We start from the raw sequence: 542,075 nt of genomic DNA, 5'->3' as shown, positions 1-542,075 counted from the left end.
TTATGGCCATGGAGTCAGCTCTTGGTCTCTCCTCACCTCTGCCAGCCCTACAAACACCTCCAAACCACTCCCAAATCCCTGCCATGTCAACCCACAGGATCTCTAAATTCCCCAAGAAGATGTGAGGTTATTGATCCTAAGGCTTCCTCACGCTGCTTAAATAAGACTTTTGCCCTTCCTCTCCCTGATTTAGGTTATTTCAGAGCAGAGTTACCCTGAACCACACCTGTGTCACCTGGGCCAAGCTCAGACATGTAACAACAAAAATAATTTGATTGTGTCCTTGACCATGGACATCCCGTGATGCAGGGACACTTTGAAAATCATTGGTCTGTTTCTCTATTGCCTCAGCACAGCGATGACTTTCAACAGTGCTGGCTAACTGGGGAGGCCCAAGAAGGCTGAATGTTAGTCAAGTGGTGCCCACCTACAAGAAGGGTAGGAGGGAGGATGGGGATAACTACAGGCCTGTCAACCTGATCTTAGTGCCAGGGAAGGTTGTGGAGCTGATCATCCTGAGCGCCATCGCACAGGAGCCGCAGGAAAACCAGGAGGTCAGGACCAGCCTGCATGGGTTTATGAAAGGCAGTTCCTGCCTGATGAACCTGATCTCCTGCTGGGACAAGGTGACCTGCCCAGTGGATGAGGGAAAGGCTGTGCATGCTGTCTACCTGGACCTTAGGAAAGCCTTTTGGCTCCACCTCCCACTGCATTCTCCTGGAGAAACTGGCTGCTCATGGCTTCCAGTGGTGTTCTCCGTGCTGGGTTAGAGCTGGCTGGACAGCCAAGCCCCAAGAGGGGTAGTAAATGGAGTGACATCCAGGTGACAATGGCCCATAAGGAGTGGTGTTCCCCAGGGCTCAGTGCTGGGGCCAGTCCTGTTTCAGAACTTCATCAGTGACCCAGACAAGGGGATTGAGTGCACCCACAGTGATTTTTTGTACAACATCAAGTTGGGTGGCAGTGCTGATGTCCTTGAGGGCAGGAAGGCTCTACAGAAGAATCTGGACAGGTTGGACTTTTCAAGTGAGTCCAATTGTATGAGGTTCAACCAGGAGAAGTGCCAGTTCTTACTTGGGTCACAACAGCCCCACACAAGGCTACAGGCTTGGGCCAGAGTGGCTGGAAGGCTGCCTGCTGGGGAAGCACCCTGAGTGTGAGGGTTGACAGATGGTTGAGCATGAGCCATCAGTGTGCCCGGGTGGCCAAGAAGGCCAATAGCATCCTGTCCGGTATCAGAAAGAGCGTGGCCTTCAGGACCAGGGCAGTGATGGACCCCCTGTACTCGGCACTGCTGAAGTCAAACCTGAAACAACGTGTTTCTGTTTTGGGCTCCTCACTTCAAGAGAAACGTCGAGGTCCTGGAGCATTTCCAGAGAAGGGCAACACAACTGGTGAAGGGTCTGGATCCCTGCTTGGATGAAGAGTGACTGAGGGGACTTGAGTTGTTTAGTGTGGGTAGTAGGAGGCTCAGGGGGGATCTTACTGCTCCCTAGAAGTACCTGAAAGGAGGTTGTAGATGGGGTGGGTAGGAGTCTTCTGCCAGATAACAAGTGACAGGACAAGAGGCAAGAGCCTCAAGTTACACCAGGAGAGGTTCAGATTGGATATGAGGAAAAACATCTTCACTGCAAAGGTGCTCAAGCATTGGAACCAGGGAGCTGGTGGAATCACCAGCCCTGGAGGTGTTTCAATAGAGGTAGATGCAATTCTTCATGGCATGATTTAGTGATGGAATTGGCCGTCCTGAGTTTACATTTGGATTTGATGATCTTTAAGGTCTTTTCCAAGCTAAATGATTCTCTGTTTCTGTGCTTCTATGATATTGCAAGCCTACGTAGACAAGTTGCTGAGAAAGTTGGTTTAGGTGACCCTGCCTCAGCTGGAGGGGTGGACTCGATGACCTCCAGAGGTCAGTCCAACCTGAAAAAACACCATAGAGCTATAAAGGCATATCTAAAATGTGTCAACACAAGTAGAGCGGCTCAGCTGAAGATGAGCTTGTGGGAAATGGCTTGTGGGAAAGATATTTGACAAATCTGATGAAACAAGCATGCTTTTCTGTGGTCAGGACCTGGGCCAGAATGAGGGTGATGGAGGGGTGTGGCATTGGGAGGGAAAAATGGTCTCAGGAACTCCTCATGCAGGAGGACGTGCCTGGCTGCGAGGGGCCTGTGAGGTCAGTTCTGCCTCTGGAGGTGACAGGCCAGCATCAGGAACGTGGCTGGGACAGTCCCTCTGCCAAGGGACCCCATAGGCCCCATCCAGGAGAAGGGCTGGGATAGGGGTTGTTTTTGCCTGGGGACATGACAGGACAGCAGCAGGCACATGGCTTGGTCATGTCCCTGGGAGAAGCTGAAAGGCCAGCAGCAGTTACGTGGTTTGGGAGACCATGTGAGTATTCCTTCTCTCTGGTGAGAGAGCAGAGCATAAGAAAAGGCTTCCTGGCTGCGTTCCCTGCTGGAAGGGTATTTTCTGAGATGGTAAACCTTTCCTGGGCAGGGGAAAACAGCAGGAGAGAGGAAAAAATGTCACCAAGTTTCAACTAGGAAAGCAGAGACTGGAGCTCAGGAGGAAGAACTGTCACTCCAGGGGTCCTGCTGCGGTGCGAGGGCTCAGCCAGAGGGAGCCTGGATCAGCCCATGGTTTGTGTTTCAAGGAACAGCCGGTGAGAGTGGAGGTACCTCAGCGAAGGTATGGCAATGTTGGGGTGAGAGCAAGGCAGGGCAGCGAGATGGTGCCTACAGGCTGCAGGGAAACAGGGGCAGGGCTCCAACCATGCAGGACAGCCTATGGTGGGGATGGCAGAGGGCACTGGCAAGGCTGGAAGGCACCAGTAGAACCCAGGTCTGTGTCCCCTTGGCTGTGGCAGCTGTCTCTGCCTCTGAGGGCCATGACAAGACATGATGTCCTCACGGCACGGGGGCATCGTTGCCTCCTTGCAGCCCCATGGGGAAGCTGGACGTTGCTGTGCCATTGCTGTCCTTCACTGGGCATTGGATGCCCACCTTCCATGGTCCCCAGGAAGAGCCCTGAGCCCTGTGTGAGGGACAGCACCGACCTCCCCACAGGCTGCAGGTCACGGCTTGGCCTTTCTGCTTCATCAAGCAAGCCAAGGCTTTGCTCAGCAGCAGAGCTGCCTGCACAGCGCCTTTGCCTTCCTGCACTCACAGCCTCCAAGGATGGGCTCTAACAAGGCCATGGGGAGGCTTTCTCAGCCATGGCCCTCAGTGGGGCTATTAATGCTTCCAGGGACTGTGGGCTTTGCTCCTGACTTGGTGTTCTGTGGAGGTTTCTTCAGTCTCCTCTGAACACCTGAAGTCCACAGCACCACAGACACCCTGGGCTCATGACGAGGCAGAACGCCCTGACAAGCCCAATCCCCTCCATCAGGGACATCTGGTCTTCAAGTTTGGGTCCTACACTTCATGAGATAAGTTTCAGCCATACAGTGAAAGAGAAAGGCAGGCAATGAGCACTTTGGGGAATTGATAGAAGGCTTTTCCAATTGCTATTGATGCACAGTGTCTCCTGAGGAGGTGCAGACAGGTAGGAAAAGCAGTCCCTGGAGCTAATCACTGCGTGGACAGCCTTGCTCCTCAGCTCTCCAGCCCCACGATTTTTGTCCTCAGCTCCATGAGACTTACATCACTTGACATCAGACTTCTTCAACCAACTCTGCAGCTGAATATAGCAAATTCTTGGCAGTACTTTTTAGCTGCTTTCCTTAGAGAACAGGGTGTACACAGGAAGAAAAGAGGGATTAATTATCGTGTGTGTGTGGGGGGGTAGTGGGTTAGAAATTAATAAATAAAAAATACATTCCTCAGCTGTATAATTGTTAGTTCAAGCAAATCCCCCTGAGGTCTATTGCCACTACTGAAGAGTTGCCCATAGGGAAAATTACAGACACTACTGAAAGACAGTCCAGCTTTTCCTCTCTGAACCTTAAAGCAGAAGCTACATAGCTAAAATGGATTGGAGTGATCAAAGAGAAAGAGGAGAAAGGTATCTGGAGATGAACTTCTTAACCCATAGTTGTAAATCAGGAAACCAGGACGTCAGAATATTCCAATTGACTTCATTTCATAGAAGGCGCAAACTTTCTGGAACTCACGACAAATATTAGAATGTTTTCCAATTTTTTTTTTACACATGTATCTGTAGAAATTCTCCCACTTTGATCTACGTATACGCAACAACTGGTATTAAAACCAGCACAGACTCTGCCCTCAGGCGCCAGCTTCATATCTAATGCCATTCCAGTTTGCACAGCTCTAGGGGCTATTTCTCACACTTCTTCCTGCAAAGCCTTCATGGCACCTGCAGGGTCCTTGGCCATCTCTTCCATTGCTGTGCATCTCGTTATCGCTGCCTTCTCCAATTCAGGAACCGCTAACCAAGGAGTAACCGAGGCCACAAGCAGGCTGATGATCTGGGCTATCATTATGACACCCATTACATCTGAGAAGCTCATAGGCCGGTAGGAGGCACGTGGCCATGAAGGCGAGTTTGAGGTCCCTGGAGTGTCCCGTTCCCTTGGGGGATTGGCCATCAGCAGCCCAGCTGGTTATGGCTGCAGTAAGAAAGGCACTTGGACTCTGAGACAAAGTGTCATTTCCAATGGCCTTGGTTAGAGCAAACTCTCCTCACACAGAGACAATCGTGTCAGCTGTATTCCGTCCCTTCCGAGGCCGGGAACACGGAGTTTACAGCGTTGGGAGAGTGGTGCAGCAAGTGGTGCAGATCCTGCCTGCAGAAGGGTTCTCCCACATTGTCTCCTGTCAGCTCTTGAAGTGTTTTGTGCCAGGGAAACCCATTCTAGTCATCACTTCTCGTGTTCTAAGAGGAGATGTTCACTTGGGAGTTGGTAACTGCAGTCTCAGACAAAGGTAAGGGCGTGTGGTTGGCCATTCACCAGCAGCTTCCTGCAGATTTCTTCTTCCAATATGGCTTGTTCTGCAACCCAGGGACACAGTCAGCACAGCTCAGCCTGAAGGCCAAGACGTACATGGAGCACAGCACAGGCCTGCTCAGGTTTCCTGTGACACTCATCACTAAGTCCTGCATGTGGAAAGGTCTTCTGCTCAGATTCTCTCAACGTCCTGATGAAGGTTAGAAGGAGAACGACTTCTCCTTTAGACCGCTAGAGAAAGGGACCTTTACTTGAAGGCCTTGGTTGAAGGGAAAGTGGAAGATGATCTGCAGGAGCGGGCTGGAAACTAGGACCATGCGTGGCAATCAGTGAGCTGAAGGGAATGTGCTCGAGCTTGTAGGTCACTAACCCTGGGAAGACAAGGAGTGTGAATAGACACAACAATTAAGATGATGAGCCATGCTGAGAGAGCATAGGGGAGTGGGGGACGGATGCTGGGAAGGAAAGGTAACACCTTGCTGTTAATTGATGGTAGTTAACCATGAGTTGGGGATTGCCTAGGATGCAATGCTTAGCTTCAAGAACCAATCTCTTTAAAACGCACAGCTTCAAGAACCAATCTTTTCAAAATTCACAGCTTCAAGAACCAATCTTTTTAAAACGCACAGCTTCTGAAATGTATATAAACTCGTGCTACTGTACAATAAATTGACATTGGCTTGTATCACCCTGCGTCCCGTCAATCCATCGCAGCAATGATCCCTGACCAACATGGCACAAACGCTTCCTGGACTTGTTTTGAACAAAAGACAAGGCAGGAACGGTGAAAAATGTGGACGGCACCTTTCAGTCAAGAATGGGTGACTGGTAAAGTAGAAATCAAGAGCAAGTCAACAAGACAAACTGTAGCAGGGCTGAGTAGAGAGGAAAGATCCCCTCCACCAACCCTTGGGCAGTGCTCTTCCTAATGCATGCCAGGATGCCATGGGCCTTATTTGAAAGGTGCAAAGCCAGGAGAAGAGGAGGCTTTGGGGACACCTAATAACAGCCTTCCCATAGCTTCTTGGGTCATATCAGCAGGAAAAGGCAGCCAGGGTCTTGCCTCTTGTGCGTGACGGGACTGTGAGGGCCAAATGGGCATCAGCTGAAGCAGGGGAAGACAATGTCCTTCCCCACGAAGACAGTCAAGCAGTGGAGCAGATGTCCCACAGAGCTTGTGCCATGTCCATCCTTGGAGCTTTTCAAGCCCCACTTGACGGAAAGCCTGAGCTACTTGCTTCAACCCCATAACTGATCGTTCTCTGAGCAGCACGTAGGCCTGGACACCTCCGGAGGTCCCTTCCAGCATGAATGATTCTGGATCTGCATCCACCATGGATCTTGCCTTCATGATGGCAGGGAAATCACTCCGGTTTCCAGCAGCGGTTGAAGCCTAACAGAAAGTGTGTCAGGTGACCTGCGACGTTCTTTTCCCACTCCAAGCTTTGCTGCTCAGATGCAGGGCTGCTTGGCTGCTTCCTATGGATTCCTGTTCTTCACCCTTTCCTACCTTTTTCCCTCCTTTCCCATGCACAATTGCTTCTCGGTGACCACCCTTGTATCCTCCCATGCAAGTAGCCCACCTCTCCTTTCCCTTTCCTCCCTGGCCATTGTCTGTCCTCCTTTGCTGATTCTGAGATTTTCACCATAGGTGGCCACTCAGAAGAAGGATTGATCATCCCCCTTGACTCAGCATCATCCTCCTTGACACAGCACTGTTGTGGCCACATCTGGGTTATCTGTGCCTGGGCTTTGAGGTTTCTCATTCTGGAGGAGGGAGGAAAAACTGGAGAGGCTGTGGAGGATGCCTGCCTGGATGGAGCCTGTGGAGGGAGACTGAAGGTCCTCAATGTCTTGAGACAGGCAAAGTGGAGCCTCAGGGCACCACAGGAATAGCATGCACCTGCTTGAAGGGGGGTGTCAGAGATAAGGGAGTGATTCCTGATAGTGACAGGAAGAGAAAACCTCCACAAAGTGCTGCTTGGAAAGGTAAGATTGGATGTGAAGAGAAAGAAATGTCCCTCTGAGGGTTGCCCTCTGATGCCAGAGTTCACCCAGAGGGTGCCTGGATTGTCCCATGGCTTTGAGCTTCAAGGAACAAGCAGGGATGAGGGGAAAAACTTGAGAAAAGGCAGAGAAATGTGGGTGTGAGGGCTGGGTGGGAAAGCAAGGAAGAGTCCAACCGCCAGAGTGGAAAGAGGTGCCACAAGGACAGTGTAGGGCAACTTGCAGTGGAGATGTCCCAGGGCTGCAGCAAGGCTGAATGGCCCCACAGGGGGCTGAGGCCTCTGTCCCCCTGGCAATGGCAGCTGCCCATGCCACCAAGGCCTGTGACAGGAAACTTGATTTGGAGGATCTTCTGCTCTGCCCTCCAAGAGCCTGGGGGTCAGGGCTTGGCCTTTCTGCTTCATACAAAAAGCCAAATGTGTTTTGCAGCATTACAGCCACCGACACAGTACCTTTGCCTACCTGCAGGTCTGGCCTCTAATTAGCTCCTCTAACGAGTCCATGGGGACGCTTTGTCAGCGATGGCCCTCAGCGGGACCCATCAATGTTTGAAGGCATTTTCAGTGTTGCTTCTGACTTACATTCCTTGAGTGGTTGGTTCAGCCTGCTCTCAGTAGCTCAGGTTCATGGCAGGAGCCCCCAGTGCCCTAACGACGTATTTGCCTTTTTGTCATTTCCTTCAAGTCTTGAAGAGCTGTGCAGCTAATTGAATCTGTTCCATTCACGTAGATAAGAGAGAGGATTTCAAAGTGCATTTGAAAGGAATTATTTTTCATTTCATAGGTTATATTTTGCTCCTGATTAGGGTAGAGAGGAGGTTCTAGCAGCAATCTCCAAGTGATAATGATGCAGAGGATCTCCTCAGGAGGTCTGGACTGGTAGGAATCGCAGTCCCTTGAGGTCTGACACAGGATGGACAACCTTGCTCTGAATGTCCCCAAGACCACCCTTTTTCTCATTGTCCCCTGGGACTCACGTCCCTTCTCCTTACATCAGACTTCTCCCCTCAATTCTGCAGGTGGGTGCTGCAGCTCCTTTGCACCATCCCCACCTGTTTGCCTTAGAGGACTGGCTGCACGCAGGTGCAGAAGAATTATTCAGATCTGCAAGCAATGTCAAGAATGATCAAGTGTCATAAATAGGCCAACAGCCTCCACAAGCAGATGCCAATTCCAAGCTGTCTCTGATGAGGTGCCTTTCTGCAAGGGACACTCTCATGAGAAATCTTTTAGGCTGTTAGATACAGAAAGATAGATCTAAACAGAAGGGAAGAGCTGGGTAAGGAGACAGTTTGGCTGCAGGAAGACACGCAAGTTTTTCCTTCCTGAAGCTAAAAACAGCAGAACAGGTGAGAGGTACCTAAAAGACCAAAGACTAAAGGGAGGAGAAAAGTGGTGAATAACTGAAAGAGCCTTTGCTGAGACAATCTGCTGAAAAGATGACTTCAGAAGGCGTCACTGTCTCCTGCCCAGGTGCAAATATGTTAAAGATGAGAGAAAATAAGGGTGTGGTATAACCGTAATAATAATGGTGAAGTTCTGGTATAAAATCAATATTTCCTTGAAGTATCGCTTTTGAAAGCTCCATGAATTGGCAGACGTCATTTGTGAGAAAGGACAAGTAAGTGTTGCAACTGTCTTGGAAGGAGTCCAGAAGTGCAGCTCGGGGAACCACAGGCTGCACAAACCCCCATGGTGAGGGGTGTGCCACCAGTTAGAGTTCCCTTGGGTAACATTTCTGGCACCTGAGCAGGTAACTGTCCAGGTGGATTTTCCAAGGGTAAATCCTGCCTCGCCAACCTGACAGCCTGCAGTTGTGCGTGAGGAGCTCCACAGTGGATGTCATTTCCCTCAGCTTCAGCAAAACTGTTGTCATGGTTTTCATCAGCGTTCTTCTGCCCACGTGAGGCCATGACACTCTTGGTGGGAACAGAAAGAGATGGGTAAAACACCAGTGGGATGGTCAGGCTGAGAGAGCAGTGGGGAAGGGCTCACACCCCACCTGGAGGCCACTGGGACATACTGGGGCAGTGTGGGCTCAAGAGGGTCCCTATTGGAAAGTCAGCCAAGTAACGACAATCGCACCAATGTGGCTTCATGTTGTCCTACTTCATGTAGCAACTTTGTCATATTTATACTTCTAATACACTGTTCACGCGGCAGCTGCCTGACAGTCATTGGTTGTCGGTTACGTATTCATGTTACCTGTTGATTGGTTGTCATGCTGCAAGCGCCTAATAAGGATGTGCTAACCTAGCGGTTTTCATATCTTGCTTGGCATCCGGCCTTCTTCTTGTACAATGCTCATTATTCTTTATTCTGCCTATTCAAGGACAGTACAAGATCTTCAAAGTAACTTTGTAATCTGCAGGCCAGGGTTGTCCAACTCCTGCAAGGGTACAGTATGCCCTCGTTCTGCCAAGAATTCCCCTACACATCCCCCTTTTTCTTTTTGGACAACCCAGGCTCTATCAACAATTGATTCCAAATCTTTCTTCATACAGGAGAAAATACAACAAAAGATAACAAGCACAGCAAAGATAACAACAAAAATTTAATCCCTTCCATCAATCAGGTTTTCTACCAGCCAGTGATTCCCCATCCCTTAATTAAGCCACTCATCATAAGGATTTTCAGTAACGCTGTGTTTCTTCATATTATCTTGCAGTTGGGAAAGCTTTTTGTGAATGGACTCAGAATGATCAGCAAGTTTCATAGAGCACATTCCCTCAAAATCCTCACAGCCGTGTCCTTGTACTAATAACAGAAAATCAATGGCAGCTCGATTTTGTCTTAAAGCAAGTCGTATACTATCGACATCAGTGGTGGGCCATCTAATACTCTGGAGGTAATGTTAATTTGCTCTCTCTCCAACAAGCCAACCGTCTCAGCTGAGTGAGAGCCTTGGCAGAAGCAACTTGTGGTGTAAAGAGTGATGCTAAAATGACAGATGGACGTTCCCACAACTCAACATCATCTGTACATTCAGGTCCCAACTGGTATACACTACGTCTGATGCGTTTAAACTTGTTACTTATGTTAAGCATTTGATGGATACTAGGGGCAAATAATGTTAGTTTGCCAAAGTAGCATGGTCCTCCCTGTGCCCTTGCAGGTACGGCGGGCCAGGCACCATCTCCGCAAACGAGGAATACTCCCCGAGGCAACATCTTTGCTTTTTCATTTGTCTCCCCAGACCATGAAACAGGCCAAGTCCAACCGTTACAGTAACCGGTGATGTTAGAATGCCAGGGGGACCCAGGAGCAATCCAAGTATTGTAATTTCTTGGTTTGTGGATCCTAAAATTACCTGAGTCCATGTCTTTCTTGTAAAACCCCCAAAACAAACAGTAGTTTCCCGGCATAGATCCTAAGATGTCAAGCTCCTGAGGTTCCATGCTGGTAACATTCAGGCCCTGTGCAATTTGGAACGCTTGAGCCCCCGAGGGGTGCCCTGGAATACCAAGTGATTTGCACCAATCAGCTTGCACAGATCCACTGTTGATGGTGCAAAAGTCATTTGCTGCTTGGTCGAGGTAGTCGGAGTATATTTTACCTGTTGTCCAGTGCCCAAACTCCTTCATATCGTCTAAACGGACCCCAATCAAACAGGTACGAAATGGGCCAGATGGGGTAGCTAACGATAAGCAAAATGAATCTTGCCCTGTCTTGTTGGCCCAGGTAACCCACGTGTTCATTTGTGGTTGGACAGGAACCCATGCTGTTCCTTGTGAGGGCATGCTGATGATTCCTATCAGCCCTACAAGCAGATCAAACAATTTCATTATCTCGCAATCCTGTTCCCAACTGCCAAAACAAGCACCACAAGCCAAGAGCTTGTCTTTTCTTTGTAGCTAAAACAACAGGTACATTTTTTGTCAAGGCCCACCAAGAGAGAGCTTCTATTCTGCTGTCAATACTTTCTGGCATCCATATTGCTGGAAAATGTTGATTTGGCTTAAGGTTCAAAAATTCCCTACAAGTATTTTCAAAAGTAATATTAGCAAAGCTCTTTTGACAATCTAAGGACAAAGCATCATCTTTTCGCAAGCGGCTACAACCTATAACAAAATTCTGTCTACAGTTACCACAACTTAATATTATTGCTGCTCGTTCCCTATAGTTTCCACAAACAGCATTCTTCGTATTACAAATTTTTGTCAAAACAGCATTACAAGCTCGTGGCCCAAATGATTGTCTTCTCGCTGCTGTCAACAGCACGTCTTCTATGGTAGGATGGGATTGGCCCAAGTTCTGCACAGAGTTTGTTAACGACTGGTTGGAGATAAAGCTGTCACCTCTATTTTCTCCGTTCCTCTGGAGTTGACATGCAGGGCGGACAAATCTGCTAGGGACCCACAGAGGTCCTTTATCTGTGGAAACACAAAAATATCCTCTACCGATGAACAACACTGGACTGGGTCCTTCCCAGTTGCCTGTAGTCATGTTCTTAGAATGAACCTGTAACCCAGGAATGGCCTGTGTTTGTCTTCCCTGAATAGCCTGAGGATGTATAACAACGGGGGCCCTTCTCTTCCTTCTGCCAGGGACAAATAATTCAATGTCAACAACACCTTGTTTAATTGCTTGGTTACATCAGTCTTTTCTGGCGTCTTTCATGTCACTTAGCTGTTGTCCATGCGGCACCACACTCCATTTGATTGGTCCCGGAGTGGCGCCCACACGCTGCTCCCCCCTTGTGCAGGCATCCTGCTTTCTCTCATCTTTCTGTCCAAGTCTCTTACCTCTCTGCGAATGCAGTTTCTTTGTCTCCCTTGGCCTTGCACATGTCCTTCACAACACCTGCAGCTTGTTAGAGCTGCGGCCTGTTATTACAACCAAGTTAGTTGGTCTGGATTGCTCATAATTTGCCAGTGTTCTTCCAGGCACTGCACATTTTGGAGTCTGTTTTGACTTGCATCACCACAAGTGGTGACACCAACGTGCTGATGGGACCCAGGAAGGGGTATCCTAAGGAGACCCTGAGACTGTGCCGACATGACCCCGGTAAGGGGTGTCAGGAGCAGATCCTGAGATTGTGACCAGTGGGTTGCTGGGGAGATGGAGCCTGGTGAAGCGGAATAGCGCAGCGGGGCGGCTGCAAGATCCCGGGAGACCGTGACACCAGAAAGGTGAGCCACCAGGGACAGCATGGGGACTCATTTAAGGAAGATACCATGGTGCTGTCAGTGTGGAAGTTAGTGTTACAGCGTAGGACAAGGCCTGAAGGACAAGAGTCCAAGTACTGATAGCCTGATGAATAGAGAGTTGCTAGAACTTGTAGGACACAAGCCCTGGGAACAAAGGAACAAGCTAACTGCAGACCCCTGAGCCGTTACAGTTAAGGAGGCAACCAGACGGACAGAGAAACAAGTACCCAGGTAAGGGAACGGATAGCGCCGATATGTAACTTTGTTAATCAAGAAAGCCGCGTAGAAAGAAACCCCCCAATTTTGGAATAGAAACTGTTGCTATGTCAAAGTAAACTAATAAGTTCCTATTGTTCTACCGGTGTGCTTTAAATATCAGCCAATCAGTGTTTTTTACGCTTAAGATTTAACCAATCAGTGTGTAATATGTAGAAGGTAGAAACGTATATAATTGTAAGAAAATCGCTAATAAATGGACAACTTGCTTGCATCATAGCTGCATCCCATCTCTTCATTCGCCGCAAACAGTGGGGCTGGGGAGGTGAGAAGTGAGGCTGTCCACGCAGTGTTTAGCTCCAAGGACTGCTTTTCCCACCTCTGCACAACTCCTCAGGAGGCATGCTGCGTCAGTAGCAATTGGAATAGCCTTCTATCAATTCCCCAAAGTGGTCATTACCTGCCTTCCTCTTTAACTATACTTCTGAAACTTATGAAGTGTTCAAGCCTTGAAGACCAGATGTCCCTGATGGAAGAGACAGGGCTTGTCAGGGCGTTCTGCCTCGTCATGAGCCCAGGGTGTCTGTGGTGCTGTGGACTTCAGGTGTTCAGAGGAGACTGAAGAAACCTCTCAAGAACACCAAGTCAGGAGCAAAGCCCACAGCCCCTGGAAGCGTTAATGGGCCCCGCTGAGGGCCATGGCTGAGAAAGCCTCCCCATGGCCTTGTTAGAGCCCATCCTTGGAGGCTGTGAGTGCAGGAAGGCAAAGGCGCTGTGCAGGCAGCTCTGCTGCTGAGCAAAGCCTTGGCTTGCTTGATGAAGCAGAAAGGCCAAGCCGTGACCTGCAGCCTGTGGGGAGGTCGGTGCTGTCCCTCACACAGGGCTCAGGGCTCTTCCTGGGGACCACGGAAGGTGGGCATCCAATGCCCAGTGAAGGACAGCAATGGCACAGCAACTTCCAGCTTCCCCATGGGGCTGCAAGGAGGCAACGATGCCCCCGTGCCGTGAGGACATCATGTCTTGTCATGGCCCTCAGAGGCAGAGACAGCTGCCACAGCCAAGGGGACACAGACCTGGGTTCTACTGGTGCCTTCCAGCCTTGCCAGTGCCCTCTGCCATCCCCACCATAGGCTGTCCTGCATGCTTGGAGCCCTGCCCCTGTTTCCCTGCAGCCTGTAGGCACCATCTCGCTGCCCTGCCTTGCTCTCACCCCAACATTGCCATACCTTCGCTGAGGTACCTCCACTCTCACCGGCTGTTCCTTGAAACACAAACCATGGGCTGATCCAGGCTCCCTCTGGCTGAGCCCTCGCACCGCAGCAGGACCCCTGGAGTGACAGTTCTTCCTCCTGAGCTCCAGTCTCTGCTTTCCTAGTTGAAACTTGGTGACATTTTTTCCTCTCTCCTGCTGTTTTCCCCTGCCCAGGAAAGGTTTACCATCTCAGAAAATACCCTTCCAGCAGGGAATGCAGCCAGGAAGCCTTTTCTTATGCTCTGCTCTCTCACCAGAGAGAAGGAATACTCACATGGTCTCCCAAACCACGTAACTGCTGCTGGCCTTTCAGCTTCTTCCAGGGACATGACCAAGCCATGTGCCTGCTGCTGTCCCATCATGTCCCCAGGCAAAAACAACCTCTATCCGAGCCCTTCTCCTGGATGGGGCCTATGGGGTCCCTTGGCAGAGGGACTGTCCCAGCCACGTTCCTGATGCTGGCCTGTCACCTCCAGAGGCAGAACTGACCTCACAGGCCCCTCGCAGCCAGGCACGTCCTCCTGCATGAGGAGTTCCTGAGACCGTTTTTCCCTCCCAATACCACACCCCTCCATCACCCTCATTCTGGCCCAGGTCCTGACCACAGAAAAGCATGCTTGTTTCATCAGATTTGCCAAATATCTTTCCCACAAGCCATTTCCCACAAGCTCATCTTCAGCTCAGCCCCTCTATTTGTGTTGACACATTTCATATATGCCTTTATAGCTCTATGGTGTTTTTTCAGGTTGGACTGACCTCTGGAGGTCATCGAGTCCACCCCTCCAGCTGAGGCAGGGTCACCTAAACCAACTTTCTCAGCAACTTGTCTACGTAGGCTTGCAATATCATAGAAGCACAGAAACAGAGAATCATTTAGCTTGGAAAAGACCTTAAAGATCATCAAATCCAAATGTAAACTCAGGACGGCCAATTCCATCACTAAATCATGCCATGAAGAATTGCATCTACCTCTATTGAAACACCTCCAGGGCTGGCGATTCCACCAGCTCCCTGGTTCCAATGCTTGAGCACCTTTGCAGTGAAGATGTTTTTCCTCATATCCAATCTGAACCTCTCCTGGTGTAACTTGAGGCTCTTGCCTCTTGTCCTGTCACTTGTTATCTGGCAGAAGACTCCTACCCACCCCATCTACAACCTCCTTTCAGGTACTTCTAGGGAGCAGTAAGATCCCCCCTGAGCCTCCTACTACCCACACTAAACAACTCAAGTCCCCTCAGTCACTCTTCATCCAAGCAGGGATCCAGACCCTTCACCAGTTTTGTTGCCCTTCTCTGGAAATGCTCCAGGACCTCGATGTTTCTCTTGAAGTGAGGAGCCCAAAACAGAAACACGTTGTTTGAGGTTTGACTTCAGCAGTGCCGAGTACAGGGGGTCCATCACTGCCCTGGTCCTGCTGGCCACGCTCTTTCTGATACCAGACAGGATGCTATTGGCCTTCTTGGCCACCCGGGCACACTGATGGCTCATGCTCAACCATCTGTCAACCCTCACCCTCAGGGTGCTTCCCCAGCAGGCAGCCTTCCAGCCACTCTGGCCCAAGCCTGTAGCCTTGTGTGGGGCTGTTGTGACCCAAGTACAGAACTGGCACTTCTCCTGGTTGAACCTCATGCAATTGAACTCACTTGAAAGGTCCAACCTGTCCAGATTCTTCTGTAGAGCCTTCCTGCCCTCAAGGACATCAGAACTGCCACCCAACTTGATGTTGTACAAAAAATCACTGTGGGTGCACTCAATCCCCGTGTCTGGATTGTTGATAAAGTTCTGAAACAGGACTGGCCCCGGCACTGAGCCCTGGGGAACACCACTCCTTATGGGCCATCGTCACCTGGATGTCACTGCATTTACTACCCCTCTTGGGGCTTGGCTGTCCAGCCAGCTCTAACCCAGCACGGAGAACACCCACCGAAGCCATGAGCAGCCAGTTTCTCCAGGAGAATGCAGTGGGAGATGGAGCCAAAAGGCTTTCCTAAGGTCCAGGTAGACAGCATCCACAGCCTTTCCCTCATCCACTGGGCAGGTCACCTTGTCCCAGCAGGAGATCAGGTTCATCAGGCAGGAACTGCCTTTCATAAACCCATGCAGGCTGGTCCTGACCTCCTGGTATTCCTGCGGCTCCTGTGCGATGGCGCTCAGGATGATCAGCTCCAAAACCTTCCCTGGCACTAAGATCAGGTTGACAGGCCTGTAGTTATCCTGATCCTCCCTCCTACCCTTCTTGTAGGTGGGCACCACTTGACTAACATTCAGCCGTCTTGGGCCTCCCCAGTTAGCCAGCACTGCTGAAAGTCATCGCTGTGCTGAGGCAATAGAGAAACAGACCAATGATTTTCAAAGTGTCCCTGCATCACGGGATGTCCATGGTCAAGGACACAATCAAATTATTTTTGTTGTTACATGTCTGAGCTTGGCCCAGGTAACACAGGTGTGGTTCAGGGTAACTGTGCTCTGAAATAACCTAAATCAGGGAGAGGAAGGGGAAAAGTCTTATTTAAGCAGCGTGAGGAAGCCTTAGGATCAATAACCTGACATCTTCTTGGGGAATTTAGAGATCCTGTGGGTTGACGTGGCAGGGATTTGGGAGTGGTTTGGAGGTGTTTGTAGGGCTGGCAGAGGTGAGGAGAGACCAAGAGCTGACTCCATGGCCATAACAGCCACTTTCATTTGACTCCAAAATGGACCAGCCCCTGCCCAACCCTGAGCCAAGAAGCAATTCTAGTGGCACCTCTGTGATACTCTGTGGCAGAAAGGACAAAACACAACGGGAGAGGAGTGAGAATTATGTGAGAGAACAACCCTATAGACATCAAGGTGAGAGAAGAAGGAGGGGAGCAGCGAGACAGAGGCTTGGTGGGATCCTGCAAGCCAGTGGTCAAGTAACCACCCGCCGACAGTCACAGGGCAGCACAGTGACAATGCTCCTTTAGGTGTCTGCAGGTTCTTTGCATCGGCATTCTAGCACAGCTGCCAGATGGGCCAGCAGCTGTGATGCTCCCCTGGATCTGAAACCCTGCATCATTCGTGTCCACCTTGGTTCTAGGAGCAAAGAAACGGTGGAGTCTCATCTCCCAGGGGGAGTGAGGCAGGAGAGCAGCAGAGTGCAGGCCCCAGGTCACACACTGGCAGGCTGTGGCCTGTGCAGAAGGAGGGAACGCTCCTTCGGGTGCCCTGGAATTGCCCCACAAGCATAAACTCCATTTCCAATGTTGGACCTGTTGGAGGCTGCTGTCCTTGCCGAGCAGCTGTGCTGAGCTCTGCCACCTGCCCTGGCACTTGGTTCCCTCAGTGTCACAGCTCTGTCTGCAACAGGACGGGCTCCAGCTGCCTCTGCGTGGGCCCCTGGCTGAGGGCACTGCTGCACATCTGGGCTGAAGCCCCCCAGCTGTGGCACCAGCCCAGCTCTGCCTGGCCATAAGGCAACCTGGTACCAAGTGTCCCCGAGCCCGTGGGTGCAAAGGCTTTGCTTCAGAGCAGAGACGTGGCCTGGGCAAAGGAGAGCTGAGTCTTGAGCCCTCGGACTGTGCAATGAAGTGCTGCAATGGGCTCTGCAGGGCTTACTGAAGCACTGAGGACATCCTCCCTGCCCTGCCTGCAGAACCACCAGACACACACGTACACACACGCTCCGTTAGGAGTACTTGGATCCTTTGCTGCAGTCTTCCTGGTGTCCTGTCTAGTAATGGGTTAACAGAAGTTGATGCTCATGCAGAAAACTTTTTCTAGTAAGGGAATTGCCAGTGCTGGAAATAAGTGTGTCCCCCCAGGTGAGGCAAGGCCCATGAGGGATTGCCTCATCCTGCTGCCCAGCAGGTTCCCCTGCAGCCCCAGGGACAGCTGGAGGGAGCCCAGAGGGGCAGAGGAGGGAGGCAGGGAGAGCTCAAAAGCAGACCTTGTTGGGAGGCTGCTGAGAGCTCCCTGCTGGAGAAATCTGCAGAGCCCTTGAGCCGGTAAGTGTGTGGCTGCAGGGCAATGCCTCTGCAGTTGCTAGCCGGGTCTGCAGCAGCTGGGCCCCCCCCAGCCTGTGGGACCGTGTGGGAGCCTTTTGCTGTGGAGGAGGCCAGTGTGCTGCAGAGCAGGGCTTCCCTGCTGCAGCGTGGGAGGGCCAGGGCATGTGGGCTGCCTTGTGCCAGGGCCGGCTGCAGGGCTGTGAAGGTGGCTGTGCAGGCAGGGGTGCCCAGGGCTGTCCTTGCCAGCAGGGTCCCTGCAGCCGCGGGGGCTGTGTGCTGGGGCAGGGGCTCTGCCGCCTGCCAGGGGCAGCTCTCAGCCTGCTGCGGGGCTCCCCACAGCTCTGGGGGCGTATGGACTGAGCCCCGAGAGGGAAGGATCTCTCTGCTGTTGAGAGTGTGCTGCATGGCTGAGCGCTGCTTACAAGGATAGGTTACCCTCAGAATATGTCTGCATGAGACTTTTCGTATTGAAGGTCAGCGCAGGGATTGCTATGATAAATCCAGGGCTCTCCTCAATCTGTGTTTTCAGCTTTCTGTTGTTGGGGGCAGGAGAGGGAAGGCAGAAATGTTAATGGAGATCTCGAGTTTGAAGATGTCCCTGAGACTGCCAGCTGTAACTCTGAGTGATGAGGAGGTCTGCCAGGAGCCTCCTGAAGTGCCCTCAGCCACTCCTCCGCCTATGAACAGCAGCAGCAGCACCTTTGCTGGAGCCATCAGGGTCGTTCTGAGCTGCCCTTTTCCCCCTGCGGACAGGACCCTGCGCCCAGCCAGTGCCCTGCAGAGAGGCACGTTTGTGCGGGGCCAGTGCACAGAGGCAGAGATGTGGTCTGTGAGCACTGACAGGGAAAGACCTGGCACAGGGAGATACCTCCCACAAGGAAAATCTCCTGACATCCAGGATATTGCAAGGACTGGTAGGAAACTTCAGACAGAATTGTTGTTGAAAGCAGAATCAGAAAGCTCTCTCTGACCATGTGCAGTGCAGACCCCTTTCTCTGAGGCATCCCCCTGGCTGCTCTCCCCCCAGCAAAGCCTCTGCCCTCAGGGCTGGGGGTCCCGAGGTGTGAGCCACCCCCCCTGCAGCCAGAGCTCCAGCAGAGCCGCGGTGCAGCTCTGCAGCCACGTGCCCCGGTCCTTCTGCAGAGCACAGGGGCTGAGAGCAGCTGCCCGGCAATGTTGGTGTGTGGGAGGTGGCGAGCAGAGCTGGGCAAGGGCAACGCTGCCCTCAGTGCCTGGCACGCTCGCCCTGAACACTCTTACCTAGACCATCAGTGCAATTTTACTTCTTTCTCTGCCTTTTGGGGTTAGTTTTATTCTCTTGCTCTTGCTGCCAGGCTCTCTGGGGATGGGTGTTTCAGCTGCAGAGTCACACTCTGACCTTGTGGGTCCTCTCCTGCAGGTGTGTCCATGGGAACAAGTGTCCCAGCTTTCCTCTCACCTGTGGGCCTGTGGGCAATGCTCTGTGTGGGGCTGGTTCTCCCTGAACCTGATGCTCTTGTTAGGGCACTTGGCTACCTCCTTGAAGTTCCCTTCCGAGCAGTGAGTTGCCCTCCAGAATGGAAACCTGTCCCCTCGCACCCATTAGTGATCTGAAAGCCCCACGTAGAGGCGTAGAGTTTCTGTGATGGAGAAAACGCTGTTGGGGTGGGTGAAATGAGCTGTGTATCCTTTGCTGTGGGTGGGATGCTGAGTTCTGATGAAAGCCTACAACCTTTACTGGTCTGTGGTGGGTCAGTCTGTTCTCAGCAGTGCCTTGTGGTATTTCAGGGCAACATGGGAGTGTGGCCACCATTCATCTCAGGAAGGTGCAAGCCCACAGAAACCGGGAACCAGATGGACAGACCACCTCCCCTCACTGTTCACTCACCCACAGGCAATCCTCTTGCCTCACAGACCTCACTCTGTTCCACCTGAGGGCAGCAAAAATGCTCTGCTTTTCTGACATCCGAGAATACGCAACAGGAGAGATGGGGGGAGCTGTGAAAAAAACTAAATCTCTCTTAAAATGCCTTCACCTTTCCCGTTCCTTAGCACTGGCGCTGCAGACGCTGACCAGCCCTTCTGCGTTGGCACTGGTTTCACAGGACAAAGTTAAACACCAGTACTGGTCCCTGCCCCCACCCACTGCTGCAGAGTGGGGCTGGCTGGTCAAGAGCCCGTGGGCAGATGCCCTGCTCTTCATCACCCACACGGCCAGCACCAAGCAGGGCTGCAGCCACACAGCTGCAGGAAGGTCTCCGAGAAAAGAGAGGGATGTCTGTGTGTGACGGGGGGGTGGTCTGTGGGAAATGGCTCTGATTTTGCTTGCAGAAGTCTCCCCTAAATTATCACTGTCTTTTTCTCCTGTGACAGGATCATATGCCCAGAGGCAGCATATACCCAACAGCAGCTCCATCACACAGTTCCTCCTCCTGGCATTTGCAGACATGCGGGAGCTGCAGCTCTTGCACTTCTGGCTCTCCCTGGGCATCTACCTGGCTGCCCTCATGGCCAACGGCCTCATCATCACCACTGTAGTGTGTGACCACCACCTGCACACCCCCATGTACTTCTTCCTCCTCAACCTCTCCCTCATCGACCTGGGCTCCATCTCCACTATTGTCCCCAAAGCCATGGCCAACTCCCTCTGGGACACCAGGGACATCTCCTACTCAGGATGTGCTGCACAGCTCTTCCTGATTGTCTTTTTCCTTTCAGCAGAGTATTTTCTCCTCACCGTCATGGCCTATGACCACTTTGTGGCCATCTGCCAGCCCCTGCACTACGGGACCCTGCTGGGCAGCAGAGCTTGTGTCCACGTGGCAGCAGCTGCCTGGGCCAGTGGGCTTCTCTATGCTGCGCTGCACACGGCCAATACACTGTCACTGCCGCTCTGCCAAGGCAATGCCCTGGGACAGTTCTTCTGTGAAATCCCACAGATCCTCAAGCTCTCCTGCTCACACACCTACCTCAGGGAAGTGGGGCTTCTTGTGGCTGGTGCCTCTTTATTCTTTGGCTGTTTTGTTTTCATTGTGCTGTCCTACGTGCAGATCTTCAGGACTGTGCTGAGGATCCCCTCTGAGCAGGGACGGCACAAAGCCTTTTCCACGTGCCTCCCTCACCTGGCCGTGGTCTCCCTCTTTCTCAGCACTGGCACATTTGCCCACCTGAAGCCCCCCTCCATCTCCTCCCCATCCCTGGACCTGGTGGTGTCAGTCCTGTACTTGGTGGTGCCTCCAGCACTGAACCCCCTCATCTACAGCATGAGGAACCAGGAGCTCAAGGGTGCAATGTGCAAACTGATAGCTGGATGTTCTTCTGAAGGAATAAAATGATGAATAGCGTTTATAATGTAATTCATCACAGACCCAGATTGTCTTCTGAATTTGTTGTAGTTGCTCATGGTATTTCAATTCTGATAAAGGTGTCGTCCCCATTCTATAATTCCTCTGATTTTCTTTTCTGAAAGTGCCCTGCTCTCTCTTCATCTAACAAAACCAAAGGGCCATTAAACCACTATGTTTTTCCTGGGATTCTTTCTTCCAAGGCCTTTCTGGAGCTGCAGGGACAGTTCCTGTATGCACAGATGGAGGGGAAAAGGTTCCTGGCATGGCAGAAGTACCAGGGAACACCAGCACATGGCTCTCCAGTGCTGTCCACCTTCCAGTTCCACACTCTCCTTCTGACCCCTTGCCTTGGTGTAAGGCCTGAGTACTCTGGCAGCTTGGTCACCGCCGTGCTGCGTGGCAGTCCTGTGAGCGCAGGCAGGGGCAGGCAACGGGCACTCTGTGACGGTGCTGGCCTCCATCAAATGTTCTGGATTTGTGGAGACCATCTGAATGCAGCACTGCAACGTGCTTCCTTGAACCGAGGTCCCCGTGCCCATTGCTCATGACGAGGGCCATCTCCGCGAGGTGCCGAGCAGGGCGCGACACCCCCGGGCTGAGGTGCTGCCAGCCTCTGGCAGGGGCAGCAGGAGGCCAGGCAGTCACTGTGCCCACTGCGGTGCTCTGCCTCCGCACGTGCCAGGGATGGGCCCGTGCCTCTGAGCACCCCTGTGTGCGTGAGGCTGGGGTTCAACCACGCCAGCAGTGCATGAGGCCAGCTGAGGTGGGGACACCTCCCAGGGCACCGCCGTTCCTGTGTGTGACTGCAGGAACAAAGGCCACTGTCCCAGGGAGATTCATCTCACCCGCCGTGGGCAGGCTCATTGCAAGTGCCTCTGTCTGATCACGGCACCCTTTCTGGATGGTGCCCTCAAATGTGTCCGAGCAATCAGGGAGGTTCTGGGGTCCTGGCAAAAGGCAGACATCCAGCCTTTGTTCAGGAAAAGCAAGAAGGACAATTGGGAGAAATACAGGCTGGTCATCCTCATCGTAGTGTCTGGGGAAATGCTTGTCACGTCGCTCCTGCCTGAGAACATGGCAGCACAGCATGGCAGACATCGGTACATGTGTGGCACGGGCAGGGTGAGAGAGAGGTGGGGAAGCCAGATGGGTGCCTGCAGCCTGCCGGGGAAAAGCAGCAGCCGTGGGACAGCGTAGGACAGCGTGAGATGGAAGGCAAAGGGCACGGGCAAAGGGCTGGAAGTCACCAAGAGAACCCAAGGGTTGTCCCCTTGCGTACGGCCATTGTCTCTGCCGTACAGAGTGCAGTTTATGGCACCTTCAGTGCCCTTGGCCATCTCTTCCACTCCTGTGGATCTCTTTATCACTGCCTTCCCCAATTCAGCAGCCCCTCGCCAAGGAATAAACCACCCAGCAGAAGAGTGAAACCCAGTGGGTCTCTCTGTAAGGGGTGGTTGATTCTGCGTGTATCTCCGCAAGTAAGTTGTTCACCACCGACTGTTGTCCAGTGTCTCAGTCAGTCATGTCAGGAAAAATCCCTCCCCGTGTACATCTACCCAACCATCTTGGTGGTAACGCTTTTTGTGCTGCACTGGCACATATCCAGCAACACCCAGTGCCCAGTGGAACGTTCCAGTACCTACTGCTAGTTAGTTCTGACAGCTTCATGAATTGCATTGAGCAATCACAATGTGGGTAGGGCCCCACAAAGAGCAGAGTTCCATTTTGGTGTGTCTTGGCTTCATTTTAGTAACACACTTCACACTGAGTGTGGATTCAGTATTGCCCAGGTCTGGAGGTCAGTCTCGTTCCAATGAGTGTATTTTGGTCTTAGCCACAAGTTATGCCCACTAGTCCCAAATGGGATGGGGATACCAGCTACAGGCATTCCTGCATGAGGACATTCAGGGAAAGGGGTACCTACCCAACAATCACTCTTCCTAACAACATTCATCGATCCTTCCACCATTTTCAAATGAGTATTCCATGTCCATGACTCCTCCTGGTCCCACCCAAGCTGAGGATTTAGCATACCACATCACAGGCCAAATTCTATACATCTGTAAAACATGTTTCAACATATATCTACAAAGGAGAGGCAAGTAGCAGACTCCAGCTTCCCTGTAGACAGCCCAGTCTTATCTGGGGTCGCATTTCAGTCATCCACTTATATGCTGTCTGGCAATAATGCAAGATCCTGAACCTAGAACTTCATGATTCTGGAGGTAGTTTCAAGCATAAAGGTTTTTTGTTGCTTGACAGTCCATTCTGGTGATGTGGCTGCTTAAACCCTGCTATGGCACGTCCATGGAGTGACTCCTTCAGGCCTGACAGCAGTGTAGGTGCTGAGAAAAATCTGGAAAGGTCCTTTCACTTCTCTTCAACGGTTCATCCAACCACGTTCTAAGATACACGCAATCTCTGGGTTGGTAGTGATGTACAGACACGTCCAGGGACAGATCTGCGCTCACAGTGACGCACCTCTGGAAAGAGGACAGGACCTTTCCTAGAGACTGAACATACTCTTTTAAGCCATGTTTCCCTTCTATTATTTTGGGATTCAGTCCATTTCTGTCACCTGGCAAGGTTTGCCATGTATCCTTTCCAAAGGAATAACTCTCTCCTTCCGTTTACGCTGGATCCTGTATCTGTAGCAATGGTGAGGGAAAAGCATCTGACTGCTCTCTCTGAGGTTCTTGGGAGATTTGACTCATCTGCCCTTTCAGTCTTTGCTTCATTCTTTCTACTTTCCTGCTTGATTGAGGTCTCCATGGAGTGTGAAGATCCCATTTTGCCCCTCCTAGTTTAGCTAAAAAGTGAAGGGCTTCTACTAACAATTGTGAACCTGCGAGCGGTGGGGAATAACATGCAGCCGACTCAATATGAGTGATAAAGCATGATTCCATTCATTAATCCAAATAGCTCTTATTTATACAGTGTATCTAATTATGCATACTCAGCGGTCTATGATTGGCTACAATCACTACCTGCTCATTTACATGGTCCTCCTACTTGCGGTTAGCTAGCTTACGTAACTTCTTTATCTTTACTGCACATACCTCCTCAGAGTTGTTTGTGAAGCCTGTTAAGGCCGCGGTGTCCCTGCAACACCGCAGCCATCAGCACAGCTGGCAACCTCAGCTGAGGCCCAGTCTTGATAGCACACTGGTTAGATGCGGCTCTGCTCGTACAAATGCTCTAATGATCTGTGACCCTTCTCATCCAGCCATTCTCCGACACCTACCCGAAGAAAGTCCTATGGGTACCCGAATCTCAGTATTATCTCTGAACTTACACTTATGATACTTCTTATATGTGCAGCAACGGAAAGCTTCCAGCCAGCCTGAAAAAGCATCTGCCATTGCTAAAAGATACTGATACCCATTTTGCTGCAGTAACTTGGGAAAAGTCTATTTTCCAGTAATCCCCTGGGCTTTGTCAGCACTGGGAAAGATCATTGGGGTAGGTGAGGGCTATTCTTCAGTTACAACTCATGCTTCTTCACTCTGCTTTTTTTTTCGCAGTCATGGTACATTTAGAACTTGCCCTTTCAAGGCTTCTAACATCCTCTCAATTCCTCAGGGAGTTTCTTGGTGCTTCCTTTTAGCCAATTCACACATAATTCCCTCTGTAAATGTTAGTTGATGCGAAGGAGTCACCCATCATCCGTGATTTGGGTTGCCTTCAGTATATTAGCCAACTGATTGTTTTCTGGTGGATCCTGTGGCTCTTAGGTTCTAATTTCTGCCGTTTCTCTGGCAGGACTAGCAATATTTCACTTTCAGCTGCTTCTTTCCTTGCTTCATCTGCCACTTGCTGTCCTAGATGCACCGAGCTATCTCCAAGGTGCTGCACTTTACGATGCATAATTGCCAGCACCCTGGGTCATCTGGTCACCTGAAATGATTGTTGGGTCTTTGCCTCATAGTTTGGCTGGGGATCCTTGAGAGGTTCAGAGTCCTCTTTCTTTCTTTCTTTCCAACAGCCCCATCGGCATGGTCTATTCCAAAGGCAAATTTCAAATATGTCCATTCATTAAAAAAAGCCTTGTCTGTTGATAATAATGCCAGTGCCCTTAGTAAGGCTGTGAGTGCTGCCTCTTGGGCCCACGTGTCAGATGAGAGGGCTTTGCCTTCTCTTCTCTCTCTGATAGTTACCACCACATATCCTGCTCTTTGGGTCCCATTTCGCACAAAACTACTACCACCTACAAATAAGTCCCAGTCTGCATTTTCTGTTGGCGTGCCTTTTAATTCCACTCGGCTAGAATATATCTCTGCCATTGTCTTTAAACAATCATGAGTTACTTCTTCTTTGCCACTGAGATCATGTCATTTTTACCCAGGTGTCAGTTCCTGGGCCTCTTGCACCGGTAATACTGTAGCTGCCACCGTGCGCGGACAGGTTGGCCGTCCTTTACTGACACTGTCCAGCTGTTTGGAAAAGCTCCCCACGGCTCTGCTCCATGGTTCCAGTCTCTGGGCCTACACTCCTAAGGCAACGTGTCACCTTTCATGCACAAGAGTTCCAATGGGTTTTCTAGGTTTGGGAGGCCTAGAGCTGGAGCACTCATTCCAGTCCGTTTCCATTCCGTAAATGCATCTCTGCACTCCTGAGTCCAGACAAGGGGGTTTCCGTTTCCTCCGACAGTTTCATATAAAAGCTTGGCAATGAGTCCCAAATTCATTATCCGTAAGTGACACCACCCGGCCATTCCCAGGGATGCTCTGAGCTCTTGTTTTCATTTGGCTTCTGGGATTTGACAAATGGCCCTTTTCCTCCAGCTCCAAGACTCTGCAGGCCCAGGCAAATTGTAAATCCCCGATTGGTTGCTTCTTCTGGGGTGGTCTCTGCCTTTTCCCAGGGTACTTTGTACCCTGCTAGCCCCCAAAGTTTAGGAGGTCCTTGATATAGAATCTTCTTTACTACTGGTTGCTAGCAGTATGTCACCTACCTATTGCAGCAAGGCGACATTTTCATACCTCTTTTGCCAGCTTTCCAACTCACTGGCTAATTGATTTCCAAAGACTGTAGGACTATTTTTAACTCCTTGCAGTCATACAGCCCTGCACAGCTGGGTTTCTCGACCAGTTTCAGGGCTTTCCCATTTGAAACCAACCGATTGGTGACTGGCAGCAGCCAGCGCAAGGCAGAAGAACGCATCTTCACATCTCATACAGTAAACCATTCCTCATTCTCCTTCAGGGTGGTCAGGAGGGCATACGGGTGTGCTACTGCCTCATGGACATCTTGCACAGCTGGATTTATAGCTCTTGAATCTTGCACCAGTTTATATTCTTCTGAATTTGGGTTCCTGGCTGGTAATACTGGAGTGTTATGTTCTGATTGGCATTCTCTTAGTAACCCAAAATCTGTGATCTCTTCAATTAATGACTCCAACCCTTTCCTGACTTGTAGTTTAACTGGGTACAGCTTTTGACTTGCTGGTCTGGCATTTGGCTTCCACTGGATGATTACTGGTTCCCCTGCTTGGGGTTGCCCTGGTGTTCCAGAAGCCCGTACAAGAGGTGTTGCAGCATTTGTAACTGCTTCTGGTATCTAATGTAGCTCGGCTTCCTTCTGCAACATAAAAATGTGGGCATCCAAATCTTTATTGTCAGGAATATGGTTCCGTTGAGGAAGCCCAGGTGGCACCTCAGGTAGCTTTGGTTTCTGTCAACCAGCAACTGAATCCCAGCCCTGCAGTGCGTCACGGTCTGACCCAAGTTCATCCAGCTGGTCCATGAACAGGAAGCCCATCACAGTGGGGGTCCCAATCACCTGGCTACTCCCACACTCCACTGGCACTTATTCCAACAATCCTTTGCTCAGCCCCGTGAAGATACCATCAAAGAACCAGTGCATGGTCCTCACAGTGTTCCTGGATCACAGCATACCCAAACTGAAGCACATTTTCAGCAGCACCATGTCCTCCTGGAGGTCAGCCTCCCCTCCCCCACAGGCCTTCAGGGGCCTCAGCAGCACTGCAGCTAGCCAAGCCTTCTTCTGCCAGGGCTGCAGAGCCCAGCACTGCTTTTCTGGCCTTGCAGAGGGCAGGGCTTCCTCTGCCGGTGCGCTTAGATTGCCACCACCACCCACTCCAGCGGGTCTCTGGTCTCCAGCACAGCACGGGCACACGCTAGCTCGGGGGCGCTTGGTACCAGCTTTGCCCGAGAGAAGCCTGAGCGTGGCCCCAGTGCTACGGCTGAGGTGCTGCAGCCCAAAAGCGCACCGATGGCTTGGGCCTGGGGCACAGGCAGGAGGAGCTGGACTTCCACCTGCTGTCATCGTGCTGGATATGGATGGAGTAAATCATGCTATTGATGAACTAAATCCTGAGGGGTGGCGGGACAGGTCACAGTGGTGCGGCAGGGGAAGGTGTGGGCTTTTCACGAGGGACAGGCCAGGAAGCTGAGGAGGGGATGCCCTCCGTGTGCAGGCACTTGTTGCACGTGCGGATCTCCTCTACGGGGTGTGCAGCAGGTTGGGTGAGCCCTTGCAGGAGAGTCTCAGCGAGAGGCCGGTTAGTGTGCCATCCTGGTGGGAGACACAGCGCCCGCACTCAGGGTACGGCAGTGGAGAAAGGCTTATCTAAGCAAGCCAAGGAAGTCTGCAAGTCCATGATCCCAGCTCTTATTGGGGACTTCATGACCCTGACACTTTCTGGAAGGGGAGCACAGCAGGATACACACCGTCCAGCTGGTGTCGGGGGTCTCTTGAGACAAATTCTTTGCACAGGTGTCAGGCCAACAAAGGTGATGCTCACCTGAATCTGGTCCTTGCCAAACAGGCAGTGCTGCTGAGGGAGTGAAAACCAGTGTCAGCCCTGGCTGTAGTGCTCATGAAATAGTGGGAGAAGACTTTAGCCTCTTCAGGGGACTTGTAGTGTTAGTCCCATGGGCAGCAGCACTCAAGGACAGCAGAGCTGTGTACGGCTGGTCATTCAGGAAAGCATTTCCCAAGCAGAACTGTCCATACCGAGAAGCAGGAAATCAAGCAGACATGCCAAGAGAGATCCTTGGCTAAAGAAGGAATTCCTCAAGAATCTCCAGAGAGAAAAGGAAGCATCCTGGAGGTGGATGCAAGGGCTCAAAGAGGAATTTAGAAATAGGGATGTCTTCAGGGAAGCCAAAGCCTGCTTAGTATGGGGTCTTGCAAGACGTTCAAGGGCATCAAGAGGATCTGTCGCTACTTGCAGAACAGTTTAAGAACTAAACAAAGCCCCTGTGTGGCCACTGCTGGGCTTAGTAAGAGCAGGTCTAGATAAAACTGAACATCCTCCAGGTCCTCTTTGCTTTAGTCTTCCCCAGCATCGTGTCCCAAAGCTTTGTGCCTGAAGGCAGGGCTCTGGAGGGAACCAGCCAAGTGTGGATGGGGATCAAGTCAGGAGTCATTTGGCCACATTCAATGCTTCCCACTCCAGGGAGGTGGAGGGGGGGCATCCCAGGGAGCAGTGTGAGCAGGCCGATGTCCCAGTGAAGCCATTCTCCATCACCACTGGAAGGTCCTAGAGACTGGAGGAACTTCCTCTTGACTGGAAGCACAAAGTCTTTTCCACGTGCCTCCCTCACCTGGCCTTGGTCTCCCTCTTTGTTAGCACTGCCACTTTTGCCTACCTGAAACCCCCCTCCATGTCCACCCCATTCCTGGACCTGGTGGTGTCAGTTTTGTACTTGGTGGTGCCTCCAGCAGTGAACCCCCTCATCTACAGTATGAGGAACCAGGAGCTCAAGGGTGCAATGTGCAAACTGATAGCTGGATCTTTTTCTGAAGGAATAAATTTATGAATACCATTTATAATGTAATTCATCACAGACCCAGACTGTCTTTTCAATTTGTTGTAGTTGCTTGTGCTATTTAATTTCTGATAAATTTGTCATCCCTATACTAATTCCTTCTGTGATTTTCTTTTCTGAAGGTGCCCTGCTCTCTCTTTGTCTAAGAAATCCAAAAGGGCCACTAAGCAACTTTATTTATCCTTGGATTCTTCCTTGCAAGGCCTTTCTGCAGCTGCAGGGACAGTTCCTGTATGCACAGATGGAGGGGAAAAGGTTCCTGGCATGGCAGCACTACCAGGGAACACCACCCCTTGGCTCTCCAGTGCTGTCCTCCTTCCACTTCCACACTCTCCTTCTGACCCCCTGCCTTGGTGTAAGGCCTGAGTGCTCTGGCAGCTTGGTCACTGCCGTGCTGCGTGGCAGTCCTGTGAGCGCAGGCAGGGGCAGGCAACGGGCACTCTGTGACGGTGCTGGCCTCCATCAAATGTTCTGGATTTGTGGAGACCATCTGAATGCAGCACTGCAACGTGCTTCCTTGAACCGAGGTCCCCGTGCCCATTGCTCATGACGAGGGCCATCTCCGCGAGGTGCCGAGCAGGGCGCGACACCCCCGGGCTGAGGTGCTGCCAGCCTCTGGCAGGGGCAGCAGGAGGCCAGGCAGTCACTGTGCCCGCTGCAGTGCTCTGCCTCCGCACGTGCCAGGGACGGGCTCGTGCCTCTGAGCACCCCTGTGTGCGTGAGGCTGGGGTTCAACCACGCCAGCAGTGCATGAGGCCAGCTGAGGTGGGGACACCTCCCAGGGCACCGCCGTTCCTGTGTGTGACTGCAGGAACAAAGGCCACTGTCCCAGGGAGATTCATCTCACCCGCCGTGGGCAGGCTCATTGCAAGTGCCTCTGTCTGATCACGGCACCCTTTCTGGATGGTGCCCTCAAATGTGTCCAAGCAATCAGGGAGGTTCTGGGGTCCTGGCAAAAGGCAGACATCCAGCCTTTGTTCAGGAAAAGCAAGAAGGACAATTGGGAGAAATACAGGCTGGTCATCCTCACCGTAGTGTCTGGGGAAATGACGGTGGAAATACTCCTGCAGCCAGTTCCAGGTAGTTGTGGGACATCAAAGGGATTGCTGCACCCATACGTATTGAGGCAAGAAGGGAATGGTTTGTGCCTGCACCTTTGCAAGGGGTTTGACTTTTTCTCCTGCAGTTTCTGTATAGGCAGATGGGTGATATTTGGAGTGAAGAAATGGAGGACACTGTGGGTGGGACGTTGGCTGGTGGCTTGTGGCTATGTCTCGAGCTAGCTCAACGGCGTCAGGGAGCGAAACCCCACCTTGGGAGAGAGACACAGTTATGCTTGTTGGAAGGAAGCCATGGGAGCAAGAGGAGAGCTTTGAAGATAGGGAGTGGTCTGCAGAGCTTGTGGCCTTGTAGATCAAGGGAGTTGCTGAGCTGCTGTGTCTGTAATAAAAAAAGAGCCCAGAGTGGAAAATTGCTGAGCACAGTTACAGGCTGACACGTCAGCCCCCTGCAAAGGTATAAAAGGCTTGCTTGATTGTCAATAAAGTGTCTTTGAGGTGTCTTTGAGTGTCTTCATGCCTTCAATCCGCTCCCAGACGCGGTGCATCATACGCCACAGGGGCTCAAGACCAAATGTCACCAGTGGTCAAGTCCTCCTGGTGGCCACTGACTAGTGACATCTTCCATTGCAAGCAGTTGGGCCAAGTGTGTTGAATGTCTTGATTGTCTCCCAGTACAAGCTGACAAAGTGGCTTTTCAGACCCTTCTGTGGATGATGCCAAAGTGGGCAGAGCCCTTGAGAGATGCCATCCAGCTCACCCTGCCCTGAGCAGGACAGCTGGACAAGGGCCTTTACAGGGGCCTCTCCCAACCTGAGATATTCTAGGACTCATTGACTCACTTCCCTGGAGAGCTCAGTTGGGATGGGATAGCAGGGGGAAGAAGGGAAAACAGAGGCACAGAAGCAGAGACAAAACATGGTCCAGTAGAAACAGAGCAGTTCCCCTGAGGACTGTTCTTCCACCCAAACGGTGGGTAGGAAATCCATGAGATAAATTGGCTGAGAGAAGCTTCCCTTTATCTGCTGGGTGCTGGGCCACGGGGAGGGTGATGGCTGAGGACGGTATCTCGCGGTCAGTTGTGTCTCAGGGACTCACATTCCAGCAGGAAGCCAATGGCTGTGACGGGGGCAGTGAGGCCAGTTCTGCCTGCGGAGGGGACAGCCCAACAGCAGCAATGTGCCTGGGAAAGGGGCGGTGAGGTCACCTCTGCCTGAAACAGCGCGTAGGGCAGCCCCTGACTCATGACTGGGACATGTGCTGTTAAGCTCCATCTGCCAGTGTCTCGGGCAGGCCAGCAGAAGGCCCCTGGGTGGCACATGGGCTGTGAGATCCCCCCTGCCTAAGGACCTGGGCTCACTCCACCGAGGGGCTTCTTTCTTGCTTGTCACGTCGCTGCTGCCTGAGAACATGGCAGCACAGCAGCAGGCACACCGCTTGCTCGTGCCTATGCGAGAAGCTGAAAGGCTCGCAGCCTTGGAAGAGCGCGGTGAGGCCGTGGCTTGGTCAGGGGAAAGGCCACAAGGAGGGTGACGGGTCGGGATGCCCGCCTGAAGGGTGGTTTCCCCGGTGGTGGAGCTTTCCTTGGAGGTAGGGAAGAGCAGGAGGGAGAAGCACTGCCAGCCAGTGCAGCTGGGAAAGTGGAGACTGGAGGTCAAGAGGAGGAAATGTCACTCCAGGGCTTGTGCTGTGGTGGGAGACGTCGTCCAGAAGGAGTGTGAGATCAGTCCATGTGTGTGTGTTTGCAGGAACAGCGTGTGAGGGTGGGCAGACATCGGTGCATGTGTGGCAAGGGCAGGGTGAGAGCAAGGTGGGGAAGCCAGATGGGTGCCTGCAGCCTGCCGGGGAAAAGCAGCAGCCGTGGGACAGCGTAGGACAGCGTGAGATGGAAGGCAAAGGGCACGGGCAAGGCTGGAAGTCACCAAGAGAACCCAAGGGTTGTCCCCTTGCATACGGCCATTGTCTCTGCTGTACAGAGTGCAGTTTATGGCACCTGCAGTGCCCTTGGCCATCTCTTCCACTCCTGTGGATCTCTTTATCACTGCCTTCCCCAATTCAGCAGCCCCTCACCAAGAAATAAACCACGCAGCAGAAGAGTGAAACCCAGTGGGTCTCTCTGTAAGGGGTGGTTGATTCTGCGTGTATCTCCGCAAGTAAGTTGTTCACCACCGACTGTTGTCCAGTGTCTCAGTCAGTCATATCAGAAAAAATCCCTCCCCGTGTACATCTACCCAACCATCCTGGTGGTAACGCTTTTTGTGCTACACTGGCACATATCCAGCAACACCCAGTGCCCAGTGGAACGTTCCAGTACCTACTGCTAGTTAGTTCTGACAGCTTCATGAAATGCATTGAGCAATCACAATGTGGGTAGGGCCCCACAAAGACCAGAGCTCCGTTTTGGTGTGTCTTGGCTTCATTTTAGTAACACACTTCACACTGAGTGTGGATTCAGTATTGCCCAGGTCTGGAGGTCAGTCTCGTTCCAATGAGTGTATTTTGGTCTTAGCCACAAGTTATGCCCACTAGTCCCAAATGGGATGGGGATACCAGCTACAGGCATTCCTGCATGAGGACATTCAGGGAAAGGGGTACCTACCCAACAATCACTCCTCCTAACAACATTCATCGATCCTTCCACCATTTTCAAATGAGTATTCCATGTCCATGACTCCTCCTGGTCCCACCCAAGCTGAGGATTTAGCATACCACATCACAGGCCAAATTCTATACATCTGTAAAACATGTTTCAACATATATCTACAAAGGAGAGGCAAGTAGCAGACTCCAGCTTCCCTGTAGACAGCCCAGTCTTATCCGGGGTCGCATTTCAGTCATCCACTTATATGCTGTCTGGCAATAATGCAAGATCCTGAACCTAGAACTTCATGATTCTGGAGGTAGTTTCAAGCATAAAGGGTTTTTTGTTGCTTGACAGTCCATTCTGGTGATGTGGCTGCTTAAACCCTGCTATGGCACGTCCATGGAGTGACTCCTTCAGGCCTGACAGCAGCGTAGGTGCTGAGCAAAGTCTGGAAAGGTCCTTTCACTTCTCCTCAACGGTTCATCCAACCACGTTCTAAGATACACGCAATCTCCGGGTTGGTAGTGATGTACAGGCACGTCCAGGGACAGATCTGCGCTCACAGTGACGTACCTCTGGAGAGAGGACAGGACCTTTCCTAGAGACTGAACATACTCTTTTAAGCCATGTTTCCCTTCTATTATTTTGGGATTCACTCCCATTTCTGTCACCTGGCAAGGTTTACCATGTATCCCTTCCAAATTCTCTCCTTCCGTTTACGCTGGATCCTGTATCTGTAGCAATGGTGAGGGAAAAGCATCTGACTGCTCTCTCAGGTTCTTGGCAGATTTTACTCATCTGCCCTTTCAGGCTTAGCTTCATTCTTTCTACTTTCCCGCTTGATTGAGGTCTCCATGGAGTATGGAGATCCCATTTTACCCCTCCTAGTTTAGCTGAAAGGTGAAGGGCTCCTACTACCAAGTGTGGACCACAACACACAAAGAAAGTCCTATGGGTACCCCAAATCTCAGTATTATCTCTGAACTTACACTTATGATACTTCTTATTGGTGTGGCAAGGGAAAGCTTCCAGCCAGCCTGAAAAAGCATCTGCCATTACTAAAAGATACTGATACCCTATTTCTGCAGTAACTTGGAAAAAGTCTATTTGCCAGTAATCCCCTGGGCTTTGTCAGGCCTGGGAAAGGTCTTTGGGGGTACGTGAAGATACTTCTTCAGGCATAACTCATGCTTCTTCACTCTGCTTTTTGTTTTCCCAGGCATGGTACATTTAGAAGTTGCCCTTTCAAGAATTCTAACATCCTCTCAATTCCCCTGTTGCCTTCGCAGGCGCGCGGTGACCTGGTTCAGGAACGGCACGGCGGCCAACCCCAGGCCGCTCGGTCCATCAGCTCGCAGACACCAATGTGGTGGATGGCAAAATGGTGTTTATTGATAAGTGGCGCGGCATTATAGAGCTTGGGTTTACAACGTCCCTTCCGTCTGCTTACGTCATAAGCTAAACGCTATTGGCTATCCAGAAAGGGGCTCTATATTTCCGTACAGCGCGACATCTTCTGACCGCCAAGCCCTAACTACCTACCTTTCCCCCCTCCCTATGGATAATTGAATCAGCTAAAATATAACAATCAAAATCTTAATTTAATTTATATTCTATGGTTTGTAAAAATATTAAAAGAATATTGTATCAACTTGACTAAAAACATAAGGCACAGTGGTCAGGTGGAAGGTAAGGGGTAATTGATAATACCAAGGTATGAATTAGGGTAAGCTAGAGGTAGCTAAGCGTAATACCAAGTGGGACTTAAAAGTTAAAGCAGTTGATGGCATTCTACCAGCATAACGTCGACTTTCTCTAGGTGGCTCTTGATAAATGGCACGAGCTTATTCAGTATACAGGGTCCGAAGATCAGCGCCATGATGATCACTGCAATCGGCCCTGCCAAGGTAGATATGACGGTGCTTAACCACAGTGAACGGGCAAACAACGATTCAAGCCACACTTGTTGGGTTTCCCTGTCTCTCTTTCTTTTTTCTAGCCTTTCTCTAAGTTTGGCCATTGTATCTCTGACAACCCCAGTGTGATCTGCGTACACACAACATTCTTCTCCTGATGCCGCACATAACCCGCCTTGTTGTAAAAACATGAGATCCAATCCTCTACGATTTTGTAAAACTACTTCGGACAACGACCTCAGTGACTTTTCCAAAGCGCTGATCGATGGTTCAATGTGAGCCAGATCCTCATCCACTGCAATTCTGAGGGACTGGAACTTCTGGTTCTGTTCGACTAACGAGGCTATACCTGTTCCTGCCCCTGCGGCCCCTACGGCTAGCAAGGTAGCTGTAGTCAGAGCGGTGATGGGTTCTCGCTTTTGGATATGATGCGAAGCTGGAAGGGTTTGATGAGTATAAACGTATTCCTCAGGATGGTATACGATTCTCAGAATAATCCTTACCTGTATACAAAATTCATGGTTTCCTTTGAGCAGTTTAAGAGATACACATGGGGTAATTCCTGATTTTGAACATATCCATTTGGTGTTTTTGACAGGAACTAGCCAATCAGCTTTCGATAGCTCTTCTGATGTGGACTCGTTCAAACACAGAGGCCTTTTTTCAAGGGGTATTTCGCCGACACATCTACCCCGCCCTGATACATGTTGCATCGTGACTCCTGGGTTGTCCTCGGAGCTCCACACACAATGTATGGGGTTGGGCCCCCTAACGAGTTCCGGTTCATAGGGTATACCTACTGCCTCATAAAGAGGGGGCCTTATGTCATAACAAAGCCAACAGTTTGTTGTCATGGCGGGATTAGTAGAGTTCAGTATCTGATACGTTACATTCATCAGCCTCCATAGAGGAGGCAGGTCAAATTCTAAGGTATTCGGAGCTTTGGTGTTGTCGGGGGTCGCATCTTTAATATTGTTTTCAGTCTTATATATAGGTGTCTGTGGGTTAAGAACCGGGTTAGGGCCAATTGCTTGGGGTGCTTGTAGCACAATCCTGATAATTTGTATCACTACCCCCGGGTCTGTATTGTCGGAGTGCATAAATACTGACCACATTCTCCCCACTGCCCAGCCCATGTCAGCTGGGTTTTGAATTCTCACATTTAAATGTGTACAGGTACTTTTTTTGATCGACGATTGAAGATAATAGTCACTAGGCCCAAATTTTGGAGGGTCACACCTATCTGGCCCCCACATTACGCGCAGAAATTCGTCCTCTCTTTCTGGTTTCCATCTATCACTTGTTACAATGGCCTCACATCCCCAATATCCACAAAAATAATATCCTGGATAGTTACAAGAGCTTTTTCCTGAGTTTGAACTGGGGCACCAATACGTCCCCCATGGCACTTTAGATCTATATTTTCCCAGTCCGGGAAATAAATCATTGACTGTAAACGTAAAAGTCGGGGTACCCGCTGTTATATTCTCCTTTATCACTCGACTGCTTATGGGGTCCCGTAGGACCCACTTGAATGGCTGATGGTGATTATAATCTGATTCTGTCTTTCCTGCAATGACAAGTCCTAGAATCAAGTTCATACAAAGGCATCACATTCCCCCTTTTTGGAGGCTATTTGGTCGTTATCCGAATCTGGGTGGTGCAGGATTCCCAAGTTTAGTCAGGACACTTGTCGACTTGTCATTTTCTCTCGTCGGTGGGATGTACGGGACACGGGGGTGTCCGATGATCTGGTCCTGCAAACAAAAACTCACAGTTTTCATTAGTTTTATTCTGAAGGTCTGGCTTGATAGACTTAAGTGGACACCACTTAATTCTGTTGTCTTTTCTGACCGCAGCATACCCTCGCCCTGTCAGAACTAATTTCCACCCTTGTTCCCATTCTCCTAGCTCATTTCTGATCATGACCGACGGGCCTTCTTCTAGCACTCGAGTGGCCCAGTGCTTCTGGGCAGGGCTATTCACCTCGTCTCCCCTGGGGAACTGGTTTAGTGCTAATAGGGCAGTCCGTAGTAAGCGTGCCTGGTCCCCTGAGGGAATGACGTTGGTAAAACCTTCTGGTTTTGCTAATACCTCTAATTTAGATTTCAGAGTTTGATTTGCCTGTTCGACTATGGCTTGTCCTGTGCTGTTACATGGGATGCCGTGTATCAGAGTAATACCCCATTTCAGAGCGAATGCCTGGACTGCTTTAGACACAAAATTCGGACCATTGTCCGTTTTGATCTGATTAGGGACACCAACCCACGCCATGGTTGTCAACCAATGTTGGATGGTTGCTTTAGCGTCGGTCTTAAGGTGTTGTGTAGCTACAATCACCCCGCTATATGTGTCTACAGTTACTGCTAGCCATGCTCGAGGTTTTAGTAATTGACAGAGCATAAAATCCGTCTGCCACACCTCAGAGGCTTTAAGACCTCTGGGGTTGATTCCACTAGACCACAATGGTGCTTTTTGACAGTGGGGACATGTAGCTACTATATGTTTCGCGTCAGTGGCCAAAATCCCATATCTTTTTGCTATCACTTTAGCTCCGATGTGGAGGGACTCATGTCATTGGCGGGCATCTCTTAGTGTCCACAAGCCTTTTGCAGCGGCATCTGCTTTGTCGTTGCTGATTTGGAAGAACCCTTTGATTGGGTTATGGCTGTTGATGTGGATAACCGATATAGTGCCCTTTCGGGAAAAAAGCGCTTCTTCTAGCATCAGAGCTATTGCAGATGTTGACATGCCGGGCCCCGACATGGCTAAGCAAAGCTTGGCCACGAACATTGAATCAGTTACTATGTTGAGATGTATGTCAGGTACAGTCCACACGCCAGCACTACAGCTGTCGCTTCCAGCTGTTGGACGGAGATTGCACGATCGGTAATTTTGACACAGTGCCATTCTCCTCCCGATTGCCATACTGCTGCCGCGGTTGAGGTCGCTGAGGATGCGTCTGTGAAGACCGCTGGTCCCTGTTGGGGCCGGTCCATGATCTTCTGTGGGAGGTCGACGTCGACAATAGCTAGCATTTGAGTCCAGGGGGGCTTTGTGGCATACCGGACTTCCCCCCCAAATCCAGCGAGGGCTATAGCTAGATATTCTGACATTGCCACTGATTGTTTTGGGAGCTGTTTGCACAAGGGCAGGTATATTCTGGCAGGTTTGGTTCCCAGATGTCTTAGGGCGAGTTTTCTGCCTTTCGTGATGAGGTTACCGAGGCACTCAACTCCTGGAGAGAAGGCACGTGACGTTTTTCCCAGGACTATCCATTGTATTGGCTGAGCTTTTTCAGGGGGGCCTTGGGCCAGCGCTCCTACTCCCCCCCCTTCCGTGAAGTGCACATACAGATCAAGTGGTATAGTCGGGTTCTACCTGGCGAGCGTGTTTGATGACACCTGTTGTTCGATAAAGTCAAGAGAGCTTATTGCTTCTGTCGTCAGAGTTTTTTGTTCCCATGGGTGTTTCCCTTTAAAAAGATCGTACAGGAGGGCCATGATTTTGGGAGGGATCAGGACAACATTGCGGAGCCATTGTAAAGACCCCACTAACTGTTGCATATCATGGAGTGTCTTAATGGTCCGACGGATTTTCATTTGGGGGGGGTTGTTATATAAGAACGTGTGATCCCCATTCCCAAAAAAACTTACACAGGGTCCTCTTTTAATTTTTGCACTTGCAATTTCGAACCCGTTTGTCTTTAGGATTTCTGAGACCGTTGTCACTAGCTGGTCTACCTGATTTCGTGACAGTGCAGCAATCAAAATATCATCCATATATTGAATGATAGTCAAAGCCGCGTCGCTGCACCAAACCAGTGCCAGTGCCCGATCAACTGTGATTTGGCAGATAGTGGGTGAGTTGATCATTCCTTGGGGCAGCACTTTCCACTGGAAGCGCAAGTTGGGGCTTTGACTGTTCGGAATACAACGGAAAAAGCAAACCGCTCCTTGTCCTCCTCATGCAGAGGTATCGAGAAAAAGCAGTCTTTAATATCAAGGACAGCACAAGGTTGTCCTTCCGGTATCATGGAGTTCATGGGCAACAATGTTTGAACAGGACCCATTGGCTGGATTTTTTTGTTTACTTCACGCAGGTCATGGAGGAGACGAAATCCCTCGCCAGTTCGTTTGGGTATTACAAAAACGGGGGTGTTCCATGGGCTAGTGGAAGGCTCTATAAGATCTCGTAGTTCACAGGTCAGCTAACTCAAGAAGGGCATCCATTCGAGGCTTTGACAGGGGCCAGTGCTCGACCCAGACTGGGTCGGATGATTTCCATGTCAGTCTGATCGGTGGGAGTGGGTGTACGGCAGTGGCCCTTACTGTAAATTTGTCACCCTGGCTTTTAATAAGGCTAGGGCATCCCTCCCCAACAGGGGTGGGATTCCTGACATGACATATAGGAAGAGGGTAATGGTCTTCTCCGGTCCTTTTTCTGTGTGAAACGTGATTGCTACCAGTTGAGCACTCTTCCGAGCTCGGGTTAGTCCCCCGACTCCACCTACCATGGGGGCGTCTTCCGATTTCCAACGTGGGGGCCAGTTCGTTTCAGGGATAACTGTAACATCTGCTCCGGTGTCAATTAAAAAGGAGATGATAATGGTGGTGTCATTCGAGGTATTATGGAGGGAACAGATCCCCCACACCACTGGCGGGTTATCACACCTTACTGCCAGGGCCACCCAGGGGTCTCGCCCCCAAGCGGTGGTCCCTGCTGTCCCTGGGATGGAGGCCAGGTTTGTGGGATCGTCGGCTGGGCCATAAAGTTGGTTGCTTCCCTCGGGGACAACGGGTTCGGGAGCGACTCCCCCTGTCTGGGGTTGGCGTAATAGGGCCGCCTGACATCCCAAGTGGGAGAGGGCTGTATGCGGCCCGAGGGCCCCCTCCCTTTCCCGTTTCCCTGCTTTTTAAGCCTGCATTCCTTCGCGAAGTGCCCTCTCTTTCCGCAGGCCCAACACGGTCCTTTAGATCGGTTTTGTGGGAGGAGCGCCATCGGCGAGTCTCCCGATTGGGGGCAATTGGTCATCACATGGCCTGGTTGGCCACATTTGAAGCATGTCATCACGCTAGCCAGTGCACAAACAGCCACTTGGATTGGGGCCAGGTGTTCCTCGCTCACCACATGTTTAATCATGTCTGCAAGGCTTGACCCAGGTGGCAGTGATTGCAGGATTTCTTTGGTTTTTAGATTACACTGTTGCCGCAAACAGTCTGCGATGACTGGGCCTTTCGCCTCCGAGGGCAGGGCCGAGGAATCGACTGCTGCTTGGAGGCGATCTACAAACTGTGTAAAACTCTCACTTTCTTTTTGTTTTATTGTGGACCGTGGTGATGGCTTGGCAATAACTCTAGAGGTCGTGCGAATGGCTTCTCTAGCTGCACAAGTAGTTGCCATAACTTCATGGGCCCACAGGCCCTGGGCTTGTGCTTGGGGGGTAATCATTGTTGGGTCTGTACCCATCAACCGCTGTAGGCTGGAGCCGTGTAGCGGATGATCCACCCCGGTTACTGGGGCTAACTGCCTCGCACAGTTCTCCTCCCATTCTTGTTTAAACACAATCATCCCTGCCCCATCAAAAATCAACCTACAAGTCTGTTTTATATCGAACGGGAGCAAATCATCCCCCCCAAAAACCCCATCTATGAGGGTGGAGACCATGGCCGAATTGAGTCCTTTGTCCGCGATTGCTTTAATAATCGCTTGTATATCCTTAGGGCTTAAGGGGGAATGGACCCTCTGTCCCCCGTCCGTCACTCGGACCGGGAATGCTAGTGCGTCCGATGGGGCCCAATCGGCACATGCAATTTGTATTTTTCTCCAATCTGTGAGAGGAATTTCTGTCCCCTTATGTCTTTCTTTCCCCGTGAGTGGTGATGTTTTGGTCTTTGTATTTGCCAGCCAAGTCTGCCATGCAGAGTCTGAGCCGGAGTCAGAGCCCGACTGACTGCTCACTTCCGGGTGCTGGTGGTATGTGGTCGGGCTTCGGCCCCTCCCTTGCCTTGCGTAATCGGGCGGTTCTTTCCCTTTCTGCCCGCCCCGCCTTCCGCTTGGGGAGGCGCCTGCCTTATAAGGGCAGGTTTGGGGAGGGTCGTTCTGATTGGCTTTCTGCCCCTCGCTGGTGCTCTTTTCCCTTTTTTGGTCGTGCCAATCACTCTTTTCCTTCCCATTCCCCTCCCCCTCCCCTCGGTGTGCACCTGTTAACTCTAGCGCTCCCTCCCTGCTCCCGCCGGGGGCGGTCTGGCCCCGCCCTTCCCCTTGCTGCTCGGCGCCATCTTGGGGCGCACAGGGCGGTGGTTCAGTCCGTGTAGTTTCGGCCTTGGCTTTTGCCTCAGCGCCCCTGGCCTCTGCAGCCAGCTTGCCCCAAAAGGAGTCTGCTGAGGGTCCTGTGGGCGAGTTGGAGACGGAAGAGTCTGCTGGACGCTGAGTGGGCGCGTCACTGTTCTGTCGGCTTTGAGGGTCGGTGGAACCCCCCTCAACCGGGGGGCGCGAGGCTTGTGTAGTCGCCCCATTTGCCACCCGCGGGGTGGTTAAAAGACAATCCCTTACAGCTTTACAGGTCTCCTGCTCGCGTCTAGCTTTTTGGAGAGCCTGGACGACTGTCCCCCACGCTTTCAGATTTTTCCCATTACCAGTAGACATCGTTTCGTCACATAAAGCATGGGAGCACTTGTCCCACACATCTGGGTGGAGTATATCCACCGGCTGGTCAATGACCCCGAGCTCTAAAAGTCTCGCAACTGCAAGAGTAAAATCTTTGGGCTTACAAGCAATACCCCACTGCTTATGCAGCTGTAATACGACCTTCACAAGAGCTTCCATCCTCTTGGTTGGTCCAGGAGCATCCTCCCCGCCGGGCTGGTCCTGCCGCTCCGGCCGCCGTTTACCCGATTCCAGGTGAATGTTCCCGGGTTTCGGCACCACTTGTTGCCTTCGCAGGCGCGCAGTGACCTGGTTCAGGAACGGCACTGCAGCCAATCCCTGGCCTTACGGTCTATCAGCTCACAGACACCAATGTGGTGGATGGCAAATGGCGTTTATTGCTGAGCGGCGTGGCACTATATAGCCTAGGTTTACAGTGTCACTTCCGTCTGCTTACATCATAAATCAAAAGCTGTTGGCTACCTGGAGGGGGGCCCTGTGTGTCCGTACAGCGCGAGATCTTCCGGCCGCCAGGCCCTACCTAGCAACACACGTGTCTGCCAATACCAGGAGGAGGAACTGGGTGATGGAGCTGCTGTTGGACATCTGCTGCCTCCAAACATAGGGTCCTCTTCATGAAGCAAATATAGTGACAAGTCAGGCAAGACTTCTGTGAGCCAAGTGAAAGCTGTTTCTTCTAGACCCTCCCCTGCTGCCCCCATGTCCCCCCCTCTGCCGTTCCTAGGAGAGCTCCCTTCCGAGCCGTGGCTGGAGCTGTGCTGAGTGCTGGCCGAGTGTGCTGTGAGGAGCAGGGGCTGTGCCCGCTGGCTGCCCAGCAGTGAGCCCTGCTCTGCAGCAGGGGCTTCATGGGAACCCTGGGGGCAGGGGCCAGTCCTGGCCTTGCCCTGGCTCAGCCCAAACTGCTCCCCGTGCAGAAGGGCCTGTCAGCCCTGTGGCTCAGCACCACACTGCTATCCAAGGACACCCAGGGCTCACTGTGTGCCCTGGAAGCAGCACAGACCTTGGGTGGACACCCAAAACAGATAGTCAAGGGTCCTGATCATGGAAAGCTCGAGACAGAGCGTCAGCTCCTCCCCCAGCCTCACAGATTGCATTGCCCACAGCATCATCAGTTAGGGGAAAGCTAGGACACCTCCATGCTGAGGACATGTCTGCACAGGAGGACCCACAAGGTCTGCGCCTGAGCCTGCACCTGAAACTCCTATTGCCAGAGAGCCTGTCTGCAATGCCACTAGCATCTGAGCAAGGCCAGGAGAGAGACAAAGGGACACTCGGGAACTCCTTCCCCTTGCCCAACCCGGCACACCACCTCCCACACAGCAGCAGTGCAGGACAGTCACCCTCAGGCTCTGCTCAGCGAGAAATGGCACCGTGGCAGCAGGAGAGATGCACTTCATCCTTTCTGCTGCTCTGCTGGACCAGGAGGTGTTGAAACACATGAAACCAACGGTCTAAAGGCTGTGCTGGGTGGGAGAGGAGAGCAGAGGTGTGTTGCTCAGGGAAGGCACCTGCACGGCAGACCATGGCCAGGAGGTGCCCCTATCTGCCCTGCATCAGGGTTCCCCTCAGCATCTCCCCCCTCCCTGCCCAGGGCTCTGCTGCCTGCAGCTGTCCCTGCCAGCAGCTCTTTCTCTGGCCCCAGGGCCCTTCCCTGCCAGCGCTCACAGAGCCCAGCTCAGCCCTGTGGATAACTGGCTAGCTGAAAAAAGGTCTCATAGACATAGTCCAGCTGGCTGGACAAAAATGCACATCGCTCTCAGCTTAAATGAAGTAAAGCAAAATACACTGTCTTTGGCTGTTTTTGTTACACAATAACAGGAAGATTTTGGTGGGAAAAGAATGTTGCAGGTGGGAACAGAAAACGACAGAAGAGAAACTAGGGGCGGGCTTGGTATTTAGGCAACTAACCAATAATGAGCTTAACTTTTGTAATATGTATGAGCTAATTATAACAAGATATAAAAGGTGATTGTCAGGGACAATAAACGAAGTCTGCTGATCACTCATATTGAGTGACTGTGTCTTCCCTCTGTCGTGACAAATGGGACCCTAGAGAACAGGGACCCTAGAGAGGACTGAACCTGCGAGCCATGGTTTGACAGAGTTTCGGGTACCGGTCCTGAAAGCAGTGCAGGAGGTGGAAGGGCAAGGTCCCCGCGCCCGGGAGCACCTACAGAGGGTTCCGCCGGCCACGCGTCGCTGAAGTCTCGCAAAGGCTGCAACAGTGCTGACGAAGGTATGGAGAGACAAGCGACGTATGATTTGCTCATACGCTTTTTAGAAAAGCGGAGTGTTTGGGACATAGATTGTAAAAAGGAATTACTCGGGTTATTAGCGTATGGGATAGCATCTGGGACCCCCGCAGCAGCGGCGAGCGGCGGCGCGAGGCCCGGCAGGCCCCTTCCCGGCCACGGTTTCTCTCCAAGGCGGCCCCCCCCCCCCTCCCCGATCCGATGCAAGCGGCCAAGCGAGCTAACATCTGGCTGCCCCCAGAGGTCAATCGGATCCTTTATATTCGGAACCTGCCGTATAAAATCACAGCAGAGGAAATGTATGATATATTTGGGAAATACGGACCTATTCGACAACTCAGAGTTGGAAACACTCCTGAAACAAGTGGAACAGCTTAAGCTTCTCAAGGAAAAATACGGACTTGATTACAAACCCACAAAAAAAAAAAAAGAAAAAAAAGTTCTTCAGATGTCACCTACAAGAAAAGGGTTTCTGCTTTGAACTAGCAAACATCTCTGTGTTTAAAAAGCAGCCTTTTGGCCTTGATGGAGATAATTTATTCTGTATTCTGTATTTATGCTGTATTCTGAATGTGGAAATTGGTTGGGACTAGGAGGCTGGCTTAAAGGCATTTTGCCAACGGGATTATTATTTTTGATCATTATTGTAATAATAGTTTTTTGATCAAAACCAGCCAAAATTATTTGTAAGCATTAGGCATATCTGAAGAGAATGCCTTTATTTGAATCAGCAGTTAAGGTGTAGTTTAGTCTGATGCTGTGGTTTTATCTGCTTCTGGTGAATTTTTGAAGTGATGAAATCAGAGATACAAGGTATACTAAGAGTTAGGAGGTAATAAGGTAATAATCTAAGTAAGGGTGCTGTCTTTTATATCTACAAGTGCAATCTGCTTTTACGTAGCAGAGAGAAACTTGAACAATAAGGTTGCTTGAGCGAGATGTGCATGTGACAACTTGGGAAAAGGGATATCACAACTGGAGTGCAACAGTGTTTCTATGTCTGGCAGAGTGAAATCTTTCAAGACCTGAGTTTAGACAGTCTAAAATAAATTGTTAGTATTCAGAAAACCCATCTTAAGCCTCTTTTGCTTCCATAGTGTTATGGAAGTCAACTGCTATTGTAGAGAATTAATGATTTTTTAATACATATTAACAAATACTACTATTTTAACTTAGCATTTGAGGGAATGTCAGCATAAATCACACTTAGAGTAAGACTGCATTTTTAATTACTGTACTCGTTAAGATTCGATGATGCCATAAGGCTAAGGTCTTTTATCACAGATTGGTTCGGAACTAAAAGGTGTGTGCACATGTAGATATGCACATTTGTGTTATTTTCCTTAATTGGCTACAAAATAATATAATTAGGTTGGAGACTAGATCTTGGGAATTTGTCTATTCTACTGTTTGTTAAGGAACGTGCACAACACACAGCACCCATGTAGGCTTGGCTTGTGGCATAGTTGTCAAATTTAGCATAGACATTCAGACAGATAAGCAACGTACTCTTCTTGTGTGTATCACCTACAAGCCATTATGGCTTAGTGTGTAAATCTGTATGTAACTATTGAAAAATCCACTTATGAATGTATATAGCTTAGAACTAATTTTTTCCCTTTGTTAATTCTTTGATATCAATGAGGTATTCTTCAGAAAATATATGGACTGGCTAGTTGCATAAGGGCAGTTTTTATTTGGACAGAAAATTGTTAATGGTCAGGGATTTTCCACTAAAATATTTGCAAATATTCCTAGTCAAACATCAGTTTGGTTTCTTTTTGGGTTTTGAGCTTGCATTAGTCCATGTTCAGAACTTTAAAATTGCCTTTGAATTTTTTAAACTTTTTATATCACTGGAACAGAAAGAGCATCTAAATTAAAGCTTCAAGCTAACTTTATTTTTCAAGTATTTCTGGAATTATACTTCTGAACTGAGATTTTATAATTGATTTTATAATTGATGACTGTTGAAACTTACTTAAAGCGCTCTTTGTAGTTAACCAATGAGGGATTGCCTAGTATGTAATGTGTAGTTTAAAGAACCAATTTGTTTAAAGCGCGCGGCCTCTGATAACGTACATAAACTTGTGATTGTATACAATAAATCGACATTTGCTTGCATCAAGCAGCGTCCCATCTCTCATCGCGGCAATTTGGTGACCCCGACGTGATGGGTTTATGAGCCGCCAGGCTGAGCAACAGGTCACGAGTCAACGTTGAATGAGCTGCTGAAAGGAAGCAGGAATTGAAAAAAAATGTCCCTCTGGAATTTAGAGGTGAGTTGTGGGAAACATGGGGAATGAGGCGTCTTCCCCCAAAAGAGATTATCTGAGCTTATGAAAGCTCTCCTTAATAAGCACGAAAAGAATATTCCTGGGCATGATCTCAAGGCAATCCTTAGATGGGTACAGGTAAAATTACTCACTGGGACTGCATCTAATATTTTTTACGCGAGAGTTTAGGGATGATGTGGGGGTAAAACGATGGGATGCGGCTACATCGGGGGATGCCAAAGCGCAGTGCATGCTCCCATGGTGGAAAAGCATTTTTGAGATTTTGAAAGCACAGGAAAAAAGTCACAGAGAAAAAGCCGGGAGGGGAAGGAAACTCTTCTACAGTAACTCCGTTACCGCTGCAGAACCTGAAACCCCCCAACCCCTTGAAGGTTTTTGCCACAGGTTACCCCCCACAGGAAGACCCCTTTGATCCGGGGCCGGTGGACCCTGAAAAAGAGCCAGATTTATATCCCCCCGACCCACACAATGAATGGGCTAGCATAAGACGCCAAGCCTTGAAAGAAAGAGACCTGGGCATTGCTAAAACAACAGTGGCCCCTGTGCTTTTTCAGGGTCGGGGGCCACAACTGGAGGCCTTGTCTTTTCCGGTAATTAAGAACTGCGTCACACCGTTACCGAGCACGGGCTTTCCTCTCCTTATTCTGCAAGTCTGTTCTCTTCTGTATTTGATACATACGTTTTGACTCCTCATGATCGTAAGTCTCTAGTGCAGCTGTTATTAGCTCCGACTCAATACGTGATATGGGACTCACATTGGAGGGGGGGGCTTCAGGCACTCCTCTTCACCTATGTGGGTCACGGCAATGCCGCTATGGCCGTGCTGACCATACAACACCTTACTGGTACAGGTCGGCACTCTGACCCGGCAGCCCAAGCTCCGGACATCCATCAGGAGGCTCTCGAAGCAGTTTGTGAGGAAGCAAGAAAGGCTCTTCTTAAAATCCCTGACTCACAAAAGCCGCAGAAAGCTTTTATAAGTGTTACTCAAGGACCCCGTGAGTCCTATATGGAATTTATTGACAGACTAAAAAATGCTTTAGTGCGTCAGATGGATAACACGGAAGCGTGGGAAATATTGTTATTGAAATTGGCTGTGGAAAATGCTAATGCAAATTGCAAAAAACTGTCGCAATCTCTCCCTCATCCAAACCCCACATTGACTGAAATAATAGAAGCCTGCAATAGAATCAGCACTGTGGATCACAAATTTGAGGTTATGGATGCTGCCTTTGCAGCTGTATGTGGTCTGTCAGTAATTTGTTACCGCGCGCCTGCGAAGGCAACAGGGGAATTGAGAGGATGTTAGAATTCTTGAAAGGGCAACTTCTAAATGTACCATGCCTGGGAAAACAAAAAGCAGAGTGAAGAAGCATGAGTTATGCCTGAAGAAGTATCTTCACGTACCCCCAAAGACCTTTCCCAGGCCTGACAAAGCCCAGGGGATTACTGGCAAATAGACTTTTTCCAAGTTACTGCAGAAATAGGGTATCAGTATCTTTTAGTAATGGCAGATGCTTTTTCAGGCTGGCTGGAAGCTTTCCCTTGCCACACCAATAAGAAGTATCATAAGTGTAAGTTCAGAGATAATACTGAGATTTGGGGTACCCATAGGACTTTCTTTGTGTGTTGTGGTCCACACTTGGTAGTAGGAGCCCTTCACCTTTCAGCTAAACTAGGAGGGGTAAAATGGGATCTCCATACTCCATGGAGACCTCAATCAAGCGGGAAAGTAGAAAGAATGAAGCTAAGCCTGAAAGGGCAGATGAGTAAAATCTGCCAAGAACCTGAGAGAGCAGTCAGATGCTTTTCCCTCACCATTGCTACAGATACAGGATCCAGCGTAAACGGAAGGAGAGAATTTGGAAGGGATACATGGTAAACCTTGCCAGGTGACAGAAATGGGAGTGAATCCCAAAATAATAGAAGGGAAACATGGCTTAAAAGAGTATGTTCAGTCTCTAGGAAAGGTCCTGTCCTCTCTCCAGAGGTACGTCACTGTGAGCGCAGATCTGTCCCTGGACGTGCCTGTACATCACTACCAACCCGGAGATTGCGTGTATCTTAGAACGTGGTTGGATGAACCGTTGAGGAGAAGTGAAAGGACCTTTCCAGACTTTGCTCAGCACCTACGCTGCTGTCAGGCCTGAAGGAGTCACTCCATGGACGTGCCATAGCAGGGTTTAAGCAGCCACATCACCAGAATGGACTGTCAAGCAACAAAAAACCCTTTATGCTTGAAACTACCTCCAGAATCATGAAGTTCTAGGTTCAGGATCTTGCATTATTGCCAGACAGCATATAAGTGGATGACTGAAATGCGACCCCGGATAAGACTGGGCTGTCTACAGGGAAGCTGGAGTCTGCTACTTGCCTCTCCTTTGTAGATATATGTTGAAACATGTTTTACAGATGTATAGAATTTGGCCTGTGATGTGGTATGCTAAATCCTCAGCTTGGGTGGGACCAGGAGGAGTCATGGACATGGAATACTCATTTGAAAATGGTGGAAGGATCGATGAATGTTGTTAGGAGGAGTGATTGTTGGGTAGGTACCCCTTTCCCTGAATGTCCTCATGCAGGAATGCCTGTAGCTGGTATCCCCATCCCATTTGGGACTAGTGGGCATAACTTGTGGCTAAGACCAAAATACACTCATTGGAACGAGACTGACCTCCAGACCTGGGCAATACTGAATCCACACTCAGTGTGAAGTGTGTTACTAAAATGAAGCCAAGACACACCAAAACGGAGCTCTGGTCTTTGTGGGGCCCTACCCACATTGTGATTGCTCAATGCATTTCATGAAGCTGTCAGAACTAACTAGCAGTAGGTACTGGAACGTTCCACTGGGCACTGGGTGTTGCTGGATATGTGCCAGTGTAGCACAAAAAGCGTTACCACCAGGATGGTTGGGTAGATGTACACGGGGAGGGATTTTTTCTGATATGACTGACTGAGACACTGGACAACAGTCGGTGGTGAACAACTTACTTGCGGAGATACACGCAGAATCAACCACCCCTTACAGAGAGACCCACTGGGTTTCACTCTTCTGCTGCGTGGTTTATTTCTTGGTGAGGGGCTGCTGAATTGGGGAAGGCAGTGATAAAGAGATCCACAGGAGTGGAAGAGATGGCCAAGGGCACTGCAGGTGCCATAAACTGCACTCTGTACAGCAGAGACAATGGCCGTATGCAAGGGGACAACCCTTGGGTTCTCTTGGTGACTTCCAGCCTTGCCCGTGCCCTTTGCCTTCCATCTCACGCTGTCCTACGCTGTCCCACGGCTGCTGCTTTTCCCCGGCAGGCTGCAGGCACCCATCTGGCTTCCCCACCTTGCTCTCACCCTGCCCTTGCCACACATGCACCGATGTCTGCCCACCCTCACACGCTGTTCCTGCAAACACACACACATGGACTGATCTCACACTCCTTCTGGACGACGTCTCCCACCACAGCACAAGCCCTGGAGTGACATTTCCTCCTCTTGACCTCCAGTCTCCACTTTCCCAGCTGCACTGGCTGGCAGTGCTTCTCCCTCCTGCTCTTCCCTACCTCCAAGGAAAGCTCCACCACCGGGGAAACCACCCTTCAGGCGGGCATCCCGACCCGTCACCCTCCTTGTGGCCTTTCCCCTGACCAAGCCACGGCCTCACCGCGCTCTTCCAAGGCTGCGAGCCTTTCAGCTTCTCGCATAGGCACGAGCAAGCGGTGTGCCTGCTGCTGTGCTGCCATGTTCTCAGGCAGCAGCGACGTGACAAGCAAGAAAGAAGCCCCTCGGTGGAGTGAGCCCAGGTCCTTAGGCAGGGGGGATCTCACAGCCCATGTGCCACCCAGGGGCCTTCTGCTGGCCTGCCCGAGACACTGGCAGATGGAGCTTAACAGCACATGTCCCAGTCATGAGTCAGGGGCTGCCCTACGCGCTGTTTCAGGCAGAGGTGACCTCACCGCCCCTTTCCCAGGCACATTGCTGCTGTTGGGCTGTCCCCTCCGCAGGCAGAACTGGCCTCACTGCCCCCGTCACAGCCATTGGCTTCCTGCTGGAATGTGAGTCCCTGAGACACAACTGACCGCGAGATACCGTCCTCAGCCATCACCCTCCCCGTGGCCCAGCACCCAGCAGATAAAGGGAAGCTTCTCTCAGCCAATTTATCTCATGGATTTCCTACCCACCGTTTGGGTGGAAGAACAGTCCTCAGGGGAACTGCTCTGTTTCTACTGGACCATGTTTTGTCTCTGCTTCTGTGCCTCTGTTTTCCCTTCTTCCCCCTGCTATCCCATCCCAACTGAGCTCTCCAGGGAAGTGAGTCAATGAGTCCTAGAATATCTCAGGTTGGGAGAGGCCCCTGTAAAGGCCCTTGTCCAGCTGTCCTGCTCAGGGCAGGGTGAGCTGGATGGCATCTCTCAAGGGCTCTGCCCACTTTGGCATCATCCACAGAAGGGTCTGAAAAGCCACTTTGTCAGCTTGTACTGGGAGACAATCAAGACATTCAACACACTTGGCCCAACTGCTTGCAATGGAAGATGTCACTAGTCAGTGGCCACCAGGAGGACTTGACCACTGGTGACATTTGGTCTTGAGCCCCTGTGGCGTATGATGCACCGCGTCTGGGAGCGGATTGAAGGCATGAAGACACTCAAAGACACCTCAAAGACACTTTATTGACAATCAAGCAAGCCTTTTATACCTTTGCAGGGGGCTGACGTGTCAGCCTGTAACTGTGCTCAGCAATTTTCCACTCTGGGCTCTTTTTTTATTACAGACACAGCAGCTCAGCAACTCCCTTGATCTACAAGGCCACAAGCTCTGCAGACCACTCCCTATCTTCAAAGCTCTCCTCTTGCTCCCATGGCTTCCTTCCAACAAGCATAACTGTGTCTCTCTCCCAAGGTGGGGTTTCGCTCCCTGACGCCGTTGAGCTAGCTCGAGACATAGCCACAAGCCACCAGCCAACGTCCCACCCACAGTGTCCTCCATTTCTTCACTCCAAATATCACCCATCTGCCTATACAGAAACTGCAGGAGAAAAAGTCAAACCCCTTGCAAAGGTGCAGGCACAAACCATTCCCTTCTTGCCTCAATACGTATGGGTGCAGCAATCCCTTTGATGTCCCACAACTACCTGGAACTGGCTGCAGGAGTATTTCCACCGTCATTTCCCCAGACACTACGGTGAGGATGACCAGCCTGTATTTCTCCCAATTGTCCTTCTTGCTTTTCCTGAACAAAGGCTGGATGTCTGCCTTTTGCCAGGACCCCAGAACCTCCCTGATTGCTTGGACACATTTGAGGGCACCATCCAGAAAGGGTGCCGTGATCAGACAGAGGCACTTGCAATGAGCCTGCCCACGGCGGGTGAGATGAATCTCCCTGGGACAGTGGCCTTTGTTCCTGCAGTCACACACAGGAACGGCGGTGCCCTGGGAGGTGTCCCCACCTCAGCTGGCCTCATGCACTGCTGGCGTGGTTGAACCCCAGCCTCACGCACACAGGGGTGCTCAGAGGCACGAGCCCGTCCCTGGCACGTGCGGAGGCAGAGCACTGCAGCGGGCACAGTGACTGCCTGGCCTCCTGCTGCCCCTGCCAGAGGCTGGCAGCACCTCAGCCCGGGGGTGTCGCGCCCTGCTCGGCACCTCGCGGAGATGGCCCTCGTCATGAGCAATGGGCACGGGGACCTCGGTTCAAGGAAGCACGTTGCAGTGCTGCATTCAGATGGTCTCCACAAATCCAGAACATTTGATGGAGGCCAGCACCGTCACAGAGTGCCCGTTGCCTGCCCCTGCCTGCGCTCACAGGACTGCCACGCAGCACGGCAGTGACCAAGCTGCCAGAGCACTCAGGCCTTACACCAAGGCAGGGGGTCAGAAGGAGAGTGTGGAAGTGGAAGGAGGACAGCACTGGAGAGCCAAGGGGTGGTGTTCCCTGGTAGTGCTGCCATGCCAGGAACCTTTTCCCCTCCATCTGTGCATACAGGAACTGTCCCTGCAGCTGCAGAAAGGCCTTGCAAGGAAGAATCCAAGGATAAATAAAGTTGCTTAGTGGCCCTTTTGGATTTCTTAGACAAAGAGAGAGCAGGGCACCTTCAGAAAAGAAAATCACAGAAGGAATTAGTATAGGGATGACAAATTTATCAGAAATTAAATAGCACAAGCAACTACAACAAATTGAAAAGACAGTCTGGGTCTGTGATGAATTACATTATAAATGGTATTCATAAATTTATTCCTTCAGAAAAAGATCCAGCTATCAGTTTGCACATTGCACCCTTGAGCTCCTGGTTCCTCATACTGTAGATGAGGGGGTTCACTGCTGGAGGCACCACCAAGTACAAAACTGACACCACCAGGTCCAGGAATGGGGTGGACATGGAGGGGGGTTTCAGGTAGGCAAAAGTGGCAGTGCTAACAAAGAGGGAGACCAAGGCCAGGTGAGGGAGGCACGTGGAAAAGACTTTGTGCTTCCAGTCAAGAGGAAGTTCCTCCAGTCTCTAGGACCTTCCAGTGGTGATGGAGAATGGCTTCACTGGGACATCGGCCTGCTCACACTGCTCCCTGGGATGCCCCCCCTCCACCTCCCTGGAGTGGGAAGCATTGAATGTGGCCAAATGACTCCTGACTTGATCCCCATCCACACTTGGCTGGTTCCCTCCAGAGCCCTGCCTTCAGGCACAAAGCTTTGGGACACGATGCTGGGGAAGACTAAAGCAAAGAGGACCTGGAGGATGTTCAGTTTTATCTAGACCTGCTCTTACTAAGCCCAGCAGTGGCCACACAGGGGCTTTGTTTAGTTCTTAAACTGTTCTGCAAGTAGCGACAGATCCTCTTGATGCCCTTGAACGTCTTGCAAGACCCCATACTAAGCAGGCTTTGGCTTCCCTGAAGACATCCCTATTTCTAAATTCCTCTTTGAGCCCTTGCATCCACCTCCAGGATGCTTCCTTTTCTCTCTGGAGATTCTTGAGGAATTCCTTCTTTAGCCAAGGATCTCTCTTGGCATGTCTGCTTGATTTCCTGCTTCTCGGTATGGACAGTTCTGCTTGGGAAATGCTTTCCTGAATGACCAGCCGTACACAGCTCTGCTGTCCTTGAGTGCTGCTGCCCATGGGACTAACACTACAAGTCCCCTGAAGAGGCTAAAGTCTTCTCCCACTATTTCATGAGCACTACAGCCAGGGCTGACACTGGTTTTCACTCCCTCAGCAGCACTGCCTGTTTGGCAAGGACCAGATTCAGGTGAGCATCACCTTTGTTGGCCTGACACCTGTGCAAAGAATTTGTCTCAAGAGACCCCCGACACCAGCTGGACGGTGTGTATCCTGCTGTGCTCCCCTTCCAGAAAGTGTCAGGGTCATGAAGTCCCCAATAAGAGCTGGGATCATGGACTTGCAGACTTCCTTGGCTTGCTTAGATAAGCCTTTCTCCACTGCCGTACCCTGAGTGCGGGCGCTGTGTCTCCCACCAGGATGGCACACTAACCGGCCTCTCGCTGAGACTCTCCTGCAAGGGCTCACCCAACCTGCTGCACACCCCGTAGAGGAGATCCGCACGTGCAACAAGTGCCTGCACACGGAGGGCATCCCCTCCTCAGCTTCCTGGCCTGTCCCTCGTGAAAAGCCCACACCTTCCCCTGCCGCACCACTGTGACCTGTCCCGCCACCCCTCAGGATTTAGTTCATCAATAGCATGATTTACTCCATCCATATCCAGCACGATGACAGCAGGTGGAAGTCCAGCTCCTCCTGCCTGTGCCCCAGGCCCAAGCCATCGGTGCGCTTTTGGGCTGCAGCACCTCAGCCGTAGCACTGGGGCCACGCTCAGGCTTCTCTCGGGCAAAGCTGGTACCAAGCGCCCCCGAGCTAGCGTGTGCCCGTGCTGTGCTGGAGACCAGAGACCCGCTGGAGTGGGTGGTGGTGGCAATCTAAGCGCACCGGCAGAGGAAGCCCTGCCCTCTGCAAGGCCAGAAAAGCAGTGCTGGGCTCTGCAGCCCTGGCAGAAGAAGGCTTGGCTAGCTGCAGTGCTGCTGAGGCCCCTGAAGGCCTGTGGGGGAGGGGAGGCTGACCTCCAGGAGGACATGGTGCTGCTGAAAATGTGCTTCAGTTTGGGTATGCTGTGATCCAGGAACACTGTGAGGACCATGCACTGGTTCTTTGATGGTATCTTCACGGGGCTGAGCAAAGGATTGTTGGAATAAGTGCCAGTGGAGTGTGGGAGTAGCCAGGTGATTGGGACCCCCACTGTGATGGGCTTCCTGTTCATGGACCAGCTGGATGAACTTGGGTCAGACCGTGACGCACTGCAGGGCTGGGATTCAGTTGCTGGTTGACAGAAACCAAAGCTACCTGAGGTGCCACCTGGGCTTCCTCAACGGAACCATATTCCTGACAATAAAGATTTGGATGCCCACATTTTTATGTTGCAGAAGGAAGCCGAGCTACATTAGATACCAGAAGCAGTTACAAATGCTGCAACACCTCTTGTACGGGCTTCTGGAACACCAGGGCAACCCCAAGCAGGGGAACCAGTAATCATCCAGTGGAAGCCAAATGCCAGACCAGCAAGTCAAAAGCTGTACCCAGTTAAACTACAAGTCAGGAAAGGGTTGGAGTCATTAATTGAAGAGATCACAGATTTTGGGTTACTAAGAGAATGCCAATCAGAACATAACACTCCAGTATTACCAGCCAGGAACCCAAATTCAGAAGAATATAAACTGGTGCAAGATTCAAGAGCTATAAATCCAGCTGTGCAAGATGTCCATGAGGCAGTAGCACACCCGTATGCCCTCCTGACCACCCTGAAGGAGAATGAGGAATGGTTTACTGTATGAGATGTGAAGATGCGTTCTTCTGCCTTGCGCTGGCTGCTGCCAGTCACCAATCGGTTGGTTTCAAATGGGAAAGCCCTGAAACTGGTCGAGAAACCCAGCTGTGCAGGGCTGTATGACTGCAAGGAGTTAAAAATAGTCCTACAGTCTTTGGAAATCAATTAGCCAGTGAGTTGGAAAGCTGGCAAAAGAGGTATGAAAATGTCGCCTTGCTGCAATAGGTAGGTGACATACTGCTAGCAACCAGTAGTAAAGAAGATTCTATATCAAGGACCTCCTAAACTTTGGGGGCTAGCAGGGTACAAAGTACCCTGGGAAAAGGCAGAGACCACCCCAGAAGAAGCAACCAATCGGGGATTTACAATTTGCCTGGGCCTGCAGAGTCTTGGAGCTGGAGGAAAAGGGCCATTTGTCAAATCCCAGAAGCCAAATGAAAACAAGAGCTCAGAGCATCCCTGGGAATGGCCGGGTGGTGTCACTTACGGATAATGAATTTGGGACTCATTGCCAAGCTTTTATATGAAACTGTCGGAGGAAACGGAAACCCCCTTGTCTGGACTCAGGAGTGCAGAGATGCATTTACGGAATGGAAACGGACTGGAATGAGTGCTCCAGCTCTAGGCCTCCCAAACCTAGAAAACCCATTGGAACTCTTGTGCATGAAAGGTGACACGTTGCCTTAGGAGTGTAGGCCCAGAGACTGGAACCATGGAGCAGAGCCGTGGGGAGCTTTTCCAAACAGCTGGACAGTGTCAGTAAAGGACGGCCAACCTGTCCGCGCACGGTGGCAGCTACAGTATTACCGGTGCAAGAGGCCCAGGAACTGACACCTGGGTAAAAATGACATGATCTCAGTGGCAAAGAAGAAGTAACTCATGATTGTTTAAAGACAATGGCAGAGATATATTCTAGCCGAGTGGAATTAAAAGGCACGCCAACAGAAAATGCAGACTGGGACTTATTTGTAGGTGGTAGTAGTTTTGTGCGAAATGGGACCCAAAGAGCAGGATATGTGGTGGTAACTATCAGAGAGAGAAGAGAAGGCAAAGCCCTCTCATCTGACACGTGGGCCCAAGAGGCAGCACTCACAGCCTTACTAAGGGCACTGGCATTATTATCAACAGACAAGGCTTTTTTTAATGAATGGACATATTTGAAATTTGCCTTTGGAATAGACCATGCCGATGGGGCTGTTGGAAAGAAAGAAAGAAAGAGGACTCTGAACCTCTCAAGGATCCCCAGCCAAACTATGAGGCAAAGACCCAACAATCATTTCAGGTGACCAGATGACCCAGGGTGCTGGCAATTATGCATCGTAAAGTGCAGCACCTTGGAGATAGCTCGGTGCATCTAGGACAGCAAGTGGCAGATGAAGCAAGGAAAGAAGCAGCTGAAAGTGAAATATTGCTAGTCCTGCCAGAGAAACGGCAGAAATTAGAACCTAAGAGCCACAGGATCCACCAGAAAACAATCAGTTGGCTAATATACTGAAGGCAACCCAAATCACGGATGATGGGTGACTCCTTCGCATCAACTAACATTTACAGAGGGAATTATGTGTGAATTGGCTAAAAGGAAGCACCAAGAAACTCCCTGAGGAATTGAGAGGATGTTAGAAGCCTTGAAAGGGCAAGTTCTAAATGTACCATGACTGCGAAAAAAAAAGCAGAGTGAAGAAGCATGAGTTGTAACTGAAGAATAGCCCTCACCTACCCCAATGATCTTTCCCAGTGCTGACAAAGCCCAGGGGATTACTGGAAAATAGACTTTTCCCAAGTTACTGCAGCAAAATGGGTATCAGTATCTTTTAGCAATGGCAGATGCTTTTTCAGGCTGGCTGGAAGCTTTCCGTTGCTGCACATATAAGAAGTATCATAAGTGTAAGTTCAGAGATAATACTGAGATTCGGGTACCCATAGGACTTTCTTCGGGTAGGTGTCGGAGAATGGCTGGATGAGAAGGGTCACAGATCATTAGAGCATTTGTACGAGCAGAGCCGCATCTAACCAGTGTGCTATCAAGACTGGGCCTCAGCTGAGGTTGCCAGCTGTGCTGATGGCTGCGGTGTTGCAGGGACACCGCGGCCTTAACAGGCTTCACAAACAACTCTGAGGAGGTATGTGCAGTAAAGATAAAGAAGTTACGTAAGCTAGCTAACCGCAAGTAGGAGGACCATGTAAATGAGCAGGTAGTGATTGTAGCCAATCATAGACCGCTGAGTATGCATAATTAGATACACTGTATAAATAAGAGCTATTTGGATTAATGAATGGAATCATGCTTTATCACTCATATTGAGTCGGCTGCATGTTATTCCCCACCGCTCGCAGGTTCACAATTGTTAGTAGAAGCCCTTCACTTTTTAGCTAAACTAGGAGGGGCAAAATGGGATCTTCACACTCCATGGAGACCTCAATCAAGCAGGAAAGTAGAAAGAATGAAGCAAAGACTGAAAGGGCAGATGAGTCAAATCTCCCAAGAACCTCAGAGAGAGCAGTCAGATGCTTTTCCCTCACCATTGCTACAGATACAGGATCCAGCGTAAACGGAAGGAGAGAGTTATTCCTTTGGAAAGGATACATGGCAAACCTTGCCAGGTGACAGAAATGGACTGAATCCCAAAATAATAGAAGGGAAACATGGCTTAAAAGAGTATGTTCAGTCTCTAGGAAAGGTCCTGTCCTCTTTCCAGAGGTGCGTCACTGTGAGCGCAGATCTGTCCCTGGACGTGTCTGTACATCACTACCAACCCAGAGATTGCGTGTATCTTAGAACGTGGTTGGATGAACCGTTGAAGAGAAGTGAAAGGACCTTTCCAGATTTTTCTCAGCACCTACACTGCTGTCAGGCCTGAAGGAGTCACTCCATGGACGTGCCATAGCAGGGTTTAAGCAGCCACATCACCAGAATGGACTGTCAAGCAACAAAAAACCTTTATGCTTGAAACTACCTCCAGAATCATGAAGTTCTAGGTTCAGGATCTTGCATTATTGCCAGACAGCATATAAGTGGATGACTGAAATGCGACCCCAGATAAGACTGGGCTGTCTACAGGGAAGCTGGAGTCTGCTACTTGCCTCTCCTTTGTAGATATATGTTGAAACATGTTTTACAGATGTATAGAATTTGGCCTGTGATGTGGTATGCTAAATCCTCAGCTTGGGTGGGACCAGGAGGAGTCATGGACATGGAATACTCATTTGAAAATGGTGGAAGGATCGATGAATGTTGTTAGGAAGAGTGATTGTTGGGTAGGTACCCCTTTCCCTGAATGTCCTCATGCAGGAATGCCTGTAGCTGGTATCCCCATCCCATTTGGGACTAGTGGGCATAACTTGTGGCTAAGACCAAAATACACTCATTGGAACGAGACTGACCTCCAGACCTGGGCAATACTGAATCCACACTCAGTGTGAAGTGTGTTACTAAAATGAAGCCAAGACACACCAAAATGGAACTCTGCTCTTTGTGGGGCCCTACCCACATTGTGATTGCTCAATGCAATTCATGAAGCTGTCAGAACTAACTAGCAGTAGGTACTGGAACGTTCCACTGGGCACTGGGTGTTGCTGGATATGTGCCAGTGCAGCACAAAAAGCGTTACCACCAAGATGGTTGGGTAGATGTACACGGGGAGGGATTTTTCCTGACATGACTGACTGAGACACTGGACAACAGTCGGTGGTGAACAACTTACTTGCGGAGATACACGCAGAATCAACCACCCCTTACAGAGAGACCCACTGGGTTTCACTCTTCTGCTGGGTGGTTTATTCCTTGGCGAGGGGCTGCTGAATTGGGGAAGGCAGTGATAAAGAGATCCACAGGAGTGGAAGAGATGGCCAAGGGCACTGAAGGTGCCATAAACTGCACTCTGTACGGCAGAGACAATGGCCGTACGCAAGGGGACAACCCTTGGGTTCTCTTGGTGACTTCCAGCCCTTTGCCCGTGCCCTTTGCCTTCCATCTCACGCTGTCCTACGCTGTCCCACGGCTGCTGCTTTTCCCCGGCAGGCTGCAGGCACCCATCTGGCTTCCCCACCTCTCTCTCACCCTGCCCGTGCCACACATGTACCGATGTCTGCCATGCTGTGCTGCCATGTTCTCAGGCAGGAGCGACGTGACAAGCATTTCCCCAGACACTACGATGAGGATGACCAGCCTGTATTTCTCCCAATTGTCCTTCTTGCTTTTCCTGAACAAAGGCTGGATGTCTGCCTTTTGCCAGGACCCCAGAACCTCCCTGATTGCTCGGACACATTTGAGGGCACCATCCAGAAAGGGTGCCGTGATCAGACAGAGGCACTTGCAATGAGCCTGCCCACGGCGGGTGAGATGAATCTCCCTGGGACAGTGGCCTTTGTTCCTGCAGTCACACACAGGAACGGCGGTGCCCTGGGAGGTGTCCCCACCTCAGCTGGCCTCATGCACTGCTGGCGTGGTTGAACCCCAGCCTCACGCACACAGGGGTGCTCAGAGGCACGGGCCCATCCCTGGCACGTGCGGAGGCAGAGCACCGCAGTGGGCACAGTGACTGCCTGGCCTCCTGCTGCCCCTGCCAGAGGCTGGCAGCACCTCAGCCCGGGGGTGTCGCGCCCTGCTCGGCACCTCGCGGAGATGGCCCTCGTCATGAGCAATGGGCACGGGGACCTCGGTTCAAGGAAGCACGTTGCAGTGCTGCATTCAGATGGTCTCCACAAATCCAGAACATTTGATGGAGGCCAGCACCGTCACAGAGTGCCCGTTGCCTGCCCCTGCCTGCGCTCACAGGACTGCCACGCAGCACGGCGGTGACCAAGCTGCCAGAGTACTCAGGCCTTACACCAAGGCAAGGGGTCAGAAGGAGAGTGTGGAACTGGAAGGTGGACAGCACTGGAGAGCCATGTGCTGGTGTTCCCTGGTACTTCTGCCATGCCAGGAACCTTTTCCCCTCCATCTGTGCATACAGGAACTGTCCCTGCAGCTCCAGAAAGGCCTTGGAAGAAAGAATCCCAGGAAAAACATAGTGGTTTAATGGCCCTTTGGTTTTGTTAGATGAAGAGAGAGCAGGGCACTTTCAGAAAAGAAAATCAGAGGAATTATAGAATGGGGACGACACCTTTATCAGAATTGAAATACCATGAGCAACTACAACAAATTCAGAAGACAATCTGGGTCTGTGATGAATTACATTATAAACGCTATTCATCATTTTATTCCTTCAGAAGAACATCCAGCTATCAGTTTGCACATTGCACCCTTGAGCTCCTGGTTCCTCATGCTGTAGATGAGGGGGTTCAGTGCTGGAGGCACCACCAAGTACAGGACTGACACCACCAGGTCCAGGGATGGGGAGGAGATGGAGGGGGGCTTCAGGTGGGCAAATGTGCCAGTGCTGAGAAAGAGGGAGACCACGGCCAGGTGAGGGAGGCACGTGGAAAAGGCTTTGTGCCGTCCCTGCTCAGAGGGGATCCTCAGCACAGTCCTGAAGATCTGCACGTAGGACAGCACAATGAAAACAAAACAGCCAAAGAATAAAGAGGCACCAGCCACAAGAAGCCCCACTTCCCTGAGGTAGGTGTGTGAGCAGGAGAGCTTGAGGATCTGTGGGATTTCACAGAAGAACTGTCCCAGGGCATTGCCTTGGCAGAGCGGCAGTGACAGTGTATTGGCCGTGTGCAGCGCAGCATAGAGAAGCCCACTGGCCCAGGCAGCTGCTGCCACGTGGACACAAGCTCTGCTGCCCAGCAGGGTCCCGTAGTGCAGGGGCTGGCAGATGGCCACAAAGTGGTCATAGGCCATGACGGTGAGGAGAAAATACTCTGCTGAAAGGAAAAAGACAATCAGGAAGAGCTGTGCAGCACATCCTGAGTAGGAGATGTCCCTGGTGTCCCAGAGGGAGTTGGCCATGGCTTTGGGGACAATAGTGGAGATGGAGCCCAGGTCGATGAGGGAGAGGTTGAGGAGGAAGAAGTACATGGGGGTGTGCAGGTGGTGGTCACACACTACAGTGGTGATGATGAGGCCGTTGGCCATGAGGGCAGCCAGGTAGATGCCCAGGGAGAGCCAGAAGTGCAAGAGCTGCAGCTCCCGCATGTCTGCAAATGCCAGGAGGAGGAACTGTGTGATGGAGCTGCTGTTGGGTATATGCTGCCTCTGGGCATATGATCCTGTCACAGGAGAAAAAGACAGTGATAATTTAGGGGAGACTTCTGCAAGCAAAATCAGAGCCATTTCCCACAGACCACCCCCCCGTCACACACAGACATCCCTCTCTTTTCTCGGAGACCTTCCTGCAGCTGTGTGGCTGCAGCCCTGCTTGGTGCTGGCCGTGTGGGTGATGAAGAGCAGGGCATCTGCCCACGGGCTCTTGACCAGCCAGCCCCACTCTGCAGCAGTGGGTGGGGGCAGGGACCAGTACTGGTGTTTAACTTTGTCCTGTGAAACCAGTGCCAACGCAGAAGGGCTGGTCAGCGTCTGCAGCGCCAGTGCTAAGGAACGGGAAAGGTGAAGGCATTTTAAGAGAGATTTAGTTTTTTTCACAGCTCCCCCCATCTCTCCTGTTGCGTATTCTCGGATGTCAGAAAAGCAGAGCATTTTTGCTGCCCTCAGGTGGAACAGAGTGAGGTCTGTGAGGCAAGAGGATTGCCTGTGGGTGAGTGAACAGTGAGGGGAGGTGGTCTGTCCATCTGGTTCCCGGTTTCTGTGGGCTTGCACCTTCCTGAGATGAATGGTGGCCACACTCCCATGTTGCCCTGAAATACCACAAGGCACTGCTGAGAACAGACTGACCCACCACAGACCAGTAAAGGTTGTAGGCTTTCATCAGAACTCAGCATCCCACCCACAGCAAAGGATACACAGCTCATTTCACCCACCCCAACAGCGTTTTCTCCATCACAGAAACTCTACGCCTCTACGTGGGGCTTTCAGATCACTAATGGGTGCGAGGGGACAGGTTTCCATTCTGGAGGGCAACTCACTGCTCGGAAGGGAACTTCAAGGAGGTAGCCAAGTGCCCTAACAAGAGCATCAGGTTCAGGGAGAACCAGCCCCACACAGAGCATTGCCCACAGGCCCACAGGTGAGAGGAAAGCTGGGACACTTGTTCCCATGGACACACCTGCAGGAGAGGACCCACAAGGTCAGAGTGTGACTCTGCAGCTGAAACACCCATCCCCAGAGAGCCTGGCAGCAAGAGCAAGAGAATAAAACTAACCCCAAAAGGCAGAGAAAGAAGTAAAATTGCACTGATGGTCTAGGTAAGAGTGTTCAGGGCGAGCGTGCCAGGCACTGAGGGCAGCGTTGCCCTTGCCCAGCTCTGCTCGCCACCTCCCACACACCAACATTGCCGGGCAGCTGCTCTCAGCCCCTGTGCTCTGCAGAAGGACCGGGGCACGTGGCTGCAGAGCTGCACCGCGGCTCTGCTGGAGCTCTGGCTGCAGGGGGGGTGGCTCACACCTCGGGACCCCCAGCCCTGAGGGCAGAGGCTTTGCTGGGGGGAGAGCAGCCAGGGGGATGCCTCAGAGAAAGGGGTCTGCACTGCACATGGTCAGAGAGAGCTTTCTGATTCTGCTTTCAACAACAATTCTGTCTGAAGTTTCCTACCAGTCCTTGCAATATCCTGGATGTCAGGAGATTTTCCTTGTGGGAGGTATCTCCCTGTGCCAGGTCTTTCCCTGTCAGTGCTCACAGACCACATCTCTGCCTCTGTGCACTGGCCCCGCACAAACGTGCCTCTCTGCAGGGCACTGGCTGGGCGCAGGGTCCTGTCCGCAGGGGGAAAAGGGCAGCTCAGAACGACCCTGATGGCTCCAGCAAAGGTGCTGCTGCTGCTGTTCATAGGCGGAGGAGTGGCTGAGGGCACTTCAGGAGGCTCCTGGCAGACCTCCTCATCACTCAGAGTTACAGCTGGCAGTCTCAGGGACATCTTCAAACTCGAGATCTCCATTAACATTTCTGCCTTCCCTCTCCTGCCCCCAACAACAGAAAGCTGAAAACACAGATTGAGGAGAGCCCTGGATTTATCATAGCAATCCCTGCGCTGACCTTCAATACGAAAAGTCTCATGCAGACATATTCTGAGGGTAACCTATCCTTGTAAGCAGCGCTCAGCCATGCAGCACACTCTCAACAGCAGAGAGATCCTTCCCTCTCGGGGCTCAGTCCATACGCCCCCAGAGCTGTGGGGAGCCCCGCAGCAGGCTGAGAGCTGCCCCTGGCAGGCGGCAGAGCCCCTGCCCCAGCACACAGCCCCCGCGGCTGCAGGGACCCTGCTGGCAAGGACAGCCCTGGGCACCCCTGCCTGCACAGCCACCTTCACAGCCCTGCAGCCGGCCCTGGCACAAGGCAGCCCACATGCCCTGGCCCTCCCACGCTGCAGCAGGGAAGCCCTGCTCTGCAGCACACTGGCCTCCTCCACAGCAAAAGGCTCCCACACGGTCCCACAGGCTGGGGGGGGCCCAGCTGCTGCAGACCCGGCTAGCAACTGCAGAGGCATTGCCCTGCAGCCACACACTTACCGGCTCAAGGGCTCTGCAGATTTCTCCAGCAGGGAGCTCTCAGCAGCCTCCCAACAAGGTCTGCTTTTGAGCTCTCCCTGCCTCCCTCCTCTGCCCCTCTGGGCTCCCTCCAGCTGTCCCTGGGGCTGCAGGGGAACCTGCTGGGCAGCAGGATGAGGCAATCCCTCATGGGCCTTGCCTCACCTGGGGGGACACACTTATTTCCAGCACTGGCAATTCCCTTACTAGAAAAAGTTTTCTGCATGAGCATCAACTTCTGTTAACCCATTACTAGACAGGACACCAGGAAGACTGCAGCAAAGGATCCAAGTACTCCTAACGGAGCGTGTGTGTACGTGTGTGTCTGGTGGTTCTGCAGGCAGGGCAGGGAGGATGTCCTCAGTGCTTCAGTAAGCCCTGCAGAGCCCATTGCAGCACTTCATTGCACAGTCCGAGGGCTCAAGACTCAGCTCTCCTTTGCCCAGGCCACGTCTCTGCTCTGAAGCAAAGCCTTTGCACCCACGGGCTCGGGGACACTTGGTACCAGGTTGCCCTGTGGCCAGGCAGAGCTGGGCTGGTGCCACAGCTGGGGAGCTTCAGCCCAGATGTGCAGCAGTGTCCTCAGCCAGGGGCCCACGCAGAGGCAGCTGGAGCCCGTCCTGTTGCAGACAGAGCTGTGACACTGAGGGAACCAAGTGCCAAGGCAGGTGGCAGAGCTCAGCACAGCTGCTCGGCAAGGACAGCAGCCTCCAACAGGTCCAACATTGAAAATGGAGTTTATGCTTGTGGGGCAATTCCAGGGCACCCGAAGGAGCGTTCCCTCCTTCTGCACAGGCCACAGCCTGCCAGTGTGTGACCTGGGGCCTGCACTCTGCTGCTCTCCTGCCTCACTCCCCCTGGGAGATGAGACTCCACCATTTCTTTGCTCCTAGAACCAAGGTGGACACGAATGATGCAGGGTTTCAGATCCAGGGGAGCATCACAGCTGCTGGCCCATCTGGCAGCTGTGCTAGAATGCCGATGCAAAGAACCTGCAGACACCTAAAGGAGCATTGTCACTGTGCTGCCCTGTGACTGTCGGCGGGTGGTTACTTGACCACTGGCTTGCAGGATCCCACCAAGCCTCTGTCTCGCTGCTCCCCTCCTTCTTCTCTCACCTTGATGTCTATAGGGTTGTTCTCTCACATAATTCTCACTCCTCTCCCGTTGTGTTTGGTCCTTTCTGCCATAGGGGATCACAGAGGTGCCACTAGAATTGCTTATTGGCTCAGGGTTGGGCAGGGGCTGGTCCATTTTGGAGTCAAATGAAAGTGGCTGTTATGGCCATGGAGTCAGCTCTTGGTCTCTCCTCACCTCTGCCAGCCCTACAAACACCTCCAAACCACTCCCAAATCCCTGCCACGTCAACCCACAGGATCTCTAAATTCCCCAAGAAGATGTCAGGTTATTGATCCTAAGGCTTCCTCACGCTGCTTAAATAAGACTTTATCCCTTCCTCTCCCTGATTTAGGTTATTTCAGAGCACAGTTACCCTGAACCACACCTATGTCACCTGGGCCAAGCTCAGACATGTAACAACAAATATAATTTGATTGTGTCCTTGACCATGGACATCCCGTGATGCAGGGACACTTTGAAAATCATTGGTCTGTTTCTCTATTGCCTCAGCACAGCGATGACTTTCAACAGTGCTGGCTAACTGGGGAGGCCCAAGACGGCTGAATGTTAGTCAAGTGGTGCCCACCTACAAGAAGGGTAGGAGGGAGGATCAGGATAACTACAGGCCTGTCAACCTGATCTTAGTGCCAGGGAAGGTTGTGGAGCTGATCATCCTGAGCGCCATCGCACAGGAGCCGCAGGAATACCAGGAGGTCAGGACCAGCCTGCATGGGTTTATGAAAGGCAGTTCCTGCCTGATGAACGTGATCTCCTGCTGGGACAAGGTGACCTGCCCAGTGGATGAGGGAAAGGCTGTGCATGCTGTCTACCTGGACCTTAGGAAAGCCTTTTGGCTCCACCTCCCACTGCATTCTCCTGGAGAAACTGGCTGCTCATGGCTTCCAGTGGTGTTCTCCGTGCTGGGTTAGAGCTGGCTGGACAGCCAAGCCCCAAGAGGGGTAGTAAATGGAGTGACATCCAGGTGACAATGGCCCATAAGGAGTGGTGTTCCCCAGGGCTCAGTGCTGGGGCCAGTCCTGTTTCAGAACTTCATCAGTGACCCAGACAAGGGGATTGAGTGCACCCACAGTGATTTTTTGTACAACATCAAGTTGGGTGGCAGTGCTGATGTCCTTGAGGGCAGGAAGGCTCTACAGAAGAATCTGGACAGGTTGGACTTTTCAAGTGAGTCCAATTGTATGAGGTTCAACCAGGAGAAGTGCCAGTTCTTACTTGGGTCACAACAGCCCCACACAAGGCTACAGGCTTGGGCCAGAGTGGCTGGAAGGCTGCCTGCTGGGGAAGCACCCTGAGGGTGAGGATTGACAGACGGTTGAGCATGAGCCATCAGTGTGCCCGGGTGGCCAAGAAGGCCAATAGCATCCTGTCCGGTATCAGAAAGAGCGTGGCCTTCAGGAGCAGGGCAGTGATGGACCCCCTGTACTCGGCACTGCTGAAGTCAAACCTCAAACAACGTGTTTCTGTTTTGGGCTCCTCACTTCAAGAGAAACGTCGAGGTCCTGGAGCATTTCCAGAGAAGGGCAACACAACTGGTGAAGGGTCTGGATCCCTGCTTGGATGAAGAGTGACTGAGGGGACTTGAGTTGTTTAGTGTGGGTAGTAGGAGGCTCAGGGGGGATCTTACTGCTCCCTAGAAGTACCTGAAAGGAGGTTGTAGATGGGGTGGGTAGGAGTCTTCTGCCAGATAACAAGTGACAGGACAAGAGGCAAGAGCCTCAAGTTACACCAGGAGAGGTTCAGATTGGATATGAGGAAAAACATCTTCACTGCAAAGGTGCTCAAGCATTGGAACCAGGGAGCTGGTGGAATCACCAGCCCTGGAGGTGTTTCAATAGAGGTAGATGCAATTCTTCATGGCATGATTTAGTGATGGAATTGGCCGTCCTGAGTTTACATTTGGATTTGATGATCTTTAAGGTCTTTTCCAAGCTAAATGATTCTCTGTTTCTGTGCTTCTATGATATTGCAAGCCTACGTAGACAAGTTGCTGAGAAAGTTGGTTTAGGTGACCCTGCCTCAGCTGGAGGGGTGGACTTGATGACCTCCAGAGGTCAGTCCAACCTGAAAAAACACCATAGAGCTATAAAGGCATATATGAAATGTGTCAACACAAGTAGAGCGGCTCAGCTGAAGATGAGCTTGTGGGAAATGGCTTGTGGGAAAGATATTTGACAAATCTGATGAAACAAGCATGCTTTTCTGTGGTCAGGACCTGGGCCAGAATGAGGGTGATGGAGGGGTGTGGCATTGGGAGGGAAAAACGGTCTCAGGAACTCCTCATGCAGGAGGACGTGCCTGGCTGCGAGGGGCCTGTGAGGTCAGTTCTGCCTCTGGAGGTGACAGGCCAGCATCAGGAACGTGGCTGGGACAGTCCCTCTGCCAAGGGACCCCATAGGCCCCATCCAGGAGAAGGGCTGGGACAGAGGTTGTTTTTGCCTGGGGACATGACAGGACAGCAGCAGGCACATGGCTTGGTCATGTCCCTGGGAGAAGCTGAAAGGCCAGCAGCAGTTCCGTGGTTTGGGAGACCATGTGAGTATTCCTTCTCTCTGGTGAGAGAGCAGAGCATAAGAAAAGGCTTCCTGGCTGCATTCCCTGCTGGAAGGGTATTTTCTGAGATGGTAAACCTTTCCTGGGCAGGGGAAAACAGCAGGAGAGAGGAAAAAATGTCACCAAGTTTCAACTAGGAAAGCAGAGACTGGACCTCAGCAGGAAGAACTGTCACTCCAGGGGTCCTGCTGCGGTGCGAGGGCTCAGCCAGAGGGAGCCTGGATCAGCCCATGGTTTGTGCTTCAAGGAACAGCCGGTGAGAGTGGAGGTACCTCAGCGAAGGTATGGCAATGTTGGGGTGAGAGCAAGGCAGGGCAGCGAGATGGTGCCTACAGCCTGCAGGGAAACAGGGGCAGGGCTCCAACCATGCAGGACAGCCTATGGTGAAGAGGGCAGAGGGCACTGGCAAGGCTGGAAGGCACCAGTAGAACCCAGGTCTGTGTCCCCTTGGCTGTGGCAGCTGTCTCTGCCTCTGAGGGCCATGACCAGACATGATGTCCTCACGGCACGGGGGCATCGTTGCCTCCTTGCAGCCCCATGGGGAAGCTGGACGTTGCTGTGCCATTGCTGTCCTTCACTGGGCATTGGATGCCCACCTTCCATGGTCCCCAGGAAGAGCCCTGAGCCCTGTGTGAGGGACAGCACCGACCTCCCCACAGGCTGCAGGTCACGGATGGCCTTTCTGCTTCATCAAGCAAGCCAAGGCTTTGCTCAGCAGCAGAGCTGCCTGCACAGCGCCTTTGCCTTCCTGCACTCACAGCCTCCAAGGATGGGCTCTAACAAGGCCATGGGGAGGCTTTCTCAGCCATGGCCCTCAGCGGGGCCCATTAACGCTTCCAGGGGCTGTGGGCTTTGCTCCTGACTTGGTGTTCTGTGGAGGTTTCTTCAGTCTCCTCTGAACACCTGAAGTCCACAGCACCACAGACACCCTGGGCTCATGACGAGGCAGAACGCCCTGACAAGCCCGGTCTCCTCCATCAGGGACATCTGGTCTTCAAGTTTGACTCCTACACTTCATGAGATAAGTTTCAGCCGTACAGTGAAAGAGAAAGGCAGGCAATGAGCACTTTGGGGAATTGATAGAAGGCTTTTCCAATTGCTATTGATGCACAGTGTCTCCTGAGGAGGTGCAGACAGGTAGGAAAAGCAGTCCCTGGAGCTAATCACTGCGTGGACAGCCTTGCTCCTCAGCTCTCCAGCCCCACGATTTTTGTCCTCAGCTCCATGAGACTTACATCACTTGACATCAGATTGCTTCAACCAACTCTGCAGCTGAATATAGCAAATTCTTGGCAGTACTTTTTAGCTGCTTTCCTTAGAGAACAGGGTGTACACAGGAAGAAAAGAGGGATTAATTATCGTGTGTGTGTGGGGGGTAGTGGGTTAGAAATTACTAAATAAAAAATACATTTCTCAGCTGTATAATTGTTAGTTCAAGCAAATCCCCATGAGGTCTATTGCCACTACTGAAGAGTTGCCCATAGGGAAAATTACAGACACTACTGAAAGACAGTCCAGCTTTTCCTCTCTGAACCTTAAAGCAGAAGCTACATAGCTAAAATGGATTGGAGTGATCAAAGAGAAAGAGGAGAAAGAAAGGTATCTGGAGATGAACTTCTTAACCCATAGTTGTAAATCAGGAAACCAGGACGTCAGAATATTCCAATTGACTTCATTTCATAGAAGGCGCAAACTTTCTGGAACTCACGACAAATATTAGAATGTTTTCCAATTTTTTTTTTACACATGTATCTGTAGAAATTCTCCCACTTTGATCTACGTATACGCAACAACTGGTATTAAAACCAGCACAGACTCTGCCCTCAGGCGCCAGCTTCATATCTAATGCCATTCCAGTTTGCACAGCTCTAGGGGCTATTTCTCACACTTCTTCCTGCAAAGCCTTCATGGCACCTGCAGGGTCCTTGGCCATCTCTTCCATTGCTGTGCATCTCGTTATCGCTGCCTTCTCCAATTCAGGAACCGCTAACCAAGGAGTAACCAAGGCCACAAGCAGGCTGATGATCTGGGCTATCATTATGACACCCATTACATCTGAGAAGCTCATAGGCCGGTAGGAGGCACGTGGCCATGAAGGCAAGTTTGAGGTCCCTGGAGTGTCCCGTTCCCTTGGGGGATTGGCCATCAGCAGCCCAGCTGGTTATGGCTGCAGTAAGAAAGGCACTTGGACTCTGAGACAAAGTGTCATTTCCAATGGCCTTGGTTAGAGCAAACTCTCTACACACAGAGACAATCGTGTCAGCTGTATTCCGTCCCTTCCGAGGCCGGGAACACGGAGTTTACAGCGTTGGGAGAGTGGTGCAGCAAGTGGTGCAGATCCTGCCTGCAGAAGGGTTCTCCCACATTGTCTCCTGTCAGCTCTTGAAGTGTTTTGTGCCAGGGAAACCCATTCTAGTCATCACTTCTCGTGTTCTAAGAGGAGATGTTCACTTGGGAGTTGGTAACTGCAGTCCCAGACAAAGGTAAGGGCGTGCGGTTGGCCATTCACCAGCAGCTTCCTGCAGATTTCTTCTTCCAATATGGCTTGTTCTGCAACCCAGGGACACAGTCAGCACAGCTCAGCCTGAAGGCCAAGAGGTACATGGAGCACAGCACAGGCCTGCTCAGGTTTCCTGTGACACTCATCACTAAGTCCTGCATGTGCAAAGGTCTTCTGCTCAGATTCTCTCAACGTCCTGATGAAGGTTAGAAGGAGAACGACATCTCCTTTAGACCGCTAGAGAAAGGGACCTTTACTTGAAGGCCTTGGTTGAAGGGAAAGTGGAAGATGATCTGCAGGAGCGGGCTGGAAACTAGGACCATGCGTGGCAATCAGTTAGCTGAAGGGAATGTGCTCGAGCTTGTAGGTCACTAACCCTGGGAAGACAAGGAGTGTGAATAGACACAACAATTAACATGCTGAGTCATGCTGAGAGAGCATAGGGGAGTGGGGGACGGATGCTGGGAAGGAAAGGTAACACCTTGCTGTTAATTGATGGTAGTTAACCATGAGTTGGGGATTGCCTAGGATGCAATGCTTAGCTTCAAGAACCAATCTGTTTAAAACGCGCAGCTTCTGAAATGTATATAAACTCGTGCTACTGTACAATAAATTGACATTGGCTTGTATCACCCTGCGTCCCGTCAATCCATCGCAGCAATGATCCCTGGCCAACATGGCACAAACACTTTCTGGACTTGTTTTGAACAAAAGACAAGGCAGGAATGGTGAAAAATGTGGACGGCACCTTTCAGTCAAGAATGGGTGACTCTGGTAAAGTAGAAATCAAGAGCAAGTCAACAAGACAAACTGTAGCAGGGCTGAGTAGAGAGGAAAGATCCCCTCCACCAACCCTTGGGCAGTGCTCTTCCTAATGCAGCCCAGGATGCCATGGGCCTTATTTGAAAGGTGCAAAGCCAGGAGAAGAGGAGGCTTTGGGGACACCTAATAACAGCCTTCCCATAGCTTCTTGGGTCATATCAGCAGGAAAAGGCAGCCAGGGTCTTGCCTCTTGTGCGTGATGGGACTGTGAGGGCCAATGGGCATCAGCTGAAGCAGGGGAAGACAATGTCCTTCCCCATGAAGACAGTCAAGCAGTGGAGCAGATGTCCCACAGAGCTTGTGCCATGTCCATCCTTGGAGCTTTTCAAGCCCCACTTGACGGAAAGCCTGAGCTACTTGCTTCAACCCCATAACTGATCGTTCTCTGAGCAGCACGTAGGCCTGGACACCTCCGGAGGTCCCTTCCAGCATGAATGATTCTGGATCTCCATCCACCATGGATCTTGCCTTCATGATGGCAGAGAAATCGCTCAGGTTTCCAGCAGCGGTTGAAGCCTAACAGAAAGTGTGTCAGGTGACCTGCGACGTTCTTTTCCCACTCCAAGCTATGCTGCTCAGATGCAGGGCTGCTTGGCTGCTTCCTATGGATTCCTGTTCTTCACCCGTTCCTACCTTTTTCCCTCCTTTCCCATGCACAATTGCTTCTCGGTGACCACCCTTGTATCCTCCCATGCAAGTAGCCCACCTCTCCTTTCCCTTTCCTCCCTGGCCATTGGGTGTCCTCCTTTGCTGATTCTGAGATTTTCACCATAGGTGGCCACTCAGAAGAAGGATTGATCATCCCCCTTGACTCAGCATCATCCCCCTTGACACAGCACTGTTGTGGCCACATCCGGGTTATCTGTGCCTGGGCTTGGAGGTTTCTCATTCTGGAGGAGTGAGGAAAAACTGGAGAGGCTGTGGAGGATGCCTGCCTGGATGGAGCCTGTGGAGGGAGACTGAAGGTCCTCAATGTCTTGAGACAGGCAAAGTGGAGCCTCAGGGCACCACAGGAATAGCATGCACCTGCTTGAAGGGGGGTGTCAGAGATAAGGGAGTGATTCCTGGTAGTGACAGGAAGAGAAAACCTCCGTAAAGTGCTGCTTGGAAAGGTAAGATTGGATGTGAAGAGAAAGAAATGTCCCTCTGAGGGTTGCCCTCTGATGCCGGAGTTCACCCAGAGGGTGCCTGGATTGTCCCATGGCTTTGAGCTTCAAGGAACAAGCAGGGAGGAGGGGAAAAACTTGAGAAAAGGCAGAGAAATGTGGATGTGAGGGCTGGGTAGGAAAGCAAGGAAGAGTCCAACCCCCAGAGTGGAAAGAGGTGCCACATGGACAGTGTAGGGCAACTTGCAGTGGAGATGGCCCAGGGCTGCAGCAAGGCCGAATGGCCCCACAGGGGGCTGAGGCCTCTGTCCCCCTGGCAATGGCAGCTGCCCATGCCACCAAGGCCTGTGACAGGAAACTTGATTTGGAGGGTCTTCTCTTCTGCCCTCCAAGAGCCTGGGGGTCAGGGCTTGGCCTTTCTGCTTCATAAAAAAAGCCAAATGGGTTTTGCAGCATTACAGCCACCGACACAGTACCTTTGCCTACCTGCAGGTCTGGCCTCTAATTAGCTCCTCTAACGAGTCCATGGGGACGCTTTGTCAGCGATGGCCCTCAGCGGGACCCATCAATGTTTGAAGGTATTTTCAGTGTTGCTTCTGACTTACATTCCTTGAGTGGTTGGTTCAGCCTGCTCTCAGTAGCTCAGGTTCATGGCAGGAGCCCCCAATGCCCTAACGAGGTATTTGCCTTTTTGTCATTTCCTTCAAGTCTTGAAGAGCTGTGCAGCTAATTGAATCTGTTCCATTCACGTAGATAAGAGAGAGGATTTCAAAGCGCATTTGAAAGTAATTATTTTTCATTTCATAGGTTATATTTTGCTCCTGATTAGGGTAGAGAGGAGGTTCTAGCAGCAATCTCCAAGTGATAATGATGCAGAGGATCTCCTCAGGAGGTCTGGACTGGTAGGAATCGCAGTCCCTTGAGGTCTGACACAGGATGGACAACCTTGCTCTGAATGTCCCCAAGACCACCCTTTTTCTCATTGTCCCCTGGGACTCACGTCCCTTCTCCTTACATCAGACTTCTCCCCTCAATTCTGCAGGTGGGTGCTGCAGCTCCTTTGCACCATCCCCACCTGTTTGCCTTAGAGGACTGGCTGCACACAGGTGCAGAAGAATTATTCAGATCTGCAAGCAATGTCAAGAATGATCAAGTGTCATAAATAGGCCAACAGCCTCCACAAGCAGATGCCAATTCCAAGCTGTCTCTGATGAGGTGCCTTTCTGCAAGGGACACTCTCATGAGAAATCTTTTAGGCTGTTAGATACAGAAAGATAGATCTAAACAGAAGGGAAGAGCTGGGTAAGGAGACAGTTTGGCTGCAGGAAGACACGCAAGTTTTTCCTTCCTGAAGCTAAAAACAGCAGAACAGGTGAGAGGTACCTAAAAGACCAAAGACTAAAGGGAGGAGAAAAGTGGTGAATAACTGAAAGAGCCTTTGCTGAGACAATCTGCTGAAAAGATGACTTCAGAAGGCGTCACTGTCTCCTGCCCAGGTGCAAATATGTTAAAGATGAGAGAAAATAAGGGTGTGGTATAACCGTAATAATAATGGTGAAGTTCTGGTATAAAATCAATATTTCCTTGAAGTATCGCTTTTGAAAGCTCCATGAATTGGCAGACGTCATTTGTGAGAAAGGACAAGTAAGTGTTGCAACTGTCTTGGAAGGAGTCCAGAAGTGCAGCTCGGGGAACCACAGGCTGCACAAACCCCCATGGTGAGGGGTGTGCCACCAGTTATTGTCCCCTTGGGTGACATTTCTGGCACCTGAGCAGGTAACTGTCCAGGTGGATTTTCCAAGGGTAAATCCTGCCTCGCCAACCTGACAGCCTGCAGTTGTGCGTGAGGAGCTCCACAGTGGATGTCATTTCCCTCAGCTTCAGCAAAACTGTTGTCATGGTTTTCATCAGCGTTCTTCTGCCCACGTGAGGCCATGACACTCTTGGTGGGAACAGAAAGAGATGGGTAAAACACCAGTGGGATGGTCAGGCTGAGAGAGCAATGGGGAAGGGCTCACACCCCACCTGGAGGCCACTGGGACATACTGGGGCAGTGTGGGCTCAAGAGGGTCCCAATCGGAAAGTCAGCCAAGTAATGACAATCGCACCAATGTGGCTTCATGTTGTCCTACTTCATGTAGCAACTTTGTCATATTTATACTTCTAATACACTGTTCACGCGGCAGCTGCCTGACAGTCATTGGTTGTCGGTTACGTATTCATGTTACCTGTTGATTGGTTGTCATGCTGCAAGCGCCTAATAAGGATGTGCTAACCTAGCGGTTTTCATATCTTGCTTGGCATCCGGCCTTCTTCTTGTACAATGCTCATTATTCTTTATTCTGCCTATTCAAGGACAGTACAAGATCTTCAAAGTAACTTTGTAATCTGCAGGCCAGGGTTGTCCAACTCCTGCAAGGGTACAGTATGCCCTCGTTCTGCCAAGAATTCCCCTACACATCCCCCTTTTTCTTTTTGGACAACCCAGGCTCTATCAACAATTGATTCCAAATCTTTCTTCATACAGGAGAAAATACAACAAAAGATAACAAGCACAGCAAAGATAACAACAAAAATTTAATCCCTTCCATCAATCAGGTTTTCTACCAGCCAGTGATTCCCCATCCCTTAATTAAGCCACTCATCATAAGGATTTTCAGTAACGCTGTGTTTCTTCATATTATCTTGCAGTTGGGAAAGCTTTTTGTGAATGGACTCAGAATGATCAGCAAGTTTCATAGAGCACATTCCCTCAAAATCCTCACAGCCGTGTCCTTGTACTAATAACAGAAAATCAATGGCAGCTCGATTTTGTCTTAAAGCAAGTCGTATACTATCGACATCAGTGATGGGCCATCTAATACTCTGGAGGTAATGTTAATTTGCTCTCTCTCCAACAAGCCAACCGTCTCAGCTGAGTGAGAGCCTTGGCAGAAGCAACTTGTGGTGTAAAGAGTGATGCTAAAATGACAGATGGACGTTCCCACAACTCAACATCATCTGTACATTCAGGTCCCAACTGGTATACACTACGTCTGATGCGTTTAAACTTGTTACTTATGTTAAGCATTTGATGGATACTAGGGGCAAATAATGTTAGTTTGCCAAAGTAGCATGGTCCTCCCTGTGCCCTTGCAGGTACGGCGGGCCAGGCACCATCTCCGCAAACGAGGAATACTCCCCGAGGCAACATCTTTGCTTTTTCATTTGTCTCCCCAGACCATGAAACAGGCCAAGTCCAACCGTTACAGTAACCGGTGATGTTAGAATGCCAGGGGGACCCAGGGGCAATCCAAGTATTGTAATTTCTTGGTTTGTGGATCCTAAAATTACCTGAGTCCATGTCTTTCTTGTAAAACCCCCAAAACAAACAGTAGTTTCCCGGCATAGATCCTAAGATGTCAAGCTCCTGAGGTTCCATGCTGGTAACATTCAGGCCCTGTGCAATTTGGAACGCTTGAGCCCCCGAGGGGTGCCCTGGAATACCAAGTGATTTGCACCAATCAGCTTGCACAGATCCACTGTTGATGGTGCAAAAGTCATTTGCTGCTTGGTCGAGGTAGTCGGAGTATATTTTACCTGTTGTCCAGTGCCCAAACTCCTTCATATCGTCTAAACGGACCCCAATCAAACAGGTACGAAATGGGCCAGATGGGGTAGCTAACGATAAGCAAAATGAATCTTGCCCTGTCTTGTTGGCCCAGGTAACCCACGTGTTCATTTGTGGTTGGACAGGAACCCATGCTGTTCCTTGTGAGGGCATGCTGATGATTCCTATCAGCCCTACAAGCAGATCAAACAATTTCATTATCTCGCAATCCTGTTCCCAACTGCCAAAACAAGCACCACAAGCCAAGAGCTTGTCTTTTCTTTGTAGCTAAAACAACAGGTACGTTTTTTGTCAAGGCCCACCAAGAGAGAGCTTCTATTCTGCTGTCAATACTTTCTGGCATCCATATTGCTGGAAAATGTTGATTTGGCTTAAGGTTCAAAAATTCCCTACAAGTATTTTCAAAAGTAATATTAGCAAAGCTCTTTTGACAATCTAAGGACAAAGCATCATCTTTTCGCAAGCGGCTACAACCTATAACAAAATTCTGTCTACAGTTACCACAACTTAATATTATTGCTGCTCGTTCCCTATAGTTTCCACAAACAGCATTCTTCGTATTACAAATTTTTGTCAAAACAGCATTACAAGCTCGTGGCCCAAATGATTGTCTTCTCGCTGCTGTCAACAGCACGTCTTCTATGGTAGGATGGGATTGGCCCAAGTTCTGCACAGAGTTTGTTAACGACTGGTTGGAGATAAAGCTGTCACCTCTATTTTCTCCGTTCCTCTGGAGTTGACATGCAGGGCGGACAAATCTGCTAGGGACCCACAGAGGTCCTTTATCTGTGGAAACACAAAAATATCCTCTACCGATGAACAACACTGGACTGGGTCCTTCCCAGTTGCCTGTAGTCATGTTCTTAGAATGAACCTGTAACCCAGGAATGGCCTGTGTTTGTCTTCCCTGAATAGCCTGAGGATGTATAACAACGGGGGCCCTTCTCTTCCTTCTGCCAGGGACAAATAATTCAATGTCAACAACACCTTGTTTAATTGCTTGGTTACATCAGTCTTTTCTGGCGTCTTTCATGTCACTTAGCTGTTGTCCATGCAGCACCACACTCCATTTGATTGGTCCCGGAGTGGCGCCCACACGCTGCTCCCCCCTTGTGCAGGCATCCTGCTTTCTCTCATCTTTCTGTCCAAGTCTCTTACCTCTCTGCGAATGCAGTTTCTTTGTCTCCCTTGGCCTTGCACATGTCCTTCACAACACCTGCAGCTTGTTAGAGCTGCGGCCTGTTATTACAACCAAGTTATTTGGTCTGGATTGCTCATAATTTGCCAGTGTTCTTCCAGCCACTGCACATTTTTGACTCTGTTTTGACTTGCATCACCACAATTGGTGACACCAACGTGCTGATGTGACCCAGTAAGGGGTATCCTAAGGAGACCCCGCTAAGGGGTGTCAGGAGCAGATCCTGAGATTGTGACCAGTGGGTTGCTGGGGAGATGGAGCCTGGTGAAGCGGGATAGCGCAGCGGGGCGGCTGCAAGATCCCGGGAGACCGTGACACCAGAAAGGTGAGCCACCAGGGACAGCATGGGGACTCATTTAAGGAAGATACCATGGTGCTGTCAGTGTGGAAGTTAGTGTTACAGCGTAGGACAAGGCCTGAAGGACAAGAGTCCAAGTACTGATAGCCTGATGAATAGAGAGTTGCTAGAACTTGTAGGACACAAGCCCTGGGAACAAAGGAACAAGCTAACTGCAGACCCCTGAGCCGTTACAGTTAAGGAGGCAACCAGACGGACAGAGAAACAAGTACCCAGGTAAGGGAACGGATAGCGCCGATATGTAACTTTGTTAATCAAGAAAGCCGCGTAGAAAGAAACCCCCCAATTTTGGAATAGAAACTGTTGCTATGTCAAAGTAAACTAATAAGTTCCTATTGTTCTACCGGTGTGCTTTAAATATCAGCCAATCAGTGTTTTTTACGCTTAAGATTTAACCAGTCAGCGTGTAATATGTAGAAGGTAGAAACATATATACTTGTAAGAAAATAAACCGACAACTTGCTTGCATCAAGCCGCGTCCCGTCTCTTCATTCGCCGCAAAATGGTGACCCTGACGTGATCCGGTGAAGGATCTGATGTGGAGGGGCTCTCGAATCGCCTAACTGAGCGACATGCGGCGAATCCCACAGAACTGTGAATGATCTGCTGAAAGGAAGCGGGAGCTGGCCGGCCATAAATCCCTCCGGAGTTGAGAGTTGAGCTGTGGGAAATCCGTAATGGGGAATCAGGTTTCATCCCCAGAAAGAAGCGTCTATGAGCTTATGAAAGGTCTCCTTAACAAACATAAGAAAAGTATTTCTGGGCATGACCTTAAAGCAATGCTTCAGTGGGTGCAAGTAAATATGCCTGCAGTGACCGCAACTACAATTCTCACGTGGGAACTTTGGGACGATACAGGGGTGAAATTGTGGGATTCTGCGACAAAGGGCAATACTGAGTCCCACCGTCTGCTCTCTTCGTGGAGAGTTATTTTTGAGACTCTGAAAGCACAAAAAGAAAAGGCAGAAGAAGGAGAGGTGGAGGAGTCGCAAGCTCCTATAGACCTGTCCTTATCAGCCTCTAAATCACAGTGCTCTAAACCCCTGGGTGTTAATGCAGTGGAGTCTCCGCCAGAAGACGACCCCTTTGACCCGGGACCGGTAGACCCTGAACAAGAACCTGATTTATACCCTACTGATCTGCGTGATGTGTGGGCAAAAATAAAGAAACAAGCCTTAAAGGAGGGGGATTTAGAAATGGCTAAAACTATAGTTGCTCCGGTCTTATATTCTCAGGGTCGGGCAGGCGGAGCACGATGGGAGGCTCTTTCTTTTTCGGTTGTTAAAGAACTGCGCCGCACTGTTATGGAACATGGTATTTCTTCTCCCTATTTTGTAAGTCTGTTATCTTCTGTGTTTGATACTTATGTCATGACTCCTCATGATTTGAAATCTTTAGCACGATTGCTACTAACCCCGACTCAGTACACGTTATGGGAGTCGCACTGGAGAGGGGGACTGCAAGCCCTCCTGCTCACGTACGTTAACCATAATGATGCTGCATTAGCTGCACTAACAATAGAGCATCTTACGGGCACGTGCTGATCCGGTAGCGCGGGCTCAACACTGCCCCCGTGCGGCTCTCGAGGCAAGTAGAGAAGAGGCGAAAAAGGCTTTTTTCCAGGTTCCTGACGTACAAAAGCCACAAAAAGCTTTTACTAACATCACTCAGGAGTCTCGAGAAACTTATATGCAGTTTATTGATAGACTAAAACAGGCTTTGGAACGTCAAGTAGATAATGCGGAAGCTCGGGATATATCGATAACAAAACTAGCTGTTGAAAATGCTCATGTTGATTGTAAAAGGCTATTGAAGTCTCTTCCCAACCCGAACCCCACTCTGGTGGAAATGGTGGAAGTATGTAACCGAATCGGTACGGTTGACCACAGGTTTGAAGCTATGGCTGCTGCTTTTGCAGCGATGCGTGGTGTGGGGAATTGCTATGGTTGTGGTAAGCCTGGTCATCTAAAGAGAAATTGTCTTGCTCGGGCTGCAGGGAATAGACAACAACCTCCTGGTCCTGGAGTTTGTCTGAAATGTCGGAAAGGGCGTCATTATGCTAATCAATGTCGATCTAAGTATGACTTCCAGGGACAACCGATACAGGGAAACCGACCGCGGAGCGCGGGGCAGCGACGCACGCAGGCACAAGTGCCACAGCTGACATTTCAACAACCTCGGAGAGAAGCACCGACACCTCAAGTCCCTGTGCAGCAACCTCAGGCAGCGCCGGATTGGACCTGGCAACCTCACACACAGTAACACTGCTCGATTCCTCGGTTCATTTATTATCAACAGATGTCAAAGGATCATTACCCCCCGATACACAAGGTCTGTTAATTGGTAGATCTTCCACAACATTGTCTGGTCTCTTTGTTTTACCAGGTGTTATTGACTCTGACAGTGTGGACGAAATCAAAATCATGGCATGGACTCTATTTCCACTTTGTACGATACCTCAGGGCAGTCGAATAGCGCAATTGATTCTGATTCCGGCAAGGGTAAGCTTACTTATCACTGATCATCCTCCTCAGAGGAGAGGAGGTTTTGGATCCACAGGGTTACCTCACATTTTGTGGGTACAATCCATTTCTCCACAGTGGCCTATGTATCAGTGTACCCTTATTTACAACGACCAACAAATAGCACTAAATGGGATCATTGACACTGGAGCTGATGTCACAGTAATTTCTCAAGACAAATGGCCTCCGCAATGGCCACTGACTAATGTCTCTCAGACACTGGCTGGGATAGGGGGCACCGGTAACAGTCGTCAGAGTTTGGAACTAATTCGAATTCAAGGACCAGAGGGACATGCGGCTTCTGTTAAACCTTTTGTGCTACCTGTCCCTATGGTTTTGTGGGGACGTGATGTATTGTCACAATGGGGAATGTCTATCCAAAAACATTTTTAGACAGGGCCATTGAAGTGCTCGACACCCTAAAAATAACCTGGAAAACTGATGCTCCTATTTGGGTGGATCAATGGCCCTTTCCTTTGGAAAAATTTCGCGCACTTCAAAACTTAGTCTCAGCACAACTGTCCAAAGGACACATTGTACCTTCTACTAGCCCATGGAATTCACCAGGTTTTGTTATTAAAAAAAAACCTGGCAAGTGGCGCTTGCTCCATGATCTCAGAAAAATTAGTGATGCTATGGAAGATATGGGAGCCCTCCAACCCAGGCTCCCATCCCCGACTATGATCCCTCGACATTGGCATCTAACTGTCATAGATCTTAAAGATTGTTTTTCAGTATCCCGTTGCATCCAGATGATGCTCCAAAATTTGCCTTTTCCATTCCAAGCATCAACAAGCATCAAGCTCCGTTGCAGAGATATCAGTGGGTTGGACTGCCACAAGGTATGAAAAATAGCCCTACAATGTGTCAATGGTATGTTGCGAAAAGACTCAGTCCTGTCCGAAATGCTATGCCTACTGTGTTATTGTATCATTATATGGATGACCTTTTAGTGGCAGCACAACATCACAAAGTCATGGAGAAAGCTGTAGCCCTTGTCACAGATGCCATGAATTCGGCAGGTCTCTCTATAGCACCAGAAAAGGTCCAGAAGTTTCCCCCTTGGAAATATCTGGGCTGGCAAATAAGAGCACAAACTATTGTTCCTCAACCATTGCAGATCAAAACCAATGTAAGAAACCTGCATGATGCACAGAAATTACTGGGAACAATAAATTGGGTTCGACCACTATTGGGAATTTCTAATACAGGCTTGGGTCCTCTGTTTGACCTACTAAAAGGGGACACCAATCTTTGTTCTCCACGTAATCTTAACTCTGAAGCAGATACATCTTTACAAAAGGTTGCCTCAGCTATCGCTTCTCGACAGGCCCACCGATGGGCCCCTGAACTACCTTTTTACTTGATTATTTTAAACCCTGCTCGACAGCCTCATGCCCTGATATTTCAATGGGACCTTCAGAACTCAGACCCCTTGTTAATTATTGAATGGATCTTTTTACCTAACCAGTCTACAAAAACTATTTTGACACAACAGGAAATGTTTGCCTCTCTGATTGTTAAAGCTAGATCACGCCTGTTAACCTTATCAGGGAAGGATTTTGTCTGTATTTGTCTGCCAATAACAACAGTATGCTTACAATGGCTTTATCAGCAGTCAGACACCTTTGTTATGGCACTTGCCGACTATACGGGTCAAATAACTTCCCATCCACCTTCACACAAACTGTTTAACATTGACTTTCGTCTGATGTTAAAACCCAAAAGAAGCAAACAACCTTTACAGGCGCTTACTGTCTTTACAGATGGATCAGGCAAATCACATAAGTCTTTTCTGCTATGGTGGGATGATCAACAGAGACGATGGGACTCGGACATAGAGACAGTCTCCGATTCACCTCAAATAGTAGAACTGAATGCAGTTGTTCACGTTTTCCGAAAATGGAACGTACCGCTCAACCTTGTTACTGAGTCAGCTTATGATGCAGGTATTGTTACACGAGCCGAAGCTTCTGTGCTGCGGAATGTTTCACATTCACAACTTTTTACCCTGTTACAGGAACTTATTTTCCTTTTGGACTCTCGATCTGTGCCTTATTTTGTTATGCATATTAGATCTGACACCTCACTACCTGGTTTTCTTGCAGAAGGCAATCGACAAGCTGATCTATTGACGTTACCAGTTCAAGTATTGCCAGACCGCATTGCACAAGCTAAACTGAGTCACTTTTTTTTCCATCAGACTGCTGTAGCTCTTAAATGACAGTTTGACCTTCCTTCTCAACAAGCGTCAAATATTATTGCTGTCTGTCCTGATTGTCAAAAACATTCTTTCCCATCAATTGCTGCAGGAGTTAACCCTAGAGGATTACAAAGCCTACAATTATGGCAAACAAATGGCACACATGATTCTGAATTTGGTAACCTTAAATATATCCACTCTTCCATTGGTACATTTTCAGGTGCCTTGTTTGCCTCTTGTTCACACAGGAGAAAAGGCACGAGATGTTCGTAGATATTTAATGCGTGCTTTTGCTACTTTGGGTATTCTCTCAAAGATACAGACAGATAATGGTCCAGCTTATGTTTCAACAACTATAAAAAAACTTTTTTGCCCTATGGGGTATAACTCACATTCCTGGCATTCCTCATTCCCCCACCGGTCAATCTCTCATTGAACGGTCTCATCAGCCTCTAAAACGTCTATTACCACAACAAAAAGGGGGAAAGGGAATGGGAACGGCTATTCCGGAGGAACGGTTACAGAAAGCATTGTATGTTTTCAATTTTTTAAATTGTTCTTTAATAGATAACAACCCACCGATAGTTCGACATTTTACTGCAAATACCTCCTTCGAGGCACGGGTTAAAGCCCCGATATTGGTTCAAGATCCAGAAACAGGTAAAATTATGGGACCGTATCCTCTTGTTACATGGGGAAAAGGTTATGCCTGTGTCTCCACAGAAAAAGGACCCAGATGGATCCCAGCAAAGAATGTACGACCTTTCCGTGAACCTTTACCGCAGACAACTGATACCGACACCGACCCTACAGAATGAAATAAAAACTGCGTGATGATTTCTGTTTTGTATTAATGTCAGGTAACCAAATTCAGGACGGAGCATCTAGATTTCGCTTTTTACAGTGCTTGGAACGGACAATATTGCCCTGGATCAAACCACTTAACAAAGGTAATACGTTTGGACCAGACCAGATCCCCAACGCACTGACGGCACCACTAGCAGATATTATCTTCCATTGCATCAACTTTCAATGACACTCTCATGAACCAGATTGGACAGCATCTCGATTTCTACAGTTACGTTGCTATGAACATGGACCATCTTGTCGACCGTGGATCAAGATTCATTGTGAACTCTGTGATCACGATCGCTGGCGAGTTGTAAGACTAAGGGACAAATGGGGTCATTGGATGTGTTCTGAGTGTAATAATCAAATATTAAGGTTTAATCATATACAGTGGGCCGAATGTTTTATGGGAAAACCTCTTTTGGAATTAGAGGGAGTTAGAGGGTTAGGTTCTGAGATTTTGCCAAACTTAGTTTTTGCTAGAAGTATGGGCTATCGCACGGTTGTTGTTTCAATATATTGTATTAGCAAGCAGAATTTATATAATTAACAAGAACATTATTGTAGGATTAGAGTGTGGACAATCAATTGCAGTGCCTCGGTCGTGGACAGTACGACCAGAAGAATGGCTGGTTGCAAAACGACAATGGAAAAAGAAAAAGAGAAACAAGCATTGTCAGTAATATGGATAATGATGTTCATACCTGGACCTTGGCCTATTGAAGGTAGCTCTTATCCCCCTTTTCTAGCAAAGGTAAACGTTTGGGTCACGTTGGCGAACTTGACTGGACACGATACTCTGTGTCTTGCTATGGCCACTCTGGATCAGCCTTTTTCCACATGTCTTGTGGGCTTACCATTAGATGAATGGCCTATACCTAAAAACCTTCAAAGTCTTTTTCCACCCAAAAACGTATCAAAACATGTGACAGACAATTGGGATGTATGGATACCCCATCTCCCACTGGCTACTCTGGAACCGCAGGAAATTGAACTCCTTGGTTCAGTAAAAATGGATTTTTGCATAAAATTTAACTACACGGGAAAGAATCAATCTAGGGCATGGGACGTTTCCCCTATTCATCCTGTTTTTAGAAATGCAAGTATCTGGTGTAATTACACTGCTAACAACTTGTCTAAATCCAGCAACGCTCTGCTCTCACTACCTGCTGGAGTGTTTTTTATTTGTGGTCTTCGAGCATGGCCTGTCATTCCTTCTCATATAAAAGAAGGTCCGTGTAGCTTAGGGTGACTTTCCGTCCCGACTCCTAACACATCTATGATTTTACAACATCGCTACTCTCGAAGGACAAAGCGTGGCGTTCATGCATTTGCCTCCGATTGTGATGATAACATGCAATTTTGGTCCTTTGGCCAACGCTTTATTGCATCTCTTCTGTTGCCTGGAGCTGCTGCAGGAAAGGCTCTAGCAACATTAGATAAGCTTGGCTGTTGGCTTGCCAAACAAACTAATGCCACAAGTAGTGCATTGTCTGGTCTTTTATTAGATGTTGATAGTGTTCGCCACGCAACATTACAAAATAGAGCTGCAATAGATTTTTTGCTTCTGGCACAAGGTCATGGTTGTGAAGAGTTTGAAGGGATGTGTTGCATGAACCTTTCAGATCATTCGGAATCAATTCATGCAAGCATCCAAAGATTGAAGGATGGAGTTTCTAGTCTTCAACAAAGTGATACTTGGGACTGGTTAGATAAACTGTTCAGTGGTTGGGGCATTTCAGGATGGTTAAGAAGTTTAGTGAAGATGATTATATATGCTTTAGATGCTTTTTTGTTTGTTTTATTAATTATACCTTGTCTTTTACAATGCTTACAAAAATTAATAACTTGTTCAATTTCAGGGATTCTTTTTGTGCAACAGGAAGGGGGAGATGTAGGACAAGGCCTCAAGGACAAGAGTCCAAGTACTGATAGCCTGATGAATAGAGACTTGTTAGAACTTGTAGGGCACAAGCCCTGGGAACAAAGGAACAAGCTAACTGCAGACCCCTGAGCCGTTACAGCTGAGGAGGCAACCAGATGGACAGAGAAACAAGTACCCAGATAAGGGAACGGATGGTGCCGATATGTAACTTTGTTAATCAAGAAAGCCGCCTAGAAAGAAACCCCCCAGTTTTGGAATAGAAATTGTTGCTATGTCAAAGTAAAATAATAAGTTCCTATTGTTCTACCGGTGTGCCTTAAATATCAGCCAATCAGTGTTTTTTACGCTTAAGATTTAACCAATCAGTGTGTAATATGTAGAAGGTAGAAACGTATATAATTGTAAGAAAATCGCTAATAAATGGACAACTTGCTTGCATCATAGCTGCATCCCATCTCTTCATTCGCCGCAAACAGTGGGGCTGGGGAGGTGAGAAGTGAGGCTGTCCACGCAGTGTTTAGCTCCAAGGACTGCTTTTCCCACCTCTGCACAACTCCTCAGGAGGCATGCTGCGTCAGTAGCAATTGGAATAGCCTTCTATCAATTCCCCAAAGTGGTCATTACCTGCCTTCCTCTTTAACTATACTTCTGAAACTTATGAAGTGTTCAAGCCTTGAAGACCAGATGTCCCTGATGGAGGGGATTGGGCTTGTCAGGGCGTTCTGCCTCGTCATGAGCCCAGGGTGTCTGTGGTGCTGTGGACTTCAGGTGTTCAGAGGAGACTGAAGAAACCTCCACAGAACACCAAGTCAGGAGCAAAGCCCACAGCCCCTGGAAGCGTTAATGGGCCCCGCTGAGGGCCATGGCTGAGAAAGCCTCCCCATGGCCTTGTTAGAGCCCATCCTTGGAGGCTGTGAGGGCAGGAAGGCAAAGGCGCTGTGCAGGCAGCTCTGCTGCTGAGCAAAGCCTTGGCTTGCTTGATGAAGCAGAAAGGCCATCCGTGACCTGCAGCCTGTGGGGAGGTCGGTGCTGTCCCTCACACAGGGCTCAGGGCTCTTCCTGGGGACCACGGAAGGTGGGCATCCAATGCCCAGTGAAGGACAGCAATGGCACAGCAACTTCCAGCTTCCCCATGGGGCTGCAAGGAGGCAAAGATGCCCCCGTGCCGTGAGGACATCATGTCTGGTCATGGCCCTCAGAGGCAGAGACAGCTGCCACAGCCAAGGGGACACAGACCTGGGTTCTACTGGTGCCTTCCAGCCTTGCCAGTGCCCTCTGCCATCCCCACCATAGGCTGTCCTGCATGGTTGGAGCCCTGCCCCTGTTTCCCTGCAGCCTGTAGGCACCATCTCGCTGCCCTGCCTTGCTCTCACCCCAACATTGCCATACCTTCGCTGAGGTACCTCCACTCTCACCGGCTGTTCCTTGAAACACAAACCATGGGCTGATCCAGGCTCCCTCTGGCTGAGCCCTCGCACCGCAGCAGGACCCCTGGAGTGACAGTTCTTCCTCCTGAGCTCCAGTCTCTGCTTTCCTAGTTGAAACTTGGTGACATTTTTTCCTCTCTCCTGCTGTTTTCCCCTGCCCAGGAAAGGTTTACCATCTCAGAAAATACCCTTCCAGCAGGGAACGCAGCCAGGAAGCCTTTTCTTATGCTCTGCTCTCTCACCAGAGAGAAGGAATACTCACATGGTCTCCCAAACCACGGAACTGCTGCTGGCCTTTCAGCTTCTCCCAGGGACATGACCAAGCCATGTGCCTGCTGCTGTCCCGTCATGTCCCCAGGAAAAACAATCTCTACCCGAGCCCTTCTCCTGGATGGGGCCTATGGGGTCCCTTGGCAGAGGGACTGTCCCAGCCACGTTCCTGATGCTGGCCTGTCACCTCCAGAGGCAGAACTGACCTCACAGGCCCCTCGCAGCCAGGCACGTCCTCCTGCATGAGGAGTTCCTGAGACCGTTTTTCCCTCCCAATACCACACCCCTCCATCACCCTCATTCTGGCCCAGGTCCTGACCACAGAAAAGCATGCTTGTTTCATCAGATTTGCCAAATATCTTTCCCACAAGCCATTTCCCACAAGCTCATCTTCAGCTCAGCCCCTCTATTTGTGTTGACACATTTCATATATGCCTTTATAGCTCTATGGTGTTTTTTCAGGTTGGACTGACCTCTGGAGGTCATCGAGTCCACCCCTCCAGCTGAGGCAGGGTCATCTAAACCAACTTTCTCAGCAACTTGTCTACGTAGGCTTGCAATATCATAGAAGCACAGAAACAGAGAATCATTTAGCTTGGAAAAGACCTTAAAGATCATCAAATCCAAATGTAAACTCAGGACGGCCAATTCCATCACTAAATCATGCCATGAAGAATTGCATCTACCTCTATTGAAACACCTCCAGGGCTGGCGATTCCACCAGCTCCCTGGTTCCAATGCTTGAGCACCTTTGCAGTGAAGATGTTTTTCCTCATATCCAATCTGAACCTCTCCTGGTGTAACTTGAGGCTCTTGCCTCTTGTCCTGTCACTTGTTATCTGGCAGAAGACTCCTACCCACCCCATCTACAACCTCCTTTCAGGTACTTCTAGGGAGCAGTAAGATCCCCCCTGAGCCTCCTACTACCCACACTAAACAACTCAAGTCCCCTCAGTCACTCTTCATCCAAGCAGGGATCCAGACCCTTCACCAGTTTTGTTGCCCTTCTCTGGAAATGCTCCAGGACCTCGACGTTTCTCTTGAAGTGAGGAGCCCAAAACAGAAACACGTTGTTTGGGGTTTGACTTCAGCAGTGCCGAGTACAGGGGGTCCATCACTGCCCTGGTCCTGCTGGCCACGCTCTTTCTGATACCAGACAGGATGCTATTGGCCTTCTTGGCCACCCGGGCACACTGATGGCTCATGCTCAACCATCTGTCAACTCTCACACTCAGGGTGCTTCCCCAGCAGGCAGCCTTCCAGCCACTCTGGCCCAAGCCTGTAGCCTTGTGTGGGGCTGTTGTGACCCAAGTACAGAACTGGCACTTCTCCTGGTTGAACTTCATACAACTGGACTCATCCAAATGATCCAACCTGTGCAGATGCCTCCGCAGAGCTTTACTACCCTCATGGAGATCAGCACTGCCACCCAACTTGATGTTGTATGCAAACTCACTGAAAGTGCACTCAATCCCCTTGTCTGGGTCACTGATGAAGTTCTGAAACAGGACTGACCCCAGCACTGAGCCCTGGGGAACGCCACTCCTTATGGGCTGTCACCTGGATGTCACTACATTTACTACCCCTCTTGGGGCTTGGCTGTCCAGCCAGCTCTAACCCAGCGTGGAGAACACCCACCGAAGCCATGAGCAGCCAGTTTCTCCAGGAGAATGCAGTGGGAGATGGAGCCAAAAGGCTTTCCTAAGGTCCAGGTAGACAGCATGCACAGCCTTTCCCTCATCCACTGGGCAGGTCACCTTGTCCCAGCAGGAGATCAGGTTCATCAGGCAAGACCTGCCTTTCATAAACCCATGCAGGCTGGTCCTGACCTCCTGGTTTTCCTGCGGCTCCTGTGAGATGGCGCTCAGGATGATCAGCTCCAAAACCTTCCCTGGCACTAAGATCAGGTTGACAGGCCTGTAGTTATCCTGATCCTCCCTCCTACCCTTCTTGTAGGTGGGCACCACTTGACTAACATTCAGCCGTCTTGGGCCTCCCCAGTTAGCCAGCACTGCTGAAAGTCATCGCTGTGCTGAGGCAATAGAGAAACAGACCAATGATTTTCAAAGTGTCCCTGCATCACGGGATGTCCATGGTCAAGGACACAATCAAATTATTTTTGTTGTTACATGTCTGAGCTTGGCCCAGGTAACACAGGTGTGGTTCAGGGTAACTCTGCTCTGAAATAACCTAAATCAGGGAGAGGAAGGGGAAAAGTCTTATTTAAGCAGCGTGAGGAAGCCTTAGGATCAATAACCTGACATCTTCTTGGGGAATTTAGAGATCCTGTGGGTTGACGTGGCAGGGATTTGGGAGTGGTTTGGAGGTGTTTGTAGGGCTGGCAGAGGTGAGGAGAGACCAAGAGCTGACTCCATGGCCATAACAGCCACTTTCATTTGACTCCAAAATGGACCAGCCCCTGCCCAACCCTGAGCCAATAAGCAATTCTAGTGGCACCTCTGTGATCCCCTATGGCAGAAAGGACCAAACACAACGGGAGAGGAGTGAGAATTATGTGAGAGAACAACCCTATAGACATCAAGGTGAGAGAAGAAGGAGGGGAGCAGCGAGACAGAGGCTTGGTGGGATCCTGCAAGCCAGTGGTCAAGTAACCACCCGCCGACAGTCACAGGGCAGCACAGTGACAATGCTCCTTTAGGTGTCTGCAGGTTCTTTGCATCGGCATTCTAGCACAGCTGCCAGATGGGCCAGCAGCTGTGATGCTCCCCTGGATCTGAAACCCTGCATCATTCGTGTCCACCTTGGTTCTAGGAGCAAAGAAACGGTGGAGTCTCATCTCCCAGGGGGAGCGAGGCAGGAGAGCAGCAGAGTGCAGGCCCCAGGTCACACACTGGCAGGCTGTGGCCTGTGCAGAAGGAGGGAACGCTCCTTCGGGTGCCCTGGAATTGCCCCACAAGCATAAACTCCATTTCCAATGTTGGACCTGTTGGAGGCTGCTGTCCTTGCCGAGCAGCTGTGCTGAGCTCTGCCACCTGCCCTGGCACTTGGTTCCCTCAGTGTCACAGCTCTGTCTGCAACAGGACGGGCTCCAGCTGCCTCTGCGTGGGCCCCTGGCTGAGGGCACTGCTGCACATCTGGGCTGAAGCCCCCCAGCTGTGGCACCAGCCCAGCTCTGCCTGGCCACAGGGCAACCTGGTACCAAGTGTCCCCGAGCCCGTGGGTGCAAAGGCTTTGCTTCAGAGCAGAGACGTGGCCTGGGCAAAGGAGAGCTGAGTCTTGAGCCCTCGGACTGTGCAATGAAGTGCTGAAATGGGCTCTGCAGGGCTTACTGAAGCACTGAGGACATCCTCCCTGCCCTGCCTGCAGAACCACCAGACACACACGTACACACACGCTCCTTTAGGAGTACTTGGATCCTTTGCTGCAGTCTTCCTGGTGTCCTGTCTAGTAATGGGTTAACAGAAGTTGATGCTCATGCAGAAAACTTTTTCTAGTAAGGGAATTGCCAGTGCTGGAAATAAGTGTGTCCCCCCAGGTGAGGCAAGGCCCATGAGGGATTGCCTCATCCTGCTGCCCAGCAGGTTCCCCTGCAGCCCCAGGGACAGCTGGAGGGAGCCCCGAGGGGCAGAGGAGGGAGGCAGGGAGAGCTCAAAAGCAGACCTTGGTGGGAGGCTGCTGAGAGCTCCCTGCTGGAGAAATCTGCAGAGCCCTTGAGCCGGTAAGTGTGTGGCTGCAGAGCAATGCCTCTGCAGTTGCTAGCCGGGTCTGCAGCAGCTGGGTCCCCCCCAGCCTGTGGGACCGTGTGGGAGCCTTTTGCTGTGGAGGAGGCCAGTGTGCTGCAGAGCAGGGCTTCCCTGCTGCAGCGTGGGAGGGCCAGGGCATGTGGGCTGCCTTGTGCCAGGGCCGGCTGCAGGGCTGTGAAGGTGGCTGTGCAGGCAGGGGTGCCCAGGGCTGTCCTTGCCAGCAGGGTCCCTGCAGCCGCGGGGGCTGTGTGCTGGGGCAGGGGCTCTGCCGCCTGCCAGGGGCAGCTCTCAGCCTGCTGCGGGGGTTCCCCACAGCTCTGGGGGCGTATGGACCGAGCCCCGAGAGGGAAGGATCTCTCTGCTGTTGAGAGTGTGCTGCATGGCTGAGCGCTGCTTACAAGGGTAGGTTACCCTCAGAATGTGTCTGGATGAGACTTCTCGTATCGAAGGTCAGCACAGGGATTGCTGTGATAAATCCAGGGCTCTCCTCAATCTGTGTTTTCAGCTTTCTGTTGTTGGGGGCAGGAGAGGGAAGGCAGAAATGTTAATGGAGATCTCGAGCTTGAAGATGTCCCTGAGACTGCCAGCTGTAACTCTGAGTGATGAGGAGGTCTGCCAGGAGCCTCCTGAAGTGCCCTCAGCCACTCCTCCGCCTATGAACAGCAGCAGCAGCACCTTTGCTGGAGCCATCAGGGTCGTTCTGAGCTGCCCTTTTCCCCCTGCGGACAGGACCCTGCGCCCAGCCAGTGCCCTGCAGAGAGGCACGTTTGTGCGGGGCCAGTGCACAGAGGCAGAGATGTGGTCTGTGAGCGCTGACAGGGAAAGACCTGGCGCAGGGAGATACCTCCCACAAGGAAAATCTCCTGACATCCAGGATATTGCAAGGACTGATAGGAAACTTCAGACAGAATTGCTGTTGAAAGGAGAATCAGAAAGCTCTCTCTGACCATGTGCAGTGCAGACCCCTTTCTCTGAGGCATCCCCCTGGCCTGCTCTCCCCCCAGCAAAGCCTCTGCCCTTAGGGCTGGGGGTCCCGAGGTGTGAGCCACCCCCTCTGCAGCCAGAGCTCCAGCAGAGCCGCGGTGCAGCTCTGCAGCCACGTGCCCCGGTCCCTCTGCAGAGCACAGGGGCTGAGAGCAGCTGCCCGGCAATGTCGGTGTGTGGGAGGTGGCGAGCAGAGCTGGGCAAGGGCAGCGCTGCCCTCAGTGCCTGGCACGCTCGCCCTGAACACTCTTACCTAGACCGTCAGTGCAATTTTACTTCTTTCTCTGCCTTTTGGTGTTAGTTTTATTCTCTTGCTCTTGCTGTCAGGCTCTCTGGGGATGGGTGTTTCAGCGGCAGAGTCACACTCTGACCTTGTGGGTCCTCTCCTGCAGGTGTGTCCATGGGAACAGGTGTCCCAGCTTTCCTCTCACCTGTGGGCCTGTGGGCAATGCTCTGTGTGGGGCTGGTTCTCCCTGAACCTGATGCTCTTGTTAGGGCACTTGGCTACCTCCTTGAAGTTCCCTTCCAAGCTGTGAGTTGCCCTCCAGAATGGAAACCTGTCCCCTCGCACCCATTAGTGATCTGAAAGCCCCACGTAGAGGCGTAGAGTTTCTGTGATAGAGAAAACGCTGTTGGGGAGGATGAAATGAGCTGTGTATCCTTTGCTGTGGGTGGGATGCTGATTTCTGATGAAAGCCTACAACCTTTACTGGTCTGTGGTGGGTCAGTCTGTTCTCAGCAGTGCCTTGTGGTATTTCAGGGTAACATGGGAGTGTGGCCACCATTCATCTCAGGAAGGTGCAAGCCCATAGAAACTGGGAACCAGCAGGACAGACCACCTCCCCTCACTGGGCACTCACCCACAGGCAATGCTCTTGCCTCACAGACCTCACTCTGTTCCACCGGAGGGCAGCAAAAATGCTCTGCTTTTCTGACATCCGAGAATACGCAACAGGAGAGATGGGGGGAGCTGTGGAAAAAACGAAAACTCCCTTAAAATGCCTTCACCCTTCCCGTTCCTTAGCACTGGCGCTGCAGACGCTGACCAGCCCTTCTGCGTTGGCACTGGTTTCACAGGACAAAGATAAACACCAGGACTGGACCCTGCCCCCACCCACTGCTGCAGAGTGGGGCTGGCTGGTCAAGAGCCCGTGGGCAGATGCCCTGCTCTTCATCGCCCACACGGCCAGCACCAAGCAGGGCTGCAGCCACACAGCTGCAGGAAGGTCTCCGAGAAAAGAGAGGGATGTCTGTGTGTGACGGGGGGGTGGTCTGTGGGAAATGGCTCTGATTTTGCTTGCAGAAGTCTCCCCTAAATTATCACTGTCTTTTTCTCCTGTGACAGGACCATATGCCCAGAGGCAGCAGATGTCCAACAGCAGCTCCATCACCCAGTTCCTCCTCCTGGCATTTGCAGACATGCGGGAGCTGCAGCTCTTGCACTTCTGGCTCTCCCTGGGCATCTACCTGGCTGCCCTCATGGCCAACGGCCTCATCATCACCACCGCAGTGTGCGACCACCACCTGCACACCCCCATGTACTTCTTCCTCCTCAACCTCTCCCTCCTCGACCTGGGCTCCATCTCCACTATTGTCCCCAAAGCCATGGCCAACTCCCTCTGGGACACCAGGGACATCTCCTACTCAGGATGTGCTGCACAGCTCTTCCTGATTGTCTTTTTCCTTTCAGCAGAGTATTTTCTCCTCACCATCATGGCCTATGACCGCTTGGTGGCCATCTGCCAGCCCCTGCACTACGGGACCCTGCTGGGCAGCAGAGCTTGTGTCCACATGGCAGCAGCTGCCTGGGCCAGTGGGTTTCTCAATGCTGCGCTGCACACGGCCAATACACTGTCACTGCCGCTCTGCCAAGGCAATGCCCTGGGACAGGTCTTCTGTGAAATCCCACAGATCCTCAAGCTCTCCTGCTCACACACCTACCTCAAGGAACTTGGGCTGCTTCTGTGTGGAGCTTGTATAGCTTTTGGGTGTTTTGTTTTCATTGTGCTGTCCTATGTTCAGATCTTCAGGACTGTGCTGAGGATCCCCTCTGAGCAGGGACGGCACAAAGCCTTTTCCACGTGCCTCCCTCACCTGGCCGTGGTCTCCCTCTTTGTCAGCACTGCCACGTTTGCCCACCTGAAGCCCCCCTCCATCTCCTCCCCATCGCTGGACCTGGTGGTGTCAGTCCTGTACTCGGTGGTGCCTCCAGCACTGAACCCCCTCATCTACAGCATGAGGAACCAGGAGCTCAAGGGTGCAATGTGCAAACTGATAACTGAATCTTCTTCTGAAGGAATAAAAATTTGAATAACATTTATAATGTAATTTATCACAGACCCAGAGTGTCTTCTGAATGTGTTGTAGTTTCTCAGGGTATTTCATTTCTGATAAAGGTGTCGTCCCCATTCTAATTCCTTCTGTGATTTTCTTTTCTGAAGGTGCCCTGCTCTCTCCTCATCTAACAAAGCCAAAGGGCCATTAAACCACTATGTTTTTCCTGGGATTCTTTCTTCCAAGGCCTTTCTGGAGCTGCAGGGACAGTTCCTGTATGCACAGATGGAGGGGAAAAGGTTCCTGGCATGGCAGCAGTACCAGGGAACACCAGCACTTGGCTCTCCAGTGCTGCCCTCCTTCCACTTCCACACTCTCCTTCTGACCCCCTGCCTTGGTGTAAGGCCTGAGTGCTCTGGCAGCTTGGTCACTGCCGTGCTGCGTGGCAGTCCTGTGAGCGCAGGCAGGGGCAGGCAACGGGCACTCTGTGACGGTGCTGGCCTCCATCAAATGTTCTGGATTTGTGGAGACCACCTGAATGCAGCACTGCAACGTGCTTCCTTGAACCGAGGTCCCCGTGCCCATTGCTCATGACGAGGGCCATCTCCGTGAGGTGCCGAGCAGGGCGCGACACCCCCGGGCTGAGGTGCTGCCAGCCTCTGGCAGGGGCAGCAGGAGGCCAGGCAGTCACTGTGCCTGCTGCAGTGCTCTGCCTCCGCACGTGCCAGGGACGGGCTCGTGCCTCTGAGCACCCCTGTGTGCGTGAGGCTGGGGTTCAACCACGCCAGCAGTGCATGAGGCCAGCTGAGGTGGGGACACCTCCCAGGGCACCGCCGTTCCTGTGTGTGACTGCAGGAACAAAGGCCACTGTCCCAGGGAGATTCATCTCACCCGCCGTGGGCAGGCTCATTGCAAGTGCCTCTGTCTGATCACGGCACCCTTTCTGGATGGTGCCCTCAAATGTGTCCAAGCAATCAGGGAGGTTCTGGGGTCCTGGCAAAAGGCAGACATCCAGCCTTTGTTCAGGAAAAGCAAGAAGGACAATTGGGAGAAATACAGGCTGGTCATCCTCACCGTAGTGTCTGGGGAAATGACGGTGGAAATACTCCTGCAGCCAGTTCCAGGTAGTTGTGGGACATCAAAGGGATTGCTGCACCCATACGTATTGAGGCAAGAAGGGAATGGTTTGTGCCTGCACCTTTGCAAGGGGTTTGACTTTTTCTCCTGCACTTTCTGTATAGGCAGATGGGTGACTTCTGGAGTGAAGAAATGGAGGACACTGTGGGTGGGAAGTTGGCTGGCGGCTTGTGGCTATGTCTCGAGCTAGCTCAATGGCGTCAGGGGCGAAACCCGACCTTGGGAGAGAGACACAGTTATGCCTGTTGGAAAGAAGCCATGGGAGCAAGAGGAGAACCTTGAAGATAGGGAGTGGTCTGCAGAGCTTGTGGCCTTGTAGATCAAGGGAGTTGCTGAGCTGCTGTGTCTGTAATAAAAAAAGAGCCCAGAGTGGAAAATTGCAGAGCACAGTTACAGGCTGACACGTCAGCCCCCTGCAAAGGTATAAAAGGCTTGCTTGATTTTAATAAAGTGTCTTCGAGGTGTCTTCAAGTGTCTTTGTGCCTTCAATCCGCTCCCAGAGTCGGTGCATCATACGCCACAGGGGCTCAAGACCAAATGTCACCAGTGGTCAAGTCCTCCTGGTGGCCACTGACTAGTGGCATCTTCCAGTGCAAGCAGTTGGGCCAAGTGTGTTGAATGTCTTGATTGTCTCCCAGTACAAGCTGACAAAGTGGCTTTTCAGACCCTTCTGTGGATGATGCCAAAGTGGGCAGAGCCCTTGAGAGATGCCATCCAGCTCACCCTGCCCTGAGCAGGACAGCTGGACAAGGGCCTTTACAGGGGCCTCTCCCAACCTGAGATATTCTAGGACTCATTGACTCACTTCCCTGGAGAGCTCAGTTGGGATGGGATAGCAGGGGGAAGAAGGGAAAACAGAGGCGCAGAAGCAGAGACAAAACAGGGTCCAGTAGAAACAGAGCAGTTCCCCTGAGGACTGTTCTTCCACCCAAATGGTAGGTAGGAAATCCATGAGATAAATTGGCTGAGAGAAGCTTCCCTTTATCTGCTGGGGTGCATATCTAGCGCCATTCTGTTTTGCACAGCTATAGGAACTGTTTCTGAAAGATCTTTCTGCAAAAATTTTATGGCATATGTGGTGTCCTTGGCCATCTCTTCCATTCCTGCGGATCACTTTATCACTGCCTTCCCCAGTTCAGCAGCCCCTCACCAAGGAATAAACCACCCAGCAGAAGAGTGAAACCCAGTGGGTCTCTCTGTAAGGGGTGGTTGATTCTGCCTGTGTCTCCGCAGATAAGTTGTTCACCGCCAACTGTTGTCCAGTGTCTCAGTCAGTCATATCAGGAAATATCCCACCATCTTGGTGGTACATCTACCTGACCATCTTGGTGGTAACGCTTTTTGTGCTGCACTGGCACATATCCAGCACCACCCAGTGCCCAGTGGAAAGCGAGTGTGGAGTGTGGATCCACGGATTGGAGTGACAGAGTTGAATAATTGTATAATATGTTGTGAGTGATTACACTATGGCATCTAAGTTAACTCGGTTGTTTAAAAGTAAAGGCATGGGTAATCTTGCGTTAAATGACAAAATCCTGCAAAATTCTCCATTGGGATGTTTGTTGGCACATTGGGGAGATTTATATGAGGATTTGCCAAAGAGCCAGATGATTAAGTATTGTAATATATGGTGGCCTCTGTATACATTGGACAATCAGGAAAAGTGGCCCATGAATGGGACACTGAATTATAACACTGTTCTGCAGTTAATGTTGTACTGTAAAAGGCAAGGGAAATGGAGTGAAATGCCATACGTGGATTTGTTCTTTTACTTGAGACAGAGAAAAGACTGGCAGGATGAATGCAAGTTAACTGTTGGAAGTAATTTGGTAATGGCTATAACTGCTGATAATAAGAAAGTGAAAAAGTGTTGTTCAACTTGTGAGATTGGGAAGGGTTGTTTAAAGAAAAGGATTGTTACTGAGAGTGACGATGGACCAGGGTTAGATATATCCCCTCCTAGGAGAGAAAGGAATCGGGGTCGAGAATCTAGGGCACAAGAACAGGCGATTGAACCGGATAGCAGTGGAGCAGGAGATGTGGAAGAGAGATTATCGGAGATTGTAATTCATACTCCTGTTTCACGGAGAACTCGGCAACAGACACAGACAATAGCTCCCCTGCGACAGGGAGTTGGTAGTGATGGACCGGTATATGTGAAAGTACCTTTTACAGCTGCGGATTTGATGACTTGGAAACAGGCAGCAGGAAATTATAGAGAAGATCCTGAAAAAGTGGGCAAGGTGGTAGATATTATACAGAACGCAGAATCCAGACTGGAATGATTTACAAGTTATTCTGGATAATTTGTTAGATGATACAGAGAAGCAAATGGTATTAAAAGCTGGTAAAGCACAGGCAGAGTTGGATGTGATGAGTGGCATAACAGGTGGAACAATGGAACAGAATTTTCCATCTGGGGATCTGCAGTGGGATCCAAATAATGTGACACATAGAGAAAGACTGAGACGGTATCAAAAATGGGTTTTATATGGGATTAGACACACTATGCCCAAATCTCTGAATTGGTCTAAGCTATATGAAGTAAGACAAGATAAAAATGAATCTCCCTCAGCATTTTTGGAAAGATTAAAGGAAGCCGCCAGGAAGTCTACTGATTTGAGAGTGGAAACAGAGGCAGCACAGATACAACTGGCTTTGATTTTTATGGGACAGTCGGCATCAGATATAAGGAAAAAACTCCAGAAACTGGAGGGAGAGAATTCAAGGAGTTTGAATACAATGCTGGAGGTGGCATGGAGGGTATATAACAACAGGGAAAGAGAAGAAAGAAAATCAAGGAGAACAGATTTATTGGCAGTAATGACAGGGACAACAGATAGAGGAAGGGGCAGAGCAAGAGGACGAGGATTTAATGGAAGGGGAGGTGGTTGTATAAACTGTGGCAATCGGAAATTTGATACCCCCTTAGGAGTAAATCAATGTGCCTTGTGTAGGGAGAAAGGACATTGGAGAAGGGACTGTCCTAGAAATAGGAATGCTCATCAAGAGCTTGCCAAGGTAATGGTTTTAGATGATTGAAGGGGACCGGAGGGGAACCCAGCTGAGCCTTTGGTTATATCTAAGCTGGGAGATAAAGAAGTTAAATTTTTAGTGGATACAGGAGCGACATTTTCGGTATTAAATACCTGTAAAGGAAACGTTGGAACAAAACCAGCCAATATAATAGGAGCAACAGTGAAAGAAGAAAACAGGCCATTCCTACAACCCCTAGATTTGAAATTTGGAGATAAGATAATTCCACATGAATTTCTCTATGTACCAGAATGTCCTATACCCTTGTTAGGAAGAGATTTGTTGTCCAAATTAAATGCACAAATTGTTTTTGATGAAGGAGAACTTTTCTTGAAAATACACGAGTCAAAAATGGGAGAAATCCTGATGATACAAGAAAAGCTAAAGGAACAAGAAATTCCACCAGAGGTGGATTTAGCAGTGATCCCTACTGTATGGGAAACAAATATTCCTGGTAAATCGAAACTAGCAGAGCCTGTTAAAATAGATTTGAATGAAGGCACAGGAACAGTGAGAATTAAACAATATCCAATCAAATCAGAAGTGAGACAGGAATTGAAGAAATCGATTGATAAATTTTTGGAGTATAAAATTTTGGAAGAATGTGAATCCGAGTATAATACTCCTATTTTACCAGTCAGAAAACCTTCGGGGGAATATAGGCTGGTACAAGACTTGAGAGCAGTAAATCAAATAGTTAAGGATATTTATACTGTAGTAGCAAATCTTTATACATTGTTAACAGCATTGAGGGAGAATTATCAGTGGTTTACAGTGCTTGATTTAAAGATGCTTTTTTTATTGTATACCTTTGGAAAAGGAAAGCAGAAAACTGTTTGCTTTTGGATGGGAAAATCCTCAAACCGGGCAAAAGATGCAACTGACATGGACTAGATTACCCCAAGGATTTAAAAACAGTCCAACTATTTTTGGAAATCAGTTAGCAAAGGAACTTGAAATCTGGAAACAGGATAAATCAAGACCTGGGCATTTACTCTTACAATATGTGGATGACATACTGATGGCTACAGAAGAAAGATTTACTTGTATACAGGTGACTATTGACCTCTTGAATTTCCTGGGACTAAATGGGTATAAGGTATCCAGGAAGAAAGCCCAAATAGCCTGCCAGACTGTGATATATCTGGGCTTTGAGATTTCAAAAGGACAACGACAATTAGGAAAAGATCGCAAAGAAGCTATTTGTGGTATACCTGAGCCGAGAAATATTCATGAACTCAGAGCATTTTGGGGAATGACTGGGTGGTGTCGCCTTTGGATCATGAACTATGGGCTAATAGCTAAACCGCTGTACGAGGCCCAAAAGAACTCTCCCTTCGTATGGGGCCCACAACAACAAAAGGCTTTTGTAGAGTTAAAACGTGCCTTAATGTCTGCACCTGCTTTGGGACTGCCAGATTTAACCAAAGATTTCCAGCTGTTTGTACATGAAAGACAACACCTTGCACTGGGCGTGTTAACCCAGAGGATAGGAAGCTGGAAACAACCAGTCGGATATTTCTCTAAACAACTGGACACAGTGAGTAAAGGGTGGCCAAACTGCCTTCGAGCAGTGGCAGCAACAGTGATGCTCATACAAGAAGCTCGGAAGTTAACTTTGGGAAGAACAATAGCAGTCTACGTCCCACACATGGTGATAACTGTTTTAGAACAAAAGAGGGGACACTGGCTGTCTCCCAGCCGAATGATGAAGTACCAGGTAGTACTGACTGAACAAGATGATGTGATTCTAAAGACAACTAACCTGGTAAATCCTGCAGTGTTTTTAAGTTCCATACAGGAAGAAGGACGACTGGAACATGACTGCTTGGCTACCATCAAGTATGTTTACTCCAGTCGTGAAGATCTGAAGGATGTACCATTGGAGCGACCAGACTGGGAATTGTATACTGATGGAAGCAGCTTTATGGAGCAAGGAGTCCGATACGCCGGATATGCGGTAACAACAGATAAAACAGTTATAGAAGCAGGAGCATTGGCGAGTACTACATCAGCTCAAAAAGCGGAACTCATCACTTTAATTCGAGCCTTAGAATTAAGCAAAGACAAAAAAGTCAATATCTGGACTGATTCAAAATATGCCTTTGGGGTAGCACATGTCCACAGGGCTTTGTGGAAAGAAAGGGGGCTATTGTCCTCTCAAGGATCTAACATTAAACATCAAAAGGATATTTTACAATTATTGCGAGCAGTTCAGAGACTAGATCAAGTAGCAATCATGCACTGTAAGGCACATCAAATTTGGAATACAAAAATAATAGTTGGAAATAATTTGGCTGATAAAACAGCAAGAAAGATAGCAAAGAAACAAGCATTGCAAATGGGAATAATTCCTTCTAAAACAGTAACCCTTCCCAGGGAAAAACCAAAATATCCAGAAGAAGATGACAAACCGGGTCAGTTATTAAATGCTAAGAAAAACTTAGCTGGATGGTGGATAACTCCTAATGGACAGGTAGTAATTCCACCTCTTTTGATGAGAGAAATAATTCAAACAAAACATCAAGAATGTCACTGGGGAGTAGAAGCTTTAGTAACTTCTTTACGAAAACAAGTAATAACAGTTAAGACGTTGGGAATAGCTAAAATGGTAACTGCAAAGTGTGAAGTATATTTGAAAACCAATCCAGTGATTAAGGAAAAGGTTCAAATGGGTAGATTGAAATCTGGTATAAGACCTGGAGATTATTGGCAAGTAGATTTTTCAGGGTTACCTAGACAAAATGGGTACCGGTACATCCTGGTAGGGGTTGATACTTTTACAGGATGGCCAGAAGCCCTTCCCTGTCGCACCACACAAGCAAAAAGAGGTTGTGAAGTGGTTATTACAAGAAATAATTCCGAGATTTGGAGTTCCTATTGGAATTTCTTCTGACAGAGGTCCACACGTTGTTGTTGAAGTAGTCCAAAGTGTTAGCAAAGTATTGGGTATTAACTGGGATTTGCATGCGTCTTGGAGACCACAATGTAGTGGGAAAGTGGAAAGGATGAATCAAACTATTGAAATGACAAATAAGTAAAATTGGTCAAGAAACCAGTCTAAAGTGGCCTCAAGCACTTTCATTGGCATTATTACGAATTAGGGTACAGCCAAAGAGTGGAACCTCAGTCAGTCCTTATGAATTATTATATGGAAAACCATATGAGTCTCCAGAACCAAATCCAAACATACATGTGAAAGGAAAGCAGGACGTATATAACTATGTACTTTCTCGAGGGAAAACTTTGGCTGCAATTTGGAGTGCAGTAATTTGGAATAGACCTTTATCCCTGGAAAATTCAGTGCATGATTTCCAACTGGGAGATGATGTCTATATGAAAACCTGGACCTCCAAACTGCGGCGAATGAAGAGACGGGACGCAGCTGATGCAAGCAAATGTCAATTTATTGTACAGAAGCACGAGGTTTTATAGACTTTCCGAAGCTGCGCGTTTTAAACAGATTGGTTCTTGAAGCTAAGCATTGCATCCTAGGCAATCCCTGATTGGTGGTTAACTACCATCAATTAACAGAAAGGTGTCATCTTTCCTTGGCGCCATCCGTCTCCCACTCCCCTGTGCTCTGTAAACATGTCTCATCATGTTAATTGTTGTCTAGACAAGCTCGAGCACATTCCTCTCAGCTAGCTGATTGCCACGCATGGTCCTAGTTTCCAGCCCGCTCCTGCACTGAACCTTTACAGGAACGTTGGAAAGGACCTTTTCAAGTACTGTTAACCACTTTTACATCTATCAAGATATCAGAATCAGATGCTTGGATACATTATACTCGAGTGAAGAAAGCACCTACTCCATGGAAAATGGTGAATCGTGATCCAGAGACTTTAAAATTGACACTGAAATATGTCTAATTTCTCATATTGGATTTTATTTTGGTCGGTAGTGTTGGTGGGATCATGGGCTGACTTGGTGGACAGGAACAAAAGACAAGTAGAAACAGAACAAGTGATTGACATTCCCAAAAAAATGGCTGAGGAAAATTTGACGGTAGGATTGATTAAAGGATTTGCCAATTTACAAAACGTCACGCAGATCAGTGCTTGTTTGCCAATACCGAGGGCGGTAGGTGAATCTATTCCATGGGGAATTTTAACTATGAATTTGACCAATCTGGAACATAAAAATGAAACCACCTATTGTGAACAAAGGCCAGTGACTCAATGGTATGAACAAGTAAAGGTTATTAGAAAACAGTGGAAGTCGCCAGGTAAAGAAACTGATTGTAAAAAACTACTGAATTATGATTTTATAACAGGATCCCGACCTCGTGCCATAGCTTGATTTTTTCTTCCTGGGGGTCCAAATCCCCAGTTAGGATGGTGTTCTTATGATGAACAACTTAAAACCAATGTAAGCAAAAATATCATGGAATGGAAGTGTAACAAAACTGGCCAAGGTACACAATTAATAGAACAATGGGACTCTATATGGTCTATGTCCATATTTTCCCAATTTCAGTACATGGCCAGAACTTCTTGGTGTTTCACCTGGGATGGAAAAGTTTTTGCAGTGTTACCCTTAGTTAATGATAAAACAACTTTATTGAGAGAAAAGGAAAATGAAATAGTACCATGGTGGAAATGTGAAAAAGTGTATGACTGCAGCAATGCAGACTTAATAATTCAAAGAATTCCTCCTTTGGCTGCTGCTTTGAAATATGGTTGTTTCTGTCGAGATCTTAAGAATACTCTCAATTTAACCAGTACTTTTACACTCAGGAAAGGAACTCTCTTCAGTTGCAGAAAATCTACTATTCAAAGACCAGGACATTTAATTTGGGCGTTAAGTGACGGAACCTGGACAACTCATTTACCATTAGATGGTAAGGTGAAACAAATTACTTTAGGCATGCCAACATTGTGTCCAATTTGGAAGAAATCACCATTTAGAGGATCCCAAGAGAATTTAAAATTGAAACGAACAAAGAGATCTGAGACAAATGATGATATTTGGAATGAACCATCTACAGGAGTGAAAATTGGCTGGGCACTTGAATCACTTTTAAATCCTATAGCTTCATACAGAAACAGAGCATGGCTCTATCAGTTAACTGGTCGAGTGGAAAAATTAGCAAACGTTACCAAAAAGGTGTTTAAGGAATTGAATATACAATTATAGGCGACCTCCAGAATGACTTTATAAAAGAGAATGGCATTAGATATGCTCCTACTTAAAGAACATGGAGTATGTGGATATCTCAAGGATAAACTGGACTACTGTTGTATCCACATTCCAAATGTCACACAAGATGTGGAACATGATGTGGATTTATGAGATAAAATTGAAAAAGAAACAGAATCAATTCAAGAAGGTATGTCAGAAGACTGGTTAGGGAAAATTTTTTAACAAACTGGGATGGAATTTGAGCTCTTGGATACAATCCATAATCAAAACTTTGTTTCTGTTATAAATTGTCTTTTGTCATGGTAGTATATGCATGTTTAAAGAAACAGTTTACCAATAGAATTGCAGTCAATTGTATGATTATGAGAGAAGTACCAACTATTCTATTAGGACATAGTCCACCACCAAAATATTTTGAAACAAATGCTATATAAATAATGTGAAAGTATTGAAATAATGATTTTCAAAACTTTCAAAGGGGGGAAATGTTATCGATTTGCTAATAAGTTAAGATTGATTGACTTTATTTGATCGATTATTTGATTTTATAAAAATTATTTTATAAAATAGAAATACAGAAGGATAAGAAACATATTTTAATGAAACTTATAGCTGCACAGTAAAAGCTGCTATGAGATCTTCTGTACATTCCATACCAAGGCTAGAAGAATGGGCTAGAATCATTGTTAAAACTTAGGTAATAAATTTAGGGTTTGAAAAGTTTCTTTGTATTTGACTAGTCTTCTGTATGTAGAAGTGTATTGAAATATCAGAATGTAAGATTAATGGAAACCGGGGAGAGTTAACTGGAACAGCTTGTGGTTACCTGCCAAGAAATCATGAACTTTAGTAAAAGGTAATTCCGGCAGGGGGAGATCGCGACCACCGACTCATATATCACCTACCCAAATCGTACCCTAGACCCATTACTAGACCTTTCTAAGCTTTGCTGCGCAGAATCGGATATGGGAGGAGAATATGTTAATGGTTTATGGGAAATATTATGATTATGCATGAATACTTAATGAATATGTATGAATAAGTTCTATATATGGTGTCTGATTTTGAGACCTGGTGTGCGTTGATCGTGAGAGGACTCGCTCACGCACCCGGCCATCAATAAAGAAGTGTCTGCTTATCTACATCACACTGGAGTCGATAAGTTCTCTATTCCGAGTTATCGGTAACAAACACAGCCTTTAGACCGTTGGTTTCATGTGTTTCAACAGCTCCTGGTCCAGCAGAGCAGCAGAAGGGATGAAGTGCATCTCTCCTGCTGCCACGCTGCCATTTCTTGCTGAGCAGAGCCTGAGGGTGACTGTCCTGCACTGCTGCTGTGTGGGAGGTGGTGTGCCGGGCTGGGCAAGGGGAAGGAGTTCCCGAGTGTCCCTTTATCTCTCTCCTGGCCTTGCTCAGATGCTATTGGCATTGCAGACAGGCTCTCTGGCAATAGGGGTTTCAGCTGCAGGCTCAGGCGCAGACCTTGTGGGTCCTCCTGTGCGGACATGTCCTCTAGCATGGAGGTGTCCCAGCTTTCCCCTTACCGATGATGCTGTGGACAATGCAGTCTGTGAAGCTGGGGGAGGAGCTGAGTCTCCTTTAAAAAGTTCACATGGTTGGAACCCTTAAACATCCTTCTGGGGTGTCCACCCAACCTCTATGCTGCTTCCAGGGCACACAGTGATCCCTGGGTGTCCTTGGATAGCAGTGTGGTGCTGAGCCTTTGGGAAGGGATGAGGCATTTTGTTCTCTGCAGTGGATCCCTCTGCTCTCAGCAGTGCCTGGCTGCTTGTCAGGGTCACATGGCAGTGTGATCACTCTCCATCTAAGAAAGGAGCGTTTGCCGGGCAGCTGGGAAGGAGAGGGATGGAGAGAGCAGAGTGCCTGCCTCTGCCCTCAGGCACAGACAGTCCCCTTGCCTCTCAGCACTCACTCTGCTCTCCCTGAGCACAGCACAAAGCCCTCCTGACCTGACTCTGGCCATGGCCGTGGCACAGCACGGGCAGAGCCGATGCTGACAGGCCCTTCTGCGCTGGGAGCAGTTTGGGCTGAGCCAGGGCAAGGCCAGGACTGGCCCCTGCCCCCAGGGTTCCCATGAAGCCCCTGCTGCAGAGCAGGGCTCACTGCTGGGCAGCCAGCGGGCACAGCCCCTGCTCCTCACAGCACACTCGGCCAGCACTCAGCACAGCTCCAGCCACGGCTCGGAAGGGAGCTCTCCTAGGAACGGCAGAGGGGGGGACATGGGGCAGCGGGGGCGCATCTAGGAGAAACAGCTTTCACTTGCTCACAGAAATCTTTCCTGATTTGTCACTATGTTTTCTTCATGAACGGGACCCTATGGTTGGAGGCAGCAGATGTCCAACAGCAGTTCGATCACCCAGTTCCTCCTCCTGGCATTTGCAGACACGCGGGAGCTGCAGCTCTTGCACTTCTGGCTCTCCCTGGGCATCTACCTGGCTGCCCTCATGGCCAATGGCCTCATCATCACCACCATAGTCTGTGACCACCACCTGCACACCCCCATGTACTTCTTCCTCCTCAACCTCTCCCTCCTCGACCTGAGCTCCATATCCACCACTCTCTCCAAAGCCATGGCCAACTCCCTCTGGGACACCAGGGACATCTCCTACTCAGGATGTGCTGCTCAGCTCTTCCTGATTGTCTTTTTCCTTTCAGCAGAGTATTTTCTCCTCACCGTCATGGCCTATGACCGCTTTGTGACCATCTGCCAGCCCCTGCACTACGGGACCCTGCTGGGCAGCAGAGCTTGTGTCCACATGGCAGCAGCTGCCTGGGCCAGTGGGTTTCTCTGTGCTGCGCTGCACACGGCCAATACACTGTCACTGCCGCTCTGCCAAGGCAATGCCCTGGGACAGTTCTTCTGTGAAATCCCACAGATCCTCAAGCTCTCCTGCTCACACACCTACCTCAAGGAACTTGGGCTGCTTCTGTGTGGAGCTTGTATAGCTTTTGGGTGTTTTGTTTTCATTGTGCTGTCCTACGTTCAGATCTTCAGGGCTGTGGTGAGGATCCCCTCTGAGCAGGGACGGCACAAAGCCTTTTCCACGTGCCTCCCTCACCTGGCCGTGGTCTCCCTCTTTGTCAGTACTGTCTTGTTTGAATACCTGAAGCCCCCCTCCATCTCCTCCCCATCCCTTGACCTGGTGGTGACAGTTCTGTACTCGGTGGTGCTACCAGCAGTGAACCCCCTCATCTACAGCATGAGGAACCAGGAGCTGAAGGACGCACTGAAGAAGCTGATGCAGTCAGGTTTCTCTCAGCAGCACTGAACTGCCTCAATCTCTTCAGAAGGTGTCTCCTGGTCATCTCGGGAACATCCTGTGCATTTAGCACTTTTAATGTCACAATTGCGTTTCTCCTAGAATGTTTGCATGCACTCCACTTCCTCAAAGGAATGAACCCAGCCTGCCTGACCCAGAGGCTTTTGTACTTTTGCATCCAGGGTGGTGCAGCTGGACTCCTGTGTCACATCTCTGTAATTTAAGGGGCTTGTGTAGTGGAGATATCTATCAAGTTCCCAGGAGAGTAAAGCACCAGTGTAGAGCTCAGTTGTGTGAGTGTGCAAAGTTGGGGCAAATAACAGGGTGGGGGCTCACAGCAGGGTGTCCTGGTGTAAATCCTTGGGTCACGGTGAAGGAAGCAAGGCAGTAATTGGGTGGGACACAGGGCTCTGCTGAGTGCCATGTTCCTTGGATATCCATCCAGGGGAAGCTGCCCCAGGTGCCCCAAGATGTCCTAAGCACCAGTCATTTCCTTTGCTTGTTGTACACCCCAGTCCCTACGAGGAACATTTGCTGCATGGTCACCTCTGTCATCCTTAGTGGCTCAGTGATACCCAACTCCATTGCAATTCTAAATGTAAATGGAGCCACTTTCCTACCGTCACTGGTTACACACAAGTCCCATACCTCTTGCCTCAGTTGGCCACTCAGCCAAGGCCGTGGTCAGACATCTCCAACCAGATCAAATCCTCACGGCTTTGCTTTGACAAATAGTGAAGTAAACCACTGACTGAGATCCCACCAACTGGCCTGGGTCCAGCTCTCCAGTCTTTCACTCTAGATGTTATCTCAAATAAATGCCAGTTTCTCAGCCTCTCCTTGTCCATAACATGATCCAGGTCCCAACCATCCTTCTGGCTTCTGCAGGACTTGCTCCAGTCTGGCAGTGTTTTCTTGTGCTGGGGAGCTCCATTGTGGGCTCAGCAGTCCTGATATGGTCCTGTGGTGGGGTTAACCACGGCCAGCACCCAGCCAGCCCCCCAGCTGTTCATCTGCTCCCCTGACTCAATAGGACAAAGGGAGAAAATAAGCCAGCGATGCTCCTGGGTCAAGGTAAAGGCAGAGAGATTACTTACCGATCCCTCTCATAGCCAAAGATGTGTTGTCTTGCCAAAGATCAATTTCATTCATTGCCAATTAAAAGAAGATGTTGATTGTGAGAAACAATGACCAAAACATTGAAGACCATTCCCCAGTTTCTCCCAGGGCCAAATTACTCCATTGGTCCCAATTCACCCACACAAGCACACCCTGAGAGGTGCGGGGGGGGGTGGGGGGGGTGGGGTGGGGTGTTGAAGAGGGTTGATGGCACAGAACACCTCTGCGGCTCCTTCCTCCTCACACTTCTGCCCTGCTCCAGCGTGGGTCCTCTCCATAGACCCCGCTATCTTTGCGGTCAAGTGTATGCATTCTTCATTTCATTCTGTCTTGCTTGTGTCCTTGAAACTCAGAGAATGACAGAGAATGTTGACATTGGAAGGGACCTCTGGAGATCATCCAGTGAAAACCCCTAGGAGAGGCACGGCCAGCTCAAGCCGGTTGTACAAGGCCTTGGCTTGGTAGGTTTGGAATATGTCAAGGCATGGACATTCCATAACCACTCTTGGCAACTACCTGCAGTCGTTGATCATCCTCAGTTCAAAAAGTGTAACCTTGGCTCACATGGAATGCTGCATACATTAATAAGACTCTCAGAGCCTTTTCTTCTCCAGACTGAACAGTTGTAGATCTCTCACGCTGTGTTCCTGGGAGACATGCTCCAATCCCTTCAAGAACCTTGGTGGCCTTTTGCAGGACTTTAGTAGGTCATCAGCTCCCTTGCTCTGGGAAGCCCAGCCCTGGTCACGGCACTCCAGATGTGGCCTCAGCAGTGCTGAGAGGAGGGGAAGGGTCACCTCCCCCCAACGGCCAGCGATGCTTGTCCTAATGCAGCCCAGGGGGCCGTTGGCCTTTGCCATGAGGGTGCATCGATGGTCCTGCTCAGCTGCTTGTCCTCTGGCACCCAAAGGTCCTTCTCTGCAGAGCTGCTCTCTGGCCGGCCTGCCACCAGCAGGATAGCCCCAGGAGGGCTGGATCACGGGCTGGCCTCCCCCAGGGACTTGCTCAGCACCAGCAGCAGCATCTTGCCCATCTTGGAGACGAGCTTCAGCTCTGGCACAGGCTGCAGGGTGCTACAGAGTCACCTGGGAGAGCAAAGCCCTCTCCTGCAAGGGCTGCGCAGCCCAGGGCTGTTGCCCTCTGGCCTCGGGGACTGCAGCCTTTGCTCTCGTGGTGGGAAGCTCCTTCATCCTTCTGCTGCCCCCTGCCACCCGCTCCAGCATCCTCTGCTGGGCAGCAAACCCCTCCCACACAAGGGCTCCCATCCCTGGGTACCGGTGTCCGTGTGACAAGCCTGCCCTTGGCCCTGGTGCCACACCTGAGGTGCTGCAGCCCACATGGGCCCCAGAGCCCACCGCCTGGGGCACGGGCAGCAGGAGCCCTCAGTGCCACCACAGAGCTGTGACATCAGTGCCGTAAGCGCTGAGGAGGGGCAGGGCAGCTCCCACGCCTTTGGTGGGGGATGGAGACACAAGGTCTGTAGGGGAGACCTACGGGAAAGATGAGTGGAGGGGGATGCTCTGTGTGAGGTCAGGGCAGCTCAAATACATGGAGCTCTTCTATTGGACAGGCAATGAGGTTGGGTGAGAGCTGGTGTGTGGAACAAAGGGGAGAGCAGCCAGGGTGGCACTGTGGGAGGAATTAGTTGTGGTTTGACACTGGCCGGCACCCAAATGCCCAGAATCTGTTGCTCACTGACCCCTTACATGCCCAGCGTGATGGGGGAGAGAATCAGAGGAAAACTCACAGGTCAGGAAAAACAGAGTTCAATAGGAGAAGCAAAAGCTTTGTGTGTGCAAGGAGCAACATGAGCAATTCGCTCACTCCTTGCCATGGGCAGGCAGGGGTTCAGCCATCCCCATAAGAGCTGCTCTTCAGCACATCTGTCAGTGACACGGGAGGACAAATGCCACGACCACAAACGTTCTCTTTTCATCCTCCTTTCCCTGAGCTGTTATTGATGAGCACAACGTCCTGGGATAGGCAATATCCCTGTGGTCATGGGGGTCAGCTGTCCCAGCTTCTTGCATCCCCCCAGTCTCCTTGTAGCACAGGCAGAGTGTGAGAAAGAGAAGCCTTGGTGATTACTCTGCAGCGGTGGCCAAAACACTGGTGCGTGGTCAGCGCTGCCCTAGGAAGAGACGCAAAGCACAGCACCAGAAGGGCTGCTGTGAAAAACATGCACTCCATGCCAGCCCGAGCCAGGACAGAGTGACAGGTCATACAGTCAGGGTGAGGCATGAACAATGTCTTCTTGAAATGACCTGAGGAAACCTGTGGATCACAGAGCCTGGCTCTTCTGGGGGAATCTGTCTCCTTGGTGATCACTGCACAGGTAAGCAAGGATGCCAGGAGCCCAGGTCTTTGTGGGCGAGTTCCCCAGACCAAACAGGCCACCCACTCTGATGCTCATCTGCACCTGGGACTCCACAAAGAGGACAAGATGCTCAGGAATGTAAAGACCAGTGCCACCTTGCTTCTAGTAGTGTGCAGTTGTGGTGTCCCTTATGATAAGGCATGTGTGGATGGAGAGCAGCAGAGCACAGCCCAGGACAGGAGGGAAGGAGAACCTGGCCTGCTGAGGGCACTGGGAGGTGGGATCCCATGGGGGCAGGGCCCTGAGAGCATCCCTAGGCCTTCCTGTCCCTGACCAGCCTCACATGGGGCCTCCACCCAAAGCTTTGTCCATTGCTCCAGGAGCCCCTTGAAGCCAGGCAGGAGATTCAGCCCCAGCACAACCTGTGCTGTAGGTGTGCGGGTCTCCAGGCACAACCATAGGCACAGCCTGGCCTGTCTATGGACCTTGTTGGTTCTGAATTTCAGGATGAGTTCCCAGCTTGATTCTGAATGGGGTGGCCAATGATATGAAACCATGGCCCTCCAAGTACTGGGGATATTCTGCTGCCTCCCTTCCTTCCTCAGCTCCCTCCCAGTTATACAAATCTTCCTTGCTGTAGTGGCTTGTCACTGGCCAAAAGCCCAGCAGCCACCCAGCCGCTCCCTCCATCATTCCCTCCCCAGTCAGGGCCAAAATATTAACACAGCAGTCTACATGTGCTGTTATGAGTGATGATAACGTGGAAAAAATAATCTCCCTCAGTGTCTTGTCAAGGCACCTCTTCATACGCTCCAGGGCACAGCTGGCTGCCTCTGCTGCCAGGTCACGGGGTGGGATTGTGTTTTGCCTTCTGTCCCCCAGCACCACCAGGGCCTTTTCTGCACAGACGCTGCCCAGCCAGGCAGGTCCCAGGCCCTGCAGCTGCAGGGTGTTAGTCCATGCGAGGGAGGGGCAGGCTCTGCCCTTGGTCCGTCCTGCATCTGTGCAGCTCCTGACAGGGCGGCCACCCCACCTGCCAGGGTTCCCCTCCATGGCATCCCTAGGGCACAGGGATGGTCCTCTCAGTCTGGTGCCACCGACAGACACTGTGAGAGTTGCCTCCACTGGGTCACCTATACAGCCCTTAAACTGTAACCCGGAGAGTCCTCTACAACGTCCACACTGCCCCAGTATGTCTTAGTGGCCTCCAGGTGGGGTGTGAGCCCTTCCCCACTGCTCTCTCAGCCTGACCATCCAGCTGGTGTTTTACCCATCTCTTTCTGTTCCCACCCAGAGTGTCATGGCTTCACTTGGGAAGAAGAACACTGAGGGAAACCATGGGAAGAGTTTTGCTGAAGCTGAGGGAAATGACATCCACTGTGAAGCTCCTCACGCACAAATGCAGGCTGTCAGGTTGGCGAAGTAGCTGGCAAACCTCATAAGCAGTCATAAGCCATCACAGTGAGAAGAAAATACTCTGCTGAAATGAAAAAAAGAATCAGTAAATGCTGGGCAGCAAATCCTCAGTAAGAGATGGCTCTGGTTGTACAGGGAGCTGGGCATGGCTTTGGGGAGAGTGGTGGGGATGGAGCCCAGGTCGAGGAGGGAGAGGTTATGAGGAAGAAGGACATGGGGATGTGGAGGAGGTGATCGCACAGTACAGTGGTGATGATGAGGCTATGAGGGCATCCAGGGAGATGCCCATAGAGCCAGAAGTGCAAGACCTGCAGCTCCCGCTTGTCTGCAAATGACAGGAGGAGGAACTGGGTGGGGAGTTGCCACTTGGCATCTGGTGCCTCCTGGCATAGAGATTGTCTGAGAGGGAAAAGAGTGAGAAGTTAGGCAAGACTTTGCTGAGCAAAACCTGACATATTTCTCAGAGGAACCCCAATGAAAAGGCCTCTCTGCTTTCCTGAAGACCTTTAGTGGATCTCTCTTGAGTTGGTTTTTGCTGAGGGTGCTCCAGGGAGTAGGAGACTCTGCTGTGGGCTCTGCAGGAGTCAGTCCTTCCCTACAGCAGCAGCGAAATAGAAACGTGGTGTGACCTACGATTATATACACTCAGGGCATCAAAGGGCTTCACAGCATTGTCATCCCGTGTTCACCCATTATGGAGCGGAGTTGAGGGGATTTTTCTCTGTGTATTTTGTTCTGGTTGCCCCACCACAGCTGAGGAGTGCTTTTGGCACTGCCATTCCTGCTGCACTCCAGGTGCCATCAGGTGGGCCCTGAGAGGCAAAGAGACAGTCCCTTTGTGCGGACTGAGGACAGCCAGTCTGTCCACCCGCCCTGGTCTCAGCTGCCCTGTGCTGGCAGCTCCTTGACCTGCAGGACTATCACCCCCAATGCTTCCCAGAGAAGGAACTGGACGCTGCCGAGAGCAGAGGCCTCCAGTTTCCAAGTACCGATCTGCAAACTCCTCATGCTGCCTCATCATACCTGAGAAGGATCTCAGCTCTGCCCTTGCAGCCAGGGACACAGAGGGCACATTGCAGCTGCCTGTGCACAGCTACCCAGCAGCATTCCTGGGGTGTCTTCTCCATGGGGCTCCCTGATCACACAGCCATGCCACCGGAGAGTTGTGCCCTTCTGGAGGGCAGCCTGCAGCCACCCAGCTCCTGAAGGTGGGCTGTCCTGAAGTGAGAGGTGTCTCTTTTGGACTTCTGGGAGCTTAGGTATCAGGAGGCGATTGGGAGACTTTACTGCCATAGGCTAACCTGTATGGCAAGGCCCCTCAGGCTGGTCTCTCAAGTGCTTCTGAAGCCCACGCCGCATCCAAGTCGAGTGATAAGAGCAGGAGGAGCAGAGACAGAAGGGGGGAAGATGGACAAACACTGCAGCGCTGCTACCAGTGGAGGCAGGACGGGGCAGCTGGGAGGGTATTTGATGATTTCTCCCCTTCTGGGGCGAGGCCACGGAGAAGGCGACTGAGCCCATGGCTCTAAGTGCAGAGGCTATGCTGATGGTAAAGAAGAGCAGGGGCTTTCTCCAGGGAAGGTGCCTGCCCTGCAGGGGATGGCAGGGAGATGCCTGAATCCCCCCTCCCACAGTGTTTCTGGGAGCAGCTCCCTCTTGCCGCCTGCCCACGTCTCTGCTGCCTGGAGCTGTCCCTGCCAGGAGCTGTTTCTCTGGCCCCGTGCCTCCGAGCTACTCAGGACTCACATAGCCATCCCACCCACTCTGTGCTCAGCTCTGCCCTTCTGCACCCTCCTGGCAGCACGGCACTGCCCAGGGCCATCCTGGTGTGTGCAGGGCCAAAGGAGCAGCTCAGAAAAGTGCTGACGAGAGCTGGGTTCTCATGCCTGCTCCAAACCAGCAACATGAATTCTAGTCTCCCACCACCCACTCAGCCCGGCCGGCCTTGGGCACCCCTTGTTCCACACACAGCAACTTCACACCCCTGCGGCTGTGCCTGGGAGCAGAGAGCCGCCATGCCTTCTCCTCTGATGGTGTGGCAAGGAAGCCCTCCTCTGGAGCATCTCCTTCTCCTCTGCATTACAGAAACTCTGAGAGTCTTCCTGACACATCCCGTCAACTGTCAGATGTACCCGATTGAAGAGGTCCATCCAGGAATTGCAGAGGTTGTGGAAGGAGGGCCATGGATCCTGCAAAGGGTATAGGGATGCTGCCCAGTTACGTAGGGATGTGTCAGGAGGGACAAAGTGTGGCTGGATCTGAACATGGCACGGGACTCAAAGAAGGAGAAGAAGGACTTGTCTAGGCATGTCACTTAGAGAATGAAGGAGAAATTAAATGTGCACCCCCAACAAACACAACTGGCAAACCAGTATCAACAGACATGGGGAACCTGAACATGAGTAAGTCTGTGGGACCTGACTAGATGAATGCCTGAGTCCTGAGGGAGCTGGCGGATGGAGTCGCCAAGCCACCCTCCATGCTATTTGAAATGTCAAGTCACTCAGGTGAAGTTCTTGGTGACTGGAAAAAGAGAGACATTGCACGCATCCTTCCAAAGGGTAGAAAGAGGAACCTGGGAACTAGCCACCTGTCAGCATCAGCTCCGTGCCTGGGAAGATCATGGAAAAGATCCTCCTAGAAGCTCTGCTAAGGCCGACGGTGAACAGGGAGGTGATTCAGCACAGGCAGCATGGCTTCAACAAGGCAAGTCTTGCCTGAGCAACCTAGTTGTCGTCCATGACCTTCTCTGACACAAGGACTGGGTTTACAGGCTTGTAGTTCTCCAGATCCTCCTTTCTTCCCATCTTGCAGGTGGGCACCACTTTGACTAACCCCCAGTCTTCTGGGGCCTCCTCAGTTAGCCAGCACTGTTGATTATCATCCCTGTGCTGAGGCAGTTGAGGAACAGACCAATGATTTTCACAGTGTTCCTGGATCACAGGTACCATTGCCAAGGACACTTTCCAAAGCACTTTGTCCTTCCTGGACATGAGGTTCAGCTGCACCAAAGGTCCTCTGGGGCTTTGGGGAGAGTGGTGGAGATAGAACACGGGTCGAGGAGGGAGAGGTTGAGGAGGAAAAATACGTGGGGGTGTTGAGGTGATGGTCGCACACTACGGCAGTGATGACGAGGCCGTTGGTTAGGAGGGCAGCCAGGTCGGTGCTGTCGTGGTTTAACCCTGGCCGGCAACCAAGCACCACGCAGCCACTTGCTCACCCCTCCCTCACCCAGGGGCATCGGGATGAAAATCGGGAAGGAATGTATAAAGGCAAGGATTGACATAAGAACGACTGAATAGGTAAAGCAAAAAGCCGTGGGCACAAGCAAACAAAGCAAGGAATTCCTTGCCCACTTCCCATGGGCAGGCAGGTGTTCGGCCATCCCCAGGGCAGCAGGGCTCCATCACGTGTCATGGTTACTTGGGAAGACAAACGCCATAATGCCAGATGTTCCCAACTTCCTTCTCTTCCCCCAGTTTATATACTGAGCATGACGTCATATGGCATGGAATACCTCTTTCGCTACCCTGGGTCACCTGTCCTGGCTGTGTCCCCTCCCAATATCCCGTGCCCCTCCAGCCCTCTCGCTGGCAGTGCCCAAGGAACCAAAAAGACCTTGACTTAGTATAAACATCGCCCAGCAACAACTAAAAACGTGAGTGTGCTATCAGCATTGTTCTCACATCACAGCCCAAACAGATCATATACTGAAGACGAAAATTAACTCTCTCCCAGTTGAAACCAGGACAGGTGCTCAGGAAGAGCCAGAAGTGCAAGAGCTGCAGCTCCCATGGGTCTCCATGTGTCAGGAGAAGGAACTGGGTGATGAAGGTGTCACTGGGCATTGGCTGCCTCTGGGAATGGGGACCTATCCAATAGGGAAAAGACTGTGACAAGTTAGGGGAGATTTCTCTGAGCAAACCTTAAAGCTTTCCTCATCAAAACCGCACTGAAAAGGCCTTTCTGATTTTTGGAAGACCTTTGGATGTCCCTCACATGAGCTGTGGTTGGTCTGGCTGAGGGTGTTCCAAGGAGCAAGGGACTATGCTGTGGGCTCTGGAGGTGTCTGTCCTGCCTTATGGCAAGGAGGAAAGAGGAACTTGGGGTGATCAAAGATTAAACGTTCCTATGGCATCAAAGGGCCTTCCAGTATTGTCACTCCCAGTTCACCCCACTACAGAGTGGAGGGGACTTTTTCTGTGTCTATTGTTTCAATTGCCTCTGGGAAAATTACTCATTGCTTTGGAATTAGGGAAAACTGGGACCCAAAAGAAGCCTAGCAGTATAGAAAGATTTCTAGGCTAAAATAACTGCATCGCTTTTAGGACAGTTGGCTTGGACGGAATCTACTCTAGCACAGCTCCCTAAGCAACACACCCTGCCATCTCAGCACCTGCTGATGGGAGTAATGGAGGGTGGAGCAAGTGGAGACCCCACCGCCAAGCTCTGCTGTGCTCCCTGCAGGAAGGGGAACTTGATGGTACCACACAGCTGATAAGCTGCAGAGCACGTGTCACATAAGAAGCTACGAGAGGCTGTCCCCTGCTGAGCCAACCACTGAGGCGATAGGACTTTCCTCAGATGAAATAATCTCCTTGTCATACCAATGCCCACCTCCATGCCAAAGTTACCCACCTCCAAGGTCCTACTACACGTCCCTGGGCACAGGATACCAAACAGTAACAACAATATGAATGACTGGAGTCCCTCAAGCTCCCCCGAAATGTCAATAAAATGAACTGGGCCAGGACTGAAAAAAGTCCAGGGGTGCTGGGTGTTCTAAACTCCTCAATTACCACAGTGACTTAGTGGTTCACTATCTGATAAACACCTCTGTGAACAAAGTGAGGTCAAGTGAGGACCCACTCTCTGCGAATGAAGGGACGTCTGACCAAGGGAGTCACCTTGGGAAGGATGAGTGACAAAGAACAGGGGGTGGAAAGAACACCATTGCAAAAGAAGACAAGCTGGTAAGGTCTTTCAACCCTCATACATATTAAGAAAAAAAAAAAAAAAAAAAAAAAAACAACAACAAACAAACAAACAAAAAAAAAAAACCCAAACAAAAAAACCAAAACCAAACCAAAAAAACACAAAGCAAAAAACTCCCAGTCAATAGTAAGACAAAGGTAACTGTGGTAGTGACAGATTGCAACCTCCATGTCAAACAGCCCTCAAACAAGGGCAAAACCCCACTTGGGGAGCATGTGCAGTCAGTGAAAGCCTTCCGTGGTGCTGCCTGAGGGTGAGCACTAATGTACATCACGAGTGAGAAACCTGTAACCTATCCCGTGTAGGTAAATGAATAAGCAACGTGCTATGAAGTGTCAAAGTGGACAATGAGGGGATAAGTGAGTGGAGACTCCATGGGAACGTCTGGGATCAGTGGATGGGCTGAACCTGTCATTCCCCCTAGGGACGCCTATAGGGTAAGAACTTTATGCTAGCACGAACTCACGGTAGCTGTTGCTCAGGGTGTTGCTTTAAGCGTGTTTTGCACTCAGTCTACCATTACTGGAATTCCTTGAACCTTACTGTGTTACAAACTTGCATAATAAAAAGTTCATTTTCTGTAAGTCTCTGGAGATGTGAGTAGGGGTTTTAAGGGCTCTGACTCAATGATGCTGTCAGCGGGGTTCCTGGATAGGTTGGTAGAGTCACCCTCGGATACAGTGGGCTGTCAAAGCGCAGGTCGTGGGCAGGTTGGTCAGACACAAAGGTCTTGTCTGTCTTCGGAAACTGCCAGGCTCATTAAAAACCAAGAGTCTGAGGAAACCCCTCGTCTTAGTGTGAAAGCACTGCTGCACACTGGGCTGAAGCCCCCCAGCTGTGGCACCAGCCCAGCTCTGCCTGGCCACAAGGCAACTGGTACCAAGTGTCCCTGAGCCCGTGGGTGCAAAGGCTTTGCTTCAGAGCAGAGACATGGCCTGGGCAAAGGAGAGCTGAGACTTGAGCCCTCGGACTGTGCAATGAAGTGCTGAAATAGGCTCTGCAGGGCTTACTGAAGCACTGAGGACATCCTCCCTGCCCTGCCTGCAGAACCACCAGACACACACGTACACACACGCTCCTTTAGGAGTACTTGGATCCTTTGCTGCAGTCTTCCTGGTGTCCTGTCTAGTAATGGGTTAACAAAAGTTGATGCTCATGCAGAAAACTTTTTCTAGTAAGGGAATTGCCAGTGCTGGAAATAAGTGTGTCCCCCCAGGTGAGGCAAGGCCCATGAGGGATTGCCTCATCCTGCTGCCCGGCAGGTTCCCCTGCAGCCCCAGGGACAGCTGGAGGGAGCCCAGAGGGGCAGAGGAGGGAGGCAGGGAGAGCTCAAAAGCAGACCTTGGTGGGAGGCTGCTGAGAGCTCCCTGCTGGAGAAATCTGCAGAGCCCTTGAGCCGGTAAGTGTGTGGCTGCAGGGCAATGCCTCTGCAGTTGCTAGCCGGGTCTGCAGCAGCTGGGGCCCCCCCAGCCTGTGGGACCGTGTGGGAGCCTTTTGCTGTGGAGGAGGCCAGTGTGCTGCAGAGCAGGGCTTCCCTGCTGCAGCGTGGGAGGGCCAGGGCATGTGGGCTGCCTTGTGCCAGGGCCGGCTGCAGGGCTGTGAAGGTGGCTGTGCAGGCAGGGGTGCCCAGGGCTGTCCTTGCCAGCAGGGTCCCTGCAGCCCAGGGGGCTGTGTGCTGGGGCAGGGGCTCTGCCGCCTGCCAGGGGCAGCTCTCAGCCTGCCGGGGGGTTCCCCACAGCTCTGGGGGCGTATGGACTGAGCCCCGAGAGGGAAGGATCTCTCTGCTGTTGAGAGTGTGCTGCATGGCTGAGCGCTGCTTACAAGGATAGGTTACCCTCAGAATATGTCTGCATGAGACTTTTCGTATCGAAGGTCAGCGCAGGGATTGCTATGATAAATCCAGGGCTCTCCTCAATCTGTGTTTTCAGTTTTCTGTTGTTGGGGGCAGGAGAGGGAAGGCAGAAATGTTAATGGAGATCTCGAGTTTGAAGATGTCCCTGAGACTGCCAGCTGTAACTCTGAGTGATGAGGAGGTCTGCCAGGAGCCTCCTGAAGTGCCCTCAGCCACTCCTCCGCCTATGAACAGCAGCAGCAGCACCTTTGCTGGAGCCATCAGGGTCGTTCTGAGCTGCCCTTTTCCCCCTGCGGACAGGACCCTGCGCCCAGCCAGTGCCCTGCAGAGAGGCACGTTTGTGCGGGGCCAGTGCACAGAGGCAGAGATGTGGTCTGTGAGCACTGACAGGGAAAGACCTGGCACAGGGAGATACCTCCCACAAGGAAAATCTCCTGACATCCAGGATATTGCAAGGACTGGTAGGAAACTTCAGACAGAATTGTTGTTGAAAGGAGAATCAGAAAGCTCTCTCTGACCATGTGCAGTGCAGACCCCTTTCTCTGAGGCATCCCCCTGGCCTGCTCTCCCCCCAGCAAAGCCTCTGCCCTTAGGGCTGGGGGTCCCGAGGTGTGAGCCACCCCCCCTGCAGCCGGAGCTACAGCAGAGCCGCGGTGCAGCTCTGCAGCCACGTGCCCCGGTCCTTCTGCAGAGCACAGGGGCTGAGAGCAGCTGCCCGGCAATGTTGGTGTGTGGGAGGTGGCGAGCAGAGCTGGGCAATGGCAGCGCTGCCCTCAGTGCCTGGCACGCTCGCCCTGGACACTCTTACCTAGACCGTCAGTGCAATTTTACTTCTTTCTCTGCCTTTTGGGGTTAGTTTTATTCTCTTGCTCTTGCTGCCAGGCTCTCTGGGAATGGGTGTTTCAGCTGCAGAGTCACACTCTGACCTTGTGGGTCCTCTCCTGCAGGTGTGTCCATGGGAACAAGTGTCCCAGCTTTCCTCTCACCTGTGGGCCTGTGGGCAATGCTCTGTGTGGGGCTGGTTCTCCCTGAACCTGATGCTCTTGTTAGGGCACTTGGCTACCTCCTTGAAGTTCCCTTCCGAGCAGTGAGTTGCCCTCCAGAATGGAAAGCTGTCCCCTCGCACCCATTAGTGAGCTGAAAGCCCCACGTAGAGGCGTAGAGTTTCTGTGATGGAGAAAACGCTGTTGGGGTGGGTGAAATGAGCTGTGTATCCTTTGCTGTGGGTGGGATGCTGAGTTCTGACGAAAGCCTACAACCTTTACTGGTCTGTGGTGGGTCAGTCTGTTCTCAGCAGTGCCTTGTGGTATTTCAGGGTAACATGGGAGTGTGGCCACCATTCATCTCAGGAAGGTGCAAGCCCTCAGAAACCGGGAACCAGATGGGCAGACCACCTCCCCTCACTGTTCACTCACCCACAGGCAATCCTCTTACCTCACAGACCTCACTCTGTTCCACCGGAGGGCAGCAAAAATGCTCTGCTTTTCTGACATCCGAGAATACACAACAGGAGAGATGGCGGGAGCTGTGAAAATAAACTAAAACTCCCTTAAAATGCCTTCACCCTTCCCGTTCCTTAGCACTGGCGCTGCAGACGCTGACCAGCCCTTCTGCGTTGGCACTGGTTTCACAGGACAAAGTTAAACACTAGGACTGGTCCCTGCCCCCACCCACTGCTGCAGAGTGGGGCTGGCTGGTCAAGAGCCCGTGGGCAGATGCCCTGCTCTTCATCGCCCACACGGCCAGCACCAAGCAGCCACACAGCTGCAGGAAGGTCTCCGAGAAAAGAGAGGGATGTCTGTGTGTGACGGGGGGGTGGTCTGTGGGAAATGGCTTTGATTTTGCTTGCAGAAGTCTCCCTTAAATTATCACTGTCTTTTTCTCCTGTGACAGGATCATATGCCCAGAGGCAGCAGATGTCCAACAGCAGCTCCATCACCCAGTTCCTCCTCCTGGCATTTGCAGACACGCGGGAGCTGCAGCTCTTGCACTTCTGGCTCTCCCTGGGCATCTACCTGGCTGCCCTCATGGGCAACGGCCTCATCATCACCACCGTAGTGTGCGACCACCACCTGCACACCCCCATGTACTTCTTCCTCCTCAACCTCTCCCTCCTCGACCTGGGCTCCATCTCCACTATTGTCCCCAAAGCCATGGCCAACTCCCTCTGGGACACCAGGGACATCTCCTACTCAGGATGTGCTGCACAGCTCTTCCTGATTGTCTTTTTCCTTTCAGCAGAGTATTTTCTCCTCACCGTCATGGCCTATGACCGCTTTGTGGCCATCTGCCAGCCCCTGCACTACGGGACCCTGCTGGGCAGCAGAGCTTGTGTCCACGTGGCAGCAGCTGCCTGGGCCAGTGGGCTTCTCTATGCTGCGCTGCACACGGCCAATACACTGTCACTGCCGCTCTGCCAAGGCAATGCCCTGGGACAGGTCTTCTGTGAAATCCCACAGATCCTCAAGCTCTCCTGCTCACACACCTACCTCAAGGAACTTGGGCTGCTTCTGTGTGGAGCTTGTATAGCTTTTGGGTGTTTTGTTTTCATTGTGCTGTCCTACGTTCAGATCTTCAGGGCTGTGGTGAGGATCCCCTCTGAGCAGGGACGGCACAAAGCCTTTTCCACGTGCCTCCCTCACCTGGCCGTGGTCTCCCTCTTTGTCAGCACTGGCACGTTTGCCCACCTGAAGCCCCCCTCCATCTCCTCCCCATCGCTGGACCTGGTGGTGTCAGTCCTGTACTCGGTGGTGCCTCCAGCACTGAACCCCCTCATCTACAGCATGAGGAACCAGGAGCTCAAGGGTGCAATGTGCAAACTGATAACTGAATCTTCTTCTGAAGGAATAAAAATTTGAATAACATTTATAATGTAATTTATCACAGACCCAGAGTGTCTTCTGAATGTGTTGTAGTTTCTCAGGGTATTTCATTTCTGATAAAGGTGTCGTCCCCATTCTAATTCCTTCTGTGATTTTCTTTTCTGAAGGTGCCCTGCTCTCTCCTCATCTAACAAAGCCAAAGGGCCATTAAACCACTATGTTTTTCCTGGTATTCTTCCTTCCAAGGCCTTTCTGGAGCTGCAGGGACAGTTCCTGTATCCACAGATGGAGGGGAAAAGGTTCCTGGCATGGCAGCAGTACCAGGGAACACCAGCACTTGGCTCTCCAGTGCTGCCCTCCTTCCACTTCCACACTCTCCTTCTGACCCCCTGCCTTGGTGTAAGGCCTGAGTGCTCTGGCAGCTTGGTCACTGCCGTGCTGCGTGGCAGTCCTGTGAGCGCAGGCAGGGGCAGGCAACGGGCACTCTGTGACGGTGCTGGCCTCCATCAAATGTTCTGGATTTGTGGAGACCACCTGAATGCAGCACTGCAACGTACTTCCTTGAACCGAGGTCCCCGTGCCCATTGCTCATGACGAGGGCCATCTCCACGAGGTGCCGAGCAGGGCGCGACACCCCCGGGCTGAGGTGCTGCCAGCCTCTGGCAGGGGCAGCAGGAGGCCAGGCAGTCACTGTGCCCGCTGCAGTGCTCTGCCTCCACACGTGCCAGGGACGGGCCCGTGCCTCTGAGCACCCCTGTGTGCGTGAGGCTGGGGTTCAACCACGCCAGCAGTGCATGAGGCCAGCTGAGGTGGGGACACCTCCCAGGGCACCGCCGTTCCTGTGTGTGACTGCAGGAACAAAGGCCACTGTCCCAGGGAGATTCATCTCACCCGCCGTGGGCAGGCTCATTGCAAGTGCCTCTGTCTGATCACGGCACCCTTTCTGGATGGTGCCCTCAAATGTGTCCGAGCAATCAGGGAGGTTCTGGGGTCCTGGCAAAAGGCAGACATCCAGCCTTTGTTCAGGAAAAGCAAGAAGGACAATTGGGAGAAATACAGGCTGGTCATCCTCACCGTAGTGTCTGGGGAAATGACGGTGGAAATGCTCCTGCAGCCAGTTCCAGGTAGTTGTGGGACATCAAAGGGATTGCTGCACCCCTACGTATTGAGGCAAGAAGGGAATGGTTTGTGCCTGCACCTTTGCAAGGCGTTTGACTTTTTCTCCTGCACTTTCTGTATAGGCAGATGGGTGACTTCTGGAGTGAAGAAATGGAGGACACTGTGGGTGGGAAGTTGGCTGGCGGCTTGTGGCTATGTCTCGAGCTAGCTCAACGTCGTCAGGGAGCGAAACCCGACCTTGGGAGAGAGACACAGTTATGCTTGTTGGAAGGAAGCCATGGGAGCAAGAGGAGTACCTTGAAGATAGGGAGTGGTCTGCAGAGCTTGTGGCCTTGTAGATAAAGGGAGTTGCTGAGCTGCTGTGTCTGTAATAAAAAAGAGCCCAGAGTGGAAAATTGCTGAGACCAGTAACAGACTGACACATCAGCCCCCTGCAAAGGTATAAAAGGCTTGCTTGATTTTAATAAAGTGTCTTCGAGGTGTCTTCAAGTGTCTACGTGCCTTCAATCCGCTCCCAGAGTCGGTGTATCATACGCCACAGGGGCTCAAGACCAAATGTCACCAGTGGTCAAGTCCTCCTGGTGGCCACTGACTAGTGACATCTTCCAGTGCAAGCAGTTGGGCCAACTGTGTTGAATGTCTTGATTGTCTCCCAGTACAAGCTGACAAAGTGGCTTTTCAGACCCTTCTGTGGATGATGCCAAAGTGAGCAGAGCCCTTGAGAGATGCCATCCAGTTCACCCTGCCCGGAGCAGGACAGCTGGACAAGGGGATTTACAGGGGCCTCTCCCAACCTGAGATATTCTAGGACTCATTGACTCACTTCCCTGGAGAGCTCAGTTGGGATGGGATAGCAGGGGGAAGGAGTTGAAACAGAGGTTCAGAAGCAGAGACAAAACAGAAACCGAGCAGTTCCCGTGAGGAATGTTCTTCCACCCAAATGGTAGGTAGGAAATCCATGAGATAAATTGGCTGAGAGAAGCTTCCCTTTATCTGCTGGGGTGCTGGGCCACGGGGAGGGTGACAGCTGAGGACGGTATCTCGTGGTCAGTTGTGCCTCAGGGACTCACATTCCAGCAGGAAGCCAATGGCTGTGACGGGGGCAGTGAGGCCAGTTCTGCCTGCGGAGGGGACAGCCCAACAGCAGCAATGTGCCTGGGAAAGGGGCGGTGAGGTCACCTCTGCCTGAAACAGCGCGTAGGGCAGCCCCTGACTCACGGCTGGGACACGTGCTGTTAAGCTCCATCTGCCAGTGTCTCAGGTAGGCCAGCAGAAGGCCCCTGGGTGGCACATGGGCTGTGAGATCCCCCCTGCCTAAGGACCTGGGCTCACTCCACCGAGGGGCTTCTTTCTTGCGTGTCACGTCACTGCTGCCTGAGAACATGGCAGCACAGCAGCAGGCACACCGCTTGCTCGTGCCTATGCGAGAAGCTGAAAGGCTCGCAGCCTTGGAAGAGCGCGGTGAAGCCGCGGCATGGTCAGGGGAAAGGCCACCAGGAGGGTGACGGGTCGGGATGCCCGCCTGAAGGGTGGTTTCCCAGGTGGTGGAGCTTTCCTTGGAGGTAGGGAAGATCAGGAGGGAGAAGCACTGCCACTCAGTGCAGCTGGGAAAGTGGAGACTGGAGGTCAGGAGGAGGAAATGTCACTCAAGGGCTTGTGGTGTGGTGGGAGACGTCGTCCAGAAGGAGTGTGAGATCAGTCCATGTGTGTGTGTTTGCAGGAACAGCGTGTGAGGGTGGGCAGACATCGGTGCATGTGTGGCAAGGGCAGGGTGAGAGCAAGGTGGGGAAGCCAGATGGGTGCCTGCAGCCTGCCGGGGAAAAGCAGCAGCCGTGGGACAGCGTAGGACAACGTGAGATGGAAGGCAAAGGGCACGGGCAAGGCTGGAAGTCACCAAGAGAACCCAAGGGTTGTCCCCTTGCGTACGGCCATTGCCTCTGCTGTACAGAGTGCAGTTTATGGCACCTGCAGTGTCCTTGCCCATCTCTTCCACTCCTGTGGATCTCTTTATCACTGCCTTCCCCAATGCAGCAGCCCCTCGCCAAGGAATAAACCACCCAGCAGAAGAGTGAAACCCAGTGGGTCTCTCTGTAAGGGGTGGTTGATTCTGCGTGTATCTCCGCAAGTAAGTTGTTCACCACCAACTGTTGTCCAGTGTCTCAGTCAGTCATATCAGGAAAAATCCCACCCCGTGTACATCTACCCAACCATCTTGGTGGTAACGCTTTTTGTGCTGCACTGGCACACATCCAGCACCACCCAGTGCCCAGTGGAACATTCCAGTACCTACTGCTAGTTAGTTCTGACAGCTTCATGAATTGCATTGAGCAATCACAATGTGGGTAGGGCCCCACAAAGAGCAGAGTTCCATTTTGGTGTGTCTTGGCTTCATTTTAGTAACACACTTCACACTGAGTGTGGATTCAGTATTGCCCAGGTCTGGAGGTCAGTCTCGTTCCAATGAGTGTATTTTGGTCTTAGCCACAAGTTATGCCCACTAGTCCCAAATGGGATGGGGATACCAGCTACAGGCATTCCTGCATGAGGACATTCGGGGAAAGGGGTACAAACCCAACAATCACTCCTCCTAACAGCAATTATCGATCCTTCCACCATTTTCAAATGAGTATTCCATGTCCATGACTCCTCCTGATCCCACCCAAGCTGAGGATTTAGCATACCACATCACAGGCCAAATTCTATACATCTGTAAAACATGTTTCAACATATATCTACAAAGGAGAGGCAAGTAGCAGACTCCAGCTTCCCTGTAGACAGCCCAGTCTTATCTGGGGTCGCATTTCAGTCATTCACTTATATGCTGTCTGGCAATAATGCAAGATCCTGAACCTAGAACTTCATGATTCTGGAGGTAGTTTCAAGCATAAAGGTTTTTTTTGTTGCTTGGCAGTCCATTCTGGTGATGTGGCTGGTTAAACCCTGCTATGGCACGTCCATGGAGTGACTCCTTCAGGCCTGACAGCAGTGTAGGTGCTGAAAAAAATCTGGAAAGGTCCTTTCACTTTTTTTCAACGGTTCATCCAACCACGTTCTAAGATACACGCAATCTCCGGGTTGGTAGTGATGTACAGGCACGTCCAGGGACAGATCTGCGCTCACAGTGACGTACCTCTGGAGAGAGGACAGGACCTTTCCTAGAGACTGAACATACTCTTTTAAGCCATGTTTCCCTTCTATTATTTTGGGATTCAGTCCCATTTCTGTCACCTGGCAAGGTTTACCATGTATCCTTTCCAAAGTCTCTCCTTCCGTTTACGCTGGATCCTGTATCTGTAGCAACGCTGAGGGAAAAGCATCTGACTGCTCTCTCTGAGGTTCTTGGCAAATTTTACTCATCTGTCCTTTCAGGCTTAGCTTCATTCTTTCTACTTTCCCGCTTGATTGAGGTCTCCATGGAGTGTGGAGATCTCATCTTACCCCTTCTATTTAGCTAAAAGGTGAAGGGCTTCTACTACCAAGTGTGGACCCCAACACCCAAAGAAAGTCCTATGGGTACCCCAAATCTCAGTATTATCTCTGAACTTACACTAATGATACTTCTTATTGGTGCGGCAAGGGAAAGCTTCCAGCCAGCCTGAAAAAGCATCTGTCATGACTAAAAGATACTGATACCCGTTTTGCTGCAGTAACTTGGAAAAAGTCTATTTGCCAGTAATCCCTTGGGCTTTGTCAGCCCTGGGAAAGGTCTTTGGGGGTACGTGAAGATACTTCTTCAGGCATAACTCATGCTTCTTCACTCTGCTTTTTTTTTCCGCAGTCATGGTACATTTAGAACTTGCCCTTTCAAGGCTCTTAACATCCTCTCAATTCCCCTGTTGCCTTCGCAGGCGTGCGGTGACCTGGTTCAGGAACGTCCCGGCAGCCAACCCCAGGCCGCTCGGTCCATCAGCACGCAGACACCAATGTGGTGGATGGCAAAATGGTGTTTATTGATAAGTGGCGCGGCATTATAGAGCTTGGGCTTACAACATCCCTTCCGTCTGCTTACGTCATAAGCTAAATGCTATTGGCTATCCAGAGAGGGGCTCTATATTTCTGTACAGCGCGACATCTTCTGACCGCCAAGCCCTAACTACCTACCTTTCCCCCCTCCCTATGGATAATTGAATCAGCTAAAATATAACAATCAAAATCTTAATTTAATTTATATTCTATGGTTTGTAAAAATATTAAAAGAATATTGTATCAACTTGACTAAAAAACATAAGGCACAGTGGTCAGGTGGAAGGTAAGGGGTAATTGATAATACCAAGGTATGAATTAGGGTAAGCTAGAGGTAGCTAAGGGTAATACCAAATGGGACTTAAAAGTTAAAGCAGTTGATGGCGTTCTACCAGCATAACGTCGACTTTCTCTAGGTGGCTCTTGACAAATGACACGAGCTTATTCAGGATACAGGGTCCAAAGATCAACGCCATGATGATCACTGCAACCGGCCCTGCCAAGGTAGATATCAGGGTGCGTAACCACGGTGAGTGGGTAAACCACGATTCAAGCCACCCTTGTTGGGTTTCCCTGTCTCTCTTTCTTTTTTCTAGCCTTTCTCTAAGTTGGCCATTGTATCTCTGACAACCCCAGTGTGATCTGCGTACACACAACATTTTTCTCCTGATGCCGCACATAACCCGCCTTGTTGTAAAAACATGAGATCCAATCCTCTACGATTTTGTAAAACTACTTCGGACAACGACCTCAGTGACTTTTCCAAAGTGCTGATCGATGGTTCAATGCGAGCCAGATCCTCACCCACTGCAATTCTGAGGGACTGGAACTTCTGGTTCTGTTCGACTAACGAGGCTATACCTGTTCCTGCCCCTGCGGCCCCTATGGCTAGCAAGGTAGCTATAGTCAGAGCGGTGATGGGTTCTCGCTTTTGGATATGATGCGAAGCTGGAAGGGTTTGATGAGTATAAACGTATTCCTCAGGATGGTATACGATTCTCAGAATAATCCTTACCTGTATACAAAATTCATGGTTTCCTTTGAGCAGTTTAAGAGATACACATAGGGTAATTCCGTATTTTGAACATATCCATTTGGTGTTTTTGACAGGAACTAGCCAATCAGCTTTCGATAGCTCTTCTGATGTGGACTCGTTCAAACACAGAGGCCTTTTTTCAAGGGGTATTTCGCCGACACATCTACCCCGCCCTGATACATGTTGCATCGTGACTCCTGGGTTGTCCTCGGAGCTCCACACACAATGTATGGGGTTGGGCCCCCTAACGAGTTCCAGTTCATAGGGTATACCTACTGCCTCATAAAGAGGGGGCCTTATGTCATAACAAAGCCAACAGTTTGTTGTCATGGCGGGATTAGTAGAGTTCAGTATCTGATACGTTACATTCATCAGCCTCCATAGAGGAGGCAGGTCAAATTCTAAGGTATTCGGAGCTTTGGTGTTGTCGGGGGTCGCATCTTTAATATTGTTTTCAGTATTATATATAGGTGTCTTTGGGTTAAGAACCGGGTTAGGGCCAATTGCTAGGGTGCTTGTAGCACAATCCTGATAATTTGTATCACTACCCCCGGGTCTGTATTGTCGGAGTGTATAAATACTGACCACATTCTCCCCACTGCCCAGCCCATGTCAGCTGGGTTTTGAATTCTCACATTTAAATGTGTACAGGTACTTTTTTTGATTGACGATTGAAGATAATAGTCACTAGGCCCAAATTTTGGAGGGTCACACCTATCTGGCCCCCACATTACGCACAGAAATTCGTCCTCTCTTTCTGGTTTCCATCTATCACTCGTTACATCCCCAATATCCACAAAAATAATATCCTGGATAGTTACAAGAGCTTTTTCCTGAGTTTGAACTGGGGCACCAATACGTCCTCCATGGCACTTTAGATCTATATTTTCCCAGTCCGGGAAATAAATCATTGACTGTAAACGTAAAAGTCGGGGTACCCGCTGTTATATTCTCCTTTATCACTCGACTGCTTATGGGGTCCCGTAGGACCCACTTGAATGGCTGATGGTGATTATAATCTGATTCTGTCTTTCCTGCAATGACAGGTCCTAGAATCAAGTTCATACAAAGGCATCGCATTCCCCCTTTTTGGAGGATATTTGGTCGTTATCCGAATCTGGGTGGTGCAGGATTCCCAAGTTTAGTCAGGACAGTTGTCGACTTGTCATTTTCTCTCGTCGGTGGGATGTACGGGACACAGGGGTGTCCGATGATCTGGTCCTGCAAAGAAAAACTCACAGTTTTCATTAGTTTTATTCTGAAGGTCTGGCTTGATAGACTTAAGTGGACACCACTTAATTCTGTTGTCTTTTCTGACCGCAGCATACCCTCGCCCTGTCAGAACTAATTTCCACCCTTGTTCCCACCCTCCTAGCTCATTTCTGATCATGACCGACGGGCCTTCTTCTAGTGCTCGAGTGGCCCAGTGCTTCTGGGCAGGGCTATTCACCTCGTCTCCCCTGGGGAACTGGTTTAGTGCTACTAGGGCAGTCCGTAGTAAGCGTGCCTGGTCCCCTGAGGGAATGACGTTGGTAAAACCTTCTGGTTTTGCTAATACCTCTAATTTAGATTTCAGAGTTTGATTTGCCCGTTGGACTATGGCTTCTCCTGTGCTGTTACATGGGATGCCGTGGATTAGAGTAATACCCCATTTCGGAGCGAATGCCTGGACTGCTTTAGACACAAAATTCGGACCATTGTCCGTTTTGATCTGATTAAGGACACCAACCCACACCATGGTTGTCAACCAATGTTGGATGGTTGCTTTAGCATCGGTCTTAAGGTGTTGTGTAGCTACAATCACCCCGCTATATGTGTCTACAGTTACTGCTAGCCATGTTCGAGGTTTTAGTAATTGACAGAGCTTAAAATCCGTCTGCCACACCTCAGAAGCTTTAAGACCTCTGGGGTTGATTCCACTAGACCACAATGGTGCATTTTTACAGTGGTGGCATGTAGCTACTCTATGTTTCACGTCAGTGGCCAAAAACCCACATCTCGTTGCTAGAGCTTTAGCTCCGATGTGGAGGGACTCATGTAATTGGCGGACATCCCTTAGTGTCCACAACCCTTTTACAGCGGCATCTGCTTTGTCGTTGCCGAATTGGAAGAACCCTTTGATTGGGTTATGGCTGTTGATGTGGATAACCGATATAGTGCCCTTTCGGGAAAAAAGCGCTTCTTCTAGCATCAGAGCTGTTGTGGATGTTGACACGCCAGGCCCTGACATGGTTAAGCAAAGCTTGGCCACGAACATTGAATCAGTTACTATGTTGAGATGTATGTCGGGAACAGTCCGCACGCCAACACAACAGCTGTCGCTTCCAGCTGTTGGACTGAGATCGGAAATACAATGGAAAAAGCAAACCGCTCCTTGTCCTCCTCATTCAGAGGTATTGAGAAAAAGCAGTCTTTAATATCAAGGACAGCACAAGGTTGTCCTTCTGGTATCATGGAGTTCATGGGCAACAATGTTTGAACAGGACCCATTGGCTGGATTTTTTTGTTTACCTCACGCAGGTCATGGAGGAGATGAAACCCCTCGCCTGCTCGTTTGGGTATTACAAAGACTGGGGTGTTCCATGGGCTAGTGGAAGGCTCTATATGACCTCGTTGTAGTTCGCGGTCAGCTAACTCGAGAAGGGCATCCATTCGAGGCTTTGACAAGGGCCACTGCTCGACCCAGACTGGGTCAGATGATTTCCATGTCAGTCTGATCGGTGGAAGTGCGTGTGCGGCAGTGGCCCTTACTGTAAATTTGTCACCCTGGCTTTTAATAAGGCTAGGGCGTCCCTTCCCAACAGGGCTGGGACTCCTGACATGACGTATGGGAAGAGGGTAATGGTCTTCTCCGGTCCCTTTTCTGTGTGAAGCGTGATTGCTACCAAGTGAGCACTCTTCCAGGCTCGGTTTAATCCCCCGATCCGCCCACCGTGGGGTCGTCTTCCAATTTCCAACGTGGGGGCCAGTTCGTTTCAGGGATAACTGTAACATCTGCTCCGGTATCAGTCAAAAAGGGGATGCTGATGGTGATACCATTTAGGGAATTATAGAGGGAACAGATCCCCCATACCACTGGTGGGTTGTCACACTTTACTGCCAGGGCCACCCAGGGGTCTCGCCCCCAAGGGGTGGTCCCTGCTGTCCCTGGGATGGAGGCCAGGTTTGTGGGGTCGTCGGCTGGGCCATAAAGTTGGTTGCTTCCCTCGGGGACCACGGGTTCGGGAGCGACTCCCCATGTCTGGGGTTGGTGTAATGGGGCCGCCTGACATCCCAAGTGGGAGAGAGCTGTGTGCGGCCTGGGGGCCCCCTCCCTTTCCCGTTTCCCTGCTTTTTAAGCCTGCATTCCTTCGCGAAGTGCCCTCTCTTTCTGCGGGCCCAACACGGTCCTTTAGATCGGTTTTGTGGGAGGAGCGCCATCGGCGGGTCTCCGAATTGGGGACAATTGGTCATCACATGGCCTGGTTGGCCACATTTGAAGCATGTCATCACGCTAGCCAGTGCACAAACAGCCACTTGGATTGGGGCCAGGTGCTCCTCGCTCACCACATGTTTAATCATGTCCGCGAGACTTGACCTCGGTGGCAGTGATTGCAGGATTTCTTTGGGTTTTAGATTAGACTGTTGCCGCAAACAGTCTGCGATGACTGGGCCTTTCGCTTCCGCAGGCAGGGCCGAGGAATCGACTGCTGCTTGGAGGCGATCTACAAACTGTGTAAAACTCCCACTTTCTTTTTGTTTTATTGTGGACCATGGCGATGGCTTGGCAATAACTCTAGAGGTCGTGCAAATGGCTTCTCTAGCTGCACAAATAGTTGCCATAACTTCATGGGCCCACAGGCCCTGGGCTTGCGCTTGGGGGGTAATCATTGTTGGGTCTGTACCCATCAACCGCTGTAGGCTGGAGCCATGTAGCGGATGATCCGCTCCGGTTACTGGGGCTAACTGCCTCGCACAGTTCTCCTCCCATTCTTGTTTAAACACAATCATCCCTGCCCCATCAAAAATCAACCTACAAGTCTGTTTTATATCGAACGGGAGCAAATCATCCCCCCCAAAAACCCCATCTATGAGGGTGGAGACCATGGCCGAATTGAGTCCTTTGTCCGCGATTGCTTTAATAATCGCTTGTATATCCTTAGGGCTTAAGGGGGAATGGACCCTCTGTCCCCCGTCCGTCACTCGGACCGGGAATGCTAGTGCGTCCGATGGGGCCCAATCGGCACATGCAATTTTTATTTTTCTCCAATCTGTGAGAGGAATTTCTGTCCCCTTATGTCTTTCTTTCCCCGTGAGTGGTGATATTTTGGTCTTTGTATTTGCCAGCCAAGTCTGCCATGCAGAGTCTGAGCCGGAGTCAGAGCCCGACTGACTGCTCACTTCCGGGTGCTGGTGGTATGTGGTCGGGCTTCGGCCCCTCCCTTGCCTTGCGTAATCGGGCGGTTCTTTCCCTTTCTGCCCGCCCCGCCTTCCGCTTGGGGAGGCGCCTGCCTTATAAGGGCAGGTTTGGGGAGGGTCGTTCTGATTGGCTTTCTGCCCCTCGCTGGTGCTCTTTTCCCTTTTTTGGTCGTGCCAATCACTCTTTTCCTTCCCATTCCCCTCCCCCTCCCCTCGGTGTGCACCTGTTAACTCTAGCGCTCCCTCCCTGCTCCCGCCGGGGGCGGTCTCGCTCCGCCCTTCCCCTTGCTGCTCGGCGCCATCTTGGGGCGCACAGGGCGGTGGTTCAGTCCGTGTAGTTTCGGCCTTGGCTTTCGCCTCAGCGCCCCTGGCCTCTGCAGCCAGCTTGCCCCAAAAGGAGTTCGCTGAGGATTCTGTGGGCAAGCTGAAGATGTTAGAGTCTTTTGGACGCTGAGTGGGCGCGTCACCTTTCTGTCGGCTTTGAGGGTCGGCGCAACCCTCCTCAGCCAGGGGGCGTGAGGTTTGGCTAGTCGCCCCATTTCCCACCCGCGGGGTGGTTAACAGACAATCCCTTACAGCTTTCCAGGTCTCCTGCTCGTGTCTAGCTTTTTGGAGAGCCTGGACGACTTTCCCCCATGCTTTCAGATTTTTCCCATTACCAGTAGACATCGTTTCATCACATAAAGCATGGGAGCATTTGTCCCACACATCTGGGTGGAGTATATCCACCGGCTGGTCAATGACTCCGAGCTCTAAAAGTCTCGCAACTGCGAGAGTAAAATCTTTGGGCTTACAAGCAATACCCTGCAGGAGCGGGCTGGAAACTAGGACCATGCGTGGCAATCAGTTAGCTGAGGGGAATGTGCTCAAGCTTGTCTAGACAGCAATTAACATGATGAGACATGTTTGCAGAGCACAGGGGGGTGGGAGACGGATGGTGCCAAGGAAAGATAACACCTTGCTGTTAATTGATGGTAGTTAACCACCAATCAGGGATTGCCTAGTATGCAAGGTTTAGCTTCAAGAAGCAAATGTTTAAAATGCGCAGCTTCTGAAAGTGTATATAAACTTGTGCTTCTGTACAATAAATTGACAGTTGCTTGCATCAAGCTGCGTCCCGTCTCTTCATTCGCCGCAAATTGGTGACCCCGACGTGATGCGTTTAAGGATCTAACGTGAAGGGCTCTCGAATCGCCTATCTGAGCAACATGCAGCGAATCCCACAGAACTTTGAATGATCTGCTGAAAGGAAGCGGGAGCCGGCCAGAAATCCCTCCGGAGTTGAGAGGTGAGCTGTGGGAAATCCGTAATGGGGAATCAGGCTTCGTCCCCAGAAAGAGACGTATATGGACTCATGAAGGGTCTTCTAGTCAGATCCAGGAGTCCGTGCCTCAGTCTCCTCAAATGGTGACCCCTATGGTGGTGTTCCGAAGCCTTGGAAGAATAAGGATGGAACTGGTCGATAAAAAAGACAGCTCGTGGAAGAGGGCTGCGTTCCAGAGGAGACGGCTTGGCTGAACGATCGTCTTGCTGTCTGGACCAGGCGGACAACCTAAACTCCGAGGATAACACCTGTATTCATCGAGACAGGTGAGCAGCCAAGAAACTTTAGAGACTTTGAAAGAATGAAAGTGTGTACATACAGCAGCCAATTGTATGATGCTGCCGTGGAGGGGAGCTCCGTGTCGGGAATGCATTTAGCATCTTGGTGGCAAATTCTGACTACTCTTTGCCAAGTGTGGACTAATTCTACTAACGGTGCTAAACCAGAGGAAGCTGTAAATTCCACCGACAGCGCGACTCTTCTCAAGAAACCGTCAGTGATGGCGATTCTGTCCACACCTCCTCTGCCCCCAAAGCTTCTGTCACTGATTGCAGCGACCCTCACAACACAGGAGCAAGCACGGGAACAGGACAACTCGGACAATGATTTTATTGACACTGATAAACCTTTTGATCCAGGTCCTATAGATCTGGAAAAGGAGCTAGACCTTTCCCCCACCCCCTCGTCTCTCCTGATGCATTGATTGTATTTTTGAGGAGGGTGAAAGGGAGTCTGAGGGATTGGTGGCAGGAATGCAAGTGGGAAACACTTCAGTGATTGGGTTTGGGAGTCACTGTGGCATGTTCAGTATTTTGTCAGCCAAATCAACCTGCAGAGTGGCAGCCTGTGCAATACAAGGCTGTTAAAGGGTTAAGCAAAGCTGTGCGGGAAGGGAGAATTCATAATACATTTGCTATGTCCCTTCTTGAAGTGATGGCAGAGCTTTATACACTCACACTGCATGATTGGAAGTCATTGCTTTGTATGGTACTAACTGATACAGTATATGATGTGGTTATCTGATTTTTGTGAGCTATGTGTAGTGGCCTTGATTGAAAACCTTAATCGGGGAATTGCTGTTAACTATGAGCAGTTGGCTAGAGAAATTAACTGTGCCGATTCTGTGACTCAGGCAAGGTATCTCAGGGACAACTGTTTGCAAATGAATGAGATGGCTATTAAAGCAGTCCGGATGCGGGAGTCTTGCCACAGTCTTGCAGGGTCCTAGAGAGTCACTAACTGTAATACTAACTTTATTGATTGGCTTCAGAATATTTTGCAACTAGTCGAACATCAGGAAGCTCAAGGGTTGCTTTTAAAACAACTAGCTGTGATAGTATCAGTGAAAATTGTAAATGGGCAACTTTCACAATCGCAACCCCAACATGTGTCAAATGATTGTAACGCAGAACTCACAGCAGACTGTAATTCTCAGGCTGAGTTCTGGAATGCAGCATAACAGATTTTTGCTTCTCTAATCTCTTCTGTAAGAATAGTACACGCTCTTAACTTGCTTAGTAAATTAGGCTGCTAGCTTGCTAAACAAAGTAATACTACAAATAATATTTTTTTTCTGGCTTATTAACAGATGTTGATTCTGCCCATCATATGTTGCTACAGAACCGAGTTGCTATTGATTTTTATTATTAGCACAGGGACACAAGTCTGAAGGCTTTGATAGGATGGGTTACGTGAATCTGAGTGACCACTGTGAATTAATTTACAAAAGTATACAAAACTCAAAAGCCTTAAAACAAAGATCTGCAGCAGAGCCAGGGACGGGATGCCTTTGGTCTCTTCTCACGGCTGGGAAACTTTGGGCCATGACTCAAAAGTATTACAGGATTTATTATAATTATCTTTAACCACCTTATTGATGTTTGCCTTATGTCTCCCATACTTTTTTTTTTTTTTTTCTGTATTCAGTGTTTAGTTGATTGTAACATAAAGCAGGTCATGGTCACCCAGCTACACACACCCTTTTCCTCCTTGCAATCAACAAGCAAAAAAGGGGAGGATAGAGAATGTCTGAAGAGAGAGATAGGAGAGGAAACTGGAGAATTATTTGACCTAACAAGAGATGAGAGAACAGCTAGGTATTGTGAAAGAGAATAGGAAAGATAAACATGGTTATCTAGTGTTTCATAGGTGTCTGCATGCTTGTAGAGATATATAGCTGTGTAACTACATGAATGATTTCTGCCCTGAGCCTGGTGGAGCATACAGCTGCGGTTTGTGTCCGGGCTCAGAGATGTAAATAGGGGCTTCTCTGTTATGGTAAAAGTGTTTCTCTTGCATAAAAAAGAGAGGGAATGAAGGGAATGACCCCAGAGGTATGTTCAGAGAAGGCATGGTATGTTTCGAACTTTTTAACTAAAGCAGTTCTTGTTTGGTGTGCCCTTCCACCTATGTATAATGTTAATCCAAAAGAAGATGATATTGAATGTCGATAATTGTCTTTCTGTAGATGCTAATGTAGTAGGAGGCTATGATGGGAACGTGTTGCAGTGGTTCTTCTCTTATCCGGAGTAACAGCAGGGAACGCATTAAAGAGTTAAGTCACCTTGTTTGGTAGGCAGTTAAGAATGTGAGTCAAAATTGCCACTGCTTTTTGTTGTTGGCTCAAGGACATGGCTGTGAGGATTTTGACGGTATGTGCTGAATGGATTTTAGGCGCCCCATTGCAGCAACATGTTATCAAAATCTGAGAAAATTTCAGCCTTTTTGGCATTCATTCACTCAATTGGCAGTATTGTTTGTTTGCTATTACCTTGGTTGCTGTCATGTTTGCAAGGGCCCTGCAGAACATGGCAAACCTGGTACTAGCTGTTCAAAAACAAAAAGGGAAAATTGTAAAATTGTATGGAACAGAGACAGTGGATTATTTTGACACTGATAATATGTGTCAGTTGGTTTTTTATTTGTTCTATTACTTATACCTTGTTTTTACTCGTTCGGTTTCAAAGGTTCTTTTTGTGCAACAGGAAGGGGGAGATGCAGGAGCGGGCTGCAAACTAGGACCATGCGCGGCAATCAGTTAGCTGAGGGGAATGTGCTTGAGCTTGCCTAGACAACAATTAACATGATGAGGCATGTTTGCAGAGTACAGGGGAGTGGGAGACGGATGGTGCCAAGGATGGCGCCAAGGAAAGGTAACACCTTGCTGTTAATTGCTGGTAGTTAACCACCAATCAGGGATTGCCTAGTATGCAATGCTTAGCTTCAAGAACCAATCTGTTTAAAACGTGCAGCTTCTGAAAGAGTATAAAAACTCGTGCTTCTGTACAATAAATCGACATTTGCTTGCATCAAGCTGCGTCCCGTCTCTTCATTCGCCGCAATACCCCACTGCTTATGCAGCTGTAATACGACCTTCACAAGAGCTTCCATCCTCTTGGTTGGTCCGGGAGCGTCCTCCCTGCTGGGCTGGTCTTGCCGCTCCGGCCACCGTTTACCCGATTCCAGGTGAATGTTCCCGGGTTTCGGCACCACTTGTTGCCTTCGCAGGCACGCGGTGACCTGGTTCAGGAATGGCACGGCAGCCAATCCCTGGCCACGCGGTCCATCAGCTCACAGACACCAATGTGGTGGATGGCAAATGGCGTTCATTGCTGAGCGGCACGGCACTATATAACCTAGGTTTACAGTGTCGCTTCCGTCTGCTTACATCATAAGCTACAAGCTGTTGGCTACCTAGAGGGGGGCCCTGTGTTTCCGTACAGCGCAACATCTTCCGGCCGCCAGGCCCTACCTAGCAACACACGTGTCTGCCAATACCAGGAGGAGGAACTGGGTGATGGAGCTGCTGTTGGACATCTGCTGCCTCCAACCATAGGGTCCCGTTCATGAAGAAAACATAGTGACAAGTCAGGAAAGATTTCTGTGAGCCAAGTGAAAACCCTTTCTCGTAGATGCGCCCCCACTGCCCCATGTCCCCCCCCTCTGCCGTTCCTAGGAGAGCTCCCTTCCGAGCCGTGGCTGGAGCTGTGCTGAGTGCTGGCCGAGTGTGCTGTGAGGAGCAGGGGCTGTGCCCGCTGGCTGCCCAGCAGTGAGCCCTGCTCTGCAGCAGGGGCTTCATGGGAACCCTGGGGCAGGGGCCAGTCCTGGCCTTGCCCTGGCTCAGCCCAAACTGCTCCCAGCGCAGAAGGGCCTGTCAGCATCGGCTCTGCCCGTGCTGTGCCACGGCCATGGCCAGAGTCAGGTCAGGAGGGCTTTGTGCTGTGCTCAGGGAGAGCAGAGTGAGTGCTGAGAGGCAAGGGGACTGTCTGTGCCTGAGGGCAGAGGCAGGCACTCTGCTCTCTCCATCCCTCTCCTTCCCAGCTGCCCGGCAATTGCTCCTTTCTTAGATGGAAAGTGATCACACTGCCATGTGACCCTGACAAGCAGCCAGGCACTGCTGAGAGCAGAGGGATCCACTGCAGAGAACAAAATGCCTCATCCCTTACTGAAGGCTCAGCACCACACTGCTATCCAAGGACACCCAGGGCTCACTGTGTGCCCTGGAAGCAGCACAGACCTTGGGTGGACACCCAAAGTAGATAGTCAAGGGTCCTGATCATGGAAAGCTCGAGACAGAGCGTCAGCTCCTCCCCCAGCCTCACAGACTGCATTGTCCACAGCATCATCGGTTAGGGGAAAGCTGGGACACCTCCATGCTAGAGGACATATCTGCACAGGAGGACCCACAAGGTCTGACCCTGAGCTGGCAGCTGTAACCCCTATTGCCAGAGAGCCTGTCTGCAATGCCACTAGCATCTGAGCAAGGCCAGGAGAGAGACAAAGGGACACTCAGGAACTCCTTCCCCTTCCCCAGCCCGGCACACCACCTCCCACACAGCAGCAGTGCAGGACAGTCACCCTCAGGCTCTGCTCAGCGACAAATGGCAGCGTGGCAGCAGGAGAGATGCACTTCATCCTTTCTGCTGCTCGGCTGGACCAGGGGGTGTTGAAACACATGAAACCAACGGTCTAAAGGCTGTGCTGGGTGGGAGAGGAGAGCAGAGGTGTGTTGCTCAGGGAAGGCACCTGCACGGCAGACCATGGCCAGGAGGTGCCCCTATCTCCCCTTCATCAGGGATCCCCTCAGCATCTCCCCCCTCCCTGCCCAGGGCTCTGCTGCCTGCAGCTATCCCTGCCAGCAGCTCTTTCTCCGGCCCCAGGGCTCTTCCCTGCCAGCGCTCACAGAGCCCAGCTCAGCCCTTGTGTGCCCAGCTCTGCCCTGCAGCCGCTCTCTGTCTGCAGGCAGGAACAAACAGCTCCCCCAAAGCCTGAGGGAAAAGGAGAGCTGATGCTGGTTTCATCTGCAGCGTGCTGGGGAGGGAAGGCACTTGCTCAGCTTCCTCATCAACCTCCCTGTGATGCTTTCAGCATCTCAGCCCCTGCTCTGACCTGCACAGCTGAGTTTCCATTGCCACCAAGCGGAGCCACGGAAAAGTGGCAGCAGAGATTCAGGCAAGCACAGAGCCAAGCACTGAACCCCTGCCCTGAACTTCTGAGACAGGGCCTGAGAGGCAAGTCTCCAAGTACGGTCCAGCTGATAAGCGGGCATGTGCTAGAGCTTGTAGGCCATCAACCTTGGGAGGACGGCCATAAAACCTTGGCAGGATGGTACAAACCTCGGGAGGACAAGGCTTGTGAATAGGTAACAACTGACAGGAGGAGTCAGGCTCAGTAAAGATAAGGGAATGAGGAACAGATGGCCCAAAAGAGAAGTAACAACTTTGTGCTGATTGATGACTGTTGAAACTTACTTAAAGCGTTCTTTGTTTGTAGTTAAGCAATGAGGGATTGCCTAGTATGTAATGTGTAGTTTAAAGAACCAATCTGTTTAAAGCGCGCGGCCTCTGATAACGTATATAAACTTGTGATTGTATACAATAAATCGACATTTGCTTGCATCAAGCAGCATCCCATCTCTCATCGTGGCAATTTGGTGACCCCGACGTGATGGGTTTATGAGCCGCCAGGCTGAGCAGCAGGTCGCGAGTCAACTTTGAATGAGCAACTGAAAGGAAGCAGGAATTGAAAAAAAAGTCCCTCTGGGATTTAGAGGTGAGTTGTGGGAAACATGGCCAATCAGGGGTCTTCCCCCGAAAGAGATTATCTGAGCTTATGAAAGCTCTCCTTAAGCATGAAAAGAATATTCCTGGGCATGATCTCAAGGCAATCCTTAGATGGGTACAGGTAAAATTACCCACTGTGACTGCATCTAATATATTTACATGAGAGTTTTGGGATGATGTGAGGGTAAAACGATGGGATGCGGCTACATCGGGGGATGCCAAAGCGCAGTGCATGCTCCCATGGTGGAAAAGCATTTTTGAGATTTTGAAAGCACAGGAAAAAAGTCACAGAGAAAAAGCCGGGGGGGGGGGGAAGGAAACTCTCCTACAGTAACTCCATTACCGCTGCAGAACCTGAAACCCCCCAACCCCTTGAAGGTTTTTGCCACAGGTTACCCCCCACAGGAAGACCCCTTTGATCCGGGGCCGGTGGACCCTGAAAAAGAGCCAGATTTATACCCCCCCGACCCACACAATGTGTGGGCTAGCATAAGGCGCCAAGCCTTGAAAGAAGGAGACCTGGGCATTGCTAAAACATCAGTGGCCCCTGTGCTTTTTCAGGGTCGGGGGCTACAGTGGGAGGCCTTGTCTTTTCCGGTAATTAAGAACTGTGTCAAACTGTTACCGAGCACGGGCTTTCCTCTCCTTATTCTGCAAGTCTGTTCTCTTCTGTATTTGATACATACGTTTTGACTCCTCATGATCGTAAGTCTCTAGTGCAGCTGTTATTAGCTCCCACTCAATACGCGCTATGGGAGTCACATTGGAGGGGGGGGGCTTCAGGCACTCCTCCTCACCTATGTGGGTCACGGCAATGCCGCTATGGCCGTGCTGACCATACAACACCTTACTGGTACAGGTCGGCACTCTGACCCGGCAGCCCAAGCTCCGGACATCCATCACAAGGCTCTCGAAGCAGTCCGTGAGGAAGCAAGAAAGGCTCTTCTTAAAATCCCTGAACTCATAAAAGCCGCAGAAAGCTTTTATAAGTGTTACTCAAGGACCCCGTGAGTCCTATATGGAATTTATTGACAGACTAAAAAATGCTTTAGCGCGTCAGGTGGATAACACGGAAGCGCGGGAAATATTGTTATTGAAATTGGCTGTGGAAAATGCTAATGCAGATTGCAAAACACTGTCGCAATCTCTCCCTCATCCAAACCTCACATTGACTGAAATGATAGAAGCCTGCAATAGAATCAGCACTGTGGATCACAGATTTGAGGTTATGGATGCTGCCTTTGCAGCTGTATGTGGTCTGTCAGCAATTTGTTACGGCTGTGGCAAACCAGGTCACTTAAGAAAGGATTGTCTGGCTATGAATAAAGGAGCTAAACACCAAACCCCTGGGTACTGCCCTGTATGCCGAAAAGGGCATCATCATGCTAATCAATGTCATTCTAAGAATGATTTCCAAGGTCAACCAAAACAGGGAAACCGATCGCAGAGCGCGGGGCAGCGACGCGTGCAGATACAAGTGCCGCAGCCGACATTCCAACCCCAACAGAGAGAAGCAACAGCACCTCGAGTCTTCGTCCAGCAGCAACCGGTAGCACCGGATTGGACCTAGCAACCTCCCACAGAGTAATGTTACTCGATCCCTCGGTTCACTTATTGTCCACAGATTTCTCGGGACCCGTTTTTAGGCGGGGCTATTGAAATGCGCGATACCCTAAAATTGACATGGAAAGTCGATACCCCTATTTGGGTAGATCAATGGCCCCTACCACTGGAAAAGCTTTGCGCCCTCCAGAAACTAGTTATGGAACAGCTAACAAAAGGGCATATTTTGCCTTCCACTGTCCGTGGAGCTCACCTCTTTTTGTTATAAAGAAACAAACTGGCAAGTGGCGCTTGCTCCACGAACTCAGAAAAAATTAATGATGCTACGGAAGACATGGGAGCCCTCCAACCAGGACTCCCGTCCCCCACTATGATTCCTCGACACTGGCATTTGACCGTTATTGATCTCAAAGACTGTTTTTTTCATATCCCACTCCACCCGGATGATGATCCTAAATTTGCCTTTTCAGTCCCTAGCATCAACATGCAAACCCCGTTGCTAAGATACCAGTGGGCTGTGCTGCCACAAGGAATGAAGAACAGTGCCACAATCTGCCAGTGGTGTACCATCATATGGACGACATCCCAGTGGCCGCACAACATCACGAGGTCATGGAGGAAGCTGTAGCCCTTGTCGCAGCTGCTGTTAATTCAGTAGGCCTCTGTATTGTGCCAGAAAAAATTCAAAAAATACCCCCATGGAAGTACTTAGGATGGCATATAAGGACTCAAACTATAGTTCCCCAGCCTTTACAGATACAGACAGACATAAAAAACTTGCATGATGTACAGAAATTGCTGGGAACAATTAATTGGGTCTGGCTGGGGTTGGGAATTTCTAATGAAGACCTGAGTCCTTTATTTGAACTGCTTAAAGGGAATACCGACTTGTGTTCCCCCCGCAGTCTTGGTCTTGAAGCCGTTGACTCTTTGCTAAAGGTTGCTACTGCAATCACTCACAGACAAGTACATCGCTGGGCTCCTGAACCACCTTTTCATTTGATTATTTTGAATCCCACTCGACAGCCTCATGCGTTAATATTTCAATGGGATTCTCAGACACCAGACCCTTTGTTGCTTATCGAATGGGTTTTTTTTAATCAAATCAACCTACAAAAACTATTTCAACACAGCGTGAGATGTTTGCTTTACTGGTAATTAAAGCCAGACAACGCTTGTTAACACTATCAGGAGTAGATTTCGCTCGTATCTGTTTAACTGTGACAAGCATGTATTTACAATGGCTTTATCAGCAGTCAGACGCCTTAGTTATGGCATTGGCGGACTATAGAGGTCAACTCACATCCCACCCACCTTCGCATAAGCTGCTTAATATTGACTTTCACTTAATATCCAAGCCAAAAAGGAGCAATCAGCCATTACAAGCTTGTACTGTGTTTACAGACGGGTCTGGAAAATCGCACAAATCAGTCATTTTATGGTGGGATGACCAGCGTGGCTGATGGGGCTCCGACATAGAAACTTCTTTCTGGTTCTCCTCAGATAGTGGAACTGGCTGCAGTTGTTCGAGTTTTTCGAAGGTGGTCCACACCGCTTAATCTTGTTACGGATTCAGCTTATGTTGCAGGGATTGTAGAACAAGCTGAAGCATCTGTACTACGTGATGTCTCACATTCTGAACCGTTTGCCTTATTACAAGAGCTTGTCTTTCTCTTAGACTCTCGCCCTCACCCCTATTTTGTTATGCATGTCAGGGCACATACCTCTTTACCTGGCTTTATTGCAGAAGGGAATCGACGAGCTGATATGCTCACTTACCAGTACGAGTCCTACCAGATCGCCTAGCACAGGCTAAACTAAGCCATTCTTTCTTTCACCAGAATGCTGGAGGTCTCAAACGGCAGTTTGGGCTTCACCTCCCAACAAGCGTCCAGTATCATCGCCGTCTGTCCTGACTGTCAAAGGCATTCTTTTGGTCCATAGCAGGAGGGGTTAATCCTAGAGGACTACAGAGCTTACAACTATGGCAAATGGACGTTACACATTATCCAGAGTTTGGTAAATTAACTATGCCCATTCCTCTATTGACACCTTTTCAGGTGCTCTCTTTTCTTCTTGTCACACAGGAGAGAAAGCTCGTGATGTCCGCAAGCATTTGATGCATGCTATTGCCACCTTGGGCATACCCTCCCAAATAAAAACGGACAACAGTCCCGCATATATCTCAGCTGCAAGAAAGGACTTTCTTGACTCATGGGGCATAACTCACATTACCAGTACTCCTCATTCCCCCACAGGCCAATCTTTGATTGAACGATCTCATCAGTCTTTGAAACGCTTACTACAACAACAAAAAGGGGGAATGGGGACTGCAACCCCTGAGGAACGACTAAAGAAAGCTCTGTGTGTTTTCAATTTTTTGAATTGTTCTTTAATAGATAATAATCCTCTGATAGTTGGGCATTTTAATGCGAATGCTTCACTTGAGGCATGAATTCAACCTCCGGTGCTGGTCCGTGATCCAGAAACAGGTAAGATTATGGGACCATATCCTCTTGTGACATGGGGAAGAGGTTATGCTTGTGTTTCCACAGAAAAATGCCCCGGGTGGATTCTGCCGAAGAACATACGACCCTTCCGTGAATCCCTACCACAATCAATGGGTGAGGACTCCGATCATCCTCCGGATCATCCCCTGGATCATCACCTCGATCAACAAGCTTCTGAACCTTCTGGGATCACGAATAACTGAAGCAGCAGTATAAACTGAACGCTGTGGACGGAAAATGACTAAATGAATCAACGTAGAGAAGTATCAGTCACGGGAATTTCATGTACTGTATGCGGGCACTGTAAGCCTTGGGTCTTATGTGTGTGCTCTAACTGTAAAAAGGAATGGTGGTGTAGAGTAGTATTAGCCAAACGATGGTGTGAAGGCTGTCTTGTTAATGGAATGAATACTGTTAAAATTCTGCTTACTTCAGGTCACGAGTCAGCAGAAGAACAAAGATATTGGGAATATTTCCGGGACTGGACCCTATCTGTATATAAACAAGCAGAAAGAGTCCTGGTCTGTGGTTTTGAGTGCAGTAAGACTAACCTGGTGCCTGCTATTTGGACTCTTCTTAAACAGGACTGGGAGCAGACTAAAGAAAAATGTGAAAAACGATTTGCATGGAAGCTAAGGGCAGGCCAGAAACAATTTTTGAAATAGTGCTTATCTTCATGGTGACAGTAGGGACTGTGCAAGGCTACCCATTTCTTCCTGCACTTCCTAAGGTTAATGTATGGGTTACATTGGCAAATGTGACCAGACAAGACACTTGGTGTCTTGCCACTGCTTCACTTAATAACCCCTTTTCCACATGCCTCGTGGGCCTACCGCTAGATGAGTGGCCGGTACCTACAAATTTAGAAGCAATTTTTCCAAACCGGTCACAAAATCTGACAGAGAATTGGGACATATGGGTCCCCTGTCTCCCACAGGCTACCCTAGAACCACAAGAGACTGAGCTTCTTGGATCAGTGAAAATGGGTATTTGTGTGAAGTTGAACTATACAGGGAAAAATCAGTCCAAAGCATGGCATGTCTCTCCTGCCCACCCCGTTTTTAAGAATGCTAGTGTTTGGTGTAATTACATGGCAACAAACTTGTCCAAGTCTAGCAATGCCCCCTTGTCATTACCATCGGGAGTATTTTTTATTTGTGGGGACAGAGCGTGGCCTATCATCCCTTCTCATAACAGGAGGTCCACGTAGCCTCAGCCGCCTTTCTGTCCTGACTCCTAATACATCTCTGATTTTACAGCACCGTCTCTCTCATAGGGCAAAGTGTAGCATTCATGCATATGCACCTGATTGTGAAGACCACGTGGAGTTTTGGTCTTTTAGTCAACGCTTTGCTGCCTCCCTTTTTATACCTGGAGCGGCCGCTGGAAAAGCATTAGCAACTTTAGATAAGCTTGGCTGCTGGCTTGCTCAACAAGGGAATGCTACTAGCAATGTATTGTCTGGTCTTTTATTAGATGTAGACAGGGTTCGCCATGCTTCATTGCAAAATAGGGCCACTATAGACTTTTTGCTTTTAGCGCAAGGACACGGCTGTGAGGATTTTGATGGCATGTATGCATGAATCTCTCTGACCACTCGGAATCGGTTCATGCCAGCATTTCAACAACTTAAAGCTGGAGTCTTTAAACTTTCACAAGACAACAGCTGGGATTGGTTGGATAAACTTTTTGGAGGATGGGGACTGTCGGGATGCTTAAGAAGTTTAGTGAAGACGATTGTTTATGCCTTAGCCGTTTGTGTCTTCTTGTTACTCTTTTTACCCTGTTTGTTGTGGTGTCTACAAAAGTGGATAACACAGTCTGTGAAGAAAGTTCTTTTTGTGCAACAGGAAGGGGGAGATGTGGGACAGGGCCTGAGAGGCAAGTCTCCAAGTACGGTCCAGCTGATAAGCGGGCATGTGCTGGAGCTTGTGGGCCATCAACCTTGGGAGGACGGCCATAAAACCTTGGCAGGATGGCTACAAACCTCGGGAGGACAAGGCATCTGAATAGGTAACAACTGACAGGAGGAGTCAGGCTGAGTAAAGATAAGGGAATGAGGAACAGATGGCCCAAAAGAGAAGTAACAACTTTGTGCTGGTTGATGGCTGTTGAAACTTACTTAAAGTGTTCTTTGTTTGTAGTTAACCAATGAGGGATTGCCTAGTATGTAATGTGTAGTTTAAAGAACCAATCTGTTTAAAGCGTGCGGCCTCTGATAACATATATAAACTTGTGATTGTATACAATAAATCGACATTTGCTTGCATCAAGCAGCGTCCCGTCTCTCATCGCGGCAGTTGGAGCCCTGCCCCTGTTTCCCTGCAGGCTGTAGGCACCATCTCGCTGCCCTGCCTTGCTCTCACCCCAACATTGCCATGGGCTGGCTGATCCAGGCTCCCTCTGGCTGAGCTCTTGCACCGCAGCAGGACCCCTGGAGTGACAGTTCTTCCTCCCCATAGTCACTCTCCACCATCAGAGCTTGCCTTTGTCACATTTTTTTCCTCTCTTGAGATTTTTCCCACTGCCCAGCAAAGCTTTACCATCTCAGAAACTACGCTTCAAGCAGGGAACCCAACCTGTTCGGGGGTTTTTTGTGGTCTTTCCCCTCAAAAAAGTGAAGTCACCTCCACACGGTCTTCCAAACCACATGGCTGCTGCTGGCCTTTCAGCTTTTTCCAGAGACATGACCAAGCCCTGTGCCTGCTGCTGTCCTGTCATGTCCACAGGCAAAATGGACATGACAAGCCCTATCCCAGCCCTTCTCCTGGATGGGGCCTATGGGGTCCCTTGGCAGGGGCCAATCCAGCGCAGACAAGACAATGGCTCATGTGTTCCCAAAGGCTCAGCACCCCACTTCTAGCCAGGGACACCCAGGGTCCTGACCCCCAACACTGGAAGCAGAGCCTGAGAGCCTCCAAATCAGGTTCTATGTCACAGGCCTTGGTGGCAGAGGCAGCTGCCATTGCCAGGGGGACAGAGGCCTCAGCCCCCTGTGGGGCCATTCAGCCTTGCCGCAGCCCTGGGCCATCTCCACTGCAAGTTGCCCTACACTGTCCATGTGGCACCTCTTTCCACTCTGGGGGTTGGACTCTTCCTTGCTTTCCCACCCAATCCTCACACCCTCATTTCTGTGCCATCACTGATGTCTCTCCCCTCAACCCTGCTTGTTCCTTGAAGCACAAAGCATGGGCTGATCCAGGCTCCCTCTGCGTGACCTCTGGAATCAGAAGGCAACCCTCAGACATACACAGCCTTTTCCTCATACCCAATCTGAACCTTCTAATTTCCATTTAGTGGTGTGTTTTTGTTTTTTTTTCTTCTCACCTCTGAGGGCTGCAGGTGAAGAAGGAGGACAGCGCTCTTGCTTCAGTTCATTGCTTCCTGTGCTCCTGCCTTGTACCACAGTGAGTACTTGGAAACCTTGCCATAGGCAACACAAGGCTCTTACATCCTCCCACAAAAGCCCTCCATTCTCCAGCGTGGACCAGCCCAGCTCCCTCAGCCTGATCTACCAGGGCACGTGCTCCAGCCTTGACCATCTCTGTGATTCTTTACTGAAATGGCTCCAGCGTGCCAATGTCTCTCTGCTATTGCGGAGCACCAAAGCTAGACAAGTACTCTAGATGTGGTGAAACAAGTGGGAAGCAGAGGGAGGGAATGACTTGCCGTGGCTGTGCTCCTGGTCATACAGCCCAGGAGGCTGTTGGTCACCTTTCCTGGTGGCTCCTAGTTTGCCGAACGCAAACCAAGGACCCAGCCAGGCAGTCCCTGCCCTGTGTCATCGCAGGGCCTCGGTCCACTTTAGGGGCAGGACTTTCAATTTTTCATTCTTGGGTATCACGAGATTCATGGGTGCTTCCAGGCAAGAGGAAGTTCCTCCAGTCTCTAGGACCTTCCAGTGGTGATGGAGAATGGCTTCACTGGGACATCGGCCTGCTCACACTGCTCCCTGGGATGCCGCCCCTCCACCTCCCTGGAGTGGGAAGCATTGAATGTGGCCAAATGACTCCTGACTTGATCCCCATCCACACTTGGCTGGTTCCCTCCAGAGCCCTGCCTTCAGGCACAAAGCTTTGGGACACGATGCTGGGGAAGACTAAAGCAAAGAGGACCTGGAGGATGTTCAGTTTTATCTAGACCTGCTCTTACTAAGCCCAGCAGTGGCCACACAGGGGCTTTGTTTAGTTCTTAAACTGTTCTGCAAGTAGCGACAGATCCTCTTGATGCCCTTGAACGTCTTGCAAGACCCCATACTAAGCAGGCTTTGGCTTCCCTGAAGACATCCCTATTTCTAAATTCCTCTTTGAGCCCTTGCATCCACCTCCAGGATGCTTCCTTTTCTCTCTGGAGGTACTTGAGGAATTCCTTCTTTAGCCAAGGATCTCTCTTGGCATGTCTGCTTGATTTCCTGCTTCTCGGTATGGACAGTTCTGCTTGGGAAATGCTTTCCTGAATGACCAGCCGTACACAGCTCTGCTGTCCTTGAGTGCTGCTGCCCATGGGACTAACACTACAAGTCCCCTGAAGAGGCTAAAGCCTTCTCCCACTATTTCATGAGCACTACAGCCAGGGCTGACACTGGTTTTCACTCCCTCAGCAGCACTGCCTGTTTGGCAAGGACCAGATTCAGGTGAGCGTCACCTTTGTTGGCCTGACACCTGTGCAAAGAATTTGTCTCAAGAGACCCCCGACACCAGCTGGACGGTGTGTATCCTGCTGTGCTCCCCTTCCAGAAAGTGTCAGGGTCATGAAGTCCCCAATAAGAGCTGGGATCATGGACTTGCAGACTTCCTTGGATTGCTTAGATAAGCCTTTCCCCACTGCCGTACCCTGAGTGCAGGTGCTGTGTCTCCCACCAGGATGGTACACTAACCGGCCTCTCGCTGAGACTCTCCTGCAAGGGCTCACCCAACCTGCTGCACACCCCGTAGAGGAGATCCGCACGTGCAACAAGTGCCTGCACACGGAGGGCATCCCCTCCTCAGCTTCCTGGCCTGTCCCTCGTGAAAAGCCCACACCTTCCCCTGCCGCACCACTGTGACCTGTCCCACCACCCCTCAGGATTTAGTTCATCAATAGCATGATTTACTCCATCCATATCCAGCACGATGACAGCAGGTGGAAGTCCAGCTCCTCCTGCCTGTGCCCCAGGCCCAAGCCATCGGTGCGCTTTTGGGCTGCAGCACCTCAGCCGTAGCACTGGGGCCACGCTCAGGCTTCTCTCGGGCAAAGCTGGTACCAAGCGCCCCCGAGCCAGCGTGTGCCCGTGCTGTGCTGGAGACCAGAGACCCGCTGGAGTGGGTGGCGGTGGCAATCTAAGCGCACCGGCAGAGGAAGCCCTGCCCTCTGCAAGGCCAGAAAAGCAGTGCTGGGCTCTGCAGCCCTGGCAGAAGAAGGCTTGGCTAGCTGCAGTGCTGCTGAGGCCCCTGAAGGCCTGTGGGGGAGGGGAGGCTGACCTCCAGGAGGACATGGTGCTGCTGAAAATGTGCTTCAGTTTGGGTATTCTGTGATCCAGGAACACTGTGAGAACCATGCACTGGTTCTTTGATGGTATCTTCACGGGGCTGAGCAAAGGATTGTTGGAATAAGTACCAGTGGAGTGTGGGAGTAGCCAGGTGATTGGAACCCCCACTGTGATGGGCTTCCCGTTCATGGACCAGCTGGATGAACTTGGGTCAGACCGTGACGCACTGCAGGGCTGGGATTCAGTTGCTGGTTGACAGAAACCAAAGCTACCTGAGGTGCCACCTGGGCTTCCTCAACGGAACCATATTCCTGGCAATAAAGATTTGGATGCCCACGTTCTTATGTTGCAGAAGGAAGCCGAGCTACATTAGATACCAGAAGCAGTTACAAATGCTGCAATACCTCTTGTACGGGCTTCAGGAACACCAGGGCAACCCCAAGCAGGGGAACCAGTAATCATCCAGTGGAAGCCAAATGGCAGACCAGCAAGTCAAAAGCTGTACCCAGTTAAACTGCAAGTCAGGAAAGGGTTGGAGTCATTAATTGAACAGATCACAGATTTTGGGTTACTAAGAGAATGCCAATCAGAACATAACACTCCAGTATTACCAGCCAGGAACCCAAATTCAGAAGAACATAAACTGGTGCAAGATTCAAGAGCTATAAATCCAACTGTGCAAGATGTCCATGAGGCAGTAGCACACCCGTATGCCCTCCTGACCACCCTGAAGGAGAATGAGGAATGGTTTACTGTATGAGATGTGAAGATGCCTTCTTCTGCCTTGTGCTGGCTGCTGCCAGTCACCAATCGCTTGATTTCAAATGGGAAAGCCCTGAAACTGGTCGAGAAACCCAGCTGTGCAGGGCTGTATGACTGCAAGGAGTTAAAAATAGTCCTACAGTCTTTGGAAATCAATTAGCCAGTGAGTTGGAAAGCTGGCAAAAGAGGTATGAAAATGTCGCCTTGCTGCAATAGGTAGGTGACATACTGCTAGCAACCAGTAGTAAAGAAGATTCTATAACAAGGACCTCCCAAACTTTGGGGGCTAGCAGGGTACAAAGTACCCTGGGAAAAGGCAGAGACCACCCCAGAAGAAGCAACCAATCGGGGATTTACAATTTCCCTGGGCCTGCAGAGTCTTGGAGCTGGAGGAAAAGGGCCATTTGTCAAATCCCAGAAGCCAAATGAAAACAAGAGCTCAGAGCATCCCTGGGAATGGCCGGGTGGTGTCACTTACGGATAATGAATTTGGGACTCATTGCCAAGCATTTATATGAAGGTGTCGGAGGAAACAGAAACCCCCTTGTCTGGACTCAGGAGTGCAGAGATGCATTTACGGAATGGAAACGGACTGGAATGAGTGCTCCAGCTCTAGGCCTCCCAAACCTAGAAAACCCATTGGAACTCTTGTGCATGAAAGGTGACACGTTGCCTTAGGAGTGTAGGCCCAGAGACTGGAACCATGGAGCAGAGCCGTGGGGAGCTTTTCCAAACAGCTGGACAGTGTCAGTAAAGGACGGCCAACCTGTCCGCGCACGGTGGTAGATACAGTATTACCGGTGCAAGAGGCCCAGGAACTGACACCTGGGCAAAAATGACATGATCTCAGTGGCAAAGAAGAAGTAACTCATGATTGTTTAAAGACAATGGCAGAGGTATATTCTAGCCAAGTGGAATTAAAAGGTACGCCAACAGAAAATGGAGACTGGGACTTATTTGTAGGTGGTAGTAGTTTTTTGCAAAATGGGACCCGAAGAGCAGGATATGTGGTGGTGGTAACTATCAGAGAGAGAAGAGAAGGCAAAGCCCTCTCATCTGACACGCGGGCCCAAGAGGCAGAACTCACAGCCTTACTAAGGGCACTGGCATTATTATCAACAGACAAGGCTTTTTTAATGTATGGACATATTTGAAATTTGCCTTTGGACTAGACCATGCCGATGGGGCTGTTGGAAAGAAAGAAAGAAAGAGGACTCTGAACCTCTCAAGGATCCCCAGCCAAATTATGAGGCAAAGACCCAACAATCATTTCAGGTGACCAGCTGACCCAGGGTGCTGGCAATTATGCTTTGTAAAGTGCAGCACCTTGGAGATAGTTCGGTGCATCTAGGACAGCAAGTGGCAGATCAAGCAAGGAAAGAAGCAGCTGAAAGTCAAATATTGCTAGTCCTGCCAGAGAAATGGCAGAAATTAGGACCTAAGAGCCCACAGGATCCACCAGAAAACAATCAGTTGGCTAATATACTGAAGGCAACCCAAATCATGGATGATGAGTGACTCCTTCGCATCAACTAACATTTACAGAGGAAATTATGTGTGAATTGGTTAAAAGGAAGCACCAAGAAACTCCCTGGGGAATTGAGAGGATGTTAGAAGCCTTGAAAGGGCAAGTTCTAAATGTACCATGACTGGGAAAACAAAAAGCAGAGTGAAGAAGCATGAGTTTTACCTGAAGAATAACCCTCACCTACCCCAATGATCTTTCCCAGGGCTGACAAAGCCCCGGGGATTACTGGCAAATAGACTTTTTCCAAGTTACTGCAGCAAAATGGGTATCAGTATCTTTTAGCAATGGCAGATGCTTTTTCAGGCTGGCTGGAAGCTTTCCCTTGCCGCACCAGTAAGAATTATCATAAGTGTAAGTTCAGAGATAATACTGAGATTTGGGGTACCCATAGGACTTTCTTTGGGTAGGTGTTGGAGAATGGCTGGATGAGAAGGGTCACAGATCATTAGAGCATTTGCTCGAGCAGAGCCGCATCCAACCAGTGTGCTATCAAGACTGGGCCTCAGCTGAGGTTGCCAGCTGTGCTGATGGCTGCGGTGTTGCAGGGACACCGCGGCCTTAACAGGCTTCACAAACAACTCTGAGGAGGTATGTGCAGTAAAGATAAAGAAGTTACGTAAGCTAGCTAACCGCAAGTAGGAGGACCATGTAAATGAGCAGGTAGTGATTGTAGCCAATCATAGACTGCTGAGTATGCATAATTAGATACACTGTATAAATAAGAGCTATTCGGATTAATGAATGGAATCATGCTTTATCACTCATATTGAGTCGGCTGCATGTTATTCCCCGCCGCTCGCACGTAGGGGTCCACACTTGGTAGTAGAAGCCCTTCACCTTTTAGCTAAACTAGGAGGGGTAAAATGGGATCTCCACACTCCATGGAGATCTCAATCAAGCGGGAAAGTAGAGAGAATGAAGCAAAGCCTGAAAGGACAGATGAGTAAAATCTGCCAAGAACCTCAGAGAGAGCAGTCAGATGCTTTTCCCTCAGCGTTGCTACAGATACAGGATCCAGCGTAAACGGAAGGAGAGAGTTATTCCTTTGGAAAGGATACATGGCAAACCTTGCCAGGTGACAGAAATGGACTGAATCCCAAAATAATAGAAGGGAAACATGGCTTAAAAGAGTATGTTCAGTCTCTAGGAAAGGTCCTGTCCTCTCTCCAGAGGTACGTCACTGTGAGCGCAGATCTGTCCCTGGACGTGTCTGTACATCACTACCAACCCAGAGATTGCGTGTATCTTAGAACGTGGTTGGATGAACCGTTGAAAAAAAGTGAAAGGACCTTTCCAGATTTTTTTCAGCACCTACACTGCTGTCAGGCCTGAAGGAGTCACTCCATGGACGTGCCATAGCAGGGTTTAAGCAGCCACATCACCAGGATGGACTGTCAAGCAACAAAAACCTTTATGCTTGAAACTACCTCAGGAATCATGAAGTTCTAGGTTCAGGATCTTGCATTATTGCCAGACAGCATATAAGTGAATGAATGAAATGCGACCCCGGATAAGACTGGGCTGTCTACAGGGAAGCTGGAGTCTGCTACTTGCCTCTCCTTTGTAGATATATGTTGAAACATGTTTTACAGATGTATAGAATTTGGCCTGTGATGTGGTATGCTAAATCCTCAGCTTGGGTGGGACCGGGAGGAGTCATGGACATGGAATACTCATTTGAAAATGGTGGAAGGATCGATGAATGTTTTTAAGAAGAGTGATTGTTGGGTTTGTACCCATTTCCCTGAATGTCCTCATGCAGGAATGCCTGTAGCTGGTATCCCCATCCCAATGGGACTAGTGGGAGTAACTTGTGGCTAAGACCAAAATACACTCATTGGAACGAGACTGACCTCCAGACCTGGGCAATACTGAATCCACACTCAGTGTGAAGTGTGTTACTAAAATGAAGCCAAGACACACCAAAACGGAGCTCTGGTCTTTGTGGGGCCCTACCCACATTGTGATTGCTCAATGCAATTCATGAAGCTGTCAGAACTAACTAGCAGTAGGTACTGGAATGTTCCACTGGGCACTGGGTGGTGCTGGATGTGTGCCAGTGCAGCACAAAAAGCGTTACCACCAAGATGGTTGGGTAGATGTACACGGGGTGGGATTTTTCCTGATATGACTGACTGAGACACTGGACAACAGTTGGTGGTGAACAACTTACTTGCGGAGATACACGCAGAATCAACCACCCCTTACAGAGAGACCCACTGGGTTTCACTCTTCTGCTGGGTGGTTTATTCCTTGGCGAGGGGCTGCTGCATTGGGGAAGACAGTGATAAAGAGATCCACAGGAGTGGAAGAGATGACCAAGGACACTGCAGGTGCCATAAAAGTTTTGCGGGAAGACCTTTCAGAAACAGCTCCTATAGCTGTGCAAAACAGAATGGCACTAGTTATAAAGTTGGCATCTCAAGGTGGAGTCTCTACTATAGTTAATACCATTTGTGAGCATGTAGATGAATGTGGAAGAATTTCTACTGACTTCCAAAAGATTTGGAAATGACATCATGTTTTGCATGAGATCCAGAAGGTCAACACCTCATATGGATTTCTGACATACATCTATGGATTAAGAAGTTAACTTTCACATACCTTCCTCCTCTTACTCTTTGATCATACCTGTTCCTCTCACCTACCTAGTTTCTGCTTTGAGCTTCATGGAGTTAAAGTTTGACTGCCTTTCAGTAATCTCCCTAATACTCCCTATAGGCAACACTTCAGCAGTGGTGATGATAGACCTCATGTGGATCTGCTTGAACTTACCATAAATCAGATGAGAAGTCTAATTTATTATTTATTAGATAGTATTATTTTTCCCCTAGTTTAAAAAAAAAAAAAAAAAACCCAACAAACACGTTCTATTCCTATTTGCCCCCAGGTCTCTAAGGGAAGCAGGTAGTAATTGCTGCAAAGACCCTGCAATGTTCATCTGCAGAGTTGGTTAGAGAAGTCTGATGTCAAGTGATGTAAGTGCCATGGGGTGAGGAAAGATATCACGGGGCTGGAGAGATAAGGAGCAAGGCTGCCCACACAGTGTTTAGCTTCAGGGACTGCTTTTCCCACCTGGCCACAGCTCCTCAGGGGACACTCTGCATTAATAGCAATTGGACAAGTCTTCTGTCTTCATCAAAGTGCTCATTGCCTGCCTTCTTCTTTCACTGTACGGCTGAAACTTTGGCCAAAGGACCAAAATTGCATGTTATCATCACAATCGGAGGCAAATGCATGAACACCATGCTTTGTCCTTCGAGAGTAGCGATGTTGTAAAGTCATAGATGTGTTAGGAGTCGGGACGGAAAGTCACCCTAAGCTACACGGACCTTCTTTTATATGAGAAGGAATGACAGGCCATGCTCGATCACCACAAATAAAAAATACTCCAGCAGGTAGTGAGAGGGGAGCATTGCTGGATTTAGACAAGTTGTTAGCGGTGTAATTACACCAGATACTCGCATTTCTAAAACCAGGATGAATAGGGGAATCACCCCATGCCCTAGATCAATTCTTTCCCGTGTAGTTAAATTTTATGCAAAAATCCATTTTTACTGAACCAAGGAGTTCAATTTCCTGCGGTTCCAGAGTAGCCAGTGGGAGATGGGGTATCCATACATCCCAATTGTCTGTCACATGTTTTGATACGTTTTTGGGTGGAAAAAGACTTTGAAGGTTTTTAGGTATAGGCCATTCATCTAATGGTAAGCCCACAAGACATGTGGAAAAAGGCTGATCCAGAATGGCCATAGCAAGACACAGAGTATCCTGTCCAGTCAAGTTCGCCAACGTGACCCAAACGTTTACCTTTGGTAGAAAAGGGGGATAAGAGCTACCTTCAATAGGCCAAGGTCCAGGTATGAACATCATTATCCATATTACTGACAATGTGCAGGAGCGGGCTGGAAACTAGGACCATGCATGGCAATCAGTTAGCTGAGGGGAATGTGCTCAAGCTTGTCTAGACAACAATTAACGTGATGAGGCATGTTTACAGAGCACAGGGGAGTGGGAGATGGATGGCTCCAAGGAAAGGTAACACCTTGCTGTTAATTGCTGGCGGTTAACCACCAATCAGGGATTGCCTAGTATGCAATGCTTAGCTTCAAGAACCAATCTGTTTAAAACGCGCAGCTTCGGAAAGTGTATAAAAACTCGTGCTTCTGTACAATAAATTGACATTTGCTTGCATCAAGCTGTGTCCTGTCTCTTCATTCGCCGCAACAATGCTTGTTTCTCTTTTTCTTTTTCCATTGTCGTTTTGCAACCAGCCATTCTTCTGGTCGTACTGTCCACGACCGAGGCACTGCAATTGATTGTCCACACTCTAATCCTACAATGTTCTTGTTAATAATATAAATTCTGCTTGCTAATACAATATATTGAAAAAACAACCGTGCGATAGCCCATACTTCTAGCAAAAACTAAGTTTGGCAAAATCTCAGAACCTAACCCTATAACTCCCTCTAATTCCAAAAGAGATTTTCCCATAAAACATTCGGTCCACTGTATATGATTAAACCTTAATATTTGATTATTACACTCAGAACACATCCAATGACCCCATTTGTCCCTTAGTCTTACAACTCGCCAGCGATCGTGATCACAGAGTTCACAATGAATCGTGATCCACGGTCGACAAGATGGTCCATGTTCATAGCAACGTAACTGTAGAAATCGAGATGCTGTCCAATCTGGTTCATGAGAGTGTCATTGAAAGTTGATGCAATGGAAGATAATATCTGCTAGTGGTGCCGTCAGTGTGTTGGGGATCTGGTCTGGTCCAAACGTATTACCTTTGTTAAGTGGTTTGATCCAGGGCAATATTGTCTGTTCCAAGCACTGTAAAAAGCGAAATCTAGATGCTACGTCCTGAATTTGGTTACCTGACATTAATACAAAACAGAAATCATCACGCAGTTTTTATTTCATTCTGTAGGGTCGGTGTCGGTATCAGTTGTCTGCGGTAAAGGTTCACGGAAAGGTCGTACATTCTTTGCTGGGATCCATCTGGGTCCTTTTTCTGTGGAGACACAAGCATAACCTTTTCCCCATGTAACAAGAGGATACGGTCCCATAATTTTACCTGTTTCTGGATCTTGAACCAATATCGGGGCTTTAACCCGTGCCTCGAAGGAGGTATTTGCAGTAAAATGTCGAACTATCGGTGGGTTGTTATCTATTAAAGAACAATTTAAAAAATTGAAAACATACAATGCTTTCTGTAACCGTTCCTCCGGAATAGCCGTTCCCATTCCCTTTCCCCCTTTTTTGTTGTGGTAATAGACGTTTTAGAGACTGATGAGACCGTTCAATGAGAGATTGACCGGTGGGGGAATGAGGAATGCCAGTAATGTGAGTTATACCCCATAGGGCCAAAAAGGTTTTTTATAGTTGTTGAAACATAAGCTGGACCATTATCTGTCTTTATCTTTGAGAGAATACCCAAAGTAGCAAAAGCACACATTAAATGTCTACGAACATCTCGTGCCTTTTCTCCTGTGTGAACAAGAGGCAAACAAGGCACCTGAAAATGTACCAATGGAAGAGTGGATATATTTAAGGTTACCAAATTCAGAATCATGTGTGCCATCTGTTTGCCATAATTGTAGGCTTTGTAATCCTCTAGGGTTAACTCCTGCAGCAATTGATGGGAAAGAATGTTTTTGACAATCAGGACAGACAGCAATAATATTTGACGCTTGTTGAGAAGGAAGGTCAAACTGTCGTTTAAGAGCTCCAGCATTTTGATGGAAAAAAAAGTGACTCAGTTTAGCTTGTGCAATGCGGTCTGGCAATACTTGAACTGTTAACGTCAATAGATCAGCTCGTCGATTGCCTTCTGCAAGAAAACCAGGTGGTGAGGTGTGAGACCTAATATGCGTAACAAAATAAGGCGCAGATCGAGAGTCCAAAAGGAAAATAAGTTCCTGTAACAGGGTAAAAAGTTGTGAATGTGAAACACTCCGCAGCACAGAAGCTTCAGCTCGTGTAACAATACCTGCATCATAAGCTGACTCAGTAACAAGGTTGAGCGGTACGTTCCATTTTCGGAAAACGTGAACAACTGCATTCCGTTCTACTATTTGAGGTGAACCGGAGACTGTCTCTATGTCCTAGTCCCATCGTCTCCGTTGATCATCCCACCATAGCAGAACAGATTTATGTGATTTGCCTGATCCATCTGTAAAGACAGTAAGCGCCTGTAAAGGTTGTTTGCTTCTTTTGGGTTTTAACATCAGACAAAAGTCAATGTTAAACAGTTTGTGTGAAGGTGGATGGGAAGTTATTTGACCCGTGTAGTCGGCAAGTGCCATAACAAAGGTGTCTGATTGCTGATAAAGCCATTGTAAGTATACTGTTTTAATTGGTAGACAAATACAGACAAAATCCTTCCCTGATAAGGTTACAGGCGTGATCTAGCTTTAACAATCAGAGAGGCAAACGTTTCCTGTTGTGTCAAAATAGTTTTTGTAGACTGGTTAGGTAAAAAGATCCATTCAATAATTAACAAGGGGTCTGAGTTCTGAAGGTCCCATTGAAATATCAGGGCATGAGGCTGTCGAGCAGGGTTTAAAATAATCAAGTAAAAAGGTAGTTCAGGGGCCCATCGGTGGGCCTGTCGAGAAGCGATAGCTGAGGCAACCTTTTGTAAAGATGTATCTGCTTCAGAGTTAAGATTACGTGGAGAACAAAGATTGGTGTCCCCTTTTAGTAGGTCAAACAGAGGACCCAAGCCTGTATTAGAAATTCCCAATAGTGGTCGAACCCAATTTATTGTTCCCAGTAATTTCTGTGCATCATGCAGGTTTCTTACATTGGTTTTGATCTGCAATGGTTGAGGAACAATAGTTTGTGCTCTTATTTGCCAGCCCAGATATTTCCAAGGGGGAAACTTCTGGACCTTTTCTGGTGCTATAGAGAGACCTGCCGAATTCATGGCATCTGTGACAAGGGCTACAGCTTTCTCCATGACTTTGTGATGTTGTGCTGCCACTAAAAGGTCATCCATATAATGATACAATAACACAGTAGGCATAGCATTTCGGACAGGACTGAGTCTTTTCGCAACATACCATTGACACATTGTAGGGCTATTTTTCATACCTTGTGGCAGTCCAACCCACTGATATCTCTGCAACGGAGCTTGCATGTTGATGCTTGGAATGGAAAAGGCAAATTTTGGGGCATCATCTGGATGCAACGGGATACTGAAAAAACAATCTTTAAGATCTATGACAGTTAGATGCCAATGTCGAGGGATCATAGTTGGGGATGGGAGCCTGGGTTGGAGGGCTCCCATATCTTCCATAGCATCACTAATTTTTCTGAGATCATGGAGCAAGCGCCACTTGCCAGTTTGTTTTTTTAATAACAAAAACTGGTGAATTCCATGGGCTAGTAGAAGGTACAATGTGTCCTTTGGACAGTTGTGCTGAGACTAAGTTTTGAAGTGCGCGAAATTTTTCCAAAGGAAGGGGCCATTGATCCACCTAAATAAGAGCATCAGTTTTCCAGGTTATTTTTACGGTGTCGAGCACTTCAATGGCCCTGTCTAAAAATGTGTTTGATAGACATTCCCCATTGTGGAAATATATCATGTCCCCACAAAACCATAGGGACAGGTAGCACAAAAGGTTTAACAGAAGCTGCATGTCCCTCTGGTCCTTGAAATCGAATTAGTTCCAAACTCTGATGACTGTTACCAGTGCCCCCTATCCCAGCCAGTGTCTGAGAGACATTAGTCAGTGGCCATTGCGGAGGCCATTTGTCTTGAGAAATTACTGTGACATCAGCTCCAGTGTCAATGATCCCATTCAGTGCTATTTGTTGGTCATTGTAAATAAGGGTACACTGATACATAGGCCGCTGTGGAGAAATAGATTGTACCCAGAAAATGTGAGGTAACCCTCTGGATCCAAAACCTCCTCTCCTCAGAGGAGGATGATCAGTGATAAGAGAGCTTACCCTTGCCGGAATCAGGATCAATTGCGCTATTCGACTGCCCTGAGGTATCGTACAAGGTGGAAATGGAGTCCATGCCATGATTTTGATTTCGTCCACACTGTCAGAGTCAATAACACCTGGTAAAACAAAGAGACCAGACAATGTTGTGGAAGATCTACTAATTAACAGAGCTTGTGTATCGGGGGGTAATGATCCTTTGACATCTGTTGATAATAAATGAACCAAGGAATCGAGCAGTGTTACTGTGTGTGAGGGTGCCAGGTCCAATCTGGCACTGCCTGAGGTTGCTGGACAGGGACTTGAGGTGTCGGTGCTTCTCTCCGAGGTTGTTGAAATGTCAGCTGTGGCACTTGTGTCTGCGCGCGTCGCTGCCCCACACTCCGCGGTCGGTTTCCCTGTATCGGTTGTCCCTGGAAGTCATACTTAGATCGACATTGATTAGCATAATGACGCCCTTTCCGGCATTTTGGACAAACTCCAGGACCAGGAGGTTGTTGTCTATTCCCTGCAGCCTGAGCAAGACAATTTCTCTTTAGATGACCAGGCTTACCACAACCATAGCAATTCCCCACACCACGCATCGCTGCAAAAGCAGCAGCCATAGCTTCAAACCTGTGGTCAGCCGTACCGATTCGGTTACATGCTTCCACCATTTCCACCAGAGTGGGGTTCGGGTTGGGAAGAGACTTCAATAGCCTTTTACAATCAACATGAGCATTTTCAACAGCTAGTTTTGTTATCAATATATCCCGAGCTTCCGCATTATCTACTTGACGTTCCAAAGCCTGTTTTAGTCTATCAATAAACTGCATATAAGGTTCTCGAGACTCCTGAGTGATGTTAGTAAAGGCTTTTTGTGGCTTTTGTACGTCAGGAACCTGGAAAAAAGCCTTTTTCGCCTCTTCTCTAATTGCCTCGAGAGCCGCACGGGGGCAGTGTTGAGCCTGCGCTACCGGATCAGCACGTGCACCGGTGCCCGTAAGATGCTCTATTGTCAGTGCAGCTAATGCAGCATCATTATGATTAACATACATGAGCAGGAGGGCTTGCAGTCCCCCTCTCCAGTGCAACTCCCATAACGTGTACTGAGTCAGGGTTAGTAGCAATCGTGCTAAAGATTTCAAATCATGAGGAGTCATGACATAAGTATCAAACACAGAAGATAACAGACTTATAAAATAGGGAGAAGAGATACCATGTTCCATAACAGTGCGGCGCAGTTCTTTAACAACCGAAAAAGAAAGAGCCTCCCATCGTGCTCCGCCTGCCCGACCCTGAGAATATAAGACCGGAGCAACTATAGTTTTAGCTATTTCTAAATCCCCCTCCTTTAAGGCTTGTTTCTTTATTTTTGCCCACACATCACGCAGATCAGGAGGGTATAAATCAGGTTATTGTTCAGGGTCTACCGGTCCCGGGACAAAGGGGTCGTCGTCTGGCGGATACTCCACTGCATTAACACCCAGGGGTTTAGAGCACTGTGATTTAGAGGCTGATAAGGACAGGTCTATAGGAGCTTGCGACTCCTCCGCCTCTCCTTCCTCTGCCTTTTCTTTTTGTGCTTTCAGAGTCTCAAAAATAACTCTCCACGAAGAGAGCGGACGGTGGGACTCAGTATTGCCCTTTGTCGCAGAATCCCACCATTTCACCCCTGTATCGTCCCAAAGTTCCCGCGTGAGAATTGTAGTTGCGGTCACTGCAGGCATATTTACTTGCACCCACTGAAGCATTGCTTTAAGGTCATGCCCAGAAATACTTTTCTTATGTTTGTTAAGGAGACCTTTCATAAGCTCATAGACGCTTCTTTCTGGGGATGAAACCTGATTCCCCATTACGGATTTCCCACAGCTCACCTCTCAACTCCGGAGGGATTTATGGCCGGCCAGCTCCCGCTTCCTTTCAGCAGATCATTCAAAGTTCTGTGGGATTCGCTGCATGTTGTTAGGCGATTCGAGAGCCCCTCCACATCAGATTCTTCACCGGATCACATCGGGGTCAACAATTTGCGGAGAATGAAGAGACGGGACGCAGCTTGATGCAAGCAAGTTGTCGGTTTATTTTCTTACAAGTATATATGTTTCTACCTTCTACATATTACACGCTGATTGGTTAAATCTTAAGCGTAAAAAACACTGATTGGCTGATATTTCAGGCACACCGGTAGAACAATAGGAACTTATTAGTTTACCTTGACATAGCAACAATTTCTATTCCAAAACTGGGGGGTTTCGTTTTACGCGGCTTTCTTGATTAACAAAGTTACATATCGGCGCTGTCCGTTCCCTTACCTGGCTACTTGTTTCTCTGTCCGTCTGGTTGCCTCCTCAACTGTAACGGCTCAGGGGTCTGCAGTTAGCTTGTTCCTTTGTTCCCAGGGCTTGTGCCCTACAAGTTCTAGCAAGTCTCTATTCATCAGGCTATCAGTACTTGGACTCTTGTCCTTCAGGCCTTGTCCTACACTGTAACACTAACTTCCACACTGACAGCACCATGGTATCTTCCTTAAATCAGTCCCCATGCTGTCCCTGGTGGCTCACCTTTCTGGTGTCACAGTCTCCCGGGATCTTGCAACCGCCCCACTGCGCTATCCCGCTTCACCAGGCTCCATCTCCCCAGCAACCCACTGGTCACAATCTCAGGATCTGCTCCTGACACCCCTTACCGGGGTCATGTCGGCACAGTCTCAGGGTCTCCTTAGGATACCCCTTACTGGGTCACATCAGCACATTGGTGTCACCAATTGTGGTGATGCAAGTCAAAACAGACTCAAAAATGTGCAGTGGCTGGAAGAACACTGGCAAATTATGAGCAATCCAGACCAAATAACTTGGTTGTAATAACAGGCTGCAGCTCTAACAAGCTGCAGGTGTTGTGAAGGACATGTGCAAGGCCAAGGGAGACAAAGAAACTGCATTCGCAGAGAGGTAAGAGACTTGGACAGAAAGATGAGAGAAAGCAGGATGCCTGCACAAGGGGGGAGCAGCGTGTGGGCGCCACTCCGGGACCAATCAAATGGAGTGTGATGCCGCATGGACAACAGCTAAGTGACATGAAAGACGCCAGAAAAGACTGATGTAACCAAGCGATTAAACAAGGTGCTGTTTACATTGAATTATTTGTCCCTGACAGAAGGAAGAGAAGGGCCCCCGTTGTTATACATCCTCAGGCTATTCAGGGAAGTCAAACACAGGCCATTCCTGGGTTACAGGTTCATTCTAAGAACATGACTACAGGCAACTGGGAAGGACCCAGTCCAGTGTTGTTCATCGGTAGAGGATATTTTTGTGTTTCCACAGACAAAGGACCTCTATGGGTCCCTAGCAGATTTGTCCGCCCTGCATGTCAACTCCAGACAAACGGAGAAAATAGAGGTGAGCGCTTTATCTCCAACCAGTCGTTAACAAACTCTGTGCAGAACTTGGGCCAATCCCATCCTACCATAGAAGACGTGCTGTTGACAGCAGCGAGAAGACAATCATTTGGGTCACGAGCTTGTAATGCTGTTTTGACAAAAAATTGTAATACGAAGAATGCTGTTTTTGGAAACGATAGGGAACGAGCAGCAATAATATTAAGTTGTGGTAACTGTAGACAGAATTTTGTTATAGGTTGTAGCCGCTTGCGAAAAGATGATGCTTTGTCCTTAGATTGTCAAAAGAGCTTTGCTAATATTACTTTTGAAAATACTTGTAGGGAATTTTTGAACCTTAAGCCAAATCAACATTTTCCAGCAATATGGATGCCAGAAAGTATTGACAGCAGAATAGAAGCTCTCTCTTGGTGGGCCTTGACAAAAAACGTACCTGTTGTTTTAGCTACAAAGAAAAGACAAGCTCTTGGCTTGTGGTGCTTGTTTTGGCAGTTGGGAACAGGATTGCGAGATAATGAAATTGTTTGATCTGCTTGTAGGGCTGATAGGAATCATCAGCATGCCCTCACAAGGAACAGCATGGGTTCCTGTCCAACCACAAATGAACACGTGGGTTACCTGGGCCAACAAGACAGGGCAAGATTCATTTTGCTTATCGTTAGCTACCCCATCTGGCCCATTTCGTACCTGTTTGATTGGGGTCCGTTTAGACGATATGAAGGAGTTTGGGCACTGGACAACAGGTAAAATATACTGTGACTACCTCGACCAAGCAGCAAATGACTTTTGCACCATCAACAGTGGATCTGTGCAAGCCGCTTGGTGCAAATCACTTGGTATTCCAAGGCACCCCTCGGGGGCTCAAGCGTTCCAAATTGCACAGGGCCTGAATGTTACCGGCATGGAACCTCAGGAACTTGACATCTTAGGATCTATGCCGGGAAACTATTGTTTGTTTTGGGGGTTTTACAAGAAAGACATGGACTCAGGTAATTTTAGGATCCACAAACCAAGAAATTACAATACTTGGATTGCCCCTGGGTCCCCCTGGCATTCTAACATCACCGGTTACTGTAACGGTTGGACTTGGCCTGTTTCATGGTCTGGGGAGACAAATGAAAAAGCAAAGATGTTGCCTCGGGGAGTATTCCTCGTTTGCGGAGATGGTGCCTGGCCCGCCGTACCTGCAAGGGCACAGGGAGGACCATGCTACTTTGGCAAACTAACATTATTTGCCCCTAGTATCCATCAAATGCTTAACATAAGTAACAAGTTTAAACACATCAGACGTAGTGTATACCAATTGGGACCTGAATGTACAGATGATGTTGAGTTGTGGGAACGTCCATCTGTCATTTTAGCATCGCTCTTTACACCACAAGTTGCTTCTGCCAAGGCTCTCACTCAGTTGAGACAGTTGGCTTGTTGGAGAGAGAACAAATTAACATTACCTCCAGAGTATTAGGTGACGCACCACGGATGTCGATAGTATACGACATGCTTTAAGACAAAATCGAGCTGCCGTTGATTTTCTGTTATTAGCACAAGGACACGGCTGTGAGGATTTTGAGGGAATGTGCTCTATGAATCTTGCTGGTCATTCTGAGTCCATTCACAAAAAGCTTTCCCAACTGCAAGATAATATGAAGAAACACAGCGTTACTGAAAATCCTTATGACGAGTGGCTTAATTAAGGGATGGGGAATCACTGGCTGGTAGAAAACCTGATTGATGGAAAGGATTAAATTTTTGTTGTTATCTTTGCTGTGCTTGTTATCTTTTGTTGTATTTTCTCCTGTATGAAGAAAGATTTGGAATCAATTGTTGATAGAGCCTGGGTTGTCCAAAAAGAAAAAGGGGGATGTGTAGGGGAATTCTTGGCAGAACGAGGGCATACTCTACCCTTGCAGGAGTTGGACAACCCTGGCCTGCAGATTACAAAGTTACTTTGAAGATCTTGTACTGTCCTTGAATAGGCGGAATAAAGAATAACGAGCATTGTACAAGAAGAAGGCCGGATGCCAAGCAAGATATGAAAACCGCTAGGTTAGCACATCCTTATTAGGCGCTTGCAGCATGACATCCAATCAACAGGTAACATGAATACGTAACCGACAACCAATGACTGTCAGGCAGCTGCCGCGTGAACAGTGTATTAGAAGTATAAATATGACAAAGTTGCCAAATAAAGTAGGATGACATGTAGCCACATTGGTGCGATTGTCGTTACTTGGCTGACTTTCCAATTGGGACCCTCTTCAGCCCGCACTGCCCCAGTATGTCCCAGTGGCCTCCAGGTGGGGTGTGAGCCCTTCCCCATTGCTCTCTCAGCCTGACCATCCAGCTGGTGTTTTACCCATCTCTTTCCATATGCACCCAGAGTGTCATGGCCTCACTTTGGCAGAAGAACACTGAGGGAGACCATGGGCAGAGTTTTGCTGAAGCTGAGGGAAATGACATCCACTGTGGAGCTCCTCATGCACAACTGCAGGCTGTCAGGTTGGCGAGGCAGGATTTACCCTTGGAAAGTCCACCTGGACAGTTACCCGCTCCGGTGCCAGAAATGTCACCCAAGGGGACTCTAACTGGTGGCACACCCCTCACCATGGGGGTTTGTGCAGCCTGTGGTTCCCTGAGCTGCACTTCTGGACTCCTTCCAAGACAGTTGCAACACTGACTTGTCCTTTCTCACAAGTGACCTTTGCCAATTCATGGAGCTTTCAAAAGCGATACTTCAAGGAAATATTGATTTTATACCAGAACTTCACCATTATTAGTATTTCACTTGTACCACACCCTTACTTTCTCTCATCTTTAACGTATTTGCACCTGGGCAGGAGACAGTGACGACTTCTGAAGTCATCTTTTCAGCAGATTGTCTCAGCAAAGGCTCTTTCAGTTATTCACCAGTTTTCTCCTCCCTTTAGTCTTTGGTCTTTTAGGTACCTCTCACCTGTACTGCTGTTTTTAGCTTCAGGAAGGAAAAACTTGCGTGTCTTCCTGCAGCCAAACTGTCTCCTTACCCAGCTCTTCCCTTCTGTTTAGATCTATCTTTCTGTATCTAACAGACTAAAAGATTTCTCACGAGAGTGTCCCTTGCAGAAAGGCACCTCATCAGAGACAGCTTGGAATTGGCATCTGCTTGTGGAGGCTGTTGGCCTATTTATGACACTTGATCATTCTTGACATTGCTTGCAGATCTGAATAATTCTTCTGCACCTGTGTGCAGCCAGTCCTCTAAGGCAAACAGGTGGGGATGGTGCAAAGGAGCTGCAGCACCCACCTGCAGAATTGAGGGGAGAAGTCTGATGTAAGGAGAAGGGACGTGAGTCCCAGGGGACAATGAGAAAAAGGGTGGTCTTGGGGACATTCAGAGCAAGGTTGTCCATCCTGTGTCAGACCTCAAGGGACTGCGATTCCTACCAGTCCAGACATCCTGAGGAGATCCTCTGCATCATTATCACTTGGAGATTGCTGCTAGAACCTCCTCTCTACCCTAATCAGGAGCAAAATATAACCTATGAAATGAAAAATAATTCCTTTCAAATGCACTTTGAAATCCTCTCTCTTATCTACGTGAATGGAACAGATTCAATTAGCTGCACAGCTCTTCAAGACTTGAAGGAAATGACAAAAAGGCAAATACCTCATTAGGGCACTGGGGGCTCCTGCCATGAACCTGAGCTACTGAGAGCAGGCTGAACCAACCACTCAAGGAATGTAAGTCAGAAGCAACACTGAAAATGCCTTCAAACATTGATGGGTCCCGCTGAAGGCCATCGCTGACAAAGCGTCCCCATGGACTCGTTAGAGGAGCTAATTAGAGGCCAGACCTGCAGGTAGGCAAAGGTACTGTGTCGGTGGCTGTAATGCTGCAAAACACATTTGGATTTTTTTAGGAAGCAGAAAGGCCAAGCCCTGACCCCCAGGCTCTTGGAGGGCAGAAGAGAAGACCCTCCAAATCAAGTTTCCTGTCACAGGCCTTGGTGGCATGGGCAGCTGCCATTGCCAGGGGGACAGAGGCCTCAGCCCCCTGTGGGGCCATTCAGCCTTGCTGCAGCCCTGGGACATCTCCACTGCAAGTTGCCCTACACTGTCCTTGTGGCACCTCTTTCCACTCTGGCGGTTGGACTCTTCCTTGCTTTCCTACCCAGCCCTCACACCCACATTTCTCCGCCTTTTCGGAAGTTTTTCCCCTCATCCCTGCTTGTTCCTTGAAGCTCAAAGCCATGGGACAATCCAGGCACCCTCTGGGTGAACTCTGGCATCAGAGGGCAACCCTCAGAGGGACATTTCTTTCTCTTCACATCCAATCTTACCTTTCCAAGCAGCACTTTGCGGAGGTTTTCTCTTCCTGTCACTATCAGGAATCACTCCCTTATCTCTGACACCCCCCTTCAAGCAGGTGCATGCTATTCCTGTGGTGCCCTGAGGCTCCCCTTTGCCTGTCTCAAGACATTGAGGACCTTCAGTCTCCCTCCACAGGCTCCATCCAGGCAGGCATCCTCCACAGCCTCTCCAGTTTTTCCTCCCTCCTCCAGAATGAGAAACCTCAAAGCCCAGGCACAGATAACCCAGATGTGGCCACAACAGTGCTGTGTCAAGGGGGATGATGCTGAGTCAAGGGGGATGATCAATCCTTCTTCTGAGTGGCCACCTATGGTGAAAATCTCAGAATCAGCAAAGGAGGACAGGCAATGGCCAGGGAGGAAAGGGAAAGGAGAGGTGGGCTACTTGCATGGGAGGATACAAGGGTGGTCACCGAGAAGCAATTGTGCATGGGAAAGGAGGGAAAAAGGTAGGAAAGGGTGAAGAACAGGAATCCATAGGAAGCAGCCAAGCAGCCCTGCATCTGAGCAGCAAAGCTTGGAGTGGGAAAAGAACGTCGCAGGTCACCTGACACACTTTCTGTTAGGCTTCAACCGCTGCTGGAAACCGGAGTGATTTCCCTGCCATCATGAAGGCAAGATCCATGGTGGATGCAGATCCAGAATCATTCATGCTGGAAGGGACCTCCGGAGGTGTCCAGGCCTACGTGCTGCTCAGAGAACGATCAGTTATGGGGTTGAAGCAAGTAGCTCAGGCTTTCCGTCAAGTGGGGCTTGAAAAGCTCCAAGGATGGACATGGCACAAGCTCTGTGGGACATCTGCTCCACTGCTTGACTGTCTTCATGGGGAAGGACATTGTCTTCCCCTGCTTCAGCTGATGCCCATTTGGCCCTCACAGTCCCGTCACGCACAAGAGGCAAGACCCTGGCTGCCTTTTCCTGCTGATATGACCCAAGAAGCTATGGGAAGGCTGTTATTAGGTGTCCCCAAAGCCTCCTCTTCTCCTGGCTTTGCACCTTTCAAATAAGGCCCATGGCATCCTGGGCTGCATTAGGAAGAGCACTGCCCAAGGGTTGGTGGAGGGGATCTTTCCTCTCTACTCAGCCCTGCTACAGTTTGTCTTGTTGACTTGCTCTTGATTTCTACTTTACCAGAGTCACCCATTCTTGACTGAAAGGTGCCGTCCACATTTTTCACCGTTCCTGCCTTGTCTTTTGTTCAAAACAAGTCCAGAAAGCGTTTGTGCCATGTTGGCCAGGGATCATTGCTGCGATGGATTGACGGGACGCAGGGTGATACAAGCCAATGTCAATTTATTGTACAGTAGCATGAGTTTATATACATTTCAGAAGCTGTGCGTTTTAAAAAGATTGGTTCCTGAAGCTGTGAATTTTGAAAAGATTGGTTCTTGAAGCTGTGCGTTTTAAAGAGATTGGTTCTTGAAGCTAAGCATTGCATACTAGGCAATCCCCAACTCATGGTTAACTACCATCAATTAACAGCAAGGTGTTACCTTTCCTTCCCAGCATCCGTCCCCCACTCCCCTATGCTCTCTCAGCATGGCTCATCATCTTAATTGTTGTGTCTATTCACACTCCTTGTCTTCCCAGGGTTAGTGACCTCCAAGCTCGAGCACATTCCCTTCAGCTCACTGATTGCCACGCATGGTCCTAGTTTCCAGCCCGCTCCTGCAGATCATCTTCCACTTTCCCTTCAACCAAGGCCTTCAAGTAAAGGTCCCTTTCTCTAGCGGTCTAAAGGAGAAGTCGTTCTCCTTCTAACCTTCATCAGGAGGTTGAGAGAATCTGAGCAGAAGACCTTTGCACATGCAGGACTTAGTGATGAGTGTCACAGGAAACCTGAGCAGGCCTGTGCTGTGCTCCATGTACCTCTTGGCCTTCAGGCTGAGCTGTGCTGAGTGTGTCCATGGGTTGCAGAACAAGCCATATTGGAAGAAGAAATCTGCAGGAAGCTGCTGGTGAATGGCCAACCACACGCCCTTACCTTTGTCTGAGACTGCAGTTACCAACTCCCAAGTGAACATCTCCTCTTAGAACACGAGAAGTGATGACTAGAATGGGTTTCCCTGGCACAAAACACTTCAAGAGCTCACAGGAGACAATGTGGGATAACCCTTCTGCAGGCAGGATCTGCACCACTTGCTGCACCACTCTCCCAACGCTGTAAACTCCGTGTTCCCGGCCTCAGAAGGGACGGAATACAGCTGACACGATTGTCTCTGTGTGTAGAGAATTTGCTCTAACCAAGGCCATTTGAAATGACACTTTGTCTCAGAGTCCAAGTGCCTTTCTTACTGCAGCCATAACCAGCTGGGCTGCTGATGGCCAATCCCCCAAGGGAATGGGACACTCCAGGGACCTCAAACTCGCCTTCATGGCCACGTGCCTCCTAGTGGCCTATGAGCTTCTCAGATGTAATGGGTGTCATAATGATAGCCCAGATCATCAGCCTGCGTGTGGCCTCGGTTACTCCTTGGTTAGCGGTTCCTGAATTGGAGAAGGCAGCGATAACGAGATGCACAGCAATGGAAGAGATGGCCAAGGACACTGCAGGTGCCATGAAGGCTTTGCAGGAAGAAGTGTGAGAAATAGCCCCGAGAGCTGTGCAAACTGGAATGGCATTAGATATGAAGCTGGCGCCTGAGGGCAGAGTCTGTGCTGGTTTTAATACCAGTTGTTGCGTATACGTAGATCAAAGTGGGAGAATTTCTACAGATACAATGTGTAAAAAAAAAATTGGAAAACATTCTAATATTTGTCGTGAGTTCCAGAAAGTTCGCGCCTTCTATGAAATTGAAGTCAATTGGAATATTCTGACGTCCTGGTTTCCTGATTTACAACTATGGGTTAAGAAGTTCATCTCCAGATGCCTTTCTCCTCTTTCTCTTTGACCACTCCAATCCATTTTACCTATGTAGCTTCTGCTTTAAGGTTCAGAGAGGAAAAGCTGGACTGTTTTTCAGTAGCGTCTGTAATTTTCCCTATAGGCAACTCTTCAGTAGTGGCAATAGACCTCATGGGGATTTGCTTGAACTAACAATTATACAGCTGAGAAATGTATTTTTTATTTAGTAATTTCTAACCCACTACCCCCCACACACACACGATAATTAATCCCTCTTTTCTTCCTGTGTACACCCTGTTCTCTAAGGAAAGCAGCCAATAATTACTGCCAAGAATTTGCTATATTCAGCTGCAGAGTTGGTTGAAGAAATCTGATGTAAAGTGATGTAAGTCTCATGGAGCTGAGAACAGAAATCGCGGGGCTGGAGAGCTGAGGAGCAAGGCTGTCCACGCAGTGATTAGCTCCAGGGACTGCTTTTCCTACCTGTCTGCACCTCCTCAGGAGACTGTGCATCAATAGCAATTGGAAAAGCCTTCTATCAATTCCCCAAAGTGCTCATTACCTGCCTTTCTCTTTCACTGTACGGCTGAAACTTATCTCATGAAGTGTAGGAGCCAAACTTGAAGACCAGATGTCCCTGATGGAGGAGACCGGGCTTGTCAGGGCGTTCTGCCTCGTCATGAGCCCAGGGTGTCTGTGGTGCTGTGGACTTCAGGTGTTCAGAGGAGACTGAAGAAACCTCTCAAGAACACCAAGTCAGGAGCAAAGCCCACAGCCCCTGGAAGCGTTAATGGGCCCCGCTGAGGGCCATGGCTGAGAAAGCCTCCCCATGGCCTTGTTAGAGCCCATCCTTGGAGGCTGTGAGTGCAGGAAGGCAAAGGCGCTGTGCAGGCAGCTCTGCTGCTGAGCAAAGCCTTGGCTTGCTTGATGAAGCAGAAAGGCCAAGCCGTGACCTGCAGCCTGTGGGGAGGTCGGTGCTGTCCCTCACACAGGGCTCAGGGCTCTTCCTGGGGACCATGGAAGGTGGGCATCCAATGCCCAGTGAAGGACAGCAATGGCACAGCAACTTCCAGCTTCCCCATGGGGCTGCAAGGAGGCAACGATGCCCCCGTGCTGTGAGGACATCATGTCTGGTCATGGCCCTCAGAGGCAGAGACAGCTGCCACAGCCAAGGGGACACAGACCTGGGTTCTACTGGTGCCTTCCAGCCTTGCCAGTGCCCTCTGCCCTCTTCACCATAGGCTGTCCTGCATGGTTGGAGCCCTGCCCCTGTTTCCCTGCAGCCTGTAGGCACCATCTCGCTGCCCTGCCTTGCTCTCACCCCAACATTGCCATACCTTCGCTGAGGTACCTCCACTCTCACCGGCTGTTCCTTGAAACACAAACCATGGGCTGATCCAGGCTCCCTCTGGCTGAGCCCTCGCACCGCAGCAGGACCCTTGCAGTGACAGTTCTTCCTGCTGAGCTCCATTCTCTGCTTTCCTAGTGGAAACTTGGTGACATTTTTTCCTCTCTCCTGCTGTTTTCCCCTGCCCAGGAAAGGTTTACCATCTCAGAAAATACCCTTCCAGCAGGGAATGCAGCCAGGAAGCCTTTTCTTATGCTCTGCTCTCTCACCAGAGAGAAGGAATACTCACATGGTCTCCCAAACCATGTAAATGCTGCTGGCCTTTCAGCTTCTCCCAGGGACATGACCAAGCCATGTGCCTGCTGCTGTCCCATCATGTCCCCAGGCAAAAACAACCTCTATCCGAGCCCTTCTCCTGGATGGGGCCTATGGGGTCCCTTGGCAGAGGGACTGTCCCAGCCACGTTCCTGATGCTGGCCTGTCACCTCCAGAGGCAGAACTGACCTCACAGGCCCCTCACAGCCAGGCACGTCCTCCTGCATGAGGAGTTCCTGAGACCGTTTTTCCCTCCCAATACCACACCCCTCCAACACCCTCATTCTGGCCCAGGTCCTGACCACAGAAAAGCATGCTTTTTTCATCAGATTTGTCAAATATCTTTCCCACAAGCCATTTCCCACAAGCTCATCTTCAGCTCAGCCCCTCTATTTGTGTTGACACATTTCATATATGCCTTTATAGCTCTATGGTGTTTTTTCAGGTTGGACTGACCTCTGGAGGTCATCGAGTCCACCCCTCCAGCTGAGGCAGGGTCACCTAAACCAACTTTCTCAGCAGCTTGTCTAGGTAGGCTTGCAATATCATAGAAGCACAGAAACAGAGAATCATTTAGCTTGGAAAAGACCTTAAAGATCATCAAATCCAAATGTAAACTCAGGACGGCCAATTCCATCACTAAATCATGCCATGAAGAATTGCATCTACCTCTATTGAAACACCTCCAGGGCTGGGGATTCCACCAGCTCCCTGGTTCCAGTGCTTGAGCACCTTTGCAGTGAAGATGTTTTTCCTCATATCCAATCTGAACCTCTCCTGGTGTAACTTGAGGCTCTTGCCTCTTGTCCTGTCACTTGTTATCTGGCAGAAGACTCCTACCCACCCCATCTACAACCTCCTTTCAGGTACTTCTAGAGAGCAGTAAGGTCCCCCCTGAGCCTCCTACTACCCACACTAAACAACTCAAGTCCCCTCAGTCACTCTTCATCCAAGCAGGGATCCAGACCCTTCACTAGTTGTGTTGCCCTTCTCTGGAAATGCTCCAGGACCTCAACGTTTCTCTTGAAGTGAGGAGCCCAAAACAGAAACACGTTGTTTGAGGTTTGACTTCAGCAGTGCCGAGTACAGGGGGTCCATCACTGCCCTGGTCCTGCTGGCCACGCTCTTTCTGATACCAGACAGGATGCTATTGGCCTTCTTGGCCACCCGGACACACTGATGGCTCATGCTCAACCATCTGTCAACCCTCACCCTCAGGGTGCTTCCCCAGCAGGCAGCCTTCCAGCCACTCTGGCCCAAGCCTGTAGCCTTGTGTGGGGCTGTTGTGACCCACGTACAGAACTGGCACTTCTCCTGGTTGAACCTCATACAATTGGACTCACTTGAAAGGTCCAACCTGTCCAGATTCTTCTGTAGAGCCTTCCTGCCCTCAAGGACACCAGCACTGCCACCCAACTTGATGTTGTACAAAAAATCACTGTGGGCGCACTCAATCCCCTTGTCTGGGTCACTGATGAAGTTCTGAAACAGGACTGGCCCCAGCACTGAGCCCTGGGGAACACCACTACTTATGGGCTGTCACCTGGATGTCACTCCATTTACTCCCCCTCTTGGGGCTTGGCTGTCCAGCCAGTTCTAACCCAGCACGGAGAACACCCACCGAAGCCATGAGCAGCCAGTTTCTCCAGGAGAATGCAGTGGTAGATGGAGCCAAAAGGCTTTCCTAAGGTCCAGGTAGACAGCATGCACAGCCTTTCCCTCATCCACTGGGCAGGTCACCTTGTCCCAGCAGGAGATCAGGTTCATCAGGCAGGACCTGCCTTTCATAAACCCATGCAGGCTGGTCCTGACCTCCTGGTATTCCTGCGGCTCCTGCGTGATGGCGCTCAGGATGATCAGCTCCACAACCTTCCCTGGCACTAAGATCAGGTTGACAGGCCTGTAGTTATCCCGATCCTCCCTCCTACCCTTCTTGTAGGTGGGCACCACTTGACTAACATTCAGCCTTCTTGGGCCTCCCCAGTTAGCCAGCACTGTTGAAAGTCATCGCTGTGCTGAGGCAATAGAGAAACAGACCAATGATTTTCAAAGTGTTCCTGCATCACGGGATGTCCATGGTCAAGGACACAATCAAAAGCACCTTGTCCTTTCTGGGTATAAGGTTCACCGGAACCACATGTCCTCTGGGGCTGCAGAGGCATCACTGGCAGCAATGCCTTCTCCTGCAGCACTGCACAGTCCAGCCCTGCATGTCTCTGGTCCCAGGGACAGCATGGATTGCTCTCCTTAGGGACATCTCATTTCACCTTCACAGTGACCTCTGACCACCACCCCAGCATGCGCTGTAGCAAAACATTTTGCTGGCGTGTGACCTTGGACACTTGGTACCCATTATTATTTTTGTTGTTACATGTCTGCGCTTGGCCCAGGTGACACAGGTGTACTTCAGGGTAACTCTGCTCTGAAATAACCTAAATCAGGGAGAGGAAGGGGAAAAGTCTTATTTAAGCAGCGTGAGGAAGCCTTAGGATCAATAACCTGACATCTTCTTGGGGAATTTAGAGATCCTGTGGGTTGACATGGCAGGGGTTTGGGAGTGGTTTGGAGGTGTCTGTAGGGCTGGAAGAGGTGAGAAGAGACCAAGAGCTGACTCCATGGCCATAACAGCCACTTTCATTTGACTCCAAAATGGACCAGCCCCTGCCCAAACCTGAGCCAATAAGCAATTCTAGTGGCACCTCTGTGATACCCTATGGCAGAAAGGACCAAACACAACGGGAGAGGAGTGAGAATTATGTGAGAGAACAACCCTATAGACATCAAGGGGAGTGAAGAAGGAGGGGAGCAGCGAGACAGAGGCTTGGTGGGATCCTGCAAGCCAGTGGTCAAGTAACCCCCCACCGACAGTCACAGGGCAGCACAGTGACAATGCTCCTTTAGGTGTCTGCAGGTTCTTTGCATCGGCATTCTAGCACAGCTGCCAGATGGGCCAGCAGCTGTGATGCTCCCCTGGATCTGAAACCCTGCATCATTCGTGTCCACCTTGGTTCTAGGAGCAAAGAAACGGTGGAGTCTCATCTCCCAGGGGGAGCGAGGCAGGAGAGCAGCAGAGTGCAGGCCCCAGGTCACACACTGGCAGGCTGTGGCCTGTGCAGAAGGAGGGAACGCTCCTTCGGGTGCCCTGGAATTGCCCCAGAAGCATAAACTCCATTTTCAATGTTGGACCTGTTGGAGGCTGCTGTCCTTGCCGAGCAGCTGTGCCAGCTCGTCCACCTGCCTTGGCACTTGGTTCCCTCAGTGTCACAGCTCTGTCTGCAACAGGACGGGCTCCAGCTGCCTCTGCGTGGGCCCCTGGCTGAGGGCACTGCTGCACATCTGGGCTGAAGCCCCCCAGCTGTGGCACCAGCCCAGCTCTGCCTGGCCATAAGGCAACCTGGTACCAAGTGTCCCCGAGCCCGTGGGTGCAAAGGCTTTGCTTCAGAGCAGAGACGTGGCCGGGGCAAAGGAGAGCTGAGTCTTGAGCCCTCGGACTGTGCAATGAAGTGCTGAAATGGGCTCTGCAGGGCTTACTGAAGCACTGAGGACATCCTCCCCGCCCCTGCCTGTTAAACCACCTAACACACCTAATAACCAAAAATACAAACCAAAAAACCCCCAGTCAATAGTAAGACAAAGGTAACTGTGGTAGTGACAGATTGCAACCTCCAAGTCAAACAGCCCTCAATCGAGGGCGAAACCCCGCTTGGGGAGCATGTGCAGTCAGTGAAAGCCTTCCGTGGTGCTGCCTGAGGGTGAGCACTAATGTACATCACGAGTGAGAAACTTGTAACCTATCCCGTGTAGGTAAATGAATAAGCAACGTGCTATGAAGTGTCAAAGTGGACAATGAGGGGATAAGTGAGTGGAGACTCCATGGGAACTTCTGGGATCAGTGGATGGGCTGAACCTGTCATTCCCCCTAGGGACGCCTATAGGGTAAGAACTTTATGCTAGCACGAACTCACGGTAGCTGTTGCTCAGGGTGTTGCTTTAAGCATGTTTTGCAGTCAGTCTACCATTACTGGAATTCCTTGAACCTTACTCTGTCACAAACTTGCATAATAAAAGTCTTCAGCTGAAGTTCATTTTCTATAAGTCTCTGGAGATGTGAGTAGGGGTTTTAAGGGCTCTGACTCAATGATGCTGTCAGCGGGGTTCCTGGATAGGTTGGTAGAGTCACCCTCGGATACAGTGGGCTGTCAAAGCGCAGGTCGTAGGCAGGTTGGTCAGACACAAGGGTCTCGTCTGTCTTCGGAAACTGCCAGGCTCATTAAAAACCAAGAGTCTGAGGAAACCCCTCGTCTTAGTGTGAAAGCACTGCTGCACACTGGGCTGAAGCCCCCCAGCTGTGGCACCAGCCCAGCTCTGCCTGGCCACAAGGCAACCTGGTACCAAGTGTCCCTGAGCCCGTGGGTGCAAAGGCTTTGCTTCAGAGCAGAGACGTGGCCTGGGCAAAGGAGAGCTGAGTCTTGAGCCCTCGGACTGTGCAATGAAGTGCTGAAATGGGCTCGGCAGGGCTTACTGAAGCACTGAGGACATCCTCCCTGCCCTGCCTGCAGAACCACCAGACACACACGTACACACACGCTCCTTTAGGAGTACTTGGATCCTTTGCTGCAGTCTTCCTGGTGTCCTGTCTAGGAATGGGTTAACAAAAGTTGATGCTCATGCAGAAAACTTTTTCTAGTAAGGGAATTGCCAGTGCTGGAAATAAGTGTGTCCCCCCAGGTGAGGCAAGGCCCATGAGGGATTGCCTCATCTTGCTGCCCAGCAGGTTCCCCTGCAGCCCCAGGGACAGCTGGAGGGAGCCCCGAGGGGCAGAGGAGGGAGGCAGGGAGAGCTCAAAAGCAGACCTTGGTGGGAGGCTGCTGAGAGCTCCCTGCTGGAGAAATCTGCAGAGCCCTTGAGGCGGTAAGTGTGTGGCTGCAGGGCAATGCCTCTGCAGTTGCTAGCCGGGTCTGCAGCAGCTGGGGCCCCCCCAGCCTGTGGGACCGTGTGGGAGCCTTTTGCTGTGGAGGAGGCCAGTGTGCTGCAGAGCAGGGCTTCCCTGCTGCAGCGTGGGAGGGCCAGGGCATGTGGGCTGCCTTGTGCCAGGGCCGGCTGCAGGGCTGTGAAGGTGGCTGTGCAGGCAGGGGTGCCCAGGGCTGTCCTTGCCAGCAGGGTCCCTGCAGCCGCGGGGGCTGTGTGCTGGGGCAGGGGCTCTGCCGCCTGCCAGGGGCAGCTCTCAGCCTGCCGGGGAGCTCCTGTGCTGCTGCGGGCAAAAGGTGGCGTGGAGGGAGCGACCCCCAGCAGGACAAGGTCTCAGTGATTTTGTGTTGGTGCTGCATATATCAGAGCTGTTCACATCTCCAGGTCATTTCCAAGGGGACTTTCCATGAACAGGTTCATGGCAGGGGTTCACTGCTTGGCTCTGTGCTTGCCTGAATCTCTGCTGCCACTTTTCCGTGGCTCCGCTTGGTGGCAATGGAAACTCAGCTGTGCAGGTCAGAGCAGGGGCTGAGATGCTGAAAGCATCACAGGGAGGTTGATGAGGAAGCTGAGCAAGTGCCTTCCCTCCCCAGCACGCTGCAGATGAAACCAGCATCAGCTCTCCTTTTCCCTCAGGCTTTGGGGGAGCTGTTTGTTCCTGCCTGCAGACAGAGAGCGGCTGCAGGGCAGAGCTGGGCACACAGGGGCTGTGTTGCGACAGAGGGAAGAGCAAACCCAAGCAAACCATGTAAGATTTGGCAAACAGCTTAAATTTTACAACTTTTACCCTAAACAGCTAAGCAGACTATCATAATCGTTAAACTTTACTCTATCTCTTAACCCCCCTCTCTCTCAGTCCCCCCTTTTCTAAGAAATTAGTAAATTCTTTTACTCAGACTTGAAGTATCGATTAGATTCTAATTTTTGTCTCAGTTGATTTCTCTTCCATTCACTATAGGAATTTCCAGTTCCCTTAAAACACCAAAATTCACAACGGATAGCTATACCAATAATTAAAAGTAGAAAGACAATCACAATGATCATTACAAATAATTGTTTTAACCATGTTAGATTGGGCAACCAGGATGTCAATTTCTCCCATAATTCAGAAAAGCCCCAAGAGTGTTATCTTGTGTCACTTTATGTAGAATATTTACTTGTTTCCTAATTTCTTGGAGGTCCTCTGTAATTCGCCCGCTTTGATCTGCATGCATGCAACAATCTACATTGATTACAGTGCATATCCCCCCTTGGAAGGCTAATAGCAAATCTAAAGCCATACGATTCTGTGACACTATTTTTGATAAGTCAGTAACTTTCTTCTGAAGTGCCAGGAGAGCATCAACTGTCCTATTTTTTACTGTTTTTATTATAGCTGAGATGTTTATTATTGCCTTTTCCAACTCACTAACCCCTAAAACCGGAATGAACCATCGCGCAAAACTGTGGAAACTCGTTGGTCTGTTTAGAGGGGGTTATTTACCATGTTCCGTTTTTTTCTTATGGGGGGTCGCGTTGAACCGTCAATGATAGTAATATTGGGGACCAGACCTCCCAGAGTGCATGCTCCTCGCCATCCTATGGGCAAGACTTTACGAGCCATTGTGCCGCACAACCAATAACACCCTGTCCCTCGTGGGGTCGGGAGACCGGTATAGTTCAACTTTAAAAATCCCAAATCTCTACCTGTCATATTTAATGTATGACTTCTGTTACAATTTGGGTGTTCTCCCATGAACAGTCCTTTTCCCGAACTTACCAGGCAGTTATCCCCCAATGTGCTGGTTTCTTCGACAGTGATTTTTAATTCTCGTCCCCACTTAACCTGAGGGTCTGTGCTCCAGATTGTATTTCCCCAAAAGGAGCCGTCTTGGCGGTTCGTCAGAGAAACTGGCAGTGGGATGCCTATTAATGGTATCTCATAACCAGAATGTCTTGGCATTTGGGTACAGATCCAACAATCTGTCTTATTTAAAATTTTGCTGATGTTTTGAATCGCCTGAACATACCAGTTCTCTCGCCAGGCCGCTGTGTCTATCACCTGTGAAATGATCAGAATCGTATTAAATTTAACCCACATCCTATCTTTTTAGCTTGAGCTTTAATGGCCCTTGAATTTCTGATGTCCAAAGCTTTTGTGGCGACTTCTTCACACGGGTATGATGAATCCAGGCATTCTGTTCTTTAATTTTGACTGCTGTGAAGGAGGTGAGGAGTACTCGGTATGGTCCTTCCCACTGGGGTTTCAAGTTTTTTTCTGCAAGAGACTTTACATATACATAATCTCCAGGTTGGATATCATGTACAGGCCCATCCAGACCCCTTCCTCGGGTCTCAATTACATGTTTTCCAATTTTATTGAGCTGCTTGCTCAATGCCACCATATAGGAAGTCATAATTTCATCCCCAATTTGCATTGATGTCCCCTTTTGTATTCCATAGGGGCATCCATACAGAATTTCAAAAGGGCTCAGCCCTTCCCTCGCCCTCGGTCTTGTCCGTATACGCAAAAGGGCTAAAGGGAGAGACTGAGGCCATGGCAAGTTTGCTTCTTGTCCCAACTTTACAATTTGCTGTTTGATTAAGTGGTTCATTTTCTCCACTTGGCTACTCGATTGAGGGCGATATGGGGTGTGAAGTTGCCAATCTATACCTAAATGGTGGCTGGTTTGTTGCACTATTTTTGAAACAAAGTGTGGTCCTCTGTCAGAGGATATGGTTGCTGGAACCCCAAAACGCGGTATTATTTCTTGTATTAGTATTTTAGTTACCTCCCGAGCCTTGGCAGTTCTGGTTGGGAACGCTTCTGGCCAACCTGAAAAGGTATCAGTTAATACCAGCAAATATCGGTACCCCCCTTTTCTTGGAAGTTCTGTGAAATCAGCCTGCCATTGTTGTCCAGGCCCATTACCCTTTCCAATCTGGCCCATTTCTAATTTGGGAGTATTCTTTGGATTAGTCTGGAGGCAAAGGTCACACTGTTGAGTCACCTGTCTCACTGTGGTATTTAAGTTTCTAGCTACAATATCTTTTATCAGATGTTTATACAGAGCCTCCATTCCCCAATGTCTCTTCCTGTGTTCTTCCTGTATTAAGTGCCACAGTAAATACGATGGGACAATTAACTTTCCCTGTGGGGTATAAGCCCATCCCTCTTCATTATATGACCCTTCTAAGTCTGAAATAAGTTTCTGATCTTCCCTAGTGTATTTTGGTTTATCTTGTAGGGAAATATGCCTATCGGGGATTAAAGCCCCCGCTACTTTTATTTTCGTTTTGGCCACTTGTTTTGCCTCTCTGTCCGCCAGTTCATTCCCTTTTTCCAAATCTGAGCTCACTTTCTGGTGTGCCCTAATATGCATAATTGCCACTTTCTCAGGAAGTTGGACAGCTTCTAGCAACTTCAGAATTTCTTCTGCATGTTTGATATTTTTCCCTTGGGAGTTCAATAAACCTCTTTCTTTCCAAATTGCTCCATGTGCGTGTACAACTCCAAAGGCATATTTTGAGTCTGTGTAAATGTTTACAGTTTTGCTCTGAGCCAACTCCAGGGCTCGAGTTAGGGCAATTATTTCTGCCTTTTGTGCGGAGGTGTTCATGGGCAAAGGTCCTGACTCTATTACCTCTTGACTGGTGGTGATGGCGTATCCAGCGTGTCGATTGCCGTTCAGGACATAGCTGCTCCCGTCTGTGAACCAGTTTTCTCCGTTTTCTATGGGGCTATCCTTTAAGTCTGGGCGACTTGCGTATGTCGCTTCAATAGTTTCCAAGCAGTCACGATGCACTGGTTCTCCTGTGTTTCCGCTGAGAAAAGAAGCTGGGTTGACAATGTTAGTAACCACGATTTCCACATCATCCTGTTCCACTATTACAGCTTGATATCGTAGGAATCTTTGTGGAGATAGCCAGTGTCCACTCTTTGCTTCCAATACTGCCGACACTGCATGGGACACAAAAACAGTCATTTTCTGGCCCAGGGTGAATTTTCGGGCTTCCTGTATATTTAGTATCCCAGCCGCAACTGCCCTTAGGCATCCAGGCCAGCCCTGTGCAGTTGCGTCTAACTGTTTAGAGAGGTAGCCAACTGCCCGACGATACGGACCTAGCTCCTGTGCCAATATTCCTAGGGCAATGCCCTGTTTCTCGTGAGAGAAAAGCAGAAACGGCTTACCCACAAGCGGGAGTCCTAAAGCCGGGGCTGACATCAGAGCCTTCTTTAGTTGTTCAAAAGCTTGTTCAGCCTCTTTATTCCATTCGAGGTGTTTCTGCTCAGTCGCTGTCAGCGCATATAATGGTTTAACAAGCAGTCCATAATTGTAGATCCACAATCGACACCACCCTGTCATTCCCAGAAAGGTTCGCAATTCCTTTACCGTCTGGGGGTTTTTAGTTTGGCATATCACCTCTTTGCGGGCCTGCCCCAAAGTTCTCTGTCCCGCACTGATCTCGTAGCCCAAATAGTTCACTTTACGCTGCATTACCTGAGCCTTCTTCCTAGACACCCTGTATCCTTGAAGCCCTAAGAAATTCAACAGACTCACCGTCCAAGCCATACAATCTTCCTCTGTGTTGGTAGCGATCAGGATGTCATCCACATACTGTAACAATTTTCCTTTCTCGAACGGGGCTTCCCAGGATTCCAGGTCTCTCGCAAGCTGATTGCCGAAGATGGTAGGACTATTCTTAAATCCTTGCGGCAACACCGTCCAAGTGAGCTGGGTCCTTCGACCACTTTTAGGATTTTCCCACTCGAATGCAAACAACTTTTGACTGGCTTCGTGGAGAGGGAGGCAAAAGAAAGCATCCTTTAAATCTAGAACAGTAAACCAGATTAATTCAGGTGCCAATGCAGTCAGTAGGGTATACGGGTTTGCCACGACTGGGTAGAGATCCTCAGTAATCCTGTTCACTGCGCGCAAGTCTTGAACCACCCTATATGACCCATCGGACTTCCGAATAGGTAATATAGGAGTATTGAATTCAGACTCACATTCCTTTAATAGTCCTAGCTGCAAAAATTTTTCTATCACTGGCCGGATTCCTTCCCTGTCCTCTTTCTTTAGAGGATATTGTTTAATCCTTACTGGTCGTTGACCTTCCTTTATCTTAACTTCAACAGGTGGAGCATTTTTCGCTCTTCCAGGCACATCAGTAGCCCAAACTCCTGGATACACTTGGTTCAGAATTTCCTCGTCAATTTTCCTTTCTGAGGGGAGACTAGTAAGGACTAGACTTAATGCCTGTGTATATTGTCGATCCTTTACCTCCAGAGTAATTTCCCCTTTTTCAAATGTGATCTTTGCTCCTAATTGTTCCAACAAATCTCTCCCCAAAAGTGCCTTTGGAGAGTTGGGCATGTATAAGAACTTGTGGATACCCCATTGCTTTCCCAATTTATACTTTAAAGGTTCGCAAAAATACGCCTTTTCACTTTGACCAGTTGCTCCCTGTACTACAACGTAATCATCTCCTAAAGGCATTAAGGCTTGATTCAAAACCGAATATGTCGCTCCTGTATCTATCAAAAACTCCACTTGCTGCTGCTTTTCCCCTAGCTTAATTATAACCAGTGGATCCGCTAGGGTAGATTCCCCAGGTTCCCGTCAGTCTTCTATTACATTGGCTATCTTCACATTCGCCGAGGTTTTCCAACCCCCTTCCCTGTTTCTAGAACATTCCCTTTTCCAATGACCAAAGCCCCTGCATATAGCGCACTGATCCCTTTCCAATAGAGACGAATCTCGCCTACCACCTCTCCGTTCCCCTTTTTCTTGAATGGCAGCTATCCATTTCTTTTGTCCCCGCCGATATTCTTCTTCTCTATTACTAAACACCCTCCATGCTTCATCTAACAATATTTCCAAATTTCTACCTTCTGTAGAATGCAGCTTTTGAAGTTTTCGCCTTATGTCCCCTGCAGATTGACCCAGGAATAAAGAAACTAATTGCTGGATCCCTACCTCAGACCCAGGGTCCAGCGGCGTGTTAGGGCGCATCACATCCCTCAGCCGATCCAGGAACTCAGACGGGGACTCAGAAGGAGTTTGCTTAACTGCATATAAAGCTGACCAGTTTATAGTTTTGGGAATTGCTCTCTCCATTCCCTTCGAAATCCATTCCTGATATTCCTGTAATCTTTGCATATGTGCCGATCTATTAGCATCCCACTTTGGGTCTTGGAGGGGGAAATGTTCCTTAACATCCCCTCCTGTAATTTTATAATGGTCTTTGGCCAGATTTTCTGCTGTTTTCAAAACTAGCTGTTTCTCAGTTTCAGTCAAATATTCCAATAATAATTGTATATCATTCCAATTGGGATTGTGTTGTTTTACGATAAATTGGAAATGCCTGGCTACACTTATCGGGTCACTTCTATAATCCTTTGGAATCTTTCTCCACTCTCCCAAATCAGCAGTGGAGAAAGGCACTTTAATTAGCATTGTTCCACCATCGGGCCCCACCGCCTCTCGGACGGGTGCTTGTAAAATAGACTTCTGCCGAGTGCGGGAAGATACAGGGCTATCAGGAGGATTTGAAACTCCTTCCGAGTCCACATCCTGGTCCCGTGCCCGGGGGGGAGGTTTAAACAAGTCATTTAAGTTCTGGGGCTTGGTGAACTTTGTCTGCCTCTGTACACCTCTGCCCAATGCTGCAGGAAGAACAGCATCTTTTCAGTTTACTTCTACCCCCTTTATTTTCTCGCTCCAATGCGAGTACCATAGGGTCCTGTGGGGGTGTTATCCCACAGTCCCTTTGCCACTCCGGATGGTTTCGCAGCGTGAAAAACATATCTGCATATGACACTTCATCCCATTTCCCTTCTCTTCTCAAGAACAGCATAAGCTGTAACAAAGTATTATAATCCAATGTTCCATTAAACGGCCACTTAACTTCGCCCTCTAACTTATACAATGGCCACCACTGATTACAATATTTAATGAGGGTCTTTTTACTTTCTGTGCTTCCCTTCCCAACAATATCCTTCCAATGGGTGAGTATACAACCCAGAGGACTCTTTTTTAGTATCCCTCCTTGGGTGTTACCCATTTTCAATATACTCTTAAGGAATTTAAACTGACTTTTAAATTCTCTTTTCACGCCTGTCAGCCACATTCTCACTTATTCTCACTCAATTCCACTCTCACGGACGTCCATGCACTCAGAGAAAACCACACACACATCACTTCACACAAACACTATGATTCGACAAATTCAAATCAGTAGTCTATTCCAAATGCCTTATTGCCATAACCAAAATCAATACCAAGAGAAATCTAACATAGCATCGCTCCAGTTAACAACCTTTTAGCAGCTGCAAATATTTTGTGAATTACAAGAGGCCCGCTTACCCCTCTCCTGCCTCTCCTGGCTCCCAACAACGGGATGCAGCGGTTACCTCAAACTCAGTCGATCTGTCCCCGAGATCGCTACCGGCCGCTCTATCGGCCAGCAAGTTTCCCAATTGCAGTCCCAAACTGCAGTCCCAAACCCTATAGGTACCCAACCCACGGGCACTATGCTGCACGCCAGACATCTCTGCGCGATTTATCAGCAGCCCCGAATGTGCGTACGCTTAAGTCCCTTCGTTAAACATACCGTTAAATCCGCAGCTTCAAGAGGCTGTTGTCCACTCCCGCGGTGATCGGCCGGCAGCGGAGACTCCTCCGAGTAAAATGCTCGGGGCGCCCCTCGAAGCGTCCGCTCCGCAGTCGGTCCCGCAGCCGAGTGGAGATGCTCCTGGCTGGCTCGCCAAAACTGACGTGCGGAAAGCAGACTCCACAATCTGTAAGATTGTAAAGTAGGTATGTTTATTCAGCGCTGGGCAGCACGGGGGGTAGTCCTGCCAAAACCGTGCGCGCCTGACACGAAAACTTGCTCTGTTTTTATAAGGCATCTCATTACATATTCATAATGTGTTGCAATACGCCTATACATATGCATTACCTATCCCCGCTTCATATTAAAATTAGTTCTGCGAGCCATTTCCATATTTTTTTTCTCGACTGAGTTTGCACAGTGTCCCCTGGTGATGGTCGTCAGGGGTCCTGAGGATGAAGGCAGGCGAGTCTTCCTCGTGACCTCCCACATCTGGCGCAGGCTCAGTAACGTCCTGGCTTTTGTCCAAACCGCAGAACTGGCTTTAGCTTGTTCTTGCAAGGTTGTAATTGTTCTTTTGACTTATATGGTCATAAAGCTGGACTTATATGGTCATAAGGCTCTTTACTCCCGTATACCTAATCACAACACCCAAGCAAACCATGAAAGATCTGGCAAACAGCTAAGAAGACTATTATTACCCTAAAGAGCTAAGCAGACTATCATAATCGTTAAACTTTACCCTATCTCTTAACCCCCCTCTCTCTCACATGTATCTGTAGAAATTCTCCCACTTCGATCGACGTATACGCAACAACTGGCATTAAAACCAGCACAGACTCTGCCCTCAGGCGCCAGCTTCATATCTAATGCCATTCCAGTTTGCACAGCTCTAGGGGCTATTTCTCACACTTCTTCCTGCAAAGCCTTCATGGCACCTGCAGGGTCCTTGGCCATCTCTTCCATTGCTGTGCATCTCGTTATCGCAGCCTTCTCCAATTCAGGAACCGCTAACCAAGGAGTAACCGAGGCCACAAGCAGGCTGATGATCTGGGCTATCGTTATGACACCCATTACATCTGAGAAGCTCATAGGCCACTAGGAGGCACGTGGCCATGAAGGCGAGTTTGAGGTCCCTGGAGTGTCCCGTTCCCTTGGGGGATTGGCCATCAGCAGCCCAGCTGGTTATGGCTGCAGTAAGAAAGGCACTTGGACTCTGAGACAAAGTGTCATTTCAAATGGCCTTGGTTAGAGCAAATTCTCTACACACAGAGACAACCGTGTCAGCTGTATTCCGTCCCTTCCGAGGCTGGGAACACGGAGTTTACAGCGTTGGGAGAGTGGTGCAGCAAGTGGTGCAGATCCTGCCTGCAGAAGGGTTATCCCACATTGTCTCCTGTGAGCTCTTGAAGTGTTTTGTGCCAGGGAAACCCATTCTAGTCATCACTTCTCGTGTTCTAAGAGGAGATGTTCACTTGGGAGTTGGTAACTGCAGTCCCAGACAAAGGTAAGGGTGTGCGGTTGGCCATTCACCAGCAGCTTCCTGCAGATTTCTTCTTCCAATATGGCTTGTTCTGCAACCCAGGGACACAGTCAGCACAGCTCAGCCTGAAGGCCAAGAGGTACATGGAGCACAGCGCAGGCCTGCTCAGGTTTCCTGTGACACTCATCACTAAGTCCTGTATGTGCAAAGGTCTCCTGCTCAGATTCCCTGAACCTCCTGATGAAGGTTAGCAGGGCAGAACTGTGAGCAGAAAGGAGCAGCAGAGGCGTTCTGTGCTTTCAGCCCACTCTTCAATATCCCTCCGGTGCCTCTCAGGGTGTGGGTGATTAGGTGGTTGGGAGCAATGGAGTAATTTGGCCCTGGAAGGACCTGTGAGGGGAATGGTCATATAATACTTTGGACATTGTTTCTCATAATCACAATCTGTTTGAATTGGCAATAAATGAAATTGGCCTTTGGCAAGACAACATCTAATTGGTCATTACAAGGATAGGTAAGTCATCTCTCCGTCTTTATCTTGACCCATGAGCAACATTGCTGGTTTATTTCCTCCCTTGTCCTGTTGAGTCAGGGAAGTGAATGAGCAGCTGGGGCACTGGTAGGTTTTGGGCCAAGGTTAACCCACCACAGGACCACATCAGGACTGCTGTGCCCAGAATGTGGCTCCCCAGCACCAGAAAGACCCCGACAGATTGGAGCAGGTCCTGAAGAGGCCAGAAGGATGGGTGGGACCTGTGCACATTATGGATGAGGAGAGGCTGAGAGAGTTGGGGTTTTATTTGAGGAATCGTTTAGAGTGAAAGGCCAGAGCGCTGGGCCCAGGGCTGCTGGATGGCAATCCTTGGCCTGTTTCAATATTTGTCAAAACAAGGCCATGAGCACATGATCTGGCTGGAAGTCTCTGACCACGGCCTTGGCTGAGTGATCAACTGTGGCAAGAGCTATGAGACACTTGTGTGTAAGAAGTGTCTGTAGGAAAATGAATCACTTTATATTGAAAATGGCAAAGGAGTTTGGTCTCACTAAGCCACCAAGAAGGATAGACATGACAATGCAGCAAAGGTCCCTTGCTGGGGCTGGGGTCTATGACCACACAGGGAAATGAGCGGTGATTGGGACTTCTTGGGGAAATTTTCCCTGCTGCATCCTCCTTGGGGTCTCCAAGGAACATGAAACAGTGCAGGCCCTCTCCTTTGGTGCCTTGCTTCCTTCACCATGACCCCTGGGTCTGCACCAGGACCACCCTGCTGTGTGCCCCCACCCTGCACACCCACACAGCTGAGCTCTCACTGGTGTTTCCCTCTCCCTGGACCTTCCCAGACCAGCCCCCCCCCCCCCCCCCCCCCAGCTCTGCCCACCTCCCCTGCCCTCTCCCCAGCCCAGGCAGACACAGCAGCCCATGCTGGGCTGGCCCCATGCAATTGCCCACCCAAAGGGGGCTGCAGAGCTCTGGGCACTCACCCCATGGCCATAGACCATCACAAGGGCACAGGAGATGCTGGTGGGCAGAGAGGGGTCTCATCCTGCCAGTCAGCCCCAGGGCTGGCACCAGCCATGGCATGAAGGGACAGAGGCCAGTGTCCCCCTCTGTCTGCTGCTCCTCTCTCACAGAGACCCTGATTGCACACTCCCGGCAGCCCCTCGGGGCCAGTCCCTGTCCTCAGCACCAGGCTGCTGGCCTGGGGGCTCCCCAGGCACCTCCTGCTGCACCAGGGGCACAGCAGCCTGCCCCAGCTGGGGCATACACAGAGACACCTGTACTTGCCCAGGGAGGTGGTCTCAGGCATGGCCCTGAGCAGGCGGTGCTGCTGTGCAGGGCAGCGGTGCCTGAAAGCCCAGGGAGATGGTCCCAGGCACATCCCGCTTGGTCACCCACCATTCCCATGGGCACTGGGCACCCACACGCCAAGGCTCAACACAGGCCCATGACCTAACGCGTTGCCCCGTGCCCTCCTCCCCTGAGCCATGGGGAACCCAAGCCCAGCAGCACGCTCCTGGGGGCAATTCCTTCAGCCTGTTCCTGAGCTCAGCTTTGGAAGAAGAGCCCAACGTCCAGACATGGGCACTGAGAAAAAACACCTTTATTACAGAGATGCAACACTGGAGGCCAGCTGTACCACCCTCCCATGCACAAAAAGTCCTCTGGGTCACACAGGCTGGGTTCCTGCTTTTGAAGAAGTGCAATGGGTGCAGATATTGCAGGGCAAACAGGATTGTAACAGATACAGTCATAAATGTACAGGATGATCCAAAGATGAACAGGAAGTCCCCTGTGAAGATACACAAGGCAGCTCATTTCTCCTGAGAGACACCTGACTGCAGCAGCTTCTTCACTGCACCCGTGAGCTCCTGGTTCCTCACGCTGTAGATGGCGGGGTTCACTGCTGGAGGCACCACCGAGTACTGCACTAACACCACCAGATCCAGGGATGGGGACGATATACAGAAGGGCTTCAAGAAGGTAGGCAAACATGACAGTGCTGAGAAAGATGGAGACCACGGCCAGGTGAGGGAGTCATGTGGAAAAGGCTTTGTGCCAGCCCTGCTCAGAGGGGACCCTTAGCACAGCCTTGAAGATCTGCACGTAGGACAGCACAATGAAAATAAAACAACCAAATCTTCCTAAGGCACTAACCACAATAAGTCCAACTTCCCTGTAGTGGGTGTGCGAGCAGGAGAGCTTGCAAAGAGCCTGGCCCCATCCTCCTGACATTCACCTTTAAGGGATTTGTAGGCATTGGTAAGACACCCTCAGCCTTGTCTTCTCCAGGCTGAACACACCTAGCTCTTTCCACCTGTCCTCCTAAGAAGGGGGATGCTCCAGAACCCTCATCCCCGTCGCACTTCTCTGGACCCTCTCCAAGAGCTCCCTGTCTCTCCTGCACTAGGGGGCCCAGCACTGGACACAGCACTCCAGGTGGAGCCTCAGCAGGGCAGCGCAGAGGGCGCCCCAGGCAGCCCTGCAGACACATTGGGTGCCTTTGTGCCAGCCACCGATACCACTGCTGCAGGGCAGTGAGCTCTGTCCTCCCTCTACCCAGCAGATGCAGAGCAGCCCAGGCACACAAGGCACATCACACCGGGGTCTCCACTCGTGTGCCTGCATTCTCAGGCTGCTGGGTTTTCTCTCCAACAAGCGTTACTAGCCCCTGGATGATACAGTTGGGGAACACGCCAAGCAGTTTCACAGTGGGCCTGTCAGCAGCTCCATGGTGTGCCTGGAGATCTCCTTCTCCTCCACCAAAGGCCCTCAGGGCAGCAGATACCTTCAAGTCTGAAGAGAGCTTTGCAAGTTGGTCTTTGCAATACCAGCAATGTCTAATGAGGGCAGAGGTGTTCTGCACAGGTCTGACAGAGCTTCCTAGGACCTGGAACGCCTGGCAGCTGGTTCTGGTCACGTTCCATGTTGGCTTTACTAAGAACAGCAGTCAAGTTTTTGTTGTCTGTTTTATTGCAGTCTTCCCTTTTTTCTTATGTTTCCCTTTCTCCGCTGCCCCTCCCTCCCCCTTTTTTATTTTTCTCCTCCAGGTAACTACTGGTTATTGTGTTTTGTTTAGCGCAATGCTACTAAAAAGCTAAATATGGAAAACCACTCTGACCAGGTCACCTCATGGACAAGATGCCTTTGTGAAGGGAGCCTGTTGGGGCACAGGAACTTTTCAGCCACGTTCACACAACCCATCCCGCTGACTGCGGCATCTTGTGAAGCATAACAGTTCGCCATGTGCCCAAGCACAAGAGCTGTAGCTGAAGTGTGTGAGTGAGGAACGGGAGGAAGAGGCACAGCCTACTTGACATCCAGCTGCCGGGATCCTTCACTTCCCTGGGTGGCATTGGGTGCTGCCAGCTCCTGCGGCCTGGCCCTGCAGCCAGCTCAGCAGGGAGGGAAATTTGCACCTACGCCTGTCAGATGCCAGCTGGAGGAACAGCGCTGAAGGAGACTTGGAGCGGAGCTGACTTTGTCCTGAGCAGCGAGGTTGTGGTGTGACACTGCGATCCAGCCTGCGCTGGTAGTTGGTGCCAGGAAAACAGCACTGGAGTCCTGGTGTCCTGCTATGGCAGGGGCAAAAACGGCTGCCCCCAGCAGGGGAGGGGCAGGGCAAGATGCCCTGAGCAGGACAGGGACAGAAGTCAATGCCCCCTGAGGGGCAGGAGCAAAGCTCGCCACCCCATTGAGGGCAGGGGCATAAAGAGCCCCCTGAGCAGGGCAGGAGTCAACCCAGGTACCTGGTGTGGACAGGGGGCAAAAGCATCCTCCCCAGGCCAGGAGGGGAAACACCAGCCATCCCCAGGGGCACATGATGACAAAAAGCCACCCAAGCGAGGCTGTGGCCAAAGTGGATGTCCCAAGCACAGGCTGAGTCCTGGGGGCAGATGCAAGTCATGGGCAGGTGCTTTGCTCCACGAGTCTCACGCACACAGTCCTGTAGCTGGGACGAATGGCAAAGAAACCCTGCGCAACGCGACGGTGCCAGCCACAGCTGTGCACGGGCAGCTTCCAGCCCGGGGCAGGCGCTGACTCCTCTGGCTGTGCGCAGCGGGGAAGAGGTGGGAACTGTGCCGGCGGCCGAGCAGCCCTTCACCAGCAGCACGTGGGGAAGCCCAGCGGCACCGGCTGCTGGCTGCAGGGGAGGTGCCCAGGCTGGGGCAGCTGCCTGGCCACAGCGTGTTACCGTGCAGCCCCGTCTCACAAAGGGGCAGTGATGCGGCACCCACCCGGAACTTGGGCCCTCACCTGGCCAGGGCTGGACATCCTGAGCAGCGGATTGGGCTGAGCTGCCCGTCAGGATAACTCGGCTCCTTCTTGAGCTACTTGCGTGGCTACCTCTTTCTAAACATTTCTCCTTTCCTGCTGACTGCTCCTCAGCTTCCACCCTCTTCCAAAGGTAACTAGGACTTTGCTTGTGGGACAGGTCCTAGAAGAGGTAGGTTGGGGATAAAAGTGGAGGCTGCTCTCGACCTCCCAAGCTGTATGCTGAGCTCTTCCACCCTGCTAGGCTGGCCAGACAGGCGCTATGGGTACAGTTCCTGTTTGGTAATTCCTATTTTTTTGCCGTTGCCAAGGCTAGGGAAGTAGGGAGGTGGCAGGCCGAGGCATTGAGCTCAGCGTAGCCTGACCCGAAGCCCACCTTGACTGATGGGTCAGGAAGGGAGACCAGAAACACAGCCCAGCAAAGGCAACCGTTACAGTAGCGGCCAGACACCGGTCACTCCTGCAGACAGGGTGGGCAAGTGTGGGCTGGAGAGCCAGAGGGCTCTGCTGCTAACAGTCGCTACAGGCAGTTAAAGCGACCACTTGAACACTTTTGATGGCAAGTGTTGGCCTCTCTTTTTTATGGTGGTTGAATGCTTTTCTTGAGCTCCACTTTCTTCATTGCAACCAGGTGACGGTGTTGGTGCTGATCTTCTCTTTCTGGGCCGCATCTGGACATTCTTTGCCAGCCAAAGCTTCCTGCTCTGCTCCTGAGAGGAGCCACGGCCACAATGGGAAACGACTCCTGTGAGTAACAGCTTCACCAGCAGCCTTGGGCTTTGTGAGCCCCCAAATGCAATGGGCACGGCTGCTGCTCCATCCTGGAATGTTGATTGTGGGGACAACCTCGAGGGAATTCTGGGGTGTTTCCTGAGAGCAGCCAGGCCTACCCAGGGTTTTTTGATTGGACGCAGCAATTGGTCATTTTGTCCCTCCTCTGCCATTCTACACAAGCATTTGGAAGATGACATTGCTCGTAGAACAAACTGACATCAGTAGGGTTCCCTTCTGGGCTTGGTGCCTGCTTGTTTTCGTCAAGTGACAGTCAGAAAAAGGGAAGGCTTGACCCGATCATTCAAGACTCTAGATGGAAAGGCGGGTATCCCGAGCCCAGAAATCAGAGTGTGGGTTTGTTGGATTTCCAGCAAAAGAAGGAGGTGAACAGGCTATTTTCCCAAACCTTTTCCAAGCAGTAAATGTCACAGGCAGTGTTGGGTTTCCCCTGTTCTGGCTTGGAGGTTGGAGCTGGTTGTCCTAGGTGCTCCTGCAGAGAACTTGGCTTTTCAGATACGCTTCTGTGCAACAAAACCATCATTTCCCTGCAGTCGTTGCCGAGGGAATGGCTCCACCACAAAGGATCCTCTTTCCCCCGGGGAAGATTTGCATGGACTGGCAGCAAAGGCAGGAAGTTGGAGCAGGCCTCTACAACGTGGACAATACGTGCTTCCTCAACTCCGTGCTGCAGTGCCTGACGTACACACCCCCTCTTGCCAACTACCTGCTCTCTCATGAGCACAGCAGCTCCTGTGAGTACTTTTAGGAAGATCTCCTTGTCAGTCTGCTGGGCACTTCCCAAGCATCCCCAGAACCTGCAACGGGATGTAGGAGAAAAGCAGCCCTTCTTTGTCAGCTGCCCCCAAGCTGGTGTTCTTGGAACACTCAAGCCTAGAAGCCGCTTGTCCTATCAAGGTGTGCTCGCTCTCACAAAGACGCCTCTTTCCAGTCCCAGGTGTTGTTCCCGATTCCTGCAGGTTAAACTCTCTCTGCTGGTTGCACCGAAAACTTCTGTCAGTGAAGCATCCCTCTCAAGAATGTTTTCTGTGTACTGAGATGTCCTGGGCATGCTGGGCCGTTGGCACCTGGGGAGGACTAGGAGACTGTCTAGGACAACTCCAAGATCTCCATGAGGTTTCCCATTCAATGGCTCTTTGACTAACCTGACTGGCTTGCTTCCCTCCCTCCCTCTTCAGGTCACCAGCAAGGCTTCTGCATGATGTGCCTCATGGAAGCGCACGTTAACAATGCCTTGAACACCTCAGCCAGTGCCATCCAGCCCAGGGACGTCATCAACGCCCTCCCACGTAGGTCACCTCAGCTACTTTGATGTGCTTTCCTCTGTTGGTAGAGGACTGAAGTGCTACCTTCCTCTTGATTAGGAATAGGAGGACATTTCATGCTTGGCATGCAGGAAGACGCCCACGACTTCTTACGCTGTACTGTCACTGCCATGCAGAGAGCTTGTCTGGCTGGAAGCAGCGCGTAAGCACAAACAAATGACCTTTCAAAGTTGCCCAGCCTTTTGGCTGCCTTGATGTACCCCCGTCAAGGAAACACTACGCCCAGGGCTTGCAGGCAAAGGAAAACTCTTGGAGGAGATGACTCTCTGCTTTACTGTTTCCTTCCAGCTGGGACATCTCTATTCAATATACTACCATCGTCCATCAAATATTTGGGGGCTTCCTGAGGTCCAGAGGTATGTTTCCACAACTGTTGCTCTCCTTACACTTGCCTGTGCCCTGCTGTGTGCCTGTGAGAAACAGATGAGCGTGTGGCTGGCTCTAGAAAAGATGAAAAGCATAAATGGGCACGACCTATCGACTTCACCTGTTGCTGAGCATTTCCCTTTGCCTTCCAGTCATGTGCTGCAGCTGCAAAGCAGTTTCCGATTCCTACGAGGCCTTCCTGGATGTGCCTTTGGATATCAAAGTAAGAGGGTTTCTCACTGTGCTTCAAGATGTCCCAAGCTCCTTGTGGCTTCCCAGAATGTGTGCAGCTGGCCTTGAAAAGTGCACTGTGAACACAGGAGAGCTTGGTGGGAGGTGGGAAGTGGTGTGGGAGGTGTCCTGCAAAGGCCATGGCAGTGGTCTCCCTGTAGGTGCTGGGCAAGCACGCATTATACTCTCTGCACTGAGGGACTCTCAGCCACCATCTCTTTGCCTTCCCTCAACACCCACCTGGCTCCTAGGCTGATGGCTCGTGTTGTTTTCATTCCTGATGACCCTGCACACCATCGGCAGCTGAACTGAGCGGTGGCACGGTGAGGTAGCTCTTGATAGTGTCAGCCGGGAATCTCTGGGAAGGGAGGGAAATGTTCGGCATCATACCCTCTTTCCTCCTCCCTCTGGCCACTCTTTGCAGGGTCACGGTGTGTCTCCTCAGCGTCATCCACCTGGGTCTTGTGGGCAACTCCCCCTGAGTGCTTGGGCGAGGGCATTTCCCCCAGCTCAGAGCTCTCCTTTCTCACCCCTCCAGGCAGCCTCATCTGTCACCGCAGCTCTGGAGGACTTTGTCAAGCCCGAGCGGCTGGCTGGTGAAAACAGCTTTCGATGTAGCAGGTAAGAGGATGTCTAACACCAGATTAAGACTTGTGCCTGTGTGGAGATGCTGCCTGTCATCGAGCCTCAGGAGGTTCGATGTACAATCAGGAGGCACAGCTTTTCTTTCTTACGGCCTAATGGTTCTGAAGAGTCTTGAAATGGCGTGAGGACGTGTGAGGTGGAAAAGGTTGTCTGGCTGCCTTGGGGCAAGCTAGGGTGCATTTCAGTGCTTGGCTCTCTGCTTGCTTTCAAGGTGTGACGAGATGGTTACTGCCTTCAAGAGGTTTACAATCGATCGCGCGCCCAGGGTGCTCACGCTGTGCCTGAAACGCTTTGATTTCTATGGCAAGAAGATCGGCAAGGTGTGTACGCAATTGAAGGGCAACTCTCTTTCTCTTCCTGGAGCAGGAGATTTCCCAAAGCAGGATGCTCTGTCACAAGCTGTTCAGGTGGAGCTTTTTGTGTTCCCTTCTGGGGGGAGGAGAGCTCCTGTGGCAAGGCAAGCACATGCTCTGCTGTGACAGAGCTGCTCTGGCCGAGAACAGTTTCCTGCCACCCAAGGCGTTACCTGCTGCTTCAGGGACAAGAAGTGTTGATGAGCCCCAGAGATGTATTTTAACATGGCTGGGCCCTGGTCTTGGCAGGCTTTTTCACGTGGTATGGCAGTATCCTTCCTGAGCCTTCTTGGTCTCTCCGCAGTTTGTGCAGTATCCCCAGTACTTGGATCTCCGGCCATACATGTCTCCGGGAGCTGCAGAACCGCTCCTCTACGCCTTATACGCTGTCCTGGTGCACAGCGGTGGCAGCTCTCAGGCAGGACACTATTTCTGCTACACAAAGGTAAAGAGCCACTTCCTTTGTCACGGGGAAGAATGTGTGCTGGGGAAGGCAAACTTTTCTGGTAGCCAAGCTTTTGGGGGAGAAGGTCTCCTGACTGGCTGGATGGGATTTGCACTGGTGGATTCTTGCTTCTGTAGTTTGCTGCCTGTGTTTTTCTGGAGAAACCACGCAGTTCATCTCCAGGTATCATTGCCTTTATTTACAGGCCAGTGATGGACTGTGGTACCAGATGGACGATACGTTGGTGGATTGTTGCGACATAAACACAGTTCTCGCGCAGCAAGCCTATTTACTTTTTTATGTCAGGTAATAGCCACTACTGAAACGTGTCGAGAATGCATTTCCCTTTCCCAGTTTGGCTATTTTCCTTCCGATCCTCCTGAGTGTTTATGTCCTAGCAGACAGTTACTACCCGCATCACTCAGTGCTGTCCAACGTGAACTGCCCCCCGTCGGTCCTTCCCTTCCCTTGCTGGGCTTTAGGCTGCTGCCCCGATGTAAACTGCTACTTGTCTGCTCTCTGTAGCTGTTTGATACAGAGAAGAGTCCCTAAAGCGGCCTACAGGGAAGATCTGGGGGACTCCTGATCAGGATGTGTAGTGATTGGGTGAGGGGCAGCAGTTTTAAACTTCAAGAGGGTAGATTTAGAGTCGATCTTAGGAAGAACTTGTTTATGGTGAGCGTGGAGAGACACTGGCAGAGGTTGCCCAGAGAAGCTGTGGATGCCCCGTCCCTGGAAGTGTTCAAGGCCAGGCTGGACAGGGCTTTGAGCAACCTGGTCTGTTGGAAGGTGCCCCTGCCCATGTCAGGTGATTGGAACTAGATGACCGTTAAGGTCCCTTCCAAGCCAAACCATCCTGTGATGCTATGATTCTATGAAACGGAGGCCGCAGGGGGTATGAAGGCGAGGTCTTGCTGTGACAGGGGCAGACCTAGTGGGAAGACCCCAACTGAATTTCCCATATTCTTGTCTTGACGTGTCTTCTCTCTGTCATAGAAACCACTCCAAGTAAATGAGTGAACCCCAGAGGGGGCTGCAAAAGCAGCTCTAAACAAACATTGATCCTTGTTTGTTCTTTTTCTCCCGCAGATGCTCTGCACCCAGCGCTACTTGGGAGCAAACCCTGCTGAGGCAGGGAGAGAAGATCAGATCCCCAAGGCGCAGCTATGATCTCTGCAGCCAATTAGTGGAGCACAGAGAGTACCACCAGTCATCAAAGAGGAGGAGAACAAGTCCTCCAAGTCATTGTCATGCTCCCAGGACTGACACAAGTCAAGGGCTTTCCAACAGTTCTTCGGAGTCACCTCCTGCACCCAGGTCTTCTGGGGAGAAAAGCCTGCTGAGGCAGAGAGAGCGGAGCAGATCCCCACGGCGTGGCTATGATCTCCGTAGCCAGTTTGTGGAGTACAAAGAGTACTACCCCTCAGCAAGGAGGAGGAGAAGAATGAGTCCTCCAAGTTATGACCATGCTCCCAATGATAACGCAGCTCCAGGGACCTCTAACGGCAGCTACCAGTATTCTGCTTTCAGCGCTGCTCGGTAGCAAACCCTGCTGAGGCAGAGAGAGAGGAGCAGATCCCAATGGCACTGCTATGGTCTCCAAAGCCAGTTAGTGGAGCATGGAGAGTACCACCAGTCATCAAAGAGGAGGAGAACGAGTCCTCCAAGTCATCGTCAAGCTCTCAGGATTGACACAACTCAAGGGCTTTCCAACAGTTTTTCCAAGTCACCTCTTGCACCCAGGGCTGCTGGAGAGAAAAGCCTGCTGAGGCAGAGAGAGCGGAGCAGATCCCCACGGCGTGGCTATGATCTCTGCAGCCGGTTTGTGGAGTACACAGAGTACCACCACTCAGCAAGGAGGAGGAGGAGGGTTTCAGTGAACTACAGATGCAACTGAGAGAAATACTCAGGGTGCTGTGGTGGAGGCACGGGCGGTTTGCAACCCTGGATGAGCGTGGAGCACAGCATCTGTCTCATGGAAAATCAGAGAGGAGGAGGAGGAGGAAGATCCAGGAAGCACCGCAGGAGACTCTAACTTTGAACAAGCTGTACAAAAAGCAGCAACAGCCCACCCTGTCCCTCCTCCCAGTGCTGCCTGTGGTCACCAAGAGCTCAGAGGGAGCTTCCAGAGACTGGGACAGCTCCGCCAGCTGGCCCACCTGCCCACAGGACCATCGAGGAAGAGCTTTAATCTCTCTTCTGCTTTGGGGATCACCTTGCAAAAACAACACTCATTTGGAACCCACCAGCAGAGAAGCCAAAGCCAGAATTAAAAGCAGTTGCTGGCCTTGCACAAGTCACTGAGGGGGCATGTACTTCTCTAGGTTTTGGGGGAGTTGGTGGAAATACCCACTGTGGGAAGTTTATGCCATGGGGTTTTGAAAGCTGTGTGCTTGCACGGGCCCCTCTTGACATCTCTTCCTTTTAAACATGGAGTTCAAGTCACTCAAATGGAAAAGGGCTGGGTGAGCCGACAGCGAGCGGGACCGAAAAGGACTGAACAGCCGGGCCCAGCGGGTGCTGCTCGGTGGCACCAAGTCTGCTGTGAGGCCAGGAACTAGCGGTGGCACCCAGGGGTCAGTACTGGCTGCAAACCTCTTTGTCACCTTCCTTAATTAACGGTCTCCATGACGGGGCAGAGGGCACCCTCACTTTGGTAAATGACACCAAAGCGGGAGGAGCGGCACTTAGGCCAGGGCATCGTGGTGCCATCCCAAGGGACCTGGGCAGGCTGGAGAGAGGGGCTGACTGGGACCTCATCTAGTTCAGACCTCCTTCAGCATACACAAGCCAAGCCTGTGTATAACAACGAATATGCAATGTACCATGAAGCCTAAAGACTGAACAAAGGAGGGGAGAAGTTAGAGGAGAGTCCATCGTAACTTTGTCCCATGGGTCTCCAGGTACCCAGTGAAAGCACAGCAGCGCCTTTGACTGCTCCGCCATGTCCCTGCACCATGATGCGCTCAGCAATTTTTCCAGGCAGAGTACAGAGGCGCTAAGGGGGCCAGAGGGACCCTGCAGGGCTCCTTGAGGGACTGTGGGACAAACAGCGTGCCTGGGTCGCCCTGACTGCCTCAGGAGGGCTCCCATGACCTGGCTGGAGAGCAACACAAGGCTCTGGGGCATTACAGACACCTATGGAGGGGTGCCGTGGAGACTCAAGGGGAATGGCCGAATCTAGGGGGCCAGGCCCCGAGTCCAGTGGGCTTTCTTTTGGTGCTAGAGTCCCTGCAGAGGGGTCTGGGGTGCAAGGAAGGGCTCAGGAGGCATCCTGGGTGGACTAGATCGAGCCTAAGACAGCTCCAGGGCAAAGACAGCTCCAGTGCACCCTGGGGCAGAGGGTGCCCAGGGCCAGGTGGCCTCCACAGCCATCAGGGACCTGGCAACAGGCATTGTGATGTGTGGGGGAAGGGAGCGTGGCATGGGCTTGTTGTGCTCATCATCTCCCTGCCCCTTTGCAGTGCCTTGATGTTGCAGCTGGTACAGGCACTGCCCCCCACCAGCGCAGGGACCCTCACACAGCACTCCAACATCACTGGCACAAGCTGCCCAGAGGGGCCTCTGGAGACGTTCCAATGCCACCTGCACAGAATTTTGTGCAATCTGCTCTAGCACAGCCTGCTTTTACAGGGGGGTGGACTAGATAATCTCCGGAGGTTCCCTCCAACAACGACCACTGTGTGATTCTGGGACTCGTGGCACTTTGGCTGAGGAAGAAGATGTCAGGATCCTCAGGCAACCCAACGTCTGACTGCCCTCCCAGTCTCCCTGTCCAAGAAACCTGCCAGTCCTCACTAGCAGAAATTGGAACTCCACACGTGGGCTTGCAGATGTGCATGAGCACTGCAGGACAACAGCCTTCTCTCTCTTCCCCATCCTATACTGCAGGGCAAGTGCAGATGTTCTGCGGAGGGACCACCAATCCCCACGGGCCCTGCTGCCCTCCCTGTCATGCAGTGGCTCCTCTACCCTGGGCTCCCTCTACTGTGTCCCAGACCAGTGGCCTGCTGTGATGGCACAGCCAGTGGCACTGACCTGCATAGCACATTCCCAGTCCCTCAGGGCCACTGGGTGCCAGTGGGGAAGCTGGGAATCGCCCCTGGCCAGGACCCAGCAGGAGTTCCTCATGGATGGCAGGGATGCCAAAGCATGAGGAATTCCCTACTGGATGTCAGGGAAACAGCACAGAGCCCCATCCATGTGAAGCCACCCCCGGCAGCCCCTCAGCCATAGCTGTGGTTACACAGAACCTCGCCAAGAAGCTCACACGCATCGTCCAGGACACCCTCATAGTGACCAAGCAGTACAAAAAGTTTTTGCAAATGATGATGGCCAAGTTGCAAAAGGAAGCCTGTGGTAGGACACACACACACACACACACACACACACACACCCCGCAGTGCCCTCCTCCCCCCTGCCAGGAAAGAGGAGCAGCTCTAACCAGGCCTGCTGCAGCCCAGAGGGTGGCCCCAGGGCCTTTGAGTGGAGCTGCTGGGGGCAGATGCAGACATGGAGAAGACAGCAGATGGGGACAAAGACCAAGGGCAGGACACGGTGCCAAGCAGAAGCAGCCCTATGCAGATGGGCAGAAGGAGCCCGGTGGGGGTGACGAAGAGGAGCCCCTTGGCGCCAGACAGAATCAGCTCCATGGGCCTGGGCAGCACCATCCATGTGGGGCCGGGCAGGAGCACCCCAGCAGAGCCCAGGCCCCAGCACCGGGTGCCCGTGGGCAGGGCATGTGGGCAGGCGGCCTCAGGACTGTGCCAGGCAGGACTGTGCCTGCAGGAGGGCTGCTCCTGGCTGTGGGGCTGCTCAGAGCTCTGGTGGAGATGCGACTGCTGGCCCCACTGCATCCGCTTCTGCAAGCCCCCGTGGTGGCAGCGCTGCTCCCAGAAGAGCAATGGATTTCCCTGCCAGTGAGCGGCTGGCAGGGTGCAGGGCTGGGAACCCCCTGGGCTGCCCCCCATCTGAAATGTTCAGTCTTTTTTCTATCCTGGTGCTGGGGCTCGTCCGTCCGTCCCGCAGCTGGGGCTGTGTCACTCTGAGTGCCTGAACCCAGTGGGGACAAGCAGGCATTAGGCACGGCTTGCACCCACAAAACAGGGGGTGGGGGTGTCTGGTACCACAGTGGGTGGCGTGTGGGGACCGGGCTGGGCTGGAGAAAGGGGCCGGCAGAAACCTCATCAAGTCCAACAAGTGCCGAGTCTGGTGCCTGTGGAGGAACAAGGCCAGGCCCCGGCACAGTCAGGGGTCACCTTGCTGGAAAGCAGCTTGGCAGAGGAGGTCCTGGTGGGCCCCTCAACGAGATGCCTACTGGGCAGGGGACTTGGACCCCTTGCAAAGGGGGGATCCAGTATGGATTGAGACACCACAGTTAATCCATACACCACAAACACAAAGTCCTGTTGTCCCCGGGTTGGCATATTCAAATGCCTAACAAATGGGGTAGGGGCTTGGTCCCTTAAACACTTTTTGTCCAATACAGATAAGAGAGTTGAAACACGGGAAATAAATCCCTTACCCCATGCGCATACTCTCCTCAGGAACTGTTTGTGAGCAGTTAGTTGTGAATCGTGGAATAGAACCATGGTATACCCCAGACTTGCAAACCTTTATTCCAGACATGTGACCTTGTTGGGGTTTTCTTGCACCAGGGTTTAAACCTGGAGATCCCATATGTTAGGCAAAAACTACCAATCGAGAAAACACATTGAAATATATGTGGTTTCACTTACTATCAAAACAAAGTGGAATTTTGTGAGGGAAGGAAAAGAAAAAACCTGTGACCTATCAACATGCTCCACCGTTCAATATCCAGCCCCTCAGGGTCCTTTCTGGGCATGTTCAGATGGCAAGTTGTACTTCACACTAAATAGTTCCCTGAAATTATTTACATATGCCTAAGGCACTTGTGTATGTCACTTTGCTCCTGTGGGGCTTTCTTGGGGTCTTTTGAGACTACTGGTGGTCAACAAGTTGCTGACCTTTCTTGGGGCACATGCACTCTGCTTGTATTATAGAACCTCATTTATTCTCGGTGCTATATGGTTTTGACAGCAGTGCTCGGTTACCCCACTTCCCTTGGCTATTGTTATAGCCCAGGTGCCTCAGAAGGCTTGCCACCCTTTGCTGAGTTTACTCAATAGGTCTAGTTAATCACTGCTTTAGCTGCAGCCTCTCCTGATGACTCTTTGCAACTTCATCCTGTCAGCGAGAAGCATCCAGCTCTGCCACTGAAGGGCAGCAGGCTCCAGTCACCAGGCTGCTCCCCACAGGGCACAATCCCTACTGCCTGGATCTCGGTGGTGAGAGGCTGTATATAAAAATGAACTATTTTCCAGCAAGGGAAGCAAGGCCTGAACACGCATACTCTGGCTGGTAATTCTCCCAGGCAGCTGCATATTCCCAGTCCCTCAAGGGGACTGGGCTTCCCACAGGGCTGCCCCAGCCCAGCCTGACTCCAGCTGCCCGGGGGCCCGGCACGCTGGGGGGTGGGAACTCCCCCCCACACACACCCCTGGGCAGCCAGAGGGCAGGAGACACCCCTGCGCCGGCCCAAGGGCCTCCCTCGCCCCATGGCCGGCCCCAGGCCCCACTCAGCCTGGCCGCAGACCCAACACAGGCTGCGACCCCCCAGCCCAACGTGGCTGCCAGGAGGCTGAGGGTGGGCAATTACAGCTGCCAGCACAGCCTGGGAACAACATGGCCATGGGGCAGCCCCGGGCCTACATCTCCCAGCATGCCCCGGGAACAACATGGCCATGGGAGAGCCCCAGGCCTACAGCTCCCAGCACACCCTGGGAACAACATGGACATGGAACAGCCCTGGGCCTACAGCTCCCAGCATGCCCTGGGAACAACCTGGCTGTGGGGCAGCCCCGGGCCTACAGCTCCCAGCATGCCCTGGGAACAACATGGCCCTGGGGCAGCCCCGGGCCTACAGCTCCCAGCATGCCCTGGGAACAACATGGCCATGGGGCAGCCCCGGGCCTACAGCTCCCAGCATGCCCCGGGAACAACATGGCCATAGGGCGGCCCCAGGCCTACAGCTCCCAGCATGCCCTGGGAACAACATGGCCATGGGGCAGCCCCAGGCCTACAGCTCCCAGCATGCTCTGGGAACAACCTGGCCATGGGGCAGCCCCGGGCCTACAGCTCCCAGCATGCCCTGGGAACAACATGGCCATGGGGCAGCCCCAGGCCTACAGCTCCCAGCATGCCCTGGGAACAACCTGGCCATGGGGCAGCCCCAGGCCTACAGCTCCCAGCATGCCCTGGGAACAACATGGCCATGGGGCAAACCCGGGCCTACAGCTCCCAGCATGCCCTGGGAACAACCTGGCCATAGGGCGGCCCCAGTCCTACAGCTCCCAGCATGCCCTGGGAACAACATGGCCATGGAGCAGCCCTGGGCCTACAGCTCCCAGCATGCACTGGGATATCCCTGCCATGCAGTCGGGCTTTTGGGGGACACCAGCCCCCAGCCCCAGCCCTGCAGGCCGGGGGCCACTGCCTGGGGCTGCCCGAGCACAGGCCCGGGCCCTGGAGCCTGGGTGGGGCAGGGAGGAGGGAAAGGAAGGCACCGAGCGGCAGGGAGAGGTCAGTCAAGGCGGAGGGGTGGCCGGAGAGGGACAGGAGGCGGCCAGAGGGGCAGGGGGAGGGGGAGGGGCTGGGAAGGGATGGAGAGAGGACAGGGACTGGTGAGGAGCGGGCAGAGGGATGGAGAGGGACAGAGACAGAGGGGCAGGGGGGTGTCGCAGGGAATGCAGGATCAGCAGCAGGAGAGAGGGACAGGGAGAGGAGCAGAGGGGTGGGAAGGGGGACAGACGCACAGACCAGCACAGGCAGGGTGAGGGGACAGGATGAGCAGGCTGTGGCTTTGGCAGTGGCGGCAAAGCTGCTTCTGTGGGTCTTTCCTTTCCCCCTCTGCCCTTATCCCCTCCCCACCCTTCCCCTCGGTGAGGCTGTGTCTGTGGTGTGCCTGCTCTGGTGAAAGGAGCTCCTGCACCAGCCTGAGGGCAAAAGAAGAGGGGCAAGGAGCGAGCTGTCGCAGTCCTTAGTTTGCAGGTTTAATGTATCCTCCCTGTTCAGAAGACACAGCGTGTCTGTGTGTCAGTGGTGCCGGCAGATTTTTATTCTTTATAGCAATTTCTTATAATACCAGACTTCATGCAGAAGGTTCACATTCTGCTTCTAGTAAACGGAATTGCTTTTATGCATGCTGCAGTCTGGATGTGGCAAGTGCCAGGTTAGAGATGAAGATGGAAATGAAAGCAAGTGATGCACACGCAGTGGTGATCCTGCCACAAGCATGCTGTGTATTGACCTGGGAGAACGCTGCAGGGACTCTCAGAAGTCAAGGTTTTCAGTGCTGTTTCTGTGTTTGATACCCAAGGGATGGTTTCCCTCTGTGTGCGTTTCTGGGCAGGCATGTGCATGGAACATGGGTGTGTCTCTGTGCCGTAAGTGGGACTGATGGCAGCTTTTCATTTCATTCCAACTCCAAAGTAAAGAAAGATTGTACCTGCAAAGGAATTCAAACAGCTGTCCTTCTTTCCCAGAGCAAGCGTACAAGCATGGGGGAGCGGTTTACAGGTTCAGAACTTCAACCAGCTCTGGATGGTAAACCCTCAGGAGAGGAAAGAGAAGCCCCACTTTTTTAACTACAGCTCTGCTTCCCTTAATGTGTCTTCTTGTATAGATTGTGTCGTTAGTCAGATTAAAAGCACATGATTAAACTGTGCTTGTTTAAGAAGATACTTGAGGGTTACTTACTGTCTTAAATCCTCTTACGCAGTGGAGGAATAAGGAAAATAAGGAGAGGAAAGCCTGTGCTCAGTAACGGTGTGACGCAGTTCCTTAATTACCGGAAAAGACAAGGCCTCCCACTGTGGCCCCCGACCCTGAAAAAGCACAGGGGCCACTGTTGTTTTAGCAACGCCCAGGTCTCCTTCTTTCAAGGCTTGGCGTCTCATGCTAGCCCACACATTGTGTGGGTCGGGGGGATATAAATCTGGCTCTTTTTCAGGTTCCACCGGCCCCGGATCAAAGGGGTCTTCCTGTGGGGGGTAACTTGTGGCAAAAACCTTCAAGGGGTTGGGGGGTTTCAGGTTCTGCAGCGGTAATGGAGTTACTGTAGGAGAGTTTCCTTCACCCCCCCGGCTTTTTCTCTGTGACTTTTTTCCTGTGCTTTCAAAATCTCAAAAATGCTTTTCCACCATGGGAGCATGCACTGCGCTTTGACTCCCCCGATGTAGCCGCATCCCATCGTTTTACCCCCACATCATCCCAAAGCTCTCGCGTAAAAATATTAGATGCAGTCACAGTGGGTAATTTTACCTGTACCCATCTAAAGATTGCCTTGAGATCATGCCCAGGAATATTCTTTTCATGCTTATTAAGGAGAGCTTTCATAAGCTCAGATAATCTCTTTCGGGGGAAGACGCCTCATTCCCCATGTTTCCCACAACTCACCTCTAAATTCCAGAGGGACTTTTTTTTTCAATTCCTGCTTCCTTTCAGCAGCTCATTCAACGTTGACTCGTGATCTGCTGCTCAGCCTGGCGGCTCATAAACCCATCACGTCGGGGTCACCAAATTGCCGCGATGAGAGATGGGACGCTGCTTGATGCAAGCAAATGTCTATTTATTGTATACAATCACAAGTTTATATACGTTATCAGAGGCCGCGCGCTTTAAACAGATTGGTTCTTTAAACTACACATTACATACTAGGCAATCCCTCATTGCTTAACTACAAACAAAGAACGCTTTAAGTAAGTTTCAACAGTCATCAATCAGCACAAAGTTGTTACTTCTCTTTTGGGCCATCTGTTCCTCATTCCCTGATCTTTACTCAGCCTGACTCCTCCTGTCAGTTGTTACCTATTCACATGCCTTGTCCTCCCGAGGTTTGTAGCCATCCTGCCAAGGTTTTATGGCCGTCCTCCCAAGGTTGATGGCCCACAAGCTCCAGCACATGCCCGCTTATCAGCTGGACCGTACTTGGAGACTTGCCTCTCAGGCCCTGTCTCAGAAGTTCAGGGCAGGGGTTCAGTGCTTGGCTCTGTGCTTGCCTGAATCTCTGCTGCCACTTTTCCGTGGCTCCGCTTGGTGGCAATGGGAACTCAGCTGTGCAGGTCAGAGCAGGGGCTGAGATGCTGAAAGCATCACAGGGAGGTTGATGAGGAAGCTGAGCAAGTGCCTTCCCTCCCCAGAACGCTGCAGAGGAAACCAGCATCAGCTCTTCTTTTCCCTCAGGCTTTGGGGGAGCTGTTTGTTCCTGCCTGCAGACAGAGAGCGGCTGCAGGGCAGAGCTGGGCACACAGGGGCTGAGCTGGGCTCTGTGAGCGCTGGCAGGGAAGAGCCCTGGGGCCAGAGAAAGAGCTGCTGGCAGGGACAGCTGCAGGCAGCGGAGCCCTGGGCAGGGAGGGGGGGAGATGCTGAGGGGAACCCTGATGCAGGGCAGATAGGGGCACCTCCTGGCCATGGTCTGCCGTGCAGGTGCCTTCCCTGAGCATTGCACCTCTGCTCTCCTCTCCCACCCAGCACAGCCTTTAGACCATTGGTTTCATGTGTTTCAACACCCCCTGGTCCAGCAGAGCAGCAGAAGGGATGAAGTGCATCTCTCCTGCTGCCGCGCTGCCATTTCTCACTGAGCAGAGCCTGAGGGTGACTGTCCTGCACTGCTGCTGTGTGGGAGGTGGTGTGCCGGGCTGGGGAAGGGGAAGGAGTTCCTGAGTGTCCCTTTGTCTCTCTCCTGGCCTTGCTCAGATGCTACTGGGATTGCAGACAGGCTCTCTGGCAATAGGGGTTTCAGCTGCAGGCTCAGGGGCAGACCTTGTGGGTCCTCCTGTGCAGACATGTCCTCTAGCATGGAGGCGTCCCAGCTTTCCCCTAACCGATGATGCTGTGGACAATGCAGTCTGTGAGGCTGGGGGAGGAGCTGACGCTCTGTCTCGAGCTTTCCATGATCAGGACCCTTGACTATCTACTTTGGGTGTCCAGCCAAGGTCTGTGCTGCCTCCAGGGCACACAGTGAGCCCTGGGTGTCCTTGGATAGCAGTGTGGTGCTGAGCCTTCGGGAAGGGATGAGGCATTCTGTTCTCTGCAGTGGATCCCTCTGCTCTCAGCGGTGCCTGGCTGCTTGTCAGGGTAACATGGCAGTGTGATCACTCTCCATCTAAGAAAGGAGCAATTGCCGGGCAGCTGGGAAGGAGAGGGATGGAGAGAGCAGAGTGCCTGCCTCTGCCCTCAGGCACAGACAGTCCCCTTGCCTCTCAGCACTCACTCTGCTCTCCCTGAGCACAGCACAAAGCCCTCCTGACCTGACTCTGGCCATGGCCGTTGCTCAGCACGGGCAGAGCCGATGCTGAACAGGCCCTTCTGTGCTGGGAGCAGTTTGGGCTGAGCCAGGGCAAGGCCAGGACTGGCCCCTGCCCCCAGGGTTCCCATGAAGCCCCTGCTGCAGAGCAGGGCTCACTGCTGGGCAGCCAGCGGGCACAGCCCCTGCTCCTCACAGCACACTCGGCCAGCACTCAGCACAGCTCCAGCCACGGCTCGGAAGGGAGCTCTCCTAGGAATGGCAGAGGGGGGGGGACATGGGGCACTGGGAGCGCATCTAAGAGAAATGGCTTTCACTTGACTTTAGAGAAATCTTTCCAGACTTGTCACTATATTTGCTTCACGAAAAGGACCCTATGGTTGGAGGCAGCAGATGTCCAACAGCAGCTCCATCACCCAGTTCCTCCTCCTGGCGTTGGCAGACACGCGGGAGCTGCAGCTCTTGCACTTCTGGCTCTCCCTGGGCATCTACCTGGCTGCTCTCATGGCCAACGGCCTCATCATCACCACCGTAGTGTGCGATCACCACCTGCACACCCCCATGTACTTCTTCCTCCTCAACCTCTCCCTCCTTGACCTGGGCTCCATCTCCACTATTGTCCCCAAAGCCATGGCCAACTCCCTCTGGGACACCAGGGACATCTCCTACTCAGGATGTGCTGCACAGCTCTTCCTGATTGTCTTTTTCCTTTCAGCAGAGTATTTTCTCCTCACCGTCATGGCCTATGACCGCTTTGTGGCCATCTGCCAGCCCCTGCACTACGGGACCCTGCTGGGCAGCAGAGCTTGTGTCCACATGGCAGCAGCTGCCTGGGCCAGTGGGTTTCTCAATGCTGCGCTGCACACGGCCAATACGCTGTCACTGCCGCTCTGCCAAGGCAATGCCCTGGGACAGGTCTTCTGTGAAATCCCACAGATCCTCAAGCTCTCCTGCTCACACACCTACCTCGGGGAAGTGGGGCTTATTGTGGGCAGTGCTTTTTTATTATTTGGTTGTTTTGTTTTCATTGTGCTGTCCTACGTGCAGATCTTCAGGGCTGTGCTGAGGATCCCCTCTGAGCAGGGACGGCACAAAGCCTTTTCCACGTGCCTCCCTCACATGGCCGTGGTCTCCCTCTTTCTCAGCACTGCCACTTTTGCCTACCTGAAACCCCCCTCCATCTCCTCCCCATCCCTGGACCTGGTGGTGTCAGTCCTGTACTCGGTGGTGCCTCCAGCACTGAACCCCCTCATCTACAGCATGAGGAACCAGGAGCTCAAGGGTGCAATGTGCAAACTGATAGATGGATGTTTTTCTGAAGGAATAAATTTATGAATAGCATTTATAATGTAATTTATCACAGACCCAGACTGTCTTCTGAATGTGTTGTAGTTGCTCATGGTATTTCATTTCTGATAAAGGTGTCGCCCCCATTCTAATTCCTTCTGTGGTTTTCTTTTCTGAAGGTGCCCTGCTCTCTCTTCATCTAACAAAGCCAAAGGGCCATTAAACCACTATGTTTTTCCTGGGATTCTTCCTTCCAAGGCCTTTCTGCAGCTGCAGGGACAGTTCCTGTATCCACAGACAGAGGGGAAAAGGTTCCTGGCATGGAAGCAGTGTGAGGGAACACCACCCCTTGGCTCTCCAGTGCTGTCCTCCTTCCACTTCCACACTCTCCTTCTGACCCTCTGCCTTGGTGTAAGGCCTGAGTGCTCTGGCATCTTGGTCACCGCCATGCTGCGTGGCAGTCCTGTGAGCGCAGGCAGGGGCAGGCAACAGGCACCCTGTGACGGTGCTGGCCTCCATCAAATGTTCTGGATTTGTGGAGACCACCTGAATGCAGCACTGCAACGTGCTTCCTTGAACCGAGGTCCCCGTGCCCATTGCTCATGACGAGGGCCATCTCAGTGAGGTGCCGAGCAGGGCGCGACACCCCCGGGCTGAGGTGCTGCCAGCCTCTGGCAGGGGCAGCAGGAGGCCAGGCAGTCACTGTGCCCGCTGCAGTGCTCTGCCTCCGCACGTGCCAGGGACGGGCTCGTGCCTCTGAGCACCCCTGTGTGCGTGAGGCTGGGGTTCAACCACGCCAGCAGTGCATGAGGCCAGCTGAGGTGGGGACACCTCCCAGGGCACCGCCGTTCCTGTGTGTGACTGCAGGAACAAAGGCCACTGTCCCAGGGAGATTCATCTGACTCACCTTGGGCAGGGTCATTGCAAGTGCCTCTGTCTGATCACGGCACCCTTTCTGGATGGTGCCCTCAAATGTGTCCGAGCAATCAGGGAGGTTCTGGGGTCCTGGCAAAAAGCAGACATCCAGCCTTTGTTCAGGAAAAGCAAGAAGGACAATTGGGAGAAATACAGGCTGGTCATCCTCACCGTAGTGTCTGGGGAAATGACGGTGGAAATACTCCTGCAGCCAGTTCCAGGTAGTTGTGGGACATCAAAGGGATTGCTGCACCCCTACGTATTGAGGCAAGAAGGGGATGGTTTGTACCTGCACCTTTGCAAGGGGTTTGACTTTTTCTCCTGCAGTTTCTGTATAGGCAGATGGGTGATATTTGGAGTGAAGAAATGGAGGACACTGTGGGTGGGACGTTGGCTGGCGGCTTGTTGCTATGTCTCGAGCTAGCTCAACGGCGTCAGGGAGCGAAACCCGACCTTGGGAGAGAGACACAGTTATGCTTGTTGGAAGGAAGCCATGGGAGCAAGAGGAGAACCTTGAAGATAGGGAGTGGTCTGCAGAGCTTGTGGCCTTGTAGATAAAGGGAGTTGCTGAGCTGCTGTGTCTGTAATAAAAAAAGAGCCCAGAGTGGAAAGCTGCAGAGCAGAGTTACAGGCTGAGACGTCAGCCCCCTGCAAAGGTATAAAAGGCTTGCTTGATTTTAATAAAGTGTCTTCGAGGTGTCTTCGAGTGTCTTCGTGCCTTCAATCCGCTCCCAGAGTCGGTGCATGCGACGAGCGAGGGGAAGCGAGCAGCCGACTCAATGTGAGTGATAAAGCAAGCTTCGATTTATTACGGCGCGATTATGTCTTATATACAGTTCCAGTTAATTATGCCTACAAGTCATCTGCTGATTGGCTAAGCTCTAAAGGGTTACATTTTCATACGTCCTCCTACTTGCGGTTTCTGCGGATAGCTAGCTACATATATTTTTTTCTCTCTTGTCTACGCGAATTCCTCAAAGTTATTTACAACATTAGGCACAAGGTCAGTGTTTTTCTCAGCTTCCTTATCAGCATGCCTCAGCACAGCTGCAAGGCCTGCTTCAGCTAACTTACGCTAACTTTGTTTCACAAAGATCTTTAAGGGAGTCATGGCCGTGATCACACAGCCATTCTGCAACATTTCCCCCTTTTTCTCTTTGCGCAAGCAAAACTTGTGCAGTTACAAGCTCGAGTAATTTTCGAATACAAGAGAGAACACAGCTTAAACATAGGAGTGCAATGCTAACAATTATTACTATAAGCAACACACTTTACAACAGCCCTTTAAACTACCAGAAGACCGCCCTAATAATAGAGCACCATAACTTTGTCCATTAATTATCAGAGGTCCTCAGACACGAGTTGCAATTTTTTGTGTTCGGTTGTCAATTAATGTTGTATCTACTGCTGTTGCCAGGTCCAGGCCGAGGCTCCCTCGGGTGGCAGGTTGTAACATGGTGTCTGTCGATAAGAGTTGGTCATGTCTCCTGGAGGGGGTGTCGTGAAGGTGACAGGAGTCGCGATTGGGGTCGACGCGCTGCGGCTCCTGGCGCTCGGTTTCTCGTTTCCCGTCTGCCGACAGACGTTGGTCTTGTGGGTTCCTTGCTGACAATTTCGGCACCACACTTGACGTTGTCGACATCGGTCACGGGTATGTCCTGGCTTCCCGCATCGATAGCAGAGGAAGTCTCGGCGCGTGGTGGTCACTGGCTTTGGGGGCGCGGTAGCCCCAGGGGGGCGCAGAGGCGCAAGCGCTGCAAATGCCTGACTTTGGGCTTGCACTAAATCTCTCCCTACTGCTTGGATTGCTTCCACTAGCAAGGCTTGCTGACCTACTGGCACCTGACTCATTTGCTCTAGCATTGTTTCTACAGAAGAATCTAAGGGCAGGGTTACTAAAATGCCTTTGGTGTCACTGTACTATTCTCCAAAATACATTGGCGTAATAACGGCCCTTTCATAAAGTTAGGTATATCTGGTGGGCTCACTGTGGAGGCCTGACTCATTCACTGTACTACGTAACTGACTTAATATTTTCCAATCAAAGCCTCCCAGGTTCCCTGTCTTTGGTTAGCGGCATTCATCTGATACGTTACAGGGAAAGCTTGTAGGGGGTTGACTTGATCAGCAATATAAAATATTCCCTGACCAGCCGCTTCTTGTGCTATTTTTTTTGCCAATTAATGTGCGTAGAACGCACCAGTTTCTTTACTGTAGGTTTTTCTTTTTTTTTTAGAATTTTGTATTGACTGCCCACTGCTATTTTCTTCCTCAGCAGCACTTTCGTCAAATGTGTCCCCGCCCTCTGGCCCCCCCAAGGCTACTGTGCCGGAGAGGGGGAGGGGGGTGGGGTGGTGGAGGACACGAAGGGTCTATAGGTGGTACAGTGGGCTCTATAGGTGGTACAGAGAGCACTGTTTGTGATAAAGGGGGTATTGGAATGTGATTTTCACATGGCATAATTTTTCCTGCATTAGGATCTGCGCTTGCAAGTCGGCTTGTTACTGCCGCAGCAAGGCGCTTTTCTGCTTGATATCTTTTTACACAATTAGTTACTTCACGCCATGATTTCATCAATTCTTTTGCTGCCTTATCGTCATCTATAACTGAGTCCCACAAGCAGTCCCTAAATGCACGCCACTCCTCTACTTCAAACATTTTTTCGGGGTCTGTAAAAAACCCTTTTGCTTTTCCCATAGTAATTAACCTGGCCAGATCTTTTAAAGGGCCTACTCCCCGCTTTTCTAAAAAGCATCGCAAAAGAGCGAGTGCTACCTCTTTTTCCATAGCGCGCTTAAAACAGTCCTTTTCCTTGATTAAGATGCAGCCTTTTCTCTGGGTAGACACTCACGGACGGCGAACATTTCCTTGATTAGTCGTCGGTTCAAGCACGGATCGAGTTACGATGCCTGCATCAGTCGATCTTCGCTCCCTGGTCGCTGCTGCCAGTGCTTCTCCGTCCTCGCTGTCCGGTGAAGAGCAAGGATTGGGGGTCCCTGTTCAGGCGCCACTTGCGACGAGCGAGGGGAAGCAAGCAGCCGACTCAATGTGAGTGATAAAGCAAGCTTCGATTTATTACGGCGCGATTATGTCTTATATACAGTTCCAGTTAATTATGCCTACAAGTCATCTGCTGATTGGCTAAGCTCTAAAGGGTTACATTTTCATACGTCCTCCTACTTGCGGTTTCTGCGGATAGCTAGCTACATATATTTTTTTCTCTCTTGTCTACGCGAATTCCTCAAAGTTATTTACAACATTAGGCACAAGGTCAGTGTTTTTCTCAGCTTCCTTATCAGCATGCCTCAGCACAGCTGCAAGGCCTGCTTCAGCAAACTTACGCTAACTTTGTTTCACAAAGATCTTTAAGGGAGTCATGGCCGTGATCACACAGCCATTCTGCAACAGGTGCATCACACGCCACAGGGGCTCAAGACCAAATGTCACCAGTGGTCAAGTCCTCCTGGTGGCCACTGACTAGTGGCATCTTCCAGTGCAAGCAGTTGGGCCAAGTGTGTTGAATGTCTTGATTGTCTCCCAGTGCAAGCTGACAAAGTGGCTTTTCAGACCCTTCTGTGGATGATGCCAAAGTGGGAAGAGCCCTTGAGAGATGCCATCCAGTTCACCCTGCCTTCAGCAGGACAGCTGGACAAGCGGAATTACAGGGGCCTCTCCCAACCTGAGATATTCTAGGACTCATTGACTCACTTCCCTGGAGAGCTCAGTTGGGATGGGATAGCAGGGGGAAGAAGGGAAAACAGAGGCGCAGAAGCAGAGACAAAACATGGTCCAGTAGAAACAGAGCAGTTCCCCTGAGGACTGTTCTTCCACCCAAACGGTAGGTAGGAAATCCATGAGATAAATTGGCTGAGAGAAGCTTCCCTTTATCTGCTGGGTGGTGGGCCGTGGGGAGGGTGACGGCTGAGGACGGTATCTCGTGGTCAGTTGTGTCTCAGGGACTCACATTCCAGCAGGAAGCCAATGGCTGTGACGGGGGCAGTGAGGCCAGTTCTGCCTGCAGAGGGGAGAGTCCAACAGCAGCAATGTGCCTGGGAAAGGGGCGGTGAGGTCACCTCTGCCTGAAACAGCGCGTAGGGCAGCCCCTGACTCATGGCTGGGACACGTGCTGTTAAGCTCCATCTGCCCGTGTCTCGGGCAGGCCAGCAGAAGGCCCCTGGGTGGCACACGGGCTGTGAGAGCCCCTCTGCCTAAGGACCTGGGCTCACTCCACCGAGGGGCTTCTTTCTTGCTTGTCACGTCACTGCTGCCTGAGAACATGGCAGCACAGCAGCAGGCACACCGCTTGCTCGTGTCTATGCGAGAAGCTGAAAGGCTCGCAGCCTTGGAAGAGCGCGGTGAGGCCGTGGCATGGTCAGGGGAAAGGCCACAAGGAGGGTGATGGGTCGGGATGCCCGCCTGAAGGGTGGTTTCCCAGGTGGTGGAGCTTTCCTTGGAGGTAGGGAAGAGCAGGAGGGAGAAACACTGCCAGCCAGTGCAGCTGGGAAAGTGGAGACTGGAGGTCAGGAGGAGGAAATGTCACTCAAGGGCTTGTGCTGTGGTGGGAGACGTCGTCCAGAAGGAGTGTGAGATCAGTGCATGTGTGTGTGTTTGCAGGAACAGCGTGTGAGGGTGGGCAGACATCGGTGCATGTGTGGCAAGGGCAGGGTGAGAGCAAGGCGGGGAAGCCAGATGGGTGCCTGCAGCCTGCCGGGGAAGAGCATCAGCTGTGGGACAGCACAGGACAGCGTAAGATGGAAGGCAAAGGGCACGGGCAAGGCTGGAAGTCACCAAGAGAACCCAAGGGTTGTCCCCTTGCGTACGGCCATTGTCTCTGCCGTACAGAGTGCGGTTTATGGCACCTGCAGTGTCCTTGGCCATCTCTACCACTCCTGTGGATCTCTTTATCACTGCCTTCCCCAATTCAGCAGCCCCTCGCCAAGGAATAAACCACCCAGCAGAAGAGTGAAACCCAGTGGGTCTCTCTGTAAGGGGTGGTTGATTCTGCCAGTATCTCCGCAGGTAAGTTGTTCACCACCAACTGTTCTCCGGTGTCTCAGTCAGTCATATCAGGAAAAATCCCTCCCTGTGTACATCTACCCAACCATCTTGGTGGTAACGCTTTTTGTGCTGCACTGGCACATATCCAGCACCACCCAGTGCCCAGTGGAACGTTCCAGTACCTACTGCTAGTTAGTTCTGACAGCTTCATGAATTGTATTGAGCAATCACAATGTGGGTAGTGCCCCACAAAGAGCAGAGTTCCATTTTGGTGTGTCTTGGCTTCATTTTAGTAACATACTTCACACTGAGTGTGGATTCAGTATTGCCCAGGTCTGGAGGTCAGTCTCGTTCCAATGAGTGTGTTTTGGTCTTAGCCACAAGTTATGCCCACTAGTCCCAAATGGGATGGGGATACCAGCTACAGGCATTCCTGCATGAGGACATTCAGGGAAATGGGTACCTACCCAACAATCCCTCCTCCTAACAGCATTCATCGATCCTTCCATCATTTTCAAATGAGTATTCCATGTCCATGACTCCTCCCGGTCCCACCCAAGCTGAGGATTTAGCATACCACATCACAGGCCAAATTCTATACATCTGTAAAACATGTTTCAACATATATCTACAAAGGAGAGGCAAGTAGCAGACTCCAGCTTCCCTGTAGACAGCCCAGTCTTATCTGGGGTCGCATTTCAGTCATCCACTTATATGCTGTCTGGCAATAATGCAAGATCCTGAACCTAGAACTTCATGATTCTGGAGGTAGTTTCAAGCATAAAGGTTTTTTTGTTGCTTGGCAGTCCATTCTGGTGATGTGGCTGCTTAAACCCTGCTATGGCACGTCCATGGAGTGACTCCTTCAGGCCTGACAGCAGCGTAGGTGCTGAGAAAAATCTGGAAAGGTCCTTTCACTTCTCTTCAACGGTTCATCCAACCACGTTCTAAGATACACGCAATCTCCGGGTCGGTAGTGATGTACAGGCACGTCCAGGGACAGATCTGCGCTCACAGTGAGGTACCTCTGGAGAGAGGACAGGACCTTTCCTAGAGACTGAACATACTCTTTTAAGCCATGTTTGCCTTCTATTATTTTGGGATTCAGTCCCATTTCTGTCACCTGGCAAGGTTTACCACGTATCCTTTCCAAAGTCTCTCCTTCCGTTTACGCTGGATCCTGTATCTGTAGCAACGCTGAGGGAAAAGCATCTGACTGCTCTCTCTGAGGTTCTTGGCAAATTTTACTCATCTGTCCTTTCAGGCTTAGCTTCATTCTTTCTACTTTCCCGCTTGATTGAGATCTCCATGGAGTGTGGAGATCCCATTTTACCCCTCCTAGTTTAGCTAAAAGGTGAAGGGCTTCTACTACCAAGTGTGGACCCCTACGTGCGAGCGGCGGGGAATAACATGCAGCCGACTCAATATGAGTGATAAAGCATGATTCCATTCATTAATCCGAATAGCTCTTATTTATACAGTGTATCTAATTATGCATACTCAGCAGTCTATGATTGGCTACAATCACTACCTGCTCATTTACATGGTCCTCCTACTTGCGGTTAGCTAGCTTACGTAACTTCTTTATCTTTACTGCACATACCTCCTCAGAGTTGTTTGTGAAGCCTGTTAAGGCCGCGGTGTCCCTGCAACTCCGCAGCCATCAGCACAGCTGGCAACCTCAGCTGAGGCCCAGTCTTGATAGCACACTGGTTGGATGCGGCTCTGCTCGAGCAAATGCTCTAATGATCTGTGACCCTTCTCATCCAGCCATTCTCCAACACCTACCCAAAGAAAGTCCTATGGGTACCCCAAATCTCAGTATTATCTCTGAACTTACACTTATGATAATTCTTACTGGTGCGGCAAGGGAAAGCTTCCAGCCAGCCTGAAAAAGCATCTGCCATTGCTAAAAGATACTGATACCCATTTTGCTGCAGTAACTTGGAAAAAGTCTATTTGCCAGTAATCCCCGGGGCTTTGTCAGCCCTGGGAAAGATCATTGGGGTAGGTGAGGGTTATTCTTCAGGTAAAACTCATGCTTCTTCACTCTGCTTTTTGTTTTCCCAGTCATGGTACTTTTAGAACTTGCCCTTTCAAGGCTTCTAACATCCTCTCAAATCCCCAGGGAGTTTCTTGGTGCTTCCTTTTAGCCAATTCACACATAATTTCCTCTGTAAATGTTAGTTGATGCGAAGGAGTCACCCATCATCCGTGATTTGGGTTGCCTTCAGTATATTAGCCAACTGATTGTTTCCTGGTGGATCCTGTGGGCTCTTAGGTCCTAATTTCTGCCATTTCTCTGGCAGGACTAGCAATATTTGACTTTCAGCTGCTTCTTTCCTTGCTTGATCTGCCACTTGCTGTCCTAGATGCACCGAACTATCTCCAAGGTGCTGCACTTTACAAAGCATAATTGCCAGCACCCTGGGTCAGCCGGTCACCTGAAATGATTGTTGGGTCTTTGCCTCATAATTTGGCTGGGGATCCTTGAGAGGTTCAGAGTCCTCTTTCTTTCTTTCTTTCCAACAGCCCCATCGGCATGGTCTAGTCCAAAGGCAAATTTCAAATATGTCCATTCATTAAAAAAGCCTTGTCTGTTGATAATAATGCCAGTGCCCTTAGTAAGGCTGTGAGTTCTGCCTCTTGGACCCACGTGTCAGATGAGAGGGCTTTGCCTTCTCTTCTCTCTCTGATAGTTACCACAACATATCCTGCTCTTTGGGTCCCATTTTGCAAAAAAACTACTACCACCTACAAATAAGTCCCAGTCTGCATTTTCTGTTGGCGTGCCTTTTAATTCCACTTGGCTAGAATATACCTCTGCCATTGTCTTTAAACAATCATGAGTTACTTCTTCTTTGCCACTGAGATCATGTCATTTTTGCCCAGGTGTCAGTTCCTGGGCCTCTTGCACCGGTAATACTGTAGCTGCCACCGTGCGCGGACAGGTTGGCCGTCCTTTACTGACACTGTCCAGCTGTTTGGAAAAGCTCCCCACGGCTCTGCTCCATGGTTCCAGTCTCTGGGCCTACACTCCTAAGGCAACGTGTCACCTTTCATGCACAAGAGTTCCAATGGGTTTTCTAGGTTTGGGAGGCCTAGAGCTGGAGCACTCATTCCAGTCCGTTTCCATTCCGTAAATGCATCTCTGCACTCCTGAGTCCAGACAAGGGGGTTTCTGTTTCCTCCGACACCTTCATATAAATGCTTGGCAATGAGTCCCAAATTCATTATCCGTAAGTGACACCACCCGGCCATTCCCAGGGATGCTCTGAGCTCTTGTTTTCATTTGGCTTCTGGGATTTGACAAATGGCTCTTTTCTTCCAGCTCCAAGACTCTGCAGGCCCAGGCAGGTTGTAAATCCCCAATTGGTTGCTTCTTCTGGGGTGATCTGAGCTCTTCCCCAGGATAGTTCGTACCCCGCTAGGTGAAGTCTGAAAGGGGGGAGTTGTTACTGTATTTTTTATTTTTTTTTTCAGTTCTGCAACTGCATTGCTTCCAGGTATTGCTCTTTGTTTCAGTGTAATCAGCACTGAGCCATTGCTAACCCACCCTCGCTGTGTAAGTTCATGCCAAGAGGAAAAAATGTCCAGAACTTGTGGTCCCTGAGGAGACCGTTGTGTGGTAACTAATGACACAAACATGGACAGTCCATACAGGGGAAGCACAGTGAGCTTCAATTCAGTTCAGCCAGCTGTAACCAGAGGGTCGGCTGCGTGTGAGACTCCAGTGTCTGATTGTCCAAACCACTTTTGGTGCTGAAATCAGCGTTTTCCAGGCCCAAGCACTGTTTAGGATCTCAGCTCCTCTTTGACCACACTTTTAAGGCACAACTTTTAAATTTTGGAAAGCAAAGCCTGATTTTAAAAGCCTAAAGCTTCATTTATCGAATAGAAAAGCACATTTATAGAGTTCAGAAACCTCCTTCTCAAGCCCTGAAGCCCTGGCTGGCTGACACTTTGTGCAGCCCAAACCTGACAGCCTCCAAAGGGGGGGATCCCAGGGACTCTCGGGGTGCCCTGCTGCAGTGCAGACCACCCTCTCTTTACATTCTTTCAGGCCTGGGGGAAGCTCCTGGGAGGCAGTTTGTGGCTGCTGCCTCTGCCATTCTACCTGTCGCTGCAGCACAGGTGCCTTCAGCATCCCTCCAGGCAGGCAGAGCCGGCTTTTAGGCTGCCCTGGGCCCCTCCAGCAGGCTCAGGAGGCCCAGGTCCCTCAGCCCCTGCACACAGCTCAGCTGCTTTAGGCTCCTAACCCCACCGTGACAGGCTGCCTGGGGCCCTTCTCCAGTTTCTTCACCCTCCTTCCAGAAGGGGAAACTCATGGGCTCATCCAGCATCCAGCATAATTCCCATGCCCTTCTCCCGCAGCTGTTCCTCAGCCAGTCACATCCAAACCTGTCCCAATGGACAAGGTTGTTCTGCTCCCAGGGCAGACTTTGCCCACTCTGCCTTGTCAACTTACGGAGGTTTCTTTCAGACGAGTCCCCAGGCATGCCAAGGTCCTTCTGGACTGAAACCCCAACACATCAGCACTTCAGGTCTGTGGGCAAGTGCTTCAAACACCATCAGAACAAGAGGAACGGGAGACAACGATGCACTACATGGAGTTTCTACCTCAGGTTGACAATTCCCACAGTAAACATCTCCGAAATACCAGGAGAGGATATAAAACAAGAAAAGCATGGCCAAGGGGGAAAGGACTGACAGGCTAGGGTGTTTTTGAGTTTTGTTTTTTCTTTTTTGAAGGATATTAGGAGAGTACCAGATAAGCACTTGTATCAGGGAAAGGATGGGCTCAGGGCTGATTGTGTGCACCTATGAGGCAGTCCTGCACCTGATGTGAGTTCCTTCAGTGCTCAGGGAACATGCGAGTGCTTTGCCTAACTGGAAAACAGGAATGGGAAGGAAGGACAGCATCATTCAGGCTGATGAGGACCTGGGCAGGTTTCTTGACCAAGCTCCTGCACAGAGCAAGGCCAGACCAAGTGACTCAGGGCTTTCCCCAAACAGACTTTGGTCCCTTTCTGGGACAGAGCCAGCACACAGTCTGTGAGATACAGATTCCAAAAGAAGGCTGTCATCATTTTGGAAGACTTACTCAACTTTAGGTCCTCTGAACCTCTCTTGTTTCAGCCTATTGCCTCTTGTCCTTGTGTCTTGTGGTACGGAGATGAGCCTGACTATGTCTTCCTGGTACTAGTGCCATGCTGCTGAATGTTCCTTCAAGATCTTTTTTTCTCCAGGGTGGACAAGCCCAAATGACTCAACTTCTTCTCATTTTGCAAGTTCTCCACCTGTGACCACCATGGTGGGCCTCCACTGAACAGTGTCTGGTTTAACAATGTCTCTGCTATACTGGATTCCAGATACACTGGATCTATTGTATCATGTGCCGAGCAGAAAGGGATAATCACTTCAATTGTCTCTGCTCAATCTCATCGAGCCCACCATGCTGTTTGGCTGAATTTCCTTACGACTCATGCTCTGCCTGAAACACGCAAGGGTCAACAGGACCGTGCCCACACAGCTGCTACCCAGCCACGCAGTCCCCAGGCCCTCTGATTGCAGTGGCTTAGTCCACTCTGGAGAAAGGACATTGGATTTTTATTTATCAAATACAATGATTTTCCTTTGGAACCTCACTTTGACCTGTCTGTGTCCTTAAAGATGACAAACTTGCTTTCCAGTGCTGTGTCTGCTGTCTTGAGTGTGGTGTAAGAGTCAGTCTAAAGAGAACTATATGGTCTCAACATTGCCAACAGAGACCTGGAGATGGAACGTCGTCCTCATGGACACCAAGACACCAAGACCCTGGGAAAGAGAACTGCACGGTACGAGGAGTACTATGCTGCTCCCTGCAACGTGGGACTGAATAAGGCCTCATAACAGCTGTCCAGAAGATGAATCACAACTGTGGTCATAACAACGAACTGGAAAACAATACAAGAACACGCCTCCTGGTCTGAAGCTACCCGCCACTGGAACAAGATAACCTGGCTCGAGAGGGCGTAGACTGGCGGCAGTCCATGGACCAGAGGAGGAGCAAGGTGTGTTGCTTGGCATAAAAAGATGCCTTCTTAGCAACTGAACTTTGGAGATCTTCCCCACCAAGGATCACGATGACTGGAAGGACCGGCGGGACGCTGCCTGGACCTGGGACCATAGGGACGCCTTGGACTCGTGGTGGTAGCTGTAATCCTCTTTCCTTTTCTTTTTACTTTACTTTTTATTCACTTTCTGTCTTTCTACCTATCGCACGCTGCTTTATGGGCAACCAATAGAATTGTGCTGTTTGAAGCATAACCTCCTTGGTGTGGTCACCTTGATTTTTTGTGCTTCGAGATGATAGTTAACGAACCATCACGAGTCCACTGAGTGGATCATGACATTAAACTGGCGTCACGGACAGGATCCTGAGAGACAGAGGGGTGCAGGTTGTGTGTGGTTTGTAACAGGGGAAGGACGTTTCATTCTAGCCTCACCTGGCCCTACACCCAGCTGGGTGAGAGGTCTCCAGAAAGCAAGGGGGGCGACTCAAATTTCCCACATACCACACACGCCTAGGCCTTAGCACTCCAAACTCCGATTGAGGGCTCTGTCTGTTGGGATCAAGCTAAAAGAACTCAAAGTGCAAAAGGGGGAAAGTGCTATAAAGGGGGGTTGCCTGTTGCTAGGTAGGGCCTGGCGGCCGGAAGATCTCGCGCTGTACGGAAACACAGGGCCCCCCCTCCAGATAGCCAACAGCTTTTGATTTATGATGTAAGCAGACGGAAGTGACATTGTAAACCTAGGCTATATAGTGTCACGTCGTTCAGCAATAAACGCCATTTGCCATCCACCACATTGGTGTCTGTGAGCTGATGGACCGAGCGGCCAGGGGTTGGCCGCCGTGCCGTTCCTGAACCAGGTCACCGCGCGCCTGTAAAAAGGCAACAAGTGGTGCCGAAACCCGGGAAAATCACCTGGAGTCGGGTGAACGGCGGCCGGAGCGGCAGGACCAGCCCGGCGGGGAGGACGCTCCCGGACCAACCAAGAGGATGGAAGCTCTTGCGAAGGTCGTATTACAACTGCATAAGCAGTGGGGTATTGACTGTAAGCCCAAAGATTTTACTCTCGCAGTTGCGAGACTTTTGGAGCTGGGGGTCATTGACCAGCCGGTGGATATACTCCACCCAGATGTGTGGGACAAATGTTCTCGCGCTTTATGCGATGAAACGATGTCTACTGGTAGTGGGAAAAATCTGAAAGCGTGGGGGAAAGTCGTCCAGGCTCTCCAAAAAGCTAGACACGAGCAGGAGACCTGGAAAGCTGCCAGGGATTGTCTGTTATCCACCCCGCGGGTGGGAATTGGGGCGGCTACGCAAACCTCACGCCCCCCGGCTGAGGAGGGTTCCGTCGACCCTCAAAGCCGACAGAAAAGTGACGCGCCCACTCAGCGTCCGAAAGACTCTAACATCTTCAGCTCGCCCACAGACTCCTCGGCGAACTCCTTTTGGGGCAAACTGGCTGCAGAGGCCAGGGATGCTGAGGTGAAAGCCGAGGCTGAAAATACACGGATTGAACCACCACCATATGTGCCCCAAGATGTCGCCGAGCAAGAAGAAGAGCGGGGCGAGACCACCCCCGGCGGGAGCAGGGGGGGAGCGCTAGAGTTAACAGGCGCACACAGAGGGGAGGGGGAGGAGAATGGGAAAGAAAAGAGTGATTGGCATGACCAAAAAAGGGAAAAGAGCACGAGCGAGGGGCGGAAAGCTAATCAGAATGACCCTCCTCAAAACCGTCCTTATAAGGCAGGCGCCTCCCCAAGCGGAAGGCAGGGCGGGCAAAAAGGGAAAGAACCGCCCAATTACACAAGAAAGGGGAGGGGCCGAAGCCTGACCACATACCACCAACACCCGGAAGAGAGCAGTCAGTCGGACTCTGACTCTGACTCAGACTCTGCATGGGAGACTTGGCTTGCAAATACAAAGACCAAAATATCACCACTCACGGAAAAAGAAAAACATAAGGGGACAGAAATTACTCTCACTGATTGGAAAAAAATACAAATTGCATGTGCCGAGTGGGCCCCTACAGACACACTAGCATTCCCGGTCCGAGTGACGGACGGGGGACAGAGGGTTCATTCGCCCTTAAACCCTAAGGATATACAAGCGATTGTTAAAGCAATCGCGGGCAAAGGACTCAATTCTGCCATGGTCTCCACCCTCATAGATGGGGTTTTTGGGGGGGATGATTTGCTCCCGTTCGATATAAAACAGACCTGTAGGTTGATTTTTGACGGGGCAGGGATGATTGTGTTTAAACAAGAATGGGAGGAGAACTGTGCGAGGCAGTTAGCCCGAGTAACCGGAGCGGATCATCCGCTACACGGCTCCAGCCTACAGCGGTTGATGGGTACAGACCCAACAATGATTACCCCCCAAGCACAAGCCCAGGGCCTGCGGGCCCATGAAGTTATGGCAACTACTTGTGCAGCTAGAGAGGCCATTCGCACGACCTCTAGAGTTATTGCCAAGCCATCGCCATGGTCCACAATAAAACAAAAAGAAAGCGAGAGTTTTACACAGTTTGTAGATCGCCTCCAAGCAGCAGTCGATTCCTCAACCCTGCCCCCAGAGGCAAAAGGCCCAGTCATCGCAGACTGTTTGCGGCAACAGTCTAATCTAAAAACCAAGGAAATCCTGCGATCACTTCCACCTGGGTCAAGCCTTGCAGACATGATTAAACATGTAGTGAGCGAAGAACACCTAGCCCCAATCCAAGTGGCCGTTCGTGCACTGGCTAACGTGATGGTATGCCCCAAATGTGGCCAACCAGGCCATGCGATGACCAATTGCCCCCAATCAGGAGACCCGCCAACAGCACTCCTCCCGCAAAACCGATATAAAGGACCATGTTGGGCCTGTGGAAAGAGAGGGCATCTTGCGAAGGAATGCAGACTTAAAAAGCAGGGAAACGGGAAGGGGAGGGGGCCCCTGGGCCGCACACAGCCCTCTCCCACTTGGGATGTCAGGCGGCCCCATTACACCAACCCCAGACAGGGGGGGTCACCCCCAAACCCGTTGCCCCCGAGGGAAGCAACCAACTTTATGGCCCAGCCAACGACCCCACAAACCTGGCCTCCGTCCCAGGGACAGCAGGGACCGCCCGGTGGGAGCGGGACCCCTGGGTGGCCCTGGCAGTAAGGTGTGACAACCCACCAGTGGTGTGGGGGATTTGTTCCCTCTATAATTCCATAAATGGTATCACCATCAGTATCCCCTTTTTGATTGACACCGGAGCAGATGTTACAGTCATTCCTGAAACGAGCTGGCCCCCACCTTGGAAATTGGAAGATGCCTCCCCGGTGGGCGGAGTCGGGGGATTAACCCGAGCTCGGAAAAGTGCTCACGTGGTAGCAATCACGCTTCACACTGAAAAAGGGACCGGAGAAGACCATTACCCTCTTTCCCATACGTCATGTCAGGAGTCCCACCCCTGTTGGGAAGGGACGCCCTAGCCTTATTAAAAGCCAGGGTGACAAATTTACAGTAAGGGCCACTGCCGTACACCCACTTCCGCCGATCAGACTGACATGGAAATCGTCCGACCCAGTCTGGGTTGAGCAGTGGCCCTTGTCAAAGCCTCGAATGGATGCCCTTCTTGAGTTAGTTGACCGCGAACTGCAACGAGGTCATATAGAGCCTTCCACTAGTCCATGGAACACCCCAGTCTTTGTAATACCCAAACGAACAGGCGAGGGGTTTCGTCTCCTCCACGACCTGCGCGAGGTAAACAAAAAAATCCAACCAATGGGTCCCGTTCAAACACTGTTGCCCATGAACTGCATGGTTCCGGAGGGACAACCTTGTGCTGTCCTTGATATTAAAGACTTTTTTTCTCAATACCTCTGCATGAGGCGGACAAAGAGCGGTTTGCTTTTTCTGTAGTGTTTCCAAACAGCCAACGCCCCAACTTGCGCTTCCAGTGGAAAGTGCTGCCCCAAGGAATGATCAATTCACCCACTATCTGTCAAATCACAGTAGATCGAGCACTGGCACCGGTACGGCGCAGTGACCCGACTGCGACTATCATTCAATATATGGATGATATCCTGATTGCCGCACCATCAGGCAATCAGGTAGACCACCTGGTGACAATAATTTCAGAAACCCTCGAGACAAACAGGTTTGAAATCGCGAGTGCAAAAATAAAAAGAGGACCCTGTGTCAGTTTCTTGGGAATGGGAATCACAAGTTCTTATATAACACCTCCTCAAATAAATATCAGTCGAACCGTTAAAACACTCCATGATGTGCAACAGTTAGTGGGGTCTTTGCAATGGCTCCGCAATGTTGTCCTGATCCCTCCCGAAATCATGGCCCCCCTGTACGATCTCTTGAAAGGGAAACACATGGGAACAAAAAACTCTGACGACAGAGGCAGTAAACTCTCTCGACTTTATCGAACAACAGGTGTCATCAAACACGCTCGCCAGGTGGAACCCAGCTATGCCACTCGACCTGTATGTGCACTTCACGGAAGGGGGGGGGAGTAGGAGCGCTGGCCCAAGGCCCTCCTGAAAAAGCTCAGCCAATACAATGGGTAGTCCTGGGAAAAACGTCACGCGCTTTCTCTCCAGGAGTCGAGTGCCTTGGTAACCTCATCATGAAAGGCAGGAAACTCGCCCTAAGGCATCTGGGCATTGAGCCAGCCAGAATATACCTACCCTTTCGCAAACAGCTCCCAACACAATCAGTGGCAATGTCAGAATATCTAGCTATAGCCCTCGCCGGATTTGGGGGAGAAGTCCGGTATGCCACAAAGCCCCCCTGGACTCAAATGCTAGCTATTGTTGACATCGACCTCCCGCGGAAAATCATGGACCGGCCCCAACAGGGACCAACGGTCTTCACAGACGCATCCTCAGCGACCTCAACCGCGGCAGCAGTATGGCAGTCAGGAGGAGAATGGCATTGTGTCAAAATGACCGATCGTGCGATCTCCGTCCAACAGCTGGAAGCAGCAGCTGTAGTGCTGGCATGCGGTCTGTTCCCAACAGAACATCTCAACATAGTAACTGATTCAATGTTTGTGGCCAAGCTTTGCTTAGCCATGTCAGGGCCCGGCGTGTCAACATCCACAATAGCTCTGATGCTAGAAGAAGCACTTTTTTCCCGAAAGGGCACTGTATCTGTTATCCATGTCAATAGCCATGACCCAATCAAAGGGTTTTTCCAAATCGGCAATGACAAAGCAGATGCCGCTGCAAAAGGGGTGTGGACACTGAAAGATGCCCGCCAATTACATGAGTCCCTTCACATTGGAGCTAAAGCGTTAGCAAAGAGATGTGGGATCTCGACCACTGACGCGAAACATATAGTAGCTACATGTCCCCACTGTCAAAAAGCACCATTGTGGTCTAGCAGAGTCAACCCCAGAGGTCTTAAAGCCTCCGAGGTGTGGCAGACAGATTTTACGCTCTGCCAATTGCTAAAACCTCGAGCATGGCTAGCAGTAACTGTAGACACATATAGCGGGGTGATCGCAGCGACCCAACACCTTAAGACCAACGCTAAGGCAACCATCCAACATTGGCTAACAGCCATGGCGTGGCTTGGCATCCCTAATCAAATCAAAACAGACAACGGCCTGAATTTTGTGTCTAAATCAGTCCAGGCATTCGCTCTGAAATGGGGTATCACTCTGACACACGGTATCCCGTATAATAGTACAGGACAAGCCATAGTCGAACGGGCAAATCAAACTCTGAAATCTAAATTAGAGGTATTAGCAAAAGCAGAAGGTTTTACCAACGTCATTCCCTCAAGGGACCAGGCACGCTTATTAGCAACAGCCCTGTTAGCTTTAAACCAGTTCCCCAGGGGAGACGAGGTGAATAGCCCTGCCCAGAAGCACTGGGCCACTCGAGCGCTAGAAGAGGGCCCGTACGTCATGATCAGAAATGAGCTAGGAGAGTGGGAACAAGGGTGGAAATTAGTTCTGACAGGGCGAGGGTATGCTGCGGTCAGAAAAGATAGCAGAATCAGATGGTGTCCACTTAAATCTATCAAGCCAGACCTTCAGAATAAAACTAATGAAAACTGTGAGTTTTTATCTGCAGGACCGGATCATCGGACACCCCCGTAACCCATAGCCCCTGGTGACAAGAGAGGACGACGAGTCGGCAAGCGGCCTGTCCGCATCTGAGAGCTCTGCACCGGCGGAGTCCAGACAACGGCGAAACAGCTCCCGCAAGGCGGGGCTGCGATGCTTTTGTGTGATCTCAATTTTGGGGTTCATAATGCCGTCTAGCGGCTTGTATAACATCAGCCGTGGGAATGGGTACTGGCAAGATGGGAAGACCAAAAGATACTGCAAAGAATAGTTACCCCGGGATCCCCTAGTTTTGAAGTATATCTCTGTGATCTAATCCTCTCAACCCCCTGTTCGAACACTATAATGTACTATATGTGTCCCAGCTCTAACCCCGGCAAATCCTACTGTAATGTCCCTTATCAGTATTACTGTTCTCGCTGGGGCTGTGAAACCATTGCATCTGGCTGGAAGGTAGCGAAACCAGACCCGTTTCTTAAGGCCAGTTGGGGACCAATAGGCTGCACCCCTAGGAGACCAAGTGGGATGGGAAGGACAGTATGCCGAGGGAAGTGTGACTGCCAATATATTTTCTTAAACGTAACCAATGAAAACGACCTAGGATGGACCATCGGCAAAACTTGGGGCGTTAGATACTGGCAACCCGGCACAGATAGGGGAGGACTGTTTTTTATCAAAAAACAGGAAGTAAAAAGCGGAACAGCAATTGGCCCCAACGTCGTGATCAAAAGCGATAACCAGCAAAGAAAAGAAAACTTGCAGACTGCCATGCCCGCCCCAGCCGATCCCTTACTAACCAAGCAGATAGTTCCCTTGAGCCAGCCTAACATGAACTCTCAACAGTTACCCGACAAGTCATTTTTTAGCGTGTTAGACGCCACCTTTCGGTCGCTAAATCAGTCAAACCCAGATCTCATGAATTCCTGTTGGTTATGTTATGATGTCTATCCCCCTTTTTACGAGGGCATCGCCCTTGATGCTTCCTTTGACCATTCATCAGACAGCAATCCAACCCAGTGTAGGTGGGACACACCATGGAAAGGAGTTACCTTGAACCAAGTCAGGGGCCTGGGCGTATGTATCGGTAATGTTGCCCTAGCAAGCTGGGATAGTGCTGTCTGCGCGAGAACCGTTGCGGTTGACAAGACCCATAAATGGGCGATCCCATCCGCACCGGGAATGTGGATCTGCCATCGATCAGGAGTAACCCCCTGTGTGTCCCTCAAAATCTTTGACGTTTCTGCTGATTTTTGTGTAAAAATTCTGGTTGTTCCTAGGATCCTATACCATCCAGAAGAAGAAATGTACCGCTACTGGGGAGAAGCCGATAGCAGGCTTCAAAAAAGAGAAGTACTGACAGCTGTAACAATAGCAACGCTGCTTGGCTTAGGAGCAGCCGGCACGGCCACAGGAGTGACCTCCCTAGTGACCCAACGACAAGGCCTGTCTCAACTACAAGCTGCCATCGATGAAGACCTACAAAGAATCGAGAAATCCATTACCTTTTTGGAACAATCCCTCTCCTCGCTATCAGAGGTTGTTTTGCAGAACAGGCGGGGATTAGACCTCCTGTTTATGCAACAAGGAGGCCTTTGTGCTGCCTTGAAAGAGGAATGTTGCTTCTATGCGGACCACACCGGAGTAGTTAGGGACTCGATGGCCAAATTAAGAGAGAGATTGGCTCAAAGAAAAAGAGACAGGGAAGCCCAACAAGGGTGGTTTGAATCATGGTTTAACCAATCTCCGTGGCTAGCCACCCTGATATCCACCTTGGTAGGACCGATTGCAATGATCCTGCTGATACTGATCTTCGGACCCTGTATATTAAACAAGCTAGTGTCCTTTGTCCAGAGCCGGCTAGAAAGGGTCAACATCATGTTTGTAGAACACCAACAACTGCTTAAAAAATGTACTTGATCAGTATTTTCCCCGATTTTCCCTGGCTCTCCCAAGTATCCCAAACTACACTCCATTACCCCCAGTCGCTTCCTAAGTGCCAATTGCTTAGTGTGCCTTATCTTTATACTCTTTTTTAGAAATATTTTTACTATTTTAGCCTGTTTAGTTAAGCATAGAGGGGGGGGAAATTTTGCTAGGTAGGGCCTGGCGGCCGGAAGATCTCACGCTGTACGGAAACACAGGGCCCCCCCTCCAGATAGCCAACAGCTTTTGATTTATGATGTAAGCAGACGGAAGTGACATTGTAAACCTAGGCTATATAGTGTCACGTCGTTCAGCAATAAACGCCATTTGCCATCCACCACATTGGTGTCTGTGAGCTGATGGACCGAGCGGCCAGGGGTTGGCCGCCATGCCATTCCTGAACCAGGTCACCGCGCGCCTGTAAAAAGGCAACAATTGCCCTCATGTTAAGAGTATTTGTCTGCTCTGCTCGGGAAAGTGAAGGGACAACCTTGTAGTAACTATAAGCTGCCTCCTGAAGCAGGTTTTTGGTCCCTTCAACCATTTGGGAAAGAGAAGGGGGACACAGCAGTGGCTGTGCGGTTTGTAACTAAGTCTAGCCTCCCCAAAGTGGGTTTGGTCCCTTCGTAGTAAGAATGGCCGAAAAAGCTGATAAACAAAATCCTTTGTTAATGAAAGATCGGGACATGTTTTACACATTTCTGGCAAAGTATGGGGCTCGACCCTCTGTACCCGGAGAAGATTGGGCTCGAGATAATTGGGCAAACTTGCAGAATGTAGTGGACCGACTGACGTCCTTACAGGCTGAAGCTAAGGTTAGATCAGCTACGGGCAAATCTATAGTCTGTGCCATTTTAGGAGCTAGCCTGGTCGCAGCAATTGAAGATCGCCTTAGAAAATGTAGCAATGAAAACAAACTTATAGAATCCCTTGAAAATTTGGTGAAAGTTCTGCAAAAAATGAATTATGACTTAGAACAATTAGAGAAAGAAAGGGAAGAAAACCACTTGTTAAAAACCACCCTGAAGGCAGCATGCTCTAAAAACACTGAAGTCCTGAGTGAAATGGAGCCGGAAGTAGAGGAAAAGGGTATTTGACTAATTAACCCAATGTACCCTCAGCAGGAGTTGGTGGAGGCGAGAAAACGCTTTGTGGACAACCCTCAAGTGAGACCCTTAACTAAAGCAGAATATATTTATCTGAATGAGGATGAGGATGATCCCAACATTACAACCAAAGAGATACCATATACTGCCACGGAGCTAGCCAAACTGAGCAGAGAGTATGGGCGTCTTCCTAAAGAGTCCAAAACAGAGTACGTGTGGCACATATCCCTAACTGGGGGAGATGAAGTAGAGGATGTGGGAGCAACCCAACAGAACATCATTTCACATTTGGAAAATTTGGGTTTGCAGATCCCTTCAGAAAAGGTCCAAAAGCCCTCGCAGGAAGTGAAATTCTTAGGAATCTGGTGGAAAGAGGGAATGACATGCATCCCGCCAGATACCCTTGCTTCCTTAGAACAGATCAAAATGCCTGAGTCGAAAAAGGATTGGCAACATGTCTTAGGATTATTGGTGTTCTGGAGAAAACACATCCCGGACTTTTCTATCATTGCCAGACCTCTTTATGATTTGCTAAGAAAAGAGGTCAAATGGGAATGGACTGCTTCTCAGGAAGAGGCTATGCAATTGTTAATTTTTGAAGCAACAGCACACCAAGCTCTTGGCCCTACCCACCCTACAGACCCCTTCCAGGTGGAGTGGGGGTTTGCTTTATCAGGACCGTCAGTTCACATATGGCAGCGGGGCCCTGAGGGTCCAACCCGGCCTGTGGGATTTTACTCCCGTGGCTTTAGGGATGCTGAGAAAAGATACACTGTTTGGGAGAAAGGTTTGTTTGTGGTTAGCTTGGCTCTCATAGAAGTAGGAAAAATCGTACGACAACAACCCATTATATTGAGAGGCCCATTTAAAGTTATAAAAGCAGTCACTACTGGGACCCCTCCCCCTGGCGGGGTGGCCCAGAAACCTCAGTACGAAAGTGTTATGCTCAGATTGGACACTACTGTAACACTTTCTCTGTATCTGAAGGAGTTCTAAAAAACCTAGCTATACAAGAAGTAGCGAGCCTGGACGAGGGCCAAGATAAACCTGCCTCAGTCATCCAGGTGGCCCCTCCTTTTCCCTGTGAACAGTCAGTTAGTGCTTGGTTTACTGATGCTTCTGCCAAACGAGAAGGAAAAGTGTGGAAATACCAAGCAGTAGCGCTCCATACCTCTTCCGATGAGCAAATTAGAACGGAGGGAGAGGGTAGTGCACAAGTTGGTGAATTAATTGCAGTATAGAGCGTTTTTCAAGATGAAGCACAAACTACTTCTCCTGTTTACATTTATACTGATTCTTATGCTGTGTTTAAGGGATGTACCGAATGGCTTCCTTTCTGGGAGCAAAATGAATGGCAGGTTAATAAGATTCCAGTGTGGCAAAAGGAAAAATGGCAAGACATCTCAAGTATTGCTAGCTGAGGGAACTTTGCTGTAGGTTGGGTAGCTTCCCATCAGATAGATGGGGGGTCAGCAGGAGAATGGAGTAACTGGGCTGATGAGTTAGCAAGGCTAGCTCCTGTACAGAAGGACCAGACTGCAGAAGACTGGGAACGACTTTTAGAATGGTTGCATGGAAAATGCAAACACACAGGAGCTAAAGATCTGTACCATGAAGCCCTTGCCTGAGGCTGGCCCGTCACCAGAGATATGTGTAAAACCTGTATATCAGCCTGCAAACAATGTCGAAGACGACTTGAAAGGCACCCTTTAGAGGATGACCCTCTGCATTTGAGGGAGGGTAAAGGCTTGTGGGATGCCTGGCAGGTGGATTTTATTGGCCCCTTTAAGAGATCGGGAGGAAAACATTTTGTGCTGGTGGGAGTGGAAATAACATCAGGACTAGTCCAAGTAGAAGCCTTTAACAGGGCTACGGGGGAGAACACGGTGAAAGCGCTGCATGAATGGTTTGGAACTTTTCCAAAGCCACAAGAAATACAATCTGATAACGGTTCTCACTTTACTGCCAGAATTGTACAGGATTGGGCACGAAGCAAAGGGATTAATGGGTATTTCATACCCCGTATTATCCGCAAGCTAATGGAACTGTAGAAAGGACCAACGGTCTCTTAAAACGACTTTTGAAACCTCATGAGGGAAATTGGGATGTCCGCTTGTGGGAAGCTGTTAAAGCTGTAAATGATAGAAGGGGGTAAACGGATGCCCCAAAATAACCGCTTTTTGCCCAGCGGCTCCTTCCTTGATTCCTTCATTAAAGGGACCAAATGATTTAAAGAACCCAGCTCACTTCTCAGGACAACCCATTCTGGTGGCACTTCTTACTGTGGGAAACATACCACTGCTACTGAAAACCCCACGGAATGCATGTGCTTGGGAAGTCTCTGATGCCCTGGGAAAGGCACATAAGAGAAACACCCGCTGGATAATCCCATCATTTTAACTCTCTTTTGCCTCAGGGAGGCAAGCTCTGTTGTTTTATTTTTACAGGAGAACTCCGAGGGACACTGAGAACATGAACTATAAATAGATGAAAATTCATAGCCCTAAATTTTAAAATGACTAATAGTAAAATTGGACTGGTACCACTTTTTTGTATTTTCCCACTTACACATAACCAAAAGGGTGCTGAATGGCCTTGGTCTAAAGCTATTGTCGGGTATACTGCTTTTACAGGGCAGTATCCAAAGAATCACTTTCTAAATTTGGCCACTGTAGTACTGTATGATGATAAGGCCTATTCCCCAGTTGAATGAGAGTGGGATAGGAAAGACTGGATCAGAACTTTAACTGGAATAATTGGAGAAAAGATTATGGTAGGATGTAGAAAAGTGGAAGGACTTCTCTATGAAAAGGCCTCTTTAATTACCGTCTCTGGGAATCTTTTGGATCCAAATTTAACAACCAGAATTCACCCCGGTATTTCAGCAAAACTTTGTCATACTGCTGGGTGGGAATGTGATAAGCAAAAATCCCTTATTATGTGCTGTCGCCAAAAGCACATCGGCAATTATACCACCCTGGATCCAAGTACCAACAACGTTAAGATGTCTAAATCTTTTAAAAATGACAAGACTAACTGTTGGTATAACCTCACCTTGACGAGACCTGTCTATGTGGTGTGTAGTTGGCAAAGCAATCTGGCAAACCGATCAGATCTATTGAGTCTGACCTTCAAATTCAAAATAAATGCTGTAACTAAAACCCCAGTGATGCTTGTTGCAATAGTCACACACCATGGCATGGACACGACCCTCACGCTGAATGACAAAAATAAAGTTTTACCCCCTTTTATGGTGTCTCAGGGTGACAACATCTCCATACGATGCAGATTAATTACTGATACCTTATTGTGCCAAGAAACAGCTATGGAATTGAAGCCCATGGTTCTATTTTGTCATGTAAAAACCAAAGCCAAGAGTGTTGGCTGAATTTGACTGCAATGCAGTACCCCTATAAGATTATGTGTGCCATAAACAACACGGAATACTGGGGGGAACTCAGAATGGATGTCATTACACCTACCACTCAACCAATGGCTGTACCCAATCCAAAAATTTTTGAAATTGGACCCTATATAGTCAGAAATACAGGTCAACAACAAATGTTGTTTAATCCCAAATGGTCTCTTAAACGAGTTGAGTTGTTGATGCAAGTTAATGTTTCAGATATCCAGCCAGCCTGCTCTCCTTTCCTAAAACCCTCTTAAGAGGGAGGGATAACCTGGCTGCAGAGACAGACACCTTCTGGGAAACAGACTCGGAGAGACCTCACTGGTGTTTTGGGAACAGGATTGGGGTTTCTGAATGGCATTGACTCAGAGATATTAATGAACAAATTGGTAACTACAGCTAATGATCTGACAGGATTGCAACAACCTTTGCAATCTTCCCTATTGGCTCTGGGAACTAACCAGTGGCAGTTAGCAGATGGGTTACCAAAATGGGAAAAGGTGAATGCGGAAGATCACAAATTGATTGTAGATACACTTGGTATAATCCAAAATAACCTTTCTCTGGCTCTTAGTTGTATCCAGGCTCAATTATGGATACAATCAGTGGCTGCCTCGATTACTAGAGAAGGTGAAGGAGGCCCTTTTCCCACTGAAATTCGGAAAGTAGTCTGGGACCGTGCCACCGATTTTGAGAGGAAACTCCAATCCTGGTGGAATTTGGTAAACTTAACTTATAACCCCACCACAAACATTGCCACCGCTATTGTACCAACGATATCACATGCGTCAATAAATGTAATCTACCCCATTATTGCCTTAGGATTGAACCACAATGGAACCATACTCAATCCTTTCGAGTATAGAGTATGGGCCCAAAAGGCGGATGAGAAACGGCAAACTGTAGATTTGGAATCTTGTATCGTGCGGGAACAGCAAGGATTTGTCTGTGAAGGCACCACAATCAGAGCTCAGGACATTTGTTTAGACACTACACAGAGTATCTGTCATTTTGAGATTCGTCCTGACGATAACCCTGAGACAGCGCTTGTATATATTGGCAAAGGTTGTGCATGTTTGAGAACTGCTTGTAATTCTGTATCTGTAGATACGGTGATTGTAGATTCTAAGAATCATTCCAATTCTTGTGTTTGCAATTTTATGAACATCCTGGATGTGACTTCTCCTATTTAGCCCCAGGCACATCTCACCAGCTCTTGAAATGTAATTATACACTAATTCACGAATTGCAGCCTGTATCCATTGGAATGAATCTCACCTTGGTAAAACAACTGTTACAGCATCAAGACTTGATCAAGATTCTGGAAAAGGTTAGAAAAAACGGACAGAAAATCTTGATAACTGTCCATCACAATGTGGAAGAAATACACCGTGTCTTGAGAAGAGTGAGAAAAGATGCAGAACATGGATGGTGGGACACACTTTTCGGATGGTCACCGACTGCTACTGGCATCTTGAGCAAGTTGTGTCACCCTATTGTTGTCCTTTTGATATTGGTCTTGATCGGTCTTGTTTTGTCAATGATATTGTATGTCTTAAATTGGAGAATGGTAAAGCAATTGACTTATCTGACATCTGTAATCAATGCACATATCTTGTTGAATATCCCCTCCAATGTGGACATCCCTAAATCTACTGACACAAGGAAAATTGTATAAGACCTAAACAGATTTATGTTTAGTCATTTTTATGAATACCATTTGATTGTTTTGAACTGTTTGAAATAAAGAGGATTATTTTCCCTTTCTTTTCCTGTCTGTCATTTTCTTTTCCCCTTTTCTTTCCCTGCCCTTTTTTACCCCTCTCAGAGGATTATATCGCTGCCACGTGGTCCTGATAACAATGTTGAGCCACAGGGTGGTGTAAGAGTCGGTCTAAAGAGAACAATATTGTCTCCACATTGCCAACAGAGACCTGGAGATGGAATGTGGTCCTCATGGACACCAAGACACAAAGACCCTGGAAAAAAGAACTGCACGGTACGAGGAGTACTATGCCGCTCCCTACAACGTGGGACTGAAAGGAACAACTACACCCTGGGAAGGAGAACTGCACGGTACGAGGAGTACTATGCCGTCCCCTGCCACCTGGGATTGAATAATCCGCATAACAGCTGTCCAGAAGATGGATCACAACCGTGGTCATAACAAGGATCATGACGATCGGAAAGACCAGCAGGACGCTGCCTGGACCTGGGACAATAGGGACGCCCTAGACCCGTGGTGGTAGCTATAATGCTCTTTCCTTTTCTTTTTACTTTTCATTTTATTAACTTTCTGTCTTTCTACCTATCGCACGCCGCTTTACGGGCAAACAATAAAATTGTGCTGTTTGATTGAAGCATAACCCCTTGGCGTGGTCACCTTGATTTTTTGTGCTTCGAGATCATAGTTAACGAACCATCACGAGTCCACTGAGTGGACCGTGACTTGTGGTTTCATCTAGAAATTCTGTGAAAAAACACCCTCTCATCTCCTCCAGGTTCAACAGGAAAGGTGACAGGTTAGATCCCATCAGGACCCATCTACCTGGATGCCTCCAGGCAGAGAACCAGGCACTGATCATGTATGTCAGAGACTGACGATCCAGCTGATTTAATAAATATCTACTTCTCTACTCATGCAGGCCCGAAATATCCTAATGTGGGCACCAGAATATTGTGGATGAGGGTTTTGAAAGCTATGCTCCCTTCCACTGAAAGACGACCACTGCTCTAAGTCCAGCAATTCTGTCCTTTCCTCACAGAAAGCAGAGAGGATGTCCAGGCACAATCTCTCCTGGTCAACCCACTCACCTCATTCATACACCATGAAATATTACACTAGTGGTCAGTCTCTGGGAATTTTACTTCTCCTGCTCAACCCTCGGCCATGCGTGCCATGGGTGGGTGCTGCCAGCCCTGCGAGAGCTCTTCCAGTCTCCATGGCCTTTCCCAGAGGATGGAGAGTGGCCTCCCTGTGACAGCAGCCTGCTCGCTCAGCTCCCTGGGATACCGCCCCTCTGCTCCCACGGACTGCTCAAGGTTGTCGGAGGTCAAGGCACTTGATCCCCTCCCACTGCTGCTGCTTCTCCTCCAGAGTCCTGCCTGCAGCCACAGAGGCCTGGGAGAACTGGCCGGGGAAGGCAGAGGAGAAGAGGGCAGAGACAACCTCAGCTATACCCACACCTGCCCTTGCTCAATTCAACAGCGGCCACACAGGATCTCTGTGTCTTCTGTGGCTGCGCCTGAAGGAGGGAACACTCCTTCGGGTGCCCTGGAATTGCCTCACCGGTCTAAACCACGTGGTGGATGCCTGGGCTGTTGGAGGCTGCCGTCCTTGCCGAGCAGCTGTGCTGAGCTCTGCCACCTGCCTTGGCACTTGGTTCCCTCAGTGTCACAGCTCTGTCTGCAACAGGACGGGCTCCAGCTGCCTCTGCGTGGGCCCCTGGCTGAGGGCACTGCTGCACATCTGGGCTGAAGCCCCCCAGCTGTGGCACCAGCCCAGCTCTGCCTGGCCATAAGGCAACCTGGTACCAAGTGTCCCCGAGCCCGTGGGTGCAAAGGCTTTGCTTCAGAGCAGAGACGTGGCCTGGGCAAAGGAGAGCTGAGTCTTGAGCCCTCGGACTGTGCAATGAAGTGCTGCAATGGGCTCTGCAGGGCTTACTGAAGCACTGAGGACATCCTCCCCGCCCCTGCCTGTAAAACCACCTAACACACCTAAAAACCAAAAACACAAACCAAAAAACCCCCAGTCAATAGTAAGACAAAGGTAAGTGTGGTAGTGACAGATTGCAACCTCCATGTCAAACAGCCCTCAAACGAGGGCAAAACCCCGCTTGGGGAGCATGTGCAGTCAGTGAAAGCCTTCCGTGGTGCTGCCTGAGGGTGAGCACTAATGTACATCACGAGTGAGAAACCTGTAACCTATCCCGTGTAGGTAAATGAATAAGCAACGTGCTATGAAGTGTCAAAGTGGACAATGAGGGGATAAGTGAGTGGAGACTCCATGGGAACTTCTGGGATCAGTGGATGGGCTGAACCTGTCATTCCCCCTAGGGATGCCTATAGGGTAAGAACTTTATGCTAGCACTAACTCACGGTAGCTGTTGCTCAGGGTGTTGCTTTAAGCGTGTTTTGCAGTCAGTCTACCATTACTGGCATTCCTTGAACCTTACTCTGTCACAAACTTGCATAATAAAAATCTTCAGCTGAAGTTCATTTTCTATAAGTCTCTGGAGATGTGAGCAGGGGTTTTAAGGGCTCTGACTCAATGATGCTGTCAGCGGGGTTCCTAGATAGGTTGGTAGAGTCACCCTCGGATACAGTGGGCTGTCAAAGCACAGGTCGTAGGCAGGTTGGTCAGACACAAGGGTCTCGTCTTGACGTGCAGAAAACAGACTCTACAATCAGTAAGATTGTAAAGTAGGTATGTTTATTCAGCGCTGGGCAGCACGGGGAGTAGTCCCGTCAAAGCCGTGCGCGCCTGACACGAAAACTTGCTCTGTTTTTATAAGGCATCTCATTACATATTCATAATGTGTTGCAATACGCCTATACATATGCATTACCTATCCCCGCTTCATATTAAAATTAGTTCTGCGAGCCATTTCCATATTTTTTTCTCGACTGAGTTTGCGCAGTGTCCCCTGGTGGTGGTCGTCAGGGGTCCTGAGGATGAAGGCAGGCGAGTCTTCCTCGTGACCTCCCACATCTGGCGCAGGCTCAGTAACATCCTGGTTTTTGTCCAAACCGCAGAACCGGCTTTGGCTTGTTCTTGCAAGCTTGTAATTGGTTTTTTGACTTATATGGTCATAAAGCTGGACTTATATGGTCATAAGGCTCTTTACTCCCGTACACCTTATCACAACACCCAAACAAACCATGTAAGATTTGGCAAACAGCTAAGCAGACTATCATAATCGTTAAACTTTACCCTATCTCTTAACCCCTCTCTCTCAGTCCCCCCTTTTCAAAGAAATTAGTAAATTCTTTTACTCAGACTCGAAGTATTGATTAGATTCTAATTTTTGTCGCAGTTGATTTCTCTTCCATTCACTATGGGAATTTCCAGTTCCCTTAAGACACCAAAATCTACAACGGATAGCTATACCAATAATTAAAAGTAGAAAGACAATCACAATGATCATTACAAATAATTGTTTTAACCATGTTAGATTGGGCAACCAGGATGTCAATTTCTCCCATAATTCAGAAAAGCCCAAAGAAGTGTTATCTTGTGTCACTTTATGTAGAATATTTACTTGTTTCCTAATTTCTTGGAGGTCCTCTGTAATTCGCCCGCTTTGATCTGCATACATGCAACAATCTACATTGATCACAGTGCATACCCCCCCTTGGAAGGCTAATAGCAAATCTAAAGCCATACGATTCTGTGACACTATTTTCGATAAGTCAGTAACTTCCTCCTGGAGTGCCAGGAGGGCATCAACTGTCCTATTTTCCACTGTTTCTATTATAGCTGAGATGTTTATTATTGCCTTTTCCAACTCACTAACCCCTAAAAACGGAATGAACCATCGCGCAAAACTGTGGAAACTCGTTGGTCTGTTTATGAGGGGGTTGTTTACGATGTTCCGTTTTTTTCTTATGGGGGGTTGCGTTAACCCGTCAATGATAGTAATATTGGGGACCAGACCTCCCAGAGTGCATGCTCCTCGCCATCCTATGGGCAAGACTTTACGAGCCATTGTGCCGCACAACCAATACCACCCTGTCCCTCGTGGGGTCGGGAGACCGGTATAGTTCAACTTTAAAAATCCCAAATCTCTACCTGTCATATTTAATGTATGACTTCTGTTACAATTTGGGTGTTCTCCCATGAACAGTCCTTTTCCCGAACTTACCAGGCAGTTATCCCCCAATGTGCTGGTTTCTTCGACAGTGATTTTTAATTCTCGTCCCCACTTAACCTGAGGGTCTGTGCTCCAGATTGTATTTCCCCAAAAGGAGCCGTCTTGGCGGTTCGTCAGAGAAACTGGCAGTGGGATGCCTATTAATGGTATCTCATAACCAGAATGTCTTGGCATTTGGGTACAGATCCAACAATCTGTCTTATTTAAAATTTTGCTGATGTTTTGAATCGCCTGAACATACCAGTTCTCTCGCCAGGCCGCTGTGTCTATCACCTGTGAAATTATCAGAATCATATTAAATTTAACCCACATCCTATCTTTTTAGCTTGAGCTTTAACGGCCCTTGAATTTCTGATGTCCAAAGCTTTTGTGGCGACTTCTTCACACGGGTATGATGAATCCAGGCATTCTGTTCTTTAATTTTGACTGCTGTGAAGGAGGTGAGGAGTACTCGGTATGGTCCTTCCCACTGGGGTTTCAAGTTTTTTTCTGCAAGAGACTTTACATATACATAATCTCCAGGTTGGATATCATGTACAGGCCCATCCAGACCCCTTCCTCGGGTCCCAATTACATGTTTTCCAATTTTATTGAGCTGCTTGCTCAATGCCACCATATAGGAAGTCATAATTTCATCCCCAATTTGCATTGATGTCCCCTTTTGTATTCCATAGGGGCGTCCATACGGAATTTCAAAAGGGCTCAGCCCTTCCCTCGCCCTCGGTCTTGTCCTTATACGCAAAAGGGCTAAAGGGAGAGACTGAGGCCATGGCAAGTTTGCTTCTTGTCCCAACTTTACAATTTGCTGTTTGATTAAGTGGTTCATTTTCTCCACTTGGCTACTCGATTGAGGGCGATATGGGGTGTGAAGTTGCCAATCTATACCTAAATGGTGGCTGGTTTGTTGCACTATTTTTGAAACAAAGTGTGGTCCTCTGTCAGAGGATATGGTTGCTGGAACCCCAAAACGCGGTATTATTTCTTGTATTAGTATTTTAGTTACCTCCCGAGCCTTGGCAGTTCTGGTTGGGAACGCTTCTGGCCAACCTGAAAAGGTATCAGTTAATACCAGCAAATATCGGTACCCCCCTTTTCTTGGAAGTTCTGTGAAATCAGCCTGCCATTGTTGTCCAGGCCCATTACCCTTTCCAATCTGGCCCATTTCTAATTTGGGAGTATTCTTTGGATTAGTCTGGAGGCAAAGGTCACACTGTTGAGTCACCTGTCTCACTGTGGTATTTAAGTTTCTAGCTACAATATCTTTTATCAGATGTTTATACAGAGCCTCCATTCCCCAATGTCTCTTCCTGTGTTCTTCCTGTATTAAGTGCCACAGTAAATACGATGGGACAATTAACTTTCCCTGTGGGGTATAAGCCCATCCCTCTTCATTATATGACCCTTCTAAGTCTGAAATAAGTTTCTGATCTTCCCTAGTGTATTTTGGTTTATCTTGTAGGGAAATATGCCTATCGGGGATTAAAGCCCCCGCTACTTTTATTTTCGTTTTGGCCACTTGTTTTGCCTCTCTGTCCGCCAGTTCATTCCCTTTTTCCAAATCTGAGCTCACTTTCTGGTGTGCCCTAATATGCATAATTGCCACTTTCTCAGGAAGTTGGACAGCTTCTAGCAACTTCAGAATTTCTTCTGCATGTTTGATATTTTTCCCTTGGGAGTTCAATAAACCTCTTTCTTTCCAAATTGCTCCATGTGCGTGTACAACTCCAAAGGCATATTTTGAGTCTGTGTAAATGTTTACAGTTTTGCTCTGAGCCAACTCCAGGGCTCGAGTTAGGGCAATTATTTCTGCCTTTTGTGCGGAGGTGTTCATGGGCAAAGGTCCTGACTCTATTACCTCTTGACTGGTGGTGATGGCGTATCCAGCGTGTCGATTGCCGTTCAGGACATAGCTGCTCCCGTCTGTGAACCAGTTTTCTCCGTTTTCTATGGGGCTATCCTTTAAGTCTGGGCGACTTGCGTATGTCGCTTCAATAGTTTCCAAGCAGTCACGATGCACTGGTTCTCCTGTGTTTCCGCTGAGAAAAGAAGCTGGGTTGACAATGTTAGTAACCACGATTTCCACATCATCCTGTTCCACTATTACAGCTTGATATCGTAGGAATCTTTGTGGAGATAGCCAGTGTCCACTCTTTGCTTCCAATACTGCCGACACTGCATGGGACACAAAAACAGTCATTTTCTGGCCCAGGGTGAATTTTCGGGCTTCCTGTATATTTAGTATCCCAGCCGCAACTGCCCTTAGGCATCCAGGCCAGCCCTGTGCAGTTGCGTCTAACTGTTTAGAGAGGTAGCCAACTGCCCGACGATACGGACCTAGCTCCTGTGCCAATATTCCTAGGGCAATGCCCTGTTTCTCGTGAGAAAAAAGGAGGAACGGCTTACCCACATCCGGGAGTCCTAAGGCCGGGGCTGACATCAGAGCCTTCTTTAGTTGTTCAAAAGCTTGTTCAGCCTCTTTATTCCATTCGAGGTGTTTCTGCTCAGTCGCTGTCAGCGCATATAATGGTTTAACAAGCAGTCCATAATTGTAGATCCACAATCGACACCACCCTGTCATTCCCAGAAAGGTTCGCAATTCCTTTACCGTCTGGGGGTTTTTAGTTTGGCTTATCACCTCTTTGCGGGCCTGCCCCAAAGTTCTCTGTCCCGCACTGATCTCATAGCCCAAATAGTTCACTTTACGCTGCATTACCTGAGCCTTCTTCCTAGACACCCTGTATCCTTGAAGCCCTAAGAAATTCAACAGACTCACCGTCCACACCATACAATCTTCCTCTGTGTTGGTAGCGATCAGGATGTCATCCACATACTGTAACAATTTTCCTTTCTCGGACGGGGCTTCCCAGGATTCCAGGTCTCTCGCAAGCTGATTGCCGAAGATGGTAGGACTATTCTTAAATCCTTGCGGCAACACCGTCCAAGTGAGCTGGGTCCTTCGACCACTTTTAGGATTTTCCCACTCGAATGCAAACAACTTTTGACTGGCTTCGTGGAGAGGGAGGCAAAAGAAAGCATCCTTTAAATCTAGAACAGTAAACCAGATTAATTCAGGTGCCAATGCAGTCAGTAGGGTATACGGGTTTGCCACGACTGGGTAGAGATCCTCAGTAATCCTGTTCACTGCGCGCAAGTCTTGAACCACCCTATATGACCCATCGGACTTCCGAATAGGTAATATAGGAGTATTGAATTCAGACTCACATTCCTTTAATAGTCCTAGCTGCAAAAATTTTTCTATCACTGGCCGGATTCCTTCCCTGTCCTCTTTCTTTAGAGGATATTGTTTAATCCTTACTGGTCGTTGACCTTCCTTTATCTTAACTTCAACAGGTGGAGCATTTTTCGCTCTTCCAGGCACATCAGTAGCCCAAACTCCTGGATACACTTGGTTCAGCATTTCCTCATCAATTTTCCCTTCTGAGGGGAGACTAGTTAGAACTAGACTTAATGCCTTTGTATATTGTCGATCCTTTACCTCCAGCGTAATTTCCCCTTTTTCAAACGTGATCTTTGCTCCTAATTGTTCCAACAAATCTCTCCCCAAAAGTGCCTTTGGAGAGTTGGGCATGTATAAGAACTTGTGGATACCCCATTGCTTTCCCAATTTATACTTTAAAGGTTCGCAAAAATACGCCTTTTCACTTTGACCAGTTGCTCCCTGTACTACAACGTAATCATCTCCTAAAGGCATTAAGGCTTGATTCAAAACCGAATATGTCGCTCCTGTATCTATCAAAAACTCCACTTGCTGCTGCTTTTCCCCTAGCTTAATTATAACCAGTGGATCCGCTAGGGTAGATTCCCCAGGTTCCCGTCAGTCTTCTATTACATTGGCTATCTTCACATTCGCCGAGGTTTTCCAACCCCCTTCCCTGTTTCTAGGACATTCCCTTTTCCAATGACCAAAGCCCCTGCATATAGCGCACTGATCTCTTTCCAATAGAGACAAATCTTGCCTACCACCTCTCCGTTCCCCTTTTTCTTGAATGGCAGCTATCCATTTCTTTTGTCCCCGCCGATTTTCTTCTTCTCTATTACTAAACACCCTCCATGCTTCATCTAACAATACTTCCAAATTTCTACCTTCTGTAGAACGCAGCTTTTGAAGTTTTCGCCTTATGTCCCCTGCAGATTGACCCAGGAATAAAGAAACTAATTACTGGATCCCTACCTCAGACCCAGGGTCCAGCGGCATGTTACGGCGCATCACATCCCTCAGCCGATCCAGGAACTCAGACGGGGACTCAGAAGGAGTTTGCTTAACTGCATATAAAGCTGACCAGTTTATAGTTTTGGGAATTGCTCTCTCCATTCCCTTCGAAATCCATTCCTGATATTCCTGTAATCTTTGCATATGTGCCGATCTATTAGCATCCCACTTTGGGTCTTGGAGGGGGAAATGTTCCTTAACATCCCCTCCTGTAATTTTATAATGGTCTTTGGCCAGATTTCCTGCTGTTTTCAAAACTAGCTGTTTCTCAGTTTCAGTCAAATATTCCAATAATAATTGTATATCATTCCAATCGGGATTGTGTTGTTTTACGATAAATTGAAATGCCTGGCTACACTTATCGGGTCACTTCTATAATCCTTTGCAATCTTTCTCCATTCTGCCAAATCAGCAGTGGAGAAAGGCACTTTAATTAGCATTGTTCCACCATCTGGCCCCACCGCCTCTCGGACGGGTGCTTGTAAAATAGACTTCTGCCGAGTGCGGGAAGATACAGGGCTATCAGGAGGATTTGAAACTCCTTCCGAGTCCGCATCCTGGTCCCGTGCCCGGGGGGGAGGTTTAAACAAGTCATTTAAGTTCTGGGGCTTGGTGAACTTTGTCTGCCTTTGTACACCTCTGCCCAATGCTGCAGGAAGAACAGCATCTTTTCAGTTTACTTCTACCCCCTTTATTTTCTCGCTCCAATGCGAGTACCATAGGGTCCTGTGGGGGTGTTATCCCACAGTCCCTTTGCCACTCCGGATGGTTTCGCAGCGTGAAAAACATACCTGCATATGACACTTCATCCCATTTCCCTTCTCTTCTCAAGAACAGCATAAGCTGTAACAAAGTATTATAATCCAATGTTCCATTAAACGGCCACTTAACTTCGCCCTCTAACTTATACACCACTGATTACAATATTTAATGAGGGTCTTTTTACTTTCTGTGCTTCCCTTCCCAACAATATCCTTCCAATGGGTGAGTATACAACCCAGAGGACTCTTTTTTAGTATCCCTCCTTGGGTGTTACCCATTTTCAATATACTCTTAAGGAATTTAAACTGACTTTTAAATTCTCTTTTCACCCCTGTCAGCCACGCTCTCACTTATTCTCACTCAATTCCACTCTCACGGACGTCCATGCACTCAGAGAAAATCACACACACATCACTTCACACAAACACTATGGTTCGACAAATTCAAATTGGTAGTCTATTCCAAATGCCTTATTGCCATAACCAAAATCAATACCAAAAGAAATCTAACATAGCATCGCTCCAGTTAACAACCTTCTAGCAGCTGCAAATATCTTGTAAATTACAAGAGGCTTGCTTACCTTTCTCCTGCTTCTCATATACCGGTCATTAGCAGGTCCATCCTGGCTCCCAACAACGGGATGCAGCGGTTACCTCAAACTCAGTCGATCTATCCCCGAGATTGTTACCGGCCACTCTATCGGCCAGCGAGTTTCCCAATTGCAGTCCCAAACTGCAGTCCCAAACCCTACAGGTACCCAACCCACGGGCACTATGCTGCACGCCAGAGGTCTCTGCGCGATTTATCAGCAGCCCCGAATGTGCGTACGCTTAAGTCCCTTCGTTAAACATACCGTTAAATCCGCAGCTTCAAGAGGCTGTTGTCCACTCCCGCGGTGATCGGCCGGCAGCGGAGACTCCTCCGAGTAAAATGCTCGGGGCGCGCCTAGGAGCATCCGCTCCGCAGTTGGTCCTGCAGCCGAGTGGAGATGCTCCTGGCTGCCTCGCCAAAACTGACGTGCGGATAGCAGACTCCACAATCTGTAAGATTGTAAAGTAGGTATGTTTATTCAGCGGTAGTAGTTTATTCAGGGGGGTAGTCCCGCCAAAACCGTGCGCGCCTGACACGAAAACTTGCTCTGTTTTTATAAGGCATCTCATTACATATTCATAATGTGTTGCAATACGCCTATACATATGCATTACCTATCCCCGCTTCATATTAAAATTAGTTCTGCGAGCCATTTCCATATTTTTTTCTCGACTGAGTTTGCGCAGTGTCCCCTGGTGGTGGTCGTCAGGGGTCCTGAGGATGAAGGCAGGCGAGTCTTCCTCGTGACCTCCTACTTCTGGCGCAGGCTCAGTAACATCCTGGTTTTTGTCCAAACCGCAGAACCGGCTTTGGCTTGTTCTTGCAAGCTTGTGTTCTTCTTCTGACCCATAGACTGGCCAAAAGACATTTTTAGAAATCTTCTTCCCTCCCCATATCTTAGTACAATATTCTATCATCTTCTGCTTATCTTTCCCTAGGGTTCCAGGGAAATATCTCCAATTGTCTAAGATATATGCCAGAGGAGTATTCTTAGGTACAGTGGGTACCCTTCCCATGGGATTCAAAGGCTTGCTGCCCTTCGCCCCCATCTTCTGGAATATCCACAAACACACACTCACTCGCTCCCCTTGTTCCTGGCCCAGTCCCTCGCGGGAGATGGGAAACGCAGTACTTAAGAGTCCGCACTCGCTTGGTTCAGTATATCGAACTCTTACTCGTTATATTCCAGGAAACCCAATCCCGCCCGAAAGGCAAACCTTGCGAACAAATTCGCAATATACTTACGCGTCCTGCGTCTTCATCCGGACTCCCGTGCACAGAATTTTTATGGGATTTTACCGGTTTCTCCTTTGCTCATTATTCTAGAATTTAGGTTCGTCGGTCAGGTTGGAGTAAGCTGTTGGTAGCGGGGCCGCGAAATGTCGCGGGGCGCCTCCCCGGAGGACCAAAGCCCACTGTTCCTTATCCGAGTCACGGCACCAGAAATTGTTATAAATTGAGACCACAACGGATCATAATCCAATTAAAATTTTATTAATTATAGCAAGTAGAATATGAGCAAAACAGCGCTGGACGACAGGGGAGTCTGCGCTCCACCAACTGCCGTACTGAGCAGTTCAAACAGTCCCTTTTTATACATCTTTACTTCCATGTTCATGAGGTAGTGGAGTCATGCTTTTGTTGTTAGGGGGGGGTCGTTTTCTGCCTCCTGCTGGTCTTCCTCCTTTGTCTCATTGTCCTGTTTCTGTCGGTTCCTGGACACCTGGTGGCATCCTGGACACCTGGCGGTGATCGTATCTTTTCACAAGCGGCATCCTGGACACCTGGCGGTGATCGTATCTTTTCACAAGCGGCATCCTGGACACCTGGCGGTTATCTTATCTTTTGTTGTCTAATCTTTACATTTACATATGGGCTTAACATAAATTTAAATAAACAATACCCTAGTCCATAGTTTCTCACAATCCCCCCTTTTTCTTTTTATCCTATTATTGTTTATTATACACTGCTTTCATTCTCAGCACTGCGAACAAACCTTTTTCCACAATCCCAACATTTATCGTAACACTCACAAGGTAATACTTCACAATTACAATAGGCATAGTTTTCACGTGGCATAACGCATTCACAACAATCTTCATCCTCATTAATAGATACACTCTTATATTTTTCCCTAGACCTCGTAGTTAAAATAAGCAATTTAGCTAAGTCAAACCGTTCTCTAATAAAGTGTAAAATATAGCGTAATATACAAGGCCCAAATATAAGTCCCAGAATCAGCATAATAAGTGGTCCTGCTAAAGCAGACAACAAAGTGGTTAGCCAAGGTGAGATATTAAACCAGTTTTCATACCATGACCTGCCCGCCTCACGATCTTTCTTACGTTGATCTAACCTTTTCCGGAGTTCAGACATGGTGTCCTGGACTACTCCCGTATGGTCAGCAAAAGAACAACATTCCTCATTGAGAGCTACACATAACCCTCCTTCCTTTAAGAACAATAGATCTAATCCTCTTCTATTTTGCAACACTACTTCTGATAGAGACTTTACTGAAGTGGCTAAATTTTGGATAGATTGTTCTATTTTTGCTAAATCCCCATCTACAGCCATCTGCAAACTTTGTAATTCTTGACCTTTTACTAGGGAGGCTATGCCTGTACCTGCTCCAACTCCGCCCGCTATCAGCAGTGTAGCTAGGGTTACCACTGTAATTGGCTCTCGTTTTTGTCTATTCAGGTCTCCTTCAAAGTGGCGTAACACCTCCTCAGAGGTGTGATAGATCAGACGAGGAACAATAATCACCTGTACACAAAACTGAGATTGATTAAACACGTTTAGGGATAGGCAAGGCGTTACTCCGATGTCTGAACAAACCCATTTAGCTCCTGGTGTCGGGATAGCCCATTTGTCATTTTGATTCTTGTGTTTCTCTATATTGGTATTAGTGACTGTTCGATTGCACAAAGGCTGATACTTTTCAGGCACTGTACCTATACATTTTCCTTGACCTGTCACTAATTGAATAGTAATTCCTTGCGTATGGTTCCTCTGGTCATCCCATGGGCATTCTCGTGGGTTTGAACCATTAGACCATTGAATCCTACCTGGTTTTCCAATTGCCTCAAAATATGGTGGTTTAATATTATAACATAACCAGCATTCCTTAGTTAAATTTGGTTTGCTTTCATTAAGGGCACGATAAGAGGCTTGCATGAGATTCCATAAGGGGTCTTTAGATTCTGACAACTCTAGATCCCTGGATAAGGAGAATTCAGTCACAGTGTCATTAGTTTTTTGTTTTGGTTTTTTTTTTGAAAGGGAGTCTGGAGAAGGGGTTACGATAATTATGGGGGCAACCTTTTCTTCAGATGAAGTGGGTGGATTCAGAACCAGATTTGGTCCTACTGGTAAAGGATCATGAGGTATCGGTTCTTTTTTGATAAGGAAATGTCCTCCCCTATCGGTTCCTGATTCCCAAAGTCTAGCCCCCCATGTTTTTCCTATCAACCAACCTGCATCTTCTGGGTGTGTCACATTAATGTAGATTTTGTCACATGTACCCTCATTCAAAAAACCTCCATTTGTTCCATGTTTCAGTGGGTCACATCCGAAAGGACCCCACCCTACCCATAAATACTTGTCTTGGTCAACCTCCCAATCTGAGGCTACTGTTTCACAACCCCAGTAGGCACAATAATAATGTCCTGGGTAATTACAGTATCCTTTCTCATGGTTCGAACTAGGGCAAAAATAAAATCCATGTTTGTTCAGGCAGGGTTTTACTGGTATGAGATCACACAGCGCACAGAGAAAACTAGGGGCTCCTGGTGTAACTTGAGTCTGAATGGTTACTTGTCCCTCCCACCTGATTAAGGTCCATTTAAAAGGTTCATGAGGGTTTCCATTTGCTTGGGTCATTATCAATAACAAAACTAATGATATACCAGGAAAAAGGGTGTCTGTCAATTTTGCCAATTTGAGTATATTTTTACCAGTCCTGGGGAATTTCGGCCATTGCTGCTTTTGCATCCCATTGTTCTGGTTCTTTTCTCCGCAGTATGTTCCTCCTCTGCCTTGCCCGTCGACTCGGTTGCTTCGAGCCACGAGGTGTACCATCTTCTCGGCAGCAAGGGAATTCTTCAGGAGAACAGCTGCTTTAAGCTTTCTGCCTGTTTACATAGGCTTCCTATTTTGCAGCTTTAACTAATGGGGCAAAGCAAGACACGGTTAATGCTTCCCTTTTGCACTTTATAGCCAAGATTTCAGCTACAAAGGGGACTGGTTCGGTGGAGTGGTAAAAATAATATTGAGGGTTTATTCCTTTGGCAAAAATTTCCCACCACTCATGTGCTTCTCAAATAATTTCTTGTTTAGACTCTAATTGTTTTAATTTCTACTCAGTAAGAGTTCTTTGGATTTTCCAACACTGTGTGCAAAACTCCTGTCGGAGGGTATCCGAATTCACAGTATGTCCACCATTTATTCTGGCATACCTTACATTTAAAACAAGCAAATGGATAGCAATTGTAGTTCAAATTATTACACCTAATTCATATATCTAGAGTGCATATATTATTTGCATCAGCATATCTTCTATATTCAATATTGTGTGGTTACATAAGTTTAGCAATTTCTTTCAACACACTTTGTACGTTTTCATATATAATAAATAATAACAAAAAATAATTATAGCAAATATAAACAGCAATACACACTTTATACCAAAAGGTAATGCAGCAAAATAATCAAATAAAGTTTCTATCATAACTTTATCTTCTCAATGTTATCTTGGTGTCACCTGGTGTACTGATTACTTTCCAGTGGGGTCTCGTCACTGGGCCTTTAATGCGACTGGCATGAGTCCATCCACGCTCAGCAGTTTGGACAGCCGTTTCTGTTGTAAGCAGAACAAGATAAGGTCCCTCCCAATTGGGTTTTAGGGTTTCTTCCTTCCACACTTTAATCAATATCCAATCCCCAGGTTTAAGATTATGAATTTTTAAGTCCAATGGGGGTCGTTGCACAATCAGTCCGCGTTCCCAAAGCTTGTTACGATGTTCTGCTAATTGTAAAACATATTCATTTATCGCACGGTCTCGAATTAAAATATTTGTTTGTGGGCTTTCAATTCTATAGGGCATTCCATACACCATTTCAAATGCTGATATTCCCATATCCGCTCGGGGTCTAGTTCTGAGAATTAATAGTGCCATGGGTAGGCACTTAATCCATGATAATTTGGTCTCTATCATTAATTTAGTTAGAATAGTTTTGATTTCCCCATTCATCCTTTCAACTTTTCCCGAACTTTGTGGATGCCATGGCGTATGGTATTCCCACTTAATACCCAAGCTTTCTGTTAGATCTCTAACAATTTTTGACACAAAGTGTGTTCCTCTGTCCGAGTCGATTACTTCAGGTACTCCATATCGAGATATAATGTGTTCAAGTAACACTTTAGTAACTTGGTTAGCAGTTGCCTTGGAGGTAGGAAAAGCCTCAACATAATGTGTTAAATGATCTACCATTACTAATAAATATTTGTAACGCCCTACCCTGGGTAGTTCAGTGAAATCCACTTGTATGTGTGAGAAAGGTCTGTATGCTGGGGAACGTCCTCCAAGAGGTTTTTGTCTCAGGTTATTTCGATTAACCTTTTGACAGGTCTCACAGGTCGCCGTGACTGCCTTTGCTATGTTATATACGCCTAAACAGGCAAACTGTTGATTGAAATGATCAACTAACGCCTGGGTTCCCCAGTGTGTTTTACTATGTATTTTTGAAAATATTTCGAATGCTATGCCCTTCGGCAAAACTTCTCTCCCATCTGGCAATATGTACTTACCATCCTGTTCCTTAGCTCCCATTTGTTCTAGTTTTTCCTTTTCTGCAGACTCAAAACTCAAATTTTTACTAACAGGTATTTGTTGTATAGTTAAAATCGTATTATAATTGCCTGCAACTCGTTTTGCCTCTGTATCCGCTGCATTATTTCCCCTAACTTGGTAACTTGTACCTCGCTGGTGTCCCTTTATATGTACAACTGCTATTTTATTTGGCATTTTTAATGCCCCCAGAACTCGCCGAATTAATTCCGGGTGTATCAGTTCTTTTCCCTGTGAGTTAACGAATCCTCTTTCCTCCCATATTTTCCCAAAAGTGTGTACTACTCCGAACGCATAGCGTGAGTCTGTATATATAGTTCCATCCTTTCCCTTCAGTGACACTAATGCTTTCCACAATGCATACAGCTCACAGGCTTGAGCCGACCAGCTGGCACTCAGCGGGCCTGATTCTATTGTCTTAAATTCTCCTTTTTCCAACTTAACGATGGCATATCCGGACAATCGTTTACCTTCCATTATTCGTGATGACCCATCTATAAATAATATTTCTCCACATTGTAGTTCTTCTTCTTCTAAGTCTGGCCTAATACGTGTCTGTTGTTCAATTGTCTGAAAACAATTGTGCAATAGTTCATTACCTTCTCCTGGGTACAAAAATTCAGCGGGGTTAACTGCTCCAATAGTTTTCAAAGATAGTTTAGGGGATTCTATAAGTATTCCCTCATACTTTAATAATCGGCTATCTGTAAGCCATTTTTCTGCTTTGTTGCCATTTGCCGGAACGGAGGGAAGAAGCAGTCGCTCAATATGAGAGATCAGCATACTTCATTTATTAAGCTACGGTTACATATTTTATAGCAGTTATAATTAGGTCATACATATTGCAAAAGTTAAGCTCCTCATTGGCTGGCCACCTAAAAGGTCAACCTTCGTCAGCACTCTTTGTTTCTGGGCATAGTTCTCATTTCTTTAACCATAAGGTCCTTGTTCTTACTTTCACCAAAGATAACAAGAATAGAGTGTCTTTGTGAACCATTAGTCTTCACGTAAGCTGTCTTCGATACTTCTTAAGATCTTGATGACTCAACATTCCGATGTTAAAGTGCCCTTGTTCAGCTAACCAATTCTCCACAATTCCCCCGTTTTCTTTTTGGACAAGGAAGGATTGAGTAACACGTTCAAATAATTTTCGGATACAAGAAAGAATACAAGGTAACAAAAGCAATAATAAAGCAATAAACAGCAATACAGATAAACCCTGTTTTAACAAGTCTCTTAACCATCCATTTATGCCTAAAGAAGCAAACCAAGAATCTATGCCTGATGAACCTTCTTTGACATGATGCATACGATTTCTTAACTCTTCTAGCTGTCGATGAATACTTTGTGAATGATTAGAAAGATTTAGGCAACACATGCCTTCAAAATCCTGACATCCATGCCCATTTGCTAAAAGCAAAAAATCTATAGCAGCTCTATTTTGCAAGATTGCGTGGCGTAAGCTATCAACATCAGTGGCAAGACCTGATAAAATGTCAGTTGTAGAATTAAATTGTTTCACTGCCCAGCAAGCTAGAGTTTTTATTTTAGCCCAATTCGCAGCTGCTGCGCCACCAGGAAGAAAAAATGAAAGAGCTACAGTTCCAGCCACTGTGCCAAGATTTACATTATCATTACAATCTGGCTTTATATCATTAAGACTGCGTTTGGCTCTATTCGCTTGTCTTACCAAGTCACGCATGGTGGGTGCAAACATGGTTAACTTGCCTATATAACAGGGTCCTCCCACGGGACGAAATGGTATGGCAGGCCACGCTCTGTCTCCACATATTAGAAAATATCCTTCCGGTAATAATTTCGCCGTAACACTTTCCACATCAAATTCACCGGCATATTTTGAGGTGTTCCAATGGTTAGAATTCCCTGATACATTCTGATATCCTAAGTAAAATTGTATTACATTATCACGGTGCATGATGCGTTTCCATTCATCTCCAAACATGATAGCACCTGAGCCATTGATAGGTCGAAATAGGGGGTAAACTCTGGTACAATTAAGCTTTTGACTAACATTTACTAAAGGCCCAGCAGCTGGAAAAGAACCCCATAGGTCTAATTCTTGCTGAGGTAAATGGATTGATTTATTTAAATGGTAAATCAACTGTTGTAAAAAATACGTATTCTTAACAAGTGTACTATTCCACCAGGTACAGTTATCACCAAAGCCAAAATTCATGTCATTATACTTCCGGTTTAACCAGGTTAAGTATGATTGATCTATGGTTGTATAATTTACTCCCAAAGGTTCAAAATCAGGCCAATGTATATAAGGGTAACCAATTAGACATGTTCGGAAAGGATCACTTGCTTTCTGCAGGGAAAGACAAAAATCTGTAACTCCTGATTGATTTGCCCATGTAACCCACATATTTTGTCTAGGGTCTATTCTATGTAAAGCAAAAACAACAACCACATTTAATAGACTAATCCCCAAAAACAGTGCCATCATCTATGTTTACACTAATGTTGTATGATATGAGACTCAAAACTTTTCTTAATAATGTGGACCTAAAAGATAAATCACTGTTTCAAAGATGTTTTTCACTTGGTCTTACTTAATTTTCAAACAAACCGTTGATCTTCTTTGGAGACAGGCCAAATATCCAGCATTAGATTGGTCTTACTGTACTCGAGACCGCCAACCAATAATCTTTTTGTCAGCTCAATTATCAATTCGACCCAGTGGGTTTGGTAGTAGAAATATTAGTCACTGTTTAACAATTCATGCCCTGTAGCAAGCAACAGCTTAGTTAATATAAACTGTTCGTTTAAGCAACTCTCACACTAGCAATTTGCAAGCTTTTTACAACACCACTACTCTTTTCCGTAAGTGTAACATCTACATAAAACCTAAGGATCATAATAATAGCATATAATACAAGTTATTACGGTAGCAGATAGTTCTTTCAGTTCGCTCACACGTGAGCCTTCCCCTGTGATAGCATCTGACGTGGTACTACGTCTCGTCACGGACGGGAGCAGTATTTCGTACTGTTTTTTGCTGCTCTTCGGGACTATTTTTATTATTCTCTTCTACTACCGGCTTCACCCATCGGCTAGGGACCCAGAGTGTACCTGCAGGGGTAGAGACACAGACATAACCGCGACCGATATAGATCACATCAACTGGACCTTTCCAGAGCCCTGTTTTTGAATCCTTATACAGCACTTTCATTTGTGGGGTCTCTACATTGGTTTTGGGCAAATGATGCCTAAGAGCAGGTGGAACATCACTATCCCCAAAAACACATAGATAGTTAAGTACAAAGAGTGTTTTGTTAACTCGCTCACGAACATCAGGAATATCTTTAAATTTGTCCAAATATTTCTTAATTGTCCCGTTAGCCCTTTCAACTATCGCCTGCCCCGTAGGAGAGTAGGGAATGCCAGTAACATGAGTGATGTCCCAAAGCTGCAAGAAGCGCTTGAAAGGTCCACTACTATAGGCTGGACCATTGTCTGTTTTAATAGTGGCAGGCACTCCCATTACTGCAAAACAACTAGTCAAATGTCGCCGGACATCGCGAACCTTCTCCCCTGGCTGTGGAGTGGCCCATAACATATGGCTGTACGTGTCTATTGTTACATGCAAGTATTTTAAACGACCCAAAGAAGATACATGTGTGACGTCCATTTGCCAAATTGCATTGGCCTTTAAGCCTCTGGGGTTTACTCCACAGCCAAGTCCTATTCCCGAATTATGGTGACTGCAAATAGTACACGCTTTCACAATAGCACGGGCTTCTTCTAAAGAAATGTTGTAGGATTGCGCTAATCCTCTGGCGTTTTGGTGGAATACAGCATGAGATTCCCGGGCACGGCAATGCGGTGACAATGGAGGTTCTATGCCTGTCGCGACGAGACGATCAGCTCTAGCATTCCCCTCACCAAGACCTTCATTCCACTGATGACTTCTGATATGGAGTACCGCATAAGGCTCCGTTCTTTGATTGATTGCTAACTGAAAGCTAATCAGCAGGCTAGACAGCCGACGATTCTTCAGTTCGCGGAGGCTGGCGTCCTCGATACGATTGGCTATTCCCACCACATATAGAGAGTCTGACACAATATTCAACGGTATATGTTGCCACTTTAGGAATGCCCATACTACCGCGAACAACTCCAAAGTTTGTAAGGAGTCCTCTGGTTGAGCCTGCAAGATCTGGTGCTTCCATTGTGTGTTTTCTTTCCATGTAACTGCAGCAGTTTGTGATCGTCGTCCGGCATCTGTGAAAGCGGTGAGGGCTTCTGGGAGGGGCTGAGCCGACCGCTTAGGTTTGACAATCCAGCTCCGGTTCTCCATCCAAGAAAGGGTAGTCGATGTCAATGGTTTAGCTATCAGGGTTGCCCCATCAGTAAATAAAGCCGCTTGCAGTTCTTCTGAGTTTTGAATATACCATTCAAAGTCTGTCTGTTTTATTGGCACCCAAATTGTTTTAGGAGGGGCACCGTCTATCTGGAGGATACGGCGGCGGCCCTTCTTTATTAATTCAGCCAGCGTACTGATCTTTTCTTGTACTGTGCGGCGAGGTTGCAGCGGGGGTGCTATCCATTCCAGCACAATGGTGTCCGTCTCCCCCGTTTTCTTTTTATTTTGTGTTAAAGCAGCCATAAGGTGTTGTTCGCCACACAAAATAGTTAAGTCAATAGGTACATCAGCGAGACGGCGTTGCGTAGACCGCTCAGCTACTAAAGACGCAATCTGTTGTAACACTTGGCATTGTTTGTCTGATAGATGAATTGGCGCTGCGGGGTCCGTTCCTTTTAATAAAGGGCGGAGTTGATTTAACAACTCATTCGGAATTCCCACAACTGGGCGCAACCACTGAAGATCACCTAAGAGTTTTTGAGCATCATGCAGAGTACGGAGCTCTAAATGTATTGTTAGTTTTTGAGGTCGGATGGCAGCATCCGTTATGTGCCAACCTAAATATTTCCAGGGGCTTGTTTCCTGTATCTTTTCAGGTGCAATTATCAAGCCTCTGCATGCGAGGCGCTGTTTTAACTCCTCCTTTTGTGTGGTAGAAAAAGGGGACACTTGAGCTAACAGAATGTCATCCATGTAATGGTAGATGAGTGTCTCTTTCCACTGCTGGCGCAAAGGCTGCAGAGCATCATCGACGTAGATTTGGCAGAGGGTGGGCGAATTTCGCATACCCTGCGGCAGTACAGTCCATTCAAACCGCTGATCGGGCCTTTCGCGATTGAGCGAAGGTAGAGTAAATGCGAAGCGCTGTTTATCTTTTTCATGTAGTGCAATGGTGAAGAAACAGTCTTTCAAATCTACAATGAGAATATGCCATCCTTCAGGGATCATGGCTGGATTGGGCAATCCCGGCTGCAATGCACCCATGTCGTGCATCTGTTTGTTAACTGCACGAAGATCATGGAGCAACCGGTACTTTCCAGATTTTTTCTTGATGACAAAGATTGGCGTATTCCATGGACTGGTCGAGAGTCGCAAGTGTCCTTGTGAAAACTGTTCTTGTATTAATTTATGGGCCTGTTCTAGACTTTCCTTTTTTAACGGCCACTGCTCAATCCACACAGGTGTATTAGTCTTCCATTTCAACTGGATTGGGAAAGTCCAAACAATGGCCGTCCCTAAAAAGGGGTTTCTGTAGTCAGAACCATTCCCATTTGTGCAAGTATGTCACGTCCTATTAGGGCTTGCACCCCGTCAGGTAACGGAATAATAGAGGCACAACAACTGATAACCTTTTCTCCTATAGTCCATTGGAGGAGGGGTGACTTGCGAGCTAAAGTGAGTCCTCCCACTCCGGCTACAGTAGCACCTGTAGTGTGAGAGGGCCAATCAGATGGCCAATAACGTTCACTAATAATAGAGACATCTGCCCCGGTATCCAATAGAGCGGAAAGTGTAATCATCCGATCCACATACTGTACCGAAACTGCTTTGCGAGGTCGCTGTCGTAACCCAAGGGTTAATAAAGCTATTTGGTCTGTGGAACCAAAAGCTCCAGAGCCTCGTGGAGCAGTCTGTACAGGGGCAATGGTTTCAGTTAGGTGAGGTAAAGGTATAAGCTGTGCAATCTTTGATCCTCTTGGAACAAATAAGGGTGGAAACAATGTTTGAACCATTATCTGTATTTCACCTTGATAGTCTTTATCAATCAGGCCCGTTAACACAGTGAGACCCTCCATAGTGGCTGAGGAGCGACCTATTAATAATGCTCCAACGGCTTGGCCATTTACTCGAACAGGTCCTTGTACACCCGTAGCAATTCGCGTGGTGTTAGAGTCTATTAGGGTGCAATTTACTGCTGTTGCCAGGTCCAGCCCAAGGCTTCCGCTGGTGGCGGGTTGGAGAGAAAAGGGTTGTTGTTGGTGGATGCTGGATAAGCGGCCGCATTTTGTGTCGACGCGGGGCGGTTCCTCCCGCTGGTCGTCCCGTTTCCCGACCTTCTTTGTTTACAAGTTGTTTCAGCATGCGAGTCAGAATTACATCGTTTACACCAGACTGGACCTGCGTTGCATTCTCTTCTCATATGTCCGATTACTCCGCAACGGTAACACCGGGGACGAACTGATCCACGGGGCGCCGGACGAGTTACCGGAGTTTGCAAAGGTGCAAGAGCTGCCATAATTTGGCTGTGCGATGAGCGGGCATGCTCTTGTAAGTTTTTTCCCTAACTCTTTCACAGCTTCCACTAGCATAGCTTGTGGTCCCACTGGTACCTGTGCCATCCGCTCTAAACCCTCCTCGATTGACCAAGTGGCGGGAAGGGTGGCTAAAATGTTTCGAGTAGCAGGATTAGAGTTTTGGATTGCGCATTGCTTTAAAATGGTACCTTTCAGATAGTCGGGAACGCCTGCCGCTTGTATAGCGCTGGCCACCCTGTCAATGAACAATCCAAAAGGCTCTTCCCTTCCTTGTTTAATTCCCATGTAGGAAGGAATTCCCCCAGGCTCTTTAAGCTGATCAAAAGCTTGTTGAGCAAGTAACATTGCCTCCTTAGCTTTATCTGGACCTATTAACGCCTGAGCTTCAAGACGTAAATAGGGGCCAAGTCCCATAAGCTCATCAAGTGTAACCCTGTGCAAAGGGTCGCCTGGTTGTCTCACTTCGGCTACGGACCTCATACAGGCTGCTTGCCAGTGTGCATTAAACAATAGTTGTTGATGTTGTGTAAGAATTAACTTCATTATACTTCGTATATCCCCTGGAAGCAAGATGTTAGTTCCCCAAAGGTAGTCTAACATCTGGCGTGTAGGCTCTCCCTTAATACCTGAATCATTAACTGTGGCTCGTAACTGAGTAAGTAGTTTCCAATCTAAATTCTGAATTGTGGCCATTAGGTTACCTTGGCCATCTGGCTGATACATGACTGGAAATGCAGATGTTTCAGTTATGAGATTAGCTGCAGCTTCTTGATCGCCTGAGCTCATAGCCGCCTCCGCGACCTTTTGCCAACATCGCTGACGTTCTGAAGCAAGGTTTGACACACCACGGCCCAAAAAGGGATTATTTCCTCGTCCAGAGGCTGGTGCGACAGTACCTAGCACCGGTTGTTCTGCCTCACTAGTGTCGATTATTGCTGTGGAGGCAGGAGGAGCCGTGAGCATCTCCCTTAGAGCTACCCCGTCAGCTTGATGTGAGCTTGTCGACCCATTTCCTAAAGTGGAACTTAAATGGGATAGATCCCAAGGTCCACTAGGGTTCTGTGGGACAACCAAGGTGCGCACGGAAGGGGGCAAAGGGCAGTCAGGCGAAGGAGTAGCACTTGCTTGCTGCACAGAGGGCACTCTGGTAGAAGCCGTACCGTCTAGCCTCTCAGCTGCAGCAGCAGCAACTTTTTGTTCAGCTTTATGCATAGTGATAGTATTTATAACTGCCCGCCACGGCTTCATTAATTTCTTTGCTGTTTTTTCCTCACTTATAACAGCATCGAATAATTTATCCCCTAGCTTTCGCCACTCGCTTTCCTCAAAAACTGTATTAGGATCTGCAAAAAATCCCCTGACCACGCCATAGCTTAATAAGTCAGGAAGTTCCTTTTTCAGATCTATCCCCTCAGTGCCCCGCTTTTCTAAAAAGCATTCGAGCAAATTATACGCCGCTTGTCTGTTCATACCTCAATTTGCGCGCAATTGCAGCCTTTGCAGACTTCGGCGGCGCGTAGCAGGCGGGACAGCCTCTATAGGTGCTCCCGGGCGCGGGGAAGATATCCCTTCCGCCTCCTGCGCTGCTTACAGGACCGCACTCAAATTCTCCGCCGACCGTGGCTCCCGGACTCCGCTATCAGGTCGCCGGGTCCGGACTCCGCTATCGGGTCGCCGGTCCTATGTCCTCTGGTCCCGTTCCTGGTCCCTGTTCGGGCGCCAATTTGTTGCCATTTGCCGGAACGGAGGGAAGAAGCAGTCGCTCAATATGAGAGATCAGCATACTTCATTTATTAAGCTACGGTTACATATTTTATAGCAGTTATAATTAGGTCATACATATTGCAAAAGTTAAGCTCCTCATTGGCTGGCCACCTAAAAGGTCAACCTTCGTCAGCACTCTTTGTTTCTGGGCATAGTTCTCATTTCTTTAACCATAAGGTCCTTGTTCTTACTTTCACCAAAGATAACAAGAATAGAGTGTCTTTGTGAACCATTAGTCTTCACGTAAGCTGTCTTCGATACTTCTTAAGATCTTGATGACTCAACATTCCGATGTTAAAGTGCCCTTGTTCAGCTAACCAATTCTCCACACTGCTTTTTGTTGTAACACTCCCCTGATGTTATGAGGCGCATATAAGACAACTTCTCCATTAAAGGTAATGCGATTCGTTTCCTCAAGTAATAAGGCAGCAGCAACAATGATTTGTAAACAACTCGGCCAACCCCTGCTCACAGGGTCCAACAGCTTTGATAAGTATGCCACCGGTTTCTTTTGTCCGGCCCATTCCTGAGTTAATACTCCGAATGCCGTTCCTTCATGTATGTTAACAAATAAATGGAATGGCCGCTTTAAATCTGGGAGGCTTAAAACCGGTGCTTGACTTAGCTCCCTTTTGAGACTGGCAAACTGTTCTTGATCCTGAGGGGCCCACTTGGGTATTTTGTCTTTAGACAGTTGTTCATATAAGAATTTAACTTTAAAGCTGTAGTTCTCTATCCATTGCCTACAATACCCAAATAGCCCTAATGCCTGCCGAATTTGCCTCTTAGTGACAGGCATAGGTAATTCCAGAATTCCTTTAATGCGCTCTGGATCCAATATCTTCTTGCCGTTAAACAAATAATGCCCCAAATATTTCACTTTTTCCTCTACAAATTGTAACTTTTCTTGTGATACCCGTAGGCCCTTTTGTGCAAGAAAGTTTAGGAGTCGAATGCTTTCTTTTCTTACATCCTCCTTATTATTCCCTGCTATGAGCAGATCATCTACATACTGTAACAGCACGTTTCCCGTTTGTACCTGGTATTCTTTTAAGAGCTCTTCCAGGGCCTGTCCAAACAGATTAGGGGACTCAGTGAACCCTTGGGGAAGCACGGTCCATCTCAATTGCTGTCTACGGCCTGTCTCTATGTCTTCCCATTCAAAGGCAAAATAATCACGGCATTCTTCTGCCAGTGGACAGGCCCAAAAGGCATCCTTTAAATCAGCCACACTGTACCAGGAGTTATGGGGTCCTAGCTTGCTTAGCAGTGTGTATGGATTTGCTACTACAGGGAACCGGGTGATAGTTCTTTTGTTTATTTCTCTTAATCATGTACGAGCCGATATTTCCCATTTGGTTTCTTTACAGGCAGAATGGGGGTGTTAAAGGGTGACATACAAGGCTCCAAGATTCCTTGTGCTAACAATCGATCAATTTCTGGTTTTAATCCTCTCCGTCCTTCTAGGGATATGGGATATTGCCTTACCCTCACAGGTATGTGGGGTTCGGAAATTTGGATTTTAATCGGTGGGATTTCCAGTCTACTAATTGTGTCCGGAGAGTACCAGACATCGGGGTTAATTTGTTTTTGATCATCCACGGTCAAAGGATAAGCAGACACTGTTAGCTCTTGATTTTTCACTTTAATTTCTAATTGCAATTCAACAATTAAATCTCGTCCTAATAGATTAAATTCTGCTTCAGGGACGAGCAAGAGTTCACCCATTCCAAATTTATTTTCAGTTTCAAATACCACATTTTTGATTTTGCTTACTTTAAAGGGTTCTCCTTTTGCCCCAATTACTTGTACTTTTTCAGGGGAAACTTTACATCCCTCAGGTATTTGCTTAATAGTTGATTTTTCAGCCCCAGTGTCTACTAAAAAGGTGAACTCTTGTTTATGGGGACCTATTTTTAATTTTATCAAGGGCTCATGATGACTCCGGTCCCCTAAGATATAGAGCCCCTGACTCTCCTATTCCGTTTTCAATATTTCCTCATCCCTGATCCTTTCTCTGCAATTCTTTTTTATATGTCCCTTCTTTCCACAGTAAAAACAACATCTCTGTTCCTTCTTTACTACTACGTTTCCTTGTTTCGTTCCAGCAGATCTGTGTTCACCAGTCCGTCCTTTGCGATCCTCTCTGACCGCTGCTACCATCATTTTTACTTGTCGCTTGTTGCTCTCTTCTTCCCGCCTTACGTAGACTTTCTGAGCTTCCCTCAATAATTCATCCAACCCTCTATTCTGCCAGTCTTCTAACTTATCAATCTTCTTTCTGATATCTTCCCATGATTTTGCCACAAACTGAGTTTTGAGGAGTGCTTGCCCTAAAGGGTCGTCTGGATTTACCCCAGAGTACAGCTGAAGGGTTTTCCTCAGTCGTTCCAGCCACTCAGTAGGGCTTTCATCTTTCTTTTGCATTTCATTAAGTGCTTTATTGAAATTCTGGCCACGGGGTACTGCTTCTTTAATCCCCTGAATTACTATAGTTCTCAGGTCCTGCATATGAGTTCTATGCACTGGATCCTGATTATCCCAATTAGGTCTTTGGAGTGGCCATTTAATATCTGCTTGGGGCCCCTGGGCATGCTGAGCATCCCACAGTCTCATTCCTGCTCGTCTAATCATATCTCTTTCCTCGGTAGTAAATAATTGACCAAGGATAGATTGCATCTCATCCCAAGTATAAAGATTTGGTCCCAAAAATTGATTTAATCTTTCTGCCACTCCGAGTGGGTCCTCAATTAAGTTTCCCATCTCGGTCCTTTTAAAATCTCGTAGGTCAGCCGAATTTAGAGGCACAGAAATATATCCGATCACAGGTTGAGGTCCCCCCATGGGCATTTCTCTTAGGGGGTATATTTGAGCTGCCCCTTTTTGACTTCTAGTTACGCGTCTAGGAAAAGGGGGAGACCCTTGTTCCGACTCTGGTGGGGGAGTGGGCGCTGTGGGGACCTCTGCAGGAGCAGGAGGAGAAATGTAAGGAGGGGGGGTTAGAAGGGTTTCGTCTAACTCTTCCTTCTTTTTTCTTTGTTTAATTTTTACATCATTCAGTGGATAAAGTTTAGCTCCCGGTCTTTCTAGCCACACTTCCGCATATTGACTCTCTTCCGGGTTAAGGGGTTTTTTATTATTAACCCAGAGGTTTAATTGTTGTCTTACCCACTCTTCTTCTGACCCATAGACTGGCCAAAAGACATTTTTAGAAATCTTCTTCCCTCCCCATATCTTAGTACAATATTCTATCATCTTCTGCTTATCTTTCCCTAGGGTTCCAGGGAAATATCTCCAATTGTCTAAGATATATGCCAGAGGAGTATTCTTAGGTACAGTGGGTACCCTTCCCATGGGATTCGAAGGCTTGCTGCCCTTCGCCCCCATCTTCTGGAATATCCACAAACACACACTCACTCGCTCCCCTTGTTCCTGGCCCAGTCCCTCGCGGGAGATGGGAAACGCAGTACTTAAGAGTCCGCACTCGCTTGGTTCAGTATATCGAACTCTTACTCGTTATATTCCAGGAAACCCAATCCCGCCCAAAAGGCAAACCTTGCGAACAAATTCGCAATATACTTACGCGTCCTGCGTCTTCATCCGGACTCCCGTGCACAGAATTTTTATGGGATTTTACCGGTTTCTCCTTTGCTCATTATTCTAGAATTTAGGTTCGTCGGTCAGGTTGGAGTAAGCTGTTGGTAGCGGGGCCGCGAAATGTCGCGGGGCGCCTCCCCGGAGGACCAAAGCCCACTGTTCCTTATCCGAGTCACGGCACCAGAAATTGTTATAAATTGAGACCACAACGGATCATAATCCAATTAAAATTTTATTAATTATAGCAAGTAGAATATGAGCAAAACAGCGCTGGACGACAGGGGAGTCTGCGCTCCACCAACTGCCGTACTGAGCAGTTCAAACAGTCCCTTTTTATACATCTTTACTTCCATGTTCATGAGGTAGTGGAGTCATGCTTTTGTTGTTAGGGGGGGGTCGTTTTCTGCCTCCTGCTGGTCTTCCTCCTTTGTCTCATTGTCCTGTTTCTGTCGGTTCCTGGACACCTGGTGGCATCCTGGACACCTGGCGGTGATCGTATCTTTTCACAAGCGGCATCCTGGACACCTGGCGGTGATCGTATCTTTTCACAAGCGGCATCCTGGACACCTGGCGGTGATCGTATCTTTTCACAAGCGGCATCCTGGACACCTGGCGGTGATCGTATCGTTTCACAAGCGGCATCCTGGACACCTGGCGGTTATCTTATCTTTTGTTGTCTAATCTTTACATTTCCATATGGGCTTAACATAAATTTAAATAAACAATACCCTAGTCCATAGTTTCTCACACTTGTAATTGGTTTTTTGACTTATATGGTCATAAAGCTGGACTTATATGGTCATAAGGCTCTTTACTCCCGTATACCTTATCACAGCACCCAAGCAAACCATGTAAGATCTGGCAAACAGCTAAGCAGACTATCATAATCGTTAAAATTTACCCTATCTCTTACCCCCCGACACCTTCTCTCAGTCTAGTGGAGTCAACCCCAGAGGTCTTAAAGCCTCTGAGGTGTGGCAGACGGATTTTACGCTCTGTCAATTACTAAAACCTCGAGCATGGCTAGCAGTAACTGTAGACACATATAGCGGGGTGATTGTAGCCACACAACACATTAAGACCGATGCTAAAGCAACCGTCCAACATTGGTTGACAACCATGGTGTTGCTTGGTGTCCCTAATCAGATCAAAACGGACAATGGTCCGAATTTTGTGTCTAAAGCAGTCCAGGCATTCGCTCCGAAATGGGATATTACTCTAATCCACGGCATCCCATGTAACAGCACAGAAGAAGCCATAGTCCAACGGGCAAATCAAACTCTGAAATCTAAATTAGAGGTATTAGCAAAACCAGAAGGTTTTACCAACGCCATTCCCTCAGGGGACCAGGCACGCTTACTACGGACTGCCCTAGTAGCACTAAACCAGTTCCCCAGGGGAGACGAGGTGAATAGCCCTGCCCAGAAGCACTGGGCCACTCGAGCGCTAGAAGAAGGCCCGTCGGTCATGATCAGAAATGAGCTAGGAGGGTGGGAACAAGGGTGGAAATTAGTTCTGACAGGGCGAGGGTATGCTGCGGTCAGAAAAGACAACAGAATTAAGTGGTGTCCACTTAAGTCTATCAAGCCAGACCTTCAGAATAAAACTAATGAAACCTGTGAGTTTTTGTTTGCAGGACCAGATCATCGGACACCCCCGTGTCCCGTACATCCCACCGACGAGAGAAAATGACAAGTCGACAACCGTCCTGACTAAACTTGGGAATCCTGCACCACCCAGATTCGGATAATGACCAAATAGCCCCCAAAAAGGGGGAATGCGATGCCTTTGTATGAACTTGATTCTAGGACCTGTCATTGCAGGAAAGACAAAATCAGATTATAATCACCATCAGCCATTCAAGTGGGTCCTACGGGACCCCATAAGCAGTCGAGTGATAAAGGAGAATATAACAGCGGGTACCCCGACTTTTACGTTTACAGTCAATGATTTATTTCCCGGACTGGGAAAATATAGATCTAAAGTGCCATGGAGGACGTATTGGTGCCCCAGTTCAAACTCAGGAAAAAGCTCTTGTAACTATCCAGGTTATTATTTTTGTGGATATTGGGGATTTGAGACCATTGTAACGAGTGATAGATGGAAACCAGAAAGAGAGGACGAATTTCTGCGCGTAATGTGGGGGCCAGATAGGTGTGACCCTCCAAAATTTGGGCCTAGTGGCTATTATCTTCAATCGTCAATCAAAAAAAGTACCTGTACACATTTAAATGTGAGAATTCAAAACCCAGCTGACATGGGCTGGGCAGTGGGGAGAATGTGGTCAGTATTTATACACTCCGACAATACAGACCCGGGGGTAGTGATACAAATTATCAGGATTGTGCTACAAGCACCCCAAGCAATTGGCCCTAACCCGGTTCTTAACCCATAGACACATATATATAATACTGAAAACAATATTAAAGATGCGACCCCCGACAACACCGAAGCTCCGAATACCTTAGAATTTGACCTGCCTCCTCTATGGAGCCTGATGAATGTAACATATCAGATACTGAACTCTACTAATCCCGCCATGACAACAAACTGTTGGCTTTGTTATGACATAAGGCCCCCTCTTTATGAGGCAGTAGGTATACCCTATGAACCGGAACTCGTTAGGGGGCCCAACCCCATACATTGTGTGTGGAGCTCCGAGGACAACCCAGGAGTCACAATGCAATATGTATCAGGGCGGGGTAGATGTGTCGGCGAAATACCCCTTGAAAAAAGGCCTCTGTGTTTGAACGAGTCCACATCAGAAGAGCTATCGAAAGCTGATTGGCTAGTTCCTGTCAAAAACACCAAATGGATATGTTCAAAATCCGGAATTACCCCATGTGTATCTCTTAAACTGCTCAAAGGAAACCATGAATTTTGAATACAGGTAAGGATTATTCTGAGAATCGTATACCATCCTGAGGAATACGTATATACTCATCAAACCCTTCCAGCTTCGCATCATATCCAAAAGCGAGAACCCATCACCGCTCTGACTACAGCTACCTTGCTAGCCGTAGGGGCCGCAGGGGCAGGAACAGATATAGCCTCGTTAGTCGAACAGAACCAGAAGTTCCAGTCCCTCAGAATTGCAGTGGGTGAGGATCTGGCTCGCATTGAACCATCGATCAGCGCTTTGGAAAAGTCACTGAGGTCGTTGTCCGAAGTAGTTTTACAAAATCGTAGAGGATTGGATCTCATGTTGTTACAACAAGGCGGGTTATGTGCGGCATCAGGAGAAGAATGTTGTGTGTACGCAGATCACACTGGGGTTGTCAGAGATACAATGGCCCAACTTAGAGAAAGGCTAGAAAAAAGAAAGAGAGACAGGGAAACCCAACAAGGGTGTCTTGAATCGTGGTTTGCCCGTTCACCGTGGTCAAGCACCCTGATATCTACCTTGGCAGGGCCGATTGCAGTGATCATCATGGCGCTGATCTTCGGACCCTGTATACTGAATAAGCTCGTGTCATTTGTCAAGAGCCACCTAGAGAAAGTCGACGTTATGCTGGTAGAATGCCATCAACTGCTTTAACTTTTAAGTCCCATTTGGTATTACCCTTAGCTACCTCTAGCTTACCCTAATTCATACCTTGGTATTATCAATTACCCCTTACCTTCCACCTGACCACTGTGCCTTATGTTTTTTAGACAAGTTGATACAATATTCTTTTAATATTTTTACAAACCATAGAATATAAATTAAATTAAGATTTTGATTGTTATATTTTGGCTGATTCAATTATCCATAGGGAGGGGGGAAAGGTAGGTAGTTAGGGCTTGGCGGTCGGAAGTTGTCGCGCTGTACGGAAATATAGAGCCCCTCTCTGGATAGCCAATAGCGTTTAGCTTATGACGTAAGCAGACGGAAGGAACGTTGAAAACCCAAGCTCTATAATGCCGCGCCACTTATCAATAAACACCATTTTGCCATCCACCACATTGGTGTCTGCGTGCTGATGGACCGAGCGGCCTGGGGTTGGCTGCCGTGCCGTTCCTGAACCAGGTCACCGCACGCCTGCGAAGGCAACAGGGGAATTGAGAGGATGTTAGAAGCCTTGAAAGGGCAAGTTCTAAATGTACCATGACTGCGAAAAAACAAAAAGCAGAGTGAAGAAGCATGAGTTATGCCTGAAGAAGTATCTTCACGTACCCCCAAAGACCTTTCCCAGGCCTGACAAAAGCCCAGGGGATTACTGGCAAATAGACTTTTTCCAAGTTACTGCAGAAATTGGGTATCAGTATCTTTTAGTCATGACAGATGCTTTTTCAGGCTGGCTGGAAGCTTTCCCTTGCCGCACCATTAAGAATTATCATAAGTGTAATTTCAAAGATAATACTAAGATTCAGGGTACCCATAGGACTTTCTTTGGGTAAGGGTCCACACTTGGTAGTAGAAGCCCTTCACCTTTTAGCTAAACTAGGAGGGGTAAAATGGGATCTCCACAGTCCATGAAGACCTCAATCAAGCAGGAAAGTAGAAGGAATGAAGCTAAGCCTGAAAGGACAGATGAGTAAAATCTGCCAAGAACCTGAGAGAGCATCAGATGCTTTTCCCTCAGCATTGCTACAGATACAGGATCCAGCGTAAACGGAAGGAGAGACTTTGGAAAGTATACATGGTAAACCTTGCCAGGTGACAGAAATGGGACTGAATCCCAAAATAATAGAAGGGAAACATGGCTTAAAAGAGTATGTTCAGTCTCTAGGAAAGGTCCTGTCCTCTCTCCAGAGGTATGTCACTGTGAGCGCAGATCTGTCCCTGGACGTGCCTGTACATCACTACCGACCCGGAGATTGCGTGTATCTTAGAACGTGGTTGGATGAACCGTTGAGGAGAAGTGAAAGGACCTTTCCAGATTTTTCTCAGCACCTACGCTGCTGTCAGGCCTGAAGGAGTCACTCCATGGACGTGCCATAGCAGGGTTTAACCAGCCACATCACCAGGATGGACTGTCAAGCAACAAAAACCTTAATGCTTGAAACTACCTCCAGAATCATGAAGTTCTAGGTTCGGTATCTTGCATTATTGCCAGACAGCATATAAGTGAATGACTGAAATGTGACCCCAGATAAGACTGGGCTGTCTACAGGGAAGCTGGAGTCTGCTACTTGTCTCTCCTTTGTAGATATATGTTGAAACATGTTTTACAGATGTATAGAATTTGGCCTGTGATGTGATATGCTAAATCCTCATCTTGGGTGGGATAGGGAGGAGTCATGGACATGGAATACTCATTTGAAAATGGTGGAAGGATCGATGAATGTTTTTAAGAAGAGTGATTGTTGGGTTTGTACCCATTTCCCTGAATGTCCTCATGCAGGAATGCCTGTAGCTGGTATCCCCATCCCATTTGGGACTAGTCGGAGTAACTTGTGGCTAAGACCAAAATACACTCATTGGAACGAGACTGACCTCCAGACCTGGGCAATACTGAACCCACACTCAGTGTGAAGTGTGTTACTAAAATGAAGCCAAGACACACCAAAATGGAACTCTGCTCTTTGTGGGGCCCTACCCACATTGTGATTGCTCAATGCAATTCATGAAGCTGTCAGAACTAACTAGCAGTAGCTACTGGAACGTTCCACTGGGCACTGGGTGGTGCTGGATATGTGCCAGTGTAGCACAAAAAGCATTACCACCAAGATGGTTGAGTAGATGTACCACCAAGATGGTGGGATTTTTCCTGACATGACTGACTGAGACACTGGACAACAGTCGGTGGTGAACAACTTACTTGCGGAGATACACGCAGAATCAACCACCCCTTACAGAGAGACCCACGGGGTTTCACTCTTCTGCTGGGTGGTTTATTCCTTGGCGAGGGGCTGCTGAACTGGGGAAGGCAGTGATAAAGAGATCCGCAGGAGTGGAAGTGATGGCCAAGGACACTGCAGGTGCCATAAACTGCACTCTGTACGGCAGAGACAATGGCCGTACGCAAGGGGACAACCCTTGGGTTCTCTTGGTGACTTCCAGCTTTGCCCGTGCCCTTTGCCTTCCATCTCACGCTGTCCTACGCTGTCCCACGGCTGCTGCTTTTTCCTGGCAGGCTGCAGGCACCCATCTGGCTTCCCCGCCTTGCTCTCACCCTGCCCTTGCCACACATGCACCGATGTCTGCCCACCCTCACACGCTGTTCCTGCAAACACACACACATGCACTGATCTGACACTCCTTCTGGACGACGTCTCCCACCACAGCACAAGCCCTTGAGTGACATTTCCTCCTCCTGACCTCCAGTCTCCACTTTCCCAGCTGCACTGGCTGGCAGTGCTTCTCCCTCCTGCTCTTCCCTACCTCCAAGGAAAGCTCCACCACCTGGGAAACCACCCTTCAGGCGGGCATCCCGACCCATCACCCTCCTTGTGGCCTTTCCCCTGACCATGCCACGGCCTCACCGCGCTCTTCCAAGGCTGCGAGCCTTTCAGCTTCTCGCATAGACACGAGCAAGCGGTGTGCCTGCTGCTGTGCTGTCATGTTCTCAGGCAGCAGCGATGTGACACGCAAGAAAGAAGCCCCTCGGTGGAGTGAGCCCAGGTCCTTAGGCAGAGGGGATCTCACAGCCCATGTGCCACCCAGGGGCCTTCTGCTGGCCTGCCCGAGACACTGGCAGATGGAGCTTAACAGCACGTGTCCCAGCCGTGAGTCAGGGGCTGCCCTACGCGCTGTTTCAGGCAGAGGTGACCTCACCGCCCCTTTCCCAGGCACATTGCTGCTGTTGGGCTGTCCCCTCCGCAGGCAGAACTGGCCTCACTGCCCCCGTCACAGCCATTGGCTTCCTGCTGGAATGTGAGTCCCTGAGACACAACTGACCACGAGATACTGTCCTCAGCCGTCACCCTCCCCGTGGCCCAGCACCCCAGCAGATAAAGGGAAGCTTCTCTCAGCACATTTATCTCATGGATTTCCTACCTATTATTTTGGGTGGAAGAACATTCCTCAGGGGAACTGCTCTGTTTCTACTGGACCCTGTTTTGTCTCTGCTTCTGCGCCTCTGTTTTCCCTTCTTCCCCCTGCTATCCCATCCCAACTGAGCTCTCCAGGGAAGTGAGTCAATGAGTCCTAGAATATCTCAGGTTGGGAGAGGCCCCTGTAAATCCCCTTGTCCAGCTGTCCTGCTCAGGGCAGGGTGAACTGGATGGCATCTCTCAAGGGCTCTGCCCACATTGGCATCATCCACAGAATGGTCTGAAAAGCCACTTTGTCAGCTTGTACTGGGAGACAATCAAGACATTCAACACAGTTGGCCCAACTGCTTGCACTGGAAGATGTCACTAGTCAGTGGCCACCAGGAGGACTTGACCACTGGTGACATTTGGACTTGAGCCCCTGTGGCGTATGATGCACCGACTCTGGGAGCGGATTGAAGGCACGAAGACACTCGGAGACACCTTGAGGACACTTTATTAAAATCAAGCAAGCCTTTTATACCTTTGCAGGGGGCTGACGTGTCAGCCTGTAACTGTGCTCTGCAACTTTCCACTCTGGGCTCTTTTTTTATTACAGACACAGCAGCTCAGCAACTCCCTTTATCTACAAGGCCACAAGCTCTGCAGACCACTCCCTATCTTCAAGGTTCTCCTCTTGCTCCCATGGCTTCCTTCCAACAAGCATAACTGTGTCTCTCTCCCAAGGTCGGGTTTCGCTCCCTGACGCCGTTGAGCTAGCTCGAGACATAGCAACAAGCCGCCAGCCAACTTCCCAGCCACAGTGTCCTCCATTTCTTCACTCCAGAAGTCACCCATCTGCCTATACAGAAACTGCAGGAGAAAAAGTCAGACCCCTTGCAAAGGTGCAGGCACAAACCATCCCCTTCTTGCCTCAATACGTATGGGTGCAGCAATCCCTTTGATGTCCCACAACTACCTGGAAATGGCTGCAGGAGTATTTCCACCGTCATTTCCCCAGACACTACGGTGAGGATGCCCAGCCTGTATTTCTCCCAATTGTCCTTCTTGCTTTTCCTGAACAAAGGCTGGATGTCTGCCTTTTGCCAGGACCCCAGAACCTCCCTGATTACTCGGACACATTTGAGGGCACCATCCAGAAAGGGTGCCGTGATCAGACAGAGGCACTTGCAATGACCCTGCCCAAGGCAGGTGAGATGAATCTCCCTGGGACAGTGGCCTTTGTTCCTGCAGTCACACACAGGAACGGCGGTGCCCTGGGAGGTGTCCCCACCTCAGCTGGCCTCATGCACTGCTGGCGTGGTTGAACCCCAGCCTCACGCACACAGGGGTGCTCAGAGGCACGAGCCCGTCCCTGGCACGTGCGGAGGCAGAGCACTGCAGCGGGCACAGTGACTGCCTGGCCTCCTGCTGCCCCTGCCAGAGGCTGGCAGCACCTCAGCCCGGGGGTGTCGCGCCCTGCTCGGCACCTCGCGGAGATAGCCCTCGTCATGAGCAATGGGCACGGGGACCTCGGTTCAAGGAAGCACGTTGCAGTGCTGCATTCAGGTGGTCTCCACAAATCCAGAACATTTGATGGAGGCCAGCACCGTCACAGAGTGCTCGTTGCCTGCCCCTGCCTGCGCTCACAGGACTGCCACGCAGCACGGCAGTGACCAAGCTGCCAGAGCACTCAGGCCTTACACCAAGGCAGGGGGTCAGAAGGAGAGTGTGGAAGTGGAAGGAGGGCAGCACTGGAGAGCCAAGGGGTGGTGTTCCCTGGTAGTGCTGCCATGCCAGGAACCTTTTCCCCTCCATCTGTGGATACAGGAACTGTCCCTGCAGCTCCAGAAAGGCCTTGGAAGGAAGAATCCCAGGAAAAACATAGTTGTTTAATGGCCCTTTGGCTTTGTTAGATGAAGAGAGAGCAGGGCACCTTCAGAAAAGAAAACCACAGAAGGAGTTAGAATGGGGACGACAAATTTATCAGAAATGAAATACCATGAGCAACTACAACAAAATCAGAAGACACTCTTGGTCTGTGATAAATTACATTATAAATGCTATTCATAAATTTATTCCTTCAGAAGAAGATACAGTTATCAGTTTGCACATTGCACCCTTGAGCTCCTGGTTCCTCATGCTGTAGATGAGGGGGTTCACTGCTGGAGGCACCACCGAGTATAGAACTGACACCACCAGGTCAAGGGATGGGGAGGAGATGGAGAGAGGCTTCAGGTATGCAAACAAGATGGTACTGACAAAAAGGGAGACAACGGCCAGGTGAGGGAGGCACGTGGAAAAGGCTTTGTGCTGTCCCTGCTCAGAGGGGATCCTCAGCACAGCCCTGAAGATCTGCACGTAGGACAGCACAATGAAAACAAAACAGCCAAATAATAAAGATGCATAAGCCACAATTAGCCCCACTTCCCTGAGGTAGGTGTGTGAGCAGGAGAGCTTGAGGATCTGTGGGATTTCACAGAAGAACTGTCCCAGGGCATTGCCTTGGCAGAGCGGCAGTGACAGTGTATTGGCTGTGTGCAGCGCAGCATAGAGAAACCCACTGGCCCAGGCAGCTGCTGCCATGTGGACACAAGCTCTGCTGCCCAGCAGGGTCCCGTAGTGCAGGGGCTGGCAGATGGTCACAAAGCGGTCATAGGCCATGACGGTGAGGAGAAAATACTCTGCTGAAAGGAAAAAGACAATCAGGAAGAGCTGTGCAGCACATCCTGAGTAGGAGATGTGCCTGGTGTCCCAGAGGGAGCTGGCCATGGCTTTGGGGACAATAGTGGAGATGGAGCCCAGGTCGAGGAGGGAGAGGTTGAGGAGGAAGAAGTACATGGGGGTGTGCAGGTGGTGGTCGCACACTACGGTGATGATGATGAGGCCGTTGGCCATGAGGGCAGCCAGGTAGATGCCCAGGGAGAGCCAGAAATGCAAGAGCTGCAGCTCCCGCGTGTCTGCAAACGCCAGGAGGAGGAACTGGGTGATGGAGCTGCTGTTGGACATCTGCTGCCTCTGGGCATATGGTCCTGTCACAGGAGAAAAAGACAGTGATAATTTAGGGGAGACTTCTGCAAGCAAAATCAGAGCCATTTCCCACAGACCACCCCCCCGTCACACACAGACATCCCTCTCTTTTCTCGGAGACCTTCCTGCAGCTGTGTGGCTGCAGCCCTGCTTGGTGCTGGCCGTGTGGGCGATGAAGAGCAGGGCATCTGCCCACGGGCTCTTGACCAGCCAGCCCCACTCTGCAGCAGTGGGTGGGGGCAGGGACCAGTCCTGGTGTTTAACTTTGTCCTGTGAAACCAGTGCCAACGCAGAAGGGCTGGTCAGCGTCTGCAGCGCCAGTGCTAAAGAATGGGAAGGGTGAAGGCATTTTAAGGGAGTTTTAGTTTTTTTCACAGCTCCCCGCCATCTCTCCTGTTGAATATTCTCGGATGTCAGAAAAGCAGAGCATTTTTGCTGCCCTCAGGTGGAACAGAGTGAGGTCTGTGAGGCAAGAGGATTGCCTGTGGTGAGGGCACAGTGAGGGGAGGTGGTCTGTCCTGCTGGTTCCCAGTTTCTATGGGCTTGCACCTTCCTGAGATGAATGGTGGCCACACTCCCATGTTACCCTGAAATACCACAAGGCACTGCTGAGAACAGACTGACCCACCACAGACCAGTAAAGGTTGTAGGCTTTCATCAGAAGTCAGCATCCCACCCACAGCAAAGGATACACAGCTCATTTCACCCACCCCAACAGCGTTTTCTCCATCACAGAAACTCTACGCCTCTACGTGGGGCTTTCAGCTCACTAATGGGTGCGAGGGGACAGGTTTCCATTCTGGAGGGCAACGCACTGCTTGGAAGGGAACTTCAAGGAGGTAGCCAAGTGCCCTAACAAGAGCATCAGGTTCAGGGAGAACCAGCCTATTGCCCAGCTCCACATAGGGCATTGCCCACAGCCCCACAGCTGAGAGGAAAGCTGGGACACCTGTTCCCATGGACACACCTGCAGGAGAGGACCCCCAAGGTCAGAGTGTGACTCTGCAGCTGAAACACCCATCCCCAGAGAGCCTGACAGCAAGAGCAAGAGAATAAAACTAACCCCAAAAGGCAGAGAAAGAAGTAAAATTGCACTGATGGTCTAGGTAAGAGTGTCCAGGGCGAGCGTGCCAGGCACTGAGGGCAGCGTTGCCCTTGCCCAGCTCTGCTCGCCACCTCCCACACACCAACATTGCCGGGCAGCTGCTCTCAGCCCCTGTGCTCTGCAGAGGGACCGGGGCACGTGGCTGCAGAGCTGCACCGCGGCTCTGCTGGAGCTCTGGCTGCAGAGGGGGTGGCTCACGCCTCGGGACCCCCAGCCCTGAGGGCAGAGGCTTTGCTGGGGGGAGAGCAGCCAGGGGGATGCCTCAGAGAAAGGGGTCTGCACTGCACATGGTCAGAGAGAGCTTTCTGATTCTGCTTTCAACAACAATTCTGTCTGAAGTTTCCTATCAGTCCTTGCAATATCCTGGATGTCAGGAGATTTTCCTTGTGGGAGGTATCTCCCTGTGCCAGGTCTTTCCCTGTCAGCGCTCACAGACCACATCTCTGCCTCTGTGCACTGGCCCCGCACAAACGTGCCTCTCTGCAGGGCACTGGCTGGGCGCAGGGTCCTGTCCGCAGGGGGAAAAGGGCAGCTCAGAACGACCCTGATGGCTCCAGCAAAGGTGCTGCTGCTGCTGTTCATAGGTGGAGGAGTGGCTGAGGGCACTTCAGGAGGCTCCTGGCAGACCTCCTCATCACTCAGAGTTACAGCTGGCAGTCTCAGGGACATCTTCAAACTCGAGATCTCCATTAACATTTCTGCCTTACCTCTCCTGCCCCCAACAACAGAAAGCTGAAAACACAGATTGAGGAGAGCCCTGGATTTATCATAGCAATCCCTGCGCTGACCTTCGATACGAAAAGTCTCATCCAGACATATTCTGAGGGTAACCTATCCTTGTAAGCAGCGCTCAGCCATGCAGCACACTCTCAACAGCAGAGAGATCCTTCCCTCTCGGGGCTCAGTCCATACGCCCCCAGAGCTGTGGGGAGCTCCCCGGCAGGCTGAGAGCTGCCCCTGGCAGGCGGCAGAGCCCCTGCCCCAGCACACAGCCCCCTGGGCTGCAGGGACCCTGCTGGCAAGGACAGCCCTGGGCACCCCTGCCTGCACAGCCACCTTCACAGCCCTGCAGCCGGCCCTGGCACAAGGCAGCCCACATGCCCTGGCCCTCCCACGCTGCAGCAGGGAAGCCCTGCTCTGCAGCACACTGGCCTCCTCCACAGCAAAAGGCTCCCACACGGTCCCACAGGCTGGGGGGGCCCCAGCTGCTGCAGACCCGGCTAGCAACTGCAGAGGCATTGCCCTGCAGCCACACACTTACCGCCTCAAGGGCTCTGCAGATTTCTCCAGCAGGGAGCTCTCAGCAGCCTCCCACCAAGGTCTGCTTTTGAGCTCTCCCTGCCTCCCTCCTCTGCCCCTCGGGGCTCCCTCCAGCTGTCCCTGGGGCTGCAGGGGAACCTGCTGGGCAGCAGGATGAGGCAATCCCTCATGGGCCTTGCCTCACCTGGGGGGACACACTTATTTCCAGCACTGGCAATTCCCTTACTAGAAAAAGTTTTCTGCATGAGCATCAACTTTTGTTAACCCATTACTAGACAGGACACCAGGAAGACTGCAGCAAAGGATCCAAGTACTCCTAAAGGAGCGTGTGTGTACGTGTGTGTCTGGTGGTTCTGCAGGCAGGGCAGGGAGGATGTCCTCAGTGCTTCAGTAAGCCCTGCAGAGCCCATTTCAGCACTTCATTGCACAGTCCGAGGGCTCAAGACTCAGCTCTCCTTTGCCCAGGCCACGTCTCTGCTCTGAAGCAAAGCCTTTGCACCCACGGGCTCGGGGACACTTGGTACCAGGTTGCCTTGTGGCCAGGCAGAGCTGGGCTGGTGCCACAGCTGGGGGGCTTCAGCCCAGTGTGCAGCAGTGCTTTCACACTAAGACGAGGGGTTTCCTCAGACTCTTGGTTTTAATGAGCCTGGCAGTTTCCGAAGACAGACGAGACCTTGTGTCTGACCAACCTGCCCACGACCTGCGCTTTGACAGCCCACTGTATCGGAGGGTGACTCTACCAACCTATCCAGGAACCCCGCTGACAGCATCATTGAGTCAGAGCCCTTAAAACCCCTACTCACATCTCCAGAGACTTATAGAAAATGAACTTCAGCTGAAGATTTTTATTATGCAAGTTTGTGACAGAGTAAGGTTCAAAAATTGGTTTGTGTTTTTTCGTTTTTTTGGTTTCGTTTTGGTGGGGTTTTTTTGTTTTGTTTTTTTTTTTTTTTTATATGTATGAGGGTTGAAAGACCTTACCAGCTTGTCTTCTTTTGCAATGGTGTTCTTTCCACTTTCCACCCCCTGTTCTTTGTCACTCATCCTTCCCAAGGTGACTCCCTTGGTCAGATGTCCCTTCATTCGCAGAGAGTGGGTCCTCACTTGTCCTCACTTTGTTCACAGAGGTGTTTATCAGATAGTGAACCACTAAGTCACTGTGGTAATTGAGGAGTTTACAACACCCAGCACCCCTGGACTTTTTTCAGTCCTGGCCCAGTTCATTGTATTGACATTTCGGGGGAGCTTGAGGGACTCCAGTCATTCATATTGTTGTTACCGTTTGGTATCCTGTGCCCAGGGACGTGTAGTAGGACCTTGGAGGTGGGTAACTTTGGCATGGAGGTGGGCTATCGTATGACAAGGAGATTATTTAATCTGAGGAAAGTCCTATCGCCTCAGTGGTTGGCTCAGCAGGGGACAGCCTCTCGTAGCTTCTTATGTGACACGTGCTCTGCAGCTTATCAGCTGTGTGGTACCATCAAGTTCCCCTTCCTGCAGGGAGCACAGCAGAGCTTGGCGGTGGGGTCTCCACTTGCTCCACCCTCCATTACTCCCATCAGCAGGTGCTGAGATGGCAGGGTGTGTTGCTTAGGGAGCTGTGCTAGAGTAGATTCCGTCCAAGCCAACTGTCCTAAAAGCGATGCAGTTATTTTAGCCTAGAAATCTTTCTATACTGCTAGGCTTCTTTTGGGTCCCAGTTTTCCCTAATTCCAAAGCAATGAGTAATTTTCCCAGAGGCAATTGAAACAATAGACACAGAAAAAAGTCCCCTCCGCTCTGTAGTGGGGTGAACTGGGAGTGACAATGCTGGAAGGCCCTTTGATGCCATGAGAACATTTAATCTTTGATCACCCCAAGTTCCTCTTTCCCCCTTGCCATAAGGCAGGACAGACACCTCCAGAGCCCACAGCATAGTCCCTTGCTCCTTGGAACACCCTCAGCCAGACCAACCACAGCTCATGCGAGGGACATCCAAAGGTCTTCCAAAAATCAGAAAGGCCTTTTCAGTGTGGTTTTGATGAGGAAAGCTTTAGGGTTTGCTCAGAGAAATCTCCCCTAACTTGTCACAGTCTTTTCCCTATTGGATAGGTCCCCATTCCCAGAGGCAGCCAATGCCCAGTGGCACCTTCATCACCCAGTTCCTCCTCCTGACACATGGAGACCCATGGGAGCTGCAGCTCTTGCACTTCTGGCTCTTCCTGAGCACCTGTCCTGGTTTCAACTGGGATAGAGTTAATTTTCCTCTTCAGTATATGATCTGTTTGGGCTGTGATGTGAGAACAATGCTGATAGCACACTCACGTTTTTAGTTGTTGCTGGGCGATGTTTATACTAAGTCAAGGACTTTTTGGTTCCTTGGGCACTGCCAGCGAGAGGGCTGGAGGGGCACGGGATATTGGGAGGGGACACAGCCAGGACAGGTGACCCAGGGTAGCCAAAGAGGTATTCCATACCATATGACGTCATGCTGAGTATATAAACTGGGGGAAGAGAAGGAAGTTGGGAACATCTGGCATTATGGCGTTTGTCTTCCCGAGTAACCATGACACGTGATGGAGCCCTGCTGCCCTGGGGATGGCCGAACACCTGCCTGCCCATGGGAAGTGGGCAAGGAATTCCTTGCTTTGTTTGCTTGTGCCCGCGTCTTTTTGCTTTACCTATTCAGTTGTTCTTATCTCAATCCTTGCCTTTTACATCCCTTCTCGATTTTCATCCCGATGCCCCTGGGTGAGGGAGGGGTGAGCAAGCGGCTGCGTGGTGCTTGGTTGCCGGCCAGGGTTAAACCACGACAGCACCGACCTGGCTGCCCTCATAACCAACGGCCTCGTCATCACTGCCGTAGTGTGCGACCATCACCTCAACACCTCCATGTATTTTTCCTCCTCAACCTCTCCCTCCTCGACCCGTGTTCTATCTCCACCACTCTCCTCAAAGCCCCAGAGGACCTTTGGTGCAGCTGAACCTCATGTCCAGGAAGGACAAAGTGCTTTGGAAAGTGTCCTTGGCAATGGTACCTGTGATCCAGGAACACTGTGAAAATCATTGGTCTGTTCCTCAACTGCCTCAGCACAGGGATGATAATCAACGGTGCTGGCTAACTGAGGAGGCCCCAGAAGACTGGGGGTTAGTCAAAGTGGTGCCCACCTGCAAGATGGGCAGGAAGGAGGATCTGGAGAACTACAAGCCTGTAAACCCAGTCCTTGTGTCAGAGAAGGTCATGGACGACAACTAGGTTGCTCAGGCAAGACTTGCCCTTGTTGAAGCCATGCTGCCTGTGCTGAATCACCTCCCTGTTCACCGTCGGCCTTAGCAGAGCTTCTAGGAGGATCTTTTCCATGATCTTCCCAGGCACGGAGCTGATGCTGACAGGTGGCTAGTTCCCAGGGTTCCTCTTTCTACCCTTTGGAAGGATGCGTGCAATGTCTCTCTTTTTCCAGTCACCAAGAACTTCACCTGAGTGACTTGACATTTCAAATAGCATGGAGGGTGGCTTGGCGACTCCATCCGCCAGCTCCCTCAGGACTCAGGCATTCATCTAGTCAGGTCCCACAGACTTACTCATGTTCAGGTTCCCCATGTCTGTTGATACTGGTTTGCCAGTTGTGTTTGTTGGGGGTGCACATTTAATTTCTCCTTCATTCTCTAAGTGACATGCCTAGACAGGTCCTTCTTCTCCTTCTTCTTTGAGTCCCGTGCCATGTTCAGATCCAGCCACACTCTGTCCCTCCTGACACATCCCTACGTAACTGGGCAGCATCCCTATACCCTTTGCAGGATCCATGGCCCTCCTTCCACAACCTCTGCAATTCCTGGATGGACCTCTTCAATCGGGTACATCTGACAGTTGACGGGATGTGTCAGGAAGACTCTCAGAGTTTCTGTAATGCAGAGGAGAAGGAGATGCTCCAGAGGAGGGCTTCCTTGCCATACCATCAGAGGAGAAGGCATGGCGGCTCTCTGCTCCCAGGCACAGCCGCAGGGGTGTGAAGTTGCTGTGTGTGGAACAAGAGGTGCCCAAGGCCGGCCGGGCTGAGTGGGTGGTGGGAGACTAGAATTCATGTTGCTGGTTTGGAGCAGGCATGAGAACCCAGCTCTCGTCAGCACTTTTCTGAGCTGCTCCTTTGGCCCTGCACACACCAGGATGGCCCTGGGCAGTGCTGTGCTGCCAGGAGGGTGCAGAAGGGCAGAGCTGAGCACAGAGCGGGTGGGATGGCTATGTGAGTCCTGAGTAGCTCGGAGGCACGGGGCCAGAGAAACAGCTCCTGGCAGGGACAGCTCCAGGCAGCAGAGACGTGGGCAGGCGGCAAGAGGGAGCTGCTCCCAGAAACACTGTGGGAGGGGGGATTCAGGCATCTCCCTGCCATCCCCTGCAGGGCAGGCACCTTCCCTGGAGAAAGCCCCTGCTCTTCTTTACCATCAGCATAGCCTCTGCACTTAGAGCCATGGGCTCAGTCGCCTTCTCCGTGGCCTCGCCCCAGAAGGGGAGAAATCATCAAATACCCTCCCAGCTGCCCCGTCCTGCCTCCACTGGTAGCAGCGCTGCAGCGTTTGTCCATCTTCCCCCCTTCTGTCTCTGCTCCTCCTGCTCTTATCACTCAACATGGATGCGGCGTGGGATTCCGAAGCACTTGAGAGACCAGCCTGAGGGGCCTTGCCATACAGGTTAGCCTATGGCAGTGAAGTCTCCCAATCGCCTCCTGATACCTAAGCTCCCAGAAGTCCAAAAGAGGCACCTCTCACTTCAGGACAGCCCACCTTCAGGAGCTGGGTGGCTGCAGGCTGCCCTCCAGAAGGGCACAACTCTCCGGTGGCATCACTGTGTGATCAGGGAGCCCCATGGAGAAGACACCCCAGGAATGCTGCTGGGTAGCTGTGCACAGGCAGCTGCAATGTGCCCTCTGTGTCCCTGGCTGCAAGGGCAGAGCTGAGATCCTTCTCAGGTATGATGAGGCAGCATGAGGAGTTTGCAGATCGGTACTTGGAAACTGGAGGCCTCTGCTCTCGGCAGCGTCCAGTTCCTTCTCTGGGAAGCATTGGGGGTGATAGTCCTGCAGGTCAAGGAGCTGCCAGCACAGGGCAGCTGAGACCAGGGCGGGTGGACAGACTGGCTGTCCTCAGTCCGCACAAAGGGACTGTCTCTTTGCCTCTCAGGGCCCACCTGATGGCACCTGGAGTGCAGCAGGAATGGCAGTGCCAAAAGCACTCCTCAGCTGTGGTGGGGCAACCGGAACAAAATACACAGAGAAAAATCCCCTCAACTCCGCTCCATAATGGGTGAACACGGGGTGACAATGCTGTGAAGTCCTTTGATGCCCTGAGTGTATATAATCGTAGGTCACACCACGTTTCTATTTCGCTGCTGCTGTAGGGAAGGACTGACTCCTGCAGAGCCCACAGCAGAGTCTCCTACTCCCTGGAGCACCCTCAGCAAAAACCAACTCATGAGAGATCCACTAAAGGTCTTCAGGAAAGCAGAGAGGCCTTTTCATTGGGGTTCTGCAGGAGCGGTCTGCAAACTGAGACCTGGGACCATGCGTGGCAATCAGTTAGCTGAGGGGAATGTGCTCGAGCTTGTAGGTCACGAACCCTGGGAGGACAAGGAGTGTGAATAGACACAACAATTAACATGATGAGGCATGTTTGCAGAGCACAGGGGAGTGGGAGACTGATGGCGCCAAGGAAAGGTAACACCTTGCTGTTAATTGCTGGTAGTTAACCACCAATCAGGGATTGCCTAGTATGCAAGGCTTAGCTTCAAGAACCAATCTGTTTAAAACGCGCAGCTTCTGAAATGTATATAAACTCGTGCTTCTGTACAATAAATTGACATTTGCTTGCATCAAGCTGCGTCCCGTCTCTTCATTCGCCGCAAATTGGTGACCCCGACGTGATGCGTTTAAGGATCTAACGTGAAGGGCTCTCGAATCGCCTATCTGAGCGACATGCAGCGAATCCCACAGAACTTTGAATGATCTGCTGAAAGGAAGCAGGAGCCAGCCATAAATCCCTCCAGAGTTGAGAGGTGAGCTGTGGGAAATCCGTAATGGGGAATCAGGCTTCGTCCCCAGAAAGAGACGTATATGGACTCACGAAGGGTCTTCTAGTCAGATCAGGGAGTCCGTGCCTCAGTTTCCTCAAATGGTGACCCCTATGGTGGTGTTCCGAAGCCTTGGAAGAATAAGGATGGAACTGGTCGATAAAAAAGACAGCTCGTGGAAGAGGGCTGCGTTCCAGAGGAGATGGCTTGGCTGACCGATCGTCTGGCTGTCTGGACCAGGCGGACAACCTAAACCCCGAGGATAACACCTGTATTCATCGAGACAGGTGAGCAGCCAAGAAACTTTAGAGACTTTGAAAGAATGAAAGTGTGTACATACAGCAGCCAATTGTATGATGCTGCCGCGGAGGGGAGCTCCGTGTCGGGAATGCATTTAGCATCTTGGTGGCAAATTCTGACTACTCTTTGCCAAGTGTGGACTAATTCTACTAACGGTGCTAAACCAGAGGAAGCTGTAAATTCCACCGACAGCGCGACTCTTCTCAAGAAACCGTCAGCGATGGCGATTCCGTCCACACCTCCTCTGCCCCCAAAGCTTCTGTCACTGATTGCAGCGACCCTCACAACACAGGAGCAAGCACGGGAACAGGACAACTCGGACAATTATTTTATTGACACTGATAAACCTTTTGATCCAGGTCCTATAGATCTGGAAAAGGAGCTAGACCTTTCCTCCACCCCCTTGTCTCCCCTGATGCATTGATTGTATTTTTGGGAAGGGTGAAAGGGAGTCTGAGGGATTGGTGGCAGGAATGCAAGTGGGAAACACTTCAGTGATGGGTTTTGGGAGTTGCTGTGGCATGTTCAGTATTTTGTCAGCCAAATCAACCTGCAGAGTGGCAGCCTGTGCAATACGAGGCTGTTAAAGGGTTAAGCAAAGCAGTGCGGGAAGGGAGGATTCATAATACATTTGCTATGTCCCTTCTTGAAGTGATGGCAGAGCCTTATACACTCACACTGCATGATTGGAAGTCATTGCTTTGTATGGTACTAACTGATACAGTATATGATGTGGTTATTTGATTTTTGTGAGCTATGTATAGTGGCCTTGATTGAAAACCTTAATCGGGGAATTGCTGTTAACTATGAGCAGTTGGCTGGAGAAAATTATTTGTGCCGATTCTGTGACTCAGGCAAGGTATCCCAGGGACAACTGTTTGCAAATGAATGAGATGGCTATTAAGGCAGTCAGGATGCCGGAGTCTTGCCACAGTCTTGCAAGGTCCTAGAGAGTCACTAACTTTAATACTAACTTTATTGATTGGCTTCAGAATATTTTGCAACAAGTCGAACATCAGGAAGCTCAAGGGTTGCTTTTAAAACAACTAGCTATGATAATGCCAATGAAAATTGTAAACGGGCAACTTTCACAATCGCAACCCCAACATGTGTCCAATGATTGTAACGCAGAACTCACAGCAGACTGTAATTCTCAGGCTGAGTTCTGGAATGCAGCATAACAGAAGAATAGTACACGCTTTTACTTGCTTAGTAAATTAGGCTGCTAGCTTGCTAAACAAAGTAATACTACAAATACTGTTCTTTTTTTTTTTTCTGGCTTATTAACAGATGTTGATTCTGTCCATCATATGTTGCTACAGAACCGAGTTGCTATTGATTTTTATTATTAGCACAGGGACACAAGTGTGAAGACTTTGATAGGATGTGTTACGTGAATCTGAGTGACCACTGTGAATTAATTTACAAAAGTATACAAAACTCAAAAGCCTTAAAACAAAGGTCTGCAACAGAGCCAGGGACGGGATGCCTTTGATCTCTTCTCACAGCTGGGAAACTTTGGGCCATGACTCAAAAGTATTAGAGTATTTATTATAATTATCTTTAACCACCTTATTGACGTTTGCCTTATGTCTCCTATACCTTTTTTTTTTCCTGTATTCAGTGTTTAGTTGATTGTAACGTAAAGCAGGTCATGGTCACCCAGCTACACACCCTCTTTGCCTCCTCGCAATTAACAAGCAAAAAAGAGGATAGAGAATGTCTGAAGAGAGAGATAGGAGAGGAAGCTGGAGAATATTTGACCTAACAAGGGATGAGAGAACAGCTAGGTATTGTGAAGGAGAATAGGAAAGATAAACATGGTTATCTAGTGTTTAATAGGTGTCTGCATGCTTGTAGAGATGTATAGCTGTGTAACTGCATGAATGATTCCTGCCCTGAGCCTGGTGGCGCATACAGCTGCGGTTTGTCTCCCGGCTCAGAGATGTAAATAGGAGCTTCTCTGTTTTGGTAAAAGTGTTTCTCTTTGCATAAAAAAATAGGGAATGAAGGGAATGACCCCAGAGGTATGTTCAGAGAAGGTATGCTATGTTTCAAACTTTTTGACTGAACCAGTTCTTGTTTGGTGTGCCCTTCCACCTATGTATAATGTTAATCCAAAAGAAGATGATATTGTTTACACTTTGAATGTCGATAATTGTCTTTCTGTAGATGCTAATGTAGTAGGAGGCTATGATGGGAACGTGTCGCAGTGGTTCTTCTCTTATCCGGAGTAACAACAGGGAAAGCATTAAAGAGTTAAATCACCTTGTTTGGTAGGCAGTTAAGAATGTGAGTCAAAATTGCCACTGCTTTTTGTTGTTGGCTCAAGGACATGGCTGTGAGGATTTTGATGGTATGTGCTGAATGGATTTTAGGCGCCCCATTGCAGCAACATGTTATCAAAATCTGAGAAAATTTCAGCCTTTTTGGCATTCATTCACTCAATTGGCAGTATTGTTTGTTTGCTATTACCTTGGTTGCTGTCATGTTTGCAAGGGCCCTGCAGAACATGAAAAACCGGTACTAGCTGTTCAAAAACAAAAAGGGGAAATTGTAAAATTGTACGGAACAAAGACAGTGGGTTATTTTGACACTAATAATATGTCTCAGTTGGTTTTTTATTTGTTGTATTACTTATACCTTGTTTTTACTCGTTCGGTTTCAAAGGTTCTTTTTGTGCAACAGGAAGGGGGAGATGCAGGAGCGGGCTGGAAACTAGGACCATGCGTGGCAATCAGTTAGCTGAGGGGAATGTGCTCGAGCTTTTCTGGACAACAATTAACATGATGAGGCATGTTTGCAGAGCACAGGGGAGTGGGAGACGGATGGCGCCAAGGATGGCGCCAAGGAAAGGTAACAGCTTGCTGTTAATTGCTGGTAGTTAACCACCAATCAGGGATTGCCTAGTATGCAATGCTTAGCTTCAAGAACCAATCTGTTTAAAACGCGCAGCTTCTGAAAGAGTATAAAAACTCGTGCTTCTGTACAATAAATTGACATTTGCTTGCATCAAGCTGCGTCCCGTCTCTTCATTCGCCGCATAATGGGGTGCTCCTATACCCTTTTGAACATAGAACATGGGCCAGAAAGACAGGCGACAAGTGGCAAACAGTAGATTTAGAATCTTGTATTATGCGAGAGCAGCAGGGCTTCCTCTGTGAAAGCAATACTATAATGGCTCAGGATACTTGTTTAGATACAGATCAGAAAATATGTCATTTCGAGGCCCAACCAAATGCAAACTTGAAAACAGTAATTATATATGCAGGGAAGGGATGTGCGTGTTTGAGAACTAAGTGTAACACAATAACCGTAGATGGGGAGGTAAAGGAGACTGCACAACATTCAAATTACTGTATCTGTAATTTTACATCTAACTTTACCCTATCACAGATGATAATTCCTACCCTCATAGGGCTAAATATAAGTAGTATAAAAGAACTATTAAAACATGCAGATTTACAACGTATACTGGAAGAAACCAAAGAAAAGGGACACGAAACTCTTCTTATGATCCATCATGATGTAGAGGGGATCAAGAAAGTTTTAAAAAAGGTAGAACAGGATGGAAACCATAATTGGTGGGATACTCTCTTTGGCTGGTCACCTTCTGCAACAGGAATTCTTAACGCTATGGTACACCCCATTGTGATCTTATTGATCAGTTTAGGAATTTCCTTAATACACTAACCATTATGTTATATTTGTGGGTTTGGAGAATGTTTAAAAGGGTAACACTTATGTATGATGCTTTATATCATTCGGGAAGACTGCTTAAGTAAAAGAATTTACTTAGTTTGATAGAAAAGGGGGGATTGATATGGAGAAATAGTGTGAAATGGGGACAATGGACATCGATTGTGATTGTATATGTCTGCTCAAGGAATGTGGGTATGGTGACTGGTCATGGGTGCGGTGTCTGGTCACATAGGCACACAGCTCTGAGGAGACAACTACAGTTTTGAGGAGACGCCTGCCCTTCTTCCTCTAACAAAGGGGAGACGGGGAGACACCTGCCCCTCTTCCTCTAACAAAGGGGCTATTTAAAAGAGAATGAGAAAAGGATGAGAGATATTCCAATGCTATCTAGAGGGAGGGAGTGCTAAGTCTCCTTGCTGGAGAAGATCGGATGGTCACAAGAACATGAATCACCTACAAACCTGCAAGACCACCACATTCCAGGCAAAGGACTGATAACCTAATTAACATACTAAGCAGGGTTTAGGTAACAAATATGTATAGGCGTTAATTGAATATTCATTTGTTTTATTGTATAAATGTGAGATGGTTCATCACTTCGGGTATGCACGCTTGTGGAGGAGCGATCCCCCGTGCATCTGCGCGCAATAAACATACCTACTTTATAACTTTTGAGTTATAGAGTCTAATTCCATACGTCACAGTCACCCTGGCTGACTACGTTAAATTCTACTTTGGTGGGACCCCTCATAATGTTGTTATTGGTTCTGACTTTCCGACCCTGTATCATTAATAAATTTGTAACTTTTGTGAAAAACAGGTTGGAAAAAGTGCAGCTAATGGTGATGAAGCAATCGGAACTAGAGATGAAAATCATACCAAATGAAAATCCTGAATGAGATGCAGCTTGTGAGGTATTGTCTAGGTTTGATCAGCAAATTACTTATAAATAAAAGAAGGGGGGAATTGTAATAAGTAACTAAAGGTAATTTGCTGATCAACCAAGGTAAGCAAGAGGAACGAACCCGTTGTGGTGGTCTTAAGAACTTCCTGTTTAACAAGAAGAGACATGTCCACAATGTGATCTTGCTACACCAAACATGGGAACGTCCTGTCTGACAAGAAGCCACGATAACAGAAGCAGCAGAGGGGCTACTGAAGGTGTCAGAAGCGACCTCGGGGAAGAGAAAAAGAGCTGCTCAGCTTGCTTGAATTTGCGCGCCGTTGGTGGAGCAGGAGACTCCCCGGCCGCCCAGCGCTGTTTTGCTTACTTGTCGCTTGCTTTAATAAATCACATTTTCTAATTGGCCAGTCTCTGGCATTTCATTGGACAGGTAAACTCTAACAATGCCTCTGGCACAACCGATTTCCCTCCAACAATGAACATTAAAGGTAATGCTGGGGAGAGGCAAAACAGGTCACCGACTTACACCCAGGCTGGTATTTCTCCTGCAAATGCCTGCTCTGTTTCAATCATGATTTCATGCCATCATACCTCAAAAGCATTATTCTCCTGAAGCCAAATCATGACCAAACACACAGAAAAACTACGCTGACCTTCACGCCGAGCGGCTCTGCCTTCCGGTAGGCAAGCTGTAGCACTCAGGGCTGTGCCCCCCCGACCCCAGACAGCGCGGTGCCCCCCGAAAGCCGGGCTGCAGGCAGGAGCCGCCCCGGGGCCAGCAGCCATCGGCAGGCGGGCAGGAGCCTCCCTGCCTGCAGAGAGGGGCTGGGGCTCGGCCCGCTCAGCGCCTCGGGGGGCAGCCAGGGCAGGGGGAGCTGAGCCCCACCGGCCTGTGAATACGGAGCCTCTGGCAGGGGCCTGCGAGCTGCTGGAAGAAAACGGGCTGCTGAAGGGGTAAGGCTCAAGGACACCGGGGTACAGTCCCTGTGGTGGGGGAGATCCCGACCCCCTACTCAAATGGCCCCCCGAAGAGACTGAACCCCCCCGCCCGGGGAGCATGGGGAGGAAATTTAAAATGAACTCTACCTTTAAACTGCAGCGAGAAGGCAACTAACCGATAATTAGCTCGTAGGTGTAGGCTTTGGGCAGAACTAACCAACTTCACTGTGTAAATATGTATCGTGAGTAAAACTACGTGTGCAAGTTAGGAGCAGCGACCCCCCTTGCACCCGGCACTGCAATAAACACCCCGCTTTATAACTTACCCCGAGTTACGGAGTTTAATTCCGCACGTCAGACAGAATAAGCAGCCTTTTCACTAAGCAATTAGTTCTTCACCTACCATTTCCCCAGCTATTCCCTCACCTGAATGCGCTCAAACATCGACCTGCAGTAAAACTCTCCTGCAGAGCCTCTGTGCCTGCTCTGCAGCCTCAGGATTTCAGGCAGGGAGAGCAGTTCGCTGCCGCTCCTCTCCTGCCCCTCCAGATGCCTTTGTCCTGCTGCTCACTGCCTGCTGCCCGGGGGGGGTGGGGTGGGGTGGGGTGGGGGCGGGGTGGTGATGGCTCACTCCCACCCATTGACCTGCAGGACAGAGACATCCACCGCATCACAGACAGGGTCGGCCCGGAGAGTCTCTGCCTCCCCTTTCATGAGGGCAAGAGTATCACGTAGCAAGTTTTCACTGTATTTGTTTTTGTATTGACTTGTGTTTGTATTTGGTTTTGATTATGCTCAGCTTATTTATTCAAGATTTTGTCAGCAAGCAAGCATTGCTGGTTTTCAGTCCTTGACAAAGCGGAGCTCTCCTATTACCATTCCTCTGTCAGAACTCCAAGCAAGGATTACAAAGTTCGGGAGAGAAAAAATCCTTTAATAGACTGAATTGACAGGATTTTTTTGTGTGTATATTTTCTCTTAAAACATAGATATACATTGAAGGCCTGATGAAAAGGCATATAATAAAAGGATTACCAAAGTTAGCATGACATTCAAAAAACAATCAAACTCTTTTCTCTTTCTCTAAGCATTAGTTCATATAGTTGTACTACTTTGAATAAAAATGAATCTTGACAATAGTCATACTATAAACACTGGAAATGCTTATTATTTTTCTTGTGCTCACTGGAATCCGTATATAATACAAAACACTGACAGTCAGACCACAGAGGATGCCAAGTGATTTGACATAATGAGTAACTGCTTTATCTGTCTTTGTCCAGGTGTTACTGTACAATACAAAATTTGCACGTGAGTCCAAAGAACAGCAGACGTTGATGTTGGGATGCTGCATATTCAGTTGTTCCACTTCAATAATGAGCTAAGTGGATGTCAGGAAGAATTTCTCCAGGTAAAACCTTAAATTTACCAGAGGAGGGACCTAATTTGGCAGACTTTTAGTTACCATTCCTTATCCTTTGTTTTTTATTGTGTTCCCAAAGCCTTGCTGATGTTACAGATTTTTTGTACTTGAACATGATTGTGAACAAGAGCTGGCCATCAGGCCACAGATCAATAGGCAGTACTAATGAGAGCAAGAGTCAAGTTGAAGTTGGTTCAGGCAGATTAAGCTTGCTCTTTGCTTAGCATGGTAAATGTTGATCTGCATCGATCATCAAGTTGTGTTCAGCAATCCTCTCAATTCCTCAGGACCACTACATTCAAACAGACTTTGTGCAGAAATCTTCAAACAAACAAACCCACAACGTCCAATCCAAACAAAACAAAACTTTCATCAGTTCCAACTCCCTAACGTTTGGAGATTGTGTTAAGATATTTTTAGATCTGTGGGTGAAAAATTGGCACAGTGGCGCAGTGTCATCACAGATGAATTATCTTATATGTCTGATTTTATTTTTTTTTTGTCTGCTTGCAATTTCAGATTTTCTGGAAAGGAAATTGGTTCAGTATCTCTTCCAAACATTCTTGCTACTTGACACAGTGCTTTGCAAAGAATGATGAAAACACAGTCTATGCCATAGGGGGCAGATGATTAAAAAGAAAAGAAGCTTTGATCTGTTACTTCTGTGTCATTCAAGAGTAATACCACTGTAAATACTACTAAGATGTTACAAAAGTGTATATGAAATCAGAATATGCTACAAATATCAGAGGCAGAGACACAATAAAACATCAAAGAGCAATGAGAAAAAGGGAAAGAGAGAAATGTAAAAAGAACTTTTGAGATAGACTGGTGTTAGCACAAAGCAGATTAGTAGTTCTTAAGGTGGTGGGAGAAAAGATTCTGTTTAGTAGTATAGCATGTTCCAAAATAGAAATATTTTTGTGGCGACAATTTAAACTCGGTAAAATAGATTCATTAGAGCTATTTGTTCATCTATGTAAGTGCTTTGCGAGCCACGTGATTTTAAAAAAAGCTTGATAGATATCAAATATATCTTGAACCTATGAGTTAGTAAGATCTATCCTATAAGTTACGTATACCTAATTGCATACCTGTAGTTTAAACCAAGCCTCATCATTGCTGTTGGGGCAATGCACAGGACCTTAACGAGCTGCAGGTGAAACCCCGGGATGAGTTGCAGAGTTGGTGTTTGCTTTACAGAGTTCATGCTGACTACCCAAACATCCCGGCTATTTCTGCAAAGCAGTGTTGGGGTACGCTTCCAACAGAAACCAGTGTAATGGGTATTTTCTAGGGTAACAGAGAGAGCGGCGTGTGCTAATCAGCTGCCACTTTCTGAAACTCGTTATAGTTTAACAGCTACGTTGGTGACTGATTCCAAATCTTTAGCTGCTGCTTCTGAAATGCTGAGCTGCATTTCAATCTTTTGCACCTTGTTAGCAGCTCCATCTTCATCGTGGTACAGGCCAACAAACGCCCAGATACAAAGTTAAATTTCCACTAGTAGATACGGGAAGCATCCTTTCTTTTTCTTTTTTAAATCTGCAGATCCATTTTTCCAGAAAATACGGTTCTTGATTTTTTATTCCTAATCCTATTAATCAAGTGAAATATTTTTCCCACTCCTTATTCCAACAATTTAAGGAAGTGATCATGAATAATTTTTGCTGGCAAACACATTCCTTGAAAACAGAAGTTACTGTCCATATGCCTTTGCAGTAAAATATGTCTACCTTACAGAAAACAGGAAATTAATCTTTTTCATCTTCTCACATTGAGCAAATCTCACATAGCAAAATATTTAAAGAGGTACATTGGAAAAGGATCTTGTTGAAGTAAATCCCTTCCAGGAGGAAGTGATCATTACCTGGAGGCCACCCCCTTTAGAGAAATACCTATATAGATTTCCACATATATATATATGTGGAATATATACATATATATTACACACACACACACAAACACACACACACACGCATATATATTTCCGCAAAGAAATCTACAGGTACATACGGCTTATATCACAAGCACATATAGGCACAAAAGTTCAAGGGGACAAGGCACTCCCCCAGATTATAATAGCAATGATGGTAGTGAACCTGATTCTAAATATGTTATACCTCCTGCATACTCTAACTTTTTGTAGAACTCCATCCTCGTACGCGCTTAGGCAACGTTGGCTGCTCTAAGCGACATAGTTTAACATTAGCAAACGTATGCAGGCAGAGTATGAAATTATTGAAGGGGATTCAAGGAAAGAATGGGCTATACTATGCAGAAAATGTGGAGAAGTAGGGGAAACATGCAGAATTATTCACAAGGTGAAAAGGGGAAGCTATTTCAGGCACTCTGTTTCAGAGACAATTCAGAGAAATATTTTAACAGTCTGATTTGACAAATAACATCAAGCATACTCACATAAAAAGCACACTGAAAAAACATGCTCAAACATACTCCTGGAAGAAGATGTATTTTGGACTTTCATACCTCAAACAGCCACACATACGTTAGTAATTACATATGCATTCTCAAGTTCATATGCGTTCTGCTGTGTTTTGGAGGTTTATCTGATGAACTCACTATGAAAAAAAGGTATCATATAGGGGCTGGGATCTGATCTTTATTGTTTATTGTGATAACATAGTGTATTTTCACAGAAGTGTCTGGTTTTGCACTTTCTTAAGAAAGTCTCCAAACTATTTCGACTAATTTTGTTTTTCTAATCATCCTTTGTTACGGCTTGTAAACAGATCCCTAGCTCCAAACATAATTTAAATATATTGGGCTGCAAGTTCAAAATAATAATAATAAAAAAAACCCAACCAAAAACCCCCAAAAAACCCAAAACTGTAAGGAAGGAAAATTGGATTTCAGATAGTCTTTACTTACTACTAGGCAAGGACTGTTCATCCAGCTTTGAGCAGAATACTGGAGTAGATGGCCTACTGCAGTTCCTTCAAACCTGGATTACCCTATAGTCTTACAAGATTCTTGGTTTTGGGTATGTTTTCAGAAGTCCCTTATGATTTAATTTACATGGAATATCTTATTACTGGCTTCCTTCAGACTGAGTGGAAAGTCAATGGCTTTGTGACCTGTAAAATCACTCTCAATGTATTGTTGGAAATGATTTTAATCAGTTCTCTGGGATGTACATCTTATTTTTCTTGGATGAAAGCCCATGATTAGGAAAAAAAAAAAAAAACAAAAAAAAAAAAAAGACATGGACCTGGAGGAATAAAGACTCGAAGTCTAAAACTCATAATAGAAGAATGAGAATTCTTAGCCTGTACAGACTACTCTTCAAGTGTGGTTCTCAAAGGATATGGCAATGAGAATTCTTTAACCACTGTGCCTGAAGCCAAAAAACCCCCACAACAAAACAGGTTTATTAATATGCAGACTTCCCTCAAACACTGCATTTTGATGCAGTTTACACTATATACAGAAAAGTTATTTAAGCTATTATTAGCAGCAGAACATATATTAGTGCAATTGTATATGACTTTACCTTATCAGGAAATGCATAACGAAAAGCAGCAAAAGCTATAGCTCAGATGGCTACTTAATTACTTGCTATGAGTAGATCAATAAACAGCTTTGATTCTGATTTGTTTGAATATGTAAATTAAGCAATTTATCCCTGAGCAGGAATGATTTTGCAAAATGCCATGATCCCCAAAAGACAAAAAGGTGCAAAAAGTTGAGTTGCTGCACTATTTTCTGAATTTTCTGTTCTCTCTGATGCAATTTTATACAAAAGGGCTAGTCTGTTCTAAGTGGTTGGTTGAACATCTGAAAGTTGTAACAGAAATGTTTCAACCTAGAAAAGCACCGGTGGTCAAGGCCACAAATGCTATCCTGACCCCAGGAAATCTATAGAGGTTTTACCACTGGCTTCAATACAACCAGGATTCCGCTTCCTAAGGAATACAAAAATGTAGATTTTATTTTATTTGATTTGATTTTTTTCATTTGCTTGTGTGGGCACCATAATGGAAAAATTTATATAGAAAGCTCTGTAGTGGAAGAAGCCACATGAGCACTTGGAGAGGGACTGTGAGATGAATAAGGTGTCATATTTAGCAAATAAGGTAATCCTCCGGGGTGTGTGTGTGTGTGGGGGGGGGGGGGGAAGAAACAGGTATGAAAAATTAGTTCCTTAGCTTAGAAGCTGTAGACTGAAACCTAGAATACGTAGCTTAGAAAGAAAATGTATTGGCCTCTTCCCTATGAACACACAAGTCATTGCTGTACTATATGTACAAACTATTACAGGTGTTATGCAAACACATCGGTGCAATTTTTTGTTACTGTTTAGCTTAAAATGCTTTGCTGTTTCTTTCTCTCACTTAAAGAAAAAAAAAAAGAAAAAAAAACCACAAAACCCACAAAAAACCCATCTCAGAATGTCTCCAGAAACCTACTTTCCAGCCCCAAAAGCTGGCTTAGAAGGAGTTTCTAAGACAATTTATCTTTCCATATAAAAGGTGAAAATGTGGAAAGGTATCTGCAAAATACACCCAACCATTTCTAAGAAGCTTAAAAATGCAAATATCTGGAACTGACTATTCCTTAAAGAAATCTTCAGTAAGCTATTATTTTGTGTGCTGCTTAATTGGTCTTTTAAATCTAGAAGCTAGGGCAAACACCTGCAATTACAGTATATATTTCTATTATTATAATATAAATACATACTAACAAGTACAATTTGGTCCTGAAATAATAGTCTTATACATTTAGAGGAGAATCTAGAATCTAACCCTGTACTCCGTGCAAACGACGAGCTTTCTGTGAAAATTATCTCCAGCTCTGTCCCCAGGTGAATTCAGCTTCTAAATACCTGCCAAAGATACATCCATATACTGCTTTTTTGAAACATAAAGAGGGGAGCTTGTATCCATCAGCAGAATCTAATCACAACACTTCTAGTTTATTAACATGATTCAGGATCCTATATGTTAAGGCCCAAGGAAGAAGAAATCATTTTCCACTGGAAATTCCATTTCCAGTCTCTGTGCTACGCTAAATTAAGCAAAATAATAGCAACAGAGACAAACCATGCGTTAGAAATAGTCCACAAACAGCAGGGAGGAGGGAGAGGAGTAACAAGCATTACAGTATCTATTAACTAAAGGAATGCTTATGGAAATAGGGATAAGAGGCACATGCATGCACTCTGCTGAAAGGGAAAAGAGAAACAGAAAGAGCTGTGCAGCACATCCTGCATAGGCGATGTCCCTGGTGTCCCAGAGGGAGTTGGCCATGGCTTTGGGTAGAGTGGTGGAGATGGAGCCCAGGTCGAGCAGTGAGAGACTGAAAAGAAAAAAATACATGGGGGTGTAGAGGTGGTGGCCACAGCTTACAGTGGTGATGATGAGGCTGTTGGCCAGGAGGGCAGCCATGTAGGTGCCCAGAAAGAGCTAGAAGGTCAAGAGCTGCAGCTCCCGCGTGTCTCCAAAAGCCAGGAGGAGGAACTGGGTGGTGCAACTCGTATTGGACATCTGCTGCCTCCAACCATAGGGTGCTGTTTAAGCAGCAAAACCAGTGGCAAGTCAGGCAATTCTTCTGTAAAGCCAAGTGAAAGCCGTTTCTCCTAGATGCGCCCCCGGTGCCCCATGTCCCCCCCTCTGCCGTTCCTGGGAGAGCTCCCTTCCGAGCCGTGGCTGGAGCTGTGCTGAGTGCTGGCCGAGTGTGCTGTGAGGAGCAGGGGCTGTGCCCGCTGGCTGCCCAGCAGTGAGCCCTGCTCTGCAGCAGGGGCTTCATGGGAACCCTGGGGGCAGTGGCCAGTCCTGGCCTTGCCCTGGCTCAGCCCAAACTGCTCCCAGCGCAGAAGGGCCTGTCAGCATCGTCTCTGCCCGTGCTGAGCAGCGGCCATGGCCAGAGTCAGGTCAGGAGGGCTTTGTGCTGTGCTCAGGGAGAGCAGAGTGAGTGCTGAGAGGCAAGGGGACTGTCTGTGCCTGAGGGCAGAGGCAGGGAATCTGGTGTGTCCCTCCAGCTCCTTCTCAGCTGCCCAGCTCTGCTGGATGAGGAGGTACCAAGGAGCCTGGAACTTATGAGCTAAAGGCTGTGATAGCTTATAGAAGAGAGAAAACTTGTGTATTTTCAGGGAAGGCATCTGCATGGTAGGGCACAGTGGGTGGTACCCCTATCTACCCTGTGTTAGTGTTCTCCTCAGCATTCCTCCACTGCCCCAAGCCCCCTATGTCCCTATGTCTCCATCCTGCAGCTGTCCCTGCCAGCAGCTCTTTCTCTGGCCCCAGGGTTCTTCCCTGCCAGCGCTCACAGAGCCCAGCTCAGCCCCTGTGTGCCCAGCTCTGCCCTGCAGCCGCTCTCTGTCTGCACCCCTGAAAGAACAACAGGTCACCCAAACCCTGATGGAAAAGGAAAGGATATTTTGATGTGGAAGCTAGTGGGGAGTGAAGGCACTTGCTGAAATTCCTGGTAAACCTGTGTAATGCTTTAATAGTCTGTGCCCCTGCTCTGACCTCCACAGCTGAGTTTCCATTCCTAACAAGCCAAGACACAGAGAAGTGGACGCACAGATTCAGGAAAGCACAGAGCGAAGCAGGGAACCCCTGCAATGAACATGCTCATGACACGTCCCCTTGGAAATGACCTGGGCCTGAGCCGGAGTTGTGAGTACCTCTGACCCGTGCAGCACCCGATCACCAGCACAATTACCTTGTCCTCAGTAGGGTTGCTCCTTCCACCCACAGCTTCTCCCCGCAGCCCCACGGGAGCTCCTGGGCAGGCTGAGAGCTGCCCCTGGCAGGCGGCAGAGCCCCTGCCCCAGCACACAGCCCCCTGGGCTGCAGGGACCCTGCTGGCAAGGACAGCCCTGGGCAGCCCTGCCTGCACAGCCACCTTCACAGCCCTGCAGCCGGCCCTGGCACAAGGCAGCCCCAGTGGGACTTCTGGTACCATTTAGGAATATTTTACATACCCTGTGGTTTCACTTTGTCCGTAGGAGTCTCTTCAAGGCAATTCTCACTTCCTTATTCCTCAGGCTATAGTTGACAGGGTTGAACATGGGAGTCACAATTGTGTAAAACAGAGCAAAGTATTTATCAGTGTCTACGGAATCCTTTGACCGTTGCTTTAAGTAGACGACTGTGGCTGAGCCATAGAAGAGCATCACCACCCCGAGGTGTGAAGAGCAGGTGGAGAAAGCTTTGCGTCTGCCCAGAACTGAAGGCATTTTCAGAATTGCCCTGATAATTGCAACGTAAGAAATAAATATGAAGGAGGCAGGAAGGACTGCAAATACCACGATGATGGTGTACAGCATCACATGGTTCCAGAAAGTGTCTGCACAAGCCAGTTCTAGCAGGGGGGGGACATCACAGAAAAAGTGGTTAAGGTCATGGGATGCACAGAAGGGTAAAGTGAACACCAGGTAGGTCTGTCCTACTTGCACTGGTACGACAGCCACCCATGACCCCACCACCAGTCTGATGCAGAGCACCCTGCTCATGGTCAGGGTGTAGTGCAGGGAGTCACATATGGCTACGTAGCGGTCGTAGGCCATGGCAGCCAGGAGTAGGCATTCGATGCTGCCCAGCAAAACCAGGAAACACAGCTGGGCAACACAGCCAAGGAAGGAGATCCTGCCATCTTCCCTCAGGAAACCCACCAGCATTTTTGGCAGAGTGACCGATGTGTAGCAGATCTCCAGGAAGGACAAGTTCCTCAGAAAGAAATACATGGGGCTGTGAAGACTTGAGTCCACCACTGTGTTGAGAGCAGTCAGGCTGTTCCCTATGAGGACCACAAGGTAGATTACCAGGAGGACTGTGAAGCACAGGCCCTGCAGGCCGGGCAGGTCAGAAAACCCCACAAGAATGAATCCAGATCCAACAGTGTGATTCTCCAAGCCTTTTCTTCGGGGCATTTTCCCTATACAGAGCAATCCAAACAACAGGCTCTTAGAGGATGCTGATGGCCTGTCCACCATCACATACGCTTCAAGCCTAGAGAAAGACTCCAAACACCAGCATACACGTGATTGCGGGATTAGGTGAGGTTGACCAAGGCCTGCATGAATGTTAGGAATCTAACAGCGGTTGCTTGATGCAGGGAGCTTTGTAAAGAGAGGGGGGAATGGAATCCTTGAGCCTCAATGACTGGGTTTTGTCATCAGGAAAAAGAAACTTGACTTCTTTTTAAAGGTGATTTTATTAAATAGAAGACCTGGTGGCTGATGAGAAGAAAGGAATTAAATAGATATATACTAGCCCCTTCAAGAACAGTCTTACTTGTCCAGGTCTTGTAAGAGCTGCATTTAACATCAGAACATGCAGAAGAGATAGGGTGAAAAGGAGGATGGGGAGGAAAAGGGGGAAGATAAAGCAAGGCAAGGCTGGGTAAGGAGAAGCCATCAAAACAAAGCAAGGCAGAGTATGACTTGATTCTTAGACCTGAGTGAGAGACATGAATCCCAGCTCTCCTCACATGTAAGGGCTCATCTCCTGATGCTGTGTCTACACACTCAAATATCTGGGAGGCTCTTTTAAATCTGAATCATTCCTTTTTGCACGGTGACATGTGAATCTCCTCAGAAGTAAAACACAGTTCTATCTGCCAATGAATCCAGTGACATTGATGCATCCGCAGAACATCTGAGGTAGGTAGATAAGCAGCAGCTGATGCATACATCACAAGTTTTCAGGGTGCTTAAAGACATTTTTTGCAATCAGTCAAAATGCTTCATGCAGTTTTCAGTCATACAGAAAAGAAAGAGATTAAAAGTGGGTGACCTCCCCACAACACCCAGTTTTTCCTGAGTAGGTCATGCTTTTAGAACTTCTGGAGTCCTGAATCATTTTAAATTTGCTGCTCTGTCTCCTGGATTTACGACAGCTTACAAAACCAACCGAGGACCCATTTGCTCCAATCCCAGCCCTGCAATGCTTCCCAGTCCCCTGCAAGCTCTCGTGGAAGCAGAGCGATGCTCTTGTTGTCTGAGGAACGGAGCCTTCCCTTTGCGTGTCCCACCTTTCCCAGAGCATAGACTTCTCACTGGGCACACTTGAAGGGTGTGAGCTACAAGTGAGCAGCACCGCAACCGCAGATTGCCTCTTACGAAGCAGAGACTCAGCTGAAAGATGTTGAAGAATCTCAGCTGGACATGGGGAACGAATATCCTCTTCCAGGCAGAAGACTGAGGATGCTGGCTGTGTCTCTCTAGCTGCCACTAACACCCTTTGAGAAATCGTCTTAAACTCTGATGTATTAATGATGAGAACAGCAGGTCAGAACACACGTAATAAAAGCATTCAAAACAGCCAAGTGAAAAACATGGGGTGGTTTCCTTCAGAGAAAATTTTCATTTCACAAAAGCATGTCATCCTAAGAGTTTGATTCTCTTTCCAAGGTATTCCTGCCTTTTCCCTCTGGGTTGTATCTATCTCACAGAGGTGCCATTCAAAATTTCCCAGATAAAATTAGAATTCACATGAGAGAAATGTCACCATAATTGTTTTCTAATCTAACTCCTTATATAAATGCACAGAAAAATGCAATACTTTTCTTAAAAAACAAACAAACAAAAAAAACCCCCAACAACTAACAAACCAACAAACAAACCAAACAAGACCTGTGAGATACCAACATCTATTTTAAACAAATGCTTTAATTCAAAGCAACCCTTCACAGGCAGATTATCCACATACCAGCATGTCCTGCTTGTTTCCAAAGTCCTCAAACATACAGGCTATTCTTTTCAATTCTCAGATGTCTCAATGCTCGGCAAGATCACAGTTCAGGAGAGCTTTGCTCATAGGAAACTGGCAGAGTACTTCTTCCATGGTGATTGTCTCACGGGCAGCATTTGTCAAAGGTGAAGGAAGCCCATTCCAGTGAGCCCAGCCATGCTGGACAGATGCCTGTGGCTGCTTTTGGTGCTGTCTGTGCTGCCCCACTCTCTCAGCACTTCAGGGCATGCCCAAAGGGATTTAGCATGGTCAGGAGCCAAGGGGTAGGAGCACAACTCTCAGTACATGATGCTGCAGGAGGCAGTGAGTGACCTTTTTCTCTCTAGCATTCCCCTGGAAACCATCTGGAGAAGGTTCTCTGGACACCTCTCTGTCACTCTCACCTGTTATAAGACAGTTAGTAAGCAGCCTCAGGAGAGAAGGTGGGGACGCTGGTGCTGCCGCTGCTCCCCCCTGGATGCTCACAGAACCATGAATGATTTTTAAAAGGCTGTCAGAATCATGTTCGCTAGCCTGACTGGCAACTTCCAGTATAATTACATAATTTCAGGACTTTAAAAAGTAGGAAAAAAAAAAAGAGACATGAAGTTTAGGTGCTAAAAGTGCCAAACCTGTGGAAGGAAGTTAAACCAAACCAAAGAGAAGGGAAGCAGAAAATAAATCCATTCAGTCTGTGCAGGAACAGAAAAGGCTTCCCTGTACCTCCACCTCCCTGGCTCCAAACCCTTGACTGTGCCCCATGTTATCCTCAAGACTGAGTTGGCCATGAGATGCTGAACTCTGTTCTACAGGATAAATGAAGATGTTCTTCAAGAGCGATGCACAAAGGGAACGGAAACTCTCCTCACACAGAGACAATCGTGTCAGCTGTATGCCGTCCCTTCCGAGGCCGGGAACACGGAGTTTACAGCGTTGGGAGAGTGGTGCAGCAAGTGGTGCAGATCCTGCCTGCAGAAGGGTTCTCCCACATTGTCTCCTGTGAGCTCTTGAAGTGTTTTGTGCCAGGGAAACCCATTCTAGTCATCACTTCTCGTGTTCTAAGAGGAGATGTTCACTTGGGAGTTGGTAACTGCAAGTTGGTCTTTGCAATACCAGCAATGTCTAATGAGGGCAGAGGTGTTCTGCACAGGTCTGACAGAGCTTCCTAGGACCTGGAACGCCTGGCAGCTGGTTCTGGTCACGTTCCATGTTGGCTTTACTAAGAACAGCAGTCAAGTTTTTGTTGTCTGTTTTATTGCAGTCTTCCCTTTTTTCTTATGTTTCCCTTTCTCCGCTGCCCCTCCCTCCCCCTTTTTTATTTTTCTCCTCCAGGTAACTACTGGTTATTGTGTTTTGTTTAGCGCAATGCTACTAAAAAGCTAAATATGGAAAACCACTCTGACCAGGTCACCTCATGGACAAGATGCCTTTGTGAAGGGAGCCTGTCGGGGCACAGGAACTTTTCAGCCACGTTCACACAACCCATCCCGCTGACTGCGGCATCTTGTGAAGCATAACGGTTCGCCATGTGCCCAAGCACAAGAGCTGTAGCTGAAGTGTGTGAGTGAGGAATGGGAGGAAGAGGCACAACCTACTTGACATCCAGCTGCCGGGATCCTTCACTTCCCTGGGTGGCATTGGGTGCTGCCAGCTCCTGCGGCCTGGCCCTGCAGCCAGCTCAGCAGGGAGGGAAATTTGCACCTACGCCTGTCAGATGCCAGCTGGAGGAACAGCGCTGAAGGAGACTTGGAGCGGAGCTGACTTTGTCCTGAGCAGCGAGGTTGTGGTGTGACACTGCGATCCAGCCTGCGCTGGTAGTTGGTGCCAGGAAAACAGCACTGGAGTCCTGGTGTCCTGCTATGGCAGGGGCAAAAACGGCTGCCCCCAGCAGGGGAGGGGCAGGGCAAGATGCCCTGAGCAGGACAGGGACAGAAGTCAATGCCCCCTGAGGGGCAGGAGCAAAGCTCGCCACCCCAATGAGGGCAGGGGCATAAAGAGCCCCCTGAGCAGGGCAGGAGTCAACCCAGGTACCTGGTGTGGACAGGGGGCAAAAGCATCCTCCCCAGGCCAGGAGGGGAAACACCAGCCATCCCCAGGGGCACATGATGACAAAAAGCCACCCAAGCGAGGCTGTGGCCAAAGTGGATGTCCCAAGCACAGGCTGAGTCCTGGGGGCAGATGCAAGTCATGGGCAGGTGCTTTGCTCCACGAGTCTCACGCACACAGTCCTGTAGCTGGGACGAATGGCAAAGAAACCCTGCGCAACGCGACGGTGCCAGCCACAGCTGTGCACGGGCAGCTTCCAGCCCGGGGCAGGCGCTGACTCCTCTGGCTGTGCGCAGCGGGGAAGAGGTGGGAACTGTGCCGGCGGCCGAGCAGCCCTTCGCCAGCAGCACGTGGGGAAGCCCAGCGGCACCGGCTGCTGGCTGCAGGGGAGGTGCCCAGGCTGGGGCAGCTGCCTGGCCACAGTGTGTTGCCGTGCAGCCCCATCTCACAAAGGGGCAGTGATGCGGCACCCACCCGGAACTTGGGCCCTCACCTGGCCAGGGCTGGACATCCTGAGCAGCGGATTGGGCTGAGCTGCCCGTCAGGATAACTCGGCTCCTTCTTGAGCTACTTGCGTGGCTACCTCTTTCTAAACATTTCTCCTTTCCTGCTGACTGCTCCTCAGCTTCCACCCTCTTCCAAAGGTAACTAGGACTTTGCTTGTGGGACAGGTCCTAGAAGAGGTAGGTTGGGGATAAAAGTGGAGGCTGCTCTCGACCTCCCAAGCTGTATACTGAGCTCTTCCACCCTGCTAGGCTGGCCAGACAGGCGCTATGGGTACAGTTCCTGTTTGGTAATTCCTATTTTTTTGCCGTTGCCAAGGCTAGGGAAGTAGGGAGGTGGCAGGCCGAGGCATTGAGCTCAGCGTAGCCTGACCCGAAGCCCACCTTGACTGATGGGTCAGGAAGGGAGACCAGAAACACAGCCCAGCAAAGGCAACCGTTACAGTAGCGGCCAGACACCGGTCACTCCTGCAGACAGGGTGGGCAAATGTGGGCTGGAGAGCCAGAGGGCTCTGCTGCCAACAGTCGCTACAGGCAGTTAAAGCGACCACTTGAACACTTTTGATGGCAAGTGTTGGCCTCTCTTTTTTATGGTGGTTGAATGCTTTTCTTGAGCTCCACTTTCTTCATTGCAACCAGGTGACGGTATTGGTGCTGATCTTCTCTTTCTGGGCCGCATCTGGACATTCTTTGCCAGCCAAAGCTTCCTGCTCTGCTCCTGAGAGGAGCCACGGCCACAATGGGAAACGACTCCTGTGAGTAACAGCTTCACCAGCAGCCTTGGGCTTTGTGAGCCCCCAAATGCAATGGGCACGGCTGCTGCTCCATCCTGGAATGTTGATTGTGGGGACAACCTCGAGGGAATTCTGGGGTGTTTCCTGAGAGCAGCCAGGCCTACCCAGGGTTTTTTGATTGGACGCAGCAATTGGTCATTTTGTCCCTCCTCTGCCATTCTACACAAGCATTTGGAAGATGACATTGCTCGTAGAACAAACTGACATCAGTAGGGTTCCCTTCTGGGCTTGGTGCCTGCTTGTTTTCGTCAAGTGACAGTCAGAAAAAGGGAAGGCTTGACCTGATCATTCAAGACTCTAGATGGAAAGGTGAGTATCCCGAGGCCAGAAATCAGAGTGTGGGTTTGTTGGATTTCCAGCAAAAGAAGGAGGTGAACAGGCTATTTTCCCAAACCTTTTCCAAGCAGTAAATGTCACAGGCAGTGTTGGGTTTCCCCTGTTCTGGCTTGGAGGTTGGAGCTGGTTGTCCTGGGTGCTCCTGCAGAGAACTTGGCTTTTCAGATACGCTTCTGTGCAACAAAACCATCATTTCCCTGCAGTCGTTGCTGAGGGAATGGCTCCACCACAAAGGATCCTCTTTCCCCCGGGGAAGATTTGCATGGACTGGCAGCAAAGGCAGGAAGTTGGAGCAGGCCTCTACAACGTGGACAATACGTGCTTCCTCAACTCCGTGCTGCAGTGCCTGACGTACACACCCCCTCTTGCCAACTACCTGCTCTCTCATGAGCACAGCAGCTCCTGTGAGTACTTTTAGGAAGATCTCCTTGTCAGTCTGCTGGGCACTTCCCAAGCATCCCCAGAACCTGCAACGGGATGTAGGAGAAAAGCAGCCCTTCTTTGTCAGCTGCCCCCAAGCTGGTGTTCTTGGAACACTCAAGCCTAGAAGCCGCTTGTCCTATCAAGGTGTGCTCGCTCTCACAAAGACGCCTCTTTCCAGTCCCAGGTGTTGTTCCCGATTCCTGCAGGTTAAACTCTCTCTGCTGGTTGCACAGAAAACTTCTGTCAGTGAAGCATCCCTCTCAAGAATGTTTTCTGTGTACTGAGATGTCCTGGGCATGCTGGGCCGTTGGCACCTGGGGAGGACTAGGAGACTGTCTAGGACAACTCCAAGATCTCCATGAGGTTTCCCATTCAATGGCTCTTTGACTGACCTGACTGGCTTGCTTCCCTCCCTCCCTCTTCAGGTCGCCAGCAAGGCTTCTGCATGATGTGCATCATGGAAGCGCACGTTAACAATGCCTTGAACACCTCAGCCAGTGCCATCCAGCCCAGGGACGTCATCAACGCCCTCCCACGTAGGTCACCTCAGCTACTTTGATGTGCTTTCCTCTGTTGGTAGAGGACTGAAGTGCTACCTTCCTCTTGATTAGGAATAGGAGGACATTTCATGCTTGGCATGCAGGAAGACGCCCACGACTTCTTACGCTGTACTGTCACTGCCATGCAGAGAGCTTGTCTGGCTGGAAGCAGCGCGTAAGCACAAACAAATGACCTTTCAAAGTTGCCCAGCCTTTTGGCTGCCTTGATGTACCCCCATCAAGGAAACACTACGCCCAGGGCTTGCAGGCAAAGGAAAACTCTTGGAGGAGATGACTCTCTGCTTTACTGTTTCCTTCCAGCTGGGACATCTCTATTCAATATACTACCATCGTCCATCAAATATTTGGGGGCTTCCTGAGGTCCAGAGGTATGTTTCCACAACTGTTGCTCTCCTTACACTTGCCTGTGCCCTGCTGTGTGCCTGTGAGAAACAGATGAGCGTGTGGCTGGCTCTAGAAAAGATGAAAAGCATAAATGGGCACGACCTATCGACTTCACCTGTTGCTGAGCATTTCCCTTTGCCTTCCAGTCATGTGCTGCAGCTGCAAAGCAGTTTCCGATTCCTACGAGGCCTTCCTGGATGTGCCTTTGGATATCAAAGTAAGAGGGTTTCTCACTGTGCTTCAAGACGTCCCAAGCTCCTTGTGGCTTCCCGGAATGTGTGCAGCTGGCCTTGAAAAGTGCACTGTGAACACAGGAGAGCTTGGTGGGAGGTGGGAAGTGGTGTGGGAGGTGTCCTGCAAAGGCCACGGCAGCGGTCTCCCTGTAGGTGCTGGGCAAGCACGCATTATACTCTCTGCACTGAGGGTCTCTCAGCCACCATCTCTTTGCCTTCCCTCAACACCCACCTGGCTCCTAGGCTGGTGGCTCATGTTGTTTTCATTCCTGATGACCCTGCACACCATCGGTATCTGAACTGAGTGGTGGCACGGTGAGGTAGCTCTTGATAGTGTCAGCCGGGAATCTCTGGGAAGTGAGATAAATGTTCGGCATCATACCCTCTTTCCTCCTCCCTCTGGCCACCCTTTGCAGGGTCACGGTGGGTCTCCTCAGCGTCATCCACCTGGGTCTTGTGGGCAACTCCCCCTGAGTGCTTGGGCGAGGGCATTTCCCACAGCTCAGAGCTCTCCTTTCTCACCCCTCCAGGCAGCCTCATCTGTCACCGCAGCTCTGGAGGACTTTGTCAAGCCCGAGCGGCTGGCTGGTGAAAACAGCTTTCGATGTAGCAGGTAAGAGGATGTCTAACACCAGATTAAGACTTGTGCCTGTGTGGAGATGCTGCCTGTCATCGAGCCTCAGGAGGTTCGATGTACAATCAGGAGGCACAGCTTTTCTTTCTTACGGCCTAATGGTTCTGAAGAGTCTTGAAATGGCGTGAGGACGTGTGAGGTGGAAAAGGTTGTCTGGCTGCCTTGGGGCAAGCTAGGGTGCATTTCAGTGCTTGGCTCTCTGCTTGCTTTCAAGGTGTGACGAGATGGTTACTGCCTTCAAGAGGTTTACAATCGATCGCGCGCCCAGGGTGCTCACGCTGTGCCTGAAACGCTTTGATTTCTATGGCAAGAAGATCGGCAAGGTGTGTACGCAATTGGAGGGCAACTCTCTTTCTCTTCCTGGAGCAGGAGATTTCCCAAAGCAGGATGCTCTGTCACAAGCTGTTCAGGTGGAGCTTTTTGTGTTCCCTTCTGGGGAGAGGAGAGCTCCTGTGGCAAGGCAAGCGCATGCTCTGCTGCGATAGAGCTGCTCTGGGCGAGAGCAGTTTCCTGCCACCCAAGGCATTACCTGCTGCTTCAGGGACAAGAAGTGTTGATGAGCCCCAGACATGTATTTTAACATGGCTGGGCCCTGGTCTTGGCAGGCTTTTTCACGTGGTATGGCAGTATCCTTCCTGAGCCCTCTTGGTCTCTCCGCAGTTTGTGCAGTATCCCCAGTACTTGGATCTCCGGCCATACATGTCTCCGGGAGCTGCAGAACCGCTCCTCTACGCCTTATACGCTGTCCTGGTGCACAGCGGTGGCAGCTCTCAGGCAGGACACTATTTCTGCTACACAAAGGTAAAGAGCCACTTCCTTTGTCACGGGGAAGAATGTGTGCTGGGGAAGGCAAACTTTTCTGGTAGCCAAGCTTTTGGGGGAGAAGGTCTCCTGACTGGCTGGATGGGATTTGCACTGGTGGACTCTTGCTTCTGTAGTTTGCTGCCTGTGTTTTTCTGGAGAAACCACGCAGTTCATCTCCAGGTATCATTGCCTTTATTTACAGGCCAGTGATGGACTGTGGTACCAGATGGACGATACGTTGGTGGATTGTTGCGACATAAACACAGTTCTCGTGCAGCAAGCCTATTTACTTTTTTATGTCAGGTAATAGCCACTACTGAAACGTGTCGAGAATGCATTTCCCTTTCCCAGTTTGGCTATTTTCCTTCCGATCCTCCTGAGTCTTTCTGTCCTAGCAGACAGTTACTACCCACATCACTCAGTGCTGTCCAACGTGAACTGCCCCCCGTCAGTCCTTCCCTTCCCTTGCTGGGCTTTAGGCTGCTGCCCCGATGTAAACTGCTACTTGTCTGCTCTCTGTAGCTGTTTGATACAGAGAAGAGTCCCTAAAGCGGCCTACAGGGAAGATCTGGGGGACTCCTGATCAGGATGTGTAGTGATTGGGTGAGGGGCAGCAGTTTTAAACTTCAAGAGGGTAGATTTAGAGTCGATCTTAGGAAGAACTTGTTTACGGTGAGCGTGGAGAGACACTGGCAGAGGTTGCCCAGAGAAGCTGTGGATGCCCCGTCCCTGGAAGTGTTCAAGGCCAGGCTGGACAGGGCTTTGAGCAACCTGGTATGTTGGAAGGTGCCCCTGCCCATGTCAGGTGATTGGAACTAGATGACCGTTAAGGTCCCTTCCAAGCCAAACCATCCTGTGATGCTATGATTCTATGAAACGGAGGCCGTAGGGGGTATGAAGACGAGGTCTTGCTGTGACAGGGGCAGACCTAGTGGGAAGACCCCAACTGAATTTCCCATATTCTTGTCTTGACGTGTCTTCTCTCTGTCATAGAAACCACTCCAAGTAAATGAGTGAACCCCAGAGGGGGCTGCAAAAGCAGCTCTAAACAAACATTGATCCTTGTTTGTTCTTTTTCTCCCGCAGATGCTCTGCACCCAGCGCTACTCGGGAGCAAACCCTGCTGAGGCAGGGAGAGAAGATCAGATCCCCAAGGCGCAGCTATTTTTCCAGGCAGAGTACAGAGGCGCTAGGGGGGCCAGAGGGACCCTGCAGGGCTCCTTGAGGGACTGTGGGACAAACAGCGTGCCTGGGTCGCCCTGACTGCCTCAGGAGGGCTCCCATGACCTGGCTGGAGAGCAACACAAGGCTCTGGGGCATTACAGACACCTATGGAGGGGTGCCGTGGAGACTCAAGGGGAATGGCCGAATCTAGGGGGCCAGGCCCCGAGTCCAGTGGGCTTTCTTTTGGTGCTAGAGTCCCTGCAGAGGGGTCTGGGGTGCAAGGAAGGGCTCAGGAGGCATCCTGGGTGGACTAGATCGAGCCTAAGACAGCTCCAGGGCAAAGACAGCTCCAGCGCACCCTGGGGCAGAGGGTGCCCAGGGCCAGGTGGCCTCCACAGCCATCAGGGACCTGGCAACAGGCATTGTGATGTGTGGGGGAAGGGAGCGTGGCATGGGCTTGTTGTGCTCATCATCTCCCTGCCCCTTTGCAGTGCCTTGATGTTGCAGCTGGTACAGGCACTGCCCCCCACCAGCGCAGGGACCCTCACACAGCACTCCAACATCACTGGCACAAGCTGCCCAGAGGGGCCTCTGGAGACGTTCCAATGCCACCTGCACAGAATTTTGTGCAATCTGCTCTAGCACAGCCTGCTTTTACAGGGGGGTGGACTAGATAATCTCCGGAGGTTCCCTCCAACAACGACCACTGTGTGATTCTGGGACTCGTGGCACTTTGGCTGAGGAAGAAGATGTCAGGATCCTCAGGCAACCCAACGTCTGACTGCCCTCCCAGTCTCCCTGTCCAAGAAACCTGCCAGTCCTCACTAGCAGAAATTGGAACTCCACACGTGGGCTTGCAGATGTGCATGAGCACTGCAGGACAACAGCCTTCTCTCTCTTCCCCATCCTATACTGCAGGGCAAGTGCAGATGTTCTGCGGAGGGACCACCAATCCCCACGGGCCCTGCTGCCCTCCCTGTCATGCAGTGGCTCCTCTACCCTGGGCTCCCTCTACTGTGTCCCAGACCAGTGGCCTGCTGTGATGGCACAGCCAGTGGCACTGACCTGCATAGCACATTCCCAGTCCCTCAGGGCCACTGGGTGCCAGTGGGGAAGCTGGGAATCGCCCCTGGCCAGGACCCAGCAGGAGTTCCTCATGGATGGCAGGGATGCCAAAGCATGAGGAATTCCCTACTGGATGTCAGGGAAACAGCACAGAGCCCCATCCATGTGAAGCCACCCCCGGCAGCCCCTCAGCCATAGCTGTGGTTACACAGAACCTCGCCAAGAAGCTCACACGCATCGTCCAGGACACCCTCATAGTGACCAAGCAGTACAAAAAGTTTTTGCAAATGATGATGGCCAAGTTGCAAAAGGAAGCCTGTGGTAGGACCCCCCCCGCAGTGCCCTCCTCCCCCCTGCCAGGAAAGAGGAGCAGCTCTAACCAGGCCTGCTGCAGCCCAGAGGGTGGCCCCAGGGCCTTTGAGTGGAGCTGCTGGGGGCAGATGCAGACATGGAGAAGACAGCAGATGGGGACAAAGACCAAGGGCAGGACACGGTGCCAAGCAGAAGCAGCCCTATGCAGATGGGCAGAAGGAGCCCGGTGGGGGTGACGAAGAGGAGCCCCTTGGCGCCAGACAGAATCAGCTCCATGGGCCTGGGCAGCACCATCCATGTGGGGCCGGGCAGGAGCACCCCAGCAGAGCCCAGGCCCCAGCACCGGGTGCCCGTGGGCAGGGCATGTGGGCAGGCGGCCTCAGGACTGTGCCAGGCAGGACTGTGCCTGCAGGAGGGCTGCTCCTGGCTGTGGGGCTGCTCAGAGCTCTGGTGGAGATGCGACTGCTGGCCCCACTGCATCCGCTTCTGCAAGCCCCCGTGGTGGCAGCGCTGCTCCCAGAAGAGCAATGGATTTCCCTGCCAGTGAGCGGCTGGCAGGGTGCAGGGCTGGGAACCCCCTGGGCTGCCCCCCATCTGAAATGTTCAGTCTTTTTTCTATCCTGGTGCTGGGGCTCGTCCGTCCGTCCCGCAGCTGGGGCTGTGTCACTCTGAGTGCCTGAACCCAGTGGGGACAAGTAGGCATTAGGCACGGCTTGCATCCACAAAACAGGGGGTGGGGGTGTCTGGTACCACAGTGGGTGGCGTGTGGGGACCGGGCTGGGCTGGAGAAAGGGGCCGGCAGAAACCTCATCAAGTCCAACAAGTGCCGAGTCTGGTGCCTGTGGAGGAACAAGGCCAGGCCCCGGCACAGTCAGGGGTCACCTTGCTGGAAAGCAGCTTGGCAGAGGAGGTCCTGGTGGGCCCCTCAACGAGATGCCTACTGGGCAGGGGACTTGGACCCCTTGCAAAGGGGGGATCCAGTATGGATTGAGACACCACAGTTAATCCATACACCACAAACACAAAGTCCTGTTGTCCCCGGGTTGGCATATTCAAATGCCTAACAAATGGGGTAGGGGCTTGGTCCCTTAAACACTTTTTGTCCAATACAGATAAGAGAGTTGAAACACGGGAAATAAATCCCTTACCCCATGCGCATACTCTCCTCAGGAACTGTTTGTGAGCAGTTAGTTGTGAATCGTGGAATAGAACCATGGTATACCCCAGACTTGCAAACCTTTATTCCAGACATGTGACCTTGTTGGGGTTTTCTTGCACCAGGGTTTAAACCTGGAGATCCCATATGTTAGGCAAAAACTACCAATCAAGAAAACACATTGAAATATATGTGGTTTCACTTGCTATCAAAACAAAGTGGAATTTTGTGAGGGAAGGAAAAGAAAAAACCTGTGACCTATCAACATGCTCCACCGTTCAATATCCAGCCCCTCAGGGTCCTTTCTGGGCATGTTCAGATGGCAAGTTGTACTTCACACTAAATAGTTCCCTGAAATTATTTACATATGCCTAAGGCACTTGTGTATGTCACTTTGCTCCTGTGGGGCTTTCTTGGGGTCTTTTGAGACTACTGGTGGTCAACAAGTTGCTGACCTTTCTTGGGGCACATGCACTCTGCTTGTATTATAGAACCTCATTTATTCTCGGTGCTATATGGTTTTGACAGCAGTGCTCGGTTACCCCACTTCCCTTGGCTATTGTTATAGCCCAGGTGCCTCAGAAGGCTTGCCACCCTTTGCTGAGTTTACTCAATAGGTCTAGTTAATCACTGCTTTAGCTGCAGCCTCTCCTGATGACTCTTTACAACTTCATCCTGTCAGCGAGAAGCATCCAGCTCTGCCACTGAAGGGCAGCAGGCTCCAGTCACCAGGCTGCTCCCCACAGGGCACAATCCCTACTGCCTGGATCTCGGTGGTGAGAGGCTGTATATAAAAATGAACTATTTTCCAGCAAGGGAAGCAAGGCCTGAACACGCATACTCTGGCTGGTAATTCTCCCAGGCAGCTGCATATTCCCAGTCCCTCAAGGGGACTGGGCTTCCCCCAGGGCTGCCCCAGCCCAGCCTGACTCCAGCTGCCCGGGGGCCCGGCACGCTGGGGGGTGGGAACTCCCCCCCACACACACCCCCGAGCAGCCAGCAGGCAGGAGACACCCCTGCGCCGGCCCAAGGGCCTCCCTCGCCCCATGGCCGGCCCCAGCCCCCACTCAGCCTGGCCGCAGACCCAACACAGGCTGCGACCCCCCAGCCCAACGTGGCTGCCAGGAGGCTGAGGGTGGTCAATTACAGCTGCCAGCACAGCCTGGGAACAACATGGCCCTGGGGCAGCCCCGGGCCTACAGCTCCCAGCATGCCCTGGGAACAACCTGGCCATGGGGCAGCCCCGGGCCTACAGCTCCCAGCATGCCCTGGGAACAACATGGCCATGGAGCAGCCCCGAGCCTACAGCTCCCAGCATGCCATGGGAACAACCTGGCCATGGGGCAACCCTGGGCCTACAGCTCCCAGCATGCCCTGGGAACAACCTGGCCGTGGGACAGCCCCGGGCCTACAGCTCCCAGCATGCCCTGGGAACAACATGGCCCTGGGGCAGCCCCGGGCTTACAGCTCCCAGCATGCGCTGGGAACAACCTGGCCATGGGGCAGCCCCGGGCCTACAGCTCCCAGCATGCCCTGGGAACAACATGGCCATGGGGCAGCCCCGGGCTTACAGCTCCCAGCATGCCCCGGGAACAACCTGGCCATGGGGCAGCCCCGGGCTTACAGCTCCCAGCATGCTCTGGGAACAACCTGGCCATGGGGCAGCCCCGGGCCTACAGCTCCCAGCATGCCCTGGGAACAACATGGCCATGGGGCAGCCCCAGGCCTACAGCTCCCAGCATGCCCTGGGAACAACCTGGCCATGGGGCAGCCCCAGGCCTACAGCTCCCAGCATGCCCTGGGAACAACATGGCCATGGGGCAAACCCGGGCCTACAGCTCCCAGCATGCCCTGGGAACAACCTGGCCATAGGGCGGCCCCAGTCCTACAGCTCCCAGCATGCCCTGGGAACAACATGGCCATGGAGCAGCCCTGGGCCTACAGCTCCCAGCATGCACTGGGATATCCCTGCCATGCAGTCGGGCTTTTGGGGGACACCAGCCCCCAGCCCCAGCCCTGCAGGCCGGGGGCCACTGCCTGGGGCTGCCCGAGCACAGGCCCGGGCCCTGGAGCCTGGGTGGGGCAGGGAGGAGGGAAAGGAAGGCACCGAGCGGCAGGGAGAGGTCAGTCAAGGCGGAGGGGTGGCCGGAGAGGGACAGGAGGCGGCCAGAGGGGCAGGGGGAGGGGGAGGGGCTGGGAAGGGATGGAGAGAGGACAGGGACTGGTGAGGAGCGGGCAGAGGGATGGAGAGGGACAGAGACAGAGGGGCAGGGGGGTGTCGCAGGGAATGCAGGATCAGCAGCAGGAGAGAGGGACAGGGAGAGGAGCAGAGGGGTGGGAAGGGGGACAGACGCACAGACCAGCACAGGCAGGGTGAGGGGACAGGATGAGCAGGCTGTGGCTTTGGCAGTGGCGGCAAAGCTGCTTCTGTGGGTCTTTCCTTTCCCCCTCTGCCCTTATCCCCTCCCCACCCTTCCCCTTGGTGAGGCTGTGTCTGTGGTGTGCCTGCTCTGGTGAAAGGAGCTCCTGCACCAGCCTGAGGGCAAAAGAAGAGGGGCAAGGAGCGAGCTGTCGCAGTCCTTAGTTTGCAGGTTTAATGTATCCTCCCTGTTCAGAAGACACAGCGTGTCTGTGTGTCAGTGGTGCCGGCAGATTTTTATTCTTTATAGCAATTTCTTCTAATACCAGACTTCATGCAGAAGGTTCACATTCTGCTTCTAGTAAACGGAATTGCTTTTATGCATGCTGCAGTCTGGATGTGGCAAGTGCCAGGTTAGAGATGAAGATGGAAATGAAAGCAAGTGATGCACACGCAGTGGTGATCCTGCCACAAGCATGCTGTGTATTGACCTGGGAGAACGCTGCAGGGACTCTCAGAAGTCAAGGTTTTCAGTGCTGTTTCTGTGTTTGATACCCAAGGGATGGTTTCCCTCTGTGTGCGTTTCTGGGCAGGCATGTGCATGGAACATGGGTGTGTCTCTGTGCCGTAAGTGGGACTGATGGCAGCTTTTCATTTCATTCCAACTCCAAAGTAAAGAAAGATTGTACCTGCAAAAGAATTCAAACAGCCGTCCTTCTTTCCCAGAGCGAGCATACAAGCATGGGGGAGCGGTTTACAGGTTCAGAACTTCAGCCAGCTCTGGATGGTAAACCCTCAGGAGAGGAAAGAGAAGCCCCACTTTTTTAACTACAGCTCTGCTTCCCTTAAGATGTCTTCTTGTTAGATTGTGTCGTTAGTCAGATTAAAAGCACATGATTAAACTGTGCTTGTTTAAGAAGATACTTGAGGGTTACTTACTGTCTTAAATCCTCTTACGCAGTGAAGGAATAAGAAAAATAAGGAGAGGAAAGCCTGTGCTCAGTAACGGTGTGACGCAGTTCCTTAATTACTGGAAAAGACAAGGCCTCCCACTGTGGCCCCCGACCCTGAAAAAGCACAGGGGCCACTGTTGTTTTAGCAATGCCCAGGTCTCCTTCTTTCAAGGCTTGGCATCTTATGCTAGCCCATTCATTGTGTGGGTCGGGGGGATATAAATCTGGCTCTTTTTCAGGTTCCACCGGCCCCGGATCAAAGGGGTCTTCTTGTGGGGGGTAACCTGTGGCAAAAACCTTCAAGGGGTTGTGGGGTTTCAGGTTCTGCAGGGGTAATGGAGTTACTGTAGGAGAGTTTCCTTCCGGCCCCCCCCCCCCCCCCCCCCCCCCCCCCCGGCTTTTTCTCTGTGACTTTTTTCCTGTGCTTTCAAAATCTCAAAAATGCTTTTCCACCATGGGAGCATGCACTGTGCTTTGGCATCCCCCGATGTAGCCGCATCCCATCGTTTTACCCCCACATCATCCCAAAGCTCTCGCGTAAAAATATTAGATGCAGTCACAGTGGGTAATTTTACCTGTACCCATCTAAGGATTGCCTTGAGATCATGCCCAGGAATATTCTTTTCATGCTTAAGGAGAGCATTCATAAGCTCAGATAATCTCTTTCAGGGGAAGACCCCTGATTGCCCATGTTTCCCACAACTCACCTCTAAATTCCAGAGGGATATTTTTTTTCAATTCCTGCTTCCTTTCAGCAGCTCATTCAACGTTGACTTGCGACCTGCTGCTCAGCCTGGCAGCTCATAAACGCATCACGTCGGGGTCACCAAATTGCCGCGATGAGAGATGGGATGCTGCTTGATGCAAGCAAATGTCGATTTATTGTATACAATCACAAGTTTATATATGTTATCAGAGGCCGCGCGCTTTAAACAGATTGGTTCTTTAAACTACACATTACATACTAGGCAATCCCTCATTGGTTAACTACAAACAAAGAGCGCTTTAAGTAAGTTTCAACAGTCATGAATCAGCACAAAGTTGTTACTTCTCTTTTGGGCCATCTGTTCCTCATTCCCTTATCTTTACTCAGCCTGACTCCTCCTGTCAGTTGTTACCTATTCACATGCCTTGTCCTCCCGAGGTTTGTAGCCATCCTGCCAAGGTTTTATGGCCGTCCTCCCAAGGTTGATGGCCCACAAGCTCCAGCACATCCCCGCTTATCAGCTGGACCGTACTTGGAGACTTGCCTCTCAGGCCTTGTCTCAGAAGTTCAGGGCAGGGGTTTCCTGCTTGGCTCTGTGCTTGCCTGAATCTCTGCTGCCACTTTTCTGTGTCTCCGCTTGGTGGCAATGGAAACTCAGCTGTGCAGGTCAGAGCAGGGGCTGAGATGCTGAAAGCATCACAGGGAGGTTGATGAGGAAGCTGAGCAAGTGCCTTCCCTCCCCAGCACGCTGCAGATGAAACCAGCATCAGCTCTCCTTTTCCCTCAGGCTTTGGGGGAGCTGTTTGTTCCTGCCTGCAGACAGAGAGCGGCTGCAGGGCAGAGCTGGGCACACAGGGGCTGAGCTGGGCTCTGTGAGCGCTGGCAGGGAAGAGCCCTGGGGCCAGAGAAAGAGCTGCTGGCAGGGACAGCTGCAGGCAGCAGAGCCCTGGGCAGGGAGGGGGGGAGATGCTGAGGGAATCCCTGATGAAGGGGAGATAGGGGCACCTCCTGGCCATGGTCTGCCGTGCAGGTGCCTTCCCTGAGCAACACACCTCTGCTCTCCTCTCCCACCCAGCACAGCCTTTAGACCGTTGGTTTCATGTGTTTCAACACCCCCTGGCCCAGCAGAGCAGCAGAAGGGATGAAGTGCATCTCTCCTGCTGCCGCGCTGCCATTTCTCGCTGAGCAGAGCCTGAGGGTGACTGTCCTGCACTGCTGCTGTGTGGGAGGTGGTGTGCCGGGCTGGGCAAGGGGAAGGAGTTCCCGAGTGTCCCTTTGTCTCTCTCCTGGCCTTGCTCAGATGCTATTGGCATTGCAGACAGGCTCTCTGGCAATAGGGGTTTCAGCTGCCGGCTCAGGGCCAGACCTTGTGGGTCCTCCTGTGCAGACATGTCCTCTAGCATGGAGGTGTCCCAGGTTTCCCCTAACCTGTGATGCAGTCTGCGAGGCTGGGGGAGGAGCTGACGCTCTGTCTCGAGCTTTCCATGATCAGGACCCTTGACTATCTACTTTGGGTGTCCAGCCAAGGTCTGTGCTGCCTCCAGGGCACACAGTGAGCCCTGGGTGTCCTTGGATAGCAGTGTGGTGCTGAGCCTTCGGGAAGGGATGAGGCATTCTGTTCTCTGCAGTGGATCCCTCTGCTCTCAGCAGTGCCTGGCTGCTTGTCAGGGTAACATGGCAGTGTGATCACTCTCCATCTAAGAAAGGAGCGTTTGCCGGGCAGCTGGGAAGGAGAGGGATGGAGAGAGCAGAGTGCCTGCCTCTGCCCTCAGGCACAGACAGTCCCCTTGCCTCTCAGCACTCACTCTGCTCTCCCTGAGCACAGCACAAAGCCCTCCTGACCTGACTCTGGCCATGGCCGCTGCTCAGCAAGGGCAGAGCCGATGCTGACAGGCCCTTCTGCACTGGGAGCAGTTTGGGCTGAGCCAGGGCAAGGCCAGGACTGGCCCCTGCCCCCAGGGTTCCCATGAAGCCCCTGCTGCAGAGCAGGGCTCACTGCTGGGCAGCCAGCGGGCACAGCCCCTGCTCCTCACAGCACACTCGGCCAGCACTCAGCACAGCTCCAGCCACGGCTCGGAAGGGAGCTCTCCTAGGAACGGCAGAGGGGGGGACATGGGGGCAGCAGGGGAGGGTCTAGAAGAAACAGCTTTCACTTGGCTCACAGACATCTTTCCTGACTTGTCAGTATGTTTCCTTCATGAACGGGACCCTATGGTTGGAGGCAGCAGATGTCCAACAGCAGCTCCATCACCCAGTTCCTCCTCCTGGTATTGGCAGACACGTGTGTTGCTAGGTAGGGCCTGGCGGCCGGAAGATGTCGCGCTGTACGGAAACACAGGGCCCCCCTCCAGATAGCCAATAGCTTTTAGCTTATGATGTAAGCAGACGGAAGTGACACTGTAAACCTAGGCTATATAGTGCCGCGCCGCTCAGCAATGAACGCCATTTGCCATCCACCACATTGGTGTCTGTGAGCTGATGGACCGCGCGGCCAGGGGTTGGCTGCCATGCCATTCCTGAACCAGGTCACCGCATGCCTGCAAAGGCAACAAGTGGTGCCGAAACCCAGGAACATTCACCTGAAATCGTGTAAACGGCGGCCGGAGCGGCAAGACCAGCCCGGCGGGGAGGACGCTCCCGGACCAACCAAGAGGATGGAAGCTCTTGTGAAGGTCGTATTACAGCTGCATAAGCAGTGGGGTATTGCGGCGAATGAAGAGACGGGACGCAGCTTGATGCAAGCAAATGTCGATTTATTGTACAGAAGCACGAGTTTTTATACTCTTTCAGAAGCTGCGCGTTTTAAACAGATTGGTTCTTGAAGCTAAGCATTGCATACTAGGCAATCCCTGATTGGTGGTTAACTACCAGCAATTAACAGCAAGGTGTTACCTTTCCTTGGCGCCATCCTTGGCGCCATCCGTCTTCCACTCCCCTGTGCTCTGCAAACATGCCTCATCATGTTAATTGTTGTCTAGGCAAGCTCGAGCACATTCCCCTCAGCTAACTGATTGCCATGCATGGTCCCAGTTTGCAAACCGCTCCTGCATCTCCCCCTTCCTCTTGCACAAAAAGAACCTTTGAAACCGAACGAGTAAAAACAAGGTATAAGTAATAGAACAAATAAAAAACCAACTGAGACATATTATTAGTGTCAAAATAACCCACTGTCTCTGTTCCATACAATTTTACAATTTTCCCTTTTTGTTTTTGAACAGCTAGTACCAGGTTTGCCATGTTCTGCAGGGCCCTTGCAAACATGACAGCAACCAAGGTAATAGCAAACAAACAATACTGCCAATTGAGTGAATGAATGCCAAAAAGGCTGAAATTTTCTCAGATTTTGATAACATGTTGCTGCAATGGGGCGCCTAAAATCCATTCAGCACATACCATCAAAATCCTCACAGCCATGTCCTTGAACCAACAACAAAAAGCAGTGGCAATTTTGACTCACATTCTTAACTGCCTACCAAACAAGGTGATTTAACTCTTTAATGCTTTCCCTGTTGTTACTCCGGATAAGAGAAGAACCACTGCGACACGTTCCCATCATAGCCTCCTACTACATTAGCATCTACAGAAAGACAATTATCGACATTCAAAGTGTAAACAATATCATCTTTTGGATTAACATTATACATAGGTGGAAGGGCACACCAAACAAGAACTGATTCAGTCAAAAAGTTCGAAACATAGCATACCTTCTCTGAACATACCTCTGGGGTCATTCCCTTCATTCCCTCTCTTTTTTATGCAAAGAGAAACACTTTTACCATAACAGAGAAGCCCCTATTTACATCTCTGAGCCTGGACACAAACCGCAGCTGTGTGCTCCACCAGGCTCAGGGCAGGAATCATTCATGCAGTTACACAGCTATATATCTCTACAAGCATGCAGACACCTATTAAAAACTAGATAACCATGTTTATCTTTCCTAGTCTCCTTCACAATACCCAGCTGTTCTCTCATCTCTTGTTAGGTCAAATATTCTCCAGTTTCCTCTCCTATCTCTCTCTTCAGACATTCTCTATCCTCTTTTTTGCTTGTTAATTGCGAGGAGGCAAAGAGGGAGTGTAGCTGGGTGACCATGACCTGCTTTATATTACAATCAACTAAACACTGAATACAGGGAAAAAAAGCATGGGAGACGTAAGGGAAACATCAATAAGGTGGTTAAAGATAATCATAATAAATCCTGTAATACTTTTGAGTCATGGCCCAAAGTTTCCCAGCTGTGAGAAGAGACCAAAGGCATCCCGTCCCTGGCTCTGTTGCAGACCTTTGTTTTAAGGCTTTTGAGTTTTGTATACTTTTGTAAATTAATTCACAGTGGTCACTCAGATTCACGTAACACATCCTATCAAAGCCTTCAGACTTGTGTCCCTGTGCTAATAATAAAAATCAATAGCAACTCGGTTCTGTAGCAACATATGATGGGCAGAATCAACATCTGTTAATAAGCCAGAAAAAAAATATTATTTGTAGTATTACTTTGTTTAGCAAGCTAGCAGCCTAATTTACTAAGCAAGTTAAGAGCGTGTACTATTCTTACAGAAGAGATTAGAGAAGCAAAAATCTGTTATGCTGCATTCCAGAACTCAGCCTGAGAATTACAGTCTGCTGTGAGTTCTGCGTTACAATCATTGGACACATGTTGGGGTTGCGATTGTGAAAGTTGCCCATTTACAATTTTCACTGATACTATCACAGCTAGTTGTTTTAAAAGCAACCCTTGAGCTTCCTGATGTTCGACTTGTTGCAAAATATTCTGAAGCCAATCAATAAAGTTAGTATTAAAGTTAGTGACTCTCTAGGACCTTGCAAGACTGTGGCAAGACTCCGGCATCCTGACTGCCTTAATAGCCATCTCATTCATTTGCAAACAGTTGTCCCTGGGATACCTTGCCTGAGTCACAGAATCGGCACAAATAATTTTCTCCAGCCAACTGCTCATAGTTAACAGCAATTCCCCGATTAAGGTTTTCAATCAAGGCCACTATACATAGCTCACAAAAATCAAATAACCACATCATATACTGTATCAGTTAGTACCATACAAAGCAATGACTTCCAATCATGCAGTGTGAGTGTATAAAGCTCTGCCATCACTTCAAGAAGGGACATAGCAAATGTATTATGAATTCTCCCTTCCCGCACAGCTTTGCTTAACCCTTTAACAGCCTTGTATTGCACAGGCTGCCACTCTGCAGGTTGATTTGGCTGACAAAATACTGAACATGCCACAGTGACTCCCAAACCCAATCACTGAAGTGTTTCCCACTTGCATTCCTGCCACCAATCCCTCAGACTCCCTTTCACCCTCCTCAAAAATACAATCAATGCATCAGGAGAGACGAGGGGGTGGGGGAAAGGTCTAGCTCCTTTTCCAGATCTATAGGACCTGGATCAAAAGGTTTATCAGTGTCAATAAAATCATTGTCCGAGTTGTCCTGTTCCCGTGCTTGCTCCTGTGTTGTGAGGGTCGCTGCAATCAGTGACAGAAGCTTTGGGGGCAGAGGAGGTGTGGACAGAATCGCCATCGCTGACGGTTTCTTGAGAAGAGTCGCGCTGTCGGTGGAATTTACAGCTTCCTCTGGTTTAGCACCGTTAGTAGAATTAGTCCACACTTGGCAAAGAGTAGTCAGAATTTGCCACCAAGATGCTAAATGCATTCCCGACACGGAGCTCCCCTCCGCGGCAGCATCATACAATTGGCTGCTGTATGTACACACTTTCATTCTTTCAAAGTCTCTAAAGTTTCTTGGCTGCTCACCTGTCTCGATGAATACAGGTGTTATCCTCGGAGTTTAGGTTGTCCGCCTGGTCCAGACAGCAAGACGATCGTTCAGCCAAGCCGTCTCCTCCGGAATGCAGCCCTCTTCCACGAGCTGTCTTTTTTATCGACCAGTTCCATCCTTACTCTTCCAAGGCTTCGGAACACCACCATAGGGGTCACCATTTGAGGAGACTGAGGCATGGACTCCCTGATCTGACTAGAAGTCCCTTCATGAGTCCATATACGTCTCTTTCTGGGGACGAAGCCTGATTCCCCATTACGGATTTCCCACAGCTCACCTCTCAACTCCGGAGGGATTTATGGCCGGCTCCTGCTTCATTTCAGCAGATCATTCAAAGTTCTGTGGGATTCGCTGCATGTCGCTCAGTTAGGCGATTTGAGAGCCCCTCCACATCAGATCCTTCACCGGATCACGTCAGGGTCACCAAATTGCGGCAAATGAAGAGACGGGACGCGGCTTGATGCAAGCAAGTTGTCGGTTTATTTTCTTACAATTATATACTTTTCTACCTTCTACATATTACACGCTGATTGGTTAAATCTTAAGCGTAAAAAACACTGATTGGCTGATATTTAAGGCACACCGGTAGAACAATAGGAACTGATTAGTTTACTTTGACATAGCAACAATTTCTTTTCCAAAACTGGGGGGTTTCTTTCTACGCGGCTCTCTTGATTAACAAAGTTACATATCGGCGCTATCCGTTCCCTTATCTGGGTACTTGTTTCTCTGTCCGTCTGGTTGCCTCCTCAGCTGTAACGGCTCAGGGGTCTGCAGTTAGCTTGTTCCTTTGTTCCCAGGGCTTGTGCCCTACAAGTTCTAGCAAGTCTCTATTCATCAGGCTATCAGTACTTGGACTCTTGTCCTTCAGGCCTTGTCCTACACTGTAACACTAACTTCCACACTGACAGCACCATGGTATCTTCCTTAAATGAGTCCCCATGCTGTCCCTGGTGGCTCACCTTTCTGGTGTCACGGTCTCCCGGGATCTTGCAGCCGCCCCGCTGCGCTATCCCGCTTCACCAGGCTCCATCTCCCCAGCAACCCACTGGTCACAATCTCAGGATCTGCTCCTGACACCCCTTAGCGGGGTCTCCTTAGGATACCCCTTACTGGGTCACATCAGCACGTTGGTGTCACCAATTGTGGTGATGCAAGTCAAAACAGAGTCAAAAATGTGCAGTGGCTGGAAGAACACTGGCAAATTATGAGCAATCCAGACCAACTAACTTGGTTGTAATAACAGGCCGCAGCTCTAACAAGCTGCAGGTGTTGTGAAGGACATGTGCAAGGCCAAGGGAGACAAAGAAACTGCATTCACAGAGAGGTAAGAGACTTGGACAGAAAGATGAGAGAAAGCAGGATGCCTGCACAAGGGGGGAGCAGCGTGTGGGCGCCACTCCGGGACCAATCAAATGGAGTGTGATGCCGCATGGACAACAGCTAAGTGACATGAAAGACGCCAGAAAAGACTGATGTAACCAAGCGATTAAACAAGGTGTTGTTGACATTGAATTATTTGTCCCTGACAGAAGGAAGAGAAGGGCCCCCGTTGTTACATATCCTCAGGCTATTCAGGGAAGTCAAACACAGGCCATTCCTGGGTTACAGGTTCATTCTAAGAACATGACTACAGGCAACTGGGAAGGACCCAGTCCAGTGTTGTTCATCGGTAGAGGATATATTTGTGTTTCCACAGAAAAAGGACCACCTCTATGGGTCCCTAGCAGATTTGTCCGCCCTGCATGTCAACTCCAGACGAACGAAGAAAATATAGGTGACAGCTTTATCTCCAACCAGTCTTTAACAAACTCTGTGCAGAACTTGGGCCAATCCCACCCTACCATAGAAGACATGCTGTTGACAGCAGCGAGAAGACAATCATTTGGGTCACGAGCTTGTATGCTGTTTTGACAAAAATTTGTAATACGAAGAATGCTGTTTGTGGAAACTGTAGGGAACGAGCAGCAATAATATTAAGTTGTGGTAACTGTAGACAGAATTTTGTTATAGGTTGTAGCCGCTTGCGAAAAGATTATGCTTTGTACTTAGACTGTCAAAAGAGCTTTGCTAATATTACTTTTGAAAATACTTGTAGGGAATTTTTGAACCTTAAGCCAAATCAACATTTTCCAGCAATATGGATGCCAGAAAGTATTGACAGCAGAATAGAAGCTCTCTCTTGGTGGGCCTTGACAAAAAACGTAACTGTTGTTTTAGCTACAAAGAAAAGACAAGCTCTTGGCTTGTGGTGCTTGTTTTGTCAGTTGGGAAGAAGATTGCGAGATAATGAAATTGTTTGATCTGCTTGTAGGGCTGATAGGAATCATCAGCATGCCCTCACAAGGAACTGCGTGGGTTCCTGTCCAACCGCAAATGAACATGTGGGTTACCTAGGCCAACAAGACAGGGCAAGATTCATTTTGCCTATCGTTAGCTACCCCATCTGGCCCATTTCGTACCTTTTAAACCATATGAAGGAGTTTGGGCACTGGACAACAGGTAAAATATACTCCGACTACCTCGACCAAGCAGCAAATGACTTTTGCACCATCAACAGTGGATCTGTGCAAGCCGATTGGTGCAAATCACTTGGTATTCCAAGGCACCCCTTGGGGGCTCAAGCGTTCCAAATTGCACAGGGCCTGAATGTTACCGGCATGGAACCTCAGGAGCTTGACATCTTAGGATCTATGCCGGGAAACTACTGTTTGTTTTGGGGGTTTTACAAGAAAGACATGGACTCAGGTAATTTTAGGATCCACAAACCAAGAAATTACAATACTTGGATTGCCCCTGGGTCCCCCTGACATTCTAACATCACCGGTTACTGTAACGGTTGGACTTGGCCTGTTTCATGGTCTGGGGAGACAAATGAAAAAGCAAAGATGTTGCCTCGGGGAGTATTCCTCGTTTGCGGAGATGGTGCCTGGCCCGCCGTACCTGCAAGGGCACAGGGAGGACCATGCTACTTTGGCAAACTAACATTATTTGCCCCTAGTATCCATCAAATGCTTAACATAAGTAACAAGTTTAAACGCATCAGATGTAGTGTATACCAATTGGGACCTGAATGTACAGATGATGTTGAGTTGTGGGAACATCCATCTGTCATTTTAGCATCACTCTTTACACCACAAGTTGCTTCTGCCAAGGCTCTCACTCAGTTGAGACAGTTGGCTTGTTGGAGAGAGAACAAATTAACATTACCTCCAGAGTATTAGATGACGCACCACTGATGTCGACAGTATACGACATGCTTTAAGACAAAATCGAGCTGCCGTTGATTTTCTGTTATTAGCACAAGGACACGGCTGTGAGGATTTTGAGGGAATGTGCTCTATGAATCTTGCTGGTCATTCTGAGTCCATTCACAAAAAGCTTTCCCAACTGCAAGATAATATGAAGAAACACAGCGTTACTGAAAATCCTTATGACGAGTGGCTTAATTAAGGGATGGGGAATCACTGGCTGGTAGAAAACCTGATTGATGGAAGGGATAAAATTTTTGTTATTATCTTTTCTCTGCTTGTTATCTTTTGTTGCATTTTCTCCTGTATGAAGAAAGATTTGGAATCAGTTGTTGATAGAGCCTGGGTTGTCCAAAAAGAAAGAGGGGGATGTGTAGGGGAATTCTTGGCAGAACGAGGGCATACTGTACCCTTGCAGGAGTTGGACAACCCTGGCCTGCAGATTACAAAGTTACTTTGAAGATCTTGTACTGTCCTTGAATAGGGAGAATAAAGAATAATGAGCATTGCACAAGAAGAAGGCCGGATGCCAAGCAAGATATGAAAACCGCTAGGTTAGCACATCCTTATTAGGCGCTTGCAGCATGACAACCAATCAACAGGTAACATGAATACGTAACCGACAACCAATGACTGTCAGGCAGCTGCCGCGTGAACAGTGTATTAGAAGTATAAATATGACAAATTGCCAAATAAAGTAGGAGGACATGTAGCCACATTGGTGCGATTGTCGTTACTTGGCTGAATTTCCGATTGGGACCCTCTTCAGCCCACACTGCCCCAGTATGTCCCAGTGGCCTCCAGGTGGGGTGTGAGCCCTTCCCCACTGCTCTCTCAGCCTGACCATCCAGCTGGTATTTTACCCATCTCTTTCTGATCCCACCCAGAGTGTCATGGCTTCACGTGGGCAGAAGAACGCTGAGGGAGACCATGGGCAGAGTTTTGCTGAAGCCGAAGGAAATGACATCCACATTGGAGCTCCTCACGCACAACTGCAGGCTGTCAGGTTGGCGAGGCAGGATTTACCCTTGGAAAATCCACCTGGACAGTTACCCGCTCAGGTGCCAGAAATGTCACCCAAGAGGACTCTAACTGGTGGCAAACCCCTCACCATGGGGGGCCGTGCAGCCTGTAGTTCCCCGAGCTGCACTTACGGACTCCTTCCAAGACAGTTGCAACATTGACTTGTCCTTTCTCACAAGTGACCTCTGCCAATTCAAGGAGCTTTCAAAAGCGATACTTCGAAGTAAATACTGGTTTTATACCAGAACTTCACCATTATTATTACGGTTATACCACACCCTTATTTTCTTTCATCTTTAACATATTTGCACCTGGGCAGGAGACAGTGACGACTTCTGAAGTCAGTATTTCAGCAGATTGTCTCAGCAAAGGCTCTTTCAGTTATTCACCACTTTTCTCCTCCCTTTAGTCTTTGGTCTTTTAGGTACCTCTCACCTGTACTGCTGTTTTTAGCTTCAGGAAGGAAAAACTTGCGTGTCTTCCTGCAGCCAAACGGTCTCCTTACCCAGCTCTTCCCTTCTGTTTAGATCTATCTTTCTGTATCTAACAGCCTAAAAGATTTCTCATGAGAGTGTCCCTTGCAGAAAGGCACCTCATCAGAGACAGCTTGGAATTGGCATCTGCTTGTGGAGGCTGTTGGCCTATTTATGACACTTGATCATTCTTGACATTGCTTGCAGATCTGAATAATTCTTCTGCACCTGAGTGCAGCCAGTCCTCTAAGGCAAACAGGTGGGGATGGTGCAAAGGAGCTGCAGCACCCACCTGCAGAATTGAGGGGAGAAGTCTGATGTAAGGAGAAGGGATGTGAGTCCCAGGGGACAATGAGAAAAAGGGTGGTCTTGGGGACATTCAGAGCAAGGTTGTCCATCCTGTGTCAGACCTCAAGGGACTGCGTTTCCTACCAGTCCAGACCTCCTGAGGAGATCCTCTGCATCATTATCACTTGGAGATTGCTGCTAGAACCTCCTCTCTAACCTAATAAGGAGCAAAATATAACCTATGAAATGAAAAATAATTACTTTCAAATGCGCTTTGAAATCCTCTCTCTTATCTACGTGAATGGAACAGATTCAATTAGCTGCACAGCTCTTCAAGACTTGAAGGAAATGACAAAAAGGCAAATACCTCGTTAGGGCATTGGGGGCTCCTGCCATGAACCTGAGCTACTGAGAGCAGGCTGAACCAACCACTCAAGGAACGTAAGTCAGAAGCAACACTGAAAATACCTTCAAACATTGATGGGTCCCGCTGAGGGCCATCGCTGACAAAGCGTCCCCATGGACTCGTTAGAGGAGCTAATTAGAGGCCAAACCAGCAGGTAGGCAAAGGTACTGTGTCGGTGGCTGTAATGCTGCAAAACACATTTGGATTTTTTTATGAAGCAGAAAGACCAAGCCCTGACCCCCAGGCTCTTGGAGGGCAGAAGAGAAGACCCTCCAAATCAAGTTTCCTGTCACAGGCCTTGGTGGCATGGGCAGCTGCCATTGCCAGGGGGACAGAGGCCTCAGCCCCCTGTGGGGCCATTTGGCCTTGCTGCAGCCCTGGGCCATCTCCACTGCAAGTTGCCCTACACTGTCCTTGTGGCACCTCTTTCCACTCTGGGGGTTGGACTCTTCCTTGCTTTCCTACCCAGCCCTCACACCCGCATTTCTCTGCCTTTTCGGAAGTTTTTCCCCTCATCCCTGCTTGTTCCTTGAAGCTCAAAGCCATGGGACAATCCAGGCACCCTCTGGGTGAACTCTGGCATCAGAGGGCAACCCTCCGAGGGACATTTCTTTCTCTTCACATCCAATCTTACCCTTCCAAGCAGCACTTTGCGGAGGTTTTCTCTTCCTGTCACTATCAGGAATCACTCCCTTATCTCTGACACCCCCCTTCAAGCAGGTGCATGCTATTCCTGTGGTGCCCTGAGGCTCCACTTTGCCTGTCTCAAGACATTGAGGACCTTCAGTCTCCCTCCACAGGCTCCATCCAGGCAGGCATCCTCCACAGCCTCTCCAGTTTTTCCTCACTCCTCCAGAATGAGAAACCTCCAAGCCCAGGCACAGATAAGCCGCATGTGGCCACAACAGTGCTGTGTCAAGGGGGATGATGCTGAGTCAAGGGGGATGATCAATCCTTCTTCTGAGTGGCCACCTATGGTGAAAATCTCAGAATCACCAAAGGGGGACAGCCAATGGCCAGGGAGGAAAGGGAAAGGAGAGGTGGGCTACTTGCATGGGAGGATACAAGGGTGGTCACCGAGAAGCAATTGTGCATGGGAAAGGAGGGAAAAAGGTAGGAAAGGGTGAAGAACAGGAATCCATAGGAAGCAGCCAAGCAGCCCTGCATCTGAGCAGCAAAGCTTGGAGTGGGAAAAGAACGTCGCAGGTCATCTGACACACTTTCTGTTAGGCTTCAACCGCTGCTGGAAACCAGAGTGATTTCCCTGCCATCATGAAGGCAAGATCCATGGTGGATGCAGATCCAGAATCATTCATGCTGGAAGGGACCTCCGGAGGTGTCCAGGCCTACGTGCTGCTCAGAGAACGATCAGTTATGGGGTTGAAGCAAGTAGCTCAGGCTTTCCTTCAAGTGGGGCTTGAAAAGCTCCAAGGATGGACATGGCACAAGCTCTGTGGGACATCTGCTCCACTGCTTGACTGTCTTCATGGGGAAGGACATTGTCTTCCTCTGCTTCAGCTGATGCCCATTGGCCCTCACAGTCCCATCACGCACAAGAGGCAAGACCCTGGCTGCCTTTTCCTGCTGATATGACCCAAGAAGCTATGGGAAGGCTGTTATTAGGTGTCCCCAAAGCCTCCTCTTCTCCTGGCTTTGCACCTTTCAAATAAGGCCCATGGCATCCTGGCCTGCATTAGGAAGAGCACTGCCCAAGGGTTGGTGGAGGGGATCTTTCCTCTCTACTCAGCCCTGCTACAGTTTGTCTTGTTGACTTGCTCTTGATTTCTACTTTACCAGAGTCACCCATTCTTGACTGAAAGGTGCCGTCCACGTTTTTCACCATTCCTGCCTTGTCTTTTGTTCAAAACAAGTCCAGAAAGTGTTTGTGCCATGTTGGCCAGGGATCATTGCTGCGATGGATTGACGGGACGCAGGGTGATACAAGCCAATGTCAATTTATTGTACAGTAGCACGAGTTTATATACATTTCAGAAGCTGCGCGTTTTAAACAGATTGGTTCTTGAAGCTGTGCGTTTTAAACAGATTGGTTCTTGAAGTTGTGCGTTTTAAACAGATTGGTTCTTGAAGCTAAGCATTGCATCCTAGGCAATCCCCAGCTCATGGTTAACTACCATCAATTAACAGCAAGGTGTTACCTTTCCTTCCCGGCATCCGTCCCCCACTCCCCTATGCTCTCTCAGCATGGCTCAGCATGTTAATTGTTGTGTCTATTCACACTCCTTGTCTTCCCAGGGTTAGTGACCTACAAGCTCGAGCACATTCCCTTCAGCTAACTGACTGCCACGCATGGTCCTAGTTTCCAGCCCGCTCCTGCAGACCATCTTCCACTTTCCCTTCAACCAAGGCCTTCAAGTAAAGGTCCCTTTCTCTAGCGGTCTAAAGGAGATGTCGTTCTCCTTCTAACCTTCATCAGGAGGTTGAGAGAATCTGAGCAGAAGACCTTTGCACATGCAGGACTTAGTGATGAGTGTCACAGGAAACCTGAGCAGGCCTGTGCTGTGCTCCATGTACCTCTTGGCCTTCAGGCTGAGCTGTGCTGAGTGTGTCCCTGGGTTGCAGAACAAGCCATATTGGAAGAAGAAATCTGCAGGAAGCTGCTGGTGAATGGCCAACCGCACGCCCTTACCTTTGTCTGGGACTGCAGTTACCACCTCCCAAGTGAACATCTCCTCTTAGAACACGAGAAGTGATGACTAGAATGGCTTTCCCTGGCACAAAACACTTCAAGAGCTGACAGGAGACAATGTGGGATAACCCTTCTGCAGGCAGGATCTGCACCACTTGCTGCACCACTCTCCCAACGCTGTAAACTCCGTGTTCCCGGCCTCGGAAGGGACGGCATACAGCTGACACGATTGTCTCTGTGTGAGGAGAGTTTGCTCTAACCAAGGCCATTTGAAATGACACTTTGTCTCAGAGTCCAAGTGCCTTTCTTACTGCAGCCATAACCAGCTGGGCTGCAGATGGCCAATCCCCCAAGGGAACGGGACACTCCAGGGACCTCAAACTTGCCTTCATGGCCACGTGCCTCCTAGTGGCCTATGAGCTTCTCAGATGTAATGGGTGTCATAATGATAGCCCAGATCATCAGCCTGCTTGTGGCCTCGGTTACTCCTTGGTTAGCGGTTCCTGACTTGGAGAAGGCAGCGATAACGAGATGCACAGCAATGGAAGAGATGGCCAAGGACCCTGCAGGTGCCATGAAGGCTTTGCAGGAAGAAGTGTGAGAAATAGCCCCGAGAGCTGTGCAAATTGGAATGGCATTAGATATGAAGCTGGCGCCTGAGGGCAGAGTCTGTGCTGGTTTTAATACCAGTTGTTGCGTATACGTAGATCAAAGTGGGAGAATTTCTACAGATACATGTGTAAAAAAAAAATTGAAAACATTCTAATATTTGTTGTGTGTTCCAGAAAGTTTGCGCCTTCTATGAAATTGAAGTCAATTGGAATATTCTGACGTCCTGGTTTCCTGATTTACAACTATGGGTTAAGAAGTTCATCTGCAGATACCTTTCTCCTCTTTCTCCTTGACCACTCCAATCCATTTTACCTATATAGCTTCTGCTTTAAGGTTCAGAGAGGAAAAGCTGGACTGTCTTTCAGTAGCGTCTGTAATTTTCCCTATGGGCAACTCTTCAGTAGTGGCAATAGACCTCATGGGGAGTTGCTTGAACTAACAATTATACAGCTGAGAAATGTATTTTTTATTTAGTAATTTCTAACCCACCACCCCCCTACACACGCTCACGATAATTAATCCCTCTTTTATTCCTGTGTACACCCTGTTCTCTAAGGAAAGCAGCCAATAATTACTGCCAAGAATTTGCTATATTCAGCTGCAGAGTTGGTTGAAGAATTCTGATGTCAAGTGATGTAAGTCTCATGGAGCTGAGGACAGAAATCGTGGGGCTGGAGAGCTGAGGAGCAAGGCTGTCCACGCAGTGATTAGCTCCAGGGACTGCTTTTCCTACCTGTCTGCACCTCCTCAGGAGACACTGTGCATCAATAGCAATTGGAAAAGCCTTCTATCAATTCCCCAAAGTGCTCATTGCCTGCCTTTCTCTTTCACTGTACGGCTGAAACGTATTAAGTGTACACGCCGAACTTGAAGACCAGATGTCCCTGATGGAGGAGACTGGGCTTGTCAGGGCGTTCTGCCTCGTCATGAGCCCAGGGTGTCTGTGGTGCTGTGGACTTCAGGTGTTCAGAGGAGACTGAAGAAACCTCTCAAGAACACCAAGTCAGGAGCAAAGCCCACAGCCCCTGGAAGCGTTAATGGGCCCCGCTGAGGGCCATGGCTGAGAAAGCCTCCCCATGGCCTTGTTAGAGCCCATCCTTGGAGGCTGTGAGGGCAGGAAGGCAAAGGCGCTGTGCAGGCAGCTCTGCTGCTGAGCAAAGCCTTGGCTTGCTTGATGAAGCAGAAAGGCCAAGCCGTGACCTGCAGCCTGTGGGGAGGTCGGTGCTGTCCCTCACACAGGGCTCAGGGCTCTTCCTGGGGACCATGGAAGGTGGGCATCCAATGCCCAGTGAAGGACAGCAATGGCACAGCAAACTTCCAGCTTCCCCATGGGGCTGCAAGGAGGCAAAGATGCCCCCGTGCCGTGAGGACATCATGTCTTGTCATGGCCCTCAGAGGCAGAGACAGCTGCCACAGCCAAGGGGACACAGACCTGGGTTCTACTGGTGCCTTCCAGCCTTGCCAGTGCCCTCTGCCATCCCCACCATAGGCTGTCCTGCATGGTTGGAGCCCTGCCCCTGTTTCCCTGCAGCCTGTAGGCACCATCTCGCTGCCCTGCCTTGCTCTCACCCCAACATTGCCATACCTTCGCTGAGGTACCTCCACTCTCACTGGCTGTTCCTTGAAACACAAACCATGGGCTGATCCAGGCTCCCTCTGGCTGAGCCCTCGCACCGCAGCAGGACCCCTGGAGTGACAGTTCTTCCTGCTGAGCTCCAGTCTCTGCTTTCCTAGTGGAAACTTGGTGACATTTTTTCCTCTCTCCTGCTGTTTTCCCCTGCCCAGGAAAGGTTTACCATCTCAGAAAATACCCTTCCAGCAGGGAATGCAGCCAGGAAGCCTTTTCTTATGCTCTGCTCTCTCACCAGAGAGAAGGAATACTCACATGGTCTCCCAAACCACGTAACTGCTGCTGGCCTTTCAGCTTCTCCCAGGGACATGACCAAGCCATGTGCCTGCTGCTGTCCCATCATGTCCCCAGGCAAAACAACCTCTATCCAAGCCCTTCTCCTGGATGGGGCCTATGGGGTCCCTTGGCAGAGGGACTGTCCCAGCCACGTTCCTGATGCTGACCTGTCACCTCCAGAGGCAGAACTGACTTCACAGGCCCCTCCCTCCCAATACCACACCCCTCCATCACCCTCATTCTGGCCCAGGTTCTGACCACAGAAAAGCATGCTGGTTTCATCAGATTTGTCAAATATCTTTCCCACAAGCCATTTCCCACAAGCTCATCTTCAGCTCAGCCCCTCTATTTGTGTTGACACATTTCATATATGCCTTTATAGCTCTATGGTGTTTTTTCAGGTTGGACTGACCTCTGGAGGTCATCGAGTCCACCCCTCCAGCTGAGGCAGGGTCACCTAAACCAACTTTCTCAGCAGATTGTCTAGGTAGGCTTGCAATATCATAGAAGCACAGAAACAGAGAATCATTTAGCTTGGAAAAGACCTTAAAGATCATCAAATCCAAATGTAAACTCAGGACGGCCAATTTCATCACTAAATCATGCCATGAAGAATTGCATCTACCTCTACTGAAACACCTCCAGGGCTGGGGATTCCACCAGCTCCCTGGTTCCAGTGCTTGAGCACCCTTGCAGTGAAGATGTTTTTCCTCATATCCAATCTGAACCTCTCCTGGTGTAACTTGAGGCTCTTGCCTCTTGTCCTGTCACTTGTTATCTGGCAGAAGACTCCTACCCACCCCATCTACAACCTCCTTTCAGGTACTTCTAGAGAGCAGTAAGGTCCCCCCTGAGCCTCCTACTACCCACACTAAACAACTCAAGTCCCCTCAGTCACCCTTCATCCAAGCAGGGATCCAGACCCTTCACCAGTTTTGTTGCCCTTCTCTGGAAATGCTCCAGGACCTCAACGTTTCTCTTGAAGTGAGGAGCCCAAAACAGAAACACGTTGTTTGAGGTTTGACTTCAGCAGTGCCGAGTACAGGGGGTCCATCACTGCCCTGGTCCTGCTGGCCACGCTCTTTCTGATACCAGACAGGATGCTATTGGCCTTCTTGGCCACCCGGACACACTGATGGCTCATGCTCAACCATCTGTCAACCCTCACCCTCAGGGTGCTTCCCCAGCAGGCAGCCTTCCAGCCACTCTGGCCCAAGCCTGTAGCCTTGTGTGGGGCTGTTGTGACTCAGGTGCAGAACTGGCACTTCTCCTGGTTGAACCTCATACAATTGGACTCACTTGAAAGGTCCAACCTGTCCAGATTCTTCTGTAGAGCCTTCCTGCCCTCAAGGACACCAGCACTGCCACCCAACTTGATGTTGTACAAAAAATCACTGTGGGCGCACTCAATCCCCTTGTCTGGGTCACTGATGAAGTTCTGAAACAGGACTGGCCCCAGCACTGAGCCCTGGGGAACACCACTACTTATGGGCCATCGTCACCTGGATGTCACTCCATTTACTCCCCCTCTTGGGGCTTGGCTGCCCAGCAAGCTCTAACCCAGCACGGAGAACACCCACCAAAGCCATGAGCAGCCAGTTTCTCCAGGAGAATGCAGTGGGAGGTGGAGCCAAAAGGCTTTCCTAAGGTCCAGGTAGACAGCATGCACAGCCTTTCCCTCATCCACTGGGCAGGTCACCTTGTCCCAGCAGGAGATCAGGTTCATCAGGCAGGACCTGCCTTTCATAAACCCATGCAGGCTGGTCCTGGCCTCCTGGTTTTCCTGCGGCTCCTGTGCGATGGCGCTCAGGATGATCAGCTCCACAACCTTCCCTGGCACTAAGATCAGGTTGACAGGCCTGTAGTTATCCCGATCCTCCCTCCTACCCTTCTTGTAGGTGGGCACCACTTGACTAACATTCAGCCGTCTTGGGCCTCCGCAGTTAGCCAGCACTGTTGAAAGTCATCGCTGTGCTGAGGCAATAGAGAAACAGACCAATGATTTTCAAAGTGTCCCTGCATCACGGGATGTCCATGGTCAAGGACACAATCAAAAGCACCTTGTCCTTTCTGGGTATGAGGTTCACCGGAACCACATGTCCTCTGGGGCTGCAGAGGCATCACTGGCAGCAATGCCTTCTCCTGCAGCACTGCACAGTCCAGCCCTGCATGTCTCTGGTCCCAGGGACAGCATGGATTGCTCTCCTTAGGGACATCTCATTTCACCTTCACAGTGACCTCTGACCACCACCCCAGCATGCGCTGCAGCAAAATATTTTGCTGGCGTGTGACCTTGGACACTTGGTACCCATTGTTATTTTTGTTGTTACATGTCTGAGCTTGGCCCAGGTGACACAGGTGTGGTTCAGGGTAACTCTGCTCTGAAATAACCTAAATCAGGGAGAGGAAGGGGAAAAGTCTTATTTAAGCAGCGTGAGGAAGCCTTAGGATCAATAACCTCACATCTTCTTGGGGAATTTAGAGATCCTGTGTGTTTACATGGCAGGGGTTTGGGACTGGTTTGGAGGTGTTTGTAGGGCTGGCAGAGGTGAGAAGAGACCAAGAGCTGACTCCATGGCCATAACAGCCACCTTCATTTGACTCCAAAATGGACCAGCCCCTGCCCAAACCTGAGCCAATAAGCAATTCTAGTGGCACCTCTGTGATACCCTATGGCAGAAAGGACAAAACACAACGGGAGAGGAGTGAGAATTATGTGAGAGAACAACCCTATAGACATCAAGGTGAGTGAAGAAGGAGGGGAGCCGCGAGACAGAGGCTTGGTGGGATCCTGCAAGCCAGCGGTCAAGTAACCACCCGCCGACAGTCACAGGGCAGCACAGTGACAATGCTCCTTTAGGTGTCTGCAGGTTCTTTGCATCGGCATTTTAGCACAGCTGCCAGATGGGCCAACAGCTGTGATGCTCCCCTGGATCTGAAACCCTGCATCATTCGTGTCCACCTTGGTTCTAGGAGCAAAGAAATGGTGGAGTCTCATCTCCCAGGGGGAGTGAGGCAGGAGAGCAGCAGAGTGCAGGCCCCAGGTCACACACTGGCAGGCTGTGGCCTGTGCAGAAGGAGGGAACGCTCCTTCGGGTGCCCTGGAATTGCCCCACAAGCATAAACTCCATTTTCAATGTTGGACCTGTTGGAGGCTGCTGTCCTTGCCAAGCAGCTGTGCTGAGCTCTGCCACCTGCCCTGGCACTTGGTTCCCTCAGTGTCACAGCTCTGTCTGCAACAGGACGGGCTCCAGCTGCCTCTGCGTGGGCCCCTGGCTGAGGGCACTGCTGCACATCTGGGCTGAAGCCCCCCAGCTGTGGCACCAGCCCAGCTCTGCCTGGCCATAAGGCAACTGGTACCAAGTGTCCCCGAGCCCGTGGGTGCAAAGGCTTTGCTTCAGAGCAGAGACGTGGCCTGGGCAAAGGAGAGCTGAGTCTTGAGCCCTCGGACTGTGCAATGAAGTGCTGCAATGGGCTCTGCAGGGCTTACTGAAGCACTGAGGACATCCTCCCCGCCCTGCCTGCAGAACCACCAGACACACACGTACACACACGCTCCTTTAGGAGTACTTGGATCCTTTGCTGCAGTCTTCCTGGTGTCCTGTCTAGTAATGGGTTAACAAAAGTTGATACTCATGCAGAAAACTTTTTCTAGTAAGGGAATTGCCAGTGCTGGAAATAAGTGTGTCCCCCCAGGTGAGGCAAGGCCCATGAGGGATTGCCTCATGCTGCTGCCCAGCAGGTTCCCCTGCAGCCCCAGGGACAGCTGGAGGGAGCCCAGAGGGGCAGAGGAGGGAGGCAGGGAGAGCTCAAAAGCAGACCTTGGTGGGAGGCTGCTGAGAGCTCCCTGCTGGAGAAATCTGCAGAGCCCTTGAGCGGGTAAGTGTGTGGCTGCAGGGCAATGCCTCTGCAGTTGCTAGCCGGGTCTGCAGCAGCTGGGGCCCCCCCAGCCTGTGGGACCGTGTGGGAGCCTTTTGCTGTGGAGGAGGCCAGTGTGCTGCAGAGCAGGGCTTCCCTGCTGCAGCGTGGGAGGGCCAGGGCATGTGGGCTGCCTTGTGCCAGGGCCGGCTGCAGGGCTGTGAAGGTGGCTGTGCAGGCAGGGGTGCCCAGGGCTGTCCTTGCCAGCAGGGTCCCTGCAGCCGCGGGGGCTGTGTGCTGGGGCAGGGGCTCTGCCGCCTGCCAGGGGCAGCTCTCAGTCTGCCGGGGGGCTCCCCACAGCTCTGGGGGCGTATGGACCGAGCCCCGAGAGGGAAGGATCTCTCTGCTGTTGAGAGTGTGCTGCATGGCTGAGCGCTGCTTACAAGGATAGGTTATCCTCAGAATGTGTCTGGATGAGACTTTTCATATCGAAGGTCAGCGCAGGGATTGCTATGATAAATCCAGGGCTCTCCTCAATCTGTGTTTTCAGCTTTCTGTTGTTGGGGGCAGGAGAGGTAAGGCAGAAATGTTAATGGAGATCTTGAGTTTGAAGATGTCCCTGAGACTGCCAGCTGTAACTCTGAGTGATGAGGAGGTCTGCCAGGAGCCTCCTGAAGCGCCCTCAGCCACTCCTCCGCCTATGAACAGCAGCAGCAGCACCTTTGCTGGAGCCATCAGGGTCGTTCTGAGCTGCCCTTTTCCCCCTGAGGACAGGACCCTGCGCCCAGCCAGTGCCCTGCAGAGAGGCACGTTTGTGCGGGGCCAGTGCACAGAGGCAGAGATGTGGTCTGTGAGCACTGACAGGGAAAGACCTGGCACAGGGAGATACCTCCCACAAGGAAAATCTCCTGACATCCAGGATATTGCAAGGACTGATAGGAAACTTCAGACAGAATTGTTGTTGAAAGCAGAATCAGAAAGCTCTCTCTGACCATGTGCAGTGCAGACCCCTTTCTCTGAGGCATCCCCCTGGCTGCTCTCCCCCCAGCAAAGCCTCTGCCCTCAGGGCTGGGGGTCCTGAGGTGTGAGCCACCCCCCCTGCAGCCAGAGCTCCAGCAGAGCCACGGTGCAGCTCTGCAGCCACGTGCCCCGGTCCCTCTGCAGAGCACAGGGGCTGAGAGCAGCTGCCCGGCAATGTTGGTGTGTGGGAGGTGGCGAGCAGAGCTGGGCAAGGGCAACGCTGCCCTCAGTGCCTGGCACGCTCGCCCTGGACACTCTTACCTAGACCATCAGTGCAATTTTACTTCTTTCTCTGCCTTTTGGGGTTAGTTTTATTCTCTTGCTCTTGCTGTCAGGCTCTCTGGGGATGGGTGTTTCAGCTGCAGAGTCACACTCTGACCTTGGGGGTCCTCTCCTGCAGGTGTGTCCATGGGAACAGGTGTCCCAGCTTTCCTCTCAGCTGTGGGGCTGTGGGCAATGCCCTATGTGGAGCTGGGCAATAGGCTGGTTCTCCCTGAACCTGATGCTCTTGTTAGGGCACTTGGCTACCTCCTTGAAGTTCCCTTCCAAGCAGTGCGTTGCCCTCCAGAATGGAAACCTGTCCCCTCGCACCCATTAGTGAGCTGAAAGCCCCACGTAGAGGCGTAGAGTTTCTGTGATGGAGAAAACGCTGTTGGGGTGGGTGAAATGAGCTGTGTATCCTTTGCTGTGGGTGGGATGCTGACTTCTGATGAAAGCCTACAACCTTTACTGGTCTGTGGTGGGTCAGTCTGTTCTCAGCAGTGCCTTGTGGTATTTCAGGGTAACATGGGAGTGTGGCCACCATTCATCTCAGGAAGGTGCAAGCCCATAGAAACTGGGAACCAGATGGACAGACCACCTCCCCTCACTGTGCCCTCACCCACAGGTAATCCTCTTGCCTCACAGACCTCACTCTGTTCCACCGGAGGGCAGCAAAAATGCTCTGCTTTTCTGACATCCGAGAATACTTAACAGGAGAGATGGGGGGAGGTGTGAAAAATAACTAAATCTGTCTTAAAATGCCTTCACCCTTCTTGGTCCTTAGCACTGGTGCTGCAGACGCTGACCAGCCCTTCTGCGTTGGCACTGGTTTCACAGGACAAAGTTAACACCGGGACTGGTCCCTGCCCCCACCCACTGCTGCAGAGTGGGGCTGGCTGGTCAAGAGCCCGTGGGCAGATGCCCTGCTCTTCATCGCCCACACGGCCAGCACCAAGCAGGGCTGCAGCCACACAGCTGCAGGAAGGTCTCTGAGAAAAGAGAGGGATGTCTGTGTGTGACGGGGGGGTGGTCTGTGGGAAATGGCTTTGATTTTGCTTGCAGAAGTCTCCCCTAAATTATCACTGTCTTTTTCTCCTGTGACAGGTCCCCATGCCCAGAGGCAGCAGATGTCCAACAGCAGCTCCATCACCCAGTTCCTCCTCCTGGCATTGGCAGACACGCGGGAGCTGCAGCTCTTGCACTTCTGGCTCTCCCTGGGCATCTACCTGGCTGCCCTCATGGCCAACGGCCTCATCATCACCACCGTAGTGTGCGACCACCACCTGCACACCCCCATGTACTTCTTCCTCCTCAACCTCTCCCTCCTCGACCTGGGCTCCATCTCCACTATTGTCCCCAAAGCCATGGCCAACTCCCTCTGGGACACCAGGGACATCTCCTACTCAGGATGTGCTGCACAGCTCTTCCTGATTGTCTTTTTCCTTTCAGCAGAGTGTTCTCTCCTCACCGTCATGGCCTATGACCGCTTTGTGGCCATCTGCCAGCCCCTGCACTACGGGACCCTGCTGGGCAGCAGAGCTTGTGTCCACATGGCAGCAGCTGCCTGGGCCAGTGGGTTTCTCTATGCTGCGCTGCACACGGCCAATACACTGTCACTGCCGCTCTGCCAAGGCAATGCCCTGGGACAGGTCTTCTGTGAAATCCCACAGATCCTCAAGCTCTCCTGCTCACACACCTACCTCAGGGAAGTGGGGCTTATTGTGGCTGGTGCCTCTTTATTATTTGGCTGTTTTGTTTTCATTGTGCTGTCCTACGTGCAGATCTTCAGGGCTGTGCTGAGGATCCCCTCTGAGCAGGGACGGCACAAAGCCTTTTCCACGTGCCTCCCTCACCTGTCTGTAGTCTCCCTCTTTGTCAGCACTGCCATGTTTGCCTACCTGAAGCCCCCCTCCATCTCCTCCTTATCCCTGGACCTGTTGGTGGCAGTTCTGTACTCGGTGGTGCCTCCAGCAGTGAACCCCCTCATCTACAGCATGAGGAACCAGGAGCTCAAGGGTGCAATGTGCTAACTGATAACTGTATCTTCTTCTGAAGGAATAAAAATCTGAATAACATTTTTAATGTAATTTATCACAGACGCAGAGTATCTTCTGAATTTGTTGTAGTTTCTCAGGGTATTTCATTTCTGATAAAGGTGTCGTCCCCATTCTGATTCCTTCTGTGATTTTCTTTTCTGAAGGTGCCCTGCTCTCTCCATATCTAACAAAGCCAAAGGGCCATTAAACCACTATGTTTTTCCTGGGATTCTTCCTTCCAAGGCCTTTCTGCAGCTGCAGGGACAGTTCCTGTATCCACAGACGGAGGGGAAAAAATTCCTGGCATGGCAGCAGTACCAGGGAACACCAGCACATGGCTCTCCAGTGCTGTCCTCCTTCCACTTCCACACTCTCCTTCTGACCCCCTGCCTTGGTGTAAGGCCTGAGTGCTCTGGCAGCTTGGTCACTGCCGTGCTGCGTGGCAGTCCTGTGAGCGCAGGCAGGGGCAGGCAACGAGCACTCTGTGACGGTGCTGGCCTCCATCAAATGCTATGGATTTGTGGAGACCACTGCAACGTGCTTCCTTGAACCGAGGTCCCCGTGCCCATTGCTCATGACGAGGGCCATCACCGCGAGGTGCCGAGCAGGGCGTGACACCCCCGGGCTGAGGTGCTGCCAGCCTCTGGCAGGGGCAGCAGGAGGCCAGGCAGTCACTGTGCCTGCTGCAGTGCTCTGCCTCCGCACGTGCCAGGGACGGGCTCGTGCCTCTGAGCACCCCTGTGTGCATGAGGCTGGGGTTCAACCACGCCAGCAGTGCATGAGGCCAGCTGAGGTGGGGACACCTCCCAGGGCACCGCCGTTCCTGTGTGTGACTGCAGGAACAAAGGCCACTGTCCCAGGGAGATTCATCTCACCTGCCTTGGGCAGGGTCATTGCAAGTGCCTCTGTCTGATCACGGCACCCTTTCTGGATGGTGCCCTCAAATGTGTCCGAGCAATCAGGGAGGTTCTGGGGTCCTGGCAAAAGGCAGACATCCAGCCTTTGTTCAGGAAAAGCAAGAAGGACAATTGGGAGAAATACAGGCTGGTCATCCTCACCGTAGTGTCTGGGGAAATGACGATGGAAATACTCCTGCAGCCAGTTCCAGGTAGTTGTGGGACATCAAAGGGATTGCTGCACCCATACGTATTGAGGCAAGAAGGGAATGGTTTGTGCCTGCACCTTTGCAAGGGGTTTGACTTTTTCTCCTGCACTTTCTGTAGAGGCAGATGGGTGACTTCTGGAGTGAAGAAATGGAGGACACTGTGGGTGGGAAGTTGCTGGCGGCTTGTGGCTATGTCTCGAGCTAGCTCAATGGCGTCAGGGAGCGAAACCCGACCTTGGGAGAGAGACACAGTTATGCTTGTTGGAAGGAAGCCATGGGAGCAAGAGGAGAACCTTGAAGATAGGGAGTGGTCTGCAGAGCTTGTGGCCTCGTAGATAAAGGGAGCTGCTGAGCTGCTGTGTCTGTAATAAAAAAAGAGCCAAGAGCTGAAAGTTGCAGAGCACAGTTACAGGCTGACACGTCAGCCCCCTGCAAAGGTATAAAAGGCTTGCTTGATTTTAGTAAAGTGTCTTCGAGGTGTCTTCAAGTGTCTTTGTGCCTTCAATCCGCTCCCAGAGTCGGTGCATCATACGCCACAGGGGCTCAAGACGAAATGTCACCAGTGGTCAAGTCCTCCTGTTGGCCACTGACTAGTGACATCTTCCAGTGCAAGCAGTTGGGCCAAGTGTGTTGAATGTCTTGATTGTCTCCCAGTACAAGCTGACAAAGTGGCTTTTCAGACCCTTCTGTGGATGATGCCAAAGTGGGCAGAGCCCTTGAGAGATGCCATCCAGTTCACCCTGCCTTCAGCAGGACAGCTGGACAAGTGGATTTACAGGGGCCTCTCCCAACCTGAGATATTCTAGGACTCATTGACTCACTTCCCTGGAGAGCTCAATTGGGATGGGATAGCAGGGGGAAGAAGGGAAAACGGAGGCGCAGAAGCAGAGACAAAACAGGGTCCAGTAGAAACAGAGCAGTTCCCCTGAGGAATGTTCTTCCACCCTAATGGTGGGTAGGAAATCCATGAGATAAATTGGCTGAGAGAAGCTTCCCTTTATCTGCTGGGGTGCTGGGCCACGGGGAGGGTGACGGCTGAGGACGGTATCTCGCGGTCAGTTGTGTCTCAGGGACTCACATCCCAGCAGGAAGCCAATGGCTGTGACGGGGGCAGTGAGGCCAGTTCTGCCTGCGGAGGGGACAGCCCAACAGCAGCAATGTGCCTGGGAAAGGGGCGGTGAGGTCACCTCTGCCTGAAACAGCGCGTAGGGCAGCCCCTGACTCATGGCTGGGACACGTGCTGTTAAGCTCCATCTGCCCGTGTCTCGGGCAGGCCAGCAGAAGGCCCCTGGGTGGCACATGGGCTGTGAGATCCCCTCTGCCTAAGGACCTGGGCTCACTCCACCGAGGGGCTTCTTTCTTGCTTGTCACGTCGCTGCTGCCTGAGAACATGGCAGCACAGCAGCAGGCACACCGCTTGCTCGTGCCTATGCGAGAAGCTGAAAGGCTCGCAGCCTTGGAAGAGCGCGGTGAGGCCGTGGCATGGTCAGGGGAAAGGCCACCAGGAGGGTGACGGGTCGGGATGCCCGCCTGAAGGGTGGTTTCCCAGGTGGTGGAGCTTTCCTTGGAGGTAGGGAAGAGCAGGAGGGAGAAGCGCTGCCACCCAGTGCAGCTGGGAAAGTGGAGACTGGAGGTCAGGAGGAGGAAATGTCACTCAAGGGCTTGTGCTGTGGTGGGAGACGTCGTCCAGAAGGAGTGTGAGATCAGTCCATGTGTGTGTGTTTGCAGGAACAGCGTGTGAGGGTGGGCAGACATCGGTGCATGTGTGGCAAGGGCAGGGTGAGAGCAAGGTGGGGAAGCCAGATGGGTGCCTGCAGCCTGCCGGGGAAAAGCATCAGCCGTGGGACAGCGTAGGACAGCGTGAGATGGAAGGCAAAGGGCACGGGCAAGGCTGGAAGTCACCAAGAGAACCCAAGGGTTGTCCCCTTGCGTACGGCCATTGTTTCTGCCACCAAGGCCTATGAGAAGGCGAGTTGTCCTCTGGCCCTGGGGCCTCATGGCGTCCTTGTGACCACTTGCACTGAATCCTTCTCCCTTGAGTGATACTGCCCAGTGAAAGTTCCCAGCATTGGCCACAGCCTGCCACCCTGAGGCCCGGCACCTGCACTCCGCTGCTCTCCTGCCTCACTGCCCCTGGGAGATGAGACTCCATCATTCCTTTGCTGCTGGAGCCAAGGTGGACAGGGGTGACACAGGGTTTCAGATCCAGCTGAGCATCACAGCTGTTGGCCCATCTGGCAGCAATGCTAAAATGCTGATGTAAAGAACCTACAGACACCTAAAGGAACATTGTCACTGTGCTGACCTGTGAACGTCGGGGTCAGTGGGTTGACCGTTGGCTTCCATGAGCCCAGCAAGCCTCTCCCTCACTGCCCCCCCTCCTTCTTCACTCACGTGGTGTTTGTAGGGCTGTTCCTGTGCCTTGTTTCTCACGCCTTTCTCTTACAAACGCTGCACACTGTCTTATGTCCTTTCTTGCATTGGTTTTTCACAGAGAGAATTCACAGCTAGAATTACTTATGAGCTCAGGGAGGTAGCAGGTCCATTTCAGAGCCAGCTGAATGTGGCTTTCTTGGCCATGGGGCCAACTCTTGACCTCTTCTCACCTTTGTCAGCCCTACAAACCCCATGACCGCTCCCAAACCCTTGCCATGTAAACCCACGGAGTCAGAAAAGTCCGCAGTAAGATGTGAGGTCATTGATCCTAAAGGCTTCCTCAGGCTGGTTAAGTAAGAGTTTGGCCCCTTGCTCTCCCTGATTTAGGTTCTTTATGGCAGAGAAGGGACGCGTTGGACCTCAGCTGTGGCACCAGGGCCAAGATCAAACATGTAACAAAAATAGCGGGTACCAAGTGCCCAAAGTCCAATGCATGCTAAATTTTGCTGCAGAGCATACTGGGGTGGTTGGCAGGTGGCACTGTAACGGTGAAATGCAATGTCCCTAAGGAGAGGAAACCCAGCTGTCCTCAAGACCAGAGGGACAAAGGGCTGGACTGTGCAGTGCTGGCAGGAGAGGACATGTCTGTCTGTGTTGCCTCTGCAGCCCCAGAGGACATGTGGTGCAGGTGAACCTCATGTCCAGGGAGGACAAAGTGCTTTGGAAAGTGTCCTTGGCTATGGACATGCCGTGATCCAGGAACACTGTGAAAACCGTTGGTCTGTTTCGCTAAATGCATTGCCCCAGGGGTGACTATCAAGACTCCTGGCTATACTGGGGAGGCACCAGAAGCCTGGGGGTTAGTCAGAGTGGTGCCCACCTACAAGAAAAGTAGAAAAGAGGTTCCTAGGACTGTCAACCTGATCTTAGTGCCAGGGAAGGTTGTGGAGCTGATCATCCTGAACAACAGCCAACAGCAAGCATAGGACAACCAGGAGGTCAGGACGAGCTAGCACAGATCTATGAAAGGCAGGTCCTGCTTGAAGAATCTGATCTCATTTTGTGACAAGGTGGCCTGCCTAGCAGATGAGGGAAAGCCTGGGGGTGTTCTCTACCTGGACCTTAAAAAAACCTTGGACAACATCTCCCACTGCATTCTCCTGGAGAACCTGGCTGCTCATGGCTTTGGTGGGTGTTCTCCATGCTGGGTTAAAGCTGGCTGGACAGCCAAGCCCCAAGAGGGGTAGTAAATGGAGTGACACCCACGTGACGACCCATAATTACTGGTGATCCATGGGCTCAGTGTTGAGGCCAGTCCTACTTCAGAACTTTATCAATGGTCTGGATTGAGTGCACCCTCAGTGAGTTTGCATACAACATCAAGTGGGGTGGAAGTGCTGATCTCCTTGAGGGCAGGAAGGCTCTGCAGAGGGGTCTGCACAGGTTGGACTGTTCAGCTGAGTCCAGTTGTATGAAGTTCATCCAGGAGGAGTGCCAGTTCTGCACATGGCTCACCACACCCCCACATAACTCTGCAGGCTTGGGGCAAAGTGGCTGGAAGGCTGCCTGGTGGGGAAGCACCCTGAGGGTGAGGATTGACAGATGATTGAGCATGAGCCATCAGTTGTGTGCAGATGACCAAGAAGGCCAATAGCATCGTGTCTGGTATCAGAAAGAGCGTGGCCAGCAGGACCAGGGCAGTGATGGACCCCCTGTACTCGGCACTGCTGAGGCCACACGTCAAACAAAGCGTTTGTGGTTTGGGCCATTCAGTTCAAGAGAAACGTTGAGCTGCTGGAGTGTATCCAGAGAAGGGCAACAAGGCTGGTGAAGGGTCTGGAGCCTTGCTTGGGTGAAGAGGGTCTGAGAGGACTTGGCTTGTTCAGTCTAGAGCAGGCGAGGCTTCAGGGAGACCTTACTGCTCTCTAGAAGTACCTGAAAGGAGGTTGTAGATGAGTGGGGGTAGGTCTCTTCTGCCAGATAACAAGTGACAGGACAAGAGGCAACAGCCTCAAGTTACACCAGGAGAGGTTCAGATTGCATATGAGGAAAAACATCTTCACTGCAAGGGTGGTCAAGCATTGGGACAGGCTGCCCAGGGAGCTGGGGGAATCTCCAGCCCTGGAGGTGTTTCAGAAATACACAGTTGCAGTGCTTAGGGACATGGTTCAGTGATGACTTACTGATACTCAGGTTACGGTTGGATGTGATGATCTTTAAGGTCCTTTCCAACCTCAATGATTCTGTTTCTGTGCTTCCATGGTATTGGAAGCCTACCTAGACCAGTTACTGAGCAGGCTGCTCTAGCTGACCCTGCCTCAGCTGCGCAGTTAAAGGTCAGTCCAACCAAAAAACAAACCATAGAGATATAAGAGCATCTATAGAATGTGTCAACACAAATAGAGGAGCTCATCTGAAGAACGTTTCTCCACTCAAATGGATTGCGGGAAAGGTATTTGATAAATCTGAGAAAAACAAACTTGTTTTTCGGTGGTCACACCCCTGGACAAAAGGAGGGTGATGGAGGGGTCTGGTATTAGGAGGGCACCTGGGTCTCAGGAACTCCTCATGCAGGAGGACGTGCCTGGCTGTGAGGGGCCTGTGAGGTCAGTTCTGCCTCTGGAGGTGACAGGCCAGCATCAGGAACGTGGCTGGGACAGTCCCTCTGCCAAGGGACCCCACAGGCCCCATCCAGGAGAAGGGCTGGGATAAGGCTTGTCATGTCCATTTTGCCTGTGGACATGAGAGGACAGCAGCAGGCACAGGGCTTGGTCATGTCTCTGGAAAAAGCTGAAAGGCCAGCAGCAGCCATGTGGTTTGGAAGACCATGTGGAGGTGACTTCACTTTTTTGAGGGGAAAGACCACAAAAAACCCCCGAACAGGTTGGGTTCCCTGCTTGAAGCGTAGTTTCTGAGATGGTAAAGCTTTGCTGGGCAGTGGGAAAAATCTCAAGAGAGGAAAAAATGTGACAAAGGCAAGCTCTGATGGTGGAGAGTGACTATCGGGAGGAAGAACTGTCACTCCAGGGGTCCTGCTGCGGTGCAAGAGCTCAGCCAGAGGGAGCCTGGATCAGCCAGCCCATGGCAATGTTGGGGTGAGAGCAAGGCAGGGCAGCGAGATGGTGCCTACAGCCTGCAGGGAAACAGGGGCAGGGCTCCAACTGCCGCGATGAGAGACGGGACGCTGCTTGATGCAAGCAAATGTCGATTTATTGTATACAATCACAAGTTTATATACGTTATCAGAGGCCGCGCGCTTTAAACAGATTGGTTCTTTAAACTACACATTACATACTAGGCAATCCCTCATTGGTTAACTACAAACAAAGAGCGCTTTAAGTAAGTTTCAATAGTCATCAATCAGCACAAAGTTGTTACTTCTCTTTTGGGCCATTTGTTCCTCATTCCCTTATCTTTACTCAGCCTGACTCCTCCTGTCAGTTGTTACCTATTCACATGCCTTGTCCTCCCGAGGTTTGTAGCCATCCTGCCAAGGTTTTATGGCCGTCCTCCCAAGGTTGATGGCCCACAAGCTCCAGCACATCCCCGCTTATCAGCTGGACCGTACTTGGAGACTTGCCTCTCAGGCCCTGTCCCACATCTCCCCCTTCCTGTTGCACAAAAAGAACTTTCTTCACAGACTGTGTTATCCACTTTTGTAGACACTGCAGCAAACAGGGTAAAAAGAGTAACAAGGAGACACAAACGGCTAAGGCATAAACAATCGTCTTCACTAAACTTCTTAACCATCCCGACAGTCCCCATCCTCCAAAAAGTTTATCCAACCAATCCCAGCTGTTGTCTTGTGAAAGTTTAAAGACTCCAGCTTTAAGTTGTTGAAATGCTGGCATGAACCGATTCCGAGTGGTCAGAGAGATTCATGCAGCACATGCCATCAAAATCCTCACAGCCGTGTCCTTGCGCTAAAAGCAAAAAATCGATAGTGGCCCTATTTTGCAATGAAGCATGGCGAACACTGTCTACATCTAATAAAAGACCAGACAATACATTGCTAGTAGCATTCCCTTGTTGAGCAAGCCAGCAGCCAAGCTTATCTAAAGTTGCTAATGCTTTTCCAGCAGCCGCTCCAGGTATAAAAAGGGAGGCAGCAAAGCGTTGACTAAAAGACCAAAATTCCACGTGGTCTTCACAATCAGGTGCATATGCATGAATGCTACACTTTGCCCTATGAGAGAGACGGTGCTGTAAAATCAGAGATGTATTAGGAGTCAGGACAGAAAGGCGGCTGAGGCTACGTGGACCTCCTGTTATGAGAAGGGATGATGGGCCACGTTCTGTCCCCACAAATAAAAGATACTCCCGATGGTAATGACAAGGGGGCATTGCTAGACTTGGACAAGTTTGTTGCCGTGTAATTACACCAAACACTAGCATTCTTAAAAATGGGATGGGCAGGAGAGACATGCCATGCTTTGGACTGATTTTTCCCTGTATAGTTCAACTTCACACAAATACCCATTTTCACTGATCCAAGAAGCTCAATCTCTTGTGGTTCTAGGGTAGCCTGTGGGAGACAGGGGACCCATATGTCCCAATTCTCTGTCAGATTTTGTGACCGGTTTGGAAAAATTCCTTCTAAATTTGTAGGTACCGGCCACTCATCTAGCGGTAGGCCCACGAGGCATGTGGAAAAGGGGTTATTAGGTGAAGCAGTGGCAAGACACCAAGTGTCTTGTCTGGTCACATTTGCCAATGTAACCCATACATTAACCTTAGGAAGTGCAGGAAGAAATGGGTAGCCTTGCACAATCCCTACTGTCACCATGAAGATAAGCACTATTTCAAAAATTGTTTCTGGCCTGCCCTTAGCTTCCATGCAAATCGTTTTTCACATTTTTCTTTAGTCTGCTCCCAGTCCTGTTTAAGAAGAGTCCAAATAGCAGGCACCAGGTTAGTCTTACTGCACTCAAAACCACAGACCAGGACTCTTTCTGCTTGTTTATATACAGATAGGGTCCAGTCCCGGGAATATTCCCAATATCTTTGTTCTTCTGCTGACTCGTGACCTGAAGTAAGCAGAATTTTAACAGTATTAATTCCATTAACAAGACAGCCTTCACACCATCGTTTGGCTAATACTACTCTACACCACCATTCCTTTTTACAGTTAGAGCACACACATAAGACCCAAGGCTTACAGTGCCCGCATACAGTACATGAAATTCCTGTGACTGATACTTCTCTACGTTGATTCATTTAGTCATTTTCAGTCCACAGCGTTCAGTTTATACTGCTTCTTCAGTTATTCGTGATCCCAGAAGGTTCAGAAGCTTGTTGATCGAGGTGATGATCCAGGGGATGATCCTAAGGATGATCGGAGTCCTCACCCATTGATTGTGGTAGGGATTCAACCTTGCTATGAATGTCCCCAAGACCACCCTTTTTCTCATTGTCCCCTGGGACTCACATCCCTTCTCCTTACATCAGACTTCTCCCCTCAATTCTGCAGGTGGGTGCTGCAGCTCCTTTGCACCATCCCCACCTGTTTGCCTTAGAGGACTGGCTGCACACAGGTGCAGAAGAATTATTCAGATCTGCAAGCAATGTCAAGAATGATCAAGTGTCATAAATAGGCCAACAGCCTCCACAAGCAGATGCCAATTCCAAGCTGTCTCTGATGAGGTGCCTTTCTGCAAGGGACACTCTCATGAGAAATCTTTTAGGCTGTTAGATACAGAAAGATAGATCTAAACAGAAGGGAAGAGCTGGGTAAGGAGACCGTTTGGCTGCAGGAAGACACGCAAGTTTTTCCTTCCTGAAGCTAAAAACAGCAGTACAGGTGAGAGGTACCTAAAAGACCAAAGACTAAAGGGAGGAGAAAACTGGTGAATAACTGAAAGAGCCTTTGCCTGAGACAATCTGCTGAAAAGATGACTTCAGAAGTCGTCACTGTCTCCTGCCCAGGTGCAAATATGTTAAAGATGAGAGAAAATAAGGGTGTGGTATAACTGTAATAATAATGGTGAAGTTCTGGTATAAAATCAATATTTCCTTGAAGTATGGCTTTTGAAAGCTCCTTGAATTGGCAGAGGTCACTTGTGAGAAAGGACAAGTCAATGTTGCAACTGTCTTGGAAGGAGTCCATAAGCTTTCTGCCAGGGAAACCCATTCTAGTCATCACTTCTCGTGTTCTAAGAGGAGATGTTCACTTGGGAGTTGGTAACTGCAGTCCCAGACAAAGGTAAGGGCGTGCGGTTGGCCATTCACCAGCAGCTTCCTGCAGATTTCTTCTTCCAATATGGCTTGTTCTGCAACCCAGGGACACACTCAGCACAGCTCAGCCTGAAGGCCAAGAGGTACATGGAGCACAGCACAGGCCTGCTCAGGTTTCCTGTGACACTCATCACTAAGTCCTGCATGTGCAAAGGTCTTCTGCTCAGATTCTCTCAACCTCCTGATGAAGGTTAGAAGGAGAACGACATCTCCTTTAGACCGCTAGAGAAAGGGACCTTTACTTGAAGGCCTTGGTTGAAGGGAAAGTGGAAGATGGTCTGCAGGAGCGGGCTGGAAACTAGGACCATGCGTGGCAATCAGTTAGCTGAAGGGAATGTGCTCGAGCTTGTAGGTCACTAACCCTGGGAAGACAAGGAGTGTGAATAGACACAACAATTAACATGATGAGCCATGCTGAGAGAGCATAGGGGAGTGGGGGACGGATGCTGGGAAGGAAAGGTAACACCTTGCCGTTAATTGATGGTAGTTAACCATGAGTTGGGGATTGCCTAGGATGCAATGCTTAGCTTCAAGAACCAACTGTTTAAAACGCACAGCTTCAAGAACCAATCTGTTTAAAACGCGCAGCTTCTGAAATGGATATAAACTCGTGCTACTGTACAATAAATTGACATTGGCTTGTATCACCCTGCGTCCCGTCAATCCATCGCAGCAATGATGCCTGACCAACATGGCACAAACGCTTAATGGACTTGTTTTGAACAAAAGACAAGGCAGGAATGGTGAAAAATGTGGACGGCACCTTTCAGACAAGAATGGGTGACTCTGGTAAAGTAGAAATCAAGAGCAAGTCAACAAGACAAACTGTAGCAGGGCTGAGTAGAGAGGAAAGATCCCCTCCACCAACCCTTGGGCAGTGCTCTTCCTAATGCAGCCCAGGATGCCATGGGCCTTATTTGAAAGGTGCAAAGCCAGGAGAAGAGGAGGCTTTGGGGACACCTAATAACAGCCTTCCCATAGCTTCTTGGGTCATATCAGCAGGAAAAGGCAGCCAGGGTCTTGCCTCTTGTGCGTGATGGGACTGTGAGGGCCACTGGGCATCAGCTGAAGCAGGGGAAGACAATGTCCTTCCCCATGAAGACAGTCAAGCAGTGGAGCAGATGTCCCACAGAGCTTGTGCCATGTCCATCCTTGGAGCTTTTCAAGCCCCACTTGACGGAAAGCCTGAGCTACTTGCTTCAACCCCATAACTGATCGTTCTCTGAGCAGCATGTAGGCCTGGACACCTCCGGAGGTCCCTTCCAGCATGAATGATTCTGGATCTGCATCCACCATGGATCTTGCCTTCATGATGGCAGGGAAATCACTCTGGTTTCCAGCAGCGGTTGAAGCCTAACAGAAAGTGTGTCAGATGACCTGCGACGTTCTTTTCCCACTCCAAGCTTTGCTGCTCAGATGCAGGGCTGCTTGGCTGCTTCCTATGGATTCCTGTTCTTCACCCTTTCCTACCTTTTCCCCTCCTTTCCCATGCACAATTGCTTCTCGTTGACCACCCTTGTATCCTCCCATGCAAGTAGCCCACCTCTCCTTTCCCTTTCCTCCCTGGCCATTGTCTGTCCTCCTTTGCTGATTCTGAGATTTTCACCATAGGTGGCCACTCAGAAGAAGGATTGATCATCCCCCTTGACTCAGCATCATCCCCCTTGACACAGCACTGTTGTGGCCACATGCGGGTTATCTGTGCGTGGGCTTGGAGGTTTCTCATTCTGGAGGAGTGAGGAAAAACTGGAGAGGCTGTGGAGGATGCCTGCCTGGATGGAGCCTGTGGAGACAGACTGAAGGTCCTCAATGTCTTGAGACAGGCAAAGTGGAGCCTCAGGGCACCACAGGAATAGCATGCACCTGCTTGAAGGGGGGTGTCACAGATAAGGGAGTGATTCCTGATAGTGACAGGAAGAGAAAACCTCCGCAAAGTGCTGCTTGGAAAGGTAAGATTGGATGTGAAGAGAAAGAAATGTCCCTCGGAGGGTTGCCCTCTGATGCCGGAGTTCACCCAGAGGGTGCCTGGATTGTCCCATGGCTTTGAGCTTCAAGGAACAAGCAGGGATGAGGGGAAAAACTTGAGAAAAGGCAGAGAAATGCGGGTGTGAGGGCTGGGTAGGAAAGCAAGGAAGAGTCCTGGTGGGAAAAGAATGTTGCAGGTGGGAACAGATAACTACAGAAGAGAAACTAGTGGCGGGCTTGGTATTCAGGCAACTAACCAATAATGTGCTTAACTTCTGTAATAAGTATGAGCTAATTATACACAAGGCATAAAAGGTGACTGTAAGAGACAATAAACGAAGTCTGCTGATCACTCATATTGAGTGACTGTGTCTTCCCTCCGTCGCGACAAATGGCGCCCGAACAGGGACCCCAGAGAGGGCTGAACCTGCGAGCCACGGTTCGACGGAGATTCGGGTACCGGTCCTGAAAGCAGCACAGGAGGCGGAAGGGCACAGTCCCCGCGCCCGGGAGCACCTACAGAGGGTCCCGCCGGCCACGCGTCGCCTAAGTCTCGCAAAGGCTGCAACAGTGCTGACGAAGTTATGGAGAGACAAGCGACGTATGATTTGCTCAAAGGCTTTTTAGAAAAGCGGAGCATTCGGGGCATAGATTGTAAAAAGGAATTACCAGGGTTATTAGCGTATGGGGTAGCGAGGGGTCATTTTGGGAATCCAGATACGGTTTTCGAGCATGCAGAGTGGCGTAATTATGGGGACACACTGTTTGCCGAAGTAATAGCCGACAATAAAACTGCCAAAAAACTGATGAAACTGTGGCAGGCTGTCACTAATGCCCTTTTGCAACATCGAGCCAAACAGAAAGCGGCTGCTGCTGCCTCTGAGCGGCTGGGAGTTGCAAGCGGGACTGCAATAGCCACACGGCAGGGGGAATCGGCACACCCCACCCACCCCCACCCCGCCCCCGATTGCCCGCTGCCTCCCTCGGTGCGTACGCTGACGGTTCAGCAGGGGGCTGCAGGAAGCTGGGACCAGTCGCCCCTCCCGTCGCCGCCCTCTTCGCATCCCTCAGCCCCTCCGTCGGGGAATGATGATGTAAGCGAGGAGCTAGACTGTAAAAACCCAGTAGAGAGTAAGGAATGTACGAATCCTTTTGCAGAATGTCTTCAGGTTGCCCCAAATAGACAAAAGGTCTGGAAGCAGATAGCAGACAGTGCTATGCTTGAGGGTGAACGCGATTTTGCCGCGGGAATCGTGCATGAGGCTTTCCCAGTCACATATTCACAGCCAGATGCGCAGGGGAATATCACGGTTTCTCTCACTAACTTAGATTGGAAATTATTAACTCAGCTACGGGCTACAGTGAGTGAGTCAGGTTTAAAAGGGGAACCCACCAGACAAATGTTAGATTATCTTTGGGGAACTAATATCTTACTCCCGGGTGACATACGCAGTATAATGAAGTTAATCTTGACCCAACATCAGCAGCTTCTGTTTAACGCTCATTGGCAGGCTGCTTGTCAGGAATCGGTAGCAGTGGTTAGACAGCCAGGGGACCTGCTGCATGGGGTTACTCTACAGGAGCTGATGGGTTTAGGACCCTATTTTCGAACCGAAGCTCAGGCACTGATGGGACTGGATAAGGCAAAGGAAGCGATGAGGCTAGCTAGGCTAGCACTTGACCGTATAAAGGAACCTGGGGGAATCCCTTCATATATGGGAATCAAGCAGGGAAGAGAGGAGCCATTTGGGTTATTTATCGATCGGGTAGCAAACGCCATACAGGCGGCTGGGGTGCAAGACTATCTCAAAGGCTCCATTTTAAAGCAGTGTGCCATACAGAATTGTAACCCAGCCACACGTAACATCCTAGCTACGCTACCAGGGACATGGACCATAGAAGAAGCTTTGGAAAGAATGGCACAGGTGCCAGTCGGGCCCCAGGCTATGTTAGTCGAGGCAATAAAAGAACTAGGGAGTGCTTTAAAAGAACAGGTGCAGTCCACCCAAAGTCAGGTCTTGGCAGCCCTTGCTCCTTTGCAAGCCTTTGCTGGGCGATCAAATGACCGTGGCCCATCTCGTCTACGGTGCTTCCGTTGTGGTGCCACCGGACACATGAGACGGGACTGCAATGTCAACTCCGTATGGTGCCGAAACTGTCGCTCGGACACTCACAATGAAGCTGCTTGCCGTCGATCGGGAAACGGGCGACCCAGTGGGAAGAGCCGCCCCGCGCTGACACAAAAAGCGGCTGCCTGCCCAGCAGCACAAGATCCTTTCCTCTCCGACCTGCAACCAGCGGAAGCCTCGGCTTGGACCTGGCAACAGCAGTAGATTGTACCCTCTTGGACTCAAAGCCTACAAAACTTGCTACTGGCATACAAGGTCCTGTTTGTATAGGCGGACGAGCTGTTGGAGCATTACTCATAGGGCGTTCATCAGCCGCGATGTTGGGACTCAATGTTTTGGTGGGACTATTGATAAGGACTTTCACGGAGAAATTCATATTATGGCTCAGACGCTGTTTCCCCCACTCTTTATACCTAAAGGGACCAAGATAGCCCAGCTGATTCCACTACTGCATCTTGCAGGCACCCTCCAACCACTGCAAGAACAACCTCGAGGGCAAGGTAACTTTGGGTCTACAGGGCAAATGGCTTTATTGACTATTGGCCTGCGTCAACGGCCACGGCGATCGGTCACAGTGCAGTATGGAGACCAGACACTCTCGATTACTGCGCTGTTGGATACTGGCGCTGATGTCTCTATAATCAGTGCACAGAAATGGCCGGCGCATTGGCCAACCTGTACGACCAATGCCACAGTTGCAGGAGTGGGGGGATTGACCTTCGCTCGCAAATCCCCCCTTCTGCGATGGACTATAGCTGACAAAGTTATAAACTGTTGTGTCTCGATTATTCCACTGCCTGAGGGGGTGCATGCTTTGATAGGCCGCGATATCTTGGCCCAAATGGGGATGGTCCTCACTTCAGACCTCCCTTTCTAGGAGCGGCCATTGCTTGGACTTTCCTGATCCCACTCCGATGGAAGACAGAGGAACCAGTGTGGATTGAGCAGTGGCCGTTAAAAAGGGAAAGTCTAGAACAGGCGCATGAACTGGTTAAAGAGCAGTATCAACAAGGTCATTTGCGTCTGTCAACAAGCCCCTGGAATACCCCCATCTTTGTTATCAAGAAAAAGTCTGGAAAATATCGATTGCTTCATGATCTGCGAGCGGTAAACAAACAGATGCATGATATGGGGGCCTTACAACCCGGCTTGCCCAACCCAGCTATGATACCAGAAGGGTGGTATTTACTCATTGTAGATTTGAAAGAGTGCTTTTTCACAATTGCTTTACATGAAGATGACCAGCGCAGATTTGCCTTTACCTTACCCGCGATCAACCGGGAGGGACCGGACCAACGCTTTGAATGGACGGTCCTCCCGCAAGGAATGAGAAATTCGCCCACCTTGTGTCAACTCTATGTTGCTGCCACTCTACAACCTTTGCGACAACGCTGGGCTAAGACTTTAATCTACCACTATATGGATGACATCTTGTTAGCACAGCCGGCACCCTTCTCCTTACAACAAAAACAGGTTTTAACTGATCAACTCAAGCTTAGAGGCTTGGTAGTAGCACCCGAAAAGGTGCAAGAATCAAGCCCCTGGAAGTATTTGGGGTGGCGTATCACTGACACAACAATTCAGCCTCAAAAGTTGTCACTCCACTTGGATATCCAATCCCTTCACGACGCCCAACGACTGCTCAGTGATCTGCAATGGCTCCGGCCTGTAGTGGGCATCCCCAATGAACTATTGAATCAACTACGCCCCCTGTTGAGAGGGACAGATCCTTCAGCCCCAATACAGCTTACTGAACAGCAAGAACAAACGTTACAACAAATAGCATCAATGCTGACTACGCGCTCCACGCATCGGCGTGTTGTAGGGTTACCCATCGATTTGACTATCTTATGTGGCACTCAGTACCTCATGGGTGCTCTAACACAGCAAATAATAAAAACGGGGGAGAAAGGGGAGTACTCCACCGTCGTATTGGAATGGATAGCTCCCCCACTGCAACCACGACGCACAATACAAGACAAGATCTCGACACTGACGGAGCTGATCAAGAAAGGTCGCTGTCGTATTTTACAGGTGGATGGCACTCCTCCTGGCACGATATGGGTGCCGATGAGACAGATCGACTTGGAGTGGTACTTGCGGAACTCCGAGGAACTGCAGGCTGCACTACTCCACGATGGAGCAGCGATAATAGTTAAACCACTCCCATCGCCCATCCTGTCGTGGATGGAGAACATGGGCTGGATTGTTAAGCCAAAGCGATCCAGCCAGCCTATCCCACACGCTCTCACGGCCTTTACTGATGCGGGTTGACGCTCTAGGACCGCTGCCATAACGTGGAAAGATGAGCAAGGGTGGCAACACCAAGTTCTACAAGCGCAGCCAAAGGATTCTCTACAGACGCTAGAACTCTATGCAGTGGTCTGGACATTTATTAGATGGAGAGATGTTCCACTGAACGTAGTCACAGATTCTCTCTATGTTGCCGGCATAATCAGCCGGATTGAAGATGCAAGCGTGTGTGAATTAAAGAATCAACGCTTGACAGAACTGCTTGTGAGCTTGCAGCTTGCAATCACACAGAGATCGGAATCGTATGCGGTAATCCATATCCGAAGCCACCAGTGGGAAGAAGGCCTCGGAGAGGGCAATGCTCGAGCTGATCGTCTCGTCGCAATCACTACTGAACCCCCATTAGCACCACATTGTCGAGCCCGAGAAGCCCATTCGATCTTCCATCAAAACGCGAAGGGGCTGGCACGAGCCTACAAACTCTATATGGAGGAGGCTCGGGCCATTGTGAAGGCTTGCCCTATATGTAGTCACCATAACTCAGTCTTGGGGCTTGGTTGCGGGGTCAACCCTTGAGGACTAAAGTCTAATGATGTTCGGCAGATGGATGTTACTCATGTTCCTGCATTCGGTCGATTGAAATATGTGCATGTTACTATAGACACCTATAGCCATATGTTATGGGCCACACCACAGCCTGGAGAAAAGGTCCGGGACGTGCGCCGGCATTTAACTAGTTGCTTTGCTGTTTTAGGGGTGCCTATTACTATTAAAACTGATAACGGTCCTGCATATGGTAGCGGATTGCTTAAACGCTTTATGCAAATGTGGAATATTAAACATGTTACTGCAATCCCTCATTCTCCAACTGGACAAGCAATTGTAGAACGGGCTAACGGGACGCTAAAACGTTATATAGAAAAGTTCAAAGAGATTCAGGATGTAAGAGAAAGGGTAGAGAAGGCCCTTTTTGTGCTTAATCATTTGTGTGTGTTTGGGGACAGTAATGAGCCGCCTATAATAAGGCACCACGCTGGATCAGAACCCCCCAGGCCACCACACATGAAAGTATTGTATAAGGATGCAAAAACAGGACAATGGGTAGGCCCTGGGGAGGTGATTTATGTGGGGCATGGTTATGTCTGTATTTCTACCAATTCAGGCACTATTTGGGTTCCCAGCCGTTGGGTAAAACCTGCTGTAGAGCACGCTGGAGGAGCTCGACGCGAGAACGCTGTTTCGCCTACATTTTGCGATAGGCCCTGTTCTGGAATCTATTTCGACATCTGTTCCAATCCCACACACAGAGGATCATGCGTGAAAAACTCAAACTTTTGACAACAAAGATACAATCTCATGGAAAACAGGGTTATTATTTTGATCATTATTATAATACTTTTAGTAGTGCTTAGCTGTGTAGTTTTCCTGTGTTAAAACGCTGTTATTGAAAATGGTCAACCAAGTCCATGTCGCCCAAAATAAAAACGGGGGAATTGTGGGTAGCTGGCTAGCTGAAAAAGTTTACATAAACATAGTTTAGCTGGCTGGACAAAAATGCACATCGCTCTCAGCTTATCTGAAGTAAAGCAAAATACACTGTCTTTGGCTGTCCTTGTTAAACAATAACAGGAAGAATTTAGTGGGAAAAGAATGTTGCAGGTGGGAACAGATAACTACAGAAGAGAAACAAGGGACGGGCTTGGTATTTAGGCAACTAACCAATAATGAGCTTAACTTTTGTAATATGTATGAGCTAATTATAACAAGGCATAAAAGGTGACTGTAAGAGACAATAAACGAAGTCTGCTGATCACTCATATTGAGTGACTGTGTCTTCCCTCCGTCGCGACAGAGTCCAACCCCCAGACTGGAAAGAGGTGCCACATGGACAGTGTAGGGCAACTTGCAGTGGAGATGTCCCAGCGCTGCAGCAAGGCTGAATGGCCCCACAGGGGGCTGAGGCCTCTGTCCCCCTGGCAATGGCAGCTGCCCATGCCACCAAGGCCTGTGACAGGAAACTGGATTTGGAGGGTCTTCTCTTCTGCCCTCCAAGAGCCTGGGGGTCAGGGCTTGGCCTTTCTGCTTCATACAAAAATCCAAATGTGTTTTGCAGCATTACAGCCACCGACACAGTACCTTTGCCTACCTGCAGGTCTGGCCTCTAATTAGCTCCTCTAACGAGTCCATGGGGACGCTTTGTCAGCGATGGCCCTCAGCGGGACCCATCAATGTTTGAAGGTATTTTCAGTGTTGCTTCTGACTTACATTCCTTGAGTGGTTGGTTCAGCCTGCTCTCAGTAGCTCAGGGTCATGGCAGGAGCCCCCAATGCCCTAACGAGGTATTTGCCTTTTTGTCATTTCCTTCAAGTCTTGAAGAGCTGTGCAGCTAATTGAATCTGTTCCATTCACGTAGATAAGAGAGAGGATTTCAAAGCGCATTTGAAAGTAATTATTTTTCATTTCATAGGTTATATTTTGCTCCTTATTAGGTTAGAGAGGAGGTTCTAGCAGCAATCTCCAAGTGATAATGATGCAGAGGATCTCCTCAGGAGGTCTGGACTGGTAGGAATCGCAGTCCCTTGAGGTCTGACACAGGATGGACAACCTTGCTCTGAATGTCCCCAAGACCACCCTTTTTCTCATTGTCCCCTGGGACTCACATCCCTTCTCCTTACATCAGACTTCTCCCCTCAATTCTGCAGGTGGGTGCTGCAGCTCCTTTGCACCATCCCCACCTGTTTGCCTTAGAGGACTGGCTGCACACAGGTGCAGAAGAATTATTCAGATCTGCAAGCAATGTCAAGAACGATCAAGTGTCATAAATAGGCCAACAGCCTCCACAAGCAGATGCCAATTCCAAGCTGTCTCTGATGAGGTGCCTTTCTGCAAGGGATACTCTCGTGAGAAATCTTTTAGGCTGTTAGATACAGAAAGATAGATCTAAACACAAGGGAAGAGCTGGGTAAGGAGACCGTTTGGCTGCAGGAAGACACGCAAGTTTTTCCTTCCTGAAGCTAAAAACAGCAGTACAGGTGAGAGGTACCTAAAAGACCAAAGACTAAAGGGAGGAGAAAACTGGTGAATAACTGAAAGAGCCTTTGCTGAGACAATCTGCTGAAAAGATGACTTCAGAAGTCGTCACTTGGAGAGACCAAGAGGGCTCAGGAAGGATACTGCCATACCACGTGAAAAAGCCTGCCAAGACCAGGGCCCAGCCATGTTAAAATACATCTCTGGGGCTCATCAACATTTCTTGTCTCTGAAGCAGCAGGTAACGCCTTGGGTGGCAGGAAACTGCTCTCGGCCAGAGCAGCTCTGTCGCAGCAGAGCATGTGCTTGCCTTGCCACAGGAGCTCTCCTCTCCCCAGAAGGGAACACAAAAAGCTCCACCTGAACAGCTTGTGACAGAGCATCCTGCTTTGGGAAATCTCCTGCTCCAGGAAGAGAGAGTTGCCCTCCAATTGCGTACACACCTTGCCGATCTTCTTGCCATAGAAATCAAAGCGTTTCAGGCACAGCGTGAGCACCCTGGGCGCGCGATCGATTGTAAACCTCTTGAAGGCAGTAACCATCTCGTCACACCTTGAAAGCAAGCAGAGAGCCAAGCACTGAAATGCACCCTAGCTTGCCCCAAGGCAGCCAGACAACCTTTTCCACCTCACACGTCCTCACGCCATTTCAAGACTCTTCAGAACCATTAGGCCGTAAGAAAGAAAAGCTGTGCCTCCTGATTGTGCATCGAACCTCCTGAGGCTCGATGACAGGCAGCATCTCCACACAGGCACAAGTCTTAATCTGGTGTTAGACATCCTCTTACCTGCTACATCGAAAGCTGTTTTCACCAGCCAGCCGCTCGGGCTTGACAAAGTCCTCCAGAGCTGCGGTGACAGATGAGGCTGCCTGGAGGGGTGAGAAAGGAGAGCTCTGAGCTGTGGGAAATGCCCTCGCCCAAGCACTCAGGGGGAGTTGCCCACAAGACCCAGGTGGATGACGCTGAGGAGGCACACCGTGACCCTGCAAAGAGTGGCCAGAGGGAGGAGGAAAGAGGGTATGATGCCGAACATTTCCCTCCCTTCCCAGAGATTCCCGGCTGACACTATCAAGAGCTACCTCACCGTGCCACCGCTCAGTTCAGCTGCCGATGGTGTGCAGGGTCATCAAGAATGAAAACAACACGAGCCACCAGCCTAGGAGCCAGGTGGGTGTTGAGGGAAGGCAAAGAGATGGTGGCTGAGAGTCCCTCAGTGCAGAGAGTATAATGCGTGCTTGCCCAGCACCTACAGGGAGACCGCTGCCGTGGCCTTTGCAGGACACCTCCCACACCACTTCCCACATAGCACCAAGCTCTCCTGTGTTCACAGTGCACTTTTCAAGGCCAGCTGCACACATTCTGGGAAGCCACAAGGAGCTTGGGACGTCTTGAAGCACAGTGAGAAACCCTCTTACTTTGATATCCAAAGGCACATCCAGGAAGGCCTCGTAGGAATCGGAAACTGCTTTGCAGCTGCAGCACATGACTGGAAGGCAAAGGGAAATGCTCAGCAACAGGTGAAGTCGATAGGTCGTGCCCATTTATGCTTTTCATCTTTTCTAGAGCCAGCCACACGCTTATCTGTTTCTCACAGGCACACAGCAGGGCACAGGCAAGTGTAAGGAGAGCAACAGTTGTGGAAACATACCTCTGGACCTCAGGAAGCCCCCAAATATTTGATGGACGATGGTAGTATATTGAATAGAGATGTCCCAGCTGGAAGGAAACAGTAAAGCAGATAGTTATCTCCTGCAAGAGTTTTCCTTTGCCTGCAAGCCCTGGGCGTAGTGTTTCCTTGACGGGGGTACATCAAGGCAGCCAAAAGGCTGGGCAACTTTGAAAGGTCATTTGTTTGTGCTTACGCGCTGCTTCCAGCCAGACAAGCTCTCTGCATGGCAGTGACAGTACAGCGTAAGAAGTCGTGGGCGTCTTCCTGCATGCCAAGCATGAAATGTCCTCCTATTCCTAATCAAGAGGAAGGTAGCACTTCAGTCCTCTACCAACAGAGGAAAGCACATCAAAGTAGCTGAGGTGACCTACGTGGGAGGGCGTTGATGACGTCCCTGGGCTGGATGGCACTGGCTGAGGTGTTCAAGGCATTGTTAACGTGCGCTTCCATGATGCACATCATGCAGAAGCCTTGCTGGCGACCTGAAGAGGGAGGGAGGGAAGCAAGCCAGTCAGGTTAGTCAAAGAGCCATTGAATGGGAAACCTCATGGAGATCTTGGAGTTGTCCTAGACAGTCTCCTAGTCCTCCCCAGGTGCCAACGGCCCAGCATGCCCAGGACATCTCAGTACACAGAAAACATTCTTGAGAGGGATGCTTCACTGACAGAAGTTTTCTGTGCAACCAGCAGAGAGAGTTTAACCTGCAGGAATCGGGAACAACACCTGGGACTAGAAAGAGGCGTCTTTGTGAGAGCGAACACACCTTGATAGGACAAGCGGCTTCTAGGCTTGAGTGTTCCAAGAACACCAGCTTGGGGGCAGCTGACAAAGAAGGGCTGCTTTTCTCCTACATCCCGTTGCAGGTTCTGGGGGTGCTTGGGAAGTGCCCAGCAGACTGACAAGGAGATCTTCCTAAAAGTACTCGCAGGAGCTGCTGTGCTCATGAGAGAGCAGGTAGTTGGCAAGAGGGGGTGTGTACGTCAGGCACTGCAGCACGGAGTTGAGGAAGCACGTATTGTCCGCGTTGTAGAGGCCTGCTCCAGCTTTCTGCCTTTGCTGCCAGTCCATGCAAATCTTCTCTGGGGGAAAGAGGATCCTTTGTGGTGGAGCCATTCCCTCGGCAACGACTGCAGGGAAATGATGGTTTTGTTGCACAGAAGCGTATCTGAAAAGCCAAGTTCTCTGCAGGAGCACCCAGGACAACCAGCTCCAACCTCCAAGCCAGAACAGGGGAAACCCAACACTGCCTGTGACATTTACTGCTTGGAAAAGGTTTGGGAAAATAGCCTGTTCACCTCCTTCTTTTGCTGGAAATCCAACAAACCCACACTCTGATTTCTGGCCTCGGGATACTCACCTTTCCATCTAGAGTCTTGAATGATCAGGTCAAGCCTTCCCTTTTTCTGACTGTCACTTGACGAAAACAAGCAGGCACCAAGCCCAGAAGGGAACCCTACTGATGTCAGTTTGTTCTACGAGCAATGTCATCTTCCAAATGCTTGTGTAGAATGGCAGAGGAGGGACAAAATGACCAATTGCTGCGTCCAATCAAAAAACCCTGGGTAGGCCTGGCTGCTCTCAGGAAACACCCCAGAATTCCCTCGAGGTTGTCCCCACAATCAACATTCCAGGATGGAGCAGCAGCCGTGCCCATTGCATTTGGGGGCTCACAAAGCCCAAGGCTGCTGGTGAAGCTGTTACTCACAGGAGTCGTTTCCCATTGTGGCCGTGGCTCCTCTCAGGAGCAGAGCAGGAAGCTTTGGCTGGCAAAGAATGTCCAGATGCGGCCCAGAAAGAGAAGATCAGCACCAATACCGTCACCTGGTTGCAATGAAGAAAGTGGAGCTCAAGAAAAGCATTCAACCACCATAAAAAAGAGAGGCCAACACTTGCCATCAAAAGTGTTCAAGTGGTCGCTTTAACTGCCTGTAGCGACTGTTAGCAGCAGAGCCCTCTGGCTCTCCAGCCCACATTTGCCCACCCTGTCTGCAGGAGTGACCGGTGTCTGGCCGCTACTGTAACGGTTGCCTTTGCTGGGCTGTGTTTCTGGTCTCCCTTCCTGACCCATCAGTCAAGGTGGGCTTCGGGTCAGGCTACGCTGAGCTCAATGCCTCGGCCTGCCACCTCCCTACTTCCCTAGCCTTGGCAACGGCAAAAAAATAGGAATTACCAAACAGGAACTGTACCCATAGCGCCTGTCTGGCCAGCCTAGCAGGGTGGAAGAGCTCAGTATACAGCTTGGGAGGTCGAGAGCAGCCTCCACTTTTATCCCCAACCTACCTCTTCTAGGACCTGTCCCACAAGCAAAGTCCTAGTTACCTTTGGAAGAGGGTGGAAGCTGAGGAGCAGTCAGCAGGAAAGGAGAAATGTTTAAGCCACGCAAGTAGCTCAAGAAGGAGCCGAGTTATCCTGACGGGCAGCTCAGCCCAACTGGCTTTGGCCGTCCCGCTGCTCAGGATGTCCACCCTGGCCAGGTGAGGGCACAAGTTCCGGGTGGGTGCCGCATCACTGCCCCTTTGTGAGACGGGGCTGCACGGCAACACACTGTGGCCAGGCAGCTGCCCCAGCCTGGGCACCTCCCCTGCAGCCAGCAGCCGGTGCCGCTGGGCTTCCCCACGTGCTGCTGGTGAAGGGCTGCTCGGCCGCCGGCACAGTTCCCACCTCTTCCCCGCTGCGCACAGCCAGAGGAGTCAGCGCCTGCCCCGGGCTGGAAGCTGCCCGTGCACAGCTGTGGCTGGCACCGTCGCGTTGCGCAGGGTTTCTTTGCCATTCGTCCCAGCTACAGGACTGTGTGCGTGAGACTCGTGGAGCAAAGCACCTGCCCATGACTTGCATCTGCCCCCAGGACTCAGCCTGTGCTTGGGACATCCACTTTGGCCACAGCCTCGCTTGGGTGGCTTTTTGTCATCATGTGCCCCTGGGGATGGCTGGTGTTTCCCCTCCTGGCCTGGGGAGGATGCTTTTGCCCCCTGTCCACACCAGGTACCTGGGTTGACTCCTGCCCTGCTCAGGGGGCTCTTTATGCCCCTGCCCTCATTGGGGTGGCGAGCTTTGCTCCTGCCCCTCAGGGGGCATTGACTTCTGTCCCTGTCCTGCTCAGGGCATCTTGCCCTGCCCCTCCCCTGCTGGGGGCAGCCGTTTTTGCCCCTGCCATAGCAGGACACCAGGACTCCAGTGCTGTTTTCCTGGCACCAACTACCAGCGCAGGCTGGATCGCAGTGTCACACCACAACCTCGCTGCTCAGGACAAAGTCAGCTCCGCTCCAAGTCTCCTTCAGCGCTGTTCCTCCAGCTGGCATCTGACAGGCGTAGGTGCAAATTTCCCTCCCTGCTGAGCTGGCTGCAGGGCCAGGCCGCAGGAGCTGGCAGCACCCAATGCCACCCAGGGAAGTGAAGGATCCCGGCAGCTGGATGTCAAGTAGGTTGTGCCTCTTCCTCCCGTTCCTCACTCACACACTTCAGCTACAGCTCTTGTGCTTGGGCACATGGCGAACCGTTATGCTTCACAAGATGCCGCAGTCAGCGGGATGGGTTGTGTGAACGTGGCTGAAAAGTTCCTGTGCCCCAACAGGCTCCCTTCACAAAGGCATCTTGTCCATGAGGTGACCTGGTCAGAGTGGTTTTCCATATTTAGCTTTTTAGTAGCATTGCACTAAACAAAACACAATAACCAGTAGTTACCTGGAGGAGAAAAATAAAAAAGGGGGAGGGAGGGGCAGCGGAGAAAGGGAAACATAAGAAAAAAGGGAAGACTGCAATAAAACAGACAACAAAAACTTGACTGCTGTTCTTAGTAAAGCCAACATGGAACATGACCAGAACCAGCTGCCAGGCGTTCCAGGTCCTAGGAAGCTCTGTCAGACCTGTGCAGAACACCTCTGCCCTCATTAGACATTGCTGGTATTGCAAAGACCAACTTGCAAAGCTCTCTTCAGACTTGAAGGTAACTGCTGCCCTGAGGGCCTTTGGTGGAGGAGAAGGAGATCTCCAGGCACACCATGGAGCTGCTGACAGGCCCACTGTGAAACTGCTTGGCGTGTTCCCCAACTGTATTATCCAGGGGCTAGTAAGGCTTGTTGGAGAGAAAACCCAGCAGCCTGAGAATGCAGGCACACGAGTGGAGACCCCGGTGTGATGTGCCTTGTGTGCCTGGGCTGCTCTGCATCTGCTGGGTAGAGGGAGGACAGAGCTCACTGCCCTGCAGCAGTGGTATCGGTGGCTGGCACAAAGGCACCCAATGTGTCTGCAGGGCTGCCTGGGGCGCCCTCTGCGCTGCCCTGCTGAGGCTCCACCTGGAGTGCTGTGTCCAGTGCTGGGCCCCCTAGTGCAGGAGAGACAGGGAGCTCTTGGAGAGGGTCCAGAGAAGTGCGACGGGGATGAGAGGCCTGGAGCATCCCCCTTCTTATGAGGACAGGTGGAAAGAGCTAGGTGTGTTCAGCCTGGAGAAGACAAGGCTGGGGGTGTCTTACCAATGCCTACAAATCCCTTAAGGGTGAATGTCAAGAGGATGGGGCCAGGCCTTTTGCAAGCTCTCCTGCTCGCACACCTACCTCAGGGAAGTTGGACTTATTGTGGTTAGTGCCTTAGGAAGATTTGGTTGTTTTATTTTCATTGTGCTGTCCTACGTGCAGATCTTCAAGGCTGTGCTGAGGGTCCCGTCTGAGCAGGGACGGCACAAAGCCTTTTCCACGTGACTCCCTCACCTGGCCGTGGTCTCCATCTTTCTCAGCACTGTCATGTTTGCCTACCTGAAGCCCCCCTGTATGTCATCCCCATCCCTGGATCTGGTGGTGTTAGTGCAGTACTCGGTGGTGCCTCCAGCAGTGAACCCCGCCATCTACAGCGTGAGGAACCGGGAGCTCACGGGTGCAGTGAAGAAGCTGCTGCAGTCAGGTGTCTCTCAGGAGAAATGAGCTGCCTTGTGTACCTTCACAGGGGACTTCGTGGTCATCTTTGGATCATCCTGTACATTTATGACTGTATCTGTTACAATCCTGTTTGCCCTGCAATATCTGCACCCATTGCACTTCTCCAAAAGCAGGAACCCAGCCTGTGTGACCCAGAGGACTTTTTGTGCATGGGAGGGTGGTACAGCTGGCCTCCAGTGTTGCATCTCTGTAATAAAGGTGTTTTTTCTCAGTGCCCATGTCTGGACGTTGGGCTCTTCTTCCAAAGCTGAGCTCAGGAACAGGCTGAAGGAATTGCCCCCAGGAGCGTGCTGCTGGGCTTGGGTTCCCCATGGCTCAGGGGAGGAGGGCACGGGGCAACGCGTTAGGGCATGGGCCTGTGTTGAGCCTTGGCGTGTGGGTGCCCAGTGCCCATGGGAATGGTGGGTGACCAAGCGGGATGTGCCTGGGACCATCTCCCTGGGCTTTCAGGCACCGCTGCCCTGCACAGCAGCACCGCCTGCTCAGGGCCATGCCTGAGACCACCTCCCTGGGCAAGAGCAGGTGTCTCTGTGTATGCCCCAGCTGGGGCAGGCTGCTGTGTCCCTGGTGCCGCAGGAGGTGCCTGGGGAGCCCCCAGGCCAGCAGCCTGGTGCTGGGGACAGGGACTGGCCCAGAGGGGCTGCCGGGAGTGGGCAATCAGGGTCCCTGTGAGAGAGGAGCAGCAGACAGAGGGGGACACTGGCCTCTGTCCCTTCATGCCATGGCTGGTGCCGGCCCTGGGGCTGACTGGCAGGATGAGACCCCTCTCTGCCCACCAGCATCTCCTGTGCCCTTGTGATGGTCTATGGCCATGGGGTGAGTGCCCAGAGCTCTGCAGCCCCCTTTGGGTGGGCAATTGCATGGGGCCAGCCCAGCGTGGGCTGCTGTGTCTGCCTGGGCTGGGGAGAGGGCAGGGGAGGTGGGCAGAGCTGGGGGGGCTGGGTGGGAAGGTCCTGGGAGAGGGAAACACCAGTGAGAGCTCAGCTGTGTGGGTGTGCAGGGTGGGGGCACACAGCAGGGTGGTCCTGGTGCAGACCCAGGGGTCATGGTGAAGGAAGCAAGGCACCAAAGGAGAGGGCCTGCACTGTTTCATGTTCCTTGGAGACCCCAAGGAGGATGCAGCAGGGAAAATTTCCCCAAGAAGTCCCAATCACCGCTCATTTCCCTGTGTGGTCATAGACCCCAGCCCCAGCAAGGGACCTTTGCTGCATCCTCACGTCTATCCTTCTTGGTGGCTTAGTGAGACCAAACTCCTTTGCCATTTCCAATATAAAATGATTCATTTTCCTACAGACACTTCTTACACACAAGTGTCCCATAGCTCTTGCCACAGTTGGTCACTCAGCCAAGGCCGTGGTCAGAGACTTCCAGCCAGATCATGTGCTCATGGCCTTGTTTTGACAAATATTGAAACAGGCCAAGGATTGTCATCCAGCAGCCCTGGGCCCAGCGCTCTGGCCTTTCACTCTAAACGATTCCTCAAATAAAACCCAACTCTCTCAGCCTCTCCTCGTCCATAATGTGCTCCAGGTCCCACCCATCCTTCTGGCCTCTTCAAAACCTGCTCCAGTCTGTCAGGGTCTTTCTGGTGCTGGGGAGCCACATTCCGGGCACAGCAGTCCTGATGTGGTCCTGTGGTGGGTTAACCTTGGCCCGAAACCTACCAGTGCCCCAGCTGCTCATTCACTTCCCTGACTCAACAGGACAAGGGAGGAAATAAACCAGCAATGTTGCTCATGGGTCAAGATAAAGACAGAGAGATGACTCACCTATCCCTGTAATGACCAATTAGATGTTGTCTTGCCAAAGGCCAATTTCATTTATTGCCAATTCAAACAGGTTTTGTTTATGAGAAACAATGTCCAAAGTATTATATGACCATTCCCCTCACAGGTCCTTCCAGGGCCAAATTACTCCATTGCTCCCAACCACCTAATCACCCACACCCTGAGAGGCGCCGGAGGGATATTGAAGAGTGGGCTGAAAGCACAGAATGCCTCTGCTGCTCCTTTCTGCTCACAATTCTGCCCTGCTAACCTTCATCAGGAGGTTCAGGGAATCTGAGCAGAAGACCTTTGTACATGCAGGACTTAGTGATGAGTGTCACAGGAAACCTGAGCAGGCCTGTGCTTTGCTCCATGTACCTCTTGGCCTTCAGGCTGAGCTGTGCTGAGTGTGTCCCTGGGTTGCAGAACAAGCCATATTGGAAGAAGAAATCTGCAGGAAGCTGCTGGTGAATGGCCAACCGCACGCCCTTACCTTTGTCTGGGACTGCAGTTACCAACTCCCAAGTGAACATCTCCTCTTAGAACACGAGAAGTGATGACTAGAATGGGTTTCCCTGGCACAAAACACTTCAAGAGCTCACAGGAGACAATGTGGGATAGCCCTTCTGCAGGCAGGATCTGCACCACTTGCTGCACCACTCTCCCAACGCTGTAAACTCCGTGTTCCCGGCCTTGGAAGGGACGGCATACAGCTGACACGATTGTCTCTGTGTGAGGAGAGTTTGCTCTAACCAAGGCCATTTGAAATGACACTTTGTCTCAGAGTCCAAGTGCCTTTCTTACTGCAGCCATAACCAGCTGGGCTGCTGATGGCCAATCCCCCAAGGGAACGGGACACTCCAGGGACCTCAAACTCGCCTTCATGGCCACGTGCCTCCTAGTGGCCTATGAGCTTCTCAGATGTAATGGGTGTCGTAATGATAGCCCAGATCATCAGCCTGCTTGTGGCCTCGGTTACTCCTTGGTTAGCGGTTCCTGAATTGGAGAAGGCAGCGATAACGAGATGCACAGCAATGGAAGAGATGGCCAAGGACCCTGCAGGTGCCATGAAGGCTTTGCAGGAAGAAGTGTGAGAAATAGCCCCGAGAGCTGTGCAAATTGGAATGGCATTAGATATGAAGCTGGCGTCTGAAGGCAGAGTCTGTGCTGGTTTTAATACCAGTTGTTGTGTATACGTAGATCAAAGTGGGAGAATTTCTACAGATACATGTGTAAAAAAAAAATTGGAAAACATTCTAATATTTGTCTTGAGTTCCAGAAAGTTTGCGCCTTCTATGAAATTGAAGTCAATTGGAATATTCTGACGTCCTGGTTTCCTGATTTACAACTATGGGTTAAGAAGTTCATCTCCAGATACCTTTCTCCTCTTTCTCTTTGATCACTCCAATCCATTTTACCTATGTAGCTGCTGCTTCAAGGTTCAGAGAGGAAAAGCTGGATTGTCTTTCGTAGTGTCTGTAATTTTCCCTATGGGCAACTCTTCAGTAGTGGCAATAGACCTCATGGGGATTTGCTTGAACTAACAATTATACAGCTGAGAAATGTAATTTTTATTTAGTAATTTCTAACCCACTACCCCCACACACACGCACACGATAATTAATCCCTCTTTTATTCCTGTGTACACCCTGTTCTCTAAGGAAAGCAGCCAATAATTACTGCCAAGAATTTGCTATATTCAGCTGCAGAGTTGGTTGAAGAAGTCTGATGTCAAGTGATGTAAGTCTCATGGAGCTGAGGACAGAAATTGTGGTGCTGGAGAGCTGAGGAGCAAGGCCGTCCACGCAGTGATTAGCTCCAGGGACTGCTTTTCCTACCTGTCTGCACCTCCTCAGGAGACACTGTGCATCAATAGCAATTGGAAAAGCCTTCTATCAATTCCCCAAAGTGCTCATTGCCTGCCTTTGTCTTTCACTGTACGGCTGAAACTTATCTCATGAAGTGTAGGAGCCAAACTTGAAGACCAGATGTCCCTGATGGAGGGGACTGGGCTTGTCAGGGCGTTCTGCCTCGTCATGAGCCCAGGGTGTCTGTGGTGCTGTGGACTTCAGGTGTTCAGAGGAGACTGAAGAAACCTCTCAAGAACACCAAGTCAGGAGCAAAGCCCACAGCCCCTGGAAGCGTTAATGGGCCCCGCTGAGGGCCATGGCTGAGAAAGCCTCCCCATGGCCTTGTTAGAGCCCATCCTTGGAGGCTGTGAGTGCAGGAAGGCAAAGGCGCTGTGCAGGCAGCTCTGCTGCTGAGCAAAGCCTTGGCTTGCTTGATGAAGCAGAAAGGCCAAGCCGTGACCTGCAGCCTGTGGGGAGGTCGGTGCTGTCCCTCACACAGGGCTCAGGGCTCTTCCTGGGGACCATGGAAGGTGGGCATCCAATGCCCAGTGAAGGACAGCAATGGCACAGCAACTTCCAGCTTCCCCATGGGGCTGCAAGGAGGCAAAGATGCCCCCGTGCCGTGAGGACATCATGTCTTGTCATGGCCCTCAGAGGCAGAGACAGCTGCCACAGCCAAGGGGACACAGACCTGGGTTCTACTGGTGCCTTCCAGCCTTGCCAGTGCCCTCTGCCATCCCCACCATCGGCTGTCCTGCATGGTTGGAGCCCTGCCCCTGTTTCCCTGCAGCCTGTAGGCACCATCTCGCTGCCCTGCCTTGCTCTCACCCCAACATTGCCATACCTTCGCTGAGGTACCTCCACTCTCACCGGCTGTTCCTTGAAACACAAACCATGGGCTGATCCAGGCTCCCTCTGGCTGAGCCCTCGCACCGCAGCAGGACCCCTGGAGTGACAGTTCTTCCTGCTGAGCTCCAGTCTCTGCTTTCCTAGTTGAAACTTGGTGACATTTTTTCCTCTCTCCTGCTGTTTTCCCCTGCCCAGGAAAGGTTTACCATCTCAGAAAATACCCTTCCAGCAGGGAATGCAGCCAGGAAGCCTTTTCTTATGCTCTGCTCTCTCACCAGAGAGAAGGAATACTCACATGGTCTCCCAAACCACGTAACTGCTGCTGGCCTTTCAGCTTCTCCCAGGGACATGACCAAGCCATGTGCCTGCTGCTGTCCATCATGTCCCCAGGCAAAAACAATCTCTACCCGAGCCCTTCTCCTGGATGGGGCCTATAGGGTCCATTTGCAGAGGGACTGTCCCAGCCACGTTCCTGATGCTGGCCTGTCAGCTCCAGAGGCAGAACTGACCTCACAGGCCCCTCGCAGCCAGGCACGTCCTCCTGCATGAGGAGTTCCTGAGACCGTTTTTCCCTCCCAATACCACACCCCTCCATCACCCTCATTCTGGCCCAGGTCCTGACCGCAGAAAAGCATGCTTGTTTCGTCAGAATTGTCAAATATCTTTCCCACAAGCCATTTCCCACAAGCTCATCTTCAGCCGAGCCCCTCTACTTGTGTTGACACAATTTATATATGCCTTTATAGCTCTATGGTGTTTTTTCAGGTTGGACTAACCTCTGGAGGTCATCGAGTCCACCCCTCCAGCTGAGGCAGGGTCACCTAAACCAACTTTCTCAGCAACTTGTCTAGGTAGGCTTGCAATATCATAGAAGCACAGAAACAGAGAATCATTTAGCTTGGAAAAGACCTTAAAGATCATCAAATCCAAATGTAAACTCAGGACGGCCAATTCCATCACTAAATCATGCCATGAAGAATTGCATCTACCTCTACTGAAACACCTCCAGGGCTGGGGATTCCACCAGCTCCCTGGTTCCAATGCTTGAGCACCTTTGCAGTGAAGATGTTTTTCCTCATATCCAATCTGAACCTCTCCTGGTGTAACTTGAGGCTCTTGCCTCTTGTCCTGTCACTTGTTATCTGGCAGAAGACTCCTACCCACCCCATCTACAACCTCCTTTCAGGTACTTCTAGAGAGCAGTAAGGTCCCCCCTGAGCCTCCTACAACCCACACTAAACAACTCAAGTCCCCTCAGTCACTCTTCATCCAAGCAGGGATCCAGACCCTTCACCAGTTTTGTTGCCCTTCTCTGGAAATGCTCCAGGACCTCAACGTTTCTCTTGAAGTGAGGAGCCCAAAACAGAAACACGTTGTTTGAGGTTTGACTTCAGCAGTGCCGAGTACAGGGGGTCCATCACTGCCCTGCTCCTGAAGGCCACGCTCTTTCTGATACCGGACAGGATGCTGTTGGCCTTCTTGGCCACCCGGGCACACTGATGGCTCATGCTCAACCGTCTGTCAATCCTCACCCTCAGGGTGCTTCCCCAGCAGGCAGCCTTCCAGCCACTCTGGCCCAAGCCTGTAGCCTTGTGTGGGGCTGTTGTGACCCAAGTACAGAACTGGCACTTCTCCTGGTTGAACCTCATACAATTGGACTCACTTGAAAGGTCCAACCTGTCCAGATTCTTCTGTAGAGCCTTCCTGCCCTCAAGGACATCAGCACTGCCACCCAACTTGATGTTGTACAAAAAATCACTGTGGGTGCACTCAATCCCCGTGTCTGGATTGTTGATCAAGTTCTGAAACAGGACTGGCCCCAGCACTGAGCCCTGGGGAACGCCACTCCTTATGGGCCATCGTCACCTGGATGTCACTCCATTTACTCCCCCTCTTGGGGCTTGGCTGTCCAGCCAGCTCTAACCCAGCGTGAAGAAACCCACCGAAGCCATGAGCAGCCAGTTTCTCCAGGAGAATGCAGTGGGAGGTGGAGCCAAAAGGCTTTCCTAAGGTCCAGGTAGACAGCATCCACAGCCTTTCCCTCATCCGCTAGGCAGGTCACCTTGTCCCAGCAGGAGATCAGGTTCATCAGGCAGGACCTGTCTTTCATAAACCCATGCAGGCTGGTCCTGACCTCCTGGTTTTCCTGTGGCTCCTGTGTGATGGCGCTCAGGATGATCAGCTCCACAACCTTCCCTGGCACTAAGATCAGGTTGACAGGCCTGTAGTTATCCCGATCCTCCCTCCTACCCTTCTTGTAGGTGGGCACCACTTGACTAACATTCAGCCTTCTTGGGCCTCCCCAGTTAGCCAGCACTGTTGAAAGTCATCGCTGTGCTGAGGCAATAGAGAAACAGACCAATGATTTTCAAAGTGTTCCTGCATCACGGAATGTCCATGGTCAAGGACACAATCAAAAGCACCTTGTCCTTCCTGGGTATAAGGTTCACCGGAACCAATGTCCTCTGGGGCTGCAGAGGCATCACTGGCAGCAATGCCTTCTCCTGCAGCACTGCACAGTCCAGCCCTGCATGTCTCTGGTCCCAGGCACAGCATGGATTGCTCTCCTTAGGGACATCTCATTTCACCTTCACAGTGACCTCTGCCCACCACCCCAGCATACGCTGCAACCAAACATTTTGCTTGCGTGGGACCTTGGACACTTGGTACCCATTATTATTTTTGTTGTTACATGTCTGAGCTTGGCCCAGGTGACACAGGTGTGGTTCAGGGTAACTGTGCTCTGAAATAACCTAAATCAGGGAGAGGAAGGGGAAAAGTCTTATTTAAGCAGCGTGAGGAAGCCTTAGGATCAATAACCTGACATCTTCTTGGGGAATTTAGAGATCCTGTGCAGGCAGGGGTTTGGGAGTGGTTTGGAGGTGTTTGTAGGGCTGGCAGAGGTGAGAAGAGATCAGGGGCTGACTCCATGGCCATAACAGCCACTTTCATTTGACTCCAAAATGGACCAGCCCCTGCCCAAACCTGAGCCAATAAGCAATTCTAGTGGCACCTCTGTGATACCCTATGGCAGAAAGGACAAAACACAGCGGGAGAGGAGTGAGAATTATGTGAGAGAACAACCCTATAGACATCAAGGTGAGTGAAGAAGGAGGGGAGCAGCGAGACAGAGGCTTGGTGGGATCCTGCAAGCCAGTGGTCAAGTAACCACCCGCCGACAGTCACAGGGCAGCACAGTGACAATGCTCCTTTAGGTGTCTGCAGGTTCTTTGCATCGGCATTCTAGCACAGCTGCCAGATGGGCCAGCAGCTGTGATGCTCCCCTGGATCTGAAACCCTGCATCATTCGTGTCCACCTTGGTTCTAGGAGCAAAGAAACGGTGGAGTCTCATCTCCCAGGGGGAGCGAGGCAGGAGAGCAGCAGAGTGCAGGCCCCAGGTCACACACTGGCAGGCTGTGGCCTGTGCAGAAGGAGGGAACGCTCCTTCGGGTGCCCTGGAATTGCCCCAGAAGCATAAACTCCATTTTCAATGTTGGACCTGTTGGAGGCTGCTGTCCTTGCCGAGCAGCTGTGCTGAGCTCTGCCACCTGCCCTGGCACTTGGTTCCCTCAGTGTCACAGCTCTGTCTGCCACAGGACGGGCTCCAGCTGCCTCTGCGTGGGCCCCTGGCTGAGGGCACTGCTGCACATCTGGGCTGAAGCCCCCCAGCTGTGGCACCAGCCCAGCTCTGCCTGGCCACAAGGCAACCTGGTACCAAGTGTCCCCGAGCCCGTGGGTGCAAAGGCTTTGCTTCAGAGCAGAGACGTGGCCTGGGCAAAGGAGAGCTGAGTCTTGAGCCCTCGGACTGTGCAATGAAGTGCTGCAATGGGCTCTGCAGGGCTTACTGAAGCACTGAGGACATCCTCCCTGCCCTGCCTGCAGAACCACCAGACACACACGTACACACACGCTCCGTTAGGAGTACTTGGATCCTTTGCTGCAGTCTTCCTGGTGTCCTGTCTAGTAATGGGTTAACAAAAGTTGATGCTCATGCAGAAAACTTTTTCTAGTAAGGGAATTGCCAGTGCTGGAAATAAGTGTGTCCCCCCAGGTGAGGCAAGGCCCATGAGGGCTTGCCTCATCCTGCTGCCCATCAGGTTCCCCTGCAGCCCCAGGGACAGCTGGAGGGAGCCCAGAGGGGCAGAGGAGGGAGGCAGGGAGAGCTCAAAAGCAGACCTTGGTGGGAGGCTGCTGAGAGCTCCCTGCTGGAGAAATCTGCAGAGCCCTTGAGCGGGTAAGTGTGTGGCTGCAGGGCAATGCCTCTGCAGTTGCTAGCCGGGTCTGCAGCAGCTGGGCCCCCCCCAGCCTGTGGGACCGTGTGGGAGCCTTTTGCTGTGGAGGAGGCCAGTGTGCTGCAGAGCAGGGCTTCCCTGCTGCAGCGTGGGAGGGCCAGGGCATGTGGGCTGCCTTGTGCCAGGGCCGGCTGCAGGGCTGTGAAGGTGGCTGTGCAGGCAGGGGTGCCCAGGGCTGTCCTTGCCAGCAGGGTCCCTGCAGCCGCGGGGGCTGTGTGCAGGGGCAGGGGCTCTGCCGCCTGCCAGGGGCAGCTCTCAGCCTGCCGGGGGGCTCCCCACAGCTCTGGGGGCGTATGGACCGAGCCCCGAGAGGGAAGGATCTCTCTGCTGTTGAGAGTGTGCTGCATGGCTGAGCGCTGCTTACAAGGATAGGTTATCCTCAGAATGTGTCTGGATGAGACTTTTCATATCGAAGGTCAGCGCAGGGATTGCTATGATAAATCCAGGGCTCTCCTCAATCTGTGTTTTCAGCTTTCTGTTGTTGGGGGCAGGAGAGGTAAGGCAGAAAAGTTAATGGAGATCTCGAGTTTGAAGATGTCCCTGAGACTGCCAGCTGTAACTCTGAGTGATGAGGAGGTCTGCCAGGAGCCTCCTGAAGCGCCCTCAGCCACTCCTCCGCCTATGAACAGCAGCAGCAGCACCTTTGCTGGAGCCATCAGGGTCGTTCTGAGCTGCCCTTTTCCCCCTGAGGACAGGACCCTGCGCCCAGCCAGTGCCCTGCAGAGAGGCACGTTTGTGCGGGGCCAGTGCACAGAGGCAGAGATGTGGTCTGTGAGTACTGATAGGGAAAGACCTGGCACAGGGAGATACCTCCCACAAGGAAAATCTCCTGACATCCAGGATATTGCAAGGACTGGTAGGAAACTTCAGACAGAATTGTTGTTGAAAGGAGAATCAGAAAGCTCTCTCTGACCATGTGCAGTGCAGACCCCTTTCTCTGAGGCATCCCCCTGGCTGCTCTCCCCCCAGCAAAGCCTCTGCCCTCAGGGCTGGGGGTCCCGAGGTGTGAGCCACCCCCTCTGCAGCCAGAGCTCCAGCAGAGCCACGGTGCAGCTCTGCAGCCACGTGCCCCGGTCCCTCTGCAGAGCACAGGGGCTGAGAGCAGCTGCCCGGCAATGTTGGTGTGTGGGAGGTGGCGAGCAGAGCTGGGCAAGGGCAACGCTGCCCTCAGTGCCTGGCACGCTCACCCTGGACACTCTTACCTAGACCATCAGTGCAATTTTACTTCTTTCTCTGCCTTTTGGGGTTAGTTTTATTCTCTTGCTCTTGCTGTCAGGCTCTCTGGGGATGGGTGTTTCAGCTGCAGAGTCACACTCTGACCTTGGGGGTCCTCTCCTGCAGGTGTGTCCATGGGAACAAGGGTCCCAGCTTTCCTCTCAGCTGTGGGGCTGTGGGCAATGCCCTATGTGGGGCTGGGCAAGGGGCTGGTTCTCCCTGAACCTGATGCTCTTGTTAGGGCACTTGGCTACCTCCTTGAAGTTCCCTTCCAAGCAGTGTGTTGCCCTCCAGAATGGAAAGCTGTCCCCTCGCACCCATTAGTGAGCTGAAAGCCCCACGTAGAGGCGTAGAGTTTCTGTGATGGAGAAAACGCTGTTGGGGTGGGTGAAATGAGCTGTGTATCCTTTGCTGTGGGTGGGATGCTGAGTTCTGATGAAAGCCTACAACCTTTACTGGTCTGTGGTGGGTCAGTCTGTTCTCAGCAGTGCCTTGTGGTATTTCAGGGTAACATGGGAGTGTGGCCACCATTCATCTCAGGAAGGTACAAGCCCACAGACACCGGGAACCAGCAGGACAGACCACCTCCCCTCACTGTGCCCTCACCCACAGGCAATCCTCTTGCCTCACAGACCTCACTCTGTTCCACCTGAGGGCAGCAAAAATGCTCTGCTTTTCTGACATCCGAGAATACTTAACAGGAGAGATGGGGGGAGGTGTGAAAAATAACTAAAACTCCCTTAAAATGCCTAAACCCTTCCCGTTCCTTAGCACTGGCGCTGCAGACGCTGACCAGCCCTTCTGCGTTGGCACTGGTTTCACAGGACAAAGTTAACACCGGGACTGGTCCCTGCCCCCACCCACTGCTGCAGAGTGGGGCTGGCTGGTCAAGAGCCCGTGGGCAGATGCCCTGCTCTTCATCACCCACACGGCCAGCACCAAGCAGGGCTGCAGCCACACAGCTGCAGGAAGGTCTCCGAGAAAAGAGAGGGATGTCTGTGTTTGACGGGGGGGTGGTCTGTGGGAAATGGCTTTGATTTTGCTTGCAGAAGTCTCCCCTAAATTATCACTGTCTTTTTCTCCTGTGACAGGATCATATGCCCAGAGGCAGCAGATGTCCAACAGCAGCTCCATCACCCAGTTCCTCCTCCTGGCATTTGCAGACACGCGGGAGCTGCAGCTCTTGCACTACTGGCTCTCCCTGGGCATCTACCTGGCTGCCCTCATGGCCAACGGCCTCATCATCACCATCGTAGTGTGCGACCACCACCTGCACACCCCCATGTACTTCTTCCTCCTCAACCTCTCCCTCCTCGACCTGGGCTCCATCTCCACTATTGTCCCCAAAGCCATGGCCAACTCCCTCTGGGACACCAGGGACATCTCCTACTCAGGATGTGCTGCACAGCTCTTCCTGATTGTCTTTTTCCTTTCAGCAGAGTATTTTCTCCTCACCATCATGGCCTATGACCGCTTTGTGGCCATCTGCCAGCCCCTGCACTACGGGACCCTGCTGGGTAGCAGAGCTTGTGTCCACATGGCAGCAGCTGCCTGGGCCAGTGGGTTTCTCTATGCTGCGCTGCACACGGCCAATACACTGTCACTGCCGCTCTGCCTAGGCAATGCCCTGGGACAGGTCTTCTGTGAAATCCCACAGATCCTCAAGCTCTCCTGCTCACACACCTACCTCAGGGAAGTGGGGCTAATTGTGGCTAGTGCCTCTTTATTATTTGGCTGTTTTGTTTTCATTGTGCTGTCCTACGTTCAGATCTTCAGGGCTGTGCTGAGGATCCCCTCTGAGCAGGGGCGGCACAAAGCCTTTTCCACGTGCCTCCCTCACCTGGCCGTGGTCTCCCTCTTTCTCAGCACTGCCATGTTTGCCTACCTGAAGCCCCCCTCCATCTCCTCCCCATCCCTGGACCTGGTGGTGTCAGTCCTGTACTCAGTGGTGCCTCCAGCAATGAACCCCCTCATCTACAGCATGAGGAATGAAGAGCTGAAGGGTGCAATGTGCAAACTGATAGCTGGATCTTCTTCTGAAGGAATAAAATTTTGAATAGCATTTATAATGTAATTCATCACAGACCCAGACTGTCTTCTGAATGTGTTGTAGTTGCTCATGGTATTTCATTTCTGATAAAGGTGTCGCCCCCATTCTGATTCCTTCTGTGATTTTCTTTTCAGAAGGTGCCCTGCTCTCTCTTCATCTAACAAAGCCAAAGGGCCATTAAACAATTTTATTTTTCCTTTGATTCTTTCTTCCAAGGCCTTTCTGGAGCTGCAGGGACAGTTCCTGTATCCACAGACGGAGGGGAAAAGATTCCTGGCATGGCAGCAGTACCAGGGAACACCAGCACTTGGCTCTCCAGTGCTGTCCTCCTTCCACTTCCACACTCCCCTTCTGACCCCCTGCCTTGGTGTAAGGCCTGAGTGCTCTGGCAGCTTGGTCACCGCAGTGCTGCGTGGCAGTCCTGTGAGTGCAGGCAGGGGCAGGCAACGGGCACTCTGTGACGGTTCTGGCCCCCATCAAATGTTATGCGTTTGTGGAGACCACCTGAATGCAGCACTGCAACGTGCTTCCTTGAACCGAGGTCCCCGTGCCCATTGCTCATGACGAGGGCCATCTCCGCGAGGTGCCGAGCAGGGCGCGACACCCCCGGGCTGAGGTGCTGCCAGCCTCTGGCAGGGGCAGCAGGAGGCCAGGCAGTCACTGTGCCCGCTGCAGTGCTCTGCCTCCGCACGTGCCAGGGACGGGCTTGTGCCTCTGAGCACCCCTGTGTGCATGAGGCTGGGGTTCAACCACGGCAGCAGTGCATGAGGCCAGCTGAGGTGGGGACACCTCCCAGGGCACCGCCGTTCCTGTGTGTGACTGCAGGAACAAAGGCCACTGTCCCAGGGAGATTCATCTCACCTGCCTTGGGCAGGGTCATTGCAAGTGCCTCTGTCTGATCACGGCACCCTTTCTGGATGGTGCCCTCAAATGTGTCCGAGCAATCAGGGAGGTTCTGGGGTCCTGGCAAAAGGCAGACATCCAGCCTTTGTTCAGGAAAAGCAAGAAGGACAATTGGGAGAAATACAGGCTGGTCATCCTCACCGTAGTGTCTGGGGAAATGCTTGTCACGTCGCTGCTGCCTGAGAACATGGCAGCACAGCAGCAGGCACACCGCTTGCTCGTGTCTATGCGAGAAGCTGAAAGGCTCGCAGCCTTGGAAGAGCGCGGTGAGGCCGTGGCATGGTCAGGGGAAAGGCCTCAAGGAGGGTGACGGGTCGGGATGCCCCCCTGAAGGGTGGTTTCCCCGGTGGTGGAGCTTTCCTTGGAGGTAGGGAAGAGCAGGAGGGAGAAGCACTGCCACCCAGTGCAGCTGGGAAAGTGGAGACTGGAGGTCAAGAGGAGGAAATGTCACTCAAGGGCTTGTGCTGTGGTGGGAGACGTCGTCCAGAAGGAGTGTGAGATCAGTCCATGTGTGTGTGTTTGCAGGAACAGCGTGTGAGGGTGGGCAGACATCGGTGCATGTGTGGCAAGGGCAGGGTGAGAGCAAGGTGGGGAAGCCAGATGGGTGCCTGCAGCCTGCCGGGGAAAAGCAGCAGCCATGGGACAGCGTAGGACAGCGTGAGATGGAAGGCAAAGGGCACGGGCAAGGCTGGAAGTCACCAAGAGAACCCAAGGGTTGTCCCCTTGCGTACGGCCATTGTCTCTGCCGTACAGAGTGCAGTTTATGGCACCTGCAGTGTCCTTGGCCATCTCTTCCACTCCTGTGGATAACTTTATCACTGCCTTCCCCAATGCAGCAGCCCCTCGCCAAGGAATAAACCACCCAGCAGAAGAGTGAAACACAGTGGGTCTCCCTGTAAGAGGTGGTTGATTCTTCCCGTATCTCCGCAGGTAAGTTGTTCACCACCGACTGTTGTCCAGTGTCTCAGTCAGTCATATCAGGAAAAATCCCACCATCTTGGTGGTACATCTACCCAACCATCTTGGTGGTAACGCTTTTTGTGCTGCACTGGCACATATCCAGCACCACCCAGTGCCCAGTGGAACGTTCCAGTACCTACTGCTAGTTAGTTCTGACAGCTTCATGAATTGCATTGAGCAATCACAATGTGGGTAGGGCCCCACAAAGAGCAGAGTTCCATTTTGGTGTGTCTTGGCTTCATTTTAGTAACACACTTCACACTGAGTGTGGATTCAGTATTGCCCAGGTCTGGAGGTCAGTCTCGTTCCAATGAGTGTATTTTGGTCTTAGCCACAAGTTATGCCCACTGGTCCCAAATGGGATGGGGATACCAGCTACAGGCATTCCTGCATGAGGACATTCAGGGAAATGGGTACAAACCCAACAATCACTCTTCTTAAAAACATTCATCGATCCTTCCATCATTTTCAAATGAGTATTCCATGTCCATGACTCCTCCCGATCCCACCCAAGCTGAGGATTTAGCATACTACATCACAGGCCAAATTCTATACATCTGTAAAACAGGTTTCAACATATATCTACAAAGGAGAGACAAGTAGCAGACTCCAGCTTCCCTGTAGACAGCCCAGTCTTATCTGGGGTCGCATTTCAGTCATTCACTTATATGCTGTCTGGCAATAATGCAAGATCCTGAACCTAGAACTTCATGATTCTGGAGGTAGTTTCAAGCATAAAGGTTTTTTGTTGCTTGACAGTCCATTCTGGTGATGTGGCTGGTTAAACCCTGCTATGGCACGTCCATGGAGTGACTCCTTCAAGCTTGACAGCAGCGTAGGTGCTGAGAAAAATCTGGAAAGGTCCTTTCACTTCTCTTCAACGGTTCATCCAACCACATTCTAAGATACACGCAATCTCCGGGTTGGTAGTGATGTACAGGCACGTCCAGGGACAGATCTGCGCTCACAGTGACGTACCTCTGGAGAGAGGACAGGACCTTTCCTAAAGACTGAGCATACTCTTTTAAGCCATGTTTTCCTTCTATTATTTTGGGATTCAGTCCCATTTCTGTCACCTGGCAAGGTTTACCATGTATCCTTTCCAAAGTCTCTCCTTCCGTTTACGCTGAATCCTGTATCTGTAGCAATGGTGAGGGAAAAGCATCTGACTGCTCTCTCTGAGGTTCTTGGCAGATTTTACTCATCTGTCCTTTCAGGCTTTGCTTCATTCTTTCTACTATCCTGCTTGATTGAGGTCTCCATGGAGTGTGGAGATCCCATTTTACCCATCCTAGTTTAGCTAAAAGGTGAAGGGCTTCTACTACCAAGTGTGGACCCCAACACCCAAAGAAAGTCCTATGCGTACCCCAAATCTCAGTATTATGTCTGAACTTACACTAATGATACTTCTTATTGGTGCGGCAAGGGAAAGCTTCCAGCCAGCCTGAAAAAGCATCTGTCATGACTAAAAGATACTGATACCCGTTTTGCTGCATTAACTTGGAAAAAGTCTATTTGACAGTAATCCCCTGGGCTTTGTCAGCCCTGGGAAAGGTCTTTGGGGGTACGTGAAGATACTTCTTCAGGCATAACTCATGCTTCTTCACTCTGCTTTTTGTTTTCCCAGGCATGGTACATTTAGAACTTGCCCTTTCAAGGCTTTTAACATCCTCTCAATTCCCCTGTTGCCTTCGCAGGTGCGCGGTGACCTGGTTCAGGAACGGCACGGCGGCCAACCCCAGGCTGCTCGGTCCATCAGCACGCGGACACCAATGTGGTGGATGGCAAAATGGTGTTTATTGATAAGTGGCGCGGCATTATAGAGCTTGGGTTTACAACATCCCTTCCGTCTGCTTACGTCATAAGCTAAACGCTATTGGCTATCCAGAGAGGGGCTCTATATTTCCATACAGCGCGACATCTTCCGACCGCCAAGCCCTAACTACCTACATTTCCCCCCTCCCTATGGATAATTGAATCAGCTAAAATATAACAATCAAAATCTTAATTTAATTTATATTCTATGGTTTGTAAAAATATTAAAAGAATATTGTATCAACTTGACTAAAAAACATAAGGCACAGCGGTCAGGTGGAAGGTAAGGGGTAATTGATAATACCAAGGAATGAATTAGGGTAAGCTAGAGGTAGCTAAGGGTAATACCAAATGGGACTTAAAAGTTAAAGCAGTTGATGGCGTTCTAGCAGCATAACGTCGACTTTCTCTAGGTGGCTCTTGACAAATGACACGAGCTTATTCAGTATACAGGGTCCAAAGATCAGCGCCATGATGATCACTGCAATCGGCCCTGCCAAGGTAGATATCAGGGTGCGTAACCACGGTGAACGGGCAAACCACGATTCAAGCCACCCTTGTTGGGTTTCCCTGTCTCTCTTTCTTTTTTCTAGCCTTTCTCTAAGTTTGGCCATTGTATCTCTGACAACCCCAGTGTGATCTGCGTACACACAACATTCTTCTCTTGATGCCACACATAACCCGCCTTGTTGTAAAAACATGAGATCCAATCCTCTACGATTTTGTAAAACTACTTCGGACAACGACCTCAGTGACTTTTCCAAAGCGCTGATCGATGGTTCAATGTGAGCCAGATCCTCATCCACTGCAATTCTGAGGGACTGGAACTTCTGGTTCTGTTCGACTAATGAGGCTATACCTGTTCCTGCCCCTGCGGCCCCTATGACTAGCAAGGTAGCTATAGTCAGAGCGGTGATGGGTTCTCGCTTTTGGATATGATGCGAAGCTGGAAGGGTTTGATGAGTATAAACGTATTCCTCAGGATGGTATACGATTCTCAGAATAATCCTTACCTGTATTCAAAATTCATGGTTTCCTTTGAGCAGTTTAAGAGATACACATGGGGTAATTCCGGATTTTGAACATATCCATTTGGTGTTTTTGACAGGAACTAGCCAATCAGCTTTCGATAGCTCTTCTGATGTGGACTCGTTCAAACACAGAGGCCTTTTTTCAAGGGGTATTTCGCCGACACATCTACCCCGCCCTGATACATATTGCATTGTGACTCCTGGGTTGTCCTTGGAGCTCCACACACAATGTATGGGGTTGGGCCCGCTAACGAGTTCCGGTTCATAGGGTATACCTACTGCCTCATAAAGAGGGGGCCTTATGTCATAACAAAGCCAACAGTTTGTTGTCATGGCGGGATTAGTAGAGTTCAGTATCTGATATGTTACATTCATCAGGCTCCATAGAGGAGGCAGGTCAAATTCTAAGGTATTCGGAGCTTCGGTGTTGTCGGGGGTCGCATCTTTAATATTGTTTTCAGTATTATATATAGGTGTCTGTGGGTTAAGAACCGGGTTAGGGCCAATTGCTTGGGGTGCTTGTAGCACAATCCTGATAATCTGTATCACTACCCTCGGGTCTGTATTGTCGGAGTGTATAAATACTGACCACATTCTCCCCACTGCCCAGCCCATGTCAGCTGGGTTTTGAATTCTCACATTTAAATGTGTACAGGTACTTTTTTTGATTGACGACTGAAGATAATAGCCACTAGGCCCAAATTTTGGAGGGTCACACCTATCTGGCCCCCACATTACGCGCAGAAATTTGTCCTCTCTTTCTGGTTTCCATCTATCACTCGTTACAATGGTCTCACATCCCCAATATCCACAAAAATAATATCCTGGATAGTTACAATAGCTTTTTCCTGAGTTTGAACTGGGGCACCAATACGTCCTCCATGGCACTTTAGATCTATATTTTCCCAGTCCGGGAAATAAATCATTGACTGTAAACGTAAAAGTCGGGGTACCCGCTGTTATATTCTCCTTTATCACTCGACTGCTTATGGGGTCCCGTAGGACCCACTTGAATGGCTGATGGTGATTATAATCTGGTTCTGTCTTTCCTGCAATGACAAGTCCTAGAATCAAGTTCATACAAAGGCATCGCATTCCCCCTTTTTGGAGGCTATTTGGTCGTTATCCGAATCTGGGTGGTGCAGGATTCCCAAGTTTAGTCAGGACAGTTGTCGACTTGTCATTTTCTCTCGTCGGTGGGATGTACGGGACACGGGGGTGTCCGATGATCTGGTCCTGCAAAGAAAAACTCACAGTTTTCATTAGTTTTATTCTGAAGGTCTGCTTTGATAGACTTAAGTGGACACCACTTAATTCTGTTGTCTTTTCTGACCGCAGCATACCCTCGCCCTGTCAGAACTAATTTCCACCCTTGTTCCCACCCTCCTAGCTCATTTCTGATCATGACCAACGGGCCTTCTTCTAGCGCTCGAGTGGCCCAGTACTTCTGGGCAGGGCTATTCACCTCGTCTCCCCTGGGGAACTGGTTTAGTGCTACTAGGGCAGTCCGTAGTAAGCGTGCCTGGTCCCCTGAGGGAATGGCGTTGGTAAAACCTTCTGGTTTTGCTAATACTTCTAATTTAGATTTCAGAGTTTGATTTGCCCGTTCAACTATGGCTTGTCCTGTGCTGTTACATGGGATGCCGTGTATTAGAGTAATACCCCTTTTCAGAGCGAATGCCTGGACTGCTTTAGACACAAAATTCGGACCATTGTCTGTTTTGATCTGATTAGGGACACCAACCCACGCCATGGTTGTCAGCCAATGTTGGATGGTTGCTTTAGCGTCGGTCTTAAGGTGTTGTGTAGCTACAATCACCCCGCTGTATGTGTCTACAGTTACTGCTAGCCATGCTCGAGGTTTTAGTAATTGACAGAGCGTAAAATCTGTCTGCCACACCTCAGAGGCTTTAAGACCTCTGGGGTTGATTCCACTAGACCACAATGGTGCTTTTTGACAGTGGGGACATGTAGCTACTATATGTTTCTCATCAGTGGCCGAAATCCCACATCTCTTTGCTAGTGCTTTAGCTCTGATGTGGAGAGACTCATGTAATTGGCGGGCATCTCTTAATGTCCACAACCCTTTTACAGCGGCATCTGCTTTGTCGTTGCCGAATTGGAAGAACCCTTTGATTGGGATATGGCTGTTGATGTGGATGACTGATATAGTGCCCTTTCGGGAAAAAAGCGCTTCTTCTAGCATCAGAGCTATTGCAGATGTTGACACGCCAGGCCCTGACATGGCTAAGCAAAGCTTGGCCACGAACATTGAATCAGTTACTATATTGAGATGTATGTCGGGAACAGTCCGCACGCCAACACAACAGCTGTCGCTTCCAGCTGTTGGACTGAGATCGGAAATACAACGGAAAAAGCAAACCGCTCCTTGTCCTCCTCATGCAGATGTATCGAGAAAAAACAGTCTTTAATATCAGGGACAGCACAAGATTCTCCTTCCGGTATCATAGAGTTCAAGGGCAGCAATGTTTGAACAGGACCCATTGGCTGGATTTTTTTGTTTACTTCACGCAGGTCATGGAGGAGATGAAATCCCTCGCCTGCTCGTTTGGGTATTACAAAAACTGGGGTGTTCCATGGGCTAGTGGAAGGCTCTATATGACCTCGTAGTTCGCGGTCGACTAAGTCGAGAAGGGCATCCATTCGAGGCTTTGGCAAGGGCCACTGCTCGACCCAGACTGGGTCGGATGATTTCCATGTCAGTCTGATCGGTGGGAGTGGGTGTACGGCAGTGGCCCTTACTGTAAATTTGTCACCCTGGCTTTTAAAAAGGCTAGGGCGTCCCTTCCCAACAGGGGTGGGACTCCTGACATGACGTATGGGAAGAGGGTAATGGTCTTCTCCGGTCCCTTTTCAGTGTGAAGCATGATTTGCTCCCAGCTGAGCACTCTTCCAAGCTCGGGTTAGTCCCCCGACTCCATCTACCATGGGGGCGTCTTCCGATTTCCAACGTGGGGGCCAGTTCGTTTCAGGGATAACTGTAACTTCTGCTCCAGTGTCAATTAAAAAGGGGATGCTAATGGTGGTGTCATCCGAGGTATTATGGAGGGAACAGATCCCCTATACCACTAGCGGGCTGTCACACTTTACTGCCAGGGCCACCCAGGGGTCTCGCCCCCAAGCGGTGGTCCCTGCTGTCCCTGGGATGGAGGCCAGGTTTGCGGGGTTGTCGGCTGGGCCATAAAGTTGGTTGCTTCCCTCGGGGGCAACGGGTTCGGGAGTGACCCCCCCTGTCTGGGGTTGGTGTAATGGGGCCGCCTGACATCCCAAGTGGGAGAGGGCTGTGTGCGGCCCGGGGGCCCCCTCCCTTTCCCGTTTCCCTGCTTTTTAAGCCTGCATTCCTTCGCGAAGTGCCCTCTCTTTCCACAGGCCCAACACGGTCCTTTAGATCGCTTTTGTGGGAGGAGCGCCATCGGCGGGTCTCCCGACTGGGGACAATTGGTCATCACATGGCCTGGTTGGCCACATTTGAAGCATGTCATCACGCTAGCCAGTGCACGAACAGCCACTTGGATTGGGGCCAGGTGCTCCTCGCTCACAACATGTTTAATCATGTCCGCGAGACTTGACCTCGGTGGCAGTGATTGCAGGATTTCTTTGGTTTTTAGATTAGACTGTTGCCGCAAACAGTCTGCGATGACTGGGCCTTTTGCCTCCGAGGGCAGGGCCGAGGAATCGACTGCTGCTTGGAGGTGATCTACAAACTGTGTAAAAGTTTCACTTTCTTTTTGTTTTATTGTGGACCATGGCGATGGCTTGACAATAACTCTAGAGGTCGTGCGAATGGCTTCTCTAGCTGCACAAGTAATTGCCATAACTTCATGGGCCCGCAGACCCTGGGCTTGTGCTTGGGGGGTAATCATTGTTGGGTCTGTACCCATCAACCGCTGTAGGCTGGAGCCATGTAGCGGATGATCCGCTCCGGTTACTCGGGCTAACTGCCTCGCACAGTTCTCCTCCCATTCTTGATTAAAAACAATCATCCCTGCCCCATCAAAAATCAACCTACAAGTTTGTTTTATATCAAACGGGAGCAAATCATCTCCCCCAAAAAAACCATCTATGAGGGTGGAGACCATGGCCGCATTGAGTCCTTTGTCTGTGATTGCTTTAACAATCGCTCGTATATCCTTAGGGCTTAAGGGGGAATGGACCCTCTGTCCCCCGTCTGTCACTCGGACCGGGAATGCTAGTGCGTCCGATGGGGCCCAATCGGCACATGCAATTTGTATTTTTCTCCAATCTGTGAGAGGAATTTCTGTCCCCTTATGTCTTTCTTTCCCCGTGAGTGGTGATATTTTGGTCTTTGTATTTGCCAGCCAAGTCTGCCATGCAGAGTCTGAGCCGGAGTCAGAGCCCGACTGACTGCTCACTTCCGGGTGCTGGTGGTATGTGGTCAGGCTTCGGCCCCTCCCTTGCCTTGCGTAATCGGGCGGTTCTTTCCCTTTCTGCCCGCCCCGCCTTCCACTTGGGGAGGCGCCTGCCTTATAAGGGCAGTTTTGGGGAGGGTCATTCTGATTAGCTTTCCGCCCCTCGCTGGTGCTCTTTTCCCTTTTTTGGTCATGCCAATCACTCTTTTCCTTCCCATTCCCCTCCCCCTCCCCTCGGTGTGCGCCTGTTAACTCTAGCGCTCCCTCCCTGCTCCCGCCGGGGGCGGTCTCGCCCCGCCCTTCCCCTTGCTGCTTGGCGCCATCTTGGGGCGCACAGGGCGGTGGTTCAGTCCATGTAGTTTCGGCCTCGGCTTTCGCCTCAGCGCCCCTGGCCTCTGCAGCCAGCTTGCCCCAAAAGGAGTCCGCCGAGGGTCCTGTGGGCGAGTTGGAGAAGGAAGAGTCTGCTGGACGCTGAGTGGGCGCGTCACTGTTTTGTCGGCTTTCAGGGTCGGCGGAACCCTCCTCAGCCGGGGGGCGTGAGGTTTGCGCAGTCGCCCCATTTCCCACTCCCGGGGTGGTTAACAGACAATCCCTGGCAGCATTCCAGGTCTCCTGCTCCTGTCTAGCTTTTTGGAGAGCCTGGACGACTTTCCCCCATGCTTTCAGATTTTTCCCACTACCAATAGACATCGTTTCGTCACATAAAGCGTGGGAGCATTTGTCCCACACATCTGGGTGGAGTATATCCACCGGCTGGTCAATGACCCCGAGCTCTAAATGTCTCACAACTGCAAGAGTAAAATCTTTGGGCTTACAAGCAATACCCCACTGCTTATGCAGCTGTAATACGACCTTCACAAGAGCTTCCATCCTCTTGGTTGGTCCGGGAGCATCCTCCCCGCCGGGCTGGTCCTGCCGCTCCGGCCGCTGTTTACCCGACTCCAGGTGAATGTTCCCGGGTTTCGGCACCACTTGTTGCCTTCTCAGGCGCGCGGTGACCTGGCCTAGGAACGGCACGGCAGCCAACCCCTGGCCGCACGGTCCATCAGCTCACAGACACCAATGTGGTGGATGGCAAATGGTGTTTATTGCTGAGCAGCGCGGCACTATATAGCCTATATTTACAGTGTCGCTTCCGTCTGCTTACATCATAAGCTACAAGCTGTTGGCTACCTGGAGGGGAGCCCTGTGTTTTCGTACAGCGTGACATCTTCCGGCCGCCAGCCCCTACCTAGCAACACACGTGTCTGCCAATGCCAGGAGGAGGAACTGGGTGATGGAGCTGCTGTTGGACATCTGCTGCCTCCAAACATAGGGTCCTCTTCATGAAGCAAATATAGTGACAAGTCAGGCAAGACTTCTGTGAGCCAAGTGAAAGCTGTTTCTCCTAGATGCGCCCCCGGTGCCCCATGTCCCCCCCTCTGCCGTTCCTAGGAGAGCTCCCTTCCGAGCCGTGGCTGGAGCTGTGCTGAGTGCTGGCCGAGTGTGCTGTGAGGAGCAGGGGCTGTGCCCGCTGGCTGCCCAGCAGTGAGCCCTGCTCTGCAGCAGGGGCTTCATGGGAACCCTGGGGGCAGGGGCCAGTCCTGGCCTTGCCCTGGCTTAGCACAAACTGCTCCCAGCACAGAAGGGCCTGTCAGCCCTGTGGCTCAGCACCACACTGCTATCCAAAGACACCCAGGGCTCACTGTGTGCCCTGGAAGCAGCACAGACCTTGGCTGGACACCCAAAACAGATAGTCAAGGGTCCTGATCATGGAAAGCTCGAGACAGAGCATCAGCTCCTCCCCCAGCCTCACAGACTGCATTGCCCACAGCATCATCAGTTAGGGGAAAGCTGGGACACCTCCATGCTGAGGACATGTCTGCAAAGGAGGACCCACAAGGTCTGCCCCTGAGCCGGCAGCTGAAACCCCTATTGCCAGAGAGCCTGTCTGCAATCCCAGTAGCATCTGAGCAAGGCCAGGAGAGAGACAAAGGGACTCTCGGGAACTCCTTCCCCTTGCCCAGCCCGGCACACCACCTCCCACACAGCAGCGGTGCAGGACAGTCACCCTCAGGCTCTGCTCAGCGAGAAATGGCAGCGTGGCAGCAGGAGAGATGCACTTCATCCCTTCTGCTGCTCTGCTGGGCCAGGGGGTGTTGAAACACATGAAACCAACGGTCTAAAGGCTGTGCTGGGTGGGAGAGGAGAGCAGAGGTGTGTTGCTCAGGGAAGGCACCTGCACGGCAGACCATGGCCAGGAGGTGCCCCTATCTGCCCTGCATCAGGGTTCCCCTCAGCATCTCCCCCCTCCCTGCCCAGGGCTCTGCTGCCTGCAGCTATCCCTGCCAGCAGCTCTTTCTCTGGCCCCAGGGCTCTTCCCTGCCAGCGCTCACAGAGCCCAGCTCAGCCCCTGTGTGCCCAGCTCTGCCCTGCAGCCGCTCTCTGTCTGCAGGCAGGAACAAACAGCTCCCCCAAAGCCTGAGGGAAAAGGAGAGCTGATGCTGGTTTCATCTGCAGCGTGCTGGGGAGGGAAGGCACTTGCTCAGCTTCCTCATCAACCTCCCTGTGATGCTTTCAGCATCTAGGCCCCTGCTCTGACCTGCACAGCTGAGTTTCCATTGCCACCAAGCAGAGCCACAGAAAAGTGGCAGCAGAGATTCAGGCAAGCACAGAGCCAAGCAGTGATCCCTGCCATGAACATATGGACAGGGCCTGAGAGGCAAGTCTCCAAGTACGGTCCAGCTGATAAGCGGGGATGTGCTGGAGCTTGTGGGCCATCAACCTTGGGAGGACGGCCATAAAACCTTGGCAGGATGGCTACAAACCTCGGGAGGACAAGGCATGTGAATAGGTAACAACTGACAGGAGGAGTCAGGCTGAGTAAAGATAAGGGAATGAGGAACAGATGGCCCAAAAGAGAAGTAACAACTTTGTGCTGATTGATGACTGTTGAAACTTACTTAAAGCGCTCTTTGTAGTTAACCAAGGAGGGATTGCCTAGTATGTAATGTGTAGTTTAAAGAACCAATCTGTTTAAAGCGTGCGGCCTCTGATAACGTATATAAACTTGTGATTGTATACAATAAATCGACACTTGCTTGCATCAAGCAGCGTCCCGTCTCTCATCGCGGCAGTTGGAGCCCTGCCCCTGTTTCCCTGCAGGCTGTAGGCACCGTCTCGCTGCCCTGCCTTGCTCTCACCCCAACATTGCCATGGGCTGGCTGATCCAGGCTCCCTCTGGCTGAGCTCTTGCACCGCAGCAGGACCCCTGGAGTGACAGTTCTTCCTCCCGATAGTCACTCTCCACCATCAGAGCTTGCCTTTGTCACATTTTTTCCTCTCTTGAGATTTTTCCCACTGCCCAGCAAAGCTTTACCATCTCAGAAACTACGCTTCAAGCAGGGAACCCAACCTGTTCGGGGGTTTTTTGTGGTCTTTCCCCTCAAAAAAGTGAAGTCACCTCCACATGGTCTTCCAAACCACATGGCTGCTGCTGGCCTTTCAGCTGTTTCCAGAGACGTGACCAAGCCCTGTGCCTGCTGCTGTCCTGTCATGTCCACAGGCAAAATGGACATGACAAGCCCTATCCCAGCCCTTCTCCTGGATGGGGCCTGTGGGGTCCCTTGGCAGAGGGACTGTCCCAGCCACGTTCCTGATGCTGGCCTGTCACCTCCAGAGGCAGAACTGACCTCACAGGCCCCTCACAGCCAGGCACGTCCTCCTGCATGAGGAGTTCCTGAGACCCAGGTGCCCTCCTAATACCAGACCCCTCCATCACCCTCCTTTTGTCCAGGGGTGTGACCACCGAAAAACAAGTTTGTTTTTCTCAGATTTATCAAATACCTTTCCTGCAATCCATTTGAGTGGAGAAACATTCTTCAGATGAGCTCCTCTATTTGTGTTGACACATTCTATAGATGCTCTTATATCTCTATGGTTTGTTTTTTGGTTGGACTGACCTTTAACTGCGCAGCTGAGGCAGGGTCAGCTAGAGCAGCCTGCTCAGCAACGTGTCTAGGTAGGCTTCCAATACCATAGAAGCACAGAAACAGAATCATTGAGGTTGGAAAGGACCTTAAAGATCATCACATCCAACCGTAACCTGAGTATCAGTAAGTCATCACTGAACCATGTCCCTAAGCACTGCAACTGTGTATTTCTGAAACACCTCCAGGGCTGGAGATTCCCCCAGCTCCCTGGGCAGCCTGTTCCAATGCTTGACCACCCTTGCAGTGAAGATGTTTTTCCTCATATCCATTCTGAACCTCTCCTGGTGTAACTTGAGGCTGTTGCCTCTTGTCCTGTCACTTGTTATCTGGCAGAAGAGACCTACCCCCACTCATCTACAACCTCCTTTCAGGTACTTCTAGAGAGCAGTAAGGTCTCCCTGAAGCCTCGCCTGCTCTAGACTGAACAAGCCAAGTCCTCTCAGACCCTCTTCACCCAAGCAAGGCTCCAGACCCTTCACCAGCCTTGTTGCCCTTCTCTGGATACACTCCAGCAGCTCAACGTTTCTCTTGAACTGAATGGCCCAAACCACAAACGCTTTGTTTGACGTGTGGCCTCAGCAGTGCCGAGTACAGGGGGTCCATCACTGCCCTGGTCCTGCTGGCCACACTGTTTCTGATACCAGACACGATGCTATTGGCCTTCTTGGTCATCTGCACACAACTGCTGGCTCATGCTTAATCATCTGTCAATCCTCACCCTCAGGGTACTTCCCCAGCAGGCAGCCTTCCAGCCACTCTGCCCCAAGCCTGTAGAGTTATGTGGGGGTGTGGTGAGCCATGTGCAGAACTGGCACTCCTCCTGGATGAACTTCATACAACTGGACTCAGCTGAACACTCCAACCTGTGCAGACCCCTCTGCAGAGCCTTCCTGCCCTCAAGGAGATCAGCACTTCCACCCCACTTGATGTTGTATGCAAACTCACTGAGGGTGCACTCAATCCAGACCATTGATAAAGTTCTGAAGTAGGACTGGCCTCAACACTGAGCCCATGGATCACCAGTAATTATGGGTCGTCACGTGGGTGTCACTCCATTTACTACCCCTCTTGGGGCTTGGCTGTCCAGCAAGCTCTAACCCAGCATGCAGAACACATACCAAAGCCATGAGCAGCCAGGTTCTCCAGGAGAATGCAGTGGGAGATGTTGTCCAAGGCTTTTTTAAGGTCCAGGTAGAGAACACCCCCAGGCTTTCCCTCATCCGCTAGGCAGGCCACCTTGTCACAAAATGAGATCAGATTCATCAAGCAGGCCCTGCCTTTCATAGATCTGTGCTAGCTCGTCCTGACCTCCTGGTTGTCCTATGCTTGCTGTTGGCTGTTGTTCAGGATGATCAGCTCCACAACCTTCCTGGCACTACGATCAGGTTGACAGTCCTAGGAACCTCTTTTCTACGTTTCTTGCAGGTGGGCACCACTTTGACTAACCCCCAGGCTTCTGGTGCCTTCCCAGTATAGCCAGGAGTCTTGATAGTCACCCCTGGGGGAATGCATTTAGAGAAACAGACCAACGGTTTTCACAGTGTTCCTGGATCACGGCATGTCCATAGCCAAGGTCACTTTCCAAAGCACTTTGTCCTCCCTGGACATGAGGTTCACCTGCACCACATGTCCTCTGGGGCTGCAGAGGCAACACAGACAGACATGTCCTCTCCTGCCAGCACTGCACAGTCCAGCCCTTTGTCCCTCTGGTCTTGAGGACAGCTGGGTTTCCTCTCCTTAGGGACATTGCATTTCACCGTTACAGTGCCACCTGCCAACCACCCCAGTATGCTCTGCAGCAAAATTTAGCATGCATTGGACTTTGGGCACTTGGTACCCGCTATTTTTGTTACATGTTTGATCTTGGCCCTGGTGCCACAGCTGAGGTCCAACACGTCCCTTCTCTGCCATAAAGAACCTAAATCAGGGAGAGCAAGGGGCCAAACTCTTACTTAACCAGCCTGAGGAAGCCTTTAGGATCAATGACCTCACATCTTACTGCGGACTTTTCTGACCCCGTGGGTTTACATGGCAAGGGTTTGGGAGCGGTCATGGGGTTTGTAGGGCTGACAAAGGTGAGAAGAGGTCAAGAGTTGGCCCCATGGCCAAGAAAGCCACATTCGGCTGGCTCTGAAATGGACCTGCTACCTCCCTGAGCTCATAAGTAATTCTAGCTGTGAATTCTCTCTGTGAAAAACCAATGCAAGAAAGGACATAAGACAGTGTGCAGCATTTGTAAGAGAAAGGCGTGAGAAACAAGGCACAGGAACAGCCCTACAAACACCACGTGAGTGAAGAAGGAGGGGGAGCAGTGAGGGAGAGGCTTGCTGGGCTCATGGAAGCCAATGGTCAACCCAGTGACCCCGACATTCACAGGTCAGCACAGTGACAATGTTCCTTTAGGTGTCTGTAGGTTCTTTACATCAGCATTTTAGCATTGCTGCCAGATGGGCCAACAGCTGTGATGCTCAGCTGGATCTGAAACCCTGTGTCACCCCTGTCCACCTTGGCTCCAGCAGCAAAGGAATTATGGAGTCTCATCTCTCAGGGGCAGTGAGGCAGGAGAGTAGCAGAGTGCAGGTGCCGGGCCTCAGGGTGGCAGGCTGTGGCCAATGCTGGGAACTTTCACTGGGCAGTATCACTCAAGGGAGAAGGATTCAGTGCAAGTGGTCACAAGGAGGCCATGAGGCCCCAGGGCCAGAGGACAACTCGCCTTCTCATAGGCCTTGGTGGCAGAAACAATGGCCGTACGCAAGGGGACAACCCTTGGGTTCTCTTGGTGACTTCCAGCCTTGCCCGTGCCCTTTGCCTTCCATCTCACGTTGTCCTACGCTGTCCCACGGCTGCTGCTTTTCCCCGGCAGGCTGCAGGCACCCATCTGGCTTCCCCACCTTGCTCTCACCCTGCCCTTGCCACACATGCACCGATGTCTGCCCACCCTCACACACTGTTCCTGCAAACACACACACATGGACTGATCTCACACTCCTTCTGGACGACGTCTCCCACCACAGCACAAGCCCTTGAGTGACATTTCCTCCTCCTGACCTCCAGTCTCCACTTTCCCAGCTGCACTGGCTGGCAGTGCTTCTCCCTCCTGCTCTTCCCTACCTCCAAGGAAAGCTCCACCACCTGGGAAACCACCCTTCAGGCGGGCATCCCGACCCGTCACCCTCCTGGTGGCCTTTCCCCTGACCATGCCACGGCCTCACCGCGCTCTTCCAAGGCTGCGAGCCTTTCAGCTTCTCGCATAGACACGAGCAAGCGGTGTGCCTGCTGCTGTGCTGCCATGTTCTCAGGCAGCAGCGATGTGACACGCAAGAAAGAAGCCCCTCGGTGGAGTGAGCCCAGGTCCTTAGGCAGAGGGGATCTCACAGCCCATGTGCCACCCAGGGGCCTTCTGCTGGCCTGCCCGAGACACTGGACAGATGGAGCTTAACAGCACGTGTCCCAGCCATGAGTCAGGGGCTGCCCTACGCGCTGTTTCCGGCAGAGGTGACCTCACCGCCCCTTTCCCAGGCACATTGCTGCTGTTGGGCTGTCCCCTCCGCAGGCAGAACTGGCCTCACTGCCCCCGTCACAGTCATTGGCTTCCTGCTGGGATGTGAGTCCCTGAGGCACAACTGACCACGAGATACCGTCCTCAGCCGTCACCCTCCCCGTGGCCCAGCACCCCAGCAGATAAAGGGAAGCTTCTCTCAGCACATTTATCTCATGGATTTCCTACCTATTATTTTGGGTGGAAGAACATTCCTCAGGGGAACTGCTCTGTTTCTACTGGACCCTGTTTTGTCTCTGCTTCTGCGCCTCTGTTTTCCCTTCTTCCCCCTGCTATCCCATCCCAACTGAGCTCTCCAGGGAAGTGAGTCAATGAGTCCTAGAATATCTCAGGTTGGGAGAGGCCCCTGTAAATCCCCTTGTCCAGCTGTCCTGCTGAAGGCAGGGTGAACTGGATGGCATCTCTCAAGGGCTCTGCCCACTTTGGCATCATCCACAGAAGGGTCTGAAAAGCCACTTTGTCAGCTTGTACTGGGAGACAATCAAGACATTCAACACAGTTGGCCCAACTGCTTGCACTGGAAGATGTCACTAGTCAGTGGCCACCAGGAGGACTTGACCACTGGTGACATTTGGTCTTGAGCCCCTGTGGCATATGATACACCGACTCTGGGAGCGGATTGAAGGCACGTAGACACTTGAAGACACCTCGAAGACACTTTATTAAAATTAAGCAAGACTTTTATACCTTTGCAGGGGGCTGACGTGTCAGCCTGTAACTGTGCTCAGCAATTTTCCACTCTGGGCTCTTTTTTTTATTACAGACACAGCAGCTCAGCAACTCCCTTTATCTACAAGGCCACAAGCTCTGCAGACCACTCCCTATCTTCAAGGTTCTCCTCTTGCTCCCATGGCTTCCTTCCAACAAGCATAACTGTGTCTCTCTCCCAAGGTCAGGTTTCGCTCCCTGATGCCGTTGAGCTAGCTCGAGACATAGCCACAAGCCGCCAGCCAACTTCCCACCCACAGTGTCCTCCATTTCTTCACTCCAGAAGTCACCCATCTGCCTATAGAGAAAGTGCAGGAGAAAAAGTCAAACCCCTTGCAAAGGTGCAGGTACAAACCATCCCCTTCTTGCCTCAATACGTATGGGTGCAGCAATCCCTTTGATGTCCCACAACTACCTGGAACTGGCTGCAGGAGTATTTCCACCGTCATTTCCCCAGACACTACGGTGAGGATGACCAGCCTGTATTTCTCCCAACTGTCCTTCTTGCTTTTCCTGAACAAAGGCTGGATGTCTGCCTTTTGCCAGGACCCCAGAACCTCCCTGATTACTCGGATACATTTGAGGGCACTGTCCAGAAAGGGTGCCGTGATCAGACAGAGGCACTTGCATTGAGCCTGCCCAAGGCAGGTGAGATGAATCTCCCTGGGACAGTGGCCTTTGTTCCTGCAGTCACACACAGGAACGGCGGTGCCCTGGGAGGTGTCCCCACCTCAGCTGGCCTCATGCACTGCTGCCGTGGTTGAACCCCAGCCTCATGCACACAGGGGTGTTCAGAGGCACGAGCCCGTCCCTGGCACGTGCGGAGGCAGAGCACTGCAGCGGGCACAGTGACTGCCTGGCCTCCTGCTGCCCCTGCCAGAGGCTGGCAGCACCTCAGCCCGGGGGTGTCGCGCCCTGCTCGGCACCTCGCGGAGATGGCCCTCGTCATGAGCAATGGGCACGGGGACCTCGGTTCAAGGAAGCACGTTGCAGTGCTGCATTCAGGTGGTCTCCACAAACGCATAACATTTGATGGGGGCCAGAACCGTCACAGAGTGCCCGTTGCCTGCCCCTGCCTGCACTCACAGGACTGCCACGCAGCACTGCGGTGACCAAGCTGCCAGAGCACTCAGGCCTTATACCAAGGCAGGGGGTCAGAAGGGGAGTGTGGAAGTGGAAGGAGGACAGCACTGGAGAGCCAAGAGGTGGTGTTCCCTGGTACTGCTGCCATGCCAGGAACCTTTTCCCCTCCGTCTGCGGATACAGGAACTGTCCCTGCAGCTCCAGAAAGGCCTTGGAAGAAAGAATCAAAGGAAAAACATAGTTGTTAAATGGCCCTTTGGCTTTGTTAGATGAAGAGAGAGCAGGACACCTTCTGAAAAGAAAATCACAGAAGGAATTAGAATGGGGATGATACCTTTATCAGAATTGAAATACCATGAGCAACTACAACAAATTCAGGAGACAGTCTGGGTCTGTGATGAATTACATTATAAATGCTATTCAAAATTTTATTCCTTCAGAAGAAGATACAGTTATCAGTTTGCACATTGCACTCTTGAGCTCCTGGTTCCTCATGCTGTAGATGAGGGGGTTCAGTGCTGGAGGCACCAGCGAGTACAGAACTGCCACCACCAGGTCCAGCGATGGGGAGGAGATGGAGGGGGGTTTCAGGTAGGCAAAAGTGGCAGTGCTGAGAAAGAGGGAGACAACAGCCAGGTGAGGGAGGCACGTGGAAAAGGCTTTGTGCCGTCCCTGCTCAGAGGGGATCCTCAGCACAGCCCTGAAGATCTGCATGTAAGACAGAACAATGAAAACAAAACAGCCAAATAATAAAGAGGCACAAGCCACAAGAAGCCCCACTTCCCTGAGGTAGGTGTGTGAGCAGGAGAGCTTGAGGATCTGTGGGATTTCACAGAAGACCTGTCCCAGGGCATTGCCTAGGCAGAGCGGCAGTGACAGTGTATTGGCCGTGTGCAGCGCAGCATAGAGAAACCCACTGGCCCAGGCAGCTGCTGCCATGTGGACACAAGCTCTGCTACCCAGCAGGGTCCCGTAGTGCAGGGGCTGGCAGATGGCCACAAAGCGGTCATAGGCCATGATGGTGAGGAGAAAATACTCTGCTGAAAGGTAAAAGACAATCAGGAAGAGCTGTGCTGCACATCCTGAGTAGGAGATGTCCCTGGTGTCCCAGAGGGAGTTGGCCATGGCTTTGGGGACAATAGTGGAGATGGAGCCCAGGTCGAGGAGGGAGAGGTTGAGGAGGAAGAAGTACATGGGGGTGTGCAGGTGGTGGTCGCACACTACGATGGTGATGATGAGGCCGTTGGCCATGAGGGCAGCCAGGTAGATGCCCAGGGAGAGCCAGAAGTGCAAGAGCTGCAGCTCCCGCGTGTCTGCAAATGCCAGGAGGAGGAACTGGGTGATGGAGCTGCTGTTGGACATCTGCTGCCTCTGGGAATATGATCCTGTCACAGGAGAAAAAGACAGTGATAATTTAGGGGAGACTTCTGCAAGCAAAATCAAAGCCATTTCCCACAGACCACCCCCCCGTCAAACACAGACATCCCTCTCTTTTCTCGGAGACCTTCCTGCAGCTGTGTGGCTGCAGCCCTGCTTGGTGCTGGCCGTGTGGGCGATGAAGAGCAGGGCATCTGCCCACGGGCTCTTGACCAGCCAGCCCCACTCTGCAGCAGTGGGTGGGGGCAGGGACCAGTCCTGGTGTTTAACTTTGTCCTGTGAAACCAGTGCCAACGCAGAAGGGCTGCTCAGCGTCTGCAGCACCAGTGCTAAGGACCAAGAAGGGTGAAGGCATTTTAAGACAGATTTAGTTTTTTTCACAGCTCCCCCATCTCTCCTGTTAAGTATTCTCGGATGTCAGAAAAGCAGAGCATTCTTGCTGCCCTCAGGTGGAACAGACTGAGGTCTGTGAGGTAAGAGGATTGCCTGTGGGTGAGTGCCCAGTGAGGGGAGGTGGTCTGTCCTGCTGGTTCCCGGTGTCTGTGGGCTTGCACCTTCCTGAGATGAATGGTGGCCACACTCCCATGTTACCCTGAAATACCACAAGGCACTGCTGAGAACAGACTGACCCACCACAGACCAGTAAAGGTTGTAGGCTTTCATCAGAACTCAGCATCCCACCCACAGCAAAGGATACACAGCTCATTTCACCCACCCCAACAGCGTTTTCTCCATCACAGAAACTCTACGCCTCTACGTGGGGCTTTCAGCTCACTAATGGGTGCGAGGGGACAGGTTTCCATTCTGGAGGGCAACGCACTGCTTGGAAGGGAACTTCAAGGAGGTAGCCAAGTGCCCTAACAAGAGCATCAGGTTCAGGGAGAACCAGCCTATTGCCCAGCTCCACATAGGGCATTGCCCACAGCCCCACAGCTGAGAGGAAAGCTGGGACACCTGTTCCCATGGACACACCTGCAGGAGAGGACCCCCAAGGTCAGAGTGTGACTCTGCAGCTGAAACACCCATCCCCAGAGAGCCTGACAGCAAGAGCAAGAGAATAAAACTAACACCAAAAGGCAGAGAAAGAAGTAAAATTGCACTGATGGTCTAGGTAAGAGTGTCCAGGGCGAGCGTGCCAGGCACTGAGGGCAGCGTTGCCCTTGCCCAGCTCTGCTCGCCACCTCCCACACACCAACATTGCCGGGCAGCTGCTCTCAGCCCCTGTGCTCTGCAGAGGGACCGGGGCACGTGGCTGCAGAGCTGCACCGTGGCTCTGCTGGAGCTCTGGCTGCAGGGGGGGTGGCTCACACCTCAGGACCCCCAGCCCTGAGGGCAGAGGCTTTGCTGGGGGGAGAGCAGCCAGGGGGATGCCTCAGAGAAAGGGGTCTGCACTGCACATGGTCAGAGAGAGCTTTCTGATTCTGCTTTCAACAACAATTCTGTCTGAAGTTTCCTATCAGTCCTTGCAATATCCTGGATGTCAGGAGATTTTCCTTGTGGGAGGTATCTCCCTGTGCCAGGTCTTTCCCTGTCAGTGCTCACAGACCACATCTCTGCCTCTGTGCACTGGCCCCGCACAAACGTGCCTCTCTGCAGGGCACTGGCTGGGCGCAGGGTCCTGTCCTCAGGGGGAAAAGGGCAGCTCAGAACGACCCTGATGGCTCCAGCAAAGGTGCTGCTGCTGCTGTTCATAGGCGGAGGAGTGGCTGAGGGCGCTTCAGGAGGCTCCTGGCAGACCTCCTCATCACTCAGAGTTACAGCTGGCAGTCTCAGGGACATCTTCAAACTCAAGATCTCCATTAACATTTCTGCCTTCCCTCTCCTGCCCCCAACAACAGAAAGCTGAAAACACAGATTGAGGAGAGCCCTGGATTTATCACAGCAATCCCTGCGCTGACCTTCGATACGAAAAGTCTCATGCAGGCATATTCTGAGGGTAACCTATCCTTGTAAGCAGCGCTCAGCCATGCAGCACACTCTCAACAGCAGAGAGATCCTTCCCTCTCGGGGCTCAGTCCATACGCCCCCAGAGCTGTGGGGAGCCCCCCGGCAGGCTGAGAGCTGCCCCTGGCAGGCGGCAGAGCCCCTGCCCCAGCACACAGCCCCCGCGGCTGCAGGGACCCTGCTGGCAAGGACAGCCCTGGGCACCCCTGCCTGCACAGCCACCTTCACAGCCCTGCAGCCGGCCCTGGCACAAGGCAGCCCACATGCCCTGGCCCTCCCACGCTGCAGCAGGGAAGCCCTGCTCTGCAGCACACTGGCCTCCTCCACAGCAAAAGGCTCCCACACGGTCCCACAGGCTGGGGGGGGCCCAGCTGCTGCAGACCCGGCTAGCAACTGCAGAGGCATTGCCCTGCAGCCACACACTTACCGGCTCAAGGGCTCTGCAGATTTCTCCAGCAGGGAGCTCTCAGCAGCCTCCCACCAAGGTCTGCTTTTGAGCTCTCCCTGCCTCCCTCCTCTGCCCCTCTGGGCTCCCTCCAGCTGTCCCTGGGGCTGCAGGGGAACCTGCTGGGCAGCAGGATGAGGCAATCCCTCATGGGCCTTGCCTCACCTGGGGGGACACACTTATTTCCAGCACTGGCAATTCCCTTACTAGAAAAAGTTTTCTGCATGAGCATCAACTTTTGTTAACCCATTACTATGCAGTAAGACTGCAGCAAAGGATCCAAGTACTCCTAACGGAGCGTGTGTGTACGTGTGTGTCTGGTGGTTCTGCAGGCAGGGCAGGGAGGATGTCCTCAGTGCTTCAGTAAGCCCTGCAGAGCCCATTTCAGCACTTCATTGCACAGTCCGAGGGCTCAAGACTCAGCTCTCCTTTGCCCAGGCCACGTCTCTGCTCTGAAGCAAAGCCTTTGCACCCACGGGCTCGGGGACACTTGGTACCAGGTTGCCTTGTGGCCAGGCAGAGCTGGGCTGGTGCCACAGCTGGGGGGCTTCAGCCCAGATGTGCAGCAGTGCCCTCAGCCAGGGGCCCACGCAGAGGCAGCTGGAGCCCGTCCTGTGGCAGACAGAGCTGTGACACTGAGGGAACCAAGTGCCAGGGCAGGTGGCAGAGCTCAGCACAGCTGCTCGGCAAGGACAGCAGCCTCCAACAGGTCCAACATTGAAAATGGAGTTTATGCTTGTGGGGCAATTCCAGGGCACCCGAAGGAGCGTTCCCTCCTTCTGCACAGGCCACAGCCTGCCAGTGTGTGACCTGGGGCCTGCACTCTGCTGCTCTCCTGCCTCACTCCCCCTGGGAGATGAGACTCCACCGTTTCTTTGCTCCTAGAACCAAGGTGGACACGAATGATGCAGGGTTTCAGATCCAGGGGAGCATCACAGCTGCTGGCCCATCTGGCAGCTGTGCTAGAATGCCGATGCAAAGAACCTGCAGACACCTAAAGGAGCATTGTCACTGTGCTGCCCTGTGACTGTCGGCGGGTGGTTACTTGACCACTGGCTTGCAGGATCCCACCAAGCCTCTGTCTCGCTGCTCCCCTCCTTCTTCACTCACCTTGATGTCTATAGGGTTGTTCTCTCACATAATTCTCACTCCTCTCCCGCTGTGTTTTGTCCTTTCTGCCATAGGGTATCACAGAGGTGCCACTAGAATTGCTTATTGGCTCAGGTTTGGGCAGGGGCTGGTCCATTTTGGAGTCAAATGAAGGTGGCTGTTATGGCCATGGAGTCAGCTCTTGGTCTCTTCTCACCTCTGCCAGCCCTACAGACACCTCCAAACCACTCCCAAACCCCTGCCGTGTAAACACACAGGATCTCTAAATTCCCCAAGAAGATGTGAGGTTATTGATCCTAAGGCTTCCTCACGCTGCTTAAATAAGACTTTTCCCCTTCCTCTCCCTGATTTAGGTTATTTCAGAGCAGAGTTACCCTGAACCACACCTGTGTCACCAGGGCCAAGCTCAGACATGTAACAACAAAAATAATAATAATGGGTACCAAGTGTCCAAGGTCCCACGCAAGCAAAATGTTTTGCTGCAGAGCATGCTGGGGTGGTGGGCAGAGGTCACTGTGAAGGTGAAATGAGATGTCCCTAAGGAGAGCAATCCATGCTGTGCCTGGGACCAGAGACATGCAGGGCTGGACTGTGCAGTGCTGCAGGAGAAGGCATTGCTGCCAGTGATGCCTCTGCAGCCCCAGAGGACATGTGGTTCCGGTGAACCTTATACCCAGGAAGGACAAGGTGCTTTTGATTGTGTCCTTGACCATGGACATTCCGTGATGCAGGAACACTTTGAAAATCATTGGTCTGTTTCTCTATTGCCTCAGCACAGCGATGACTTTCAACAGTGCTGGCTAACTGGGGAGGCCCAAGAAGGCTGAATGTTAGTCAAGTGCTGCCCACCTACAGGAAGGGTAGGAGGGAGGATCGGGATAACTACAGGCCTGTCAACCTGATCTTAGTGCCAGGGAAGGTTGTGGAGCTGATCATCCTGAGCGCCATCATGCAGGAGCCACAGGAAAACCAGGAGGTCAGGACCAGCCTGCATGGGTTTATGAAAGGCAGGTCCTGCCTGATGAACCTGATCTCCTGCTGGGATAAGGTGACCTGCCTAGCGGATGAGGGAAAGGCGGTGGATGCTGTCTACCTGGACCTTAGGAAAGCCTTTTGGCTCCACCTCCCACTGCATTCTCCTGGAGAAACTGGCTGCTCATGGCTTCGGTGGGTGTTCTCCGTGCTGGGTTAGAGCTGGCTGGACAGCCAAGCCCCAAGAGGGGTAGTAAATGGAGTGACATCCAGGTGACGATGGCCCATAAGGAGTGGCGTTCCCCAGGTCTCAGTGCTGGGGCCAGTCCTGTTTCAGAACTTGATCAACAATCCAGACACGGGGATTGAGTGCACCCACAGTGATTTTTTGTACAACATCAAGTTGGGTGGCAGTGCTGATGTCCTTGAGGGCAGGAAGGCTCTACAGAAGAATCTGGACAGGTTGGACCTTTCAAGTGAGTCCAATTGTATGAGGTTCAACCAGGAGAAGTGCCAGTTCTGTACCTGGGTCAAAACAGCCCCACTCAAGGCTACAGGCTTGGGCCAGAGTGGCTGGAAGGCTGCCTGCTGGGGAAGCACCCTGAGGGTGAGGGTTGACAGATGGTTGAGCATGAGCCATCAGTGTACCCGGGTGGCCAAGAAGGCCAATAGCATCCTGTCTGGTATCAGAAAGAGCGTGGCCAGCAGGACCAGGGCAGTGATGGACCCCCTGTACTCGGCACTGCTGAAGTCAAACCTCAAACAACGTGTTTCTGTTTTGGGCTCCTCACTTCAAGAGAAACGTTGAGGTCCTGGAGCATTTCCAGAGAAGGGCAACAAAACTGGTGAAGGGTCTGGATCCCGGCTTGGATGAAGAGTGACTGAGGGGACTTGAGTTGTTTAGTGTGGGTAGTAGGAGGCTCAGGGGGGATCTTACTGCTCCCTAGAAGTACCTGAAAGGAGGTTGTAGATGGGGTGGGTAGGAGTCTTCTGCCAGATAACAAGTGACAGGACAAGAGGCAAGAGCCTCAAGTTACACCAGGAGAGGTTCAGATTGGATATGAGGAAAAACACCTTCACTGCAAGGGTGCTCAAGCATTGGAACCAGGGAGCTGGTGGAATCCCCAGCCCTGGAGGTGTTTCAGTAGAGGTAGATGCAATTCTTCATGGCATGATTTAGTGATGGAATTGGCCGTCCTGAGTTTACATTTGGATGTGATGATCTTTAAGGTCTTTTCCAAGCTAAATGATTCTCTGTTTCTGTGCTTCGATGATATTGCAAGCCTACCTAGACAAGTTGCTGAGAAAGTTGGTTTAGGTGACCCTGCCTCAGCTGGAGGGGTGGACTCGATGACCTCCAGAGGTCAGTCCAACCTGAAAAAACACCATAGAGCTATAAAGGCATATATAAATTGTGTCAACACAAGTAGAGGGGCTCGGCTGAAGATGAGCTTGTGGGAAATGGCTTGTGGGAAAGATATTTGACAAATCTGATGAAACAAGCATGCTTTTCTGTGGTCAGGACCTGGGCCAGAATGAGGGTGATGGAGGGGTGTGGTATTGGGAGGGAAAAACGGTCTCAGGAACTCCTCATGCAGGAGGACGTGCCTGGCTGCGAGGGGCCTGTGAGGTCAATTCTGCCTCTGGAGGTGACAGGCCAGAAACAGGAACATGGCTGGGAAAGTCCTTCTGCCAAGCTACAGCACAGGACCTCTCCAGGAAAAGGGCTGGGGTACAGGCTGTCATGTCCATTTTCCCTGAGGACATGACAGGACAGCAGCAGGCATGTGGCTTGGTCACGTCCCCGGGAGAAGCTGAAAGGCAGCAGCAGCCATGTGGTTTAGGAGACCATGTGGAGGTGACTTCACTTTTTTGAGGGGAAAGACCACCAAAAAAAGCTATTGAGTTAGGTCCCCTTCTTGGAGGGTAGTTCCTGAGGTGGTAAAGTTTTCCTGCGTAGTGGGAAAAAAGAGGAGAGAGGAAAAGATTTCACAAAGTGTAATGTTGCAAAGGGAGAGTGGCTATCGGGAGGAAGAACTGTCACTGCAGGGGTCCTGCTGCGGTGCGAGGGCTCAGCCAGAGGGAGCCTGGATCAGCCCATGGTTTGTGTTTCAAGGAACAGCCGGTGAGAGTGGAGGTACCTCAGCGAAGGTATGGCAATGTTGGGGTGAGAGCAAGGCAGGGCAGCCAGATGTTGCCTACAGGCTGCAGGGAAACAGGGGCAGGGCTCCAACCATGCAGGACAGCCTATGGTGGGGATGGCAGAGGGCACTGGCAAGGCTGGAAGGCACCAGTAGAACCCAGGTCTGTGTCCCCTTGGCTGTGGCAGCTGTCTCTGCCTCTGAGGGCCATGACAAGACATGATGTCCTCACGGCACGGGGGCATCGTTGCCTCCTTGCAGCCCCATGGGGAAGCTGGAAGTTGCTGTGCCATTGCTGTCCTTCACTGGGCATTGGATGCCCACCTTCCATGGTCCCCAGGAAGAGCCCTGAGCCCTGTGTGAGGGACAGCACCGACCTCCCCACAGGCTGCAGGTCACGGCTTGGCCTTTCTGCTTCATCAAGCAAGCCAAGGCTTTGCTCAGCAGCAGAGCTGCCTGCACAGCGCCTTTGCCTTCCTGCCCTCACAGCCTCCAAGGATGGGCTCTAACAAGGCCATGGGGAGGCTTTCTCAGCCATGGCCCTCAGCGGGGCCTATTAACGCTTCCAGGGACTGTGGGCTTTGCTCCTGACTTGGTGTTCTTGAGAGGTTTCTTCAGTCTCCTCTGAACACCTGAAGTCCACAGCACCACAGACACCCTGGGCTCATGACGAGGCAGAACGCCCTGACAAGCCCAGTCTCCTCCATCAGGGACATCTGGTCTTCAAGTTCGGCGTGTACACTTAATACGTTTCAGCCGTACAGTGAAAGAGAAAGGCAGGTAATGAGCACTTTGGGGAATTGATAGAAGGCTTTTCCAATTGCTATTGATGCACAGTGCCTCCTGAGGAGGTGCAGACAGGTAGGAAAAGCAGTCCCTGGAGCTAATCACTGCGTGGACAGCCTTGCTCCTCAGCTCTCCAGCACCACGATTTCTGTCCTCAGCTCCATGAGACTTACATCACTTGACATCAGATTTCTTCAACCAACTCTGCAGCTGAATATAGCAAATTCTTGGCAGTAATTATTGGCTGCTTTCCTTAGAGAACAGGTTGTACGCAAGAATAAAAGAGGGATTAATTATCGTGTGTGTGTGTGTGGGGGTAGTTGGTTAGGAATTACTAAATAAAAAATACATTTCTCAGCTGTATAATTGTTAGTTCAAGCAAATCCCCATGAGGTCTATTGCAACTACTGAAGAGTTGCCCATAGGGAAAATTAGAGACACTACTGAAAGACAGTCCAGCTTTTCCTCTCTGAACCTTAAAGCAGAAGCTACATAGGTAAAATGGATTGGAGTGATCAAAGAGAAAGAGGAGAAAGGCATCTGGAGATGAACTTCTTAACCCATAGTTGTAAATCAGGAAACCAGGACGTCAGAATATTCCAATTGACTTCAATTTCATAGAAGGCGTGATCTTTCTGGAACTCAAGACAAATATTAGAATGTTTTCAGATTTTTTTTTTTACACATGCATCTGTAGAAATTCTCCCACTTTGATCTACGTATACACAACAACTGGTATTAAAACCAGCACAGACTCTGCCTTCAGACGCCAGCTTCATATCTAATGCCATTCCAATTTGCACAGCTCTGGGGGCTATTTCTCACACTTCTTCCTGCAAAGCCTTCATGGCACCTGCAGGGTCCTTCCCCATTACTTCCATTGCTGTGCATCTCGTTATCGCAGCCTTCTCCAATTCAGGATCCGCTAACCAAGGAGTAACCGAGGCCACAAGCAGGCTGATGATCTGGGCTATCATTATGACACCCATTACATCTGAGAAGCTCATAGGCCACTAGCAGGCACGTGGCCATGAAGGCGAGTTTGAGGTCCCTGGAGTGTCCCGTTCCCTTGGGGGATTGGCCATCAGCAGCCCAGCTGGTTATGGCTGCAGTAAGAAAGGCACTTGGACTCTGAGACAAAGTGTCATTTCAAATGGCCTTGGTTAGAGCAAACTCTCCTCACACAGAGACAATCGTGTCAGCTGTATGCCGTCCCTTCTGAGGCCGGGAACACGGAGTTTACAGTGTTGGGAGAGTGGTGCAGCAAGAGGGGCAGATCCTGCCTGCAGAAGGGTTATCCCACATTGTCTCCTGTCAGCTCTTGAAGTGTTTTGTGCCAGGGAAACCCATTCTAGTCATCACTTCTCGTGTTCTAAGAGGAGATGTTCACTTGGGAGTTGGTAACTGCAGTCCCAGACAAAGGTAAGGGCGTGCGGTTGGCCATTCACCAGCAGCTTCCTGCAGATTTCTTCTTCCAATATGGCTTGTTCTGCAACCCAGGGACACACTCAGCACAGCTCAGCCTGAAGGCCAAGAGGTACAGGGAGCACAGCACAGGCCTGCTCAGGTTTCCTGTGACACTCATCACTAAGTCCTGCATGTGCAAAGGTCTTCTGCTCAGATTCTCTCAACCTCCTGATGAAGGTTAGAAGGAGAACGACATCTCCTTTAGACCGCTAGAGAAAGGGACCTTTACTTGAAGGCCTTGGTTGAAGGGAAAGTGGAAGATGGTCTGCAGGAGCGGGCTGGAAACTAGGACCATGCGTGGCAATCAGTTAGCTGAAGGGAATGTGCTCGAGCTTGTAGGTCACTAACCCTGGGAAGACAAGGAGTGTGAATAGACACAACAATTAACATGCTGAGCCATGCTGAGAGAGCATAGGGGAGTGGGGGACGGATGCTGGGAAGGAAAGGTAACACCTTGCTGTTAATTGATGGTAGTTAACCATGAGTTGGGGATTGCCTAGGATGCAATGCTTAGCTTCAAGAACCAATCTGTTTAAAATGCGCAGCTTCAAGAACCAATCTGTTTAAAACGTGCAGCTTCAAGAACCAATCTGTTTAAAACGCACAGCTTCAAGAACCAACTGTTTAAAACATGCAGCTTCAAGAACCAATCTGTTTAAAAGGCACAGCTTCAAGAACCAACCTTTTTAAAACGCGCAGCTTCTGAAATGTATATAAACTCGTGCTACTGTACAATAAATTGACATTGGCTTGTATCACCCTGCGTCCCGTCAATCCATCGCACCAATGATCCCTGACCAACATGGCACAAACGCTTTCTGGACTTGTTTTGAACAAAAGACAAGGCAGGAATGGTGAAAAATGTGGACGGCACCTTTCAGTCAAGAATGGGTGACTCTGGTAAAGTAGAAATCAAGAGCAAGTCATCAAGACAAACTGTAGCAGGGCTGAGTAGAGGGGAAAGATCCCCTCCACCAACCCTTGGGCAGTGCTCTTCCTAATGCAGCCCAGGATGCCATGGGCCTTATTTGAAAGGTGCAAAGCCAGGAGAAGAGGAGGCTTTGGGGACACCTAATAACAGCCTTCCCATATCTTCTTGGGTCATATCAGCAGGAAAAGGCAGCCAGGTTCTTGCCTCTTGTGCGTGATGGGACTGTGAGGGCCAATGGGCATCAGTTGAAGTAGGGGAAGACAAAGTCCTTCCCCATGAAGACAGTCAAGCAGTGGAGCAGATGTCCCACAGAGCTTGTGCCATGTCCATCCTTGGAGCTTTTCAAGCCCCACTTGAAGGAAAGCCTGAGCTACTTGCTTCAACCCCATAACTGATCGTTCTCTGAACAGCATGTAGGCCTGGACACCTCCGGAGGTCCCTTCCAGCATGAATGATTCTGGATCTGCATCCACCATGGATCTTGCCTTCATGATGGCAGGGAAATCACTCCGGTTTCCAGCAGCGGTTGAAGCCTAACAGAAAGTGTGTCAGATGACCTGCGACATTCTTTTCCCACTCCAAGCTTTGCTGCTCAGATGCAGGGCTGCTTGGCTGCTTCCTATGGATTCCTGTTCTTCACCCTTTCCTACCTTTTTCCCTCCTTTCCCATGCACAATTGCTTCTCGGTGACCACCCTTGTATCCTCCCATGCAAGTAGCCCACCTCTCCTTTTCCTTTCCGCCCTGGCCATTGTCTGTCCTCCTTTGCTGATTCTGAGATTTTCACCATAGGTGGCCACTCAGAAGAAGGATTGATCATCCCCCTTGACTCAGCATCATCCCCCTTGACACAGCACTGTTGTGGCCACATCCGGCTTATCTGTGCCTGGGCTTTGAGGTTTCTCATTCTGGAGGAGTGAGGAAAAACTGGAGAGGCTGTGGAGGATGCCTGCCTGGATGGAGCCTGTGGAGACAGACTGAAGGTCCTCAATGTCTTGAGACAGGCAAAGTGGAGCCTCAGGGCACCACAGGAATAGCATGCACCTGCTTGAAGGGGGGTGTCAGAGATACGGGAGTGATTCCTGATAGTGACAGGAAGAGAAAACCTCCGCAAAGTGCTGCTTGGAAAGGTAAGATTGGATGTGAAGAGAAAGAAATGTCCCTCTGAGGGTTGCCCTCTGATGCCAGAGTTCACCCAGAGGGTGCCTGGATTGTCCCATGGCTTTGAGCTTCAAGGAACAAGCAGGGATGAGGGGAAAAACTTCCGAAAAGGCGGAGAAATGCGGGTGTGAGGGCTGGGTAGGAAAGCAAGGAAGAGTCCAACCTGGGGGACTGGAAAGAGCTGCCACATGGACAGTGTAGGGCAACTTGCAATGGAGATGGCCCAGGGCTGAAGCAAGGCTGAATGGCCCCACAGGGGGCTGAGGCCTCTGTCCCCCTGGCAATGGCAGCTGCCCATGCCACCAAGGCCTGTGACAGGAAACTGGATTTGGAGGGTCTTCTCTTCTGCCCTCCAAGAGCCTGGGGGTCAGGGCTTGGCCTTTCTGCTTCATAAAAAAAGCCAAATGTGTTTTGCAGCATTACAGCCACCGACACAGTACCTTTGCCTACCTGCTGGTTTGGCCTCTAATTAGCTCCTCTAACGAGTCCATGGGGACGCTTTGTCAGCGATGGCCCTCAGCGGGACCCATCAATGTTTGAAGGTATTTTCAGTGTTGCTTCTGACTTACGTTCCTTGAGTGGTTGGTTCAGCCTGCTCTCAGTAGCTCAGGTTCATGGCAGGAGCCCCCAATGCCCTAACGAGGTATTTGCCTTTTTGTCATTTCCTTCAAGTCTTGAAGAGCTGTGCAGCTAATTGAATCTGTTCCATTCACGTAGATAAGAGAGAGGATTTCAAAGTGCATTTGAAAGTAATTATTTTTCATTTCATAGGTTATATTTTGCTCCTTATTAGGTTAGAGAGGAGGTTCTAGCAGCAATCTCCAAGTGATAATGATGCAGAGGATCTCCTCAGGAGGTCTGGACTGGTAGGAATCGCAGTCCCTTGAGGTCTGACACAGGATGGACAACCTTGCTCTGAATGTCCCCCAGACCACCCTTTTTCTCAATGTCCCCTGGGACTCACATCCCTTCTCCTTACATCAGACTTCTCCCCTCAATTCTGCAGGTGGGTGCTGCAGCTCCTTTGCACCATCCCCACCTGTTTGCCTTAGAGGACTGGCTGCACACCGGTGCAGAAGAATTATTCAGATCTGCAAGCAATGTCAAGAATGATCAAGTGTCATAAATAGGCCAACAGCCTCCACAAGCAGATGCCAATTCCAAGCTGTCTCTGATGAGGTGCCTTTCTGCAAGGGACACTCTCATGAGAAATCTTTTAGGCTGTTAGATACAGAAAGATAGATCTAAACACAAGGGAAGAGCTGGGTAAGGAGACAGTTTGGCTGCAGGAAGACACGCAAGTTTTTCCTTCCTGAGGCTAGAACAGCAGTACAGGTGAGAGGTACCTAAAAGACCAAAGACTAAAGGGAGGAGAAAAGTGGTGAATAACTGAAAGAGCCTTTGCTGAGACAATCTGCTGAAAAGATGACTTCAGAAGTCGTCACTGTCTCCTGCCCAGGTGCAAATATGTTAAAGATGAGAGAAAATAAGGGTGTGGTATAACCGTAATAATAATGGTGAAGTCCTGGTATAAAATCAATATTTCCTTGAAGTATGGCTTTTGAAAGCTCCTTGAATTGGCAGAGGTCACTTGTGAGAAAGGACAAGTCAATGTTGCAACTGTCTTGGAAGGAGTCCATACGTGCAGCTCGGGGAACCACAGGCTGCACAAACCCCCATGGTGAGGGGTGTGCCACCAGTTAGAGTCCCCTTGGGTGACATTTCTGGCACCTGAGCGGGTAACTGTCCAGGTGGATTTTCCAAGGGTAAATCCTGCCTCGCCAACCTGACAGCCTGCAGTTGTGCGTGAGGAGCTCCACAGTGGATGTCATTTCCCTCGGCTTCAGTAAAACTGTTGTCATGGTCTTCATCAGCATTCTTCTGCCCACGTGAGGCCATGACACTCTGGGTGGGAACAGAAAGAGATGGGTAAAACACCAGCTGGATGGTCAGGCTGAGAGAGCAGTGGGGAAGGGCTCACACCCCACCTGGAGGCCACTGGGACATACTGGGGCAGTGTGGGCTCAAGAGGGTCCCTATTGGAAAGTCAGCCAAGTAACGACAATCGCACCAATGTGGCTTCATGTTGTCCTACTTCATGTAGCAACTTTGTCATATTTATACTTATAATACACTGTTCACGCGGCAGCTGCCTGACAGTCATTGGTTGTCGGTTACGTATTCATGTTACCTGTTGATTGGTTGTCATGCTGCAAGCGCCTAATAAGGATGTGCTAACCTAGCGGTTTTCATATCTTGCTTGGCATCCGGCCTTCTTCTTGTACAATGCTCATTATTCTTTATTCTGCCTATTCAAGGACAGTACAAGATCTTCAAAGTAACTTTGTAATCTGCAGGCCAGGGTTGTCCAACTCCTGCAAGGGTACAGTATGCCCTCGTTCTGCCAAGAATTCCCCTACACATCCCCCTTTTCCTTTTTGGACAACCCAGGCTCTATCAACAATTGATTCCAAATCTTTCTTCATACAGGAGAAAATGCAACAAAAGATAACAAGCAGAGAAAAGATAATAACAAAAATTTTATCCCTTCCATCAATCAGGTTTTCTACCAGCCAGTGATTCCCCATCCCTTAATTAAGCCACTCGTCATAAGGATTTTCAGTAACACTGTGTTTCTTCATATTATCTTGCAGTTGGGAAAGCTTTTTGTGAATGGACTCAGAATGATCAGCAAGATTCATAGAGCACATTCCCTCAAAATCCTCACAGCCGTGTCCTTGTGCTAATAACAGAAAATCAATGGCAGCTTGATTTTGTCTTAAAGCATGTTGTATACTGTCGACATCAGTGGTGCGTCATCTAATACTCTGGAGGTAATGTTCATTTGTTCTCTCTCCAACAAGCCATCTGTCTCAACTGAGTGAGAGCCTTGGCAGAAGCAACTTGTGGTGTAAAGAGTGATGCTAAAATGACAGATGGACGTTCCCACAACTCAACATCATCTGTACATTCAGGTCCCAATTGGTATACACTACGTCTGATGTGTTTAAACTTGTTACTTATGTTAAGCATTTGATGGAAACTAGGGGCAAATAATGTTAGTTTGCCAAAGTAGCATGGTCCTCCCTGTGCCCTTGCAGGTACGGCGGGCCAGGCACCATCTCCGCAAACGAGGAATACTCCCCGAGGCAACATCTTTGCTTTTTCATTTGTCTCACCAGACCATGAAACAGGCCAAGTCCAACCGTTACAGTAACCGGTGACGTTAGAATGCCAGGGGGACCCAGGGGCAATCCAAGTATTGTAATTTCTTGGTTTGTGGATCCTAAAATTACCTGAGTCCATGTCTTTCTTGTAACCCCCCCCCAAAAAAACAGTAGTTTCCCGGCATAGATCCTAAGATGTCAAGCTCCTGAGGTTCCATGCCGGTAACATTCAGGCCCTGTGCAATTTGGAACGCTTGAGCCCCCGAGGGGTGCCTTGGAATACCAAGTGATTTGCACCAAGCGGCTTGCACAGATCCACTGTTGGTGGTGCAAAAGTCATTTGCTGCTTAGTCGAGGTAGTCGGAGTATATTTTACCTGTTGTCCAGTGCCCAAACTCCTTCATATGGTTTAAAGGGACCCCAATCAAACAGGTACGAAATGGGCCAGATGGGGTAGCTAACGATAAGCAAAATGAATCTTGCCCTGTCTTGTTGGCCCAGGTAACCCACATGTTCATTTGTGGTTGGACAGGAACCCATGCTGTTCCTTGTGAGGGCATGCTGATGATTCCTATCAGCCCTACAAGCAGATCAAACAATTTCATTATCTGGCAATCTTGTTCCCAACTGACAAAACAAGCACCACAAGCCAAGAGCTTGTCTTTTCTTTGTAGCTAAAACAACAGTTACGTTTTTTGTCAAGGCCCACCAAGAGAGAGCTTCTATTCTGCTGTCAATACTTTCTGGCATCCATATTGCTGGAAAATGTTGATTTGGCTTAAGGTTCAAAAATTCCCTACAAGTATTTTCAAAAGTAATATTAGCAAAGCTCTTTTGACAGTCTAAGTACAAAGCATAATCTTTTCGCAAGTGGCTACAACGTATAACAAAATTCTGTCTACAGTTACCACAACTTAATATTATTGCTGCTCGTTCCCTATAGTTTCCACAAACAGCATTCTTCGTATTACAAGTTTTTGTCAAAAAAGCATTACAAGCTCGTGACCCAAATGATTGTCTTCTCGCTGCTGTCAACAGCACGTCTTCTATGGTGGGATGGGATTGGCCCAAGTTCTGCACAGAGTTTGTTAACGACTGGTTGGAGATAAATCTGTCACCTATATTTTCTCCGTTCGTCTGGAGTTGACATGCAGGGCGGACAAATCTGCTAGGGACCCACAGAGGTCCTTTATCTGTGGAAACACAAAAATATCCTCTACCGATGAACAACACTGGACTGGGTCCTTCCCAGTTGCCTGTAGTCATGTTCTTAGAATGAACCTGTAACCCAGGAATGGCCTGTGTTTGACTTCCCTGAATAGCCTGAGGATGTATAACAACGGGGGCCCTTCTCTTCCTTCTGTCAGGGACAAATAATTCAATGTCAACAACACCTTGTTTAATCGCTTGGTTACATCAGTCTTTTCTGGCGTCTTTCATGTCACTTAGCTGTTGTCCATGCGGCATCACACTCCATTTGATTGGTCCCGGAGTGGCGCCCACACGCTGCTCCCCCCTTGTGCAGGCATCCTGCTTTCTCTCATCTTTCTGTCCAAGTCTCTTACCTCTCTGTGAATGCAGTTTCTTTGTCTCCCTTGGCCTTGCACATGTCCTTCACAACACCTGCAGCTTGTTAGAGCTGCGGCCTGTTATTACAACCAAGTTAGTTGGTCTGGATTGCTCATAATTTGCCAGTGTTCTTCCAGCCACTGCACATTTTTGAGTCTGTTTTGACTTGCATCACCACAATTGGTGACACCAACGTGCTGATGTGACCCAGTAAGGGGTATCCTAAGGAGACCCTGAGACTGTGCCGACATGACCCCGCTAAGGGGTGTCAGGAGCTGATCCTGAGATTGTGACCAGTGGGTTGCTGGGGAGATGGAGCCTGGTGAAGCGGAATAGCGCAGCGGGGCGGCTGCAAGATCCCGGGAGACCGTGACACCAGAAAGGTGAGCCACCAGGGACAGCATGGGGACTCATTTAAGGAAGATACCATGGTGCTGTCAGTGTGGAAGTTAGTGTTACAGTGTAGGACAAGGCCTCAAGGACAAGAGTCCAAGTACTGATAGCCTGATGAATAGAGACTTGCTAGACTTGTAGGGCACAAGCCCTGGGAACAAAGGAACAAGCTAACTGCAGACCCCTGAGCCGTTACAGTTGAGGAGGCAACCAGACGGACAGAGAAACAAGTACCCAGGTAAGGGAACGGATAGCGCCGACATGTAACTTTGTTAATCAAGAAAGCCGCGTAGAACGAAACCCCCCAATTTTGGAATAGAAATTGTTGCTATGTCAAAGTAAACTAATCAGTTCCTATTGTTCTACCGGTGTGCCTTATATATTAGCCAATCAGTGTTTTTTACGCTTAAGATTTAACCAATCAGCGTGTAATATGTAGAAGGTAGAAACATATGTAATTGTAAGAAAATAAACCGACATTTGCTTGTATCAAGCCGCGTCCCGTCTCTTCATTCGCCGCAAATTGGTGACCCTGACGTGATCCGGTGAAGGATCTGATGTGGAGGGGCTCTCGAATCGCCTAACTGAGCGACATGCAGCGAATCCCACAGAACTCTGAATGATCTGCTGAAAGGAAGCGGGAGCCGACCGGCCATAAATCCCTCCGGAGTTGAGAGGTGAGCTGTGGGAAATCCGTAATGGGGAGTCAGGTTTCATCCCCAGAAAGAAGCGTCTATGAGCTTATGAAAGGTCTCCTTAACAAAGATAAGAAAAGTATTTCTGGGCATGACCTTAAAGCAATGCTTAAGTGGGTGCAAGTAAATATGCCTGCAGTGACCGCAACTACAATTCTCACGCGGGAACTTTGGGACGATACAGGGGTGAAATTGTGGGATTCTGCAACAAAGGGCAATACTGAGTCCCACCGTCTGCTCTCTTCGTGGAGAGTTATTTTTGAGACTCTGAAAGCACAAAAAGAAAAGGCAGAGGAAGGAGAGGCGGAGGAGTCGCAAGCTCCTATAGACCTGTCCTTATCAGCCTCTAAATCACAGTGCTCTAAACCCCTGGGTGTTTATGCAGTGGAGTATCCGCCAGTAGATGACCCCTTTGACCCGGGACCGATAGACCCTGAACAAGAACCTGATTTATACCCTCCTGATCTGCGTGATGTGTGGGCAAAAATAAAGAAACAAGCCTTAAAGGAGGGGGATTTAGAAATGGCTAAAACTATAGTTGCTCCGGTCTTGTATTCTCAGGGTCGGGCAGGCGGAGCATGATGGGAGGCTCTTTCTTTTTCAGTTGTTAAAGAACTGCGCCGCACGGTTACGGAACATGGTATTTCTTCTCCCTATTTTATAAGTCTGTTATCTTCTGTGTTTGATACTTACGTCGTGACTCCTCATGATTTGAAATCTTTAGCACGATTGCTACTAACCCCGACTCAGTACACGTTATGGGAGTCGCACTGGAGAGGGGGACTGCAAGCACTCCTGCTCACGTATGTTAATCATAATGATGCTGCATTAGCTGCACTGACAATAGAGCATCTTACGGGCATCGGTGCACATGCTGATCCGGTAGCGCAGGCTCAACACTGCCCCCGTGCGGCTCTCGAGGCAATTAGAGAAGAGGCGAAAAAGGCTTTTTTCCAGGTTCCTGACGTACAAAAGCCACAAAAAGCTTTTACTAACATTACTCAGGAGTCTCGAGAACCTTATATGCAGTTGATTGATAGACTAAAACAGGCTTTGGAACGTCAAGTAGATAATGTGGAAGCTCGGGATATATTGATAACAAAACTAGCTGTTGAAAATGCTAATGTTGATTGTAAAAGGCTATTGAAGTCTCTTCCCAACCCGAACCCCACTCTGGTGGAAATGGTGGAAGCATGTAACCGAATCGGTACGGTTGACCACAGGATTGAAGCTATGGCTGCTGCTTTTGCAGCGATGCGTGGTGTGGGGAATTGCTATGGTTGTGGTAAGCCTGGTCATCTAAAGAGAAATTGTCTTGCTCGGGCTGCAGGGAATAGACAACAACCTCCTGGTCCTGGAGTTTGTCCGAAATGTCGGAGAGGGCGTCATTATGCTAATCAATGTCGATCTAAGTATGACTTCCAGGGACAACCGATACAGGGAAACCGATCGCGGAGCGCGGGGCAGCGACGCGCGCAGACACAAGTGCCACAGCTGACATTTCAACAGCCTCGGAGAGAAGCACCGACACCTCAAGTCCCTGTCCAGCAACCTCAGGCAGCGCCGGATTGGACCTGGCAACCTCACACACAGTAACACTGCTCGATTCCTCGGTTCATTTATTATCAACAAATGTCAAAGGATCATTACCCCCCGATACACAAGCTCTGTTAATTGGTAGATCTTCCACAACATTGTCTGGTCTCTTTGTTTTACCAGGGATTATTGACTCTGACAGTGTGGACGAAATCAAAATCATGGCATGGACTCCATTTCCACCTTGTACAATATCTCAGGGCGGTCAAATAGCGCAATTGATTCTGATTCCGGCAAGGGTAAGCTCTCTTATCACTGATCATCCTCCTCAGAGGAGAGGAGGTTTTGGATCCAGAGGGTTACCTCACATTTTCTGGGTACAATCTATTTCTCCACAGCGGCCTATGTGTCAGTGTACCCTTATTTACAATGACCGACAAATAGCACTGAATGGGATCATTGACACTGGAGCTGATGTCACAGTAATTTCTCAAGACAAATGGCCTCCGCAATGGCCACTGACTAATGTCTCTCAGACACTGGCTGGGATAGGGGGCACCGGTAACAGTCGTCAGAGTTTGGAACTAATTCGAATTCAAGGACCAGAGAGACATGCGGCTTCTGTTAAACCTTTTGTGCTACCTGTCCCTATGTTTTTGTGGGGACGTGATGTTTTGTCACAATGGGGAATGTCTATCCAAACACATTTTTAGACAGGGCCATTGAAGTGCTCGACACTCTAAAAATAACCTGGAAAACTGATGCTCCTATTTGGGTGGATCAATGGCCCCTTCCTTTGGAAAAATTTCACGCACTTCAAAACTTAGTCTCAGAACAACTGTCCAAAGGACACATTGTACCTTCTACTAGCCCATGGAATTCACCGGTTTTTGTTATTAAAAAACAAACTGGCAAGTGGCGCTTGCTCCATGATCTCAGAAAAATTAATGATGCTATGGAAGATATGGGAGCCCTCCAACCCAGGCTCCCATCCCCGACTATGATCCCTCGACATTGGCATGCAACTGTCATAGATCTTAAAGATTGTTTTTTCAGTATCCCGTTGCATCCAGATGATGCCCCAAAATTTGCCTTTTCAATTCCAAGCATCAACACGCAAGCTCCGTTGCAGAGATATCAGTGGGTTGGACTGCCACAAGGTATGAAAAATAGCCCTACAATGTGTCAATGGTATGTTGCGAAAAGACTCAGTCCTGTCCGAAATGCTATGCCTACTGTGTTATTGTATCATTATATGGATGACCTTTTAGTGGCAGCACAACATCACAAAGTCATGGAGAAAGCTGTAGCCCTTGTCACAGATGTCATGAATTCGGCAGGTCTCTGTATAGCACCAGAAAAGGTCCAGAAGTTTTCCCCTTGGAAATATCTGGGCTGGCGAGTAAGAGCACAAACTATTGTTCCTCAACCATTGCAGATCAATACCAATGTAAAAAACCTGCATGATGCACAGAAATTACTGGGAACAATAAATTGTGTTCGACCGGAATTTCTAATACAGACTTGGGTCCTCTGTTTGACCTACTAAAAGGGGACACCAATCTTTGTTCTCCACGTAATCTTAACTCTGAAGCAGATACATCTTTACAAAAGGTTGCCTCAGCTATCGCTTCTCGACAGGCCCACCGATGGGCCCCTGAACTACCTTTTTACTTGATTATTTTAAACCCTGCTCGACAGCCTCATGCCTTGATATTTCAATGGGACCTTCAGAACTCAGACCCCTTGTTAATTATTGAATGGATCTTTTTACCTAACCAGTCTACAAAAACTATTTGGACACAACATGAAATGTTTGCCTCTCTGATTGATAAAGCTAGATCACGCCTGTTAACCTTATCAGGGAAGGATTTTGTCTGCATTTGTCTACCAATTAAAACAGTATACTTACAATGGCTTTATCAGCAGTCAGACACCTTTGTTATGGCACTTGCCGACTATACAGGTCAAATAACTTCCCATCCACCTTCACACAAACTGTTTAACATTGACTTTCGTCTGATGTTAAAACCCAAAAGAATCATCATAGCTGCATCCCATCTCTTCATTCGCCGCAAACAGTGGGGCTGGGGAGGTGAGAAGTGAGGCTGTCCACGCAGTGATTAGCTCCAGGGACTGCTTTTCCCACCTCTGCACAACTCCTCAGGAGGCATGCTGCATCAGTTGCAATTGGAAAAGTCTTCTATCACTTCTCCATAGTGGTCATTACCTGCCTTTCTCTTTCACTGTACGGCTGAAACTTACTAAGTGTTCAAGCCTTGAAGACCAGATGTCCCTGATGGAAGAGACAGGGCTCAAAAGGGCTTTCTGTCTCGTCATGAGCCCAGGGTGTCTGTGGTGCTGTGGACTTCAGGTGTTCAGAGGAGACTGAAGAAACCTCTCAAGAACACCAAGTCAGGAGCAAAGCCCACAGCCCCTGGAAGCGTTAATGGGCCCCACTGAGGGCCATGGCTGAGAAAGCCTCCCCGTGGCCTTGTTAGAGCCCATCCTTGGAGGCTGTGAGTGCAGGAAGGCAAAGGCGCTGTGCAGGCAGCTCTGCTGCTGAGCAAAGCCTTGGCTTGCTTGATGAAGCAGAAAGGCCATCCGTGACCTGCAGCCTGTGGGGAGGTCGGTGCTGTCCCTCACACAGGGCTCAGGGCTCTTCCTGGGGACCATGGAAGGTGGGCATCCAATGCCCAGTGAAGGACAGCAATGGCACAGCATCTTCCAGCTTCCCCATGGGGCTGCAAGGAGGCAACGATGCCCCCGTGCCGTGAGGACATCATGTCTTGTCATGGCCCTCAGAGGCAGAGACAGCTGCCACAGCCAAGGGGACACAGACCTGGGTTCTACTGGTGCCTTCCAGCCTTGCCAGTGCCCCCTGCCCTCTTCACCATAGGCTGTCCTGCATGGTTGGAGCCCTGCCCCTGTTTCCCTGCAGCCTGTAGGCACCATCTCGCTGCCCTGCCTTGCTCTCACCCCAACATTGCCATACCTTCGCTGAGGTACCTCCACTCTCACCGGCTGTTCCTTGAAACACAAACCATGGGCTGATCCAGGCTCCCTCTGGCTGAGCCCTTGCACCGCAGCAGGACCCTTGCAGTGACAGTTCTTCCTCCCGATAGCCACTCTCCCTTTGCAACATTACACTTTGTGAAATCTTTTCCTCTCTCCTCTTTTTTCCCACTACGCAGGAAAACTTTACCACCTCAGGAACTACCCTCCAAACCTAACTCAATAGCTATTTTTGGTGGTCTTTCCCCTCAAAAAAGTGAAGTCACCCCCACATGGTCTTCTAAACCACATGGCTGCTGCTGCCTTTCAGCTTCTCCCGGAGACGTGACCAAGCCACATGCCTGCTGCTGTCCTGTCATGTCCACAGGAAAAATGGACATGACAGCCTGTACCCCAGCCCTTTTCCTGGAGAGGTCCTGTGCTGTAGCTTGGCAGAAGGACTTTCCCAGCCATGTTCCTGTTGCTGGCCTATCACCTCCAGAGACAGGACTGACCTCACAGGCCCCTTCACAGCCAGGCACGTCCTCCTGCATGAGGAGTTCCTGAGAATCAGCTCTCCTCCTCATAACACACCCCTCCGTCACCCTCATTCTAACCCATGACCTGGCCACAGAAAAGCAGCCTTGTTTCATTCAGATTTCTCAAATGCATTTCCCACAAGCCATTTGTGTGGAGAAATATTCTTCACATGAACTTCCGTAGTTGTGTTGACATTTTTTATATATGCACTTATAGCTGTATGGCTTTTTTTTTTCCAGGTTGGACTGACCTCTGGAGATCATTGTATCCAGCCCGCCAACTGAAGCAGGGTGAGCTAGACCAGCTTGCTCAGTAACGTGTCTCGGTAGGCTTGCAATAAATCACAGAAGCATAAGAACTGAGAATCATTTAGGTTGGAAAAGACCTTAAAGGCCATCAAATTCAACCACTACCTCAGGGCAGCCAATTCCATCACTGAATCATGTCCCGAAGCACTGTGTCCATGTATTTCTGAAACATCTCCAGGGCTGGTGATTCCACCAGCTCCCTGGGCAGCCTGTTCCAATGCTTGACCACCCTTGCAGTGAAGATGTTTTTCCTCATATGCAATCTGAACCTCTCCTGGTATAACTAGAGGCTATTTCCTCTTGTTCTGTCACTTGTTATGTGGCAGAAGAGACCTACCCCCACTCATCTACAACCTCCTTTCAGGTAACTCTAGAGAGCAGTAAGGTCCCTCCTGGGTCTCCTCTTCTTCAGAGTAAAACCTCTTTTCCAAAGAAAACCGTCTTTTCAGACACCCTTCATCAGACCAAGCCTCCAAACCCTTCACCACCTTTTTTGCCCTTCTTGGATATGATCCTCAGCGTTTCTCTTGCAGTGAGGGGCCCAAAATGGAAACACAGTGTTCAAGGTGTGGCTTCAGCAGTGCCAAGTACAGGGGGTCCATCACTGCCCTGGTCCTGCTGGCCACGCTCTTTCTCATACCAGACAGGATGATATTGGCCTTCTCGGCCTCCCCGGCACACTGACGGCTCATGCTCAACCATCTGTCAACCCGCACCCTCAAGGTGCTTCCCCAGCAGGCAGCCTTCCAGCCACTCTGGCCCAAGCCTGTAGCATTGTGTGGGGCTGTTGTGACCCACGTACAGACTGGCACTTCTCCTGGTTGACCTTCATACAACTGGACTAATCCAAATGATCCAACCTGTGCAGATGCCTCTGCACAGCTTTACTACCCTCATGGAGATCAGCACTGCCACGCAACTTGATGTTGTATGCAAACTCACTGAAAGTGCACTCAATCCCCTTGTCTGGGTCACTGATGAAGTTCTGAAACAGGACTGGCCCCAGCACTGAGCCCTGGGGAACACCACTCCTTATGGGCCATCGTCACCTGGATGTCACTCCATTTACTCCTTCTCTTGGGGCTTGGCTGTCCAGCCAGCTCTAACCCAGCACGGAGAACACCCACCGAAGCCATGAGCAGCCAGTTTCTCCAGGAGAATGCAGTGGGAGGTGGAGCCAAAAGGCTTTCCTAAGGTCCAGGTAGACAGCATCCACCGCCTTTCCCTCATCCACTGGGCAGGTCACCTTGTCCCAGCAGGAGATCAGGTTCATCAGGCAGGACCTGCCTTTCATAAACCCATGCAGGCTGGTCCTGACCTCCTGGTTTTCCTGTGGCTCCTGCGTGATGGCGCTCAGGACGATCTGCTCCTCAGCCCTCCCTGGCACTAAGATCAGGTTGACAGGCCTGTAGTTATCCCGATCCTCCCTCCTACCCTTCCTGTAGGTGGGCAGCACTTGACTAACATTCAGCCTTCTTGGGCCTCCCCAGTTAGCCAGCACTGTTGAAATTCATCGCTGTGGTGAGGCAATAGAGAAACAGACCAATGATTTTCAAAGTGTTCCTGCATCACGGGATGTCCATGGTCAAGGACACAATCAAAAGCACCTTGTCCTTTCTGGGTATAAGGTTCACCGGAACCACATGTCCTCTGGGGCTGCAGAGGCATCACTGGCAGCAATGCCTTCTCCTGCAGCACTGCACAGTCCAGCCCTGCATGTCTCTGGTCCCAGGCACAGCATGGATTGCTCTCCTTAGGGACATCTCATTTCACCTTCACAGTGACCTCTGCCCACCACCCCAGCATGCGCTGCAGCCAAACATTTTGCTGGCGTGGGACCTTGGACACTTGGTACCCATTGTTATTTTTGTTGTTACATGTCTGAGCTTGGCCCTGGTGACACAGGTGTGGTTCAGGGTAACTCTGCTCTGAAATAACCTAAATCAGGGAGAGGAAGGGGAAAAGTCTTATTTAAGCAGCGTGAGGAAGCCTTAGGATCAATAACCTCACATCTTCTTGGGGAATTTAGAGATCCTGTGGGTTGACATGGCAGGGGTTTGGGAGTGGTTTGGAGGTGTTTGTAGGGCTGGCAGAGGTGAGAAGAGACCAAGAGCTGACTCCATGGCCATAACAGCCACTTTCATTTGACTCCAAAATGGACCAGCCCCTGCCCAAACCTGAGCCAATAAGCAATTCTAGTGGCACCTCTGTGATACCCTATGGCAGAAAGGACCAAACACAACGGGAGAGGAGTGAGAATTATGTGAGAGAACAACCCTATAGACATCAAGGTGAGTGCAGAAGGAGGGGAGCAGCGAGACAGAGGCTTGGTGGGATCCTGCAAGCCAGTGGTCAAGTAACCACCCGCCGACAGTCACAGGGCAGCACAGTGACAATGCTCCTTTAGGTGTCTGCAGGTTCTTTGCATCGGCATTCTAGCACAGCTGCCAGATGGGCCAGCAGCTGTGATGCTCCCCTGGATCTGAAACCCTGCATCATTCGTGTCCACCTTGGTTCTAGGAGCAAAGAAACGGTGGAGTCTCATCTCCCAGGGGGAGTGAGGCAGGAGAGCAGCAGAGTGCAGGCCCCAGGTCACACACTGGCAGGCTGTGGCCTGTGCAGAAGGAGGGAACGCTCCTTCGGGTGCCCTGGAATTGCCCCACAAGCATAAACTCCATTTTCAATGTTGGACCTGTTGGATGATGCTGTCCTTGCCGAGCAGCTGTGCTGAGCTCTGCCACCTGCCCTGGCACTTGGTTCCCTCAGTGTCACAGCTCTGTCTGCAACAGGACGGGCTCCAGCTGCCTCTGCGTGGGCCCCTGGCTGAGGGCACTGCTGCACATCTGGGCTGAAGCCCCCCAGCTGTGGCACCAGCCCAGCTCTGCCTGGCCACAAGGCAACCTGGTACCAAGTGTCCCCGAGCCCGTGGGTGCAAAGGCTTTGCTTCAGAGCAGAGACGTGGCCTGGGCAAAGGAGAGCTGAGTCTTGAGCCCTCGGACTGTGCAATGAAGTGCTGCAATGGGCTCTGCAGGGCTTACTGAAGCACTGAGGACATCCTCCCTGCCCTGCCTGCAGAACCACCAGACACACACGTACACACACGCTCCGTTAGGAGTACTTGGATCCTTTGCTGCAGTCTTCCTGGTGTCCTGTCTAGTAATGGGTTAACAAAAGTTGATGCTCATGCAGAAAACTTTTTCTAGTAAGGGAATTGCCAGTGCTGGAAATAAGTGTGTCCCCCCAGGTGAGGCAAGGCCCATGAGGGATTGCCTCATCCTGCTGCCCAGCAGGTTCCCCTGCAGCCCCAGGGACAGCTGGAGGGAGCCCAGAGGGGCAGAGGAGGGAGGCAGGGAGAGCTCAAAAGCAGACCTTGGTGGGAGGCTGCTGAGAGCTCCCTGCTGGAGAAATCTGCAGAGCCCTTGAGCTGGTAAGTGTGTGGCTGCAGGGCAATGCCTCTGCAGTTGCTAGCCGGGTCTGCAGCAGCTGGGCCCCCCCCAGCCTGTGGGACCGTGTGGGAGCCTTTTGCTGTGGAGGAGGCCAGTGTGCTGCAGAGCAGGGCTTCCCTGCTGCAGCATGGGAGGGCCAGGGCATGTGGGCTGCCTTGTGCCAGGGCCGGCTGCAGGGCTGTGAAGGTGGCTGTGCAGGCAGGGGTGCCCAGGGCTGTCCTTGCCAGCAGGGTCCCTGCAGCCGCGGGGGCTGTGTGCTGGGGCAGGGGCTCTGCCGCCTGCCAGGGGCAGCTCTCAGCCTGCCGGGGGGCTCCCCACAGCTCTGGGGGCGTATGGACTGAGCCCCGAGAGGGAAGGATCTCTCTGCTGTTGAGAGTGTGCTGCATGGCTGAGCGCTGCTTACAAGGATAGGTTACCCTCAGAATATGTCGACTTTTCGTATCGAAGGTCAGCGCAGGGATTGCTATGATAAATCCAGGGCTCTCCTCAATCTGTGTTTTCAGCTTTCTGTTGTTGGGGGCAGGAGAGGGAAGGCAGAAATGTTAATGGAGATCTCGAGCTTGAAGATGTCCCTGAGACTGCCAGCTGTAACTCTGAGTGATGAGGAGGTCTGCCAGGAGCCTCCTGAAGTGCCCTCAGCCACTCCTCCGCCTATGAACAGCAGCAGCAGCAGCACCTTTGCTGGAGCCATCAGGGTCGTTCTGAGCTGCCCTTTTCCCCCTGCGGACAGGACCCTGCGCCCAGCCAGTGCCCTGCAGAGAGGCACGTTTGTGCGGGGCCAGTGCACAGAGGCAGAGATGTGGTCTGTGAGCGCTGACAGGGAAAGACCTGGCACAGGGAGATACCTCCCACAAGGAAAATCTCCTGACATCCAGGATATTGCAAGGACTGGTAGGAAACTTCAGACAGAATTGTTGTTGAAAGCAGAATCAGAAAGCTCTCTCTGACCATGTGCAGTGCAGACCCCTTTCTCTGAGGCATCCCCCTGGCTGCTCTCCCCCCAGCAAAGCCTCTGCCCTCAGGGCTGGGGGTCCCGAGGTGTGAGCCACCCCCTCTGCAGCCAGAGCTCCAGCAGAGCCGCGGTGCAGCTCTGCAGCCACGTGCCCCGGTCCCTCTGCAGAGCACAGGGGCTGAGAGCAGCTGCCCGGCAATGTTGGTGTGTGGGAGGTGGCGAGCAGAGCTGGGCAAGGGCAACGCTTCCCTCAGTGCCTGGCACGCTCACCCTGGACACTCTTACCTAGACCGTCAGTGCAATTTTACTTCTTTCTCTGCCTTTTGGTGTTAGTTTTATTCTCTTGCTCTTGCTGTCAGGCTCTCTGGGGATGGGTGTTTCAGCTGCAGAGTCACACTCTGACCTTGGGGGTCCTCTCCTGCAGGTGTGTCCATGGGAACAGGTGTCCCAGCTTTCCTCTCAGCTGTAGGGCTGTGGGCAATGCCCTATGTGGGGCTGGGCAAGGAGCTGGTTCTCCCTGAACCTGATGCTCTTGTTAGGGCACTTGGCTACCTCCTTGAAGTTCCCTTCCAAGCAGTGCGTTGCCCTCCAGAATGGAAACCTGTCCCCTCGCACCCATTAGTGATCTGAAAGCCCCACATAGAGGCTTAGAGTTTCTGTGATGGAGAAAATGCTGTTGGGGTGGGTGAAATGAGCTCTGTATCCTTTGCTGTGGGTGGGATGCTGAGTTCTGATGAAAGCCTACAACCTTTACTGGTCTGTGGTGGGTCAGTCTGTTCTCAGCAGTGCCTTGTGGTATTTCAGGGTAACATGGGAGTGTGGCCACCATTCATCTCAGGAAGGTGCAAGCCCACAGACACCGGGAACCAGCAGGACAGACCACCTCGACTCACTGGGCACTCACCCACTAGCAATCCTCTTGCCTCACAGACCTCACTCTGTTCCACCTGAGGGCAGCAAGAATGCTCTGCTTTTCTGACATCCGAGAATACTTAACAGGAGAGATGGGGGAGCTGTGAAAAAAACTAAATCTGTCTTAAAATGCCTTCACCCTTCTTGGTCCTTAGCACTGGTGCTGCAGACGCTGACCAGCCCTTCTGCGTTGGCACTGGTTTCACAGGACAAAGTTAAACACCAGGACTGGTCCCTGCCCCCACCCACTGCTGCAGAGTGGGGCTGGCTGGTCAAGAGCCCGTGGGCAGATGCCCTGCTCTTCATCGCCCACACAGCCAGCACCAAGCAGGGCTGCAGCCACACAGCTGCAGGAAGGTCTCCGAGAAAAGAGAGGGATGTCTGTGTGTGACGGGGGGATGGTCTGTGGGAAATGGCTTTGATTTTGCTTGCAGAAGTCTCCCCTAAATTATCACTGTCTTTTTCTCCTGTGACAGGTCCCCATGCCCAGAGGCAGCAGATGTCCAACAGCAGCTCCATCACCCAGTTCCTCCTCCTGGCATTTGCAGACACGCGGGAGCTGCAGCTCTTGCACTTCTGGCTCTCCCTGGGCATCTACCTGGCTGCCCTCATGGCCAATGGCCTCATTGTCACCACCGTAGTGTGCGACCACCACCTGCACACCCCCATGTACTTCTTCCTCCTCAACCTCTCCTTCCTCGACCTGGGCTCCATCTCCACCACTCTCCCCAAAGCAATGGCCAACTCCCTCTGGGACACCAGGGACATCTCCTACTCAGGATGTGCTGCACAGCTCTTCCTGATTGTCTTTTTCCTTTCGGCAGAGTGTTCTCTCCTCACCGTCATGGCCTATGACCGCTTTGTGGCCATCTGCCAGCCCCTGCACTACGGGACCCTGCTGGGCAGCAGAGCTTGTGTCCACATGGCAGCAGCTGCCTGGGCCAGTGGGTTTCTCTATGCTGCGCTGCACACGGCCAATACACTGTCACTGCCGCTCTGCCAAGGCAATGCCCTGGGACAGGTCTTCTGTGAAATCCCACAGATCCTCAAGCTCTCCTGCTCACACACCTACTCAGGGAAGTGGGGCTAATTGTGGGTAGTGCCTTTTTATTATTTGGGTGTTTCATTTTCATTGTGCTGTCCTACGTGCAGATCTTCAGGACTGTGCTGAGGATCCCCTCTGAGCAGGGGCGGCACAAAGCCTTTTCCACGTGCCTCCCTCACCTGGCCGTGGTCTCCCTCTTTCTCAGCACTGGCACATTTGCCCACCTGAAACCCCCCTCCATCTCCTCCCCATCGCTGGACCTGGTGGTGTCAGTCCTGTACTCGGTGGTGCCTCCAGCAGTGAACCCCCTCATCTACAGCATGAGGAATGAAGAGCTGAAGGGTGCAATGTGCAAACTGATAGCTGGATCTTCTTCTGAAGGAATAAAATTTTGAATAGCACTTATAATGTAATTCATCACAGACCCAGACTGTCTCCTGAATTTGTTGTAGTTTCTCATGGTATTTCATTTCTGATAAAGGTATCATCCCCATTCTAATTCCTTCTGTGATTTTCTTTTCAGAAGGTGTCCTGCTCTCTCTTCATCTAACAAAGCCAAAGGGCCATTAAACCACTATGTTTTTCCTGGGATTCTTTCTTCCAAGGCCTTTCTGGAGCTGCAGGGACAGTTCCCTTGTCCACAGACGAAGGGGAAAAGGTTCCTGGCATGGCAGCAGTACCAGGGAACACCACCTCTTGGCTCTCCAGTGCTGTCCTCCTTCCACTTCCACACTCTCCTTCTGACCCCCTGCCTTGGTGTAAGGCCTGAGTGCTCTGGCAGCTTGGTCACCGCAGTGCTGCGTGGCAGTCCTGTGAGCGCAGGCAGGGGCAGGCAACGGGCACTCTGTGACGGTGCTGGCCTCCATCAAATGTTCTGGATTTGTGGAGACCACCTGAATGCAGCACTGCAACGTGCTTCCTTGAACCGAGGTCCCCGTGCCCATTGCTCATGACGAGGGCCATCTCCGCGAGGTGCCGAGCAGGGCGCGACACCCCCGGGCTGAGGTGCTGCCAGCCTCTGGCAGGGGCAGCAGGAGGCCAGGCAGTCACTGTGCCCGCTGCAGTGCTCTGCCTCCGCACGTGCCAGGGACGGGCTCGTGCCTCTGAGCACCCCTGTGTGCATGAGGCTGGGGTTCAACCATGGCAGCAGTGCATGAGGCCAGCTGAGGTGGGGACACCTCCCAGGGCACCGCCGTTCCTGTGTGTGACTGCAGGAACAAAGGCCACTGTCCCAGGGAGATTCATCTCACCTGCCTTGGGCAGGGTCATTGCAAGTGCCTCTGTCTGATCACGGCACCCTTTCTGGATGGTGCCCTCAAATGTGTCCGAGCAATCAGGGAGGTTCTGGGGTCCTGGCAAAAGGCAGACATCCAGCCTTTGTTCAGGAAAAGCAAGAAGGACAGTTGGGAGAAATACAGGCTGGTCATCCTCACCGTAGTGTCTGGGGAAATGACGGTGGAAATACTCCTGCAGCCAGTTCCAGGTAGTTGTGGGACATCAAAGGGATTGCTGCACCCATACGTATTGAGGAACAAAGGGGATGGTTTGTACCTGGACCTTTGCAAGGGGTTTGACTTTTTCTCCTGCACTTTCTGTAGAGGCAGATGGGTGACTTCTGGAGTGAAGAAATGGAGGACACTGTGGGTGGGAAGTTGCTGGCGGCTTGTGGCTATGTCTCGAGCTAGCTCAATGGCGTCAGGGAGCGAAACCCGACCTTGGGAGAGAGACACAGTTATGCTTGTTGGAAGGAAGCCATGGGAGCAAGAGGAGAACCTTGAAGATAGGGAGTGGTCTGCAGAGCTTGTGGCCTTGTAGATAAAGGGAGCTGCTGAGCTGCTGTGTCTGTAATAAAAAAAGAGCCAAGAGCTGAAAGTTGCAGAGCACAGTTACAGGCTGACACGTCAGCCCCCTGCAAAGGTATAAAAGGCTTGCTTGATTTTAGTAAAGTGTCTTCGAGGTGTCTTCAAGTGTCTTTGTGCCTTCAATCCGCTCCCAGAGTCGGTGCATCATACGCCACAGGGGCTCAAGACCAAATGTCACCAGTGGTCAAGTCCTCCTGTTGGCCACTGACTAGTGACATCTTCCAGTGCAAGCAGTTGGGCCAACTGTGTTGAATGTCTTGATTGTCTCCCAGTACAAGCTGACAAAGTGGCTTTTCAGACCCTTCTGTGGATGATGCCAAAGTGGGCAGAGCCCTTGAGAGATGCCATCCAGTTCACCCTGCCTTCAGCAGGACAGCTGGACAAGGGGATTTACAGGGGCCTCTCCCAACCTGAGATATTCTAGGACTCATTGACTCACTTCCCTGGAGAGCTCAGTTGGGATGGGATAGCAGGGGGAAGAAGGGAAAACAGAGGCGCAGAAGCAGAGACAAAACAGGGTCCAGTAGAAACAGAGCAGTTCCCCTGAGGAATGTTCTTCCACCCAAAATAATAGGTAGGAAATCCATGAGATAAATGTGCTGAGAGAAGCTTCCCTTTATCTGCTGGGGTGCTGGGCCACGGGGAGGGTGACGGCTGAGGGCGGTATCTCGTGGTCAGTTGTGTCTCAGGGACTCACATCCCAGCAGGAAGCCAATGGCTGTGACGGGGGCAGTGAGGCCAGTTCTGCCTGCGGAGGGGACAGCCCAACAGCAGCAATGTGCCTGGGAAAGGGGCGGTGAGGTCACCTCTGCCTGAAACAGCGCGTAGGGCAGCCCCTGACTCATGGCTGGGACACGTGCTGTTAAGCTCCATCTGCCCGTGTCTCGGGAGGGCCAGCAGAAGGGCCCCTGGGTGGCACATGGGCTGTGAGATCCCCTCTGCCTAAGGACCTGGGCTCACTCCACCGAGGGGCTTCTTTCTTGCGTGTCACATCGCTGCTGCCTGAGAACATGGCAGCACAGCAGCAGGCACACCGCTTGCTCGTGTCTATGCGAGAAGCTGAAAGGCTCGCAGCCTTGGAAGAGCGCGGTGAGGCCGTGGCATGGTCAGGGGAAAGGCCACCAGGAGGGTGACGGGTCGGGATGCCCGCCTGAAGGGTGTTTTCCCAGGTGGTGGAGCTTTCCTTGGAGGTAGGGAAGAGCAGGAGGGAGAAGCACTGCCAGCCAGTGCAGCTGGGAAAGTGGAGACTGGAGGTCAGGAGGAGGAAATGTCACTCAAGGGCTTGTGCTGTGGTGGGAGACGTCGTCCAGAAGGAGTGTGAGATCAGTCCATGTGTGTGTGTTTGCAGGAACAGCGTGTGAGGGTGGGCAGACATCGGTGCATGTGTGGCAAGGGCAGGGTGAGAGCAAGGTGGGGAAGCCAGATGGGTGCCTGCAGCCTGCCGGGGAAAAGCATCAGCCGTGGGACAGCGTAGGACAGCGTGAGATGGAAGGCAAAGGGCACGGGCAAGGCTGGAAGTCACCAAGAGAACCCAAGGGTTGTCCCCTTGCGTACGGCCATTGTTTCTGCAACCAAGGCCTATGAGAAGGCGAGTTGTCCTCTGGCCCTGGGGCCTCATGGCCTCCTTGTGACCACTTGCACTGAATTCTTCTCCCTTGAGTGATACTGCCCAGTGAAAGTTCCCAGCATTGGCCACAGCCTGCCACCCTGAGGCCCGGCACCTGCACTCCGCTGCTCTCCTGCCTCACTGCCCCTGTGAGATGAGACTCCATCATTCCTTTGCTGCTGGAGCCAAGGTGGACAGGGGTGACACAGGGTTTCAGGTCCAGCTGAGCATCACAGCTGTTGGCCCATCTGGCAGCAATGCTAAAATGCTGATGTAAAGAACCTACAGACACCTAAAGGAACATTGTCACTGTGCTGACCTGTGAATGTCGGGGTCAGTGGGTTGACCATTGGCTTCCGTGAGCCCAGCAAGCCTCTCCCTCACTGCTCCCCCTCCTTCTTCACTCCCTTGGTTTTGTAGGGCTGTTCCTGTGCCTTGTTTCTCACGCCTTTCTCTTACAAACGCTGCACACTGTCTTATGTCCTTTCTTGCATTGGTTTTTCACAGAGAGAATTCACAGCTAGAATTACTTATGAGCTCAGGGAGGTAGCAGGTCCATTTCAGAGCCAGCCGAATGTGGCTTTCTTGGCCATGGGGCCAACTCTTGACCTCTTCTCACCTTTGTCAGCCCTACAAACCCCATGACCGCTCCCAAACCCTTGCCATGTAAACCCATGGGGTCAGAAAAGTCCCCAGTAAGATGTGAGGTCATTGATCCTAAGGCTTCCTCAGGCTGGTTAAGTAAGAGTTTGGCCCCTTGCTCTCCCTGGTTTAGGTTCTTTTTGGCAGAGAAGGGACGCGTTGGACCTCAGCTGTGGCACCAGGGCCAAGATCAAACATGTAACAAAAATAGCGGGTACCAAGTGCCCAAAGTCCAATGCATGCTAAATTTTGCTGCAGAGCATACTGGGGTGGTTGGCAGGTGGCACTGTAACGGTGAAATGCAATGTCCCTAAGGAGAGGAAACCCAGCTGTCCTCAAGACCAGAGGGACAAAGGGCTGGACTGTGCAGTGCTGGCAGGAGAGGACATGTCTGTCTGTGTTGCCTCTGCAGCCCCAGAGGACATGTGGTGCAGGTGAACCTCATGTCCAGGGAGGACAAAGTGCTTTGGAAAGTGTCCTTGGCTATGGACATGCCGTGATCCAGGAACACTGTGAAAACCGTTGGTCTGTTTCTCTAAATGCATTCCCCCAGGGGTGACTATCAAGACTCCTGGCTATACTGGGGAGGCACCAGAAGCCTGGGGGTTAGTCAAAGTGGTGCCCACCTGCAAGAAACGTAGAAAAGAGGTTCCTAGGACTGTCAACCTGATCGTAGTGCCAGGAAGGTTGTGGAGCTGATCATCCTGAACAACAGCCAACAGCAAGCATAGGACAACCAGGAGGTCAGGACGAGCTAGCACAGATCTATGAAAGGCAGGGCCTGCTTGATGAATCTGATCTCATTTTGTGACAAGGTGGCCTGCCTAGCGGATGAGGGAAAGCCTGGGGGTGTTCTCTACCTGGACCTTAAAAAAGCCTTGGACAACATCTCCCACTGCATTCTCCTGGAGAACCTGGCTGCTCATGGCTTCGGTGGGTGTTCTCCATGCTGGGTTAAAGCTGGCTGGACAGCCAAGCCCCAAGAGGGGTAGTAAATGGAGTGACACCCACATGACGACCCATAATTACTGGTGATCCATGGGCTCAGTGTTGAGGCCAGTCCTGCTTCAGAACTTTATCAATGGTCTGGATTGAATGCACCCTCAGTGAGTTTGCATACAACATCAAGTGGGGTGGAAGTGCTGATCTCCTTGAGGGCAGGAAGGCTCTGCAGAGGGGTCTGCACAGGTTGGAGTGTTCAGCTGAGTCCAGTTGTATGAAGTTCATCCAGGAGGAGTGCCAGTTCTGCACATGGCTCACCACACCCCCACATAACTCTGCAGGCTTGGGGCAGAGTGGCTGGAAGGCTGCCTTGTGGGGAAGTACCCTGAGGGTGAGGATTGACAGATGATTGAGCATGAGCCAGCAGTTGTGTGCAGATGACCAAGAAGGCCAATAGCATCGTGTCTGGTATCAGAAACAGTGTGGCCAGCAGGACCAGGGCAGTGATGGACCCCCTGTACTCGGCACTGCTGAGGCCACACGTCAAACAAAGCGTTTGTGGTTTGGGCCATTCAGTTCAAGAGAAACGTTGAGCTGCTGGAGTGTATCCAGAGAAGGGCAACAAGGCTGGTGAAGGGTCTGGAGCCTTGCTTGGGTGAAGAGGGTCTGAGAGGACTTGGCTTGTTCAGTCTAGAGCAGGCGAGGCTTTAGGGAGACCTTACTGCTCTCTAGAAGTACCTGAAAGGAGGTTGTAGATGAGTGGGGGTAGGTCTCTTCTGCCAGATAACAAGTGACAGGGCAAGAGGCAAGAGCCTCAAGTTACACCAGGAGAGGTTCAGATTGGATATGAGGGAAAACATCTTCACTGCAAGGGTGGTCAAGCATTGGGACAGGCTGCCCAGGGAGCTGGGGGAATCTCCAGCCCTGGAGGTGTTTCAGAAATACACAGTTGCGGTGCTTAGGACATGGTTCAGCGATGATTTACTGATACTCAGGTTACGGTTGGATGTGATGATCTTTAAGGTCCTTTCCAACCTCAATGATTCTGTTTCTGTGCTTCTATGGTATTGGAAGCCTACCTAGACCAGTTACTGAGCAGGCTGCTCTAGCTGACCCTGCCTCAGCTGCGCAGTTAAAGGTCAGTCCAACCAAAAAACAAACCATAGAGATATAAGAGCATCTACAGAATGTGTCAACACAAATAGAGGAGCTCATCTGAAGAATGTTTCTCCACTCAAATGGATTGCGGGAAAGGTATTTGATAAATCTGAGAAAAACAAACTTGTTTTTCGGTGGTCACATCCCTGGACAAAAGGAGGGTGATGGAGGGGTCTGGTATTAGGAGGGCACCTGGGTCTCAGGAACTCCTCATGCAGGAGGACGTGCCTGGTTGTGAGGGGCCTGTGAGGTCAGTTCTGCCTCTGGAGGTGACAGGCCAGCATCAGGAACGTGGCTGGGACAGTCCCTCTGCCAAGGGACCCCACAGGCCCCATCCAGGAGAAGGGCTGGGATAGGGCTTGTCATGTCCATTTTGCCTGTGGACATGACAGGACAGCAGCAGGCACAGGGCTTGGTCACGTCTCTGGAAACAGCTGAAAGGCCAGCAGCAGCCATGTGGTTTGGAAGACCATGTGGAGGTGACTTCATTTTTTGAGGGGAAAGACCACAAAAAACCCCCGAACAGGTTGGGTTCCCTGCTTGAAGCGTAGTTTCTGAGATGGTAAAGCTTTGCTGGGCAGTGGGAAAAATCTCAAGAGAGGAAAAAATGTGACAAAGGCAAGCTCTGATGGTGGAGAGTGACTATGGGGAGGAAGAACTGTCACTCCAGGGGTCCTGCTGCGGTGCAAGAGCTCAGCCAGAGGGAGCCTGGATCAGCCCATGGCGATGTTGGGGTGAGAGCAAGGCAGGGTAGCGAGATGGTGCCTACAGCCTGCAGGGAAACAGGGGCAGGGCTCCAACTGCCGCGATGAGAGACGGGACGCTGCTTGATGCAAGCAAATGTCGATTTAATGTATACAATCACAAGTTTATATATGTTATCAGAGGCCGCGCGGTTTAAACAGATTGGTTCTTTAAACTACACATTACATACTAGGCAATCCCTCATTGGTTAACTGCAAACAAAGAACGCTTTAAGTAAGTTTCAACAGTCATCAATCAGCACAAAGTTGTTACTTCTCTTTTGGGCCATCTGTTCCTCATTCCCTGATCTTTACTCAGCCTGACTCCTCCTGTCAGTTGTTACCTATTCACATGCCTTGTCCTCCCGAGGTTTGTAGCCATCCTGCCAAGGTTTTATGGCCGTCCTCCCAAGGTTGATGGCCCACAAGCTCCAGCACATCCCCGCTTATCAGCTGGACCGTACTTGGAGACTTGCCTCTCAGCCCCTGTCCATATGTTCATGGCAGGGGTTTCCTGCTTGGCTCTGTGCTTGCCTGAATCTCTGCTGCCACTTTTCTGTGGCTCCGCTTGGTGGCAATGGAAACTCAGCTGTGCAGGTCAGAGCAGGGGCTGAGATGCTGAAAGCATCACAGGGAGGCTGATGAGGAAGCTGAGCAAGTGCCTTCCCTCCCCAGCACGCTGCAGATGAAACCAGCATCAGCTCTCCTTCTCCCTCAGGCTTTGGGGGAGCTGTTTGTTCCTGCCTGCAGACAGAGAGCGGCTGCAGGGCAGAGCTGGGCACACAGGGGCTGTGTTGCAATGGAGGGAAGACACAGTCACTCAAAATGAGTGATCAGCAGACTTCGTTTATTGTCCCTGAGAGTCTCCTTTTATATCTTGTTATAATTAGCTCATACATATTACAAAAGTTAAGCTCATTATTGGTTAGTTGCCTAAATACCAAGCCCGCCCCTAGTTTCTCTTCTGTCGTTTTCTGTTCCCACCCGCAACATTCTTTTCCCACCAAAATCTTCCTGTTATTGTGTAACAAAAACAGCCAAAGACGGTGTATTTTGCTTTACTTCAGATAAGCTGAGAGCGATGTGCATTTTTGTCCAGCCAGCTGGACTATGTCTATGAGACCTTTTTTCAGCTAGCCAGTTAACCACAATTCCCCCTTTTTTATTTTGGGCAACATAGGCTTGGTTGACCATTTTCAATAACAGCGTTTTAACACAGGAAAATACACAGCCAACTTATAAAATCTCAGTTCAGAAGTATAATTCCAGAAATACTTGAAAAAAAAAGTTAGCTTGAAGCTTTAATTTAGATGCTCTTTCTGTTCCAGTGATAAAAAAAGTTTAAAAAACTCAAAGGCAATTTTAAAGTTCTGAACGTGGACTAATGCAAGCTCAAAACCCAAAAAGAAACCAAACTGATGTTTGACTAGGAATATTTGCAAATATTTTAGTGGAAAATCCCTGACCATTAACAATTTTCTGTCCAAATAACAACTGCCCTTATGCAACCAACCAGTCCATACATTTTCTGAAGAATACCTCATTGATATCAAAGAATTAACAAAGGGAAAAAATTAGTTCTAAGCTATATACATTCATAAGTGGATTTTTCAATAGTTCCATACAGATTTACACACTAAGCCATAATGGCTTGTAGGTGATACACACAAGAAGAGTACGTTGCTTATCTGTCTGAGTGTCTACGCTAAATTTGACAAGTATGCCACAAGCCAAGCCTACATGGGTGCTGTGTGTTATGCACGTTCCTTAACAAACAGAAGTATAATAGACAAATTCCCAAGATCTAGTCCCCAACTTAATTATATTATTTTGTAGCCAATTAAGGAAAATAACACACATGTGCATATCTACATGTGCACACACCTTTTAGTTCCGAACCAATCTGTGATAAAAGGCCTTAGCCTTATGGCATCATCGAATCTTAACGAGTACAGTAATTAAAAATGCAGTCTTACTCTAAGTGCGATTTATGCTGACATTCCCTCAAATGCTACACATGAGTATTTCTCACTCAACTGCCTCAAGTTAAAATAGTAGTATTTGTTAATATGTATTAAAAAATCATTAATTCTCTACAATAGCAGTTGACTTCCATAACACTATGGAAGCAAAAGAGGTTTAAGACGGGTTTTCTGAATACTAACAATTTATTTTAGACTGTCTAAACTCAGGTCTTGAAAGATTTCACTCTGCCAGACATAGAAACACTGTTGCACTCCAGTTGGGATATCCCTTTTCCCAAGTTGTCACATGCACATCTCGCTCAAGCAACCTTATTGTTCAAGTTTCTCTCTGCTACGTAAAAGCATATTGCACTTATAGATATAAAAGACAGCACCCTTACTTAGATTATTACCTTATTACCTCCTAACTCTTAGCATACCTTGTATCTCTGATTTCATCACTTCAAAAATTCACCAGGAGCAGATAAAACCACAGCATCAGACTAAACTACACCTTAACTGCTGATTCAAATAAAGGCATTCTCTTCAGATAGGCCTAATGCTTACAAATATTTTTGGCTGGTTTTGATCAAAAAACTATTATTACAATAATGATCAAAAATAATAATCCCGTTTGCAAAATGCCTTTAAGGCAGCCTCCTAGTCCCAACCAATTTCCACATTCAGAATACAGCATAAATACAGAATACAGAATAAATTATCTCCATCAAGGCCAAAAGGCTTCTTTTTAAACACAGAGATGTTTGCTAGTTCAAAGCAGAAACCCATTTCTTGTAGGTGACATCTGAAGAACTTTTTTTTTTTTTTTTTTTTTTTTTTTGTGGGTTTGTAATCAAGTCCGTATTTTTCCTAGAGAAGCTTAAGCTGTTCCATTTGTTTCAGGAGTGTTTCCAACTCTGAGTTTTCGAATAGGTCCGTATTTCCCAAATATATCATACATTTCCTCTGCTGTGATTTTATACGGCAGGTTCCAAATATAAAGCATCCAATTGACCTCTGGGGACAGCCAGATGTTAGCTCGCTTGGCCGCTTGCATCGCCATGGCGCCGATGGGAGGGGGGGGGGGTGCCGCCTTGGAGAGAAACCGTGGCCGGGAAGGGGCCTGCCGGGCCGCGCGCCGCTGCTCGCCGCTGCTGCGGGGGTCCCAGATGCTATCCCATATGCTAATAACCCGAGTAATTCCTTTTTACAATCTATGTCCCGAACGCTCCGCTTTTCTAAAAAGCGTATGAGCGAATCATACGTCGCTTGTCTCTCCACACCTTCGTCAGTGCTGTTGCAGCCTTTGCGAGACTTCGGCGACGCGTGGCCGGCGGGACCCTCTGTAGGTGCTCCCGGGCGCAGGGACTGTGCCCTTCCGCGTCCTGCGCTGCTTTTAGGACCGGTACCCGAAACTCCGTCAAACCATGGCTCGCAGGTTCAGCCCTCTCTAGGGTCCCTGTTCGGGCGCCATTTGTCGCGACGGAGGGAAGACACAGTCACTCAATATGAGCGATCAGCAGACTTCGTTTATTGTCCCTTACAGTCACCTTTTATATCTTGTTATAATTAGCTCATACATATTACAAAAGTTAAGCTCATTATTGGTTAGTTGCCTAAATACCAAGCCCGCCCCTAGTTTCTCTTCTGTCGTTTTCTGTTCCCACCTGCAACATTCTTTTCCCACCCAAATCTTCCTGTGATTGTGTAACAACAACAGCCAAAGACAGTGTATTTTGCTTTACTTCAGAGAAGCTGAGAGCGATGTGCATTTTTGTCCAGCCAGCTGGACTATGTCTATGAGACCTTTTTTCAGCTAGCCAGTTATCCACAGGGCTGAGCTGGGCTCTGTGAGCGCTGGCAGGGAAGAGCCCTGGGGCCAGAGAAAGAGCTGCTGGCAGGGACAGCTGCAGGCAGCAGAGCCCTGGGCAGGGAGGGGGGAGATGCTGAGGGGAACCCTGATGCAGGGCAGATAGGGGCACCTCCTGGCCATGGTCTGCCGTGCAGGTGCCTTCCCTGAGCAACACACCTCTGCTCTCCTCTCCCACCCAGCACAGCCTTTAGACCGTTGGTTTCATGTGTTTCAACACCCCCTGGTCCAGCAGAGCAGCAGAAGGGATGAAGTGCATCTCTCCTGCTGCCACGCTGCCATTTCTCGCTGAGCAGAGCCTGAGGGTGACTGTCCTGCACTGCTGCTGTGTGGGAGGTGGTGTGCCGGGCTGGGCAAGGGGAAGGAGTTCCCGAGTGTCCCTTTGTCTCTCTCCTGGCCTTGCTCAGATGCTATTGGCATTGCAGACAGGCTCTCTGGCAATAGGGGTTTCAGCTGCCGGCTCAGGGGCAGACCTTGTGGGTCCTCCTGTGCAGACATGTCCTCTAGCATGGAGGTGTCCCAGCTTTCCCCTAACCTGTGATGCTGTGGGCAATGCAGTCTGTGAGGCTGGGGGAGGAGCTGACGCTCTGTCTCGAGCTTTCCATGATCAGGACCCTTGACTATCTACATTGGGTGTCCACCCAAGGTCTGTGCTGCTTCCAGGGCACACAGTGAGCCCTGGGTGTCCTTGGATAGCAGTGTGGTGCTGAGCCTTCGGGAAGGGATGAGGCATTTTGTTCTCTGCAGTGGATCCCTCTGCTCTCAGCAGTGCCTGGCTGCTTGTCAGGGTCACATGGCAGTGTGATCACTCTCCATCTAAGAAAGGAGCGTTTGCCGGGCAGCTGGGAAGGAGAGGGATGGGGAGAGCAGAGTGCCTGCCTCTGCCCTCAGGCACAGACAGTCCCCTTGCCTCTCAGCACTCACTCTGCTCTCCCTGAGCACAGCACAAAGCCCTCCTGACCTGACTCTGGCCATGGCCGCTGCTCAGCATGGGCAGAGCCGATGCTGACAGGCCCTGCTGCGCTGGGAGCAGTTTGGGCTGAGCCAGGGCAAGGCCAGGACTGGCCCCTGCCCCCAGAGTTCCCATGAAGCCCCTGCTGCAGAGCAGGGCTCACTGCTGGGCAGCCAGCGGGCACAGCCCCTGCTCCTCACAGCACACTCGGCCAGCACTCAGCACAGCTCCAGCCACGGCTCGGAAGGGAGCTCTCCTAGGAACGGCAGAGGGGGGGACATGGGGCACCGGGGGCACATCTAGGAGAAACAGCTTTCACTTGGCTCACAGAAGTCTTTCCTGACTTGTCACTATATTTGCTTCATGAAGAGGACCCTATGACTGGAGGCAGCAGATGTCCAACAGCAGCTCCATCACCCAGTTCCTCCTCCTGGTATTGGCAGACACGTGTGTTGCTAGGTAGGGGCTGGCGGCCGGAAGATGTCACGCTGTACGAAAACACAGGGCTCCCCTCCAGGTAGCCAACAGCTTGTAGCTTTTGATGTAAGCAGACGGAAGTGACACTGTAAACCTAGGCTATATAGTGCCACGCCGCTCAGCAATGAACGCCATTTGCCATCCACCACATTGGTGTCTGTGAGCTGATGGACCGTGCGGCCAGGGGTTGGCTGCCGTGCCGCTCCTGAACCAGGTCACCGCGTGCCTGCGAAGGCAACAAGTGGTGCGGAAACCCGGGAACATTCCCCTGGAATCGGGTAAATGGCGGCCGGAGCGGCAGGACCAGCCCGGCGGGGAGGATGCTCCCGGACCAACCAAGAGGATGGAAGCTCTTGTGAAGGTCGTATTACAGCTGCATAAGCAGTGGGGTATTGCTTGTAAGCCCAAAGATTTTACTCTCGCAGTTGTGAGACTTTTAGAGCTCGGGGTCATTGACCAGCCGGTGGATATACTCCACCCAGATGTGTGGGACAAATGCTTCCACGCTTTATGTGATGAAACTATGTCTACTGGTAATGGGAAAAATCTGAAAGCGTGGGGGACAGTCGTCCAGGCTCTCCAAAAAGCTAGACACGATCAGGAGACCTGGAATGCTGCCAGGGATTGTCTGTTAAACACCCCGGGGGTGGGAAATGGGGCGACTGCGCAAACCTCACACCCCCCAGTTGAAGAGGGTTCCGCCGACCCTGAAAGCCGACAAAACAGTGACGCGCCCACTCAGCGTCCAGCAGACTCTTCCTTCTCCAACTCGCCCACAGGACCCTCGGCGGACTCCTTTTGGGGCAAGCTGGCTGCAGAGGCCAGGGGCGCTGAGGCGAAAGTCGAGGCCGAAACTACATGGACTGAACCACCGCCCTGTGCGCCCCAAGATGGCGCCAAGCAGCAAGGGGAAGGGCGGGGCCAGACCGCCCCCAGCGGGAGCAGGGAGGGAGCGCTAGAGTTAACAGGTGCACACCGAGGGGAGGGGGAGGGGAATGGGAAGGAAAAGAGTGATTGGCATGACCAAAAAAGGGAAAAGAGCACCAGCGAGGGGCGGAAAGCCAATCAGAATGACCCTCCCCAAAACTGCCCTTATAAGGCAGGCGCCTCCCCAAGCGGGAGGCGGGGCGGGCAGAAAGGGAAAGAACCGCCCGATTACGCAAGGCAAGGGAGGGGCCGAAGCCTGACCACATACCACCAGCACCCGGAAGTGAGCAGTCAGTCGGGCTCTGACTCCGGCTCAGACTCTGCATGGCAGACTTGGCTGGCAAATACAAAGACCAAAATATCACCACTCACGGGGAAAGAAAGACATAAGGGGACAGAAATTCCTCTCACAGATTGGAGAAAAATACAAATTGCATGTGCCGATTGGGCCCCATCGGACGCACTAGCATTCCCGGTCCGAGTGACGGACGGGGGACAGAGGGTCCATTCCCCCTTAAGCCCTAAGGATATACGAGCGATTGTTAAAGCAATCACAGACAAAGGACTCAATGCGGCCATGGTCTCCACCCTCATAGATGGTTTTTTTGGGGGAGATGATTTGCTCCCGTTTGATATAAAACAAACTTGTAGGTTGATTTTTGATGGGGCAGGGATGATTGTTTTTAATCAAGAATGGGAGGAGAACTGTGCGAGGCAGTTAGCCCGAGTAACCGGAGCGGATCATCCGCTACATGGCTCCAGCCTACAGCGGTTGATGGGTACAGACCCAACAATGATTACCCCCCAAGCACAAGCCCAGGGCCTGCGGGCCCATGAAGTTATGGCAACTACTTGTGCAGCTAGAGAAGCCATTCGCACGACCTCTAGAGTTATTGTCAAGCCATCGCCACGGTCCACAATAAAACAAAAAGAAAGTGGGAGTTTTACACAGTTTGTAGATCGCCTCCAAGCAGCAGTCGATTCCTCGGCCCTGCCCTCGGAGGCAAAAGGCCCAGTCATCGCAGACTGTTTGCGGCAACAGTGTAATCTAAAAACCAAAGAAATCCTGCAATCACTGCCACCGAGGTCAAGTCTCGCGGACATGATTAAACATGTTGTGAGCGAGGAGCACCTGGCCCCAATCCAAGTGGCTGTTCGTGCACTGGCTAGCGTGACGACATGCCTCAAATGTGGCCAACCAGGCCATGTGATGACCAATTGTCCCCAATTCGGAGACTCGCCAATGGCGCTCCCCCATCAAAACCGATCTAAAGGACCGTGTTGGGCCTGTGGAAAGAGAGGGCACTTCGCGAAGGAATGCAGACTTAAAAAGCAGGGAAACGGGAAAGGCAGGGGGCCCCCGGGCCGCACACAGCCCTCTCCCACTTGGGATGTCAGGCGGCCCCATTACACCAACCCCAGACAGGGGGGGTCACTCCCGAACCCGTTGCCCCCGAGGGAAGCAACCAACTTTATGGCCCAGCCGACAACCCCACAAACCTGGCCTCCATCCCAGGGACAGCAGGGACAACCCTTTGGGGGCGAGACCCCTGGGTGGCCCTGGCAGTAAAGTGTGACAACCCACCAGTGGTGTGGGGGATCTGTTCCCTCTATAATTCCCTATAATGTATCACCATCAGCATCCCCTTTTTGACTGACACCGGAGCAGATGTTACAGTTATCCCTGAAACGAACTGGCCCCCACATTGGAAATTGGAAGACGTCCCCACGGTGGGCGGAGTCGGGGGATTAACCTGAGCTTGGAAGAGTGCTCAACTGGTAGCAATCACGCTTCACACAGAAAAAGGACCAGAGAAGACCATTACCCTCTTCCCATACGTCATGTCAGGAGTCCCACCCCTGTTGGGAAGGGATGCCCTAGCCTTATTAAAAGCCAGGGTGACAAATTTACAGTAAGGGCCACTGCCGTACACCCACTCCCACCAATCAGACTGACATGGAAATCATCCGACCCAGTCTGGGTCGAGCAGTGGCCCCTGTCAAAGCCTCGAATGGATGCCCTTCTCGAGTTAGCTGACCGCGAACTACAACGAGGTCATATAGAGCCTTCCACTAGTCCATGGAACACCCCAGTTTTTGTAATACCCAAACGAACTGGTGAGGGATTTTGTCTCCTCCATGACCTGCGTGAGGTAAACAAAAAAATCCAGCCAATGGGTCCTGTTCAAACATTGTTGCCCATGAACTCCATGATACCGGAAGGACAACCTTGTGCTGTCCTTGATATTAAAGACTGTTTTTTCTCGATACCTCTGCATGAGGAGGACAAGGAGCGGTTTGCTTTTTCCGTTGTATTTCCAAACGGTCAACGCCCCAACTTACGCTTCCAGTGGAGAGTGCTGCCCCAAGGAATGATCAATTCACCCACTATTTGCCAAATCACAGTGGATCGGGCACTGGCACCGGTTCGGTGCAGTGACCCGACTGCAACTATCATTCCATATATGGATGATATTCTGATTGCTGCACCCTCAGGAAATCAGGTGGACCACCTGGTGATAATAATAATAAAATCGCCCTAAGACATCTGGGAACCAAACCTGCCAGAATATACCTGCCCTTCTGCAAACAGCTCCCAACACAATCAGTGGCAATGTCAGAATATCTAGCTATAGCCCTCACTGGATTTGGGGGAGAAGTCCGGTATGCCACAAAGCCCCCCTGGACTCAAATGCTAGCTATTGTCAACGTCGACCTCCCACAGAAGATCATGGACCGGCCCCAACAGGGACCAACGGTCTTCACAGGCGCATCCTCAGCGACCTCAACCGCGGCAGCAGTATGGCAATCGGGAGGAGAATGGCACTGCGTCAAAATGACCGATCGTGCGATCTCAGTCCAACAGCTGGAAGCGACAGATGTTGTGTTGGCGTGCGGACTGTTCCCGATATACATCTCAACATAGTAACTGATTCAATGTTCGTGGCCAAGCTTTGCTTAGCCATGTCAGGGCCCGGCGTGTCAACATCCGCAACAGCTCTGATGCTAGAAGAAGCGCTTTTTTCCCGAAAGGGCACTATATCAGTCATCCACATCAACAGCCATAACCCAATCAAAGGGTTCTTCCAAATCGGCAACGACAAAGCAGATGCTGCTGCAAAGAGGTTGTGGACACTAAAAGATGCCCGCCAATTACATGAGTCCCTCCACATCGGAGCTAAAGCGCTAGCAAAGAGATGTGGGATTTTGGCCACTGACGTGAAACATATAGTAGCTACATGTCCCCACTGTCAAAAAGCACCATTGTGGTCTAGCGGAATCAGCCCCAGAGGTCTTAAAGCCTCTGAGGTGTGGCAGACGGATTTTACGCTCTGTCAATTACTAAAACCTCGAGCATGGCTAGCAGTAACTGTAGACACATATAGCGGGGTGATTGTAGCTACACAACACCTTAAGACCGACGCTAAAGCAACCATCCAACGTTGGCTGACAACCATGGCGTGGGTTGGTGTCCCTAATCAGATCAAAACAGACAATGGTCCGAATTTTGTGTCTAAAGCAGTCCAGGCATTCGCTCTGAAATGGGGTATTACTCTGATACACGGCATCCCATGTAACAGCACAGGACAAGCCATAGTCCAATGGGCAAATCAAACTCTGAAATCTAAATTAGAGTTATTAGCAAAACCAGAAGGTTTTACCAACGCCATTCCCTCAGGGGACCAGGCACGCTTACTACGGACTGCCCTATTAGCACTAAACCAGTTCCCCAGGGGAGACGAGGTGAATAGCCCTGCCCAGAAGCATTGGGCCACTCGAGCGCTAGAAGAAGGCCCGTTGGTCATGATCAGAAATGAGCTAGGAGGGTGGGAACAAGGGTGGAAATTAGTTCTGACAGGGCGAGGGTATGCTGCGGTCAGAAAAGACAACAGAATTAAGTGGTGTCCACTTAAGTCTATCAAAGCAGACCTTCAGAATAAAACTAATGAAAACTGTGAGTTTTTTGCATGCAGGACCGGATCATCGGACACCCCTGTGTCCCGTACATCCCACCGACGAGAGAAAATGACAAATCGACAACTGTCCTGACTAAACTTGGGAATCCTGCACCACCCAGATTCGGATAACGACCAAATAGCCTCCAAAAAGGGGGAATGCGATGCCTTTGTATGAACTTGATTCTAGGACCTGTCATTGCAGGAAAGACAGAACCAGATTATAATCACCATCAGCCATTCAAGTGGGTCCTACGGGACCCCATAAGCAGTCGAGTGATAAAGGAGAATATAACAGCGGGTACCCCGCCTTTTACGTTTACAGTCAATGATTTATTTCCCGGACTGGGAAAATATAGATCTAAAGTGCCATGGAGGACGTATTGGTGCCCCAGTTCAAACTCAGGAAAAAGCTCTTGTAACTATCCAGGATATTATTTTTGTGGATATTGGGGATGTGAGACCATTGTAACGAGTGATAGATGGAAACCAGAAAGAGAGGACAAATTTCTGCGCGTAATGTGGGGGCCAGATAGGTGTGACCCTCCAAAATTTGGGCCTAGTGGCTATTATCTTCAGTCGTCAATCAAAAAAAGTACCTGTACACATTTAAATGTGAGAATTCAAAACCCAGCTGACATGGGCTGGGCAGTGGGGAGAATGTGGTCAGTATTTATACACTCCGACAATACAGACCCGGGGGTAGTGATACAAATTATCAGGATTGTGCTACAAGCACCCCAAGCAATTGGCCCTAACCCGGTTCTTAACCCACAGACACCTATATATAATACTGAAAACAATATTAAAGATGCGACCCCCGACAACACCGAAGCTCCGAATACCTTAGAATTTGACCTGCCTGTAACGTATCAGATACTGAACTCTACTAATCCCGCCATGACAACAAACTGTTGGCTTTGTTATGACATAAGGCCCCCTCTTTATGAGGCAGTAGGTATACCCTATGAACCGGAACTCGTTAGCGGGCCCAAACCCATACATTGTGTGTGGAGCTCCAAGGACAACCCAGGAGTCACGATGCAATATGTATCAGGGCGGGGTAGATGTGTCGGCGAAATACCCCTTGAAAAAAGGCCTCTGTGTTTGAACGAGTCCACATCAGAAGAGCTATCGAAAGCTGATTGGCTAGTTCCTGTCAAAAACACCAAATGGATATGTTCAAAATCCGGAATTACCCCATGTGTATCTCTTAAACTGCTCAAAGGAAACCATGAATTTTGTATGCAGGTAATGATTATTCTGAGAATCGTATACCATCCTGAGGAATACGTATATACTCATCAAACCCTTCCAGCTTCGCATCATATCCAAAAGCGAGAACCCATCACCGCTCTGACTACAGCTACCTTGCTAGCCGTAGGGGCCGCAGGGGCAGGAACAGGTATAGCCTCGTTAGTCGAACAGAACCAGAAGTTCCAGTCCCTCAGAATTGCAGTGGATGAGGATCTGGCTCACACTGAACCATCGATCAGCGCTTTGGAAAAGTCACTGAGGTCGTTGTCCGAAGTAGTTTTACAAAATCGTAGAGGATTGGATCTCATGTTTTTACAACAAGGCGGGTTATGTGCGGCATCAGGAGAAGAATGTTGTGTGTACGCAGATCACACTGGGGTTGTCAGAGATACAATGGCCAACTTAGAGAAAGGCTAGAAAAAAGAAAGAGAGACGGGGAAACCCAACAAGGGTGGCTTGAATCATGGTTTGCCGTTCACCGTGGTTACGCACCCTGATATCTACCTTGGCAGGGCCGATTGCAGTGATCATCATGGCGCTGATCTTTGGACCCTGTATACTGAATAAGCTCGTGTCATTTGTCAAGAGCCACCTAGAGAAAGTCGACATTATGCTGGTAGAACGCCATCAACTGCTTTAACTTTTAAGTCCCATTTGGTATTACCCTTAGCTACCTCTAGCTTACCCTAATTCATACCTTGGTATTATCAATTACCCCTTACCTTCCACCTGACCACAGTGCCTTATGTTTTTTAGTCAAGTTGATACAATATTCTTTTAATATTTTTAAAAACCATAGAATATAAATTAAATTAAGATTTTGATTGTTATATTTTAGCTGATTCAATTATCCATAGGGAGGGGGGAAATGTAGGTAGTTAGGGCTTGGCGGTCGGAAGATGTCGCGCTGTACGGAAATATAGAGCCCCTCTCTGGATAGCCAATAGCGTTTAGCTTATGACGTAAGCAGACGGAAGGGATGTTGTAAACCCAAGCTCTATAATGCCGCGCCACTTATCAATAAACACCATTTTGCCATCCACCACATTGGTGTCCGCGTGCTGATGGACCGAGCGGCCTGGGGTTGGCCGCCATGCCTTTCCTGAACCAGGTCACCGCGCGCCTGCGAAGGCAACAGGGGAATTGAGAGGATGTTAGAAGCCTTGAAAGGGCAAGTTCTAAATGTACCATGACTGGGAAAACAAAAAGCAGAGTGAAGAAGCATGAGTTATGCCTGAAGAAGTATCTTCACGTACCCTCAAAGACCTTTCCCAGGCCTGACAAAAGCCCAGGGGATTACTGGCAAATAGACTTTTTCCAAGTTAATGCAGCAAAACGGGTATCAGTATCTTTTAGTCATGACAGATGCTTTTTCAGGCTGGCTGGAAGCTTTCCCTTGCCGCACCAATAAGAAGTATCATTAGTGTAAGTTCAGACATAATACTGAGATTTGGGGTACCCATAGGACTTTCTTTGGGTGTTGGGGTCCACACTTGGTAATAGAAGCCCTTCACCTTTTAGCTAAACTAGGAGGGGTAAAATGGGATCTCCACACTCCATGGAGACCTCAATCAAGCAGGATAGTAGAAAGAATGAATCAAAGCCTGAAAAGACAGATAAGTAAAATTTGCCAAGAACCTCAGAGAGAGCAGTCAGATGCTTTTCCCTCAGCATTGCTACAGATACAGGATCCAGCGTAAATGGAAGGAGAGACTTAGTCCTTTGGAAAGGATACATGGTAAACCTTGCCAGGTGACAGAAATGGCAGTGAATCCCAAAGTAATAGAAGGGAAACATGGCTTAAAAGAGTATGTTCAGTCTCTAGGAAAGGTCCTGTCCTCTCTCCAGAGGTACGTCACTGTGAGCGCAGATCTGTCCCTGGACGTGCCTGTACATCACTACCAACCCAGAGATTGCGTGTATCTTAGAACGTGGATGGATGAACCGTTGAAGAGAAGTGAAAGGACCTTTCCAGATTTTGCTCAGCACCTACGCTGCTGTCAGGCCTGAAGGAGTCACTCCATGGACGTGCCATAGCAGAGTTTAAGCAGCCACATCACCAGAATGGACTGTCAAGCAACAAAAAACCTTTATGCTTGAAACTACCTCCAGAATCATGAAGTTCTAGGTTCAGGATCTTGCATTATTGCCAGACAGCATATAAGTGAATGACTGAAATGCGACCCCAGATAAGACTGGGCTGTCTACAGGGAAGCTGGAGTCTGCTACTTGCCTCTCCTTTGTAGATATATGTTGAAACATGTTTTACAGATGTATAGAATTTGGCCTGTGATGTGGTATGCTGCGACGAGCGAGGGGAAGCAAGCAGCCGACTCAATGTGAGTGATAAAGCAAGCTTTGATTTATTAAGGCGCGATTATGTCTTATATACAGTTCCAGTTAATTATGCCTACTAGTCATCTGCTAATTGGCTAAGCTCTAAAGGGTTACATTTTCATACGTCCTCCTACTTGCGGTTTCTGCGGATAGCTAGCTACATATATATTTTTCTCTCTTGTCTACGCGAATTCCTCAAAGTTGTTTACAACATTAGGCACAAGGTCAGTGCCTTTCTCAGCTTCCTTATCAGCATGCCTCAGCACAGCTGCAAGGCCTGCTTCAGCTAACTTACACTAACTTTGTTTCACAAAGATCTTTAAGGGAGTCATGGCCGTGATCACACAGCCATTCTGCAACAGTATGCTAAATCCTCATCTTGGGTGGGACCAGGAGGAGTCATGGACATGGAATACTCATTTGAAAATTGTGGAAGGATCGGTGAATGCTGTTAGGAGGAGTGATTGTTGGGTAGGTACCCATTTCCCTGAATGTCCTCATGCAGGAATGCCTGTAGCTGGTATCCCCATCCCATGTGGGACTAGTGGGCATAACTTGTGGCTAAGACCAAAATACACTCATTGGAACGAGACTGACCTCCAGACCTGGGCAATACTGAATCCACACTCAGTGTGAAGTGTGTTACTAAAATGAAGCCAAGACACACCAAAATGGAACTCTGCTCTTTGTGGGGCCCTACCCACATTGTGATTGCTCAATGCAATTCATGAAGCTGTCAGAACTAACTAGCAGTAGCTACTGGAACGTTCCACTGGGCACTGGGTGGTGCTGGATATGTGCCAGTGTAGCACAAAAAGCGTTACCACCAAGATGGTTGAGTAGATGTACCACCAAGATGGTGGGATATTTCCTGATATGACTGACTGAGAGACTGGACAACAGTCGGTTGTGAACAACTTACCTGTGGAGATACAGGCGGAATCAACCACCCCTTACAGAGAGACCCACGGGGTTTCACTCTTCTGCTGGGTGGTTTATTCCTTGGCGAGGGGCTGCTGCATTGGGGAAGGCAGTGATAAAGAGATCCACAGGAGTGGAAGAGATGGCCAAGGACACTGCAGGTGCCATTAACTGCACTCTGTACGGCAGAGACAATGGCCGTACGCAAGGGGACAACCCTTGGGTTCTCTTGGTGACTTCCAGCCTTGCCCGTGCCCTTTGCCTTCCATCTCACGTTGTCCTACGCTGTCCCACGGCTGCTGCTTTTCCCCGGCAGGCTGCAGGCACCCATCTGGCTTCCCCACCTTGCTCTCACCCTGCCCTTGCCACACATGCACCGATGTCTGCCCACCCTCACACGCTGTTCCTGCAAACACACACACATGGACTGATCTCACACTCCTTCTGGACGACGTCTCCCACCACAGCACAAGCCCTTGAGTGACATTTCCTCCTCCTGACCTCCAGTCTCCACTTTCCCAGCTGCACTGGCTGGCAGTGCTTCTCCCTCCTGCTCTTCCCTACCTCCAAGGAAAGCTCCACCACCGGGGAAACCACCCTTCAGGGGGGCATCCCGACCCGTCACCCTCCTTGAGGCCTTTCCCCTGACCATGCCACGGCCTCACCGCGCTCTTCCAAGGCTGCGAGCCTTTCAGCTTCTCGCATAGACACGAGCAAGCGGTGTGCCTGCTGCTGTGCTGCCATGTTCTCAGGCAGCAGCGACGTGACAAGCATTTCCCCAGACACTACGGTGAGGATGACCAGCCTGTATTTCTCCCAATTGTCCTTCTTGCTTTTCCTGAACAAAGGCTGGATGTCTGCCTTTTGCCAGGACCCCAGAACCTCCCTGATTGCTCGGACACATTTGAGGGCACCATCCAGAAAGGGTGCCGTGATCAGACAGAGGCACTTGCAATGACCCTGCCCAAGGCAGGTGAGATGAATCTCCCTGGGACAGTGGCCTTTGTTCCTGCAGTCACACACAGGAACGGCGGTGCCCTGGGAGGTGTCCCCACCTCAGCTGGCCTCATGCACTGCTGCCATGGTTGAACCCCAGCCTCATGCACACAGGGGTGCTCAGAGGCACGAGCCCGTCCCTGGCACGTGCGGAGGCAGAGCACTGCAGCGGGCACAGTGACTGCCTGGCCTCCTGCTGCCCCTGCCAGAGGCTGGCAGCACCTCAGCCCGGGGGTGTCGCGCCCTGCTCGGCACCTCGCGGAGATGGCCCTCGTCATGAGCAATGGGCACGGGGACCTCGGTTCAAGGAAGCACGTTGCAGTGCTGCATTCAGGTGGTCTCCACAAATCCATAACATTTGATGGGGGCCAGCACCGTCACAGAGTGCCCGTTGCCTGCCCCTGCCTGCGCTCACAGGACTGCCACGCAGCACGGCGGTGACCAAGCTGCCAGAGCACTCAGGCCTTACACCAAGGCAGGGGGTCAGAAGGGGAGTGTGGAAGTGGAAGGAGTACGGTGTTGGAGAGCCAACTGCTGGTGTTCCCTGGTAGTGCTGCCATGCCAGGAACCTTTTCCCCTTCCTCTATGGACACAGGAACTGTCCCTGCAGCTCCAGAAAGTACTTGGAAGGAAGAATCCCAGGAAAAAACATAGTGGTTTAATGGCCCTTTGACTTTGTTAGATTAGGAGAGAGCACGACACCTTCAGAAAAGAAAATCAGAGAAGGAATTTAGAATGGGGACGACACCTTTATCAGAAATGAAATACCATGAGCAACAAATTCAGAAGTCACTCTGGGTCTGTGATAAATTACATTATAAATGTTATTCATAATTATATTCCTTCAGAAGAAGATCCAGCTATCAGTTTGCACATTGCACCCTTGAGCTCCTGGTTCCTCATGCTGTAGATGAGGGGGTTCAGTGCTGGAGGCACCACCGAGTATAGAACTGCCACCACCAGGTCCAGCGATGGGGAGGAGATGGTGGGGGGCTTCAGGTGGGCAAATGTGCCAGTGCTGAGAAAGAGGGAGACCACGGCCAGGTGAGGGAGGCACGTGGAAAAGGCTTTGTGCCGCCCCTGCTCAGAGGGGATCCTCAGCACAGTCCTGAAGATCTGCACGTAAGACAGAACAATGAAAACAAAACACCCAAAAACTACTAAGACACTAACCACAATTAGCCCCACTTCCCTGAGGTAGGTGTGTGAGCAGGAGAGCTTGAGGATCTGTGGGATTTCACAGAAGACCTGTCCCAGGGCATTGCCTTGGCAGAGCGGCAGTGACAGTGTATTGGCCGTGTGCAGCGCAGCATAGAGAAACCCACTGGCCCAGGCAGCTGCTGCCATGTGGACACAAGCTCTGCTGCCCAGCAGGGTCCCGTAGTGCAGGGGCTGGCAGATGGCCACAAAGCGGTCATAGGCCATGACGGTGAGGAGAGAACACTCTGCCGAAAGGAAAAAGACAATCAGGAAGAGCTGTGCAGCACATCCTGAGTAGGAGATGTCCCTGGTGTCCCAGAGGGAGTTGGCCATTGCTTTGGGGAGAGTGGTGGAGATGGAGCCCAGGTCGAGGAAGGAGAGGTTGAGGAGGAAGAAGTACATGGGGGTGTGCAGGTGGTGGTCGCACACTACGGTGGTGACGATGAGGCCATTGGCCATGAGGGCAGCCAGGTAGATGCCCAGGGAGAGCCAGAAGTGCAAGAGCTGCAGCTCCCGCGTGTCTGCAAATGCCAGGAGGAGGAACTGGGTGATGGAGCTGCTGTTGGACATCTGCTGCCTCTGGGCATGGGGACCTGTCACAGGAGAAAAAGACAGTGATAATTTAGGGGAGACTTCTGCAAGCAAAATCAAAGCCATTTCCCACAGACCATCCCCCCGTCACACACAGACATCTCTCTCTTTTCTCGGAGACCTTCCTGCAGCTGTGTGGCTGCAGCCCTGCTTGGTGCTGGCCGTGTGGGCGATGAAGAGCAGGGCATCTGCCCACGGGCTCTTGACCAGCCAGCCCCACTCTGCAGCAGTGGGTGGGGGCAGGGACCAGTCCTGGTGTTTAACTTTGTCCTGTGAAACCAGTGCCAACGCAGAAGGGCTGGTCAGTGTCTGCAGCGCCAGTGCTAAGGAACGGGAAGGGTGAAGGCATTTTAAGGGAGTTTTAGTTTCTTTCACAGCTACCCCCCATCTCTCCTGTTGAGTATTCTCGGATGTCAGAAAAGCAGAGCATTTTTGCTGCCCTCAGGTGGAACAGAGTGAGGTCTGTGAGGCAAGAGGATTGCTAGTGGGTGAGTGCCCAGTGAGTCGAGGTGGTCTGTCCATCTAGTTCCCGATTTCTGTGGGCTTGCACCTTCCTGAGATGAATGGTGGCCACCCTCCCATGTTACCCTGAAATACCACAAGGCACTGCTGAGAACAGACTGACCCACCACAGACCAGTAAAGGTTGTAGGCTTTCATCAGAACTCAGCATCCCACCCACAGCAAAGGATACACAGCTCATTTCACCCACCCCAACAGCGTTTTCTCCAACACAGAAACTCTACGCTTCTACGTGGCGCTTTCAGGTCACTCATGGGTGCGAGGGGACAGGTTTCCATTCTGGAGGGCAACGCACTGCTTGGAAGGGAACTTCAAGGAGGTAGCCAAGTGCCCTAACAAGAGCATCAGGTTCAGGGAGAACCAGCTCCTTGCCCAGCCCCACATAGGGCATTGCCCACAGCCCCACAGCTGAGAGGAAAGCTGGGACACCTGTTCCCATGGACACACCTGCAGGAGAGGACCCACAAGGTCAGAGTGTGACTCTGCAGCTGAAACACCCATCCCCAGAGAGCCTGACAGCAAGAGCAAGAGAATAAAACTAACACCAAAAGGCAGAGAAAGAAGTAAAATTGCACTGATGGTCTAGGTAAGAGTGTCCAGGGCGAGCGTGCCAGGCACTGAGGGCAGCGTTGCCCTTGCCCAGCTCTGCTCGCCACCTCCCACACACCAACATTGCCGGGCAGCTGCTCTCAGCCCCTGTGCTCTGCAGAGGGACCGGGGCACGTGGCTGCAGAGCTGCACCGTGGCTCTGCTGGAGCTCTGGCTGCAGAGGGGGTGGCTCACACCTCGGGACCCCCAGCCCTGAGGGCAGAGGCTTTGCTGGGGGGAGAGCAGCCAGGGGGATGCCTCAGAGAAAGGGGTCTGCACTGCACATGGTCAGAGAGAGCTTTCTGATTCTCCTTTCAACAACAATTCTGTCTGAAGTTTCCTATCAGTCCTTGCAATATCCTGGATGTCAGGAGATTTTCCTTGTGGGAGGTATCTCCCTGTGCCAGGTCTTTCCCTGTCAGTGCTCACAGACCACATCTCTGCCTCTGTGCACTGGCCCCGCACAAACGTGCCTCTCTGCAGGGCACTGGCTGGGCGCAGGGTCCTGTCCGCAGGGGGAAAAGGGCAGCTCAGAACGACCCTGATGGCTCCAGCAAAGGTGCTGCTGCTGCTGCTGTTCATAGGCGGAGGAGTGGCTGAGGGCACTTCAGGAGGCTCCTGGCAGACCTCCTCATCACTCAGAGTTACAGCTGGCAGTCTCAGGGACATCTTCAAGCTCGAGATCTCCATTAACATTTCTGCCTTCCCTCTCCTGCCCCCAACAACAGAAAGCTGAAAACACAGATTGAGGAGAGCCCTGGATTTATCATAGCAATCCCTGCGCTGACCTTCGATACGAAAAGTCGACATATTCTGAGGGTAACCTATCCTTGTAAGCAGCGCTCAGCCATGCAGCACACTCTCAACAGCAGAGAGATCCTTCCCTCTCGGGGCTCAGTCCATACGCCCCCAGAGCTGTGGGGAGCCCCCCGGCAGGCTGAGAGCTGCCCCTGGCAGGCGGCAGAGCCCCTGCCCCAGCACACAGCCCCCGCGGCTGCAGGGACCCTGCTGGCAAGGACAGCCCTGGGCACCCCTGCCTGCACAGCCACCTTCACAGCCCTGCAGCCGGCCCTGGCACAAGGCAGCCCACATGCCCTGGCCCTCCCATGCTGCAGCAGGGAAGCCCTGCTCTGCAGCACACTGGCCTCCTCCACAGCAAAAGGCTCCCACACGGTCCCACAGGCTGGGGGGGGCCCAGCTGCTGCAGACCCGGCTAGCAACTGCAGAGGCATTGCCCTGCAGCCACACACTTACCAGCTCAAGGGCTCTGCAGATTTCTCCAGCAGGGAGCTCTCAGCAGCCTCCCACCAAGGTCTGCTTTTGAGCTCTCCCTGCCTCCCTCCTCTGCCCCTCTGGGCTCCCTCCAGCTGTCCCTGGGGCTGCAGGGGAACCTGCTGGGCAGCAGGATGAGGCAATCCCTCATGGGCCTTGCCTCACCTGGGGGGACACACTTATTTCCAGCACTGGCAATTCCCTTACTAGAAAAAGTTTTCTGCATGAGCATCAACTTTTGTTAACCCTTCAGTATCCAGCATGAAGGAAGACTGCAGCAAAGGATCCAAGTACTCCTAACGGAGCGTGTGTGTACGTGTGTGTCTGGTGGTTCTGCAGGCAGGGCAGGGAGGATGTCCTCAGTGCTTCAGTAAGCCCTGCAGAGCCCATTGCAGCACTTCATTGCACAGTCCGAGGGCTCAAGACTCAGCTCTCCTTTGCCCAGGCCACGTCTCTGCTCTGAAGCAAAGCCTTTGCACCCACGGGCTCGGGGACACTTGGTACCAGGTTGCCTTGTGGCCAGGCAGAGCTGGGCTGGTGCCACAGCTGGGGGGCTTCAGCCCAGATGTGCAGCAGTGCCCTCAGCCAGGGGCCCACGCAGAGGCAGCTGGAGCCCGTCCTGTGGCAGACAGAGCTGTGACACTGAGGGAACCAAGTGCCAGGGCAGGTGGCAGAGCTCAGCACAGCTGCTCGGCAAGGACAGCAGCCTCCAACAGGTCCAACATTGAAAATGGAGTTTATGCTTGTGGGGCAATTCCAGGGCACCCAAAGGAGTGTTCCCTCCTTCTGCACAGGCCACAGCCTGCCAGTGTGTGACCTGGGGCCTGCACTCTGCTGCTCTCCTGCCTCACTCCCCCTGGGAGATGAGACTCCACCGTTTCTTTGCTCCTAGAACTAAGGTGGACACGAATGATGCAGGGTTTCAGATCCAGGGGAGCATCACAGCTGCTGGCCCATCTGGCAGCTGTGCTAGAATGCCGATGCAAAGAACCTGCAGACACCTAAAGGAGCATTGTCACTGTGCTGCCCTGTGACTGTCGGCGGGGGGTTACTTGACCACTGGCTTGCAGGATCCCACCAAGCCTCTGTCTCATGGCTCCCCTCCTTCTTCACTCACCTTGATGTCTATAGGGTTGTTCTCTCACATAATTCTCACTCCTCTCCCGTTGTGTTTTGTCCTTTCTGCCATAGGGGATCACAGAGGTGCCACTAGAATTGCTTATTGGCTCAGGTTTGGGCAGGGGCTGGTCCATTTTGGAGTCAAATGAAAGTGGCTGTTATGGCCATGGAGTCAGCTCTTGATCTCTTCTCACCTCTGCCAGCCCTACAAACACCTCCAAACCACTCCCAAACCCCTGCCGTGTCAACCCACAGGATCTCTAAATTCCCCAAGAAGATGTGAGGTTATTGATGCTAAGGCTTCCTCATGCGGCTTAAATAAGACCTTTCCCCTTCCTCTCCATGATTTAGGTTATTTCAGAGCAGAGTTACCCTGAACCACACCTGTGTCACCTGGGCCAAGCTCAGACATGTAACAACAAAAATAACAATGGGTACCAAGTGTCCAAGGTCCCACGCCAGCAAAATGTTTGCTGCAGCGCATGCTGGGGTGGTGGGCAGAGGTCACTGTGATAGTGAAATGAGATGTTCCTAAGGAGAGCAATCCGTGCTGTCCCTGGGACCAGAGACATGCAGGGCTGGACTGTGCAGTGCTGCAGGAGAAGGCATTGCTGCCAGTGATGCCTCTGCAGCCCCAGAGGACATGTGGTTCCGGTGAAGCTTATAACCAGAAAGGACAAGGTGCTTTTGATTGTGTCCTTGACCATGGACATCCCGTGATGCAGGAACACTTTGAAAATCATTGGTCTGTTTCTCTATTGCCTCAGCACAGCGATGAATTTCAACAGTGCTGGCTAACTGGGGAGGCCCAAGAAGGCTGAATGTTAGTCAAGTGCTGCCCACCTACAGGAAGGGTAGGAGGGAGGATCGGGATAACTACAGGCCTGTCAACCTGATCTTAGTGCCAGGGAAGGTTGTGGAGCTGATCATCCTGAGCGCCATCACGCAGGAGCCACAGGAAAACCAGGAGGTCAGGACCAGCCTGCATGGGTTTATGAAAGGCAGGTCCTGCCTGATGAACCTGATCTCCTGCTGGGACAAGGTGACCTGCCCAGTGGATGAGGGAAAGGCGGTGGATGCTGTCTACCTGGACCTTAAAAAAGCCTTTTGGCTCCACCTCCCACTGCATTCTCCTGGAGAAACTGGCTGCTCATGGCTTCGGTGGGTGTTCTCCGTGCTGGGTTAGAGCTGGCTGGACAGCCAAGCCCCAAGAGGGGTAGTAAATGGAGTGACATCCAGGTGACGATGGCCCATAAGGAGTGGCGTTCCCCAGGGCTCAGTGCTGGGGCCAGTCCTGTTTCAGAACTTTATCAACAATCCAGACACGGGGATTGAGTGCACCCACAGTGATTTTTTGTACAACATCAAGTTGGGTGGCAGTGCTGATGTCCTTGAGGGCAGGAAGGCTCTACAGAAGAATCTGGACAGGTTGGACCTTTCAAGTGAGTCCAATTGTATGAGGTTCAACCAGGAGAAGTGCCAGTTCTGTACCTGGGTCAAAACAGCCCCACTCAAGGCTACAGGCTTGGGCCAGAGTGGCTGGAAGGCTGCCTGCTGGGGAAGCACCCTGAGGGTGAGGGTTGACAGATGGTTGAGCATGAGCCATCAGTGTACCCGGGTGGCCAAGAAGGCCAATAGCATCCTGTCTGGTATCAGAAAGAGCATGGCCAGCAGGACCAGGGCAGTGATGGACCCCCTGTACTCGGCACTGCTGAAGTCAAACCTCAAACAACGTGTTTCTGTTTTGGGCTCCTCACTTCAAGAGAAACGTTGAGGTCCTGGAGCATTTCCAGAGAAGGGCAACAAAACTGGTGAAGGGTCTGGATCCCTGCTTGGATGAAGGGTGACTGAGGGGACTTGAGTTGTTTAGTGTGGGTAGTAGGAGGCTCAGGGGGGACCTTACTGCTCTCTAGAAGTACCTGAAAGGAGGTTGTAGATGGGGTGGGTAGGAGTCTTCTGCCAGATAACAAGTGACAGGACAAGAGGCAAGAGCCTCAAGTTACACCAGGAGAGGTTCAGATTGGATATGAGGAAAAACATCTTCACTGCAAAGGTGCTCAAGCATTGGAACCAGGGAGCTGGTGGAATCACCAGCCCTGGAGGTGTTTCAATAGAGGTAGATGCAATTCTTCATAGCATGATTTAGTGATGGAATTGGCCGTCCTGAGTTTACATTTGGATTTGATGATCTTTAAGGTCTTTTCCAAGCTAAATGATTCTCTGTTTCTGTGCTTCTATGATATTGCAAGCCTACCTAGACAATCTGCTGAGAAAGTTGGTTTAGGTGACCCTGCCTCAGCTGGAGGGGTGGACTCGATGACCTCCAGAGGTCAGTCCAACCTGAAAAAACACCATAGAGCTATAAAGGCATATATAAATTGTGTCAACACAAGTAGAGGGGCTCGGCTGAAGATGAGCTTGTGGGAAATGGCTTGTGGGAAAGATATTTGACAAATCTGATGAAACCAGCATGCTTTTCTGTGGTCAGGACCTGGGCCAGAATGAGGGTGATGGAGGGGTGTGGTATTGGGAGGGAAAAACGGTCTCAGGAACTCCTCATGCAGGAGGACGTGCCTGGCTGTGAGGGGCCTGTGAGGTCAGTTCTGCCTCTGGAGCTGACAGGCCAGCATCAGGAACGTGGCTGGGACAGTCCCTCTGCCAAGGGACCCCATAGGCCCCATCCAGGAGAAGGGCTCGTGTAGAGATTGTTTTTGCCTGGGGACATGATGGGACAGCAGCAGGCACATGGCTTGGTCATGTCCCTGGGAGAAGCAGAAAGGCCAGCAGCAGTTACGTGGTTTGGGAGACCATGTGAGTATTCCTTCTCTCTGGTGAGAGAGCAGAGCATAAGAAAAGGCTTCCTGGCTGCATTCCCTGCTGGAAGGGTATTTTCTGAGATGGTAAACCTTTCCTGGGCAGGGGAAAACAGCAGGAGAGAGGAAAAAATGTCACCAAGTTTCAACTAGGAAAGCAGAGACTGGACCTCAGCAGGAAGAACTGTCACTGCAAGGGTCCTGCTGCGGTGCGAGGGCTCAGCCAGAGGGAGCCTGGATCAGCCCATGGTTTGTGTTTCAAGGAACAGCCGGTGAGAGTGGAGGTACCTCAGCGAAGGTATGGCAATGTTGGGGTGAGAGCAAGGCAGGGCAGCGAGATGGTGCCTACAGCCTGCAGGGAAACAGGGGCAGGGCTCCAAGCATGCAGGACAGCCTATGGTGGGGATGGCAGAGGGCACTGGCAAGGCTGGAAGGCACCAGTAGAACCCAGGTCTGTGTCCCCTTGGCTGTGGCAGCTGTCTCTGCCTCTGAGGGCCATGACAAGACATGATGTCCTCACGGCACGGGGGCATCGTTGCCTCCTTGCGGGCCCATGGGGAAGCTGGAAGTTGCTGTGCCATTGCTGTCCTTCACTGGGCATTGGATGCCCACCTTCCATGGTCCCCAGGAAGAGCCCTGAGCCCTGTGTGAGGGACAGCACCGACCTCCCCACAGGCTGCAGGTCACGGCTTGGCCTTTCTGCTTCATCAAGCAAGCCAAGGCTTTGCTCAGCAGCAGAGCTGCCTGCACAGCGCCTTTGCCTTCCTGCACTCACAGCCTCCAAGGATGGGCTCTAACAAGGCCATGGGGAGGCTTTCGCAGCCATGGCCCTCAGTGGGGCCCATTAACGCTTCCAGGGGCTGTGGGCTTTGCTCCTGACTTGGTGTTCTTGAGAGGTTTCTTCACTCTCCTCTGAACACCTGAAGTCCACAGCACCACAGACACCCTGGGCTCATGACGAGGCAGAACGCCCTTACGAGCCCTGTCTCTTCCATCAGGGCCATCTGGTCTTCAAGTTTGGCTCCTACACTTAATGAGATAAGTTTCAGCAGTACAGTGAAAGAAGAAGGCAGGCAATGAGCACTTTGATGAAGACAGAAGACTTGTCCAATTGCTATTAATGCAGAGTGTCCCCTGAAGAGCTGTGGCCAGGTGGAAAAGCAGTCCCTGGAGCTAATCACTGCGTGGGCAGCCTTGCTCCTTACCTCTCCAGCCCCGTGATATCTTTCCTCAGCCCCATGGCACTTACATCACTTGACATCAGACTTCTCTAACCATCTCTGCAGATGAACATTGCAGGGTCTTTGCAGCAGTTACTACCTGCTTCCCTTAGAGACCTGGGGGCAAATAGGAATAGAACGTGTTTGGTTTGTTTTTTTTTTAAACTAGGGGAAAAATAATACTATCTAATAAATAATAAATTAGACTTCTCATCTGATTTATGGTAAGTTCAAGCAGATCCACATGAGGTCTATCATCACCACTGCTGAAGTGTTGCCTATAGGGAGTATTAGGGAGATTACTGAAAGGCAGTCAAACTTTAACTCCATGAAGCTCAAAGCAGAAACTAGGTAGGTGAGAGGGACAGGTATGACCAAAGAGTAAGAGGAGGATGGTATGTGAAAGTTAACTTCTTAATCCATAGATGTAAGTCAGAAATCCATATGAGGTGTTGACCTTCTGGATCTCATGCAAAACATTATGTCATTTCCAAATCTCTTGGAAGTCAGTAGAAATTCTTCCACATTCATCTACATGCTCACAAATGGTATTAACAATAGTAGAGACTCCACCTTGAGATGCCAGCTTTATAACTAGTGCCATTCTGTTTTGCACAGCTATACGAGCTGTCTCTGAAAGATCTTCCTGCAAAACTTTTATGGCACCTGCAGTGTCCTTGGTCATCTCTTCCACTCCTGTGGATCTCTTTATCACTGCCTTCCCCAGTGCAGCAGCTCCTCGCCAAGGAATAAACCACCCAGCAAAAGAGTGAAACCCAGTGGGTCTCTCTGTAAAGGGTGGTTGATTCTGCCTGTATCTCCGCAGGTAAGTTGTTCACCACCGACTGTTGTCCAGTGTCTCAGTCAGTCATATCAGGAAATATCCCACCATCTTGGTGGTGCATCTACCCGGCCATCTTGGTGGTAACGCTTTTTGTGCTGCACTGGCACATATCCAGCACCACCCAGTGCCCAGTGGAACGTTCCAGTACCTACTGCTAGTTAGTTCTGACAGCTTCATGAATCGCATTGAGCAATCACAATGTGGGTAGGGCCCCACAAAGACCAGAGCTCCGTTTTGGTGTGTCTTGGCTTCATTTTAGTAACACACTTCACACTGAGTGTGGATTCAGTATTGCCCAGGTCTGGAGGTCAGTCTCGTTCCAATGAGTGTATTTTGGTCTTAGCCACAAGTTACTCCGACTAGTCCCAAATGGGATGGGGATACCAGCTACAGGCATTCCTGCATGAGGACATTCAGGGAAATGGGTACCTACCCAACAATCACTCCTCCTAACAGCAATTATCGATCCTTCCACCATTTTCAAATGAGTATTCCATGTCCATGACTCCTCCTGGTCCCACCCAAGATGAGGATTTAGCATACCACATCACAGGCCAAATTCTATACATCTGTAAAACATGTTTCAACATATATCTACAAAGGAGAGGCAAGTAGCAGACTCCAGCTTCCCTGTAGACAGCCCAGTCTTATCTGGGGTCGCATTTCAGTCATTCACTTATATGCTGTCTGGCAATAATGCAAGATCCTGAACCTAGAACTTCATGATTCTGGAGGTAGTTTCAAGCATAAAGGTTTTCCTTGCTTGACAGTCCATTCTGGTGATGTGGCTGCTTAAACCCTGCTATGGCATGTCCATGGAGTGACTCCTTCAGGCCTGACAGCAGCGTAGGTGCTAAGCAAAATCTGGAAAGGTCCTTTCACTTCTCCTCAACGGTTCATCCATCCATGTTCTAAGATACACGCAATCTCCTTGTCGGTAGTGATGTACAGGCACGTCCAGGGACAGATCTGCGCTCACAGTGACGTACCTCTGGAGAGAGGACAGGACCTTTCCTAGAGACTGAGCATACTCTTTTAAGCCATGTTTCCCTTCTATTATTTTGGGATTCACTCCCATTTCTGTCACCTGGCAAGGTTTACCATGTATCCTTTCCAAAGGAATAACTCTCTCCTTCCGTTTACGCTGGATCCTGTATCTGTAGCAACGCTGAGGGAAAAGCATCTGACTGCTCTCTCTGAGGTTCTTGGCAAATTTTACTCATCTGCCCTTTCAGGCTTAGCTTCATTCTTTCTACTATCCTGCTTGATTGAGGTCTCCATGGAGTGTGGAGATCCCATTGTACGCCTTCTAGTTTAGCTAAAAGGTGAAGGGCTTCTACTACCAAGTGTGGACCCCAACACCCAAAGAAAGTCCTATGGGTACCCCAAATCTCGGTATTATCTCTGAAGTTAACACTTATGATACTTCTTATTGGTGCGGCAAGGGAAAGCTTCCAGCCAGCCTGAAAAAACATCTGTCATGACTAAAAGATACTGATACCCGTTTTTCTGCAGTAACTTGGAAAAAGTCTATTTGCCAGTAATCCCCTGGGCTTTGTCAGCCCTGGGAAAGGTCTTTGGGGGTACGTGAAGATACTTCTTCAGGCATAACTCATGCTTCTTCACTCTGCGTTTTTTTTTTCCCAGTCATGGTACTTTTAGAACTTGCCCTTTCAAGGCTTCTAACATCCTCTCAATTCCCCAGGGAGTTTCTTGGTGCTTCCTTTTAGCCAATTCACACATAATTTCCTCTTTAAATGTTAGTTGATGTGAAGGAGTCACCCATCATCCATGATTTGGGTTGCCTTCAGTATATTAGCCAACTGATTGTTTTCTGGTGGATCCTGTGGGCTCTTAGGTCCTAATTTCTGCCACTTCTCTGGCAGGACTAGCAATATTTGACTTTCAGCTGCTTCTTTCCTTGCTTGATCTGCCACTTGCTGTCCTATATGCACCGAGCTATCTCCAAGGTGCTGCACTTTGCGATGCATAATTGCCAGCACCCTGGATCAGCTGGTCACCTGAAATGATTGTTGGGTCTTTGCCTCATAATTTGGCTGGGGATGGTTCCAATCACCTGGCTACTCCCACACTCCACTGGCACTTATTCCAACAATCCTTTGCTCAGCCCCATGAAGATACCATCAAAGAACCAGTGCATGGTTCTCACAGTGTTCCTGGATCACAGCATACCCAAACTGAAGCACATTTTCAGCAGCACCATGTCCTCCTGGAGGTCAGCCTCCCCTCCCCCACAGGCCTTCAGGGGCCTCAGCAGCACTGCAGCTAGCCAAGCCTTCTTCTGCCAGGGCTGCAGAGCCCAGCACTGCTTTTCTGGCCTTGCAGAGGGCAGGGCTTCCTCTGCCGGTGCGCTTAGATTGCCACCGCCACCCACTCCAGCGGGTCTCTGGTCTCCAGCACAGCACGGGCACACGCTGGCTCGGGGGCGCTTGGTACCAGCTTTGCCCAAGAGAAGCCTGAGCGTGGCCCCAGCGCTACGGCTGAGGTGCTGCAGCCCAAAAGCGCACCGATGGCTTGGGCCTGGGGCACAGGCAGGAGGAGCTGGACTTCCACCTGCTGTCATCGTGCTGGATATGGATGGAGTAAATCATGCTATTGATGAACTAAATCCTGAGGGGTGGTGGGACAGGTCACAGTGGTGCGGCAGGGGAAGGTGTGGGCTTTTCACGAGGGACAGGCCAGGAAGCTGAGGAGGGGATGCCCTCCGTGTGCAGGCACTTGTTGCACGTGCGGATCTCCTCTACGGGGTGTGCAGCAGGTTGGGTGAGCCCTTGCAGGAGAGTGTCAGCGAGAGGCCGGTTAGTGTGCCATCCTGGTGGGAGACACAGCACCCGCACTCAGGGTACGGCAGTGGGGAAAGGCTTATCTAAGCAATCCAAGGAAGTCTGCAAGTCCATGATCCCAGCTCTTACTGGGGACTTCATGACCCTGACACTTTCTGGAAGGGGAGCACAGCAGGATACACACCGTCCAGCTGGTGTCGGGGGTCTCTTGAGACAAATTCTTTGCACAGGTGTCAGGCCAACAAAGGTGACGCTCACCTGAATCTGGTCCTTGCCAAACAGGCAGTGCTGCTGAGGGAGTGAAAACCAGTGTCAGCCCTGGCTGTAGTGCTCATGAAATAGTGGGAGAAGGTTTTAGCCTCTTCAGGGGACTTGTAGTGGTAGTCCCATGGGCAGCAGCACTCAAGGACAGCAGAGCTGTGTACGGCTGGTCATTCAGCATTTCCCAAGCAGAACTGTCCATACTGAGAAGCAGGAAATCAAGCAGACATGCCAAGAGAGATCCTTGGCTAAAGAAGGAATTCCTCAAGTACCTCCAGAGAGAAAAGGAAGCATCCTGGAGGTGGATGCAAGGGCTCAAAGAGGAATTTAGAAATAGGGATGTCTTCAGGGAAGCCAAAGCCTGCTTAGTATGGGGTCTTGCAAGATGTTCAAAGGCATCAAGAGGATCTCTCACTACTTGCAGAACAGTTTAAGAAATAAACAAAGCCCCTGTGTGGTCACTGCTGAGCTTAGTAAGAGCAGGTCTAGATAAAACTGAACATCCTCCAGGTTCTCTTTCCCTTAGTCTTCCCCAGCATCGTGTCCCAAAGCTTTGTGCCTGAAGGCAGGGCTCTGGAGGGAACCAGCCAAGTGTGGATGGGGATCAAGTCAGGAGTCATTTGACCAAATTCAATGCTTCCCACTCCAGGGAGGTGGAGGGGCGGCATCCCAGGGAGCAGTGTGAGCAGGCCGATGTCTCAGTGAGGCCATTCTCCATCACCACTGGAAGGTCCTAGAGACTGGAGGAACTTCCTCTTGACTGGAAGCACCCATCAATCTCGTGATATGCAAGAAGGACAAATTGAAAGTCCTGCCCCTAAAGTGGACCGAGGCCCTGCGATGACACAGGGCAGGGACTGCCTGGCTGGGTCCTTGGTTTGCATTAGGCAAACTAGGAGCCATCAGGAAAGGTGACCAACAGCCTCCTGGGCTGTATGACCAGGAGCACAGCCACGGCAAGTCATTCCCTCCCTCTGCTTCCCACTTGTTTCACCACATCTAGAGTACTTGTCTAGCTTTGGTGCTCCGCAATAGCAGAGAGACATTGGCACGCTGGAGCCATTTCAGTAAAGAATCACAGAGATGGTCAAGGCTGGAGCACGTGCCCTGGTAGATCAGGCTGAGGGAGCTGGGCTGGTCCACGCTGGAGAATGGAGGGCTTTTGTGGGAGGATGTAAGAGCCTTGTGTTGCCTATGGCAAGGTTTCCAAGTACTCACTGTGGTACAAGGCAGGAGCACAGGAAGCAATGAACTGAAGCAAGAGCACTGTCCTCCTTCTTCACCTGCAGCCTTTAGCTCGGGGAACCACAGGCTGCACAAACCCCCATGGTGAGGGGTGTGCCATCAGTTAGAGTCCCCTTGGGTGACATTTCTGGCACCTGAGCAGGTAACTGTCCAGGTGGATTTTCCAAGGGTAAATCCTGCCTCGCCAACCTGACAGCCTGCAGTTGTGCGTGAGGAGCTCCACAGTGGATGTCATTTCCCTCAGCTTCAGCAAAACTCTGCCCATGGTCTCCCTCAGCGTTCTTCTGCCCACGTGAGGCCATGACACTCTGGGTGGGAACAGAAAGAGATGGGTAAAACACCAGCTGGATGGTCAGGCTGAGAGAGCAGTGGGGAAGGGCTCACACCCCACCTGGAGGCCACTGGGACATACTGGGGCAGTGTGGACGTTGCAGAGGACTCTCCGGATTACAGTTTAAGGGCTGTATAGATGACCCAGTGGAGGCAAGTCTCACAGTGTCTGTCGGTGGCACCAAACTGCGAGGACCATCCCTGTGCCCTAGTGATGCCATGGAGGGGAACCCTGGCAGGTGGGGTGGCCGCCCTGTCAGGAGCTGCACAGATGCAGGACGGACCAAGGGCAGAGCCTGCACCTCCCTCGCATGGACTAACACCCTGCAGCTGCAGGGCCTGGGACCTGCCTGGCTGGGCAGTGTCTGTGCAGAAAAGGCCCTGGTGGTGCTGGGGGACAGAAGGCAAAACACAATCCCACCCCGTGACCTGGCAGCAGAGGCAGCCAGCAGTGCCCTGGAGCGTATGAAGAGGTGCCTTGACAAGGGAGTGCGGGAAGTGACTGTGTCCCCATGCTCAACCCTCGTTAGACCCCCTGTCCGTGACTGTGCTCGTTTTTGGGCCCTGACTGGGGAGTGAAGGGGGGAGCGAGCGGCTGGGTGGCTGCTGGGCTTTTGGCCAGAGACAAGCCACTACAGCAAGGAAGGTGTGTATGACTGGGAGTTCAGTGAAGGGTCATTGAGATGCTCAGGGGCTGGAACACTTTCCCAGGAGGGGAAACTGAGGGCAAGGCCCTTGTTCAGCCTGCACAAGGGAAGGCCTTGGGAGCTCCTAGTGACCTGCCAGTCCCAGTGGGGAGGTGGTCAGGAAGATGAGTCCAGTCTTGGAACTATGGAGCCTGTCAGGAATGTGATAGCCAATCCTCAGATGTGGAAATAAGAATATTCTTGGCCAGAGGTAATGAAATGACCAACCTCCACATCACGGGGTGTCTGAAGCTATATACAGAATGCAAACAAAGGCTCTACTTGGATAGTGTGAACTTCTTTGCTAAAAGGGGGGGAAGGTAGAGGAATCTCAGTGCTTTCTGGTTCCTGTGAGAGGAGCTGAAGGTAACAATTTTGTTCCTCCCTTTCAGTCCGTGACACCCAGAAGCCTGACCTGCTTTTCCTTCTCCTCCTCCTAACAACTGATGAAGGGATGGGAAGTAAGGAAGCAGAGAGCCCCTAGGTCATAGTGTCATTTCCTTGGACATCCCATCTAGTATCAAGAGGGAAAATGAGCCTGCAAGGCCAAATGAACAAGGTCTATGGACAGGGAACACTGTGTCTGAAATATTTCCTGGAGACCTGCAGACCCACAGCACAGATCACGCTGGAGCTGAATCTCCTCCTGGCATCAATGGCCTCCCAAAGCCATGGAGAAAACTTTGGGTGGAGGCCCCAGGTGAGGCTGGTCAGGGCCAGGAAGGCCTAGGGATGCTCTCAGGGCCCTGCCCCCATGGGATCCCACCTGCCAGTGCCCTCAGCAGGCCAGGTTCTCCTTCCCTCCTGCCCCAAGGCTGTGCTCTGCTCCTCTCCTTCCCCACTTACCTGGGGATCAGGGACACCACAACTGCACACTACTACAACCAAGGTGGCACTGGTCTTCAAATCCTTGAGCAGATTGTTGTCTTTGGGGAGACCCAGGTGCAGATGAGCATCAGAGTGGGTGGTCTGTTTGGTCTGGGGAACTTGCCCACAAAGACCTGGGCTCCTGGCATCCTTGCTTACCTGTGCAGTGATCACCAAGGACGGATTCCCCCAGAAGAGCCAGGCTCTGTGATCCACAGGTTTCCTCAGGTCATTTCAAGAAGACATTGTTCATGCCTCACCCTGACTGTATGACCTGTCACTCCGTCCTGGCTCGGGCTGGCATGGAGTGCATGTTCTTCACAGCAGCCCTTCTGGTGCTGTGCTTTGCGTCTCTTCCTAAGGCAGCACTGACCACGCACCAGTGTTTTGGCCACCGCTGCAGAGTAATCACCAAGGCTTCTCTTTCTCACACTCTGCCTGCGCTACAAGGAGACTGGGGGGATGCAAGAAGCTGGGACAGCTGACCCCCATGACCACAGGGATATTGCATATCCCAGGATGTTGTGCTCATCAATGACAGCTCGGGGAAAGGAGGATGAAAAAAGAACGTTTATGGTCGTGGCATTTGTCCTCCCATGTCACTGACAGATGTGCTGAAGAGCAGCTCTTATGGGGATGGCTGAACCCCTGCTGCCCATGGCAAGGAGTGAGCGAATTGTTCATGTTGCTCCTTGCACACAAAACTTTTGCTTTTCCTATTAAAGCGTGAGATGGAAGGCAAAGGGCACGGGCAAGGCTGGAAGTCACCAAGAGAACCCAAGGGTTGTCCCCTTGCGTACGGCCATTGTTTCTGCAACCAAGGCCTATGAGAAGGCGAGTTGTCCTCTGGCCCTGGGGCCTCATGGCCTCCTTGTGACCACTTGCACTGAATCCTTCTCCCTTGAGTGATACTGCCCAGTGAAAGTTCCCAGCATTGGCCACAGCCTGCCACCCTGAGGCCCGGCACCTGCAGTCCGCTGCTCTCCTGCCTCACTGCCCCTGGGAGATGAGGCTCCATAATTCCTTTGCTGCTGGAGCCAAGGTGGACAGGGGTGACACAGGGTTTCAGATCCAGCTGAGCATCACAGCTGTTGGCCCATCTGGCAGCAATGCTAAAATGCTGATGTAAAGAACCTACAGACACCTAAAGGAACATTGTCCCTGTGCTGACCTGTGAACGTCGGGGTCAGTGGGTTGACCATTGGCTTCCATGAGCCCAGCAAGCCTCTCCCTCACTGCTCCCCCTCCTTCTTCACTCCCTTGGTGTTTGTAGGGCTGTTCCTGTGCCTTGTTTCTCACGCCTTTCTCTTACAAATGCTGCACACTGTCTTATGTCCTTTCTTGCATTGGTTTTTCACAGAGAGAATTCACAGCTAGAATTACTTATGAGCTCAGGGAGGTAGCAGGTCCATTTCAGAGCCAGCTGAATGTGGCTTTCTTGGCCATGGGGCCAACTCTTGATCTCTTCTCACCTTTGTCAGCCCTACAAACCCCATGACCGCTCCCAAACCCTTGCCATGTAAACCCATGGGGTCAGAAAAGTCCCCAGTAAGATGTGAGGTCATTGATCCTATAGCTTCCTCAGGCTGGTTAAGTAAGAGTTTGGCCCCTTGCTCTCCCTGATTTAGGTTCTTTATGGCAGAGAAGGGACGCGTTGGACCTCAGCTGTGGCACCAGGGCCAAGATCAAACATGTAACAAAAATAGCGGGTACCAAGTACCCAAAGTCCAATGCATGCTAAATTTTGCTGCAGAGCATACTGGGGTGGTTGGCAGGTGGCACTGTAACGGTGAAATGCAATGTCCCTAAGGAGAGGAAACCCAGCTGTCCTCAAGACCAGAGGGACAAAGGGCTGGACTGTGCAGTGCTGGCAGGAGAGGACATGTCTGTCTGTGTTGCCTCTGCAGCCCCAGAGGACATGTGGTGCAGGTGAACCTCATGTCCAGGGAGGACAAAGTGCTTTGGAAAGTGTCCTTGGCTATGGACATGCCGTGATCCAGGAACACTGTGAAAACCGTTGGTCTGTTTCTCTAAATGCGTTACCCCAGGGGTGACTATCAAGACTCCTGGCTATACTGGGGAGGCACCAGAAGCCTGGGGGTTAGTCAAAGTGGTGCCCACCTGCAAGAAACGTAGAAAAGAGGTTCCTAGGACTGTCAACCTGATCGTAGTGCCAGGAAGGTTGTGGAGCTGATCATCCTGAACAACAGCCAACAGCAAGCATAGGACAACCAGGAGGTCAGGACGAGCTAGCACAGATCTATGAAAGGCAGGGCCTGCTTGATGAATCTGATCTCATTTTGTGACAAGGTGGCCTGCCTAGCGGATGAGGGAAAGCCTGGGGGTGTTCTCTACCTGGACCTTAAAAAAGCCTTGGACAACATCTCCCACTGCATTCTCCTGGAGAACCTGGCTGCTCATGGCTTCGGTGGGTGTTCTCCATGCTGGGTTAAAGCTGGCTGGACAGCCAAGCCCCAAGAGGGGTAGTAAATGGAGTGACACCCACATGACGACCCATAATTACTGGTGATCCATGGGCTCAGTGTTGAGGCCAGTCCTGCTTCAGAACTTTATCAATGGTCTGGATTGAGTGCACCTTCAGTGAGTTTGCATACAACATCAAGTGGGGTGGAAGTGCTGATCTCCTTGAGGGCAGGAAGGCTCTGCAGAGGGGTCTGCACAGGTTGGAGTGTTCAGCTGAGTCCAGTTGTATGAAGTTCATCCAGGAGGAGTGCCAGTTCTGCACATGGCTCACCACACCCCCACATAACTCTACAGGCTTGGGGCAGAGTGGCTGGAAGGCTGCCTGGTGGGGAAGCACCCTGAGGGTGAGGATTGACAGATGATTGAGCATGAGCCAGCAGTTGTGTGCAGATGACCAAGAAGGCCAATAGCATCGTGTCTGGTATCAGAAACAGTGTGGCCAGCAGGACCAGGGCAGTGATGGACCCCCTGTACTCGGCACTGCTGAAGGCCACACGTCAAACAAAGCGTTTGTGGTTTGGGCCATTCAGTTCAAGAGAAACGTTGAGCTGCTGGAGTGTATCCAGAGAAGGGCAACAAGGCTGGTGAAGGGTCTGGAGCCTTGCTTGGGTGAAGAGGGTCTGAGAGGACATGGCTTGTTCAGTCTAGAGCAGGCGAGGCTTCAGGGAGACCTTACTGCTCTCTAGAGTTACCTGAAAGGAGGTTGTAGATGAGTGGGGGTAGGTCTCTTCTGCCAGATAACAAGTGACAGGACAAGAGGCAACAGCCTCAAGTTACACCAGGAGAGGTTCAGATTGCATATGAGGAAAAACATCTTCACTGCAAGGGTGGTCAAGCATTGGAACAAGCTGCCCAGGGAGCTGGGGGAATCTCCAGCCCTGGAGGTGTTTCAGAAATACACAGTTGCGGTGCTTAGGGACATGGTTCAGTGATGACTTACTGATACTCAGGTTACGGTTGGATGTGATGATCTTTAAGGTCCTTTCCAACCTCAATGATTCTGTTTCTGTGCTTCCATGGTATTGGAAGCCTACCTAGACCAGTTACTGAGCAGGCTGCTCTAGCTGACCCTGCCTCAGCTGCGCAGTTAAAGGTCAGTCCAACCAAAAAACAAACCATAGAGATATAAGAGCATCTACAGAATGTGTCAACACAAACAGAGGAGCTCATCTGAAGAATGTTTCTCCACTGAAATGGATTGCGGGAAAAGTATTTGATAAATCTGAGAAAAACAAACTTGTTTTTCGGTGGTCACATCCCTGGACAAAAGGAGGGTGATGGAGGGGTCTGGTATTAGGAGGGCACCTGGGTCTCAGGAACTCCTCATGCGGGAGGACGTGCCTGGCTGTGAGGGTCCTGTGAGGTCAGTTCTGCCTCTGGAGGTGACAGGCCAGCATCAGGAACGTGGCTGGGACAGTCCCTCTGCCAAGGGACCCCATAGGCCCCATCCAGGAGAAGGGCTGGGATAGGGCTTGTCATGTCCATTTTGCCTGTGGACATGACAGGACAGCAGCAGGCACAGGGCTTGGTCATGTCTCTGGAAAAAGCTGAAAGGCCAGCAGCAGCCATGTGGTTTGGAAGACCATGAGGAGGTGACTTCACTTTTTTGAGGGGAAACACCACAAAAAAACCCCTACCAGGTTGGGTTCCCTGCTTGAAGCGTAGTTTCTGAGATGGTAAAGCTTTGCTGGGCAGTGGGAAAAATCTCAAGAGAGGAAAAAATGTGACAAAGGCAAGCTCTGATGGTGGAGAGTGACTATTGGGAGGAAGAACTGTCACTCCAGGGGTCCTGCTGTGGTGCAAGAGCTCAGCCAGAGGGAGCCTGGATCAGCCAGCCCATGGCAATGTTGGGGTGAGAGCAAGGCAGGGCAGTGAGATGGTGCCTACAGCCTGCAGGGAAACAGGGGCAGGGCTCCAACTGCCGCGATGAGAGACGGGACGCTGTTTGATGCAAGCAAATGTCGATTTAATGTATACAAGTTTATATATGTTATCAGAGGCCGCGCGGTTTAAACAGATTGGTTCATTAAACTACACATTACATACTAGGCAATCCCTCCTTGGTTAACTACAAACAAAGAACGCTTTAAGTAAGTTTCAACAGTCATCCATCAGCACAAAGTTGTTACTTCTCTTTTGGGCCATCTGTTCCTCATTCCCTTATCTTTACTCAGCCTGACTCCTCCTGTCAGTTGTTGCCTATTCACATGCCTTGTCCTCCCGAGGTTTGTAGCCATCCTGCCAAGGTTTTATGGCCGTCCTCCCAAGGTTGATGGCCCACAAGCTCCAGCACATCCCCGCTTATCAGCTGGACCGTACTTGGAGACTTGCCTCTCAGGCCCTGTCCCACATCTCCCCCTTCCTGTTGCACAAAAAGAACTTTCTTCACAGACTGTGTTATCCACTTTTGTAGACACTGCAGCAAACAGGGTAAAAAGAGTAACAAGAAGACACAAACGGCTAAGGCATAAACAATCGTCTTCACTAAACTTCTTAACCATCCCGACAGTCCCCATCCTCCAAAAAGTTTATCCAACCAATCCCAGCTGTTGTCTTGTGAAAGTTTAAAGACTCCAGCTTTAAGTTGTTGAAATACTGGCATGAACCGATTCCGAGTGGTCAGAGAGATTCATGCAGCACATGCCATCAAAATCCTCACAGCCGTGTCCTTGCGCTAAAAGCAAAAAATCGATAGTGGCCCTATTTTGCAATGAAGCATGGCAAACCCTGTCTACATCTAATAAAAGACCAGACAATACATTGCTAGTAGCATTCCCTTGTTGAGCAAGCCAGCAGCCAAGCTTATCTAAAGTTGCTAATGCTTTTCCAGCGGCCGCTCCAGGTATAAAAAGGGAGGCAGCAAAGCGTTGACGAAAAGACCAAAACTCCACGTGGTCTTCACAATCGGGTGCATATGCATGAATGCTACACTTTGCCCTATGAGAGAGACGGTGCTGTAAAATCAGAGATGTATTAGGAGTCAGGACAGAAAGGCGGCTGAGGCTACGTGGACCTCCTGTTATGAGAAGGGATGATGGGCCACGCTCTGTCCCCACAAATAAAAAATACTCCCGATGGTAATGACAAGGGGGCATTGCTAGACTTGGACAAGTTTGTTGCCGTGTAATTACACCAAACACTAGCATTCTTAAAAACGGGGTGGGCAGGAGAGACATGCCATTCTTTGGACTGATTTTTCCCTGTATAGTTCAACTTCACACAAATACCCATTTTCACTGATCCAAGAAGCTCAATCTCTTGTGGTTCTAGGGTAGCCTGTGGGAGACAGGGGACCCATATGTCCCAATTCTCTATCAGATTTTGTGACCCATTTGGAAAAATTGCTTTTAAATGTGTAGGTACCGGCCACTCATCTAGCGGTAGGCCCACGAGGCATGTGGAAAAGGGGTTATTAGGTGAAGCAGCGGCAAGACACCAAGTGTCTTGTCTGGTCACATTTGCCAATGTAACCCATACATTAACCTTAGGAAGTGCAGGAAGAAATGGGTAGCCTTGCACAATCCCTACTGTCACCGTGAAGATAAGCACTATTTCAAAAATTGTTTCTGGCCTGCCCTTAGCTTCCATGCAAATCGTTTTCCACATTTTTCTATAGTCTGCTCCCAGTCCTGTTTAAGAACAGTCCAAATAGCAGGCACCAGGTTAGTCTTACTGCACTCCAAACCACAGACCAGGACTCTTTTTGCTTGTTTATATACAGATAGGGTCCAGTCCCGGGAATATTCCCAATATCTTTGTTCTTCTGCTGACTCGTGACCTGAAGTAAGCAGAATTTTAACAGTATTCATTCCATTAACAAGACAGCCTTCACACCATCATTTGGCTAATACTACTCTACACCACCATTCCGTTTTACAGTTAGAGCACACACATAAGACCCAAGGCTTACAGTGCCCGCCTACAGTACATGAAATTCCCGTGACTGATACTTCTCTACGTTGATTCATTTAGTCATTTTCAGTCCACAGCGCTCAGTTTATACCGCTTCAGTTATTTGTGATCCCAGAAGGTTCAGAAGCTTGTTGATCGAGGTGATGATCCAGGGGATGATCCGGAGGATGATCGGAGTCCTCACCAGATGATTGTGGTAGGGATTCATGGAAGGGTCGTATGTTCTCTGCCAGAATCCACCCGGGGCATTTTTCTGTGGAAACACAAGCATAACCTCTTCCCCATGTCACAAGAGGATATGGTCCCATAATCTTACCTGTTTCTGGATCACAGACCAACACCGGAGGTTTAATTCATGCCTCAAGTGAAGCATTCGCATTAAAATGCCCAACTATCAGAGGATTATATCTATTAAAGAACAATTCAAAAAATTGAAAACACACAGAGCTTTCTTTAGTCGTTCCTCAGGGGTTGCAGTCCCCATTCCCCCTTTTTGTTGTTGTAGTAAGCGTTTCAAAGACTGATGAGAGCGTTCAATCAAAGATTGGCCTGTAGGGGAATGAGGAGTACCGGTAATGTGAGTTATGCCCCATGAGTCAAGAAAGTCCTTTGTTGCATTGAGATATATGCGGGACTGTTGTCCGTTTTTATTTGGGAGGGTATGCCCAAGGTGGCAATAGCATGCATCAAATGCTTGCGGACATCACGAGCTTTCTCTCCTGTGTGACAAGAAGAAAAGAGAGCACCTGAAAAGGTGTCAATAGAGGAATGGGCATAGTTAATTTACCAAACTCTGGGTAATGTGTAACGTCCATTTGGCATAGCTGTAAGCTCTGTAGTCCTCTAGGATTAACCCCTCCTGCTATGGACCAAAAGAATGCCTTTGACAGTCAGGACAGACGGCGATGATACTGGACGCTTGTTGGGAGGTGAGCCCAAACTGCCGTTTGAGACCTCCAGCATTCTGGTGAAAGAAAGAATGGCTTAGTTTAGCCTGTGCTGGGCGATCTGGTAGGACTCGTACTGGTAATGTGAGCATATCAGCTCGTCGATTCCCTTCTGCAATGAAGCCAGGTAAAGAGGTATGTGCCCTGACATGCATAACAAAATAGGGGTGCGGGCGAGAGTCTAAGAGAAAGACAAGCTCTTGTAATAAGGCAAACAGTTCAGAATGTGAGACATCACGTAGTACAGATGCTTCAGCTTGTTCTACAATGCCTGCAACATAAGCTGAATCCGTAACAAGATTAAGCGGTGTGGACCACCTTCGAAAAACTCGAACAACTGCAGCCAGTTCCACTATCTGAGGAGAACCAGAAACAGTTTCTATGTCAGAGCCCCATCATCCACGCTGATCATCCCACCATAAAATGACTGATTTGTGCGATTTTCCAGACCCGTCTGTAAACACAGTACAAGCTTGTAATGGCCGATTGCTTCTTTTTGGCTTGGATATTAAGTGAAAGTCAATATTAAGCAGCTTATGCGAAGGCGGGTGGGATGTGAGTTGACCTGTATAGTCTGCCAATGCCATAACAAAGGCGTCTGACTGCTGATAAAGCCATTGTAAATACGTGCTTGTCACAGGTAAACAGATACGAGCGAAATCTACTCCTGATAGTGTTAACAAGCGTTGTCTGGCTTTAATTACCAGTAAAGCAAACATCTCATGCTGTGTTGAAATAGTTTTTGTAGGTTGATTTGATTAAAAAAACCCATTCAATAAGCAACAGAGGGTCTGATTACTGAGAATCCCATTGAAATATTAACGCATGAGGCTGTCGAGTGGGATTCAAAATAATCAAATGAAAAGGTGATTCAGGAGCCCAGCGATGTACTTGTCTGTGAGTGACTGCAGTAGCAACCTTTAGCAAAGACTCAATGGCTACAAGACCAAGACTGTGGGGGGAACACAAGTCGGTATTCCCTTTAAGCAGTTCAAATAAAGGACTCAGGTCTTCATTAGAAATTCTCAACCCCAGCCAGACCCAATTAATTGTTCCCAGCAATTTCTGTACGTCATGCAAGTTTTTTATGTCTGTCTGTATCTGTAAAGGCTGGGGAACTATAGTTTGAGTCCTTATATGCCATCCTAAGTACTTCCATGGGGGTATTTTTTGAATTTTTTCTGGCACAATACAGAGGCCTACTGAATTAACAGCAGCTGTGACAAGGGCTACAGCTTCCTCCATGACCTCGTGATGTTGTGCGGCCACTGGGATGTCGTCCATATGATGGTACACCACTGGCAGATTGTGGCACTGTTCTTCATTCCTTGTGGCAGCACAGCCCACTGGTATCTTAGCAACGGGGTTTGCATGTTGATGCTAGGGACTGAAAAGGCAAATTTAGGATCATCATCTGGGTGGAGTGGGATATGAAAAAAACAGTCTTTGAGATCAATAACGGTCAAATGCCAATGTCGAGGAATCATAGTGGGGGGCGGGAGTCCTGGTTGGAGGGCTCCCATGTCTTCCGTAGCATCATTAATTTTTTTCTGAGTTCGTGGAGCAAGCGCCACTTGCCAGTTTGTTTCTTTATAACAAAAAGAGGTGAGCTCCACGGACAGTGGAAGGCAAAATATGCCCTTTTGTTAGCTGTTCCATAACTAGTTTCTGGAGGGCGCAAAGCTTTTCCAGTGGTAGGGGCCATTGATCTACCCAAATAGGGGTATCGACTTTCCATGTCAATTTTAGAGTATCGCGCATTTCAATAGCCCCGCCTAAAAACGGGTCCCGAGAAAACTGTGGACAATAAGTGAACTGAGGGATCGAGTAACATTACTGTGTGGGAGGTTGCTAGGTCCAATCCGGTGCTACCGGTTGCTGCTGGACGAAGACACGAGGTGCTGTTGCTTCTCTCCGTTGGGGTTGGAATGTTGGCTGCGGCACTTGTATCTGCACGCGTCGCTATCCCGCGCTCTGCGATCGGTATCCCTGTTTTGGTTGACCTTGGAAATCATTCTTAGAATGACATTGATTAGCATGATGATGCCCTTTTCGGCATACAGGGCAGTACCCAGGGGTCTGGTGTTTAGCTCCTTTATTCATAGCCAGGCAATCCTTTCTTAAGTGACCTGGTTTGCCACAGCCGTAACAAATACCTGACAGACCACATACAGCTGCAAAGGCAGCATCCATAACCTCAACTTTGTGATCCACAGTGCTGATTCTATTGCAGGCTTCTATCATTTCAGTCAGTGTGGGGTTTGGATGAGGGAGAGATTGCGACAGTTTTTTGCAATCTGCATTAGCATTTTCCACAGCCAATTTCAATAACAATATTTCCCGCACTTCCGTGTTATCCACCTGACGCGCTAAAGCATTTTTTAGTCTGTCAATAAATTCCATATAGGACTCACGGGGTCCTTGAGTAACAGTTATAAAAGCTTTCTGCGGCTTTTGTGAGTCAGGGATTTTAAGAAGAGCCTTTCTTGCTTCCTCACGGACTGCTTCGAGAGCCTCCTGATGGATGTCCGGAGCTTGGGCTGCCGGGTCAGAGTGCCGACCTGTACCAGTAAGGTGTTGTATGGTCAGCACGGCCATAGCGGCATTGCCGTGACCCACATAGGTGAGGAGGAGTGCCTGAAGCCCCCCCCTCCAATGTGAGTCCCATAGCGCGTATTGAGTGGGAGCTAATAACAGCTGCACTAGAGACTTACGATCATGAGGAGTCAAAACGTATGTATCAAATACAGAAGAGAACAGACTTGCAGAATAAGGAGAGGAAAGCCCGTGCTCGGTAACAGTGTGACGCAGTTCTTAATTACTGGAAAAGACAAGGCCTCCCACTGTGGCCCCTGAAACTGAAAAAGCACAGGGGCCACTGTTGTTTTAGCAATGCCCAGGTCTCCTTCTTTCAAGGCTTGGCGTCTTATGCTAGCCCACACATTGTGTGGGTCGGGGGGGTATAAATCTGGCTCTTTTTCAGGGTCCACCGGCCCCGGATCAAAGGGGTCTTCCTGTGGGGGGTAACCTGTGGCAAAAACCTTCAAGGGGTTGTGGGGTTTCAGGTTCTGCAGGGGTAATGGAGTTACTGTAGGAGAGTTTCCTTCCCCCCCTGGCTTTTTCTCTGTGACTTTTTTCCTGTGCTTTCAAAATCTCAAAAATGCTTTTCCACCATGGGAGCATGCACTGCTCTTTGGCATCCCCTGATGTAGCCGCATCCCATCGTTTTACCCCCACATCATCCCAAAGCTCTCGCGTAAAAATATTAGATGCAGTCACAGTGGGTAATTTTACCTGAACCCATCTAAGGATTGCCTTGAGATCATGCCCAGGAATATTCTTTTCGTGCTTATTAAGGAGAGCTTTCATAAGCTCAGATAATCTCTTTCGGGGGAAGACCCCTGATTGCCCATGTTTCCCACAACTCACCTCTAAATTCCAGAGGGACATTTTTTTTCAGTTCCTGCTTCCTTTCAGCAGCTCATTCAACGTTGACTCGTGACCTGTTGCTCAGCCTGGCGGCTCATAAACCCATCACGTCGGGGTCACCAAATTGCCGCGATGAGAGACGGGACGCTGCTTGATGCAAGCAAATGTCGTTTTATTGTATACAATCACAAGTTTATATACGTTATCAGAGGCCGCGCGCTTTAAACAGATTGGTTCTTTAAACTACACATTACATACTAGGCAATCCCTCCTTGGTTAACTACAAACAAAGAACGCTTTAAGTAAGTTTCAACAATCATCAATTATAAAATCAATTATAAAATCTCAGTTCAGAAGTATAATTCCAGAAACACTTGAAAAATAAAGTTAGCTTGAAGCTTTCATTTAGATGCTCTTTCTGTTCCAGTGATAAAAAAAGTTTAAAAAATTCAAAGGCAATTTTAAAGTTCTGAACATGGGCTAATGCAAGCTCAAAACCCAAAAAGAAACCAAACTGATGTTTGACTAGGAATATTTGCAAATATTTTAGTGGAAAATCCCTGACCATTAACAATTTTCTGTCCAAATAACAACTGCCCTTATGCAACCAACCAGTCCATACATTTTCTGAAGAATACCTCATTGATATCAAAGAATTAACAAAGGGAAAAAATTAGTTCTAAGCTATATACATTCATAAGTGGATTTTTCAATAGTTACATACAGATTTACACACTAAGCCATAATGGCTTGTAGGTGATACACACAAGAAGAGTACGTTGCTTATCTGTCTGAGTGTCTACGCTAAATTTGACAAGTATGCCACAAGCCAAGCCTACATGGGTGCTGTGTGTTATGCACGTTCCTTAACAAACAGAAGTATAATAGACAAATTCCCAAGATCTAGTCCCCAACTTAATTATATTATTTTGTAGCCAATTAAGGAAAATAACACACATGTGCATATCTACATGTGCACACACCTTTTAGTTCCGAACCAATCTGTGATAAAAGGCCTTAGCCTTATGGCATCATCGAATCTTAACGAGTACAGTAATTAAAAATGCAGTCTTACTCTAAGTGTGATTTATGCTGACATTCCCTCAAATGCTACACGTGAGTATTTCTCACTCAACTGCCTCAAGTTAAAACAGTAGTATTTGTTAATATTTATTAAAAAATAATTAATTCCCTACAATAGCAGTTGACTTCCATAACACTATGGAAGCAAAAGAGGCTTAAGATGGGTTTTCTGAATACTAACAACTTATTTTATACTGTCTAAACTCAGGTCTTGAAAGATTTCACTCTGCCAGACATAGAAACACTGTTGCACTCCAGTTGGGATATCCCTTTTCCCAAGTTGTCACATGCACATCTCGCTCAAGCAACCTTATTGTTCAAGTTTCTCTCTGCTACGTAAAAGCATATTGCACTTATAGATATAAAAGACAGCACCCTTACTTAGATTATTACCTCCTAACTCTTAGCATACCTTGTATCTCTGATTTCATCACTTCAAAAATTCACCAGGAGCAGATAAAACCACAGCATCAGACTAAACTACACCTTAACTGCTGATTCAAATAAAGGCATTCTCTTCAGATAGGCCTAATGCTTACAAATATTTTTGGCTGGTTTTGATCAAAAAACTATTATTACAATAATGATCAAAAATAATAATCCTGTTTGCAAAATGCCTTTAAGGCAGCCTCCTAGTCCCAACCAATTTCCACATTCAGAATACAGCATAAATACAGAATACAGAATAAATTATCTCCATCAAGGCCAAAAGGCTTCTTTTTAAACACAGAGATGTTTGCTAGTTCAAAGCAGAAACCCATTTCTTGTAGGTGACATCTGAAGCACTTTTTTTTCTTTTTTTTTTTTTTGTGGGTTTGTAATCAAGTCCGTATTTTTCCTTGAGAAGCTTAAGCTGTTCCACTTGTTTCAGGAGTGTTTCCAACTCTGAGTTGTCGAATAGGTGCGTATTTCCCAAATATATCATACATTTCCTCCGCTGTGATTTTATACGGCAGGTTCTGAATATAAAGGATCCGATTGACCTCTGGGGGCAGCCAGATGTTAGCTCGCTTGGCTGCTTGCATCGCCATGGCGCCGATGGGAGGGGGGGGGTTGCCACCTTGGAGAGAAACCGTGGCCGGGAAGGGGCCTGCCGGGCCGTGCGCTGCCGCTCGCCGCTGCCGCGGGGGTCCCGGATGCTGTCCCATACGCTAATAACCCGAGTAATTCCTTTTTACAATCCATGTCCCGAACGCTCCGCTTTTCTAAAAAGCCTTTGAGCGAATCATACGTCGCTTGTCTCTCCACACCTTCGTCAGCGCTGTTGCAGCCTTTGCGAGACTTCGGCGACGCGTGGCCGGCGGGACCCTCTGTAGGTGCTCCCGGGCGCAGGGACTGTGCCCTTCCACCTCCTGCGCTGCTTTCAGGACCGGTACCCGAAACTCCGTCAAACCGTGGCTCGCAGGTTCAGCCCTCTCTAGGGTCCCTGTTGGGGTGCCATTTGTCGCGACGGAGGGAAGACACAGTCACTCAATATGAGTGATCAGCTGACTTCGTTTATTGTCCCTTACAGTCACCTTTTATATCTTGTTATAATTAGCTCATACATATTACAAAAGTTAAGCTCATTATTGGTTAGTTGCCTAAATACCAAGCCCGCCCCTAGTTTCTCTTCTGTTGTTTTCTGTTCCCACCTGCAGCATTCCTTTCCCACCAAAATCTTCCTGTTATTGTGTAACAAAAACAGCCAAAGACAGTGTATTTTGCTTTACTTCAGAGAAGCTGAGAGCGATGTGCATTTTTGTCCAGCCAGCTGGACTATGTCTATGAGACCTTTTTTCAGCTAGCCAGTTATCCACAGGGCTGAGCTGGGCTCTGTGAGCGCTGGCAGGGAAGAGCCCTGGGGCCAGAGAAAGAGCTGCTGGCAGGGACAGCTGCAGGCAGCAGAGCCCTGGGCAGGGAGGGGGGAGATGCTGAGGGGAACCCTGATGCAGGGCAGATAGGGGCACCTCCTGGCCATGGTCTGCCGTGCAGGTGCCTTCCCTGAGCAACACACCTCTGCTCTCCTCTCCCACCCAGCACAGCCTTTAGACCGTTGGTTTCATGTGTTTCAACACCCCCTGGTCCAGCAGAGCAGCAGAAGGGATGAAGTGCATCTCTCCTGCTGCCACGGTGCCATTTCTCTCTGAGCAGAGCCTGAGGGTGACTGTCCTGCACTGCTGCTGTGTAGGAGGTGGTGTGCCGGGCTGGGCAAGGGGAAGGAGTTCCCGAGTGTCCCTTTGTCTCTCTCCTGGCCTTGCTCAGATGCTATTGGCATTGCAGACAGGCTCTCTGGCAATAGGGGTTTCAGCTGCCGGCTCAGGGGCAGACCTTGTGGGTCCTCCTGTGCAGACATGTCCTCTAGCATGGAGGTGTCCCAGGTTTCCCCTAACCTGTGATGCTGTGGGCAATGCAGTCTGTGAGGCTGGGGGAGGAGCTGACGCTCTGTCTCGAGCTTTCCATGATCAGGACCCTTGACTATCTACATTGGGTGTCCACCCAAGGTCTGTGCTGCTTCCAGGGCACACAGTGAGCCCTGGGTGTCCTTGGATAGCAGTGTGGTGCTGAGCCTTCGGGAAGGGATGAGGCATTTTGTTCTCTGCAGTGGATCCCTCTGCTCTCAGCAGTGCCTGGCTGCTTGTCAGGGCAACATGGCAGTGTGATCACTCTCCATCTAAGAAAGGAGCAATTGCCGGGCAGCTGGGAAGGAGAGGGATGGGGAGAGCAGAGTGCCTGCCTCTGCCCTCAGGCACAGACAGTCCCCTTGCCTCTCAGCACTCACTCTGCTCTCCTGAGCACAGCACAAAGCCCTCCTGACCTGACTCTGGCCATGGCCATTGCTCAGCACAGGCAGAGCCGATGCTGACAGGCCCTTCTGCACTGGGAACAGTTTGGGCTGAGCCAGGGCAAGGCCAGGACTGGCCCCTGCCCCCACGCTTCCCATGAAGCCCCTGCTGCAGAGCAGGGCTCACTGCTGGGCAGCCAGCGGGCACAGCCCCTGCTCCTCACAGCACACTCGGCCAGCACTCAGCACAGCTCCAGCCATGGCTCGGAAGGGAGCTCTCCTAGGAACGGCAGAGGGGGGGACATGGGGCACCGGGGGCACATCTAGGAGAAACAGCTTTCACTTGGCTCACAGAAGTCTTTCCTGACTTGTCACTATATTTGCTTCATGAAGAGGACCCTATGGTTGGAGGCAGCAGATGTCCAACAGCAGCTCCATCACCCAGTTCCTCCTCCTGGTATTGGCAGACACGTGTGTTGCTAGGTAGGGCCTGGCGGCTGGAAGATGTCGCGCTGTACGGAAACACAGGGCTCCCCTCCAGGTAGCCAACAGCTTGTAGCTTATGATGTAAGCAGACGGAAGTGACACTGTAAACCTAGGCTATATAGTGCCGTGCCGCTCAGCAATAAATGCCATTTGCCATCCACCACATTGGTGTCTGTGAGCTGATGGACTGCGCAGCCAGGGATTGGCTGCCGTGCCGTTCCTGAACCACGTCACCGCGCGCCTGCGAAGGCAACAAGTGGTGCGGAAACCCGGGAACATTCACCTGGAATCGGGTAAACGGCGGCTGGAGCAGCAGGACCAGCCCGGCGGGGAGGATGTTGGGGCTTTTGCTGTATTGAATGATTATACTGAACTTTGAAGCAAGTGGAAAAATACTGAAGAAATAAGACGAGGGCACGATCAGAACAGTGGAATGAAGAGGGAGGAACAAATTGCGGGTGCTTGCACAAGGCCAGGGCCAACAAGGACGCGATAAGAGGAGCTGGGAAACAACAGGAAGGAGCCTACGTGCCAGAAAAAGTAGAAACAGAAATCTTGCTAATAAACAACTGTTAACCAATCATATTACTATACGCTTGTAAAGTAGCCAATCATATTATCACACGTTTATAGAGTGCCTTATAAAAGTGTGCCTGGTTTGTACAATAAACGGATCAGATCTTGAACTCCATGAGTATTTGAATCTGACTCCCGCTCGCCCAGAATGCCCGCAGCATCTGGTGACCCCGACGTGTGGATCGGTCGAAGAGTCAGGAAGATTCATTAAGGATCGTGTTACAAGCTGCGGAGCCGGCGAGGATCCTGCTGCCAGCGGAGAGAGAGCTGGGCGCCCGAAGAAAGGCGGAACGTGCACGGCTGACCGGTGAGTCAGGAAACTTAAGCAGGATGGGGATCACTGCATCAGCGGTGGAGAAAGAAATCGTAGACAGTTTAATGAAACTGGCAGAGAAAACTGAAATGTCAGTCTCACGGCAGGCAGTAATTGATCTGCTATGTTGGAGTCGCCGCCGTGGTTTCCTTGCTTCTACGCAAGATGTATATAATAATGAAACATGGAAGAAAGTGGGAGAGGACTTGTGGGAATCTGTGCAAGTCAGGACTAAGGGGGTAAAGACTTTGGCTCGCACGTATCGGGCTGTACGGGGTATGGTCGCGCAGTTACACGGCGAGGCGCAAGTCGCTGCAGCTGTTAAAGCTGCAGTGCGGCCTCCCGGCGATCCTACCGCTCAGTCGGAGGAAGAGCCAGAGGGGCAGCCTCCGTGCAAAAACCCCCCCGATTATACATCTAAAGCTTATCCAGTAATGACTACTGCTGAACGAATAGCGTGGGGATTAGATAATGAATTACCACCCTGGTGTCCTGATAAGGAACAAACGGCAAGCGGCAGACAGACATTAATACCGGCAATTGCGAGTACTGGATGTAAAACTGCTGGGGTGGGAACGGCACAGCTCCACCAGCTCCTAAATAACAGACTGCATTTTTTTTTTGAAGCATGTTTGTCTTTGCAAAGGTGAAAGTTGAGATCTGACTTCCTGACCAGTGTTAAAATGCACCATGGCCTCTGGCTACTTTAAGATGATTGTGTGACTTTGGACAAAACCTGGTAGGAGCAATGCTGAAATCAAGTTGTACAAACCTGCAAGACCACCACATTCCAGGAAACGGACTGATAAGCTAATTAACATAGGAAGCGGGGTTTAGGTAACGAATATGTATAGGTGTTAATTGAATATTCATTTGTTTCATTGTATAAATGTGGGATGGTTCGTCACTTCGGGTATGCACGCTTGTGGAGGAGCAATCCCCCGTGCATCTGCGCGCAATAAACATGCCTACTTTATAACTTTCGAGTTATAGAGTCAAATTCCGCACGTCAGTTTTGACGAGCCAGGCAGGAGGATTTCTGCTCGGCTGAGGGACCAGCTGCGGAGCGGACGCTCCTAGGCGCGCCCCGGGAGATTTTCTCGGAGGAGCCTCCTCTTCTCAGCTGTTCACCCGGGAGCAGAAGAGAACCCCTGGATCCGCGGATAAAACGGTATGTTTAGTAACAGGGCGGCTGGTGAGACGCACGGAGACGTCCGGCGCGCAGCGCAGTCCCCAGGAGGAAAAAAAAAAAAAAAAAAAAAAAAAAAAGGGGGGAAGCTAAAAACTTCCTTTAGGTTGTCTTAAGAATTGGGGAATTCCTAGAATGTAACAACTGAAATAGCGCTCTGTGTCTTGTTTGTTCTATGTGTTGTCTTGTTACATGTTCAAAACTTGGAGTTATGAAATGTATGTTGAATAATAATAATATTCTCGTAATTCGTAGCAAATAGCGGAAAACTTAACACTCTGCTTAAGACCAGGAAAAATGTGGTTTTTTGTTTGTTGTTTGTTTTTTGGCAATTGTTCATTGAAATGCATGCTTTGTGAACTGTCAGTGTTCCTAAAAGTTGTACATAAGTGCACGGTACCGTATAACATACTGCTTGTGTGACTGAGGGCTGCCCGGAGAGTGTGAATGGTGTGATTGAGATGCGCATTTTGATTTTCAGTGTATAGCTTAATTATTTTGACTGAGTGTGAGTGCAAGAGTGCTTGAGACATGCGTTTGAGTGCAATATAAACAAGGAGCTCTATCCGTGTTTCCGACCTTGGGTGGCTAAGGCGACCGGAGAAAAAGTAATTAAAATTGTAAAATGGGAAATGGAAGGAGTAAGCCCTGTGAAAAATCGCCCTTGGGTTTCATAACACTCTCCTGCAATTAATGTTGTTTCTGAGGAAGAGGAAAAGGCAAAAATACATGCCAATGCTCTAGCAGTAGCTCTAAACAACAACAAGGTACAAGGCCGAGGGGACCGGGGTCCTAAGCCAAAATGTTATCAATGTGGACAGGAAGGTCACTTTAAACGTGACTGCAAAAAGAATCTAGGAGGAAAGTCTCTGTTGAAGGGAAATTGTTTGCGTTGTCAAAAATTTGGTCATAAAGCGGCCGATTGTTGCTCAAAATTTAGAAAAGATGGTACACCCCTCTTTGTTCCGGGAAACGGGAACAGCCGCTTTCTGAGGGACGCGGCCAAGAAATATCCCCAGAACCCAACAAATTTCATGGCTGCCTCGGCGAGCTGTATTCAGCCACCAGAGGAAGCGCAGGAGTCGATTTGGCCGTGGCAGAACCTGTAAATATCACTGATGAAAAGGTACATGTACTTCCTTCTACAGTTAGTGGTCCTTTGGGTTATGGTTTATCTGCACTCCTTATAGGACGCTCTTCTGCATCAAAAAAGGGGATTTTTGTTCTTCCTGGTTGTATTGATGCCGATTATACCGGACCTATTGGAATTATGGTAAAAGTTTTTTCTCCACCTGTTCATATTCCAGCAGGAAGCACTATTGCACAGCTCATTCCATTCCAAGCTACTGTCCCTCAAAAAGGAGAAAAGGACAGGGGTCAAGGTGCATTTGGCTCAACGGGTATGCCTAACATTGCCTTTTGTCGACTTATTGGTGCCGAGCGGCCAAAATGTAATGTTAAGATATATGGTCCGCGAGGTGTAAATCTTCCTAATGTTTCAATGATGATTGATACTGGTGCTGATGTTACTGTTCTTCCCTTTTCAGTTTGGCCTACCATGTGGGAATTAGATAGTGCGGGTTCAACCATTTCAGGCATTGGGGGAAGTCGTCTGACACAGGTCAGTAAAAACTTCATTCTTTTCACGGATCAAGAAGGACATCAAGCATGGGTAAAACCCTATGTCCTACACACATCCTTGTCCCTGTTAGGTAGAGATGTACTTTCCCAATGGGGAATGAGAATCTCTACAGATTTTTGATTGGGGCCATTGATAGCAGCTCTCGCCCAACCTTAAAATTAAAATGGAAATCAGAAACTCCCGTATGGGTTGATCAATGGCCCTTACCTCAAGAGAAGCTGCAACACATTCATGAATTAGTCCAAGAACAATTGGATTTAGGCCACATCAGACCTTCTGTTAGCCCATGGAATACACCCATTTTTACAATTCAAAAGAAATCAGGAAAATGGAGATTATTACATGATTTAAGAGCAATAAATGAAAAAATGGTTGACATGGGTGCCCTTCAGCCTGGACTGCCTTCTCCCACTATGTTACCACAAAATTGGGACCTATTAATTATTGATTTAAAAGATTGTGTTTTTTCACTATTCCTCTGCATGAGGATGATTGTGAAAAATTTGCATTTACAGTACCAGCTATAAACCGTGCCGCTCCAGCAAAAAGGTATGAGTGGGTAGTACTACCTCAGGGTATGAAAAACTCCCCAACAATATGTCAGTGGTTTGTGGATTTAGCTCTACAATCTTGGAGAGAGAATAATCCTAACCTTATTACCTATCATTATATGGATGATCTCTTAATAGCCAGCCCTCACACACTAGCCCCTGAAAAAGAACAGGAACTTATACAGAGTCTGCATACCTTTGGATTGGTTATAGCAAAAGAAAAGGTACAAAAACTAGCGCCCTGGAATTATCTTGGTCTGCGCATCTCAGAAACAAGAATCCAGCCACAAAAAATTATTAGTGTCCCAAATATAAAAAACGTCAACGATGTCCAGAAACTAGTCGGAGACATTCAATGGTTAAGAACTTTCTGTGGAATTACCAATATGGATTTGGCTCCTTTATTGGCATTATTGAAGGGTGGCTCATCACCCGCTGATCCCAGATCTCTTTCACCTGAAGCTGAAAAAGCCCTAGAGAAAATTACACAGAAAATTCAAAATGTTGGAGTGGACAGGCGACTATTGAATTGTCCATTTACCCTACTCGTGTATAACTGAGACACAGAAATTGTGGCTATAATAGCACAATTGCCCGTCGATCGATCTATGATTCTGTTAGAATGGGTTTTCCACAGTAACACCTTAAAAGCCACAGTTACTACTAGAGCGGATGCAGTAGGACAGTTATTGCTGAAGGCACGAGATCGTTTGCGTACTCTCGCAGGGTGCGACCCTGAAAAAATTATTTTACCTGTGAAAAATTTGTCCTTGGCTGACTGGTGGGTTCAGATTTCTGAGTCTTTTGCAGTGGCAACCCTAGGTATTCAATTAGATAATCATTATCCCAATCACCACTTATTTAAAACTTCCTTAGTATTGGAGGAAAAATCTTTACAGCAACAAAATCCTATAAAAAATGCACTTACGGTTTTTACCAACGCTAGTAGCAAAACTCAAAAGTGTGGCTATGCCTATAGGGATGACAGGAACAATTGGATTTCTCATATAGAACAAATGGAAGGTTCAGTTCAAATTTTAGAATTAAAAGCAGTGTTAATGGTGTTTCAGGAATTTCGCAATGTCCCTCTTAATGTTGTAAGTGATTCTAAATATGTTGTTGGAATAGTTTCGCGTCTTTCGCGTTCCCTTTTAGGGTCTTTTACGAATGACAGACTTATGGCCCTAGTTATTCAGATGTGGAATGAAATAAATTTTAGACAATTTCCTTGGTGGATTACGCATATCAGAAGTCATCTGGATTTACCTGGTGTCTTATCAGAAGGTAATGCTTATATAGACACTCAGGTGGCATCCCCAGTATTACAAAATTCTCCTCTAAAACAAGCAACAGAGTCACATGCCTTTTTTCACCAATCTGCCCGGTCTCTCCAAAAACAGTTTGGTCTGTCTCGTCAAGACGCTAGGACTGTCATAGCGGCCTGTCCTGATTGTGCCAGGTTAACACCTCTCCAACAGGAAGGTACAAATCCTAGAGGGTTACAACCTCGACAAATCTGGCAAACTGATGTTACAGAATTCACCCCATTTGGAGTACTTAAATATGTCCATGTCACAATTGATACCTGCTCGAAAGCCATTTGGGCGACTGCTCATAAATCTACCAATGCTGTTGCCTGCATTCAGCATTGGACGTCAGCCATGGCTGTGCTGGACCGCCCAGATATGGTAAAAACAGATAATGCCCCTGCATATCTTAGTGCCAGAATTAAGACCTTTTTGCTGCAATGGCAGGTGAAGCACGTTACCGGAATTCCGAATAATTCTGGTGGTCAGGCAATTATTGAATGTGCCCATCAATCATTGAAACATTACCTGTCTGTTTTTCGAAAAGAGGGGGAGAGGAGTCCTCATGTAATAGTGGCAAAAGCATGCTATGTACTGAACTGGTTGAATCCCAGAACGGAATGTACTGAACAGCCGATTTTCTATCACTTTTCTAACAATCCCAACGATTTTTTGAATCGTGACATAGCTGTCCAGGTATTTGACCCTGTCTCAAATTGTTGGTCAGGACCTCATAATTTATTAATGTGGGGTCGGGGTTATGCATGTATCTCCACAGGGGCAGTGACCAAGTAGATTCCGGCAAAATGGGTTCGCCCGTGGATTGAAAACCGACCCACTGAAAAGAAAAAGCAGGGTGACTACGACAGGATTGACTCCTAAATGAATAGGAGGGATCAGTGGGCTCAGTGGGCACAGCATCGAGAAAGGTTATTCCGACCGCCACGACCAAATGAAGAAAAGCGGCTTGTAGATAAGTTAACATACATTATTCTGCTCATCTTGCAGCAGTCACCTCGGGAGATACAATGTCAATTACCCTCCGGTGAATTGTCTTTGTTACACTGTGACCGTATCGTGCGTGTGTTGCAGGATCTTTTTGGGCAAGGGCCGATAGAAACAGAAAATTCTTGTCCTATATGTGCTACTTCTTGTAATTCAACAGTTACTCTATATTGTGGATATTGTAAAAGGGTTGGAGCATTAGGCGGAAGGTTTTCCTACGTTTTGGTTCCGGCGGTTTTTCCCTTCTTACTGGGACACATGCCCCTACTTTTCAGGTATAAACGAGGCCTTACAATCTTACGAAGCCTTCGGACAGATATTTTTAGCAGAACATCGAAACGAACTCATCTTCTGGGTTCGCATTATCAGAAAAAGTTTTGAATCTCATATAATACAACATTATTGTAAATGTGAACGATGGCATTATTTTTAGAAATAGGCCTAATGAATATTGCTTTTGCTTCTGCTTTGCATAATATATTGTTGTTTGTTATTCTTTTGTTACTTTTAGTGCCTTGTCTTTTACAATGTTTCCAAAGCTGTATGGAACGCAGTATTAATGCTGTATTTAAAAAGAAAGGGGGAGGTGTTGGGGCTTTTGCTGTATTGAATGATTATACTGAACTTTGAAGCAAGTGGAAAAATACTGAAGAAATAAGACGAGGGCACGATCAGAACAGTGGAATGAAGAGGGAGGAACAAATTGCGGGTGCTTGCACAAGGCCAGGGCCAGCAAGGACGCAATAAGAGGAGCTGGGAAACAACAGGAAGGAGCCTACGTGCCAGAAAATGTAGAAACAGAAATCTTGCTAATAAACAACTGTTAACCAATCATATTACTATACGCTTGTAAAGTAGCCAATCATATTATCACATGTTTATAGAGTGCCTTATAAAAGTGTGCCTGGTTTGTACAATAAACGGATCAGATCTTGAACTCTATGAGTATTTGAATCTGACTCCCGCTCGCCCAGAATGCCCGCAGCAGGAGGATGCTCCCGGACCATCCAAGAGGATGGAAGCTCTTGCGAAGGTCGTATTACAGCTGCATAAGCAGTGGGGTATTGCTTGTAAGCCCAAAGATTTTACTCTTGCAGTTGTGAGACTTTTAGAGCTCGGGGTCATTGACCAGCCGGTGGATATACTCCACCCAGATGTGTGGAACAAATGCTCCCATGCTTTATGTGACGAAACGATATCTACTGGTAATGGGAAAAATCTGAAAGCATGGGGGACAGTCGTCCAGGCTCTCCAAAAAGCTAGACACGAACAGGAGACCTGGAAAGCTTCAAGGGATTGTCTGTTAACCACCCCGTGGGTGGGAAATGGGGCGACTACGCAGACCTCGCGCCCCCCGGTTGAAGAGGGTTCCGCCTGACGTGCGGAATTAGACTCTATAACTCGAAAGTTATAAAGTAGGTATGTTTATTGCGCACAGATGCACAGGGGATCAATCCTCCACAAGCGTGCATACCCGAAGTGACGAACCATCTCACATTTATACAATAAAACAAATGAATATTCAATTAACACCTATACATATTCGTTACCTAAACCCCGCTTTGTATGTTAATTAGCTTATCAGTCCGTTGCCTGGAATGTGGTGGTCTTGCAGGTTTGTAGGTGATTCATGTTCTTGTGACCATCCCATCTTATCCAGCAAGGAGACTTAGCACTCCCTCCCTCTAGATAGCATTGGAATATCTCTCATCCTTTTCTCATTCTTTTTTAAATAGCCCCTTTGTTAGAGAAAGAAGGGCAGGCGTCTCCCCAAAACTGTAGGCGTCTCCTCAGAGCTGTGTGCCTATGTGACCAGACACCGCACCCATGACTAGTCACCATACCCACATTCCTTGAGCAGACATATACAATCACAATCGATGTCCATTGTCCCCATTTCACACTATTTCTCCATATCAATCCCCCCTTTTCTATCAAACTAAGAAAATTCTTTTACTTAAGCAGTCTTCCCGAATGATATAAAGCATCATACATAAGTGTTACCCTTTTAAACATTCTCTAAACCCACAAATATAACATAATGGTTAGTGTATTAAGGAAATTCCTAAACTGATCAATAAGATCACAATGGGGAGTACAATAGTGTTAAGAATTCCTGTTGCAGAAGGTGACCAGCCAAAGAGGGTATTCCACCAATTATGGTTTCCATCCTGTTCTACCTTTAAAACTTTCTTGATCCCCTCTACATCATGATGGATCATGAGAAGAGTTTCGTGTCCCTTTTCTTTGTTTTTTTTTCCAGTATACGTTGTAAATCTGCATGTTTTAATAGTTCTTTTATACTACTTATATTTAGTCCTATGGGTGTAGGAATTAGCTGTGTTAGGGTAAAGTTGGATTTTAAGAATTGATGAGACACTACTGGGGCTGAGTAACTAAAATTGCATCCTGTGATACAAATACAATAATTTGAATATTGTGCAGTCTCCTTTACCTCCCCATCTACAGTTATTGTGTTACACTTAGTTCTCAAACACGCACATCCCTTCCCTGCATAGATAATTTCTGTTTTCAAGTTTGCATTTGGTCGGGCCTCGAAATGACATATTTTCTGATCTGTATTTAAACAAGTATCCCGAGCCATTATAGTATTGCTTTCACAGAGGAAGCCCTGCTGCTCTCGCATAATACAAGATTCTAAATCTACTGTTTGCCACTTGTCGCCTGTCTTTCTGGCCCATGTTCTATGTTCAAAAGGATATAGGAGCACCCCATTGTGGTTAATTCCAAGGGCTACAATGGGGTGTATGGTAATTATTACTGCATTATGTATGGTTAATACAAAAGCTGTGATTGTGTGTTGGGGTCGTAGGTAAAGTTCACCATATTCCACCATGATTGGAGTTTTCTTTCTACCTCTGTAGCATTGTCCCAAACCATCTTTCGAATTTCCGTAGGAAATATGCCTTCCTCTCCTTCTCTTATTATGGACGCAGCTATTGATTGCATCCACATTTGGGCTTGGATACAACTTAGAGCCAGGGCGACGTCGTCCTGTAAACCACCTAACGCCTTCGTGATGAGTTGATGATCTTCCATGTTTATTTGTTCCCACCTGGGGAGTACCTTCGATATCAACCATTGGTGCGCCCCTAATGCTAATAATGAAGATTTTAGTGGTTGTTGTAGTTTTGATAGATTGGCCATGGTGGCGGCTAGTTTATTCATTATCACCTCTCAGTCTATGGAATTTAATACTCCGAGTCCTGTTCCCAACATTCCAGTTACATCTCTCACTATTCTGTTTCGATAAATATTTCCCCTTTTTCTTAACCAAGCTGTCCATCCCTCATAAGAGGTCTGTAAGAAGGGGGAACAGGATGGCTTAGCATCAGAAACATTGACTTGTATATGTAACTCTATTATTTTAAGAGACCATTCTGGGTTAAACAACATTTGTTGCTGACCTGTATTTCTGATTACATATGGCCCAATTGTATACATTTTTGGATTTTGGTTTAGTTAATTTAAGATCAAGCGTTAATGGGGTTGTTGTAACTGTGGTGGTGGTAGGAACAGTGGTTAGCATGATTGTTATTTTGATCTTATAAGTCAGAGCTGTTCTTGGGGATTCCTTTCCTAGGCATATTATAAAGATGGGCTCGGTTAAGGTAAAATTGTGCCAGCATTCCCGTGAATTAAAGCACATGGTTGTATTTAGAAGGGTAAATTCCTTATCTACCTTTCCGACATTAATCAGGGTGTCTCCTGAAATCTTGGTGTTATCTTTTTCATTATACGTTTGACACCCTACTTTTATCCTATCTACTAATTTTCCCCATAATCGGTCGACTTTGTGTACATCCTCCCAATCCCATTGATTCCTTTGGTACACCTCATTTTCAGAAAAAAACACCATAGCTATTTTTGTCTTTGAGTCCATCTTTCCCATTATTCCAGTGTGTTTTTTCTGGGCATGATTCCAAGGCCAGTTATCAGGCTCTTGGTTGTAGGCAAGAGAGAGGGTACAAAAAAACACAAATGGTTTAAACCCACTATTGATCATTTTAAGAATCTAAACATTACTCATATATACATATAAAATCTGTTTTGATCAAAATATCTTTGTTTGAGTTGGGGCTTACTGATAACAAGTTGGAAAAGACTGGCCACTGGCTCAGTCCCAGACTCTTTTGTTCTATATTGTTTGTTGTGGTGCCCTTCCCATATGGTGGATCCACAACCGCTCAGGTTCACTTACTTGCCACCCACATTGTTCCCATTTGTCCGAGTAAATTTGAGTTTCAGTTCTTTTTTATCTGGAGTTACTTTCCACGAAGTTGCAGGGGCTTTCTTGATCCAGGTATGGTGAATCCAAGAATTCTGTCCCTCAACCTTGATTGCAGTGTAGGTGGTGAGTAGGACTTGAAAAGGTCCGGTCGTTCCAGGGTTTTATCTGCAAAACACTTAACGTATACATAGTCCCCTGGTCGTATATCGTGAACAGGTCCATCCAGACCCCTACTGCGTGTTCCCATCACATGCTTCTCAATTCTTATTAATTGTTTGTTTAGTGCCACCATATAGGAAGTCATTGTTTCTTCACCAATCTGTGAAGACGTCCCCTTTTGTACCCCATAGGGTCGTCCATATAAAATTTCAAATGGGCTAAGCCCCTCTTTTGCTCTCGGTCTAGCTCGAATTCATGTAAGAGCTAATGGCAAAGACTGGGGCCAAGTTAGATTTGTTTCTTGACCTAACTTGACAATCTGTTGTTTGATTAGATGATTCATCTTTTCCACCTGGCCACTCGATTGCGGTCGGTATGGGGTATGCAATTGCCAATCTATTCCTAGATGGTGGCTGATCTGTTGCACTATTCTGGACACAAAATGTGGTCCTCTATCCGAGGACATTACTGCTGGGACTCCAAACCTAGGTATTATCTCTTGGAGTAGTATTTTGGTCACTTCCCGGGCTTTAGCAGTTCTGCACGGGAAGGCTTCTGGCCAACCTGAAAAGGTATCTTTTAGTACCAATATCGATACCCCCCTTTTCTAGGAAGTTCCGAGAAATCGATCTGCCAATGTTGCCCTGGAACATTTCCTCTACTAATGTTCCCTAGTTTTATTTTATTTGCTGTATTGGGATTATTGCGTAAACACATTTCACATTGCTGAGTCACCTGTTTTATTACAGTATACAAGTTTCACCCTATCAATTTCTGATTTAGACTTTTATATAAAGTATCAGCTCCCCAATGTGTCTTATTAATAATAGGGCTGTGGTCCATATTAAATTGAATAGTACCACTATACGGCCATCCCTTAAATAAGTCCACTTACTTAATTTTATTTTATCATTCATGTCCTGAATTAGCTTTAAGTTTTCTTTAGAATAGTTTGGCTCTTGATCTGTACTTAGAGTTTGGATTTTATCGCCTGGTATTAAGGATAATTCCTCCTTTCCTACCTCCTCTGTTACTCATCTGGCCTCATGGTCGACCAGGCGGTTTCCAATTTCCAAATCAGTGCCTCAATGGGCCATCTTATGTTCTTCCTTCCTGGATGACCCTCTTATAACAGAGGGGGCCATTCCTCACATCAAGGTCTGGCATGGCACATGTTCCCACCGCTCAGCACCTACTGGGTTGCAGCCAACAGCGAAGCTCAAGATTCTTCTTGGTGGCAAACACAGAGGCCAACCCAGTCTTGCCCTTGACTATGGTAGGAGGCACCTGACCAGCCTTATTCCTTGTACTTCGTTGTCAATGCAGTTTCATCTGCACATCCCATAACAAGTCACTGTCATGGCAAAACACACAGATTTACATTAGTAGATCTACTACAGAGTGTGTTTTATTTCACTTTTTCTGCCAATATCCCCACAGCCTTGCTGACCAAGGGATATTGTTTTTATCTGAACTGGGCAAGCCTCCCCCTTATCATTTTTACTGTAACAGGTAAAGCATTTTTCACCTTTCCTGGAATTTATTTTCAGATACACCTGGTTAAAAATTTCCTTTACTTCAGGGAGGTCCTCTTTTCCTCTTTTCTGTTGAATTAAAGATAAGCTCAATATTTCAATTACTTGATCATATTTAACTTTTAGTTTCATTTGCCCTGCTTTAAACGTCTAGATGTTCTAATAAATCTCATCCCAACAAAGATTTCGGTGAATTTGGCATTCTTATTTGTTTTCTTAGTTTATACTTTAAAGTTTTCAGGATGTTTTCCTGGTGGCCAGCAGCTCCCACAACTGTAACAATTTTTTTTTATTTTTTTTATTTTTACTGAAGTTTAACAAATAAGTTGGTTATGTATTCGCTAAAATTCCACCTCATACCCATTCCCTGCCCTAAAAGGGGCCGTTAGCGGTCCCGTTGTACTGCAAATGCTGCAGCAATCGGGGTGACATTGTCAGGTCCTTCTGCTCAATTATCAGCAATAGCAACCCCCTCCTCCCCACCATCAGAAGGGTTCGGGGCAGGAGATGCTCTTCCTGCTCTGCAGGTTACACAAGCCTGCCTCTGCAACAGCACTTCTGTTTTAACTCTTTCTTACCCTGAATGCAAATCTGCTACTTGTTGCTTTAAGTCTGTGTTATTACATATCAGCCTTCGCAGGCAAATAGCAAACACCCTGCCATGCATCCCAGCATGATTCAGTCACACCTTCGAGGGGGTACGGGGCTTTGTACAAACTCACCCCAATACTTTAACACTTTCACAAGGTCTTTGATTCTACACACACACACACCCCCGCCTCAGGTTTTACATACATCAGTACAAGTTTTTATATCTTACAACCTGTTTCATTCTGGTTGCTCCACAGAAGGAACAGCAACCTGAGCTTTTTAACACAAAAATTTCAACAAGAACAATTTTCTAGTTTAGGTCTCAGGGGTTTTTTTCCTATCCTTTTCTAGAGCCATAATCAAAGATCAGGTGATGTTAATCCCGCACTCTTCCTAGTGCTAGTACCATAAGATCCCGAGGGGGTACTAATCCACAGTCCTTTTGCCACTCAGGTTTGTCCTGGAGGATGAAGAACATGTCTGCATATGATACTTCGTCCCATTTTCCCTCTCTCCTCAGAAACAACATTAATCGCAGGAGAGTGTTACAATCTAACGTTCCTCCCTCCTGAGGCCATTTCGCATCACTCTCCAATGTATACAAAGGCCACCACTGATTACAATATTTAATCAATTTCCTTATATTTTCGGTATCACTATGTCCTACGATATCACTCCAATGTTTTAATATACAACCCAAGGGCGATTTTTCACAGGGCTTACTCCTTCCATTTCCCATTTTGCAATTTTAATTACTTTGTTTTTCTCCGGCCGCCTTAGCCACCCAAGGTCGGAAACACGGATAGAGCTCCTTACTCGTTTTGCACTCAAACGCATGTCTCAAGCACTCTTGCACTCAGACTCAGTCAAAATAATTAAGCTATACACGGAAAATCAAAATGCGCATCTCAATCACACCATGCACACTCTCCGGGCAGCCCGCAGTCACACAAGCAGTATGTTATATGGTACCATGCACTTATGTACAGCTTTTAGGAACACTGACAGTTCACAAATACGCATTTCAATGAACAATTGCCAAAAAACAAACAACAAAGAAAAAACCAATTTTTTTCCTGGTCTTAAGCAGAGTGTTAAGTTTTCCGCTATTTGCCTAGAATTACGAGAATATTATTATTATTCAACATACATTTCATAACTCCCAAGTTTTGAACATATAACAAGACAACACATAGAACAAATAAGACACAGAGTGCTATTTCAGTTGTTACATTCTAGGAATTCCCCAATTCTTAAGACAACCTAAAGGAAGTTTTTAGCTTCCTTTTTTCCTACGCAAAAGTTTCCCTTTTACTTTTGCTGTGAGGTGCCTCTTGTTCCTGTGAGATTCCGCCTTATTCCGTCCCGCCCCCTGCTTTCCGTCACGAGGCCTCCGGGCTTTTAGGAATGGCAGTAACCTCGGGTTTGCTCGATCTGCCCTCAAGATCGCTAGCGGCCACCCCTTGGTCAGCAAACCCCCTCCCAAGGTACCTTCCCTCCTGGGGACTACGCTGCGCGCCAGACATCTCCGTGCGTCTCACCAGCCGCCCCGTTACTAAACATACCGTTTTATGCGTGGATCCAGGGGTTTCTCTTCTGCTCCCGGGTGAACAGGAGGAGAAAAACAGGGTGCTCCGGGGAGAAAAGGAGGCTCCTCTGAGGAAATCTCCCGGGGCGCTCCTAGGAGCGTCCGCTCCGCAGCTGGTCCCTCAGCCGAGCAGAAATCCTCCTGCCTGGCTAGCCAAAACTGACGTGCGGAATTAGACTCTATAACTCGAAAGTTATAAAGTAGGTATGTTTATTGCGTGCAGATGCACGGGGGATCAATCCTCCACAAGCGTGCATACCCGAAGTGATGAACCATCTCACTTTTATACAATGAAACAAATGAATATTCAATTAACACCTATACACATTCGTTACCTAAACCCCGCTTTGTATGTTAATTAGCTTATCAGTCCGTTGCCTGGAATGTGGTGGTCTTGCAGGTTTGTAGGTGATTCATGTTCTTGTGACCATCCCATCTTATCCAGCAAGGAGACTTAGCACTCCCTCCCTCTAGATAGCATTGGAATATCTCTCATCCTTTTCTCATTCTTTTTTAAATAGCCCCTTTGTTAGAGGAAGAAGGGCAGGCATCTCCTCAAAACTGTAGTTGTCTCCTCAAAGCTGTGCGCCTATGTGACCAGACACTGCACCCATGACCAGTCACCATACCCACATTCCTTGAGCAGACATATACAATCACAATCGATGTCCATTGTCCCCATTTCACACTATTTCTCCATATCACGCCCACCCTCAAAGCCGACAGAACAGTGACGCGCCCACTCAGCGTCCAGCAGACTCTTCCTTCTCCAACTCGCCCACAGGACCCTCGGCGGACTCCTTTTGGGGCAAACTGGCTGCAGAGGCCAGGGGCGCTGAGGTGAAAGCCGAGGCCGAAACTACATGGTCTGAACCACCGCCCCTGTGCGCCCCAAGATGGCGCCGAGCAGCAAGGGGAAGGGCGGGGCCAGACCACCCCCGGCGGGAGCAGGGGGGGAGCGCTAGAGTTAACAGGCACACACCGAGGGGAGGGGGAGGAGAATGGGAAGGAAAAGAGTGATTGGCATGACCAAAAAAGGGAAAAGAGCACCAGCGAGGGGCAGAAAGCCAATCAGAATGACCCTCCCCAAAACTGCCCTTATAAGGCAGGCGCCTCCCCAAGCGGAAGGCGGGGCGGGCAGAAAGGGAAAGAACCGCCCGATTACGCAAGGCAAGGGAGGGGCCGAAGCCCGACCACATATCACCAGCACCCGGAAGTGAGCAGTCAGTCGGGCTCTGACTCCGGCTCAGACTCTGCATGGCAGACTTGGCTGGCAAATACAAAGACCAAAATATCACCACTCACGGGGAAAGAAAGACATAAGGGGACAGAAATTCCTCTCACAGATTGGAGAAAAATACAAATTGCATGTGCCGATTGGGCCCCATCGGACGCACTAGCATTCCCGGTCCGAGTGACAGACGGGGGACAGAGGGTCCATTCCCCCTTAAGCCCTAAGGATATACGAGCGATTGTTAAAGCAATCACAGACAAAGGACTCAATGCGGTCATGGTCTCCACCCTCATAGATGGGTTTTTTGGGGGAGATGATTTGCTTCCGTTCGATATAAAACAGATTTGTAGGTTGATTTTTGATGGGGCAGGGATGATTGTGTTTAAACAAGAATGGGAGGAGAACTGTGCGAGGTGATTAGCTCAAGTGACCGGGGTGGATCATCCGCTACACGGCTCCAGCCTACAGCGGTTGATGGGTACAGACCCAACAATGATTACCCCCCAAGCGCAAGCCCAGGGCCTGCGGGCCCATGAAGTTATGGCAACCACCCGTGCAGCTAGAGAGGCTATTCGCACAACCTCTAGAGTTATTGCCAAGCCATCGCCATGGTCCACAATAAAACAAAAAGAAAGTGAGAGTTTTACACAGTTTGTAGATCGCCTCCAAGCAGCAGTCGATTCCTTGGCCCTGCCCTCGGAGGCAAAAGGCCCAGTCATCGCAGACTGTTTGCGGCAACAGTCTAATCTAAAAACCAAAGAAATCCTGCAATCACTGCCACCGAGGTCAAGTCTCGCGGACATGATTAAACATGTTGTGAGCGAGGAGCACCTGGCCCCAATTCAAGTGGCTGTTCGTGCACTGGCTAGCGTGATGACATGCCTCAAATGTGGCCAACCAGGCCATGTGATGACCAATTGCCCCCAATCGGGAGACCCACCAGCGGCACTCCCCCCGCAAAACCGATCTAAAGGACCGTGTTGGGCCTGTGGAAAGAGAGGGCACTTTGCGAAGGAATGCAGGCTTAAAAAGCAGGGAAACGGGAAAGGGAGGGGGCCCCCAGGCCGCACACAGCCCTCTCCCACTTGGGATGTCAGGCGGCCCCATTACAACAACCCCAGACAAGGAGGGTCACTCCCGAACCCGTTGCCCCCGAGGGAAGCAGCGAGGTTTATGGCCCAGCCGACGATCCCACAAACCTGGCCTACATCCCAGGGACAGCAGGGACCACCCCTTGGGGGCGAGACCCCTGGGTGGCCCTGGCAGTAAAGTGTGACAACCCACCAGTGGTATGGGGGATCTGTTCCCTCTATAATTCCCTAAATTCCGGAGCAGATGTTACAGTTATCCCTGAAACGAACTGGCCCCCACATTGGAAATTGGAAGACGACCCCACGGTGGGCGGAGTCGGGGGATTAACCCGAGCTCGGAAGAGTGCTCACTTGGTAGCAATCACGCTTCACACAAAAAAAGGGACCGGAGAAGACCATTACCCTCTTCCCATACGTCATGTCAGGAGTCCCACCCCTGTTGGGAAGGGACGCCCTAGCCTTTTTAAAAGCCAGAGTGACAAATTTACGGTAAGGGCCACTGCCGCACACCCACTCCCACCAATCAGACTGACATGGAAATCATCCGACCCGGTGTGGGTCGAGCAGTGGCCCCTGTCAAAGCCTCGAATGGATGCCCTTCTTGAGTTAGCTGACCGCGAACTACAACGAGGTCATATAGAGCCTTCCACTAGTCCATGGAACACCCCAGGTTTTGTAATACCCAAACGAGCAGGCGAGGGGTTTCGTCTCCTCCATGACCTGCGTGAGGTAAACAAAAAAATCCAGCCAGTGGGTCCTGTTCAAACATTGTTGCCCATGAACTCCATGATACCGGAAGGACAACCTTGTGCTGTCCTTGATATTAAAGACTGTTTTTTCTCAATACCTCTGCATGAGGAGGACAAGGAGCAGTTTGCTTTTTCTGTAGTGTTTCCAAACAGCCAACGCCCTAACTTACGCTTCCAGTGGAAAGTGCTGCCCCAAGGAATGATCAATTCACCCACTATTTGCCAAATCACAGTGGATCGGGCACTGGCACCGGTTCGGCGCAGTGACCCGACTGCAACTATCATTCCATATATGGATGATATTCTGATTGCTGCACCCTCAGGAAATCAGGTGGACCACCTGGTGATAATAATTTCAGAAACCCTCAAGACAAACGGGTTTGAAATTGCGAGTGCAAAAATTAAAAGAGCACCTTGTGTAAGTTTTTTGGGAATGGGGATCACAAGTTCTTATATAACACCCCCCCCCCCCCAAATGTAAATCTGTCGGACCATTAAGACACTCCATGACATGCAGCAGTTAGTGGGGTCTTTACAATGGCTCCACAATGTTGTCCTGATCCCTCCCAAAATCATGGCCCCCCTGTACGATCTTTTGAAAGGGAAAAACCCATGGGAACAAAAAACTCTGATCACAGAAGCAATAAGCTCTCTCGACTTTATCGAACAACAGGTGTCAACAAACACGCTCGCCAGGTGGAACCCGACTATACCACTTGATCTGTATGTGCACTTCACGGAAGGGGGGGGAGTAGGAGCACTGGCCCAAGGCCCTCCTGAAAAAGCTCAGCCAATACAATGGATAGTCCTGGGAAAAACGTCACGTGTCTTCTCTCTAGGAGTCGAGTGCCTCGGTAACCTCTTCACGAAAGGCAGAAAACTCGCCCTAAGACATCTGGGAACCAAACCTGCCAGAATATACCTGCCCTTTCGCAAACAGCTCCCAACACAATCAGTGGCAATGTCAGAATATCTAGCTATAGCCCTCGCCGGATTTGGGGGAGAAGTCCGGTATGCCACAAAGCCCCCCTGGACTCAAATGCTAGTTATTCTCGACATTGACCTCCCAAAGAAGATCATGGACCGGCCCCAACAGGGACCAACGGTCTTCACAGACGCATCCTCAGCGACCTCAACAGCGGCAGCAGTATGGCAATCGGGAGGAGAATGGCACTGTGTCAAAATGATCGATCGTGCGATCTCAGTCCAACAGCTGGAAGCTACAGCCGTAGTGCTGGCGTGCAGACTGTTCCCGACATACAACTCAACATAGTAACTGATTCAATGTTCGTGGCCCAGCTTTGCTTAGCCATGTCAGGGCCCGGCGTGTCAACATCCACAACAGCTCTGATGCTACAAGAAGCGTTTTTTTCCCAAAAGGGCACTATATCGGTTATCCACGTCAACAGCCATAACCCAATCAAAGGGTTCTTCCAAATCGGCAACGACAAAGCAGATGCCGCTGCAAAAGGGTTGTGGACACTAAGAGATGCCTGCCAATTACATGAGTCCCTCCACATTAGAGCTAAAGCGCTAGCAAAGAGATGTGGGATTTCGGCCACTGACGCGAAACATATAGTAGCTACATGTCCCCACTGTCAAAAAGCACCATTGTGGTCTAGTGGAGTCAACCCCACTAGAGTACCAATATGATATGGCAAATCAAACTCTGAAATCTAAATTAGAGGTATTAGCAAAACCAGAAGGTTTTACCAACGCCATTCCCTCAGGGGATCAGGCACACTTATTAGCGACAGCCCTGTTAGCTCTAAACCAGTTCCCCAGGGGAGGTGAGGTGAATAGCCCTGCCCAGAAGCACTGGGCCACTCGAGCGCTAGAAGAAGGCCCGTCGGTCATGATCAGAAATGAGCTAGGAGGGTGGGAACAAGGGTGGAAATTAGTTCTGACAGGGCGAGGGTATGCTGAGGTCAGAAAAGATAGCAGAATCAAATGGTGTCCACTTAAGTCTATCAAGCCAGACCTTCAGAATAAAACTAATGAAAACTGTGAGGTTTTGTCTGCAGGACCAGATCATCGGACACCCCCGTAACCCATATACCCTGGTGACAAGAGAAGATGACGACTCGGCAAGCAGCCTGTCCACATCTGAGGGCTCTGCACCGGCGGAGTCCAGACAATGGCGAAACAGCCCCCGCGGGGGGGGGGGGGGGGGGGGGGGAGGCTGCAATGTTATTGTGTGATTTCAATTTTGGGGTTCATAACGCCGTCTAGCGGCTTGTATGAACATCAGCCGTGGGAATGGGTACTGGCGAGATGGGAGGACCAGAAGATACTACGAAAGATTGTCACCCCAGGGCCCCCCAGCTTCCAAGTATATCTCTGTGACCTAATCCTCTCAACCCCCTGTTTGAATACTGTAATGTATTATATGTGTCCCAGCTCTAACCCCGGCAAATCTTATTGTAACGTCCCTTATCAGTATTGCTGTTCTCACTGGGGCTGTGAAACCATCGCGTCTGGCTGGAAGGTAGCGAAATCAGACCCGTTTCTTAAGACCAGTTGGGGGCCAACAGGCTGTACCCCTTGGACAGTAGACGGGATGGGAGGGCCAGTGTGCCGCTGCAAGGGGTTCAATAAAATATGTGACTGCCAATACATCTTCTTAAACGTAACCAATGAAAACGACCTGGGATGGACCATCGGTAAAACTTGGGGAAATAGATACTGGCTACCCGGCACAGATAGGGGGGGACTGTTTTTTATTAAAAAAACAGGAAGTAGAAAGTGGTACAGCGATTGGCCCCAACGTCGCGATCAAAAGCGATAACCAGCAAAGAAAAGAAAGCTTGCCGACTTCCACCCCCGTCCCAAGCGATCCCTTACCAACCAAGCAAATAGTTCCCTCAAGCCAACCAAACATGAACTCTCACCATTTGCCCGGCAAACCATTTTTTAGCGTGTTAGATGCCACCTTCCGGTCGCTGAATCAGTCAAACCTGGATCTCAAAAATTCCTGTTGGTTATGTTATGACGTGTACCCCCTCTTCTACGAGGGCGTTGCCCTCGATGCTTCCTTTGACTATTCATCAGACAGCAGTCCAACCCAGTGTAGGTGGGACACACCATGGAAAGGAATCACCTTGAACCAAGTCAGGGGCCTGGGCGTATGTATCGGTAATGCCACCCCAGCAAGCTGGGATAGTGCTGTTTGCGCAAAACCCGTTGCTGTTGACAAGACCTGTAATTGGCGATCCCGTCTGCACCCGGAATGTGGATCTGCCATCAATCGGGAGTAACCCCCTGTGTGTCCCTTAAACTTTTTGATGACTCTGCTGACTTTTGTGTACAAATACTGATTGTTCCTAGGATCCTATACCATCCAGAAGAAGAAATGTACCGTTATTGGGGAGAAGCTAATAGCAGACTTCAAAAAAGAGAAGTACTGACAGCTGTAACTATAGCGACGCTGCTTGGTTTGGGAGCAGCTGGCACGGCAATGGGAGTGACCTCCCTGGTGACCCAGCAACGAGGCCTGTCTCAACTGCAAGCCGCCATCGATGAAGACCTACAAAAAATTGAGAAATCCATGACCTTTTTGGAGCGATCCCTCTTCTCGCTTTCAGAGGTTGTTTTGTAGAATAGACGGGGATTAGACCTCCTGTTTATGCAACAAGGAGGCCTCTGTGCCGCCCTGAAAGAGGAACGTTGCTTCTATGCTGACCACACCGGAGTGGTTAGAGACTCGATGGCCAAATTGAGAGAGAGATTGGCTCAAAGAAAAAGAGACAGGGAAGCCCAACAAGGGTGGTTTGAATCATGGTTTAACCAATCTCCGTGGCTAACCACCCTGATATCCACCTTGGTAGGACCGATTGCAATGATCCTGCTGACACTGATCTTCGGACCCTATATATTAAACAGGCTCGTGTCCTTTGTCAAGAGCCGGCTAGAAAAGGTCAACATCGTGTTTGTAGAACACCAACAACTGCTTTAAAAATGTACTTGGTCAGTACTTTCCCCCAATATTCCCTGGCTATCCCCAGGTATCCCAAGCTACACTCCATTACCCCCAGTCACCCCCCAAGTGCCACTTGCCCAGTGTGCCTGATCTTTGGTACTCTTTTTTAGAAATATTTTTACTATTACTGTTTTAGCCTGTTTAGTTAAGCATAGGGAGAGGGGAAATGTTGCTAGGTAGGGCCTGGTGGCCGGAAGATGTCGCGCTGTACAGAAACACAGGGCCCCCCTACAGGTAGCCAACAGCTTTTAGTTTATGATGTAAGCAGACGGAAGTGACACTGTAAACCTAGGCTATATAGTGCCGCGCCGCTCAGCAATAAACGCCATTTGCCATCCACCACATTGGTGTCTGTGAGCTGATGGACCGTGCGGCCAGGGGTTGGCTGCCGTGTCGTTCCTGAACCAGGTCACCGCGTGCCTGCGAAGGTAACAAACACCTGGTAAAACAAAGAGACCAGACAATGTTGTGGAAGATCTACCAATTAACAGAGCTTGTGTATCAGGGGGTAATGATCCTTTGACATTTCTTGATAATAAATGAACCGAGGAATCGAGCAGTGTTACTGTGTGTGAGGTTGCCAGGTCCAATCCGGCGCTGCCTGAGGTTGCTGGACAGGGACTTGAGGTGTCGGTGCTTCTCTCCGAGGTTGTTGAAATGTCAGCTGTGGCACTTGTGTCTGTGCGCGTTGCTGCCCCGCACTCCGCGGTCGGTTTCCCTGTATCGGTTGTCCCTGGAAGTCATCCTTAGATCGACATTGATTAGCATAATGACGCCCTTTCCGACATTTCAGACAAACTCCAGGACCAGGAGGTTGTTGTCTATTCCCTGCAGCCCGAGCAAGACAATTTCTCTTTAGATGACCAGGCTTACCACAACCATAGCAATTCCCCACACCACGCATCGCTGCAAAAGCAGCAGCCATAGCTTCAATCCTGTGGTCAACCGTACCGATTCGGTTACATGCTTCCACCATTTCCACCAGAGTGGGGTTCGGGTTGGGAAGAGACTTCAATAGCCTTTTACAATCAACATGAGCATTTTCAACAGCTAGTTTTGTTATCAATATATCCCGAGCTTCCGCATTATCTACTTGACGTTCCAAAGCCTGTTTTAGTCTATCAATCAACTGCATATAAGGTTCTCGAGACTCCTGAGTGATGTTAGTAAAAGCTTTTTGTGGCTTTTGTACGTCAGGAACCTGGAAAAAAGCCTTTTTCGCTTCTTCTCTAATTGCCTCGAGAGCCGCACGGGGGCAGTGTTGAGCCTGCGCTACCGGATCAGCACGTGCACCGGTGCCCGTAAGATGCTCTATTGTTAGTGCAGCTAATGCAGCATCATTATGGTTAACGTACGTGAGCAGGAGGGCTTGCAGTCCCCCTCTCCAGTGCGACTCCCATAACGTGTACTGCGTCGGGGTTAGTAGCAATCGTGCTAAAGATTTCAAATCATGAGGAGTCATGACATAAGCATCAAACACAGAAGATAACAGACTTATAAAACAGGGAGAAGAAATACCATGTTCCGTAACCGTGCAGCGCAGTACTTTAACAACCGAAAAAGAAAGAGCCTCCCATCGTGCTCCGCCTGCCCGACCCTGAGAATATAAGACCGGAGCAACTATAGTTTTAGCCATTTCTAAATCCCCCTCCTTTAAGGCTTGTTTCTTTATTTTTGCCCACACATCACGCAGATCAGGAGGGTATAAATCAGGTTCTTGTTCAGGGTCTACCGGTCCTGGGTCAAAGGGGTCATCTTCTGGAGGATACTCCACTGCATTAACACCCAGGGGTTTAGAGCACTGTGATTTAGAGGCTGATAAGGACAGGTCTATAGGAGCTTGCGACTCCTCCGCCTCTCCTTCCTCTGCCTTTTCTTTTTGTGCTTTCAGAGTCTCAAAAATAACTCTCCACGAAGAGAGCAGACGGTGGGACTCAGTATTGCCCTTTGTCGCAGAATCCCACAATTTCACCCCTGTATCGTCCCAAAGTTCCCGCGTGAGAATTGTAGTTGCGGTCACTGCAGGCATATTTACTTGCACCCACTGAAGCATTGCTTTAAGGTCATGCCCAGAAATACTTTTCTTATCTTTGTTAAGGAGACCTTTCATAAGCTCATAGACGCTTCTTTCTGGGGATGAAACCTGACTCCCCATTACGAATTTCCCACAGCTCACCTCTCAACTCCGGAGGGATTTATGGCCGGCCGGCTCCCGCTTCCCTTCAGCAGATCATTCAAAGTTCTGTGGGATTCGCTGCATGTCGCTCAGTTAGGCGACTCGAGAGCCCCTCCACATCAGATCCTTCACCGGATCACGTCAGGGTCACCAATTTGCGGCGAATGAAGAGACGGGACGCGGCTTGATGCAAGCAAGTTGTCGGTTTATTTTCTTACAATTACATATGTTTCTACCTTCTACATATTACACGCTGATTGGTTAAATCTTAAGCGTAAAAAACACTGATTGGCTGATATTTAAGGCACACCGGTAGAACAATAAGAACTTATTACTTTACTTTGACATAGCCACAATTTCTATTCCAAAACTGGGGGGTTTCGTTCTACGCGGCTTTCTTGATTAACAAAGTTACATGTTGGCGCTATCCGTTCCCTTACCTGGGTACTTGTTTCTCTGTCCGTCTGGTTGCCTCCCCAGCTGTAACGGCTCAGGGATCTGCAGTTAGCTTGTTCCTTTGTTCCCAGGGCTTGTGCCCTACAAGTCTAGCAAGTCTCTATTCATCAGGCTATCAGTACTTGGACTCTTGTCCTTGAGGCCTTGTCCTACACTGTAACACTAACTTCCACACTGACAGCACCATGGTATCTTCCTTAAATGAGTCCCCATGCTGTCCCTGGTGGCTCACCTTTCTGGTGTCACGGTCTCCCGGGATCTTGCAGCCGCCCCGCTGCGCTATTCCGCTTCACCAGGCTCCATCTCCCCAGCAACCCACTGGTCACAATCTCAGGATCTGCTCCTGACGCCCCTTAGCAGGGTCATGTCGGCACAGTCTCAGGGTCTCCTTAGGATACCCCTTACTGGGTCACATCAGCACGTTGGTGTCACCAATTGTGGTGATGCAAGTCAAAACAGACTCCAAAATGTGCAGTGGCTGGAAGAACACTGGCAAATTATGAGCAATCCAGACCAACTAACTTGGTTGTAATAACAGGCCGCAGCTCTAACAAGCTGCAGGTGTTGTGAAGGACATGTGCAAGGCCAAGGGAGACAAAGAAACTGCATTCGCAGAGAGGTAAGAGACTTGGACAGAAAGATGAGAGAAAGCAGGATGCCTGCACAAGGGGGGAGCAGCGTGTGGGCGCCACTCCGGGACCAATCAAATGGAGTGTGATGCCGCATGGACAACAGCTAAGTGACATGAAAGACACCAGAAAAGACTGATGTAACCAAGCCATTAAACAAGGTGCTGTTGACATTGAATTATTTGTCCCTGGCAGAAGGAAGAGAAGGGCCCCCGTTGTTATACATCCTCAGGCTATTCAGGGAAGTCAAACACAGGCCATTCCTGGGTTACAGGTTCATTCTAAGAACATGACTACAGGCAACTGGGAAGGACCCAGTCCAGTGTTGTTCATCGGTAGAGGATATTTTTGTGTTTCCACAGATAAAGGACCTCTATGGGTCCCTAGCAGATTTGTCCGCCCTGCATGTCAACTCCAGACGAACGGAGAAAATATAGGTGACAGCTTTATCTCCAACCAGTCGTTAACAAACTCTGTGCAGAACTTGGGCCAATCCCATCCCACCATAGAAGACGTGCTGTTGACAGCAGCGAGAAGACAATCATTTGGGTCACGAGCTTGTAATGCTTTTTTGACAAAAATTTGTAATACGAAGAATGCTGTTTGTGGAAACTATAAGGAACGAGCAGCAATAATATTAAGTTGTGGTAACTGTAGACAGAATTTTGTTATAGGTTGTAGCCACTTGCGAAAAGATTATGCTTTGTACTTAGACTGTCAAAAGAGCTTTGCTAATATTACTTTTGAAAATACTTGTAGGGAATTTTTGAACCTTAAGCCAAATCAACATTTTCCAGCAATATGGATGCCAGAAAGTATTGACAGCAGAATAGAAGCTCTCTCTTGGTGGGCCTTGACAAAAAACGTAACTGTTGTTTTAGCTACAAAGAAAAGACAAGCTCTTGGCTTGTGGTGCTTGTTTTGTCAGTTGGGAACAAGATTGCCAGATAATGAAATTGTTTGATCTGCTTGTAGGGCTGATAGGAATCATCAGCATGCCCTCACAAGGAACAGCATGGGTTCCTGTCCAACCACAAATGAACACGTGGGTTACCTGGGCCAACAAGACAGGGCAAGATTCATTTTGCTTATCGTTAGCTACCCCATCTGGCCCATTTCGTACCTGTTTGATTGGGGTCCCTTTAAACCATATGAAGGAGTTTGGGCACTGGACAACAGGTAAAATATACTCCGACTACCTCGACCAAGCAGCAAATGACTTTTGCACCATCAACAGTGGATCTGTGCAAGCCGATTGGTGCAAATCACTTGGTATTCCAAGGCACCCCTCGGGGGCTCAAGCATTCCAAATTGCACAGGGCCTGAATGTTACCGGCATGGAACCTCAGGAGCTTGACATCTTAGGATCTATGCCGGGAAACTACTGTTTGTTTTGGGGGTTTTACAAGCAAGACATTGACTCAGGTAATTTTAGGATCCACAAACCAAGAAATTACAATACTTGGATTGCCCCGGGGTCCCCCTGGCATTCTAACATCACCGGTTACTGTAACGGTTGGACTTGGCCTGTTTCATGGTCTGGTGAGACAAATGAAAAAGCAAAGATGTTGCCTCGGGGAGTATTCCTCGTTTGCGGAGATGGTGCCTGGCCCGCCGTACCTGCAAGGGCACAGGGAGGACCATGCTACTTTGGCAAACTAACATTATTTGCCCCTAGTATCCATCAAATGCTTAACATAAGTAACAAGTTTAAACGCATCAGTCGTAGTGTATACCAATTGGGACCTGAATGTACAGATGATGTGAGTTGTGGGAACGTCCATCTGTCATTTTAGCATCACTCTTTACACCACAAGTTGCTTCTGCCAAGGCTCTCACTCAGTTGAGACAGTTGGCTTGTTGGAGAGAGAACAAATTAACATTACCTCCAGAGTATTAGATGGCCCACCACTGATGTCGACAGTATATGGCATGCTGTAAGACAAAATCGAGCTGCCATTGATTTTCTGTTATTAGCACAAGGACACGTCTGTGAGGATTTTGAGGGAATGTGCTCTATGAATCTTGCTGATCATTCTGAGTCCATTCACAAAAAGCTTTCCCAACTGCAAGATAATATGAAGAAACACAGTGTTACTGAAAATCCTTATGACAAGTGGCTTAATTAAGGCATGGGGAATCACTGGCTGGTAGAAAACCTGATTGATGGAAGGGATTAAATTTTTGTTGTTATCTTTCCTGTGCTTGTTATCTTTTGTTGTATTTTCTCCTGTATGAAGAAAGATTTGGAATCAATTGTTGATAGTGGCTGGGTTGTCCAAAAAGAAAAAGAGGGATGTGTAGGGGAATTCTTGGCAGAACGAGGGCATACTGTACCCTTGCAGGAGTTGGACAACCCTGGCCTGCAGATTACAAAGTTACTTTGAAGATCTTGTACTGTCCTTGAATAGGCAGAATAAAGAATAATGAGCATTGTACAAGAAGAAGGCCGGATGCCAAGCAAGATATGAAAACCGCTAGGTTAGCACATCCTTATTAGGCGCTTGCAGCATGACAACCAATCAACAGGTAACAGGAATACGTAACCGACAACCAATGACTGTCGGGCAGCTACCGCGTGTACAGTGTATTAGAAGTATAAATATGACAAAGTTGCTAAATAAAGTAGGATGACATGTAGCCACATTGGTGCGATTGTCCTTACTTGGCTGACTTTCCGATTGGGACCCTCTTCAGCCCACACTGCGCCAGTATGTCCCAGTGGCCTCCAGGTGGGGTGTGAGCCCTTCCCCACTGCTCTCTCAGCCTGACCATCCCGCTGGTGTTTTACCCATCTCTTTCTGTTCCCACCCAGAGTGTCATGGCCTCACGTGGGCAGAAGAATGCTGATGAAGACCATGACAACAGTTTTACTGAAGCCGAGGGAAATGACATCCACTGTGGAGCTCCTCACGCACAACTGCAGGCTGTCAGGTTGGCGAGGCAGGATTTACCCTTGGAAAATCCACCTGGACAGTTACCCGCTCAGGTGCCAGAAATGTCACCCAAGGGGACTCTAACTGATGGCACACCCCTCACCATGGGGGGCCGTGCAGCCTGTGCTTCCCCGAGCTGCAGTTACGGACTCCTTCCAAGACAGTTGCAACATTGACTTGTCCTTTCTCACAAGTGACCTCTGCCAATTCAAGGAGCTTTCAGAAGCGATACTTCAAGGAAATATTGATTTTATACCAGAACTTCACCATTATTATTACGGTTATACCACACCCTTATTTTCTCTCATCTTTAACATATTTGCACCTGGGCAGGAGACAGTGACGACTTCTGAAGTCATCTTTTCAGCAGATTGTCTCAGCAAAGGCTCTTTCAGTTATTCACCAGTTTTCTCCTCCCTTTACTCTTTGGTCTTTTAGGTACCTCTCACCTGTACTGGAAAGGAAGGAAAAACTTGCGTGTCTTCCTGCAGCCAAACGGTCTCCTTACCCAGCTCTTCCCTTCTGTTTAGATCTATCTTTCTGTATCTAACAGCCTAAAAGATTTCTCATGAGAGTGTCCCTTGCAGAAAGGCACCTCATCAGAGACAGCTTGGAATTGGCATCTGCTTGTGGAGGCTGTTGGCCTATTTATGACACTTGATCATTCTTGACATTGCTTGCAGATCTGAATAATTCTTCTGCACCTGAGTGCAGCCAGTCCTCTAAGGCAAACAGGTGGGGATGGTGCAAAGGAGCTGCAGCACCCACCTGCAGAATTGAGGGGAGAAGTCTGATGTAAGGAGAAGGGATGTGAGTCCCAGGGGACAATGAGAAAGAGGGTGGTCTTGGGGACATTCAGAGCAAGGTTGTCCATCCTGTGTCAGACCTCAAGGGACTGCGATTCCTACCAGTCCAGATATCCTGAGGAGATCCTCTGCATCATTATCACTTGGAGATTGCTGCTAGAACCTCCTCTCTAACCTAATCAGGAGCAAAATATAACCTATGAAATGAAAAATAATTACTTTCAAATGCGCTTTGAAATCCTCTCTCTTATCTACGTGAATGGAACAGATTCAATTAGCTGCACAGCTCTTCAAGACTTGAAGGAAATGACAAAAAGGCAAATACCTCCTTAGGGCATTGGGGGCTCCTGCCATGAACCTGAGCTACTGAGAGCAGGCTGAACCAACCACTCAAGGAATGTAAGTCAGAAGCAACCCTGAAAATACCTTCAAACATTGATGGGTCCCGCTGAGGGCCATCGCTGACAAAGCGTCCCCATGGACTAGTTAGAGGAGCTAATTAGAGGCCAAACCAGCAGGTAGGCAAAGGTACTGTGTCGGTGGCTGTAATGCTGCAAAACCCATTTGGATTTTTTTTATGAAGCAGAAAGACCAAGCCCTGACCCCCAGGCTCTTGGAGGGCAGAAGAGAAGACCCTCCAAATCCAGTTTCCTGTCACAGGCCTTGGTGGCATGGGCAGCTGCCATTGCCAGGGGGACAGAGGCCTCAGCCCCCTGTGGGGCCATTCAGCCTTGCTGCAGCCCTGGGCCATCTCCATTGCAAGTTGCCCTACACTGTCCATGTGGCAGCTCTTTCCAGTCCCCCAGGTTGGACTCTTCCTTGCTTTCCTACCCAGCCCTCACACCCGCATTTCTCTGCCTTTTCTCAAGTTTCTCCCCTCATCCCTGCTTGTTCCTTGAAGCTCAAAGCCATGGGACAATCCAGGCACCCTCTGGGTGAACTCTGGCATCAGAGGGCAACCCTCAGAGGGACATTTCTTTCTCTTCACATCCAATCTTACCTTTCCAAGCAGCACTTTGCGGAGGTTTTCTCTTCCTGTCACTATCAGGAATCACTGCCTTATCTCTGACACCCCCCTTCAAGCAGGTGCATGCTATTCCTGTGGTGCCCTGAGGCTCCACTTTGCCTGTCTCAAGACATTGAGGACCTTCAGTCTGTCTCCACAGGCTCCATCCAGGCAGGCATCCTCCACAGCCTCTCCAGTTTTTCCTCACTCCTCCAGAATGAGAAACCTCCAAGCCCAGGCACAGATAAGCCGGATGTGGCCACAACAGTGCTGCGTCAAGGGGGATGATGCTGAGTCAAGGGGGATGATCAATCCTTCTTCTGAGTGGCCACCTATGGTGAAAATCTCAGAATCAGCAAAGGTGGACAGCCAATGGCCAGGGAGGAAAGGGAAAGGAGAGGTGGGCTACTTGCATGGGAGGATACAAGGGTGGTCACCGAGAAGCAATTGTGCATGGGAAAGGAGGGAAAAAGGTAGGAAAGGGTGAAGAACAGGAATCCATAGGAAGCAGCCAAGCAGCCCTGCATCTGAGCAGCAAAGCTTGGAGTGGGAAAAGAATGTCGCAGGTCACCTGACACACTTTCTGTTAGGCTTCAACCGCTGCTGGAAACCGGAGTGATTTCCCTGACATCATGAAGGCAAGATCCATGGTGGATGGAGATCCAGAATCATTCATGCTGGAAGGGACCTCCGGAGGTGTCCAGGCCTACATGCTGCTCAGAGAACGATCAGTTATGGGGTTGAAGCAAGTAGCTCAGGCTTTCCTTCAAGTGGGGCTTGAAAAGCTCCAAGGATGGACATGGCACAAGCTCTGTGGGACATCTGCTCCGCTGCTTGACTGTCTTCATGGGGAAGGACTTTGTCTTCCCCTACTTCAGCTGATGCCCATTGGCCCTCACAGTCCCATCACGCACAAGAGGCAAGAACCTGGCTGCCTTTTCCTGCTGATATGGCCCAAGAAGGTATGGGAAGGCTGTTATTAGGTGTCCCCAAAGCCTCCTCTTCTCCTGGCTTTGCACCTTTCAAATAAGGCCCGTGGCATCCTGGGCAGCATTAGGAAGAGCACTGCCCAAGGGTTGGTGGAGGGGATCTTTCCCCTCTACTCAGCCCTGCTACAGTTTGTCTTGATGACTTGCCTTGCTCTTGATTTCTACTTTACCAGAGTCACCCATTCTTGACTGAAAGGTGCCATCTACATTTTTCACCATTCCTGCCTTGTCTTTTGTTCAAAACAGGTCCAGAAAGCGTCTGTGCCATGTTGGTCAGGGATCATTGCTGCGATGGATTGACGGGACGCAGGGTGATACAAGCCAATGTCAATTTATTGTACAGTAGCACGAGTTTATATACATTTCAGAAGCTGCGCGTTTTAAACAGATTGGTTCTTGAAGCTGCGTGTTTTAAACAGATTGGTTCTTGAAGCTAAGCATTGCATACTAGGCAATCCCCAACTCATGGTTAACTACCATCAATTAACAGCAAGGTGTTACCTTTCCTTCCCAGCATCCGTCCCCCACTCCCCTATGCTCTCTCAGCATGGCTCAGCATGTTAATTGTTGTGTCTATTCACACTCCTTGTCTTCCCAGGGTTAGTGACCTACAAGCTCGAGCACATTCCCTTCAGCTCACTGACTGCCATGCATGGTCCTAGCTTCCAGCCCGCTCCTGCAGATCATCTTCCACTTTCCCTTCAACCAAGGCCTTCAAGTAAAGGTCCCTTTCTCTAGCGGTCTAAAGGAGATGTCGTTCTCCTTCTAACCTTCATCAGGAGGTTGAGAGAATCTGAGCAGAAGACCTTTCCACATGCAGGACTTAGTGATGAGTGTCACAGGAAACCTGAGCAGGCCTGTGCTGTGCTCCATGTACCTCTTGGCCTTCAGGCTGAGCTGTGCTGACTGTGTCCCTGGGTTGCAGAACAAGCCATATTGGAAGAAGAAATCTGCAGGAAGCTGCTGGTGAATGGCCAACCGCACGCCCTTACCTTTGTCTGGGACTGCAGTTACCAACTCCCAAGTGAACATCTCCTCTTAGAACACGAGAAGTGATGACTAGAATGGGTTTCCCTGGCAGAAAACTTATGGACTGCTTCCAAGACAGCTGCAACATTTACTTGTCCTTTCTCACAAGTGACCTCTGCCAATTCAAGGAGCTTTCAAAAGCCATACTTCAAGGAAATATTGATTTTATACCAGAACTTCACCATTATTATTACGGTTATACCACACCCTTATTTTCTCTCATCTTTAACATATTTGCACCTGGGCAGGAGACAGTGACGACTTCTGAAGTCATCTTTTCAGCAACTGTCTCAGCAAAGGCTCTTTCAGTTATTCACCAGTTTTCTCCTCCCTTTACTCTTTGGTCTTTTAGGTACCTCTCACCTGTACTGCTGTTTTTAGCTTCAGGAAGGAAAAACTTGCGTGTCTTCCTGCAGCCAAACGGTCTCCTTACCCAGCTCTTCCCTTCTGTTTAGATCTATCTTTCTGTATCTAACAGCCTAAAAGATTTCTCATGAGAGTGTCCCTTGCAGAAAGGCACCTCATCAGAGACAGCTTGGAATTGGCATCTGCTTGTGGAGGCTGTTGGCCTATTTATGACACTTGATCATTCTTGACATTGCTTGCAGATCTGAATAATTCTTCTGCACCTGAGTGCAGCCAGTCCTCTAAGGCAAACAGGTGGGGATGGTGCAAAGGAGCTGCAGCACCCACCTGCAGAATTGAGGGGAGAAGTCTGATGTAAGGAGAAGGGATGTGAGTCCCAGGGGACAATGAGAAAGAGGGTGGTCTTGGGGACATTCAGAGCAAGGTTGTCCATCCTGTGTCAGACCTCAAGGGACTGCGATTCCTACCAGTCCAGATATCCTGAGGAGATCCTCTGCATCATTATCACTTGGAGATTGCTGCTAGAACCTCCTCTCTAACCTAATCAGGAGCAAAATATAACCTATGAAATGAAAAATAATTACTTTCAAATGCGCTTTGAAATCCTCTCTCTTATCTACGTGAATGGAACAGATTCAATTAGCTGCACAGCTCTTCAAGACTTGAAGGAAATGACAAAAAGGCAAATACCTCCTTAGGGCATTGGGGGCTCCTGCCATGAACCTGAGCTACTGAGAGCAGGCTGAACCAACCACTCAAGGAATGTAAGTCAGAAGCAACCCTGAAAATACCTTCAAACATTGATGGGTCCCGCTGAGGGCCATCGCTGACAAAGCGTCCCCATGGACTCGTTAGAGGAGCTAATTAGAGGCCAAACCAGCAGGTAGGCAAAGGTACTGTGTCGGTGGCTGTAATGCTGCAAAACCCATTTGGATTTTTTTTATGAAGCAGAAAGACCAAGCCCTGACCCCCAGGCTCTTGGAGGGCAGAAGAGAAGACCCTCCAAATCCAGTTTCCTGTCACAGGCCTTGGTGGCATGGGCAGCTGCCATTGCCAGGGGGACAGAGGCCTCAGCCCCCTGTGGGGCCATTCAGCCTTGCTGCAGCCCTGGGCCATCTCCATTGCAAGTTGCCCTACACTGTCCATGTGGCAGCTCTTTCCAGTCCCCCAGGTTGGACTCTTCCTTGCTTTCCTACCCAGCCCTCACACCCGCATTTCTCTGCCTTTTCTCAAGTTTCTCCCCTCATCCCTGCTTGTTCCTTGAAGCTCAAAGCCATGGGACAATCCAGGCACCCTCTGGGTGAACTCTGGCATCAGAGGGCAACCCTCCGAGGGACATTTCTTTCTCTTCACATCCAATCTTACCTTTCCAAGCAGCACTTTGCGGAGGTTTTCTCTTCCTGTCACTATCAGGAATCACTCCCTTATCTGTGACACCCCCCTTCAAGCAGGTGCATGCTATTCCTGTGGTGCCCTGAGGCTCCACTTTGCCTGTCTCAAGACATTGAGGACCTTCAGTCTGTCTCCACAGGCTCCATCCAGGCAGGCATCCTCCACAGCCTCTCCAGTTTTTCCTCACTCCTCCAGAATGAGAAACCTCCAAGCCCAGGCACAGATAAGCCGGATGTGGCCACAACAGTGCTGTGTCAAGGGGGATGATGCTGAGTCAAGGGGGATGATCAATCCTTCTTCTGAGTGGCCACCTATGGTGAAAATCTCAGAATCAGCAAAGGAGGACAGCCAATGGCCAGAGAGGAAAGGGAAAGGAGAGGTGGGCTACTTGCATGGGAGGATACAAGGGTGGTCACCGAGAAGCAATTGTGCATGGGAAAGGAGGGAAAAAGGTAGGAAAGGGTGAAGAACAGGAATCCATAGGAAGCAGCCAAGCAGCCCTGCATCTGAGCAGCAAAGCTTGGAGTGGGAAAAGAATGTCGCAGGTCATCTGACACACTTTCTGTTAGGCTTCAACCGCTGTTGGAAACCTGAGTGATTTCCCTGCCATCATGAAGGCAAGATCCATGGTGGATGGAGATCCAGAATCATTCATGCTGGAAGGGACCTCCGGAGGTGTCCAGGCCTACATGCTGCTCAGAGAACGATCAGTTATGGGGTTGAAGCAAGTAGCTCAGGCTTTCCTTCAAGTGGGGCTTGAAAAGCTCCAAGGATGGACATGGCACAAGCTCTGTGGGACATCTGCTCCGCTGCTTGACTGTCTTCATGGGGAAGGACTTTGTCTTCCCCTACTTCAGCTGATGCCCATTGGCCCTCACAGTCCCATCACGCACAAGAGGCAAGAACCTGGCTGCCTTTTCCTGCTGATATGGCCCAAGAAGATATGGGAAGGCTGTTATCAGGTGTCCCCAAAGCCTCCTCTTCTCCTGGCTTTGCACCTTTCAAATAAGGCCCGTGGCATCCTGGGCTGCATTAGGAACAGCACTGCCCAAGGGTTGGTGGAGGGGATCTTTCCCCTCTACTCAGCCCTGCTACAGTTTGTCTTGATGACTTGCTCTTGATTTCTACTTTACCAGAGTCACCCGTTCTTGACTGAAAGGTGCCATCTACATTTTTCACCATTCCTGCCTTGTCTTTTGTTCAAAACAGGTCCAGAAAGCGTCTGTGCCATGTTGGTCAGGGATCATTGCTGCGATGGATTGACGGGACGCAGGGTGATACAAGCCAATGTCAATTTATTGTACAGTAGCACGAGTTTATATACATTTCAGAAGCTGCGCGTTTTAAACAGATTGGTTCTTGAAGCTGTGCGTTTTAAACAGATTGGTTCTTGAAGCTGCATGTTTTAAACAGTTGGTTCTTGAAGCTGCGCATTTTAAACAGACTGGTTCTTGAAGCTGCGCGTTTTAAACAGGTTGGTTCTTGAAGCTAAGCATTGCATACTAGGCAATCCCCAACTCATGGTTAACTACCATCAATTAACAGCAAGGTGTTACCTCTCCTTCCCAGCATCCGTCTTCCACTCCCCTATGCTCTCTCAGCATGGCTCAGCATGTTAATTGTTGTGTCTATTCACACTCCTTGTCTTCCCAGGGTTAGTGACCTACAAGCTCGAGCACATTCCCTTCAGCTCACTGATTGCCACGTATGGTCCTAGCTTCCAGCCCGCTCCTGCAGATCATCTTCCACTTTCCCTTCAACCAAGGCCTTCAAGTAAAGGTCCCTTTCTCTAGCGGTCTAAAGGAGATGTCGTTCTCCTTCTAACCTTCATCAGGAGGTTGAGAGAATCTGAGCAGAAGACCTTTCCACATGCAGGACTTAGTGATGAGTGTCACAGGAAACCTGAGCAGGCCTATGCTGTGCTCCCTGTACCTCTTGGCCTTCAGGCTGAGCTGTGCTGAGTGTGTCCCTGCGTTGCAGAACAAGCCATATTGGAAGAAGAAATCTGCAGGAAGCTGCTGGTGAATGGCCAACCGCACGCCCTTACCTTTGTCTGAGACTGCAGTTACCAACTCCCAAGTGAACATCTCCTCTTAGAACACGAGAAGTGATGACTAGAATGGGTTTCCCTGGCAGAAAACTTATGGACTGCTTCCAAGACAGCTGCAACATTTACTTGTCCTTTCTCACACGTGACCTCTGCCAATTCAAGGAGCTTTCAAAAGCGATACTTCAAGGAAATATTGATTTTATACCAGAACTTCACCATTATTATTACGGTTATACCACACCCTTATTTTCTCTCATCTTTAACATATTTGCACCTGGGCAGGAGACAGTGACGACTTCTGAAGTCATCTTTTCAACAATTGTCTCAGCAAAGGCTCTTTCAGTTATTCACCACTTTTCTCCTCCCTTTACTCTTTGGTCTTTTAGGTACCTCTCACCTGTACTGCTGTTTTTAGCTTCAGGAAGGAAAAACTTGCGTGTCTTCCTGCAGCCAAACTGTCTCCTTACCCAGCTCTTCCCTTGTGTTTAGATCTATCTTTCTGTATCTAACAGCCTAAAAGATTTCTCATGAGAGTGTCCCTTGCAGACAGGCACCTCATCAGAGACAGCTTGGAATTGGCATCTGCTTGTGGAGGCTGTTGGCCTATTTATGACACTTGATCATTCTTGACATTGCTTGCAGATCTGAATAATTCTTCTGCACCTGAGTGCAGCCAGTCCTCTAAGGCAAACAGGTGGGGATGGTGCAAAGGAGCTGCAGCACCCACCTGCAGAATTGAGGGGAGAAGTCTGATGTAAGGAGAAGGGATGTGAGTCCCAGGGGACAATGAGAAAAAGGGTGGTCTTGGGGACATTCAGAGCAAGGTTGTCCATCCTGTGTCAGACCTCAAGGGACTGCGATTCCTACCAGTCCAGATATCCTGAGGAGATCCTCTGCATCATTATCACTTGGAGATTGCTGCTAGAACCTCCTCTCTAACCTAATCAGGAGCAAAATATAACCTATGAAATGAAAAATAATTCCTTTCAAATGCACTTTGAAATCCTCTCTCTTATCTACGTGAATGGAACAGATTCAATTAGCTGCACAGCTCTTCAAGACTTGAAGGAAATGACAAAAAGGCAAATACCTCCTTAGGGCATTGGGGGCTCCTGCCATGAACCTGAGCTACTGAGAGCAGGCTGAACCAACCACTCAAGGAATGTAAGTCAGAAGCAACCCTGAAAATACCTTCAAACATTGATGGGTCCCGCTGAGGGCCATCGCTGACAAAGCGTCCCCATGGACTCGTTAGAGGAGCTAATTAGAGGCCAGACCTGCAGGTAGGCAAAAGTACTGTGTCGGTGGCTGTAATGCTGCAAAACACATTTGGATTTTTTTAGGAAGCAGAAAGGCCAAGCCCTGACCCCCAGGCTCTTGGAGGGCAGAAGAGAAGACCCTCCAAATCCAGTTTCCTGTCACAGGCCTTGGTGGCATGGGCAGCTGCCATTGCCAGGGGGACAGAGGCCTCAGCCCCCTGCGGGGCCATTCGGCCTTGCTGCAGCCCTGGGCCATCTCCACTGCAAGTTGCCCTACACTGTCCATGTGGCAGCTCTTTCCAGTCCCCCAGGTTGGACTCTTCCTTGCTTTCCTACCCAGCCCTCACACCCGCATTTCTCTGCCTTTTCTCAAGTTTCTCCCCTCATCCCTGCTTGTTCCTTGAAGCTCAAAGCCATGGGACAATCCAGGCACCCTCTGGGTGAACTCTGGCATCAGAGGGCAACCCTCCGAGGGACATTTCTTTCTCTTCACATCCAATCTTACCTTTCCAAGCAGCACTTTGCGGAGGTTTTCTCTTCCTGTCACTATCAGGAATCACTGCCTTATCTCTGACACCCCCCTTCAAGCAGGTGCATGCTATTCCTGTGGTGCCCTGAGGCTCCCCTTTGCCTGTCTCAAGACATTGAGGACCTTCAGTCTGTCTCCACAGGCTCCATCCAGGCAGGCATCCTCCACAGCCTCTCCAGTTTTTCCTCACTCCTCCAGAATGAGAAACCTCCAAGCCCAGGCACAGATAAGCCGGATGTGGCCACAACAGTGCTGCGTCAAGGGGGATGATGCTGAGTCAAGGGGGATGATCAATCCTTCTTCTGAGTGGCCACCTATGGTGAAAATCTCAGAATCAGCAAAGGTGGACAGCCAATGGCCAGGGAGGAAAGGGAAAGGAGAGGTGGGCTACTTGCATGGGAGGATACAAGGGTGGTCACCGAGAAGCAATTGTGCATGGGAAAGGAGGGAAAAAGGTAGGAAAGGGTGAAGAACAGGAATCCATAGGAAGCAGCCAAGCAGCCCTGCATCTGAGCAGCAAAGCTTGGAGTGGGAAAAGAATGTCGCAGGTCACCTGACACACTTTCTGTTAGGCTTCAACCGCTGCTGGAAACCGGAGTGATTTCCCTGACATCATGAAGGCAAGATCCATGGTGGATGGAGATCCAGAATCATTCATGCTGGAAGGGACCTCCGGAGGTGTCCAGGCCTACATGCTGCTCAGAGAACGATCAGTTATGGGGTTGAAGCAAGTAGCTCAGGCTTTCCTTCAAGTGGGGCTTGAAAAGCTCCAAGGATGGACATGGCACAAGCTCTGTGGGACATCTGCTCCACTGCTTGACTGTCTTCATGGGGAAGGACATTGTCTTCCCCTGCTTCAGCTGATGCCCATTGGCCCTCACAGTCCCATCACGCACAAGAGGCAAGAACCTGGCTGCCTTTTCCTGCTGATATGACCCAAGAAGATATGGGAAGGCTGTTATCAGGTGTCCCCAAAGCCTCCTCTTCTCCTGGCTTTGCACCTTTCAAATAAGGCCCGTGGCATCCTGGGCTGCATTAGGAAGAGCACTGCCCAAGGGTTGGTGGAGGGGATCTTTCCTCTCTACTCAGCCCTGCTACAGTTTGTCTTGTTGACTTGCTCTTGATTTCTACTTTACCAGAGTCACCCATTCTTGACTGAAAGGTGCCGTCCACATTTTTCACCATTCCTGCCTTGTCTTTTGTTCAAAACAAGTCTAGAAAGCGTTTGTGCCATGTTGGTCAGGGATCATTGCTGCGATGGATTGACGGGACGCAGGGTGATACAAGCCAATGTCAATTTATTGTACAGAAGCACGAGTTTATATACATTTCAGAAGCTGCGCGTTTTAAACAGATTGGTTCTTGAAGCTAAGCATTGCATCCTAGGCAATCCCCAACTCATGGTTAAATACCATCAATTAACAGCAAGGTGTTACCTTTCCTTCCCGGCATCCGTCCCCCACTCCCCTATGCTCTCTCAGCATGGCTCAGCATGTTAATTGTTGTGTCTATTCACACTCCTTGTCTTCCCAGGGTTAGTGACCTACAAGCTCGAGCACATTCCCTTCAGCTAACTGATTGCCACGCATGGTCCTAGTTTCCAGCCCGCTCCTGCAGATCATCTTCCACTTTCCCTTCAACCAAGGCCTTCAAGTAAAGGTCCCTTTCTCTAGCGGTCTAAAGGAGATGTCGTTCTCCTTCTAACCTTCATCAGGAGGTTGAGAGAATCTGAGCAGAAGACCCTTGCACATGCAGGACTTAGTGATGAGTGTCACAGGAAACCTGAGCAGGCCTGTGCTGTGCTCCATGTACCTCTTGGCCTTCAGGCTGAGCTGTGCTGAGTGTGTCCCTGCGTTGCAGAACAAGCCATATTGGAAGAAGAAATCTGCAGGAAGCTGCTGGTGAATGGCCAACCGCACGCCCTTACCTTTGTCTGGGACTGCAGTTACCAACTCCCAAGTGAACATCTCCTCTTAGAACACGAGAAGTGATGACTAGAATGGGTTTCCCTGGCACAAAACACTTCAAGAGCTGACAGGAGACAATGTGGGATAAGCCTTCTGCAGGCAGGATCTGCACCACTTGCTGCACCTCTCTCCCAACGCTGTAAACTCCGTGTTCCCGGCCTCGGAAGGGACGGCATACAGCTGACACGATTGTCTCTGTGTGAGGAGAGTTTGCTCTAACCAAGGCCATTTGAAATGACACTTTGTCTCAGAGTCCAAGTGCCTTTCTTACTGCAGCCATAACCAGCTGGGCTGCTGATGGCCAGTCCCCCAAGGGAACGGGACACTCCAGGGACCTCACACTCGCCTTCATGGCCACGTGCCTCCTAGTGGCCTATGAGCTTCTCAGATATAATGGATGTCATAATGATAGCCCAGATCATCAGCCTGCGTGTGGCCTCGGTTACTCCTTGGTTAGCAGTTCCTGAATGGGAGAAGGCAGCGATAACGAGATGCACAGCAATGGAAGAGATGGCCAAGGAACCTGCAGGTGCCATGAAGGCTTTGCAGGAAGAAGTGTGAGAAATAGTTCCTAGAGCTGTGCAAATTGGAATGGCATTAGATATGAAGCTGGCGTCTGAAGGCAGAGTCTGTGCTGGTTTTAATACCAGTTGTTGCGTATACGTAGATCAAAGTGGGAGAATTTCTACAGATGCATGTGTAAAAAAAAAATCTGAAAACATTCTAATATTTGTTGTGAGTTCCAAAAAGTTTGCGCCTTCTATGAAATTGAAGTCAATTGGAATATTCTGACATCCTGGTTTCCTGATTTACAACTATGGGTTAAGAAGTTCATCTCCAGATACCTTTCTCCTCTTTCTCTTTGATCACTCCAATCCATTTTACCTATGTAGCTTCTGCTTTAAGTTTCGGAGAGGAAAAGCTGGACTGTTTTTCAGTAGCGTCTGTAAATTTCCCTATGGGCAACTCTTCAGTAGTGGCAATAGACCTTATGGGGATTTGCTTGAACTAACAATTATACAGCTGAGAAATGTATTTTTTATTTATTAATTTCTAACCCACCAAACCCCCACACACGCTCACGATAATTAATCCCTCTTTTCTTCCTGTGTACACCCTGTTCTCTAAGGAAAGCAGCTAAAAAGTACTGCCAAGAATTTGCTATATTCAGCTGCAGAGTGGGTTGAAGAAGTCTGATGTAAAGTGATGTAAGTCTCATGGAGCTGAGGACAGAAATTGTGGGGCTGGAGAGCTGAGGAGCAAGGCTGTCCACGCAGTGATTAGCTCCAGGGACTGCTTTTCCTACCTGTCTGCACCTCCTCAGGAGGCACTGTGCATCAATAGCAATTGGAAAAGCCTTCTATCAATTCCCCAAAGTGCTCATTACCTGCCTTTCTCTTTCACTGTACGGCTGAAACTTATCTCATGAAGTGTAGGAGCCAAACTTGAAGACCAGATGTCCCTGATGGAGGAGACTGGGCTTGTCAGGGCGTTCTGCCTCGTCATGAGCCCAGGGTGTCTGTGGTGCTGTGGACTTCAGGTGTTCAGAGGAGACTGAAGAAACCTCTCAAGAACACCAAGTCAGGAGCAAAGCCCACAGCCCCTGGAAGCGTTAATGGGCCCCGCTGAGGGCCATGGCTGAGAAAGCCTCCCCATGGCCTTGTTAGAGCCCATCCTTGGAGGCTGTGAGTGCAGGAAGGCAAAGGCGCTGTGCAGGCAGCTCTGCTGCTGAGCAAAGCCTTGGCTTGCTTGATGAAGCAGAAAGGCCAAGCCGTGACCTGCAGCCTGTGGGGAGGTCGGTGCTGTCCCTCACACAGGGCTCAGGGCTCTTCCTGGGGACCATGGAAGGTGGGCATCCAATGCCCAGTGAAGGACAGCAATGGCACAGCAACTTCCAGCTTCCCCATGGGGCTGCAAGGAGGCAACGATGCCCCCGTGCCGTGAGGACATCATGTCTTGTCATGGCCCTCAGAGGCAGAGACAGCTGCCACAGCCAAGGGGACACAGACCTGGGTTCTACTGGTGCCTTCCAGCCTTGCCAGTGCCCTCTGCCATCCCCACCATAGGCTGTCCTGCATGCTTGGAGCCCTTCCCCTGTTTCCCTGCAGCCTGTAGGCACCATCTCGCTGCCCTGCCTTGCTCTCACCCCAACATTGCCATACCTTCGCTGAGGTACCTCCACTCTCACCGGCTGTTCCTTGAAACACAAACCATGGGCTGATCCAGGCTCCCTCTGGCTGAGCCCTCGCACCGCAGCAAGACCCCTGGAGTGGCAGTTCTTCCTGCTGAGGTCCAGTCTCTGCTTTCCTAGTTGAAACTTGGTGACATTTTTTCCTCTCTCCTGCTGTTTTCCCCTGCCCAGGAAAGGTTTACCATCTCAGAAAATACCCTTCCAGCAGGGAATGCAGCCAGGAAGCCTTTTCTTATGCTCCGCTCTCTCACCAGAGAGAAGGAATACTCACATGGTCTCCCAAACCACGTAACTGCTGCTGGCCTTTCAGCTTCTCCCAGGGACATGACCAAGCCGTGTGCCTGCTGCTGTCCCATCATGTCCCCAGGCAAAATGGACATGACAACCCCTATCCGAGCCCTTCTCCTGGATGGGGCCTATAGGGTCCATTTGCAGAGGGACTGTCCCAGCCACGTTCCTGATGCTGGCCTGTCACCTCCAGAGGCAGAACTGACCTCACAGGCCCCTCGCAGCCAGGCACGTCCTCCTGCATGAGGAGTTCCTGAGACCGTTTTTCCCTCCCAATACCACACCCCTCCATCACCCTCATTGTGGCCCAGGTCCTGACCACAGAAAAGCATGCTGGTTTCATCAGATTTGTCAAATATCTTTCCCACAAGCCATTTCCCACAAGCTCATCTTCAGCCGAGCCCCTCTACTTGTGTTGACACAATTTATATATGCCTTTATAGCTCTATGGTGTTTTTTCAGGTTGGACTGACCTCTGGAGGTCATCGAGTCCACCCCTCCAGCTGAGGCAGGGTCACCTAAACCAACTTTCTCAGCAACTTGTCTAGGTAGGCTTGCAATATCATAGAAGCACAGAAACAGAGAATCATTTAGCTTGGAAAAGACCTTAAAGATCATCAAATCCAAATGTAAACTCAGGACGGCCAATTCCATCACTAAATCATGCCATGAAGAATTGCATCTACCTCTATTGAAACACCTCCAGGGCTGGTGATTCCACCAGCTCCCTGGTTCCAATGCTTGAGCACCTTTGCAGTGAAGATGTTTTTCCTCATATCCAATCTGAACCTCTCCTGGTGTAACTTGAGGCTCTTGCCTCTTGTCCTGTCACTTGTTATCTGGCAGAAGACTCCTACCCACCCCATCTACAACCTCCTTTCAGGTACTTCTAGAGAGCAGTAAGGTCCCCCCTGAGCCTCCTACTACCCACACTAAACAACTCAAGTCCCCTCAGTCACTCTTCATCCAAGCAGGGATCCAGACCCTTCACCAGTTTTGTTGCCCTTCTCTGGAAATGCTCCAGGACCTCAACGTTTCTCTTGAAGTGAGGAGCCCAAAACAGAAACACGTTGTTTGAGGTTTGACTTCAGCAGTGCCGAGTACAGGGGGTCCATCACTGCCCTGGTCCTGCTGGCCACGCTCTTTCTGATACCAGACAGGATGCTATTGGCCTTCTTGGCCACCCGGGCACACTGATGGCTCATGCTCAACCATCTGTCAACCCTCACACTCAGGGTGCTTCCCCAGCAGGCAGCCTTCCAGCCACTCTGGCCCAAGCCTGTAGCCTTGTGTGGGGCTGTTGTGACCCAAGTACAGAACTGGCAATTCTCCTGGTTGAAACTCACACAATCGGACTCACTTGAAAGGTCCAACGTGTCCAGATTCTTCTGTAGAGCCTTCCTGCCCTCAAGGAAACCAGCACTGCCACCCAACTTGATGTTGTACAAAAAATCACTGTGGGTGCACTCAATCCCCGTGTCTGGATTGTTGATAAAGTTCTGAAACAGGACTGGCCCCAGCACTGAGACCTGGGGAACGCCACTCCTTATGGGCCATCGTCACCTGGATGTCACTCTATTTACTACCCCTCTTGGGGCTTGGCTGTCCAACCAGCTTTAACCCAGCACGGAGAACACCCACCGAAGCCATGAGCAGCCAGTTTCTCCAGGAGAATGCAGTGGGAGGTGGAGCCAAAAGGCTTTCCTAAGGTCCAGGTAGACAGCATGCACAGCCTTTCCCTCATCCACTGGGCAGGTCACCTTGTCCCAGCAGAAGATCAGGTTCATCAGGCAGGACCTGCCTTTCATAAACCCATGCAGGCTGGTCCTGACCTCCTGGTTTTCCTGTGGCTCCTGTGCGATGGCGCTCGGGATGATCAGCTCCACAACCTTCCCTGGCACTAAGATCAGGTTGACAGGCCTGTAGTTATCCCGATCCTCCCTCCTACCCTTCTTGTAGGTGGGCACCACTTGACTAACATTCAGCCTTCTTGGGCCTCCCCAGTTAGCCAGCACTGTTTAAAGTCATCGCTGTGGTGAGGCAATAGAGAAACAGACCAATGATTTTCAAAGTGTCCCTGCATCACGGGATGTCCATTGTCAAGGACACAATCAAAAGCACCTTGTCCTTTCTGGGTATAAGGTTCACCGGAACCACACGTCCTCTGGGGCTGCAGAGGCATCACTGGCAGCAATGCCTTCTCCTGCAGCACTGCACAGTCCAGCCCTGCATGTCTCTGGTCCCAGGGACAGCATGGATTGCTCTCCTTAGGGACATCTCATTTCACCTTCACAGTGACCTCTGCCCACCACCCCAGCATGCGCTGCAGCAAAACATTTTGCTGGCGTGTGACCTTGGACACTTGGTACCCATTGTTATTTTTGTTGTTACATGTCTGAGCTTGGCCCAGGTGACACAGGTGTGGTTCAGGGTAACTCTGCTCTGAAATAACCTAAATCAGGGAGAGGAAGGGGAAAAGTCTTATTTAAGCAGCGTGAGGAAGCCTTAGGATCAATAACCTCACATCTTCTTGGGGAATTTAGAGATCCTGTGTGTTTACATGGCAGGGGTTTGGGAGTGGTTTGGAGGTGTTTGTAGGGCTGGCAGAGGTGAGAAGAGACCAAGAGCTGACTCCATGGCCATAACAGCCACTTTCATTTGACTCCAAAATGGACCAGCCCCTGCCCAAACCTGAGCCAATAAGCAATTCTAGTGGCACCTCTGTGATACCCTATGGCAGAAAGGACAAAACACAACGGGAGAGGAGTGAGAATTATGTGAGAGAACAACCCTATAGACATCAAGGTGAGTGCAGAAGGAGGGGAGCAGCGAGACAGAGGCTTGGTGGGATCCTGCAAGCCAGTGGTCAAGTAACCACCCGCCGACAGTCACAGGGCAGCACAGTGACAATGCTCCTTTAGGTGTCTGCAGGTTCTTTGCATCGGCATTCTAGCACAGCTGCCAGATGGGCCAGCAGCTGTGATGCTCCCCTGGATCTGAAACCCTGCATCATTCGTGTCCACCTTGGTTCTAGGAGCAAAGAAACGGTGGAGTCTCATCTCCCAGGGGGAGTGAGGCAGGAGAGCAGCAGAGTGCAGGCCCCAGGTCACACACTGGCAGGCTGTGGCCTGTGCAGAAGGAGGGAACACTCCTTCGGGTGCCCTGGAATTGCCCCACAAGCATAAACTCCCTTTTCAATGTTGGACCTGTTGGAGGCTGCTGTCCTTGCGGAGCAGCTGTGCTGAGCTCTGCCACCTGCCCTGGCACTTGGTTCCCTCAGTGTCACAGCTCTGTCTGCAACAGGATGGGCTCCAGCTGCCTCTGCGTGGGCCCCTGGCTGAGGGCACTGCTGCACATCTGGGCTGAAGCCCCCCAGCTGTGGCACCAGCCCAGCTCTGCCTGGCCATAAGGCAACCTGGTACCAAGTGTCCCCGAGCCCGTGGGTGCAAAGGCTTTGCTTCAGAGCAGAGACGTGGCCTGGGCAAAGGAGAGCTGAGTCTTGAGCCCTCGGACTGTGCAATGAAGTGCTGAAATGGGCTCTGCAGGGCTTACTGAAGCACTGAGGACATCCTCCCCGCCCTGCCTGCAGAACCACCAGACACACACGTACACACACGCTCCTTTAGGAGTACTTGGATCCTTTGCTGCAGTCTTCCTGCTGTCCTGTCTAGTAATGGGTTAACAAAAGTTGATAGTCATGCAGAAAACTTTTTCTAGTAAGGGAATTGCCAGTGCTGGAAATAAGTGTGTCCCCCCAGGTGAGGCAAGGCCCATGAGGGATTGCCTCATGCTGCTGCCCAGCAGGTTCCCCTGCAGCCCCAGGGACAGCTGGAGGGAGCCCAGAGGGGCAGAGGAGGGAGGCAGGGAGAGCTCAAAAGCAGACCTTGGTGGGAGGCTGCTGAGAGCTCCCTGCTGGAGAAATCTGCAGAGCCCTTGAGCGGGTAAGTGTGTGGCTGCAGGGCAATGCCTCTGCAGTTGCTAGCCGGGTCTGCAGCAGCTGGGGCCCCCCCAGCCTGTGGGACCGTGTGGGAGCCTTTTGCTGTGGAGGAGGCCAGTGTGCTGCAGAGCAGGGCTTCCCTGCTGCAGCGTGGGAGGGCCAGAGCATGTGGGCTGCCTTGTGCCAGGGCCGGCTGCAGGGCTGTGAAGGTGGCTGTGCAGGCAGGGCTGCCCAGGGCTGTCCTTGCCAGCAGGGTCCCTGCAGCCGCGGGGGCTGTGTGCTGGGGCAGGGGCTCTGCCGCCTGCCAGGGGCAGCTCTCTGCCTGCCGGGGAGCTCCTGTGCTGCTGCGGGCAAAAGGTGGCATGGAGGGAGCGACCCCCAGCAGGACAAGGTCTCAGTGATTTTGTGTTGGTGCTGCATATATCAGAGCTGTTCACATCTCCAGGTCATTTCCAAGGGGACTTTCCATGAGCACATTCATGGCAGGGGTTCACTGCTTGGCTCTGTGCTTGCCTGAATCTCTGCTGCCACTTTTCTGTGGTTCTGCTTGGTGGCAATGGAAACTCAGCTGTGCAGGTCAGAGCAGGGGCTGAGATGCTGAAAGCATCACAGGGAGGTTGATGAGGAAGCTGAGCAAGTGCCTTCCCTCCCCAGCACGCTGCAGATGAAACCAGCATCAGCTCTCCTTTTCCCTCAGGCTTTGGGGGAGCTGTTTGTTCCTGCCTGCAGACAGAGAGCGGCTGCAGGGCAGAGCTGGGCACACAGGGGCTGAGCTGGGCTCTGTGAGCGCTGGCAGGGAAGAGCCCTGGGGCCAGAGAAAGAGCTGCTGGCAGGGACAGCTGCAGGCAGCAGAGCCCTGGGCAGGGAGGGGGGAGATGCTGAGGGGAACCCTGATGCAGGGCAGATAGGGGCACCTCCTGGCCATGGTCTGCCGTGCAGGTGCCTTCCCTGAGCAACACACCTCTGCTCTCCTCTCCCACCCAGCACAGCCTTTAGACCGTTGGTTTCATGTGTTTCAATACCCCCTGGTCCAGCAGAGCAGCAGAAGGGATGAAGTGCATCTCTCCTGCTGCCACGCTGCCATTTCTCGCTGAGCAGAGCCTGAGGGTGACTGTCCTGCACTGCTGCTGTGTGGGAGGTGGTGTGCCGGGCTGGGCAAGGGGAAGGAGCTCCCGAGTGTCCCTTTGTCTCTCTCCTGGCCTTGCTCAGATGCTATTGGCATTGCAGACAGGCTCTCTGGCAAAAGGGGTTTCAGCTGCTGGCTCAGGGGCAGACCTTGTGGGTCCTCCTGTGCAGACATGTCCTCTAGCATGGAGGTGTCCCAGCTTTCCCCTAACCGATGATGCTGTGGGAAATGCAGTCTGTGAAGCTGGGGAAGGAGCTGAGTCTCCTTTAACAAGTTCACATGGTTGGAACCCTTAAACATCCTTCTGGGGTGTCCGCCCAAGGTCTATGCTGCTTCCAGGGCACAGTGATCCCTGAATGTCCCTGGCTAGAAATGGGGTGCTGAGCCTTTGGGAAGAGATGAGCCATTCTGTTCTCTGCAGTGGATCCCTCTGCTCTCAGCAGTGCCTGGCTGCTTGTCAGGGTAACACAGGAGTGTGATCACCCTGAATGTCAGAATGGAGCAATTGCCGGGCAGCTGGGAAGGAGAGGGATGGAGAGAGCAGAGTGCCTGCCTCTGCCCTCAGGCACAGACAGTCCCCTTGCCTCTCAGCACTCACTCTGCTCTCCCTGAGCACAGCACAAAGCCCTCCTGACCTGACTCTGGCCATGGCTGTTGCTCAGCATGGGCAGAGCCGATGCTGACAGGCCCTTCTGCGCTGGGAGCAGTTTGGGCTGAGCCAGGGCAAGGCCAGGACTGGCCCCTGCCCCCAGGGTTCCCATGAAGCCCCTGCTGCAGAGCAGGGCTCACTGCTGGGCAGCCAGCGGGCACAGCCCCTGCTCCTCACAGCACACTCGGCCAGCACTCAGCACAGCTCCAGCCACGGCTCGGAAGGGAGCTCTCCTAGGAACGGCAGAGGGGGGGACATGGGGGCAGCAGGGGAGGGTCTAGAAGAAACAGCTTTCACTTGGCTCACAGAAGACTTGCCTGACTTGTCACTACTTTTCCTTCTTGAGCAGGTCCCCATGCTCAGAGGCAGCAGATGTTCAACAGCAGCTCCATCACCCAGTTCCTCCTCCTGGCATTGGCAGACACGCGGGAGCTGCAGCTCTTGCACTTCTGGCTCTCCCTGGGCATCTACCTGGCTGCTCTCATGGCCAACGGCCTCATCATCACCACCGTAGTGTGCGACCACCACCTGCACACCCCCATGTACTTCTTCCTCCTCAACCTCTCCCTCCTCGACCTGGGCTCCATCTCCACTATTGTTCCCAAAGCCATGGCCAACTCCCTCTGGGACACCAGGGACATCTCCTACTCAGGATGTGCTGCACAGCTCTTCCTGATTGTCTTTTTCCTTTCAGCAGAGTATTTTCTCCTCACTGTCATGGCCTATGACCGCTTTGTGGCCATCTGCCAGCCCCTGCACTACGGGACCCTGCTGGGTAGCAGAGCTTGTGTCCACATGGCGGCAGCTGCCTGGGCCAGTGGGTTTCTCAATGCTGCGCTGCACACGGCCAATACACTGTCACTGCCGCTCTGCCAAGGCAATGCCCTGGGACAGGTCTTCTGTGAAATCCCACAGATCCTCAAGCTCTCCTGCTCACACACCTACCTTAGGGAAGTGGGGCTTCTTGTGGGTGGTGCCTCTTTATTCTTTGGGTGTTTTGTTTTCATTGTGCTGTCCTACATGCAGATCTTCAGGGCTGTGCTGAGGATCCCCTCTGAGCAGGGGCGGCACAAAGCCTTTTCCACGTGCCTCCCTCACCTGTCTGTAGTCTCCCTCTTTGTCAGCACTGCCACTTTTGCCTGCCTGAAACCCCCCTCCATCTCCTCCCCATCGCTGGACCTGGTGGTGTCAGTTCTGTACTCGGTGGTGCCTCCAGCACTGAACCCCCTCATCTACAGCATGAGGAATGAGGAGCTCAAGGACACATTGAAGAAGCTGATGCATTCACATCTCTCTCAGAAGCAATAAGCTGCCTGTGTCTCTACACAAGGCTTTTCCATTTGTTATCAGTATCCCTCTGTGGTTGGACATTTCATCTGTGACTATCTTTTCTGTCCCACAAAGTCTACAGCCTCTCCTCTTCCCCAAAGCATGATGCCAGCCTGCCTGACCATGAAACCTTTTAATTGTATGTCTGGGAGTTACAACGGTACCGTTTGGATTTCATCTCTCATCTCTGTAATAAAATGGATTTCGTCAGTTCAGATACCTGGACATTGGGCTCGTCTTCCAAAGCCTCTTTGCCACATATGGTCTCTCCGCTGAGCCTGTTCTCAGACAGCTCCAGCTCCATCAGGTGCTCATGGCCTTTTTTAGAGAAATATGGAAACAGGCCATTGATTGAGATCCCACCAACTGGCCTGGCACCTTTCTCCCATGTTTAGCCCTGAAGAATTTCTCAAAAATCCAGCTCTCTCAGCCTTTCCTTGCCCATAATGTGCTCCAGGCCCCAACCAGTCTTCTGGCCTCTGCAGGACTTGCTCCAATCTCTCAGGGTCTCTTGTGTGCTGGGGAGCTCCAAGGTGGACACATTAAATATGCTCATGGGTCAAGATAAAGACAGAGAGAATACCTCCCAATCTCTAATTCAGTTTAAAAATACATTCCAATAATGAGTATGATCAAAATACTAAGGACTATTCCCCCATCCTGCTAAATTTTTGCCAGGCTCAAATTGCTGCTTCATTCTCAATTCTTCAGCTCATTCTGGTCCCAAGAGTCTTATGGGAGGTAGGAAATGGAGGGTGACAGTACATAACATTTGCCTCTGCCATTCCTTCTGCTTTACACTTTTCCCCTTCTCAGCATGGGTCCTGTCCAGGGGATGCCAAAGAATTTCTTGTCAAGGCATGGTTCTGTCCATTTCATTCGGTCAATTTTTTCTTCTTGACACTCACAGAACAGTTGAGCTTGGACAGGACCTATGGAAATGATCTAGTCTAACCCTCCAATTGAGGCAGGGTCAGCTAGACCAGCTCGCTCAGCAACTTTTCTAGGTAGGCTTGCAGTATCCTGGATTCATAGAAAAACCTAGGTTGGAAAAGATAGACCCACAGGCTTTCCCTCATCCACTGGCAGGTCATCTTGTCATAGAAGGAGATCAGGTTTGTCAGGTAGGACCTGCCTTTCATAATCCCACACTTGCCGGGCCTCATCCCCAGTTGTCCTGCACGTGCCATATGGTGGCAATCACATGATCTGCTCCATAACCTTCCCTGGCACCAAGGTCAGGCTGGTAGGCATCTAGTTGCCCAGAAGTTCCTTCCTGCCTGTCTTGTAGGTGGGCACCACATTGGGTAACCCTCAGTCTTCTGGGACCTCCCCAGTTAGCCCAGATTGCTGGTAGATAAGGGAGACCAGCTTGGCCAGCACCTCCGCTAGCTCCCTCAGAACCCCCGGGTGGATTCCCTCCAGCCCCAGAGATTTGTCCACAACCATGTGGAGCAGCAGATACATACCCATTTCCTCCTGGATTGTGGGACATCATTCTGCCCTTCCTCATCCCTCGTTTCCAGCTCCGGGGGCTGAGTCCCTAGGGGGAAGCTGGTCTTATTATTAAAGACTGAGGCAACAAAAGCATGAAGCACCTCAGCCTTTTCCCCACCCTTTGTGGCAATGCTCTTTGCCAAATCCAATAAAGGATGAAGATTCTCCTGGGCCCTCCCTTGGTTTCTATGTATTTGCAAAAACATTTTTTTGTGACCTTTTAGGTCAGTGGCCAGCCTGAGTTCTCACTGGGCTCTTGCCTCTCTAATCGTCACTCCACATAACCTCGCAACATCCTTCTAGTCATCCAGACTTGCCTGCCCGTTCTTCCAAAGGTGCTAAACTCTCCCTCTTCTCCTGAGCTCCAGCCAAAGCTCTCCCATCAGCCAGGTCGGTCTCCTTCCCTGCCAGCTTGTGTATCGGCACATGTGCACAACCTGCTCCTGTGCCTACAACTCTATCTTCTTGAAGAAGGTCCAGCCTTCTGGACCCCTTGGCCCTTCAGAACTGTCCTCAAACGGGGTCTGCCAACCAGGCTCTTAAACAGCTTGAAATTGGCCCTTTAGAAGAGCCAGGTAGTGGTCCTGCTGACCACCATCCTTACTCCTCTGAGACTTGAAAACTCTCTCATCTCATCACCGCTATGCCCAGGATGTTCTTACGACGATCACCCACCAGTCCTTCCCTGTCTGGAAGCAGCAAGTCCAGCGGGACATCTCTCCTGCCTGGCTCACTGACCAGCTGTGTCAGGAAAGTCTCTTCCACACACTGCAGGAACCTCCTAGACTGTTTCCTCTCCTCTGTCTTGTGTTTCCAGTGGACGTCCTGTAGGCTGAAGTCCCTCATGAGAACAAGGGCTATTGATCCTGAGACGTCTTCCAGCTGCTTGCGGGTGGTTGGAATTAGTTGTGGTTGTGGTTTGCCCCTGGCCAGCACCCAAACGTTCAGAATCAGTTGCTCACTGACCCATTCCATGCCCAGCGTGATGGAGGAGAGGATCAGAGGAAAACTCACAGGTCAGGACAAAGACAGTTCAATAGGAGAAGCAAAAGCTTTGTGTGTGCAAGGAGCAACATGAGCAATTCGCTCACTCCTTGCCATGGGCAGCAGGGGTTCAGCCATCCCCATAAGAGCTGCTCTTCAGCACATCTGTCAGTGACATGGGAGGACAAATGCCACGACCATAAACGTTCTTTTTTCATCCTCCTTTCCCCGAGCTGTCATTGATGAGCACAACATCCTGGGATATGCAATATCCCTGTGGTCATGGGGGTCAGCTGTCCCAGCTTCTTGCGTCCCCCCAGTCTCCTTGTAGCGCAGGCAGAGTGTGAGAAAGAGAAGCCTTGGTGATTACTCTGCAGCGGTGGCCAAAACACTGGTGCGTGGTCAGCGCTGCCTTAGGAAGAGACGCAAAGCACAGCACCAGAAGGGCTGCTGTGAAGAACATGCACTCCATGCCAGCCCGCGCCATGACAGAGTGACAGGTCATACAGTCAGGGTGAGGCATGAACAATGTCTTCTTGAAATGACCTGAGGAAACCTGTGGATCACAGAGCCTGGCTCTTCTGGGGGAATCCGTCTCCTTGGTGATCACTGCACAGGTAAGCAAGGATGCCAGGAGCTCAGGGGCTTGTGGGCAAGTTCCCCATGCCCAACAGGCCACCCAGTCTGATGCTCGTCTACGCCTGGGGCTCCCCAGAGAGGAAGAGCTGCTTAGGCCTCTAAAGACCAGTGCCACCTTGGTTGTAGTGACTATGAAATTGTACTCTCCCTGATGCCCAGGCATGTGGGTAAGGAGAGCAGCACAGCCCTGGGACAGGACGGAAGGAGGACTTGGCCTTTTGAGGGCCCTGGCAGGTGATATCCCATGGACCCTGAGGGTATCCCTAGGCCTTCCTGGCCCTGACCAGCTTAACTGGTGGCTCCAACCAAAGCTTTGTCCATGGCTCCAGGAGGTCATTGAAGCCAGGCAGGAGTTTCAGCCACAGCATGATCTATGCTGTAGGTGTGTGGGTGTCTAGGCACAACCGTAGACAAAGTCTTGCCTGTCCATGGACCTTGTTGAATCAAAATTTTCACGCTCACATCCCAGCTTGATTCTTGATGGGGTGGCCAATGAAAGGACTTTATGTCCCTCCAGGTTCTAGGGCCTTTCTTTTTCCTTTCTTCCCATCCCTTCATCACTTGATGGGAAGACGGGAAGGAGGAGCAGGTCAGGCTTCTGGGTGTCAGAGACTGAAAGGCGGGAGCAAAACTGTTACCTTCAGATCTTTCCCAGAGGCCTTAAATCTTCCTAAGAACTGGAAGGCACTGCCGTTCCTCCTCCATCACCCCTTTTAGCAAAGAAGATCATACTGTTACCGAAAACTTGCAAAGAAGAACTTATCAACACCAATGTGATGCAGATAAGCAGACACTTCTTTATTGACGGCCGGGTGTGAGAGTGAGTCCTCTCATGATCAACGCACACCAAGCTTCAAAATCATATGCCATATATAGAACTTAGTAATGCATATTCATTAAATATTCGTGCATAATCATAATGTTTCCTGGAAATCATTAACATACCCTCCTCCCAAATCTGATTCTGTGCAGCAAAGGTAAGAAAAGTCTAGAAATGGGTCTGGGGTACGTTTGGGTAGGTGATATATGAGTCGGTGGTCACGATCTCCCCCTGCCGGAATTACCTTTTACTAAAGTTCACGATTTCTTGGAAGGTTACTATAAGTTGTTCCAGTCGACTCTCCCAGTCCCATTAATTCGACATTCTGACATGTCAATGCATTCTCCCAGTCTACCTGTAAATACTGTATCCAATTATCTTCAATCATCTTGAATCTTAAGTCTATTGTCTAAGTTCTAATCATTTCTACTAGGTGATTCTGACTTATTCTTTTGGCCTTGGTGCAGGGCTGTATAGAGGATTTCATAGAAGCTTTTGTTGTGCGACTACTAGTTTCATTAAAATATATTCCTTATTCCTCTATATTTCTATTAAAATTATTCTATAAAATCAAATAAAGTTAATTAATTGCATCTGATTAGCAGATCTGTAAAAGTTATGTGGTTTGGGAGACCACGTGAGTATTCCTTCTCTCTGGTGAGAGAGCAGAGCATAAGAAAAGGCTTCCTGGCTGCATTCCCTGCTGGAAGGGTATTTTCTGAGATGGTAAACCTTTCCTGGGCAGGGGAAAACAGCAGGAGAGAGGAAAAAATGTCACCAAGTTTCAACTAGGAAAGCAGAGACTGGAGCTCAGCAGGAAGAACTGTCACTCCAGGGGTCCTGCTGCGGTGCGAGGGCTCAGCCAGAGGGAGCCTGGATCAGCCCATGGTTTGTGTTTCAAGGAACAGCCGGTGAGAGTGGAGGTACCTCAGCGAAGGTATGGCAATGTTGGGGTGAGAGCAAGGCAGGGCAGCGAGATGGTGCCTACAGGCTGCAGGGAAACAGGGGCAGGGCTCCAAGCATGCAGGACAGCCTATGGTGGGGATGGCAGAGGGCACTGGCAAGGCTGGAAGGCACCAGTAGAACCCAGGTCTGTGTCCCCTTGGCTGTGGCAGCTGTCTCTGCCTCTGAGGGCCATGACAAGACATGATGTCCTCACGGCACGGGGGCATCGTTGCCTCCTTGCAGCCCCATGGGGAAGCTGGAAGTTGCTGTGCCATTGCTGTCCTTCACTGGGCATTGGATGCCCACCTTCCATGGTCCCCAGGAAGAGCCCTGAGCCCTGTGTGAGGGACAGCACCGACCTCCCCACAGGCTGCAGGTCACGGCTTGGCCTTTCTGCTTCATCAAGCAAGCCAAGGCTTTGCTCAGCAGCAGAGCTGCCTGCACAGCGCCTTTGCCTTCCTGCACTCACAGCCTCCAAGGATGGGCTCTAACAAGGCCATGGGGAGGCTTTCTCAGCCATGGCCCTCAGCGGGGCCCATTAACGCTTCCAGGGGCTGTGGGCTTTGCTCCTGACTTGGTGTTCTTGAGAGGTTTCTTCAGTCTCCTCTGAACACCTGAAGTCCACAGCACCACAGACACCCTGGGCTCATGACGAGGCAGAACGCCCTGACAAGCCCAGTCTCCTCCATCAGGGACATCTGGTCTTCAAGTTTGGCTCCTACACTTCATGAGATAAGTTTCAGCCGTACAGTGAAAGAGAAAGGCAGGTAATGAGCACTTTGGGGAATTGATAGAAGGCTTTTCCAATTGCTATTGATGCACAGTGCCTCCTGAGGAGGTGCAGACAGGTAGGAAAAGCAGTCCCTGGAGCTAATCACTGCGTGGACAGCCTTGCTCCTCAGCTCTCCAGCCCCACAATTTCTGTCCTCAGCTCCATGAGACTTACATCACTTTACATCAGACTTCTCTAACCAACTCTGCAGATGAACATTGCAGGGTCTTTGCAGCAGTTACTACCTGCTTCCCTTAGAGACCTGGGGGCAAATAGGAATAGAACATGTTAGTTTTTTGTTTTTTTTTTTTAAACTAGTGGAAAAATAATACTATCTAATAAATAATAAATTAGACTTCTCATCTGATTTATGGTAAGTTCAAGCAGATCCACATGAGGTCTATCATCACCACTGCTGAAGTGTTGCCTATAGGGAGTATTAGGGAGATTACTGAAAGGCAGTCAAACTTCAACTCCATGAAGCTCAAAGCAGAAACTAGGTAGGTGAGAGGGACAGGTACGATCAAAGAGTAAGAGGAGGAAGGTATGTGAAAGTTAACTTCTTAATCCACAGATGTAAGTCAGAAATCCATATGAGGAGTTGACCTTCTGGATCTCATGCAAAACATGATGTCATTTCCAAATCTCTTGGAAGTCAGTAGAAATTCTTCCACATTCATCTACATGCTCACAAATGGTATTAACAATAGTAGAGACTCCACCTTGAGATGCCAACTTTATAACTAGTGCCATTCTGTTTTGCACAGCTATAGGAGCTGTTTCTGAAAGGTCTTCCCGCAAAACTTTTATGGCACCTGCAGTGTCCTTGGTCATCTCTTCCACTCCTGTGGATCTCTTTATCACTGCCTTCCCCAGTGCAGCAGCTCCTCGCCAAGGAATAAACCACCCAGCAAAAGAGTGAAACCCAGTGGGTCTCTCTGTAAAGGGTGGTTGATTCTGCCTGTATCTCCGCAGGTAAGTTGTTCACCACCGACTGTTGTCCAGTGTCTCAGTCAGTCATATCAGGAAATATCCCACCATCTTGGTGGTGCATCTACCCGGCCATCTTGGTGGTAACGCTTTTTGTGCTGCACTGGCACATATCCAGCACCACCCAGTGCCCAGTGGAACGTTCCAGTACCTACTGCTAGTTAGTTCTGACAGCTTCATGAATCGCATTGAGCAATCACAATGTGGGTAGGGCCCCACAAAGACCAGAGCTCCGTTTTGGTGTGTCTTGGCTTCATTTTAGTAACACACTTCACACTGAGTGTGGATTCAGTATTGCCCAGGTCTGGAGGTCAGTCTCGTTCCAATGAGTGTATTTTGGTCTTAGCCACAAGTTACTCCGACTAGTCCCAAATGGGATGGGGATACCAGCTACAGGCATTCCTGCATGAGGACATTCAGGGAAATGGGTACCTACCCAACAATCACTCCTCCTAACAGCAATTATCGATCCTTCCACCATTTTCAAATGAGTATTCCATGTCCATGACTCCTCCTGGTCCCACCCAAGATGAGGATTTAGCATACCACATCACAGGCCAAATTCTATACATCTGTAAAACAGGTTTCAACATATATCTAGAAAGGAGAGGCAAGTAGCAGACTCCAGCTTCCCTGTAGACAGCCCAGTGATATCTGGGGTCGCATTTCAGTCATTCACTTATATGCTGTCTGGCAATAATGCAAGATCCTGAACCTAGAACTTCATGATTCTGGAGGTAGTTTCAAGCATAAAGGTTTTCCTTGCTTGACAGTCCATTCTGGTGATGTGGCTGCTTAAACCCTGCTATGGCATGTCCATGGAGTGACTCCTTCAGGCCTGACAGCAGCGTAGGTGCTAAGCAAAATCTGGAAAGGTCCTTTCACTTCTCCTCAACGGTTCATCCATCCACGTTTTAAGATACACGCAATCTCCGGGTTGGTAGTGATGTACAGGCATGTCCAGGGACAGATCTGCGCTCACAGTGACGTACCTCTGGAGAGAGGACAGGACCTTTCCTAGAGACTGAACATACTCTTTTAAACCATGTTTCCCTTCTATTATTTTGGGATTCACTCTCATTTCTGTCACCTTGCAAGGTTTACCATGTATCCTTTCCAAAGGAATAACTCTCTCCTTCCGTTTACGCTGGATCCTGTATCTGTAGCAACGCTGAGGGAAAAGCATCTGACTGCTCTCTCTGAGGTTCTTGGCAAATTTTACTCATCTGCCCTTTCAGGCTTAGCTTCATTCTTTCTACTATCCTGCTTGATTGAGGTCTCCATGGAGTGTGGAGATCCCATTGTACGCCTTCTAGTTTAGCTAAAAGGTGAAGGGCTTCTACTACCAAGTGTGGACCCCAACACCCAAAGAAAGTCCTATGGGTACCCCAAATCTCAGTATTATCTCTGAAGTTAACACTTATGATACTTCTTATTGGTGCGGCAAGGGAAAGCTTCCAGCCAGCCTGAAAAAACATCTGTCATGACTAAAAGATACTGATATCCGTTTTTCTGCAGTAACTTGGAAAAAGTCTATTTGCCAGTAATCCCCTGGGCTTTGTCAGCACTGGGAAAGGTCTTTGGGGGTACGTGAAGATACTTCTTCAGGCATAACTCATGCTTCTTCACTCTGCGTTTTTTTTTTCCCAGTCATGGTACTTTTAGAACTTGCCCTTTCAAGGCTTCTAACATCCTCTCAATTCCCCAGGGAGTTTCTTGGTGCTTCCTTTTAGCCAATTCACACATAATTTCCTCTTTAAATGTTAGTTGATGTGAAGGAGTCACCCATCATCCATGATTTGGGTTGCCTTCAGTATATTAGCCAACTGATTGTTTTCTGGTGGATCCTGTGGGCTCTTAGGTCCTAATTTCTGCCGTTTCTCTGGCAGGACTAGCAGTATTTGACTTTTAGCTGCTTCTTTCCTTGCTTGATCTGCCACTTGCTGTCCTAGATGCACCGAGCTATCTCCAAGGTGCTGCACTTTGCGATGCATAATTGCCAGCACCCTGGGTCAGCTGGTCACCTGAAATGATTGTTGGGTCTTTGCCTCATAATTTGGCTGGGGATCCTTGAGAGGTTCAGAGTCCTCTTTCTTTCTTTCTTTCCAACAGCCCCATCGGCATGGTCTATTCCAAAGGCAAATTTCAAATATGTCCATTCATTAAAAAAGCCTTGTCTGTTGTTAATTATGCCAGTGCTCTTAGTAAGGCTGTGAGTTCTGCCTCTTGGGCCCACGTGTCAGATGAGAGGGCTTTGCCTTCTCTTCTCTCTCTGATAGTTACCACCACATATCCTGCTCTTTGGGTCCCATTTCGCACAAAACTACTACCACCTACAAATAAGTCCCAGTCTCCATTTTCTGTTGGTGTGCCTTTTAATTCCACTCGGCTAGAATATACCTCTGCCATTGTCTTTAAACAATCATGAGTTACTTCTTCTTTGCCACTGAGATCATGTCATTTTTGCCCAGGTGTCAGTTCCTGGGCTTCTTAAATCAGTAATACTGTAGCTGCCACCGTGCGCGGACAGGTTGGCCGTCCTTTACTGACACTGTCCAGCTGTTTGCAAAAGCTCCCCACGGCTCTGCTCCATGGTTCCAGTCTCTGGGCCAACACTCCTAAGGCAACATGTCACCTTTCATGCACAAGAGTTCCAATGGGTTTTCTAGGTTTGGGAGGCCTAGAGCTGGAGCACTCATTCCAGTCCGTTTCTATTCTGTAAATGCATCTCTGCACTCCTGAGTCCAGACAAGGGGGTTTCCGTTTCCTCCGACAGCTTCATATAAAAGCTTGGCAATGAGTCCCAAATTCATTATCCGTAAGTGACACCACCCGGCCATTCCCAGGGATGCTCTGAGCTCTTGTTTTTGTTTGGCTTCTGGGATTTGACAAATGGCCCTTTTCCTCCAGCTCCAAGACTCTGCAGGCCCAGGGAAATTGTAAATCCCCAATTGGTTGCTTCTTCTGGGGTGGTCTCTGCCTTTTCCCAGGGTACTTTGTACCCTGCTAGCCCCCAAAGTTTAGGAGGTCCTTGTTATAGAACCTTCTTTACTACTGGTTACTAGCAGTATGTCACCTACCTATTGCAGCAAGTCAACATTTTCATACCTCTTTTGCCAGCTTTCCAACTCACTGGCTTGCGACGAGCGAGGGGAAGCAAGCAGCCGACTCAGTGTGAGTGATAGAGCAAGCTTCCATTTATTACGGCGCGACTATGTCTTATATACAGTTCCAGTTAATTATATGCCTACAAATCATCTGCTAATTGGCTAAGCTCTAAAGGATTACATTTTTATACGTCCTCCTATTCGCGGTTACAGCGGGCTCGGGTTACACCTTGTTCTTCATGCTTACTCCCTTAAAGTTGTTTTTCTGTTTTTGTACAAGGTCAGCACAATCTTATCTCTCTTCTCTCTTTCGTAATCCTGGTAACTTTCCACTGCAGCTGGGCTTCTTAGTGTTTTTTTTTTCTCTCTGCGGCCTAGTTTGGTTCACTCAGACCTTAGCCAGACTTATGTCAAAAAGTCGTATCACACAGTCCTTCCATAGTACCGTGGCCGTTCTCTTTCATCCATTCTGCAACAATTCCCCCTTTTTCTTTTTGGACAAGGAAAACTGGTCCAGTTACACGTTCAAACAATTTTCGAATACAGGAGAGAGCACAACTTAAACATATAAATCCGATGACAACAATTATCACTATAAGTAATACACTTTGTAAAAGTCCCTTTAACCAGCCTCCTATTCCAAACCAATTTGCTAAACTTTCTAGGCCAAAGAATCCAACATCTTGTTGAATCTTTTGAGAATGTTCCATCAACTGTTTAATTTCTTTGTGTATGGAGCTGGAATTGTCTTCAAGGTCCATACAACACATGCCTTCAAAATCTTCACAGCCATGTCCATGTGCTAATAATAGAAAGTCAATGGCCATGCGATTTTGTAAAACAGCATGTTGAACAGTGGTTAGGCTATCAGCTAGGTCTGATAGTACCCGGCTGGTGAGGTTGGCTTGTTTAACTATCCAACAAGACAGTGTTTCTAAGTTTTTATGGGCTCGAGCAGCTGCAGCACCTGGAATAAAAAACGAAGTAAAAAATACTTCCCATTTATTCCAAAGTTGTACACTATCGTCACAGGTGTTTTGAAGAGTTTGTATAACATCTCTTTTCCATCTTGTTGGATTTGACTTGTTAGGATGATGATGTGGTAAAGCTAAACTTAAGCGACCAATGGTACATGGACCCCCTACAGGCATTGAGGGTATTCCATTCCATGCTCTATTACCACAAATAAAAAATAGACCAGGGGGTAACTTTCTAGGATATAATACTCCAGGGACAGGATTTGACAGGTTTTGACTGGTATGGTTACACCAACCACTCCAAATAGACTGATTTCCAATTGGGTATACAAGAGTGCTAGCAGTTGCATTACAAGGTGTGGCAGAACTTTCACCAGCACAAGGATACTTAGAAGAATTTAGATATACACAATAAGAGGCATTCAATGAGTCAACTAGTTCAATTTCTTGAGGATTAGGACCAATAGAAAGTTTGTCATCCCAATTATCAAATTTATCAAAAAACTCACTCATATTTGAACCTCAAACTAATTGGGTAATCTTTGTCTGGCTAAGAGACTGGTTAAGGGTGATCCAATCTGAGTCATTTAATGGCACACCTACTAAACAAGTTAAAAAGGGTACACTAGGAGTTGACACGCTTGCACAAAATGTGGTTGTGTTGACAGCTCTGCTTAAGGTTACCCATACATTTTCCCGCACATCAAACAGTGATTTAGATACTAAAGCTACACCTATAACAATAAGATTAATTAACACAACAACTGTTAACATCATGATTAGAATATAGATAAATTTACACTAAAAGATTAATCACAACTGTCACTGGTTGTTGGAACACTGGTGTTGGTCACCGCTGCTTTGGTCCACTTTGCTGGGATCCACTGTGGTCCTGTGGAAGTAAGTACACACATATAACCTCTTCCAGCATATTTCACTTCTGCTGGTCCTTTCCACAAACCAGTTGAAGGATCCCTATACATAACAAACATTGGAACATCATCTTTACATAGCTTAGAATACCCATGTAACCATGCAGGCGGTTCCTGTTGATCTGTAAAGATACATAGATGATTTAACACAAAAAGAACTTTAGCAAGTCTTTCTTGTACATCTGTAATGTTTTCAAACTTTTTTAAATATTGTTTTAATGTCTGATGCGTTCTTTCAATGATTGCTTGCCCTGTGGGAGAATGAGGAATGCCTGTACTATGTCGCACTCCCCACGCTTGACAAAAACGTCTCATTTTTTCACTGACATAAGCAGGGCCATTATCAGTTTCTATTGATTGAGGCACCCCCATAACAGCAAAACAACTTGTTAAATGCCGAGTTACATGAAGTGCACGTTCTCCCGTTTGTGCTGTGGCCCATACAAACTTACTATATGTATCAACAGTAACGTGAACATATTTTAATCTACCAAATTCGGGAACATGAGTGACATCCATTTGCCACAACTCTCTGGCTTCAAGTCCTCTGGGGTTCACACCGATACCTAAGCCCGGTCCATGATGACTGCACGTAGGACAAGCTCGTACAATTCCCCTAGCTTCCTCCATTGTAATGTTAAACTGTCGATGCAGACCCCGCGCGTTCTGGTGAAATGTGTTGTGTGATTCTCGTGCCTTAACAAACTCATTTATAGGAGCCGCTACAGACACGAGCTGGTCAGCGCGCGCATTCCCTTCCCCCAAACCTTCAGACCATTTGTGACTTCTAATGTGTATAATGCAGTAGGGTTGCGTGAGCTGTTGTATTGCTGACAACAGCTGCCTAAGAAGTTCAAACAGTCGTTGATTTTGTAGTTCTTTAAGACGAGCATCTTCAATTCGGCTTACAATTCCAGCAACGTACATTGAGTCCGTTACAATGTTTAATCTTGTATGCATCCATTGGGTACAGACCCATACAACAGCAGCTAGCTCTAAGGTTTGTAACGAATCTCCTGTTTTTGCAGGGAGAATTTGATGGTGCCATTGATTGTTTTCGTACCATGTTGCTGCCGCTTTTCTTGAGCGTTTTCCTGCATCTGTATAAACTGTAATAGCATCTGTTAAAGGTTTCTCACTCCGTTTTGGACACTTTAACCAATCATAATTACTAATCCATTTTAATATTGGTGTTTTCAAAGGCTCGACTTTAATCTCTAGAGCTTCACTTAATAAGCTTAACTGTAAAACCGATGAATTCTGCAACCACCACTCTAAGTCTTCTCTGCGTATTGGTAGATACACAGCATTTGGCTCCATTCCGGTGATTTGTAAAATTCGCATTCTTCCCTTTTGAATGATTTCCGCCAGATTTTGTGTTTTTTCTTGGATGGTGGTTTTTGGTTGCATTTTGGTAAATATCCATTCTAATACTCTTACAGTCTCCCCCTTTTTCTTTTTGCACTGTGTAAGTGCACCGATAAAATGTGAAGGACCATTTAAGACAGTGAGGTCTACAGGAAAGGTAGGGTCAATGCGATCTACTGCTCGTTCTACAATCCGGTTACTGAGCTGTTGGATCATAACGTGTTGCTCTTCAGAAACATTAATAGGGCGAGATGGGTCTGTACCCCTTAACAATGGGCGTAACACGTCTAATTCGTCATTGGTGATGCCTGCTACAGGACGTAACCATTGGAGATCACCTAATAACTTCTGAGCATCATTGAGAGTATGTAAATTTTGACGAATAGTTAATTTCTGTGGACTTACTTGTGAATGAGTAATATTCCAGCCAAGATATTTCCATGTGGGTGAACGCTGAACTTTCTCAGCTGCTATGACTAACTTCTGTTGTTCTAACTGTTGTCGTAAAAAGAGTTCCTGTTGCGCAGTAAAGGGCTGTTCCTGCGCAAATAAAATATCATCCATATAATGGTAAATAATAACATGGGGCCATGCTTTTCGAATAGGTTGGAGAGCAGCATCAACAAATAACTGACACAAGGTAGGGCTATTTTTCATGCCTTGTGGTAACACAGTCCATTCAAATCGCTGGTCAGGACCTTCTCTGTTCACTGATGGTAATGTAAATGCAAATCGTTGAGTGTCATTGGGGTGTAAATGAATTGTAAAAAAGCAGTCTTTCAGGTCGATTATTAACAAATGCCATTCGCTGGGCAACATGGCAGGATTGGGAAGGCCTGGTTGTAAGGCTCCCATCGCTTGCATCTGTCGATTCACTGCTCTTAAGTCATGTAAAAGTCGATATTTTCCTGATTTTTTCTGAATGACAAATATAGGCGTATTCCAAGGACTGGTCGATGGCTTAAGATGACCTTGTGTTAATTGATCTTGAACTAGTAAATGTGCCTGTCGCAGACTTTCCTTTTTCAACGGCCACTGTCCGATCCAAACAGGCTCTTCTGTCAGCCATTGTAAAGGAATCGGGAAAGTCCAATTGACAGTGACCGTTCCTAAAAAGGCGAACTTGTAGTAAGGATTACTCCCATTTGATTCAATACATCTCTTCCGATGAGGGCGTTTACTCCATTTGGTAAAGGCATTACGGTGACATGCAGAAGCGCTGTTTTCCCGTCTAAGATGACTTGTATTCTTTGCTGACTGCGTTGGACAGGAGCCATCCCTCCTACTCCTTCAACTCCTCCAGGAACATGTTGCAATGGCCAGCAAGAAGGCCACTGAGCACGTGCGACGATGGTAATATCCGCACCAGTGTCCAAAAGTGCAGTCATACGTCTTTTGTCAGTTCCATGTACAAGAATAATGTGGGCGAGTGGCTGTTGGTTCATAGGCATGGTTAGCAGTGCCAAGCCTCCTGTGGAACCAAGAGCACTGGTTCCACGATCATGGTCAAACATCGTCGACATGTGGTGAGTCAGCTGTTGAAGCGGTATCAATTGAGCTATGCGACTACCTTTAGGAATATAGATAGGTGGAAAATTTGTTTGTACAATTATGAAAATTTCTCCTTTATAGTCACTGTCGATAAGTCCTGGTAAAATAAAGAGTCCTTTGAGGCCACTCGAAGAGCGACCCAGTAACAAAGCTCCATGAGGCTGGTCGTTTATCATGACAGGTCCTTGGACTCCTGTAGCAACTTTTTGTGGACGAGTATCAAGTAAGGTAATGTCTATTGCCGTTGCCAAATCCAGTCCGAGGCTCCCTCGGGTTGCAGGTTGTAAGTCGGTGGCTGGTCGAGGGTGGGAGATGTCGGTGTTGGGTGGGGAAGCTGATTGGAGACAGTTGTCGGCATGTAAGTTGCTGGAGCCGCTATTGGGGTCAGCGCGCCGCGACTCTTGGCGCTCCGCTTCCCGTTTCCCGAACGCTGACAAGCTGCAGTATTATGATTATTCATTTGACAATTCCGGCACCATACTCGACGCTCTCGACAGTGTCGGCGCATATGACCTGAACGTCCACAACGGTAACATACACAGTCCGTTTGCCGGCGTGATTTATTTTGGCGCTCATCTGGAGGTTTCAGTGGAGCGAGCGCTGCAAATGCTTGTTGTTGAGCTTTGACTAAATTGTCCCCTACTTCTTTAAGCGTTTCAACTAACAAAGCTTGAGGCCCTACAGGAACCCTGCTCATTCTTTCTAACATGGTTTCAATAGAAGCATCTAGAGGAAGAATAACTAAAATGCCTTTTGTGTAAGAGTTACAATTTTCTAACACACATTGTCTTAACAAAGGTCCCTTCATAAAATCAGATACATCAGCTCGATTAATAGCATCCGTAACTTTATCTACAAAAGATGCAAAGGACTCGTCCCTTCCTTGCTTAACTGACATATAAGAGGGTGTAACTGGTGTAGTTTTAACCTTTTGTAAAGCTTCTCTTGCTAGCCTCATAGATTCTAATAAAACATCTGGGCCGGTTTGCATTTGCATTTCTATAGAAGCAAAAGGTCCAGTTCCCATCAATTGTTCTACAGTTAAACCTGCTAAACGATCATTTGGCGCGCGCGGCGTATGCACAGACAAGTCACAAAGCCTTTGCCAATGAGCTTGCCATAACAGTTGTTGCGATTGTTTTAAAATAAGTCTCATTATATTTTTAATGTCTTCAGGACAAAGCAACCCGCTACCCCAGATATAATTTAACATCTGTCTGGCAGGTTCACCATGCAAACCGGAATCATTAACAGTACTTCGTAACTGGCTTAATATTTTCCAGTCTAAAGTATGATGTTCTCCCGTCATTGTGCCTGCACTATCAACAGTATAAAGGACCGGATAGGCTTGAGGATCAATTTGAGCTACAATATCAAATTCCTGTTGTTCCATTGCCTCTCGGATTATTTTGTCCCAACCGACTCGAATCAGTCGTTGCTGAGAACGAGGGCAAGATGGCTTAGAAGTTTTAGTGATTAAGTCAATTTGTAACTTTTCCTTATTCATTTTTACGTTTTTATCATTTGCCTCCTCCTCCGAATCACTCTCTTGCGATTCTCCCTGCACCTCCTCTTGAGGGGGTGCCGGGGAATAAGATTTCTCCTCCGAAGGAGAAGAAGAATGATTCGAGGTTTGCCGGACAACAGGAACAGGGATTCCTGAGGCAGGGGGGGTGAAATAGTCACCTCCTGCCGTAAAACGCCCAGCAGCTGGGTCAGACCGCTCGAGTCGGCTGGAAGCAGCTGCTGCCATTTGTTTTTCAACTTTATATCTCTTTAAGCAGTTAATAACTTCCCTCCAAGATTTCATTAATTTCTTAGCGACTTTATCATCATCAATTACCAAGTCCCATAGACAATCTCCATAATTACGCCATTCATCTACTTCAAACATATGCTCAGGATCTGTAAAATATCCTTTCGCTTTACCTAACGCAATTAACCCGGCCAGATCTTTCAAAGGGCCTACTCCCCGCTTTTCTAAAAAGCATTGTAAAAGATTGAGTGCTACCTCTTTTTCCATAGCGCGCTTCAAATAGTCCTTTTCCTTGATTAAGATGCAGCCTTTTCCCTGGGTAGACACTCACGGACGGTGAACCTTTCCTTGATTAGTCGTCGGTTCAAGCACGGATCGAGTTACGATGCCTGCATCAGTCGATCTTCGCTCCCTGGTCGCTGCTACCAGTGCTTCTCCGTCCTCGCTGTCCGGTGGAGAACAAGGATTGGGGATCCTTTGTTCGGGCGCCACTTGCGACGAGCGAGGGGAAGCAAGCAGCCGACTCAGTGTGAGTGATAGAGCAAGCTTCCATTTATTACGGCGCGACTATGTCTTATATACAGTTCCAGTTAATTATATGCCTACAAATCATCTGCTAATTGGCTAAGCTCTAAAGGATTACATTTTTATACGTCCTCCTATTCGCGGTTACAGCGGATAGCTACAGCGGGTTCGGGTTACACCTTGTTCTTCATGCTTACTCCCTTAAAGTTGTTTTTCTGTTTTTGTACAAGGTCAGCACAATCTTATCTCTCTTCTCTCTTTCGTAATCCTGGTAACTTTCCACTGCAGCTGGGCTTCTTAGTGTTTTTTTTTCTCTCTGCGGCCTAGTTTGGTTCACTCAGACCTCAGCCAGACTTATGACAAAAAGTCGTATCACACAGTCCTTCCATAGTACCGTGGCCGTTCTCTTTCATCCATTCTGCAACAATGGCTAACTGATTTCCAAAGACTGTAGGACTATTTTTAACTCCTTGCAGTCACACAGCCCTGCACAGCTGGGTTTCTCGACCAGTTTCAGGGCTTTCCCATTTGAAACCAACCGATTGGCGACTGGCAGCAGCCAGCACAAGGCAGAAGAAGGCATCTTCACATCTCATACAGTAAACCATTCCTCATTCTCCTTCAGGGTGGTCAGGAGGGCATACGGGTGTGCTACTGCCTCATGGACATCTTGCACAGTTGGATTTATAGCTCTTGAATCTTGCACCAGTTTATATTCTTCTGAATTTGGCTTCCTGGTTGGTAATACTGGAGTGTTATGTTCTGATTGGCATTCTCTTAGTAACCCAAAATCTGTGATCTCTTCAATTAATGACTCCAACCCTTTCCTGACTTGTAGTTTAACTGGGTACAGCTTTTGACTTGCTGGTCTGCCATTTGGCTTCCACTGGATGATTACTGGTTCCCCTGCTTGGGGTTGCCCTGGTGTTCCTGAAGCCCGTACAAGAGGTATTGCAGCATTTGTAACTGCTTCTGGTATCTAATGGAGCTCGGCTTCCTTCTGCAACATAAGAACGTGGGCATCCAAATCTTTATTGTCAGGAATATGGTTCCGTTGAGGAAGCTCAAGTGGCACCTCAGGTAGCTTTGGTTTCTGTCAACCAGCAACTGAATCCCAGCCCTGCAGTGCGTCACGGTCTGACCCAAGTTCATCCAGCTGGTCCATGAATGGGAAGCCCATCACAGTGGGGGTTCCAATCACCTGGCTACTCCCACACTCCACTGGTACTTATTCCAACAATCCTTTGCTCAGCCCCGTGAAGATACCATCAAAGAACCAGTGCATGGTTCTCACAGTGTTCCTGGATCACAGCATACCCAAACTGAAGCACATTTTCAGCAGCACCATGTCCTCCTGGAGGTCAGCCTCCCCTCCCCCACAGGCCTTCAGGGGCCTCAGCAGCACTGCAGCTAGCCAAGCCTTCTTCTGCCAGGGCTGCAGAGCCCAGCACTGCTTTTCTGGCCTTGCAGAGGGCAGGGCTTCCTCTGCCGGTGCGCTTAGATTGCCACCGCCACCCACTCCAGCGGGTCTCTGGTCTCCAGCACAGCACGGGCACACGCTGGCTCGGGGGCGCTTGGTACCAGCTTTGCCCGAGAGAAGCCTGAGCGTGGCCCCAGCGCTACGGCTGAGGTGCTGCAGCCCAAAAGCGCACCGATGGCTTGTGCCTGGGGCACAGGCAGGAGGAGCTGGACTTCCACATGCTGTCATCGTGCTGGATATGGATGGAGTAAATCATGCTATTGATGAACTAAATCCTGAGGGGTGGTGGGACAGGTCACAGTGGTGCGGCAGGGGAAGGTGTGGGCTTTTCACGAGGGACAGGCCAGGAAGCTGAGGAGGGGATGCCCTCCGTGTGCAGGCACTTGTTGCACGTGCGGATCTCCTCTACGGGGTGTGCAGCAGGTTGGGTGAGCCCTTGCAGGAGAGTCTCAGCGAGAGGCCGGTTAGTGTGCCATCCTGGTGGGAGACACAGCACCCACACTCAGGGTACGGCAGTGGAGAAAGGCTTATCTAAGCAATCCAAGGAAGTCTGCAAGTCCATGATCCCAGCTCTTATTGGGGACTTCATGACCCTGACACTTTCTGGAAGGGGAGCACAGCAGGATACACACCGTCCAGCTGGTGTCGGGGGTCTCTTGAGACAAATTCTTTGCACAGGTGTCAGGCCAACAAAAGTGACGCTCACCTGAATCTGGTCCTTGCCAAACAGGCAGTGCTGCTGAGGGATGTGAAAACCAGCGTCAGCCCTGGCTGTAGTGCTCATGAAATAGTGGGAGAAGACTTTAGCCTCTTCAGGGGACTTGTAGTGGTAGTCCCATGGGCAGCAGCACTCAAGGACAGCAGAGCTGTGTACGGCTGGTCATTCAGGAAAGCATTTCCCAAGCAGAACTGTCCATACTGAGAAGCAGGAAATCAAGCAGACATGCCAAGAGAGATCCTTGGCTAAAGAAGGAATTCCTCAAGTACCTCCAGAGAGAAAAGGAAGCATCCTGGAGGTGGATGCAAGGGCTCAAAGAGGAATTTAGAAATAGGGATGTCTTCAGGGAAGCCAAAGCCTGCTTAGTATGGGGTCTTGCAAGACGTTCAAGGGCATCAAGAGGATCTGTCGCTACTTGCAGAACAGTTTAAGAACTAAACAAAGCCCCTGTGTGGCCACTGCTGAGCTTAGTAAGAGCAGGTCTAGATAAAACTGAACATCCTCCAGGTCCTCTTTGCTTTAGTCTTCCCCAGCATCGTGTCCCAAAGCTTTGTGCCTGAAGGCAGGGCTCTGGAGGGAACCAGCCAAGTGTGGATGGGGATCAAGTCAGGAGTCATTTGACCAAATTCAATGCCTCCCACTCCAGGGAGGTGGGGGGCGGCATCCCAGGGAGCAGTGTGAGCAGGCCGATGTCCCAGTGAAGCCATTCTCCATCACCACTGGAAGGTCCTAGAGACTGGAGGAATTTCCTTTTGACTGGAAGCACTCATGAATCTCATGATACTCAAGAATGACAAATTGAAAGTCCTGCCCCTAAAGCGGACCGAGGCCCTGCGATGACACAGGGCAGGGACTGCCTGGCTGGGTCCTTGGTTTGCATTAGGCAAACTAGGAGCCATCAGGAAAGGTGACCAACAGCCTCCTGGGCTGTATGACCAGGAGCACAGCCACGGCAAGTCATTCCCTCCCTCTGCTTCCCACTTGTTTCACCACATCTAGAGTACTTGTCTAGCTTTGGTGCTCCGCAATAGCAGAGAGACATTGGCACGCTGGAGCCATTTCAGTAAAGAATCACAGAGATGGTCAAGGCTGGAGCACGTGCCCTGGTAGATCAGGCTGAGGGAGCTGGGCTGGTCCACGCTGGAGAATGGAGGGCTTTTGTGGGAGGATGTAAGAGCCTTGTGTTGCCTATGGCAAGGTTTCCAAGTACTCACTGTGGTACAAGGCAGGAGCACAGGAAGCAATGAACTGAAGCAAGAGCACTGTCCTCCTTCTTCACCTGCAGCCTTTAGCTCGGGGAACCACAGGCTGCACAAACCCCCATGGTGAGGGGTGTGCCATCAGTTAGAGTCCCCTTGGGTGACATTTCTGGCACCTGAGCAGGTAACTGTCCAGGTGGATTTTCCAAGGGTAAATCCTGCCTCGCCAACCTGACAGCCTGCAGTTGTGCGTGAGGAGCTCCACAGTGGATGTCATTTCCCTCAGCTTCAGCAAAACTCTTGTCATGGCCTCCCTCAGCGTTCTTCTGCCCACGTGAGGCCATGACACTCTGGGTGGGAACAGAAAGAGATGGGTAAAACACCAGCGGGATGGTCAGGCTGAGAGAGCAGTGGGGAAGGGCTCACACCCCACCTGGAGGCCACTGGGACATACTGGGGCAGTGTGGACGTTGCAGAGGACTCTCCGGATTACAGTTTAAGGGCTGTATAGATGACCCAGTGGAGGCAAGTCTCACAGTGTCTGTCGGTGGCACCAAACTGCGAGGACCATCCCTGTGCCCTAGTGATGCCATGGAGGGGAACCCTGGCAGGTGGGGTGGCCGCCCTGTCAGGAGCTGCACAGATGCAGGACGGACCAAGGGCAGAGCCTGCCCCTCCCTCGCATGGACTAACACCCTGCAGCTGCAGGGCCTGGGACCTGCCTGGCTGGGCAGTGTCTGTGCAGAAAAGGCCCTGGTGGTGCTGGGGGACAGAAGGCAAAACACAATCCCACCCCGTGACCTGGCAGCAGAGGCAGCCAGCAGTGCCCTGGAGCGTATGAAGAGGTGCCTTGACAAGGGAGTGCGGGAAGTGACTGTGTCCCCATGCTCATCCCTCTTTAGACCACCTGTCCGTGACTGTGTTTGTTTTTGGGCCCTGACTGGGGAGGGCAGGATGGAGGGAGCGGCTGGGT

At 50.0% G+C, this 542,075-nt stretch overlaps 14 protein-coding genes, 1 long non-coding RNA gene and 1 pseudogene across 18 annotated transcripts; 10 read left to right on the top strand and 6 right to left on the bottom strand.

Moving 5' to 3' along the window:
* Window positions 1-19,915: 19,915 nt before the first annotated feature.
* LOC308057468 (olfactory receptor 14C36-like) lies at window positions 19,916-20,913 on the top strand. Its single transcript, XM_080411566.1, has one exon. It carries the CDS (start codon window positions 19,931-19,933, stop codon window positions 20,816-20,818), a length of 888 nt encoding a protein of 295 aa, XP_080267692.1. The 5' UTR covers window positions 19,916-19,930; the 3' UTR covers window positions 20,819-20,913.
* Window positions 20,914-59,320: 38,407 nt separating this feature from the next.
* Window positions 59,321-60,345, bottom strand: LOC308057439 (olfactory receptor 14C36-like). The gene has a single exon (XM_080411543.1). It carries the CDS (start codon window positions 60,301-60,303, stop codon window positions 59,416-59,418), a length of 888 nt encoding a protein of 295 aa, XP_080267669.1. The 5' UTR covers window positions 60,304-60,345; the 3' UTR covers window positions 59,321-59,415.
* A 30,767-nt stretch (window positions 60,346-91,112) lies between these two features.
* On the top strand, window positions 91,113-92,185 carry LOC308057483 (olfactory receptor 14C36-like; the record flags this gene model as incomplete). The annotated part of the gene is made up of 1 exon (XM_080411580.1): window positions 91,113-92,185. Exon 1 carries the CDS (start codon window positions 91,157-91,159, stop codon window positions 92,183-92,185), a length of 1,029 nt encoding a protein of 342 aa, XP_080267706.1. The 5' UTR covers window positions 91,113-91,156.
* Window positions 92,186-103,821: 11,636 nt separating this feature from the next.
* Window positions 103,822-106,036, top strand: LOC308057456 (olfactory receptor 14C36-like; the record flags this gene model as incomplete). Its single annotated transcript, XM_080411561.1, has 1 exon — window positions 103,822-106,036. One exon carries the CDS (start codon window positions 103,822-103,824, stop codon window positions 104,755-104,757), a length of 936 nt encoding a protein of 311 aa, XP_080267687.1. The 3' UTR covers window positions 104,758-106,036.
* A 12,294-nt stretch (window positions 106,037-118,330) lies between these two features.
* Window positions 118,331-119,305, top strand: LOC308057473 (olfactory receptor 14C36-like; the record flags this gene model as incomplete). Its single annotated transcript, XM_080411571.1, has 1 exon — window positions 118,331-119,305. Exon 1 carries the CDS (start codon window positions 118,364-118,366, stop codon window positions 119,303-119,305), a length of 942 nt encoding a protein of 313 aa, XP_080267697.1. The 5' UTR covers window positions 118,331-118,363.
* Window positions 119,306-155,526: 36,221 nt separating this feature from the next.
* LOC308057466 lies at window positions 155,527-156,457 on the bottom strand. Its single transcript, XR_013925276.1, has 2 exons — window positions 156,325-156,457; window positions 155,527-156,198 (listed from the first exon to the last, which is right to left on the bottom strand). It is a non-coding gene; the product is annotated as an uncharacterized lncRNA (long non-coding RNA).
* Window positions 156,458-203,851: 47,394 nt separating this feature from the next.
* Window positions 203,852-205,182, top strand: LOC308057447 (olfactory receptor 14C36-like). Its single transcript, XM_080411551.1, has one exon. The coding sequence runs from the start codon at window positions 203,897-203,899 to the stop codon at window positions 204,836-204,838; it is 942 nt and encodes a 313-aa protein (XP_080267677.1). The 5' UTR covers window positions 203,852-203,896; the 3' UTR covers window positions 204,839-205,182.
* A 5,908-nt stretch (window positions 205,183-211,090) lies between these two features.
* LOC308057440 (uncharacterized protein) lies at window positions 211,091-490,988 on the top strand. Of its 3 annotated transcripts, none has more exons than XM_080411545.1 (3): window positions 211,092-218,972; window positions 431,684-431,716; window positions 490,055-490,988. In XM_080411545.1, the coding sequence occupies exons 1-3, from the start codon at window positions 217,747-217,749 to the stop codon at window positions 490,059-490,061; spliced, it is 1,266 nt and encodes a 421-aa protein (XP_080267671.1). In that variant the 5' UTR covers window positions 211,092-217,746; the 3' UTR covers window positions 490,062-490,988. The 3 variants fall into 3 exon arrangements, with proteins under 3 accessions (XP_080267670.1, XP_080267671.1, XP_080267672.1); XM_080411546.1 differs by lacking the exon at window positions 490,055-490,988 and adding an exon at window positions 433,513-433,566; XM_080411544.1 differs by lacking the exons at window positions 431,684-431,716; window positions 490,055-490,988 and adding an exon at window positions 432,049-432,652 and having other exon boundaries at window positions 211,091-219,413.
* On the bottom strand, window positions 267,452-268,933 carry LOC308057443 (olfactory receptor 14A16-like). The gene has a single exon (XM_080411547.1). The coding sequence runs from the start codon at window positions 268,549-268,551 to the stop codon at window positions 267,523-267,525; it is 1,029 nt and encodes a 342-aa protein (XP_080267673.1). The 5' UTR covers window positions 268,552-268,933; the 3' UTR covers window positions 267,452-267,522.
* On the bottom strand, window positions 289,182-292,203 carry LOC308057445 (olfactory receptor 10AG1-like). The gene has a single exon (XM_080411549.1). The coding sequence runs from the start codon at window positions 292,116-292,118 to the stop codon at window positions 291,117-291,119; it is 1,002 nt and encodes a 333-aa protein (XP_080267675.1). The 5' UTR covers window positions 292,119-292,203; the 3' UTR covers window positions 289,182-291,116.
* LOC308057472 (olfactory receptor 14C36-like) lies at window positions 330,822-331,865 on the top strand (the record flags this gene model as incomplete). Its single annotated transcript, XM_080411570.1, has 1 exon — window positions 330,822-331,865. The coding sequence occupies exon 1, from the start codon at window positions 330,876-330,878 to the stop codon at window positions 331,863-331,865; it is 990 nt and encodes a 329-aa protein (XP_080267696.1). The 5' UTR covers window positions 330,822-330,875.
* LOC308057446 (olfactory receptor 14C36-like) lies at window positions 368,638-370,027 on the top strand. The gene has a single exon (XM_080411550.1). It carries the CDS (start codon window positions 368,649-368,651, stop codon window positions 369,588-369,590), a length of 942 nt encoding a protein of 313 aa, XP_080267676.1. The 5' UTR covers window positions 368,638-368,648; the 3' UTR covers window positions 369,591-370,027.
* On the bottom strand, window positions 388,426-389,372 carry LOC308057471 (olfactory receptor 14C36-like; the record flags this gene model as incomplete). Its single annotated transcript, XM_080411569.1, has 1 exon — window positions 388,426-389,372. Exon 1 carries the CDS (start codon window positions 389,365-389,367, stop codon window positions 388,426-388,428), a length of 942 nt encoding a protein of 313 aa, XP_080267695.1. The 5' UTR covers window positions 389,368-389,372.
* LOC308057441 (olfactory receptor 14C36-like) lies at window positions 417,038-419,014 on the top strand (annotated as a pseudogene). The gene has a single exon. The product of its transcript is annotated as an olfactory receptor 14C36-like (transcript).
* LOC308057470 (olfactory receptor 14A16-like) lies at window positions 441,340-442,294 on the bottom strand (the record flags this gene model as incomplete). Its single annotated transcript, XM_080411568.1, has 1 exon — window positions 441,340-442,294. Exon 1 carries the CDS (start codon window positions 442,273-442,275, stop codon window positions 441,340-441,342), a length of 936 nt encoding a protein of 311 aa, XP_080267694.1. The 5' UTR covers window positions 442,276-442,294.
* Window positions 490,989-519,823: 28,835 nt separating the features above from the next.
* Window positions 519,824-524,062, top strand: LOC308057455 (olfactory receptor 14C36-like). The gene has a single exon (XM_080411560.1). The coding sequence runs from the start codon at window positions 519,886-519,888 to the stop codon at window positions 520,819-520,821; it is 936 nt and encodes a 311-aa protein (XP_080267686.1). The 5' UTR covers window positions 519,824-519,885; the 3' UTR covers window positions 520,822-524,062.
* Window positions 524,063-542,075: the final 18,013 nt, after the last annotated feature.

This window comes from Falco punctatus (genome assembly GCF_963210335.1).
Source record: "Falco punctatus genome assembly, contig: scaffold_30, whole genome shotgun sequence".
Taxonomy (NCBI): domain Eukaryota; kingdom Metazoa; phylum Chordata; class Aves; order Falconiformes; family Falconidae; genus Falco; species Falco punctatus.
Note: the sequence above shows the minus strand (reverse complement) of the source record. Positions and strands in the feature narration are given on the sequence as shown.

What these genes read in the sequence shown, in the direction of transcription:
- LOC308057468 (XM_080411566.1), top strand. Translation starts at nt 19,931, where the DNA reads ATGCGGGAGCTGCAGCTCTTGCACTTCTGGCTCTCCCTGGGCATCTAC.
- LOC308057439 (XM_080411543.1), bottom strand. Translation starts at nt 60,303, where the DNA reads ATGCGGGAGCTGCAGCTCTTGCACTTCTGGCTCTCCCTGGGCATCTAC.
- LOC308057447 (XM_080411551.1), top strand. Translation starts at nt 203,897, where the DNA reads ATGTCCAACAGCAGCTCCATCACCCAGTTCCTCCTCCTGGCGTTGGCA.
- LOC308057440 (XM_080411544.1), top strand. Translation starts at nt 217,747, where the DNA reads ATGGAAGCTCTTGCGAAGGTCGTATTACAACTGCATAAGCAGTGGGGT. An exon ending in CTGCGATCACTTCCACCTGG is followed by an intron (nt 219,414 to 432,048) that starts GTCAAGCCTTGC and finishes CGGAGGCAAAAG; the next exon opens with GCCCAGTCATCGCAGACTGT.
- LOC308057443 (XM_080411547.1), bottom strand. Translation starts at nt 268,551, where the DNA reads ATGGCTCTGATTTTGCTTGCAGAAGTCTCCCCTAAATTATCACTGTCT.
- LOC308057445 (XM_080411549.1), bottom strand. Translation starts at nt 292,118, where the DNA reads ATGGTGGACAGGCCATCAGCATCCTCTAAGAGCCTGTTGTTTGGATTG.
- LOC308057446 (XM_080411550.1), top strand. Translation starts at nt 368,649, where the DNA reads ATGTCCAACAGCAGCTCCATCACCCAGTTCCTCCTCCTGGCATTTGCA.
- LOC308057455 (XM_080411560.1), top strand. Translation starts at nt 519,886, where the DNA reads ATGTTCAACAGCAGCTCCATCACCCAGTTCCTCCTCCTGGCATTGGCA.